This window comes from Micrasema longulum, unplaced genomic scaffold (assembly GCF_059751315.1).
Source record: "Micrasema longulum isolate JH-2025_06_02 unplaced genomic scaffold, ASM5975131v1 h1tg000725l, whole genome shotgun sequence".
Classification (NCBI taxonomy): Eukaryota; Metazoa; Arthropoda; class Insecta; order Trichoptera; family Brachycentridae; genus Micrasema; species Micrasema longulum.
In genome coordinates this window covers 77-530,149 of record NW_028277921.1, presented here as the reverse complement: position 1 = coordinate 530,149, position 530,073 = coordinate 77, and the positions used below count along the sequence as shown (strand labels likewise).

General features: G+C 31.4%; 10 protein-coding genes and 1 long non-coding RNA gene across 18 annotated transcripts; 7 read left to right on the top strand and 4 right to left on the bottom strand.

Annotated features, from left to right (window-relative positions):
- The first annotated feature begins 60,916 nt into the window (after nucleotides 1–60,916).
- On the top strand, nucleotides 60,917–197,737 carry Klp31E (kinesin-like protein 31E). Of its 5 annotated transcripts, XR_015822885.1 has the most exons (26): nucleotides 60,917–61,147; nucleotides 62,738–62,799; nucleotides 153,621–153,843; nucleotides 161,453–161,695; nucleotides 164,078–164,296; nucleotides 164,921–165,032; nucleotides 165,110–165,268; nucleotides 165,367–165,569; nucleotides 166,051–166,666; nucleotides 167,336–167,530; nucleotides 168,820–169,019; nucleotides 170,689–170,929; nucleotides 171,519–171,826; nucleotides 172,656–172,820; nucleotides 174,320–174,492; nucleotides 175,899–176,207; nucleotides 177,316–177,528; nucleotides 185,182–185,335; nucleotides 186,211–186,322; nucleotides 186,716–186,899; nucleotides 187,340–187,504; nucleotides 187,594–187,714; nucleotides 191,448–191,621; nucleotides 192,834–193,033; nucleotides 196,122–196,278; nucleotides 197,532–197,667. XR_015822885.1 is itself a non-coding variant. In XM_088229971.1 (25 exons), the coding sequence occupies exons 2-25, from the start codon at nucleotides 62,762–62,764 to the stop codon at nucleotides 197,599–197,601; spliced, it is 4,797 nt and encodes a 1,598-aa protein (XP_088086097.1). In that variant the 5' UTR covers nucleotides 60,917–61,147; nucleotides 62,738–62,761; the 3' UTR covers nucleotides 197,602–197,737. The 5 variants fall into 5 exon arrangements, 4 of the variants coding, with proteins under 4 accessions (XP_088086097.1, XP_088086095.1, XP_088086098.1 ...); XM_088229971.1 differs by lacking the exon at nucleotides 196,122–196,278 and having other exon boundaries at nucleotides 197,532–197,737; XM_088229969.1 differs by lacking the exon at nucleotides 197,532–197,667 and having other exon boundaries at nucleotides 196,122–196,375.
- A 12,093-nt stretch (nucleotides 197,738–209,830) lies between these two features.
- On the top strand, nucleotides 209,831–227,531 carry LOC148279394 (protein takeout-like). Its single transcript, XM_088229968.1, has 6 exons — nucleotides 209,831–210,030; nucleotides 214,963–215,132; nucleotides 221,895–221,965; nucleotides 223,325–223,464; nucleotides 224,667–224,816; nucleotides 227,104–227,531. Exons 1-6 carry the CDS (start codon nucleotides 209,964–209,966, stop codon nucleotides 227,265–227,267), a joined length of 762 nt encoding a protein of 253 aa, XP_088086094.1. The 5' UTR covers nucleotides 209,831–209,963; the 3' UTR covers nucleotides 227,268–227,531.
- Nucleotides 227,532–239,529: 11,998 nt separating this feature from the next.
- Nucleotides 239,530–308,803, bottom strand: gwl (serine/threonine-protein kinase greatwall). Of its 2 annotated transcripts, none has more exons than XM_088229975.1 (12): nucleotides 308,596–308,803; nucleotides 308,189–308,437; nucleotides 307,510–307,738; nucleotides 306,231–306,446; nucleotides 305,343–305,506; nucleotides 304,941–305,212; nucleotides 304,155–304,382; nucleotides 302,873–303,089; nucleotides 300,637–300,785; nucleotides 300,390–300,514; nucleotides 298,999–299,211; nucleotides 239,530–239,627 (listed from the first exon to the last, which is right to left on the bottom strand). In XM_088229975.1, exons 1-12 carry the CDS (start codon nucleotides 308,710–308,712, stop codon nucleotides 239,602–239,604), a joined length of 2,205 nt encoding a protein of 734 aa, XP_088086101.1. In that variant the 5' UTR covers nucleotides 308,713–308,803; the 3' UTR covers nucleotides 239,530–239,601. The 2 variants fall into 2 exon arrangements, with proteins under 2 accessions (XP_088086101.1, XP_088086100.1); XM_088229974.1 differs by lacking the exon at nucleotides 239,530–239,627 and adding an exon at nucleotides 295,923–296,974.
- Nucleotides 253,504–254,657, bottom strand: LOC148279393 (uncharacterized). The gene is made up of 2 exons (XR_015822886.1): nucleotides 254,147–254,657; nucleotides 253,504–253,889 (listed from the first exon to the last, which is right to left on the bottom strand). It is a non-coding gene; the product is annotated as an uncharacterized LOC148279393 (long non-coding RNA).
- l(2)k05911 (CLIP and Tryp_SPc domain-containing lethal (2) k05911) lies at nucleotides 254,608–293,918 on the top strand. Its single transcript, XM_088229976.1, has 10 exons — nucleotides 254,608–254,933; nucleotides 284,011–284,378; nucleotides 285,581–285,848; nucleotides 287,099–287,193; nucleotides 288,215–288,319; nucleotides 289,600–289,745; nucleotides 290,557–290,692; nucleotides 291,534–291,672; nucleotides 291,757–291,902; nucleotides 293,337–293,918. The coding sequence occupies exons 1-10, from the start codon at nucleotides 254,789–254,791 to the stop codon at nucleotides 293,490–293,492; spliced, it is 1,704 nt and encodes a 567-aa protein (XP_088086102.1). The 5' UTR covers nucleotides 254,608–254,788; the 3' UTR covers nucleotides 293,493–293,918.
- Nucleotides 308,804–311,187: 2,384 nt separating the features above from the next.
- Nucleotides 311,188–315,373, top strand: LOC148279390 (uncharacterized). Its single transcript, XM_088230028.1, has 3 exons — nucleotides 311,188–311,555; nucleotides 311,656–312,597; nucleotides 313,286–315,373. The coding sequence occupies exons 1-3, from the start codon at nucleotides 311,451–311,453 to the stop codon at nucleotides 313,646–313,648; spliced, it is 1,410 nt and encodes a 469-aa protein (XP_088086154.1). The 5' UTR covers nucleotides 311,188–311,450; the 3' UTR covers nucleotides 313,649–315,373.
- A 3,815-nt stretch (nucleotides 315,374–319,188) lies between these two features.
- Spf45 (splicing factor 45) lies at nucleotides 319,189–326,036 on the top strand. The gene is made up of 7 exons (XM_088229959.1): nucleotides 319,189–319,690; nucleotides 320,082–320,280; nucleotides 321,168–321,283; nucleotides 322,546–322,761; nucleotides 323,546–323,699; nucleotides 324,533–324,624; nucleotides 325,638–326,036. The coding sequence occupies exons 1-7, from the start codon at nucleotides 319,535–319,537 to the stop codon at nucleotides 325,908–325,910; spliced, it is 1,206 nt and encodes a 401-aa protein (XP_088086085.1). The 5' UTR covers nucleotides 319,189–319,534; the 3' UTR covers nucleotides 325,911–326,036.
- Nucleotides 326,037–329,429: 3,393 nt separating this feature from the next.
- Nucleotides 329,430–332,024, bottom strand: LOC148279388 (gamma-interferon-inducible lysosomal thiol reductase-like protein). The gene is made up of 4 exons (XM_088229958.1): nucleotides 331,621–332,024; nucleotides 331,379–331,549; nucleotides 330,878–331,054; nucleotides 329,430–330,214 (listed from the first exon to the last, which is right to left on the bottom strand). Exons 1-4 carry the CDS (start codon nucleotides 331,729–331,731, stop codon nucleotides 329,981–329,983), a joined length of 693 nt encoding a protein of 230 aa, XP_088086084.1. The 5' UTR covers nucleotides 331,732–332,024; the 3' UTR covers nucleotides 329,430–329,980.
- A 1,811-nt stretch (nucleotides 332,025–333,835) lies between these two features.
- LOC148279387 (uncharacterized) lies at nucleotides 333,836–443,223 on the bottom strand. Of its 2 annotated transcripts, XM_088229955.1 has the most exons (4): nucleotides 443,047–443,223; nucleotides 369,410–369,501; nucleotides 338,701–339,569; nucleotides 333,836–336,745 (listed from the first exon to the last, which is right to left on the bottom strand). In XM_088229955.1, exons 2-4 carry the CDS (start codon nucleotides 369,462–369,464, stop codon nucleotides 336,635–336,637), a joined length of 1,035 nt encoding a protein of 344 aa, XP_088086081.1. In that variant the 5' UTR covers nucleotides 369,465–369,501; nucleotides 443,047–443,223; the 3' UTR covers nucleotides 333,836–336,634. The 2 variants fall into 2 exon arrangements, with proteins under 2 accessions (XP_088086081.1, XP_088086082.1); XM_088229956.1 differs by lacking the exons at nucleotides 369,410–369,501; nucleotides 443,047–443,223 and adding an exon at nucleotides 339,756–339,919.
- On the top strand, nucleotides 410,657–477,195 carry LOC148279386 (calaxin-like). The gene is made up of 5 exons (XM_088229957.1): nucleotides 410,657–410,745; nucleotides 469,465–469,721; nucleotides 470,909–471,008; nucleotides 473,413–473,684; nucleotides 476,073–477,195. Exons 2-5 carry the CDS (start codon nucleotides 469,465–469,467, stop codon nucleotides 476,290–476,292), a joined length of 849 nt encoding a protein of 282 aa, XP_088086083.1. The 5' UTR covers nucleotides 410,657–410,745; the 3' UTR covers nucleotides 476,293–477,195.
- Nucleotides 477,196–485,058: 7,863 nt separating this feature from the next.
- On the top strand, nucleotides 485,059–527,033 carry LOC148279385 (estradiol 17-beta-dehydrogenase 11-like). Of its 2 annotated transcripts, none has more exons than XM_088229963.1 (6): nucleotides 485,059–485,218; nucleotides 521,288–521,447; nucleotides 523,651–523,802; nucleotides 524,362–524,539; nucleotides 525,572–525,754; nucleotides 526,739–527,033. In XM_088229963.1, the coding sequence occupies exons 1-6, from the start codon at nucleotides 485,184–485,186 to the stop codon at nucleotides 527,000–527,002; spliced, it is 972 nt and encodes a 323-aa protein (XP_088086089.1). In that variant the 5' UTR covers nucleotides 485,059–485,183; the 3' UTR covers nucleotides 527,003–527,033. The 2 variants fall into 2 exon arrangements, with proteins under 2 accessions (XP_088086089.1, XP_088086088.1); XM_088229962.1 differs by lacking the exon at nucleotides 485,059–485,218 and adding an exon at nucleotides 494,283–494,496.
- Nucleotides 527,034–530,073: the final 3,040 nt, after the last annotated feature.

Here is a 530,073-nt window from a genome sequence, read left to right as displayed (position 1 = left end):
AAGTGTAAATACCGAGGACGGTGTCATTCGCAAAGAGCTCGCAACCCGCTTAGGCATTGCTGAAGCAGTTTTTAACACGATGTGTGCTAGCTGAAACTCTAGTCCATACTCGGTCAAAACGAAATATCAATTATTAAAATCTCGTATAATTACAGTTTTTCTCTATAGATGCGAATCCTGGCACTTTACTAAAACTCAGAAAGCCAAACTCCTGAACTTTTAGAGTAAATGCTTGAAAATAATATAATTTAAAAGGTGGTTTGATTTTATTTATTACATTGAAGTCCGAAAACGGACACAGCAGCCTCTTTAAAAAGCGTTTTGAGGGTTCAGTGGTAGACCTGGCTTGGACACGTGATGCGGATGCCTCAGGAAAGCATTTTTCCATGTCGCCTATTTTTTACACCCCCCTGGAAGGCCGTCGATGACGATCTTTCAACTTTATTCGACGGAAATGAGGGACGTGAGATTGACGTGCTCGTTAGCGATACTGTCTCCTGGAGGCGTCCGGTGATGTCTACATCCTCCACTTAGGAGCGGATGTGGAAAAGAAGAAGAGGATTTTAATACAATATTGGTGTAAAGAGGTAGCTAGAAGGCAAATTTAGCCAGTCCACAATTTTGAAAAAATTAGATATTGGTGTTATCGGGTGCAGTAAGATCAATTCTCTGTTCTGCCAAAAACAGCCAGACCACTTTCATACAAAAAACGGGAATAACCACCTTCTGAACATAGTGTCAATCACAAAAACGGCATTTCTCAAGTTTTCAGAAATCACTATGAAAATCTCATGGTACTTCAAAAATCATTAAAACTGATCAAACACATAATAAGATTCTTGTTTGTAATTTTTAAAAAAAACTTATGTTTTTGTTGTCTTTTATTTGTCAAAGTCAAAAACATTTTAACTGTTGTGTAGATTTAAATATTTACTATTTTCATAAAAGTGCTATTATCTCAGTTTCACTTATCTGTGGCTGGCTGCTTTCTGCATAAATACATTTAATTAATTTCTTGTAGGAGTTTTTATCACCATGCAAAAATGCGTTCAGTTGACAGAGCGTTGCTCAACTTCGTAATTTGATGAAAGGTACAACTGTGTTCATTGAATTTAGCGTGTTCAATTAGCAATGCTATTGAAAATTAATAACTATTTTTAAATGCTAACACGCATGCAGTACGTCGGCATCCGGAGTGCGCGATGGTACATAAGACACAAAGGGCCAGTGAGACCTGTCTCCTGCGCCCGCATCCTGGGCAAGGTACGGGAGACACGGCAAAGGCGAGTAATTTCGTACGGTACCCTAGTCTAGTCCTTGGGTATTTTTTTTATTGAAATCTTTAAGGAATTTTGATAAATTGCCGGATCGGAACCATAGGGTGGTATTATGAATCTTCTCGCAGGGGTAGAGAAGAAATATTTTTTTAAGGTTTTTATTTTTCGCATACGATTGCACTTTGCTTTATATATGGCCACCCTGATAAATAAACGTCAAATTAATGTCAAAGTATGAAATGTCAATTATAAAACTATTTGATATGGAAAAAAACTAGTACGGCTTAGTTAATTCAATCGAATTAAGTGTTTTGGGTACAGTCATTTCGGGTAACATTGGATCACTTAAACAAGTTTTTTCTAATTTTTTTTTTATTGGATTGAGCCAGCTGCATATTTATGAATTATTTGGTGTTCTGAATGCTCCATATAACTAAATTTGACCACAAAATTTATACAATTACATGAAAACATAACTTTCATGATGTTTTTATGGGTGGTCCAATGTTATATTGATATTTGGGTAACTTTGGACTTAAGTATTTTCGATAAACGAATTTCTTGATTTTTGACTAAAAAATCTCTCCGGGTAACATTGAACTATATATATATATTTTTTAAATACTCGTCTGACCCAAAGCATTTAAAAAAAAAGAATTTGTGTCCATTACCCCAAACATACTTACTTTTGGGCTCGAGCGGTGGTACCACACAAATTTAAAAAAAATATTTTGAAAAAGCTTTTTTTATTCTTTTAAAAAGTAATTTGTCATATATAAGTCATTTTACGTGTGACTAAGGAATTCAAAAACATAGGCACTTTGAAGTTGATGTATATTTCATTAGTGAGAAGCCAGTTAGAGTATAACTCTACAATATGGACTCCTTACTACAACTGTCACCAAAATTCTCTTGAAAGAGTCCAAAAAAATTCTAACGGTATATTAATTTTAAACTTAGAATCAGTCATGAATTTTTAAATTCCGATTTTTTACTAAAAACATTAAATTTGTTAAAACTTAACGATAGAAGGAAAATTATAGACCTTTTAAATGTATTCAAAATTGTAAATTCAATATGGGATTGCCCTGAACTGTTATCTCTCATCAATTTCAGGGTGCCTGGATGAATGACTAGACAGGTGCCACCGTTTTGTAGCAACAATTCACGGACAGTGTATACTTGTAATGCAGTATTAAATAGACTTCATGAACTCAGCAATAGTTATTCCCACGTATCTGATATATTTAGTGTAGGGTATTGTTCCTATAGAACAAACCTTTTGAATTTTTTCAAAGATGGTGAATGGTAATTATATTTATTTTATTCATGCATTTCAGATACAGTTTTTTGTTCAATTTGCCTAGCTGTGTGATACAGTACTTATGATCTTGTTGTTTTACTGTAGAATGTTTTATTATTTAAACTTTCTTCTGAATATGCTGTATAATTTTTAGGTTATTTTTTTAAATATAAATCTTGTATAATTTTTGGTTTGATTTTTTTTTTTTTATAAATCTTGTTGTTAAAATTCATGTTTTTGAAAAAAAAGGAAAAAAATATTAAGCCAAATATGTTAATATTATAAATGTTTGTAAAAGACAGATTTGCCATTTATGTTAATAAAATAAATAAATAAATAAGTCAGGTTTTTGTCCAACGTTATATTGAATTCCAATGTAACCCAGTATGACTGTAATGCTAGTTTGTCTAATTTATCAACAGTGAGTCCAAATATAAAGAAAAGCGTTGTCGCATGCTTAAAGCCCATAAATTTCTTTCTTCTTTACCCCACGATAAGATATACCCACATAGTTGCACCCAGGGTCCGTATTCTAATGGGAAGTTCAAATGTTCGTTCAATTTTATCTAAAAAGTTAAATTAATTTTTCTGTGTGAAAAATAGAATATGTTTTCCAAACGTATTCAGAACCATCCATCTAAGGGGAGGTAACCCCGACAGAAAAATCCACCAGAGAAGGCAACGGGAAACCACTCTGGTCATCTTTTCCCAGGAATCACTATGGCGAATACATACACTAAGCAGTTGTCCTGGCTGCGGAGTAGCGCAGTACCGAGATGCTTTCGGTGTAGTGATCGCCAACGTCGGGGGATCTGACAAGGCACCTCAAGAAGAAGAAACGTATTCAGTTACAAGTTACCGACTAAGAGACTTTGAATTTTCATGCAAATATGCACATTTTCGAACATAAATATCGATGTAAGTTTACGCCATTTTGATATTTGTAAGTAAATTGAAATTAAAATTAAAAGACCACCCTAACTAATAAAAAATGACAATGTATATATTTTTTTTGTTTAAAATACTAATAATACTTGTACCTACTATTAATTCAGTGTAATTTTATAAAAACTGTAATAAATACAGTCTTATTATGTGTAATATATTATGTGTAATATATGTCACAAGAGGCAAAATTGGCAGTTCACAACGGAGTCCTGGTCCCGTCCCTGATGTATGGGAGCGAAGTATAGACTTGGAAAAACAGGAATGAAAGTAGGCTGAATGCTATCGAAATGCGATCTCTCAGGCGAATGTGTGGTAAAACTATGTACGATAGATCCACAAATGTTGAGATCCGTACCTTATGTAAGGCTGAGACAAGCATTATCGACAAAATCAAGAAAGGAGCTCTGCGCTGGTTTGGACATGTAGAACGAATGGACAGCGAGAGAACGGCTAAGAATATTTACAATGCGAATGTTGATGGATGCAGAAATAGAGGAAGACCGAGAAAGACGTGGCATGACCAAATCCAACAAATACTTAAAGATTGACATGTCAAAAGTCGGAATAATCGGCGCGCGTGCATGAGAAGATGTATGAATGTAGAGGAAGCGAGATCTGTATGCAAAGATAGAGTGCTGTGGCGTTCTGTCCTCTCTGCCTTCCCTTACGGGGAAACGGCGTGATGGTTTGTTTGTTTTGTTTTGTTTGAATATATTAAATTTAAGAAATAATAAATTAATAAATATATTATTTTATTGAGTACAAATAAAAATCAAGTAATTTATTTTCGTTGGAATTAAAAAAAAATTGCAGCAATGCAATGACGAAAATTGGACGTAATCAGTTTGTTTTGAATTACCGTGTAAAGTAGATTATTACAGTCTGGTGGTCCTAATAGGAATGAATGACATTAATGTGAATTTAATTGGCTAACAATTTCCTAAAGTTCAATGATTATTTTAAATTACCACCAAGCAGTGGTGGAAATATTGGGGTGTAAGTGGCTTCAGATTTTAAAATTTATTATTCCGACTTACCTTTAGTCTTCGGGCTTATGCCAAAGTTTTGAATTCGAAAATATTATATTTTCTTTTATGTTTGATTTAGTTAAAAAAAAGTCCAAAAAAAAGCATTTATCATGAATTTTTTTTACACAATTATATTCCCACCTATATAATATCTCAAACACTGTGTAAAGTGGGGTTTACTTTTTTATTTATTTTTTAATAAAAGAAATATTGGCGTTCTTATGATTTATCCGAATATTTTATTTTGAGGGCCATTTTCAACGAGTTGTAAATAACTCACTATCAGAAAATGGGAATCAAGTAGAATGGGATTCGAACCACAGACCTTTGAGCCGTGAGTCCGAGACTATTCATATTTAAAGTATTGCATTTTTAAAAGTCAGGTTATAAAATATTTCGACTATATGAAGAGGTTCAGTGCTACAGAAAATTATGTATGTATGTTTTTTTCTTACACATGATAAAAATTAGAACATTTGATTTTACGGCGAAGTTTTTTTAAAATGTGTGTAAAAATTCATAAAAGCTTTAAATGACGTCACAAGTTCTTCTAAAGCTACCAATGATAGTGTTGTGATAGATTTCCAGTTTCCGTAAAACCAACCCAACAATCAGTACAACTCACCAAAAAGATCTAGTGACGTCACGCGCAAAGTAATTTAAAAATATAACTTAACCGTAGCGATGATAATACGATACAAAAAAAAAATATTCGTTTTAATAGTCTATAAACAATTAAAAACAAAATTTAAAAACCACTGAACTTCATTCTATTTCAGGTTTAAAAACTTTCGATAGGTTTTAGTACTCGTATTTAGTAGGTTTTTTAAATGTTTGTATTATTTGTGAAATTTCCCGATGCAAATCAATGGTTAATTACAAAATAAATGTTTTGAAATTGAGTAACAGGTTGACGATTCAATGTGTCATTCATTAACAACTCTTGTTTGGTTATAATGTAACATAAATCTACATATAAAACAAGACTCATATGTATTTGTCTTTTACTTTGCTTTAAATAAAAAACTCGTTATTTTCTATAGAGGGCCTAAATTACAATTATTATTTTTACAGGTTATTAAAAAGTATATAATCAATAAAAGCTAGTTTCTTGTTTTACTAGTAATGACTTAGGACTAAGGATATAGAGATTTTGGTATTAGTTATGTTTTCTCTGGATATTTATTGTTTACCTTTAAGACTAAAAAAGCATACATAATGATAAAACTGTAATTATTTTTTAATATTTTTATAAAATACATAATTTTTGCCTTAGAACGGGGAAGCTATCCCTAGTTAGGCAGTTTATATGAACCAACAGCAAAAATAAAATATATATGTATGTTTACTACTTAATTAATTTGTTGTATAAATAATTACTTGTAAATTACTTGTTTCTGTGAATAGTCTATATATTGTGTTTTAGGTTTAAATGTTTTTCTTTTCTTTTTTTAATATTAAGTTCACAGAATGTTTAAATGTTTTTATTTTCTTTTTTAATATTAATTTCACAGAATGTTTAAATGTTTTTCTTTTCTTTTTTAATATTAAGTTCACAGATTGTTTGAATGTTTTTATTTTCTTCTTTAATATTAAGTTCACAGATTGTTTAAATGTTTTCTTTCCTTTTTTAATATTAAGTTCATAGATTGTTAAAATTTGTTAAAAATTTTATTGTTTAAATGTATACTATGTATTGTTACAAGAAATGTACTATTTTTTTATGTACCGTCCCAAATGAGTTTTCTCGTACAACTCCTGGGAATATAATATCATGATATTCATGTCTTATATGTTTTATTAATAAATAAATAAATATATAAATTGCTGTAATAAATATGTAATAAATAAATAAATACATTTTTTTTAAATATGTTCAATTTTTGTTTTTAAATACCTGTTTCAAAATATCTCGTATTTTGCACAACGTTACAGCGCCGTCTCCATAGAGATTTTTGCACAGTCTTTTAAGATTTGAAAAATTACATGTTTTCGGTAGCAAACAGCATTTCGCTTGGTAACAGTTTACGAACGCATAAAAAACATCACTCGCTTTTCACTGGGTTTGGTTCACGCGCCGTACGGGATGGGGCGGGGGGAGGGAATGCATCCGAAATAATTCTACCCGAAGGTGGGGGTGAGAGGAGACCAGCCTGGGAACTCGAAATGACATTTATTGCTATTATTATTTCATTTTATTAGCATGCTAAGCAATAATTTTCTTAAGCTAAGGCTTAGCATGTGAAATTATATTGTTATTCATTGCTTACATAAGCCATTCACAGATCTCATAAAAATATTAAATATTGCTGAAGCAGTGCTCTTTCACTGTGTACATGAGCATGCAAAATAACAAAAATTGTAAAGAGAAAAAGCAATTAAAAGTGCCACATAAATATTATTGAATTGGGTTTTGGTCCCGTGGCCGGTGCCGTGGACTCACGGGTCCGGTCCGAAGTTCACACCCCGTTCTACCACAACTTGATATCCATTTTCTCACAGCTTGTTTATTTTCCATTCGTAAATAATGGTCCCTAAAATTAAATTGTTTCGGTAAATCATAAAAACGGAAATGTTTTTTTGTTGTTTTTTAATACATAAATAAATTTTACTCGTAATATGAAAATTCAATAAAAGGAGACGCAATAAACATAAAAAATAATTGTACCAAAAATACATTTGGAGGGGGTCAATTATTGTGAAAAATCATAGAAAAACTATTTACTTAAATTCAAAAGAATTTTTGGTAACAGCAAATTTGCTTAATTATTTAATTGAATTATTAGCAAGCGAAGCATATTCGCATAGAACGTGGAATACTTATACTAAATAAAACAGTTTTCTCTTCTAACATACCATTGCTATAAGTGTTTTTAAATTTATTTTTTATTTACAGACAACTTTATAAAACTCTTTCGGGTTATATAGACATTTAATGAGGTCTAGTCATGTTATATATATATTTTTTTATTTATTTTGAAAATTTATTTTGAAAATTTATTTTGAAAATTTATTTATAAACCCTTACGGATTATTACATTCATTTTACAAAAATAGTATAAACATTTTTCATTCATACTCTGTTGTTCAAAATAATATTTTTTACATCTTTTGAAAAGTTTGTCTTTTGTTTAGTTTTTTCTGGTGGTTTATTGTATAATTTCATTCCCTGATTTATTATTCTTGATTGTCATTGTCTTGTTTAAGAAAGTTGCAAATGGTATTTGTCTAATATTCTCGTATTATGTCCATGTTGACTACAATCTTTAACAAGTTTTAGTTCTTTGTCTACAATTACATTAGTGGCTAATTTATGGATAAATCTTAATGATTCTAGTTGAAAGAGTAAAGTTAAATTTAATTGCTTAGTTTATTTAAAAAGTTCTCTAGTTGCAGTTAGATAGGGGAGGTCATTTACTAACTTTATTATTTTATTTTGTTGTCTTTGTAGTCTGTTCATGTCATTTTGATATCCTGTTGCCCATAGTAGTTGCGTATAACATATTTTAGTTTTTACATAGGCTTCATTCGTTAGAATTTTTTCCGTTTTAGAAACGAAGTTTTTGATTTTTAAAAAAAGAATCGATGATGTTGCCATTTTGCTAATTAAATTGTTGATATGAATTGTCCATGTCAATTGTCTGTCTATTGTTAGTCCTAAGTATTTAACATGTTCAATTTCAGTAAGTCGTTAATTATTTATGTAAGCATCTGTTTTACGACATTTTTTTCATTTGATTAGTGTAGTCATCGTGTGCTTTTTAATGTTACTAATTTTTTCAGGAGGTAACACTTTCATTTTTATATTTTTGGAAATTATTAATATTTCAGTTTATTTTATATTAACTTAAAATTTCTTGTGATATTTATCACGTATTGCATTAGCAATTGCAATTACATTATGAATTTGCGATGCAAACGATAAATATTCCATTCTTCTGGGAACCGACCCTCGCACAATTGAATGCCCAATTCTCGGAAAAGGGCGATCAATTAAACGCAAAAAGAGTCGCGCGGCGTCTGTCACGAGTCGCCGCCAACTAACACCGGTCGCCATTTTGGATTAGAGGTTCACGCTGACAGCTAAAGAGGAGCCCAGTGGACATTTGTGACGGCTATCCCCTTACCGCGTTTTTAGGAGGATCTTGAAAGTTCCCATGGCCTCGTGCCCTTACCAGACTGCCGGAGACCCTTATTTTCGCATTCATTAAGCGACAAAATACGTACACGTCTTCACTAAATCCATTTTTGGTTGATTTTGGATACCCTTCGAAACGTTTCATTCGAATCGAGTATTTTTATTTTATTTCAAAACAATGCGTTTTCTTTTTTTTATGATCCTTTCAAGACCAGAATTCTCAAAGTGATTTTCAACAAAATATTTCAATTCGCTCCAAATTTTTAAGTAATACGAGTCCACTATTGATTACAAATTCCATTGATATTAAAAATTGTAATAATAATATATCATTTATTTCTCACATATAATTGTACTAAATTTTTCATCTGCCTGGGGCATAGAAACGTATTAACTTATGTATAAATAATCTTGTAAGATTTTAACAGATACTCCTTTATTTTGAGCGTGGATTTTTTAAATCATTATTTTACCTGTAAATAAATAAATAAGTTCTAAGGTGAAGTCTAGGACTGAAAAATGATTCCATTTTTTTGTAATAAATTTATGTTTTCGTTTAAAAATCTCAATTCAAAAATATAAACCAGTATTCTGAGTATGCTTAAATGTTTATAGAAAAGTACTGACTTTTTCGCCCCCGAAATTCATTGAAATAGACATTAAAAATTACAACGGAGATAGAACAGAAATACCTACTAAAATGATTTTTTTTAAACCACTTGGCCCAAAGAGCAAAAACATTTTTAAAATAAAAGAACTTTTAAGCATTGCCTTGTACAGTGCATTCGAATATTTAATAGCCTATATTAATGTGTTATTGCTTGTCGAAAAACCAAGTAAACATTCGATTTTTGTTTGTACTACAATATTTTAACTGAAAACTTTCTGTCATGTACCCAAAAACATACGCCATAAGGAATGAGAAACGGTGGTCTGATTTTTCTCAATACAGTTGTATTCCCATGTTTCCTCTCTGGATTATGGCTCTAGAGCAATGGTTCTTAACACAATATAGATATTTACCATCGACGTGTCTCTCTTGTTTTCCTTTTTTGATAAATTGTTTCTTATGGTATCTAAGACAATTCAAAAACCCAAAAAAGCGCCCAGTCTTCGGATGGACGCACTACATAAAAATACGACAAATAATTTTGAAAAACTGAAAAGGTACCGACACAGAAAATTTCATTTAATACTTTGAAAAATAAAACAGCCAAATTTGTTCAGTTTTGGGCTGTGGAAAACGGACCAGCGAAACATCGGTTCTGGCAATTGTAATTGGGCAACATCAGCTCAACATGCAGTTGTTTTTTTTTCACAGTATCGGGAGGACATTTATGAGAAAGTGACAGAAAAATAATGTTAACATTAATAACTATTCTTTTAAATTACCAGGTACCGTCCATCCTCTTAAATATTCAAATGTACTGGATCTAGGTCAAATAATTCGGATGGTTTACGCATATTAATGTTTATCAATAAAAAAAATGTTTGTTGCAGCACGAGAATCTGCATACCATATATACTAATTGAAGAAATATTGATGTTTAAACGTGGGTAAAATGGCAAATGATGCATTGTGTGTAATGTGAAAACCAACCAATGACATGTCACAAACCCTGTTAATGCCTCTACTTCTGTATGCCCTGTGTTGTAAAACCAATACTTAGTCTACAAATCTATCCTACAAGCGACATAGAAATAAAAAGGCAATAACTAAGATTATCAGAAACCTTTGAAGTAATATAAATATTATTTGGGTTTAAGAGATCACCTAATAATTAAAAAAAAATAAAAAATTGGGACACATGTTCATGTTATGCGCCCTACATATGGCTCTTTTGCATTTCATGCAAAAATGTGCTGTCATTTTTCCTGACTTGGATGGATAAAAAGCACATATTTTTCTTGATTTTAGTTCTTGAATTGTTGGCGCTTTAGGAACAGTTTCAACAAGTAAGATAATTTTTATGAGGTCTTTTATTTCACGCCGCACAATTGTAATAATTGTTTTCTTTTTCAGGTGAGGCTCCATAAGAGTATCAGCCATTTCCAAAGCAAAGTCACGTCTGGATTTGCTTTTTTTATTGTATTTCTGAAGTTAGTGCTAACGTTAATTGCAATGTTATTCTAGTTATAAAACAAGCATAATGGCCATCTACGTATCTTTCTGTTGCAGCACATGGTTAAACACATCTGATCCACTGTATTGACAGCTCCTTTTGTCGAATTATAAAACTCAATTATTTGTGGTTTCCCACTTGTAGCACTTATCGCCATATTGTCATGTGTTGTTGACTTTATATTGAATTTTATTTGTCTTTGGTTTATAATAAAACAAAGTCTTTTGTTCATCAAAGCAATAAACAGATGTCCCAATTCGATGAACAGTATGATCATTTATTTCATTTGAAATATCTCGTTTGTTACTTCGTAAGGTTCCTACAAGTGCTAAATTGTATGAAGCCTTAAGAAGTTCCGCAGCTAAGAGTACCGATGTAAACCAGTTGTCCATCGTAACATTACTATTGGTACCATAAAGTGGTGAGGTCAAACTTTTGACATGATAATCAGCTTGTGGCTCGTTTCTTGAATTATTTTGTTTTTCTAAGTAAGGTGTAGCATTGAACACATATTTTTTTTCGCATCAGCTAACTTTTCAATTTTGAAACCATATTTGTTTGGTTTATTGAGCATATACATTCTGAATGGGCAACGACTTCTAAATCCAACCAATTGCTCATCGATGGTCACATAAGTACCCGGCGTATACGATTTCTCGCTGTTGTTTATAAACGTTTCCCGTAAATCTCGAAATGCTGCAAACTTGTCATCAATTCTTCTCGCTGAACGTCTACTCTTATCATCAAATCTCAGGCTGTTTATCAAAAACTCAAATCTATCTACAGACATACGGGCTTTGAAGCGAGAAGCACTATATGATGTATCGAATGAAAGTTTCGAGGGTAGATGATTGCTTTACACAGCGGCAGACAGAAGTAACAGACCGAGTAAACCTTTAACTCATATTTATCTGTTTTAGTTATTGTACTTGTTTTTTGAGAGTTATCATTATTTATTTACTCGATTTTCCCATTCATATTTGATTATGTCTGCAAGTCTTTCATCGCTAAGCAATAAAGAAAATATCTCAATTGGTTCCACAATATTACGAACTTCTCCTTGAGGTCACTCAGTGAAACGTAAGATATTTCTAGAAGCCGCACGAGTTATTTGCTGTCTAGGCGTTGTGGTTCATTATGCCTATTTTTGCCTAGATTTTTTTTTTCTCGGAATAATAACCCTGGAGTCATGTTTTTGTAGTCTATTTTGACTGGTTTGAACAGTTTTTTGCGGAAACAATATCTTCAGAGATTGAAGAACTATACTCTTTATGGCTTTGTCGCTTTTATAACTGAGAAATAGGAACATCTGAATCGGAGTTTTCATGGAAACTAACCCTCCGATAATATTTTCTTCAGTTTTACTTTCCATCAGCTGATGTTCTTCCACTTTCAGGTTATTTTCTGCGTCACTCGATATCTTTAGCTGTTGTGCGCTTTTGTCAACATCATCATGAGCATTCACGTCTAACAACCGGCAAATCTCATTGTCTCGAACTCTACGAGACATCTAAAACAATATTATAGAGTACTTGAATCAAACATCAGTAAGAAATAGTTATTAAGATTTACATAAAACAAAAAATAGACTGCAATCAATATAAAATCTTTAAAAATAAAGGATAAAAACAAGTACCTTTGCTCAACAGTCACATAAACACTAAACTTAAGTCAATTTTACGATAATCTTGCTATAAGTCAACAAACAAATGGCGCCCAACCACAATGACAATGACAACGCGTGGCACACTGACGCACTGACAGAACAAATTAGGAAGGTACTATGAAGCGGGAGTCGCGGGAATCCTCATTTTCCCGTCGTAATATTTAAGATAGTTTAGTATCCTAGGGTTAATGAAAAATATCGTTTTGATTAAAATGTATTCCTGCAGAAGGAAAATACATTTTTGAGAATGCAATTTATTTTTATTTATTTAGTTAAATGTACAATACAGCACTAATGCCAATAACAATGTACATAAATTATATAATTAGGTAACTACTAAAACATGATAAAAAGCACAATAGATTTCTAAGGTTCATAAAAACAATAGTTAACAAAGACGAATAAGTCACTAATACAGATTATGATACAAAATTAGAGAGAAAGATTCTAAAACTGGTAATCCCAGCATGGAAAAGATCCACCTTTCTTGGTAGGCTGTTCAGCTGACCAATCATTCTCCCCACAGGCATCACCAACGGTAAATTTGTCCTACATTCTGGAAGATCAAATGATCTGTGTTGCCTAGCTCTTAAATACATGCTAGATACATGTAATTTTATTCGGTCCAAAATATTAAAGTACAAGCATAAATGGGGCACATGACCGGTCATTTGCTGGTATAAGTAACCACTTTACCCACTATAAAAACATTCACCATTTTGCCAATGTTTGACTATACACATTTCAACTCTTCCATCTGTTAACTTTTGTGAGGATGTGGGTGAGATTTGTCTGACTGAATTACTTCACATCTAGGCAACGCCTGAAAATACTTTTGCATTTTATACCAGATAGTTGAATCAAAAAAATTTGAGCACTTACATCAATCAGCCAATGATATGTAATTAGCCCTGTAAATGCCTAAATTTGTATGATCCTTCACAAAAATGTTTTTTTCTCTCTGATGCAAAAGATTTCTGTCGATTTCTAACTTCCAAAGGAGTGAAATACAGCATAGGCTTCAAACATTTGGTCATGCTGAAGATAAAATCATTTTGACTTTTTTGACATTTGACTTCGTGCGACTTTTTTCAATTGTTGATTAATGTTTTAAATTTAACAATGCATGTTATGACTGAAAGCTCTTACTCAATCCTCGGAGCTACAGCGTTGGGTTCTCGTATAAAAGGCCAGTTGCAGTTGGTTCCTTTGCGAGAAACATGTCAACAACTTTTTGTCAATCATTTTTTGTGAACGGGATTGCTGGAGCTCCGCGGACCGCGGTTTAATACTACTCGTGATTTCCACAGATATTCAGCATCGAAAATTCTGCAAACACAAAGAAGAACCCCTGGCTAATTATAATAATGGGCGTACAAAACAATTATCGCATTTATTCTGGGCTAATTAAAAATTTACACAAAAATTCAGTTAGTTAAAAATCTTGCGCACGCACTTGTTTAATTACATTATGTATTTATTTATTTAAACTATTTATGTAATATGTAGGTGCATATACATTTTACATGCATATGCATAAGGTCCTACCCAAACCGTTCAATTTGAGAAAATCAGTGGTATATGATCATGTTGTTGGTATATTATAATATTTTAATTATTTTATTAGTATATATTTTATCAATACTAATAAAATACATATTTTTTGAGAGGTAAAAATTCACTCAATATCTACACTATACTATGAAGAGAGGAGGGGATTAAAAGGGAAGGAAAGAGGAAGGAGAAAGAAAAAACTCAAATATTCAGGAAGTGATATTTTATACGTGATTTGAATGTAAATAAAGAAGGGGCGTCTCTGACGTTAGTAGGTAGATTATTCCATTATCAAGCAGTTACTGCTGTGAAAGAGAAGGCAAAAAAATAGGGCTGTGGATGGGTATTAAAAGGGCTTTCTCGTTACTAGAACGAAGAGTTTGTCTATGCTGTAATGAAGGCTGGAAGAGATTTCTCAGATAAACAGGCGAAGTGGAATTATTTAAATTATTGTGAAGAAGAGATAGTAGTTGATATGTAGTTGCGTACGATATTTGGTTACGGGGTCGAATTTACAAATAATAAAGCTATAACGTATACAAACATTCTGCAATCGTTCCAACTTTTTAAGCATTTTAGAATCAGCATCTGGTAACATACATCTGCATAATCAAGGAGTGGAAGAAGTAAGCTCTGAACTAATGTTTTCTTAACATTAATTGTAAATGTATTTAATGTAAATGTATGAATGTATGTAAATAAATGTAAAAAATGTACTGCGTGTACAAAATATTCTGGTAAGATATCACAATATTTTGTAGATATTAATTTTTTTAAGCGATTTCTTTTGCATTTATCGTGTCAAATTATTTTGAATGAAAAAAACATAAAGATTGGCTCTTATGTAAATATTGTACAACTAGTACTCAGTAGTTCTAGATAACTAATTTAAATGCTTTTCCTCGGTCACTACAGGACCAATTATGGTGCACAGTCGCCTTTGCCCAGAATGATCAGGCGGGTGAACGATCATCAAGATCTTGATTATTATGGTGTAAGGATGTCTTTCTTTACAAATCAGCTAAAGAATCTGTATAGTTAGCCTATGCTTTTTACTTAATCTAAAAAATCTATCATCTGTCTTTGCTGCTTATTTCTGTTCCTTATATTTTTTTATTCCTTTGTAAAAATTTCTTTTAATTGTAATGTTTATAATGGACTTTGTCCGTAAATAAATAAATAAATAAATAAATAAATAACAACGATTTTTTTCAATTTTATATTATTCACAATTTATTTGGTGAGTAAGTTCAGTGGTTTTATAATTTTTATAATTTGTTAATAGACTAATTAACTAAGCCAAATTTAAAAAAATAAATATGTATCGTATTATCAGCGCTATAAATTTATAATTTTTTGTAATTTTTTAAATTACTCCGCGTGTGACGTCTCAAGTTATCTTCCCCTTATCCTCGATAAGTTCTGCTAATTGGTCAGTTGACTTACCGTTAACCGGAGATTAATCGCAACTCTATTATCATTGATGGATTCGAGAGAGCTAGTGACGTCGTTGAAAGTAGTTTTTTCGTACATTTTTAGAAACTTCGCCGTACAATTTAATGCCCTAATTCTTCCGCGCATAAGAATACTTTTTTTATCCACTTTCCCGTAGGGCAGAACTCCCTTAATGTTTTAGCAACAAGTTTCTTTTTCTCTGGAATTTATTTGGTTAAAATGTTTTTTTTTTCTTTTCCTTTTTTCTTCTAAAATGTCACATAATTTATTTATTTATTTATTTATTAACATACACGGCACGCATATAAACATTTCAATATAATGTGAAAAACTTAAAAATTAAAAATAAAAGTATTATTTTACATAAATACTAAATATATAACCCAGCAGTTTTGTATAAAAAAAACATATTTAGATATAAAAATAATTATCAATGTGTGCAAATAAAATTTTAAAAGGAAAATAATTTATAAATGGTACAAAATATAAGTATATTAAATACAGTAAAATCATTTTGTATAAAAAAAATTAAATTTAAAAAATAATATCGCTATATAATAATATATTTTTTATGCAACAGATAAATAAGCACAATATTTTTTGAAATCGGGGTATGTGTTTTATAAGCTCCTAAGATCACTTTGAATATCTATTGTTATGGGAATAGGCAAAATAAGTATTATAGTTAGTTAATAAAATATTGAAACAAGAAACTTAAGACAAAACTAACTTTTCATACTGAAAACTATAAAACTTCCCACCTCATTTTTAGCCCATAATTTCATGTGATGTTTAAGTAAAATTTAGACTCATAACTCTTTAATGCTGATTTTAATGTCTCAAATTTTAAATTTTTTCTGGAGTAATTTTTTTTGCGTAGTTTCATTACAGCTTATACTTTTCAACTTTCGAAACAAATATTCCAGACTTGATTTTTTCGATAACAAGTTGTCTTCTTTCATGCGATCTCCGAATAAAATTCCACTATAACCATCTCTCTCCCTCTTCTATTTCCACTCAGTTCAATTTCGTTCCCTCTCTTCCTTAATGTTATATCAATGGTTTTGTTTATACTTTTGTACTTATTAATATGAAATATTATGTCTTTTATTAATAATATAATGTAATAAACAGTAGCGAGCACTGAAATCTTTTCAGATTAAAAATATAAGTTTTTTTAAATATTTTTTTTGTTGTGATTTCTATATAGCTTTTTAGTCCAAATTATTAAGCAACACTGTTTAAAGATGATATACAAAAAAGTGCTTTTTTAGTGACCAAAAATTATTTCTTCATAATTTTATAGTTGGTTTGTAGATTTTCGTATTTTTCGCACAAAAATGAAAAATGCTCATTTGTTTTAAAAACCACATATTTATTTTAAAATAAAATTACATATTTACATAACACTAACAATTATCAAAATTAAACAAAATCAGTACTCTGTTGTTCCTCCTTTATTTTTTATTACTACTTCAATACGTTTTGGCATGGATTTCACCAAATTTTGTATGTAGTCTTGGGACTTGGGAAAATTTCAAGCCACACTTTTTCGATTGTGTTTTTAAGATCATATTTTCCTTTTAAATACTCCCTCTGGTCGATGGAATAAAACAAATAAATCGTGAAATAACAGCATAGCAACAAATTATTTTGATTTTGCCAGGGATAAACCCGGATCCCTTGTGATGCAAATCTCATAGCGATTACACCAACCTTTAATTTAAATATAAAAAGTAACCTCTCCACGATACTGTAGACAGCATCATAATTGTTATCATTCAAATAATCGTTTTGGAATCATATTTTATCTTCAACATTTAATAAACATTTTCAAAATCATCCATGAACCGAACAATAACATTTTGGCAATAATGTTTTTTTACATTTTTTATTTGTTTACATTTAGACTTGCAGACATGTTGAGGATTGGTATAATTTTGTCATGATCGTAGAACAACGACGCATATGATTTTCTTCAACTTAACATGAGGACGATTTAAAAGTTTTTTTGACGCTTTATCGAACAACTCGATAAATAAAAGTATATAATTTGATACTTGGATTAGCTATGTATATTTTTAATTTTTTAAACCTCCAGGTTTATATCAATATCAATATAAAAGAAAGTCAATGTCGAATTTTACGCACATCCGTCGTTTTTCTACGATCACGACGATTTGTCAAGATACGATTCGTTGGAAAATTGTCCGGATTTGAGATAGTTTATTTACAGTTATTTAGAATTATGTAGGTCAAAGCCATTATGATTACTAAATAAGGCCGTCGATGACGATCTTTGGGCTTTATCGGCAGAACGAAGGGACAAAGGATTGAGATAGGAGGAGGCGAGAGTGCTGGCTGGCGATGGGATCTCCAGGAGGCGTCTAATGATGTCCACATGCTCCACTTAGGAGCGGTTGTGAAAAAAGAAGAAATAAGATTATTAAATAATACACGATGAGTATTACTTGCCTGATATTTTTTTACAGGGTAGGAAAAATTTATAATAAAGAGCTTTAGGGATTAGACAGAACGTTTTCACTGGGAGCTGAAAAGAGAGTGATCTGCTTGGTTTTCTTTGTTTATGATTGTCAACACCCTCTGTTGCCTGGTCCTGAATTCTGGGCTATGTTCAGTTATAAATTAATTTCTATTAAAATAAAGATACATTTTGTAATATAGTTATCTTGATGTACCTCATTTATGTGTCCAAGTGGATGAAGAATATAGATCTGTAAGTAAAATAGTACGATAGACAAGTGTTTCGACTCTATGGCTGCTGGAATAGATGGAAATCAAGTGAAAATGAGTCCGCCTCTTTGTAAAATAGTTGGCGTTTACGCCTACTATTCTTAAGGTTCTTGGTTTGATTACCGGCAGGGAGGACGTGAAATTATGATTTTAAAGATGGTTTTTAAAGACAATATTTTATCGTTTATGACGAACTGTCATCTGAAACGTAAGACCGATTAACTTACCATCATGTAACAGGTGATCGAAATACGCTGCATTTAATCAGTGGGTTAGGAAAAGGAAATGATTATGTACCTAATACAGGGAGGTCCTGGGTTCAATTCCCGACGAGATCACCCTAACAATAAATATGTATATTTCTTAATCCTGGATGATTTGTGTCGTAGTTTACTATTCAACTGTGATTGGGTCTCTGATATAAAAAAATATATCTAATATAAGAAAAATATAAATAAATATTATGTTTGGCAATCGCGATAGGAATCTTCCCTTTCCGGGAGGGTTACCTTTTTATCCGTCAATCCGTCAAGGGATAAATCTTTTTGGATTATCTGTGATCTCTGGACTGCTAAGTTTTTATCAGGTTAAAGTAACTTGTATATTTTTTAATAATGTTGATTCGCCTTCGTGCTGCTGCGGATTTCTTAATCAATCTTCTGAACACATCCTGTGGTCTTATCCCTTTCCTTTTCACTGTGATTACCGAATGCAGCTTCTCGCTATGATCTGTGGGCCAGTTATAGGTCCCGTTGAATATACGAGCACATATTTGATGGCTCACAAAAACATTTTTTAGGCTTTTAAAAAGTTTTGTAATAATTTCGGCGAATTGATCATGTCCAATCAATTTCATCCCAGTCAGTGAAAAATTTACTCACCAAATTATTTCAATCCAATAAGTACATATTATGGGCTTCTGTATAACCTTCTTTCAGCGCAAATATACTAAGGCTACCAGATTATAGAAAGTTTTTTTGGGAAACTTTTCTCGTTCGGCAATGAGCATTTTTTATGTACATGTGGGCACAGCCAAAGATTCTTATGTCCTTAGATGCAGAGTGCGGTATGTGGTGGGCAATCTGTGATTGGGTCTCTGGACTTGTTCTATGGTAAATCATATGTCCAATTTAATCTCACTCTCGTAGATCAATTGATTTTGAATTGAAACCGTTTTCATATTTGCAAATGAAATCAGCTTTGACGAACCCCTATGATGATAAATGAATTATTTTGAATTTCGCACATTTCTTTTACCAATAGACATCTATTCGAATCACAACACACGGACTTTTTGTGTTTTCATGGTCCGAAGATAAAATTGCGAAAACCCGATTGACTTTGATGAGATGAACGCAAAGTTTGCACGATGGAATCAGCGTGTAATTCGCACATTCGCTGGACGGATTGATTCAAAGTCATAAATCTTAGTGGCCAACCCTGTAATTTTATATGGAATGTTGCCCAGAAGTGGAAAGGAAGAGACGAGGGGTCTCGTAGGATGCTGTTCCAGACTTCAGACAAACGGACAGATGTGCAAATATGTCGTCCTGCACATAATCTAATGACTTGTGTAGTGATGATAATTAGCATTAGCACTGAAAGTGTATAATTAATTAACAATAGCAATAGCAACAGCTACAATTACTTTTTTCCATGACTGACATGATTTACATTTATTGATGCATAAAACACTTCATCGGAACATCAAACGCAGCATATTTTGTTCATTTGTTATTAGAACGTGCGGTGATTAGTCTTACGCTTCAGATTCCCATATCTTAGCCTTATCTCCCAATTGAACAACAGCCGTTTGTTTGAATTAAATAGGTTATTTTAATTTAATGTATGTATCTATTGAAATATATTCATGATTTTTTAGTACAAAATTTCGACCAACTCTTCTTTTGACCAGTCTGTTTTTTGGTTGGCTGGAAGATATTGCTTTTAGCAATAAGTTCGCCAAAGTATTTATATTTTGCACTTGAACTTTTAAATAAATAAATATAGCAATGAAAGCACTCCCTCCACATATATCTGAAAACTGTTTTAAAAACTGAGGGTCTTCGGATCGGTTATGCTCATACTCAAAAAAAAAATAGTCAAAATCGAGTAGTTTCTTTTTTATATTGCAATAGAGATGGAAAATATTTTTGAGAAGGTAATATGGAATACTGTGTAAGACGGGTAAAGTGGACCAGCTAATGGTTCTAAGCCCTGTAAATGCCTAGACTTTCATATTCCCTTCTAAAAAATGATTTTTACTATGAGGGTCAACTTTATTTTAAATATTTCCAAATGTTTGTAGACAAGGACTGGATTCTACTCCTTGGGGAGCTGTTAATATTAACATATTACAACAGAGATATAATCCAACTGATCCATGAAGAAGTATGGAAATTGAAAAAATTTCAGGCGTTGCCTAGTCTGTAGGTGAAATAATTAAATGAGATGAATCTCACCCTAATAAATAATAGTTTCAGCTCTTTTACTTCACAAACATTCACAGATGAAAGAATTAAAGGAGTATAGATGTTCAATTATGGGCAGAATGGGGAATGTAACACAGTGTGTAAAGTGACCACTTAAACCAGCCAATGACAGGTCATAAGCCCTATAGATGCCTAAACTTTATATTACCTCCTCTATAATGTTCTTCGTCTCTATTGTAATTTGTTAGTATATGAGGGTATTAAAAGCAAACTTAGAAATCTCCACCAAAAAAGGAAAATTATTTATCTATGCCAAAATAAACTGTACATACGAGTAAACACCAGATTAGATTCAATTGAATCATCAAAATAACAAACTAAAATTCAACCATCACATTGATCACTTTTCCAAGGAAGCGTTTAAAATCTGTGGATTTTTATGCGAATATCTAAGCCATTCAAAAGTTAAAAAATTGCAATTACATTGTATAAATCATTTGTTCGTAGCTTGTTTGAATTTAATTCTCTAATATGGTTTCCTAATTAAAATATTCATAAAACGCGTATTGAATCGGTGCAACGTAAATTTTTTTAATCGTTTATATTTAGAATCGAATCAAATACATTTATAATTCATTATTATGACCGTCTAGAGTACTTTTATATCTTCAGTTTAGAATTCAGAGGGATTTTGGCTGGTTTGATAATCTTGCACAAATTATTATCTAACTGTATAGATGCCCATGATATTCTTGCTCAGATTAACCTTAGTGTACCTCACCGTAACTTGCGTACCAATGCTATATTTGCTGTGGGAAATTATAAAACCAATATCGGATTATTTTCCCCTCTGCCAAGTATCCTCAGAACAGTGAACTAAATCTCATTAAACGGTACTGTCGATGTGTTCATACAGCAAAGGCAAGCATTTAAGAAGCAAGCGGTGTTGTCACTCCTGACTCGCGATGACACACTTGCTATGTTTGCCTAGATTATGCCATAATTATACCTTTGTAAATTTTAATTGATTTTAAGATTGTTTGGATTAAGTGTTATTATATAAACTCATTAATGCCAATATGTTAGGGCTTCCGTAAGCCTATTGATGGGCTTAAAAAAAAAAAAAAATCTGTTTTGTTTTTTAATGACTTGATATATTGTAGGTACAACACTAATATTCTTGGATACTGTAAACTTATCATTGTTTCTAAATTGTCCCAACAAATCATTACACGCATTGTTGAAGATAGTAGCTAAGTGGACTTGTAGATACAGCAGTACATTTCAAATGTCTTTTCCATTAACAAATCTAGTGCCTATATGATATCGTTTCATGTGACATTTCGCCATAACGAAGCTTTTAAAATGGCCAATCTCTACCACGCCGTTGTTCGCTACAAAGTATGTATCTCGCATTCACAGCCTCGCGGCGAGTGAAGAGTTAATAGAAAATCCAATAAATAATCGGTTAAGATAATGGGGGCACTTTATGGCAAGGCACGCGAAAACAGCAATTAAGATTGAAAGGAGATAGCAGGGGTGAGATACGTAAGTAAGAACATGATGAACGAAACCTAATTTTTATTACAAAACTCGTTTTACTTTTTGAATTCTTATTCTTTTCCAGTTAGTATTCTTCTAGAAAGTAAAACCAAATTTAATGTCTCATAACTTTTTAATAGTAAAACAACAGGGAATAATAACCGAAAATATGACTTGAATTATTTAGTAGTTTTTTTTATTTTAAAACAATACATTAACAGTTCATGGTTTACCTCTTCGTTCTAATTCTCAAAGCACTCTTTTGATACCCATTCACAATTCGTCTTTTTTCTCATAAAGTGTCCATGCGGCTCGACTGTGAAATCTTCTCCCATCCACCATCAAAGATGTTACAGTATCTGTTTAAATCACGTCCAAAGAAACATCTTCTTTCTCTTTCATAATCTCTTCTTCTTCCCTTTTTCCTCTTTTTTACTTTTTTCCTTTTGTGTAATGGTATTGATTTAAGGTAATTTACATACAAATCCAGTTATTTTTATTTTTATATATTTTTAGATTTTTTATTTTTATTTTCTACTGACTATGTTTTGTAACTTGAATTATAAAAAATATTTTTTTTATTTTATTTATTGATTGGGAAAAATTGCCGTTTGGCAAATTTTCTCCAGTTGATTTCTTTTTTATGACACACAGAAAAAGAAAACAAAAATAAAATAAAATGGGGGTGTATCAAGTTAAAAATAAAAACCTGGTTTTAGTCCCGTGGCTAGTGTAGCAGACTCATGGATGATGGATCACAGGTCTGAAGTTCAAACCCAGCTCTACCACAACTTGATTTCCATTTTGCCCCTAAAATTCAAATATTAGGATAAGAATGTAAATTTTTATTCAAAGATAAAAAAAACAAAAAAATATGTGTATTTCAGATAAATGTTTATTTTATTATACGATATATTAAGGCACTTTAATAAGCATCCAGTTTATTTCAACAGCCCATTGTTGCTTAGCCCTGATATTGACTCGTTACTCGTTACAAACTCACCATAAGTGCAAAACAAATCTGTACAAACTGCAGCGATTCTAAATAATAGCATCTCATTTCAACTTCTCGCGAATTAACGATTAAAATCGCAATCAAAATGAAAATATCCCTGACGCAAATGACGCAGTAAAACGTTATCCTAATTTAATGCCATCTTCCACAGGACGCGGATGGAGCATTCTTCCTGGCTTATGCATTATGAGTGAACGAATACGATATCTGAATTCTGCTAGTGCAATAAAAAAACACTTATTATTTAACAAGAGAATGATAAAAAATGTATATTCCGTGTCCAGACGGATTTACAATACAGTTCTGTGAGTGAAATAGAACCTTAACTCTGGACGAGTGTTTTCATCTCGATGGCTGTCCTTAGATAAAAGTCCTGAATAAGGAAATCGAGTAGATATAAGTCTGCCTCGTTGTGTGATGGTTGTCGCGTTCGTCTATCATTTCTAAGGTTCTGGGTTAAATTCCGCCAGCGTGGACCTGAAAGATTGATTTTAAATGTTTTTTGAACTGAAATATTTCATTGTTCCTGGACAGGCACCTAAAGCGCCAAACGAATGAAACGCGCTGATTGTAATGCGCTTAATTTGGTTTACAAATGCAGTGCTCTGTGGACTTCTGGATGCAAAAAGGGGAGTAATGAAGTGATGAATATATTTAGATTGTAATTTGTGTAAGAAATTGTAAAATATGAATCAACTTAGGGTTGGTTACAGTCGGTACTCGCCATAGTAGCAAATATAGGTATAAGTCAGTGTGTAGGTTCTTTTCCTAAAGTTGATATATCCGTGGTACGGTGGTACGGTGGTACGGTGGTACGGTGGTACGAGTATATACTGTCCACTGCACACTCAGGTCTTGTTATAAATTTGTACAAGTTTTTGTCGTCGCTTCATTGTTCTTTGTTAACACTTCAAAGCACAGGAATCAATCATTTTTCTTTTACAATGAAATAAAATCCAGAAAACGGAAACACGGTGATTGCATAAATTCTAATGTTCATATTAATACTCGTATATTTATGCAAGCACATTTATCTGATAAACACATAAAGGGCTCTTACAATGTACAGTTAAAAGTACATAAAATCTTATGAAGAATAAGAAAAATTAATTCATAACTTAACATGTAATTCATTATTTAAAAAGAGAAGGGAAATAAAGTGAAGATGAATGGAATTACACATTAAATAGGGGAGAATTGAGGGGATGGCCATTCGATGGATAGGATAGCTAATTTGATAGCAGCAGGAGTGGTGTGGAGCGAGTCCAACAGCTCAGCATAATTATTAGCTGTTCTGTGGATGCTCACTAGGGGAAAATGGTAGGTAAAGTTTGACGTATTGTGCTCACAGTGGAACATGTGTTGGAGTCTGGTGGTCCTTGTGGGTACACGACAGTTTATCAGGCATATAATATCTTGACTACTAAAAAAAGGTCCATAATATTGTAATAAATTTTAGATCATTTCAAAACGTTGATATTTTTTTATTAAAAAAACATTTGCGTTCTGCACAAACACACAAAACAAGGAATTGAAAATAAATTTATTTATTTTCCCATTCACAAATAATGTATTTATTTACATTTATCGGGACAGAAGTCCCCACTCCGTGGGACTTAAATCCTGTGTTGAGTTCTGACGAAAATTAAATAATACTAAGTACAATAATATAGTTGAACAAACCATCAATAAAATATAACACAGAGCATACGGGGGGATTTTAGTTTTTCTGTCAAATTAAAAGTTTTAAAGTGTACAATGTATATTAACGTAGGTAAATAAATAATAGAAACAAATCAACTTTTTTTTATGAAAATATTAAAAAAAAATTATTAGATAATTGTCAATATATTTAAACTAATTTTCAAATAACAACATACAATTCGAGAGAAAAAAAATACGAGTACATACATATACATTTACAGTAGTACATTTATCTTCCAATTACAATTAAGTTTTCTCCACGAACTATAGAATAAGCTGACTTTTTTTAAAATAAAAATGTTAAATCACAGGTTACCGACGAAGGTACTTGAAATTTTCAAACAAATTGAAATTTTCAAAAACATTTTCGTACATAAATATAGAATTGGCTTTATAGACGGAGAAAAATAACTGATTAGTAATTGCCCTTTGTAATTGCGGCCATGGAGGTCATATTCCATTTACAACTTACTTATCGGGTCCGGACTTCAGACCTTGCCACTCCAATGTGCAGCGACAGATATCGCCTTGTCAGTGGCCATCCTCAAATCATTATGTAGACAAGTTATCTGCATTTGTGGACACCGCAGCAGATGAGGGTCATTCTGCACCTTTCCACAATCGCAGTTTGTGTCATCTCCTTGCAGAAAACCTCCCCTCTGTTGATTGCATTTGCACCCAGTCACCCCTACCCTTGGTCTGTTGAGAAATTTTCACGTAGGGAAGTTGAAACTGTGGGCGGCGTTTGTGATTTCAGATGACATTAGCCAGATCCTATCGCCGAGTTCCTCTCTCCACAGATCTTCTTCGCGTTTTTCTGCAGAGGTCTCCGAGTTAGTTGTGACTTTGAGAAAACTTCCCTTTGATTCCAGTCTTGGAGGAGCCATTCGATGGGTGTAAAAGAGGTGTTTAGAGGGGCCACGGATCTGTTTGTAACTTCTACCTTATTAAAATTGCTTTAAAAATCAAGTTGTGGAATCGAACCTTGAACCTACCGATGAGTTGATTAGATCGTAACTTACATTTCTATCTTGTTTATTAGAAAAATGTTATTTCGTGATTATTATTAAGATATCATATTCTCTTACAAAAATACAGAATGTACTCGTAAGTTTGTAAATACGTAAGTACATCAAAAGCTCTTGAATTGTCTACGAGTAAAATCGCGTTTTCTGGATAAATCTGATTAATCCTAGATTTTTTTAAAATTGTAAAATACCAGCGGACCCGACAGACGTTGTCCTGCCCGAACGTTGGCTTACCTGCTATTATCTTGGTAAAATACTTTTCATCTAGGTACTTGTTTGTGATTAAATTCCAAAACTAAAAATTGTTGATATCCAAAAAATATTAAATTTAAGTAGGTAGTTGTTTATGGTTGAATTCCAAAACATAAAATAAATATTTTTTCAAATATGGCATTCTGTTTGCAAACGTCAAACTCCGGTCGTCTCACCAACAAAGGTGTGTACTTACCTAGGATTACGATTTTTAAAAATGTATTGAATTTTATATTATTTTAGTGTTACTAAAAATCCAATAAAAAGAAATTAATGGGTAGAAATTATAAGGAATTTAAGGAAAGAATCTGATTGAATCCACAAAAAACAAATGCTGCAAAAGCATTCTCCTCGAATGCAACCCTGGTAGATTGATGAATAAAACGTTTATATTCCATACTTTTTTTACATATTCGATTGGAAATTTGTATATCTACGAACACGCACAACACAAAGATCTATATTTCTCTGAAAACTCTGTAAATCGGTTTAGGAGGAGTACGGGGATATCACACGTGCAGAGGAATTATATATATAAAGATTATCACCACAGAACCTCAAAGCATTCATTCTCAATGTAATTATAACACACAATTATTTTTATTATTGTGTTTGCTTGTAAGTACCTACGTAATTTTTATAGATACCGTTTAACGTACTTTTTGTGAATGTTTTTATTGTTTAATTGCTTGTATTTGTATCAATTTCTTCCTAGATTTTTTTCTTTTAATTGACAACTTTGTAAATATGTTTTTGGCACATTTAATAAATGAAAATGAGGTAAACCATTACAAGTCTTTATTCTAATTTAAAATTTTATTTTATTGTTTCCGGTTTATAGTTTCCAGTCACTAGTCACGAAGTTCATTGCTGAAAAATATTATCATCGACGTCTGAAGGGTTTAAGGGAAGAAGATGATGATTGGAAATGGTCGGGAAACAAAACCAGTTTGCTTGAATAATAATTGACGTTTTTTCCCCAAAAATTGTCAGTGCCCGTTCTTATTTTGGCATTCGTCCAGTACCGAACTATAAGACAGCAAATGAATAGATCAATCAATCTTTGATATAAATAAAAAAAACCTTAAATTGTAGTAAATTACTAACATTACACAGAAGCTTGATAAAAGACAAATTTGTGATTACGGTTCCATCGGAAATCACAAATCCTCGTCCGTGATGCAAGCGTTTTGAATATTTAATTGTGGGCCGCCATTTTATTTTCTTTGAATTTTAGTATAAATCGATTATAAATTATAACCGTTATAAAACTATTTCAAATCCGTATGTCAATAGTCAATCAAATAATAAAATCCTTAAATGGATTGGAGTTTAGAAGCTTTTCCATTATGAGCAAGTTATTTTGTGGTAATAACTTTTTGCAGAATCTAATAAATCACAGATTACACATATTTTGTAACAGCGAGGGAATTTTTTGATAAAGGAATATGGAAGTCAAAGCATTTACAAGATTTAGGACCTATCATTGTCTGGTTAAAGTGGCCACTTTACATAATGTCTAACATTCACCATTCTACCTATATTAAAACATCCACATTTCTTCAACTCTTCCACCTGTTGACTTTTGCAAAGTAAAAGAGCTGAAACCTTTGTCATGTGGGTGAGATTCATCCGGCTAAACCATTTTACCTTCTAGGCAACGCCTGAAAACAATTCTACAAGTTTTATACAGAATTATTCATTATATGCGTATACGAAGAATCTTATACCAGTTTAATCAACAATTGAAATGTATTAAACAACACATAAATAATTCTTCGTTCGTAGATGGAAGTGAAAAATCGTAGGTAATTAAAATTAAAATATTAACAGTAAGCGCTTACTTTTTCATATTTCTTGCAATTGTATCATCTGGAGAACACAGTGCAAGTTAGCAATTTTAATGGTAGGTCCATTTTCCGTGTTCCTATTTCTTTATCTCAAATATTTCCAATCTTAAACAAAACTGAATTACATTAGTTTGTTTTAAACATTTAAGTTTGTAAGTGAAAATTCTTGATGGAAGTTCATTGTAATTTATTATAGAAATTAGATTTTTTACCCTTTAGTTTTCAGAAATCGTAATTGACAAAAATCACACTCATGAAGGATGGGACACTAAATATAATATATATACAATACTTAAACTAATTAAAATAGCATTATATCAATTATTACCTGAAAAAAAATTGTTAATGATCCTTAAGATAAAAACAACTTAATTTAATTTACTTTCATATAATTTTGAATTCTATATCCTTACCTCTGTTTTGTATAAATACAGTGTACTAATTAATAAAGATACCAGTCGCGAAAGCGATGAAACCGGTCACTGGATTTTCCAATTTTGTGGATTAAAGTGTGGATTAAAGTATCATTCGTTTTTTATTTCTATAATAAATTTGTTTATTCAATCATTTTTGTTCGTTTTTGGTAAAATGGTATTTGATTAGATACTCGATTAATACAATAGTATTCGTTCAATAATATAACAATACCTTTCTGTGAAAGAATAATGTATCGCAGGCATATTAATCTAAATTCATAATTTCCTTAGTTTTAGTACAATTGTGCACGTGTTAATTGTATAAAGTTTAAATTTCAAAAAAACTCATTTGAATTCACTAGTTCAAAATACTTGAGTATATTTTGCTGATCATTCGTTTTGTCACAGACAAAACGTGTCTTTTAATAAGTTGCGTAGAAAATTTTATTTTGAATATTGCAGAATTCATTTGAAAATTTTGGATGCTTTATCGATAAAAATCGGGATTTTAATTCCTTAAAACGAGTGCTCTCCTGTCTAATTCTGGAATATTCGCCGGCATATTCTGGCAGTATGCACAATGCACACGCTAAAGTCAACATCATTGCACTCGGATGTCTTGGAGCAAAAAGTTGTCCCATGGTGCATTGACTTTTGCGAGTCGAAATGTCACATGAGGCGCTCCTTCCGCGGTATAAATTTCCCGCTGATTGCTGAGATATGTATTCACCCCGGCCTCAAGTTCACTCAGAGAAAGAATATTTGCTCGGACCTAAGGGCCGATAACACGTGTGACAACGTGTATTGAAACGCATTTGACATTCCTGACAAAAATCATTTTTCACTGTCTGACAAATAAAAATAGTAAAATTCACGCTCCTAGTGACGCAATTTATTACAAAACCACCCACAAGCATAAAAATTGCTACTGTCCTTTTCGAAACAGGTTACCCTAGTGAGGCTGACTCTTAAATCAGATTTGTATAGAAAGCTTCAAAGAATATGTGTATTTTTAATTAAAACGTTTTAACTTCAATATTTAAAAGTATTTAATGTTTATTCATCACCCCTACACACACCTAATCTCGGTACGCCTTAGGTGCCAGTCAAAACACTGTTCAATTTTCAGTATGGAACCCTTTTTTTATTTACGTATTTATTTATAAACGCACGTAGAGCTTTAACATGAATATGTATTATTTTATACAAAACTCCATTGTTTCGATATCAAATTAATAATAATAATGATTGGGGTCACTACTGATATTTTTTTATATAATTGCACTGAAAATATATTTTTTAGCACATACGAGTGTACTTATGCCTAAAAGGCTTACACTAATGATTTGAATGTAATCCATAACTCCTATTAAAATAGAAAAATATCAGATACCACGAGTACCAATAAAAATACGTGAAATGAATTTAGAATATTTAATTATATTTTCTAAATCAATATGGATATTGTGCAAAAATGTTTTCTTACATAACTTTAAAAAAAAATGTAAAAAAATATGTCACCACAAAATCACGGCATGTTTGGCATAATTTTCCATAAAAATTTGAATGGTTAAGAACAAAGTTGAAAATAAACATGAATTGTGACGCATTAAGGGCATGGCCAATGCAACGACTATTTGAAAATACTTTTATGCTACTAAAAAGGCTAATATTTATTTTTTTACTGGACCATATTTCATAGAATTTTATTACTTTGAAAACGCAAAAAAATGATATTTCCCTATTCACCTTATGCGTCTGTGATGTCCATTTATCATTACATATGACATTAGCAAAATGCCAAAATGGTGATACACTATTCTCTCAAAAAAATAAATTATACAAAAATGTTATGGTTTTGTAAAAGTTCAAATCGATGATCAATTATTTTTTATAGGTACTAAAAGTTAATTTGTAAGTACAATTAATCAGTTGTGTAATAATGATTGAGGGTTGTAAGGTACAAGGTACAAGTATTAATGATGTTTGCGTGTAATTAATTATTTATATTTTTCTTATCCAAGTGAAGCAGGCATCTAAAAAAATAACTACAATGCAACACTAACTGCTTTATCTTTAATTTTACAGGAGTATAGAATGATCAATCAATCCTTTTAATGCCGCTGCACAGCAAAACTTATAAAATATCATCTTGACTCAATCAAGAAATAAATAGTACCGAAACTTTTCCGCTATCCCTACGAAAATTTTGTCTTAATTTTCTGCATGTTTATGATATTTTAGCTTTGGCTAAATTTAAGTTTTTTTTATTTATTTACGTTATTATTTATTTAATTATTTTTATTTTCATTTATTCATTATATAAATCATGCAGTCTTTTGAACAAACTCAAGGTACATGCAAACAATTTTTAAAAAGAAGACCAATTACAGATTTCACATAAGTTTCTTATGAATACAGAAGGATAGGAGAAAAAATTAAATACAAAAGAAATAAATATTTTAATATTAAATTTAAAGTACATAAATGGGAGAAGACAAGGTAAAGCTGCTTTATTTAATTATAATCAATTGTTATCTTCAGTAATTTTTTTAAGACTATCTGATAGAAGAATCCTAACTGACTTAATATTACTTTATAAAGTAATAAATTCATTAATTGACTGTCCTGATTTGCTGGAGTTGGTGTGTTTCTGTGTACCTGGTAGACATACCCGCCACAGATTTCCTTTTTGTCCTGCAAGTTCTAGGACCAACTATCATATGCACTCGCCTATCTCTAGGCTCCATAGATATGGCAATCAGTATGAGTACAAGGCTGATATATTTGGTTCTGGACTTGATAGTTATAAAACGAGTCTGATTTCTTTTTTTATCTCGCCATATTATTCTTAAACTTCTCTTGTTACTTTTGTTGTTATAGTTATGCAATTTTACAATTTTTTGTTTGGTATTTTTTTTTTCATATTTATGTTCAATATATGTTAAAGGCAATTTATGCCGTTTATGTAAAAATAAATAAATAGTTCGAACTTTACCTTTCTAACCTCTCTCTCTCTGCTTCTGTGAACATTAATATTTATCACTAAAAATTCATTACCAACAGTAATACATTAGATACAGGCAGGTAAAAGTTGTATGTAAAACTAAAAGTTAAAAGTTAAGCAAGAGATGAATTTAAAATGTCTTTAACAAATCTGATAAAACTTTAGTATTTACAGTGTAATATGTCGATGTCACTAAAACTGACATTAAATGTAGTCTGTATTCTTCGAAGAGTGCTCTTCGTCGTAAAATTAGTCTGTGAGCTCGGAATATCGAAGAGTACAGAATAACGTGTCCTACGGACAGGGACTAGAAATGAAATGTTTCTAACAATTTCTGGGCCATCGATTAGGTTATAAACAATTTTATAAAGAAAGCTCATATATAACATTGCGAGTTGCGAGATTTTGAATTTTATGAAAATTAGCGGACTCAGTCCTGCTAAAAAACGGAACATCATTTTTAAAATATTATTTTCTGAGAAAACAGTTTTTAATATGTTCAATAAGATTTTATTAAATATTATATTGAGGATTCCAAATCGGAGAACTCAACTCACGCTACCTACATACGAAAAAAAAGTTTTCTTAATGCGTCAGTTCTTGTGAAAGGTTTGGTTGATCGTATGACAGCAAAATGTTCAACAAGTTCGTTAAACTCATAAACTATAAAATATTAAGTGAAATGGCTGACCAAAAAATCTTAATAATTGAATACTTTTTGTGATTCTCAAGCGTATATTTTCCTTTGAAATAACATAGGCGTCATATTCAGTTTTATGAATGTCTGTTATAGGGCATCACTGGACATAGTCATTATCTGTGTATCTAACCAACAACCGCCAAAGTGGTAGGTATTTAAAATATATTTATCATGTTGTACCCAAATAATCATCTAGCGCTCTTTAGTTGGACACGCTAGGTACAAACATTATTTTTTTAATTTTCAGTCCCTCTTACCTAAATTCTTTAACTATTTATTGGCCAGCTTAGCATAAGAACACAGTCTTAGATTTATTCTTCAAATTATCCGGCATTTGTAAAATTTTGTTTAGATTTATTTTTTTAAACCAGCACAGTCATTTAAATAAACAATAGTCAAAGACTAACAACAAATAACAAGACCAATTATGGGTTTCATACAGGAACAAAAATATAAAAAAATAAAACGTACAGCTCGATAGGGGTGAAAGGAAGTGGGATAGGCAAAAAGAAAAGGAAGAGAAGAAGAATAAATAGTAAGTTAATATAAAACAATAAAAAATAAAGAAAAATGTATTTAAACGTACACGTACAACATACATACATACACATACATACATACATATACACTCATGAACATGCATATATACATACATACATACATGAACATATACGCATACACTAATGCACATACATACGCATTACTCTAATGCACATACATACGCGTACATATTATATATAATTAATAGTAAAATAATGAAAACAAATGAGTAAAACGATCAAAAAATAGTAAGTAAAAATTTTCCTCTTGTGACGTTTCTCTCGCAATTTCGATATATTTTTTAAAACTGTATTTTCTTTCGTTGAATAGATCTATTGCGCTAAAAGTATTATCGCATGACAAGCATACTCGATAAATGTGATGAGTAAAGGAAAATTCTGTGGCAGAGTCGCTGTTATCTAATTGGATTGAGAAATAATTAAACTTTGGGAGCCATTGTAGTAAAAACATTAAATTCAGAATATTGTATTTTTTCTCGAACTTGCTTTTTTCAATACTGGTTTTTAAAGGCTATTTTTATTGTATATATATATATATATATATATATATAGTTGGATAATTTATAAAGCGCCATTTTTGTGAAAATCACCTCAAGGGCGCTGTACAATCAAGTTAGAAATTTAGCCCCCATTTACACATTTTAAAAATTGACAAATAAATTTAGTGTTTTAAAAAATAATAATAATATGAATAATAAAAAGGAGTAAGATTACAAAACGCCTTGCAGCTACTAAGCGTATAGACGATTGGAATTCTAGACCCCGTTTACAAAATTTAGCTATTTTAAAGTTGATATATGAAAGCTAGATAACCAATCATCATGCAGCTACAAAGCGCATGGACGAGAGGAATTCCAGCAAAGTTAAAATAATATCAATAAATTTATAAAAAATACAGTATAGTAGTAAATTGGTCAAGTGTTCATGCCAAGAAGTAAGCAATAAAAAACTAAATAAATAAAACACTGTTTCAACTCCATGGTTAACAAAGGGAGATGGATGTCCGAAGAGAAGCTTTTGTAGACAGTAGGTAGATATCGTCGCCATGTGGTATACAAGTTAGGTACGTGTAATTGTTTACCTATTTCTTTTTAATTATACGACATAAACTTATTTTGTTAAGAAAACATTTTTTTCGCAATTTGTGTTTCTTCACACAAGCTTCCGTAGACCTTATATAGTTAATCAGCATAATTAATCATTTTCACAGGTGACATGTACCACTTCACCTGAATGTCACAGAAGGCCTCAAAACGGAAAACCCTCCCTGTTTACAACATATTCCCCCATATAATCAAGTAATATGGCCAAAACGGGGAAAATATTTTACAAAATCTTTGTACAGTAGTATGCTGCCTTTAGAAAATATCTTCTTGGAATTAATAGAGGCAAGATCCTCGCTTCTTGTCTGATGGATAGACTTCTTGGGACATCCACATTGTATTGCATAACTGACTCATGTTAAGTTAGACACCGAAAGACCAAACGGTCAACTAATGTGAGCCCAGTATGGTATATAGAGGAGGCGATTGCGAGAACATAGGTATACCAACAATATTTTGAATTTGTCAAAATTTTTGTAGACAAGCACTAGATTCAACTCCCTGGGGAGCTGTTAATATTAACATATTACAGCAGAGTTGAAGAACATTCAAGAGAAGATAATATAGAAGTCTAGGCATCTTCAAGGCTTATGACTTGTCAATGGCTGGTTTAAGTGGCCACTTTACACACTGTGTAACATTCACCATTCTGCCAATATTTGAACATCTGTATTCCTTCAATTCTTTCATCTGTTGATGTTTGTGAAGTTAAAGAGATAAAACCTTTATCATATGGGTGAGATTCATCCGGCTGAACCATTTCACCTACTAAGCAACGCCTGAAGACGATTCTACAATTTTTATTCAGAAGTATTCATTATAGGCATACAACAATGACAAAAATTCCAGGTGTTGCCTAATATGTAGGTAAAATAATTCAATGAGATGAGTCTCACCCGCATAAATAATGGTTTCAGCTCTTTAACTTCACAAACATCAACAGATGAAAGAATTGAAGGAATATAAATGTTCAAATATGGGCAGAATGTTGAATGTTACACAGTGTGGAAAGTGACCACTAAAACTAGCCAATGACAGAACATAAGCCCTGTAGATGCTTAGACTTCTATATTACCTTATCTAAAATGATCTTTATCTCTGTTATAATACGTTAATAGTACTATACTGTTTTTTCAAAGACACAAAAACGAAAATAATAGTTGAACATTATGTTTCTGAAAATGCCACGTAATTGGGCCATCAAGGTTTTAAAAAGTAGTCATTAGATCACCTCGATTGAAGACAATATGCACCGATTTAAAAATTACTCAAAATCATGTAAGCGATCATATTCCCTAAAAGGCTAAAATGAGAACTATTTCCACCATCCGGGAAGCACCTTTATATAACACAGTGTTAAAGGAATAGCTCGGATGCGGACAGCGGACCTAATTGTCGGTCCCCGAGACCCATAAATTAATACTTTGGCACAAATTTTGACGGGAAGTGATAAATTTTATGAGAACAGTTGACCCCAGAAGTAACCATAAATAATTCCTGGATTCGGCTTCCATCAGCTCTTGGCTTCCCCGTTGCCGTTCTTCCTGCTTCTTTTTGCCAATTTTGACCATGTTTTTATATTTATTTATTCTTTTATGCAAATCAACCATTATTTTTGGTATCGCATCGCAAGATTGGTGAATGTATCCGGCAGAGCCGAACTACGGGAAATATATTTCACCTCAAATTTTTATATCTCTACTCTATTAGAATTACTTTCGAAAATACATTGTTTTATTTTTTTAAAATACGTTTTATAATATAAACCATAGGTGTACTATTGACATTTATTTTTTTTTTTTTCCATGCATTTTACAATAGGTATACATAAATTACAAAGACAAAAAAACTATTAAAAAAAAAAAAAAAACCCACAAAGGCATGGCTCGTGTGTGGTTGTACATTTTATGATAAATTGAAATAAAGTCTACTGGAAAAATACGATAGATATAAAATAATAAAAAATAAGTCCTAATATTACAACGCAATTTTTTTGTCAAAGAAAATGAGAAAATTATAACGTATATAAAATATATGATAACGTATATAAAGTATATGATATTCATTTAAAAAAGAACTTTATCTCCCTTAGACCTAAATTTGCCACTTCCTACATTCTGGAGAGCATTTTTATTTTTTTATTTTGTTTATACTCGTATTCGAAATTGCTTTTTGGTTAAGATTTGTTGCGATAAATTTAGTTAGTAAAATGTTAAGCTTTCTTTGTTTCTTGGTTGTTTTGAATATGGACTTTTAAGAAAAATGGTTAGTATTACTTTGGTTCCTTCACTTACTTCATTCCCTTTCCATACCTAATGGTGCATAGGGCACTGCATTGGTACACCAATCGCAGCGTATCTTGATAAATTTTGTTATATAAAAGAGAGATGATCAGTATTTCGCTTCAGGTGCCAGTCCAGGGACTATGAAATATTCTAGTGATAATACACCATTTTGAATAATCAATTTACATTAACCGTGTCAGGAATCCGATGCCAGGCAAACGCGTTGACCACTACACCACGAGGCTGACAATAGACACGTAATCATGAGTTGAAATTCAGCTCAATTGGGTACTTATGAAAATTGAGTTGAATCCCTAGGAATATAATTAATTTGATTAATAAATGATAAAAAAAAATAATTTAAAAATATACGTGCAGCGTTTAAAAACAATATTTTTGTTGTATTATTAAGTACTTATTATACGTCATTTCTGACATATTCTTAACAAGTTATTAAATAGTTTTCTCATAGTCGCTCGGAGAAATTTCTCTTTTGTGGCCCCAAGAGTGTTCAATGTTCTGGATGAACATATTAAGTTCTCCAAAACAAAAGAAATTTTCAGGAGAAGTGTACAAGTTTGTATTGTGTCTGAGGGAAGAGACCATTGCAGGAGACTACTGCGAGACATTGCAATTTTATATACTATTGCCCAGGTGTTTATTAAACTTTATGTAATAATTTTTATTCGTAGTATTCATTAATAATATGCATGCTTACACTTTTCATTATGTTGTATCCCAACTCAACACGCTCTGTGGTCGATCGCCATTTGCGAAAAAATGTGTGTTTATCTACTAGTAATTTGTACCGTGTCGCAGTCGGCAGCAGGCACACTGTGTGTCACTTTTGTAGTATGTAATTCCAGGAACGGGGCTTATGACTTAGTTTTCATACTGTTGAATGCGGCGCCAGTAAATCCTAGCCGCACCTAGAGCTCTAAATTTGTTTCAACAGAGATGGAAAACATTTTTGAGAAGGAAATATGGAAGTCTAGGCATTTACAGGAATTATGACCTGCCATTGGCTAGTTTAGGTGGCCACTTTACACACGGTGGAACATTGACCATTCTTTTTCTTTTATTTTTTATTCAAATAACAAATATAAGTGTACAATATTACCATTAAAAACAATTTTTAAATACAAGTTTTATATTAATTAAATACATATATTTACATTAACGTTTCCCATTACGTAAAAAAAAAAATTCTTGTGCACAAAGTGACGTCTTACAATAGTTTTATTTTTATTTTTTTAATTATTAATATTTTTAGGATAACATAAATTACAAGAAAAAATATATAAACAGTGTTTTCAATCAGTGCTACTCAAAGAAAAATTATAAATGTAACTTTTCTCTTCTTTCTTAAATATATTATATTCCTGACTGCACTTTTTATTTTCTTTGTTCATTGTATTAAAGAAAAATATTCCTCTGTAAGTATAATGATATTGTGCTGTAGTTGTTTTTGATTAGATAATTAAGATATTACCACCTTTGATTATTATAATTCTGCCTATGTTCAGTTTAAACATCCACATTTCCTCAACTCTTCCATCTGTTGACTTTTGTGAAGTAAAAGAGAATAGAGAATGTTACCAAATGTGTCAAGTGGTCATTTAAACCAATTAAATAGAAAATCCAGACTGTCTGCAAACATTTGGATACACTCAAAATACTGTGACACCTCTAGTTCTTTAAAAATTGGCATTTTTCGTTACCTGAACTCCAAGGGCCCCGATTTTAATAGGAAGTTAAAAGAATTATCTTTGACTGACTATAAAGAAAAATAGATATTTGTGTACGAAAGTAAGTATATTTGCATGAGCACTTAAAGTATCTTCATCGGTAATTATAATTAAACATGTTTAAAAGAAAAAAATGTATGCATGTTCTGCTTTTCATTCAGAAAACTTAATTTTACTTTGTAGATAAAATTGACTTTCAATTGTAATCGGGGCCCAAGTATACTCTTGACACTGTCGGATGAAATGAAATACACTAATAAAAAATTAATCACAATTGTCATTCCTTATCCGCACCTAATGGCACATAGAGCGCTGCATTGGTACACCAATCGCAGCGTATCTTGATCATTTTCTTTACAGGAAAGGAAAATGATCAGTCTTAAGCTTTAAGTGCCTGTCCAGGGACTATGAAATATTCTAGTTTAATTGAGGATCGGAATTGGGAATCTAACCCTAGACTCCTTACGTTGTAGGCAAACGAGCTGACCATTACCCTACGAAGCGGAAATATATGTATATAATGTTTTTTTTTCAGGCAATTAAAACCTAAATTCGCCTCTGCGCGGGGGCACAAAGGGCCGGGTACAGACCCCGGGGGCCTATAGCAGGCACAGTCAAGTGTGCAGTTGCCATTCAGCGCACGCGCGAGGCCCACGGACGGACAGGAGCAAACTGGGAAGGCCGGCGAAAGAAAATATTTTACCGTTTTTATATTATTTGTATTTAAGGCAGAACTTTATAGTCAAACATATTAACTGATTCTGGAAAATATTATCATGTAACTACTTATTGACGTCAGGACACTTATTACATCGAGTGTCCTGACGAAGAGACGAGTGTGACTTAAAAACGTACGTTATAAGAAATAGGCATGTAGTAAAATATTTATATTTACACAAGCATTTTATTACTTTTTTAGTGTCAGTAACCAGATATATAACCAGAATAATACAGTCCTTAGTCATTTGGCTCGATGGCTACTCTCGAGTAAGAACCCTGTAAAAGGAAATCGAGTTAAGATAAGTCCACCTCGTAGATTAGTGGTTCTAGCGTTTGCCTACCATGGTTGATGTCCTGGGTTCGATTCCTGGCAAAGTGGATGTTTAATAATTGTTTTAAAGATTTATTTCAAAAAACTTCAACTCATATGTTTTTGGGATAAACATGACGATTTTTTTTTTAATTGCTGAATTTTTGCACTGGCACCTGAATCGTAAAATAGACCACCACATTTTCCATTTAATCAAAACGATTCAGATACGCTGCGGTTGGAGTACTAATGCGGTGCCCTTTACACCACTGTGTGCGGATACAGATATGATGATGATGGACTAGGTTTAAGGAGCCGTATAACCTTATCTTCATGTAAAAAAAATGATCGAGATACGCTGCCTAGTTATCCCATGCAGTGCCCTATGCACCAAAAGGTAAGAAAGTGGGGATCGATAACAAAAACGACCGAATCTGTGTTTTAAAATTTCAATTCTAAATTCATTCTAGTTTTGAAAATATTTTAGTCATTTCCAAATCCTAAAAAAAAATAAAGAAAAAAAACTTACCCTCTACCATCAACAGATGTCGCTTGTTTTATTTCTTACTTTCATTCTCTATATAAAAATATAAAGATTTATATACATGTAAGTATAAAAATTAGAAAATTGTTTTTAGGTGAATTGGTTCAGCCGGGTGAACTTACCCACATCATAAAGATTTCTGGTCTTTCACAGCACTTACGTCAGCAGATGGAAGATTTGAGGAAATGTGAACGTTTAAACACAGGCAGAATGTTCAAATAACTTGGGACCTCGGTGTTTTTTTACATAGTAAACTCGACTATATCGAACATGTCAGGCATATTAGGGGTGAAACATTCAAATTATTAGGTTTTGTCACTAGAGTCACTAAAATGTTTAAATATATAAATACCCTAAAAATTTTATATTAGACATTTGTCAGAAGACGGCTTAAACATGCAACTTTAATTTGTGCCTCGATTATGAACGCTATCTTCATCTGTTTATATCGAGAAGATATACTTAACTTCTGTACTATCTGTATCTTACCTCGGTATGTTCTACCTACTTGTTATATCGGCATCATATGATCGAAACGAGCCAATGGAATGACCCCAAACATTTATTCCGCGTTCCTTACGTCATTAACATTTAAAATAGTTCTCATTTTTATTTTAAATGGGCTTCTGTTATAAAAAGTGCTCACTTTAAAGCGATTATAAACTCCAATAAATCCCAATTCAAGCAAAAAATGTTTGCTTGAACATGAATTTTGCACAACTTTTGGAAATCATCTGGACGGTACACTTAACGATCTTATTTTTTTTAGAGTAGTAACTTTCTGACGCCTAGAATCTCTTATTTGTTAATAGGAGAGAACCTAGCGACATTATTTCCACATCTAGGCGTTCGTTATATTAAGTGACAGTTATGACGGAATTTAATTCGATTTCAAAACTTACTTATTTCTCTCTCATATTTTTAAAAGGCTTTTAAGAAAAAAAGTGCCAACCTCGAAACGATTAAAATTTTTATTAAATCATAATTAAAGGAAAAATTGCTCGGTAGAACAAAATTTTTGACACTTTTAATGGGTAGATAAACGAATCGAGGGGTTCTAGACTCGTCGATATAAAATTATGTACTTACATTAAAACTTGATGGTAGGGGTATCAATATTATACTTTTGTGGTCGGTCGGGAGACTTTTATCTTCAACTATGACATCATACTGAAGCTATGTCATTTTAGAGCGTAGATATGTGTTCCGTGACGTACACTTTTCCTTGATTCATATCGATTTACCTACCCAAAACATAAAGGCGGGGGGGGGGGGTTGGTAGTATATATTTATAATCGCTAGAGGGAATTTATCTTCAACTATACCCTCAAGGTGAAGGTATGACGTTTTTATCTTCCCATCATAATTGAGGCCCTGGTCCCCATACTATTAATAAAGTCACAAATATAAAAAAGAAAAAGTTCAAAATAAATTATTAAAATGTCAAAATAAATTATTAAAAGCTTTTAAATGGCATTACTGACTGCCCCAATTTACTAAATTTAATTAATATCCATGTACCTTTGAAACGTACTCGTCACACCAAATTATACACTAATGCAGCAAAAAAATCGTGCATTCATTGAATTTGCAACTTACATAATAATATTATTGGAGCCAATGCGAGTGATAACTTGAATAATAATAAATTCAAAATGGAAATCAGCGACAGCATGCAGGCATTGTCGTCGCAAGTATAGTAATGAGTAAATACAATACCATTTTTTTTCATTATATTTTAAATTTACAATGGTAACTAACTAACCATCACGCCATTTTCCCGGAGGGGTAGGCAGAGAGGATAGAACGCCACACCACTCTGTCCTGGCACACTTCCTTTGCTTCCTTCACATTCATACATCTTCTCATGCACGCACGTCGATTATTCCGACTTTTCACATGACCACTTTCAAGAATTTGTTGTACTTGATCATGCCATGTCTTTCTCGGCCTTCCTCGACTAAAAAAATGGTAAATATTTACAAACATTTTACTTATGGTTTTGTAAATTCTATTTTTGTATAATATGACTATATTTATGACACATGACGTATATTGATAATTATAAGTTTGAAATTATTTTTAGTCTAGTTTTAAGTATCTTTAACCGTATTATTGTATATATGACTGTAGATTTCAATAAACATATTTTTTTTAATAAAAAAAAGAATGGTGGCCACTTAAACCAGCCAATGACAGGTCATAAGCCCTGTAAATGCCTAGACTTCCATATTTGTTTGTCAAAAATGTTTTCCCTTTTTGTTGCAACAAATTCAGAGATTTATTTCGTTCAAAAAATGTCTAATATTTCAATGCTCATTTTTTACAATATTTTTCAATGCTTACCATTACGGCCCAGACTTTGGGCACTAAATTTTGGGAAACGGCTTTTGGCAATGCATACATAATATTATGTCATAAAAGTAATAAAATTATCAACTATTAAGTGCAGTTGCGAAAATATTAAGGACTTAAAATAATAATGATAATATTCGAATATGGTCCGAAATAGAATCGGCAGTCGGTAATACCTACTTATGTTGTACGTTTAATAAGAATTACATTAGTTATATTATGGGACCTCGGCTGAGTGATTATTCCAAAGCGCAGGTTGAAACCATAATATAATCATTTTATATTTTTGTAGGAGGTACCCATTAGATTTTAATTCGGGGCCCTGCGCCGCGATTATGAACGCTATCTTCATCTGCACATATCGAGACGGTACACTTAACTTCTGAACTATCTCTATCTGCCTTGGTATGTTCTAGCGACTTGTCATCTCAACCTCATATGATCGAATCCAACCGATGAATGACCCAGAAAATTTGGTCCGCGTTCCTCAATTTACTAAAATTGAAAATAGTTTTCATTTATATTTTAAATAGACTTCTGTGGTGAAAAGTGCGGACTTGAAAGCGTTTATAAACTCCAATAAATCCCAATTCAAGCAAAAAATTCTCGCTTGAACATGATTATGACTTGACAATTACGAAGACGGTATGCTTAACGAACGTATGTATTTATCTACTGAGAGATTATGAAGCCGGCTCTTTTAACGTCTCGATACGTCGTACACTCAGGAAGGTAATAAAAATAGAAAAAAATATAAAAACTAAATTATTTTTTTATAGTGGCAACATTTCACGTCTAGATGCTTTTATATGATAAAAGGAGAAGAGTCTAGCCACATCGTATGTGCATCTGTTTTTGTGCGTTTGTTTTCAATACTTACGGTTATGTCAGTATTCAATTTGACTTCAAAATCAACTTATTTCTCTATCATATTTTTAATAGCTCGGTGCTCGGTGAAGCAATTTTTTTGTCACTTTTAATGCGTAGACGTGCATATTGAGGGGTACTAGACCCGTCGATACGAATCGATGAACCTACATTAAACCTTGATGGTAGGGGGATCGGTAGTGTATCTTCGTAATCGATCGAGATAATGTATCTTCAACTATGACGTCATAATAAAGTAATGTCACTTTAGTGATGACACATCAGTTTTTTTTTAATAAAATAATACTTTAGAATTTTTTTTTTTTTTTGAAAAAAAACAACTGATTAAACGCTGTTTCTTAGATCTTAAAAATGATTTAAAAGACGCAAATAATTCCAAGATGTAACTTTCGCAAAGTACCTATATATTGTTTATTAAATTCGTGTAACACAAAATGATTAAGATGCTCGGCAGTTGGTGTACCAATGCAGTGCCCTATGCACCATTAGGTGAGGAAAGTTCATAATGAAATGAATTATGTTATAAATTAATTTTGATTGTAAGGTGTCTAAAATGTGAATAAAATATAGTCGTGTATTATTTTTATTCATTAAAATTATTAAAGAATTCATAATAAAAAAAATTATTTAACCGTAATAAAGAATAAAACAGTTGGTAAATAAATTGGAAAATGCAATCGTACAATTCAAATCATTTTGGTTGGAGATAGAAAATACGAAATTTGGGTTTTTTGTATCGCAATCAATTAATTATGAACTAAAAATTAAGACGAGAACATCAGGTTTATTTTTTTAAAATTGCACGATCCCAACAAAATAAGAGTATAGAGTTAAAAAATGTAAACATTTTCAGTCTCTGATGAAATACGTATCGAATTCGATGAAAGAAGTAATGTACTCAATATTGATATAAAATTATGTAAAATATAATACAATATTCATTGAGAACACTTTTGAAAGGGTGATTTAAAGGTCATGGGATTAACAAGGCGCATGACCTATCGATGGTTTATTAAAGTGATCACTTTACGCATGACATTCACCAATCTGCATAGGTTCAAGCAAATCATCATCTATTATTCTTCATCATTCCCATTATTCATACCCAAAGTTAGACGCAGCGTAACTCAATAATGTTTCACCTTAAGGTACGCTTCAGGAGCCAGTCCTGACATAGTGAAATATTCCAATGCAAAACCACCTTTTAAACAAATATTTATCTTTTACCCTGGCCAAGGATCGAACTCGGGACCTCAACCATTGTAGGCGGAAGCGCCTACCACTGCACTTTAACGCGGTCTTTTTTATTATTGTTATTTCCTAGTTTAGTATTTTTACCTGAGAGCAATAAAAAACACTGATTTAATTTCACATACAGAACTGTCATGTAAATTTCATTTGCCCAGACAACACACTAATGGGTTGTGGTCCCGTTCGAACCTTACTCTACTGCAACTTGATTCCCATTTTCTTATAGTTTATAAATCGTTGAAAGTGGTCTAAATATTGCATTATTTTGGTTAATCGTTAAAACGCTAATATTATTTTTTTATTGAAAAAACTAAGCAATCTCCGTCCTTAATATAGCAAATATGGCGTTTAACTCAACAATTTAAAAGAATAATTAAAAAATCAGGATACACATCCCAATAGGTATTTATGTGAAAAAGCGATGCGAAAATGTCAGTGATTAGTGTTTATTTAATTTTATGTCATTGGGGACCAACATTTGGACCTAGTAAAAAAAATTAAAATAAATTAAAAATGTAGAATGATTAATTTCGCGATTGTAACAGCCCTTTAAAAAAGTGAACTTGCTCTATAGAATAGATTAGCCGAAAGGTGATGCTCAGTAGCTCACTCCAACTAAAATGGCCATCATTGTGCCATTCACCTGTTTGTATTTGAATATTATAACAATAAAATTAATGCACAAATTCTAACCGATTGAGTTCTTGTAAGTGGTACAGTTTTTTGAAACATATTCCTGTTTCGCTGGTTTAACGAATGGCCATTTTAGAATGCGTTTTTTTATCGCTGTTGGCATTTTTTCTCACTGGTGCGGTGTATTTAAAGTATCTATCTCGTGAATAGAAACAGCGAAATTAGCGATAGTCAAAGAAACACAAGACTTACTTTTAAAATTAAACCAGGTTTTGTTTTTACAAACGCTTGTACTTCATGTTCTTATTTATATACAAGAGTTTTTTCCTGTAGTTCTTGTTTGTTATGTATTTTAAGTGTGATTTATTCGACTTTTTTTTAAATAAAATCTTCGGTTAGTTTTTTTACACATGTTTGTAAATAATACAATCATTTGCGACTTGAGATATTAACTCTTTTTTTTGTCCTTTAATAATAAGGAATATTTGTATGTTTTTTTAATATTTTTTGTTTCCTTTTTTAATTACTATAAAATAAAAAAGTACCTTCTAATTTTTTGTCGGCCTCGTGGTGTAATGGTCAGCGCGTTAGCCTGCCATGCAAGAGGTCTCGGGTTCGATTCCTGACATGGTTCGTATGAAATATTTATTTTAAAAGGTGTTTCCATACTAGAATATTTCATATTCCCTGGACTGGTACCTAAAGCATAAGACTGATAAGACTGGTAACAAAAATGATCAAAATACGCTGCGATTGGTGTACCAATGCAATGCCCTATGCACCATTAGGTGCGGAAAAGGGAATGATGATGATGATGAATATTTTACAGAATGTTTTCTTTTCTCTTTCTTATATTACAAAAAAATATTGTACCTGTCAATTTATTTTAGGAGCAAAAATTTATAAACATTTCTTGTATACCCACGAACAGGCCATGCGAGGTATTTTTGTTTGCTATTTTTACTGTTAATATGTATTTCATTGCTATATAATTATTCTTTATTTTTTTATACTCTTTTTTACCTCTTATGTATATTGTAAAACAAAAACTCAAAAAAAAATTAAACAAAATTTTTAAAATAGTAATAATATAAAAAAAATATCTCAAAATAGAGTAAATCTTTATTTTCTCGGACTAGCATCCCTTCCGGAAACTACTAATTGATAAAAAAAAATTGCGATTAAAACATATTTGACCAACGAAGCGATACGCACCAGACGCGGACAAGGAAAGCGGCTGGGTAGGAGAGTGGTAGGGGTTTGTGGAGGGACTGCTTGTCCGAGAAATTAAGCATTTACTTCTTTTTGAGACTAATTGTTATTTTTTTTAAATAACTTATTGGAAAAAAATTGTTTAGATTTTTTTTAAAGCTTACGTAAAGGAATGATCCTCTGAAATTTTACGGGTTTGCCCTGAAAAACCGTGTATATAACAGTTCTTCAATGAATACAATAGAAATTTTAACTTATTAATTAAAGAGGAATTACAAAAATATAAATATTAAAGATCTTAGAAATACCAATTCCAGTTAACAAATCACAAAAACTTTCTAGTTTTTATTTTTTATGTTAGAAATGGCAATACTATTATTAGAATGAAAAACAATTCAATATTTCTGCCTGGAACTAATTATTTTAATTTTAATGTCAGCGCACCTCAACGACGACAAATCGTGACATCACGGCGGAATAATTTCAAAGTTTCGAAACTTAAAAAAAATATTGCGACAGTAATACGATACACAAAAATAAAAAAAGTATTTTGGCTTAGTTTGAGAGTCAATTAAATATTCATTTTCTTTAAACCACTGAACTAATCTAAACTACTTCATGTCAGAACGGATTTTACTGATCTATTCTACTACTGATGGTACTTAAGGGTGCTTTTGCTTTTATAGTTGATAGTTGTCAATAGTGTTCTCTTTTATTCCGAGTGGGGAAATGAGGTCATCTTCTATTTCCCTTAATGTCATAAATTTGACATCTGTGCTACCGTACATTCACGGATACTGGACCGCTGTGCACGTGCAAACCACGAGCCCACCGCGTGATATCGCATGATTGGCCCATTTCACACCACGGTAAAAATTTACATGGCATAATAAAATTCAATACGGTGAATCAATATTTATTGTTTTACAATTATTTACTTATTTAATGCCTGGCACACGCAATAACCAGTACACCATGAGACCGACTAATCTCCAGTCGATTTCCTTCTGCGGGATTTACCTAAGAGTGCTCGCTAAATTTATCATTAAAATCTCTTTCGTTAAGTTTTACTACATTATTTGAATCGGGTTGTGGTCCCGTGGCTAGTGTTGCGGACTCACGGATCAGAGGTCCGAGATTCGAACCCCACTCTACCCCGACTTGATTTTCATTTTTTAATTGTGAGTTATTTACAACTCGTTGAAAATGGCCACCAAAATTGAAATATTTGGTTAGAGTATAAGAACGCTAATATTTCCTTTTAAATAAAAAAAAAACTAAAATTTGCAATAGTGAGTTATTTAAAACTCCTTGAAAATGGCCAGCAAAATTGTTATATTTGGGTAAATTATAATACCGATAGTATTTTTTCTTATTTTTTAACCGAGGCGGTTTTATTGATATTTTTTAGTTAAGTCACCTTAAAGTTTTTATTTTTAAAAAAACGAAAAATATAAATATTATCAAATTTAAATTGGTACTAACGAATCTAATAAATTTCAATTCACTTTAATTTTACTGTGTCTTTTAGATTATGATTATGTCTGAAATAGGCTATTCTCCGTCTTGTCGGTTTGTCTATTTTGAAATTCTTGTAATAATTAACGGACTTTTGGTAATCAGTATTTTGGATGTTTAATATACATGCGCTGTCTTTAAGACGATAGTAGTCAGGCGAAAGTCACCATTAGTTTCCGGGTGAGTCTTACGAAATAAATAAAAATAGCAAAACAAAAGTTTACAGTTGATTTAATTCCATCTACTCATTTATGGTGAATAGTTGATGAAGATTTTTATTGATAAAAACATAAACTTATAATGAAACCTACATTTCAAAACGATGTATTTACAAATATAACAGTAGGGGAGATCAGTATTGATTTTTTTTTAACAATGTATAAACGTACATTAAAATAAATAGACCGGGCAAAAAATATCAATCACTATGAAATTTAATCGTGCCTATTGTATGAAATGGACCATAGGGTTAACCGAAGAGGGTTAAAACAGTTTTTACATTACCTAGTATATCTCAGCCTAAAATAAATCTACCTCAATGAACTTTATATATTAACGTTGCCAATTTTATACACTATAAAATCTAAACAAAATGACATGAAAAAATAATCGGAGTCAATGAGAAAATCGGCTAAAACTGAAAAAACTCCCTGCGTTACAACTCTCCTAGTACCGAGGTAAATTGAAACAGAGGTCAAGGTTAGTTATAACAGTTGGGTATTTGAGGATTACAATTTATTTTTTTAATAAAAACAATATTTAAAAATAAAAAAAATAGATTATTTTGAAACCTACTCGTGAAACGAATTGTTAAATTTATAGTGTTATAGCAGTTATGCTGTAATTAACCGTTGATATGTTCATCAATTGGTTAGGTTTTATCGTGCAGTTATCATAAATTATGGCAATTGTATTCCGTACATATTGATTGGGCATTCTGAAACACGAACAATTAAAAATTCGGTGTCTAAATTTACACCACAAAACATTTGAGTAGTAAACCAAAAAAAAGAGGAGAGTTGAAAGAAGTTGTTTCAACTCCCTTAGGCCCAAAAAATCTGGCCTTGAATTGAAGCCTTGAGAATAATGGTTTTTAACCACTAAACTAGAGGCAAGCTATAAAAATCAATATCTCGCTTTGAAACATGAATGGTCAGTGCATATTGGAAATAATATCACGTCAGCGTTTACGTAATACGTATCAAAGAATATGCTATCAAAATACTGGCCAAAAATTTCATTTTGGTAGTTTTTTCTGTCCTCGTGTCGTATACATACAACCACTCCTTGTAGACGGCTTTGTCGACTCCATCAAACGGCACGTCAAAAAAAAAATGCGTAATGTCGACAGTTCGCTATCGATCATAGATTTCTTGAAATCGCCATTGTTTTAACTCTCCTCTGTTACAACTCTCCTCGGTCTCCCCTACTCTCACATATATATATGTAAGTAATTACACTTATAATGGCAAAACGGGAGCCAGTCTGTTAGTTTTAAAGATCGTGATTATTTTTTCTCAATACTGTATTATTCCCAGAAATCCTCTAGTGGCTTTGAAGGAATATTACTACAAAATGTGCGTCCGACGAAAGATAAATCTGTGTGCCGCGAATATTGATCAAACTTCACGTCATTCCGACAGCCTATACACAAACGAAACAACGGATTTTTTATATGGATCAATAATAATTATAATTTATAGTGTTATAATGCTAATTTACGCGCATTTTCTGTGGCATTATCTTCTTCGGGCAATTATCTGATGCAGATAGGAAACGTTTACAATGCAGGATGCAGGTATAGTCATGTGAAACATTTTTTAACTGCCGCAATTAAAAACCAGTAAAACTTCGCGGTAATCATGGGCGACAAAGTTGTTTTTTAGCTTATTTAACACCACGGCAGCCTCCGCTCCGTGGTATAGTGGACGCTTAACTCACACACGAAAGGTTCCGGGTTCGATTCCCCATGAGAACACTAAAAAAATAAGGGGATTTTTCTCAAGCTTTGGTATTCCGTGCTGTAATTTACCACTGGAATGAGGAAGTTCATTGGTTTTCTTTATTTTTTTATTTGTGAACAGACTATTTAACTAAGCCAAAAAATATAATAAGCTTCGTTTTGCTAAAATAACTCCACGCGTGGCGTCAGAGGTTCTCTTTCGCTTATTATTGATCAGTTCTGCCTATTAATCCATTGACGGCAAGCAAACCGGAAATCTTCCAAAACTCTCTTATCATCGGTTGATCCATATGAATCAGTGACGTCGTTAGAAGTAGTCCGTTTTTTTTTTGTACGGTTTCAGGAAACTTTGCTGTACAATTCAATGGTTCAATTTTTACCGCGCGCAAGAAATCATTTATTGTATCCAATTTCCCGAAGGGTTGAAGTTCCTCATTGGACTTTCTGGCCAGTTGTGGTGCAAAAAAAATGTTTCTTCTACAAGAATTTTTTTTTTGTTTTTTGTAGCAAAATTTTAAAATTGAATTTAAGCTTTGGCAATTTATTATGCATACTATACAATTGGAGGTTTCTTGCAAAAGTTACCAATAATGTACTCAAAAAAATTTGTCAAAAACAATTAAACGAAACACGATTCCAAATTCTTCAACGCTTTTGGACGAAAATTATTCGTGAAAAACCTACGGTATTTTAAGATATAAGACACTCATATTTACTCTGAAAAATCAACCAAAAACACGGGTGCGTCTTAACGTCCGATACGTCTTATTATCTGCAAAATACGCTAATTGTTTCAAAATATTTCTTCTCATTACGACACTGTCAGACTGAATTTCACTAAATGAATTTTCGTATTATTATTCAAAAGCATGAATACATTTTCATACACACATTTTGTCTTAGGGTGCAAAGACATGGTACTATAGGTACTTTAAACTTATTCCTTTTCTTCTCAAGGCGCTTCTTTCTTAGGTCAAGGACTACCTTTCGGTCCTGGGCCATTCTGATTAGCATAAGCATCTGGTATGCCAAACTACTGCCGAATGTTCCCGCTCCATGATGTTATTTTCCCGTTCTCCATCTACCCTATATCTTCCCTTCTAATATGAGAAGTAGACGGTCATACTTTTCCCTACGGAATACGTGAAAAAAAATTCCAACCGATAACCACTGTCAAAAGAAGAAAGACCGCGTCAAAACATTTTTTTTAATTTGAATGTTTATACTTGAAATGAAAACAAAAAGCAATAAAAAATGAGAGAAAAACAAAAATAAGAGAGGATATAAATAAAAAAATTTAGCGAAAATTAAAACATTACTCTATCATTATACCGAAAACAATCTTGTATGTAGGTACTTATTTTTTTGGTACATTTCGAGATTTTATAAATAATCTATTTTTAAGCACCACAACAGGCAAAGAGATCTCGAGAAAAATCACATTTAATTAGACATTATTTTATTTATTATTTTTTTAAATCTTGAAATAGGGCACTTATAAACATATTCTTATGTGAGCTCAAATAATAACAATGTTCATATATTTCATTTACATATTTCTTAACTTTCTGCTTGAATTTTGATATTTTTTTTTCTTCATAAATGTTTTTTCCCATTTCATAATGTTTTTTAACGGCCTTTTATAATTTGAATTTTTTGACTTTGCTTTTTTTTCAAATGGGAGTCTGATTTTTCCTTTTTCTTGTGTTGTGATTATGTTCATATCGGCTTTGATATTTTTTTTTCAAAATTCTGTTTTTTTTTTTTAAATTAATAATATTATAAACAAACATTATCTAGCAGAGAATCGAACCCGACCCCTTATATGTGAGGCAAGTATCTTAACCATTACACCACGGGATTTGCCAGAAGCTCAGAATCTACAAAACTGTCAATTTTTGACGTCAATTTCAAACATGCATATAAAGTTGTACCAAGTAAGCGATCTAAGCTTTGCATAAAACATCAATTTAATACCATCCTCTCAAAAAAGGTAGAGCATCAACTAGTTTATTTGTTTTAAATTTATTTATTTTTTTAACTTTTTGTACATAATGTTATTTGTACATTGGCGGGCTTATTGCCAAATGGCAATTTCTTCCAACCAACCAATAAAATAAAAGTTTTATTTTTATAATTCAAGTTACAGAACATATTCAATAGAAAAAAAGATTAAAAAGCTAAAGACATATAAAAATAGAAATAAACGTATTTGTTTATAAATTACCTTAAATCAAAACTATTACTCAATGGGGAAAAGGAAAAAAGCGGAAAGAGGAAAAAGGAAAGGAGGAGAGATTAAGGAAGAGAAGGGAGATGTTTCTTCAGACGTGATTTAAACAGAGATAATGTAGAAACATCTTTGATGGTGGATGGGAGATGATTCCACAGTCGAGCCGCATGGACACTATATGAGCCGCATGGACACTATATTTATAAATTACTACAAGTATGCATACGCATAAAACCAAATTATACAAGGGATGTTATGGAGCTCTATAACCGAATATCAATAACCTTATCCGACAAAGGGTTCTTAATACATGTCCATAATATCGAAAATGTTCAAGACAAAGGCTTCAATCCACAATAGGGAAATATCACATACTGCGAATACCTACCGATAAAAATATATGAAATGGATTTAAAATATAGATTAAGTTTTTCTACTGTCATTTCTTGATAGGATTAAGAATAATTAATTGTATTTTCAAAAGCAATATGGTTATTGTGGAGAAATGTTTTCATACATAAATGTAAAAAAGAAATTCAATAAAAATACGTTCGTAGAAAAACGCGACTTGTTTCACCTTGGTTGTTGTGACGTCAAGATTCGTAATATTTATCTGCACAAATTTCAATGGCAAGGAACAAATAAACATGAATCGTGACGTATTAGGGGCGTGCGCCAAAGAAATGACCGTTTTTCGGGAATTCAAAATTACAAATTTATAATTATTTTTTATGCCACTAATAATTATCAACAAAAAAAAAATGATAGTACAGTATTTCATAGATTTTTATTACTTTAAAAAGTAAAAAAAAGTTGTATTTCCTTATTAACGAAAAAGCCGTTTTATTAAGTTAAACGTGATTTTAAACAACTACCTAGATCATATACATATTACCTACAGAAAAAATATTTTAACTGCCAACACCTATAGGTGTTATCCTTTTGCTAAAATGTGTATAAGACTCAAGTAATTTGTAAAAAATACATTAAAACTAATAAAACAACTTTGATGAAATTGTGGTTTAAAGCGTTTGTCCTAAACATAGTCGATAACCGTGTCACCAAAAGTTTATTAACACCTTTAGTATATTTACACCGAATCCATAAATAATCTTTATTATACGTGTTATTTTCAACTTACTTCTGATAAACAATGTGTTTGTTCAGCTCATTACAATTTAGGCTTTGTACACTGATAAAAGAAGGAATATTGTGGACCGTGTAGAAATTGTACTCACTTTAAAATTATTCGGTTTGTTTTTTAATGAAGCACTTCACTTTTATTATTACACATTTACCGGTATCATGAAGATGTAAAGGAGATGCTTATTTCAGGCTGTTTATATAACACTAGTTTAACTTGAACGTAGTTATGCAGAAAGCAGCCAGTCCACAATTTAGAAAAAATAGATATTGATGTTATCGGGTGCAGTAAGGTCAATTCTATGTTCTGCTAAAAACAGCCAGACCGCTTTCATACAAAAAAACTGTATTAATCACTTTCTGAAAATGGTGTCGATCACCAAAACGGCGTTTCTCAATTTACAGAAAACACTCACAGCACTACAAAAATATACCGGAACTTTACAAATCGCTAAAACTGGTCAAATAAATAATAAGATTCTTGTTCGTACTGTAAAAAAAACTAGTGTATTTATTGTTCATCATTTCTTAAAGTCAAAAACATTTCAACTGTTGTGTAGATTTGATAATTCACTCTTTTCACTAAGGTGCTATTATCTCAGTTTCATTTCTCTATGGCTGGCTGCTTTCAACTGTGTTCACTTTGTCAGAAGTGTGCAGATGCAGGTATATGTTAAGGACTTATCAGAGAGACACTATACACAATGTCACTTGTTTACCGGACGCCCGGACGGTACAACAACAACTATATAAATAAGAAAGGATGTAGGTAGAATCGGAATATTTACAGCTTTTTATGAGTTACAAGTTACAAGTAGTAGTAAAAAATTCAATTCCGTGCTTAACACAATGTATGTAAATTTATATTAGCTACAAGTATTTAAAGTTATCTATAATTACAACCGATAAAATATTAAACAAATTTATCTTTATCTATTATCCAGATTCGAAATCTAATATTCCCTAACTCTAGATTATATCCACAATGTAAGTCAACTAATGCATTATCCAGTTGGTTATTAGTAATTACCTTACCTACGGTGACTTGAGCTCCAGTCGGCGGTCTTCTTCCCGACGATTACCGTCATTAAACTATAGTATCGATTAATGACGAAGGGAAGTTGATTGTAGGATATATGATGCAAGTTTATATGCATAATAACAGGAAGGACGCACAAACAGGATTAGAAACCCGAGTGCTAAGATAGATAGTAATTAAATAGTCAGCGGTCGATAAACTGCCTGACAGGAAAGTACTATGGATGAGTCTTGATCCCTTTGAAATCTATTTATTTATAAAGGACTAAGTAAAATTCACCCTTTTAAAAATATCAATGAATGTTTACACTTTTCATAACAGTTTACGGAACTTTTTTTACGATTATTGATTTGTTCAGCTTTTCAAAAAATAATTCAATCACAAACATTCCCTTATCCACACTAAATAGTGTACAGGGCCTCTTAGAGTAATCATACGCCACTAGCTAGTAGAGTCGCCCATATAGATACAAACCATTCTATGATTGTCAACCACGAAATTAGCTATCGTGAAACAACACCCAGTAGGTAATCAGGTCAAGCATTGAAAGTGCAAACCGAAACTGTCCGTTACACGTTTGTTGTAAAACTAAAAACCAAACGCTTTTGTTCTATGTAATAGAGCTAAAGGGATTCTCTAGTGAATTATTACTCTGAAGCTTTGTTACTTCAATCGCAACGTATTAGTGATTAGAGTTACAATTATTTTTTTGGTTTTTCAGCGTGGGTCACACGATTATTAAATTGTTATAAATAAAAAATCTTCTTCTTTAAACAGCAACAAAAAGTGGCTAATTATGTTAGTACATTGTTTTTAAGCTGCAATAAAGAACATATAAAAATAAAAAGCCGATTCAGATGATAGAACTTTAAAAAATAAAAGGCTTATTTGAGTACCATTAAACATTTTATTGTATATATGATTGAATCAGTGTTAATTATTTATATACTTACATAATACCTCTTTATTGTGCTATAAAAAATATTTTTTAATGATAATTAATTATATTTGCTTATTAGGTACGGATAAGGATTTAAAGAAGAAAAAACTACTGTTAGTTGAAGATGAGAATTATAAAAAGAAAAAACTTCACGGTACAAAAACAAAAAAGTATCATTACGAAATAATATATTTCAAAACTCTACAAAAATAAACTCATTTGCGCGTTTCACTCCTGGTTACATTCAATATTTTACATATTTGTTCTGCAGATTGTGTAAAACAAATTAAAGGCGCAAAGAATTAGGTTCGCATTTTTTTTTCTTTCTTGTAAATGTTTACTAAACTTACTTTTGAAAAAGCTCAAACCTTAAATGGAAAACATGTGCAACATACGTGAAAGGGAGGACAAATATTTATTTCATGCTTCTTTCTACAAATATCTACGATCTCTTTAAATCTTATTATGATATAATTTACAAAATGAGTATGCTCCCGAGAAATCACGTTTTAAATACTAGAATGAATCCAGTTTCAAAAGATGCTAAAAAAATATTATCCTGCATCACCACCCGCGTCGTAGCTGGTCATAAGCCCTGGTAAGATTAGAGTTTTGGGCCCCCCAAGACTTATTTTCTAGGAAGAGAAACAACATAATAACTTTGCAAAGTCTGCAAAGTCCTTCTCTGATGGTTGCACCTCTGACAGCCGCCTGCCTAACCAACCCCTAGCTACAACGCCGTAGACACCTAAAAAAATAATGATGACTATATTTTTTATTGGTAAGCAATGCCGGCGTTAAAATGATTATTCATTACTACAAAATATTGGAAAAGCAATTATTAACGTATCCTAATTTTAAATATTTTTAACTGTACATTTTTCTGAAAAGCTAAATAAAATATTAAAGTTACAAAATGATTATTTGCATTATTTCGAATGAACTAGGTATTTTCTGCTAACACACACTATCGAGTGGATTTTGTTTTGTCAACTCACCAACAGATGTCACTAATAATACAAAAATCGTTTTTAAATCGAGTAGTTTAAAACATTTTTTTTGAGTACAAATGTTTCAAACAAGTTAGAAATTCTAAATGCCAAATTTCGAAATCGGACTGATGAGGTTCTAATAAACCCTTCAGCAAAAGATGTGTCGTGTTACATTAAGCAAAAGACAAAATATTTGGAAATGCAAATATTTTTAAAACAAAAATTTGAAATATTAAAGGTATATATATATTATATAACCTGTTTAATAAACTTTATGCCTGTTCTAGCAAAATACGACATGACTGTTTTTTTTTAAAGAGAAATATTGTGTGTACAGCAACGGTCAGTAGCAATAACTTCCGGGGGTGCAAAATAATACTTACCTGACATTGTCATTAGAGTTTGTCTTTTTGTTGAATTAGTTACGTTATTTAAATATGTATAAATGTAATTATATCTACATTTTTATGGAAAAATGTAAAATAAAATAATGTTTGTAATAAGATTAACACAACCACATAACCAAGCCGCTTTTGTATATATTTCTACCTAAAATTTTCTGATACCCACATATTTTTTAACTTAAGAAATTAAGCAACACATAAGGCCTGCTGCCTTCATTTCTACTCATTTTTGCAAAATCATTACAATTTTGTTTAATATATTCAATAGTAATTCGGTATTGATATTTTCATTTTACATAAAAAAACACTGAGATGAAGTAATGCAATAACTGATCTAAATAAGTTCAGCTAAGCCCTCGATCCATGAAAACAACTACAAGGCAATAATGACAATTAAACATCACTCCAAGATGTGGAGAATCCACATATTCCTTACTCTTCTAAGCATATAATAAGTATAAGTATATAATATTAACTTATATAATATTAAGTTGTCGGCCTCGTGGTGTAATAATCAGTGCATTTGCCTACCATGCAAGAGATCTCGGGTTCTTACACTAGAATATTTCATAGTCTCAGGACTGGCACCTGAAGCGTAAGTCTGATCATTTAACCTTCATGTAACAAAAATGTTCAAGATACGCTGTGATTGGTGTACCAATGCAGTGCCCTATGCACCATTATGTTCGGAAAGGGGATGGTGATGATGATGATATAATATTATATGTCAAGACAAGATGAGTGATGTCTTGTAATTTGCGTAGAAATATGTCACATATAAAGAATGCAATAAACATTCGGAACAATTCCTTTAAGGTTCGGGTCAAGTCGTCAAGAGGTGCATTGCTCCAGATAAACTTAATATCCCAGATAATCTTAACATCCCATATGAGGATTACTGATATGTTTTGTTTCACCGTTTAGGCTAGTTTATACTTCTCTCTCTGCTTTCCATAGAAAATGAAATTTCTAGGAGGGCAAGTTTTTTACTGCGCTTTTTCCATGTTATGTTAGTGCAATCGGTTTGGTAGGAATGTTGCAGGCGGCACAGGGGGTACTTGATATTACTGTACCTAATAATAATAAGATAATAAGGTGATAAACAATCGAACGCAGATTTTTTGATGAATTATTTCTGAAATTATTGGGAGTACATATTACTTCTTGCTCCCTGGCAGAAACCGCCCCTGTATGTATATGTAAATGACTCATGTAACATCATTGTCAGACAAGAGTTAGTAATTACTATGGCGAACGATCATTACCAGTTGCTATTCCCAGAATCTTCAATAATTTCATAATTATTATTCTGTACCTAGGGAAAAAATAAGCATTACTAACACAGCTGCATTTAAAAAGGCATATTTAATCATCTAGGAATTATATGAAGCTTTTGAAAATTCACTTCACATTTTATTGTTTATATATTATTGTGGAATGTATTACATGTACATATATTTTTTTTATTTATAATTTTTTAAAACCTATTAGGTTTGTAAAAGAAATATTATAATATCTAGTCATATTATGTCTGGTTAGTGTAATCATAGTGTGTTTTTTGGGTTGATTGTAAATTTGTCTCTAATGTAATATTTCAAATAGTAAGGTAAGTTATTGTAGTGTTTAAGTCCATTGCAAAGTATTTTTACAAATCCAGGCGCGGACTGTTTGACTATGAGATGTACTCTTAAAGATATTTCCTGTTACTAGACTGATTAAAACGAGGATGCAGACTGGGGAGGTCCACGCTGACGGTTCCACTTGCTACCAGACAGAGGGGTTATCTCTGAGTGTTTTCCCCAATTACCAAACTTTTTAAATGAGGATGCAGACTGCTCGACGGGCAAATGAGGTGTGCAATTTGAGCTCATGTTGTTGTATTTATTTTGCACTATTTTTAGGGATAATAATTACAGTTAATCAATTACCATGATTATTATTACTATAGAAACCCACTTAAATTAGAGGAATTTTTACTCAGGCATTATTTTGTCAAATTTTATTATAAATCAACGTCATTAGGGGCATTAGGTGGCCCTGAACTGAAATTAATCAATGATATTTTGAATGTTTTAATTGGTAATATTTGTTTACAGCCTATGACATCCTGGCTTGATAAGCAAATTATTCACATATTTGTAATTAACATATCTATGGAAATTGTTAGAGGCACATTAACATTTCTGACAAACAGACTTTTAATAATTTTCCTAAAAATGTTTGTAAATATCACCACAACAAATAAACCAATGCTGACTAGTCTCAGACCACAACCTTTTCTTCCAAAATATCAACAAATAAATCATTCTCAAAACATGAAAATTTGCTAAGCCTTTGTTCATTTACTATGCTTAGCAGTAATGTAAGGATCTTGACTGCACTTTTCTCCTAGAAGAATGACCAAAATGCTAGGAGATGCAATTTACTTCCGTGATCATCATGAAACCACCTTTGATACAACCCAGATCGTTATTAGCCACAGAGCTTTGAAAAGATATATACATAAAGTAGGGATGATGAGTTATGTCCATGCGATATGCGGTAAACACTCTTGAACATCTTCTATTTCAATAACCGATTTGAAGCTTGCAACATCATAATCTTGAAACAGTACAAAAAAACATAAAGATAACACAAATTAAATTATTTTAATCGAAACCTTGTATTTATGTGTATAAAAAAATAAATTTATTTAAGTATTGTAAAGTGGTGCATACTGAAATTGCAACGCAAATAAATCACTTTTTGAACCGCATTTCACGAATAAATACCAGATTGTACCATTGTACACACAAGCACCTTTATTTACCTACATTATCTCTGCATTTATTATTACAGCTGACATTGACAGTTGAAAACCATAGAAACTCGTTGGAGTGGACGCATGCGTTCATTCATTAAATTTGATTGAATTGGTAGTCCGGATGGTTACCAAAATAATCTCTTCAAATAAAAATTTCTAGTGAGAAAATAAAAAACGTGCAATAAATATACAAAGATACTTAACGTTCTCATGAAAATAATTATTATTTCACACTTTTTATCATTGGCTTTCTTTAAAAGTAAGACATGAGTTTATAGTTATTTTGTACGTTGCTAAAAATAATTGTTCATAATAAATAGTTGGTCTTTTTTTTGGAACTCGATAATTTATTTTTTACTGCATGAGTATTGAGAACTCTAATTACGGCGATAAAGACGCGCCATTTTTTATTATTAAAAAAAGAAATATTTGCGTTCTTATGATTTACCCAAATATACAATTTTTAGGGCCATTTCCAACGAGTTGTAAATAACTCACTATTAGAAAAAGGAAATAAAATTGGAGTAGATTGGGATTTGAACCACAGATCATTGGTCCGTGAGCCCGAGACACTAGCCACAGGACCACAACCCGATTTATTATTTATATGATTATTTTAGCGACGATAAAATGTTGCTTTAACTTATAATATTTTGTGTCTATTAAATACGTAATTAAATATATATATATATATATATTTCTTCGAATAATAAATTAAACCTTATTATTCGAAGAAATATATAATGATGATATTTTTTACTTTTATTTTCAAGTACCCAATGAAGAGAAATAATAAAATTATAAAATAAATAAATTATAATATTTTATTCTCCAAACCTACTTGAAAGACTTCCATTCCGTGTGCCATCTAGACCGACAAGACAAAATCTTCTGTTTTACACTGAAAACTATTTTAAACCATCTACAATACCTAGAATATTGGGCTAATATAACAATATATTTACCAAGGCTGATATTTTTCGTGAGAATGTATGTAAATTTAGGTAAAAAATTATAGAAATTTTGAGAGAAGCAGACATTTAAATTTAATATTATTATTATATCCAAATTTTTTTATTTAGTTTCTTTTACATTTATTATATTGAAAATAATTAAAATAATTGTACTATGTGTAAACAATTTTTTGTTGTGTGCATGAGTTTCTTACACTAATATACAAAGACATTGGCAATATATGTGTACATACTGTTTGTTTACCTAATAAAATAAATAAATAAATAAGAGAATAATAATAATTTTCAGAGATAAAAATCTTTAATAATATTTTTTGTGTAGATCTAAATAAACAAAACACAGCTACCTGCCCGTATTAATGAATTAAGTATACAATTTCACAATATTGAACATCATTTTTCTTTTTTTGAATGAACTACATTTAAACTAATAATTTGACTTTTATCTGCCCAAGTCTAGTTTATATTTTTTGATAAAATATTGCTCTCAATAAAAATTGCAAAAGGGTGATAATCATGAAATGTATTATTCGTAAGAAACTATTTATTTTGGTCTTTTTTTTTCTAATTCTGTAAATAACTAAATTCATGAGGACACATAAAACAATAAAACTTTTCTGATTACTTTCCTCATTTTTAACATTCAATTCCAAAGCAATTTACATCTATAGGGGTTGAGAATGACTTTAATTTTGGATTAAGTATTTTGGCTGTGATTCCGGTATGGTATAAAAATTAAGTAACCCCGAGCACCAAGTTTTCGACTTCGACTATCTGATAATTTTATTTTTTCTCGGTAGACCGAAAAAATATGGAAATTTTGTCGTTCATACGTGAATCGTGGAACTCGATATTCTAGTAACTCTCGTTATTTTTTAATAACCCCATACCATAATTCTTGTCTGATTCCCCCTTTTGATGTCATAAATTATAACATTACATTACTTTGACGCTAGTGTTCTTCTGTTCGGCTACTTTGAGAGTCGTTCGGCAATTTGAAAGTGAGCTTGATCAATTTCCTAGCATACGAGCGCATATAAATCTAGCCTCTCGTAGACTTTGACATCTTGCATAATCGACAAAATAGCATTTTGCTCTATGACTTTAATAGCAAGCCGCACAGCAGTGGGATCGAGCGGATTCCGTGTTTCCTTTGCAAATGTTTTGAGATTAAGTAAGACAGTGTTTATCGTAACAGAATGTTAGTTTTAAAATGACAAGTGATTATTCCGTGTTAACATAAATTTCTTTTAAAGCATGTTGTTTTCTGAGATCATTCACAATTATAATTTAAGTGCTGCATTTTATTAAATTGACAAGTTTGATATTTTGTTAAGGTAAGCAATTAAATGTTATTTCCTCTCTCGTTTACAAATGTTTAGAATTAATTTGTGACGCATTGTTTAATCGTTTTCTGAGTTCTAGTTATACCACCACTTGAAACCCTAACAAATTGATAACGCTCATATTGATTTTTGTCTCAGCATAATCCTAATATATAGACGTAATTTCGCATAACTGATTTCAAAGTAAATAAGTAACATGTATTTTTTAAATAACTAATCGTATCAATCTAAAATATTGCGTAGTTTTTTCTTCATATGCATTGAACAAAAATATTTTGGAAAGCGATATACACACGTAAAAATATATATTTTAGTGACTATGTATAAAACTCGCATCGAAATGAAAATGCTTGTTAATTTTTTGTTTACTAACATGATCTAGTGCCCCGCAAAAAATATTTAAGAAAGGCACAGTCATGTTATAGATAAGTAAAATGTATTTTTTGTGAATGTGGGCCCGAAGACTAAAATAATAATAAATACTAACAATATTGTGCTATTTATTAGTTTGCAATACTATTGTACTATGTATTGACAGATATTAAAAAACGTGTATTAATTAAGATTTCATAATTTATTTCAGCTATCCACTTAGGTCAATAATGATATATTATTTTAAACAACATGACAGTATACTTATTACAGATTTGAGTAATTAATTACATCAATGGCACTGTCAATCAGTTGCGGAACCATGTTTTTGTAATTAGGTATAATCATTTTAGTAATTTATTTACCTTTTTATAATGTACATACAACATTATTCGTTTTAGGTTATATGAATTTTTCTGAAAATTCACTTACTGATTAAATTAGTATTATAACAACCGGGTTGGTAGTTTAAAAATATTTTTTTCCCCCATTACTATGGAAGCCTAAAAAATATCGTTTGTTACCTTATAAGTATCACGTGCAAATAAAAGTAAAAACAATAAGGGAATGTGTATTGTTGTCTGGTTAATAAAGAGTTTTTCAAATAGGTACTCATTGTTATTTACAATATTCAATTTATTTGTATTTGATGGATTAATAAATCTAAAAAAATCGACCTATTATATATATAAATAAAAAATAAAAAAAACATTTTAGATACATCTATTCAGTATTAAAATGTAGAGCGCATTTATTTATTATTAGTAAAAAATGACACATGTATCAACATATTTGGGTGAATCATTAGATTATAAGTATTTATTTTTTACATATATTTTTACATAATATTTGAAATTAATTTCTAATAAATATTTCAAATAAAGTGCGTCTGATTTGTTAACATCAATATGTTTATTTTTGTTTTAAATTGTTAATGAGATAAAATAAGCAATGAGGCAACATAGATATTTAATAAAAAAAATACGCTCATGATATTTAAAATATTGGAAGTTATTAAAAACAACACATTTTCAGATAAAAGGGGTTTTAAAATTGATGTATACATATTTTCTATATTTTAAATTTAGAGTGTTATCGGATCCAGCTGATTTGTTAACATTACAATTTATGTCTATAAATTTATATGTAAATAGCTATAACCTGGGTATTTTAAGTCAAGTTTATACTAACAAGTGTTTTTTTTTGCAGTGAAGATCAACACAATCAGTCATAATGCCTGATGACGATATTAGTGTTCGCGTTGCTCTAAGGTAAATACATTTTATTTTTTATAACATATTTGTTTTTCATTTACGGATAAAACTATTTATAAATTTAAATAGATTATTTATAAATTTATTGCGTATACATATTTAATACCAGGAAATCTATATAAAACTAGTGCATTCAAAAATTAATGTGGGTTGTCTCTGGTTAGGATAGTCTCAATCAAACATGGCTCAGCCCTTTCTAAGGTGGAAATTAGATAGTAAATGATGTATTTGGTGACGTTTTCAAACTAGCTAGAAATTTCCAGTATTCAGTCAGGAGTCAGCCCCATTTTTTGTTACATCCTTTAATCAACACAAAGAAATGGGCAAAAAAATAAGAAGAAAAATAAAAAAATTCAAACAGATGGTTAAGAAATGTGTGTTAAATAACTTATAAATTAAATGTGATTGTTGTTATTATTAGAGCACGCAAAAGAATGTTTATTTGTGCCCTTTTGGAAGATTTAAAAAAATAATAAAAAAATACAAATGCGTTAATCAATATCTAGATCATCGTACGTAGTTGCAGTTTTAAAAATGCATAAAATGAAATTCGTTTCATAATGATGCCACGAAGTAATACGGAAGTTTTTTGCCCACAAAATAGTCTAAGCATAGAATTATGTGTAATATAATATAATTCTATCAGTCTGCGTTTGTTTATCTTAACTCACTCTTCAATAATAAGTTATCAGTGTCTTGAAGATATTAATTGATTTCCTTTTAGGGTCTAAGATGTTGAGCATTTTCGGGCCCGAGATCGTAAAATATTTTTCTTTAAAAACGATTCGGTTTTGTGGTACTCACATTTGAGCTACATATTTACAATAAAGCCGGTACCGTTTTAAACAACACTATTCTTACTATGTTATTTATTTGTTTTTATTTTTGTTATGTTTTACTGTAATCTTATGTGCTTCTTTTGATTTCTGTTTGTAACAAAATATTTCTCCACAGTAATAAATCGTCGAGTAATAACTACAACTAGGTTACTTCAAAATTAGAATTGTTATATCCCTCTCCACGAATACTGCAAATAGACAAGAAGTCCATTCAAATAGTTATAATATTATTTAAATGCACAACGTCTTGTCTATTTGAAGCATTCATGGATGGTTAACTCCAATGTGCTGATTTTAAAGTTACCTAGTTGTAGTAATTACCCCACGAAATAATATTGATAGTTATCAAATATAATGATTTCACAACCATCACACAAGAAGCAGAGACGATTGTTGTCTTCCTAAGGTGAGATGTGATACTGACTGGCACTCGAAACAACTTGTTTCGTAAACGCTTAAAAGTTTTCAATGAGTTGCCTAAAAAGTCATAAGGAAGCCAGAAGAAACGTCTCCACTTTAAAATAGATCTCTTCAAATTTAATTATTAGTTGAAATATACTGAAAATGTTATTTTTAAACGTGTTTACGTTAACTATTGTACTCAAAATTCATAAAATAAAACATATTGTACATAAACTATGCATATTACGTAACTGGCATTTGTTTTTTTTCGTATTATGCATAATTTATAAAAATATTTTAATCGTTTTTACGCCTTTGAATAGAGTTTATGTAAAATAATTTTCATTTCATTGCTAACTTGCTTCCTCATTATAAACACATTTCACTCAATCTTACCTCACAAGGCGTGAATTAATTTTTATTATTGTGTAACTTTTGGCTGAAGTAATATTACGCCATTCACAAATTACTAAATGGCAATTTCTTATATCTAGCAGAGTAAAAAAGTCGATACATTTCTTTTTAATGGTGTTTCAAAATTAAATGAAATATCAAGGTTGAGGTCACAACGCCTTGATTCTTGATTTTTTTTTTTTGACGATCCATATTTTTTTTCTTTGGAAAGTTACACATGTTTACGGACACGCAAATAAATTTAGCTCACGCGTTTTCATACGGTAGACGAATAATAACGAAATAAGTATTTTTTACCCACGCACTCTTTTTCCTTAAATGTAATTCCTTTCGATCAATATTTTAGCCTTCTTTCTCATTTTGAAGATTAAGGGTTAACCATTTTCGTAAATGTAATTTGAGACTGAGCTTTGCGATTTTCTTTATATTTTATATGGATTAAAATCTTGTTTTTCTATAATACATAGCTTTAATTTTTTTAAATCAGCTTTCAATTCTTCCATCCGTTGAATTTAATGAAGAAGCTTAAGAGGATGCGCGGTCTAATTTTTCTTCATAAAAACGTATTCTCGTATTTTCTACTGGATGCTGGCACTAGAGCGATGATTTATTTTCACATTATAGATATCAATCATTGGCGTGTTCCTATCGTCGGTTTTTTTGTTGTTGAAAAATTGTATTTTATAGGATCTAGGATTCTCCAAAAACCTTTTACTGCAAAAGAAATTCATTAAAGTTATCAAATCGGTTTTACAATGAGGAAGTTCAGTGCTATGGGAAATTGGATTTAAAAAATGTTTTCTTGCACGCGGTAAAAATTAGAGCTTTTAATTGTACTGAAAAGTTTCTCGAAAGAAGAAATTAATAAAAATGGACTACTTTGAAACATCACAGGTTCGGATGAACAACAACCATGTTTTTCAACGTTTAGCTTATTTTGACAGATACGGGGTTCTCCTTTTAAACGTCAGAAAAGCTCACAGACTTGAACTCGTGACGACACAGGCGGTATAATTACAAAAAATTAAAACAAAGAATTATAGCGATGATAATACCATACATCATTTTTTTTTTTTTGGCTTGGATTGATAGTCTATTGACATTGACTCATATATGTCTTCGAAATATTATAATAATCATTTTGTTTTGAAAAAATGTGATCCGTGTAATTTGTCAGAGGTGATTAGCGATTTAATTTAAACAATGTACATTAAGGGCCGTTTACATGTGGAAATACAATAGATATGACAATATAGTCATGTCCCAGCTCATAAACAACCTCGACCGCACAGAACAGAACGCTGGGACAATACGAAAATTCGGCAGCAGTTCACGCGTCAGCGCTGTGAAAATGAATACACGACGGCGTTTATTACGAGCGAATTCAACAACAATATTATTAATTTAATACCAAGATGTATTGGAATTGTCAAAAAACGCACTTAATAATAAATAGGATTGTTTTCTGTCGCCATTTTCGCCTGAATTTTTTTTTTGACTGACACGTTGGCCACGCACGATGGTGGGGGTAGTCATTGTTCCGCGGATATAGCATGCCCGTCTATCTCGGTGGCGATGTATCGGGACGATGTTTTGTCCTACAAATTGCTGTTTACACGTGGGCAATGGTCGAGTCCTGGGAAAAAACAATATTTTACTGTCTACGTGTAAACGGGCTTTTAAGTTTCCATATGTACCGAAAGAAGTAAAGTTTATAGAATGTCGCAACTTCAAATTTGATTGTTTTGGCGTAAAACTTGTGTAACCTTAATTTTCTAGAGTATTTCCCCAGTACAATAGAAGTGTTTTATATTTTGTCTCAACGGAAAATTCCTGGCTAGTTAGGACCGGGAACTAAAAGTGTGCAAATATCTCTAAAAAAGGAATATAGGTACAAATAAATCAATTTTATATATACACATTTTTAAAGAGAAATATTTGCGTTCTTATGATTTACCCAAATATTTCATTTTGTGGGCCATTTTCAATGAGTTTTGACTCAGTATTATAAAATGAGAATCAAGTTGGCGTAGAGAGGGACTCGAATCACGGACCTTTGACACGGTGAGTCCAAGACACTAGCCACAGGACCACAACCTGTTTCAATATAATTTTACTATCTGTACAATTTCATACGTCTATAAACTGTCAAACCTATTTTATTTCCAACCGTCAAAAGACCTTCACCTACAGAAGTCAAGATAAGTTTTCTATCGTGTTAGATAATGTATTCCGTCGCTGTCAGAAGGGCTCAAGTGGTGTCGGATTTCAGGTATGTCGGATTGTGTGGTCTGCTGAAGTGTTTCGGCTCCCACATCAAGTGTTGAAGGACTACCACCCACCTGATGGAACCTACGAGAAACGACGGAATAATAATGTGCACACAATGAAAAACCTATTTAGATCTTGCGTAGAATGTTAACGTGACTAATATTTACATAGAAATCTCTATTAGGCATTTACTGATCTTTCAGAATTTTACGAGTAGCGTTCGTGTTTTTGTTTGTCAACTCTTTTAATACAATACAGTAAAACCTCTGATGTCAGTCAGTTAATGTAAAGAGAATGAAAGCTTTTATAATAAAAACTATTTTCCTGCATTCTTCACCCACGTATTATTTGATAATTATTAAACGTTTTCGTCATGGATTGCTTTCCACTTATTTAATATTGCAGTTGGTACCTTATCTATCTAATCCATTTTGATTTTTCTGATATAAAACTTCAGATATGAACATTTATATTTTTAGTGAATCATCTATTAGATTGTATCATGTATAATCGCCGTATACAAAACGAATGATTCCGCAAATTCGATCCTGTTTTTTTTTACAGTAAAGATAAAATTGAATGTTTTCCTTTCACACTCTTTCACTTAAGACTGCTCTATTTTTTCCGTTGAGAATTAAGAAAAGAAGACAGTTTGTTTTGTTTTTAAAAAATCAATAGGACCAATATTTATAATTGTTTTCCGATGCCAAGGAAATGTAATATCGGAAATCAGCTAGGCAAAGGAATCTGTGCTTTACTTTCAAATATTAATTTCGCATTCAGATGTTTATCTGTATAATCATATTAAATAATAAAAATGTTGTCTTACGCTTCGAAAAAAACGTTACATTAAAAAAAAACAGTGAAACATGATACTAGTCGATACATCGAATATTAAAAAAATTAATATTTAACAACATTCTTAAAAATAAATAGCGAAAACTGATTTCCTAGAAAACGTGTCTATTAAAAAAATATTTTATTGTCTCATGGCTATGATTTTATTTTTAAACTCTAAACTTCTTCTTAAGGGTTAATGTAGATAAGAGATGTAGTTTTCCTTTATTACAGTGAGCGAAGTATGGAATTGGAAAAATAATGATGAAAGTAGGTTGAATACTGTCGAAATGCGATCCCTCAGGCGAATGTGTGGTAAAACGATGTATGATAGGTGCACAAATGTCGAGATCCGTGAAGTGTGTAAGGCTGAGACATGCATTATTGACAGAATTAAGAAAGGGGTGCTGCGTTGGTTTGGACATGTAGAGCGAATGGACAGCGAAAGAACGGCTAAAAGGATCTACGATGCAAATGTTGATGGATGCAGAAAACGAGGAAGACCGAGAAAGACATGGCACGATCAAGTCCATCAAATACTTGAAGATGGACATGTCAAAAGTAGGAATAATCGGCGTGCGTGCATAAGAAGATGTATGAATGTAGAGGAAGCGAGGTCTGTATGCCAAGATAGAGTGTTATGGCGTTCTATCCTCTCTGCCTACCCCTACGGGGAAACGGCGTGATGGTTTGTTGTTGTTGTTGTTACAGTGACAATGCTTTGTTTGCTTGTCCCATTTGTAAGGTCTCATTTCAAGTCGAACAGGTCTCTCTCAACAATCAACTTGTATTAGAAGGACTGAGAAAGCTATTTTAGATGTGCGGGTGACAGTATTATCCCAGAAAACTGCTTCTTGTCAGAACTCTAAACCGAAAGAGCACAGAAGAGGTAAAAATAGTCATCCAGGCGAAATCTAGCGCCAGAAGACATTTTTGATGGAAACTTCCCGCCGTTTTCTAAGAACCGTTTCATTTCCGCGTCTACCGCCAAAGTGGTTTGGTGTAATCAAATAAATTTAATTTCAATTCACTAACTCGAAAGGATGCGCTGTCTGACTTTTCTTCACACATACGTATTCCCGTATTTCTCTCTGTATTATGGCACTAGAGCGATGATTTTTTACTCACTATAAATTCACCATTAGCACGTCCCTATCGTCGAATGCTAATGACGTCGAACGCAACGGCATGTTTGATATGTGTAAACATTAAACATAAACACATCGAAAATATAAATAAACATTATTTTCTTATTTCATAATTCGATCGCTAATTATACCCGGACAAATATATTCCAATGTTGATTTTATACATACATAAATATTGGGGATACTGCGAAAAATTGCGAATTTCAATGTCGATTTTGTGCTTTAGAAATAAATGTTTTCAACATAATCTTTAATCGTTAATTTTTCTTCTATTCAGACCTTAAATATTAGTTATTTTGATTTTACATTTTTTAATCGTTCGCCGATGAGGATTGAATCCAAGATTATATTTTTCCGCCTTTATCTAGCCCGATTGATTTTTAATCGGCTTGCGAATTTCGATTGGTTTTGGTCTACTGCTTCTAGCCGATTTAACAGTTAACTGAATAAGTTCACAATGGAAAATAATGACTTCACAAAAATTGCTTATATTATCAGAGTGGCTCTTCAAATAGAATTTGTAACAAACAGTAATTGTTATTCTTTTCCTTACCTTTCTCCTTTTCTTTTTACTTCCATAAACAACTTTTTGGATGCGTTTTAACTATTATTATGTATTGTTTATATTTAAAGCTTTGTGGTCAAACATTTTAACTAATGTTAGTAGATATTAGTATATAACCACTTACCGACTTTCTAATGTCTACCGATTTTGAGAGGTGCTCGTCTATCAAGTACAATTAAAATAAAATACTAGTAAAAAAAATACAGTTCTTATAAAGCAATAACGACCTCAAGACAAGATCTGGGCCTCGATTATGATGGGATGTTCAAATTTATCTTAAATTTTATCTACAAAGTAAAATTAAGTTTTCTGTATGAAAAATATCGTATGTTTACAATTAAACTAAAACACGTTTAATTACCAGTTACCGACGAAGATATATTTTTTATACAAATATACACACTTTCGTACATAAATATAGATATTAGTTTATACCGTCTCAGTATATACCGATGAGGATGGCCGTTCATAATCGCGGCCCTGGTCTGTTTTAGTGATTGTTTAAATTTAGAAAGATTTTCAAAGGTCCAGGGCCCAAATCCTGTCTCGAATTTACAATACGATACAATTGGGACATTGAAGTTTGCAAGCCACAGTTTGTGCTGTGCTGATCAAGGAACACTATATATTTTTTTCTTACTATATTATTTATTCATATAAAGACGCATATTACAAAATAAAACGTATCCCTAACTCTACGAGGACAACAGCCCTGTGCTGAGATGGGATACAAGAAAATAGAAAGTGGAAGCAAGCATATTATTGACTCCATATATATGTTCGGCATACTAAATGGTATTATCGATGTTCCATCATTACTGAGACAAGTAAAATTCAATATTCCGACTCGTAGATTGAGAAACAATGAAGTACTGTTCATCGATCAGCATAGAACAAACTATGGCCTATATTCTCCAATGACCCGCCTTTGTCGTATTGTTAACTCAAGACAAGATCTGGACTTTTTTGGTTAAGGTTTACAACGATTTAAACGAGCACTATATAAATAGTCCAGATCTTGTCTCGATGTCCCTTATGTTTGTCAATGCTTCTTTTTTTTTTTTTTTAATGTTTTAAACTATTCTTTTATTGTAATATTTAAACCTTATAAATTGTATACATGGACAATGTCCGTTAATAAATAAATAAATATTAAAAGAATACTTCAGATAAAAAAATTTCAGAAAAATAAATTTTAATAACCATATGAACAACACGCTTAATAGTACCATTTATAAATCTATGCAATGTCTCGCAGCAGTCTCCTGCAATGGTCTCTTCCCGTTAGACAAAACCCACACTTGTAAAATGGCCTTCGTTTTGGATAACTTAATATGTTCATCTAGGATATTGAACACTCTTGGGGCCACAAAAGATAAATTGGATTGTAACTAGTGACAAAGTTAATAATATTCTTAAAATCTATTATGTGTTTTTATTTTTACGTTATGTACTTATTTTTTTTCTCCAATTTAGTCATCTTCAATGGATTTAGTGTTCACATTTAATCTAATTAGCATCCGCCAGTGCTATTATGGCGGTTTTCTGCATAATTTCTGCATTTATCTTGCGGTCACTCAGTTCATCAGTTATGCTATTGAAACCACTTATTTTGCGGACACATGTCAATCATTTAGTCGTGGGTATCTAATAGCTCATACGGAGAAAAACCACTCTATGGTTATCGAACACGAACTTGGCTACATATTACAGCAATACAACAGGCCGTTGGTGCTTGCATTGAGAATTGCGAGCGCAAACCGAAACCGCCCGTTACACGTTTATTGTTAAACTAAACACCAAACTAAAACCAAACCAAAAATTTAGAACGCTTTTGTTATATGCAATAGAGCTTAAGGGCTTCTCTGGAAAATTATTACTTTGAGTATATAATAACCATCATTAATTCATTTAAATACCTGTGATTTTCAACAATCATCTCTTCAACAATCGAATCTGGGTAAAAATAAATACATTTATCGAGTATGCTCGTCATGTGATAAGAAATTTAGCGCCATATATCTTTTTAGCGAAAAAAAAATCTGTTTTAAAAATATATCAAAATTGCGTTAGAGACGTCATAAGAGCAAAATTTTTAGTTACTATTTTCTACCGTTATACTTATTAGTGTTTATTATTAATTATATATATGTACGCAAAAGTATGTGCATTACATACAGATTTGGCGGTTATGTTTCTCTATCATATTTGTTTGTGAAATTTTAGCCTTACAAAATATTTTTGTTTATTTATATTCCAGCTTTAATGTTGGAGCTTAAATAACTGTGGCTTTAAATATATAATTTTTTTCATCTAACTACATCCTTGGATTAAATTGACGTCAAATGCCGCTTAAGCTCTTATGACTCTCAGCTCCTCAGCGTATAAAAATGTTTCCCAAGAAAAATATGACGAGATTTGACGGTGTTGTTTTCCAGCACCCCTGCTTAACAAGAATGGAATATATTATAGTTATATTCATTGAGATATGAGTTTCGCACAAATCGCTTTTGTACCTTCTCTGTTTCAAGTAATCTTACTTCTTTGGTTTCAGTACCCATTCCATTAAATGGACCTCAATTTTCTTACGGTGACCTTTGTCAAATTTAAACATAATATCTTGGGGTTTTTGGCACAAGCTACTTGTTACTACTTGCACTTTTAAAGATTAAAGCTCATCCCAAATCAACAATTCAAATAAAACTGCAAGTTTAATATAAAATATTCTGTTTTGTATTTATAAAATATGAAATATGTTTATTTACTTTTTAAACAAAGATTATTTGATGCCATTAAAGACATCTCATTTTGACAAAAATATTAGTTACCAAATTGTGACAGAAACCCGACAATGCATTCGAAATTCCCCTTCTTAAATTTTACCTATCGTGTTTGTTTATAATTATTTATATATTTTTTATTTATTAATAATATATGTCTTACTGAACAACGAATTAGAGATAAAAAGCTTATAGTAGTTACTCGCGTATTATTTCAGTAACAACGGAAATATCACTCGTTTTAGAATAGCTTTAGTTGCCCTCATTTCAAAATAAACTCATTATTCCTCAAATTTACGTTTAGGATTGTGTATATTTAATTGTGTTGTACTTCATTAAAATATTTTTGTATTTTAAACATTGTTATTTTGATTAATTAAACAATACTATTTTATTTGTGATTGTGCCAAATCCCCGTGGAATTTACCAAATTAAAAAAACTATATACGATAAATAAAAATATGCTTATAAATGTATGGGTTTTGTATAATTTTAATATCGCCTTTTTTGTGAAAATCATCCCAGGGGCGCTATACGATGATTATCCCAACACGTCTAGCAGCCACAGAACGCATAGATGATAAAAATTATGTTTGGTTAAAAAATATTATTCGAATAAACCGAAATTAATATAAGCATTCTTATTACTTCCCTGAATTTCTACAATCTCATTCTGATGTAAAAATCACAATTTACGATTTTGAGAAACACACTTTTAAGGAACTGTTTTAATATATCGCACTCCCAGAAGTACACTGTCGTATTTTCGTTATAGACTTCCGAAGTTGGCTGTTTTGAGTTAAAAATGCAGGTTAACCTAATTTTGTTTTTCTTTAGGAAAACACTCACGTATTTCTATGCTTTTTTTGAGCGAGATATAGCACAAACTTCAATATTCTTTAAAATCAATTAAAAAATATATCGAAAAGAACACTGCAGTAATTATAATGCTGCAGTGTTATTGTCGTATTTTAACAGTCAAATGAGCAAATTCGTAAAAAAATACTGGGCTTTATAATGGCAATATACATTTAAGTTACGAGCATTATTTTTAAAAGTTTGTTTTTGGTCTCCTACAATGAGGCCGATTTAGACATACAACAGTGTTCTTTTGGGGGTGCGATATGTTTCTTTTCTTTGGAATTTTGATGTTGTAATTTCCTATTATTTAACCGGGCAGTCATTTTTTCGGATTTTTTCATTTTTTATTTATTTTATTTTATTATACTTTATTGTGTTATTTAAATACTCACTACGAAACAATATTAATTTATTTATTTATTTCATTTTATTTGGGATTTTTACAGCTATTACATAAACAAAATAATTAGAAAAATCTTAACAATACTAAAGCCAATTAAAAAAATCCACGGTAAATATAATGACACATAATAAATAAGAAAAGAAGTTTAGTAATTGTATTTGTGTGACGTTTGTATTCATGTGTATGTGAATGTGTGTATGCGTGAATGAATGAGGGAGAGGATACATGTGCGTGTGGTAATGAAAGAGGGAGAGGGTGCGTTTGTATGGGTGCGTAAGTATGAAAATAGTATATTTGCTTAAAACTTGTAAATTGTATTAAAAATGGTACAATAAAGAGCTTAGTAAAAAGTTAAAAACCTTTTTGTTAAAATTCAAATGACGAAATGATATAAATTGTTTTTTTTTTTTTTTTTAAGTATGTTAAATTTCAAAACCGTATTCTCATATTAAAACAGTGTTTTGTATTTCACACACAGAAAGTATAATTCATTTCACACGGTGTAAATCATACGAACTCCACAAAAACTGGATTTATTTACTCAAGTTAAAAGCTCCTGCAGCTTATAAAATGTGTATATCAAATCATAAATTGTTGTTCTTTTATGAGATATAATAGTATCGCTTTATCATAAGCTAATATATTCCTTCTGAACGAAAAAAGTTTTTTGAAAAATGTGTACTTTATTTCAGTGGGTAGATAATGCCATTAAAATTTAAGTACCATAATTATAATAATAAGATTAACCATAACATAAACTGACAAATTACAAGTCGCACCTTTAGGACGAAAACGACTTAACTCAAAATATCAACTTTTTGGGAAATCGCAAAGGAAGAATGTAAATTATCACACCTTCGTATTCTTTCGTCGATTGTTTCGTATTTTTCGAAGTAAGCACCAAATTTTTAGTCAAAAATTATACCGAAGGCATTCAGCTATGAATCTATGAAAAAAGGCGTAAGAAAAATAAATTATTATTAGCTAAAACAACACATTTATTTAATGAGTCATTATTAGATTGAAAAAAAAAAACAAACAAATGTACTGAGTTATTGAATAAGATAATGAGATAATTTTAAACTCAAATAAACTAATAAACACATGTTTTTATTTATTCGCGAAATGACATAAACTTAAATAAGTCACTAAGATTATCAGTAAGTCAGAACGAAAAAACCACAAAGCTATATTTGTCGTTTTAATATTAAAAAAAAAGTGAAGTTGCCATTTGTATCGGAATAAAATCGACTTAACCGGCTTTCGGTAACTATATGTTTGTCTGCGTTGCGTCCTTCACACAGCAATATAAACACAACACTAATAGCGTCGCCTCCGTACTGACACTGAACCTAAATTCTCTGAGTTACAAAGAGACCTTTGTAACGGTTTTGTCCCATTCCCAACAGAATGTTGCATTTTTTTTAATGCAGAAAGATGGATAATGTTCATTGAAGTAGTTTTATGATCTTAACTCATTTTAAGGTTTTTTTAGTTTTTGTTCTAGAGGTTCGAAATGGTTTGTCAGATAAAACTCATAGGGCTGATTAACTGAGCCCGAAGGGCAATTCAACTATTATGTTGCAGTCGGCGTTAGCCTAGTTCTAATAAATTTCCATATGGAAAATTCGAGACGACAACCGGATGTATCCCTTGTTATCGTGTCGCATCGGTATGTAATCGACGGCCAAGTACCAGGTACCAAGATTCCGTTATGGAACGTAACAATGGATGATGTAAACAAATAAATTAAAACGAGGCTGCAATATATTCAATGGCTGATCGACAAAGCGTTACTTACCATAATGCGATAACTAAACGTAGGAGGAAGTGTTGTATTCAGATGTTAAGATCATTACAATAAATATTCAAATGAGAAGCTGTGGAGGAAAATATTATACCAAATCACTCTGTTTTTATACCTGCGTTCATTTCATATAACTACGTTTTTCTTCGTTTTATCAGATTAGCAACTGTTTGTTTTACTTTTATTTTCCCATTTATTATTATTTTTTTCTTTTATATTTTCCGTTATAGTATATTATTATGGTATCCACAAACGACTTCCGAAGCTGTCATTCTTTTTCCAACTCCTGCGCATCCTCCGAAGTCAGGTTCGCGTCCCGTAGCTCTGACATGAACCGCCGACGAACAGTCAGCAATTAAATCACTCCGATTGCACCTTTTTTTATTGTGAGTTTGACAATTTGTATGGAATGCTACTTCAAATATTGTAATTCTTTCATCATGTAAATAGCTAGACTTCCAGATTCCCTTCTCTAAAATGTTCTCCTCCCGTGTTGTAATTTGCTTACCGTAATGCTTCCGCTTGATCAGTTGTCACTGGATCTTGCTGCGTCCGTTCCTTTATTCCTTATTTCTCACAAAGTCAAACCACCTAAAAAAAGCGTTGTGATTACATTAAATATCTTTTTTTTAACTCACACTTCCTACGCCATTTTTGTCACCTTCCGGGACTTCGTTGTTTACGAATAATTAACAACGTAAGTGTACTCCGATTTAATTCGCAAGTCGCTGACTGGTCATAATTTGTTTACAGTAAATTAGAATAACTATAATGCTGTTTCTCCTTAGTTCATAAAACAATCGATTAATCATTATTCATTTCCTTAGATTACTTATTGCACATGTGTAATCCAAACTGCTCGGCGCATTTCTATTGATTATTATTTTCCATTAATTGATTTTTCATTCCACAGTTCATTAATTTTATAAGCATTAACACAAGCATTGAGTTTTCATTTAAAGCAATGCGCTAATTTTTATAAATGTGATGTTCATACAGTTGAATTACAAAAAAATATATTTAATACCACAATGAAAATGGATTATAAAAATAGATGGTACAAGTGTTATTGAATAAAAATATGTTCATGGGGAAAAATGACAATATCTGACATAATCCTTCCATATAATTGCCAAACTCACATTAAAAAGGTTCAAGAAAGCAATATGGAAGTTCTTCTTTTTCTTACGGTACCTTGTCAGGTTCCTCCGACGTTGGCGATTATTACAGCGAAAGCACCTCGGTCCTGGGCTACTCTTATATTTCAACTGCTTATTGGATGTACTCGCCATAGTGATTCCTGGGAATGATTTTTTTTTTTACATTTACATTTTTTACATTTATTTTTTTGCACCACAACAGGCCAGGAGGCCTAATTACAGTGGTGAATTACATCACAGAGCACCCAGGCTTGAGAAAAATCACATTTTAATTTTTGTGTTCTCACCGGGAATCGAACCCGGAACCTTCCGTGCGTGAATCAAGCGTCTTGACCACTACACCACGGAGGCCGCCATAATGACCAGAGTGGTTTCCCGTTGCCTTCTCTGGTTTATTTTCTGTCGGGGTTACCTTCCCTTAGCTGGTTGGTTTTTTTTTAAGGCCCCAGAAACTTGTCTTTCATCCTCTCGTTATCTGCTGTTATCACATCGTCATGAGTGTGATCCCATTGCCCAGAGTTCGCGACGTGGACGCTAACGAGTTGGGCCAGTCAGTAGTGTTGCCGGTGGAATGCAACTGGACGTTCGCAGCATTTTATAGAATCACACCCTCCAGCAATATGTGACTCACTTCGACCCACTGACAGCTCGAACCCCGATTAATAAGTTAATTAACTAAATAAGATGGTTTATGAAATTTAAACGTTTAAAATAACTATTTTTTTACGAAAAAAATTGTATGAGCACAATCAATCATAATAATTATTTATGCTCTTACTAGTACTTTTTTAGCTTGTATAAAATATCTGGTTTCATTGTTATCAATCAACACTACTCTTTTTAAATGATAACACTTTTGAAGTGTTTATTTTCTTTATATTAACTATGTTAAATTACTAATTTAAGGCATGTTCCACTACTTGTAAAATGTTTCCCTCGAAATGAAACCTCGATTTTAGCTAGGCACAATCAGCCCTATGTGCAGTCGTTTTTTTCACACAATATCGGTGGGGCATATGCTAGAGAGTGACATAAAAACTATGTACAAATAACTATACATCACATTTCTCTGTCACATGCCGTGTGCACTTGACGGCGTGAGTTTCGATCAAGTGAATTTATATCAGGGTTGAATGAAACAGAAGTGCATATTAGCATCGAGTGACGCATGCAGTTAAATAATTCCCTGTCCGGTACGGCTCGCCTCCGGTGTATATTTATAATAACAACACATTACGCACAATGAGAGATGATTACTCTTTTCTGTTGCCTTAATTCGCGTCTGTCTGGCCTCAGGCAAAAGATCATGAAATTAAATATAAAAAATGCTAAGGACATACGTACGGCAAATTATATTAAATTAATTATCCGAAAATCCTAACGAAACTCGAAATGTTAAGATTGAAGTTTTTCATTTCAACAAATCGATTAAGTAGATTCGATTTGATAATTATGTGCAATGTAATTAAATTTTAATTTATGTATTTTTGGGGCTTCGTTAAAATGCTCTCACTAAAGAAATAATACAACGAATAATTTGGTTTTCTCTGTAAAATGCATTCTGCTCTAAGCGTTTGCATCACGTGACTGCTCTCATGTAACAATACATGTATAACCACTTTATAATAGGTGTCATTTTTTAAGTTATTTTAGTCTGCGTTTTACAATTTCCACGGCGGAACATATTTAGAATGGATGCATTTAGTTGGAATAGGGAATGTATGTACGAATAAATTAAGCATAAATTGACAAATTGTTATAAAACATTGTTTCAACGTATTGTAAAATTTAAGAACACGAACCCTTAAAAAAACTGAAAGCTGACGCTTTTTTATTGATAAATAAACCGATTTTCGCCATTTATTTCTTGTAATAACAGTGCCTTTACTTTGGTTTATATTTTTAACATTACCGGGTTAAGGCAAAATAAATTTCAAAAACTGTTTGAAAGTAATAAATAAAATATTAAGTTTAAAGAATTTCGTCACCCAATATTACAGGATACAATTAGAAACTTTACAACAAAACAAAAATATTTTGGGAATGTGCCCCACATTCAACACGGATTTTCTAGTGAGTCGGTACACGTTCACAGGCATGGGTCGTTCCTGGTTGTGTCGCTATAAGCTGTGTGTCTCTGTACTCAATAAATGTATGTATGCTGTTATTATGAAGTGCCCTATGCAACATTTGGTGCGAAAAGGTAATGATAGTGATGATGATAATTATGATCTTGTTATTAAAAAAAAAAAGACAAAACAGGTGACTAAACGTATTTTTAACATTTACTGATGAACGGTAGGTTGTACTTTTTTTATCTTTTCATTTCATATTAAAAATATTTAAACTATAATTTATTTATTCATTCCAAATTACATTTGCATACATATTCATTAACATATGGCTTTATAGGCTGTGCCCGTGTTAAGCCATAGTAATTAACAACAATAAAATATAAAGTAAATTAATATAATTAATTATTTCACATGATTTAATGTAAACATTAAAAAAAAAACAATCCAAATACAAGAAATAACATTAATTGCATTGATTTATTTATTGACGGTTCCGTGAACCTTTTACATAATTACGATAAAACCAGTGAAAAAAAAAATACAACAAATAATAGCATAATATCAAAAAAGTACAAAAATATCGAAAAAAGTATGTAATAGTAAATATAAATATTATATAAAAGAAGTGTAAATGAAAGAAAATATCAGTTTTTTTAAAAAACAGGAAGAGAAGAAAAAAAAGTGCTTTAAAAGGAAAGTTAAAAAGTTTATATCATGGTGTATATAAATAATTATACTAAACAATAATAAAATTTCGAAAAATAAAAAAATCACAAGAGTAAAGAGTTAAAACAAAAGTAAAGAAATAATCATTCTTTAAAAAAAAATTGACAATAATAATTACTCTGCAAAACCGATTAGCTCGCTGATTGACAGCCATGGGAAGATAGCGGGTTTTGGAAATAGACAACTATTATTTGACGTCTAAGAATATTACTTCTATCATTTTTGCGACCTGACGTTATAAATAATTATACTAAACAATAATAAAATTTAGAAAAATAAAAAAATCACAAGAGTAAAGAGTTAAAACAAAAGTAAAGAAATAATCATTCTTTAAAAAAAAAAAAAAATAATAATTACTCTGCAAAACCGATTAGCTCGCTGATTGACAGCCATGGGAAGATAGCGGGTTTTGGAAATAGACAACTATTATTTGACGTCTAAGAATATTACTTAAATCATTTTTGCGACCTGACGTTAGCCTTAAGCCTGACAAATAATTGGCCTTGCTGGCCTTAAAAAATATTGATTTGACATATTTTATAATGTTTATTCAGCTAAACTTAAATATTTCACGATTAATGCTAATATTATGTAAATAACACGTAATATTACACTTGATTTACATTGACAAATATGTAATAAATTTGTCTAAAGTATTTATTGCAGTACATAAATTTTTCACAATTTGTTTTTTGCACGTACGCTCTGTAATTCTTAGCTTAAAATTGCGCAAACACATCACAACTTTTGCTTTCATTAGTAATTTAAGAGAGGATGTTGTGCCATCATATTTCATACGTGTATACTATAAATGAACTTTTTTCTCGATCTTAATGTATTTTAGAGAATTAAAATTAACAAACATTCTATTATTTTGAATAGTTATGAGCGTAATGTTAAAAAACATACGTTATACAAATGTTAATGTACAAATACATAACTCATTGAATGTGTAAATTTTATTTTATAAGTATATATCTACTTAAGTAACATACAGCTACATAAACCTACCTGTACCAACTAAATGTATTAAAAACATATATTTTTTCTTAGCGTTGCAAGAGATAATTAGTCTGATTATAGACTCCGCACGCGCCTGGTAGATAGGTACCTAAAATTACTAAATTGTAAAAAAGGTCAACACATCTCGATAAAAAAAACCATTATTACTTTAGAACAGAACTTTTTGACTTCTTAGTTTTATATAATTATCCCTGATCTTAGCTGCGTCAAATCCCGGAGCAGTAACCAACATCCGTGTAAGCAATTAAAAGCTAAAACTAGAAGAAATTATACTAAAATTAATACACTTTCTTTTGCGCGTATCACCGTTTATTTACTGTGGACAACGGGGCCTGCATTTAATGGAATAATTACATAAAAATATAAATTGAATCCTATTAGAAACATAAAATTATGAATCAATTCTTAAATTTACTTATATTTAAAATCGCATTGCCTTTTCCAAAAAGAATTGCAGGGTTCCATAAAATTGCAAAACAGTTTCCTTCCATCTTTCCTGGCATCTTTGTATGCCTATGTGAGACATCGTGAGAGCCTGCTTCAACCTCGTATTATTGTTTTGGATGATTTTAAAATAAATATTATTTTTATTTTTATTTATTGGGGATATCAACGATATACATGTAACAAAAATACAACAAATAAGATATACAGAGAATAAAACCAATGACAGATATCCACAAAAATACATTAAATACACGTACAATACATACTAGTGTGTTTGTGTGAGTGTAAGTGAGTGAGAGGGTGGGTGTTATATTGGAATGAGGGTGGACATGTGTGTAAATATTGCACAAGTGTCAAGTCTCGAAAATATAAATATATTTAAAATATTAAGAATTAGACATAAAATATAATAAAATAAGATAAAATAAGACTTTATTATTGAAACTAAGTATAAGACAAAAAAGTATGTTTTAAGACGCGCATTTTAAATGTTATTTTAAAAATATGTATAAATGAATACAGTGGTGCCTCACACAACGAACTTAATTCGTTCCAGGAGCAAGTTCGTTATGCGAAAAGTTCGTTATGTGAAACGCGTTTTCCCATAACAATACATATTAAAAAAAATAATTCGTTCTGTAGCATAAAATATGGTAAGATGACATAAAAAAAAGATAATTTTTTTGTTATTATTTTTATTTAGATACATCTAAAAACATAATGAAAAAAACACACATTTTTTAATTTTAAGAAATAATCGAATCTTGCACATCTTCATCCATTTTCCGCTTTTTGGCCGATGGTGCAGTGAAAAAGCTGTCCAAAGTCGTTTGTTTCTCTCTTTTCTTCAACATCTGCCGGAAATAACGGACAAGAGTATCGGAGTACAGGTCGTTGATCCTGTTTGCTTCAGCGGAATCCGGATAGTGGGCATTGGTAAACTCCTGAACTGCTTTCCATTTGACCAGGATGTTCTTGATGTCAGCAGTTGGAATTGGTTGATTGTTTGATTGTTGCTCCTCGTTATCAGATGACGCTTCCCTTTGAGCATTGTCCTGTTGTTGGGCCAGAAGTGTTTGGAGCTCTTCAGTTGTCAGCTCTTCTTTGTGTTCCTCAATAAGCTCCTCTACATCCTCTTCAACGATTGCTGCGACACGTGCGTAAGTTAAGCGTACTGCTCAGTGACTAACGACTGCCTGCGCGGAAGGATGCAATAAATCGGCAGTGATCGTGTGAAGTGGGCGACTTCGTTGTGTGAAGCGAAGTTCGTTGTGTGAAGCGAAGTTCGTTGTATGAATCGTGAAATGAACGAAAAGGAAGTTCGTTGTGTGCAGCGTTCGCTGTGCGAGGCGTTCGTTATGCGAGGCACCACTGTAATTTAAAATCCGTAAACGCCTGACATACTGAAAAGGCACTGTTGATGAGTGTATGAATGTTTATCTCTTTTTTTAACCTCCCCTTTTTCAACTAGTTTATTGATATTATTTATGACGAAATGAAATTTTTATCTTCGTATTTCGATGCATTAAATATAAATACATAAAACCACATTTTTAAATGCTCCGTATGTGTCGTTAGATAAATATATTTAGTTTTCTTTTAGTATGAAAGCCAAACGAGTTTTACTTCTTTTTTTTGAATAATTTCTGCAATGCCTTGTACTATAGCGTGCAATGAATTCTAAATATATATTTTGTTTTATACATAACGGTTCAGGATACTTGTTTATGATACTCTGTTAAACCCTTACAATTTAAATTGACTAAATTACTTTTGGATCCATATTAACTTTGTTTACATTACATTATATTACTCGTCCCAACTCAGGACTTTCAGTCCCGTGAAGTTGGGACTTGTATCTCAAAAATGTGTAGTAAACTACTTATAAGTAAATAAATAATTAAATATCTATAATGAGTTATCAATCCTACTAATCACCACAAACACACGTTAAGTCTAGTTGAATCATAATATCATAATCGAACTGTAGACTTTTTAATCACCTTTTCTCTTTAATGAGTAAACCGTTTTTTTTTATTTATTAAGAGGCAAACAGTTATTTTGTCTTCTTCAATTTTAATCCTGGGTTTTAGTTAGTAGCAAAGCCCTGCATCTCTTCCTCCACTTTACTCAGTCTTCTGCGATCCTCTTCAGCTCTGCATAGGAGGTTCAAGAGGCGAAAAACAGTATAATTTCAACAAATTATACTGTTTTTCACCCTCCTGTAAAAATTTTATTTTTGGAGATTGGAGTTTTGCAAGTTAGTCAGACGATATGTTTTTTTTATGTATAAATGACGTCCTTTTCGCAATATCAGAATGAAGTGTGTTGTGCTTTTTTTATATTTATGAAGTCAATTTATAGTACTTATAAAATTATTTCAAAGTCAATGACGGAATTATAGAAAGAAATTATCGTGTAGCTAAATAGTTACTTAACCTACCAAATACCTTAAAATACCACCTGCGAATACATAATGGATCTGAATTTAACGCAGGTTGTACAAAAAGTTGCATAAATGATTTATTGTAAAAAACCTTATTTTTAAAATTAGTGGTTTAATATATGTACCTTAAATGATAAACTACGAAAGTCACAGAAAACTAAATGTTCAGGAAACAAACATTATCACTTTTGAACCACATGAGATAATCCCAATCTGTTAAGAACTTTCAATCTAAAATAATTATTGTTTTGATTATAATAATAGTGCATATTAAAATGTCGTATCTGGAACTGCTGGGTGTTTTTCGTATAAAAACAAAGCGAACCTTAGATTTTTATTTCAACTTAAAAAAACATTTATATGACAAAAGTTAACTTCGATGATTTATTCATTTATAAAATAGCTTATTGCGTTAATTTCTACATTTCTATTTTCAAAGCGGCGAAAAGTAGGCTCCCGTGCTTTATTGTCTAAGGTACACAAATATTATTAAAAATTAATGCGCTAATCGTGAAAATAAAGGAAAATTGTCAAATTATAACAGTAACCCCGATTTTAGGGAAAATGGTCATATAGGTAGATTTTTTACATTAAAATGATTCATTAGCTCTTTATTGTCATTAAAATAAAATGCTTTTAACAACTTTAAGACCTAAAAAGCATAAAATATGGTTTCCTTCATAGATGCATTTAAATGTTTTGTTAGATAATCCTCGTCACGCGACTTAACTATTTTCTACTCTAGTTTCTTACGGCCTAATACTGTCTTAACATACATATAATTTATCATAGAAAATACTAATGTAACACAATAAAATACGACCTCTAAATATGATGGCAAATGTTTTGTTCCTTTAGAAATCTAATCTTCTTTTTGTATCGTAGGTAAGCTTATTTTTTGCAACACACCAGCATACTGCTTGGTGTCTGCATTAATAACGTATCTACACTTCATGCAATTATGAGTGGATATCTACAGATTAATCGATTTATTCGATTATAAATATGATGTTAAATATTTAATGCAACCCGTCAATTTGGTGGTTTTCGAAAAATTAAGAAACCTATGGTTTCGCAAAAAAGACTTAAGGATCGTTAGTTATTAGTAATACATCTTTAAAAAATATTATTCATCAGTTAAAATAAAATTGTTAGTTTTGATCCCGCGTATTGCTTGATGATTTTTAATAATCTCCTAAATATTTTTTTGATGAAATAACCCGCTAAGCTTCTATTTTAAAGTCTTATCAGCGGGTGAGGATAGGATTTGGAAGGAATTTTCGAAAAATACACCACAACACCCAGACCAATAGGGTACTTTCACAACTCGGGAATAACGTTAAAAATAAAATATATATTTAGAGCGGATTTTTACGATTTTTATGATATAACTTACAACGTATTCAATAAAAGTTTTCATTTATAAGTAAAGGGTTTTAAAATAAGCACATACAAAACGGCTCACAGTTGGCATCACATCATTTTGACGTCACGCGTTATGACCGCCGACTACGTTATTAATAAAAATTGCGTACAAGTTTGGCACCAAAGCGTCATACGCGTCATAAGCGTTTGTTCCGCAGGGCGTGAAACGTCTCGTTTTCGGGTAATTCAAAATATGCACATTTTAATCCTTTGTAGAAGATTTATCCGACGTCCGAAGAATAAAAAAACGTTAACAAATTAAGAAAAAATCTTCCTTGGATTTTTTTCTTACAACTGGGAGGAATCGAACCCGCGACGCCAGTTTCACAATTGGCCCTCTAACCAATAATTAACTGCATAATTATTAATCTCAAATTGGTAGAATCCTCACAAAATATTCCAACACATATTCACGATTGAATAGCAATGGGCAATGGCATTAAAATATGTTGTGAACGGAACATTAAAAACAATATCGTTTTTCTTTCGCAAGTAGGCTTTTATATATTTTATTTTTGTGTAAATAAGTAGACCTCGTATTTCTTTAATACATTTAAATAAACCGATTACACAAACATTCATACCCATCTCATTGGTCTGAACTTTCGATAACTTTTTTTTATTTTTAAATTTGTTCCATTGCCAATTTTGTTTTCGCTAACGAACTTACATGTTGCAAGATCTTCACCGTATAATTAATTTGATTTGTTACGTACACTAACTATGCTGTTAAACAGGTTTGTATAGGGACATTCCTTGCATCATATTTAAATGCTTAATTCTTCTTCAGACATCCTATGATCTAACACCTACAAATATCTTGATTCTTGGAAACAGATTCCAGTTTATTGAAAAACTCTAGAAGTCGTTAATGTGTATCCTATTCGTTATTTTTGTTTATCTTTTGTAGGTAGTCGGCCTCGTGGCGTAATGGTTAGCGCATTTGCCTACCATGCAAGAGGTCTCGGGTTCGATTCCCGACATGGTTGATATGAAATATTATTTAAAATGGTGTTTTTACACTATAATATTTCATAGTCCCTAGACTGGTACCTGAAGCGTAAGATTGATCACCTTACATTCATGTAACAAAAATGATCAAGATACGCTGCAATTGGTGTACTGATGCAGTGCCCTATGCACCAATAGGTGCGGAAAGGGGATGATGATGATTTGTAGGTGCATTTTGGTTCCTGCGCTGCTATTCCAAACGCTGTCGCGGCCGTAGAAAATCCTTTTTTAGCGCGTATTTGCATAGACAATACGCGCCATAGAAGTGTTTTCTACGGCCGCAAGATTTAAAGGAGCCCTGGAAAAGATTTTCTTATTAATAATATACGAGTAATTATATATAAAATAGAAATTATAACTAAGCAATATTCTCATGGATGTTTATGTGTGTATATGTTGCAAAAAAAATGTAATTTAATAATAAAAAATAAATATATATGTATATATATATATATATATATTTATACATATATGTTGTCTGTCTCCTAATAAAACACTCACCAGATCTCCCAACCTTGTAAGAAACAGTAATTTTATAAAAATCATTAATTCTTCTAATGTTTTCTATCTTGAATAACTCCCCTCAGAAATACGGTGGTTTTTTATCGTTAAATTCAATCTATTTACAGCAGAATTCACTTAAGCAAATCCTTGACAAGTCTACCTTTGTTCGCGTGCCGAGATTGTCCGAGCATTGTTTGTACACGCGCCTGTTAACAATAATATTTTATAATGTCCGGATAACTAAATTATCATTTTACTATGGTCTTGTGTAACTGAATTGTTTAATGGAGAAACTGAATTTGATTCGATCTCAACAATAGTTGAGAATTCCTTTCTCCCCGATTCGTACGAGCTTTCTTATTGCTACAAATTAATTCTAAACATCTATCTTGTTTCGTCATCATCCCATGTCCGCACCCTATTTGGAGCATATGGTGTCCACAAACAGCCTTCAGGCAGCTCTGTCGGCTGCCAGTTCCTATGCAACCTCCAAAGTCGGGATCGCGACCCGTAGTTCTGTCATTAACTTCCGACGAACGGTCAACAACGGACGTCCAAATGTTTTTTTTGTATATTTAAATCTTGAAATAAGGAACGCATAAACATAGTCTTATGTGTGTTCTAATAAAATCACTGTGTATAATTATATTTCATTTATAACTAGTTAAGCACATATCATGTCTTAACCTTAAGTTTGAATTTTGTTTTTTTTTTCTTTATTAATGTTATTTCCCATATCGTCATGTTTTTTTACCACCCTATATAAAATTGAATATGTGACTTCGCCTTTTTTCTAAATAGGAGTCTGATTTTTGCCTTTTCTCTGGTATTAGGATCAAGCTCAAGTTTCTGTGATTACGTCTTGTAATTAGGCTAACGTAGTTAAGGCTTTCAGGGGGCATCCGCGGTATATCGCTCAGCCTACCGTCTCGCCTCCGCTTGATGACAGTTGTCACCTCAGCTTGCTGCGTCCGTTTTCATATTTCTTTACCCCCTACGAAGTCGAACTACCGCACACCAAAAATTCTCATCACATCCCTATTCTCAATAGTTTGCTGTTTTGAGCCGTAGTTTGGTGCCACGATTCGCATCTGTAAAGAAGAAAAGATATTTTGCAGGCGTATCGTATATAGACGGCATTTGGTCTTGACTGAATATTTATTTGATCTGCTGACAGCTTTCATATTGTTGATTCCAGTCAACATTTTAACGGCTATATGCTCTTATATGTTAAAAAGCCCAAATCTAGCCACATTGTCTCTGCATCTAGCCGTTCGTTTTCGAAACTGACAGTTATGTCGAAATTCAATTCGGCTTCAAAATTTACTAATATCTCCACCTCGTCATCATCGTCATCATTCCCTTTCCTCACATAATGGTGCATAGGGCACTCAGTTGGTACACCAATCGCAGCGTAGCTTTTTTTTTGTAACATGAAGGTAATATGATCAGTCTTACGCTTCATGTACCAGTCCAGGGAGTATGAAATATTATAGTGTAAAAAACCCTTTAAATAAATCCGAACCCGAGACCTATTGCATGGTAGGCAAACGCGCTGACCACTACACCACGAGGCCGACAAAAGGCCACCTCAGGACGATTAAATAATTTTAAATTAAAGCAAAAACTGCCCAGTCGAGGAAAATTTTTGACACTTAATGAGAAGATATGTTTACCGTGAGATCTTAGACCCGTCGGTATCTTGTTCTATTACTTCTTACTTTTTACTAAAAAAAAAACTGGATCTTTCAAATAATTCACCCCGTTCATTTTTAAATTTTTATTTTATCTAAGAAGCCTGAAATCGTCTCCACTTCTCGGTTGATTCTCCTTCTTGCATTTCACACCCTTTACAGATACAGTCCAGGACTATCAAATATTACGGTGTAAATCACTTTTTTTTCAAAATTATATTTTTTTATCTAATTTATTGCAACAGAGAGGGATAAGAAATCGTTTTTAAGAAGGCTTTAAAAACATTTTAAAACAGCCAATGACAGGTCATAAGCCCTGTAAATGCCTAGACGTTCTTCTTCTCTTTTCAAAAATGTTTTCTTTTCCCTCTCTGTTGCAATAAATTTAGATTTATAACTCCATGGAGTGTAATCTAAGCTGTCTTCAAACGTATGGACATACTAAAAACATTGATGTTTTTTTTAATCTTAAGCTGATACATACATAATTTTATGATTATCCTAATATATACGTTTATCTTAAACTCTATGTTAATTATTATCGATAACAATATGAGTACACCATACACCTTTTAAGAATTCATTTATGTGTTACACACTGAGAATAATAATTCTCTACTGAAGCCCTTTAAGCTCTATTGCATAGAACAAAACCGTTCCAAATTTTTGGTTTCGTTAAGTTTGGTCTTTAGTTTAACAACAAACGTGTAATGAACGGTTTCGGTTTGCGCTAGCAATTCTCAACCCGTGTAACTACGGCCCGTTGTATTGCTGTAATCTTTAACTAACTTCGTGGTCAATAATCATAAAATCATTTTTCTCCCGTATGGGCGACTTTATTAGGTTCTAAGGTTACGCACATATTTTGTTCATATTTACAGCTCAGTACTTCAAATAATAGAGTCTTTTCACTTTTTTTACTATTTTAATTTTTAAATAAGCAAACAATTACTTAAAATAAAAGACGACGGATAATTTTTTTACAAAATATGCATATTTTTAATTACCCAAAAACAAGATATTTCGCGTCCTGTGAGACAAACACGTATGACGTTTTGGCTCCAAACTTATACGCAATGTTTTTTAGAAGCACAGTCGGTGGTCTTAACGGGTGACGTCAAAATGACGTGATGCCAACTGCGAACCGTTTTGTATGTGCTCATTTTTAAACTCGAAAATTATAAATGAAAACTTGCTTCGAATACATTGATATTCATATCATTAGAATCATTAAAATTTGTTCTAAATAAACATTTTATTTTATTTATTTATTTAAAGAAACAAACAGTCGACAATAATATAATAACTTTTTTTTTTAAATACGGTTTAAAGACAGATCAGCAAAGTTTCTAAATAAGAATCATACATATTATTTCATTACGTTACAACAAAAGGGTGTGTTTATGTGTATTTGTATGAGAGTATGTGTAGATGTGTGTTTATGTGTATTAGTGTAGGAGTAAGTGTTCAGGTGTGTGTAAGTGTGAGCATCATTAAATAGTAAGTGGTATTAAATAGTAAGTAAGTAAATTTTCATTGCTAAAGCTTTTGACACGGTTTTTCACCTAATTCTCATAGAAAGAATACAACGTATTAGCATCAGAGATAAAGCTCTTCTATTACTTAAAAATTCCTTATCCCTGAGATCACAACAATCAGTAATTCATACATCACAGAGAGAAGCGCGAAGTACAAAGTCGACTATTACTTTTGGAGTTCCACGATAAGTAGAGGTCTTAGCAAAATGGCCGTACGACGTTTTCCCGGAGCATGAATTATGTCATACCCAAAACCCGTACGACTTTTGCTTAGAGACATCTCTCATTTATCGCACCGAGAGAGTTTAATACTTTGGAAGAGCGTATAAAGCTCTCAAGGACAAAAACTATTTTCAAGAAAGTAGTTAAGGACTGGATTTTCCTTAGTGGGATGGATTTGAGTAGGAAACTCCTTGATGATTTTCCGAATGTTTGATTTTACTGTTTAGGTACCATATTGATGTGCCATATTTATATTTTATGTTTCTGATCCTATATTTGTGGTCATGTGTCTGTGTCAACTAATTGCTAGTCCCATCTCAACACAGGACTTTTAGTCCCATGGAGTTGGGACTTATATCTCAAATAATGTACAATAAACTTATGTATATTTATAAATAAATAAAATAAAAAATGATTTTTACAAATTTCATAAATACTTTATTGTGTGATTTGAAAAAAAAACATTTTCTCTGTTTCTATTTCCTTCTAACCTCGGACAAAACTAAATGATATTAATTTATACATAATACAGTCCGCTTTTACGTTCAGTTCATGTTCACATTAATTAGAAAAAAAAAAAAAAATATCAAACTGTCACATTCTATTTAGTATTCTAGTTTTAGAGTCATTGTTATGCACTGTCGAATGCAAGCGTTGCATTTCCTGTTTTAACACTTGATTTAATAACTTTAATACTTTACGGTTTCCTTTTGTTCTGTAGAAAAAGAGTTGATAAACAATTCATTATTATTCATATCCCATGTTTCGTTTATATCATTCATTCGATTAAAATAATTTTAGGAGAATCCATAAAAACACATTATTCGACTTTCTGTTTAATATGCACAGCGCACGGGAAGGTTTGAGACTTCGAAAAATGAATCGTGTGACCAATATCTCAACATAAGCGGAAGAATGTTTTTTTTAATGGATATCTTAACTGAGATAAAGGAATTACCGGGGAATGTGGAAATCTAGGCATTTGCAAGGCTTATGACCTCTCATTGGCTGGTTTAAGTTATCAGTTTACACCATGTGTAATATTTGCCATTCTTCGTAATGTTTGTGATTTTCGCCACTACCCAATTTTCAGAAGTTGTATTATTTGACGCTTTGTCGTAGACGATCTGTTGGCCTTTGTGTGAATTTTTTTCACACCAATATTATTTTTATATGGTTCGACCATTCGTTAGAATAATATTATCTACCGCTCGAGTACGTTCGAACGAATTTTAAAAAAAAAATATATATATTATTTTTATTTATAAATCGTATAACACAAAGTATTTAACAAGTATGATACGTTTAATTACATTCCCAGGAGGTACAACAACTCAATTCGGGTCATAAATAATATTAGCATTTGGAAAATAACACATATGAACAACAAAGAAACAAAGCAAGTTTAGCACCTTTATATCTAAATATACAACAACAACCTAAAACCTCTTCTTACACAAGCAGAATAAATATATATAAAAAACGCTTTTAAGAATAAAAAAAAGTAATGAATCTACTAAAGGAGATAAGGTCATTAACATCACATGCCATGCAGATGATGCTTTATTTTATTTTTTAAAATATTTTTTTAAGTCAATACAGAAATATTTGAGTCCTTATAATTTACCGAAATGTTTTAGTTTTCAGACCATTTTCTAAAATTCGTAAAAAACATAAAACTTGTCTTGGAAAAGTGGGATCCTAAGACCTTTGAACCGTAAGCCCACCGTTTTTACCATGGCCCCGATTACAAAGGGAAGTTAACAGAGTTATCTTGGACTTTTTTTCGACCAAAAATCGATATTTATGTACAAAAATGAGTATATTTGCATAAACATTCAAAGTATCTTCATCGGTAACCTATAATAATTCAATATGTTTAAAATAAAAAAAATGTATGCATATTCCGCTTTTCATATAGATAACTTAATTTTACTTTGTAGATAAAATTGAAGATAAATGTTAACTTCCCATTGTAATCGGGGCCCAGGGTCATGACCTTATTTCGAGTATGTCTAAATGCTTTTAGACACATTATGCCCACCTTCTGTTTTCCCTAGTGCTGAAATATTTTTCAATTCATTATTTCTTTGTAGGAACTCTTTTCATTCAACAGGAACTTAAGAACATTTGTTTCAAAAAGTTTTATATTTAAAAGCTTATATTTAATTAAAAAAACCTACTAGTCCAAGAAGAAGTTTGAAAATTGGAATTTTTTTTAGGCGTTGCTTAGTATCTGAATCAATTCGATCAGATGAATCTCTTCACGTTAAAAATGTTTCAGCTCATTAATTTCACTAAAATCAACAGATGGAAGAATTGAAAAAATCTGGATGTTCAAACAAAGGCAAAATGGTCAATGTTACACAGTGTGTAGAGTGGCCATATTAACCAGCCAATGACAGGTCATAAGCCCTGTAAATGCCTTGACTTACTTATTCCCTTCTCTTAAATGTTCTCCATCCCTCTGTAATTTGTTAATTCTATTTAATTATTGATCTTGAAATGTTTATTTAATTTCTTAAAAATCTGCTAAAATTCACTAAAACATTATTAATTAGATAAATTCATAGATTGTCTGAAACACTTCTGACTTTTTCCTTTGAAAACCAATTTAATATTTCTTTTTCCTAAAGACTAGAAATCTAAATGTTTTATTTTACTAACATAATAAATTATAGTTTAATATAAGTTACCAATTAAAAATACTTGGTACACTTCCACTTATATTTTTGACCAATTAGCGCTTTCACCCTCCGATCGCCACCTTCAGACATTAGGGTGAAAGCGCTGATTGGTCAAATAAATAAGTAGAAGTGTGCCAAGTATTTTTAATTGGTAGGTATAAGTTATTTTATCATTACAATGGAATTCCATCAAGAATAGGGTATTTTCACAAGTGGGGAATAACGTTAAAAATTAAATACATATTTAGAGTGGATTTTTACAAAACTAATTATATAAATATCCAAGTATTCAAAATAATTTTTCATTTAATAAATCGTGATTATTATTATTTTTGATTTTGGGTTTGAAAATGAGCATATACAAAACGGCTCGCAGTTTTTGCTCATTAAAAAATATAAATAAGAAAAAAGGGTGAAAAGAGTATATTTTCAATATATAACAGGCGCCGTGGCGCAATTGGTTAGACGGCTAACTGTGAAACTGGCGTCGCGGGTTCGATTCCCGCCAGTTGCAAGATTTTTTTTTTCTCTATTAGTCCAGGTGTTCTGGTGTATTTTTCATAGCTTCCTTCCATATCGATATTCTTTCCATAAGCTTAGAAGATTAATTCTTCTAAAAAAAAAGTTATATTTTAATTGGTTTTGGCTATTGGAAACATGTTTTAATTAATTAGTTTTCTGATTTAATCAGCTATGATTATTTGTACAAATATTGATAAAAAAATATTCCTTCTTATACGTTAACACGTACCAATTAAATGCCCATTTTAAAAATACTTTAATCCTTAACTAAAAATCACCAACTCCATAATTCGCTTATGTGTTTATTTTTCGATAATCTTCTGGGAATCCGCATTCGGAAACGTAGGTAATCTGCGTGAGGTAATCGTTGTATGGTTTATTGGGTTGTTATATCTATCGGTCGGGCTCCTACGATGGAAGTTGCTCTCGAGTCTCATCAAGGCGGGAAACTGGTTGACCTTCGACTCGTGTCCATCCTCCATTTAATGATGGTACGACCGAAACCTCCACTCTTGTCACGTACTCGAATATTCAACCGTAGAAAAAAAACAAACAATCCCGTCTTTGGTAAATTGACACCTGCATCTATGAATTTATCGAAATATTTTTAGTTTTATCCCAAAGGAGGAGATAGGCAATCTCACCTACGTGACTGTTTTTAAGTACCTTTGCCTCTACGTTTCTTTAGAATTCATGACATGTGTCTTAATTTGTTAAGAATTTAAGGTCTGCCTTTTTTGTTAATTTATTATTCATTGTTGTAATTTATTTTACGCACTTGATTAAAATAATATTCCATATGTGCAGATGTCCGTGACCAACAAATATGGAAATCGAAGGTAGAATTAATAACTGTTCTGTAGGCCTAGAAACTAAAATATAGCATTATCTTATTGAGTCATTATACTCAGTCGTAACCTTCTACAGTGATTGAGATTTTATCCTCTCATTCTTTACGATTCTGCTTGCCAACATACGTCATAGAATGCCATTTATAATGTGCGTGTTTTAAAAAAAATGCTATTCATCAATCATTGGACCAAAATGTGTTTACTTATTATTAACCTATAAAATGAAGAACCTCAGCCCTACGGGAAATTGCATACAAAAAATGTTTTCTTACGCGCGGTAAAAATTAGAGCATTAAATTATACAGCAGAGTTTCTGGAAAATGTACCAAAAAATATTTTAATAAAAACCAACTACTTTGAACGACGTCACTAGTTCATATTAAGCAACCGTTGATAAGAGAGCGGTGGAAGATTTCCGGTTTATTTACCGTCAACGGACCAATCGGCAGAACTAACCTAGACGCAGAAGAGAACTTGAGACGTCACCCGCGGATTAATTTCAGATATACAAAACTTCAAAAAATCATAGCGCTGATAATACGATACATAAAAATCTATAAAAAATATTTTTGGCTTAGTTTAATAGTATGTTAACAAATAATTACTAAGTAAACTTCCTCATTGCTTACTTAATCCATGCCCGCTCCCTCGGTGGAGCATAATGATGCCCCCGAAACGTTTAATAATAACAGAAAATATGCTTAAATTCCCTTCGAATCTTGGTCCATCTAAAACTGTTCTATTGCTTGCAATTTCGAAAAGTTACATTATTTATAGACTCGCCGATGCCAGTTCCATACCATATTTGAGTGATTCGATTCCCGCATAGAGAAGTATGCAATATCATTACGGAGTAAAACCCTCGTTATTCATTCATGTATTCTATTCTCGCGTGTGCAAATTACTATACATGCTGCAGACACCGCATAAAAAAGACGAAAATCTGAACTGTCCATCGTTTTTTTGATCAAATGTTTAGGTTATTTCTTTTTAAGAGTGTTTAAACAGTTGATAAATAGAATTCTATATCTTGGAAGTTCTAGTCGTACAAATTCGTCGTTCGGACTTGGGTAACTTTTATTAGCGTGGATATAGTTGATACGCAGGTACTATCAGTTGGCCAAATGTGACTACTGCCCGATCATACCAAATATGGAATGGCCTTTTTGTGAATGGATTATGCAAGAGTTAGTGATCGGATACCGTATGGGAATATGAGAACTTGGTTATAAACCATGTAGGTACGCTATTTGTAACGGTTTCAAAAATACCATTCATCCTTTGAATTTTTTATAAATATTTTTAACATGTGTACATCATTCCAACTATTATATTGAAAGCATGCATCATTTGCCATTTATTGGTGCGTTGAATTCGGTGTTTGAATTCAGCCTTATTAAACAGATTAAAATCAACTTTAATCTTCCTGTCAGTCTTTGTCAAAATATTAATTACTCAATGCCATAACCGTTCTCCAGACAGACAGACGTCTCAAAAAGGTATTTCTGACATCCTGGAATACTCCGTTTCGTCACGCACGCATCCAGATTTGCTTCTGACATCCGGTCTTTCTCTCCGTGCAAGTAGGCACGTTTAGAAGCCATTAAAAACAATGTGATTACTTTTGATTCATTCCTTGGTTTAATTCTGTATCTGTAAGCGGTACTAACTAGTACAATATTAGTTAAAACACTCCAAAAATGAATTACGAACCTAATTACTTTCTGCAATATTTTTTTTCCATTTTTTGTTTACACAGCATGCTCACTGAATGCGATTTACGTGCGTCCAGTGTTTTAATTCTGAATTTCTAAATTAACATTTTCATGACGTGTCAGTGACTTACCTTCATTCTCTCTGTTGTTACAATCGAATTCTCTAATGCAGTTATAGTAATTATTATACCGCCAATCGAGTGGTCTGTTAAATTATTCGACTGTCTCTTATCACATTGTCTCCCACGTGAAGAGTATGCAGCTATCACTGCCGATGTAGTATTAATGAATGCACCTTCCTACACGGTGCCTGGAATTCGACAGTGAGGTGAGCGTTTCGTCACATCCGGACAGGACTTGTGTTTCTTTATGGTGTCACTCTATTCTGGTCTGTTCCGTTCCGGTTTGTTTGGTACATCAGTCTGTACTTGTACTTGTACTTCCCGCCTCGCGTTCAGCGTTGCTTTTGTTTTTATCATCGCCATATGAGGGTCTCAAAGTAATGACTCGTCTAAGATTTTATTGCGTGATCTTGCACGAGCCCGAATTTCCTAATGCTGCATCTTTTTTCACGCATTTAAAGGGTCTAGAATTCTTATTTTCACCTGCTCTAATTTTGTTTCGAAATGTTTTTATCCACGGTTTCAGTAAAATAATTTCTGGTTTAAGCTGTAACGGTTCAGTGCCCACAATCATAACTATCTTTATAACGTGTTTTTCTCACATAATTTGCATTTTACACCATAAATTAGCATGTTTTTGTATTTACTCCAGACTTACGCAATAACATTGTAGTATTTAAACAGCTGCGTGTTTTCGGTTTCACTTTCAGGGGCATTGTACTACAGTCTTTTTGTAGCAATAGGTGTATCATTGTTTATTTTTTATTCATTTACTCCATAAAACATAACTACGCGTTGATTAGTGTTATCATTAGCTAGAAATTATATTTTTTTACTAGTATTTCACATCTATTCAAATATTTATTATCTATAGCTCATTATAGCACCTTGTTCTAAATTAGGTCTTATCCTCTACGGTTTTCGATAAATCAACGGCTGAATGAATCTCGTTGAACTTGAAATAAACTTACTTTTATAAACCCAAATTTCCATAAATATCTTCTAATTTTGTAAAAATTTATTGCCTTCGACAATCTGTAAATCTTAATAAATCGAATAAATCATGTAATGCGTCACCTAAAATTAAATTGCCTTCATTCAAAAGGCCAGTGTCAGCTTAGCCGTACTTCTTCGGATTTTCATATTTACAGTTATGCGTAATACTATAAAAGAAACCCTTATTTCGCTTTATTTGTTGAATCCAACCATTTTAATTATTTTATTTGCAAATTTTCTGTACATTTTTTTAACATCTGTCGTGACATATGTCTATGTATATTTTGCTTGTGCGCGTTGCGGTTTTATCTTAACTTCTTTTATAACTTAGTAATATAGTTGTAAAATTAATAGTTGGTTTCGCAGTTCTGAAGGCCTTTGGTGGCTTTAGGAATATGCAAATGTACTAAAATGTATGTAATTTATTACTTTATTTGACGTACGTAGGTACTACTTTTGTGGCTTCTACGAAACAACTTTAACCTCTAACCGCTGACGTCTTCATTTCAATTGTTAACGCGAGTGATAAATATTGCGCTATCAATTATTATCTATTTCGGAAATCTAACCATGTACGTATTATAGAGATATGCACTTACTAATGGTACGCCTCTCAAATCGTGCCTAGGGCCATTTACTATACTGTTCTCGAATCTATTTTTCATTCGGCGTAGCTTTTGAACTGACTGGAAATTGTGTTCTGGCGAGAACTTAGCAGTAATTATTTTTCTAAGTGTGGGTGCGTTTGGTCCAAGCACATAATTCAATTTGACGTCGAAAACGGCACTACTTGAAGCGAATGAACGTATTTTTTGTGTTAGTATTACGAATATCCGAATGTAAATAATTCTAGTTTCCTTTTAAGGATTTTCGCGATACAGCTAGCAAGATGACACGCGGTGTTTTAACGTAAAATGATATGTATATGCATAGAAATTGAAAGATTTTCATTTACAAGTACTCATATCTAATGTCAAATAATCTAGTCATCAATTTAAATCGTGGAATCTGTCGGTAGTGAGTAGTGTGACCTAGTGATCAATTAAGCATCCCTACCCCACGTGTATTTTTGGTTTGGTTAAATATCTGGTATGTTTTTTGCCGAACGACGGATTTTGACATTTTCACCATGGGATAATTACCGTCACAAAATATCTTCACAGGTCGCAGTGACGTCAGGAGCTTGCATCGTACTGACCCCCCCCCCCCACTAAGAGTATGGGATAATTAGGGACGTGTTTGAAACGATTTTAATTATGATTTATATTTTTCTTTGTGAAACTACAAAGAACCTTTTATTTTTTTTAGATGTAATGATTAAAATGACTAATATGAACACATACAAAGCTCAAGTTGTTTTTTTGTACCGCGCTGTTTGTATTTTTTTTAAATATTTACTCTTCTGTATATTTTGTTTATTAAAATAAATATTACAAATACAAAATAAACTATCACATATACAAAAAAACTTACATAGTCATTAGCTGTGTGTGGGTATGCTATTATTTTTAAATAAGTACTAATATAAAAAAATATTTTTTAACAAGTATATGGCATACATTAAAAAAGGAAGCTATTTAAAACTGCCTTTTTATCCATTATTTAAAAAAAAAAAAACAAATTCGATTCATTCGTTTGGTCAATAAATAATGATAAAAACAGAATAAATTAAATTTTTCTGGTAATGGAATATGGATTCGTCAACTTAAAAATAAAACCCTGATACTTGCGTATTTAACCATTAGCGGGAGAGCAAAATAGTGCAGATGCGGACAAAATAAGTAAAATATTTTACTCGTTTATTCCCAGACAAACCGTTCTTTAGATTTAATCCGTTATTCTTGTTACGTAACACACAATGCAATGCCGATACTTTCAGGTAACTACAGATGCACTAATCAACCACCTCTTCTCTCATCTTGGCACTTTTGATATTTACTCGGTACAGATGATCAGCGATTCTTCGCACTTGGAAGGTTGTCTAGTAGTGTAGTCACCCGTGGCTGGCCGGTGGCCAAATAGCGTACGTTTCGCGGTTAACATGAGCCAAACTTGACCGTGGCCGGTCAAATGATCGGGTTTTATAATCGGTGAGTTTATTTTTCTTGGGTTTGATTTGATCCGCTGGCGGTTTTTATCAAATGTCTTTCTGTCGGCGAAAATCCCCGCCGCGCCAGTGGTATTTTTATGTGATTAACAATCCCAAAATCACAGAAATTAAACAAGTCGTTAAAATAATTTACTTTTTAAATGTTTTACATTTACACATCGGTAGTTTAAATTTAGTAACCATAAAATAGAAAATTAAGTAATCAGTAGTAACCACAAGTAAGTGGTAGTATCCATAAAATACAAAATTAAATGAGGAAAATTCTTTTTACCCAAACCCCGAGGTGGTTTTCATAATGGCGCTGTTTTAATTATCCAAATAAATAAATTTATCCAACACGCTTTGTATCCTAAAATTTCACTCGCATTTAGGAAAAAACGTTTTATTTATTGGATATATTTACCCAAATATTACAACTTTGGGGGAATTTTCCACCAAGCGGCAACGAGTTGTAAACTACTTACTACTGATAAATGGGAATTAATTTGTGGTAAGATGGGTTTGAACTTCGAACCTCTGATCCGCGATTTTTGTGTTTACAGTTAAACAAAATATTTAAATAAACATTTTCTACTGTATCATTTTAATTTATTACTAAAATTTGGCATATTAGCCTGTACACCTGGTTCCAAGTTTAGGTTCAAATTTGTACCAAATTATATACTACGCCCGAGAAGCCTTTTCCTTATCAGTTAAAATAGCTTAATATAAAATGTGCTCGTCGATGAAATTCCCGGGTCGGGGTGTGTACCCAGTTAAGTCTAAAATTGTTATTTTAAGATGCAGCAAAAATAAAGCTTAACAAATTTCTTCATCTACAAATTTATCTTAATAATACAAATAACGATTTATGTTATTGACTTATTTTATGTCCAACATGCTGATTTATTAATATATTTCATTGTGTTTGACGATTGAAAAGAACGTGGTGGATTTATCTGGATTGGCACAAAATCTAACTAACTTAAATTAATACACACGTTTTCGATTTATTATTTTTATTCGGTCAAATAAAAAAAATATGCCTCCCCGCTACTGTGTGAAAAGTATAACTCCACGTCGGACTAATTATGTTTAAAATTGACAAAATCGACGTTTTGTTGTCCCGTTTTCCACACCCCAAAACTGAACCGATTTTGTTTTATTTTATGAAAAAGAGTATCGAAATAATATTTCTGTTTCGTTATCTTTTCCGATTTTCTAAATTATTTAACATATTTGTTTACCATACGTCCAAAGACGGCAGATAAAACTAGGCGCTTTTGGTCCTAGCTCCCATTTAAAACTCTTGAAATAAAACATTTACCTCAATGTCCCGAATGTGTCGATTAGTCAATTTGTCACACAACTTGGAATTCTTTAGGATAGATCTTCCGGCTTTTCGTAGATCTCTTCGCCACTTAAACAGTATGAGATGAAGATGGATTGGCATGGTTTACCTCAAAGTCTTACATGTTTATTGTGCTTATGAATATATATTTTTTAAATTTATTTATTTAATTTACAATACGCCCAAGGGGCATTTACAAAAAATATACAGGTAAGTACAAACATAGTAAGTAATAATTTAAAAAATAAACAACGCTTTTTTGTATACATGTAGAAACAATAAAAAGCATACTGCCATGCAAAATAAAAAGTGAAATTTTACATGGTAAAAAAGAAAAAAATATATGGATATAAGAAAAGTAAATGAATTAAAAAGCAGATTGCAATTAACTTGTAAAGAATTTAAACAAAAAAAATAAAATGTATGTACATATACTTATACGTATAAAAAAATGGTGTTAACAAATGATTGTTAAAAACAAATAATAAAAATTATTTTACAGTAAGTATATATAAGATAATAATATAATATCTGGTACACAAATATATTGTATACCTTTAGAGTAATAATTCTCTAGAGAAGCCCTTAAGCTCTTTTGCATTGAACAAAAGCACTAAAAACGATTCGGTTTGGTTTTCGTTTGATTTTTAGTTTGACAAAAAACGTGTAATGGATGATTTGCGCTCACAATTCTCAACGCAAATACCTACGGCCCGTTGTATTACTGTAATCTGTAGCTAACTTCATGATCAAAAATCATAGATTGTTTTTCTACGTATGGGCGACTCTATTAGTATTACTCTAAGTTGTATACCATTATTTTATTGCCCTTGTTTGTATTTGCTACATAGTTTAATGTTATTTTTGTTTAGTTTCTTGTACATATGTTTCTTCATTTAATTGTTGTAATTGGCTTGGGCCGTATATAAATATCATATAAAATAAATAAATAATGATATTAAAAAAACAAAACGATAGAGACACGTCAATGGTAAATATATATAGTGAATAAAAATTCACTGCTTTATTGCCATAATCCAGGGAGACAATACGGGAATACGTTTGTATACAAATCAACGTCTGGAACTAAATTAATGAAAGATAAATAAATAATCTAGTCAAGTAGCGTTTAAATCTCATTTTTACTATTTTGTGACTTATATGACTCGCACCCCGACCCGGGAATTTAATTAGAAATATTCTATTTTACGAACCCTTATTCATGTGACGTCACTTGTGACCTATATATATAAAAACACTTAATTACCTGTCTAAATATTTTAAAGCATTGCGTGTTTTACCCCAATAAAGAACGATATTCACCCGATCGAATCATATATAATGTTGGCGTTTTTCAATATTAACTTGATTTAGTGTGTCCGATTTCCACGACACATTCATTTTACTTACAAGTCTCAAGTATTCTATGTAGATTTATTATATAAATAAAAGACGAGTGATACTATAATCCACAAAATTTGGAATATCCAGTGACCGATTTCATCGCTTTCGCTACATCTTCGAGGCTGGTATCTTTATTAGAAAATTGAATCGAATTTTCACTGCAGTGTTTAATAGTCCCCGGGCCGGCTTAAATCAAAATCGATATTTATGTACGAAAATGTGTATGAAAATTTTAAGTATCTTCGTCGGTAACTTGAAAATTTTTAGAACAAAAAATATGATGTATATTTTATTTTTCATACAGAAAACTTAATTTTACTTTGTACATAAAAATGAAGATAAATGTTAACTTACGCTTGTTAAGTACGTACATAGGCGCTTAAAAGCGTTATCTACGGTCGTGAAAACGTTCAGAATACCAGCCCTGAACTGGATCTGAAACATAAAACGATCAAGATACGCTGTAATTGAAGTCCCAATGCAGTGCCGTGTACACCGCTGGGTTCGCACGGTTAGGGAATGATCGTGTAAATACTGTTTTCAAAATGCAGAAAATCAAATGGTTTATTATTTGTTAGGCAAACTGATTAAAGTTAGTATATGACCTTCCCTATCTAACTGCAACTAGAGAACTTTTTAAACAAACTAACCAATTAAATATAACTGAACTCTTTTAACTAGAATCATTAAAATTTATCCATAAATTAGCCACTAATGTAATTGTAGACGAAGAACTAAAACTTGTAAAAAATTGTAGTCAACATGGACATAATACGAGAATATCAATAAGAAAACAAGACAAGGACAATCAAGACTAATAAACCAGGGACTGAAATTATACAATAAACTACCAGACAAAACTAAACAAAAGACTCAGACAAACTTTTCAAAAGATGTAAAAAATATTATTTTTAACAACAGAGTATGAATAAAAAATGTTTATATTATTTTTGTAAAATGAATGTAATAATCCGTAAGGGTTAATTAATAAATTTTCAAATAAACAATAATTTAAAAAAATAAAAACACCTTCCAATGCTATGTATAATATATAACTTTAATTAAATTTAATTTGTCCGTAAAATTGATAATTGTCTATTCCGTATCACGTGTCAGTCGATATATTCGACAGTGTATTTTACATGCGAGATTAAACTGGTTTAGCTCATACGAGTGTCTGTTCTTTGGGTAATGCGTCAGTATTATGTGCCTGCATGTTACCCAACTTTGCCCTCATTAAGGTATAACAAATTACACGCTCTGTAATCATATAATTACTGTGGGATGATCTTTTTCTGTTCCCTCTCACTTTTTGTGAGATCATAGGCGACATCGACACCTAACCTCAACAGCCCACGCAATCTCTCCTTCGTGCAATTTTACAAGTCCATCTTTGGCTAATGTCGGCGATAAATCTCAGCGAATCCTTACGTGTAGCGTTAATGACAAATTTTGAATTTGTCCTTTATGTATTCAGGTCACATTCGAATACGAAACAAGATTGAATCCATCGGCATATTAATACATATAATTCCGATAAATATTGTGAAAAAGTAAATTGGTAAATATCTGTTCACGAGTGATTAACAAAGCTTAAAACAATTAATATTCAAACATAAACATTGTTTTTTGTAAACGTCAAACTACGCCTAGCGGCGCAATTGCGAAGCTCCTCTTACTTACAGGGCTGCACTGATAGTAATGCGTTTTTTAAATATAATAAATGTGAGTTCATATTATTTTTGCATTCCCCAAAATCCAGCGAAAAGAAATAAGTGGGTCGAAATTATAAGGAATTTAAGAAAGAATCTGATTGAGATCCACAAACTTTTTTACATATCAAAAATAAATCGTTGAATGCAACCCTGGTATATGTTTATTTATATATATGTGACACGAAAGGTACGTTTTCGTATATCTGTAATTTAACATGTTTCATAAAAAAAAAGTCCTGCATATTTACCTACTCATTTTCGTACAGAAAAGACAATTTTACTTTATTGATATTTTATATAACTCGTTAACTTTCCATTGAATCGGGGCCGTAAATCGTAACTGAACTTCTTAACTTCCTGTTAGTGTACCAATGCAGTGCCCTATGCACCATTATGTGTGGAAAAGGAACGATGACGATGTATAAAATCAATTGAAAAACTATTATGATTACCTAATTTAAAAAAATTAAATTGTGAATTTTTAAAAGTTATAATTATTTTTATAGTGTTTAAATAATTATTATAACTTATCAAATTGATCTCCTTGGCATTTGCAATGTTTTTGCAGGAGTAAATTGCCACCTTAATCATTAAAATGCTTGAAAATAATATTATCGACCCGTCATTGTCGCTAATACCATTCTTTACATATTTATTTGTCATGAAATCTTTAGCTAGTTCATGTCCTTTTATAAACAAAACAACTTTGTAATATATACACACTTGGTGTAAGTGAACGTGACTTGAGTATGCGTTTTTCTAATAAAACCAGTAATTTGCAATCGGTAAGCCATGGGAGTGCCCATTACTAACTTGCATATATTTCCTCATATTATAATTTTAAATGTTAATAATAGTTTATTATATTATGTTCTTACACATATATATGCTCGATGCATATATCTATAGTTATCATCGTTCCCTTGTTTGCCCCTAACGATGCATAGGGCACTGCATTGGTACACACATTACAGCGTATCTCGGTCCTTTTTTGTTAAAACACTTTAGGTACCAATTCTAGAGCCACTGTACGCCCCCTTCATTTACCTGGATCCGTTTTAGAGGTCTTTTAGCCTTTTTTCCCCCCTCTTCTGTCGTACTTCCAATGATGTAAGTCCTAGTGCTTTTGATCTACCGTGACAGGGCATCCTTTTAAGTGATTGGAAATTTTCGTACCACATTTTAAAACTTTTTCCTGTTGCTCGATGTCCGTCTTAGTGAAGTCGGAACTCTGTACTTAGTATCCATACCCATCCAATAGAGGTCTTCCATAGTTCTTGTATATATTCTTTATACGAATATCTCTGAGTTATATTTTGGAATGTCTTCTCAATTAAATCAACGACTGACTTAGCTTTCTTGGCGATAGGTGTGATACGAGCTTGCCGTTTTGAATCCATTGATATTATTATGCATATCAGGGACGAGGTTGTCAATTTTTTAAAGTTCGAGATTAGCAATTATCAAAAATGTACAAATCTGCTTTCCTTCCATACTTTTACTTTCTTTTACTTTTGTTTGCTTTTTATATATCTTGATATTTTTATGTTTTTTCATTATGTATTTTTGTATTATTATATTAAGTACGTACTATTATTTGGCATATTATTTATTACCCTGATTTCTTATATTTCTTACTATAGTATTGAGTGAGTTTCTAGAAAACATATCTCAATTATCATTTCAATTATGTTTTTAAATATACATTCTTTTTCTGTTGATTTCAATGATACTATTATTTTGTTTTTTTTTTAACTACTGTATTTTACTATTATTTTGTTGATTTTAATGATACCATTATTTTTTATATTTGATTATGTGTGAATCTTAATTTGTATAATTTATATTTTAAAAATTATTTCTGATTACCTTTTTTGCATTGTATTCTTTGGAATTTCGTTATTTATTTCTTATACCTTTTTTTCTAGATTGATATTCTATTGCATCACATGTCATTATAATTTAATCTAATTAATTTTACTATTTATTTTTATTGTTAATTATTATGGCTTAACACGGGCATAGCCTAAAAAGCCTTAATAAGTTCATTAATATTTAAACTAGTGTAATTTTGATTGAATAAATAAATATCTGTACCTTAAAGGATAAACCACGGGAGTCACATTGAACGAAATGTTCAGGGAATAAGATTTTATTATTGTGCTATTTTAAAAACATCAAAACTTTTTAACCAAATGAGATAATTTCAATCTTTAAAGAACTTTCAATGCTAAATAATGTTATTTCAAAAAAATAAAAGTACATATTAAAATAGCGTAACTGTTGGTGTTTTTCGGGTGTAAACAAAGTGGACCTCAGATTTTTATTTGAACTCAAAAAAACATTTTTTTGACGGGTGTTTTATTCACATATAAAATGACTTATTGCGATTATTTCTGCATTTTTTTACTTTAAAACAGCAAAAAGTGGACTCCCGTTTATCCTTAAGGTACAGATATATGTCTATAAACTTATTCAGTTAAAGGTTACCAACGAAGATCAAATTTTCACACAAATATACCTACGCATTTTTATTATTTATTTTTTTGTTTATTTATTTAGTTCTATGGTTAACATAGTCTGATATAATATTTACATCTATACTTATTCTAACTTCATTTTCGTACAGAAAAAAAAACGTTATACACAAGTTTAGGTAACTCTGTGAACCTGCCTTTGTAGTCGCAGCCCCAATCTATAAATATTTCATGTCGGTGAATGTACGCACGCGATGCTAAAAACATATTTTGTTGTCTAGTGAAATAATTATTTAATTATTTGTGCGCTTCCCTTTTTGTGAACTAGCTCCATTTTTATGGTACTTAAATTAATAGTTTTACCTTGGCAACAGCTGTTCCACGGGGTTCATTGGACATGCTTTCGTATTTCTACAGTAGGCAGTTAAGTAGGCAGTTGCCGTAGTCTATAAAGATATCAGGCTTGGAATGGATCAAGATGCAATTATGTTATATGGTTTCTCGTGACATCACAATGCGTATTATGTCGTTTTATTATGCTCATCGTTTATAACTTTTGTCATAATAAAAATATGACCTTTATGTAATCCAATAAAACTAAAGTGTTCTCTTGCGACACATCGAGAAACTAACCAAAGAAAAAATATTTGAAGAGGAAAAAATAATCATTAAAATCAACCAAAATTTTTGAATATAAACGCATTCAGACGTGCACAGGTAAACCAGTAAATATTTAAAACGGCCAATTTCGGAATCCACTTCTGTGGATCTTCGGCACCCGTCTGTAATGGAACAACTTTGAATTGCGTGTATATCAAAATTGTGATGAATAATTAATTCCCTTTCAATTTTCAAATACTTGTATATCCTAATAAAATAAATAAAACCACTTTGTTTTTAACCACTAGTGGTTAAAAATAAAGTTGTTTTATTTATTTCATTATAATGAATAACCACAAAGTTAGTGCTTCAAATATAAACTTTACTTGTATATCCGTTTTTATGCCTTTATTTGCTATTGTATTATTATATTTATTTTATATTTGCTTATGAATTAAAATAATATTATTTTGAAATCGATACCGCCGATATAAGGGGAAGTCTAGGTATTTACATAGCTTACTACCTGACACTGACTGGTTCAAGTTGTCATTTTACGCTTAAGGCACTGTGTAAGATTCATCATTCTAAATATGTTTGAACATCACTCTTTCAATTCTTCTTCGGATATCATTTACATCAATCTAATTTATGTTTTTTCTCTGTTGTTTCAGGTATGTCTTGGTTGCTAATATATGTCCAACTTTGAATCGGTAACTATGGCAAAGGTAATTTTATATGATTTTAAATTGCAATGCAATCTCACGTTTAGAAAATCTAATATGCATTGTGTATATTTTATTATGGTGTACACTTTCGATTCTTATACAATTATTTTTAATTGACGTTTGAAGTGTAAAACAAATGTAAAAAATGTATAAAACAGTATCGAGGCTGATAAGCTGTGCATTTTTATTCATTTATTTAGTTAGTTAGACAGTTTCAGTTTGAAGAAATTATAAAAGTAACATTGCATCCTTGCACTAGAGAAGTTGGCTTTTATTCGAACTGGCAGGATTTTCAAGAATCGCAGTACACTCAGAATCCTTTACAACTCGTTGGTTCGGACAAGACTTGACAGTGCCTCGGTGATATGGAGTCCGCGCGAGGCGAGTTATTCCCTCATGTTGGAGAGGGTTCAGAAAAAAATCTGAAGTGTCTCTACATGAGGGAGTATGGTAGTAGTCTGTGGCTGTATCCCACAGCATTGCTCTCGGGCACTCTTGGGACCAACAGTTAGCAACTTAAAAGGGATGGGTTCACATAGACTCATTTTTTAGACTTTTTTTTATCGAGAACTCGGCCACTATTGAGAGTATCACATTTTATTTTCCTGGTGGTTATCTCCGACAGCGTCAGTACAGACTGTTTTACCTCCCGGCTTCCAGAACCAACCTGCCTCTGGTTATGTAGATTGGAAGAGCAGTCAGGCAGATGAACATTATCACCTTAGAGATCGACATCTTTCACATTGGTGAAAGTTTAAATGAATAATTGATTACCGTATTTTGCGGATGATAAGACGCATCGGACAATAAGGCGTCCCTTAAAATGTATCTATAAATTTTTTGAGAAAAAATGTTTTAGACGATAAGACGCGTCGGATCATACGACGCACTCCAATTTTTGGCTGAATTTAAAGCACAAAATGCGTCTTATGATCCGAAAAAAGAGGTATATTTGTCAAATATAGAACTCGTCAAACCTACGTAAACACTCATGTTTTGTGGCTGTGTAAGATAAGCCACGGATATCGCCGATGCACATGCAAGATATTCAATATCTCCACTGTCTCCGTGGAGCGCTTTCGTATTCCACTTGTCTCGGTGTGGGCGACTCGCGACGTTCTCAAACCTCAAACTGATGCACTTTCCTTTCCCGCCCACCGACAACGAATATTATCTGTATAATAATACTTCCTGCCCGCGAGGCTGTTAGCGCTAAGGCATTAATTGGGCAATGGCTGCGCGGAGTGGGCAATCATTTGAGGTATGACACTCAATACCTACACTTCACAGCACAGGTGGACTTTTAATGAGAATGACCCGGTTTGTACTTATCCAAATGGTATCGTTTAAATGCATTTTTTTACCATTTTCAACTTGTGCTACCGATTTACGCAGATTACAGACATTGCAATTTACTAAACTTAATTAACACATCATTTAACAAGATTTCAATACTTGATTTTATTCCCACCCAAAAGAGAAAAAATTACTATGTAATAATGTAATATACAACAATATTTTGAGTTTGTCCAAATTTTTGTAGACAAGGACTGGATTCAACTTCCCGGGGAGCTGTTAATATTAACATATTACAACAGAGATGAAGAACATTTTAGAGAAGGTAATATAGAAGTCTAGGCATCTACAGGGCTTATGACCTGTCATTGACTGGTTTAAGTGGCCACTTGCCTAGACTTCTATATTACCTTCTCTTAATTGTTCTTCGTCTCTGTTGTAATATGTTAATGTAATATACGTTTGAGTAGCGTTCTTACTCTTGAATTTCATGCTTTTTTTGCTTCTTAGATAAACAAACAAACTATCACGTCGTTTCCCCGTAGGGGTAGGCAGAGAGTATATATTGCCATATCACGCTGTCTTTGCATTATGTTTAAATTTATGCTTCAATTTTTAATAAAATCGGTATGTTTTCCAATTAACATTTTTGTTTCATTTTCTAATTATTAATGGTATATTTTCAAATTATACATCCTTAATTTTTTTTTACTCTTAGTTTGTTTTTAATTTTATTATAGTATTCATTTTTTAAAGCATTAGGTAATGATAAAAACACATGTAAAAAGAAAGGTTCTTCCTAAACTCAGAAATTTCCTAGCTAGTCGCGACCTGAAACAAAAAAACTCTGAAAGAAGAGAAACATTTGAAAATTGTGAAATAAATAAATATAGACCTCGCTTTCCTTACATTCACACATCTTATCGTGCATGCACGCCGATTGTTAAGGATTTTGAAATGTCCATCTTCAAGTATTTGTTGAATATGTTCGTGCCATGTCTTCCTCGTTTTCTGCATCCATCAACATTCGAATCGTAAATCCTTTTAGCCGTTCTTTTGCAGTCCATTCCCTCTACATGTCCATACCAATACAGCACTCCTATCTTGATTTTGTCGATAATGCTAGTCTCAGCCTCACGTAATGCACGGATCTCGACATTCGTGCACTAATCATACATCTTTTTACCACACATTCGCCTGAGAGATCGCATTTCGACAGCATAAAAGGGCATAAAAGGGTCTTAGATGATTTTCCCAAATCATTCTTAGGATAATATCATCATCATTTTCGTATCCGCACCAAGTTGTGCATAGGGTAATGCATTGGTGCTCATTTTTTTCAACTTTTAAAGTAATAAAGATCCATGAAATACTGTCAAGTAAAAAAAATAAGATTTTGGGTTATTATTAGTAACATGAAAAATATTTTTTAATTTGTAATTTTGAATTCCCGCAAAAATTATCATTCCATTGGCCACGCCCCTAATACTTCACGATTCTTGTTTATTTAATCCTGCCCATTTAAATTTGTTTAGAACGTTGTCACAAATCTTGAACGTCTCAACTGTCAAGTATTTTGACGTATTTTTTTAAGTTCTTTTTTAAATTATTGTATGAAAACATTTCTCCACAATATCCATATTGATTTTAAAAATACAATTAATTATTCTTAATCTATTCCATACATTATTATCGGTATTTGTAGTAGGTAGTGAAAATAGCTTGAAAATTTTGTTTTGGAAAAAATGATCACCTTTTCCCGATAAACGCTAGTTTTTTTTAATTATCGCGCATCGACTTAATAACACTAAAAACAAACAAGATTTACAGAAGATGGTTGAAAGTGACGTTTTACATCTGGCGGAATGGCTGCGTTTAAATAAATTGAGCTTGAATGCAAAAAAGACTCACTACCTTCTATTTGGAAACAAGAGTAATGAATCTATTGATGTCTTTATTGGTGTTGATCGTCCGGAGAAAAAAAAATAGCACTAAGTACTTGGGACTGTTAGTGGACTCGCAGCTTACTTGGAATGAACATGTTGAGCGCGTGAAAGGAAAGATTGTCCCTGTAGCTGGAATACTGTACAGATTTCAGAGAATGCTTCCAGTTTCGCTGCTTCGAGCAATCTATTTTTCTATGGTCCATTCGCATTTATCATACCTATGCTGTGTTTGGGGTTTTGCAACTAAGAGCAAAATTTCTGAGGTGCAGATTATTCAGAATAGAGCGATCAGAAATGTGTTTCACCTACCGTATGATACTCATGTAAGGGACATTTATTTTGAAACAAAAATCATGCCTTTTAGCATGCTTTCCTATTTCGAGATAACTGACACTATCATTAATACTACTCTCGACTCAATGCACAGTAACATAAAGCCAGCTTTCATTGGAGACATCCATCGGTACAGTACTCGATCAAAAAACAATATATATATTGGATCTGTGAAGTCTACGAAGTTTGGTACTAGATCTTTACAATACATAGGTTTCAAGGAATTTAATAAATTGCCACAAAAATTTAAAGTATCTATTTCAAAATATAGAAACAGGACGTGCGGATTGAAGAATTATTTTTTCCAGAAGTACTTTGAATAAATAATGTTAGTTTATAGAGAATGTGCATCTTGAACATATACCTTTTAATATTTCACCGTTTTTGCTTGTATATGTAATTTTTAATACTATTTAAATGTTATTTGTGTTTTTTTCTTTTTATATACTTTTTTTGGCTTGTATACATAATTTCAATTTTTTCAACGTTTTTGATAAAAAAAATTAACCTGTATTGGGTGTGCGCATATTTTGTTAATTAAAAAAAAAGATTTTATTTTGTACTAGTTCAGTATGTATATATACATCCATGTAATTTTTAAACTTTTTCAATTTTCTTTCCCAGATTGCATAATGTAAACATTATTTTGAATTTATTTCCATGCCTAGTATTCTGTTTATTCTGTTATTTTCAAGTATTTTTCATACCCTTTTTAATTTGTAGTATATCATAATTTTAATTTTTCTGCTTTTGTTAAATAATATTATAGTTTAAAATTTAAAAACGTCTCTAAAAAAATTATTATCTGTATGTCCCTAAATGAGTTTTTTTTAAAAAAACTCCTTGGGAATATTGTATATAATTATGTATAATATGTTTTCAATATAATAAAAAAAAAAAATAAAAAAAAAGATTTTTCAATCATTTTTTTTAAATGCTTGCATCGTTTCTCAAATATAACATTACACATTTGATTTAGTAACGGTGCATTAAACTGATTACATTAATTTTCACTTAAAATGCATTAGCGAACCACTTTATGCAATCAAAAGTTATTTAAAAATCCTGAGTTGCAGCCTATTAGTGATCCCAATTTCAGTCTCAGACATTTAATGCAAATTTGTTTTCGAAGAATTAATTCAACTTGAGCGTGCAATGGTAATCCAAGATTTACGTATGTAGTGGGCGGGTGTGAGTGGGCGTGAACCAAAGACAAAAGTGCATTTATCATATTTCGATTACAAAATGTCTTTGGGACATCCAAAATGGTTATCAATCAGGTGTTGAAGTTACAATAGCAGAGCTGACGCCATTCGTTTTACACATGTCCGATTAGCGCCATCTGCGTCTGTTCTGGAACCGAACTTAGACAATAGCGCGTGACTAACTTAACCCTTACGGCCCTGAAATAATTCATGTGCACATAAAATATATTTTGTAATCTGTATCCAATGAAAGAATTATTTGAAAGGTTTTAGAATTTAGATTTTTTTAAATATTTTATTTATTCATTATTATTATACATTAAAAAAATTTAAAGTGCATAAATAACACTTAAGAATTTTATAATAAAGAATCGATTTAACGTTATTTTTTTTTTTTGTCAAACTGATAATAAATTAATCTATGAAATTCGCGAAGCACGTATTATCTTACAATATAGGTATTATGTTTATTCAATCAAATTTATTTTATTAAAATATAATGAAAACATCCCTTAAATTTAATTTAGAACACTATGAATTTGGTCCAAAACAAACAAACCACCAAAAAACCAGCTGTTAAACTAAAAAACGAACTTTTCAGTGTGTAATGCCTACCACCATCATAAGCACCAAAAAATACAGACATGCTTAGGGATATATAAGGTGGCCTCCGTGGTGTAGTGATCATGACGCTTGACTTACAAACGAAAGGTTCCGGGATCGATTCCCGATGAGAACACAAAATAAATGTGATTTTTCTCAAGCCTGGGTTTTATGTGCTGTTATTCACCTCTGAAGTTGGGCCTCCTGGCCTGTTGTGGTGCAAAAATAAAAAAAACAGGTTAGTTATAATAATAATAATAAAATGAATTGCTAAAGATTTGTTTTTTTTTTAATCGTGTATATTTGAAAGAACACCCGGTCTAAAGGGATTAAAGGTTTAACCTTTGCAGGTGTTGATCTGCGAATTAGGGATGCTTTTTTTTCAAGATACCTTATTTTATAAATTTTTTATTTTGGTTTAGATTTATTTTAAATTTTATTTTTGTATAACATTTTATTTCATTTACATATTTATCATTATTCATTAATTTTTTTTTATTGTTTATGTTTTATTTTGTTGAACTTACATTTAAAAAAGTATTTTTGTATTTTGTATTATTATTATACTACCTTTATGGAATATTTTTAATACAAAATCAATTTATAAGTCCTCTTCACTAAGGAAACCTATTCTATTTTAAATTATATATTTACAAAAATATTTTATTTGACAGTTAAGTACGACCTGTTTACAAAACATTTTTTATGTTTTAACGTGAGCAACTTGTAATTGTACGAAATTATGTAATGATTCGATAGATAAAGATTTTAAAAAAAAAGATGTGACATAAATTTACATACTGCAATAATTATTATTATCCAACACACAATAATAGTTTTTCTCTTCTCTATGAAGTTAAACTATATAAGGCTTAATATTTAAATTATTTAGAAGCATTGTTTTGTAAATGGGAAACTGTGAAAATGATTGACCGTGAGAAATTTCTATTTAATCAATAAAACCCGTAAATAAATGAATATTTATGTTTATAAATTACCTGTGGTAGTTAAAATATGACTTCACGGTTTTATTGTACATTTAATAGAAAAAATAATTTGTTTGTTACTTAATAAAGCAAGTTGTCATTGACTAAATCAATAATGATGTAACCGTCATCATAATGCCCTTGTCCGCATCCGGTGGTGCTTAGGGCACCGTATTTGTACACATTTTTCTTAATTGATTCGCGGTACGGTCGATAATCCTGAGATTATTATGAGCATTAGTTTGTATCTTCCTGATCACTTTCTAAGACAGCGTCAACACAGATTGTCTGATTGTATAATTTAATCTTAATGTAACCACATATTTGATTATCATAGGCAACTGAAAAATAAGACAGCGCCAGCCCCGTCACTTCTGTTAACTGTACTTCATAATCCTAACGCTCCAATATATCGACACATAACGTGGCGAGAACAGATTTCTGAGGTTGGGAAGAAGTTTCACCACACCCTCCATCTGAAAATAAATTTTCTTCCAACCACAGCAAAAAAATACGTTTCAATTTATTATCTTGTCATCTCCGTGCTACGCTTATATAAGCTGTCTTGATTCGTGAATTTTTCTCGCTTTTACTCACTTTTAGCAATAAGTCCGCCAAAGTAATTGTTTTTTGTACTTGAAGATTTCAATTAATAAATATGCCTTTGTAATACATCCACAATTCCTCCTTCTTTCAATAAGATGTTTTTAATATTCTCTTATATAATATCTTATTTAACCGAAATACCTACCTGTGCAGTTACATTGTGAATGGATATGTACATGTGTATGTGAGTTTGATATTTGGTTAATTATTATAAACACTTTATTTTATTTTAGTTTTTGAGTTTTTTTTTTATTTTTATAATTATTATTTTCTTCAATTAAGTTGTTCTTCTTATAAGGCTCAATAATTATCGCAAGTGTTATACTCGCTGCATATGTATGTATACTTATTATTATGTTATCCGCACTGTAAAATGTACATACATATCTAAATTTAATATCTATTCTTAACTTCTTATTGGTAATATTTATCTTTTAGCTTACGAGAAGGCCTGTAATTGGATCTTAATATATAATTTAACCTACACTGTAATTAATAAACATTGTAATCTGTTGGCTTTCCAAAATAAAATAAAATATAAAAAAAAATAGTTAAAAAAAAAAAAAAAAGTTTTTTTATTCCGTCCCTCAAAAATTCTTCCGACTTTTCTCGAATCCAGGACTTGATAGCTGCCTTCACCTCATCGTCCGAGGTGTAATGATTACCCTTGAGGTCTCTCTTCAGTAGAGGAAAAAAATAAAATCGCAAGACACAAGATCTGGGAAGTGAGGAGGGTGTGGATTAGGTTCAAACTCCAGGTTTCGCAGAGCCTCTTCAGTTGCGCGCGAGGTGTGTGGACGAGCGTTGTGATGTTGCAAGATTTTACGGTATCCCAATTGTTCGATAACGAAGCCGACACGTTCCTTTGGTATTCCAATATGGTTTGCTATACGGGTTTTAGCGATTCGCCGGTCATTTGCAATCAAATCGTTGACAAGTTTGCGATGTTTATCGTCTGGGGCAGTGATTAAACGTCCGCTGCGTGTTTCGTCAATAATTATGGCTTTTCCAGGCTCGCAACTACGACATTTCATTACCCATCAATTTACAGTAAACCTATTGATAGCATCGTCACTATAAACAGCCTTTGAACGACGATGAATCTCAGGAGTCACTTTTTCAGCAATTAAACATTCGATAACAGCACGGTGTTGAACTCGTGTTGAACTCGCGTTGACATAGCACTAGAATACGTCTCCATATTCCATACCCGCTTCTTAAAATACCCTCGATGATCGCAACGTCTTCAAACCTGCGCATGCGTTGCCAGGCATGCACACGCCACCTGGCGCGCTTCTAAAGATCATTTCGTTTGCGTTCTACTAGCATGTTTATTTTTTTATTTTTTTTATTAATAAATTTCATAAAAGGTACATGTTTTTTTTTAAAATTCAATACATATCTACTTTTACACATCTAGTAAATGTTATCACTGTAACTCTCCAAATAAGAGACTTACTCTTGTGCTTAAAGAGTGACTTACACTGTTGTAGTTGTTTATTGTTTATTATAAGAGTTTATATAATTTTACATTAGAGTACATGAGAAAAAAATAAAAACATAGGATATATAAAGAAAAAATAAATATAATAATACATTTATACTAATTAAAATTTAATGTAGTTTTTACACGTGTTCAAAAAATTTCCTTTAGATTTACTTTATTTTAAGTGTCCATTAGTTTTCTGCTTACCCTCGTAATTATCGTATTTTGATTTGTCGTGTTATTTTATCTTCACAAGATACATTACGCAATGGGTTAATAACTATAATAGTGATGCCGACTACAATTAATTTGTTTTTAAAAAAAAAAAAAATACCGTGTTTATTTGTTACACGTCAACAGGAATTTCTAAATAATTACAGAAAGCGCTGAAATTATTTTCACTCAAATTCTCGTAAATTTCTTTGTATGTAACACGGTATTTAGCTTCCTGTTTTTATCGAGCATGAAAATGTGAGAATCGCACTTTATCTTCGTTGATTAACTTTTTGTTCCCGAGTCTGGGTGGTGAAGCGGAGAGATTGAATCGGCTCAGGTCAAAAGCAAACGTTAGGCAAGTGTGAATACCCGGCTGTACTTAGAAATTCCTTTCCCACACAGCACAGTCTGCACGAGTGCCCTAGGGTCACACAGTTCTCTTCCAACTAACTCGAACCGTTCCAAATCGGCGTGAGAATCCGTGTTTCTGTTTATTTTACCTTATATTGCAAATAGCAATACTTAATTATTTTGTAAATGTCGCATTTGCTAAAGCCGTGGTTTCCTAAGAATGCGGTGCTGTTATCTAGCGGCCGCGATCACCTTATTATAACTGATCGACTAATTTCGAAACTTATTTTTCAAAAACTGAAACGCACTGTGGCGGAAAATGGACAATCTAGATAAACTACGCACTATGAGTATGTATGTATATTTTGAAGATAAGAGCCATCGGAAGTCTAAAACTATCGTTTGGAGGAGAGTGAGTTGTTTAACAATCTTTACTACAGGGTGTGCATTCCAAGGTTTGAGTTAATTTGAAATTTTTCGTGATTTTCATACAAAATTTCGTCATTTTTGATAGTCCAAATCATGTTTTAAAAATAATTCACCGCTTTCCGAGAAAATACGTTTCACGTAGGTACCTCTATGACATCCGTCTTGCAAATCAATGCAGTCTTAGAAACCTGCGCTATCTGGGTTACTACAGATACGACGATTAAATGAAGTCATTCACCGCTACATGACAGCTGCTAGATAACGGCACCGCTATCTTAGGAAAACTTAACCAATGTTTTTATTTTCACTTTTTTGGCGCAAATGTGAAACAGAGTCTTAAAAACTTTAACTTACGTGCTTATGGATGTCATTGGAACGGTGTTATGCAAACATGTCTCAAGCCACAAAATAAAAAAAAACAAAGTGTCAGAATCATGATCCAAAAGTTATATTCTTATTTTGAAAACATAGTTTGATGAGTTTAAACTTACAAATGTATTAACCAAAAAACACGTAACTGCACTAAAAAAAGATGTAACACTGCTTTAAGATGCTTATTAACGTAACTTATGGTTGCAATGTGTGGCTAACGTGATAACAATATTGCAAAAATGTGTTAACCGCGCAAAAGACAAAAAATCTTTGACAAAATTGCCGACAAGTTTTGTTTATTACAAACGGCAACTTACTTTTCGTAATTTGGGGGTGCATATTATAAGTAAAAACCCAAAGCTTTTATTCCAATTTTATTTTATTATTTACTTAACATTTTCCATCACAATAAACTATTTACATATTATTGAGAATTTTACACAAAAAAATTTAAACTATTCTGTAAATTGTTTTTTTTTTGGGGAAGAAACATAGTTTAAAACATTTTTGGGTTATTATTATTACAAAGATAATAGTTTATAAGGTGTTCTATAAAATTGTGTTATCCTATTTTTTTGTTAATTTTTTATAGTATAATTTGTTTCCCTCGTCACGGGACAACCCCACTGAAAATTGTAAAGGAATAAATAATTATTTATATATATATTTTTTGAAGGTATAATTTTCGACAATCTTTTTGACCAGTCCGTATTTTAGTTGGCTGTAATATATTGTTTTAAAAAATAAACCTGCCAAAGTGCATGTTGACGTTGCGACCGCGATGACTATAATATCAATATCAATTATATGAAAGAGATAATTTAAACAATGTTTTAATGATGGATTTTTTAAAACAATTTCGTTGTTTTTTTTTATTGTGAATAAATAAGTTTATTTTGTTGAAATAAAGTTGTGTAATCTTAATAAGAAATTGAAAATACTTTTCAAAAAGAAAAATTGTGATTTTGCAGGCGCAACGACGATATATTTTTGTACCGTAAATTTTAATAATAATAAATTCGATTAGATTACTAGGCATTTTAATTTGTTAACTTATATTTCATTGTAAATACTGACCTGTTTTTTCATTCGACCAGAAAATTGCGTATGTCATTAATTATCTTTAAATAATACTAAAATGCCCTCAAAACTAACAATACCTACGATTTATTATTCAATAACAACAGATTGAACGTTCGTGGTTACGAATATAATTTTTCAATAATTATACAGCCAGGGATACAAGTTTAACGTGATTATTTATTAGGTATAAGCTATAGGAATACGTCTAGTTTATGGTAATTAAAAGATTACGTAAGCTCGTACAATTTATATGTTTACTTCTCGTACATTGATAATATACTCGCGGTGCGGCGTATTGCTTACGATTGTTACTTATTTCGACGATATTCTTCCTGAAATCACTGTATAGATCCTAGATACCTGTCAATCCCAGGTTAATACAAAAATGTTCACAATGTGTGAATATACACGTGTTCAGTAAATTACATAAATAAACATGTATACGTATATTTTTACATGTTTGGCCTTGAACATTTCCTCATTTGCAAAGTAAAAACAAATAAACGTAATGACAAAATCACACTTTGAAATCATCACAGCGCGCAGCGATTAGATTCTGCAATTACTACTTACGCGTTAAATACACAACAACTTTTTGCTGAAAACGATTCCTTTCATCTCGATATTTAGTAGCGTAGAACTCAGGTGTGGAGTGTAGACTCGACTGTGTAATTATTGCCTACACCTACAAGGCCCCTAAGTAAAACAGATTTTAGTTCTGTATGTGTATTCAAGCTATTCCCACTTCTTGCAGTACCTACATTATATTTATCTAGTATTACCAAATAGTTGAGCCTATTTCTTCTTCACAAGGTTCTTGCGTTGTTTAATGTTTCTCAATTATCTACATATTATATTTTCATATATAAATAATATGTACACAAGTTGATAACTCAAATGTTACCTACCTTGAATTTTTTATTTTATTATTTCAATAGCAGTAAGTTGTTAAATAATAGAAATATCTAAGCTATTATCATGATTTCTCAGCCACAAAATAATACATAACTTATTGCTGTTTTTTAAAAAAAATATGTTACATATTCTAGTTTAAAAAAAACCTCTTGTTTTGATCGACTGCATATAACTAAAATGAAATTTAAGAAAATATCTTAATGATCAGTAAAAAATAAATGTTTTGAAAATTAAAAAAAGACAATGATTTATGTTGCGAATTCCAATTATTATTAAATATATTTTGTATTTGTAATCAAATGCTTTCCAGCTCATTTTAATTTAATATTAACAAAATCGCATTATGCTACACAATAAACATGACAATTTATTGTATTTGTAAATTCTAAGTACATTCCCTTGTTTGGAACAAAAAGAAAATTATAAGTCATATTAATGTTTTTTGTTGATATTTCTTGATAAAACTCCATAGTTAATGATTATGATAAAATTATAAATAAACTTATCAATGAAACTTCTTGGTTTAGTTTTACTTTTTATTATTTTGACCAACGAGCGCTTTCGCCTAAGTAGGCATCTTCAAGACTGGTGAATTGTTTACTTAAATTGAATTGGTGAATAATAAAAAGTAAAACTAAACCAAGAAGTTTCATTGATAAGTTTATTTATACTTTTATCATAATCGTTAAAATTATAAGTGTTTAAGGCGTTCGATTCACATACATAAATAATGCATCCCAATTTGTTAAATATGATGAAAGCAGTATTAGGCTTTTGAACTACTTCTCAGCAAAATGTAATTTTCGTTGATTTCCTAAACGATTTTGAGTAGGTTGGTACTGGTATAATCTTTACAACTCTTATTTATTAAGTTTTTCGTTTTTTTTAAATATATTGTATTAACTGCAAAAAAAACATTGTAGTTCTATTACGCTTAAAAGGGTTAAGATAATTAAGTTTATTGTTGAAATAATATTTGTTGCATAAAACATTAAGAAAAACCAACCATTTTCATATAACTATATTATTTTAATCTTAACTTTTATTTATGCAAATGGTAAATGGCTAAGTATAAAATTCTCAATTTATATCAACTGATATTTAATCATAGAGGTGTCCCTAAAAGTATATTATGTTGATAATATATTTATTATCCATCGACCGATATTTAGACAGTATTATGTAAGTATATTATATTGAGATGCTGTATGCTCGATAAAAAAAACGAATGGTAAAAATCGCAAACCTTCGGATTTGCACTACTGTATTTTTTATAAAATGCATTATTTACACCCACACATACTTTATTACGTCTCATGTATTTTGTAAGGTTGTTTGTATCTGTTTTTATTTAAATTTGTTTTGTTACTGACCTGATTTCGCAAAAAACTAATATCTTTATAGCTCTTGCCTGGTGTCAATTTGATTTAATTGATTTACCCACACAAAACAATTATTTATTTTATGTTTTTTTAATAATGTCTGTTTAGGTAACACATTATCATTTGTATGTTTAACTGTCTTTAAATACATTTCAAATATGGACATTATTATTATCAACACATTTGAATTTTATATTAAAAACTCCCACATACGGCCAAGACCATGCTTATCATTTAAATGACTATTTTTCACAGATTTTTCGTTAATTATTTGGCACCTCTTGGAGTATTTTACTTTTTGGATAGATAGAAATTATATTTATAGTCCTTGCACGTTAAAAATTTCCTGTGTTATATTAATACCATTTATTTCATTACCTACGAGTGCTTGCATTGAGTATCAATACTTAATCATCATAATGATGACATCAGGACTTGTATTCTGAACAGAATTGCGCGCGAAGAGATCACTCTGTTAGCGTGTATTTAGTACGTAAATATGTGTTGAAAATGCGTTTTCTACAAATGCGGTTGCGTTCAGAATACCACCCTAAGGGTGGTATTCGGAATCTTTTCTTCCCCCAAAAAAGTGATCATTTTACGTATTTTTATTTTTTGCATGCGTTTACATTTTGCTTCATATCTGACCACACTGATGATTAAACGTCAAATAAATAGGAACACGTGAAATCAAACATGATGATTTTCATTAAGAACATTTTTGCGATCTTACACATTACTCAAAACACTTAATTAAGTTGAATTGATCAAACGGCATTCGTTTTTTTCCGTTTTTTAAATTATTTTTTTACATCATTTGACTTTTAATTTTCAGTGTGGCCATTATATGAAGTAAAGTTTCGTAATATAAAAAAATGTCCCTAAATTAACCACTCTCTAGGGGGTAGAGAAGATTCAGAGTACCACCACTGATGTGACAGAAAACAATAGAAGTTGCTCAAAAAAGTCCGCATTTATCTATATCTAAGCACATTATCCACTTATTCACCATTACCTTTAAGATGTTTCGAATGTCAATGTGTCTAAAATGTAGTAATTACTACAGAAGTTAATAACATCGATTCTAAATATAATTATTTTTTGAAAATCATTGAATCTAGGTCCTATTGAGCGTTGAGCGATCATCCCTATCTATGGGAGAGTTTCTTGTAAAACGCGTTCATTACTTCGCTATCAAAATAAAATAATTTCCCAGCACTAACATAATACAAGAGTACAACTAACGCTTTCACTCGTTCCTTCCACCTAAAATATACTACACCTTACACCCTCTCTGGAAGACATTCACATACTACAGACTAAATACAATCTACATCAAACGCCTGATTAAGTCAGCTAAACAACAATCGGAATACACACCGACAGACATGAGATAAAAAAAATATGCAATGCTACTGTTGACCCCTCAGAGTAATAAGGCCCAACAGCTGTAGAGCCGCCCATGCAGACAAAAAGAATCCTAGAATTATCAATCACGAAGTTACTCGGGTCGAGAATCATAAGCGCAAACCGAAACCGTCCGTTATACATATAAATAGTGTAGTGAGAGATTTTTTTGAAAAATATATGTAAATCAATAAACGTAGTACTTTATATAATTGGTACACATATTATTTATATTTTTATGTATTTCATTGCTTTATATTTGTTTTATTATATATTATACTATATTATTTATGTTTAAGTAACATGTATTCTTGGCACATATATATACTTTATATTTGTATAATAATGATTTTTAATTTCTTACATTTGATTAGCTAGGCATTTATAATTAAGTAGTTTTAGTTTTTCTTTATTATGTTATTGTTTTATTAGTATAGGACTACTTACGCTTTAAAGATAGAAAATCTCCATATTAGAACAGGCTGTGGCATGTTAGATGGAGACTATCATAAACAGAGAACACTCCGTTTTCATTTTACATTAATTGGTTTTATATAGATTCCCTGTTATTAAGTATGTATATTATTTTTTTGCAATAAATTTATAAATAAATAAAAAAAAAAAAAAAAGTTTGTTATTAAACCAAAAATTTGCAACGCTTTTGTTCTATGCAATAGAGCGAAACGGCATTTCTGTATCTGTGGCGCCTTATAACTCTGAGGTTAACCCTAACATATTATGTTACTAACCGTATTTATGTTAGTGTCTTTATATGGTAAGAATAAATGTATCTAAAAAAATATTAATCAGTTGCTTTAAAACAGACGTTAAAGTAGATTAATCTAGAAAGGTAACTGGAGGACCTATGTAGGGTGGGTGCTATAGTCATTGGACATGCTGCAGTAATTATAAATTCTAAATCTAGTGGTCATAAATAAATTATTGTAATGCGTTCATTTTAAGAAAAAACACAACTATTTTATGATGGAGATACATTTACGTTAACTTATTTTTTACCATTAGATTAAGAGTGTCTAATTACTATTTATAGCACCCAGTACTTAATTTTATATGACATTTTAAATACTCTTCTTGAAGAATTTAATGTTCCAATTGGAAATAATTAATTTTTATGTATACCCATCCCAATCTTAAATAGACTGGCCGAAAAAGGACAAATAAGCAAAGCAAAAGTTTTTTTGTTGCTAAAAAATGATACTTTTTATAACTTTTATGTTGGTATTCCATTTGTATTGTATAAGATTTAATGAGTGAAATCCCTGCAATCAATTAACAGTTTGGCGGGAATTCAAGTAGGTGCATGAAATTATAAATGTAAAGAAAACTATGTTTATTTGAAGAAGAAAAAAAGCAATCGCCATTTAGTTCTCATCTCTTTTCTTGTCTTTCTAATTGAGATTTCGACTAGTTTTTTAGTTTGGTTTATATATTTTTGCACGCACGTGCTACATTCCTGAAATGGCGATTTATAGGTTGGCTTGTCCAAGGACAACGCCAGCGGCCCGCGGTCCAGCCGGAGTAGGAGTAGATACTAGTTACCAGAAACCACTCTCCTCTGCATCGTCTGTGGCGTGGGTTTGCGGTGCCCGCACCTGGTCACGGCAGCTACCAGAGAATTGGCAACCTAACAGCACCCGGATCAGATTATATATTTTTTTTACCAATTTTATATAAAAGCCTCATAGCCTCGTAGATGTTTAAATGTTTTTTTTTTTTAATATTGCTTTTAATAATTTTTAATCGATTTCTCCTTGAATGCATAATATTATTGCTATCACTTATCTCCCATGAAGGTATTCTTCATATTTGTCCCCCCGACATTGGTGATCACTACAGCGAAAGCATCTTGGTCCTGCGCTACTCTTATATTCCGCAGCCAGGACGACTGCTTATTGATGTACTCACCATAGTGATTCCTGTGAAAAGATGACCAGAGTGGTTTGCCATTGCGTTGGATGTTACCTTCCCTTAGCTGGTTGGTTTTGGTTTTGAGGCTCCAGTAACTCGCCTTTCATCCTCTCGTTATCTGCTGTGACCGCACCGTTATGAGTGTGATCCTATTGCCCAGGGTTCGCGACTTGGACGCTAACGAGTTCAACTAGTCAGTGGTGTTGCCGGTGAAATGTAACTGGGCGCTCGCAGCATTTTATAGAATCACACTTTCCAGCAAGATGTGACTCACTGGGACCCTTCTGACAGTTACCCAATGTAGGTAAGAACAGTATAACAAATTACACGAAGATACTTCGAGAAACGTTGATGTCTTTGAAGACTCGTTAAGCCCGTATAGTCCGATATCTCAACAGAGACGAACAAAATAACTTTTATAATTATATCAACCGAGATGGAGGAATTGTCAGAAATTGTGAAAATCTAGGCATTTAGGGTTTATTTTTCACAATTACTGCCTTAGATAATTTCTTTGCTTATGTTTCTTTCTTCGAAAAAACTAGCTTATTTATTTTAAATAAAATATTCTAGTGTGCCTACCAACAGAAACGAAATTGGTAGTGTTTATCTGGTTCTCCGACTGGCTTTGTAGGCTTATTAAACGCACTTTAGGTACTTTAAGATATCCTTTCATAATATTTTTGATTAAAAAAAAGTATGTATTACAATAGAGATGAAGAATATTATATAAAAGGTAATATATAAGTCTAGGCATTTACAGGGGCTATGACCTGTCATTTTCTGGATTAAATGGCTACTCTACACACTGTGTATCATTCACCATTCTGCCTACATTTGAACATGTGTATTTCTTCAAATCTTCCATCTGTTGATCTTTGGGAAGTTAAAGAGCTGAAAACTTTATTGATGCTGGTGGGATTCTGGCCGAATTATTTCACCTACATACTAGGCAACGCCTGGCATAACTTTCCATTTTTTATACTTCTTCTTAGACCTGCTGGTTTTTTCAACAATATTTTGTGTTTTTTCCAAATTTTTGTCGACAAGAAGTGGATTCAATCCCCCGGAAGTTATTAATATTAATATATTACAACATATAATCATCATAACCATCAGCCGTCTCTTGTACAATGGTGAACATAGGTTTCCCCCTTTAGTCTCCATATCTTCCTATCCTGAGCCAACCGCATCCAACCACTTCCTGCAACTCGTCTTATGTCATCAGACCACCTTGTCTGAGGCCTGCAGACACTTCTTCTACCCGTTCTGGGTCGCCATTCCAGTACTTTTTTGGTCCATCTAGAGTCTGTGGTTCTGGTTATATGACCAGCCCAGCTCCATTTCTGGTTGGCAGCCCTATGGATCACATCGGTGACCTTTGTTCTGGCTCTACTCCATGTATTGGGTTTTCTGTCTCTCAACTAAATACTCAACATTCTCCTTTCCATGTCTCTCTGTGTCACTGATAATTTGTGTAAAAAAAATTTCGTGAACACGAAAGTTTCACAACATAATAAATAATAAATATTATTTATGTTTCTGTGCTTCTTTTTTTTTTCTTTTTTTATGATCATTCTTGTTAAGTACTCGCATGCTTTGAACACTCATAAATAATTACTAGCGCAGTAATATTTTGTTTTGTATGTATGTATGTATGTATGTATGAAAGTATTGCAGGTTTTTCCCAAATGAAGAAAATCAGCAGAGTTTTCTGGGGAGGATGAAAATATAAGATTTTTTTATTTTTTTAAATAATTTTGTCTGCGTGTTATTAAACTAATTTTCACAGAAACAGGAAATACCCTCTTTGCATCACTTTCATCGCACGTTTTTCTAGACGATTTGCCGCATTTGCAATAAAATTCATAATTATTCGTTTTACACAAAAAATCCGGACTAATTTATTTATATAACAAGCTGATGGAAAAATTATTCGTATTTGTAAATTATTCGCTTAATCCGGTTCTGCACTTTTGTAGCGATTAGCGATGCTGGTAATTAATTATTCTTTTTTTTTTTAGTAAAATTTGCTTCCAAAAAATGAAGTCACCTAAATATAATTACTTTTAGTGTATATTTTTTAATACATTTGATTGACAGCTTTTGCCATAGTCAATAAACCTATATTAATCAATACAAAATGCAATTATTTTTCAATTACTTTAATGTTTTATAATCATTTGGCTGGTTAAGCAATAATAAAAACTTAATTCTACTCTTCTATTTGTAATATTATGAATTACATATTTTCATCTAATAAACAAGACAATTATAATTTGTATTTGTGCAAGTAATGAAGCACTATTGATTTAACTTTTTGTACATTGGCGGCCTTATTTCCAATTGGCATTTTTTTAACCAACCAATAAAACAAAAGATATAATTTATATTTACTGTTCATGCAAAAATCTAAATACAATAAATGTTTACAGGCAATATTTCAGAGCTTAGAATCGTAATAAGGATTTTTTTGAGAAAAAGGCAGTACGTTTGTAAACTAAATGCAGCATATTTTGACCATCTGCTCCATGAAGATAAGGTAATTAGTGCTACGCTTCAGGTGTTAGTCCAGTAAAAATGACATATTGCAGTTTAAACAACCTTTAAAATCAATATTTCGCGTCCCGGTAATTGAACCCAGGACCTCCAGAATTGTAGACGAAAGCGCCGGCCACTACAAGAAGCGGACTTATCTTTATTCGATTTCTTTATTTAGTATTTTCACCTTGGAGCAGAGAGACTGTATTCTTCATTCTCCTAGACTAGTAGTGGGCAGAATAAATTGCATAAAATTAGCTAAAGCAGTGTTTTTCAGCCTTTTTGAACACGTGACCCCCTTATGAGTATAAAATGGACTGGCGACCCCCCGCCCCTTTTTAACTTTTGCATTTGCTTAGGGAGCCGCAGTCACGAGCAAGGGGTCAGGTTTTAAGGACATTATGATCTGTGAGGGGGGTCTAACCTCCCGCCCAGCGGTGCTATTCTGAACCGCTCTCGAGGCCGTAGAAAACACTTTTATCTCTTGTATTTTGTATGTAAATACGCGAGATAAAAGCTTTTTCTACCGCCGCGAGAGCGTTTGGAATATCACCCTAGGACCTTAATTTTATTATGCTACTTGTATGCCAGTTCGTTCAACCTTTGCTATTTACTTTTACCTTCATTGTGCCTGCGACCATTCAAGCAAGGCTTCGCGACCCACAGGTTGAAAAATACTGATCTTAAGCATCAAATTTTTCCCTTTCTGACGAAAACATGACAAACTTTTGTAACTTCTTAACGTTGATTTAAGTTTTTTATTCGTTATGTTCTTGATTTTGATGCTAAATTAAATATAATATGGGCAATAAATGCGGGCCAAGGGAATATATATTTAATCGACAATTAATACCATCCGTCGTATGAAGGTGGAATTAGAAGTTCAAGAATATTTACCGTGTGAGAACTACAACATCTGCTCACAATCATTAGTTGAAACTTATTTATTGTCTGTCATAGCCAACGGTTGGTACACTCCTTTCTAGGTGACATTAATGGAAATGTGAAGTGTGAAGTATGTAATATGAGAAAAACCTTGTTTTGAAAGCCTCTCGGATGCGGATCATTTCTTTTAACCTGGCATTTCATAATATTTCAGCATAGACAGTATCTATTACCCGGCATACTGACTTTTGAAGTACGCTAATAAAAAAATACATATGACGCCAATGTTCTCGTTTGGGACACATCACTATTTTTTGATAAATCGATTTCCGATTTTATACAGTATTAAAATATTGTTTTACACTCTCGTTTTGTAATAGTTTTAGCTATGCTTAAGTAAAGTAATTGATGTGTTTTGTACATATTTCTTGATAAAACTAATAATTCATTAATTTTCACGTAAAATATCAAACTTCTTAGTTGGATTAACCTTCGAGTGCTTTTGCCCAAGTAAGAAGTCATCTTCAAGGCTGATAAATCGTTTATAACATGTTCTACTTATGTAAATTCTATTTTATACCATTTAAAAAAATAGAACTTGTAAGGTTGGTCAACTTAGATCGTTTTTTTTTTTATTAATTTCGAAAAACTCTTTTTCTCTCGTTTATTTTTAAACATCTTGCAGGTTTTTTCGAGACCGGAATTTTTATTCAAGTGGACAGTATTTTTTTATGCATATAATAATTCAAACTACTATGAATAAAATGCAAACAACTGTCAGATGGAGGTGACATCATTTTTCAGATCAAAAAGTCGTAAAACTGAATAACTTGACCGCCTTCTCTGGCAATTTTTTCAATGATATACACGTTTAATAGGTACGAAACATAATGTGTATTTATTTACCTTTTGATTTTAACATTATTTAATATTGTTTTCCTAAACCTGACATGTACACTTGAAACACCACGTCTTCTTTTATTAAATTAAAATAATGATTTTTTATGGGATCAAATGTTTGTAATGTGTAATATTTCTGTGCCCGGGTGAAAATATGAATAAGCGAAGCCTGACATGAAATATTAATTTATTTTACTGTCCCTGGACTATCACCTGAAGAGTAAGACTGACCTCCTTTCCCTCATGTAACAGAAGATCGAGATACGCTTCATTTAGTGTACCATTGCCGTGCCTCGTGCGCCTTTGGAGTATCTCCTTGCGCATTGTATATGTAATATATTTTAAAAGAAGTAATATCCCGGTAATGTTTTAGAAGCTTTTCACAGGGTAGGAGAGAGGTAATATGAAAGAGGTCATGAAAATATACTAAAACCCCCAGAACAATTGAGAAAATAAACTTGGGTATTTTTCATGCAAGTGGCGGGAATCGAACCCTCGACGCAGTTTCACAGTTGGCCGTCTTAATAACTGCGTCACGGCGCCTGCGCCTGTGATGATCCCAATTTTAATGTAACATGCCGTTCTGAATGAATTTTTGATAAAACTGTGAATATGTCAATCTAGAATTTAGCTGTAGTTTTTTTTTGTACTGATATTATTTTTGAAACCTCTTCACAGCGTCAAACACAACGTCGCAAAAGGCTGATCGTAATTCAACTTGCGATGTTTAGTTTTTATATAAGAACGTGGGATGATACTTAGCTTGGTGTTTTAGCGACGCTAACACTTAATATCACTACAATGTCTTCATTGTTCTTTTTATCAAATATGTACATATATATATTTCAAACATAAGGTGTTATATACAAAAAAATATTGAGAATATTGTTATTTTTCCCGATTTAGGGTCTTAATTTAATGTTTAAACTCAAATAATTATTGCGTTTTCGTTAAAATCGACAAAATGTTGAATTACATGAAAAAAATATACATAAAACAACTTTTTTATGACAATGAGGATGTTTAGTGCTTCGAGAAATTGGATACAAAATAATGTTTTCTTACACGTGGTTAAAAATTCAAGCATTAATTATTGTACGTCGAAGTTTCTTAAAAACATAAGAAAAATGAACTCCTTTGCAACGTCTCAGGTTCTTTTCAACCGATAAATTATAGCGTTGTTGTGTTGTGATAGATTTCCGGTTTCTGGGTAATATTTTTTTTCAACGTGTTTATTTTGACAGCTACGGGATTCTACTTTTAAATGCCAGCACAAATTACCGACGACAACTCGTGATGTCACGGTCGGAGTAATTTCAAAAAACAATACTTTAAAAAATCATTAATCAAAAATACGATACATATATATTTTATTTTTTTTGCTTAGTTTGATTTATTTAACTTATATAATTTTTTTAATAACCCGCTAAATTTCCTCATTTGATGAAAACGCAACCATTATTTAACTTAACATCAATGTGATGCAACTGGCTCCTAATTAACTAGCATATGTATAAATACATCTTATTTTAGTAATCTAAAATGGCCGTGAATTTACGTTTTTCAATTATCCTATCTTATGGTAGCTAGTGAACATCAATGAAGTTTTTCAATTATTTTTTTTCATTATTTATTTTGATTAGATTTTTTGAACATTTCGTTCTACCTCTGCAAAGACTAGTGTTATGCAAATTTGATTTTCATAAAAATAGGCCGCTTCGGGACGTTATCTTGACACCTGTCTAAAACTCTATATATCCTCATTAAAAAATGACAGCTAAGCTTTATTTCTGTACGTGTTACTATGCCTTTTTGATGTTTATTATTCTGACGGTGAATGGCAGTAGTTAAAGTTTTTATTTTCTGCTTCATTTGATAATAGCGGTTCGCACAAAGCAACGGCTACTGACCTCCATCTATTTATTCAAATCTCTTCTTCATGAAGACCGATCTTTATTAAGGCAAATACGTATGAAAAGAATTTACACATATTTTAAGTATGCCACCGAACCATGTCTTAAGCAATAATTAAGAACATAAAATAAAATCAAAACTGTTTTCAGCGCATTTCTCTTTTCTGATACACTTCAGCATCGTAAATTTGCCTGTCATTGATAGAATGTAGCTATGTGTTCTATGTGCTTAAGTTGTTGCATTGATACCGGGATTTTAGTTTATCATGCTGTTTGAAGATTGATTAACTTTGAGGAATACAGAAAGGTTCAACTATGCAGCAGACATTCTAATTCAACAAACGACAATTTTATTTATATACCGTCATCAAACCTCAGCATTGAATAAAGAAATGATGAATGGTGCTGTTTTGGTTGAAAAATATTGTATCGGAGCAGTATGTGCTAGTTAACAACAATATATAAATTAAAGAAAGTCTAAATATAATACTACTTTGTTTTTTGCCACTTATTTTCAAAAAATAAGTGGTTAAAAACAAATCTGTTTTATATTTGAGGGTATTAAACAAACTTAGAAATCTGACCGAAACCGAAAACGGAAAATTAGTTATGAATGCCAAAATAAACTATACATAAAAACCTACCTAGCTAAATAATAGCGTAATTCAAAACCGTCTCTAAATCTTGCAAAAACAGATTTCAATTATACTACTTGATCCCGCAAACTTTGCATTCTCCATTGAGTAAGTGAAGCATAATTAGAAACCTCAATACTTTTTTCAAAAAATTTCGTTAATATCTCAGTAACTTCTTCAATTGAGATTTTTTAGTTTGCTTCCAATACGCTTATTTATTTCATTATAATGAATAACCACAAAATTATTGAACAATGTTTTGAGTATGTCCAAATATTTGTAAACAGGCTGGATTTCCTCCCTTGGGAGTTATTTAGATTTTTGAGGAGGGAATATGAAAGTCTAGACATTTACAGAGCTTATGACCCGTCATGTTATAATTAGCATAAAAAATTAACAAATATTTTCATGCGTTGCCTAGTAGATGATATGGTTCAGCCAAATGAATCTCACCTACATTTTAAAGGTTTTAGCTCTTTTACTTCGCACAAATCAACAGACGCAAGAGTTAGGGAAACATGAATGTTTAAATTTAGACAGAATGGTGAATGTTACACAGTGTGTAAAGTGGCCACTTAAACTAGCCAATGACAGTTATTAGCCCTGTTAATGCCTAGACTTACATATTCCACTCTCACAAAGTTATGGCCTCGAATATAAATTTTACAAATAAAATATATTGTGGAGTATTAATAAACAGATTCTTCAACTCTCAAAGGTCATTCCGTTACGTTTTCTGTTCTTGGTTATATATATTTATTTTTTTCATACAAGTAAAGATACATATTACAAAAAAAATAATAACGTATCGCTAACTCTGTGAGGCCACGAGCCCTTTGTTGCTTATTTTATATTTAAAAAAATTACGGTTTGTGAGAGAGTTTTAGGTTTACCGATTTTTGATTGTATAATTCGGTACCGTGGAGGTCTTTTTCTGCTCGGTTTGGTGTTTAATCGGTTACTATTTCTTCGTATCCTCCGTTTAATCAAAAAGCCAATATAAGTCGAGCGACGTCCTCACGTGATGTGACATTCAAAGGCCTTTGTATAATTCTTATCTGTTCAGACAAACTTTATTGATTCGCTTAAACAATAGCATTTTGCTATGGTTTGCTATTATACAGGTGGCCGAAGAAGTGACGCTCAAAAGTAAAATGTAGGTGCCTTATATTGAACGATATCCGAATCACCCCCATGTATGTTCCGCGATTTTGCGTAGATTTCGAGTTATGATTTTTTAATAAGTTTTTGAAAATTTTCGACTGGATCGGTTTTTAATTTATTTATTTCAAATTTTTGGAAAGTTTTTGCGGGATGTTTATTAGTAACTCATTCTTTTAAAATTGTTCTTTCATGCATAAAATAACCAGCTTCGTCACATTAATGGAAGCTACAAAAGTTTTGACCTAAAATGCAGAATTTAAGTTCGAGCGAGTCAGACTTGAACTTTCAACTTAAAATTAAAAAAGGCAATTCCTTAGTTCCCGAGTAACTTTAAAAACTTATTATAAACGCTCGGCTCTTAGCTATTGTAATAATACCAAAAAATATAGTACTTAATGTGCTATTATTCGCTGAAATCAGCCTTCAAAGATACTGAGGTGGAAAATTCCTAAGGATAATTATGAAAGAAAGTGTGTCAACTAACAAAAATAACTGTTACAGATAAAATTGCGACACGAGTTACAGTAAACACAAGGTGAAAATGACTGAAGAATTTTTGAATTTTTAAGAAAGGTCAAAACTTTTGTAGCTTCCATTAATGTTAAGAAGCTGATTATTTTATGCTTGAAAGAACAAATTGAATAGAATGAGTTTCAGAAAAAAAAAATGAAAAAACCTTCGAAAACTTATTAAAAATAAATAAAAACCATTTAAAAAATCATAACTCTAAAACTAAGCAAAATCGCGGAACATACGTGGGGGTGATTCGGATACCCCTCAATTTGAGGCACCTACATTTTTTCTTTGTACATCACATTTCCGGCCACCCTGTATATTTTAGTTTAAGATTATTTCATTTTCTTCCCTTAAATATTAGAATTTCTCATTCCTATCGCAATTCATACGTGTCGACGAAATTTTCCGAAAACAAGTAAATTATGTGAAAAATGTGCCTCGCGCTTATAGAATCGCATTCAACTCACAGTTCAGTTGGCGTGACGGCTTTTACTGGAATTGAACACGCAACTAAATACGTATTGTGCTCAATTACTGTTTGTTTCCTTTCGATTCTTGTATTAACATTCCAAATACTTAATCACAATATGTATTTACATATTTATGTGAAGAAGTTCTACTGCTCTAGTTCTGATGCGGACTAAATTCGGCATATGGCCTCCTTTGATATGAAATATTATTAGGGTAGCTTTTAATCTTCATAAAGTGCTGTAAACATATATCATTACCAGCACGTTTATCTTCACAATACACTTAAAAGTAAAGTACATTATTCTGGACTTTGATAAAAAATGTTCCCTGTCGAAGTTTGCACATATTAACTTTTGAGGTTGATAAATACTTAAAAATGTATTTTCTACGCGAAACTACTTGAGGAAAACTAAAATCTTTCATTTGCTTTTTAAAAATGATGAATCGGCATGCTTGAAAGGCATATTAATCACTAAAACTTACGCGTTATGAAATATTATTAAATAGTTTAGTAATGCCCACGTAAAAGGGTATACGTGATTTTTTTTTGAGTAGTTAAAAAAACACTTTCAGGCAAAGCAAAGAGTCGATGAAAAAGTTCAGTGGTTTTTTATTTGTTAATAGACTACCAAATTAAACATTTTTTAAAAAATGTGTATGGTATTATCAGCGCTATGATTTTTTAAAAGTTTTGTATTTATAAAATTACTGCGCTTGTGACGTCTCACGTTCTCTTCCGCTTCTTCTCGGTCAGTCAAAAAATATTGTTTTAATATAGAAAAAAAAAGTAGTGTTTACTGCAAACAAGACAAAAAAATTATTTTACTATTTGTTATAAATTTCACTTGAAATGACTTGATAAACAATGGGGAAGTTCAATGAATTTTTAAACTGTTTATTCGTCAATAAACTTATTAACTAAGCCATTTTTAAAATTTTATATATCGTATTATCAGCGCTACGATTTTTTTAATGTTTTGTATTTCAGAAATAATTCCCTTATTCTCATTCCGCTTATTCTCATTCAGCTCTTCCCCTTGGTCCAGAAACGACAAGCAGCCCGGAAATCTTCCATAGCTCGCATATCATAGGTTGTTTTTTTTTGTTTATTAGTTTATTTTTCCATACATATATTTACATAAAATTTTAATTACAAAAATACACTTTAAAAAAATACATCTTAAAATTAAGCTATAACATAATTTGGATTTAAGATTAAAATATATGCTGATAGACCAAAAGACATGATTTATTTGCAGTATTTCATTATAAATTTAAACTAATTTTAATTTCTTTATTCATATGAACCAGTGACGTCATTCATTGTAGTTCGTTTTTTTTTTTTTTTTTCGTACATTTTTAAGAAACTTTGCCGTACAATTTTAATGCTTAAATTTTTACCGCCCGTTAGAAAATATTTTTTTCGTCCAATTTCCCGTAGGGCTGAAATTCATTATTTCGTTGTTTTTGTTTTTAATAGAACTATTTATTTCTCAAAATTCAATGATACCTCGCCTCTATAAATACCATTTTACGTTTAAATAAAACTGTTTTTAGTTTTTTTTCGTTTTTTTGTGTATTCCCTTCTACGTGGGCACAATTAAATTATTTTTTCGTTAAATTTTGCTGTTTTACTAAAAGACAAAAAAAATATGTCTCTAACATGGCTGTCATATTATTTATCTTACATTTATTTATTAGCTTTTTCCTTTACTTTATGACTTTATATCTTTATTATTTTTTTATTGCAATCAAACTGTAATAAAATAACATAATATATTATGTCTCTACTTATTTTATACTAGATCTAGATTAACATTGTTTTTTTAACCATCAGTCAATATTGGCCACATTGCCAACTGGTTTAATGATAACCTTTAAGTATTTATTTAACTTTTAGTAATATTATCCTACTTCTTTCAAAGAAAATTCTCTCATTCGGTGCATTTGTCAGTCCCCGCTCTAGTCTACACAGATTACTATGCAAATGAACCGCAATGAAATGTAATCCCTCCATTATGAACGCATCATTCTCTGTTCGCGACAATGACAATGTGCTCCAGGAATACATAAATTACAATGTGTTTATATGAGGCTGTTCCGTTAATTGATTCGTTCTGAAATTGACACGATTTTCGCCACGAGACCATTTGAATATATGCATGAAACTTAGTATTTTTGACCTATAAATCAATATCATCAGTAGACCAATTATCCGTGAAACATTAGGAGTTCGTTCTGAAGTGATGGTATATAAGATGATTTTCTTTGTCTTGTAACTCCAATATTTATTGAGTTTCACTCGACTCCTTCGAAAACAATATTATATTTAACACAGATGTTATGGCTTTATTACAATGGATAATTTATTGTTTTCAAATTGGTATTGATAAATATGATAATCTAAACCGTTAAAAGTAATCGGTTCTACCCATTTGTCCTGCAAATATTTATTGAATCTTTTAAGTTTATTGCTTTTTTTGTACTTACTAACTCAGCCTTCTTCTTACGTCCAGTGTTAAACAAACGCCTCCCGTTTGGACTTCCATAATTCCCTGTCAGCCGCTACCTTTTGCCCTCTGGGGTCTCCCTACGCTTCTACGTCCTGTTCTCGGCCTCAAGTCCATCATTTTTTTCGTCAATCTACCATCCGATATGCGCGAAACATGACCCGCCCAATTCCACTCAAGCTCGGCTATTCTTTTTCGCCCCCTCTTTTAACTTTGGTATTATCCCTGATCCTCTGATTTACCTTGCGGTCCCTGAGCGAGATGTTCAACTATTTTATTTTTTTTAAGTAAAAAAAAAAAAATTGCGTTCTTATGATTTTTCCAAATATTTAATTTTTAGGGCCATTTTTAACGAGTTGTAAGTAACTCACTATTAGAAAATGGGAATAAAGTTGTAGTAGAGTGGGATTCGAACCACGGACCATTGGTCCGTGAGTCACTAGCCACACACGGACCACAACCCGATTTCAAATTACATTTAATTTACATCGCAAAGAACGATGGAATGAAGATCCAAGAATTTATTCCTGTTTTTGTTTAATAATTATTATTATTTCAGCATCACAAATATTATATGTATAAAAAGAATAATATATATATAATAATAAAATAGTAAAAAAACTTATGTTTTTGCATATTTCCTCCCATAAAAATTGCCGTTTACGTACATAAACCTATTTAGAATGTTTTTTTATAAATGTAAATACCTATGTTTTCCGATTATAATTTATTCAATGTGTTATTTCCTCTTATTTGCCTCTTATTTCAAGTTCATTTGTGTAGCATGTTCGTGTGTTGCTCTTGATCAAAACCTTGCCTGTTGCGTAATATGAACCCGTGACCTAGAATGCGTAGTCGAGGGTAAAACCTACTCTACCGCACAAAGCTCTCATACCTTAGTCTGTAATATACATTTATCATTTGTAACATTTCTTTCACCATACAATTATTAAAAATCCAGTTAAATTGCTCCAATAGAAACATTATTATTTATCAATGAATTATGGCGTTAGGAATCATTTGATGAAATACATGTTTACAAGTTCCATATTTACAGGTTTATATACAATCAAAATTTTCAAATATGTAAAAGCGTATATCTTCAAAACAATAAAACAATCATTACTCTTACAAGAAGTCAAAAAAAATTGTCAAAAAAAAACTTATAAAATGCATTTTTTTTTTTTTTTTTTTTTAAATACGTTTTTATATTGATACATTAATTTTGTACATTTAATTGTGATGGATTACATTGCTGGTTTTGTTTCGATGCGTATTTTGTTTATTGTTTTTATTAGTATTTTATGAATTGTTTTTATTAGTTGTAAATTAATTAATGAATTTTTTTTAATAATTTAATTTTGATAATTTTCTTTGTTAATTTTATTTAAATACGTATTTTATTCATGTTTATTTTATTATAAATTCGTACAATTTTTGCAATTTCATTTGAATTTTTACAATAAATTAAATTGAATTTAATAATTTATTTTGCTCATTTTATATAAATATGTATTTAGTTAGTGTTTACATGTTATTGATGAAAAATAAGTAGTGTCTATTTTTTTTATTGTTTCAATATTTATGTGTATCATGTATTATTTTTTAATTGTTTGTAAACCAAATAAATAAATTTCTTTGGGATGAAACTTTTGAAACCAATATTTCACTTCCACCCTGCCGAGAATCGAACCTAGGTCCTCAGGCATGGTAGGCAACCTCGCCAACCACTATACTACGTTGCAGATTTATCTCCTCTCGATTTCGAGAGAAGCCGTCGAGTCGAAAACATTCATCTGGTTCTATTTCACACACAGAACTTTATCAGCGTGGCAGTAGAAAAATCGTAATAAAAACCCGTTAAAAATATTTCAAACATAGATCTAAACAAATATTTATATTATGTATTCAAAACATTTGATGCGATTGATTTTATGTTTTGTTATTTATGCCTTCAGTAAAAACGTAATAATTATTTATCGTGTAGCGATTACGTTTTATTTCTACTGCACGCGCTGCTGCTTTTTTCTGCATTATTAACATTTACATTATGGAGAATCTTTGAAACCAAAGCGGCATGCAGTCTGCTGTGGCAGACTTCTTAAATGTTTCTTTCATTCTTCTCATCTTTGAGTCATGCTGGTCTATTTAATGAGCTAATTGGTTCTTTGCTGCGAGCACCGAAAAGGTGACAGTCATCGTCCCGCCTTAGGTTTTTTTTCGTCATTAGAATTAATGCACTGTTCTGTCTTTGTTGTCATCGTGGCTTCATGATTCTTTGTTGATGTTTTTTTGTTGTTGTTGTTCTTTTTTGCAATCCGAAAACGTCTGTTTCAATTAGTTTTGGTATGCAATAATAAACCACTCTAATTTTAGCATACCTTATTTATTTTTTTAATTATTTTGGTTTTTCGTCTCACTCTGGTGCTCTTAAGTATTCTGCGCTGTGTTAGATTCGTGTATGTCTTTATCATACGCTTCCATCTTCTTCCGTTTTCTGCACTTCTTAAAACCTAGAATTTTGCTTAATTTCACCATCAAATCTAACTGTCCTCGCTCCACTGAATTCCAGTTTATAATTTCAGATGATTCGTTACTTGTGTTTTAGAATATTTAGCCGATGAATTCATTCTTCGTTGTTTTTAATACGGGTTGTTCGTAAAACTATTAAAAAAATAGGACACATGCTATTAGAAGCTAACACCAAGCTAACACCAACTATATGGAAAGTTTAGTGGATTATAATATTATTAGTGACCGGCCGAAACAAAATTTTCAGCCGGAACCAAAACTGAGTTTCGGCTGCTGTTTGAGTTTCGATAAGTTTTTAATAAAAAAGGCGTTTTTATACGAGTACGTTAAAATAAGTGTTAAATAAAATACACAATGAAATAAAAGGCCTGAATTTGATGAGTAAATTTGTTTTATCTTTAGCGCTTTTTGGTTCCCTGTTATGTTATACATAACTAGCTGACCCGACAGACGTTGTCCTGCCCCCCGAACGTTGGCTTGCCTTCGTATTTGTTAGGTAGGTACCTAGTAGGTACCTAGGTATTTGTTTGTGATGAAATGCCAAAACTAAAAAAAAAATATTATTCAAATATGGCATTCTTTTGCAAACGTCAAACTCCGGTCTTCTCACCAACAGAGAGGTGTACCTATGTAGGAATACGATTTTTAAAAATTTATTACATTTAATATTACTTTAGTATTACCACAAATCCAGTAAAAAGAAATAAATGGGTAGAAATTATAAAGAATTTAAGGAAAGAATCTGATTGAAAACAAAAAAACAAATGCTGTTTGTAAACATTCAAAAACTAACTTTTTATATACACAAACAAACAACATCTTTCCATTTTTTTGCAAATGCATTCTCCTCGAATGCAACCCTGGTAGATGAATGAATAAAAAATTTATGCTCCTAACTTCTTTTTTACATATTCGATTGAAGATTTTAATATCTACGAACACGCACAGCGTAAAGATCTATATTTCTCTGAAAACCGTACGTAAATCAGTCGAGTCGTTTGGAGGAGTACGGTGACATCACACGTACAGAGGAATTCTAAATATATATATAAAGATATAACAGTTCTTCGATGTAAGCTATAGGATCCGAAACAAACTAAAGATCACAGGTCACACAGCCGAGTCATTAGCCATAAGATGCACCCGAGTACAGTCGAACATAATATGACACATCCCTACCGCAGGTTTCGACTGAGCTGAAGTTTCGGCCAATTTCTGGCCGAAACCGAAACCACAGCTTGCCCACCGCATACTACACACCGCGTCTGAGGACATAAGTCTCCTTGGTGGTGCCCACATACACGGAAAAATTGCTCGTTGCCGAACGAGAAAAGCTGCCCGGAGGAGCTTCTGTAATCTGGTAGCTTCCAGAAACTGTTGGGAATCAAACCCGCGATGCTAGTTTCGCAGTTAGCCGTTTAACAAACTACGCCACGGCGGCTGTTATAATATGTATGTTCCACTTTGTTCTAAGTGTCCTATAAAAGGGTCCAAACAAACTAAACAAAAATAAATATTAAGTAAACACCTTCATTAGAATGTCTGGCTAATAATTTACGTAACTGTTTTTATACATTCACAAATTCACGAAAATAAATTATGCCGGCTTCTATATATTAACTAAGGTTCCAGCAAGATTAATTTCAATAAAAACTATCTAATGTACGCAACAAATTACATCAAATAATAAAAGTAACATTACAATTATCAATAACGACAACCTTAACAATTAAATATCAATTCACAATATGAAAAGTCGGCATGTTATTTTTACTTTTATCTTCGTTGCGCAGTTTTATTTGCATATCTTGATCTTAAATTGTAATATTGCAAAATATATCTTTGGGCAAATTATGTACGTTAGTTCACTGTTTGTTATCAGAATCAAATCAACTGATAATTTTAATTATCTGGCAGATGTTATCACATCTTTATAATACGCGTAGCTATCTAATATATATAATATATTTGCATAATATATTATGACAACATGTGTTGCTCATACGTCGTGGCTAAACTTATCAGATTTCACAGGTTGTATTGACATTGCTCACGTTTGTTTCACAATTCATCCATAAAATCACTCGCATATTTTTTTACAAAAACTTTTTTGTTTGTGTTGGGTGAAATATTTTTTTTCCTATTCTCACTCTGTTGACCCTTTCATCCCCGTGTTTATTCAAATACCTGCACTGGGACGCAGAATACATCGTCTTGATATCAGAAGATCTGAATGAAGCGTGTGTCATACAGCTTACAGATGAAACAAAAAAAGCCAGACTTCTTATCAACAAGCTAGATCAAATTAATGACAAATTCGGTCCTCGGTAGTGTTGTAGATATTGGCAATAATCTAATAAAAGAAGCTAATGAATATAAGTATCTCGGCCACAACATTTTACTCTAGAGATAACCAGACCGCTGAGCTTAAGAGGAGAATCGGTCTAGGGTGTGCAGCATATGACAATCTAAAGAAGTTCTTCGACAGAAACATTTCCCAAAATCTGATACGCAGAATGGATGACCAATGTGTACCTTCAGTATTAACATGGAGAAAAACACTTACCCTCACTAAAAAAAGGACGTTTAGTGGGCTTTTACACATGCTAAACTTAACCTCGCACGATTTAGGGGATTTTATCAGTTGATAAAGCTCGAAAAATGACATATAACTGCATTTTTAACCGGGTTGTATCACGAAATTTAAGATTTGTTCTTTCTAGCCATTCTTGATTATCAATGCTAAATTGCTAGCAAAATATGTTACTTTTTGTTTTTTTTTACTAAAATATTTATATCGTGTATTTTTTATGTATGTGTATGCGTATATAGTTATGTGTATGCAAGTATGCGTATATACACCAGTAGCGAGTGGTGAGTTCTTCGATTGGTAATCTGCGAAAATTTTGATCAAATGTCCATAGCGGTAGTATGGCACATCCAAAAAAAAAGTTATTAACTATTTTATATTTGATCAATAATCCATAACAAATGTCACTAACGGCTAATAGTTTAAGTAAAAATATTTTCTAATTGAACACAAACATTTGATTGGCAAAAAAATACATTAAAAAAACAAAAAAAACGTAATTGCAAAAAACTGTAACCCGCGCGGACTCGAACCCCAACCCTAGTTACTAGATTTTATAGAATTCATCCACATGGCTATTTCATGTACTAACCCAGCCGTCGAAAAAGTGATTTATAAAATTGTATTATTCATTAGCGTACCGATACATATTTCCTTACTTGCGATTATTGTAAGTTATCTTGAAATAAAAAACTGTTTCTTAATGAATAATGATAAAAACGAAATTATTTTTGAGTATTCTTCCCTGAGTACGATAGTTCACTAAATAAAACATAAATAATTGCCTTTTTAGAATAATTCTTTAATCGATTTGAATATTCACGAAACTATGTAAGTTATAGATTCTTTTTATAATTCTTTATAAATATTTACCTAGTAACGTTTTTATCATAACTCAAACATTATTTTTAAAGTTCAATTAGGTACTCAAGAATATTCTATAATTAAACTGTCATCGACTGCATAAAAACATTTTATAATTAATGTGTATTTTATATTTGCTTAGCAAATCTTTGTTTTTCAAAACCCTCCAAATTAATGATTAAAATGTCAATTTGTAAAATCATTTATTTTACAATAAATTCACTTTCAAACTACCAAACAGGACTTACGAAGTATTATTATAGGTAATCTAACTTCTTTGTTAAGACATAATATATTCGATATCTCTTTCTCACATATAACCGGTGCGTATAATGCTACCTCCCTTTCATGGTATTTAGTCAAACAGTTTTATTTTAAAGGATAATAGCCTTTTTGAAGAAGTGTTGAAACACTTAATTGCATTTAGTAAAGCTGCAAGATTTTCCAGTAATCGTAACAGTATTTTTTCTAACATAAAGCTAAAATTTGGGGTTTTATCTTAAGCCGCGCAAGCTCGTGTAATCCAGTAATAATAATTTCGGCCGATAAAAGCGCACTGCCTCGCTGTATGGAATAATGTTCTTAACTAAATATGAAATATGATGTAAATATACTTACCCATGAAATGCAAACGATGGCTTGTGATATATTTTTCCTAATGATAATGTAACATTAAACATTACTTTCGATAGCAAAAAATATGATAAGCTGCGACTAATCGGTTATTAGGAGAATTCGCCCCTAATATACACATGTATGTTGTTTATGAATATGTGTGTGTGCATGTTTGTATCAGTGTGTATGTGTAATTTTGTTCATAAAATGGCGCTTTCACATAAAACTAATTAAATCAGTATACCCACAGGTTATGCCTATGTGGGTTTTTTTTCAAATCATTTTATTATATAATTAATTACTTGTACTGTAAACTATTGTAGGTACCTACTTAAATGAAAAAGCGGCGACATTGTTTTCAAAAATATATATCATACATATGACTATTTTTTTAATCTCGTTAAGAATTCCCATATCAATAATTTCACTGCGGAAATACATAAAAAAAATATATTAAATAATTAAATTCACATTTTGATTCATTTTCTTGTGTCGTTTTGAATATTTTCACATTAAACACATTCTTAACTATTACACAATTTTTGTGATTTACCATTCGTCATAATTTCGTAACGAACGAGGAAATCAGTCATAAAAATTACATTCCTCGTAATAAGGGGATCGCATGATAATAACATAAAACCTTTTACTAAATAACGTCAATGAGATTATGACGAAAGTTTAACGACTTGACGCACGTCGCACATTCGTGACACGTTCGTAAAATGATGGAAAACTAATCTGACAGAATGTACATATTATATTAATTCTCTTTTATCAAAAATAGATCAACTTTCCGAAATGTCAAAGGTATTTTATCCAATCTCAACCGTACCTTCATACATGATTACTAGTGATGAAACGGATAGTGGTTTGGCCGGATACCGGGTATCCAGCAAGCCTTTAAGCCGAATAGCCTGATATCCGGCTCATTGTCTAATAAATTTAAAAAACTCCCCGGTACTCGAATGTCTCTCATAGTTAAAAACAAAAATTTTAATGTCTATTAAATAAAAAGCGGTTAGAATATGTTCATGATATTTTTACTAATCACATATCGATCAATGGGTTGCTTATCAATAAGATTATAAGTGTTTTAATTAAATTACTGTAGTGATTTTGGGTAGTTTCACCCCTCGCCCTTTTTTTCACGCAAATATATTTAGAAGTAAAACATGTTTTTTTATTTGCGAGTTAAATATTTCTATGGTGTTTACTGACAACCGACGAACTTTAAAAAAATTACAGTTTTTTTTAAATAATGAGAGTTACTTCTTTTTTTCAAACACGGTCAATCAATAAATCAATTAAGTGACGTTTATTTTATAATTTTTTTGAAGGCAAATGAATATTAGGCATCCGCCGGATATTCTGCTACTATCCGGTATCCGGCCGGATAGTAAAATTTGGTCGGATACCGGATTGTTTCCCGTTTCATATCATTACTACAATTTTTATTTTATTATCGTGGCATTGGGGAAACAAGGTTTTTTGTAGATTCATTATTTTTTGAGACATAAAAGTTTGAAACGGAGACATTATTTTATCCAATATTTTTTACTAATATTGTCTTTTAATGAAGGATTGATTTTATTTTTATTTGAAATTTTGATGCAGATAGAACTGGTAGTTAAATATAAACACTATAAGTTAAATGTTAAAAAAAACATATTTTGTTTCCCCAACGTGACGTTATGTAATTAAATATTAAACAAAGACAAATATTTCATGTACATGAATTAACCAACCTAAATCATTCAAAAAACATAAGGGGGTTCTCTGGTTTGACAGTCAGATTTTTAAGCATTTTTTGGGAATTTTTCGTGATAACCAATGAAGAGATAAAACTTTGGAGTTTTTATAATTTATTCATAAGTGTTTCAAGAGTATACATATATTTTTTTAGCTAAACATATTCACTAGAACCAAAGTTATAGCGCTCTGACGACACCTCCCTCGAAAAAATGGACGCTCACTCCCTCCACAAAATCGGCTGATTTGCTTATCTGAAACTCGGCGGTGTTTTAATTAATAAGCTTATATTCACGGAATGAACTTTTATGAAAAGAACATTTTGAAAATTGGATTTTTGACAGATTTCGGAACAAAACTGCTGTATCTTTATAATGGCTTTGGAATTTAAAAATCGCTTTACCAACATATTCTAGATATATTAAGGAAACAATTTATGCAAAAAAGAGTTTTTTATTTCAAATCCCTCCCTTAAGGAAAATACAATCCTGAACCCAGAAACTCTTGAAAATTGATTTTGTCCATGAGACTTGAGAGCTTGATACGTTCTTCCAAAATATTAACTGTCGGTTCGAGGATAGATGCCTCTGAGCAAAGGTCATTCTAAATATTTTTTTGGGAAAACCTCGTACGAACATTTTGCTGAGCTTCTCTTTATTGTTCGACCAGAAGTGTGTGTTAATACTTATTTTAGGTAAAATTCGATAAATGTTATTTCAATGTGCTTTATTTACTCCATATTATCTAACTCAAAAATCAGAATCACATAAGGTATCAGAGCGTATGTCCAGGCGCGGTTTGCATGCTAATTCGAATTGTTTTCCTTCTAAACCAAAACAAGCATTCTTCACGAATGGATTCGATCCAATATTATCCCATTTGTGAGATGGTAATGTATTTTCCTTTAGAGGTCTCAGTAAGAGGCCGATTGATCAAACATTCTATAAGCGTGTAGTGTCTCTTCTACGCCAGGGATGACATAATTGTAGTTGATTTTTTTTTTATATAATTTTTTTTTTAAATGTTTTTTGTCCATCTGAAGTATCTGTCAATACAGAATTTATTTATATTTTTTTCACCAGCATCCGAGTTTCGCCATGACCGATATCGTCAGACTGGTCGGTTTATATTTATTATTAATAACACGCGTTTTTTGTTTTAATTTCAAACAATCAAAGGACTGCGTTGTTATTATTATTTTTTTATTATTATTTATATTTACGTTCTTGTGTGCACCCAAATATTTGTAAGTCCCCGACACTAGCCCCGGGACCACAACCCTGTTCATAAAATTCCGATTTCGTAGATTATTGAGTTGGTTTATACGTATTACAATATGCTTGCATTAATGTGTACACTTTATTATCTGCTTTCTGTGGATGTTAGTCTTTAAATAATTTTCAAAATATAAAAGTTAACTGTATTACATATTATAAAATAAAATAAATGAGTTTTCTAAATAATTCATGATTTTTCCATCCGTATTTTTCTTGCCGTTCAAATCCTTCAAGTCATCTCGCACGAATATATACAATTGTTAGAGATCCGTCTTACGAATATAATTATAACATTACGCCTTACGCTGACTCCCACTCTTTGATCATATATCATCTTACCCGCTAATTATTACAGTTATGGATAATGTATCTTGAGACGTCTATTTATTGTGTATTTGTAAAGGTTTATTGAACTAAGTATTTCATTTAAATATTCATAATGTCTTAACAATGGCTTGAGAAAAAATCTTAGGGGCACTTTGCCACTTTGTAATAGCGTGGTTACTCGATACAAATTGCCTTGCAAAGTAGAAGCAGAATAATTACATCAATTTACATAACGAACAAATCATTAAATATAGGAAATTAAAAACCATTTTTTTTATATTTATTTGGTTTATGCAAAAAAATTGCGTAATTTTTAAAGAAACAATATTTTTTTTTCGAATACTTTTACTTTATTATATCAATAAATTATGCAATTTTTCATATTTACATGTTTTATTTTTTCCGCTGGTATAAAAATCACTAGAATTTGAATAAAAAAAACAACATTTTTACTTCCGCTGTTTAATTTAAAATAAAATATTTTATACATTCCGTAGAAATTTTAATAAGTTAAAATAATGAAATAAAATAGTAGTGTTTCGCCACGACAACTCGCGACCATATCGCTAGCCCAAAGCAACAGTGAGATTAACCTGAAATTTCAGATTTTCAGATTCACGTGCAGATATGTTAATAAATTATGTTTTCAAATAATAAAATATTAAACCTATGTCAAATTATAGTATTCATAATCTACTTCAAATAATTTAATTCAGTCAGACCCTTTGCACGCCTCAAAGTCCGATTATCTAAGATTATGTTCTTCAGAGATACCCTCAGTTGCTTTGGGCCAGCGACATATTGCAATAATAACGCCACATATGTAAGTGAAGAAAATTTAATTGGGAGGTCATTTATTTATTTAATTTAAATGTACAATACAGCACGACTGCCAATTACAATGTACATATATGATTAGATAATTACAAAAACATGTTTTTATAAAAAGCACAAAAGATCATTAAGGTCCAGCATATAGCAGGGGCGAACCGTGTTTAGAAGCGATTATGCGCAGCTTACCATTATATTTGACTAACCATAATGATGTTTTATTCTAACTTTATTTACAGAAAAACAAATGAATAATTACCATTTATTTTAAATCATTTCCACCATTTGTATTTTTATCCTAATATAAATATAAATTTTAATAAAGCGCGCCCAGCGCCTGAGGTGAGCTAAGAAACTAGCCGATTATTCCAGCTTATTTTTTCATACAAATAAGTATACTATATTTTGAATGTCTTAACCCCAGTGCGGGTTTTTTCTCCTAGATTAAACTTGCAGATTATACAAATTTTTGAAGATTTTTGATTTGGAAAACAGTATTTCAAACATTATTTCTTAAGGACTATTTTTCTTTTAGATGGTACTTTTGACATAAGACCATAATTACTTTCATGCGTCATATTGCAGGACATAATAGCGCTCCACGCGGCCGTTTTTAGCACTAGTAATTACTATAACAATGCGGCCAGTTGATATTTCAATTAAATACCTAATGTCGACTGAATTCATAGTGGTATTTTTTATTTATTTTTTAATGAATTATATATTAAAGTAATGGATAATATATCTATATAATATAATATATCACGAAGTTACATAGTTTGAGTTGATTTCATGGATGAGAGTGTTTGTATCACACAGAACCACAGAATATCAATTTATAGTAGATAAAAAAAAATATTTTTTTTTGCTTACCTGTAAATAAAATCACCATTCGCCACTGGCATATAGTCCATAAAACCAATAGTAAACAAAGGCGAATAAGTTAGAGGTAGAGTCTAGAACTGGTAATTCCAGCATGGAAAACATCCACCTCTCTCGGTAGGCTGTTCAACCGACTAATAAGACCCACAGGCAACATCAACGGTAAATTTATCCTGCATCCAGGAAGAACAAATGATCTGTTTTGCCTAGATTTTAAAAAGTTCTCGGTGCATATAATTTTATGCGCTCCAGAATTTTGTAATAAAGCACCCACCTATTCTCCGGATCGTGCGCATATCTGATATTTAAAAAAAATAAATGTTTCAACGCAGCTTTGTCGTGAGTTTCAATTTTGAATAAATTTCAGACATCTGTCATATCTTTATAGGTCACATTTTTTTTTCTTAATCTTTTTTTAAAATTCAACAGTATCGTTTGACGAAAACGACAAAACTATTGTTTTTCTGAGCCAGAGGTTATCGTTCCGACTCAGTCTCACAACATTCCTTACTGTGATGATGATCCGTACTGCGAACTCCCACTGGATGAACTTATATGGCGCAGATAAATCAATTCTTCTGATGTGTATTCATATCTCGAGCATGCTCTCATACGAATAAAATGTCGAAATTAGGCTCTCAATCACAAAATACCGCGATGAATAATCTGGAATATTATTTTTAAGTGTCATGTTTCTAAAATGTTTTCCATATACATTTTTAAATATGGCCTTCGTTTATTTTGTACAACAAATTAGTGGTTTTTCTGAGAATCTGTAATAAAGTATCATTTTTGAGAGCTCCGATACATAATTTACAAAACCCTACCAGTCGGCATTCCAAAGTATTATGACCAACCGTAAACACGCAAAATTTGAGCGAACTTTTTTATAAAAATCAATTCACGACCTCTGCTGATACGAGACAGATATTTTAAAATCGATTAGTAGGCACAGTGATTTTGAGTTTTATTTTTTAACAGTTCCGTCTAAGTAAATGCCTCTAGTTTAGTACATCTATGCCATCTTTTTACCATAATATACGTCACGACAGCCATCTTAACTTTCGCCTTTACGGGAATAATTCATGTTTACAATATTTTGAATTTGTCGAAATGTTTATAGACAAATACTGGATTCCACTAGGGAGTTATTAAGACTCACAAATTACGACAGAGGTGGAGAACATTTTAGAGATAGTAATATGGAAGTCTATGCATTTACAGCGCTTATGACCTGTCATTGGATAATTTAATTGACCATTTTACACAATGTGTAACATTCACCATTTTGCCTATATTTGAACGCCCATATTTCTTCAATTTTTCCATCTGTTAATTTTTGTGAAGATAAGAGCTGAAACCTTTATTGTTCTGAAGAGATTCATCTGATTGAATTATTTCATATACTACGTAATCCCTAAAAATAATTTTCCATTTTTTATACTTCTTCTTGGACCAGTTGGTTTAATTACAACATTTTGAGTTCCATCTCCCCATAATAGTTATATCTCAACTTTATTTAAGGATTTTTAATAAATCTATTTTTTTGTCCGGGTTCTATTTTTAGCGCTTATCCATTTGACATTTCTTTTCAATTCATTTTTTATACCTCTAATTATTGTATATATTTATATATGTATAAATTTCTATGTGTATATCTTACCTACTCAGTGTCAACGTCTCTACATAAGTAGGTATACATTTATTGCAACAGGCACATTGCCTTCTTCGGGGTTGATTACAAACTAACATAATACGACATAAAATGTCCGCAGTGAGGGGTGAGTGGATGTGGCTAAGAATTTCGTGAAAGGGGGTGAAGGGAAAGGGGATTTATTCAAAATAGAACAATTGCTTTTTTTTCCGAACTAGACGGTTAAAATTAAAAAAACAAAGCCGATTAATTTTCACAAAGTTAGTGCTCCAAACATTAGAAATTTCCTTATTGTTTTTAAACGCGATAACGTTATCCCCAATCTCAAACTGTATTGTATTAGAGGAATTCAGCCATAACGATAGACTTGATTATTTTATTACGTAGAAAGTACGCGGATAATATTTTTATCTCGTCGTGACTGACAGACTGACATTCAGAAAGTGCTTGTTATTGGAAGCGGCATTCACTTTGTTAAATGTCATTATAATTTCTGAGTAATATATTATTATAACTACTTCGCGTAATCTAAGCAAGTAGTGATTAATATATGGATTAAAATACCGCTTTATTTTCACATTACACCCGCATGAAATACATATGCAGCCCTTTTTTTAGTCCAATTCTCTGTCACCCGCCACCCTTTGCCACGTAGGACCTGCAACCCTCCTGATGTCGGACTATCTCCCTATGCTTCTGCGTCCTGTTTTCGGTCTCCAGGTTATCACCTTTTCGTTTATCTACCATCCGATTCCCGAGAAACATGACCCGCCTAATTCTTGTTTAGCTCTGTTATTATTTTACCCACATCCATTATTTTGGTTTATTCCTTGATCCGCTGAGTCGTCTTTAAGCGAGATGTTCGACATTCTTCTTTCAATTGCTCTTTGCGTCACCTTAAGCTTGTGTATTTTTTTTTATAATGGTTTATGTTTCGAACGCATAGGTGAGTACACGTGCGTCAAATTTGAAAATTTAGAAAATTCTTGATGGAATCCCATTGTAATTAAAATCAAGTTCTTCTTCTTCTTCTTCCTCTCTGAATGTTCCATTTAGTTGGGGTCAGCCCTCCCAGTCCTCAGTCTACACGCCGGACTAGGAGTTTTGTTGTTTGGTTTCTGTTTTACGGCCGGTTGCCACCTGACACCAAGACAGTAACCCCTCTTGCTAACTGGGGCTTAGGATGCCACACATTGTTTCTCCGCTGCCGTCCTCAGCACAACGTCCTGCCCGACGCCGCTGTCTTCCAATAGCCCATAGCCCGAAGTATGTCCGGGTGGCCCGAGAGAAGATTTGTGCCCCTTCAGCCTGTTCCGCTGTACTGATGCACATCTCCGCCATCACAGCCGTTGAGGTCTTCACCCGTAGCCCTGGGCAAAGGATCGCGTTATACCGTTATATTTAATTTAATAAATAGTGTAGCGAGGGATTTTTTGAAAGATATGTGTAAATAAAAAAACGTAGTGCTTTATAAAATTGGTACACATATTATTTATATTTTTATGTATTTCATTGCTTTATATTTGTTTTATTATATATTATACTACATTATTTATGTTTAAGTAACATGTATTCTTGGCACATAAATATACTTTATATTTGTATAATAACGATTTTTTATTTCTTACATTTGATTAGCTAGGTTTTTATAATTGAGTAGTTTTAGTTTTTCTTTTTTATGTTATTGTTTTATTAGTATAGGACTACTTATGCTCTAAAGATAGAAAATCTCCATCTTAGAACAGGCTGTGCCATGTTAGATGGAGACTATCATAAACAGAGAACACTCCGTTTTCATATTACATTAATTGGTTTTATATAGATTTCCTGTTATTAAGTATGTTTATTATTTTTGTTTGCAATAAATTTATAAATAAAATAAATAAAATGTAAATTATAAATTTAAAATACTCGGTTCTCTTTATATACATATAAGGGCTGGCATAATACCTTAGGGCAATTTCTTCCAATCTACCCAAACCGTTCAGTTTGAGAAAATCACAAGTACCTGTACATATTATAACAGAATACAATTTTACATAACAATTTGAAACAAAAATTAACTTAAAAAATTACACTATACTATGAAGAGAAGAGAGGAGAGGTGATAGGACGTAAAGAAGAAGGAGAAAGGAACAACTCAAACATTTAGATAGTGACATTTCAATCTTGATTTAAATGTAAATAAAAAAGGGGCGTCTCTAACATACGCGGGTAGATTATTCCACAATCGAGCAGCTACTACTGTGAAAGAGGAGGCAAGAAAATTAGAGCTGTATAGGGGTATTAAAAGGATTTTCTCGTTACTAGGGCGAAAAGATAGTTAACATTATCGATAGATAACACTTGTATTTATTTATTTGACCAATTAGCGCTTTCACCCTCTAATGGACATCTTTAGACAGGTAAATAAAGGTAAGTTAGAAATAAATAAATTAAAAAATAATAGCAATGGAATTGTAATAATTCAACATATAGAATTAAAAAACTCTTATTAGCCCCCTTAGTTTGACCCTGTGACAATGAATATTTATATAGAATACAATCCTTCCTTACTTTTCACCGCCAATATGTTTTCAATAACTTTGTCCGATTCTGTTTCATTGGTATTGTATCTCTTTTGACTTGTTTTTTAAGTGTACCCATACTCAATATTTGCATAAATGATTCTTACTCTATATAATATAAGCCTGTCTGAAGATGCCCATTAGAGGGTGAAAGCCGTAATTGGTCAAATAAATTATGGAAGTGTGCCAAGCGTTTCTAATTTATAGCTTACCCATATTTATATATGAGTTATTATATATGTATATATAGAAATACAAATTAATCATATGTGTACCAATTATATAAAGATAAACATTTTTCATGAATAGTCATGCATTTATTAGTAGTACCCACATATAATATAGCCTTCAATATTATAATCCAATTGCATTCTCACGCATCTTTGTGTGAAACAATAAAATATACAAATTATATTTATTTTTATTCGAAGCCTTTGATATTTAGGGTGCGGTACCAGGTTGTGTATTGAACTGTTTCTCCCTGTGACGTCATATACTGCAACGCGTCTAGAAGGTTCTGCTCAAAACAATAACATCCCCTTCGATCATTTTCTTGGAACTCCTACTTAAGGAAATTGTAATTTGGCTCCCGCAGTTCGCGAAAATCTAATAAATAATTCATTTTTTGGATGACTTTTCTATTTAGTGTCGTTTTCTTATGATATGCTAACAGAATCGTAAAGTTCTATTTATTTATTAAGACCATTGCCATCTTGTGGTAACAAATAATAATACACATCAAAAACAGAGAAAAAATTGTATGAAAAAGAAAGTTTTATTACGACATTAATAATTAGTTTCAAACAGTGCATAATGTAAATAGATTTAATGCGTAGATTGGTAATTATGCATTTTATAGTTAAAATAAAATACGGGTTTGTAAAAAAAAAATATTTATTAATTGTAAGTAACACAATGCAAAATTTGTTTTATTCACTAAAACGTTTTTTGTTAATTTGATATAAAATGCCTACTTTTACTGCTCCGCTTATGAAACATCGCGGCGAGCTGCTGTGAAATAAATTTTCACTTTTTAATTTCGCTTGCAATTTGCAATAAAGATTCCTTCGCATATTTTTACCGCTTTATCGGTAAAACAGTCTTCATTATTTTTACTTTTTATTGCTTGTCCATTTTTTGCTGTAATTCTTTGCATTATTGTATACACGGCAGACATGTCGATTTACTATTGCATTGCTGTAATGAAAACCTTAGCTGCAAAAGCAATCTACATCGCCATGTGCTTCTTTCTTAGTAAAAAAATAGATTTTGTAATTTATTTTTTAGTGGTAAAATTAAATTTGCGATGTTTTACTAATCGAAATACTTAACATATAGAGAAATCATTAAATCGGTCTTAAAATACCAATTTTAAGCGCTAATTGGCCAATTAAATAAGTAAACGTGTACCCCGTGTATTAAAAAAATCTGTAATCATAACGAAAATACTACTTAACAAAATGGACGGCCATTACGATATGTCAATATAATATGAATTTAAAAAAACATCAAATCAATTTTAATATTGTTTTATTTATCTACTCTTATTTTTTGTCATTTTTTGGTAAAATCTGCCTTACTAATTGTTAATCTCCTATAAGTCAGGAATTTATTAATTTATCAATTTATTATTTGTATCACTTCAGGGGTCACGTCACGTTTTCTGCAAACTTTAATTGATCTATTAACGCAGTGTGTAAATAGTCAAGTTGGTTTTTTTTTAACGATTGGCACAGTTTTATAAATTTGTTATAAAAAATATTTATTAAAACTTATCAGAATTATGTGGACATGTTATACTTCGTACTGTTCTGTTGTTTGTTCAATTATTTTTATAATGCTTTTGATGATTTTATATTACAAAATCTATAGCCACTGTACACGTATATTTTGCTTTTCTCGATTTATTAATGATAATTAAAACTATATCTTATTGTTAATAATTGGTTAAATAAGCTTGGAAATCGTTTGTTTAACAAATTTTTTTCGTAATTTAATATTTTTATAGTGCTAAATGCTCGGAAAATGAGCATATGAACGTGTTTAATCTGCTTCCAGACAGTAGACAGGGTGGTGTCGGTATCCCTCCCCTGTTAAAGTGAATCTATAAATATTATAGGTATATCTACAATACTTAGAAAAACCTTCTGTGGAGCTAAGGAGCGACTCCAGCAAGTCGCGAGTAATGAGTCACTTCACAATTTACTTCACATATTTCACTTCAATAAGATGTCAATAGCTCTAAAAATTTTCAGGTCAAGAAGAATCAAACAATTAACTAATCAGCTCTTCATTCGATTGCCATTTATGTCAAAAATATATTTGAAGTCACCTTAATTTACACACATTCCCGCTAAGCCTTTTAGACAATAATTTTGGAAACAAGACATACAGGTTATTATCATTTTAGGACCTAAAAACTACATTATATGAAGATTACTCATCGGCCAAAATTTATTTTATTTCTTCAGTAGTCAACTTAAGGACTGAAAGCAGTGTATTTAAATGTATTAATATGTTTACGTCACAGTTTCAAAATACCCTTACGAAATCAATATGCCTGTTTCGATTTGTTTCCTGCTTTTTTTTACCCTTATTTGCACGTTTTAGTTATATACATTTGCAATGCATAACACTCCAATTGAAATTTTCTACTGAAACGGAAAATTCTCTTTATTAGAAAATATGATTTATATGAGAAAACATGTTTGTATTTTGATTTCAAACAAATATTAGAATTTATAATAAACAATGCTACGAATTCAAAAATAGAGAAATAAAAATGGAATAAATCCTTTTTACACTTTAAAGTCTTGATTCTTGATAAGAAAGTTCTTGAACCGTCTGCTCCCTTGTTCCAAACTGGTAGAACCTTTCCCCTCGTCGGCAAGCTTATTGAACAAAATTGGTAAAACAATATTTCGCGGTTCTGGTTTCACATTTCTATTCGAATTTTATTTTCTTTACTGATTATTGTATCTTTCGTTCGCAGGATCCGTCCGCAAATCCCTCGCGAGGTGATCGACATGTGTCGCGTGTGCACCGCCGTGACACCCGGAGAGCCTCAGGTCACCCTCGGCCAAGACAAATCCTTCACGTTCGACTACGTGTACGACACGGGCGGGCAGCAGGAAGACGTGTATTCTTCATGCGTGGAGAGCCTCGTCCTGGGCAGCTTGGACGGGTACAACGCCACGGTCCTCGCCTACGGACAGGTAAGCTATTCATTCACATATTATATATTGTAGTGTGATGGACAATGGATACTGAGGTCCGAGATTAACAACTTGATAGCCATTCTCTAGCGCAATAAGAGAATATCACGATATTTTTTTACAATTTTTAATTAATAATGGTCTATGAAATACTGTCGTGTAAAAAAAATTGTACTTATGAGTAGCATAAAAAATCAATTTTAAATTCACTCTAAAACGGTTCATTGCATTGGCCACGCCCCTAATTCGTCACGATTCCGTTAAATTTTTAACTTTGTGACCGTTTAAATTTGTATAGAACTTAATTATATTTATTATAGAACACAATTATCAGGACCAAACATTTCGAGTTTTGTAGACTATTTTTACTAAAATCATTTAAAAAAATTAAAAAGTAAAAACATTTCTCCACAATATCTGTATTGATTTTTAAAATACAATAAATTTTTCTATTTCCATTTCACATATTTTCATTGGAATAAAAATACCTAGTGTGTGATATTTCCCTATTGTTTACACGTTAAACGTTGCTCTAAATTGAACATTTCTGGTAAAAATTAAAAAATCAACTAAAAATATAATTGTTTCTCAATATCAGACTAACTTACGATTATTTTGTCTTACTCGCTTTATAGGAACCAACAGACTTACGCAGTTCCTCATTTCAGAATTAGATTGAGCGTAGTGAATTTTACTTCAGTCCGCTGTATAAATGCAACGTGTCGTTGAAAATGTCCATATCAATAACTATGTTAAATAACTAATTTAATGCATTTTTCATTGGACTTATTGTAAAATGTTTCCCTCGGCACGGGACACTCCAGTGAGGGAACATTATTCTGTTTTAAAAAAATACAAAATCGTAAAAGTATAAATAAATATAGTACCTCCTCGTATCTCTTCTCTGCGCGGCCTTTGAAAACAATCATCAAGGTGTTTATCTAGAAAAATATTTCCTACTTTTGTCGGCAATAAGTGTTGATAAAAAAAACCTTGATTTTAAACGGCTGCCTACTAATTTTTCGCATATTTTGTGCCCGGGTGACCTATTTACTCGCATTTCTTATATGTAGTCGTCGGTACTCGTGCCAATACGAGTCGCCATTGGTACCGGTCAGATAACAAACTGTGCATTCCGTGAATTCTGTGCAAATTGCACTTATGCCTGCTAGGTACATTATTTCGCACACGTGTGCGTCAGTTTATCGGCAATACTTTCAATTGGACGTAGTTATGCAAGCAGCCAGCCATAGAAAAGTGAAACTGAGATAATAGCACCTTCGTGAAAAGAGTGAATAATCAAATCTACACAACAGTTGGAATGTTTTTGACTTTGACAAATGATGATGAATGTAAAAAGAGTGAATAATCAAATGTACACAGCAGTTGAAATGTTTTTGACTCTTGACAAATGATGATCAATGAATTCATTAGTTTTTGTTTTTATATTACAAACAAGAATCTTATTATATATTTGACCAATTTTAATGATTTTTAAAGTACCGTATGATTTTTCTGTTGCTTTGGGTGTTTTCTGCAACTTGAGAAATGCCGCTTTTTCTATCGAAACTATTTTCAGAAGTTGATTATTTCTGCTTTTTTGTATGAAAGGGGTCTGGCTGTTTTTTTTTTTTTTTTTTAAATATTAGCGCTCTTATAATTTGCCCAAATATTTCAATTTTGGTGGACATTTTAACGAGTTGTATATAACTCACTATAAGAAAATGAAAATCAAGGTGGGGTAGAGTGGGGCTCGAACCTCGGACCTCTCTAGCCACGGGACCACAACCCGACTCTTTTAGTTTATTTTAGTTTAGTTCTTTTAGTTGTTTTAATCCAATTACAAATTTAAAAGCTTTAATCAAATTTATTTATTTATAGAATTACGAAATCTACGAAAATGGCGCTATATAAGTTATCCATAATAATAAGATTGACCTTACTGCACTTTTTTTTAAATCGTGGACTGCGTTCTGCGTAACGAAGTTCAATTTGTCCAAACGTTTGCAAACAAAGACAATAAGTGGTTCAAAAATACGTTTTAATGAATTTTGCATGAATCGTTATTAACATTTTAGAAGGAATATAAAAGTCTACGCATTTACAGGGCAAAAAAATCTACAAGTGCAAGAATTGAAGAATTATGGATTTTCAAATATGGGCAGAATGGTGAACGTCACATAATGTGTAAAGTGGCAACACAACGAGGCGAACTTATCTCCACTCAACTTCCTTTATCGGAATTTTCACCAAGAGTAGCCATGAAGTCAAAATCAAAACATCAACGCCTATAGCACACTGCAGCGAAACGGACCCCGGACCGGAACGAAACACTAGCGAATAAAGAAACTCTTGTCTATCGTGGTTTTGAGTGCCTCGTCGCACACATGACGCAGAACGAAAACGGACCGAAATCATTTCGCCGTATATATAATAAACCGCCATAAATGTGTACGTGTCGACAGTTTTCTGCTGGTTCGCTCGTGTTTTCAAAATAGATGGTTTCACTGAAAAATTTATGTTTATGTACTGAAGACAAACCAGTGAATGTATCATGAATTATTTTTCTAATTATGTATTAATAATTTCGAGTAAAAATAAACCGTGTAGCTCAAAAATAAATAGTCTTTCTTTTGAGCTTTTAGGTTCTCTTCAGTTTATACGCTGTTTTGTTATATGCGGTTTTATAAACCACTGCAGTTTTTTCAAGTATAAACATTCATTCATTCATTCGAAAATATCAATAAAATTTGTCGTCGTAGCATATCAGTTCTGTATCTACATAAATTTGCGTATTCCTCGTGAGTTTTCCTTTTTTGTCACGAACCCAAACGCTACGATTTTTCTTCAATCCTAGGCTCAATAACGAAATTTCTTCTTTGATAGCAGTATACTTTCGCTACTGTTAGAAGAAGTATCTTCGTCAGTTTCCGAAATATTGTCACTGCTGGATACCAATGCTTTGTCTTCGGCGTGTTTTTCGGTATCAGAACCATTGTCCCTATAGGTACTAGTATATTCTCTGCTATTTTATATAAATCGGATAAGTTGTACACTAAATGGTTGAACATGGCAGTACAGCGTGTTGCAGCAACATCAAACGGCTTGAATTCGGTTCGCATCCGATTTCCATCCGAAAAAGCGATACGGAATCGAACAGTAAGGTACGGTCCGTTTTCGTTTCGCTTCCACGTCTCGGTGTGCTAAAGGCGTAATCGGAAAAGCTGAATAATGTCTGTCATACAATACTTACACAAAAATTGTTATTATCTAAACCCACGCTATATAGCAATATTTTGATTGGGAGGACTTAACGACGGTTTTTTTTTATTTAAATACATTCGGTTATTTACTGCGTACGTGGGCAAATTATTTTTCTGGTATTTGAATAGATTTATACTAAAATCCGAGCAAATACATCAACGTGAAAAAATGCACGTAAAATAAAAGTGTCATAAAAAGCGCGAATTTATTTTATTTTATTTTTATTTTATTTCATTTTATTTGGGATTTTTACAGCTATTACATAAACAAAATAATTAGAAAAATCTTAAAAATACTAAAGCCAATTAAAAAAATCCACTGTAAATATAATGACACATAATATATAAGAAAAGAAGTTTAGTAATTGTATTTGTGTGACGTTTGTATTCATGTGTATGTGAATGTGTGTATGCGTGAATGAATGAGGGAGAGGATACATTTGCGTGTGGGAATGAAAGAGGGAGAGGGTGCGTTTGTATGGGTGCGTAAGTATGAAAATAATATATTTGCTTAAAACTTGTAAATTGTATTAAAAATGGTACAATAAAGAGCTTAGTAAAAAGTTAGAAACCTTTTTCTTGAAATTCAAATGACGAAATGATATAAATTGTTTTTTTTTTTTTTTTTTTAAGTATGTTAAATTTCAAAACCGTATTCTGAAGAAAAAAAAAGCATTTTATTTTTTAAATTTAACTGATACACATCGAATGAATAATGTGGGACGAGTCCTATACAATACAGTAGGTAATCACAAAATGCAGTAAATACGAAATAATGACAACAATAAAATAAGGATTGACAAAACGCGAACGTTGATTCAAAACGAACACACAAATGCATATTATATGCACCTACATAATATATAAATAAGAATAACATATAAGTTTAATAGAAATGATTCGGATTATAAAAATCAGGTGTCACAAACAGTTGGCCCGCAGTACGGGGATACATAATTATATTAAAAGATCTTCTCACTATAAAACTTATATATGTTCAGGGATAGAGAGCAACGGAGAGGAGGATGCGGACAAAGACAATTTATTACCTATGGCAGTTTTGATAAATTTAATATTTTTGGTAAATATATCTATTTCGTTAAATTTCCTGTTATACGTATCCATAATACGGTTAATCGTAGCGTTTTTTGACGAATTTGTTCTGCATTTAGGTATGTGGAAAAGTTGTGTATAACGCGTTTGTCTCTGTGGTACCTTAAGATGAATACCATTTATTTTGCGCCATTCGATTTTTTCTTATAGCTAAGGAAACTTGCGCTGCAGCACAGTGTTCGTGAAGTCAACAAATATTTTTTTAATACATAAAAAAAAGTATTGTTTACTGCAAACAAAATTTTTAAAAAATATCTCTAATCAAAATGCACTATATGTTTGAAATTTCACTTAAAATTACTTAATAAACAATGAGGAAGTTCAGTGGTTTTTTAAAAATATTTTTTATTTATTAAAAGGCTATTCAGCAAAGCCAAACAAGGTTTTTTTTTTCTACTTTTATATATCGTATTATCAGCGCTACGATTTTTTAAAGTTTTGTATTTCTGAAATAACTCCACGTGTGAGGTTCATTTTAAGGTTCATTTCCGCTTATTTTCATTCAGTTCTTCCCATTGGTCCAGAAACGACAAGCAGACCGGAAATCTTCCATAGCTCGCATATCATAGGTTGATTCATATGAACCAGTGACGTCATTCAAAGTAGTGCGTTTTTATTAATATATTTTTAATATTTATTTCGTATATTTTCAAGAATCTTTGCAGTACAATTTAATACCCTAATTTTTACCCCGCGCAAGAAAGCATTTTTGTATCCAATTTCCCGTAGGGCTGAAGTTTCTCATTATTTAAAAATATCCAACTTTAAGGTGTCATAATTAATTCATGGAGCAATATACGAAGTTGACATTTTTTTGTTTTAAAAATATATTTTTAGCATTATGAATCAATGTTTATTTCAATTCTACCATTCTATTTGACAAAATTGAATTTTATGACGATTCTGGTCCTGCCGCCCGATAGTGCGCTGCTTTGAATTTAAAATTTGAACGATTTCAAAATAGGCGGCAGTGTTCTCTGCGTGGGTTCTCTGCGCAATAATATGTGTGCCTAGGTTTTAACATAAATATATATCTGAACCTAAGAGGTAAAACACAGTTGTCCACTTTTTGCCGTTTTGAAGTTAAAAATGCAGAAATTATCTCATCTGATTAATTGACATTGACATTTGATTGATTAAGTCATGATGTTTTGGAAATCACAAAATCTTGTTTTCTGAACATTTCGTCCAATGTGACTCCCGCGGTTTATCCTTGAAGGTACAGATATTTATTCTGTGTCCGGGCAGATGAAGAATACAGTGTCTGTGTCTCAAATGCAATCAGAATCCTGGTCGAGTATTTTTGACTCGATGGCCGCTCTCAGGTATAAAATCCTGAAAATGGAAATCGAGTGGAGAAACGTCTGCCTAGTTGTGTAGTTCACGTTCGCCTACAATTATCGAGGTTGAACGTTGATACGAAATATTTGTTTTTAAAGGAAGCTTTACACTCAAGTACTTCATTGTCCTCTGAAGCACAAATGATCGAGATACGCTGCATTTGATTTAACAATGGAGTTCCCTATGCACCATTGAGTGCCGAGAAGGGTTGGATGATGTTTGAATGGACTGCATTTTCCTCATCTCCTATTTTTTTTTATCTATTTGAATCTTTTATATAATATATCATTTGAGTAAAATAAAATTTTGAAAACAGGTACCTTCTGACTAGTTCTTGACTATCACTAGTACATATATATAAATAATGTTCTATTTAAAAGTGATATTTGAAGCACTAACTTTGTAATTTCCCATGTCAAGTAATATAATTTAATTGAACTTGATCCCCTAAAAGTAGCCCAAAAAATAATTTTTACGACAATGTTGAAGATGCCAATAGTCACAAGTTCGGTATATGTGTTCCATAAAGTGGCTGTTATTTATTTTTTGTTTTTTAGTAACATTGTTTATACACAATCAGGAATGACTTATGCCTGTGAACTTGCCCCGACTGGCTAGAAAATCCGTGTTGAGTCGGTCATTTGTAATGCATTCATAAACATACATACACATACATATACAAATATATTTGCACATGCATATTCAGTTATGGGTGTTCTCAAAATGCTGAAACGGGTTTTGCTATGTTATTGGTACAAACACAAGGCCAAAACCAAAGCCAGAAACATAGGAACCCGGGAAGCCATTGAAGAACTGCACCAAGAATGAAAATATATGGTCAATGTTCCCATTTATATCTTGGACCTAAATCCTTTAACAGTCTGCCAAAGAATATTCAGAACATCAGAACATATCAATATACTCCAAATACGATCAGGAAGTAAACTAAATATTGATAGATGGAAATGCAATTAACCTAGAAACTATGCTACCTACACTTGGTTGAAATTTCTAACAGTATATTTCAATTTTAAATCAATTATTTATTGTACATTTATGTAAAAAGTCTATTCTAAAACTATTATCTGTGTAAAAAATAAATAAATCAAACTCAACTAAAATTGTTAAATGTCTTCCTAGCAAGGGTTTTCCCAGTGAGGAATATATTGTTAATTCAATTATATAATGTATGCTTGTATGCCTTTTCATTTGGCGAACCTGATATGAACCTAACTTCACTCTATGTGACACTTAAAAGAGATTGCTCGCTGCATTTCTTCTCGATCTTTCGTCTCATCTGCACACAGGGCCTTTGGCCAGTTTTAACTTTATTGTGAATTCCTTTTGATAAAATTACAAAGTGATATAGTGTGTAACTTCTAGTAATAAATATTTCACCGCATAATTTCATCAAAAGGAATTCACAATATAGTTAAAACTGGCCAAGGGCCCTGCACCCAGATGAGAAAAAAGATCGAAAACAAATGCAGAGAGCGATTTATTTTCAAGTACCATATTGAAGTAGTCGTATAGAGTGAAGTTAGGATCGTATCAGGTTTGCCAACTGAAAAGGCGTTCCAGTGTTGGGACACTGATAATGTTCATTTAAGTGCTTCGCTCTCCGCTACAAAGTATTAAATAAATAAATAATAAATAAAACTATGCATGTAGTTAACAAAAATAAACTAGTCAAATTATTTGATCATTTTATTTATTGATTTAATTGTTACATAGTATGAGTAGTTAGAATGTACCATAGTAAATCTTTTAATTAAAAAAACTTAAAGGTTCTGTACATGAGTATGTACATAAGATCATAACTTTCTAAACTAACCTAACACTTGTTTTTATAAAAAAATTCCATTAATCTCCACTTTTCTTCTTAACTCCAGACTGGCTCCGGTAAAACCTACACTATGGGAACAGCCTTCGACGTGGAGCTTATTAAAGAACAAATGGGCATCATCCCTCGCGCCATCCAGGACCTCTTCCTAGGGATAGAAGAAAGAGGAAGAGACGCAAGGTCTAAGGGTCTCATCCCTCCCGAGTTCAAGGTGGTGGCACAGTTTATGGAGCTTTATAATGAAGATATCATCGATCTTTTTGACCCTGCGAGGGACGCCTACGGCTGCAAGGTAATATTTATTTTTTAAATCTCTAGAGATGTGTAATCGCACTCGGTGCAGTCTTAATTATTTGAAAAATATTAACATCTTTAATGTTTTCTATCTGAAATTAATTAAATAAAAATTAAACTGTATAAGGATAAACAGTTTTAGGGTGTTCTCATATTCCTAAATCTCCCCCTCCAAGCACATATAGCTAACATCCTCATGTTTAACTAGTAGTCCCCTAAGGAAGCTGCTTGTTTTGTGATATAAAACAACACATTCACATATAATGTTTTAGCATCCTCACTCCAACACAATTTCCAATGTGAGTACAAGAGGACAAACTTCACTCACCATTCTCCCCTGACACGCATCCACAGAAATGCTAATAATTATGCCGAGCTATTGGACTTGCTCCACAACTCTCCTGCTGCAATTAAATCAGCTATTCTTTCCATTGAATGGCCATCCCCTCAATTCCCCTCTTTTTAATGTGTTTTTAATTTCTTTCCATCTTTACTTTTTCGCGGATGTATGTTATCCAGATGCTTACTCTGAATTGCTTGATAAGTTAGAACGATTGCAGAATATTTGTATTCGTTATATCTTTAATCTTCTCAAATTTGACCACATAACCGAGTATCGCACGCAACTACACTGGCTCAGTATCAGGCATAGAAGAAACATTCACATTCTCCGTGGTGGCCTCCGTGGTGTAGTGGTCAAGACGCTTGATTCACGCACGGAAGGTTCCGGGTTCGATTCCCGGTGAGAACACAAAAATTAAAATGTGATTTTTCTCAAGCCTGGGTGCTCTGTGATGTAATTCACCACTGTAATTAGGCCTCCTGGCTTGTTGTGGTGCAAAAAAAAAATGTAAAAATGTATCACTTCTTCACAATATTTTAAATAATCCCTCTTCGCCTGTTTATCTGAGAGAGCTCATCCAACCTCTTTCTCAACACGGACTATCTCTTCGTTCTAGTAACGAGAGAACCCTTTTAATACCCTGTCATCGCTATAATTTTCTTGCCTACTCTTTCACAGTAGTAGCCGCTCGATTGTGGAACAATCTACCCACTAATGTTAGAGACGCCCCTTCTTTATTTACATTTAAGTCAAGATTGAAATGTCACTATCTAAATATTTAAATTGTTCCCTTATCCTTCTTCTTTCCTTCCCATCCCCTCTGCTCTCTTTATAGTATAGTGTTTTTTTTTTTTTTATGTATTTTTATTTTTGTTAATCTTTGTTTTTAATTTTTGTACAAAATTGTAAGATTCAATATGTCCATGTATTTATAATTTTCTCAAACTGAACGGTTTGGGTAGGTAGGAAGAAATTGCCTTAAGGCAATATGCCTGACCTTATATGTATATATATATTGTATTTGTATATAAAGTGTCAAAAATAAAAAATACTTTTTAAAAATAATTATTAACATATTTAGTGAAATAATTTTGATTCTATTTTATGCTATAATACTTTATGTACTTTTTTACTATATATTGTAAGAGCCAAGAGGGGATTATAAAAACAAGGCTATTTCCATTGGAGCTGGCAGAGAGGATAGAATGGAATACCACGTTGTCTTTACATACAAACCTCGCTTTCTCCATATTCATAAATCTTCTCATGCAGGCACGTCGATTACAATGAGTTTTGAAATTTCATCTTCAAGTATTTGTTGTATTTGGTCATATTAAAAAAAAAATTTTTTTGCACTACAACAGACCAAGAGGCCCAATTACAGCACAGAACACCCAGGCTTGATAAAAATCAGATTTAATTTTCGTGTTCTCACCGGGGATCGAACCCGGAACCTGTGTGTGAGTCAAGTGTCTTAACCATTACTTACATCACGAAGGCTGTTATGCCATGTCTTTTTCTGTCTTCGTCATTTTCTGCATTCATCAACATCGATTATAATTTAATGCAGCTTTTCTTTTCATAATGGTAAAAAATAAAAATGGTATTATTTTCTCAAAATTTTTAACCATTTGAAATTCCAAAATTCACAGGAATTTCCAAAATCAAAATCAGGAAGAGTATACCTATATATTTTTTTATACGTGCCATCTAAAGTCGTTGAGCACAGCCTCCTTTATATCCAACTCCAGGAAGCACTTTTTGACCAAAGCGGATCTACCGTTGGTTCAGTTGACACAAAGAGCCAGTAGGGGAGAATAAAATGCTCGCATTAATTTACAAATGTGTATATTTACGTCCCTTTTCAGTAACTGACGGGGCGCTAAATCCGACGCTGTTCTTGACCAACTGCGTCATGAATCATAGACTAGTAAAATAGTCTTTCTGGGAATAGTCCAAAAACTGATATTATGACTGTGATGAGAAAACATGTTTAAATATGTGTATGCATTTAATTATTATTATTTCATATTTCAGACTGGCAGTCGTGTGAAGATCCACGAGGATGCCATCGGGGGTATTAGAGTTTCAGGAGTGACCCTAAAACCTGTTGGTACCGTAGCAGAGGCAATGCAATGCCTGAGACTCGGAGCCCTGTCTAGAACTACAGCAGCAACCGGAATGAACACACATTCCAGTCGAAGTCACGCAGTATTCACCCTCCATATAAAGCAGCAACGACTCGTGAGAGTTGAGGTCTGTTTAAAATTCACACACTATTAAGCTTTCTCGGTTTTCATAGGCTATCAGATACTGTCAACGTCTTCAATCACATCATATCATATATGCACCTAAAAATATTGACATGAAGGGCTTTAGATAATAACCATACAGAAACCCTGTCTGTACCTGTCTAATCATTCCTGTTTTTTTTTTCTTCATTTTTATGAAGTTATTAAATAACATTTCACAAAAAATGCATGTACATTTCTGTAAATAAATCCAATCTTATTTCAATTTATTTTTATTCCATACGTTTATGTATATTACAAAATGTGTATTTTATGGCCTGCATAACACGAAAAAAATTAACATTAACAATTTGAATTTGAAAATGGTAAAATTAATATATCTAGTAATAAAAGAAAGCTATCCTCTCTGAACCTTTTTTCAGTAACATGAAAAATTACGATATCCGAAGAGGTACAGTTGAGTAAAGTCATTTCAATGTCTCTGTGCACATCTCACCTTAGCTTAGCTTAGCTTGATCTTTAAAAAAATAATTAATGTTATTTAAACCCTTTAGTTTTCCTACGTCCCTTTTTGACATTTTACCAATATCAATTGTGTGAAATAAAAAATATGTAATTTGTATTTTAGGATCTGGATGGAGAAAATGAAAGCAATGGTGATACGACAACTGAATTTGAAACCCTTTCTGCTAAATTCCATTTTGTAGATTTGGCTGGATCGGAAAGACTCAAACGAACAGGTTAACATTTAATATCAACGGACATATATGTATTTTTGTGATATTTTCAAATCTTAAGAATTAATTTTAATATTTAGGTGCTACTGGTGACCGAGCAAAAGAAGGAATTTCAATAAACTGCGGTCTATTAGCTTTAGGGAATGTTATATCGGCTCTTGGAGATAAATCTAAAAGGGCTTCACATGTGCCTTACAGGGACTCAAAACTAACGAGGCTTCTTCAGGATTCTCTAGGAGGTAACTAAATCATCATACAATTGGTGACCTTCTGAATTTGTCATGATCTAATGACTAATGAGTATTGCTGTTTTATTAATGAATCGTTTTATTAACAGGGAACAGTCAAACTGTGATGATCGCATGCATTTCTCCTAGTGATCGAGATTTCATGGAAACTCTAAACACTTTGAAATATGCAAACAGAGCGAGAAATATTAAAAATAAGATTGTTGTTAATCAAGATAAGAGTTCAAGAACAATATCATTGCTTCGGCATGAAATTGCTCAGTTGCAGTTAGAGCTTTTGGAATTCAAGCAGGTAATTGACCATTTTTATTTATTATATGGTAAAATAAGTTGTGTCCGTTTTTTCCCAATTTAAAAATGAGCACCAAAAGTAAAAAAAAATGTAAAGGTTATGCGTCATTCGAAAGAAAAACATCTACTTCACAAGATATTGGGTTTGCTTTTATGTTACGTATGTTATTTTATTTGATAACAAGCCTTCAAAATGGAATATCAAGTACACAAAAGTGAGCATTTTTAACACATCTTTCTGTTTATGTTCAATCAAAGGAATAAAGGTGCCAAAGCTGCTCACGATATTTATGCAGTGTATGGTTAAGATGCTATGAATTATTGAATTCTTTTGAATGACCTTTTCCATATTTTAAAAACTTTTGGTGCTCATTTTTAAATTTGTAAAAAACGGACCCAACTTATGTTAACATCCAATACATTGTACAGGATATCATAAGAAAATCTGACATGTCTAAAATTGCAAAATATTTCCTTTTCAGGGTAAACGAATTGTATCTGAAAATGGAGAAGAAGGAATCAATGATATGTTCCACGAAAATACTGTTCTCCAAACCGAACTTAATAACTTACGAACGAGAGTTAAGGCGATGCAGGGCACTATAGATCAACTATCACAGAAAAACAGTGAACTTCTTACAGAAAGGTCGATGGCGTCTTGGATCAGGACAGATGGTGAAAATGGATCAGAAACCGGAGTCACAGAAATGATTCAGAAGTACCACAGAGAAATTGAAGATTTGAGAGCCAAATTACTAGAAGCCAACTCGATGTATGAAATGCTTAGAAAAACCAATATGACTTCAGCCAGAAATAGCAGCATGAGCAAAAGCTTAATACTTAGTGCCGATGTTTCTTTATTGGATACATCTTCGACTGTTTTAAACACAGCTAAAAGACAACTGTACAAGGAAAAGGAATTACTTGCTAGGTCTATGGGTGAAATGGAATTCAACAGAAAGATGAGCCATAGTACTCTAGCCAGTGGTATTGGAGAAATCGGAGTAAGAGAAGGTGCTGAAGGAATGAGCGGAGGTGAAAGTGCAGAATCTGCTGAAGAGACGGATTCAGAAGATGATACAGATTCTGAAAACAAAGGTGAGAACTGAATTTTTCTTCTGAAATTACTTCTTTATTAGTTTTTCTTTTACTTTGGATACCTAATTGAATATAAGAATCACATATTATTAATACATATAAAAAAATATATACAAAATTAATTTAAGTGCCCTCACTAGGGTAACCTGTTCTTAGAAAGACTGTATAGTGTTAAAATTTTAATTTACATTGTTTACGTGTCATTCTAAAAAATATATATATTCAATGCTGATTTGCTCCGGGCTTGATTTTGATTTCTTTTATGAAATATTATTTGTTATCTGTTAACTTAATTTTATGAGAAAGCATATTAAATGGTTTGGCCTAGAAATAATTCTTGCACCGTTGACCAAATGTACGTAAATTATAGGAAGAAATATTGACAGTGGTATTATTTCTTGCTCTTGTTATTAAAATTACATTATAAAAAAAATATTTAATATTATTGAAATTGTATTTATTCTTTTTTTATATAAAATATTTGTATTCTTATAATTTACCCAAATATTTCAATTTTGGGGACCATTTTCAAAGAGTTTTAAATATCTCACTATTAAAAACGTCAATTTGTGGTTCGAACCCCGGATCCACGATCCGTGAGTCCGCAGCACTAGCCACGTGACCACAACCCGGTTCGTTTTTAAATTGAACTTTTATCTTAACTTTTAGTTGTAGCTCTGTTGGGGGCGGAATTGGCAAATCTCAGCGGAGACATTGACACAAAGCAGCGGCTGATTGAGGAACTAGAACTGTCTCAAAGGCGACTCCACTCTATGAGAAGACACTATGAAGACAAGCTGATAGCACTGCATACTCAAATCAAACTTACACAAGAGGAGAGGGATAAAGTCTTAGCATCTTATGGTATGCTTAATTCATTCCTGTTACCATTCAAAATTGATACATCAGCTGAATAATTGAAATAGATTAATGTAATTTGTAAACATGGATCCTGTTTGTTTACAGAATAAGCATGAGTAAATTGATAAATGATTATTGCTGTCAAAGAAAAAAATTAACCATACATGTATTATTTATTACATACTTTTCTAACAGACTGGGTCTTAGAAGCAGGTTTCACTGTTTCAATGATAATTATTATTTAAACATGGGTTACTGTGTTAAATTATATATTGTATGTATAATTTGTTCGATAAGTTAGTGGCAAAGGACATTACGTTTGTGAAATATCAGGTTGTTAAGATTTGATTAAATCACCTTTATTCATTGCCTTAATTTATACATTTCCACATGTATACTTAACCAATATTTTGGTCAATTTTGCCTTTTAAAAAAAATTACTAGTTTAACCCTTACCACTCCTATATCGAGTGTAGCTCGACATCGTATCTTACACAAACTACCATGTCACGCTAGACTCGACACTATACGACGCAATTTCTAAAATTGTTTAAAATATATGATTTTTTTCTTTCAAATACTAAATGTTTCTTATTCAGAATACTTAAATTTTTTAAACAGGTCTAAATTTGTCATATTCCGACTTTCTACGTAATAAAAATTGAAAAAATTGATGAGTACAAAGGGTTTAATCAATTTTCTTTAGTTATAAAATAATATTGTTGTCCTTGAATTTTAATTTTATGAATCTAGCTATGTAATCTCATCATCATCATCATTCCCTTTCCGCACCTTATGATGCATAGGGCACTGCATTGGTACACCAATCGCAGTGTAATTGATAATTTTTGTTACATGAAGGTAAGATTATCATTCTTACGCTTTAGGTGCCAGTCCAGGTGCTATGAAATAATATTCTAACACCCTTTTAAATAAATATTTCATGTTAACCATGTCGGGAATCAACCCCAGACCTCTTGCATGGACAATTGTAATTTAGTTGTGTAATTGTGTCAATGTAATTTCATCTTAAAATTTTTATTATAGAAATAGCATTTTATTGAATGTCGTTTCTAAATTTTATGTTACCATGACTTATCATTGACTTTGATTTTAAAATAACACTGTTGATCTACGAATGCTATTTGAAACGTTTGTTGTGATCAAATGTCACATCGCTACAACTTACCGTTTAGGAGGAGTTCCTGTGACGGACAAACAAACATACGCGTGTATTTTTAGTTATATGAAATGGATTTCTTAAATGAGTACTATATTTGTTTACCTTTCAGGCAACCAAATGTCTCAACCAACCGAGAAAGTTAAGCGAGTCAAGGACGAGTATGAGAGAAAGCTAACCGATATGCAACGAGAGATGAAGAGACTTCAGGCAGCGCAGAAAGAGCACACCAAACTTCTCCGGGCACAAGCATCCTGTGATAATCAGATCAGATCCATGAAGACTGAACTGGCAGATATGAAGAGAAATCGGGTATGGAAAACTTTACATAATACAATGACATATTACGGCAAATAATTATTTTAACAAGTAAATGTTGTATTTGTTGTCAAATTGAATGGGGCATATCTCAAAAATTAAAGCAAATGGTACAGGTATTATTTAATTTAGGCAATTGTAAAATTCAAAACTGTATCCTGTACCCCATCAATCGCATTATTTTCAATGTTTGATATTGTGTATTATCTATGTAAGTTCAATACCACGGATGAACCATTTGTCAAAATGCTCAGGAGGGATAAAACACCTTGCAATTTTGTAAAAACAAAATGAAGATTGATTTAAATGCAGTTGATTTATACAAGGAAATCTATTTTTATTATCATATGCATCTATACAAGTTAATGAGGAAGTTCAATGTTTTTTTATATTTATTTTTTTATTTATTAAAAACTATACTATTAAACTAAGCCAAATTTTTTTTGTGTATTGTATTATCAAGTTTTTTATTTCTGAAATGACTCCGTCTGTGACGTCTCAAGTTCTCTTCCGCTTCTTATCGGTCAGTTGTGTTGATTGGTCCGTTGACGGTGAATAAACCGGAAATATTCCACAACTCTCTTATCATTAGTCGATTCATATGAAGTAGTGACGTCAAAGTAGTTCGTTTTTATTAAAATATTTTTTTGTACATTTCTCAAGAAACTTTGCTGTATAAATGAATGCTCTAATTTTTACCGCGCGTAAGAAAACTTCTTTGTATTCAATTTTCTATAGGCCTGAAGTTCCTTAATTCTGTAATTAAACTGGCAGTTACATATGGCATATTTGCGGTATTGCTTTGCTTCTTTAGTTGGAAGGATTCATTTGCGGTACTGAATTTAATCGAATGCAAGAATTCTATTGGTCAATTTTGAAATTCAAATATATCAATTAATATGGCTTGTCCCGTTCAGTTGAAAATGTCAAAAAACCTTTTTTTTTTTTGGCTCATATGTAGTATTGAACTTACATAGACGATTTAATGTTAAACAAATCATTTGGCAAATAGTATCTTAAGAGGTTTAACTTTTTTTTCTTTTTTTTTGCTTCTTTCACCTTTACCTGCTTTGTTTAAATCAAAACTTACAAAACAAAAAAACAAACCATCACGCTGTTTCCCCGTAAGGGTAGGCAGAGAGGATAGAACGCCACAACACTCTATCTTTGCATACAGATCTCGCTTCCTCTACATTCATACATCTTCTCATGCACGCGCGCCGATTATTCCGACTTTTGACATGTCCATCTTTAAGTATTTGTTGGATTTGGTCATGCCATGTCTTTCTCGGTCTTCCTCTATTTCTGCATCCATCAACATTCGCATTGTAAATATTCTTAGCCGTTCTCTCGCTGTCCATTCGTTCTACATGTCCAAACCAGCGCAGAGCTCCTTTCTTGATTTTGTCGATAATGCTTGTCTCAGCCTTACATAATGTACGGATCTCAACATTTGTGCATCTATCGTACATAGTTTTACCACACATTCGCCTGAGAGATCGCATTTCGACAGCATTCAGCTTACTTTCATCCCTGTTTTTCCAAGTCCATACTTCGTATTTTTATTTCTAAATTTAATTTTTGTTCCCATAAGAATATAATGTATATATTATATTTTACTTAATACAAAATTTCTTCTTTTTAATGTGTGATTGAAATACAGGTTAAATTGCTCAACAAAATGAAAGAGGAATCAGCCAGGCATAAACAGACAGAGTCCATCAGGAACCGAGAGATCGCCCAGCTGAGGAAGGAATCCCGTAAGAAAGCCAACACAATCAAGTCCTTGGAGGCAGAGAAGAGACTCAAGGAACAGGTCCTGAAAAGGAAGCAGGAAGAAGTAACAGCCCTTAGAAAAGGAAACAGGCAGACAATGAGTAATAAGGTTGCAGGAAGAAGACCAGGTAATTTATCTTTTTTATTTTGGAAATTCATAGATCAAATGAAGACTTCTCTGTAAATTTCAATTTTTCATCTTACTTTATAAAATTAATTTCATTTCATACAACTTTTAAAAATCATCGTCATCATCATTCCCTCTCCGCACCTAATGGTGCATAGGGCACTGCATTGGTACACCAATCGCAGCGTATCTTGATCATTCTTGTTACATGAAGGTAAGATGATCAGACTTACGCTTCAGGTGCCAGTCCTGGGACTAGGAAATATTCTAGTTTAAAAACACCCTTTTAAATAATATTTCATATCAACCATGTCGGGAATCGAACCCGAGACCTCTTGCATGGTAGGCAAATGCACTGACCATTATACCACGAGGCCGACAAAAATAGAACTTTACTACTTTTAAAAATAGATACACAAAATACAATGATTATCTAAATATTGATATTCTAAATTTGAACCTATTTTCAAATTTCCCATGCTGAACCAACTGAAATTCACACAGCTGAATGTTTTTATAAGTAGTAGTCATGAATTTTATGAAGTTTTTTATGCAATAGACAAAATTTAAATGTTGTTATTCTTTTATAGAAAAGGGATTTTCTCCAAAATCCGCCAAGAGCAAATGGCACAACATTGAAAAAAATATCAGCAAAGTTACATTAAACAAACAAGCCATCGGCGACTTAGAACGGGACATGGAGAGGCACTTGGCAGAAAGAGAATTCCTTGGCAAAGAGATGGAAAGACTCAAGCAGAGAAGGAATCAAGCTGTGATGAACCGCTTCGATACCATAGATATTGACAATGAATTAGATACTGTCAAGTCAAATATAGAGTATTTACAAGATAGCATTGCAGAAACACAACACCAAATCATGCAAATGGAAGAAACTAAGGTTAGTTCATTTGAAAAAATAATAAATGGCTCTCTATCTTTATAAATATTTATATACCATTAAAAAATTTGTCGTAAGTCAAATGATTTCGAAGTTCCTACCTCGTCGTAAAACACATAAATGTAAAATATCATACTAAACACTGAAAAGTGTTTTGATAATAAAAATTGGCGAGACTGGGAACTGAGGCAGGCTCAAATCCTTACTGTGGGTTGCTCAAATGTGCTCCTCGTAATGAACTCGGGTTATGACCTGGAACCAGAGCATCATTCTCCGGCAAAAAGCATCCAGGCACCATCATGCGAAGGTACTATTAAGGGGTACTCGTAAAGGTTTGGTTTCAACCTAATGAAACTTAGCCAATACCAAGTTAAGGGCTATCACTAGAGTAAACTAAAGATAGATTAACCCTTCTTGATCTTCTAGATGTAGATTCTACAGTGCAGATGATGAAACTGGGTGTTATATGTGAATGTGAATGTAATGGTTTTTATCACAGAAGAAGCCTCATCTTCGTGGACCGCTGGTTAATCCTATTATGTATTATTGTCTTCAATAATTAACTTTTTTTTCACTTATTTATTTATATGTATTATTTTGTTTATTATTGTTACATTCCTTATTACAATGCATTAGCTTGAAAACTGCTCTAGATGAACCACTATGACTTATTCAAAATATGTTCTTTAACCGAATTTTACCTTGCAATCTCATTACTTGAAATTTTAAAGCAGTTTTCCATTTTGTTCAATTATTTATTAGCAATGAATAAACATAAATACATTATATTTGTTTATTTATGTGTTATCTTATTTTGCTTTTATTTCAGGATACCCCTGAACAAGGAGACATTCAATCTCTCATTAATCATATAAACGATCTGGGAGAAGCTAGGTATATTTTGGACAAGCTTTATAATCTCACAATAAATCAAATTTATGAAGCTTCGCAGAAAGAAATGCAACTCAAGGATAGCCAAGCCAAACTACAAGAGGTAAGATATTTCATTCACTTCTGTCTTCTAAAAATATGCCACAGAATATTAACTTTTTGATATTCAAATGTTTTATGAAATCCAGAAAATTTATTTTACAAATCAATATTTTTCAGCTCATTGTTAAAGCAAGTCCAAAAAAATTTAAGTTGAAGGCGAAAAATTAATACATAATTAAATTGTCATATTGCTTGGGTCATTTAAAAAATATTCCCATTTTCCTACTTATAAAGCAGACATACTGCTATTATACGTAATCATTAAAACACCTGTTCAAAAAATTAATCTTGCGCAAATCGTCAATCGTATAAATAATTTGATTTTCATTAGTTATCTCCAAACTTGTAATTTGGAGATGTCCTGGTCAGTTGAAATACATGTTTTTGAACATTTTTTATTGTTACTACCCAAGTTTTTATTTTACAATTATTTGTAGCTTTTTTATTCCAGTTAATTTTTTTATTTATATGTATTTGTTGTTTTCTTACCCATATACACCATTTTAATGGCATTTACATGTATGTAAATGCATAAATGTATAAGACAAATAAATACAACTTAAGACATACATAAATCAATTGTGGTCCCGTGGCTAGTGTTGCGGACTTACGGATCAGAGGTCCGAGGTTCAAACCCCACTCTACCCCAACTTGATTTCCATTTTCTAATAGTGAGTTATTTACTCGTTGAAAATGGCCACCAAAATTGCAATATTTGGGTAAATTATAAAAACGCTAATATTTATTTTTTCATTAAAAAAAAATAATTTTGGTCAACAATTTTTTAAAAAGTTAATTTTATTACCAATTTATTCCAATCCCTGTATGTTTGTTGTTGCCAAATTCTGCTTTAATCTGATTACGAATGTTCCACAGAAGGATTACAGTATTGTTTTGTTATTTTTTTGCAGATATTTACGCTAACGTCACACCTCTTGCATTAAAAATATGTATATTATTTATAATGTAGCATTTTATATCTACTTTGTATTTTTTATATAAAATATACATACTGTGTATTTATTTTTATTTTATTTTTTGTACATAAATTTATTACTAAACGTAAGTGACTATTTTATATTTTATTACTACGTAACAAGAGGTGTGGAGTTTGTGAGTTTTATTAAAAACATTTTTAACATGTTTTATCTTCAGAGTAATAAGGCGCTACCGCTGTAGAGCTTTTACAGCAAAACAATGGGCCGTAGATACTCAGATCGAGAATCGAAAACGCAACACGAAACCATTGTTTCCACGTCTGTTGTTAAACCAAAAACAATACCAAAAATTTTGCAATGCTTTTGTTTTATGCAATAGAGCGAAATGCCATCTCTACAGCTGTGACGCATTATTACTTTGAGGTTTTATCTAATGCTTTGTTCACAACTTTTCTGTGTTTTTATTGTTTTCTTTTCAGTTGAACGCTTCACAAAAATAATCATGCCTGTTTGGAATTAACATTTGAATTTGTGCTCAGCTGAATGTGTTTTCAATTTTTAGATACAATCGGAGAGTGGACACCAACAAACTGTGCTAAGGCAAATGTTGGCAGAGAAAAATAACAGCGAATTATTAGGTATTCTTCCAACTACATCTTCTGGTTCAACAATATGCTATAACAATAATGAAATCAGTTCCGGGACGTCTACCCGATCCGTCTCTCCTGTTGATAGGTAAATGTTTTAAATAATTTTTTTTTTATTCATTGAGATTGTTTATGTTTGATGAAATGAATTGTTTTATGTTTTGATAATGTAGAATAAATAATGACAAGTATTTATTAAGATTGAACTTTCCGAGGAAATCACAACTAATGTCATTTTTTTGTAACTTAAAATGACGTTCACATACATGTATATGTTACATTACTTTATACAATTTGTATATGGATGAGTATTTTTCATTTTGTTTACAAATAAATAACACAACAGTTCCTGTCCAGTTCCAGGGCGTTGTGGTACCGTAGTGATGTTGCAAACTCACAAATCATAGTTCTGAGGTTTGAACTCCACTCTATCACAACTCAATTCCCATTTTCTATCACATTGTGAATGAATAAATAAATATGAAATCTTAACGTTCGTTTTGTTACCAAGTGTAGGGAAATTGTGTTGAAAGAAATATGCTCTGAAATATAATAATTAATGGATTTAAATATATGTTGTGGTAACCAGTGAGGGACAGAAAAAATGGAATTACGTGATTGGGCACGAGTTTGTTTTATTTATTTATTTATATATACGCCCAATGGGCATTTTTAAGGACATATTTATACATAGAAAATTATTATAAAAAAAGTAGAAAGACTCAACGGTATATAGTAGACTTTGTGGGAGTGGAAGCGGGAGAGAGGTGTTTATAATTGAATTTGGTTCAGTGATCGCTTGAAAGAAGACAACTTGTTATCAAAGAAATCAAGACTGGTATGTTTGTTGGCAGACCTAAGAATTCTAAGCATAGAGGAATGAAAAGAAGATATATTTAAGGTAGTTTCTAACTCATTATACGTATATTGGTCTCTGGATAAGCCCAACCTCCAGCCTATCTTTCTCAAAAATCGATGTTGAACTTATTCAACATTCTTGATGTGAATATCATGATATGGAGACCAGATAACAGAGAAATACTCTAGGTGCAGGCGAACTAGGGAACAGAAGAGAGTTTTGAGGGCATTGTTATTTAAGTCAGTTGTGCTTCTGTTAATAAATCCAAGGAGTTTTAAGAATTTATTGATAACATGTTCAATATGAATTGTAAAAGAACGTTTAGTGTCAAGTATAATACCTAAATCTCGTATACTAGACACTCATCATAATATTTCATTGTTCAGTGAGTAGTCGTATATGATTGGATTTTCCAGACGAAAAAATCTCATAACCTTGCACTTACTTAAGTTGAGATGTAGATTATTGGATGAGCACCATGTGCTAAAAGACAGTAAAGTTTTATGGTTGCCTTGTAATTGTTAAACTTTGTCGTTTTCCGGCCAGCCAGCCCCATCGTATGTATATAAATTGTTCAATGAAAAAATCACAGCACAAATGTTTAAAATATTATTATAATTTCATATTTATTTTAGCTCTCTAGTCCAACTGAAGGCGCAGTATGCTATGCAGCAAAATGGCCAACTGAACCAGCTGGAAGATCTACTCGTGGGTGCCGCTTACCCTACCTCTCCCCTTCCCGAGCGAAGCCCTCCCCAGGGCCAGTCCTTCGAGAGGAACACCACGGGGCGTGGGTCGGTCCGCCTGCGAGAGATAGGAGTCTTTGGCAAGTCAGACAAGGACAAGGGAGTTTCCACCGCAATGACACAGTCAATGGGTGGAGAGATAGAGACTCCGAGAGGACAAGCTTTGTCCAGGGTACCGAGTGCACCAGGTTCTTTGAGGTAACTAACGTCGTCAATACATTAATTTTTTTTCCAATTGACTTTTTAAAAACTAGATATATACATTGTTGAATTTTACAATTTCATTCGGTCTTTTCACATTTTATTTTAAATAAGCAAAAAATTACAAAATTACGATGGTAACAGTCCTATTATTTTTTACGTGTGACTTCCGATAAATTTTCTATAAATGTTTAAAACACCCATATTTTGAATTATTATTATTGTTGTTTCGCACCCTATGGGACAATCGACATATACAATTACAATTACCCACTCCATACTACGCTTGAGTTGTGTGCAATGTTCGTTAGAAATGTACTCGGTGAGAATGACGGTGACACTAACGACGATCCATTTTTGATGTGATGGTTCATAAACCCGAAAATTATAAATAAAATTGTTTCATAAGTAAAATTGTAAAAATCCACTCTAAATGTTTAATATATTTAAAAGTTATTCTCGATTTGTTAAAAGATCCTTTTGTCGCCTTTTGTAGTTAGAATCATATCATCGTCCTTCTATTATAGAGAACTGTATTGTAGATCTTTAAAGATCCCTACAAAAAGTGGTTTCCGTACTGAATAAAACTTTGTAAATATTTTTTCATCGTCTAAAAAAATTACAATTTGTCTTTTTCTAAATATCCAAAGCATGTATCTTTGAAAAATTTTAATAGACATTAAATGAAATTGCTTATTATATTTTCTAGTATCTTGGGGTTTTCTTTCTTCATTTAGATCTAATTCAATTAAAAGTCAATTTAAAATCTTATCATTTCTATTTATTAATTTTAATACATACATAGTATAATTGAAATTGCTTCCATTGCATTTGACGTTAATTTATGTAATTTTTACCAAATCTCAATGTATAAATCTGCTCTAAGCTTTTGCATAAACTGCCTTAGGTTATCATCTTGTCATGTCATAAGTGTTTTCCTTATCCATATTAAATAGAATTTCAAGTTTAAGACATTGCGGCTAGCACATTGTTTTTATCTCCGTGTAGATTAACGCGCTTTTAATATTGATTACACTGTACCATTCGCTGTTACGCACATTCGAACACCACATCCATGTAGCACTTTGTTTTGTGTCTACACCAGAGGCCTGATGCCGCAGAGAAGTCTGTCTTCTTCCGAGAATACTTCAAATGACATGACGAGACCATCGCCATTCCTCATGAGAAAGACATACTATAACATGAACAATTCGGATATTCCGTCTCTCATATCCCCGAGGACAACTCGAAGGACATTCCCGGATCGACCGGCCGGATTTACCATGCAACATCCACTTATAGGAAAGCCCGGATCGATGTAAGTATTTTTGCAACATTTCTCTACAGACTTGTACATTTTATTATACCACACAATTGGTACATCATCGCAATTACTTAAATTTGACTGACGGGAATAAATGAGTTTTTATAGTAAGCAAATCATTGTCAAATTCGATTAATTACACATAATTTAAATCACCGTATTAGCACGAATATAACGGGACTTATATATTTGGAGCAGGAATGAAAGGAAAAGTTCACTAATCTTTAACCCCGGATGAAACCCGAATGTTTTTTAGAAAAATATTTTGATTAAAAATCATTGCGTTTTATTCGGGCTAATATGTTACTTTAAAAGTTTTCAGTTTCACTGTTGTCCAACATTTATTCTTTTGTATGATGATAAATGTACATATGAAAAAATCATCTTGATCTTATAGTCGTTTTTATTACATGCATATTTACGTTAAATAAAAAAACCAGTATATAATTTTTCAAGTTTATAGGTTCGTGCTTATATACTTTTTTTGTAAATCCTCTTTCAACGAAAAAGCTTTCTTTTTTGCATGTAGCTATAATTTAGAATGCATGAATTATATGTGTGTTTATGTGTATTTTTATTATCTTTATCCCAAAATTTAACCCCTTCAATCCCATGAGGGTATGCGACAAATCATCCCACGGAGCATAATTATCGGACTCAAAGTGTTTATACAAGTTTTATTCTAACTCAGTAAGAAACTGAGAAACAATTTTTAAATTGCGTTTAATGGCTAAGATAGTTCACCCACCCACAGAAGGTTCCTGGTTGGATTTCCGGTGAGAACACAAAAAATAAATGTAATGTTTCTCAAGCCAGCGTATTCTGTGCTGTAATTCACCACTGCAATTGGGCCTCCCGGCTTATTATGGTGTATTTTTTTATTTATTTATTTTCAGTTTTGATATGTCCATACTGGGATGTCCTGGGACAAATTTGACATATTTATAGTTTTATATCGAGTCATATTTATTTTTTACATAAATGAGTTAGTTTCACTGTAGAGTTGTATATTATGTTTCCATCTGCTTTTCTCATGCATTAAAAAAATATGGATGCATCTTTACAATTTTTAGTGGAAAGTGGAAGCCAGTTATAAAAACTACTGTTTTTTGTTAAAAAATTGCTTGGGACTTTTCGCACATTTTCTTCAAAATAGGCTGAGATAAAAGTTAAGATGTGATATTTGATTTTGGCATATTAAAGATAATCAAAGTATTTGGATGTTGCTTCCCGGCATGTTTGGATGGGACTACATGTTGCGCTGTGTATAATATTGTATATCCGGAGCTTTCTGCTTCCTCGCTTTTGGGATGAAAGATGATGTAAACCGGCAAATTCAACATATTTATTTTTTTCTATTTTCAGTCTCTTAACAGAATTATCCATAACGGAGGACAAAGATTAACAGCACCGCTGAGTGTATTGTGTTAGATGCTTTCTCTAGCTAACTGTAGACATTATTCCATTCCTGCTTAATCTCTTACAAGTGGCCATATTATTATCTCATTACTCTACAGAACAATACAGTTGTGCCAAATATGTGATCATTGTTCATGTATCATATTTTTCAAATAACTTAAACAAACTTAGAATACAATTTTACATAATTTATTTAATCTAATCTAAGTTTTATGTTTGTTGTAGTATTTATTTTAAGCATGGATTAATCAATTGACAGTATAGGAATGCCTATATTGATTTATTCTCCAAGTCACAAAGTTACGTGTATTTCATATTATTTAATAAATATTTTTTAAATTGAAGAGATTATGTTTTATTTTTATAAAAGTAACTCAATTTCGAAAGCCCGGTAATAATAACAAAATAATCCAAGGTAATTTCTCATATTGAAGAAATGAGTTGTAGAATTACAAAACTCACTTTGAACAAATATTTTTTTTTAAAGTCATAACTTTATCATTTATAAATGTTTTTAAAAAATATACAAAATGAAAAGACGCTGAATCATAAATCCCGCTCTAATATATTGAATTATCGAAATAAATATTCCGGTGAATTTCGAAACGTACGTTTTCTGGGTTTGTAACCCTACGACTCATATTTTACTAACACTTTACACACCACAATAATAAATTGTAGAAAGCTTCTTTAATTAACGTCACTTATCCTTGAAATATTATCTTTATTGAATGTCAATGTTCTTTAGGTTTTTTCTAAAAAAAAATGTTTAATGAGACCAATATCCCAACAAAAACTAAAAAAATAACCTTTTGATATACACATATCCAACTGAGATGAAGAAATTAATAAAAAAATGAGTAAACAATATAATTCGAAAGAACAGTCATCGCATAAATAAATAATTCATAAATTAAATATGGTCTATCAAATATTAAATCAATTATCTTATTACCTTGCGGAACATTGTCATTCTAATGGTTATGTGTGAGTTTTTTTATGTAAAATAAATAATGTAACCATCAATTTACACTTCTTCTTTTTCATCACACACTTAGTAGTAAGTTTATTCAATAATTAATATACTAACCAAAAATATGTTACTAAACCCTATTTTTGCACAGAAAGCATGACTCACACCAAATCTATATATGACATCTAATATTATTTGCTATACAATTTCACTATTAATCACAACCTATCATATTTACAATAATGAAACAAAAGGTTGAACATACACCTATTGATGGGATTTATGTTCAAGGCTCACGAAAGGAATGCGGTTACGTGTTTTGACCTCAGAGTAATAATTTGCTAGAGAAGCCCTTTAGCTCTATTCCATAGAACAAAGGCGTTCCAAATTTTCACCTTAGTTTTTAGTTTGACAACAAATGCGTAATGGACGGTTTCGGTGTGCTATTCTCGCCCCGAGTACATACGGCCTGTGTTATTGCTGTAAACATAGCTAACTTCATAGTTGATAATCATAGAATGTTTCTTTTTTCGAATGAGCGACTATTAACCATTGGCGTATTATTACTCTTAAGGTTTTGACCCTGTCCGGTTGAATTTTCATGAAAATTGACTTGTTGAAAATTGACTATTCACAAATATATATATATTTTTTTAACATAGACCCAGTGTATACATACATACATCCTGAAATTCCTGAAAACGGGTGTTTTTGTGTTGTGATAGAACTTTTTAAAATGGTTTCTGTATTTACTCAAATTAATAATAGAACGCCTTATACTCAAAACAGCACTTGCAAATTGTGGAAATTAACTTTAAAAATCGGTGTGTTTGCAAAATGTGGCTCTTTGTGAAACCATAAAAAAATTATGGTGTGACAAGTTTGGCGACAACATTATTTCCCGTAATAATCACATCAATTGGTTAACAAATTACAACAGGGATGGAGAATACCTTAAATAAGGGAATATGAAAGTCTAGGCATTTACAGGGCTTATGACCTGTCATTGTCTGGTTTAAGTGGCCACTTTACACACTGTGTAACATTCACCATTTTGCCTTTGTTTGAACATCTATATTGCTTCAATTCTTTCATTTGTTGATTTTAGTGAAGTTAAAGAGCTGAAACCTTTATTGTTGCGAAGAGATTCATCTGACTGAATTACCTTAATCACATTAATTGGCCTACGCTATTCTACGATTTGATGCCATTGGATTATTTTCTTCGAAACTACATTATGTCTGTAGTTTATGGAAATAAACCAACAACTCTTGAAGCATTGGAAGCCAATATAACGCACACCATTTTATTTATTTATTATATACACCTCGAAAGCTTTAACATTTCCTGTTTTGGAAAAAAACACCAGATTTGCTGGAAACAGTGACAAAAAATTTGACGCACAGTTGGACATGGTTTTCAAAAAATAATTGTGCATTTAAATTATTTCTAACTTGTTTCAACAAATATGTGCTTCTTTTATTTCAATATAAAGTTATATCACGCTCAAAAAAACACCTGATATTTGCCCCATCCAGCAAAATATTTATGCTTATTAGTAATGTATGCTTGCAATAATTAGAAAACATTTAATATTTGCATTTCATAAATCAGTAAAGAACCCATGCATGCATAAATATGTAATAACTTTCCTCTTTCGCTGACAAATCGCTGATACCTAAAACATTAAACACATATTTATTTTTTTAAATTCTTTTTTGTAACACAAAATATGTCTCCAAATTAATGACAATAAACCTTAATTAAATAATCAATTGTATCTATTTATTTTTTTAGCTGCACTTTTCCTATTAAAAATTTAAAAGTCTAATACAATTTTAAAATTTTAAGTTCATCAAATCAAATCACATTTATTTGTGGGCATGGTTTATATAAAATGTGTTTTAAATGGTGTTTATTTTATTTATGTATAGTATAATATTTTTTTTCCCATTATATTATTCAGGTTATGGTATCACAAAATATGACTACATCTCCAGCATAAAAATATAAGATCTTGTAATTTGAGGGTGATTTATAATCTTTACCTACTGGTTATACTTCAGAAACCCTTTTACTAGATTTTTTTTTCTAAACTTATGTAATATACTGGTATACATTTCTTCTGTCAATTGCTACAATAATGATGATATGGATCCTTCAAAACCCACAAAATTGGTTGGTTGAAATTAAGAGGAACAACTAAAACAATTAAGCAGTTTAATCAAATAACCTCAATGCCATTCGTCAAATTTCGTATATATGTATCTATAATAATATTAAAAATTTGAAATGGACGCAAAATATACTACTCTTTGACTTATGGTACTTTTCCTTATGGGCTTTGAAAGTTATTAAATTTTAATTTTAACCAAACTATGTTTTTTATCTTAATACAATTTGACATTACTGTATTTACATTTCCTACAAATTATAGTTTTATATTTAAAATGACTTAACAGAACTTTCTATACTCAGTATTTTATCTTTTCAACCTACCTGTTTTTTACCTCTTTCAATATGTAATTATGTATGTAATTACACTAATTACTATACAACTTGTGATTTACTTATTTCTTTATGTATATTGTGTGTGTTCTGTGTTTCAATATTTAATTTTATTTATTATTTTCAGTATTTTAAGCTATTCTCGTTTGTTTTCAAAGAAATATAGCTGGTCTTACTTCGAGTTACTTTTATTTTTACTAACTGCCTCTTAAATAATATCACTTTTCCTTTTAATTAAGAAAATCTTACCAATTTATTTTCCAATCTGCGAAGCAAGCCAAATGAAGTGTGGTGCTAAACTTAATGCAGGTACAACTGCTAATGCATCTACCATAATACTTTATTGCAATCACAAAAATATGTTGAATTACACATCTGAAGAATAAAATTTAGTAAATTTTAATGCTTGCAGTATCTGTTAAGTAACTTTGTCTTATAGATTTTAGGAGATAACAATAACACTGCTGTTTTATTGATAAAGATTTTTGTCATGTTTTATTTATTCCTTTTCTTTAGTAACTCAAAAAATATTATTTTCTATGCTTACCTGAAATTACTTAATGATGGAGTAATTTTTTCTCGTGTTTTTCTACTGTAAAAGCTATTTTAAACATAATGTCACAAAATCAGTATGACTGACACATGACACATTGCTAATTTTTTATTCCTCTTCTGGCCTCAAATGTCTTGGCATCTGCCAACTCGTGTGCATAAACATAATTATTAAATAATAAGTTCCGGTTTTATTGCGGTAAATTAGTCATTTGTTTTCAAACAAAGCAATGTACTTTTACACCCATGCTATACTTTATTGTGCTTGTCTCGTTGATTTAAACTTCTTCGAATTAATTAATTAAATATCAATTTTATATGTATCATTACTTGAGGTGTCAAATATCAAACACATTCATGAATCATTATTTCATTATAATATGTAACTACAGTACTCTCTCAGTAATCCGCCGCTCAATTATCCAACTACTACTCTGATCCGCTGTTATTTTTAATAATTAAAAGCACATAATCAAGCTCTATGATTCGCCAGTATTCCTATGTCCAATTCAGTAGCCCGCCGCTTGCCTATAGACTCGATATAGTTCCTTTAGATGAATTGATTTATGAAAACTCTGAATAAAAATGAAATATTTTAGAAGAATGGATAACAAAAAATTCTGAGGACTGAGTTCACTTTTTACTGAAGACGAGCTCATAAATATATCAAGAGACTAGGATTCTGAGGATAAAGACAATAATCATTTTCAGTCTGCAGCTCATATAGTCAAATCCTCACACAAATATGTTTTTTTTAAATTTATGTTCAAAATTTTACAATGTTTTTTTTATGTATGTATCTACCCTTTTCACTTTTTTGACACTTGCCTGGTTTTAAGGGTGTATATGTGTAATATTATAAATAATTATGCATACATTTTCCCAGGAAGTATAAAGTATCAGCAAAAAATATGTGCCATTTGTTGGGCAAATCATTCAGTTTATTTACACACCCATAGTAAATATTTAAAATGTATTAAAACATTTTTCATAATCGTTTAAAATTACGAAAACACATTTATTTTAAGTTGTCAAAAACCCATTTTAAGTAGCAGCTTTTTAGGTCTCCTAAAATGTTGACTTTTGCAGATTGTCAATTTTCACATGGACTAAATCCTAAAATACTACTAAAATCTAAATCATTTCTTCTAATATCGTCTTTAAAAATATATATGTTTGATGATTGATACTGGACACCTCATTATGAAATAATGTTAGACTCTCGTAGACCAATTTTATTTCTTTTATTACTTACGTAATGTTTAACATTTAAAGCCAATTAAATTAATAATACAGTTAAATATTGTTAATTGTGTTGTACTGCCTTACATACATTTTGTTCATTTTGAATCATATACATGGGGTGGCTGCATTCATTTCTCAAAATAGATTATACTTAATTAATGTTTGAAATCTTAATCTTGTGTGATTATAAAAATCCCAAAGCAAATAATACAATTTAGAATAGAACATTAATGTCAAGAACCGGTTGTTTTAAAAAACAACCGTTTATAATTTTTTTATGAATTTCATAGTTTTGATGTTTGATATTTTATGTATTACTTATAAATACATTTTCCTTAAAGGTAGTCCTTTATTGCTTCCCCCTTATGTGGTACTTCTATGCATGTGATCTTGGGTTTGATTTCTGGCATCAACATAAATATTCATTTAAGAAGTAACCTATTACTACATAAAATATTGTCTCCATTTGATTCTCTTTTGAGCATACTTTTGTTTATCTAAGTTTTCATCAAGGTAACACTGCAATTAGTATTAAGCCAATACAAAGAATTTGCATAATGAGGCATTGAAAAAATAAATAAAAATCTCTCATAGTGTGGAATAATTTACTGACAGTGTGGAATATTGTCAGTAAATTACACAGTGTATTTGATCAAATATAATATTTTCTGGTAAAACAATTCTTCTATTCATAATTTCTATTACTTATACGATAAACAGAAAAAATCTTGTACCTTCTTAAATCATACTAAATTTTATACAGTTTTCCAATTAATATATCATTCATACATTTTTCATATTTTCTTCAAAAATCATATGGGGCAGTTTCACATTCAATGATTCACAATGAACTTTGGCTTAGTTTAAACATTAACGTAACATTTTGCGTTGGCCGCTTAACATGCCCGTGCTTGTGTACTAATAATGCTTGGCGCCCACTAACCAATCAGGGACGCGGGTTTGGATTCCGCCACGCCGCCCGGATCGCCACCGGCCAATCGCAGAGGAGGAAACCGAGATGACAACGTGTTCAGCAGGCTGACCGGCACCACTTTCCAACCTGATCACTCTGTAGGAGGAGTAATAAAGGAGTTTGTTAATAAGGTAATTAAAATTAAATCAATTTTTAAATGAAAATAAAAGCACTTTGTTTTTAACCGCTTTTTTTACAATTTACTGACTGGTCTCAAAGCTACACAAGCTTCCTTATCAAAGTTTAACTTAGTAATAAATATTATCTTATTTTATAATTTATTCATTATTTATTTATGCTTTATTAAGTTAGTGCATAACATCTTAAGAACTTATATAAACTTTTACATTATGATTTTTTATCAAAATTTCTCATGAACATATTTTTTCAAATGAATTAAAAATATTTCCCATTGATGGGAGGAGTGCTCTCCCGAAACTATAGTTGTGTTCTTGTAAAAGAATAAAATTATGTAACACTGATAACAAAGTTTTATTTTCATAATAATTTATTATGAAGTGTTACGAAGTGAATGCCGATTCAATTAAAAATATTAAAAATATTTATATTCTTTCTATTTCTTCAGGTAACTTATTGTACAGCTTCAAACCCTTGCACAATGAGTTTTTAGACTCTATTTTTTTCTTCATTGGTAATCTTATCTTTTTTTATCCCTAGTTTCATTTTTATGACATTGTTGGTAAAATTTAATTATATTTTTATTTTATTTATCCCTTTAATTATTTTATGTACAAAAATTGCTTCATTATAACAGTGTTTACATACCTAAGTCTAATACATATGCACTTGTAGCTCCAAATCCTGTCGGTAATGAATTAAGTATATAATAAATGGTTAACAAAGTATTTTTGTTTTATTTTAGATTATAGTAAAATGAATAACCACAAAGTTAGTGTTTCGAAAAAAATTGTTAATGTCTTATCTAAACTCTAAGATTTTTTAAAATCATTTTGTATTCAATAAAGTATTTTTCTTTTTTTTTCAGAGCCAATCTGTTGAGCGAGCCCTTTTACACTGCACCCATGTTGCTGAAGGCCACAATAGTGCTGTCCTTTCTCTGCACGCAACTGAGGATTTACTCTTTAGTGCTGCAGCTGGTAAATATTTATTTATATTTTATTATTTTTTCAATTTTGCCTTTGAAACTTTACCCAGCTTACAAAAGTACATACCTCGTTCTAAGCCAGACAAAATCTCACTTAACTACTGTGACAATAAATCACATTTTCCTTTTTTTAAATTTTTATTAAACCTCATTACTCGCATTAAACCTGACTACGCTTCATTGTTTCCTCCAATTAATAGTAGATATTTACCATTGAACATTTACTTCTAAAAGAATCCATGCACGTCGCATCGCAATCAATACAAATCCCTCATTTCCAGCATTTGTTCTCACAGGGAATAAATTCATTTGTTTTTTTAATTAACAAGGTTTATGTGATCATTGTATTCTGCCGTCAGTCTCACTTTATATTTATAATTTTCAGATAGAACAGTTAAAGTTTGGGATCTGACCACAGCAAGTGTTCAGCATACTTTAGTTGGACATCCTAACAACGTAGTGGCGGTCCGCTATGACCCGATAACACGCCTCGTATTTAGTGTATCTGGTGCATATGTCAGGGTGTGGGATTTACGAACATCTCCAGTAAGAGCCATCAAGACCCTATGGTAAGTCTACTGTTCACATATTTTCATTGGTTTTTAATTTGCAAAACCGTATTGCCTGAATTCTTCATAATGTGTTTTTGTTAAGGATGTTCATATCGACAATCGGCCTCCGTGGTGTAGTGGTCAAGACGCTTGACTCACAAACGGAAGGTTCCGGGTTCGATTCCCGGTGAGAACACAAAAATTAAATGTGATTATTCTCAAGCCTGGGTGTTAATTGGCTGTAATTCACCACTTTAATTGGGCCTCCTGGTCTGTTGTGGTGCAAAAAAAACAAAACAAAAAAAAAGCAGTCGAATCACATTAAAATTTTGCATTAGAAATGAAATATTTTAAAGTACTATGTAGTTCTGAAAAAAACTTTACTCCATAAAAAAAATATAAACTGATGTAAATTTATTTCAGTCAATTTTATTGTTTGTGTATTTGCAATATTTTAGCTCGTCTGGTACAACTCAGAGCAGTATTGTGCCACTAGCCGCGGTATCCCGATCAGTTCATCTTCCCGCGGGAGAGAGCCAGATATACGACATCATGCTGAATAAACAGGGAAGCACTCTCTACACCACCTCCAATGATAAAGTTCGGATTTGGGATCTGCGCATGTAAGTGTTGTGAAAATATATGTTAATGCTTCCAACAAATTATTCTGTTTCCAGTTACGTATTTAATCTCAATATGTAATATTTCATAGGTTTGAATGCACAAACAAACTGTCCACTGGTCACCAAGCTGCTGTTATGTGCCTAGCAGTTGGTCCCTTAACTGATGTTGATGACATTGTTGTCACGGGATCTAAAGATCACTACATAAAGGTACTTTATTTCTATTATGACTTTTTTTATACAATTCATCATATATTCGTTACTCTGTTCGATTCAACTAATTTGCTAACCATCAGAGAGTTTTATATCAAGGCAGTTTTAAATAGCTTCTGATGTTCAATGGAGAATATAACCCAACAAAATATTAAAATACTAGCTCTTACTTTAGGATACCTCAAAGTAGGACTGCCTCTTTTCCGAGGCATTTTACGTTATTGGGCTCGCAAGTTTTTTAACATGTTGGACCCTGACATAAAGACATCTTTCGGTTGCAATGCATATAAAAAGATGGCGGGTGAGCAGGTGAATAAAAAGTGGACCTTTAAATATCTGATGGATTGTTTCTTTGACATGATAATTTGTCTGTTCCAATTTTTATTGTTTTAGCATCATACATGAAAAAACATGTGTAACAAAAAAGGTCCTGCCTAAACACAGGAAATTTCTAGCTAGTCGAGACCTGAAATAAAGAACATCTGAAAATTGTAAAAGCAGTGAAATAAATATGAAAATGAATTTGTAATACTTTTATTGGATTATTGGCAAAACCCTTTTGCCGGTATAACCTTTATCTAATACACTTGTATTTCCTTTAAGATATCATCCAATTGATTTTTAAGTTCATTGACAGTACTGGTACGGACCACCATAAATGGCAACTTATTCGCCTGAAACCTGGAGAGGAAATTTTGTTAAGGGTGACTTAGAATTGGACATTAAAGCTTCCAGTGATGACTACAAATGAGTGTTTAGATTAAATTGAAACATCTCTGGCAGGGAGCGATCTATTTAGGATTGTGTATGTCTCTATCAAGTCTCCTCTCTTCCTTCATTCTTCCAATGATGTTAGACCCAGTGTTTTTAATCAAACACGTTAGAACGCTATGGAAAAAATCAACTAAGTTAACATTATATTTTTGACAAATAATTATGATAAATATGTATATCAGAACAGGGAATTAATTTTCAATAAATGCCATTGATTATTCATTCTGCAGCATACATGGAACAATTTAGATGATCAAATAACCATATATTTATGAACCAGATGTGAAAAACTTCTAATAATATTTCTGTACCTCAAATGATAAACCACGGGAATCACATTGACCGAAATGTTCAGGAAACGAGATTTTTTGATTTCCAAAACATCCATAGCTTTTTAACCAAATGAGAAAATTTCAACCTTCTAAGAAAATTCTATATATTTTTTTATAACATAGCACATATTCAAATAGCGTATATGGGACTACAAATGTTTTTTGCACTAAATCAAAAAGGACTTCTCCGGATTCTTTGAAAATAGCTTATTGCGATAATTTCTGCATTTTTAACTTCAAAATGGCAAAAAGTGAACTCCCGTATTTCATCCACTAAGGTACAGATTTTGATTTAGGTTTATACATCGTTATTCAATATTATTTGCAATTGCCACATTTAAGTTCAATTTCTAACATATTTGTATTTTTACAATGTAGGTACCATGTATTTATTTATTTATTAATTCAAAATTAGACTCGTTTACATATTCATGAACCTATTAAGGCTCTTTCGGCTTTGCCCGTGTTAAGCCATAATAATGAACAATAAAAATACATAGTAAAATTAATTAAATTATAATAACATTAAATGTTTATTTTTTATAATTCCTCCATGCATCTTTGTTAACAAATTAATCAACCAGATTTATTTATAATTTTTAATTCTTTTGTTATATTTATGAGAAGTTATAACATCACTTGAAATTATCATGCAAAGATGTCAAATGTCATAACCTAGGTTCTTGTAGATTGAGTTGTCAACTATTTTTCATGGCCATGTAATTGCTTATAATCAAACATGCAATCTCTCATTGTATTTCTTGATTATTTCTTCTGTCAGCTTTAAATGACAAATATATATGAAATGTACAATTGATCCATTTAGTCATCATTGTCTGTAAAGCATATAATTTAGATGACTCCATTTCAAATTATTGCATTTATTATGTTGTAGAATAAGCACGTAATATAGCCGGCGCCATGGCGCAGTTAGTAAGAGGACTAACTGTCGTGGGGTTGTAGTGTATTTTTTATAACTTCCTTCCATATCCTCTCTTTCCCACCTGCTGACAAGCCTCTAAATTTTAGAGGCTTAGTGGGTTTCTTTTCTCGTTATTGCCCTGATATGTTCATTTAAATTTAATGATGAATAAGTTGAAAATTCACAGTATTTTTTTACATGAATCTATCGCAGTACTACCGCAGTACATACGACGGCATGCAAGATCAATGATGTGTATGGGCTTAACACCACGAGTAAACGCACTGCATGTTTTTGGATCGATCACTTCCATTTGAGAAATTTCGGCTTCATTGTGTTAAAAGTCTTTTGCAACTACATTTAGGTATATGATAATAATAACAAATTAAAAATCAGTAATGTTTTAAAACATTTATGATTGTTCTATTTAGCTTCTGTTTATGAGAAATATATGCATTGGTATATAAAGTATATTTTAATCATCAACATTCTGTATTATTTCAGCTGGTTTTTATTTTATAATAATCCATGTTAAATTATTAACTTAAATAATTTTAAAATCAAATTCAAGTTTTCGGTTTTCGTCTCTCACAATTTTTTCTTCCATGTCTACTATCTGAATCCGCTGTGGCATCTATAAATAATTAGCCATAATAAGTCACAATGACCTTTCACAAAAACATTATTTGTTTATTTTTCCAAACTACAATACATCAGAACTTTTGCAGAATGCAACAATACCATTAACAAAAAATATGCATTACAATTAATACAGTTTCAAACTAGAGCCAGAAAAATGGAATGTTGAATTAATTATTAGAATACGATGGATTAGAATAGTACATATCGTAATAAAGATAATAAATGATAACAGGACTCAAAATGCCATGATCTCTTTGACTGAAACTAAAGGCCTTCTGATGCCTACCAATAGTCCGACTTTTTTTGGATAAGTTTTCCGTGATTTTTGTCCAAAAGGTCCACAGCTGAAACTCCCTCCCTTTCCCATCATTATTTATTTATTTACGGACATTGTCCATTTATACAATGAGGAACTTCAGCCCCACGGGAAATTGGATCCAATTTTTTTTTTCTTACGCGGGGTAAAAATTAGAGCATTAAATTGCATGGCAAAGTTTCTTGAAAATGTACAGAAAAAATAATGAATATTATTTTGACAAAAACGCACTACTTTAAATGACGTCACTGGTTCATGTGAATCAACCTATGATCTGAGAGCTATGAAAGATTTCCGGTCTGCTTGTCGCTTCTGGACCAATGGGAAGAACTGAATGAAAATAAGCGGAAATGAACCTCTGACGCTACACGCGGAGTTATTTCAGAAATACAAAACTTTGAAAAATCGTAGCACCGATAATACGATATATAATTTTTTTTTTAAATTAATTTTTACTTAGTTTAACAGTCTATTAACAAATAAAAAAAATTAAAAAAACCACTGAACTTCCTCATTCATAGGGATAAATATTGCAATATAAGAACAGTTAAAAACATTAAAAAATAATAAAAGAAGCGTCGACAAACTACTCAAATATAGGTAGCCAGGAAACAAAATCCACTTACAGAATATAAACCGTCTGCAGCATAAGCAAGGTCATTAACGCAAACTCCTATATTTAAAAAAAAAACGTAAATAATTTAGAATGTTTTCTTTTCATATGGGTATGTATTATGTTTCCAGGTGTTTGAAGTTCGCGGTGGAGCATCCAGCAGTGGAGGAGTTCCTCGTTTACACCTAGAGCCTCCCCATTACGATGGTGTGCAGTGCTTGGCATTGTCTGATGACACTCTCTTCTCAGGATCCAGGGACACGAGTATCAAAAGGTGGCACCTCAGTTCACAGGATGCTCCACATGTAAATATAAATTGTTATCCCTGTATTTACATATAGAAGTTAACTATCTCGATGACAAAAACATTAGGATTATCAGTTTCTTCTTTACATAATATATTTAGAAAAAATATTGGTACTGAAATAAAGTCTTTTAAAAACTTAGACGAACTACCCATCATACTTTACACAGACCAAATCAAATTATAAAATTCATACTAGAGTCATAGAAAATCAAAGATAATCTGTACTCTGGTTCTTTTTTGCCTTTGCTGTATTGGTATTTCATTTCTTTTTTTTTTGCACCACAGCGGGCCAGGAGGCCCAATTACAGTGGTGAATTACAGCACAGAACACCCAGGCATTTCTATTATTGTTGAAATTGTTGCGTTATATGGTTAAATTTAAGTAAATACCAGGCGCGTTCCGGCCATACATACTGTGGATGCGGCGCATTCCTTGACTATATGAAAATTATTATGCGTAGTTCATTATGAAAACTAAAAATATGAAAAGAAAATTTTCAAATATTCCAAAAATCATATATTTTTGTATTTTCTATATCAATGTACTGAATATCAAGGTACCTTGGCCTTGACAGTATTCGTTAAATACGCTGGAATCTGGATACCACTCTTTATTTTTAGTCCATTCCTATTACAAGTGATCGAATTTCCGTGCGCGCGCATTAAGGTTAATAGCATTGTCATATTGCTCTACAGACTCTTGGAGATCAGAGCATCTAACTCGTGTAATGCATAGAAAAAACGACTCTAAAAAGATATAGCATAAAGATTTAAATAGCGTATTATTGAAATTTGGCCAAAATTGAAGAACATCTTGAGTTTTAGGTACTTGTAGAAAACTAACATAGCATTATTTTCGTAATTTAATATCTCAAACGCAATTTATCAAAGTGATTCAATGATTTTTATTGTTATATTGATTTGAAATTTTGATCAGATATTTATCTATACCTATGTACTATCATGCCTACTTAAGACATGATTATTTTTTGTCAGCATCCCTACTGATAATAATCACCGCACGCGCCTGGTAAATACATCTAGTTGGAACTCTGATTGTGGTAATCGTTGGGTCAGTTTTGTACCTTATTTTAGCATTATCACTTTACAAAAGGTTTTTTTGCCTTCCCAAACTTGTATGTGACTTCAAAACACATAAAATTACAGACTTCTTTTGACACTAATATGATGAAATTTCTATCTTTTTCAGACTGTTTACAATGCGCACAAGGGCTGGGTGATGGGGTTGGCCCTACTGAGGGGCGGACGCCTTCTGGCCTCTGGCTGCCGTGGAGGGCAGCTGAAACTGTGGGACGCCGCATCCTGTCGCCTCCTGGCTCAAGTCAAAGGAGATAATTCCGCTATCAATGACGTGGCTACAAACTCCACTCAGATATTCACCGCCTCCAAGTAAGTATTGTTCAAATATATAATACCATTTGATACATAACATTGGCGGTGGAAATTTTTTGAAAATTACTGCTCGAAGCAAAGTGTAAATTATTCAAAAGTATGAAAAGAGAGTTCAAATAAAAATCCTAATGTATTAGAACATAAATAGCCATTTCATATCTTTATCCACAACTTAAAAATTTAATGTATATTATTTAGAAACATCATAACTGACTGTATCTGCCTTTTATATTTTTGTATTTTTTTACAAAAATGGTTTGTCTTTACCTTGTTTTACAGAACATTATTATAATGTTCATAAAAAATCATTTGAGCCATGTACATCCGTAAAATAAACAAATTGTGTAACTGATATGTATTAATTAAAGCGAGAAATATGTTTTTATTTTCATCTTTTTCCTCTCTTGAACGATTTATACTTAATCCCTTACATTTCAATTTTCCACTCAAGATATTTTTAATTATTTACACATTGCCAAGGTTTAACTAAAAGTAGTTAGCAATAACCTCTTATTACTAATTGTAGTAATTTGTATGGTGACAGGGTTTAAGAGATGTATTTTTTTAAAGAATTATGAAACACGAGTTAAGTAACTTTGAAACCATTTTATTTTCAATAAAAAAAAATTTCAATTATTGCACTATCCTCCACAATTACTTGAAAATGGGTTATGCAAAATTCAACCAGTAAGTCTACATCTCTCCATTATGTTGCTATATAAGAGAAACTTCCTAACTTGTTAAAAATCATTTTCTTAATACAAAATTATTGTTGATATCTTTCAAACAGCCCAATCAATTAATTGTTGATCTTTTTATACCCAGGAAATAAATGGATTATCTAAGTAATTCAGAATTATTTATGATTTTAAAAATCAATAATCTGCATTCAGAAATATAATAAAAAATACCTGCAAAAATACATATAGGCATTATGTTTTTTGTTTCCTTTTTTATAATGAATTTTTAAAATCCTATTGTTTTTCAATACATTATTTATTATAAAAAAATGTGGGACAATTTTTTTTATCCATTTGTGATTTGGGCAGAATTTTATGAGTATTAAAATGATGTACATAAAGGTCTCTTTATGCATAACATGTTAGAAAATATTCAGTAATTTCCTTGATTTATATTTATAATTATTGATTAGTACCAATTACAGCATTAAACATAATACATAATATTATTCAATCATTCATTTAAACGTTTTTGCTTTTCTTCCTTTAGTTTATAACTGTCTTTTTTAAATATTTTTTTATCACTGATCATACAAACTGCACTGACTTCTTTTTTACATGTATAATTCTCATCAATTCATCCCATACTTATGTTATGTTTATGATTTCCTAGTAAAAAAATATTATTTTGCAAAATTTTGAATGAGAAATTTATTTGGTTTCTTCGAACTGTTTCCATTCACAGTGAAAATAATTGGCCGTATGTGAAATGATTGGGGTATTTTGGTTTTGCAGTAGCGGTGAAGTGAAGATATGGCGTTGTCCCATGGCCGAGAAATGAATCGTACCAGACCCTAATCCCAATCTAACTGCCAAATCCTCTTTCATCCCTTTTCACTTTGTCATTTCCTTTACTTTGATTTTCTGCTTCATCGCTTACTCGGCATATATTCTGTACACCCTCTCGCACTCTAGACTTTGGGATATTTTTGCCTCGTTTATTGCATGCATTTTGTCTTTATTATTCCGATTGATCAAACTTCTTTTGGATTGGTTTTGGCTTTGCTTTCAATTAATTGTCGTAGATGATTTCTAGCATTTTGATAAAGCAATATTCAATGTGCATAACCCATATGAGTTCAAAGAACTTAAATGAATCGCGCAAAACAGTATTTTTAAAATTAACTATTTTTACTCACTTATTTATTTTACATTAGTATTATTGCTTTCCATTTTTATAAATATATTTAAGTCATGAATTCTGCAGCTTGGATCTGAAAAAGCCAATGTCAAATTTCGTTTTGGTCTTGCCAACATTCTGTAAAGGGTCAATGTCAATTAAAAAATTGTGTATTTAGCTATTTTATATACATATATGGTATTGTTTTATATTAAGTTTTCAAACATGTCAAACAGTTAATTATAACGCCACAAAATGACTGAAAAATTACTCTCCTATAATATTGTGATTTACGACCTTTTTAGATCCAAACCACAGATTTATGTATATCCATTTTATCGTAATTATTAAATATTATGTAATAAATACTCCATATTATTTGTAGGTACTTTCTCTTATATTATATTTTGATACTTAAGTTGAATGAAAAAGCTGAATACATTCCTTGGCTCATTTTAATGGTTCAATTATATTATATTATGGTAATATTCACGATGGTTTTTTAAAATATCGTTAAATTTTTTCAGTCTTACTTAATATGATATTTGGAAAAAATATGCATTGATTTTTAAAATACCTTTTAAAGAATATCTAATCAACTTTACAGGTATAGATCATTCAATTCCTAAAGAACTGTATTCGTGTTTTGATGACTATGTAATCACATTTAACTGACTTAAAACATTCCGAACATTAAAATCAATGAACTTAAAAATAGGCTGGATGTTAATAATTTTTAGTTACCTTAATTATTTACATTTAGATTTAATATATACAAGTTACGTAAAAAAACATTTATCTCACGAAATCTCTTTACATACGTGAAGTTGTTGTACAAGACTTTTCTACTTAATAATTAAAGACAAAATTCGTCCAGAAAATTTTTACCATGTTGTATGAGTACATGCACTCATTTTCGTACTTTTGAAATTAATCATTATAGTATCATAGAAATATATCAACTAACTTTGATAGACCAACTGTCGTAAAATGATGTGCAGATAGAGTAAGAAATGTCGGATTCTCCAAATTCATAGACTAAAAAACCTTAATGTTTCAAAACTCCATCAACCAGTTATCTCAATAAAAGTCTTGTTTGTTAACTGTTTGACAGCTTCACTTTTCTTACCTCGTTTCATGCATCTTACAACAGTTGTCCTATAAATATTTGTTTCCTTTCTGAAGAGAATTTCGGGCTGACATTGCTAGTTTGGATAATTTTCAGTTCACGATTTCTGGATTCAGTTAGTGTATGGCTATTCCTGTTTGTGTGTATGCATGTGTCGCACGTCACTTGGTGTTACCTCCACTATCTCAAGTCTTGTTGACAATTGACCATCCCCTCCCCCAGCATTTTGCCATCTCCGACAGAGTAATCCAAGGTTGTTATCATTTTCTTGACTGTTTTATGTGTGCCGCCTTGACTTGTCAGCTTCAACTTGCAGTAAATAAGTTTTAGGTAGCTCAATTCACTTTATATTGAGATTAACAAACTCAAATGATCTTGACTGTTTTTTTCTGGTTTCTTTTCATTCTTCATTCACCATTTTTATTTGCTATGCCTTCATTCCTTTGCATTCAGAAAGCCAGGATTGGCACAGACATGTATATATATATATATATATATTACAAACTCTTATTAATAATATTTATTTGCCTTTTAGTTAGTCACCTGCCTAAATTAATTTAATTTAAAACAACAACAGCAACTATCCATACAGTCATGAACAATATTGTAAACACTCATTTTTGTGATTTATGTACGTATCTATTTTGTTTACTTTTCAAATCACTAACTAAATAAACTAATGCTGACTTGTTCTTACAGCTTTGATTTTTCTTAATAAGCTCTTCTTGTCCAAGGCCCAGTTGTAATTTGGATAGATATAATGAAAATGTAATTTATTTATTTACTTTAGGAATTAATATTAAATCATTCGAAAGATGATACCTTTCAAAATTACTATAAAATCAGTTTTTCGAATATTTATTTTAGATAATAACAGTAAGTAATTAATTATGTACATACGTAATAAGTATATTATTATTTGCTATACTTAATCAATCAATACCGCATTTATGTCCACTTGCATGTTTAAATTTTAAATACCAATTTATTGCATGTTTTTATTTGCCTTCACGTTGAAATAATATTTTCTGATCCACCCACTTGACTTGTTCACTTCTAATATTCATTACTCTATCATGATCACCGCACCATAACGCTTATTTCATCACTGTCAAATAATATTAATTTACAAAAAAATTGCTTTTTGTGCTTACCAACAAAAACTTCAGAAAACTCGTACATAATTATGTGAAATAACGGTTTTAAAACTTTTGTATTAATAATTCATTATAATTTTTTCAGTCTTTTATTAGTTAAAGTAATAATCCTGTTTCATATACACTTTTTTCTAGTATCATTTTAATTTTTGGAATTATAAATGTTTTGTAATGTTTGTTACAGATTTAATCATTTTATTTCCATTTGTGTCTGTGATATCATTTCTCGTTACATTATTCGTGTATTTTGACTGTAGTTTTCAACCTTTGGTACAGAATTCAAAATGCCTTCTTCAATTTATTTTATTTTTGTTTTGTTTAGTTTTTCCTTAATCCTCTAATTTTGCAGCGGGGGCAAGGTGAGATTTTGGAAGATCAACCCTGAGAAAATTGAAAATATTCTGGCGGGAGAAAGCTGACAATTACCTAGACCCAGACTGCGAAGAGTAAACGAATGTTACCCTTCGTACTATAGCAAAAGATTAAAGTTTGCAAACCGAAAATGAATATTTTATTCCTAGTTATGTAGAATGTAGAATTTTATCCAAAGACTTAACTGAATCTATTGATTTTACTTCTGTTAACAAAGAGATTGTGATAATATATATGATAGAATCTTATCGAGGTAGCTAGAAGGCAGAGAAGACAGATTAGGGCCAAAATATCTTCAACATCTTTGAGACGACATATTTTGTAAACCATCTCATTATTTTTTGAGGTTCTTAGACACTCCGTTATAGCGAGTTATATATTTGTAGTTTTGAACCAGCTTCATAATAATATTACCGAGGGAGTCCAAATATATACGCGAGCAACATACCAATATTATAGTATATTTTTTCATATTTAGATAGCAAAGCGTAGAACGCATTTTACCACGTTCAATATGCTTTATATTTTATTATCATTATTAGATATCTCCGATATTCATATAGGAAATCGATCCCAAATAATTGAGGCTAAAAACTCATCATTATGTTCGAATAATATGTAATTAAGTATATCTATATTCAAATAATTTTTAAAAGCATTATTACTGTAAAGATACTTTATGGAATTATATGCTTCGGGGTACTGTCAATATGACTTTGGGGTATGTACTACTTTTTTTCTTTTATGTTCTCTAAATAATGAATACGGAAAAGCTAGAAGACATTTTCCTAAAAGTACCTTTTTTAATAAAATTAATCGTAATAAATTATTTTGATAAAATTTAATACATTGTTCATGTATTTATTATGAAATATTATTTTGTAGTTAGAGATTAATCTATTCTTGAGTTTTCATAAAACTTTCTCTCATAATAAGATCTTATTTGAAATCTTCTTAATATTTGTTAAGAAATATTGTATCATTGAATTTTTAAATTTTTTTCATAATTTTATTTTCTTTTTGTGATAAAAAAATAACTAAAAGTCGATATGTAATAATCACATAGGATTATGTTTTGTACTGTTATTTTAAAAAAATCAAAAATTCTTTTTGATTATTTACATATTCTATTTAATAACATTATGTACCTTTGTCAATTAAATAAACATTCCTTTTTAAAAATTATAAACACTACACTGTGTAATAATATATATGTAGGTAAATTTGATTAATTATATTACATTTAAAAAATCAGTAATATATTTTAAGAAACATGAATTTGAAAATCACTCTGCAAATACTTAGAATATCATTAGTTTTCAGGACAGTGATTCAAAAGTTTAGCATCAAAACCTTACTTGGGATTGAATTTAAACATAAATGTTGCTAATTTCTCAAATTAGTTAATTGGAAGAATAATTCAATCACATACGGATAATATTGCCATTAAAAAAATTATCAAGTAATCAACAGATGTCACCTATCAGAAATACATATTTTGACAATGTAAAATCACACATTCTTCAACGCTATATACAACTTCTGAAAAATTGTGGAGATGTGGAAATTACAAACATTAGACGGTATGGTGAATGTTGTTGTGTGCGTAAAATGATCACTTAAACTATCCAATGACTGGCATCAAGTCCTCTATGAATGCCTACGTTTTCACATTCCCAATAAATTCTTTATACCACAGTTGAGTTATCTATCAATGATATTTCCTGAGACATCGGTCCGTGTTGCTAATTTCCATAGATGTGATGAATAACATATAAGTTTTTTAAAAAAACATCAAAAATTACTTTATCATATAAACCCTACCTGGAATTTTGAAGAGAACTTCTTAAATTGCATTATATAATATATACATCTGATAAAAATGTATTTTGCTGTGTACATACTGCTTTTCCGGTGAAATAATGACACAACTCCAAACTTTTGTCGTTTTTACATAACTTTATTAGTTTCCAATATATATGGATAAAAAAATAGCACAAATGTACAACCACTTCCAGGTGCTGAATGGCAGTTACATCATTGTTTGAATATTCATGTTTGACATATTTATTAATTTCCAAATTATTTATTTATTTACATTTATTGGGACGAATAATATTCTTCAATCATGTTATAATTATAACAAAAACATCATTAAAAAAAGTAATTTGGTTTACACAAAACAATAAATTCAAATAATCAAATAGTCATCAAGGAGTTTCTAATTCAAATTCCTCCCCCCTAGGAAAACCCAGTCCCGATCCTGTTTAATTAAAAAAAAACTTTTTGCAAATTTAAATACTTCTTACTTCGGATTTGCGCCAATTAAAACTATCTCTCTCTCAACTCATATTTATAATTAAATAATTACCAATAAATAATATTTGCTTCTTTAAAACTTAATTCTTTTTCGTTTTTCATCTCTTTTAATTTTACAGTTGCTTAATTATTCACCGGAACGGCTGTATATTTTACTTTATATAATGGATTAATTTTTCCGCATGTTTCAACTATAATGTTTCTTAATAACCACATGCAGAAAGACAATAATGTTACATAATATGCGCTATATAAAATGTTCAAAAGTAATATGAATATTGAAATAATTAAATTTTTTTAAACTCTCAATTTTTTCTTATGATGGCATAGTGACCTTGTAATGATAATTAAAAATAAGTTTTTTCAATATTATAATTTTATCAAATATAATATTTATTACATTATAGTTTAAGCTTATTAATCAATATGCACTTGTATTTTCATAAGTTTTTTTTTTTTTTTTAATTGTTTAAACATTTAAGTATGTATTACAATGACTAGTCATGTTTTTTTTCCTCAATGTATTAGACACTATATTAAGTTCTGTCCATTAGCTTTTAGCATGTATTAGCTAATTTATTAATGAATCATGTTTAAAATGTATTCTATCAACATTTTGATTTACCATATGTAACTGGCATAAAAATATATCAATGAATTTATAGTTTTTTCTTTTATTTCAACTTCAACCCCCAAATATACCCAACAACATTAATAAAGCTTGAAACCTTAAAAAGTTATATTACTAGATTACAGCAAAAATAAAATTATAGTCACATGGACCATCTACGTGTTCCCAGGTTCCATTCGCAACAAATTAGCAATATACGAGGCATATCCAGAAAGTAAGAGTACTGATTGGCTGATCGATTTGAATTGGAAGGTGAGGATATTCTCAGCTCCATTGTGGCTGGTGATGAAACATGGGTGGCTCATTACACCCTTGAGACAAAAAGACAGTAATCACAGTGGCGGCACACATCTGCCAAAAAATTCAAAACCTCAATTTCGGCCACAAAAATCATGGCATCCGTGTTTTGGGACCGAAAAAGGATAATTTCTATTGATTTTTTGTCCCAGTGGGAGACAATTACTGCAGCACGATACTGTGAGACCCTATAAAAGCTCAAAAGAGCCCTTCAAAACAAACGGAGGGGAATGTTGACAAAGGGAGTGTGTTTGTTGCACGATAATGCATGCCCGCACACGGCTACCGCCACCAAGGCGCGTTTGAACGCATTTGGTTGGGACATTTTGAATCACCCTGCATACTCCCCTGACTTAGTGCCTTCGGATTTTCATCTTTTTACCTTCCTGACGACTCACATGGGTGGAAAAAAAATCTAACTGATGAGGAGGTGAAACAAGAGGTATGAAGTGGACGAAGGAGATGGCGGGAGAGTTCTATGAGGAGGGCATCCAAAAGCTTGTGCCACGACTTACAACCTGCATAGATCAGGAAGTCGACTATGTGAAAAAAATAAGTAATATAATTATGTATAGACAATGTAGGTACTGTAATTTTTTTAAATATATATTTTTTTAAATACAAAAATTGAGTACTCTTGCTTTCTGGAAGTGCCTCGTAATTGTCTTTTTTCCTTACTTCCATCCATTTATGCATAAATACATCTTCAACCTTCACCTGTGTTTGTTACATGGCTATTATATTAAATTATCACGTTTATTGCGAAGAGATAAATATAGCATCAACATGTGCACAAGTACGTAGGCAAGTTAGTACTATGAACCAGTTTTCCTTGCAATTATGTTTTATATTATGTTATATTAGATGGAACTCTAAGTAACATGATCTCATATGAAGGAAGGGTACAGTATATAAGGGATAAATGTTGAAAAGGGAAGTTTTAATATAGATCATTTTTAAGTTTAAAACCTCTTGGACATTTAAATAAACTTATAAATAGAAAATAACCTATACTCTTTCATACTATCGGAAATGGTTTTTATTTTTAAAGGAATAACCTGCTAAGCCTCTTTTTTAGAGGCTTGTCAGCAGGTAGGAAGAAAGGAAATGGAAGGAAGTTATGATTTATATGATACACACCACCAGTGATATATTACACCATTATATACACTCAAAGGGTTTTTGCTTGACGGGTACAAAATTAAAATTCAAGTGTCTCATGGTATCTATATCAAGTCAAAATGTAGGTTTAGTACGTATAATGTACTATACTAATATAACGCACGATAAGTATTTGATAAACATTTTAAGTATCGAATTACATTATGCTTTTTTTTATATATACACACTTGTAAATATATATTTTTTTGTTTTTTTTTACAATATAAATAAGAGGTAAAACAGAGTATTAAAAAAATAAAAGATCATTATTTGGAAATGAAATACATATAAACAATAAAAACCCCGCAAAGCCATGGCCTGTTCGTGGGTAGGCATACAAGAAATGTTTATGAATTTTTGTTCCTATAACAAATAGACAGGTATAATATTTTTGTATAATATGAGAAAGAGAAAAGAAAATATTCTGTGAAAGATTATAATGTACTTTTTTATGTTATAGTAATGAAACAAGGAAATAGAATATACAAAAAAAAACATAAAAATATTCCTTACTAAAGGGCAACAAAATATATCGTAAAAAAAATTAGTTAATATCTTTAGTTTGAATCCAGGGTAGTGCGTGTTTTTTAAAAGAAGGAAAATTTTGAATGTTTGGGATCAATAAAATATTATCAGTAAAAAAAGATTAAAAAACTACAACAGGGATGGAGAATACCTTAAATAAGGCAATATGGTAGTCTAGACATTTACAGGGCTTATGACTTGTCAACTTTGTATACTTTGTGGAAATCTGTTATTAGTTCTGAGTTTATACACTATATCTGTTTGTTTACTATAAATATGTATGTAGAACTGTTGATTTCCCAAATAAAAAAAATATAAAAAAATAAAATTGGCTGGTTTAAGTGGCCACTTTACACACTGTGTAACATTTACCATTTTGCCTATATTTGAACATCCATATTTCTTCAATTCTTCCATTTGTTGACTTTAGTGAAGTTGAAGAGCTGAAACCTTTATTGTTGTGAAGAGATTCATCTGACTGAATTATTTCACATACTAGACAACGCCTAAAAACAATTTTTCAATTTTTAAACTTCTTCTTGGACCAGTTGGTTGCCTAGACTTCCATATTCCCTTATTTAAGGTATTCTCCATCCCTGTTGTAATTTTTTTATCTTAATGACTTCCGAGGGGGTGAAATTCAGTCTTTTGTCTGCAAACATTTGGACAAACTCAAATATTGTAGTAAAAAAAGAAAAAAAAGAATTGGGCCTATAAAATAAGCATGTCTCTGTGCTAGTCTCGTTTTACAATGTGGTATTTCTAGCACACCATTGTTTCTTTGACTTGATCTATTTGAATTACTTTATAGTAGATATTATGAATAGTAGTTATATATAAAATATTACATAAAAGTAGGTAGGTATATAATCAAACAACAATGTTTTGAGTATATCGAAATGATTTCCTCCCTTGCGAGTTATTTAGATTTCAATTTGTTGCAACAGAGAGGAAAAACATTTTTATTTCATGTCGAACCGGGTTGTGATCCCGTGATAGTATGGTGGACTCACTGGACCAAGGATCCTAGGTTCAAATCCCACTCTACCTCACAACTCGATTTCCATTTTTTCAGCAAAAGTTATTTTCGACTTTATGAAATAGTCTGAAAATTTAAATATTTGAGTAAATAATAAGAATTCTAGTTTTTTTATATTTTCATTTTCTTATTTTCTTGTCATGTCATTTTCATTTCAGGTCATAAGCCCTGGACATCCATATTACCTTCTCAAAAATGTTTCCCTCTCTGTTGAAACAAATTTAAACCTAATTAAACGACCAGACCAGGGCCAGACCGCAAAACTGTAGGGGAACTTTTAAAAACTCTTAATATTTTATTTTTTTTCCTTATTTGAAAATGGAGACAATCCTTAATATCTTAGACTAGCATCCCTTCCACAAACCCATACTACTCCCCTACCCAGCCACTTCCCTATCCCTAGTCCGCGTCCGGTGCATATCGCTTCGATGGTATAAAATATTTTTGATCTTAATCCAAAAAAATAGGATGTTTTTAAAAGTTATAATTATAATCATAAAAAATGTTCCTCAGAAGTTTCGCGGTACGGCCCTAAAAACCGTGTAGGTAAATTTAATTCACAAAAATTCGTTCACCAAAGACGAATACTTTTTGAATACATAATAGGTGCGCGGTAATCTATAAATGTATTTATTTATTATATACATAAGTTTATTGTAAATTATTTGAGACATAAGTCCCAACTCCATGGGACTAAAAGTCCTATGTTGAGATGGGACTAGCAATTAGTTGACACAGCACATGAGTATATAACCACAAATATAGGATCAGAAACATAATATATATATATACGGCACATCAATATGGTAAACAGTAAACTCAAACATTCGGAAAATCATCAAGAAGTTTCCTTCTCAAATCCCTCCCGCCAAGGAAAATCCAGTCCTTAACTACTTTCTTAAAATAGTTTTTGTCCTTGAGAGCTTAATACGCTCTTCCAAAGTATTGAACACTCTCGGTGCGATAAATGAGAGACGTCTCTGAGCGAAAGTCGTACGGGTTTTGGGTATGACATAATTCATGCTCTGGGAAAACCTCGTACGGATATTTTACTGAGACCTATCCTTATTGTTCGACCAGAAGTGTGTAAGTGCTTCTTTTAGGTACAGTTGTCTCATATCCAGCACCGTCATGTATTGGTACAACTGTTCTGACGGACTGGAGGGCGCCGGAATAATAATTTCTCAATCACAATTTCTGTGAAATTATGAGAGGCTTTAAAATCATCATCATCATTCCCTTTCCGCACCTAGTACACCAATCGCAGCGTATCTTGATAATTTTGTTATATGAAGGTAAGATGATCAGTCTTACGATTCAGGTACCAGTCCAGGGACAATGAAATATTCTTGTGTTAAAACACTCTTTTAAATAAATATTTCATATCAAACATGTCGGGAATCAAACCCGAGACCGCTAACATGGTAGACAAACGTGCTGACCATTACATTTACGAGGCCAACAGCAATAAAACTGCAGGATAATTATTACAAATATTAGCAATGATCCCAGTAAAATAAAATACATATTTTCCATGGGCCATGTTTTTCGTGTTAAATAATTATTAGCACATTCTAATAAACGTTGATTACCCAATGTCAAGAATGGACCAGGGCCCCGATTACAATGGGAAGTTAACATTTATTTTCAATTTTATATACAAATTTTCTGTATAAAAAGCAGAGCAAATTTACTCATTTTTGTACACAAATATCGGTTTTTCTTTATAAACAATCGAAGATAATTCTGTTTACTTTCCATTGTATATCGGGGCCCTGTTGCACCAAAAAAAATATTATTTAATAATAATATTTTAACATTTTCGTCAAACATTAACATAAAGATTTCACGAAAAAAATATAGATAAATCAACACATTTTGAAATTACTTTTTCGGTCTAACTGGCCTTAAAATGCTTGCCTCACGCACGGACGTTCCGGATTCTTTTCCCAGCGAAATCATAATAATAAAATGCCTATGATTTTCTGCAAGCCCGTGCGATTCATATTTTTAAAAATACAACGTAAAGAATTATCCGCGCCCGTAGATACTTACTCTAAGATCACCCTACTAATAATATTATCATAAAGTATTAATTTTGCAAGTGCGAGTTATTATTTCTACAAATTTCCAATTGGCAGTAAACCTGTTCATATGCGCAAAAAATGAGGTTAACTTTTTACTACCGGTAAAATCTGTGTATGAAGCGAAGCTTTAATAATTTAATTAATTAATCAACTTCCTGTCTCGTAACTATTGGTCGAAAGTATTTATTTGATTGTATTGATATTATGAAACTAGTATTGCTTGCCAGATGATATAATATTGGAAACACATACATAATGTTATTTATTGAGGATTGGCAGACAAAAACAGATTCGTTAGTGTATTCACATTCAATCCATATGAAAAATGTGAATAGTTTGTGCAAAAAATAGTACCTGCGATAAGTTGTACTATTTTTTGTACATTTTCTTATGAAAATTGTGTAATATGTAGGCATGCACATTGCGTAGTTATTTTTAGCGCCATTGTGCCCGGAAAATTGAACGATATCAACAAAATTTGGAAAAAAGTCACTAGATATTAGCCGTCAGTATTTCAAATAAGTATTTTGTTTATTCCTCCAGAAAATGCGCAACATTAAAAATGATCTTTTGTTAAAATTGAATAATATCTGCCTCATAGAAAAAACGCCTGGAAATTGATGGAATAGTTGTCAAAGAAGTTTATTAATTGAAATTATATTAAATCTGTATGTCTTGCAATTTATAATTAAATGCGGGTTTTGATGTCTAATGTTGTTAATTATATATTTAAAGAAGCATTAATTTGAATTACTCTCGTGTATTCTAATGTAATAAATCCTTTTTTGTTCTTTACATTATAAATATTTTTTAAAAAATAAGAATAATAAGCAATATTCATTAATCAAAATTATACCTCCTATAAATATTTGTATACACACAACAAAATGCAATGAAGGATGTCAGTTTCATAATGATAATTGCCTTCAAATCACTGAAAAAATAACAAGAATAAAAAGAATTGTTTGCTTCAAATACATAAAGATAAAATAAATAGTAGTATTTCTAGGTCTCAAAACGTAAGTACGCGACCTAGGACAGGTGGTAATATCTTAATTCCTAAATTAAAAACAACTACTGCACAACATCATTATATTTACAGAGGTATATTTTTCATTAATGAAATGAACAAAGATAAAAAAAAGTACAGTCAGGAATACAATATATTTAAGAAAGAAGTAAAAAATTACATTTTTAATTCTTCTTTATGTAACACTGATTGAAAACATCGTCGATATCTTTTTTGTAATTTATTTATGTTCTTCTAAAAATATTATTGATTAAAATAAAATAATCTATTGTAAGACGTCACTCCCCATTATGTACACAAGATTTGTTTATTTCTTTTACGTAATGGGAAACGTTAATGTAATATTGTATTTGATTAATGTAAAAAATTGTATTTACTTGAAATATTGTATTTTAATATGTTATTAATAAATAAAAAATAAAAAAAACCAGCCAGATCGTAAGCCCTGTAAATGTATAGACTACCAGTTTAGTAAATTTTGCCTTTCCACCGTCGATATCTACGAGTAGATATTGTATCGCTGAACAATGGATCATTCTTATATAATATTATGGTTTATTATAGTATACTATTATCCTTTATTTTGTAAATATTAACGTTCAAAATAATAAACCAATATATTTATCTTTGCCGCTATTTGTGCAAAGAATGACAGCTTAGTAATGTGTTTATTTAATCTGGAAGTGTATTTACTAGGGATGGAATGACTGAGAAAGATATTGGAAAGGAGGGCGAATACTGGGAACAGAGTGAACGGTGCATTTAAATCGACTTTGGCACATAAATGTTTGTCGTAAGAGGCAAAATTAGCAGTTTACAATGGAGTCCTGATGCCTACTCTGATGTATGGGAGCTACGTATGAACTTGGAAAAACAGGGATGAAAGTAGGCTAAATGCTGTCGAAACGTGATTCCTCAGGCGAATGTGTATTAAAACTATGTACGATAGATGCACGAATGTCGAGATCCGTACATTATGTAAGGCTGAAATAAGCACTATCGACAAAATCAAGAAAAGAGTTAGGCGTTGGTTTGGACATGTAAAGCTAATGGACAGTGAAAAGACTGCAGAAAAGATTTACGATGCGAATGTTAATGTGTGCAGAAGACGAGAAAGACATGGCATGACCAACAAATATTTTAAGATGGACATGTCAAAAGTTGGAATAATCGACGAGCGTGCATGAGAAGTTGTGTGAATGTAGAGGAAGTGAGATCTGTAGGTATCTGTGTTAAATGTCCTGGATGAACAAATTAAGTTCTCCAAAATGAAAGCCATTTTCAGGAGAAGTGTACAAGTTTGGATTTTATCTAAGGGAATGAGACCATTGCAGGAGAATGCTGCGAGAGATTAAATACATTTATATATGGTACTATTAAGTGTGTTGTCCGAATGTTTATTAAAATTTATTTTTATGTAATAATTTTTATATGTAATATTCTTTGATATAATTAATATGCATGCTTCCATTTTCCATTATACTGTATCCCAACTCAACACAGGGCTCTTGGGCTCATAGAGTTAGGGATACGTTATTATTTTTTTGTGATATTTATTTATTTGAGCATGTTTTATGACATATGTATACATAAAAAAATATTAAAGAAACTAGAAAGACACAATGGTATATAGTAGACTTGGTGGGGGTAGAAGCGGGAGAGAAGTGTTTATAATTTAATTTGAATCAGTGATCGTATGAAAGAAGACAACTTATTATCAATGAAATCAAGACTGGTATGTCTGATGGCAGACCTAAGAATTCTGGGCATAGAGGAATGAAAACCATAGTTAGTTCTATGGTTATCGGTATGAAAGAGTAAGTTTTGTTTGAGGTTTCTAGTTAGAATATTTGATATTATTGAGCTAAGTAGTTCAGGTGCATCAAAGACTGAGTTGAGAAATTTAAATAAAACTAGAAGGTCGGATTTATTTCGACGGTCTTGAAGAGAAGATATATTTAAGCTAGTTTCTAACTCATTATACGTATATTGGTCTCTGGATAAGCCCAACCTATGTATCTTTAAATGAATAAATAAATATGAAAAAAATGACACAGTGATATGGTGTTCTATCCTCTCTGCCTACCTTTACGGGAAAACGGCGTGATGGTTTGTTTGTTTGTTTATTTAATCGATTTGTAATTATTTTAAAACATAATGACCCTTACTCATAAACGTGGTATAAAGTTACGTCTAAGCATAGTAGTAGAATACGGAGGGAAATACAGTCATTATTCTACCATTATGCCTAGGCGTAACTTTATACCAGTAGCTCAATCACAAATAACTCTCGACGTGCTAAAAAATATTCTAAGCATTTGAGCGGTCACAATGAACAATAATGAACATGCTTAAGTTATTTATTTATTTATTTATTAACGGACATTGTCCATATATACAATTTATAGGGTTTAAATATTACAATAAAAGAATAGTTTAAAACATTTTTATAAAAAGAAAGAAGCATAAGTCAACGCGTGTGTAATCTCTAAGTCAACGCTCGTGTCGGTTTATTTTTTGTTTTCCTCGTAAATAAATACAGTTTATTGCCGAAAAATCGGCGCTTACTACATAAAATATACTATAAAAAATAATACGATATATTGCATTTGCAAAATAAGAAGGAGTATCTAATACGAAAAAGTTAAAATTAAATTACAATTACTATGGCGACTGCTTTTTTTGACATTCGGCTTGCCAACCGCCGCGCCGGCTAAATGCAATAAATAGCATGATAAATAATAAATAAATACATAAAAATAGCAGTTTTTAAATATTTTCCATATTTACACCGGAAATTTAAATATGTGATTGCGCCGCAGGATTATATGTCGCGAAATGTAAATATTTTAAAATTTAATATTAGGTGTTCACGGATGTTGTATTGTGATCGCGAATACGATAAACAAACATGGTGAGAAATAGTTTTCACGCCGCTTATTAGCACGTCGATAGTTATTTGTGATTGAGCTACAGGTTTATAAGTAAGGTCCCGCTCATCTCCATCTCGTCGTCTTGGTCAAGACGCGAATGATAATTAATTTCATTTTGCATCGGTTTAAATATCATTTTCTTCTCGATTGTATTTTATCAGCCTTGTCAAACCCCCCCACAAACCAGATTTCAATTTGATATACGTACATGAATAGGGTGTTATGAGTTCTTGCACTCAGTCCGATATTTGCACTCATATTTCGTACATATCTACACGTATTGACTCTAGCGCCGAGAACGGAACTCGTCATAATAATATCAACATATTTATCTAAATAGCCCGGGTGCCTGCATTTTAAGAGGGAAAGGAATAAACTCGAAACAAAATGCGAATGTTCTTATTATGTGTGGTTTTAGTTTACTGTATAAATGTGGTGGAAATGATGAATATGAGTAAGTATTTTACTGTTATCAATATCTGTCTTATTTATAAAATTAATGAATTAACACTTTGTGCACCGGCCGAATGCACATAGAATTTACCCCGTACCCGGCCCATTTTTGTGAAATTTCATGCTCTGTGAAGGGTTTCTGAAAAGTGTCATAATTATGAAAATACTGGGTTAAATCAATTGAAACTTCTCAGATTTATTTGAAATAATTAAATAAGTAATTTTTGTATGATAGTTTTGCCAACATTGGCCTTTATGGAGAGCCACATTGCGCAATGCAATGTTCGCACATATACAGGGCCTCACTCCTTTTTTAGTGTTTTGTATCCTGGATCCGTGTAAACACGTGATTATAATAACCATGCATTGTGTCCCGGTCTCGTGTTTTCACGCGGCTTACCAGCAGCAAAAAAGTACTAATAAAAGTCACCAGATGTCAATAAAGTGCGCTTTTTTAGACAGCTGGTAAACCACGTGAAAACACGGGACAAGGACACAACGCATGGTTATATAATCACGTGTTTACACGGCTCCGGGATACAAAGTGTTAAATTAATTGACGTTCTGTTCCAGTCCAAATATAAAAAATATCATCGACATAATACAAAATTTTGTGACTTCAAAAAAAAACTTTTTGAAACACTGTAAAATGAAACATTTGTCAGTGTGTAATAAGTTTATGTTCCTTTAAATATGTTTATTTTATTATGATATCAAAATGTTGAACTAGTCAACTATATTATGCAAATCCTTTTCATCTACTCTATTTCCTTATCGCTTAACCTTCTTACGAGCTCTTTTTTTTCTCATGTCTTTTATAATATATTATTTTTCTCTTTACTGTGTAACATGTTCTCTCATTATATTTGTGAAAAACTTTAACGGGATCTATGTACTATTTTTTTATATTTTGTATTCTTATATAACAACTGTTGTTTTCCTTAATAAATAAAAATAAAAAGGCATTGTCAATTGAAATATTATTAGACTTTAATATTTTATTCTCAATGTTATCTAAAAACGTATCGGCAACAAAAGGGCTTGTTGGACTTCCCATGGCGAGTCCTGAAGTTTGGTTATAATATTTATTATTAAATTGAAAATAAGTTGAATTTAAATAAGTAATACATTAAAAGTAAATAATATGGAAATTTTTCACTTTAGGAAAGCTTTAAAAAAAATTTTTTCTTTGATCAATAATCAAACAAACTTTCAATATAGTCCTTTATACGATGTTTCACTGTAATGGTCACCCTATTAAACTTATTAAGCTCACAACCTCCCTCCATCCCCTCTACCTTTTTTCAACTATTTCTCAAACAACATATAATATTTTCATTATCTAATCAGTGCATGTGCATATTAAAATGCATGTCGTGGTATAAATATTTTCTTTTTTCTTTTTAATTTGGCATGGTTTGATAGTCTTTTAACAAATATATATTTTCTTTTTAATCTTGAGACACAGGGTGTAAAAATAGGGGACCAAAGTCCCATGTTGAGTTTGAACGAATGATAAACCTAAACTAGTTCAACAAACATTATACAACATAAGAAACGCCATCAAACTCACGGTACATCAATATTGAAATAACTAATAAAGAAAAACATTTGGTTTATATACAACGAACTCAAGTAGTGAAGAATCATCAAGGAGTTTCCGTCCAAATACAGTTCTATAAAAAGCAGTAAAATTTTGTCAGATATTTTATAAAGAAGCTGCATTTGACCACTACACAACGAGACCGACAATACAAGTAACACTACTCAAAATTAATAAATTTAGTATGTTGTCATTATTCTTGTAAAGGTACGAATGGGGAAATATTACGTCTTTTTTTATAAATTTTTAAGTAATATGGGTCGGTGAAATACTGTCCAGTAAAAAAAAATTTTTTTTGCTATTTTTTACTAACATTAAAAATATTTTTCAATTTGTAATTTAGAATTTTCACAAAAACGGTTATTGCATTGATACGTCACGATTCATGTTTATTTTCGACTTTGTTCCAAACCATTAATGTTTTTATATAACATTGTCACGAATCTTGACGTCACAACTATCAGTCCCAAACATGTCGCGAGTTGTCTAGTGACATTTTTTTTCATATTTTCTTTTTTAAAGTTACGCACGAAAACATTTCTCCGCAATATCGATATTGATTTTGAAAATGCAAATAATTATTCTTCATCCATTTCATATACTTTTATCGGTATTCGTAGTATGTGATATTTCCCTATTGTATTACAAACTGCACCTATGTGCATAAATGTATAGGTGCAGTCTTGTGCACTTTCCATTTAGCAAATAATTGCATTATATTTCCTGCATGCAAACTTACCTACATAAAGTTACCTACATCGTGAGAATGTGAAATATTACAAATATCAGTCCTTAATATAAGCTATGAGAATTTTTATTCTCGTTTATCTAAGATTGCAAGCGAAAAATTCATTGCTTTAAAATTCTATGGAAATTACAACAGTTCATAATCAATTTAGCAATCACACATTTCTTTCCTTTTAGTGACACTTGAAGTCAATGATTTTCCTACTATGTATTATTTTATTTTAGTTATTTATATTTTTAGTACTAATGCTTTCATTATTTTCTTTTTATTTTAATTATATTGTTTATTTATCATATTATTACATAAAATAATACATTAATATAAAGTTGCTTTGACTGTATAACTAACAAAAGCAAATAACCCCATCCTAAGACAATCAAAATATATTTTTAACATAAAAAATATTTTTTCAATCCCTATCCGATATGTTGGTCAAAAGTCCGACATGATGAAAGCGAGAGATTCGGGTGTACTGATGGATGATAAGCTTTTATTTAGAGATCACATAAATACAATAGTGGATAAGGCGTACAGACTTCTAGGGTTTATCTTACGAATCTCCAAACCATTCTCATCACCAGATACACTCAAACTTCTTTACTTTACTTATGTGCGTAGTCAACTCGAATCTGCTTCATTAATATGGTCCCCTCGGTATAATGTATATATTAATCAAATCGAGAACATTCGAAAGAAATTTATATGGACCCTGGAATATCGTTTTGGTAACATTGAAAATGATTATGACGCATCTTTGATTAATTTTAATATAGAATCACTACAAAAAAGGCTCCTTACATGTGATTTAATTTTTCTTTTCAAAATTTTAAATAATATGGTTGATTCACCGTACCTTTTACAAAATATTGGTTTCTGTTGTCCTCTCTGCTATACCAGATTAAATTCCCTTTTTTTATATACCAACTTGCAAAAACAATTATAACTCGAATTCATTAATTAGACGTACCTGTAGAAATTGTAATGGACTCAGTATTGATATAGACATTTTTAATTGCACGTTGCATTTATACACAAAATTTCTCCATTGAGTTGATTATTTGGGATAGTTGCTGAATGTGCATCTTGAGTGGTTTATGCTATGTATGTATATGTACCGCATGTAATATACATATATGTTTGTGTATGTTTCATATGTGCGTTCATGTGTGTACGTGGATGGCTCAGAGCGTGCATTTGGAATTTTTATTTATTACCAACGATAACCTCCATGGAAAATGCAAATATTAACAATTATTCTTTTCTTACTTGAGTTTCTTATTTATTAATTTTTTGTCACATTTAATGCTTACATCTTTCGCATAATTTATGAAAACTTAATTGGTCTTTTTATGTCATAAAATCGTTGTTTTTAATACTTATTATGTATGACTTAATTTTTATGTTATTTTGTAAACTTGCCAAACACAAGAGCTAGACTCTTTTTTGGCAAGTTCAACCTTAAGTGTTTCATTTTTCTACTGAATGTATTGTTTATTTATGCTAAAATAAAGGTTTTTAAAAAAAATAAAAAAAAATGACTGTATGTTTTCTGAATACTCTTTTTTTTTTAATAAAAGAATGTCTAGGTAATTTTTTAGGCTTTTGAATTCAATTTCAATTTTAAATAAATACTGTTTTCCCCCCGCGAAGGAATCTAACCCGGAACCGAATGATTGTAATACACGAGCTCACATATGCTCAACTGTACCTAGAGGCAAACAAGTTCAACTTACGAAAAAAAATATTTTGAGTATTTCCAGATCTATATACAAAATTACTGAATTTATCCTACGACTAATTCATGCCTACAGATGATTGTATTTTTTTAAAATGATTTTTCAGGATCGAAAATTTTGGTTGTGGCAATCTGTTATTCATTTAAGATCAAAATTATTTTTAATAAAATCACAATAAATTTCACCGTGGAAGTTCAGTGCTACGGGAAATTGGATAGAAAAATGTTTTATTGCGCAAGGTAAAAATTAGACCATGTAATTGTGCGGCGAAGTTTCTCACGAATGAAAAAATGATCTACAACTTTAAATGACGTCACAAGTTCTTCTAAATCAACCCGTGATAGATTGTTGTGATTGATCTCCGGTTTCCGGGAATCAACGATCAGGATAATTCACGGAAGTAAAATAGTAATATAGAGTGATTTTAAAAATGTCAAAACTTTCAGAAATCGTAAAAATATACGATACATTTTTTTTGTATATTTTGATAGTCTACTAACAATTGATTTTTTTTATCTTTGAACTTCCTCATTTATTTTATTTTATTTATTTATTCATTCAAAATTACAAAATTAAATATTTATGAACTTATTAAGGCTTTTTAGGCTATGCCCGTGTCAAGCCACAATAAATAACAATAAAAATACACAGTAAAATTAATTCGATCAAATTATAATGACATAGAATCACAATCATTGTGAATGTTTATGTAAAATGTAATGATTGTTTGTCAATGTTAATAGTGTCAAATGTATTATATTTAATTTGAATTCTCTTTTTATTTACTTCCATATTAAAAAGAGTTATAAAAACTTGCTTTGTTTTAAATATAATTTATCTTTTCAGTTAGTATTTTCAAGCTATGCGATCGAGAGGATCCTGAAATAGACGATTGTTTAAAAGACGCAATACAAAATGCCATCAAAACCTTATCCCCCGGACTCCCTGGACTGAAGTTACGATCTTTAGATCCTTATATCGAACAGGAGCTGGTTATCGAGTACAGGCGAAATCAGGTACGGCACCTATACAGTCAATTATAATTAAAATTCTTTATACAAACATGTTGATAATTGAGGGGGTTAAAAGAAAAAAACGCCACTGTCCATATCTCTGTTTTTGGGAAGACCAACATAACAAGTAGCGAAACAACTATTTATTTTCAGTTTAATGTGTACATTGAACCTAAAAAGAATATATTATTGTTATCAAAAACATTTTTCACTTTGTGGTATGACATTTTACACTTATTTGTTTATAAATTTGTATAAACCACTTTAATTTTTTTTTATTACACTTCGACCGGTTTCGAGGTTACAACCTCATCGTCAGGAATTTAACTAACTTATAATTACACGCGTTGCTATTTATATAATAAAATATTGTATGAAAGAGACAGAAAATTGAAAGAAAGAGAGAGAAAGAAGATAAAATAAATCGTAACTGGAATAGTTTTAAAAGAGGACTCGAAGTAAAATTTAATTGATTATTTGAAGTTTTTGATAAATGGCTTTACTAATTTCTTATCGTTCTAAGTTATATAAACGAAAACCATTTTTATTGACATGCAAAATTTCTACAACCGTTTCTTGATTAAATTCATGGTTTTCGGATATAAGATGATTTGCGAATTCTGAAAAATTATTACTACTCAGACATCTTATATGTTCTTTGATTCTAACTTCAAATTTACGTGAAGTTTTTCCAATATAGAAATTTGGGCAATTTAAACAATTTAATTTATAAATTCCCGAATGATTTAATTTATCATCCTTATCTTTACAATTTGTTAATATTTTACCTACGTTATTATTAATATAAAAAGCTGGCCTAACATTGTTAGGTAAAATTTGTGCTATTTTATTAGAAAATAAATTAATGTACAAAATTCTACGCCAGTTCTCATTTTTATTGGAAATATTTTGGGAACTGTATAAGTATGTGCAGGCAGTACAATAAGTTTCACAAGTACAATGCGAAAGATTTAGTCGGGTTGTGGTCCCGTGGCTAGGGTTGCGGACTCACGTATCTGAGAACCCTACTCTACCCCACCTTGATTCTCATTTTCTAATTGTGAAGTATTTACTACTCCAATGAGTAAAAAATGTTTTTCAATAAAATGGTCCCAAAATTGATATATTTTGGTTAATTGTATAATTTTTATTACAATATGGTATTGGTGGATGGGGTAGTGCATATGCCAATAAATTTAACCCTCTTAAAATAGTACAAAGATTAACTATCAAAGTAAATTTAAAGAAACCGTCAACTATCAACGCGGAAAATCTATATAAATTATTTATAGTCCATATAGCAGTATTTGCAAAATAAATTCTATTATACAAATTTACAAAGAAGAAAAAAAATACGAATTTGAGATGAATAAGTCACTCGGATACCAAAATAATATCAAAATTCCTAAATTCCACACAAGTCATGATTAAAATAGTTTTGTTTTCGACGGAATAAAAAATTACAATAATCGCCCCAGGGAACTTAAAACTCTTAAGACTAATACTCGTATATCAGAAAATAAATTCAAAGTAAATTTAAAGAATTTTTTTAAACCCGAGTAAAAATAGCTTTCTATTTTTATTAGTACATACATTATTATTTTCGGTTTTTCTTTTTATTTCCTATAATTTAATTGTTTTTTTTTCATGTACATTAAATTAAATTATATAACTTAAAATTACCAAATGAATCAAAAGTCCTCAAAGCACAAGAACTAGTCTCTTTTTTGGAAAGTAACGGCTTTAAAATTAATATATATATATATATATATATATAAAGTAGATTGTATACTAAAAAAAGTCTCTTTATTATGTTATCACATTAATTCATTTTAAAATTTACACAAAAAATCGAAGGAACTCTAGTATTAAAAACAATGATATTTTTGGTAATTCACTAAGGGAATTCAAAAGTAATTGATCATCAATACATAGGTCTGCTTTCGTTTTATTTATTTTTATGTCATTTCTCGCTACGCCTTTTATTACATATTTAAATCTATTTTTTTATTATTTTCCTATTCTTATAACGTATCTTTTTCTTTTTTAATATCATTTTATTTCTTCTTTTACATTTTTTAAGTATTATTACTTTTTCACTATTTCAGTATTTTCGAACGAATTTTTTAAACTTTAATACTTTATCCTTCTTTTTATTAAACTATTGTTTTTATACGTTGGATGCTGTGAACAATTATAAAGGGTGACGGGTCTAGCAATATAATATCTTGTGTTTATTTATTTAACTTTTTCTTTTTAAAATCGTTTTATTTTTACTATTATTATTTCCAAACGATTTTTTCAGTTTTTATATTTTATTTTTCTTTTTATTAAATTATAGTTTGTAACACATTGCATGTTGTGAACAAATAAAAGGTGACTGGTCTAGCAACCTTATATCTTGCATGTATTTATTTATGTCCAGTCGTCTGTCATAGATCAATTATAAAATAATTAATGTATTGGATTGATCAGGATTGAATATTAAATTCCTAATTGTGTCAACCGGTATGATATTACCTTTTAAACGATCTGTCTCGTTACATGTTATGTTACCAATAGTATCATAATTTAATGTAATTAGTTAAGAGAACATTTGTCATAGAAAAGAAAAACAATATCCTTACCTTATTTTTAATGTTTGTATTAGGACCTTAGTACGTACTGGTGGTTTAACTTAAGCTGGCACGTTCAGAAAACTCACACTAACGCATTTAAAATCTATGGGATATTGATTTTAAAAAATGGTGTATTAAATTTTAAGCAAATTTGCTATCTTTTTTCAAAATTCGGTGTTGGATTAGAGGGTTGTGTATATGAAAAAATACACAATGGGTTAAAAAAATGTAATATTAATTTACTAAAATACTTTGTTTCATTATTTTATATTTTTCAAATATTTTTTTTCAATGTTGCATTTTACTTATTATTGTTCTTTTAAGAACAAGGGGCAATTTAAATTTGAAAAAATGTGTATTTTTATTTATTGTTTATCAATAAGTGCGTATACATATTGTCTCCGATATAATTTGAACTGTGCATTTTAATTACATTATATTAATTTTTATTATGATGAACACAAAATATTAAATAAAAAACATGCCTGTTTAAAAATAAATACTCGTAAATATATATCATTTTCTTAATTAATTGTGTTTTTTCGCTCTAATTCAAAAGAGATTTTAAAAAACATTTAATACAACAATATTTTTAAAATCAGTATTCTGTACATTAAAAATGTTTTCGTGTAAGTTTTGCGAAAGCGCCATCAATACATAATTGACCTATTCATGATTTGATTAAATGAAAATACCTACATATTTACAAACAAGTGTTTTTAATCCATAACATAATACTCGTACATATTATTATATTTTTACAATTAAGAATCGCAGCGAAATTCAGACGAACGCAGAAGTATCCTGTGTATATTGTTTTACCATATCATTAGCAACTAATAAAGCAATAGTTGTCTATGTCACGCTCATAAGCGCGTCTGAGCGCGAGAGAGACAGACTATTTTCATAATACGTATGCCGTGCGATGTCATATCATGGCTTATTCACTGATACAACACGATGCTTATGAGTAAATAAGTTTGTATTATAACAAAAACTCACCTATATAATAGAAATTTCTATTTTTAGGGGATAGTTCTTGACAGGTCCGGCGGATAAATATTATGAGCGTCTCAAGTATTTTTTTCCATATCCAGTAAAATGTTACATCACCAACCATTTTATACATCAATTTTTGAGATAAATATTTATCACTACTTCCTTTTACCAAGAATCAAACGCACATTGTACATACATAGACCAAAAAATCGTAGGAATATTGCACTAGAACACGTGGCTATAAAGTGTGTATTTTAGATTCTGGTAAATTGATTATTTTTCTAAATCAAACATCATAAGGCTCAAAAGCTTTTTTCGCCATATAAGTCAACGTAGACAGACTGTGTGTTACCAGTTCAAGGTTTTAAATATCAGGACAAGTAATTACCCTTGCTCTCGAAGCAACTACCAACCTTGGCATAATAAAGTCATCTTTTCTGCCTACGCATAATGCAGTTTGCGATAATTGTTATGATTTAACCGCGTTATTTACATAAATACCAATAATTATAAATCGTGTCCCCTGCTCAGGCATACTTTCAAGAAAAACATGCCGATAATTATGATATTTTGGAGAACCAAACTAAGGCCTTAGGATATCTATTTTAAATTATTTCGCAAATTATTTCGAATGCCTCATACGTCTTCAACTAGTGGTTTGAGTAATCCTTTTTTTTATTTGTCACGCAAATTAATTAGAGTTTTTGTTGAAGGATATTTTCGTAGACTAAGTAGTTTACCATATTGAGGAATGGGTGAGTCCTGGGGCCTTATGCTGGACTCATTCGTCTTTAGAATCGTATGCGACTTCCGTAATTCGACGAGTGACTGTTTTCTTGAACCACCCATACCAATGCAGTCGATCGAAAACCAATCGACTTTATCTCGAGTGCCTCAAAGGACTCGACATTGACAATCGAATGCGACATCGTAACTTCAGCTGTTAAACTTCTTTCTTGTAAAACGCTCGACATTCATGTTTGAATGACGAGTAGGTATTTTTGCTGTATTTTAACTTAAAATTTACAACTCTGATCAATGTTATGATGATGACGTTTAAACAAATGTGCAACAAGTATAACTGTTTTGATTTTTAATCCATTACCAAATGAAGTTTCACTAGAAACATGATTTCAAAATTGTTTTATCGCTTGTCAATGTCGAAATACGGATGTGAGATATATATTATACAATGTGTTTTTAAAGTCCATTAAATAAATATCAAGTATTTCTAATAACTATCGTTATATCGAAGGGTTTTTAAGAATAGTATTATGACAAAGCAATAAAGATGCCTAATCGACTATTGTCGAGTGGGTGACAAAATGCCACATATTTCCAGCATAAGGCTGCAGGAGGTTGGGAAAAAAAAGAGAACTATGATGCGTAGGAAAGGTTGCACAACTCCACGAATCCTCTTAATCTTCAGATGTATCTTCTTTCCAGCTGGGGAAGCTGGTGGCTCTTATCACGTTGGCTCTTTGTAATGAACTGGCAGCCTGTGTACAACTTTAAAAAAAAAAAATTGTAAACACGCCATTGATCTAAAGTTACTTTGATCTTTAACTCAAGGGGTTATTTATTTTATTTTTTTATTTTTATTCATTTATTTTATTTTTATTTTAATTTTACAATACGCCCAAGGGGCATTTACAAAAAAATATACAGTTAAGTACAAACATAGTGCGTAAAAATTTAAAAGATAAACAATACATTTAGAAACAATAAGAAGCATACTGCCATGCAAAATAAGAAGTGAAACTTTACATAGTAAAAAGAAAAAAATAATTTTATATGGATATAATAAAAGTAATTGAATTAAAAAGCAAATTATAAGTAACTTGTAAAGAATTCAAACAAAAAAATAAATACATTTTCATATACTTATAAGTATAAAAATAAATATACAGGTAACTACAAACAAAGAAAATAATAATTTTATAAATACGCAACACATTAAAAGAAATAAAAAAAGATTTTATATACATGTAGAAACAATAAAAAGCAAACTGCAATGCAAAATAAAAAGCGAAACTTTGCATTAAAAAAAAAAAGATTAAAAATATGAATACAAGAACAATGTTAAATTTAAAAAACAAATTGTAAATAACTTGTTAAGAATTCTAAATATATATATACACACATATATACACATATATACGTATAAAAAAATGTTATTAACAAATTAATCTTAAAAACAAATAATGAAAATTAGTTAACAGTAAGTATATATGTGAAAATAATATAATATACGGTACACAAAAATATTTGATAAATTAATATCAGAAAGAGATAAGATAATAATAATACACATCAAAAACAGAGAAAGAATTGTATGAAAAAGAAAGTTCTATTACGACATTAATAATTTGCTTCAAACAGTGCATTTAAGAACGTTTTAAAATTAATAATTGTCGTATTAAAAATGTCTATTTCACAAGTAAATTTGTTGGCTAAGGAATGTAAACGCGGAATCGGAGAGTGTCGTGCATAGTTAGTACCCACGTATGTACTCGTAGTTGCAAACAACTCCGTACTTCTAGTGACTCGATTAGGTATTTTGAAGTTAATGAGATTCAGGAGTTCACAACAATCGAGCTCCGAATTTAAAATTTTAAATAAAAAAAGGAGGTCATTTATTTTTCTACGATCTTCTAATAAAATTAAATTTAAAGTGTCTAATAAATACGTGTAATTTATGTTATCTAAGGGAATATTTAATTTAAAATTTACAAATCTCAAATACTTTTTTTGAATTCTCTCCATGTTCTTAATGTGTAATTTATACAGAGGAGACCACACAATGGAATTATATTCTAACTGACTGCGAACTAGTGCTACATACAAAATATTTATTACTTTAAGTGAATTAAAATCTTTGACAGTGCGAAGCAGGAAACCTAATGTTTTCATGCTTTTGTTCGTTATGTTGTTAATATGATTAACGAAATCTAATTTTACATCAAACACTATACCCAGGTCTCTTATTTCGCTCACTCTTTCGAGCAATATATCATTTATAGTGTATTCATACACAAGAGGGTTTTTTTTGCGACAGAACAGGGTTATAGTTGAATCTTATCGATATTCTAGTATTGTATCAAATTCTTGTTGTTTTTTACTTAATGTTGAAAGCACATTTTTTCAGATCTCGGGTAAAGCGGTTCTCAAAGACATACGATCTTATGGAATGAGTAAAGCTAAAGTGCACGCTGTAAGGTGAGAAAATATGCTTTTATCATTCATCACCTGTTCATAATCATAATGTTTTTATAGTTTTATAAGTCATTCTTTTTACTAGCCAATCCAAAATATCAATTTAACAGCTTTTGAAAACCGTCAGAATTTATTTGTCCGTCCTTTTGATTTTATGGGAAGCTCATTATTTCGTGGTACTTGCCGTTGCTTAGTTATTGAAATAAGGAAATATCGCGTTTTTTACTTATTACTTTTTTAAGTAATATAAGTAAAAAAATCAAATACAGTATAGTAAAAAAAAATTTTTGCTAATTATTATAATTTTTAACTCCCGCAAAAACGGTAATTCCATTGGCCACGCCCCTAATTCATCACGATTCATATTTATTTGTTCCTGTCCATTGAAATTGATTTAGAGCATTATCACGCATCTTGACGTCGCAACAACCAAGGCCAAATACGTCGCGTTTTTCTAGCAACGTATTTTTATCAAATTCTTTTTTACATTTATGTATGAAAACATTTCTTCACAATATCCACATTGATTTTGAAAATACTATTTATTATTCTAAATCCATTTAATTTGTTATATTTTTTCGGTATTCGTAGTATGTGATATTTCCCTATTTTCAGTTAAGAAATCAACGTGAAATGGTTGTACGTTAAACGTTGTTAAATAATATTTTTTTGAAGTTCATCAATACATTTCTATAAAAAAAACATATGTCGCCCAATCTGTACATGTAAGACATATATTGTAAATTACTATTGTAATATTAATTAATTTAAGTACAACAAAAAATGTAACAAGTCAATATACCTCTAAAGGTTATGTGATATGGGCTTTTTTAGTTTTATGTTTTTTTTTATCATTTTAACAATGTTTAAGAAGTATTTGGGTATAAAAATATTAACATTGTACAGTATTTAGTTTTTTTTATTTTTTTATCTAAATATTTCTTTATTTTTTGTACATTTTCCCATTCAAAGTAAAAAACAAAATATAATATGTGCGTGCTACATATGTTGTTTGAATATTGGTTTGAATATTATTATTTTATTTATAATTTATAATTATTTTATGATTATTTTATGTTAAGAGTCATCTATTTAATTTTTTGTAAATAAATTTTATGCAAAATATACGTAAGCTTTTAGTTCTTTATAATGTTTATATTACTTTTAAAACTTATATAATTTCTCTAACGTTTTTCTTTGTAAAGGAAAAATAAGAAACCTGCTGACAAGCCGGTTTCGCGGTTTAGTGGGTTTCATTATTTTTCCTTTTGTATTTCCTGTTCATGTTTACCTTTTTAAATAAAAATAAATGCAAAAATAAAATACGAAACTAGAAATATAATGAATATTTTTGTTTTTCAGATCAAATATTCAGGATGACTCGTTTGATTTGGAAATTGACATGTCTAATAAGGAAATAACAGTTGATGGTTTTGTGAAAGGCGAGGGGAGACTTAATGCTCTAGTTTTTAGTTCTAAAGGTTTCTTCAACAATACGATGTGTAAGAAGGTTTAAATTATTATCTATTTAATATTTTTACGAAATTGCTTCAGCGCGGTTATAAAGTCACGGCGAAAATTTTCCGTCGGCTCGTGATGTAGTGGTCTGCACGTTTGCCTCCACGCAAGAGGTCTCGGGTTCGATTCCTGACATAATTGATGTAATTTTTTTTGACATAAAAAAGAAAGGTGTTTTTACACCAGAATATTTCTTAGTCCCTGGACTAGTACCTGAAGCGTAAGACTGCTCATCTTACCTTCATGTAACAAAAAAACATATTACTATACACTCCGATTCATGTACCAATGCAGTGCCCTATGCACTATAAGGTGATGAAAAATAATGATGATTTTGAAAATTTTAACTAAAGTTTTAAATTTTAACAAAAACATGCTCATTATTACCAGTGTTATATTTGATAGATACTTTTGAGATATGATCCGTTATAAGATTATACAGATTTGAGATTGGTTAATTACCGTTTATTTATTGAACACTTTATATATATTTTAGGGCGAGCATATTGCCTCAAGGCAATCTCTTCCTATTTACAGTTATGTAGTATTATGGAGGTAATGCTTATTAAATGAAACACGATGTGAATTACTTACATGGGATTTATCTTTCACTGAGTTCACAAGATAAGAATAGTTTTTAAAAAACATTTGAGATTAGACGGAACGTATTTGCTGGGAGCTGTCGGGCGTGGAAAAGAGCTAACCTATCTGGTGTTCTTCGTTTTATAATATTTGACAGCGCCGTCTTTTGGCAGGTCCTGCATTCCGTTCTCTGTTCAAAGGATAGAATACCAAATAAAATGTTGTTTTTTTTATATTTTTTATAGATTGAAAATAAAAGTGTGTCTAGACTTTTAACATATATTTATACTTTATACATGTCAAATAAAATATTTACAAATATTATTTCAGTTTATTTTTAAATGTAGCAATATAACCTTCCAAATGATCAATTTAACCAATTTAACACTAATCTAATAGTGATAATTAATTTTCCATCACTTCGATGTTTGCTTTTTTACTGAATCATTTTTTTTGACAACGCATTTAAGCAACTCGTTTTTTTATAAATGTTTTAGGTTTTAAATTTTATGTTATGGTTTTTACTCTTCTGTCGCTTAAAATAAAACATTTTTTATGGCTTGCCAATATAATATTTGTATTAACACCTAATTGTCATTTTTAGCGGACGTAACGTGGACATACAAACTCTCTGGGAAACCAGAAGTGAAGAACGGGAAGACGTACATGCGCATCGTGAAGTTCTTTATGAGGCCTGAAGTAGGAAACATGAAAGTCCACATCCCCAATATATTCGGAGACAACGCTGAACTAAGTAAGTTTATTCATTTATTTATGATAAAAAAACGTCTCCATGGTTGATAATTACGATCAACGCCGAGGCCAATCATGACCTCGTATAATATAATATGTAGATACTTCTATGAGTCAAATGTGCTAAAACCGGCTTTTAAATAATATAGTCATCATTTGAGAAAATATCTGCTTAAACGAATGGAATCCATTATCAGGAAACACAAAATAACAAAGCTTCATACTCACGATACATAAACACAATTATACAATGATAACTCATTGTAGAATACATCGGGTTACCCCGAGGAAATAAATGTAGTAGAAAGCGAATAGAGAATATGTTTTTTTAGTCAGTTTTGTTACTTAAGTATATATTAACTAAAGTACTGTGTTGCGTTGGAACGAAATAATATAGTATAATGATGTTTGTTTCTTATTTATGTATTTTTTTACATATTTACACTATATTTATGTTACATTTAATTGAAATACAAATCCCAAGTTTATGGAATCAATGTCCCGTGTTGAGTTGGGACGATATAGTACAACAGTAATATTATAGTGAAACAAGAACATCATTAATAAATCTTACATAGCACATGCCTTTGAGATGTGGTACTACAGAAGGATATTAGGAATTTCCTGGAGAGACCACATCACTAATGACGGGGTTCTCAGTAGAATCGAAGAAGGGAGGCACCTAATCAAAACCATCTCAGAGAGGCGAGCCCAATGGATCGGCCACATTATGCGCCATGAGGGTCTCCTGCATGACATAATAGAGGGAATGGACAGGATAATCACCCCCGACTGGAGTATTTGGAGCAAGTGTGCGAGGACTTAAACTGCGCCTCACATGTTGAGCTGAAGAGGCCTGCAGATAATAGAGCAGTGGAGGACGAGATGCTGGACTTTGCTGGAAACCAATTACCAGTATTGAGACTGCGAAGAAAAACCACCTCAATGTAGAATAAATAAATTCAAACATTGACAGACGGATATTCTATTTGACGAAAAACTGAGTTTTATTAAACATGTACAAAACATTACAAATAAGAGCATGAGAACCTTGGAATTTTTGCTGCGAACGATACGGGATTTTGAGTCTATAAAAATAATGAAAACATTGTATATTGCCCTAGTGCGCAGTCAACTCGAGTACAACTCAGTTATATTGTCACCGTATTACAGGGTTCATGTTAAGGACATCGAATAAGTTCAGCATAAATGTTTGCGTTTTATCAATTTTAAATCAAGTATACCGATTGAATACATAAATTACACATACTTTTAAGTATGTTATATATTATTTATAATTATTTAAACATCCAAACATTAGAAAACAGATAAAAATTAAATGACTTGCTTTTTTTGTTTAAAATGATAACATCAATGTTCGATTGTTGTGAACTTATTAATTTTGTTAATTTGATTAATGTGCGATTGCTTGGTCGAGTTACTCGATGTAATACTCTGTTCTACTGCGGTCATCATCGACCAATGACAGTGCGAATTCACCAGTAATGCGGATCCATGTACTCGCGAACCAATATGCTAACAACATCGATGTCTTTAACGTGAGTCTTGTAAATTTTAAATATCAATGTATATGTTCCATATCAAATAGAACTTAATATTCTGTTTAAATTGTATTTTATAATATTATGTACCTAGTTGCTTTAAACCTTTAACTGCATTTCTTTAGCATATTTTTTTTTCTTTTTTATTATTATTATTATTTCAAAACCAACTAAACTTCTAAACACAGTTCTGTATTATTTTTTTTATATTGTATTAAAAGTGTTTACATACACTCATCTTTTTATTTTTATTTTTATACCAACTATACTTCTTAACACTGATCCTATCTTTAATTTTTTTTTTTTGTATTTTTTTTAAAATTTATGTTGTTTATATACTCATCTTCTTTTTTTATACCAACTTTACTTCTAAACACTGTTCTATCTTTTATTGCTTTATATTGAATTTTGTAAATTTAATGTTGTTTATATACTCATGTTTTAAATAACTTCCATGTATGTAAAAGCCTTATGAGCGTGAAAAATTAATAAAATAAAAAAATATTTGCACGAAACGACCAATTTATATAATTGTAAACAGTTGTCAACTGAACGTAGTATTTTAATTGTTTAACTTTTTTTGTATTCACAAATTTAAGTGGGTGAGCTTAGGAACGAACGCTATGAGGCGATTTATTATACTGTTTTACTTTTATTATGTAAAATGAAAATCATTACTTTGTATTTAAACTTTTATATTTGTATCAATGTTTTTTTTCTTTCTAGATAAGATAGCGTACGAATTCTCCAACAATAACTGGCGACTGATCTATGGAGAACTTCTTCCTATAGTTGAGATAGTTTGGGCCAAAATAGGAACTGGATTCGCCAACAAAATATTCCTCAAAGTTCCTTACAACGAATTATTCCCTTCATCAGCTACGCCATAATTTTTTTAAATGAAATTTAACCATTGTGTAAATAAGTATTTGTTAATTAATAAACCAGTAATATAGGAATGTATGTGAATCTACAAACGTGCACAGGTAGTTGATACAAGTGCAATAAACATACTTTATAATAGATTAAGTTTTAGGTTATTAATTTTATTTATTGTTAAAAATATGAATTTACTTAAACTAATATTTTTAAAACGATAAATTGTTTTTAATTTGCACATTTCCGTTCCATGCCGTCATATACTTTTGCATTTAATAACGCCGATAGAAATACCGTATACAAATCAAAATATGTTATGTGTGCTTAATTTCATTTGAATTACTCCTGAGTAATCATAATTTATAATTAATATTTGTTACACTATTTAGCAAAAGCAGTACAATGCTACACCTAAATAATGACATGCGGTAATAATACTGCCATTTTTTTATTTATTTAATATGCTTTAAAAGCAGATACAATGTTGACATACGAAAAAACTAAACGAAATACTTTACCGAAAAAGAAGAAACCTCTTGTGCTTGGCGTGGAATTTTAACATTTATTTTATTATAATATTTTTCTTTTTAGTGATTTTTCACAAGCTGTTTTCTGGCAAGTAATTAAATAAAATGGCATTTTAAGATATGTAAACAAGAAAAAAAAATGTAAAATAATTTTAAAAAGTACTGGAAAAACGACAGTGTAAAAAAATATAAGAACATGATATTCAGTAAAAGTAACACGAGTTTTTCGTTGAGCTTAGCGCTCGTCCGTAAGTTTAATTTCAACTTTTACACGACTATTACAATATCTATAACGCATACATTTATAACATACGTATATATTTTTCATCATTTGATCATCAAAAAATAATCATTTATAATATTATACCTACCTATCTTCTTCTTCTTCTTCTTTTTCTGCAGCCTTATTCTCTCCACTGCTGGATAAAGGCCTCTTCCAAACGCTTCCATTCCTTCCTATCATCCACTTTCATTATCCACGTTTTACTGGCAATAGATGCAATGTCGTCGACCCATCTTTTCTGTGGCCTTCCAACGCTTATTTTGTTTGCCCACGGTCTCCACTTTATTATTCTGGGTGTCCACCTGCCATCATTTTGCCTCGCCAAGTGTCCTGCCCACTGCCATTTCAATTTCGCAGCACGATCCATGATATCCACGACTCCGGTTCGGCGCCTTATTTCTTAATGTGTCTCTAAGACATACACCGAGCATCTGTCTTTCCATGTATCGTTGCGTGCATTTTAATTTCTGGCTACTTTTTTGTGTTATAGACATATACCTACCATATACCTACCTATACATATTATAAATTCGTAATATTTACACATTCTCAAAACGTTGCTCCCTTTATAATGGAGCAAGAGGCTTATGCTTAGAGAGGGAGTTCGTTTTACAATATGTAAACAAATAGGTACTTTTTAAAGTAAATATCTCCAAGAATAATTATATACGATATTAATTAAAGTAACGATGGAGTGGGTTTCATATGCTTCTTTAAATTATATAATATTTTTTATAAATTTGACTCAGTGGGTTATTTATTATAATTGTTTTTTCCCGTGAAGAATAAATAATTTCGTGCAGCACTTGTGTTGCATTTATGCACACTTAATTGTAGACATTTATTCCGTGTCCGGGCGTATAAAGAATACAATTACAATTAAGTTAAACCTAATACTAGGGAAATATCACATACTAGGAATACTGATAAAAATGTATAAATAGGATTTAGAATAATTAATTGTATTTTCGTATTCAATACGGATATTGTGGAGAAATATTTTTATACAGAAATGTAAAAAAGAAATTTAATAAAAATACGTTGCGAGAAAAACGCGACATGTTTGGCCTTGGTAGTTGTGACGTCAAGATTCGTGATAATGTTTTAGTGTTCTCTGTGAATGGTCAGGAACAAATAAACATGAATCATGACGTATTAGGGGCGTGGCCAATGGAATCACCGTTTTTGCGGGAATTCAAAATTACAAATTTAAGAATATTTTTTATGCTACTGATAATTTGCAATTTTTTTTTTCCGGACAGAATTTTATAGACTTTTACTACTTTAAAAATGTAAAAAAAATGTTAAATTTCTATCTTGAAGCCTACATAATTAAAACCGACAATACAAAAAATATTATTTTATTTCAGTGCCTAAACATCATTATCATTCCCTTTTCGCACCTAATGGTGCACAGGGCACTACATTGGTACCCCAGTCGCGGCATATATTGATATTTTTTTGTCACATGAAAGTACAGTCTTACATTTCAGGTGCCAGTCCAAGATGCTATGAAATATTTTAGTGTAAAAATGCGACTTTTTTTTTAAATACTCGTATATTTCATCTCAACCGTGTCGGGAATCGAACCCGAGACCTCTTGAGTGGTAAGAAAACGTGCTGACCACTACGCCACGAGGCAGACGTGCCAATAATCGTCGTATCGCCTGCAATATATGTTACTTAACATTTTCATAAAAATGAAAGAGATAAAATTTTAAACAATGTACATTTTGATAATGGAGTTTGTAACATGTTTTTATATTTGTAACAATGTAATTTACTTAGAAAAAATATGAATTATGTTTGCCTACTATGCAAGTGGTTTCGAGTCCGATTTCGGAAATGGTTGATAGGAAAAAAATATTTAAAAGGGTGTTTTCACACTTGAATATTTCATAGTCCCCGGACTAGTACCTTAAGCGTAAGACTGATCATCTTACCTTCATGTAACAAAAATGATCAAGATACGATGTGATTGGTGACAAAATGATTTTGTAGAAACAAAATTATGTAATCTTAATGAGATAAATAAAAGTACTTTTATTAAAGAAAAATCAAAGACATTGCCAGCACAACGACGTAATATTCGATTTAAGATTTCCTTCGGCGCAGCTCAGCGCCCTCTATGATTGTTTTATTGTACTAAAAAGCTCGTCCGGTTAAGAACTTATGATTTTGTTTTGAAACGAAACACTACCGAGGAAGATTATGACCACAAAGGTTAAATAATTTTAATACAATGCGATAAATTAAAATGTTTTTTTAGTCCCGGCGCGGCGTTCAAAATGCAATAATAATAATTCAATAAAACAATAATATCTACGTATTTTTCGACATAGATTCAATAATAGTGCATTATCATTCTTCAATTCCATATCAAGGAACTTCAACCCTACGGGAAATTAGATACAAAAACGTTTTCTTGCGAGAGGTAAAAATTAAAGCATGAAATTTTATCAGAAAGTTTCTTAAAAATGTACGAAAATAATATTTTAATAATAACGCGCTACTTTGAACGACGTCACTGGTTCATATGAACCAACCAATGATATGAGAGCTGTAAAGGATATCCGGTTTGCTTAACGTTAACGTTGCGTAACACTGATCTTCCTGACTTCATGGAAATTGTCATTTTGACGGCAGATTGTTTAGGTTTAAAACATGGGTACAACATGCGTTTTTATTCAAATAGAATAATTTTATTTAAATCACTTAATTCATTTGTTCATTCAATACATTCGTGCCATACTGTTGTTTCATTAAGCAAACATCTTTATTTTAATGTGTATTTTATTAGTGCTTGCATGTGATTGATCTAAACAAATAACAACATTGGATTTGTATTTGAGGAAGTTGAGCCATGCGGGAAATTGGATATAAAAATGTTTCCTTGCGCGCGGTAAAAATTAGAAGAGCATTCAATTGTCCTACAAAGTTTCTTGAAAATACAAAAAAAAAAAAAAAAATTGGAAAAATTAACTACTTTGAACGACGTCACTAGTTCATATGAATCAACCAATGATAAGAAAGTTATTCAAGGTTTCCGGTTTACGGTAAGTCAACGGACCAATCGGCAGAACTGACCGAAAAGGAGCAGAAAATAAGTTGAGACACATGCGGAGTAATTTTAGAAATTCAAAACTTTAAAAAACCGTACCGCGTAATAATATGATACGTAAAAGTTTTTGTTTTTTTTGTATTTTAAAAACCTTTTTTTAAATATTTATAAATAAAAAAACTTCTTCATTATTAGAAAATGTAAATTTCAATTGCTTTATACTTATGAGGAAGACCAGTAGTTTTAAAAAAAAAATCAAGTTTGTACTATCAAACTAAATCGAATATATTGTTTTCATTTTTTTGTATAATATTATCATAGCTTTGATTTTTAAAACATTTGAAATTCCTCCGTCTGTGATGTTACGAGCTGTCTTCGTTGAATTGAGCTAACATTTAAAAGTATTGCCCCGTAGCTTTCAAAATACACCAAAAAATGTATCATATCACATCAAAACGCTATAATTGATTGGATTGGACAAGAACTTGTATCATTTCAAAGTGGTAAATTCTTATTAAAACCATTGTCATGATTTTTATCATATATTTTCGAGAAACTTCTCCATACAAGGTTTTTTGTTTTTTTATTTGTTAATAGACTTTTAAACTAAGCCAATTTTTATTTTTATATATCGTATTAACAGCGCTACGATTATTTAAAGTTTTGTATTTCTGAAATAACTCCGCGTGTGACGTCAGAGTTTCATTTCCGCTTATTCTCATTCAGTTCTTCCCATTGATCCAGAAACGGCAAGCATGCCGGAAATCTTCTACAGCTCTCGTATCTTAGCTTGATTTAAATGAACCAGTGACGTCATTCAGTAGTGCATTTTTATTAAAATATTTTTCATAATTATTTTCGTACATTTATTGGAAAATTTTGTCACACAATTAATGGTCTAATTTTTACCCCGCGCAAGAAAACATTTTTTGTTTCCAATTTTCCGAAGGGCTGAAATTCCTAATTATATACTCTAATTTTTACCCCGGATAAAAAACTGTTATGATTAAATTTCCCTTAATTAAACTTCCTCTTTATGTTTATTTAGTTTACCTTGTACTTTTTTACATACTAACTAGTACATATTTAATAATACGATGCATTTATACTCAAAATCTAAATATAATAAAACATTGATGGAAAAAAAACGGATACATCAAAACCTTTTTTTACATTCTTTTGCTCTCCTCCGATTGTGATTAGTAAGTTTAAATCACAAAATACATTTTATTCTGTAGACACTATAAAGCTTAATTGTTATGTAAAATTTAATTTAAAAAATTGCTGAATCACCATGTTTACAAATATCTAATAATTGCTATAACCGTAATTGATTAGAAATTATATGGACGTAAATAATTTCCTTATTTATTATGGCACTTAATTATAATACAATCCATTTGCATGATTTGTTTATTGCTTCAAATTTACTAACAGGTAGTTTAAAATCAATACAATGTCCCCACATTCACAGAATCTGCATAATTATACCGAGTAAGCAAACTCTGATTCACGATGCAATTAGGATTCTTGTCAAGTTTATTGCTAGGAACGCCCGGAGTAAAAACAACTGAAGCAACTGTATTTTTGCAATCGGAAAAAATGTATTCGACTGAAACGTTTTGTCCCTTTTTATAGCCTCATGCCTCAACATCTCTATATATTCGTCATCTTTTTTTAATGGTCGTCTGACTTGAACAAGATTGTTATGATACTTTTTTGCCAGCGGACATTCCTGTGGTTACGAATAAAATATCCCGTTAAGGGAAACTCAACGTCTAATACAAATTAGTAATCTTCTCACAGTTGTTTTTAAGACTAGAAATCTCCAAATTTCAGTGCGTAAAGGTGTCTTGTTGTACAAAATAACTACCACAATTCTCAATAAAGAGGTTCAGTGTTTTTTATGTATTTTTTTATTTGTTAATGGACTCTCAAAGTAAGCCAAAAACATTGTTTTATTTGTTAATAGACCATCACACTAAGCCAAAAACATATTTGTATTTATTAATAGACTATCAAACTAAGCCAAAAATATTTTTTTAATGGCTAATAAACTATCAAACTAAGCCAAAAATCTTTTTTATTTGCTAATAAACAATCAAACTAAGCCAAAAATGTATTTTCAAATGTTTATGTATCGTACTATCATCGGTTTTGTCGGCCTCTTAGTGTAATGATCAGCGCGTTTGCCTACCATGCAAGAGGTTTCTGGTTTGATTCCCGACATGGTCGAAATGAAATATTTATTTCAAAGGGTGTTTTTTCATATTCCCTGGACTGGTACCTGAAACGTAAGACTGATCATCTTACCTTCATGTAACAAAAATGATCAAGATACGATGATTGGTGTACCAATACAGTGCCTTATGCACCATTAAGTGTGGTAAGATAATGATGATGATGATAATCATCGGTTTTGTAATTAATCCGCCCGTGACGTCACGAGTTGTCGTCGGTGAGTTGTACGGCAATTTAAAAGTAGAACCTTGTAGCTGTTAAAATACACTAAACATTAAAAAATGGCTACCCGGAAACCGTAAATCTATCACAACACATATCACCGTAATAATTCATTGTACCTGTGAACCTGTGAGGTTTCAAGTAGTTCGTTTTTATTAAAACCATTTTTTTTTCATTGTTCATACATTTTCGGTAAGCTTCGCCGCATAATTTAATGCTGTATTTTTTTTTACATGAAAGGTAGGTGATCAGAAATACGCTTCAGGAACCAGTCTAGAAACAATAAAATTTTGCATTATAGTACCACCATTAAAACAAAATAATCTTTTCCATCGACCCTGTCAGGAATCGAATCCGGGACCTCAAGAATCATGGTTGACGCGTTCGCAAACCACTGCACTATGAGGCCGACTTATTCCTACTCGATTTACTTTTTCAGGATCTTTATCTGAGAGAAGCTATCGACTCGAAAATACTCGTCTAGTGTTCAGATTTATTTCATTCATGGAGGCAAGAATGTTGCCTGTATATGCTGAACTTCCAAATATTTTTGTAATGCTATTGATATGAAGTATAAAAAATATTTATTTTTTGTCTAGAAATAAAAATATTTCGATTTAAACTAACCTTGCATTTCAATGATTAATACGCCTTGCTACTGGCAATCGGCACAACTTTTATTAATTTTATTAAAAATATAGCGATTATTTATACAGCGAAATTTTTGTGAAAATCACCTCAAGGGCGCTGTAAAATAAATACCCCGAAAAGTTTTGCAGCTACATAGAGCATGGACGGTTGGGATTCTAATTCCTAGTTTCCAATTATAATATAATTTAATCACAAATGACAGATAGAAGCTAGATTACAGCATGTCTTGCAGCTACAGAGCGCATAGACGGTATGACTTCTAGCCCCCATAACCATGATTTAAAAGTTTATTTTTATAATTATTTTTCAAAATCATTTACAAATAAGAGCTGGATTTACAACACATCCTGCAGCTACAGAGCGCATAGACGGTTGGAATAATTCTAAGCTCTCTTTATGAATTTAAGGTTTGAAATAATTTTGTAGTTTATTACGTAACGTTTTACAAACGTCTTGCAGCCACAAACGCATTGATGAATGGCATTCTAGAGAAACCTAATGCTGATAATTATTTTTTTAATTAGGTTGAGCAGAGTAGAAAGTGAGTCTCAATGTTATTAAATATTTGTATATTTGTAAGAAAGTTAGTCAATTATTTGATCAACAAATTACAACAGAGATGAAAATCATTTTATATAAAGAAATATGGAAGTCTAGAATTTGCAGGGCTTATGACCTGTCATTGGCTACTTTAAATGTCCACTTTACACAATATGTAGCACTTACCATTTTGCCTATATTTGTAAAATTGAAATGTTTGGGAAAACCCATAAGAACGCAAATATTTATTTAAAAAAGAGATGGAAGAATTGAATAGATAGAGATCTTCAAACATAGTCAAAATAGTGGATGTTATGTAAAATGGCCATTTAACACATTCAATGACAGATCGTTAGCCCTGCAATTGCCTAGAATTCCATACTCCCTTCTCTAAAATGTTCTCCATCCGGTTGTGATTTGTTCATTCTTATGACTCCCTTTGGGGTGAAATCCAGTCTTTTGTCTACAAACATTTGGACAAACTCAACATATTGTAATTCTTGCATCAGTTTTACTTAGATCATCTTTAATTTTATCTACGAGTAAAACAAAGTTGCATATACGAAAAATATAGTATCTTAACAATAATAAATAAAATGTAAATCTTTTTATTTTTAAACATATTCTCTACTACACGTTACCGATGAAGCTATTTTAAATTTCCATACAAATTTACACATATTCATACATAAATATAGTTTTTACTTTATCCTATCTCAACATGTACTAATAAAGATACCGTTTGTAATCGCGGCCCTGGGACCTACAAACATTTAGGCCTAACGGCCAACACTAGTTAATCTCATCAGCATGCTAAGTTTTGAATTACACGCAATTTTCATTTCGAGACTAGCCGGAAAGTGACGTATCTATGGCGCAGAGCGCGGGGTGGACTGCACCCCGTTCGCAATATCGGGTAGTACTTACGTGTTTCGCTTTCGGAACTACTTTTCCGTGTGAAAAAACGTTCTCGAAAATGAAATATACAAAAAATATTTGCAGGCTAAGTTAACTGATGAGCATTTGAATTTTTTTTTGGCTGTGTTAAAATTAATATCATTTGGCGAACGTCCGATGAGTTTTTGAACGATTCAACATTACATATATCTCAACATATTACAACAGAGATGAAGAACATTTGAGACAAGGTAATTTAGAATTTTAGGCATTTACAGGGCTTATGACCTGCCATTGGCTGGTTTGAGTGGCCTATTTACACACTGTAACATTCACCATTCTGCCCATATTTGAACATCTATATTACTTTAATTCTTTGATCTGTTGATGTTTGTGAAGTTAATGAGCTGAAACTTTTATTTGTGCGGGTGTGATTCATCTAATTGAATTATTTCACTTACATACTAGGCAACGCCTGAAAATATTTTTTTTTCAATTTTTATACTTCTTCACGGAGCAGATGGATTTATGAACAATATTTTGAGTTTGTCCAAATGTCATTGTCCTAATTACTTTTCCCTTTTTTTTCATACAAATAAATACGATTATTAAACAACTAAAGCAAAAAACACATTTTAAATTCAAGAGTCAGCTAAGGTCAATCGACGAATGTCAAATACTCATAATTATATCAATCTTGAAATATATTTTTGTTATCAAAAACAGTTTTCCCTTTGTGGTATGATATTTTACACTTATATGTTTATAATTTTGTGTAAACCACTTTAATTTAGAGTTGTACTTCGACCGGTTTTGAGGTTACTACCTCATTGTCAGGAATTACGGTCAAAGTATAACTCTAAATTAAATTGGTTTATACAAATTTATAATCTCGATAAAGTTTGATTTTTTTGCACCACAGCAGGAGTCCTAGTGAGGAAGTTCTGTAGTTTTTATATGTTTTTAATTTGTTAATAGACTATCAAAACTAAGTCAATTTTCGATTTTGATGTTTCGTATTTTTTTTAAGTTTTGTATTTTTTTAAATTACTCCGCGAGTGACGTCACTAGTTATCTACGGTGAATCGTTCTAATTGGAGGGTTGGCTTCTAGGAAACCGGAAATCGGAAATCACATCACTCTATGGTATGTTGATTTCGGAGAACTAGTGACGTCCTTCAAAGCAGTTTATTTTTATTAAAAATCATTTTTAATAATTTTTTTATACATTTTAGAGAAACTTCGCCATATAAATAAAGGCTTTAATTTTCCGCGCGTAAGAAAAAAAAATTACATCCAATTTCCTGTTTTATTTATTTTTTAAATAGTCATCACCAATGTGAAAATATTTTCGAAACATTCGCAATCGAATGTATATTTGTGAATATCGACGCTCTAATTTTTATCAAAACTCGACCGGGCAGCTTCATAACATTACCGCATTCCTTTCGTGCGCTATGAACGCAGACCCACTCAACCAACGCATGTCACTGATTAAAATTTTTAGGATAAATCCCATATCATTGACTACAGTTAAAATGTAATTACAAATTAATGAATTTCATTTTAAATGTAAGTTATTTCATTATAAATTTTACAATGTAATTTAAATAAACGGTGGCAGGCCGGATTGGTGGTGCTCACGGGTCGTACTTTGGAGACCGCTGATTTAGATCATAACGACCAATTTGAGAAGCGCCGATTTTATTATAATAAATCATCTTAAGTAGTTGGAAATGTAAATAAACCGGTCCTTACTAACTTTTAATTTATATCACGAAATAATTTAATAAATTTACTGCTGAGATAAAATAAAGAGGTTCGGAAAATAATTTCAATTAAGTTATTCCGATTTTTTTTTTTATTTAAGAAGGTAAGCATGAACAGAAAATATTTTTAAAAATTATGAAAGCCAATAAACCGCGGATCTAGCTTGTCAGCAGGTTTCTTATTTTTCCTTTACAAAGAAAAAAGTTGGAGAAATTTTATAAATTTAAAAAGTAATATAAACATGATATGAAAACTTATGAATTAATATAGTCACACTGATTTTTTTCAGGTTTCAATAATGCTTTTAAAACATAAATGTGCAATAAATGATTTGATTTCATTAATAATTTAAGTTCCATTCATTTAAAAAAAAAAATCGAGAAATATTTTTTTTTAGAAGATGTTTTATATTTTTTTTTATTTGGGAAAAAAAACAATTTTTACATATATTGTATACAGAAAATAAGGATATATATAAACGAAATTTGTGAAAACAGTCAATATAAATTTTCACAGTGGTGTAAGCTTTTGATTAAGTACATTATCGGTATCAAAATAAAAGCAATTTAACAATTAAGAATGAATTATGTCAAGTTTCTTAGTAACAAGTTATTTCTTTTAAACAATATTTTAAGTTTTTCTAAATTTTTATTACATCAAAGAGATCCAGATTGAAATTTATTAAAACCAAGAGAAAAATCATTAAAGTAGGTTTATTAAAAGATTGGACATTTACAGGGCCTATGACCTGTGATTGGCTGATTAAATGGCAAATTTACACACTGTGTAACATTCACCATTCAATCTTTATGTTTTCATGCGTTGCCTAGTGGGTAAAATAATTCAACCAGGTGAATTTCAATACGTCAATAAAGGTTAAATTCTTATACTTCACAAAAATCAACAGATGTAATAAAGGTGATGAAATGTGGATGTTCAAACGTAGATAGAATAGTGAATTTTACAGTGTGTAAAGTGTGCCCTTGAACTAGCCAAAAAAAGGTGAAAAGCCCTGTAAATCCCTAGACTTCCATATTCCCTTATCAAAAATATTTTTCCTCTCTGTTATTTGAGATGTTCTAGTTTATTGATTTAGCTGCAATATATGTATTTATTACAAATTATATTATAATCTAGTTTTTAGATCTTTTAGAATGTCTTGTTAAGATAAATGGACATCCCAGCCAAATAAGACTCTCCAATTTCGACTATTTCATCCATTTAAATGCATGGAAATATATTAAAACTCATGTAACAAAATTAAGAAATTTGGCAAAACAAAATTTTATGTAACAAGAAAATTATTAAGATACTCTGCGATCGGTGCACCAATGCAGTGCCTTATGCACTATTAGGTGCGACAAGGAAACGATGATGATAAACAAAAGCGAACAAAAAGAATGGCATTTCAAACAGTAAATATTTATTTATTTATTTAAACACTTTATATACATATACGGTTTACATACATATGCATAAGGGCGGGCATATTGCCTTAAGGCAATTTCTTCCTACCAACCCAAACCGTTTAATTTAAGAATATCAGTGGTATATGTACATCTCCTTCTTCTTTTTCTTCTTCTTCTTTAGTCTTCTGTCCTCCACTGCTGGATATAGGCCTTTTCAATATCCTTCCATTTTTCTCAGTCGGTTGCTTTTTACAATTTATTGCTCTAATTTACTGAGCGTAAGAAAACATTTTTATATCTAATTTCCCGTAGCACTGAACTTCTTCATTCACAACTTGATAACCGTAGATCGTATTCACATATATTTTTTTAAACTGTATACCCTTATATTATTGACAATTTATTTATGTTTGTAATGTTCCTATTTATGTACACATTTTCATTCGTATGGTTTTTGTAATAAGCTTAATTCGTATCTCCTTCATTCTCTTTCAAAACCAACTTGCCTATGGTTATGCCTGTTTTAAGGGCTACCGCTATGCTCAACACAATCGCTCTGGATATTGATCTGTTCCATGTATCCGAAGGGGTTTTCTGGAGAAGGATTCTCCTACTACTTTGACATGAGTCTCTTTCATGTATTTTTTCTTTTTTATAATATGTACGTATTGAATATATGTTTGTAGTTAATATGTTATATTAAAATAAACGAATATAATTATCTGTTCCATGAAGATAAGGTTATCAGTCCTTCACTACAGGTGCCAGTCCTGGAACAATAAAATATTGCAGTTTCAACAACCATTTAAACCAATATTTCACTCCACCCTGCCAGAAATCGAACCTAGGACCTCTAGAAAGGTAAGCAAACGTGCAAATCACTACACAACTAGGCGGACTTATCTGCACTTGATTTCCGTATTTAGGATTTTTACCTGCGAACAGCCATTCAAATTATTTATTCACAAAGTAACATAACAAATAACAAAGGATTTAAGACGTTAAATTGGAACTTTATATCAAACCAAGAACCCTTGAGCAATGGTTCGACATTATTAAGGTATAATACTCTCTAATAGCAAAAGTATTGGCCTCTTAAACATGGTTTCACTGATGTGAAAGATGTCGATCTCCAAAGTAATATTGTTCAGCTGCTTGACTGTTCTTCCAATCGGCATGACCAGAGGCAGGTTGGTTCTGGAAGCCGGGAGGTAAAACAGTCGAAAACACAGTCCAGGGTTCTGGTTCTATTTCCCACACAGAACTGTTTTCTTCATACTTTTTAAAAAGGCTTTAATTATTAAAACTAAAACTATATAAAATTAAAAATAACTTTGAACACATAAAAGATATCCTCGTTAATGTTGAAATTTACTTTCTGCAATCCTAGTTGATTTTTTGCAAGCCTAAATAATCACACGGGTCAGACTAACCTGTCCCCGGTAAGTAAACACATTCATATTATATTGTTAATATCACGAGCCTGGCATAACATTTATTGATTAATTGATTCCATTATTTTTAAGGTGGTTTTGTTACGTTGGACCTTTACATTTTGTTGTTCGCATCAAATAAACACAAACGCTGAACAAACATAGATTGCTTTATACCTAAAAAATATTTTTAAATATAAGATGGTACGACTGTTTTGACCGAAATCTAATTTGTACCCGTTTCACTTTCAAATTATAAGACTAAATTATTGTAACGAATTGTCTGCGGATAAAAAATACATTTTCATTTTGTTTCGTTTCAGAAATCTTCTATTTTCTTTGTCAATTTAACTTTATGGTCATTATTGACAACTTTATTAATGTGTATTTTTATTAGTTTGAAGTTGCAAAATAATCATTTTAATATTTATTTATTCATCGTACTCAATATTTCAATAGCTATAAATAATCATCATTCCATGTCTGCTCCCTAGTTATGTGTCCACGAAGAGCATCTATGTTAGAAAACATAACTCAATTATCATTTCAATATATATATATATATTCTTTTTCTGTTGATTTAAATCGTGCTCTTATTTTGTGTTATTTTTTTTTAATACTACTATATCATACTATTATTTTGTTGATTTTAATGATACCACTATTTTGTATATTTGATTATGTGTGATTCTTCATTTGTATAATTTATATTTTAAAAATTATTTCTGAAGATCTTTTTTGCATTGTATTCTTTGGAATTTGATTATTTATTACATTTACCTTTTTTTCTAGATTGTAATTCTATGTCATTATAATTTGATCTAATTAATTTTACCATGTATTTTTATTGTTATTTATTGTGGCTTGACACGGGCATAGCCTAAAAAGCCTTAATAAGTTCATAAATATTTAATTTTGTAATTTTGAATGAATAAATAAATAAATAAATGTTATCGGCTGCCAGCTTCTGTCTTTTACGCGTCCCGTAGTTCTGACATGCCGACGAACAGTCAGCAGTGGACGTCCAGGACGTCGAAAGCCTGATGCCTTGTAAAGTTGTAAAGCGTGGTGAAGGCTCTCAGGAGGCATCCGCAGTATATGGACCAGCCAATCGCATCGCCTTCGCTTGATGACAGTTGTCACCGGAGTGTGCTGGGTCCGTTCTCTTATTACTTCATTCCTTACTAAGTTAAACAGATCTCCTGACTGTCTAACTAAATCGAAAGCGTCGAGAATTTCAAATACCTGGGAGTATATGTTACAGAAAAAGGCAGCAAAAAGAACTGGGAGTGCAGCTAAGAGTAGCAGGTGCCACATTCAACAGTATGAAGGCTGTCTGAAGATCTGATATTTACTCAGTGAAGACCAAGTGCCGCCTACATAAAGCCTGCATAACAACTATTCTCCTCTATGGATGCGAATCGTGGCACCTCACTAGGGCCCAAAACAGCAAAATACTGAATTTTGAGAATAGGTGTCTCAAAATAATCTTGGGTGTGCGGTGGGATTGACTTGGTAAGAAATGAAATAATAAGAGATTATAAATAATACGTACGTTTTAAATTACATAAAAATTTGAACACGGATAGTTAATTACTGAACATAATATTCATAAAACGATATGAGCGCATTTATTGGGTTATCTAAACCGGATATTGCCATCTTATTTTATTTTATATAGTACTAGCTGACCCGACAGACGTTGTCCTTCCCGAACGTTCGCTTGCCTGCTATTAGCTTGGAAAAGACTTTTTATTGATAAGTAAGTACCTATGATTAAATTCCAAAACTAAAAATATTTAATATTCAAATATTAAATTTAAATCGGTACTTGTTTATGGTTGAATTCCAAAACATAAAATAAATATTTTTTTAAATATGGCATTCTTTTTGCAAACGTCAAACTCCAGTCTTCTCACCAACAGAGGGGTGTACTTATGTGGGTATACGATTTTTAAAAATGTATTGAATTTAATATTATTTCAGTATTACCAAAAATCCAGTAAAAAGAAATAAATGGGTGTAAATTATAATGAATTTAAGGAAAGAATCTGATTGAGATCCACAAAAAACAAATGCTGTTTGTAAACATTCAAAAACAAACTTTTTTATACACAAAAAAAAACATCTTTCCATTTTTTGCAAATGCATTCTCCTTGAATGCAACCCTGGTAGATCGATGAATAAAACATTTATGCTCTTTACTTCTTTTTTACGCATTAGATTTTTATATTTACGAATATACACAGCGCAAAGATCTATATTTCTCTGAAAACCGCATGTATATCGGTTAAGCCGTTTAGGAGGAGTTTAGTGACATTACACGTACAGAGGAATTATATATAAAGATACGAGTATTATTGTTTATTTGATCACACCCTTCTCCATATTATTTTTAAACCTACGCTGGTAGCATCGCCGTATTTTCAGTGGTTTATTTTAGATTCATCAGCATCCAATAATTAAACCCTTTTCGTATTAAATTTTGATCAAGTAATTTGAAATAAAGGGTCTTATATTTGTTTTGGGTGTTTTTTAAAACCTATCTATCATTATTTTCTGACCGTTGCGTTCTCAACACGCTTCAAATGTTATTATTCTCAACATCCAATGATTATTAAACGATTATTGGCTGCCTAAGATAAAAACTAAAAATATATATCTACAACGTTAAACACAGGAACATGATTATAAGTATGCATGTTAAAGCCAAAGAAAATTGCATTGTTGAGGGGTATTTAAAAAAAATGGGAGTTGTTTATTATGAGCAAGGCTTATATTTAGTAAAAAAGGTAGGTTCCTTCAACTGCTCTGTTGTGGGAGGCAGAGGCGAATCGCCTATGTAAGCGATTACGCTCAGCTTACCATTATGTTTGACTCTCGATAATACTGTTTTACGGTAACTTTATTTACAGAAAGAAAAACAAATTATAATCATTTCTTTTAACTTATTGCCACTATTTGTATTTTTTGCTAAAGATAAATAAAAATATTAATTAAACGTGCCCAGCGCCAGCAGTGAGCTAAGAAACTAGTCAATTATTCCAGCTTATTTCTTCATACAAATAAGTATACTATATTTTGAACATCTTAAATTCAGTCGCGGTTTCTCCTTCTAGAATAAGCTTGCAGATTACTCAAATTAATTTAAGATTCTTGATTTGGAAAACAGTATTTCAAACATTATTTCTTAAGGGCTATTTTTCTTTGAGGTTTTACAGTTGACCACCATTACTTTCATGCAGACATATCGCGGGACATGTGACGCTAAGCGTGGCTGTTTTTGGTATTGTTATTGAAAACATGTTTTGATTAAACTAACTGGTATAAGAAGTATGAAAATTGAAAAATTCTTTTCAAGCGTTGCCTAGTAGGTGAAATGATTCAGCCGGATGAATCTCACCCACATAATAAAGGACTTGGCACTTTTACTTCACAAAAGTCAACAGATGGATATTTTAGGAAAATATGGATGTTTAAACATAGGCAGAATTGTGAATATTACACAGTTTGTAAATTAGCCAATTAAATAAGCCAATAACAGGTCATAAGCCCTATAATTGCCTTGACTTCCACATTGCCTTCTCTAAAATGTTTTCCTTCTCTGTTGCAACAAATTTAAATGATATTTTTTTCTTGGAACATTATTGCGACGTTAAACATTACCCAAAACACTTAATAGGTTGATTTGACCAAATCGTATTAGTTTTTTTTACGTTTTTTAAGCCTTTTTATACATCATTTGACGGTTAATCTTTAGTGCGGCCATATGTGAAGCAAAGTGTAGTCACATGCTAAAAATCCCCAGATTAACCACTCCCTAGGTGGTAGAGAAGATTCAGAATATCACCCCAGGGGCCTTATTCTGTAACTTATTCGTTTCGTAAATGCATTCGCATCGTATGAGTGGGAGCGGGAGCGAAATGTAATGTAACAGACAAGCTGCGGCCTGTCGGGAACAAAAATACAATTATGTATTTTACTTATTATTTGTTTTAAAAAAACTAATTTGATTGCGTTAGAGTTATATAGATATACGGGCTCAGAAGTGTTTTCGGCTTAATGGCTACTACTCTCAGATAAAAATCCTGAAAAAGATCATTGAGTGGGTTTACTGGTTAACGCGACTGTCTACCATGTTTGAGGTTACGAGTTCGATTCTCACAAGGAAATATTTATTTGTTAGGTTCAGTTCTCTGTGTCCGGGCGGATGAATTATTAAATTATGTGTGTTAAATAGAACCAGAACTCACAGGTAAACATGCTGAAAATGATATCCTCATCCACGGATGAGGATGGCAGAGAACCGATTTATTTATTTATTTTATTTCTGTATTTATTTTAGTACAAAATAAACTGTTTTATTTGGTTTTGAACGTATTTTAACAATTTATGTAAAAACCTCTGATGAGCGGAAATGTTTTACATGTGAATAATCAAATATGATAGTAAAATATCATTGTTCATCACATATTCGAAATGACAATAACAAATAAAAATCATTAAAATATTCATTTGTGCATCTTATATTAAAAAATACTAATTACCCAAAAATACAAAAAAAACTATCTGTAAAACAAAAATAAATACTTTTTATTTTTATTTATTAGATTTTTTTTTCATTTTACAAAAGGTATACATGAGTTACAAATACAAAGGCATGGCCTGTGTGTGGGTAGATATTTGATTTAAATTTGAAATAAAGTCTACTAGAAGAATACGAAAGATATCAAAAAGTTAAAAATGAGTTCTAATATATATTTTTTAAAATTATATATGCCTCCACTCGTTAGTTCTATTATAAGAACACAATTTTTTTGTCGGTAAAATTGAGAAAATTATAATAAAAGTATATTTCTTATATATTCATTAAAAAAGACGCTATTTTAATCTGCTTTTATTATCCATAGTTTCAACAAAAAATTGAATCGAAACAAATTAAAAAATTAATCTCTCTCATACTGTTCTTATGAAATTCACTGAACAGTTTTGGAGCTACGAAAAATAAATGTCTTTGCCCGAGTTTGGATTTACAATAAGGGATTTCAAGTAAACTATTCAATCTTTGACTAATGTTAATAAAAAGGCGGACTGTAATGGAAAAATAATTTCATTTACATATTACAACAGAGATGAAGAACATTTCAGAAAAGGTAATATAGAAATCTAGGCATCTACAGGGCTTATGATCTATCATTCGTTGGTTTAAGTGGCCACTTTACACACTGTGTAACATTCACCATTCTGCCCATATTTGAACATCTATATTCTTTCAATTCTTTCATCTGTTGATGTTTGTGAAGTTAAAGAGCTGAAACCTTTATTTATGCGGGTGAGATTCATCTAATTGAATTATTTCACCTACATACTAGGCAACGCCTGAAAATTTTATTTAATTCATTTAGTTTTGTAGGAGGTTGGGAGTATTTGAATAAATGATAGGAACATGGAATGGACACCTACCTTTGATATGATGTTAATGTTCTTCAATTTCGGGCACTGGATCATGGAATGCACTATAATATATAAAACTATTTATGATTACTATAGAACGACGCGCGACGATTCAAGAACTTTCATGCAATGTGACGTTTTGTCAAAAATGTTGTGTGTTTTGTTTCAAATACAAATCTTTTAATTTTGAATTTCTTCTATCTTGATGTCAAGTAGGTAAGATAAAGATGGTTCAAAAGAAGGATATGAAAGAAAGGTAATCGGCCAGGAATACTATCGATAAATGTTATTCACTAAACAACTAGATCTATTATTTTTTTTAGGAAATAAATGCTGGCGCATTAAAACATATTTTAGGCATTGCTGGCAATAAATTTCTCGTAGCTTCAAAAATTCAGCTTCCTGAAATAATTGGTAGGAGGGAAAAGTTGAATTTTATGAAGTATAATTTTTTTAATAAGTTTTTGTACGGTTTCTAAAAGCTTAATATGATTATTATAGGCTCCTCTCCATCCAATTATTCCATAAGAAAGAGAAAACTGTACAATTAATTTCAAATTTCATCTGAGGTGGCGAATAAAAAAGATTGGTCTTTGTTAATTTACGGTAAAGAAATTTTGCGATATGATAAAAATAACCAACGGTCTGTGGCCAAACGAACTCCAGTAAAGATAAAAATCCTGCCTTTAAGATGTCAGTAAAGTAAACGTGTTCTACATAATAATTGTAAGAAATGACATAAAAACAATGAAAGGCTCAGGATGGGCGCTCAAATTAGTATAACGTTTTATGCTTTTATTAACTAAGACAGATTAAATGCATACGCAAAAAAATTCCAGTTGATGCCGCCCGTCAATTAATAAATGCGTTTGTAGTGTCTAGAGTCGATTATTGTAATGGTATCTACGCAGGTCTACCGATGAATAAAATTACACGCCTACAGTCTGTATTGAATGCCGCAGCGAGATTAATTTTTGGAATCGCTAAGTTCAGTCATATCACTCCCCTACTTCGGGAATTACACTGGCTACGTTTTCCACAGAGGGTGGAATACAAACTCTGTTGGCTTATGTATAAGTTACTGCACAACTCTGCTCCAGAATATCTAAAGGAACTCTGCATTCCAAATAAACTAGTTGACAGACTTCTTGCGCTTAGATCAACTACATCTTCGTCGAGAGGAAAAGTCAATTTACCTCTACGCAAACAGCGCACTAAATTCGGCGAACGTGCATTTGCGGTCGCAGGTGCTATGGCAGAGGTGCAAAACTGTAAAAGGGAAGTGATGTTTCAGAAAAAACTTAAAACCCACTTGTTCCCTAAATTATTTGAATAAATTCTTAGCATGTGATGACAAAGTACCTACATTGTTTTTCTTCAATTACAAATGAAAAAAGTTAAAATTTAATTGATTTCTTTATTTAAGCATTTTGTAAAGCGCCCATGAGAAATTATATTGTGAAAATGGCGCTTTATAAGTTATCCATAATAATAATGGGCGGACATTTATCCAGTGACTGTCATCCAGCCACAAATCACCCAACCCCATCAACTTCTCTCGCAACGAAATATTTGCTAAAACTGACATTCATTTAATAAGGAAATAACTTTTCCATTGAATATACATTAGAGCATTCGATTTTTTTTAGTGAATTGTTGGTTACCTTCGTGGTACAGCCCGGAATTACATTATGCGCCTGCGTAGGTCAACAATCGCATTTACCATTAAAAATAACATCACTCCCATGTGACATATCAAGATTATGTAACATCGGTGAGCAGGGTGTCAGAAACCAATTAAAATGATCAAATACGCTGCACTCAATTGATGTTTGTTCAATTTTATCCGTAAATGCGTCTCTAAGAACAAGTTTGTTTATTTGCTGATGCCGATACCAGGCGACAGTGTCGTGATTACTGAACACGAAACAATCATGTTAGCACGACTTCCTCACTCCTTACATTGTTCTGTGATGATGAAGAACATGTAATTCTGTTCCAAGTTCTATGCACGAATAAATATAACTCAATTTACAATAAATTTCAGCCTACGAACTGTAATGGATATAAAAGTAATATGCGGTGAGGAAGTTAAATATATATTAAGTACCCGTGATTACGAGGATCGATTGATGTGCTCCACTCTTTTTTTTATTTTTTTTTATTTATTTTTATTTATTTATTTTTTATTTATTTATTTTTGAAACCATCACAATCAAAGTAATAGACAATACATATAGAATACCAACAAATAACAAGACCAATTATGGGTTTTATATAGGAACGAAAATATAAAAAAACAAAACGTACAGTACGCTAGGGGTGAAAGGAAGTGGGAGGGGAAAAAAGGGAAGGAAGAAAAGAAGAAGAAATAGTAAGTAAATATAAAACCATGAAAAATGAAATAAAAATGTAAATAAATGTACACATTCAACATACATACATATACATACACACACATCCATATATATATATATATATATACAGCACATATATATATATATATATTTATATATATATATATATACATACATACACATACATACATACATACATATACATACATGAACATTTATATAATATATACACATACATACACACATGAACATATACGCAAACACTAATGCACATTCTTTCGCGTACATATATATAATTAATAATAAAATAATGAACACTAATACGTTAAACGATAAAAAAAATAGTAACTAATAATTTTGCTCTTATGACGTCTCTATCGCAATTTTGATATATTTTTTAAATCAGAATTTTTTTAAATAGCACTATATCATCTGGGAATCTGAGATTTACAAACTAATATTGTATTTCAATTATAAACTAATAATTAATTATATACCAATCCAGAAGGGTTAATTTAATAAACCTGTCAATAGGTTTAAAATAAATAAATAAAAATCAAGTAAAAGAAATCTTTTTTTAAAGTCATGTTTTCATAATACACGAAAAATATAATTTAGAAAACAAGTGTATAAAATAAAACGAAACGTTTTCCCGTATACTTTTTTAAAACCGAGTATCGAACACAGCATAGTAAAGACTACATGACTGCCTTATTTACAAGTAATGTCGATAAAGAACGTACTGTAACGCCATGTTTTCTTAACGGGTTTGGGATATATTATTTACTCATGCTGATCTTTTATAATGCAAATACTCTTTCAATGTACCATTTACATGTGTCCAACCGAAAAACTCATTTGGAAAACGAATCCGAGAAATTTTGTAGAATAACAAAACATTCTGACCACTAGATTTATTATCGAGACAAATAGACTGTTATACATTTCATTTTTTTTATTTTTTATTTATGTATGCAAATCACTAAAACATATATAAAACACAAGAGCAAAAATCTAATTATTAATTTAATTCACAATGGGGAAGTTCAGAGTCTTTTTTTAATTTTGTAATTTGTTAATAGACTATTAAACTAAGCCAAAGAAAAAATATTTGAATTTTTATATATCGTATTATCAGCGCTATGATTTTTTTTAATGTTGTATTTTTGAAATAACTCCGCGTGTGACGTCAAAGGTTCTTCTCTGTCAGTTCTTCCGATTGGTTTGTTTATGGTAAACAAACCGAATATCCTTCATAGCTCTCATATTATTGATTGGTTCATATGAACTTAGTGACTTCGATCAAAGTAGTGCGTTTTTATTGAAATATTTTTCATTCTTTTTTTCGTACACTTTCAAGAAACTTTGCCGTACAATTTATTATTATTATTCTCTAATTTTTACCGCACGCAACAAAACATTGTTTCTATCCAATTTCCCGTAGAGCTGAAGTTTTCCATTGATTCCTTTTCAGGATACGAGAGTTGATCATCAAACGCGAAATATAATATAAATTTTAATCATCACTGTACTAATTTGAATAAGGAAATATCACGTTTTTTTCACTATTTTTAATTAATAATGGTCTATGAAAAACTATGGAGTAAAAAAAAAAATTTTATAATTATTAGTAGAATAAAAAATAAACTTAAATTTGCAATTTTTAATTCCACGAAAACAGTTCGTTGCATTGGTTATGCCCCTATACGTCACGATTCGGTTATATTTTGAACTTTGTTTGTGACTATATGATTTCAAATAGAACAACGTCACGAATCTTGTCGTCACATTTGTTAAGGCTTAACATGTCGCGTTCTGGTAAAGACATATTTTTTAACAATTTAATTTTTTAAATTATGTATAAAACATTTCTCCGCAATAAAATTCAATTCATTTTCTAAATACATTTCAGATGTTTTTATTGGTATTCGTTGTATGTGATATTTCACTATTAACTGATAAATTCAATTAATTATTAGTATTATGAGGTCGACCATGAAACAAAAGATTAAGTATTCTTGGTCTGTGTGGCAAACAAACAAACAAACAAACAATCACGCCACTTTAATCTGTCTTCACCCTTATTTCTTCTACATACATTTCCTCGTGCACCCACGACGATTATTCCGACTTCTGACTTGTCTATCTTGTAGTAATTGTTGAATTTGGTCATGCCGTGCTTGTTGCGGTCTTCGTCTTTTTCAGCATCCATCGATTTTATAAATCCTTTAAGCCGTTCTTTCCTGTCCAAACCAACACAGCGTTTCTTTCTTGATTTTGTCGAAAGCGCTTGTCTCAGACTTACATAATGCACGGATCTCAATATTTTTGTGAGACACCAAACTGTATAAAACTTACAGTTCAGAGTATTTAAGTAATAATTAATTTTACTATGTATATTTATCACATTTAATAAACTGTTCTTTGTCAAGGAACATGTCAAATGCATAATAAATGTACGAGTATATATATTAAATTTACTGAATTTCGAAAGAATTTTGAAAAGAACACGTAAAATTTATGTGATAAAATATTTTATTTTACTAAATTTTATAGTACGAACAGTCGACAAACAAGGTCTAACATTTTTTTTTTTCAAATTATAGTTTTTTCTTCGGATATCAATATTGTATCGACGCTGGAAAGGAAAAAGTTGCCAAGTGACCTGTAGCAATGAAAGTTTTTTTTGTTTTTATATTCATTAATAAAAAAATCTCATACATGCGTATTACTTTGGCGTGATTCCTACTAAATTTAATTAAAAAATTAAAACACAAAATTCTTCATTACTAAAAAATACTATTGGCTCTTCTGTAAAGTTGTAACATGTCGCTTGGTAACTTTTGCGTTTCCCGCGTCAATAAATTATAGTAAAATTAGTGTAAACCGTGCACTTGATCCCCGTAGCGCGGTAGGTACCTAACTCGTTATAATTTTCGGTGATCATTTGTTGAGATTTATTATTATCTACTAGTTAAAACTTATATCTAAGTTGAACGTTTTTTTTTATTTTAGATGTTATTTAAACCAGTTCTACTGTGTGAAGAATCAATTAATTGGTCTACTTTGGACAAATAATAAATGTTTTATCAGAAATTATATTCTACAATAACCTATAAATTAGAAGCTTCAATCCTATGTCGCAAAAAAACTGTTTTTTTAGCTCGTGGGGTATCCCTTTGCATGTTTCTTTTAACATCTCTAGCGTTTCAGGCAAAATAATTATATGGAACCTCAAGTAGCTATATGTGCATCAATAAAGAATTTAACTAATTTTTTTAACAAAAAATATCAGGAAATAAATATCATGATTTAACATTTTACTTAGATAGACCTAAGTAAAAAAGAAAATGATTTATTGTTTCCTATTTAAAAAAAAAACGTATTTGCGTTCTTATGATTTACTCAAATATTTAAATATGAGGAGGCATTTTCAACGAGTTGTAAATAACTTATTATTAAAAAACGGGAATCAAGATGTGGCTCCGTAGTATAATGTTTGGCGATTCTCTAACCACGCTTGAGGTCCTGGGTTTGATTCCTAACATGTTTAACGTAAACATTTATTGTAAATGTATTTAACTGAAATATTTATACCTTACCATCATGTAATATATTATAGAAATACGCTGCATTAGGTGTACCAATGCAATGCCCCATGCACCACAGTAAATGATGATAGTGACATTATGAATACGCTCGGATTTTTTTTGTTTTTTTCAGGCTTGTGCAAAATTTTAACTCACAGGTCGACTTATAATGATTCCTCGTGTTAAAACAATGCAAAATAAAGTTTAAATTCTAAATAATAATCACAGAATAAAAACTTTTTTTTTGTTTCTTCTAAATGCATAAAATTTAAATGTTTTTTGTAATATCTACTGTTTGTTTCCCATATGCAAACAATTATGTTCAAAAGGAAACCATTGTGACATTAATTGCAAACAAACTTCTTTCATATTATTGTTATCAAAAACATTTTTCACTTTGTGGTATGACATTTTACACTTATATGTTTATAAGTTTGTATAAACCACTTTAATTTAGAGTTATACTTCGACCGGTTTCGAGATTACTACCTCATCGTCAGGAATTAAACTGATAAGTGTAAACTTCTTTCAAATTATCTAACAAAAACCCTTTTGTAAACTATCATTAATATGTTATTTATATTTACATCTAGAAAGAGATTAATACAATTATTTGATATCTTATAATTTTAAAAGGTCATTTGATTATATTTATTTTAATCTGATTAGACGTGACGAGTAAAAATTCTGTTATTTTCCTCCTGCTTTAATATTCGTGAATAAAACTAAACAACACAACAGGGTCAAAAATCTGATCGAAATGTTCAGTTTCTTAATAAGATGACCTTTATTGGAGGCGATAGTATTCTGAGAAATAATAAACCATGGCCCCTTTGAATAAGGTTTTAGTAGTATAATTAAGATTTGGTGGACGTTAATCAATTACTTTCGCAAAAAACTTGATTAATCAATTTCGGGCATGACAGTTTAATTATTAAAAACAATACATCATTTAATACAAAACAAACAATATTTTGAAATGAAATTCCATCAAATTCCACGTGTATTTTTATTCAATTCAAATATTCCTTAATCAGTTAAAAACATTTTAATTAATGTTAGTAAATATAAGTAATCAACCACTTACCGGCTTTCTATGTCTACCGGTTTCGAGACGTACGTGTGTCTTCGTCAGGACACTCACTACACCAACATTCAAATACTAAAATTCACTATCACCTTTACCGTCACCGTAAAATACCTAGTATTTACGAAAAAATACTTAAATTACACGCAGAGTTAAAGGAGATGCAAGCACCACCATGTCTGAACATGCACCAAAATAAGGTTAATAGTATTTAACGATATGTCGCAGAATTTGTGGAGGAATTTCACAATTTAAAAGCTTTAAAAAATAACATTCCCCTTATAAATAATCAAATATCTTTTCAATATAGCCCACTTTTTTATTTCAAAACTAACCAATCGTGTAACGATCAACCACTTAGACCCTCCCCTTTCTAACCCCTCCCCTACAAATTCTGCGACATATCGCTAAATATTATTAACCTAATTTTAGTGCATGTTCGGACATGGTGGTGCTTGCATCCCCTTTAACTCTGCATAAATACTATGTATACTACGGTGGTAGCAAATGTGGATTTTAGTACTTACCTGTTGGTGTACTGACTGTTCTGATGAAAAGACAGGTACGTCTTGAAACCGGTAGACTTAAAAAGTCGGAATGTGGTGAAATACATATATTTACTAACATTAATAATAATCATAAAAATATCTCTGTTTATTATCAAAAATAACAATTTCAACAAAAAAAAACAGTACATGTTTTAGGTAAAAGATTGATAACAACACTAACAAGAATCAACATGTTTATTTTAATATCAACATATTTATTTTAAAATCAACATTTTATTTCTGAATAGCTCAGATCTTTGGGGCCTGTTTTTCTAATTACGGCCAATTTGATTTTGTTTCTTTGCCCTTCGATGATTATATATTTTTTTCCCATTGCAATCAACTTTGATGTTGAACCTTCCCAAACGGTCAGAAATGGATGTAATCATAGCCGAAATTTGAAATTTAATTTTATTGATCAATAATGATGAGCATCAACTGCACCATAAAACTTTTACCCCGTTTTTGAACCAACCAATAAAAATGTGATGTTAATTTTATATCAATTTTACAAATTTAAAATATACAATACCGACAAGCCATATTCATTGGCTTGGTGAGTCCTGTAAAAAAAAATCATTTTAAAAATGTTTTAAAATAACTAAAATGTAATATTGTATGTAAATAATAAATAAAAATAAAAAACAAATGTGCGGTATGACAAAAAAAGCAGCTAATTATTTTTTTACAAATCTTATGTGTTTGCACGTATAATTATTTCCTCTTGGCATGGCTTGGGGTGATTTAACGAAAATGGCGCTATATAAATTATCTTACTATATATATGGCGTAAAATGGATAATGTATCCTGTGAGCTTACCTTTTTTAAAAAATTCCATTCATTAATAGGTAGGTAAGTACAACCATTGATAAATGTGTATGATTATGTAAAACGTAATTATTAATCGAAAATTGCCTTTTCAGTTTTATTTAAACACTATTTCACTCACGAACAAAACCAGATTTAGTACTTAATGGTCGTTTTATTTTCATGGGACATTCAGCGGGAAGCTTTTGGAGCGTAAAAAATAATACATTAAAATGCGCAGTAATCATTAATCCAACGTCAAATTTTATCGTCGGTGAACTCTTTCGGTAGTGTGACACGCGATTTGATATAGAGAGAGAGATGATCTTGTCTTATATTAACAAATTGGCCATTAAAAACACTGGGCTTCATTAATCCCTTATGTTTGTGGTGTGTTTTTTACGCCCAAACTTGTTCCGTGGGCGCCATGCAGTTGGCTTGGATATATTTTAAAGCCAGGGTTTTCGAAGATTGGCACATTGCGCCGGGAGCTACCGTCCCGTTGACATCCCGCGCTGAATGTGCGACATAACCTCTAAATCTTTATTGTCTATTCCAGTTTTCCCGTAGCGTTTAGTTCGTGCCACGCTCGCCGGGAGCGCCGCGTTCCGAAAGTCGGTTTCCCGGGAAATTAGGTACTGACGTATTTTCGAAATGTTTTACTCTGGCGTGCTTCGTGTCCTACCCTTTGTGGTTGTAGGGATCGCATTATGCCGCGCTAGTCAGTTAACTGCATTAAGCAAGGAACAAAGGGAAGACCCCAATATCCGAGTTACGGATGACTCTGTTATAATTGAAGGTGAGTAAATAAAACAATATTACAATAATTATGGCGTAATTCCGGTTCTTTTAATCAGACATTATCACAAATTATTATTCAATTGTATTCACTGTAAGAAAGTATTTATTCATTTGTTCTTTGATGCTGTTTAACTAAACCTCTTGTTTCGGCGTTCCTAATTTTTTTCAGTATTCAGATTCTAATTTTTCTACTGTCATTTTAATTTTCTCCACTTAATTACTTATTTCGGTTGGTTCGATTACAACAGAAACAATGAAAATCATTTATACAGTTTTGACAATTATTGTTACAATTTAATGGTTGTATAATTATTATTTATTAGTCTTTATAAGTTATTAGTTCCATTCACAGCCACATAGTGCATCAAATTTGACAAAATCGTTTTAAACTAAAATTAACGCGTCAACAAACTATTTAAACAATTTACAATACCTAGAATATGCTAGCAATATAACAATAGATATACCGAGGCCGTATGTAAAGTCAAAAATCATAGAAATATTGAGAGAAGCAGATATTTGATTGATTTTAGTATTCGATGCATATTTTTCATTTCTTATCTTTTTCATTTCTTACATTTAACTTAATTTGAATTATTGTCTCAAGTGTAAAAAAATATTTTTAGTGTGTGCATGAGTATCATACACTAATATACAAAGAAATTGACAATATTTCTGTACTCTGTATATACTGTTTGTTTACCTAATAAAATTGATTAATTAATTAAATATTCAATTTGAAATTACCACGGTTATTAATGATTTTTTGTGGTAATTATAACCATAGTAATTCAATCATTGTATTAATTATAAAAAGAGTTCAAAATAATTATTTTTAGTTTGATATTGCAGCGTATGTTACAATACATTATTATAATACATACCATAATATACAACAGTAAAATAAGATTCAAAAGCTTCACCATTTAACTATTGTGGCCTTTTTAAAGCAGATATGTTACTCATGCTAATTATACTTGCAAAAAATTCTGGGGATAGCAACTGATAATGGTCGTAATTATTTGATGAAGATGGGCATAAATTAATTTTGCGGTTAATTTTAAAAACAAGTTCTGAATTTAAATTCAACATGGGTAAAATATGGGTAAAGTAGCCTAATCATTTCGTTATTAAATAATTTTATGGGAATCACAAATATTTTAAGAATTTGTCAAAATTATGGATTTTACATTAGTTTAGGTTATATGAAAGGGATATGTAGGTTTTAATTAGTTTACGAACAATCTACAGATACTGAATGATTAAACTTAGCTTCAGTGCAATTTAAAAGTTTCTTTAAATTCATCGTTCTACCTAAGGCTTACCTTATCGTTTGTTTGAATTTTCAATATATTAAATATGTTATTAAATGTGAAAGTCCTTTTAAGGGAAACAAACAAATAAATACTGCCATACACACAAGCGACCTATCGTCAAAAAATAAATATAGAAACACCAAAAAGTATATCTAAATTATGTTTTGAGTTACTATGTTTATAATCATTCTGGCGTAGGTATTTTTAGGTATTAAACACGCTATCGGTAGGTTTTATACAAATATACTTTTTTCAAATATATCATTTTACTATGTAGGTAGGTACTAGGTACATAGTTTATTGATAGCTAGTCATAATTGCATGGCAAGTTTTATATATTTTTTATTTGTTTTCTAAGTACCGCTGTATTTTTATTTGTTTGTATCGCCTAAACCTAACATGCTTCGTTTCGACACTTTTGTCACATGGAATCTCTACACTAGTGTAGTCAGTTGTCAGAAAGATATTGATATTATAGAATATCAATATCTTTCTGACAACTGAATACATTATTGTCAAATAAATTATATTTTTAGTAAACATCGTTTACTCGAGAGAAATGTGCGAGGCAAAGCGTGAGCTGGTTCACGACGGCAGGTATAAATTTTCAACAATGTTTTGAGTATGTCGGCCTCCGTGGTGTAGTGGTCAAGACGCTTGACTCACGCACGGAAGGTTCCGGGTTCGATTCCCGGTGAGAACACAAAAATTAAAAATGTGATTTTTCTCAAGCCTGGGTGCTCTGTGATGTAATTCACCACTGTAATTAGGCCTCCTGGCCTGTTGTGGTGCAAAAAAAAAGTAAAATGTAAAATGTCCAAATACTTGCAGACTGGCTGGATTCTCTCCCTAAGGAGTTGTTCGTATTAAAATTTGTTGCAAAAGAGAGGGAAAACATTTTGAGAAGGGAATATCGGAGTCTAGGCATTTTCAGGGCTTATGTTTTCCCTCTCTATTGCAACAAATTTAAATATGAACAACTCCTTAGGGAGATAATTCAGCCAGTCTGCAAGCATTTGGACATACTCAAAACATAGTTGAATTAACTACCTGGTAAAAGAAGAAGTATAAAAAAATGGAAAAATTGTTTTCAGGCGTTGCCTAGTAGGTGAATTGGTTCAGCCGGATGAATCTCACCCACACGATGAAGATTTCAGCTCTTTTACTTAACAAAAGTTGACAGAGGGAAGAGTTGAGGAAATGTGGATTTTAAACTTAGGCAGAATGGTGAATGTTACACCGTGTGTAAAATGGCCACTTAAACCAGCCAATGACAGGTCATAAGCCCTGTAAATGTCTAGACTCCCATGTTCGTGTTTTCTCTCTCTGTTGTAACAAATTTAGGTATAAATTTTGTTAATGTCACAGCGCAAATGGATAATAAGCAAATGGAGTGAATGTACTTACCTTTATGTAGATTTTCTTATTTCTCTGCTTAAGCAACAAAACTTCACACTGTAATATCTTCGTTTTCTTAGTCACATTAAATTTGTTTTTGTTTATTCTTTATTACATTTTATACTTTGCGATGCGTTTAGTACCGACATTAATTTGCGATTAAACGTGTTCTTTTATTGAGTTAAAAACGAACACTGACATCAGGTGACAAAACAGAACTATTAATTTCTTTTTCAATACTTCATATAGATGCGAAAGAGATATAACTAAATTTGGCGAGAAAAAAGGAGACAAGTGTAGTGGTTAATTTACGTTGTAACATATTATCAAAAACGGGCCAACCTGCAACATCATAATATTTGTGTAAAAAAACGTTTTTGAGTCAATAAAATAAAACGTTGTTTTTTGTTTAAATCACTAACTGCAAATATGCAAAAAACCGTTTAAATCTGGACATTAAAAAACCGTCTAAATTATCAGTCAAAATAGCTTTATAAGATTGGCGATACTTTTGATAAAGCAGTACTTTATTTTTTATGTAAATAATAAAATGAAAATCAATAATTCCATTTGTGATATTTTAAAATCAATATCTATGAAAAAATCATTGGTTCTATGTAACCTTACATTTAATTTTTATACTCACAGTATTGTGGGTGGTTTTGTAATAGGTACAATATAATATTTAGAGATATTATAAAACAATCGTATTGAACAAACAATGAACATGTTAGGGTATATATGCGTTGATTAATATCAAAAGCTAGTGTGTCCGTTCAATTTTTAAAAAAATATTTGTTGTATGAAATGTCGTAAACAATAAATGATCATTTCAGTACTGTTCAAACTAAAACACATCCTCATTATTACAATAAAAACACTGTCAAAAAACTATTTTTCAATTCAGAAGCTAGTAGGTTCACATGGACACTGTGATGAATCGATGTGGACATACCAGCGTTTGATATTAATTTATCAACTCGTATATTTTTGTCATATTTGTTTAGATGCTTAGCTAGAAAACATGCATTTTAAGTATTTGTTCATTCATTTTGTATATTTATATTATATTTATGCTATGTTGTATGTTTGTAATAAATGAGTCTATTAATTGAAATTATTCCAGTCACGAGTCATTTCAACCGTATGATATTTTATAGTAGAGGTGTTTAGGAATGTGAGTATCTGAATAAAAACGAGCAGGTGTTCTCGGATTTAAGATTTTCTTCGAAATAAGTAGTTAAAAATTGAGTTTTTTAGCTCCAAAAAAGAGATTTGGAAAAAAAAATACAAAAAAAGTATAATAAAGTACACAACTGCGAAAAACATCGAGAAGAGGGGATTTTTCTTTTTTTTTTTTGCTCTAGATCAGTTTTGTGTTAATGAGGAAGTTCAGTGGTTAAAAAAATCCATCAATATTTTTATGCATCGTATTAAAGGCGCTTAGATTTTTTAAAGTTTTGTAATTTTTTTTAAAAGAAAATAAATATTTGCGTTCTTATAATTTACCCAAACTTAGTTTTGAGGGCCATTTTAAGCGAGTTGTAAATAACTCACTTTTAAAAAATATAAATTAAGTTGGAGTAAAGTAGGATTCGAACCACGGACCTTTGATGCGTGAGTCCGAGACACTAACCGCAGGACCACAACCCGATTCACACTTTTGCATTTTTAATTTTAAAAAAATTATATGGAAGTTGCATTATTTTTTACCTTGCTTATAATATACAAGGTTTATATTTAAAAAAAGAGGATTTTTCTGCTATTATATTACTTTATTTTGGCTAAACTGTTTGGGATCAGGAAGGATATTCTAATGTGGGCCAATCAGGAACTTCTCAGTATTTCATGTGAAGAGGAAACCACTTAAAACTCTTCTGGAGAAGCCGGCCTGTTGATAGTTGTCAACAGGCCTTCCGTTTCACTAGAAGAGTGTTCGGCATTTTGTTCCCTACTTTGGTTTATTTTACCAATTCCCTGCACTATATTGATCATGAATGATACTACCTCTCGTGTGCGTTCTTTATTACCTATCACCGATGGGATGTCGCAAAGATCTTCACCCATTAAATCACCAAATGTCATTAAATCACCCTGCATTTTTAATACAACAGTGATCCAATTATCCTATAAAATTAAACTTTCAAATTAGTCATGCAAATCAAGCCATCAAAAAGGTTGGTTGGTATCTTGTTTTATACTTAAGATTGACACCTCCGGCGTTACGATAAGTCCTTTTGCTACGATATTATAGCGTTACGCACACACCATACAAAAATGCATTGTTCATTCTATGAATAGGTAATAAATTTGTGTTTCCTGTATTAATTAATGTATTGATGATTTGGTTGAAATATGGGAAATCATTCATTTAAGCAATCATAAACAATAATAAACCGCAGCCCCCATAGCATGCAATGCTCTCCTAGTAGAAATGCGAAACTGAGGGTGAACTGACGTATTGAAACTCTGAATCATTTTTAAGAATACGTAGCATGTGATGACAAAATCAATTATTTTACTAAAAATTAAATTTTAAATCAAATTAATTACAAAATATTCATAGAATCATGTGCTTACGCGCATTTTGTAAAATGCGCGTAAGCACATTACATTACGAAAATGGCGCCATATAAGTTATATACCTATAATAATTATTATTTTGATTTATAAATCAACACTAGCACAAAACATATAATATTTTATGCCGTTCTTTCCCATCAAAGGGAAGTAGGGTTACTAACCCTTAGTGTTGAAACATTCGTAAGTAGAACCTACCTGCTAACAATCCTTTCACCATGACTTGATTTTTTTTTACAATATACATAAGAGGTAAAACAGAGTATTTAAAAAATATAGGATAATTACATAACAATCGTCCCATCTCAACACAGGACTTTTAGTCCCATGGAGTTGGGACTTATTGTCTCAAATAATGTACACTAAACTTATGTATGTAAATAAATAAATTAATTAAATATTTACAGTAAAAATAGTAAACAAAAAATCCCACAAAGGCATGGCCCGTTCGTGAGTATACAAGAAATGTTTATGAATTTTCGCTCCTATAATAGTTTTATGTAATATAAGAAAGAGAAAAGAAAACATTCTGTAAAAGATTATAAGGTACTTTTTTATTTTATAGTAATTAAAAAAGGAAATAAAAAATATTTTTAAAAAAACATTAAAATATTCCTTATAATTAAAGGACAACAAAATATATCATAGAAAAAAAGAGTTAATATCTTTAGTTTGAATGTTTTTTAAAAAAAGGAAAATTTTGAAAGTTTGGGATCAATCAAATATTATAAGTAAAAAAATAATTTTAAAATTTTTATATAGTTAATAATCTTTAAATAAGCGGTGCTACATACACGATTATGGGATTTATCTAAGTAACTTATGTGAAGGGCGTCATAGTTACGGAATTTTGAAATAATGGTAGAAATAATATTATTTTATTATTAAATGAAATATTTGCGTTCTTATAATTTACCCAAATGTTTAATTTTGAGGGCCATTTTCAACGAGTTGTAAATAACTCACCATTAGAATCAAGTTGGGGTAAAGTCGGATTCGAACCACGGACCTTTGATCCGTGAGTCCGAGACACTAGCCGCGGGACCACAACCCACAATCTATTCTGAAGTTTTTACATTAATAAAATTACTTTAATAGACATAGGCTATTGCGATATAAGTAAATGCAGTTTTTGCTACCATTTTAAATTTTAAAAGAGTAACTCCGTTTGTAGACAAAAAAAAACATTTCTGTTTTGCATGAGTGAAACAATATATCTGAGTGAAACCAATAAGAAGATTCACACTATCCACAGTCTTTTAAACAGTTCTGGGCGTATGGAGGAGTTTACCTTATCCACACTCAATATTTTATAAGTTATAAACTCACACATAATTTTAACTTAAGATTCAGTCATTTATTGTCCGCCTCTTGGCTTATTGTTTGCTACCATGAAAGAGGTCTAGGGTTCAATTCTAGATATGGTTGACTTGAAACATTAATTTTGTATTGTCTTTTTACTCCCGAATATTTCATAGTCCCTGGACCACCTGAAGCGTGAGATATGTATTTACTTCGATCGGTGCATTATCATATCACCAATGGGTGCGGAAAGGGGATGATGCTGATGAATTTATGTACAACAATTGAATAGCTTGCTTTCTATAAATATGACATAATACATATTATCAAGAATCCACCATTTTCATTTCTCTGGCTCGAAGCGCCTTTTATTTTTTAATATAACATTTTAGTAAAGAAGGAACATTGTATCTTGTAGGATCAGGAAAGTAACTCGTTTATTGACCAAAAGCATAGCTTTTTTGTATGAGTGAAACCTATACTCGCAGAAAAACCCTCGGCTTTGGGTATGTGGAGGAATGTCTATCAAATGATCAAAACGTATATATGATACTGGCACATAAACTTTATTTTATTTTACTGACAATAAAATCTTTATAAATATGACTTTCGTATTATGTAAATTATATAAAATAATGTAAAAGTTTCTTAAATAAAACTGAGCCTCGATTATGATGGGAAGATAAAATTTTATCTACGAAAGTAAAACTAAGTTTTCCGTATGAAAAATAGAATATGTTTACAATTTTTTTTTCTTAACATGTTCAATTACCGGTTACCGACGAACATACCTTGAATTTTCATACAAATATACACACTTTCGTACATAAATATCAATATTAGTTTAGACAGTTTTAGTATATATTATACCGACGAAGATAGTCGTTCGTAATCACGGCCCAGATCTTAGTTCTAAGCGTATTTTCGCTGTCGCATGCCGATAAATTATAGGTATCGTTCCTAAAAATAAACTTTTTTTTAATGTATTTATTTTTAACATGTTTACGTACGTTATTTAAAGACAGTATAAAAGCGTAACGCTCTAACTGTGTCAGCTTTTTCTTGTGATTTACAGTATTACAGATCTCTTCTAAATGTCATTTTAATTAAGTGGGTACCCTTTGTAGTGTAATAACAGAAGGCGCTCCTTTGTACAATAAAAACTCTTTTAAAAAAACTACCGAGTACAAAGCGAATCATAAGTATTTACCGCTCTTGATATTTCACCGGGATAAATCGAGTAAAGGTCTCTTGAAATACAACTTTAATCTTGACAATCGTAACAAGGCGTAGAATCAACACAGGATGGTACAAAAAACAAATTTGCAAAAGAATTTAATTTAATAAAATAGATATCTCACCTGAGATGAAGAAATTATTAGGGAATGTTAGAATGTAGGCATTTACAGAGCTTATGACATGTTATTGGCTGGTTTAAGTGACCACTTTACTCATTATTTGACTTTTATTCAGCCTTATGTTTAGAAAATAGAATTATTTACTTTGTCCCCACTATAAATGACTATAGTCACAATTGTCACTATAGTCAATCGCAAATGCGTATGCAAATTTGCATGCTTTACATATTTTTACAGGCTTTAGCATATTTTACTGAAAACTTGCCGATTGGGTATATTTGCGATATTTTTACAGATCGCAATGGTTGTAAAAGACCTAAACAATAAAACGCACGGCTCATATGAGTCTGAATTAAACTCCAAATTACCAGAGATATTTCTGCATAATCTTACTAATTTAAAATATCACCTTAGTTCAAACACTGCCCGGTAACCTCGGTGGACGTGACATTTGCATTATTAATTTATAAAAATATTTAGATTGATCGAAGGCACAACCGCACAAAAGAAAATTTAAAAAGTACCTTAATATTATTAATATTTAAAGCATTAACTTTGTGGTCAAACATTTTATGAAATCTTATTAAATATTTGTATGTAATTTACCGAATTTTCTACATCTACCGGCTTCGGGACGTACACCTAGTGGATTTTGCATGTTGGTATAATTGGTGTCCTGATGAAGAGACGGGTACGTCTCGAAACCAGTAGACATAGAAAAGTCGGTAAGTTGTTGTGTACAAATATTTAATAAATACATTATTCTTAGATCGGGTTGTGGTCCTGTGGCTAGTGTCTCGGACTCACGGACCAAAGCTCCGTGGTTCGAATCTCACTTTACCCCAACTTGATTCCATTTTCTAATAGTGAGTTATTTACAACTCGTTGAAAATGGCCCTCAAAATCAAATATTAGGATAAATCATAAGAACGTAAATATTTCTTTTTAAAAAATAAAAAAAAACATTAATAAAAAAAAACTGTTTTCATTTTTCCTAATAATCAATAATAACAGTAATATTTTGATATTTTATGTTGCATATTTTCACACTTTACATACTTGCATATTTTGGCCTTATTATGTTGCAAATAATCCGGTCTCTAGTTACCACGCTTAGATACAAAAAACAAGGTTTAGTTAAACATGGATTAAAATTACATTAATTCACTGTTCATACATTTTTCAGCTCACCCAGTGAACTTGTTCTGAGAAACATTGTATGAACCTATATAGGCGGGTGTTCATACCTACATACAAATAGTGCATTCTGTGTACAATTCGCATGAGATATAAAGTTGCTGTCTCTCGGATGTAAATACACAGCAAAACGCTGTTAATTGTTATATTTTAGGGCCCAGTAAGCTTAGACTGAGAGAGTCAGTGACATTTTGTTCAGTCTAGAAAATAAAAATCAAATAATCAAAGTTTTCCACACAAATATTGCAAATTTATTTTGTGAAATTTTGGTCGGAACATGTTACCAATCTTAATGCCTAAGACAAATTGTATACTGGATTCGATTTAAGTTATTTTTGACAGTGAGGAACTTCAGTCCTACGGGAAATTGGATACGAAAAATGTTTTCTTACGCGGGGTAAAAATTAGAGCATTAAATTGTAAAACAAAGTTAGTTGAAAATGTACAGAAAAAATAATAAAAAATATTTTGATAAAAACGCACTACTTTAAATGACGTCACTGGTTCATGTGAATTAACCTATGATCTGAGAGCTATGGAAGATTTCCGGTCTGCTTGTCGCTTCTGGACCAATAGGAAGAACTGAATGAGAATACGCGGAAATGAACCTCTGACCTTACACGCGGAGTTATTTCAGAAATACAAAACTTTGAAAAATCGTAGCGCCGATAATACGATATATAAAAATTAAAAAAACAATTTTTTGACTTAGTTTAACAGTCTATTAACAAATAAAAAAAAATTAAAAAACTACTGAACTTCCTCATTCGTAATGGAATTCCATTTCAATGATATAATAACTTATATTCAAATACAAATAACAAATTAAAAATACTTGGTACACTTCCACTTATTCATTTGACCAAGTAGCGCTTTCACCCTCTAATGGGCATCTTCAGACTGGTAAATATTAAACATGATTAGTTCCTTATTGTTATCAAAAACTTTTTTCACTTTGAGGTATGACAATTTTACACGTATGTTTATAAATTTGCATAAACCACTTTGATTTTGAGTTACAGTTAGATTGGTTTCGAGGTTACTATCTCATCGTCAGGAATTAGAGTCACTTATAATTACACTAATTATAAGTTAGTTTAATTCCTGACGATGAGGTAGTAACCTTGAAACCGGTCGAAGTGTATCTCAAAATCAAAGTGGTTTATACAAATTTATAAACATATCATAGTGCTAGTATCATTTATATAAAACTGTATGTTATCTAAAGTGTAAGTACATTTGAAAAATAAGTCGAAAGAGATTCTATACATAATATTTTACTGAAACAGAAATAAAAAATTACTTAGCCCCACAAGCGCTAATTGGTCAAATACATAAGTGGAGGTATACCAAATACTTTAAATTTGTAACTTATATTTAAATATAAGAATCTCACTTTACCCCAACTTGATTTCAATTTTCTTTTAGTAATTTATTAACAACTTTTTGAAAATAACCCTCAAAATGAAATATTTGGGTAAATTATAAGAACGAAAATATTTCTTTTTTCAAAAAAATAATGTAATTTTATAATGGAGTAAGTTTTGTGAAGAATTTTTTTTCAGATATTAATAATATGGGTCGTCTCTTTTTATGATGTTTGAACATTTGTTTTGATCTTTTTTTATATTTATCTATTTTTAATTATTTGTTTTTTTTCAAATTTATTTCACCAAACTTACATGCTTGCATTATGTTTTAGTGCACCTAATACTCTTTTACCTTTTTTAGGACATACACACATTTTTAGTCTATAAAGAGTTAGGTGTGCACTATTGCTAAAAACCATAAAAAGATTTACTACACCTCTTGCAGTGCCAGTACCTATCTAGAATGATTAGTGCTTACTAATGATATTATAATATATCAAATTTTTTGTACCAGAGCAAGTCTCTAAACCTGTTATGGTTTATGTTTGTTCTAGAAATTATCAGTAATATGTACCGTGTTTATTCAGAAGTTGATCAGTTAAGATGTTAAGTTCGCAAACAAAAATATCGATTGTAGTTCTGGCGTAGTTACCTAAATTGGGAGAACAATAGACGATCGGGTCAATAAACCCGTGCCAGAATATGTAATGTGAGTATAAAGTAATACTCCGTTAGCAAAGTGATTTAAGACCGCCCGGGAGAAAAAAATCTTACCATTTTAAATTTGTACGATGTGACCAAGCGACACGGCACGATCAAATAGTCGAGTCATTCTAGATATCGTTGTATGGTGAATTAGGCAAAAGTTATAAAGTGTTCAAATTTGCGGAAAATGATCCTTGGGGCTGTAGATTGAAAATTCACAACTCTCTCCCCTCTACCTAGGGAGCTAAAACAAAACGCTTATTTTATTTTTACGCCATACACAAGTTAAATAACAATACAACACATCAAATTTCGGGTTTTCTGAATTGTCCGTTATGAGGTAATAAACTAAACCAAAATAACACATATTGTAAAAAAAAAACAAGTTTTTCGAACCCTGATAATTTTCCTGCTGATTCTTAAATGACTTATTGAATCCAAATAGAACCCCCTCCATCACCCGCCGTTTTCGGAGATTTCCCCCCTCCCCAGTTTTCATCATTTTTCGATAGTAATTTTATGTCTATGAATTTGGCCCTCCAATTTATCAAAAAGTGACAAAACAAGTGGAAAAAAAACGGTGGATGGTTGGGGAAAACGAATGTTATATTCGAATCTGGATCATTTTACATAAGAAACAGCAGGAATGGACAGAGTCGATTATCATACAGACAAATGTAATTAGATAGGGGTTGGGTAGGTTTTATTTTTATTTTTTGGGAATATTGAAAGCAGGCGTGAAGAATTTCGGAAAATAACTTCAATTGAGATTTTCTCTGAACTTTCTTTTTGATCTATCAATTTTCTTAATTATTCGCCATTATGCCTTCATAATATAACTGAATGAAAATTTTTAATATTATACGAATTGAAAGAATGATTTGTATCTATGATGCGATATGACTCGACTGTAAATAAGTTCACCTAAATTCCAACCCCAAATGATTACCAATACAGTTCATTAGATTTTAAAACAACCTTCCTTTTATGTCACACGTCTTTGTGAACCAAAAAGGAGACGCGATAAACAAGCGCTCAAGATAAATCTAGAATAAAAAAGCGGTTATTTTTTAATTGTTCAAAACGTTTCCTGGAACTTTTCTAACGGCATTTTAATCATTACAATTAACCGAAACATTGCAAATGTGGGACAAGTTTCTGACCTAGACTTTGAAACAAATGTAAAATCATAGAAAAAAGCATGAATGAATTATATTTTTATGCTTTAGAGAAAAACGTGTAACAAATTTAAATGAGAAACAATAATTGTTGTTTTTCTAAAGATAAAATACGTTTAAAATACGTATGCAAGAATGAATTTGTTTGGAAGCTTTAAAATACATATCAATACCTTATATTATTAAAAAACTTTATATTTATCATAATTGATACAAAACATTACATTTTAGTGATTTTCGCTATGGCCGTATTTTTACTATGGCTAAAAGATATGATAAAACATAAAACGAATATTTTATTATTATACAGTGCAATAATTGTGTCGTATGTTTTCTAAGTAGTCTTTATTTTTATTTATTTAATTTCAAGTACAATTTACTGCTAAAAGTAATATCTATAGAATACAATATAAAATAGAATAATCCAACCAAAAAACAGATTCGTCAAAAAAATGACAAAATTTTATCTTCGTATATAGAATGTTTATTTACGAATTACAGCTATTTTTTAGTAGGCATATAGAGCGTGTACAGGGTACATATAAACTTATTAGTAAAAATACTTATGTTATCCTCCTGAGGCCCGAGACAAATATGGCCACTAGAAAAACTTACTTTTTCTTTGCAAATCATAAGGGTAGTAAAATGAAATCAAAACGATCAAAAAACATTTTTTTTATTACTTTCAAAATTATTAAATAATTATCACAAAATTATTATTAAACTTTATTCATTTATCAAATAAATAACTTAAGATAGATTTAAAAGATATTTTATGAAAACAAATTTCATAATGAATAATGTTATTTACTCAAATACTTTCTCACTTAAATAATTTCTTTAAGAAAGCATTGTTATAAAACCGATTAACAAGGCTGCCTCAGAAATATGTGTGGAGGAATAAGCACATGAGACCAAGCAGTAAAATGAGAATATACAAAACATGTTTTAGATTGATAGCCACCTACAGAATAGAGGCAACGGCAGACACTTCCAAGACGAAATCTCGGCTGAGAAGTTCCGAGATGTGAACTCTCCGATCCATAACCGGAAACACGCTGCGAGACCGCATGAGACATACTGATATTCGGAGCGCGTGCGGTACGGAAGATATTGTAAGATGGGCAAGACAGCAAAGGCGGTACTGGAATAAACATGTCGACAGAATGGCGGAGAACAGACTTCCACTTATCGCTCTGAAAAGGGACCCCGAAGCAAGAAGACTCTCAGGCAGACCCCCGAAGAGGTGACGCGATAGCTGGCAGTCAGCGTCCTAAGAGGAAACAGCGGCACAAACAGATTCACGAGATCTATGGAAAAAATGAAGAAGAAGAATAAGAAGTTATTGAACAGAAAAAAGTTACATAACTGCGTGCCATTTTGAGTAATTCACAATCAAGAATTCACGACGGAAAAAATAACCATTGAAATTTATCGAAAAAATGCTATGTGCTACTTATGCAGTCAAAGAATATTCTAGAAGTATTTCCAGTGAAAAATATATTTACGGTGTTGAAATAAATACACTTGAAGTCCACAGATCTGTTCCCAGGGCCGCTAGAGGTTATACACATTACATGGTGAGGAACATGAGATCAGGTAACAATTTCGGAAGGAGACAGGAAAAGGATCCAGGAAAGAAAAGAAACTTTTAAGAATGAAGGGAAGTTATGGTTCCAAGGATATAAACCACAGGTCGTTTCCAAAGAATAGAAAATAAGTTCCATAATAAATGCGGTGATTATTTAGTTGCGAAAATAGCACCACAATACGTTACAATACACGTACTACTAGACCAACTTCCAAAAGTATACGCAAATGGTTGCTATTATTTGTTCTAAAACCACCAAAGGTCAGTTTAGCTGACCATTAAGAAGAGCGAAAGATCAAAGATCTATTAATATATATTTTTTAAATACGCCTCCACTCATTTGTTTTATCTCTTACAAACAAAAATACAAAGAAGAAGGAAGCGACAAAGAAAATTAATCTGGAAAAATATAGGTGTGTATTGTTTAAAATCAGTATTGAAAAGCAACGTGACAAAAAATATTATTAGGTATTAAATATTACTGGCAAAAGTTAATTCATTGAATGAAGAAGTTCAGTGCTACAGGAAATCAGAAATAAAAATGTTACACACGCGGTTAAAATTATAGCATTTAATTGTAGGGCGAGGTTTCTCGAAAATGTACCGAGAAAATAATAAAAATGAACTACTTTGATATGTCACAAGTTTATGTGAACACGTGTCAATTATAGCGTTGTTAGGCTGTTGTGATAGATTTCCGGTTTCCAGGCCAGCAATGTTTTTCGACGTTTTGGGTATTTTGACATTCAGCAGGTATTCATTAGGTCAAATCTTGCACAGAATCTTGTTCCATTTTCTGTAATAATAGCAATAATAACAGATTCCATTGAGAATAGAATAATGTATTGACAACGTCTATTAGACATGTATAAAACTTATGAAATTTAAAACGGATTGGTTTTAGCGATCTGTTTACGCACAGGGCAGTAGTACTGTATATGTTTGAACATCTTTATCGTTTCGTCAATTCTGCCATGTTTTTTGTAAAGTAAGAGAGCCTGATTCTGGTTTTATTTTGCATGCAGAATTCGGTTTTTTATTTCGCTCGGACACTTGGACAAAATATATTTAAATAAAAATCGATCCTTATTTGTTTTTAAATCAACTCACATATAGTGCTGTAATGTATCACTGAATATATTATCTTTACCTTAAAAGGCTGTTTACACGTAACAATACAAAATTGTTCTGTCCCAGGACTCAATCATTGTCCGCGTGTAAAGAGCAATTTGTAGGACAGGACATTGTGCCGAGGCATTGTCACGGAGATAGACGGGCAGGCTATCTCCGTGGAACAATGATTACTTACAACACCGCGCGCAGCCGCATTATCCTCGTGTGAACGTGTACGGACAAGATATTGAAGATATGTATGTACCTTAAGACAATCGCTATTTGCTCGACGCGTGAGTGTCGCTCCAGCGCATTTATAAACTTTTTATTTGGTCTTAAAATAGTACAAACATAAAGGAATGTAAAATATTTATTTATTTTTATTTCGAATACAAACAGATATACAGATTAAATTATTTTTAATAGAAACCATAAAAAAAAATATATTTTAAAAATAGTAGGGCCTGTCATCCAATAATATGTTTTCACTTAATCATAACAAAATAAAGCGATAACAGTTTAAACTATATAAATAATAAATATACTTTGTATATATTAAAGAAATATGGACAAAACAAGGAGATAGCGGTAAGGAAAAGAAAGAAATTGATGAGGAGTGGTGAAGGATAAATTAAGGAAAATGGGAGTGTAAAATTGCATTTGATTTATTGATAAAGAGCTAAAAAAGAAACAAAACGTCTATTCTCTGTTGTTCTTGATCAAGCCTACTAGTTCTCTTCTGTACCTATTCTATGGAGTGTTAAATATATCAAGACTTTTTTATATATAATTGTCATCCAACAACAAGCTACAGAAAGTGGCTTGGTGGGATTTTAGTTTTAGTAAAAATATAACAATTGAAATTTTGAAAACTGTAAAAATGTATAATTATATTATTTAAATAAAAAAACAAATAAAAATAGAATTAAAATTGAATTGCATACTAACATTATCAACATTTATATACCATATATATACACTTGAAACTTATAAGAAAAAATATTACAGAGAAATAAACATTTTGAATTTTGATCTGTTGATAAAAGGTTAATGCAAAAACACCTACAACACAACACAATCACTGAAACACACACCAATCACCGCAGCAGCACATTTTCCTATCAAACCGCGCAAATAAGAAACAAATTCACCAAGCTTCGCCTTAATTTGCCTTTTTTCATAGTTAGTTCGTCATTTAATAACTCCAATACATCTTGGTATAAAAAAATATATTTTTTCGCGAACTCGTTCGTAACAAACGTCGTCGTGTATTTGTTTGCGAAGCGCTTACGTGGACTACGGCCGATTTTGTACTGTCCTAGCGTCCTGCCCAGCGCGCTTGAGGTTGTTCACATAACTGAGACAAGACAATATCGTCCCATCTACTGTATTGTCCACGTGTAAACGATAATTTACTCGGCACAGTGCACTCTTGTCCGTTTCGACAAACAAGCAGTAAGTAAACATCCCAATAACTACTCAATACGGTAATTTGCATTCAACAAGACGAGAGCAGCGGACGTGTTGGCCAATGTTTTCTGCCTCTGACTTATTTTGTGACGCATGAAGTGGTGTTGGTAACACCTATATGTGCTGGAAGTTGACATCACGCCACTTCCGAGCGCCTATATCTCCATTATTTTACAAGGGCTAGTTGCACTAAAAAAAGCCAAGTTTAAATTTAAACAATTGTTGCACTTTTGACAAAATGGATTAAATGAGTTGCATAAAACAAACACATTTCGTCCATTTTGACGAAACCGCAACAATTATTTAACATTAAATTTTTGGTACAACAATATTTTGAGTCTGTCCAAATGTTTGTTGACATGGTTGTATTTCACCCCTGGGAGTTATTGTGATTGTTATTTATAGCAACAGAGATTCAATGTTTTCCCTCTCTGTTGCAATAAATTTTAATCCTTATATTAACCTATTACAACAGAGATGAAGAACATTTAAGAGAAGGTAATATAGAAGTCTAGGCATCTACAGGACTTATGGCCTGTCATTGTCTGGTTTAAATGGCCACTTTACACACCGTGTAACATTCACCATTCTGCCCACATATAAAAAGTATCTTTTTTTTATTTTTTTTTATTTTTATTTTGGAAAGCCAACAGATTACAATGTTTATTAATTACAGTGTAGGTTAAATTATATATTAAGATCCAATTACAGGCCTTCTCGTAAGCTAAAAGATAAATATTACCAATAAGAAGTTAAGAATAGATATTAAATTTAGATATGTATGTACATTTTACAGTGCGGATAACATAATAATAAGTATACATACATATGCAGCGAGTATAACATTTGCGATAATTATTGAGCCTTATAAGAAGAACAACTTAATTGAAGAAAATAATAATTATAAAAATAAAATAAAAAAAAATTCAAAAACTAAAATAAAATAAAGTGTTTATAATAATTAACCAAATATCAAACTCACATACACATGTACATGTACATATCCATACACAATGTAACTGCACAGGTAGGTATTTCGGTTAAATAAGATAGTATATAAGAGAATATTAAAAAACATATTTAAAAAAAATAAAAAATAAAAAATTAGTGAAACATAAATTGATTTTCAATTACTTTTCTAAAATTGTTGCATGTTATATTATTAATATCAATATGGTTAAATTTATTGTTATACAGATTGCAAGTTCTACATATATAAGAATTTTGGCAAGCATTAGTTTTATATTTAAAAATATGAAATTGGTTTTTGTTTCTGGTCTGCGCTACAGGGATCCTAAAACCAATTAGGGATAGGAGCTGTGGACAGTCAACCTGATTATTCATAATTTTGTACAGATATACAAGGTCAGCTACGTTTCTATCTTCATCGGTAACCTATAATTGAACATGTTTAGAAGAAAAAAATGTACCTACGCATATTCTAATTTTCATACAGAAGACTTAATTTTACTTTGTGGATAAAATTGAAGATAAATGTTAACTTCCCATTGTAATCGGGGCCCTGGTTCTATTTAATCTTAACTTCATATTTAACATTATTACTTCTCTGGAAAAAAAACATTTAAATCAATTACTTTTAGAAATAAATAGTACCTATTGAAAATAATAAATTATTCAAATCCAAATTAGAGAATCAAGCGATTAAATTTCCAAATATAAAATTTAATATTGTTATTTTATTTTTTTGTTTTTTAATACATAGATATTTTTTGCGATAGTATTAATGTATAAATACCTGCCGTCACGAGCAGTATATTTACAGAAATGGACGAGTATTAATGAGTGGACAGAAACGAAACCTGAAATAAATAATCAGCACATAATTTTGTATGAAATGATGATGACGAAACATAAAAATGTTTCGTCATCATCATTCCCTTTCCGCGTCTAATGGTGCATAGGTCACTGCATTGGTACACTAATTGCAGCGTATCTTGATCATTTTGTTACTTGAATCTAAGATGATCAGAGACTATGAAATATTCTAGTGTAAAAACACCTTTCAAATAAACAGTTCACATCAATCATGTCGGGAATCGAACCCGATACCTCTTGCATGATAGACAAACGCGCTGATCATTACAACACGAGGACGAAAAAATGTTTACTTTTTGAATAATGATTAGTAGGCAGTGGAGTGCGTTCCATATTTTATATATGCAAATAAGCAGTGCCTACCCTACTAGATTATCAATGTACCTATGCAGAATTTAAAAATAAATTCGCACAAACAATTGAGCGCAATTCGGTTACTACGTCGCATCGTACCGACTGAATGACGAACTCATCAATTATGGGAGTTCTTTTTTTACACAACGCGTCGGTATTAGTGATTGTTAGGTATTGCTTTGCATTCTAGAAGAGACAATAATATTTATTGTATTTTTATTTTATTAATTTTTCACGCTCATAAGGCTTTTACAAACATGGAAGTTATATAAAACATGAGAATATAAACAACATAAAATTTAAAAAATACAATATAAAGCAATAAAATATAGAACAGTGTCTAGAAGTAAAGTTAGTATAAAAAAATAAGATGAGAATATAAACAACATTTTTTTTCTTAAATACAATATAAATAAATAAAAGATAGGAACAGTGTTAAGTTGGTCTAGAAATAAAAATAAAAGGTGAGTGTTAAACAACGTAAATTTAAAAAAATACAATATAAAGAAATAAATATTACCTCAAGCTAGGGAACTAATCTTACGCTTAATGCCAATCCAGAAACAATGAAATATTGCAGTTAAAACATCCTTTAAAATTAAAATAAAAAACGAGGCGGACTTATCTCAACTCGATTTCCTGATTCAGGATTTTCACCGAAAAGCAGCCATTGAGTCAAAAACACCTATCTAGGGTCTAGTTCTATTTCACAGGACAGTACATTTTACCTGGGCACAGAATCGATCTTTTTTAGGTAGTATTTAAGATTATACATAAATCAAGGTCGAGGTCGTGGTCGAGGAATATCCATCTCCCCCTCCCAAAAACTATGAGACCTAGAGTATGCCGGTGATGCGGTAATAATTGACGATTCAGTCGGGGTCTTCATGCACTGCGTAACACTTCGTGCCTTGATGCTCATATTCTCCTGACTCTGTCAAATCAACCCACAAAAGAGTCGAGAGTTTCAAATACCTGGGAGAATATGTTACAGAAAATGGCAGCTTTCAAAAAGAACTAGGAGTAGCAGGACCACAGTCATCAGTTTGAGGGTCGGGAGATCTGATATAACGCCTGCATAGCACCTATTCTTCTCTACGGATGCGAATCGTGGCACCTCACTAGGGCCCGAAACAGCAAAATACAGAGTTGTGAGAATAGGTGTCTCAGAAGAATCTTGGGAGTGCGGTGGTTTGACTTTGTGAGGAATGAAGTAATAAAAGAATAGACGCAGCAAACTCCGGTGACAACTGTCATCAAGCGGAGGCGATACGGTTGGCTAGAACATATACTGCGGATGCCTCCTAAAAGCCTTAAACCACGCTTGCCCACTTTACAAGGCATCGGGTTCTTGACGTCCTGGACGTCCACTGCTGACTGTTCGTCGGCAGTTTATGTCATAACTACGGGACGCGAACCTGACTTGGAAGGACGCACGGGAGCTAGCAGCCGATAGAGATGCATGGAGGCTTTGCGGACACCATATGCTCCAAGTGGGGAGCGGACATGGAATGATGATGGAATCACTGTATTGAAGGGGTTTCCTTTGTTCACAATGAGTAAGTACTTTAATTAAGTCATTCAGCATCGACTTTTATTAGGATTATTCTAAGAGTTTTTTTTGTTATATGGTGAATTTGTTTAAAATGTTTTGATCTCTGCAATATTTTTCGTTCGCTTTCAAGTGTACACATGGTGGAGTTTTATCACCATTACTATTTTCCCTGTTTATTAATCCGATTGCAGACTGTCTCAATTGTTCATATCATCTCTATGCAGATGATTTACAATTGTACCTTCATTGCAGACCTGAAAACACCAGCAAAGCAATAGAATCGATGTCTAAAACACTAAATTGCGTGTCAACATGGACAAAAGAGTATGGTTTACTAATAAACCCGTCTAAAACACAAATTATGTTTGCAGGTAGTCAAAGATTGCTTAGTAAGCTAGACATACCTTCACTTAATCCTCTTATTGTCAATGGTACCAATATTCAGTACAGGAAATCCGTAAAAAGTCTAGGAGTACTAATGGATGAACATCTCTGCTGGCGAGCTCATACTAATGAATTAAGCCGCAAAATATTTTTCAGTCTACACTCACTTAGAAGGTTGCAAAAATTCTTACCCATTAGTACTAAATGCACTCTTGTACAAGCATTACTACTACCCATTCTAGATTACGCTGATGTTTCCATGACTGATTTAAGCTGTGAGCAACTCGATAAACTTGAACGACTTCAGAATACATGCATAAGGTACATTTTTGGTCTTAGGAAATATGACCACATTTCTGATTATCGTAGGCAACTGAAATGACTCAAAATTAGACAGCGGAGAGACTATCACTCCCTCTCACTTCTGTTCAATGTACTTCGTAGTCCTAACGCTCCTATATACCTGTGTGAAAAATTTCAACGCTTATCAGTTCATGGTTTGCCTCTTCGTTCTCATTCTCAAGGCACTCTATTAATACCCATACACAATTCCTCTTTCTTCTCTAACTCATATAGTGTCCATGCGGCTCGACTGTGGAATCATCTCCCATCCACCATCAAAGATGTTACTACATTATCTCTGTTTAAATCACGTCTGAAGAAACATCTCCTTTCTCTTCCTTAATCTCTCCTCCTTTCCTTTTTCCTCTTTCCTCTTTCCTCTTTTTTCCTTTTTCCCATTGAGTAATAGTTTCGATTTAAGGTAATTTATAAACAAATACGTTTATTTCTATTTTTATATATCTTTAAATTTTTAATCTTTTTTTTTCTATTGAATATGTTCTGTAACTTGAATAATAAAAATAAAACTTTTATTTTATTGGTTGATTGGAAGAAATTGCCATTTGGCAATAAGCCCGCCAATGTACAAATAACATTATGTACAAAAAGTTAAATAAAAAATATATTGCTTAAAAATGTTAATAATTACTATAGATTTTAATGATAATTAGATATAAGTTAATATTAGGACATACATGTATTAGGTTTGTACTATTTTAAGACCAAATAAAAAATAAAATAATGATGATCAATCTAACTGTACCTACTCTCCGTAAGTTCCAAACTCGTCAAGTTGCGTCAGAACCACCGCTGACGCTGTCACCACGTCTTCGTTCGAATTAGCATTTAATGACAAATTATCCCGCGGGGAAATAAAAGTTGGTACATGATAAAGTAATACTTAATTTACATGGTCGATGGCAATGACCTTGCGATGTTTTGTGAGAACCCGTTCTGCCAAATGTAATCTTACAGCGAAAGAGTTCGTGATCATGTGTAGGTAATGCCAACAGCTTTCCTGGCATCGTGCCTAAGTAATTTGACATTATTACCGCCTCCGTATTATCAATGCGCAATATCGGAATCGAGTTCCTGGCTCTCGATTACGATGGAATGATGAGATATTTATCGAAGATCACAAACATGTATTTTTATAATGGTTTTTCGAATATGATGAATCCACACTTCCCTACTAATATTATAAATGCGAAAGTGTGTTAGTTTATATGTTTGTGTTTCCTTCACGTCTCAACGGGGAGACCGACTGGCATATTTTTAAAATAGAAATAGCCAAAGAAGTAAGAAGTAAAACAGTATACTTATTTTAGATTCTGAATTTTCTAAAAATTAAATGAAAAATAAAAACATTTTTGGAAAATGGGTAGGCGGTAAGGTGGGATGTGAAAAAGAATAAATCAAAAAAAAATTCTTTAAATTTTAATAATGAAAAAGTTCGGTGCTTTTTTTTTATTTATTTGTTAATAGATTATTAAACGAAGCCAAATATAAATATTTCTCATTTTTGAAGGTATATCGTATTATCAGCGTTATGATTTTTCAAAGTTTTGTGTTTCTGAAATAACTTCGCGTGTGACGTCACAGGTTCTTCTCTGTCAGTTCTCCCGATTGGTTAGTTTAATTTAAGCAAACTGGAAATTCTTCACAGCTCTCATATCATTAGCTGGTTCATATGAACCAATGACGTCGTTCAATATTTTTTTTTTTTTCGTACATTTTTAAGAAACTTTGCCGTATAGTCTGTTGCTCTCCGCGTTTGTATCCAATTTAGACTGAAGTTCTTCATTGTCTTGCTTTATTTATGGTTAGTTTGATTGCTTTTTGTTTTGGTTTTGCAGTAGGATTTTGGGTTTGTGAACAGAATAACGATACTACGTCACAATAGGCTAACGGATTATAGTGTTTATCTCAAAGCGATATTTGGAGGACCAAGCTACTTTCAATCCCGATAAAATACATCATCCCATCGGGAAAATTCTTATTGATAAACGATACAACTAATTAATAATATAAATAAATTATCCACTTATACGTTTTGCTCGTAAATATAATTTGAACTTTCCCCTTATTGATCCATTTGATTGTAAAAAAATAAATTTTAAAATGCGCGTCTTAAAACATTTTTTTTTCACATACTCTACAAACACAAGACTTGGTCTCTTTTTTGAAGATTTACAGTTATAACATTTACTAGATCTATAAAAGTAGATTTGTATAGAATAAAAAAAACATGTACCATATATGAAATATTTAAATAAGTTTTTTTTTTTAATTGTTTCAATAATAATTCACGTTTTTCTTCACTTTTCCCACTGGGGACTTCGCGTTTGCACTGGCAAACAGAAAACATTACTATTAACAAATTACAACAGGGATAGAGAATACCTTAAATAAGGGAATTTGGAAGTCTAGGCATTTACAGGGCTTGTAACCTGTCATTGGCTGGTTTAAGTGGCCACTTTACACACTGTGTAACATTCACCATTTTGCCTATGTTTGAGCATCCCTATTTCTTCAATTATTTCATTTGTTGATTTTAGTTAAGTTAAAGAACTGAAACCTTTATTGTTGTGATGAGATTCATCTGACTGAATTATTTCACATACTAGGCAACGCCTGAAAACATTACAATTCATTCGCTCTACAATTTGATCATCTTCGGTACTTACGTTGGTCAGTTCGCACGTGTGTTTCTTGCTGATTGGTTGCTTATATAGGTATTATATAGGTAAAATTATTATATAGGTACACACTGTGTAACATTCACCATTTTGCCTATGTTTGAGCATCCCTATTTCTTCAATTCTTTCATTTGTTGATTTTAGTTAAGTTAAAGAGCTGAAACCTTTATTGTTGTGATGAGATTCATCTGACTGAATTATTTCACATACTAGGCAACGCCTGAAAACATTACAATTCATTCGCTCTACATTTTGATCATCTTCGGTACTTACGTTGGTCAGTTCGCACGTGTGTTTCTTGCTGATTGGTTGCTTATATAGGTATTATATAGGTAAAATACTTATATAGGTAAAAATCCGGATTTTGTGTGCTAGATTTTAGATGCATTTTCCTTACCAACTCCCCGCCAACGGGTTGCGTAACTTTAGATCAGTGTTATTCAACATTTAACAACAAGAGGAGCTCTATGTCATATATCATCCTCTCGCAAAAATACTGCATGGAAAATTTATGAATTTTGCAGAAAACTTAAAATATTAGGAAACAATTTTATAAACACTACAATGAAAATCATAATGACATATAAATATATGTTTATACTCGTACATGTATCTCTAAGTGGTATTTATAGAATTTTAACGAAACCCATGGATTTATTTCACGCTTCAGTTCGGAAACTTTACGAAAATCAACAGATGGACAGTAAAAATTAGACCATTAAATTGTACGGCGACGATTCTTAAAAATGTATGGAAAAAAAACATTTTTTAATGAAACCGAACTACTTTGCATGACTCGCTAGATTATCCTAATCAACCAATGATCTATTACAACTCTCTAGTTGTTATAGATTTCCGGTTGACGGTAAGTCAACTTTCGAATCAGCGAAACTCATCGAGAAAAGGGAGAAGAGAACTTGAGACGACACACGCGAAGTAATTTCAAAAATACAAAATTTTAAAAAATCATAGCGCTGATAAAACGATACATATTTATTTTTTTAATTTGGCTTAGTTTAATAGACGATAAATATATATTTATATATATATTTTAAACCACTGAACTTCCTAATTAAGATTTCTTATCATTCACACATCGAAATATCAATTATAAATTTTAATTTACTAATTTGTGCAAAATATCAAAAAAATTAATATACGAAATTCAAGTTATCTGTTTCGATTGACGTCGATAAGTCTTTTATCGTCTCATTATAATACTGGTTATAAACCGTGCGAATACTGTGTTTTCGTCTGTCAGGCCCATTTCACACCATGGCCACACATCCACACGGCACGGTAAACTAACATAGAGTGAATTTATATTTATTTATATGTTTGCATTATATTTATCAATTTAATACCAGGCAAACGCATTAACAAAAAAGAAAAAAAATAAAAATAATAATGTGTATCCTAGCTAGATGTGATAAATGAGGAAGTTCAGTGCTATAGGAAATTAGATATAAAAAAAGACTTACGGTAAAAATTAGAGCATTTGATTGCTAGGCGAAGTTTCACAAGTTCTTGCGAATCAACCAATCAATTACAGAGTTGACACGCGATGTGATAGATTTCTGGTGTCCAGGAAGCTATTTTTTTCAACGTTTGGTATATTTTAATAGCTACGGGGCTCTACTCTTCAATGTCACGACAACTCACCGACTAGAACTAGCGACGTCACGGGCGGAGCAATTAAAAAATTACAAAACTTTAAAAAATCATAGCGATGAGAATACGTACATATTTTTTTTGGTTTAGTTTGATAGTATATCAACAAATAAAATATAAATATTAAGAAACCAATGAACTTCATCATCGTAAAAACGTTAATCATTTCTTTTCCCGCTCCCAGTAATGCATAAGGCACTGCATTTTTAAACCAAATGCAGCGTATTTCGATCATTAAGGATGGTAGGTGAACGCGCTAATCGGAGTCAGACTTATCTTCACCGGATTTCCTTATTCAGGACTTTTACCTGAGAGCAGCCATCGAGTCGAAAACTCTCGTCCAGGGTTCTGGTTCTATTTCACACAAAAAAAATGTTTTCTTCATTCCTCCTGGACACAATATAGCTAAATAAATAAAAAATACAAAAACTAAACAAATAAATGAGCTGGGTACCTACTTCATAGTTTTAAGTAGGTCCTTCTATCAACAACTTTTTATTTTAATAATACCAGCAGCAAAAGTACTCCCATCACATATCCAAAAAATCGTTTTAAAGACCGTCGGTCTTCCTATCGGTTTCGCTCATACAAAAAAAGTTTTTTTAAATTTGTAATTTTTAAATTTCATAAATCACGATTTTAATTAAATTTAACTCTTCTACTTTCACTGTGAAATTGTCCAATTATATGGAGGACCTTTCTCGGATATAGTTATTCTTCCTCATGACCATATCGCAAACACGAATGGTAGCAAAAACTGTATTTACTTGTAGCACAAAAGCATATGTCCATTATAGTAATTTAATAAATTTAATAACTTAAGATTAGATTATTACCGTCGTTATTAGAAAAATTGGGTAGCGAAAACTGTTTACTTTTATAAAATTCAGTTACAAAAGTCTTCATAAATTTAATTACATCTAATTAATAATATTCACGGTTCATTAACAAAAAATACAATTTTTTTATCTACTACGGTAATAGATTTCTCTGGATTATTCGAAGTCTGCCTAATTAGGTACAACCTGTTTTAAAGCAGACATTTTTATGCGAATTATAATTATTTTTAAATTTCTCAACTATGCTAGCAGTCAAAAAATGAGAGTTCACCGACTGGGGCCGGGGGACATTTAAAATCATGTAACGACTTAAGGCTACCAAATAAGATGTCCGCGCCATATTACGCGACATATTATGCGATAAACGGAAACTGATGAGTAGGCGCGGAGAAGTGTATTGAACTTCGAAACGATTCGAAGATCGACTATCCGCATGGCTTTATTGCATAATAACCGATAAAAAAATATTCGGTATCTTCTTACCTACAGCATACCTATGAATAAATAAACATAATTGTGTTTCCTTGCGTTTTTCGTTTCTCTGCGTTGTGGATTTCCAAACGAAAAGTAAAAAAAACGTTTTTGTGGGCCTATGAAAGTCACCTGAATTTTATTTTTATTTTTTATTAATAAATTTCATAAAAAGTACATGTTTTTGTAAAATTCTAAACATATCTACTTTTACACATCCAGTAAATGTTATCACTGTAACTCTCTAAAAAAAGAGACTAACTCTTGTGCTTGGAGAGTGACTTACACTGTTTTAGTTGTTTATTTATAGGAGTTTATGTAATTTTAAATACGAGTACATGAGAAAGAAAAATAAAAACATAGGATTTATAAAGAAAAAACATAAAACAATAATACATTCATACGAATTAAAATTTAATGTTGTTTTTACACGTGTTCAAAAAATTTCTTTAGATTAACTTTAAATTTATTTATTGATATTTTATTTTTAATAGTTTTTAGTTCATTGGGAAGATTATTATTTTTTTTTGTTGAGATGCTAAAAGAAAATGTTTGAGATGTTCGGAAACAATATTACAGAGTTATGTGACAATAAAATATTATTACCGTCGAAATTGTGAGTATTAAGGGACATTCAATTAAATTAGTCTTATTATTTAGATTTGGCAAATAAAATTAAACAAATTTAAATATTTTCATTATTTATCTTTTAGAATTTAGTCAGAAGTAAATAAGTATCCAAATCATTCTGGGCGAGTAAAAAATTTACGTTAAGAGGGAACGTATTATATTCTTCACAAATATTTTGAAGGAATTCGCTTTTGTCGTAGAGGGGACAGTCAAAGAACAGATGATCTAATGTCTCATCGTCATTTTCACAAAGGCACATTGCCGAAGTAAAGACATTTATTCTCAATAAGTGCGAGGCAACAAGGCAATTTCCTATTCTCAATCTTGATATTAAAGAGATATTCAATTTTGCTTGCTTTTCGATTTCAAACCATGGTCGAATGGGCATGGAGCATTGGATACTCCTGTAAAACAACCCAGTTGAAGAATTCTGCCAGAACATTGTCCACTTTTTATTAATTATGGTTGGTACGCAATCATCAGTAGGACCCGACCGAAGTTTCAATTTATTTATTGTGTATGCAGATAATTGGTAGAATTCCATCTTAAAATTTGGTAAGGTGTCCAAAATAAATCACTTTTATTGGATTTAATTCTACTTAAAAATATATGTGACATTATCAAACTCTACTCAAAACCTAACAAGACAAAACACGTCAGATGTATTTTTTTAAAAATAAAAGTAGAATTTTAATAATATTTTCCAATATTTATTTAAAATCCAATATTTGTTTAATTAAATCCAATATTTGTTTTATTTTGGATACCTTACCAAGTTCGAAGTTTCGATTTCGGTTTCAGCCAATAAAACGAGTTTCGGCCAAAAATTGGCCGCAGGTCGGGGCGTGTCAGATTACTTTTGGCTAAACTCAGGTGGAAAATTAGCACAATAATTACAGTGGATTGTTGTCCACTCAATAATTAGTTATTGTATTGCCATTATCTACCATAAAAAATATAAACTAGTCTGATTTCATGATTTGTTGACTATAGTTAATAGTTCTCCATGTTCATATTTTTGTTATTCCTTTATTGTATATATAGTTAATCAGTTAAAGTTCGTATAGCGTACATTGAAGAACTGTAAAAAGCGCTAAAAATAAACAAATTTATTTATTAAATTTATGTATTTTATTTCATCGCGTATTTTATTTAAAACTTATTTCAATGGACTCCTGGGGTTTAACAATAAAAACGCCTAATGTTGTGTGTTTTTTAGTGACTTTTAACTTGTTTAATTAAGTCGGTCTCTTCAACTTACCCTACTTGACAGGGGTCAAGTTGTAGAGACGACTGAACTCTACGAAAAAACACCCCAGTTCGTCTTTAAATACTTGACGAAAATTGATTGATGAATTTGGGCGCAAGTAAGCAACAAATGCGATAACACATAATATGTACCACGCATATTAAAAACACAAACTTTTAAAAGGTAGAAATTTCCAGCATTTTCCTTAAACCTGGCAATGTACTATATAATCAAATCGCACGGTTACGCACTAAGATAAATGAAATGTCATTGCGTGTGCGTACGATAGTGGAAAAAGCTAGGAGTGTATGTCATAATAGACTCGTATAACGTCCATCCTCTTTATCTACCTCTAGTGTGTATTTAGATATCGTCACGTGTTATTATTCACATGATTACAGTATTAATTTAAATGTTTTATTATTTAGTGTAACTACTTAACTTTTTTAATTTATTTTATTTTCCAGTGGCTGGCAATGTTCGACATCGCCGCGAGATCGACCGGAAACAACATGGCCGCCAGCTTGTCTACCAGCAGGGATTTGGCCATCTAGCGACCACTTACATAGTTAGCCATCCGCTGCTAGGTACTTACCCGGTTTACCGAACGGGCCCCTCGTTGGGCGCCAATCTTGTCCCGAAAATCGGCAGTACTGGGGGGCGCAGGCCGCCCCTACCGCACGCCCCGTGCATAACAGGAGCGGGACAGCTTGGAAAGTGCGCGTCTTTCAGGGAATGCTATCCGTACTTCAAGGTGCCTAACCTCGCTTCCTGGGGACCTTGGCTTTTTGGAAGCTACGACACTTGTAACTATTACAGTGATCAAGTGAAACAGGTAATATTCATAAAAGCCTTATATTTTTTCTTCTCATAGCTAGAATTCTGAAAAATGCGAGAAGTTTATGAAAAAAACATTGAAATATGCAGAATATAAAATAGTGCTGCAAGGGAAATCCCCAAAAACACAATACAACTTTTCTAATAAAAATGTAAAATATACATTCAATCAACAGATTATTTTGGAAATTTACTATTTCATTTCTTTGTAATACAATTATAATTTAATATCCATGTTTTACAAAATAGTTTTTATTTTGAAAAGTGTATGACAAAGCATTCAATAAAGAAATAAATGTGTAGATGTGATTTTGTGAATCACTGAAAATTATAATTACTTTTCCAATACTACATTAGTTGATTCATTTATTTGATTTATTCGTGACTTATTATGGCCTTTGAGGCTGTGCCCGTGTTAAGCCATAATTAACAAGAAGAAAAAATACATAGTAAAATAAATTCAATTATAATAACATGTGATGCAATCAAATAACAATCTAGAAAAATAAAATGTAAATAATAAGGAATACAAATAAAACAATAAAGAATAACAATCCAAGAAAAATTAAATAAAAAAATATCGAATATAAATTTTACAAATTTAGTTACTACAATCAAATATACAAAATAATAGAAACATTGAAACCATTAGAAAATAATACAAAAATATAATTGAGATATGGTTTATAAAGTAAAAAAGTAAATTGATTAAAATAATAAATTAACAGAGAGTACTTAAAGAGTAAATTAAATAATTTTAAAAAAACACTTAAATATCAAAATATACAATAAGAAAATAAAAGTATGGAAGGAAAGCAAATTAGTAAATTAAGATACGATTAATTTATTAACACAGCAATCGTATGTAGCGGTCTCTTCCCTTTGATAAAATCTATTTATTAAAGATGGACATTGTTTTGGAGAACTTAAGATGTTGAATCTAAATGTTGAACACTTTTGGAGCTGTTACTTCTTAACTACTTATAAATTCTCTCCTTAGCCCTAAGCTTTTATATTCCTAATAAAATATGGTTGGCAGTAATGATCAACAGATTTAAGAATAAAAAAAAATTTAAAATAAATAAATTCTATAAAATTATTTTATTTTTGAAAAAACATTTTTTATTCTTACAATACGAAATCTCAAATGTAAGTTGTCTACAATTTCTTAATCTCAATTCTAAAAAAATATTTTTTCAGACAGACGTGTTTCAAACACTGGGTGTTTGCTGCATAAGTCCAGTAATCTTAGAACAGCCTGATTCTTCCTCGCCGAGCCCACCTCTCGTGGCCCCAGTGGACCCTTCAGGCCTGTACACTGAGGAGACTCCCTCGGGAGTCCCGGCTGAGGTAGTTCCCCAGGAATCTCCTCCCAGACTCACTCCTTTAGGGGTCTGGCCGCCCACAATACCACCACTACCCACTCACCCTCCGGATCATACCGCCCCTACGCATGCTCCCGGCTTTGGTAAGAATTACAATCAATGTTCAATAAGATTACAATGTTAAGTGATAAGTTAAAGCAGGGTCACCAAACATTTTTAACTTTTTAGTTTAACCATGAACGATTTTCTACACTAATCATCTTGGTTTTTGTTGCACAACTCATCTTAGACAGCCGGTTTTTTGCCAAATGTCCGATAAGTTTTTGATGGGATTTAGATCATGCAGTAACCTGGCCATTCCAATTTCCAGTATAGAAATTTGTGTGTGAAAAACAATTTCACTTTTTTTGAGGCATGGTACTAAGAAAGATCATTTGACCTTAGACACATGGCTAATTAACTGACAGTTTAAAGAAAGTTTCCAGCACTAGAAAATTCTGAAAAATCGTTGAAAAAAAGAGTTTATTTCAAATATTTTTCTTGTTTCAAGTGATTCACACGCTGCTGTATCCATTCAATAATTTTGTGTTTTTAATCAATAACCTACTTTAAATAATATTTTACAAATTTCACTAATAGCACCGAGATAAGTATCTTTTGTAGAAGAGCAACGTATTCGGGCTATGCTTTGATAATTCATTTAATTTCTTATTCTTATCGTTCCTCTCCCCGATGGAGGTTGAATATCATCGTAGCAATTCTCACTTCGTTGGCAGCTGCCCTGAACATGGACTGAGTGCTGCAATGGAACCAGTCACGCAAGTTCTTTAGCCAAGAGATGCGCCTTCTACCTGCACTGTCTTCCTTCAATCCTTTATTGCACATTTAGAGGTCTAAATTAAAGTCTCTATTGCAAAGGTCACGCATCCTGAAAAAGCAGTCTCGCACCATCTCTATTCTGACTTTGATCTCTTGTGAGTAATCCCATTCATCACTCATCCAGCATCCTAAATATTTATATTGATGGACTTGCTCAATAACCTGGGCTCCAAAATTTTAAGTCATTGGGAAAGTTTGTGGCTTTTTTGATAACCATACATTTAGTCTTGGAAATATTCATTTCTAGCCCTTTATTCAAACTAGCCGAGTGAACTTTGTCCAATAATAGCTGCAGGCTTTCCATACTATCTCCTAGAAGGACAGTATCATCTGCATATCGGACATTGTTTGAAATTTGTCCATTTATGCTAATGCCGTCTGTTAGTTCATTTGGCGTATCTCTAAAAATGGCTTCCAGGTACAAATTAAAAAGGAGAGGAAACAGAATGCATCCTTGCCGGACTTTAGTTAAATCAAGGTTAAATCATAATATTGAATGTTTTTATTCTATTAGGGCTTCCTGCCGGAGTCTACCCCACAAATAAACCAACTACAACTAAGAAACCTTTCACTACAACATGGGGAACAAAACCTACCCAGAGACCAGTGGTAAGATATGAATCATCAACATCATAATCAAAGTCCTGGTTTACCATCTCTCTTTCCTACACCATCCTCATGTAATATTATCTCCCAAAAAATCTTCGGATATCATCTATCCATCTAATTGATGGACATTCTTGAGCCCTTGTGTTTCTCGGTTTCCACTCCAAGGGTGCTATTCTGAACCACTCTCACGGCACGAGAAAAGTTTTTTTTTGTATGTGAATACACGAGATAATACGGCAGCCAGAGCGTTTGGAATACCAGCCCAGGGGTGGTATTCTGAACGCAAAAGCGTGCGTAGAAAACACATTTTTAATGCGTATTTACGTACTAAATACACGCTAACAGAGTGATCTCTTCGCGCGCAATTCCGTTCAGAATACCAGCCCAGAAGACTCTAATAAGTTATTAAAATAATTCAATCTCAACAGACACTGCCACAAGGAACAAAACATGCATATCCAATATATCAATTTTCGTGTTTTCTTTGAAATTTATGCTAAATTTTTATCTTTTAGTTTGGAAATTATATTTATATTAGATACAAAATATCCAATATTTAAATTAACAGTGTTGTAAGCTATAAGCTATTTGCATCCATGTACAAGAAGATATATGGCGGAAAAGTACAGTTTTTCTGTCACTTTTTCGCAGATGCCTCCCTGAATACTGTGCGAAAAAGACAACTGTTCGTCGGACTAATTATGCCTACTAAAATCTACAAAATTGAGGTCTCGCTTTCCCAAATTCCCATATTCCCTACCATTCCCTATCAAAAATATTTATCATATTTTTATGCCGTACATACATACATTAGTATGCCATAGATAAAACTAGGCACTTAAAAAAGTCAATTTACTAACAAAACAAAAAAAAACAATAAGTACACGCCGATGGTGAACAATGTGCAAAATCATTGCTCTTATGACATAATCTGGGGAGAAAATAAGACACTTTGTTTGTATGAAGAAAAATCACACCGCACATCCTCTAAAGGCTTCCATTCAATATATACACTTTACAGCCGTGGCCTCCTGCTGTACCAACACATGGTCCCCCAGCAACAACTACAGTAGGCTCTGACACATTTTCTGGTGCTGGATCCTGTGGGGGGAAGAATGGATATCAGGTATTTTCTGTAGCGTCATAACGAACAAGAGATCAATATATATATATGAGGCCCTGAGTCAGAAAAAATTAATCAACTTTTGAACAAATATAACAGTCCTTTATAAGGTAGCTTCCAAATTAAAAATAATATTCTAATACTTCTGTACATATGATAACTATCATGTAGTTTTAAAAGTCATAGTTTTCATTGTATTATACTTGAATACCCGAACTACCATTATTACAAACAAGAACTAATATCTTGTGCCGTTCTTTCCCATCAAAGGGAAGTAGTGTTGCTAACTCTTGGTGTAGAAATTGTCAAACGTAGTACCTATATGCTAACAATCCTTTCACTATGACTTTATTAAATTGATGAAGGGCATCGCAGTTAAGAAATTTTAAAATAATGATTATAATAATCCAATCTTGGGTCGTATTACAAACGTTCTCGCGGCCGTATTACCTTGTGTATTTACATACAAAATACACGAGAAAAACTGTTTTCTCGTGCCGCGAGAGCGGTTCAGAATAGTATCCCTGATGTTATTAGATTTATAAAATCTCTATAATGGACCTAGGCTATTGATACAAGTGAATACAGTTTTTGCTACCATTTGTGTTTAGAATATGGTCATGGACGTGGATGAATAACAATATACGAAAAAGTCCCTCAATATAATTAGCCAAACTCACAGTGAAAGGAGCAGTGAAAGTAGAAAGAGTTAAATTCAATTAAAATCGCAATTTATTAAATTGAAAATTTTAAAAGATTAACTCATTTGTTGACAAAAAAACATTGCTGTTTTGTATGAGTAAAACGGAAGACCCACGGTTTTTAAAACGGTTTCATGTATGTGGAGGAATGTACTTTCACTGTATCCATACTCGATATTTTATAAATTAAACTCACACATAATTTTAGCTAAAGGTTCAGTCATTTATTGTCCACCTCGTGGCCTATCGTTCACCTACCATGCAAGAGGTCTCCGGTTCGATTCCTGAAATGGTTGACATGAAATGTTTATTTACCAAGGTGTTTTTACACTGGAATATTTCCCTGCATCACCTGAAGTGTGAGACATGTATATCCAATCAGCGGACAACTGCATTGTCCTATGCACCATTAGGTACGAAAATAGAATGATGATAGTGAATTTATGTACAACAGTCGAATAGCTTGCTTTCTATGAAATATGATATACATATTAAAACTAACAATTTTAATTTCTCTGACTCGAAGCGCCTCATATTATTTCATATAATATTTTAGTAAAGAAAAAACATTGTATCTTTTAGGATCAGGAAAGAATAGTCGGTGGTCAGAATGCGGAACTTAATGAATGGCCATGGATAGTTGCATTATTCAACAATGGAAGACAGTTCTGTGGTGGATCCCTCATCGATAATGAACATATTCTATCTGCTGCGCACTGCGTAGCTCAGTAAGTATTTTAATATTAACCAATAAAACTTTTTTTTCAGTTTCATTTCTGCAGAAGAGCGATTATTTGCTACTTTTTGTAACATGTTATAATTGATTACCCACCAAGTCTAAAAACTTTTCAGTGGGACACAATTTTTTAGGACAGGTTTACTATACAATATTAAATACATTTATTTATTACCTTTTTAACAGTCAGGGATTTTTTCAATTGAAGATCGTTCATGTTAATGATAGTTTGCGAGAGATCATTGAAACAACCTTGGAATTGCGCAATTTAATGTTCGTTCTCCTAGTAATTTGTAATTTGGGGAGTGGACCAGGGAACCTTTAGTTTTTAATCTAATGTTGTGAGTGTGGGAAACTCTTTTTTTTATATTCCGGATTGACTTTTTTTTTTACTTAACTCTCCCTTCCCGGTGCTGTGTAGCTAGTACATATTGCATCTAATAACTTTAATATCTCCATTAATATAATAAATGATGGGTTGAGATTTTCGGTATTCCTTAGTTATACATTTACGTATGTGACATCACAAGTTCTCTTCAGTGAGGTCTGCTGATAGATGAATTGGATTCCCATAAACCAGAAATCTATCACAACTCTATCATTGGTTGATTCAGGAGAACTAGTGACATCGTTTAAAGTAGTTCATTTTTATTAAAATAATATTTATTATTTTTTCCATACATTTTCAAGAAACTTCACCGTACAATTTAATGCTCTGATTTTTACCGCACGTACGAAAACATTTTTTACATCCAATTCCCGGTAGCACTGAACTTCCTCACTGTTTTATCATATTTTTTTAGCATGACATCAACCGATGTCTCTCGGGTGAGAGTACGATTGGGCGACCATGATATTAGATCTAATCACGAAACCAGACATATTGAAAGGAAAGTCAAGCGAGTTGTGCGTCACAGAGGATTCGATATGAGAACTTTGGTAAGCTGAAACATTCATCTGAACATGAAATAATGCCTAATTTGTACATACATGTAATATAATATGTGAAACACCAATATACAATAGCATGGAAAATGAAAAAGAAAAATGAAGCTTATTTAACTACATGACAAAATACAAGAGGATTCATAACAATTACGTATTTTATAAATCTCAGGTTAAATTCAAGGAATATTTAACAAGGTTTACAAATTACAACAAAGATGGAGAACATTTTAGAGAAAGAAATGTGGAAGTCCAGGCATCTACAGGGCTTAGGACCTGTCTACTTTACACACTAAACATTCACCGTTCTGTCCATGTTTGAACATCCATATTTCTTCAATTCTTCAAAAGTTGGTTTTCGGGAAGTTAAAGAGCAGAAACCCTCATTGTGTGAAGAGACTCATCTGACTGAATTATATAACATATTAGGCAACGCCTGAAAACAATTTATTACTTCGACTGTTATACTTCAAATCCAGTCCTCTACAAACAATTGGACACACTCAAAGTATTATATTTAACAAGGTGTTTTTACACTGCAGTATTTCAGTCCCTGGACTGACACTTGAAGCATAGGACTGATCATCTTACCTTCATATAATAAATGATCCAGATATGCTACAATTGGTGTGCCAATGCAGTGCCCTATGCACCATTAGGTGCAGATAAGGGAATGATGATGGTGATTACTTCATCATGTGCAATACATTTTTTCATTTTTTGTAAATGCATAAGTAACTTCAACCATTTTACACTCACCCTTATGAATTTTTCAGTTTTTTTTGTTAGAATTTAACTAGTGGTTTTTATGTTGCAATGAAATATTTTTTTTTAGTATAACGACATATCTATACTAACGTTGGATGAACCTGTAAAATTCTCGAGAGAAATACGTCCAGTTTGTTTGCCAAGAGGAAGAACCGACTTTTCTGGAAGCACCGCAGTGGTGGTTGGCTGGGGAAGTCTACGAGAAGGTGATATATATTTAATTGTGGAATTCATTATATTCGACCAAGTGGACAAGTTTTAAATACGCACATTCACGGTTTGAATTACAGGCGGTGCCCAACCAGCTGTACTACAGAAAGTGTCTATACCAATCTGGACTAATGCCGAGTGCAGGGCCAAGTACGGAGCAGCAGCGCCAGGAGGAATCGTAGACCACATGCTCTGTGCGGGAAGAGCTGCCAAGGATTCTTGCAGTGTAAGTAAAGCAGTAGCTATATATGGCTAAATATTTGAGATTTACATCATATGTATTAACGGCGGTAAATAGGCAAACAAGGTATAATGTGGGCGTAACTACTAGAATATAATACGGACTCGAATAAGGTCTCGCTATTTAGGTGTTATCGAAGCCTTTTTTCATCATGATTTTGACACATTAAAATAATGATTTTGATGTTGAAGATAGATAACGCTCTGACGCACCTAAAAAGTTTAAAAACGAAGAACTGGAAGCGTTACTCGATGAAGGTCCATGTCAGATGCGAAATTAACATGCTCGTAGATCACACAACAGTTGCCAAACGTTTAAAAGCAATTAAATTGGGTGCAGTACAAATTGAAGCCGGGAGATGTCAAACAAAAACAGCGAGAACTAATTCAAGTCTTCAATAGTAAAATATAAAAATATATTTAAAATATGTACACTAAGAAAAAGAAGTAAACTTTACTACATATAAACAAACTATTATTTCTATATGTAATACGTGAATAGAGATAATCATACCTGAAAATGGGCTAAAATGCTAAAAATTGCCTTGTCTGTAGGCACAATTAAGTCTTACAATTAAAAGTTTCCTCAATTTAAGAAAATAATGTATAAAACATTATAAAACCAATAAAAACGAAATAGCTGTAATTTTTTTTAATACCAACGATGAAATTTGTTGCAATAAAGAGAAAACATTTTTGGGAGGGGAATATGGAAGTCTAGGAATTACAGGAATTATGACCTGTCATTGGCTGGTTTAAGTGGCCACATTACACACTGTGTAACATTCACCATTCTGCCTATGTTTAAATATCCACATTTCTTCAACTCTTCCGTCTGTTGACTTTTGTAAAGTAAAAGTAAAGTCAGGTTGTGGTCCTGTGGCTAGCGTTGCGGACTCACGGATAAAAGGTCCGAGGTTCGAGACCCACTCTACCCCAACTTGGTTTCCAATTTATAATAGTGAGTTATTTACAACTCGTAGAAAATGGCCACCAATGTGGAAATATTTGGGTAAATTATAAGAGCGGTAATATTTCTTTTTTTTTTTTTAATAAAAAAAAATGAGCGGAAATCTTTATTGGTGTGGGTAAGATTCGTCTGGCTTAATTATTTCACCTACTGGACAAAAACATCTTCAATTTTCATATTTTTTAAACAAGCCAATGACAGGTCATAAGCCCTGTATATACCTATATTTCCATATTCCACTCTCAAAAATGTTTTCCCTCTGTGTTGCAACGAATTTAGATCTTAATAACTCCTAAGCAATAATTAATCATTAATTTTTGTAAGGAAATCTAGGCTATCTACAAACATTTGGACATACTCACAACATTGTTGATTAATACTAACTCAATTCTCCAACCACTCGCATTTAATCAAAAACCAATTAGAAATTAATAGATTTAAATATTACAGGGTGATTCTGGTGGTCCATTATCTGTGGGACAGGGAGGACGGTGGACCCAGGTGGGAGTAGTGTCTTGGGGCATCGGATGTGGTAAAGGACAATATCCCGGAGTATACACTCGAATTACGTCATTCCTGCCGTGGATTGACAAGAACTCCAAGTAGTCAGAACTTCAACCTCACAAAACAACACCGTACCACACTATTCCTGAATAAATTATTTTACATCCGTCAAAATGGTTTGCGAACCTGTTGCAATAAACCATTTTTGCAAGAAACAGAAGGGGTATTTGCAATATCTACTTGCCGAATTTATTATTACTGAATTTAGTACATAATTAACTTTGAAAATTATATATGTGAGCAGTGTTAGTAATCAAATTGCAGTTAACACTTTGTAATATTGTCGATGGAAATTTTAAGTAAGGAATAAGTTAGTGTAAATTATTCAGGAGAGAGAAACAAATTTTAATTTATATGAAAATAACATTGAATTTTAACTCTTAAAAGACTGCTTAAAAATCCCTCTGTAAATGGCGCAGTAACATATTGTTACTTTAAGTTAAAGACAAGATATTTTAAAAACAAAAATTAACTTTAATAAAAATAAATTTTAATTTAGCATATGAACTGTTAAATAATTAATTTTTCATAATTTATAAAAATAATAATTTAATTTAGGCTTGATATAACAAAATATAACTTAGAAGAGAGATATATCTAGTTTTGTATTCTATGTAGGTAATAAAAACAAGAAAATATTTTTTTCAAACTTTCTCTTTTCTGAATAATCTTTGCTCTATTCCTTAGCACTTAAATTTTTCACAATTAGGTCTTTGAAGATCTAATATATTAATATTAGATCTTCAAAGAACTAAACAATAACTGAAGATATTAAAGATTATATTTTTATCTTCTTTTTTCAATGAACTTATTTTAAAGTTGTACAGCCCATAAGATCTGTTTTTGACCTCAATAGTAATAATTATTTCCTTTTAGTTTTGATTGTTTATATTAGAGTTGAATTCAACATATTGTAAACTACTAATGCACATAAAATAAAAATTCAAAGAGTGTATTTTATTTCTTATGAAAATTGTGTATGATTATAAATAAAAAAAAATCAAAATATTTTTTGTTTCTTTTATTTACATTGTTCATTCATAAATATTTTCATAATACAGTATCATTTTTTTTTTCCATTAGTAGGTAGATCCAAAACAAAAAAAAACAATAGCAAATAAATAAATTGTGAATGTCAGAGAAATATATTTTTATAAATCAGAGATGAAAACTGCCATAAAAATGTTTAGACATGTTAAAATATTATTTATTTATAAAAAAAATATAGTTTATTAAATTTTCTAAAACCCAGAAGTGTGCGGTAAGGTTTTCGATTAGGGAAGCAGTCACTTGGTACTGGGTACATACATAGGTAAAATTTGTGTCTACTATTGACACAGAAATTCACATTAAATGCTTTGAAATAAACTAAAAGGCAATTTTATGCCATAATTTCAGCATAAAAGAGTTATATTTTATAGTTTAATATTACAATGCCATCGTGTAAATTTGTTATAAAACCGTCACAATACATGGAAAATAAACTTGAATGTATTTGTTAGAATTGGTTCCACAAATACTAAAGATCTGTATTTGCGCATGCGTAGACTAGTAAAATTCTGAACTGCGGGTCTGCTTTAAAGGAAATAAAATACTTATGCAGTTCCATATTCCAAAATCGGACAGAGCGCAGAGTATTTTATACTAGTCCGTGCACAACTGGACAGTCGGATGGTTATGTGTGGGGTTATCGCAATTTTTAAGAAGTTATTAATGAATGAACATCAAACCCATCTCAGATCGCTATGATAAAACAACAAAACCAATTAAAAAATATTTCTTGCAGTTATTAAAAAAATAAGTAAACTTATTGCTGATTGTATAATATTAAATAAAATAAAATATGAATACTGATTGTTTAGAGGTCAAATTTTTAGGGAGGCATTGGTTCCATCCAATATATGGACGGACCACACATGCTAAAACCATTTGATAGATAAGATATATTATAGTACATTGGCAGTATTGAACATCAAAGAAACATTAAGTATTCTAGAAGCATCTGATTTATATATACAGTCGAACTTGGTTATAACGATCACGGATGTAACGAGGAAACATTAGTTGACATTTCAGTTCATGGTTTTCTCCATACAATTATTCACTGTTATAACGAGCTACTTCTCGGACATACCGAACAAAAATATTGTCAAAATTTACATAAAAAATCTTCAATTGTTAAAAACATCATTCTCGAAATAAGAACCTAAGTAATAAAATCCAAACGGTCGGCTACCGTAAAGGATAAATACCGCCCGGCGTTGGGATCGGATTATGTTTATGAGAGCTTTGTAAGTGTCTAGGTACCTAATTGGATTTTTCGCCAACAATATCTAAAAATGAACACAAATGGTTTTTAAAAATCCAAGTTTTGAACTTAGTAAGTGCCGGTTCAACACATTGTTACAATTTATAGCTGCTTTTGTAGTTTTGAATGACATGTTTGTTTCGGGGGTTTTGACGGGGTTTTTTTAGATTTTTTATGTTCTATGCTTATTTCAATACACAAAAAACATTACAAGTGGGTAAAGTCAAATGAGTTCTAGACCAAATTAGTTAAAACCTAACCCCTTAATTATAAATATGTCTACTAACAAGAGAAAGGTCTCTCAATTCGTGAAAAAGTGGCAATTATTCGTGAAATCGAACGTGTCGCGAAAAATGTGGAAGTGTGTACAAAGTTTTCTCTATCTTAATCCACAGTGTCAACATTGGATGGACCAATATTGAAGGCGCAAGCGGAAAAGTTCGCAAAACAATTTGGAAACGACGATTTTAAATGTAATAATGTCTTCATGTGATAGGTATGTTTGTAAGCATTTATTATAATTTTCCCTAACATTTTTTTTTAATTTTCTGAATGAATTATATGTACACATATGTATTTACTTGTTTACTTAGTGACAATGTGCAATAGCGATTGTATAAAAAAAAATCGCTGGTATAACGAGTAACACTTATAACGAGCAAATTCAATCGGTCCCATCTTCCTCGTAATAACCAAGTTCGACTGTATGTTTTTTTATAAAAATGTTACAAAATCTAATAGAAAGAAGTTAAATTTTGAAATTATCTTCTATACATATTTACAAAAATTAAGGTATAAAAAAAGGTCAATTTCTCTTTATTAAACTAAACATACAAAAAAACTATTTGAAGGGAACTGAGTATTTTTAACAATAAACCTACATAACAATCAGAATCTGACTGAGTCAATTAGAAGCAAAAACCAGTTTTGTAAAACTTTTCTCAGAAAAGCATTAAATTAACATAAACATACACATCACAGCATTATTCTTGAAATTAAAAACATTTATAAATTACACATCTTAGAAATACAAAACCGTTTTATATTTTTTTCTATTTTATCCATCAACATCGGTTAGAAAATGGTATATTTCTTCATCTACATAATGTCAACATGGGGACTAGAAAATGGCTAAACGATATTCTCTAAAAAAAACATTTCCAAAGTTTTTATATTTCAAAGTTTGACACATTCAAATGTTGTAGAATGTTCCGAGCTGAAAAATAAAAGAAAAGTATAAAAGGATTTATAAAGCTGGGTTTACACAAAGACAATACGATACACAGCACAATATTGTCTTGTTCCAGCACCGTCAACATCCTCGACCGCGCAGGACAGGACAATGGGACAAACAACAATTTGACGATAGTTCATATGCGGAGAGCTGCAAAAATGAATAGACAACGTCGCGCATTAAGAGCGAATTTGCTAAAATTATTATTTCTTTTATAACGAGATGTATTGATATTGTTGGAGGATGAACTAAATAATAAAAAAGAAGGAGTGAAACCTAGCGTTTCCATAGCAGCTATAATTGCCTCCACCGCGTTTTCTCAGCACTATTCGTCCCTATAAGTTTTAAGTGGCTATTGCCCTACCGTCCTGTATGTGCGTGTTTGCACGAGGACAATGTGACCGCACGCTGTGATGGGGCTAATCCATTGTCTTGTAGAGATAGCCTGCCCGTTTATCTCTAGAACAATGTCTTAGAATAATGTCTTAGTCCAATGTCCTGTTCTCCAAAATTCTCTTAACACGAGGACAATGGGACCCATGCTGGAACAGGACAATATTGCCCTGTCCTCGTGTGAACCCTACTTTAATAATAGCAACAGCAATTCCAAATTTCAATGGTGGCAGTATTATTAAATTTTATTAGATTTTACCTACTTCGATGGAGTTTGAGTTTTTCCGATTTATCGTTCTGTGTGTTGCTTCCACTTTTCGCTGGATCAGATTATGAATGACATAATAGCACAATAACTTATGGAAATTCGATCCGCTTTAAATACTAATTAAAAATGCATACATTTATCATTTATGTATTTTTGGCACGAGTGGAAAGATGGTTAATATTTTATAATCATTAATAATCCATAACCAATATATGCATAGGGCACTGCATTAGTACAGATGCAGCGCATCTCAATTATCTATTATAAGACGGATAGGTCAACAGTCTTACTCTTCAGATGAAAATTTAAGGACAATAAAATATTTCAGTGTCAAACCACATATGTAGTTAAAAAAGCAAAATGTTTAAAAAATAATAACAGATGTACTAGGTGTTAGCATAAGTTGTGTCCATATTTTTCCAATAAAGAGAACAAAAGGACAACACGAAAAAAAAAACAAATTAGTCAATAATGTATTCTTGTTTATTGTTTTACAACAAATAAGTCAAGAATTCATAGCATCTTCACCATACAATAGGTCGCATATGCGACCGGCTTTGGCTGTTTTATTCCCTCGATTGAATGCAAACAGAAAGAGGTGTTGAAAATGCTCACTTTTGTCAACTTGATATTCCATTTTAAAGGCTTGTAATCAAATAAAATAATATATGTAACACGTAAAAGCAAATCAGACGGATACAGAATACTTCTTTATGTATGAAAGAGTTCTTCATGTGAAATAGAACCAGAAACGTGAACATGTGTTTACGACTTGATAACTACTCTCAGGTAAAAAAAAAAGAAAATCGAGCGAAGATATGTCCGCCCCGAAGTGCTCGAGGCCCAGATTCAATTCAAGTCAGCGGGGTCAACAAGTTTCAATTCAAATCAAAGACAGTTCACTGCAAAATTTACTGTCCCTGGACTGGCACCGGAAGCGTAACATCAAGCTGATCACTTTCCTTCGTGTAACAGATAATAGAAATATGCCGCATTCGGTGCACCAATGTAGATCCCTATGCAACACTTGATGCGGAAGGGGAAATGATAATATATTATACATTATTCTCGCGGCCTCCGTGGTGTAGTAGTCAAGACGCTTGACTCACGCACGGAAGGTTCCGGGTTAAATTCCCGGTGAGAACACAAAAATTTAAAAATGTGATTTTTCTCAAGCCTGGTTGTTCTGTAATGTAATTCACCACTGTAATTGGGCCTCCTGGCCTGTTGTGGTGCAAAAAAAAAATGAAATGAAATGAAAAATTCTTATGATTGAATAAAATTAATAATTTACCTTGGAAATAGCCAGTATCATTCTTATGATTGAATAAAATTAATAATTTACCTTGGAAATAGCCAGTATCATAAATGCCGTCTGGATTGGGCACAAAAGGCGGGTTGGCACTCAGCTGATTCTCCCAATCAATGTGAGAAAATAATTCCAGCTGTTTCACTATGGCAGCATCAGGTCGCTTAACAGGATCCATGGTCAGGAAACTCTCAATAGCATCTACCGATAAGGGAGATAGAGCCTCTTCATCTTCCGGCCATTCCAGATCTGAAAAAAAACATTTTTTAGAGTTAAGATACGGTTATGTTGCGCAGAATAGTTTTATTGCTTAAAAATCAGTAAAAACACAAGAGAACACAAATTGTATACATTATATTAGCTACTCGCAGAAAGGTGAAATGTTCCTAGGAGACCCAATGAGTGCTACCGCAAGAGCTTCCTGCTTTCGAGTTATTATTTATTTAATTATTTATATACACGACACACAGTGCCTTTTACCTTACAAAAAATACATCGTGAGTAGAAATAAACACTTCAAATAATATACGGAATAAAAAAAAAAGGATAAAAAGTTTATATGTACATATTAAAACACAGTAGTTTCATACAATAAACACGCTAACATATTGTGCAAAAAATAAATCATTGATAGGCGCATATTTTTTTTTTTATTATCTCAAGAGTGGATCCAATGAATGTGCAATCTAGGGGTGTTAGCTTGTATGCTGGAGAAAAACTACTCTGCCTGTCCCAGAAGCAGCTCGACCATGTCTAGCCCGAAGTTGGAGTGGGGTGGTCCATCCCTTGGACCCTACTGTGGAACAAGAGAGGGCGTGCAGTTTGAAGGTTGTGCTCTGGGCCAATGGCCGCCATACCCTATCTGAACGGGATAGGGTCATACGTTGTAATGAGATAGTATTCGTGTCTGAGAATAGTCATTTATGAAGTAATTTTGTTTTTTCACTCTCCAGTAAAATTTTGAATTTATGGATTATGACATATTTATATTACGGTTGCATAGACGATATTTTTCTTTTGAGATTTGAAGAAAATATGTGGTGCCATACTAAAAAAAGTGATACCATATAAATAAAATTTCCCAATATTTAGGGAAAAAAATCATTGTATGCATTATATGCAAATTAAACATTTTATTTTTGTGTTTTTACGGTTAAGTGCCTACATAAAATTTTATAAACATTTTTTTTTTAATTCAATAAAAAAAAAACACATAGTGGTATTGACTGAAAAAATACATATTTTTAAAATGAAATCATAGAGAAATATGAATAATCCCTAATTATGACCGTTTTAACAAATTTTTCTGCAGTTTTTTATTTCCTCACTTTAGCGTTTTCCTCAGTTTAGCATTTTTTTGCTGCTCCCTTGAAAAATGTAAAACAGGGGTTTAACTGTATATTTTTTAATGTAAAAATGTAGCTTACTTCTATTTAAAATATTATTGAACACAGCTTGTGGGGTCTCATCATTAAAGGGTGGAATTCCCGTCATGAACTCGTAAAGGCAGACACCCATTGCCCACCAATCTACAGCAGGGCCGTGTCCTTTCCTAAAAAGAAGATAAAAAAGCTAATTAAATTGCAAACTAAATAGTTTAGTAATCAAAGCATATACACAAAACATTTTATACCGGCCTTTAGATCCTATTTTAGAGGGGCTGTAATACCATACCTTAGAAGTAATTCGGGCGCCAGATAATCAGGAGTCCCGAGAATACGCTGGTCTGAAGCTTGCTGTCCTCTTCTCACAGACTTTGGTGTTCTGTATGGCGTGTGGACAGCGGCAATCTTTGCTCCCTCAATCGGAGAAACTGCCTCTTCCTAAGAACAATATTATTATATAAATTAAAAATACTTCGCACTCTTCCACTTTTGACCGATTAGGGCTTTCACCCTCTAATGGCATCTTAACACCGGGTGAGTATTTGAATTTAAAAATTTACTAGATTTTACCTGCGGCTTCGGTCGCGTGGTATAAGGAAAAACTTAGCTTTATTGTTTAACAATAAGATTTTTGCCAGTCTATCCAATTCCAACTATCCATATGCAAAAAATATAACGATCCGTTAGTTTATGGCGACATACCATCATTATTATCTTTTAATATTCATTCGCCTTGAAGCATTTGAAATGTGGATTCACCGTAGAATGTTAAGAATATCTTGGACCGATATGATAACCAACAATGAAATATTACGTAGAGCCAATACTAATAGAGAACTATTCACCACTGTTAAGCTCCGTAAGATTTCATATTTTGGCCATGTGTTGAGAGGTTATAAATATGGCATACTTCAGCTTGTCACGAAGGGGAAGATCGAGGGACGTAGAGGGGTCGGAAGAAAACAGCTTTCCTGGCTTCGAAACATCCGAGCATGGACCAGGATTAGAACTGTGGAGGAGCTGTTTCGCACTGCTCAGGATAGAGAAGCTTTCTCCCAAGTGATCGTCAACGTCGGGGGGACCCGACATGACACGTGAAGAAGAAGAAGAATATTAATTAATTTTTCCACTAAGTTTTTTTCGAGGTTGTAAGATGTTTTTTCGGGAAGAAAAATAGCCTATGACACTTCTCAGCTCTCCGGCTATCCTTATGCAAACATTTAACTTTATCATTTATAGTATTAGCATGGAAGTATGGATATTCAAATATAAGTTATTATACTATAGTTACAATGGAAATCCAATAAGAATTGTCAATAAATAACATAAATTGAATATTATTATATTAAAAAATTTACAGGTTTACAGTAAAACCCCTGTTTTACATTTTTCAAGGGAGCAACGAAAAAAATGTGTTAAACTGAGGAAAACGCTTATGTGAGAAAATGAAAAACTGCAGAAAAATTGAAAAAACTGTCATAATTGGGGATTATTCATATTTACCTATGATTTCTTTTAAAATATGTAATAACAATACCACAATGTGTTTTTTTATTGAATTTTAAAAAATCATGTTTTATTTGTAGGTATAAAACATGAAAAAAAATATTGAATATGCATAAGATGCATACAATGATTTTTTCCTTAAATGTTGAGAAATTTTATTTATATGACATCACTTTTTTAGTATGGCACCACATAATTTCCACATAAAAACTGTTTCACACTTTTATGATAACTGTTAAAACTATCTTCTTTCCAAATTATGTTTATAACTTCAAATAATATTTTTAATGCCAAATTTTTAAACTTTCTGCATTGTAATTTATTGATGTAAAGACTTTATTCTTCCTAAACATGTGTCAACCGCATGTCAGGATTGAGTAAAATGACAAAATTAGACACTTAAACAAAATGATCAATTACACTGAACCTACATACTTTGAAGTTAGTTTGAGACAACAATTTACAAATGTTTTTGTTTACCTTGATTTTATTCATCATTTCGGGCAAACGCGGCGGCGCGCGGCTCCGCGGTTTTTGACAGATCGAGTGAGTTTCGAAAAATTTTCAACGTAAAACCGCGGTTATGAAAAACGTTTATTGGGGGGGGATTTGAATGAGAATGTGTGGAAAAAAATGGGACCTAAACATTTCAGCGTAAAAAGCAGGAAAACGTAAAATTGAGGAACGTAAAAACGAGGTTTTACTATATATGATTACACCTCAGAGTAATAATTCTTAAGAAAAATCCTTAAGCTCTATTGCATAGAATAGTGTTCCAAATTTTTGGTTTTGTTTTTAATTTAACAACAAACGTGTAATGGACAGTTTCGGTCAGTGCTCGCAATTCTCAACCCAAGTACCAACGACCCGTTGTATTGCTGTAATCTGTAGCTAACTTTGTGATCAATAATCATAGAATGGTTTTTCTACATATGGGTGGACTCTATTAGGTTATTACTCTAAGGATTACACGCAAAACCAAAGGAAGATTTGATGATAAATTTATTGTATGTTTTTACCATTTTCATAGTTCGTGGAGGGAAACATTCTACAGTGGATGGTTGAACTTTATGGGATGCCAATTGAGAAAGATCAGACGGATTTGTGTCGTTCAAGGGAAGGTTAAATCTAGTAGCCTTTGCTACTTTATTTCCGTCACCACCTGGAGACATCTTGGTGACAGATACCGGTGTTGAGAATATGACATTAGGATGTACATCATCTTGTGAAAGCCATCTGCAAAAATAATTATTAAATTTATTTTTTTATATACCGAATAATTTAAAAGAATTTACTAAGCTATTATTCAATTTTAAGATACCTATCTCTAACATATTAGATATGAAAAATTAAGAATAACGAAACACCAACAGAGCATTTTTTTGTTCCTCATTTAATTTCCAATTACATTTACTTTCTTTTTCATGTGTATCTAATCTAAAGCCTTTTTTTATTAAAAACACCTTTTTATTTTTTAAGTTGTTTAGAAATATAAAGTTTATATTTGAAGCACTAACTTTGTGGTTATTCATTAAAATAAAATAAATATAACAACTTTGTTTTTAACCACTAATTTTTTATTATTATTTTCATTTCTTGAAATGTTTGGTAATTTTCTTTAATACAGCGTGTATATAAACCCTATCACATCCGAAACCATAATGATCAGTATGAGCAAGAAGGCATATTGGCATATTGAAAAAAATAATTTAGAAAGATATCAAAAAATATTTTAAAAACTGAAAGGTTGCTTACTTCTGCGGGGGCGAAAACAAGAGTGCAGAGAGGGTAGCTAGCTCTGCATTCTGCAGAAGTAAGCAACCATTTGTTTTATTTAAATTATTTTTGAAATTTTGAAATGCTTCTAAATAATTCTTTTTAATATTACAATGTCATCTTGCTCATACCGATCACTGTGGTTTCAGATCTGACAGGGTTTACCGTACACGCTGTATTTAAAGTAAAAATAGTTTTATGTTGTTATTCTCTGTACATATTTATTTGAACCAAGTTGTGGTCTCATGGTCATGTCACAGACTCACAAGTCAGAGGTTCGAGGTTCGAACCTCGCTCTACCACAACGTTATTTCAATTTTATCGCAGTAATGTTTTACTTCTAGAAAATGGCCACAGAATTGAACTATTTTGGTATATTATAAGAATGAAAATATTAATTTAAAATTAGGAAAGAGTAATACAACTTTTGCCTTTTTTGTTTGTTAGATGTATTTGCCGTTTTTTCTTGAAAAGCAAATGGAAAAAAATGAATCTAACTTTTTGAGTTATATAATTAAAATTGACCTTTTCTTCAATACTCCTTTGAGTGGACTTTTCTTCATAGCATTGGGACTCAGGTGCATGGCTTTCCGTTTGGGAGTACACTCTGCTAGTTCCATGACCAGAATTTCCTGAGTAAGGCCCGTGTGCTGCTCACCAATACCTGGTTTCGTCAGATATGCAACACGATCCGAATTCTCGTCTACAGAGATATTACTGGTGTCTCCCAGAACGCGTTTTCTCTTCATTCCCCTGCAACAAAGATTAAGTAAGATTTATTTGTTTCATAACTATCATTATGACATAAAGGTGCACTGAATTGACATACCAATTGCAGCATATCTAGACTTTACATCTAAGTAAGCTTCACAAACCAGGGACTATGAAATATTGCAATAAAAAAAACTAAAAACTTAACTAAGTTAATTTTATGTTGTCCTTGTTGGGAATCAAATCTCATGCCTAAAGGCAAACAAAAGTAAAGATAATCTTTTTAAAAAAGTTAAATACAACACATGTCTAAAATATGTTCTCCGTGTCAAACAAACATACCATCAAGTCATTTCAACATAAGGGTAGGCAGAGGGATAGAATGCCACCCTACTTTGTCTTTACATACAGTCCTTGCTTCCTATACATTTAAGCTAATTATTCCGACTGTTGACATGACATTGATCACACATATTGAAACAATTTTATATAAATGTTGTGCCGGACAGGACCAATATTGCAGTTTATGTATGAAACAGATGGCCAGAGTTAGGGATACAGTGGAAGGATTAAAAACATAATTTTTCAAGCTTATCTTACCGATAGTTATCTGGTCTCTTAAAAGATCTTATCCTACTGAGTGGAGATGTCACATCCGATGGTTTTCTTCTAACAAAAATTGGAGAAAAGGTTCCTTTTTCTTTGAGGCACATTTTACAAGAGCTGGAAGTGTTGGTAGAAGTGTTGGTGTCACTGTGATCTTTGGATTCTTCTGTAGTTGGTTGCGTACTATTGATTTGCGAAGATATTTCATGAGATGTTGTTGAACCAGAACTCTCGCAAGTGTGATACGAGCTCAGGGAACTTGTACCCTAGAAATAAAAATATTATCACTGTTCATTATTACATGAATAAATTGGAAGCTATAACTTTTGAGGGAACATTGAAATTTTTGAAAATCATTCCAGTTACTTAATTAATAAATTTGAACTTTTTCATTACCGTTATGCTGTGTATATTTGGAGTAGTTTCTAAGGCCATGCTCTCGGCAGAGTGAAATGAAATAACACCAGACATCCTCGAGGTATTTATAAGCTCACTGGAGTTTCGGCTGATGAATTCATTCATCACACTATTTTTAAAGAGTGAATTAATACCACGTTTATCTGAAAATATTAAAAAAATGTTTTCAATATATTATGAAAACTAACAACACTAGAACAATATAGAGGAATCTATACAAGAAAAACACTAATTTTATCTTTAAAAAAAAAATATCTTTTAGAATTTAGATTGACCATATTTAAATTTTTTAGGCTTTGAAGTAGATTAACACCATATTGTCAGCCTAATTTGTAAAATTTACTTTTCGTCCCAAACTTACTCTTGTTCAGGGGAGAGTAAAAATAATTTTTACTTTCATAGCGAATGGCAAAAAAGTTTTTTCCTATTTATTAAAAAAAAAAAAGGATTATTGTATGAATATACAAGTTTTACACACATGTAGATTATTTGCATGAAAAGGGGATATAAAACAACTTATTTTGACAAATATGCAATAGTGATTATTTAATTAAACATTTTTTCAACTTTTTGGGATGCGATTGGCCCTTAGAAATCAACATATATTTTTTATATATATATATATGTGTTTGTAATACATTCAAATAATCATTTTCAATAAATCGCACAAATGAATTTGTTGAATTCACGAAAACAGTAGACACAAAAAACTAGTAAGTATCTATGAACATAAATATGTATGTACTAATATTTTATGGCCAAAGATTTTTAAAATTTAAAACCCCAATCAGAATGTTTATTTTATGATTGTTTTCTTTCTATTTTGATCAAGGAATGGTTAACTTTAAAAACATAAAATGTACTAACTGCTTTCTTCCAATGTCTGGAGGAGATTCTCACTAGGATCAACTGGCATAGGGGATCCAAACGAGGAAGTGGAGCCCCCTTTGGTTGTGCCCCCTCCTCCCGGTCCGAGTGGGCCCCCGGAACCAAAGGACAGATGGGAAGTCAGGGACAATAGCTGACCAGGAGTTCGCGCATTGAGGTTTGGGGTGCAGTTCATCAGATCAGACATTTCCAGATCTTTAAATGAAAAGAGAACTCAACTAAAGATTCATTCTAAATTACACACAATATAAAATAAATTGTCTTCTTCTTTTCTAGAGTACCTATCTATACTTTAGTATAGATAGGTACTCTAGAAAACAAAAAATGGTCCTGACATCAACATAAGAAGCTACTAGCTAATATGTATACATTTATACTGGAAGCTCTGAGTAAACATACGAATCATGTGATTAGTTACTACGAGGCGGACTTTCCTCCACTTGATTGACTGAGAGAAGCCATAGAATAAAAAACACCATCCAGGATTCTGGCTCAATTTCACCGACAGAATTGTACACTTCATCCGTCTGGACCCAAACGTTTGTGTACTCATCAGATTTATTTTACATAAAAATAACTAATCATTTTTTATACAATACAAAATTTTATTTTGACTATTTTGAGCCTTTTTTTGGTTTTCTATATATTTTGTAAGGTGTTTTTATTCTTATTAATATTTATTAGATATTGCAATGCTTTTGCTATCACTACAATTAGGTACTTAATATTTTTTTACTGTTAATGTAATTTTCAGTATACTTGAAAAGACTAGTATATTACAGTACTACATTTGTAATTTTTTGATTTACTATATAAAATATTTTATATACAAAAATAATTAAAGAGTCCTCCTCACTAGGGTAACCTGTTCTGCGGACTGTAAAGCGTTCCAATTTTTTTTTTTTTCATATTTCACATATCATTCAAATATTTTTTTATTTATTCTTTTCTATTTTTCGGCAGCCAGATTTTAGAAAAAAGTCAAATAGGTAAAAAAGAAAATTATAAAGATTTCTTTAGATGACAAAAGAATGCCAAGCAAAAACAGGCCCAATTTGATTATACTTAATTTGCCAAAGTTAAGATTATTCTCTAATACAATGAACAAATATAGCATTGTGAAGATCCTATGCTTAATTATTTGTGAATATCGACGCTGAAATTTTGATCGAAACACAACCAGGCAGCCCTCACAAGACTATCGCAGTCCTGCCGTGCGGCGAGAACAAACTCCAACAGTACCTAATGTTTACCATACCTCTTTGAATTTCAATTCTCGAAAGTCCAAAATCAGTCAACTTAACATGGCCTTGCATAGTAAGAAGCATGTTGTCCGGTTTCAAATCCCTGTGCACAATATTATGACTGTGCAAATATTCAAGTGCTAGAATGACTTCAGCAGCGTAGAATATTGCCATTGGCTCTTCCAAGTAGCCATAAACTCCTAACAGAGATTTTAAGTCACCCCCCACCATATATTCCATAACCTGAAAAAACAGAAATGATCAAATAGATTATATTATGTAGTGGCAGATGAGGAATACAGTTTTGTGTATGAAATAAAACCAAACCCTCAAAGAATGTTTTCGTTATGGCTACTCTCAGATAAAAATCCTGAAAAGGGAAATTGAGGAGACATTAATTTTCTCGTGGTTAGTGCATTTGCTTGCCATGCCTGAGGTCTAGAATTCAATTGCCGTCGGGATCGAATTGAAAAAATTATTGATCTGGGTGTTCTGTGCCGTAATCCACCACTGTAATTGGGCCTACTTGCCTGTTGTGGTGCAAAAAAAATATAATTTAAATAATATGTGGCTTATCACTGCAATATTTCATAGTCCATTGAACGGCTGAGTGTGAAACTGACCATCTTGCCTTCATGTATATTAGATACGCGATATATTTCATTTCATTCCTAAATATTTACATTTACTTACAAGATATATTGAAGATGCAGATTGTAAAGAATAGAATAATTGGACACAAAAGGGGCTTCTAGACAAAGCCAGAGCATTCCGTTCAGTTACTACTTGTGAAACCATATTCTTGTTGATCATTTCGGACTTTTTCATCACTTTTATTGCATAAAGTTGATCAGGATTCGTCTTTTTATACCCAAGAAAAACTTTTCCAAAGGCTCCTCTACTAATAGGTTTAACTATACAAAAGTCTTGGATCTCTGGAGGCTGTAATCAGAGATAATAGTAATGTAATCGTAATGACATTGCGAAGAGGCAAACATCCGTCTTCGAAAACATATGCTTGTATTTATTTATGATAAATTAATATATGTGCGTTATTCTAGATAATTTCATTTTTAGTTTACAACGCTAAAATATCTTACCTTTGTGGTAGTTGAATTGTTTTTCGTTATAGTGTTCAATTTTAGTAGTATGACATTTTCTACATCGTCTGTTTTGAGAGGAGTTGAATTTTCTTTACCTCCACTAGTATTTTCCATTCTCAAAAGTGAATGTAAAATTAAAACAAATCAACACAAAATATAAACGGTAACCGGCCAAAACTTCAAACTCAAAACTCGGTTTGACAATATAGGACAGAGACAATGTAGAATGATATAGGATATAGATATAGGATATAGGTTTTTTTTTCAAATAATAGACATAAACTAAAGATAATAGAATTAAAAATTCTGATCTATGTCTATGGGCCAGTTATTCGTGAACTTTAGCTAATATGTGTCAATTTATTCAGTTAGCTCTTACAAATAAATGTGTTAAATATTATATTTCTGATTTCATTTCATTTTTTTAAACTCCCTAATGAACATAAATTGATACGATGCGTTCTGGTTTTCCTTTGTTTTTGTATATTTTGTTACGAATAAATTAGTTGTTCTTTTATTTTTGCTGTAAAGCATTAGCAAAACCAATTAATTTTTCAAAAAAATAGTTTTAAAATGTAATTTAATCACGGTTTTGTCTAAAGTTCAAATCATTATTAAAAATATTTTTTAAATGACCTTTCCGTAATTTTTCATTTAGTAAGCTAGAAATAGATTTATTGTAATTTTCAGAATCCCCATTTATGTTATTAACTAATTGCAACCAGTCCCATATTTTTTATATTTTTTTTGAAAATATATTGAATAATAATATATTGAATAATTTATAAAAAATAATGTTTTATAATAATAAAAAATGAACAATATAAAAAAATACTATATAAAATATACATATATTTATACTGAGTAATAAAATATTAATATATTGAAAGCTTAAATTCCCTAAACGTCTAGATTTGAACTCAAATAATAACGCTCATTCTTTTTTAAGAAATCATTATAAAACAACAAATGCTCTCATACATAAATATTAAGAAATTTATTAAATACTTTTATGGTTAACTATTATGATCATTCAGAATACTTTCATATTTTCAGTTAAGAGTTCAAAAGGGTTTTGGCTGGTTTAATATTCTTGCACAATATATTATTTAATTATATAGATCCCCATGATATCCTTGCTGATCTAAACCTTAAAATACCTCACCGCAACTTGCGTACCAATGCTGTTTTTGCTGTGGGAAATTTTATAACCAACGTCGGATTCTTTTCCCTCTGCCAAGGATTCTCAGAACAGTAAACAAAATCTCATTTGACAGTACTGTCGATGTGTTTCCATAGCAAAGGAATGCATTCATGAAGCAAGCGGTGTTTTAACTCCTAACTTGAGATGATGCACTATGCATTTTTGCTTAGATATCATATCATGACCATACCCATTGTTTTACGTTTGAATAGATTATAAGATTGTTTAGGTTAAATTAATCCATCGAATTATATATCGTAAATGCCAATCTATTAGGGTTCTAATTAGCCTGTTGATTTACTTTAAAAAAGCACAAAAGTCAAAAGGTAAATTGTTTTTTTAGACATCTTAAAAATATTTTTTTTTACTCACTGGGTTTCTGAATTTTACGATTCAATCATATTTAAACGGTAATTAAAATATATTACATGTTTTTTTTTGTGCAATCAATTTGTATTGAATACTCATCTACCAGAATTTTAGCGGAGTTTGTCCTGAATAGCTCAATGGGTGTTTTCATTGTAATATTATTTAAGACTTTAACTTACCCAGGGTGCGATTCTGAATGGTCTCATGGGTATAGATAACGTTTTGCTAGCGCATAATTAATTTTAGGCCTTGAGGTGTAATGATCAGTGCATTGGCTTACCATTCAAGAGGTCTCGGGTTCAATTCCCAACATGGTTAGTCTGAGATATTTATTTAAAAGGATGTTTTCACAGTAAAATATTTCATAGCCACTGAACTGGTAGCTGAAGCCTACGACTGATCGTCTTATCTTCATGTAATATAAATGATCAAGATACGCCGTGATTGGTGTACCAATGCAGTGCCCTATGCACCATCAGGTGTGAAATGGGAATGATGATGATAATTAATATGTAAATAACGTGCAAGCAAAAAGCATTATCTATTCTCGCGGGTCTAGATAACGCTTTGTTGGCACATAATTAGTTTAATTACTGGCAAGCTAAACGTTTTGTACTATCCCAAGAGAGTTTAAAATACCAGCTCTGATGTGTTGATAAAAGAAAACATCATGATTATTTTCATGGGGGGAGATTAATTATTTTTTACCGCCATGCTTCATGTAGGCTGCGAAAATGAAATGCTAATTATGAAGGTAAACACAGGTAAAAAATGATAGACAAACGCTCTGATCAATTTTTAATAATTGCTCCCAAGAAAGTTACTATTTCCATTTTTTGTAACTGGAATTAACAAAAATTTAACTCAAAACTCACTAAAAGGTGTATATTTTGGGATAATATGTTTTCATATAAAAATCTCAATCAATTGATTATTATTTTGAGGTCCTACCACTGTGCTAGATTAAAGTATTTTATACTCTATTCTCTTATTCTCTATTACATTCTCCAATAAATTCTCTGTGAAGTTTGTAATTTTTAATTTGACAGCTGTCAATAATATAATAAAGTTATTTTTAATTTTTAAAATAATATTAAAACATCTAAACATTATTCTGATCGTGTTTTGGTTTTTCAAATGTGCGAAGCAAGAATATTCCATTTAATTTATTTTTTTTACTGACGAATGGTTTAAACAACTATTCTACCATTTGTTGTTGTAGTATAAATACATTTTGTGAGATGTTTTAATTATCTTTCTATAAAGTATAATATTCATTATGAAAGGCATGTGTAGATTGTGTCTCGATAATGATGCAAATTTCTATATTTTCTCCGAAAACTCCACTATTCATGAAAAACTTTTATCTTACTGTAAATTAAAGGTAAGCATTACAACAGTTGAAATGCATGTTGTGCCTTTTTACATGCCACTTTAAAATGAGAGGTCCTACGTAGATTTTAATGTGATTTTTGTTATTTTAGATTTACAAAGATGATGGATTGCCTGAAAAGGTTTGTAGCATTTGTTTACAGCAACTTGACATTGTTGTTGAATTTATAAACAAATGTGAGGAGAGTGATAGAATCTTAAGAAACGAAAATGTCATAAAGCCGAGTGAAAGTTTTTCTGTAAAAATCGAAAAAGATTCTGAAGAGTTTTTTTCATCCTCCATCAATTTTCATGAAGATATCAATAAAGAAAATCTGAGTGTAATTGTTAAGGATGAACTTACCGACGACTGCAAACCTGAAGAGCTTTTCGACTACCCTAAATCTGAATTAGAACTGGAATCGCCAATAGCTAATATTATTACAAAAACATCGAAACGCAATAAATTAAAGGGGAAAAAATCATCATCCAAAAAACGTAAATCAAAAAAGATCCCAGATGACAGTTCTTACGACATTGATTTTGACTCGGATAGTGATGATATCCTTTGTAGCGATATTTTAAGCTCTTCTGAAATAAAATCGGATTTGAATGATCTTCCATCTAATGCGAAAGTAATACAATCAGAGTCAAACACAAATCCTCTGAAGAAAAGAAAACGCAAGAAAAAAGGTAGTGAGACCAAAAGTAAAAGAAAATATAGAAAAAGTAAGTTTGATGATGAAAGTTCTCTTTGTCCATTTTGTGGCAAGAATTACCCACACGCCCGCGCCTTGCGTATACATATACAGAGACATTCCGGAATACGGCACAAGTGTAGTACGTGTCCCAAGACATTCTCCACTAGAGAGCTGAGGAAAGTTCACGAACAAAGGCATCTTGGCATTGTGAAGGTGTTCCCATGTGAAGTGTGTGGAAATACATTTTCCACCAGCTATGAGTGCAAGAAGCATTTCCAAACTGTCCATCAACGGCTTAAGGCAGTAGCTTGCAAAATATGTGACAAAGTCCTTTCCAACTCCAGAGGACTTAGTGTAAGTTTATTTTATTATTTTTGCTTATAGGTTTGTGAAGAGAAATTATTACCGATAACTCCCCCTTTAAAATTGTTTAAAACATTTTTATTTCAATGATGATTTTGTGTAGGTTGGATTCGTTCCGACGTTTCAACTACCGTTGCAAAAGCAATGCCGATACCTGCAACGGTAGCCAAAACTCCAGAACAACGCTAACCTTAATGGGATTATCCAAAATAAGACCATTCACATAGATATTTTTATGTGTGATTTTTATAAGAGTACATAAATTGAATGCACTTTATTTATTCAATTTAATATAATACAATCCAAATATATTTTTTGTTACAGTTTCAATAATTAATGTACATATTATTAAAGAAACTATTTTATACTGTTCCTCTCCAATAAAGAGGAAAGCACTTGTGCTTGTAGAGGAACTAAAAAAATTATGTCTTATTTGATTAATATAAGTTTCAAAACAGTTTTTTTTTTTAAATCAAGGGGGATGATAATTGTCCCTGAAAACAAATTATAAATCTTGCTAATGTATCCATTTGACTATGTGAATTGCTTTGTTCTATATATAATAAAAACAATGCTTTTTAAAATTGTTTAATAAATAAGTACATACATAAATTTATTATGCTGCCTGATTTAAAAACACATTAGATAAACCCAATATTTATTTTAATTTTGATTTTAGGAGCACATGAAAATTCATACTGGCGAGAAAAAGTTTGAATGTCAATTGTGTCAGAGAAAATTCACCCACAAATTGTCGCTGACTTGCCATATACGAGTCCACACTGGTGAACAACCATACTCCTGCCAATATTGTGAGAAACGTTTCTCTATTGGAAAGTCATTAAAGGAGCATGAGAGGTTACATACTGGAGAAAAGCCGTATGTTTGTCCCATTTGCCCTAAAAGATTTGAACAACTATCAAATATGAAGAGCCACTTCAGGTACAATCATAAGGGACTAGACTTCAAACAAGCTCAAGAAGCAGCGGCGGCAGCTAAATCATCTAAAAATGATAATGATAAAAATAATTATATAAAATAGTTATCTTTATAAATATATATTTTATTTGATAATTTTGGTAAATTGTAGTTATAGTTTGTTGAAAGCTTAAACTGGTTAGTTTAATCATTTTTCTTTTTGGAACTAATAAATTACTATCTACTGCCGAAAAGCTTATCGAGTAGCTACTTTTTGGAGAGAAGAAAACAATGATTACATCTGTAAGTCAATTTCAAAATTGAGCATATAAAAAATTAATTCTTTACAAATACTATTGAATTTAATTTTTGTGTTCTAGGCTTTTGAGTATCTAATTTCGGAAGTATTCAACTTTAATTTTGCCGGTAATTTATTTATAACCTTAACAAAAAGTTCTTTATACATACAGTCGAACTTGGTTACGATCACAGAAACAGCGAAATCTTACGAGGAAGCATTCAGCGTTGTCTCCATATCTTATAACGAGCTACTTATGGGACATACTGATCAAAGAAATTGTCAACATTTGAGCATAAACTCTTTGATTGTTTAAAAAAATCATTTTTAAAATAGGAACCTGAGTAATCTAAAAAAATCTAAACGGGCGGCTAACTTTGGACCGATGCTGCTGGGCATCAGGATCGGATGATGTTTATCACACTATCTAAGTGTCTAAATACCTAATTGGTGTTTTTGCCGACAATATTGAAAAAATATCACACACATGGTTGAAATTGTGTGTGAAAAATCCACGCTCTAATCCAAGTAAGTACCGGCTCAGCACCACATTACAATTTACAACTACTTATTTCAAGGGTTTTTACTAAGCTTTTCAGTTTTTTGAAATGTTCTAGGTCAATGCATAATAAACATGTTTACTAACAGAAGGAAGTGTCTGTCAATTCGTGAAAAAGTGGCAATTATTTGTGAAATAGAATGTGACGCAAAAAATCTTATCCACATTGTAAATATTGTGGAAAAATAAGAATATTTATTTATCTGCATTTAAATTTAGAAAGTAGTATGTTTGTTTATAATTTTCCTTAATATTTTTTAAATTATCTCTGTGAACTTTATGTATATTTATTTGTTTACTTAGTGACAATGGCAATTGGATTTAAAAAAAATATCCCTGGTATAATGAATAATGCTTATAACAAGTAGATTCAGTCGGTGCTATACTTATACAAGTAGATTCAGTCGGTGCCATCTTCTTCTGTTCAAGTTCGACTGTATATATACTGTAAAGTATGTATGTATTAACAAAATTTTTACTTATTTATTAACGAAAGAAGTCTAATCATGTTGAGGAACTGGATTATTGTTTATAAACTTTTTGCATTAGACTCCATTGAAATTAGGCCACTCTTATCAAACCTTTAAGTGGAGTAAATATATATTGTGGAGTAATATTTTGGTTATTGGTTAGCACTTATTTATCTTCTTAGAAGCTTGTACTCACCCCGTGTTTTAATAATCTTATTACATAGGTACATATATGTTGTTATAAATTCTAATTATATTAAAAAGTTATATATGGTTTAACTCAATTCGCTTTTCGGCAGATATTATATGAAATATTTTGACGTAGGTACTTAATTTTAATTTGCAATATTTTAGGTGCTAGAGATTTTAATAAATAAATTATAGTTTTGTTTTTTGAAATGATTTGTTTAGTTTTATATAAATTCCTTGAAACCGAGATCTATATTTATTTTATTGTCACAAAGAATAATCATAACAAATATTGCAATAAAATCTTCATGATAAAAAAAACTTACCCGGTTACAAAAACAGGTGTGAATAATTTTCTTAGTTCATATATATGTATTGTATTTGAGGCCTTGAAGGCAGAACATCTTAATGAAGAGCCCATTAAATATGATTTTTCCAGTATTTACTTTTAAATAATTTATGGTGTATTTCTTTGTGTATTATGCATCTTGAAATGTGTGATTGAAGAAAATGTTGAATACACACAAGATCTCTTTTCAAGATAAAGGTATCGGCTTTTTTCTGATATAATTTGTTACACTTTGACCACCCCCTTTCAAAGTATTTTAAATCACTTTGCCCTGAAAAAAAAAACTATTTTTTCATTCCAGCAAATGTACAAGTAGTTAAAAAATACATGAACAGTAGTGGACTGCTGCAGAAATGATCAACCTTATGGATCAATTTCTTTTTTATTTTCAAAATTGTCCTTTTTTTGGTCTCTTCGATCATCTGTTCAAATATAATGCATTTAACGAGAAACACCCTGTTTAATTTGATGAAATTATGATTCAATATTGATTTTGTGGCCATCTAAATAATCTTTAAAAACTAACTATCATCTAAGATAAATAAAAAAAAAGAACAATGTATATTTAAACTTGGATGGTTCCTTTATCAATGCATAAAATATTATGTTCCTTTAACCTTTTTAGGATTATAGATAAAATTAATCTTGAAGTATATTGTATATTCTTGTTATTTTACACAAATTTCGGATATAATCTGCAAATTTTATGGTTTTTTGTTGCCAAGAAATTAAGGAAAAATGTAATGATTGTACAAGTAAATTGTTAATTTTTGTTTACTGATTTTTCCTGTTGAATGTGCTCAATTCACTCCATGTAAAAATAAACTAAAATATTATCTATTTCATTTTATGTAAAATCTGTACTTTATTTTAATTGAATGTACATACAATAATAATTCCTAAAATATTTGGCAATATTTAACTGTTATTGGTGTTGTTAAATTAAAAAAAAAATAATAATGAGAAAAATAAACTTTTATCTGAACTATGATTTATATTTAATTTGGTTAAGAATTCAAATGATGAAAATATCTTTTATATATTATTTTTATAAATTTATGAAATTGTATGGGGTGTTAACATACGTTGTGTCCGTTTTTTTCCAAATGAAGAGAATAAGAGAACACAACAAAAAAATTACAACAAATTAGCCAATAATGTAGTTTCCTTCATTGTTTTACAGTTAATTAATCAATAATTCATAGCATCTTCACAGTACACTGCGCAAATATTCCGATCAGCTTTGGCAGCTTTATTCCCTTGATTAAACGTGAACAGAAAGAGGTGTCGAAAATGCTCACTTTTCTCTGCTTTACATTCCATTTTGAAAGCTTGTAATCAAATAAACAGAAAATTTTATTTGGAGTGATGCCATACCTACCTTTGCCATTTTGCTTACTTTTGGTGCTCATATATAATTTTGGAAAGAAATGGACACAACTTATGACAACACTAAATAGTTAAATAAGTAGGTAGTGTTAAGAATTTTATTGAAATATTCTAAAACTATAAGTATCTACATATATTATGTGTAACTAATAAATTATCAATGTTTTTTTGTTGTTTATTTTACTCCAGTAAATAATGAAATAAAGGAAATCTCTTGATATGTGTACTTCCAAAATTATTATAAAAGCTGTATAAAGATTCTTTAGTTCAATACATTTTTAGTGAGGCATGGGGAAAATGTGGTACATAGTACGCTAAAATTCCATAAGGGCTGAAGGTGTAGTACTGGGATAAAGAAGACATGATTGGGCGAGACGATGGCCCAGAGTAAGTAAGAGTAGTAGATAAGAGAGAAGAAGAGTTTTTTTTTGTCAACGATCGATAAATATGTTATTATTTCTTTATAATCAATTTCACAGATACGCTTGACAAATTAATTAGGTAATAAAACAATTTAGATTGCTCAGAATATTTTTATTGGCTTTGAAAATTCAAATTTATGGGCTAGAGACAATTTTATTTATTAATAGACTAAGTACCAAACTGAACCAAACTATTTAAAAAAAAAAAAAATGTATATCTTATCGTTGCTATAAAGTTGCTGTAATTTTTAAATTATCCATCTATGACATCACCAGTTATCGTCGATGAGTTGTGCTGATATTTAAAAGTAGAAAGCATGAAAATATACTAAACGTTGAACAACCCGGAAGCCGGAAATCTATCATGAAACATAACAATGCTGTAATTGATTGATTGATCACAAAAACTTGTGACGTAGGTCAAAATAATTCGGTTTTATAAATTTTTTCTTGCGTTTTTGAGAAACTTCGTTGTACGATTAAATGTTCTAATTTTTAGAGTGGTAAGAAAATATTTTTTATATCTAATTAACCTTGGCACTGAATTTTCTCCTTTAAATTTACAGATAAATATAGAGCTTAAAATATTGAAAGGGATAAGTCGAGACTAGAGTGATCTCGTCAGATTGTGACCAGATGATAATATTATATACAACTAGCAGGCAACAGTCGGCTATCGGCGACTGTTACATGCTAGGAAAATCGGGCCTCGCTTTATCGGCCTTGCGGGCCTCATTTTAATTATTATTCGAATCTCGGGGATTGTGAAATTTCACTCTTTTGAGCCTCACAATTTTTTTTTTGCTATTAGGAGTAATCTAAATATGACAATGAACCGGGGGTGTGGTCCTGTGGCTAGTGTCGCGGACCCAGGGATCAGAGGGACGAGCATCGCACTACGCTCTACCACAACTTGGTTCTCATTTTCTAATAAATAAATGGTTTGGGTAAATCATAAAAACACAAATATTTATTTTTAAAAATAAACGAAAAAATAATAATCTGTCACTCAGAATAACACTTCAAAAACCACACAGATATAATAAATTAAATATACCAGCAGCCTCCGTGGTGAAGTGGTTAAGACGCTTGACTCACGCATGGAATGTTCCGGGTTCGATTCCTGGTGATAACACAAAAATTAGTTGTTATTATAGATACTTTTTCTGCCTGTCTGTTATTATTTATTTATTTTTTAACTACCTCACAAACCAAATACTCACTTTTTTTGTTTTCTCAGCAAGCTACTTTTTCTAAATCTGTCTTATTTAGATATTATTTTATAAGCAAAATAAAAACATTGAAATAACTGCTTTGTTGCTGTTATTACTGCCACCTAGTGGCTGTTCCGTGAAACGATTGTTATATATATATTTTTTAATTGAAAAAAAACTGTTTTAACAGAATTTAAATAAATATTTCATATGCTATTTGAAATATAAAAAAAAATACACGTGTGAGGTTCCGTTTGCGAGGCGTTTCAAATATATACAATATTTTTGTCGTCATCGCTGACTGGAAGCACGGCGTCTTTTGTAATCCGGCTACTCGGTGGACGGGTGAGGTGGATGGTCTGAGGTCGGGGGTCTGCGGCTGAGTTTGCCCACGTTGACCGGACGTCCAGTGAGCAAAATGGGCCCATACAGAGAGGAAAGACGCAAGCAATCATTTCTAGAGTAATAAAATATAGATAATCTGTGAACAAGCTCGTAAGACTATCTGCCTCAACAAAGCTTTATTTATCACTAATGAACAAATATTTACCAATGAATAGTTACACAAACTTTTTTACAATGATTATTCGAAAGGGTTTTACACGTTTTCATGACACATGTAGGAATTTTTGTTTCGATTCTTAACGTCACGCCTGGTTGGAGGTCGAAGAACGACTAAATACGCGTTGGCGTGACTGAGCGTTTAGGCATGAGTTAAGTGTCATCATTTTATAGTGCTCAGGGTATGTCTATGTATTAATATGTCAATACGTCACACAATCTTCTGTGGATTTGTCCATTTCATGTGTGGATTTCTTTTTTCCTCCAAATTGTCTATGGTGTCTATGTTAGAATTTGACGTTTGCGTGCTTCGTAAAAAAAATAATTAAAATTATCAAATCTGTTACTTTCCCCCTTGGATATTTATTTTCCTCAAAGGAGAATTCATATTCTTAAAATGAGAAAATCTTTTGAGCTTACGTTTTAAAGGATGAATTGTAGCTTTATCCACAGTCACTTCTACAAATTTCTTGTTTAAAACATAAAAAACGTCTCGTATGTGTTATTTTCAAACAAATTACAAGTTTATGTGCTTACAGTTTTATTGAGATATTGTAAAATGTCACTGTATGACGATTTTGACGGGCTAAAGGGGAAAAATACTGAAAAAGTAGCCGCCTGGTCATCTGGAATTAAGCTATTACAGTCCCAACTACAGCTTAAAAAAGCTACCACAACTCAACCAAAAAGAGATTCAATAAGAAAGGCATCCCAGGTACAATGGATTATTATAAAATCTGTTTTATTTCTTTAATGTAACACCACAAGTCCTTGTGTGTTCCATACATTCAATTCTGCTTTCAACGATATTGTTTTGTAATATTATGTCTTTATTCTTGTTTATTTAAAACTAGGCTAACTAGTTATTCAATAAATTGTTTAGTATATTATTAGGTAGGTTCTGGAAAACTTAAAGGAATCATAGTTTTAGAAATTTAAATTTAAGTAAACAGAATGCCACTGTTGAAAAAATGTGAAAATATAAAAACATGGCTTCTTTCTGTCAATTTAATTTAACTCTCGAACTATTAACGTGCTATTAAAGATCAATCAGGTATTTGTTTATTTGAATTTGTGTATTTGAAATTGTTCCACAATTGTTTTAGGTCCTGCCACCTGTTATAGATCTAAAATCTAAAAGGGACGACGATGAGGCTATTCATTCGGTTCACTCGCCAATTGTTACTCACAATCAGAAACATGTTGGTTTAAGATCTACAAATGTAACTACTAGAGATTGGGATTGGGATATTATTGGGGAATATGACCCCATGTGGCCAAACGATTATGAGAAATTTGTCAAAGGTTTGTGACATAAAATTATAATATACAGGAGCGTAGAATCACATTTGAATACATCGTATTGTGTCCAAAAGTCCGCAGAATTAATGAATAGCATTTACTTATTATCATTTTCATTACAAACATTTTTTGCGTTCTTTCATCGGCAGATAGGCTAAAATTACATTTAAATAATTAAACTTAATGTACTTATTAATAAATGCCGACCATGTTAAACATTAACTTCTCTAACCATGCTGAAAGTATGCAGTACCATGGAATAAACTCTCTTAAAAATCGAAGAATAATGTTAGACCAGTTATTTTTATCAAAATTAATAAATAATACTTCCATTCCATGTGCCATCTAGACCGACAAGACAAAATCTTCTGTTTTACATAGGAAACGCGTCAACAAACTATTTGAAACAATCTACAATACCTAGAATATGCAACCAATATAACAATAGATTTACCGAGGCTGATATTTTTTGTGACAATGTATGTAAATTTAGGTCATAAATCATAGAAATGTTGAGAGAAGCACATATTTAACTTTATTATTATACACATGTTTTTTTTTCATTTAGTTTCTTTTACATTTATTATATTTGACATAATTTAAATTATTGTATTAAGTGTAAACAATTTTTTTGGTGTGTGCATGAGTGTCGTACACTAATATACAAAGAAATTGTCAATATTTGTGTACATACGGTTTGTTCACCCAATAAAAAAAATATATATATATATCGGGAATTGAACCCAAGGCCTCTTGCATGGTAAGCGAACACGCTGACCACTGCACCATGAGATATAATAAATGAATAAAAAACACTGATTTCTTAAGAATTATTTTGTTTTAATATTTACTTGTTTTTAAACAATATTTATTGATGATTTATTCAACAGAACTGCGAGATCAGCGCGATAGAGAGAACGACAAAAAGTTTGATGAAAGAGAACGCCGCACACATAAGAAACGCAAATCAAGATTTGTTGAAGAAGAAGTCGGGGAAAAAATGATGGTAATGTGAAATACTTTCCGACTTCTTAATATGGAGACTGATTGCAGGTTGTGGTCCTATGGGTAGTGTCGCGGACTCCGGATCAGGAGATTCAATGTTCGAACCCCATTCTACCACAACTTGTTATCCATTATCTAACACAGTTATTTACAACTAAAACAAAATGTCCCCAAAATCGAAATATTCATGTAAATCATAAGAACACAAATATTCATTATTGTTAAAAAATGGAACTTTTATTTTCTGTAGGCTGTCAAAAACCATTTGTTAAACAAAATATTCAACAAGGGTACCATTTCGAATGCATTAAATACATTATGTGTCTACAAACGTTTGGACATATCTTTTAAATTTTTGAATATCAATCAATCAATGATAACAATATTGATGTTTTTTGTTGATATTTCTTGATAAAACTCCATAGTTAATAATTATGATAAAATTATAAATAAACTTATCAATGAAACTTATTGGTTTAGTTTTACTTTTTATTATTTCTTGAAGATGCCTACTTAGGCGAAAGCGCTCGTTGGTCAAAATAATAAAAACTAAACCAAGAAGTTTCATTGATAAGTTTATTTATAATTTTATCATAATCATTAGATAATGATAACATTTTTGAGAAGGGGAAATCCAGGTATTTACAGGGCGTATGACCACTTTACACATTGAAGCATTCACCATTTTAAAAATCATTATATCAAAGAATTAAAACGTTTGCATGTCCAAATAAAGGCTGAATGGTGGATAAATAAAGTATGTATGTTCACTTAAACCAGCCAATGAGAGATCATAAGCCCTATAAATGCTTAAAATACCTTATGCCCTTCTCATAAATGTTCTCCATATCTATTGTACCGTAAACATATGTCGTATGCTATAAAATTTTCTTTCTTCGATACATATGTACATATATATTTATTATTCCATTTTGTTTTTTGTACTGCCATGTATAAAATTTTATTTTCTTACATTGTCTTCTTTATGAGTCTGATCTTTTTCTTGTCTCTAGTATTATAACAATGTTTATGTTGGATTTTGTATATTTTTTCCAAAATTCTGTGTTTTGTTTAGAATGTATTTTATGCACAAATTAATATCATGCTATTAATTATTATTCTTTGTCTACATGAAAGCATTTGTAATTCATGTTAACATGGACGTATATACATAATTAATGGAGCTTATAGGTGACATTTTAGATTCAACTGTTATCATTCTTTCATCTTCCTCGAAAAATTAAATTTGATTGTTGTTTTCAGTATCAGCGCACATCAGATGATGAGAAGGAGCGGACAACCCCCGCTAGGACTGGCGGAGTAGCTATAGCCCCCCCTCCCTCCCTCGTGGAGTCCGGTCCCCCTTCACCTCCCCCTCTCATAGTGAACCCCTCGGCCCAGGAGAAGCCTGGCTATTCTATAGGAGGATATGGAGCTAGCTCCGTGGCAGCCAAAATCATGGCCAAATATGGTTTTAAGGTTAGTAATTACATTATTTCCCTATCCGCACCTATTGGTGCACCGGGCACTGCATTGACACTGTAATTGCTGCGTATCTAGATCGTTTTTATTACATAAAAATAAAAGGCAAGGTGATCAGTCTTACACTTCAGGTGCCAGTCAAGGAACTATGAAGTATTGTGGTATAAAACCACCTTTAAAACCAATACCTATTTGAGGAATGTATGCGCTGCAACTATCTCTAATTTTAAAATCTCAACTGGATAGATAGTGCTGCCTTAACTGTCAAACTTTATTCTGTCCTCAAACCAAATTTAAATTGACCTATTTCTCTTTTGTATTTTAAATAGGCTTCTGTGATAAAAAGTAGCCACCTCAAAACAATTTAAAATACAAAAAAAAGCAAAAAGTTCTCACTTAAACATGATTTTTGTCATTCCCAGAGCGTAGATAAGTATACTATGGGGTAAGGGTGCCCTCGATACCTTCTCGGACTGTCAAAACTTGAGAGATACCGGGTTGATACTGTATCTTCGTAATCGCTCGGGAGAATTTATCTTTAACTATACTGTTGTGACTTCCGTATCTTCCGGTTATAATAGCCCCCCAGGGTAGTATATTTGTGGATCTTGAATATTATCCATTTCAATATACATAATTAATAGCCCATAACTGTATGTATGTATTTTATACTAGGGCAGTTAAAAATTTAAATTTGTGGATTTATGTATCAGTTGTCTTTTATTACTATAATTAATTATATTTTTTTTATTTATTGTGATAACTGTTTGTAATTTTTCAGGAAGGGCAGGGTTTAGGCAAGAAAGAGCAAGGAATGTCTATTGCTTTACAGGTTGAAAAAACCTCAAAACGCGGGGGACGAATTATACACGAGAATAATACTGGCAGTGTTATGCTTCCCCCTGCAGTTGGAATGCCTACTATTCCACAACCAGGTACTGTTGTATTTCTTTTTTAAAAATTAAACAAGTGTAAATTTTATATTTGAGGCACTAAGTTAGTGGTTATTCATTAAAAGAAAATAAATAAAAATGGCTTTGTTTTTAACCACTTATTTTTTTTTTCTACCGACTGGTTTCAAAGCCATACAAGCTTTTTTATCAAGGTATACTTAACTAATGAATTCTATCCTATTTTATTTTATCAGTATTATGCTGTGTATGGAACTAATAAATCAAGTCTTTTTGTATGGTAACCCTTACTACCCTGGTAATGTGAGATGGATAAGCTCAAAACTAGACAGGAGTGGACTAAAGGAAATATAGTTTATTTGGTTTTTTTTAATTTTTTTCTTATTATAAATTCCTTTTTTAATTTCCAAGTTGTCTAACTTTAATATTTAATTTTATTATTTAACTATTTCATTAAATGGGTGCTTTCTTGTGACCGTATTTAATGCAGCTATGTTACGAATGCCAATGGTATCCCTAGGTAGAGAATTAAAGATTCTGTGGATAGCAACTAGCAATGATCGTTTGCCATAGTAATTGTTAAATTTAGGAATTATGAATTCAAACTGTCTTGAGTTTACAAACGTTTTGAACTCTAATCTTGTTATTGTTTTTTACAAAACACTAGAATTATTAATTATAAAAACAGTTCATTTAGTGGTAAAATGTTCGTCATTTTCTATAGTCATTTCTCATTTCCTTTCATATTGCTTATGTTCTTTTTTTACCGAGCATCGATTTAAGCATCCCAATTAGTTGTATATATAAATGTTGAGCTATATAATTCATCTCAATTCTAATTTTATAATTATTTTCAGACTCTCCAATTGCGACAGCTAATGATCCAGCAAAGTCAGAACCAACCATAACAGAAATTATGAAAAGTCCCAGTAAAGTTGTCTTACTAAGAGTTAGTATTTTGTACCTTATGTGATCTTGTAATTATTGTTGTATTTAATTTTGTGGAAGTATATGACAAATGACCAATACACTATAATAGGATTAACAACAACGCAATGCCCTCGCAGAGGGGCAATTAGAAACGCTATCTTTATCGGTATGTACCGATATGTATCGAGACAGTATACTTAACTTTTCTACTATATCTACCTCGGTATGACAAAGCCGGCTTCACCAGCTATTGATGAAATAAATATAATGGTTAATATATTTATTTTTCATAATTTCAAAATTTCTTCCGCAGTGTTACTATTGTACTTTACGGCGCATGCGCATTATGTCATCTCAAACATCATTTGATCTCACGCATGTGAGAGAGAACTACTTCGAATTTTTAAACTTAACTGCTGCTGCTGTCGAAATTTTCACTGTTTATTTATTTATTCATTCAAAATTACAAAATTAAATATTTATGAACTCATCAAGGCTTTTTAGGCTACGCCCGTGTCAAGCCACAATAAATAACAATAAAAATACATAGTTAAATTAATTAGATTAAATTATAATGACATAGAATCACAATCTAGAAAAAAAGATAAATGTAATAAATAATAAACTGTGCTCAAGACAAATTCAAAATCACTTATTTATCGCTCATGTTTAAAATAAACTTCTAAAATTAAAAAGAAGCCGCCTTAAAACGATTTAAAATTGAAATAAACGAAGATACCTTTACTAAAAAAATGTGTCATACGTCACTTCAGTGTGTAGATATGTGAACCATGGTACCCCATGGGGTACGGGCACCCTCGGTAAATATTGATGTACTTACCTAAAACTTGAAGATACAGGGTCGGTAGTATATCTTCGTTTTTGCTCAAGAGAATTCATCTTCAACTATATAGTCATAGTAAAAGTATGGCTTCTGTATCTTTCAATTTTAATCCCCCCAAGAATTAATGTAACGTAATCAAATAAATAATAACCTCTTGTTGAATTTATTAAAAAATATTTTATTTTCAGAACATGGTTGGTCCTGGTGATGTAGATGAAGAGTTAGAACCTGAAGTAAAGGATGAATGTAATACTAAATATGGCGATGTTATTAAAGTTGTTATATTTGAAATTCCCGGAGCACCCGCTGATGAGTCTGTAAGGATATTTGTGGAGTTTAAGAGAATTGAAAGTGCTATTAAAGCTGTGGTGGACTTAAATGGAAGATTTTTTGGTGGACGCCAAGTCAAAGCTGGCTTCTACTCGGTCAGTAGGTTTGGGGCTTACCAACTATTAGATTAAATATGACTTATACCATTAAAATATAATAAAATTTATTTGTGATTTTTTCCTCATTTTTACCTAAAATGTATCCCCTTCTCATATTAAAAAAAAATGAAGGCTGAAAAAAATAAGAATTCAAATAAATTAGTTTTATTTTTGACACAGAGTTATTTTTCCCACAGTCAACAGCATGGAGTGTATTTTTTATTATTATGGAAATTTAATTTGTCACTACGCACCTACTTATATAATTTATTGATTTTTAATATAAAAAAACCATGATTTGTAATAAACGTAACATTAATTTTGTAAAAAATAAGTTATGAATATTTTATAAATTAGGTAATAATTTATGCTCAAATATAAATTAAAATACTCTTTACACTTTTACTTATTTATTTGACCAATTAGCTCCTTCACCCTTGAACGGACATCTTCAGATTGGTCGATTTTATCTGCCTCACAGTACAGTGGTCAACCTGTTTGCCCACCATGCATAAAAGAGGTCTCGGGTTCAAACCCTTCTATAATACTCCCGGTAATCAATTACCGGGAGTATTATAGAAAAAAAAAAAAAAAAATATTTTTGCGCTGCAATATTTCAAACTCCCTGGATTGTCACCTGAAGTGTAAAACTGATCATCTTGCCCGCATGTAAAAATATATGCGCAGTGAAATGTGTACCAATGCATGCCCCATGCATTATTAGGTGATTACGTCATTTATTCTTATAGATTCGTATTTTACGTATCATATTTTGATATTTGTAAAAAGCTCCATGCTGTCTGTCAACACACCTTGCATAATGCTAAAGAACATGTTTTTCTAAATTAGTTTTGACAGGAGGTTTAATAATAAAATCTTACATTTTCACACAATGCTAGTAACAAATGAACATCAAAAGTGGTATGTTTAATCAATTAAAAGTGATTTTTTCATCTGTAAAAGAGTTTTATAAATTTTAGAAATTAATAAACATAATAAAAATCTATCAGTTTGTTGTGATCATACGGATGACGGATGTGTGAGAAATGCGACATTTCCTTTCTTTATTACTAATGTATTAAGGCTTTATATTCCAGGCTTGAAAATAATATATTTATAACCTTTATAACCACTCGTGTAAAGTTGAAGAAAATCACATTTGTTAAAACTAATCATAATTTTTAAAAATTCAATAAAAAACTGATAATACAAAGTCAACTCTTTATTTACAAGGATAGCTTATACATATTTATAAATATTCCATGAATAATATTTTTTTAAATACAGAATATAATATTAGTATAGGTAAGTTTGAGTTATAATATAGGAGTAGGTTATATTCGTCAATAAAACAGTGCCACCTTTTGAAAAGGGCAGTAAATATATTTATGCCTTGTTCTATGGGCGTTCAGTTGGGCCAATGATGCATGTATTAGAATTTCGACTACTCTCACATGACCTTAATTTTGAATACTTAAGGCAAAAAATATATATGTACTTACACTCAAGCCCATTGCGGATAAAGTGAACTAACTGATATATTATCCAACTTATATATATATATTAAAGGTGTCAATTTTGTCAGTTGGTTTAATTCACCTGCACAATGGGCTCACTTGTAAATCCATTAATAAAATTTTTCATTACGAACATACAAATAGATTGTGATTAATGTGATGCATTAAAAGCAAACTTAGAAATCTCCATTAAAGAAGTTACTGAGATATTTGCGAAAAACTTTGAAAAAAGAATTGTGAGATTTCTAATTATGCTTCGCTAATTCAATGGAGAATGCTAAGTTTGCGGTGTTAAGTAGTATAATTGAAATCTGTTTTTGTAAGATTTAGAGACGGTTTTGAATTATGCAATTGGTTAGGTAGGTAGGTTTTTATGTATAATTTATTTTGGCATCAAAAACTATTTTTTTTATTTTTGGTGGAGATTGCTAAGTTTGCTTCTAATACCCTCATTTGTATACTATAAAAAATTAAACAGCTGTAAAATTACTTACAAAATTAAGAAAACGAAGTTAAATAATCATAAAATTTAATGTCAATTTTCGTTTTTCAAATAGTTTTAAACATAGTTTTTATTGGCATCAACTGAAAGTGCATATTTTTTTTATTGGCTAATTCGAAAACTTTATATATGGATTATTTTTAATATAGGTATGCAAAAATTAAACATGCACTTTGATAAAAAAAAGGTGCTGAATTTGTTATGTACAGAATGAGTCATAAATTTTATAAGAATTCATAATATGAAATGAGTGGGAACATCATTGAATTTTCAATCACTTAAGGTATCATAAATTCATACATTCATGTACATTAATTTAACATACATACTTGTATTTTTCGCTAAGTTTATGAACTTGTAGGAAAAGATTAATTAATTTAAAATATTTTGGTAATATGTATTAGGTAAGTACATATTACCAAAACCCACTAATGTTTTATCATATGATTAATTGCAAATGAAACTATTTAAATTGTCAGAACTTTACACTGATCTAAGGAATGTGTTCGTATTTTCCTTACAATTTTATAAAAACAGTTTTATACAGAACATTTAACAAAACAGTTTTATAAAATTAACCTTCCTTCTATGTTAGAACTTATATACATTTATTAAGATAAACTTAAATGGAAGACACAACAATTTTTATTAGTTTGTATAGACTCTAATACCTAGCTGACTATTGATTTCACAATGTTCAAATTATTTTCAAATGTTATTGGAAAGGAGTACAATATACATGCACTATGTATTACCTACATACAAACACTAATTTATCTTATACCTCAAAAAGAAAAATCAACAAAACGTATAATCTTATCTTTGGAGTAGTTAGTTTGCAGATAAATGGCTATTTTTTGTTTACTTATAAAACATTATGTAGATTTTCAGAAAATTACTTATTTCCTTTTCAGAATATGGAGGGGTTCTTAAAGAGGCTTATAATATTTTTTAAATAATGAAAACTATTGAGCATTTTACATAACCGAATACTTTTAAAGGTAATTTTTTAAATAAAATTTGTGTGATCTTATTTAATAATTAGTTCCTAAATTGTGAATAGGTGGTATCCAAAAAAAATCACAGCCCTTTTTTAAATAGGTGAAAATATAAAGGAATGAAAATGTAATTCAGACTATATTCGTAAATAGTTTTACAACAAAAACTTTTCTGTAGTAACAATGAATAATGTTGCTACGTAATATTATCTAATCCGTTAGGTTTTTATGTTAACAAGGAAATCTAAACCACTTTAAACATTTAATTAAAATTTTCTAAACGAATGGCAATTTCAGTTAAAGGGGTATCAATTACTTTTGTTTCTTGGTAAAAAATATTGCACAGAGCAACTAATTTAAATATATAATAGAAAAATGAAATGGATCTTGCTTCATGAACACATGATAGATTTGAGTAAAAAACACTCTTTGTAGGTACATTGATTTATAAATTAATTGATATAATCAAGCAAAATAACTTAATTAGTAGTTTAATATTATATTTACAACTTTGATAACCAATATTTTAAGCTGGTTTTATTTTTGTTTTTGTTTGTTCGGTGAATAAGAGACAATATCTTTATCTTAATTTGCTTTTTAGAAATCTTAGTTCGATGCAGTTTAAAAATGAAGTTTTTACACTATATTGTACATACAACCACTTTACAATTAAGTGCTTAAATTAAAACTTTAAACAAATAAACCATCACGCTATTTCCCCGTAAGTGTAGGCAGAGAAGATATAACGCCACATGACTCTATCTTTGCATACAGATCTCGCTTCCTCTATATTCATCCATCTTCTCATCCATGCGTGCCGATGTGTATATCGATAACTGCATGAAAGAACTGAAAGGCTTAAGAATGTGAGCAAAAATGGGTGATTTAACTGTCAATTGTCTTTTGTATGCTGATGATGCTGTGCTTCTTGCTAACAACGAAGAGAAATTGCAATTCTTGGTAACAAAGGTCTACGATGTATTCAAGGGAAGCGACTTGCTGATGAATGTCGATAAATTAAAACATGTCATTAAAAACAAATTGTTCGACCTCAATAGTTCTTATATAAATCACTTTTTACTAGTACTACGTACAGCCCGCAGGTACTTTATCATCTCCAAAATGTTTGCAAACTTGTAGAATGAAATTTTTTAACAAGGCGGCTTGATTTCCTTTAGAGCCGTCTAGTAAGATGGTAGGAATGAATGTTGGCTTGATAGGGTTTGTAGATTCCCCGTGCTTCTTCAGTAGCTCTGATCCTTGTGATCCTTTAGCACAATCACTGATAGGTCTTATGTCAATAGTTAAAATTGACCCACACTAAAAACAAAAACACAAATACAAAAAATGTTACGAAAGTTTGTAGGTATACGATAACTGCCTACAATAAAAGCCAGAGTAATAAATTCTACAATTTTAATAAAGAAATGGATTGTAAATTTACCGGAGCAGATAGCAGAAAAAATGGTGTCTTAAGTGCTGTGTTGAATATTAACATGCTGATACTGATTTATAATATTTAGAAGTTGCTGCCTCAATTCAGATTTACTTAATGAGGCAGATAATTACAAAATCAAACATATTGTAATATGAAAAATTAATTATGGCAATTTATTTATTTTTTATTAGGGTAGGTGGATTGTTTGAAGTTAGTGGGAAAAGGTTTATATCCTAAATCAAATGATAATAAATCTGACTGAGCAAGAAGTAGGCGCATTTGTCTTTAAATTATTATTATGAAAATAATTCTTTTAAAACATATTGAAGTTAAAGACATCTACCAGTTGATCAAATGTGTGGTACTGAAAACCCACATTACTGGATGATTAAATGTAGTTTGGTAAATTTGTATTTTTTTATATTTTTTTAAATTCAGATAACAAATAAAAATACAATATTACAACTAAATACAATTTTTACATTTATTGTATACATATATTTACATTAACGTTTTAAATAATATAAGGTTAGTGATTTTCTTACCCTGTTCAGTGCTGGGGAAGGATCCATATTATCTTTGATCATACAACTGACAATAGCAAGTTGTTGTGTCGGATCTTCTATAAGGTCTATTGCGCAGGCATGTATTTTGTTTGCCTGGCATTCCAACACGCCATGTTGACACTCAAAGTCTAAAACCCCATTGGTATTATAGAATGTCTAAAACAATGTTCCAAACAATTTTATTCTGGGAATGTATAGGTATAATTCTGTATGCATGAAATTGTGTACAATTATGGCAATAGAGTGATAATCGTTTTATATGGATTTAATTAATTCAAATACACAATATGTAAAATACTACTTAAAGTTCAGTTTTTTTTTTAAAGCTTGTTATTAATATCATAAATTTTATGCTAAGTATGTGCAAATATTATTGAGGGTTTTAGAGGAATACATAAAATGATTTATCAACACTCTTATAATATTCCAGATGGCAGGAAATTGTTATTAGATATCATTAAAAAGTGTGAATAACTTTACCTTGGCTTTTCCATATGGGATTAAATTAAGCGATAGATTTTCTTTTAACTTTTTATAAGTGGGGTCCAAGTGGTGAAGGAAAAAATGCCTAGAATCCGGACAAAGAGCTTCGTAAAAAACAGAAACTTCGACCACTTTTTCCGGAATCGAAATAGCGTGGGATTTCTCATCCTGAAATATAAAAACATAGTGTTGATATTTATCTATTTATAATTTAAGTATACCTAAAGAAAAATACTGACTGTATCTGCAGTAGCCGGATCCTTAAGATATAATTTAAATGCTTGCCAAATAATTAAAATCAGTAAAAGTATAACAATCACACGAAATCTAGTTGTTCCAGAAGCCCCCATTCCTACTATGTTAATGCTTAATAATGCTGATTAAAAGAACTCATTAAACAACGTTCAAGACGGTTAGCCACGCTATTATTTACAATAATTATGTCATATTCATCTTAATTTATCTGGCGTATTAAGTACTGTCAAAAAACAGTAATGAGTAAGACTATTTACACTTGCACGTTGCACGAAAAAAATAATTGCCCAAGAAAGGCAAGAATCAGCAGACAACAAAATGACAGCTGGAAACTGGAAACCAAAGGTAACTGTCTCAACTGACACTAATGACAGCTACGTTGTTGACTACGGCTACATGCCAAACTAATCGAACAAAGTACTTACCTGAAAATTATATGAAAAATATTGTAAGCACCTACGGCTTCTTTCCATAAATACCATGTTAAAGATAGACATTACAAAAGAGATGGAGAACACTTTGTACAAGACTATTCCTTTGGAAGTGTAGGTATTTACAGGGCTTATGATCTGCCACTATCCGGTTTAAGAAATAATTTTTTTCTAGACCAGGGGTGGCTAATTTGATTAGATCAGAAATCTACTTTTTACCGTCTGAAGTCTATGCGATCTACCAATCATTATACCCCTTATCCACACCTAATAGTGCAAAGAGAGCTGCAATGGAACACCAAATGTGTTGCGTAAAAAAAGTTATTAGTCTTACGCTTCATTTACAGTCCAAGAACTATTCAATTTTTTAAATTTATTTATTCATATATATGTACATTACAAAATGGAATATCTCAATTCATACATATAGAAATAATTAAAATAATTTGATAAAATTAGGTACATATAAAAAAAAACACATTAGCATACAAACTATCCATAGAATAATATGTTAAGAAAGTAAGAGAATCTTGTAACGAAAAACTCCACACTTATTGCAGTGTAAAATCACACTTTAAACAAATATTTCACACTGACCGTGCCGGGAATCGAACCTCAGACCTCAAGTATGGTAAGCGGACGCGACAACCACTATGAAGTGTCTACTTCATTATGTTTACAGGATTTCCACATAAGAGAGAGAAGTCAAAAGTTGTATTTCACACTCAGAACCGTATTCTTTATCCGCCTAGACAAACTCAGATCAAATCAGAACTCTTTTGTAAATTTTAACTTAATGGTATATTTTTTAATTGAAATTTGTTACATATGCAATATAACTAAATAAATGGTAGTTACCGCATTTTTCAGACCTTAGGATGCACTTTTTTGCTCTGAAAATTCAACAAAAAATTGGGGTACGTCTTATCGTCCAAAACACTCCAAATTGATAGATACATTTTGGGGTGCATCTTATGGTTCGATGCGTTTTATCGTCCCCAAAATACGGCAGTTACATAAAAAATTTCTTCATAAAGATAAAAATGGTTTTAAAAAGTTAAAACCATTTTTTTCTCGTCGTGATTGACTGATGCGATTTACCGTTTGGCCATCGCTGTTCTAGACTAATAATTTTGATAAAATTGGTCATTATAATCACCAAGGTGTTTACAAAGAATGTTTCTTTTTTATTGTTATCTATATATTATTTTATACTACATATTTATTTATTTTAATTTTTTTTATTCATATTTTTTGCTTACAAACTATAATTAATAATAAAAATAATGTGACCTCACTCGGTTTCCCGTGCCGAGGACTATTAACATTATTGTATCGATAGAATAAAAAATAAATGTTATTTTACTAATTCCTTTGGCATTTATCTTTAAATGCTACGTAATAAATCCTTTTCTGGGTATTTTCTCTTGGCATTTGTGTTTGATTATGAGGATTTATGAAAACTTCATTAGTTTGCATATTTTACATAAAAAATATGTACTACTTACTTTTATAAGATTTTTTTCTTTTCAAAATACAAAACAAATTACTTCAAAGCTTTAGAAAATGGAAACCATTTGAAATCTGATCGTGTAAAATTGTCATTTATTTTAGAAAGTTATACTCTTTCCCCTTTCTCTCCTCTCTTCTTTTTATTATGTATTGTGCAACTACACAATTTTCCTCACTATCCCAATACAATCCACATTTGTTTTCCTGCTGATTATCACTGTCATAATAAGAAAGGAATAATAAAACCAACATAATATGCTGCAATGATTTATTTCGGACAAATATTATAGTATAATACATAATGCTCTATTCTATAATCCAAACTAATTATTACTTTATGCCTAATTGAAGAATTATTTATCATGAAACGAGATATGTTCATCGGCAATTTTAAAAATATTTTAAACTGATGAAATCTGTGGTCTTTTAGGAACATTTGATTTAAAAAAAAACAAACCATTCAAGTAGTAAACACACCGGCTTGGTGAAATTATGCAAAAAGCAAGTAATTTTTTTTATACTTTTACCGGTACATAAAATTTATATAATTATTAAAATATTCAATTTCATTTTCCTTTTATGTATTTATTTTAAAATAAAACTTTAAATTATTTTAATTATCTTATAAAGTTTACTTTTCTGTTTCAAAAGAGTATCGAAATAGTATTAATAGTAATTGTGGTATTGGAAAAAAAGTAGTGTTAAATGAAAGACAGACTCAGTTGAACTAATCATGTAGTGTTGTTATTTAAAGTTAAAAATCATAAAATCAAGACGTGCAATATTATGTCGCAGTGACAAATATTAAGTAAAATCCATTCCGTCTAAAAATTAAAACAAATAGAAATACTATTTAATCACAGACTAAGTACATACTATCACATGTATAATTTATAAAGAAAATATTAATTTATCTATACATGACAAAAATATGTTAACTCTCAAGTGTACTTATTCTAAAAAATGATGATATCTAAATATATTTTATATTAAGCTTATGATACATAGATACCATTGTCAGAAAGAGAAATTAAAAAAGAAATTGATATTTGACAATCCCTTTTTACTGGCGAAGTTTAAAATTTTTCCAAGGAGCATTTATTTAAGTAATTGCAAGATATCAAAATCTCGAAGAAATATATATTTTTAAAAAAATGATACTCTTATTAAGAAAGCTAACCATATTCTGACCACTTTCAATTTGGGTTGTAAAATGAAAAATGAAAGGTCCTACTACTGAATCAAAAGTATGAATAAAAAAATACATAAATTTAATTTTGGATCCAGGACACAAAATTATACACATAATATTAAGTCAATAAAAACATGCAATAAATTATATAAAAATTAAAACTAATATGGACGGTTACAATAAATTGCATTTTAACACTGGAAAAAATTAAGAATAAAATAGGAAATCGTAAATTATAATTCCTATCCTCAGTCTAACTTGTGTATCGAATACACTTCGTACTTAGCAGCCAATCGGTAATAATTCATATTACTTTCATATGCATAACATGATGTTCAATCCCAAACAACACAGCAAATATACATTCATAAATCAAAAGAATAATACGTATCGAATGGAAGTATTAAAACATGTAAAGTAATGCGTTTTAATAATGTAACTACATATTTATTTTGTGTAAAATCACATAAATAAATTTAATATGGTTTCAAAGATCATTCATTTTATTGATCGGGTTGTGGTCCCGTGGCTAGTATCTCAGACTCACGGCTCAAAATTCCGTGGTTCGGACCCCACTCTACCCCAACTTGATCCCATTTTCTAATAGCGGGTTAATTAACAACTCATTGAAAATGGCCCTCAAAATTAAATATTTGGGTAAATCATAAGATCAAAAATATTTCTTTAAAAAAAAAAACATGACTGTTTCTTTGTTGACAAACCTTCAGGCTTAAAAATAAACTTTATGTTTTTCAAAACTTTTATTTTTAGGCCTTGACAAAAGAACAGCTGTGTTCTGAAACCGGTCAGCGGACAAAATTTATTTAAGTGATTTTACAGAAAATAAATATGTAGTTTGATTATTAAACTGGGAAAGTCATAAAGTTAGTGCTTCAAATATTAATTTGAATGCATTTCAATTGATAAAAATTCCTCCATAGTAAACATAGATATTGTTTCGCATTTTTAAAGGGGAAGTACATAGAATGTCTCAACTATTCACATATACATAAAATATACACTATGTTAATAATGGTAAACATATAAATAGAAACCTCTCTAAAAGGTAATTAAACTTAAATGTGCTTTTAAAATTAATAGTGTAGCTTAAATTTAAAAATGTAAACACAAACAGAATCAGTGTCAAAAGTCTTAATAGTTGACAAAAGTGGTTAGTAAAAGAATTAAAATAATTTAACTGCACTTTCAAACAATAATAAACAAAATTATTTATGTTGGCTGATTGTAATTTAAAAAATACCATTTATTTAGATATTACTTTTAAACTATACGCACAACATATTTAAAAAATATATTTTTTTATATAGTAAATATCTTATTCAAGAATATAGGATGCAAATGGTGATGAAATCTTACTTAATTAAAACAAGGGAAATTTTAGGTTCAAATTTACATACTGATTACAATAAATATTTATCTCTATAAAGATAATAAATATTGGTTTCATATTGCAAGAATACACACATTTTTTTTCTCATTTAACTACATTTTTAGAACTACTTGTATTTCCTATTTACAAAATTTGTATTAATAAATGTTATACATTAGTGTGAGTGCACTAAGATAGGATCTCAATTTAAAAACATAAAAAGTTGCGAACGAAAATATGTTTAACGAGTCAGGATTTAAAAATAAGTTTAATGAAAAGAAAACTTAAAATCTTGCATCAAAAACTGAAAATTTAGTGGAAATACTACAACTGCCTGCAACACTTTGTATTTCTCGTATGAGATCATAGTAATTCTAAGAATATTTGCTAAGAAATACCAAAATAAGTTTAACGAAATCATCAGGTAGTTTTGGTGTGTTCGGAGTTTTGGAGTGTTCAAGGTGTGATTAAAGTCATAGTTTAGTATGTTTGACGCTATCTGTCCAATAATTCTGAATTGTCATGGCTTCCAAGGAGTTCAGAAATGAATCATTATCCAGGCTGTACATCTCTTCGGAGTTTTCCTGGAAAAAAACAAATAAACATCATTGTTTGAAATAAACAGAAGATGATAAAGTGAAGGAAATACACATATAAAAAAAAAATTAGTATTTTCACACAAAAAATAAATTATATTGAAAAGTTGAGATGAAAAAATGCAGTTGCAATAAAAAAACGCAATTGAAAAAAATTCTTAAAATAGTATTTTTTACAGTAGTTAAAAAAAAACAATAGAAAATGTTTTATATGACATTTAACATGTTTATAGCAGGCAATAGGGACTATGGGTCTGTGCTAAATATTATATAAAATAAAAACTGTGGAATAACTGGTGAACGACCAATATGAATGTTTAAAGTTTTTACTTTTTGTAATAAAAATGTAATAGGTGATATAATGATATGTATATTATTAAAAGTATGATATGCATAAACTTGATTTGTATGTATAAAATATTATATGAGTATGTATATGCGAATATACACACATATATATATGTGTGTGTGTATGTATGTTTATGAGTGCATTCAAATAAATAAATTTGAAAAAAAATGGTTACTGGATTTAGGCAGAGAAAAATCTGAAAATTTACTCAAAAACATTAAAAATAATAAATGGTATTAATTAAATATAGTATAACTGTATAATAAATTAACTAGTAGGTAGTAATGTTATTGTTTATTTTTGCATAAAAATGCCTGCCTTAAAACAGGTTGTACCTAATTAATGACATCAAATATTTGGGGATTTTTATTGACGCTAAAATCAACTGGAGAAAGCACATTGATTATCTAGTGGGAAGAGTAAGAAAACTAATATGTGTGTTCGTAAAGTTACGTAATATACTGTCTACGATAGACATACGAAGTGCATATTATGGACTCCGTAATTCTGTTTTGGCCTACGGATGTGTCGGTTGGGGAGGAGCTGCTAGGACTATATTAGACCCACTAATAAAAGCTCAAAAATCTGTTTTGAGAGTAATTCTAAAAAGGCCATATAGGTCCCCGAGTGAAGAGTTGTTTAAAACTCTATGAGTTCTTGATGTAAGGCAATCTTCTGTAAGAACAATTTTGATTGAAACCCATAAACACTGGGATACCCTAGACAGGGTACACCATGCACACGAAACACGAAGTTCTGCGGGGAATGACTTAATGATGCCTAGAGCGCGTGTAGCGGTGTTTCAAAGATCTTTTATTTTTGCGGAACCAAAGCTATATAACTTAGTGCCTCACATCTGGAAAAACGAAAGTTGAACATGTTTTGGGAAAAAAATTGGAAAATGGTTGATAGACATGGGAAGCAAAGAGTCTGAAAATTTGTGGACAATTATATCTTAATTTGTACCTGTATTTTAAATACATACTTATATATTATGTACATATCTATTATATTATAAACATACTTATTTTATTATATACATACTTATAAATTAGATTCATACTTAATATATCCGTGTACACTTTTGCAAATACGACCCTAAATGATGATATTATTTTTGCCGCAACATATCGGTTCCTTAGAACAGGCATTGCCTTTATAGGAACCGATAGATCCTCTCAAGTATTCCGCTATACAGCACTCCTTCGCTTGCTTGATTTATCCTTAGTGTTAAAGTAGAATAGTTGTTTGTAATATTTGGCTTATTTGATTTTTCTAATATATAAATAAATAAAATTAGGCAGACTAGACATAATCCAGAGAAATCTATTACCTGAGTATATTATGTAGTAGATAAAGCAATTGTAATTTTTTGTTAATAAACCATGATTATTATTATTTTTATTATTATTATTACAAGTGCCCCAACTACACATGACTTTCTAGTGAGTCGGGGCAAGTTCACAGGCATGAGTCGTTCCTGATTGTGTCACTATAAACTGTCTCTGTCACTAATAAATGTATGTACAATGTTATTAACAAATAATAATAATAAAAATGAAAAATCCATAAATTTAAAACATAAAATCCTTACTCGTATAGTGCTATCATCAATGTATCCACTAGAATCAGGATTGGAACATTTGTCATTAAGGGTCTGAGGCTTGTTAAGGTATCGGCGCCTGTACAGTACTAGACTGATAGCGCCTCCCAAACCGAGCACCACCAGAATCCCGAAGCAGATTCCTGATACGGCTCCAGCATCCAACCCCCCGTCCCCTAAAGCCACCTGACTCTTGCTAACATCGGAGTCTGCAGCTCTACGTCCAACTCCAGTCTCAAGCAACAGAGCCCTGGCAGTTGATAATTCTACTACTGTGGTATTGTTGCTGTTTGACTCTTCCTTTACTTCTTCTAATACCCTCGAAGCACTCTCGTTCAGGGAAGAATTGTTGGTTATCACCGTGGTATTGGAGTCCACTACACTGTTTGGCACTACCGCTTCTTCACTAGTATTGTTTAAAGCTCCATCTTGAGGAGTGGAAGTTTCACCTTCTGTTTCGTTTACATTTGATTCTGTTATGTTCTTTTCTTCGATTTTTGGCGCCGCTGTTGTTGAAATCGTTTTTATTTCTTCCGTCGGTTGAGGTTTCTTATAGTCTAGGCTAAGAGCGAGTTCTTTCTGCATAGCTGGACCTTCATCTTCGGTGTCACTTCCCGTAGGCAGGGGGAAGGCTATGGAGACCTTGAAATAAGGAAGAACAGTGGCAGGATTGGGTGGCGGTTGACCGATAGCCTTGCCGCCGCGGTGCCCCCTGGGTGGCGAGATTGTGGACGAAAGTGTTACATCTCCCGCATTTTCTTCGGCCGAAGAGCTGTTGGCGTCCCCGGCGATAGGCGGTGATGGAGTTGGCTTATATTCTGTTGATTCCACCGACGACAGAGTCGGGCTGCACACGCACACTGTAACAAATAATATTTCACAAATTAAACAAGATACAAAAATGCTTATTTAGGTACACTGTCAATTTTTTGGAGAAAAATAATATTTTTTAGATTCTCAATTCTCAAGAATATAAAATCGCTTCTGAACTTTTAGCTTTATATAATATTCTGGAGATACAAGAAAATCAAGTAGATAGTAGATACCTGCTACGAAGGTGCTCATTAAAAAAACGCCGATACATTTTTGGAAACGCGCCATGGACAAGGCGGCAACTACTCGAATGAATGCACTAAGAATTATCTCACAACTATATCACAATCACAGCCACTTTACTTTGTTAAATTCACTCCAAAATACAACCAGTTTTGTGGGTAGTTGATTACACTTCTTTAAAGTAGTTTTCATTAAACCAAAAATAATAAAAGTACATACAGTAAATTAAAAGACATTCTATATTAAAAGATCCCATAAAGATGATAAACTATAGAAATATATTTCTTTGATTCAATAAATTTATTTATTTTGTACCACGAATAAACAAAAAACAAAAGATAATTCTCAAGCAGACATTTTTATATAAATTTACTTATTAATATCTTTTTATTTATATATTTTAACAAGATACATGCGGTTCTTTGTTTCAGGTCCCGACAAAAAAACAACCGCTTAGAATTGGAATAAAACCATAAAATATTATATCAAATCGGGTTGTGGTCCCGTGGTAGCTGGATGGGTGGCGTAGTGGATTGTGGCCTCACGGACCAAAGGTCCCAGGTTCAAATCCCAATCTACCATAACTCGATTTCCATTTTTCCGTTATTATTTACAACTTTTAGGAAATGGTGAGAAAATTTAAGTGTTTTTCTTTATTTAAAAAATATATATTAATGTGGATTACAAGTATTTTAACATTTTACTATATGTATAATCTCCGGTATATTTAAGGTTTTGTTTCGCACAACACGAGTAAATGAAATTGAAATGATTGATTAAAAATTGCCGCATTACCTTTTATAGCAAGTTTAAATCGATCTTCCCACAAATACCATTCAATGGTCTTTGCTATACAATCAATAAATCGGCGTACGCTGTAAATCTGGATTATATGGTGAGTCACTATCGACACGAGATACGATACAGATAAATTGAAATGAAAAATACCCCAGAATCGAAATAGTCGATATCGGGAAAATTAGCAGTCCGATAGAGGCAACCTATTTACCGGTAGTTGAGTATTTGTAGGCGCTGGACCCAGACTAAATAATTACATTTCGGATCATTTGAAAGGGACGACGTTTTCGAAATCGGTTTTACGACTGAAGGGGCAGAAAGTGTGAAATAAAACGGAATATATTTATTTTATTCAGGACTTAGCGAACTCACATGCGTATTTATTTTTAAAATTGAAATGATTTACATCTGGGTAAACAAATAAAGAAACATGCAATAAATAGCCCATAACAATCGTAGACATTAAATTTTGTGTGTGTGGTCTTTGTAATGCAGACATAAAGCGAAAATGTTTATCTTTTTATTAAAGATTTTACTAAACAGTTTCTGCAAGTAAATCCCTAAACAAAGCACCGTTTACGTAAGCGCAAAAAAACGAAAATCCACTTAAACGCAAAATTTGGGCAAACAAATTAAAACTTTTCGCTTTCGTTTTACATAATCGTTAAAAGTAATAGGTTTAAAAGGCGTTTTCCGAAATAATATACAAGTAATAATGAAAGGGAAAAAATAAATACCATTTCGCCAGAGCTAAATTATTGACACGCGATAAGGTAAAAATCTATCGTTAAATTATTATATTCAAATAACCCCGGTACTAGGTGGCCGGTCGATTGGAGTTGGAGTCGGTAGTTGGTAAGTCCACCACTCGCTACAATGAACAATCGTAGTTACGCCATCCGGACCGCGGGAGTTGATGCTGTAAAACAATGGACATGTCGTTAATTTTCCGCGGAACAATCATTGCTCAAGTCGTTCCGTTGACAGCGATACCGGCAAAATGTATAATCGTACCCCTACCTGAGATCGAACACTGTGTCGAACACGCGTGCGATTTTACCACGATCAACAATAGCGGATATACATAATGGGTAACGAGTTGTACAAATATACAATAAGATAATACTTAGGATTATCTTTCAGAACTCCTTATGGGAAAAGTAACCCAAAATCCCAGCTCGCGGGGTCGCGACCTTATCAAATAAATTTTAATTCAAAAGCATAAAACGTAATGTCTCATTTTAATGTCGAGCACGTTTTAGTGCGGTCAGAGTAAACAAATACTGCCGAATTAATATCACATAAAAATATTTTACGGCCTACAGTAATTTGCGGATTCATCTCAAGGCGGAGATTTCTTAAGAACTTTTTTATTGAAATAATAAACATTTAGCGTGTTCTGAAAGCGTGTATTTCGGTAAAATACACTAGAATATTAGTATTACTTACCAGCAACATACATTATTAGAAAATGAGGTCTCTGGATACTCTGGATTCCATTTCATCCTAACGCGATGATCAAAATGAGAATTTACTGCACCCTCATTTCTGTTTAAGATGGAACAGCCCGTCTATTCAAAAAATCCAACAAACTAAATTATTGAAACTAATCTACATTAGTATCATTAGAACTAAAGTTGCTCGAACATTAATGTCCCATCACTCGGAACGCTAATTGAAACTATCCATTAGGGATTTTCCAGGGGACCATTATCATTAATACTTACGCGAGTACTTTTTTCTTCTAAAGTGATTTACTTAACAAGTACGATCCTAATGGTTCTACGCAGCAATATACATAAAATCTCGTCGTTACACTTCAAAATGAAATATCTGATGTTATTATCAGCAAAAATTACCTCAACACCGACGTTCCTGCAAAACTGGCATAACACAAAACATGGATTTAAGATTACGCGAACTGTAATTTGTGTTTATTTTGTTTTTAAACAGTAAAAATACGTTTTTTTTAGAAAAAATACACGTGAAATTGCACTTGTTATTTTTTCCCGTTTACTCTGATGTTTTTTTTAAGTGATAAATTCTACAATTCGGATTGAATGACAGACTGCATTGTATAATGAATAAATGAATATTATTTTATAAATGCATATTTTATTCATTCAATATTTAAAAATCTTAAGAAGGTCAGGTCGGTATGTCTGCAACATTAAAAGATTTTACAGAATTGGTTCACAGAACAATGTCTAATCATTTGAGATTAGTTCAGCACGCCCGGAATGACTTTGATATATTTATTCGGACGGAGATAAATCGCTAGCGGGGCATTTTGTAGCCGTGTGGATTCCAGAAAATTCTCACGCATGAGCATGCAGTGTCCGGTGACTATGGCTATACGAGTCAACTAGAACCAGAGGCTAGGCTCGGGAAAGTGGAAAAGTTGGCACACGCGACAATAGTGAAACCATTCACAAACCTGTTTAATTGTCGACATAATAATGTTTGCACTGTTTTCATTCGTTCGATACATAAAAAAATGTGTTTCGTCGCAAAAAGTTGGGCAGATTTTAAACTTAGGATTGTTGACGTAGGGGCTCTAAGTATGACCCTTAAGCTAGGGTTTCCTAGGACAGCGGTGCCCGTATTTTAACGGCCGTAGTGAACGGTGATGCAGTGGACAGCCATCGTAAAGGTGATTAGAGAGTGGTTTCCTAGGAAAACGGTGTTAAATGGTGTTGATAACACCGTTTTCCTAGAAAACCACACTCTAGTCACCTTTACGACGGCTGTCCACTGCATCACCGTTCACTACGGCCGTTAAAATACGGGCACCGCTGTCCTAGGAAACCCTAGCTTTTGTTTGTGATTAGAGTGACCGCCGCCGCTCGCGCTGTCCAGTCATCTTAAAAAAATGGGGTTTAATAATAATAATAACAATGTTTGGATAACTTTTATAGCACCATTTTTTGTGAAAATCGCCTCAAGGGCGCTGTACAAAAAATAAATATCCCAACACGTCTTGCAGCTACAGAGCGCATGGACGGTTAGGATTCTAGTTCCTCATCTCCAATTATGAAATATTACAAATATGATATATATGAGATAGATAACAGAACGTCTTGCAACTACAGAGCGCATGGACAATAAGAAATCTAACCCCTATTTGCATTTTTATTTTTAAATTTTTTATTTGACAATGAAGTTTAGAGTTTAAGTGATATTTTCAAAACGAAATAAAAAGCAAATTTATAAAATTAGAAGTTAGATAACAACAAGTTTTGCAGCTACCGAGCGCATGGACGGTTGAAATTCTAGACCCCATTTACTAAATTTAGATATTTGATAGTTGATAACATTTACATAATATGATAGCTAACATCACAAAAAGTCTTGCAGCTTCAAAACGCATCGACAAATGGAATTTCAACAACATAAGAATGATTTAAAAAAGTTAATAATAAAAAATAATTTTAAAAAACGCAATAATAATACATTGAGCAAAGAACTAGTAAGTATGGCAATTAAGTGAACGTGTAACAGCACAAAAAGTAAAATATAAAAAACTAAACAAAGATAGCATTCCTTAACTTATTATTAAGGTTAACAAGAGGTTTAATAAAAATAAATTGGGTAGGTTTTTCACAGAAGTTTGGGAAAATATAGTTTTCTACTAAATAATTCCTATACGTATATAATTTTTTTTTAAAAAGCTTTTGATACGGTACACATTGAGACCATGATAAAAAAATTAAATGATAAGGAGTAAAATCTCAAGAATGCAAACTATTAAAATCATACTTAACAAATCGGAAGCAGTATACCTTTGTAAGTGAAAAAAAAGTAAAATACAAATAGTACATTTTGGAGTCCCACAAGGATCTATTTTGGGTCCACTATTATATATTTTATATATTAATGACTTATCACTGTATAATTTTAAAGGAAAAATTATTATGTATGCCGACGACATTGGACTATTTTATAAAAATCAAACAGACGTATTAACAAACAATGACATCAACGAAGACCTTACTATGTTGGCTAAATGGACAAACACAAACTTACTTACACTTAATTTTTTATAAAAAAGCAATATTATCCACTTTGAATCTAAAAAAAATTACACAAAGTAGATATTTACATAAATAATGAACGACTAACTGAAATTGAACATTTAAATACTTAGGACTAACAATAGACAGACAATTGACATGGACAATTCATATCAACAATTTAATTAGCTAAGTGGTGACTTTATCGAGTCTTTTTTTTTAAATCAAAAACTTTGTTCCAATAAATGAAAAAAATTGACAAAATGAAACAATAAGATATCACATAGAACAATCACTAAAGAAGAATGTGAACGTACCTTCTTAATAGATAAGATTAATATAATTATCATTACACGCGAGATCCGTATCTTCAATGCGCAATGCTCATATCAGACGATTAATCGATTGAATTATCAATATGTTTCTTGTTCATATACTTAAGTTTTCATATTGTTGCATATATACGAGCATAAACACACATAATATAAGTTATTTAAAACACGTTTATATTTATTTTATTTTATTTATTGGGGATATCAACAGTAATACATGTAAAAAAAAATAACAAATAAAATATGCAGAGAATAAAACCAATGACAGATATCATCAGAAATACATAAAATACTCGTACAATACATGCTAGTGTGTTTGTGTTAGTGTAAGTGTGTGTGAGGGTGGGTGAGTGGGTATTATTATGGAATGAGGGTGGACATGTGTGTAAATATTATTGCACAAGTGTCAAAAATATAAAAATATATAAAATATCAAGAATTAGAGATAAAATAAGATTTTATTATAGAAACTAAGTAAAAGAAAAAAAGTTTGTTTTAAAACGCGCATTTCAAGCGTTAATTTGTGACAATCAAACGGATCAACGAGGGGAATGTTTAAATTATATTCACGAGCTAAACGTATAAGTAGAGAGTTCTGGGCATAGTTCGTACGAACTGCTGGCACATGGAATAGAGAGCTAGACGTGTGACGGGACATTTAATGATAGGGGGACGGTAGCCAGGGACATTTAATGATAACTCCGACATAAGAGCCGGGCTATCAAGGCGTCCACTAAGTATGTCGCGTAGGACCCCCATGTCTAATAGTAGACGGCGATCTTCTAAACTAAGCAAGTGGTGCTTTTTGCAGGAAGACATATAATTTAGATCGGTATTCCTGTCTCTCCAGTTAAGATGTCTAAGAAATGTCCATTGAATTTTCTCGAACCTTTCTTTATATGTGACATACTGTGGAGACCAAACAGAAGAGGCATACTCGAGCAAACTGCGAACATAAGCAAAGTAGATCATTTTAATTTGGATTTCATAAAAATTCCTATAACAATAAAAATATCAATAAAAATGGATTTTTAATAAGACCGACGAAATCTTAATACAGATGGAGTCGGTTTCGGGTCATTGTTAATTTATAAAAAAATACTTCTTGAAAGCTACTCATGTGTAATAAATCATTCTAAAGATTAATCAAAATTTGACATAACGTGGATGGTCCACGATGGGTAAAACGGTGGATGTTACAGTTTCTAAAATAATTATTTATTTATTTATTATTACTTAAACAAGCCAAACGATAGGTTAAAATGAAATATCACGTAAATGTTAAATATTACTTTCTAATAATAAATTATTTCCGTCTCTGTTGAGGCACATATTTTGATAAAAATGTTCCATGTAAACGCCTACCAAAACTGTGAGAAGACGAAAATGTATATAATACATTTATTCATTACAAAGTAAATTAATTATATAGATGCTGCCTTCGTACGTGATATAAATAATGAAGTAACGGAGGGTCTGTGGGCGAAGATTCGTTCCCCACCTGGACGTAGGACTCTTGTAAGGAAAAGAAATTAATATTCTCACTGAAGGGAGAGAACGGTTCCATTGGGCGAGGGAGATTAATAGTCCGTAGGTCCTACCTCGGGTAAACGTTACATTATTCCGATCTGGAGCCTTATGCGGGAAAGATGTGACATTTTGTCACCCACTCGACAATAGTCGATTGGGCATCTCGATTGCTTTGTCATAATGCTACTCTTGAAAACCCTCCGACAATTTAATTACAAAGACGAACGAGAAAGTGGCAACACTAACAAATCCGTATTTATCTATGACTCTCCTGCCACACGTAAATCTTTATTGTTTCTTTTCAGACTTCTTCCGTTTAATATTTTGTGTATAGAATATTATGGAAAAAATAAAAGAAGAGGTTTTACTGAGACACTGAAACATTAATAATTATTATTTGACTTTGACATAACACACATCTACATGTTATTAGATATATTTCACATTCATTTAATGGATTTTAAAAACATATTGTAAAATACATATCTCAAATACGTATTTTGATATTGACGAGCGAAAAAATAATTTTGAAATCATGTTTCTAGTGAAACTTCATTTGATAATGACTAAAAATAAGTACAGTTATATTTGTTGCACATTTGTTGAAACGCCAACATCATAACATTGATCAGTATTGTAAATTTTAAGTTAAAATACAACAAAAATACTTACTCGTCAAACATGAATGCCGAGCGTTTTACAAGAAGGAAGTTTGACAGCTAAAGTTACGATGTCGCATTCGATTGTCAATTTCGAGTGCTTTGGGGCACTCGAGATAAAGTCGATCGGTTTTCGATCGACTGCATTGGTATATGTGGTTCAAGAATGCTGTCACTCGTCGAATTACGGAAGCCGCAAACGATTCTAAAGACAAACGAGTCAAGCATAAGGCCCCTGATCAACCGTAGACTATTGTATACACTGGAGAGTTTGGCCATTACAGTATACACGGTACCGAATGTAAGAAATATATCGAAAGTCGATAACTTAAATGACAAATTCCTCCGTATCCAGACATATGAAGAATACAAATGTGTGACATAGAATCATAATCCTGAACGAGTGATTTCTACTCGATGGCTTACTCTCAAGGTAAAAATCCTAAGAAGTGAAATCGAATAAACTTAAGTCCACCTTGTAGTGTGGTGGTTGGCGATTTCACTAACCATGCTTGACGTCCTTCCTGGGTTCGATTCCCAGCAAGGTCGACATGAAATATTCACTTAAAAGGATGATTTTGACCGCAATATCAGTCCGCGGACTGGATCTACGAGTATAACGCGAGACCGATCATATTGACTTCGTGTATTATTTAAATTTATTGCAACAAAAAAGGGAAAACATTTTTGAGAAGGTGAATATGGGAGTAAAGTCATTTACAATGCTTAAGATCTGTCATTGGCTGGTTTAAGTGGCCACTTTACGCAGTGTGTATAACCATATTCCCCTTCTCAAAAATGTTATCCCTCTCTGTTGCAACAAATTTTAATATGAACAACTCCCTAGGGAGAAAATCCAGTCAGTCTGCAAGCATTTGGACATAAACAAACCATTGTCGTGTATTATTGTTTAATATGCGCTCCATCGGAGTGCTTTATGTGCCACTGGGCACCAATAGGAAAATTATGATAATTTCAATAAATATGTATATTAGAAAAAATATATTTAAAAAAAAATATCTGCATAACAAGTACCAAATAAATAAGAAAATGGGATGATATGATGTTATATTTTTAAAGATCCCCGCCTGCCCGGGAGGGCTCTCAATAATAATTCACCGTCGTCAAAAACAAATAATTTAGATATTAAAGAAATCGTTTATTGAATAGATACGCGAGTCATGGGATAATATTAAAATAGTGATAAAATACTAAGCCTCGGTTCTCAGCATCACGTATCTAAGACCCAAGATACGATAACTTTATTATTATTTTAATATACGCGGGTCCAGTACAAAATTCCGACATCATTCATACATCAGATAAACTACAAGAAAAACTGTGAAGAATCGTACATTCAATTCGTTACACATTTATGTAAAATTATAAAAAAATATATACCTTGATAAGGGAGCTTGTGTAGCTTCGAAACTGGTGGGAAATTATATAAATAACAAGCTATTATTTATGTTAAAAGCATTAACTTTGTGGTCAAACATTTTAACTAATGTTTACTAACATTTTAAATAATTCTTAATTTTTAATTACTCTTACAAATTTTCTTCATTTTTAATATTATTTCCATTTGTAAATACTCACTACAAACTACAAACCTTAAAATATATTTTTTTCATTTAAATTTTAATTTTTAAACAACTTTCATTTATGTTTTCTTTTTCCTTCTCTTTTTTATGCTTTCATAGTTAACCTTACATATAATTGCTTTTTAATATGGAAACTTCACTGGTCCATTAGAATTAAGTCTAATTGTGTAAAATATTGAACTTTGTAACTGTACTGTATGTTTCCTGAATAAAAGAAAATAAAAAAAATATTTGTATGTAAACACTTACCGATAATACAAAGAATAATACGTGGTTAAAAACAAAGTGTTTTTATTTTAATTATAAAATGAATAACCACAGAGTTAGTGCTTCAAATATAAATTTTGTAAGTTAATTATTTCTTTAAAACTGATTATTGTGCTTTTTTTTAAATAAGCCTTTTTTTATTTTGACGCAAGTGTATTCGTCACTTTTAAGAAACACCAGAAATATTATTATTTGTACTTAGATCCCTAATTTCGATTCAATTTTATAATTTTTCTTTCCTGGTTCCTCTTCCTGTCTCCTTCAAAACTCCTTACCCTAACCCACAGTCTTTGCATTCCTTTCCTCATCATATAATATTTATGTATAACGTAGGTATTTTAATTGTACACCTATGTATACAAGCTCTATCTTCGCATTTAAAACAGCTGTAATTAAAAAATAATATATGTATATTATTTGTATAATCACTTATTTTAAGTACAACTTTTGAAATTTTTTTTCGCCACGCCACTAAACTGCATAATATAGTTTTGTACTAAATAAATAAAGTTTAAAATGAAATATATATTTTGTAAGAATTGCATTTTTAAACGGGCGCGTAAAAATGCTAATTTGTGAATAACGTGAGTATTTAACTTTTTTTTAAATAAAAATTAAAGATGTTTCGCCATACAATATACAATTCACGTTTCGTGTAAGAAAATATTTTAAAATACAATGTCGGGTAGCATTGAACTACCTCATTCTCTGTGATATTATTTAAAAAATATAGATTCCTACATATACATTTTTGATCCTTCGTTGCTTTGCGAAACCACAAGTCAAGAAAATAAGGTTTTTTATCTAAATTATTTTAATTTGACGTTTTTATTTCTTGACGAAGGGTGTACGGTGATTTTTAAACTTAAATTCTCACAAACACAGATAATTTTGTCGCACAAACGTAATGATATAAAGCGAAGAAGCCTCAAAAGAGTTTTCAAAGGGAAATTCTAATTTAAGAAGACCTCGCATCGCGCTGGTACCTTCAGGCTAAAGTAGAGTTTGTTTGCCAGCACTCGTGGCCTTTCACCTAGTACTCGATCAGAAGTGCCAATCACTTCCTCAAAGGAATATCAAGTAAAATCTTTCTCCGATTTTCCCTACATTCACATATTTTTATCCACGTGTAAACGGCGAAATAAGAATGAGTTATTCGAAGGAAATTGAGCGGACGCGTTTGGAATGTTCGCAGTTCGTATTTTCATTGACGGAACTTTTCCCCTGAAACGCTAAATAAACTAGAAAGGCAGTGTTTTATCCGTCTTGGAAAAAATACACATAAGATTAAAATTAATATTTGTCACACTTACATTGTGATATTCCACTTTACACTCCACATTAAATTTGCTTTGTTATTCATCAGAAAATTGAAATTGGAAATCTGACCTTTTTCGGAACGTAGTCTGTTCCTTTTGTCCTTGCTACATAATGTACGAGTCTTATATTTCTACTCATGGTATTTGTTGACAATTTATTATTGATGACATTCCGCTGTATTAAGTATAGGTTAAACATTTTAAAAAAACAAGTCGAAAAAGATACAATAATACTTCGATGAAACAGAAATGATCCTTACACTGTATAATATTTACCATTCTTAAGTTGCCATTAGAGGGTGAAAGCGCTAATTGGTCAAATATATGAGTGGAAGTGTACCAAGTGTTATTAATTTCCAAGTCTAGTTTTGTTGTAAAGGGTATATTTCTAACTGCTTTAACTATTGTATTTATTTTGGTTGGCTGCTAACTTTGCATCAGGCGAAAATAACATAAAAATCACGATATATATGAATATGGCTTCTTTTTAATTTCCACAAAAAAAGAGAAAAGAACATAGAAAATGTACCCCAAGTTACAATAATAAACATTCGCATTAATTACATTTTCATTTATTTATGTTTTCTTTTTCAAAAACAAATATCATAAGCGATTTTTTATAGTTTTAGGGATACGTTTTTAGTTATTTAAAGCTTTGGTTTTAAAATTTCCAAAATTAGACATCATAATTAAAAAATTACGATCGAACGATTGAAAAACAAAGAATCAAACAATATACCTGCGTAAAGTAAACTAAATTTTAAAAAGTATTAATGCGTTTTATATTTTCTATAAAAAAACACATGATAAAAAAAACAATTTAATTGGAAACTTATTTCACACGGATGTTAAAAGGCACTTTGTTTTAATGACTGATAATTGGGCGGATGTTTAATGTCAACAATCAACAGACCACAAAATCAATCGAGACTCCTCCATCATGATGATCAACATAAAAGGGTATTTGGCTTAGCAAAAATGGTTCAAATTATAAATAAAATTTGACTAAGCTTTTTGCAAATATAAATTAATGGAACAGGGAATTTTCTGTGAAGGTATCCGTAAATATCGTTCCAAAAAACATTAAAGCTTTTTATTTTACGTTTTATGGACATATTATTTTTAACGGTTACGTAAGAATGAAATTAAAATAATAACGTACTTTTAATGTATATAAATGTAACTTTTAATTTAAATAATAGTAAATATTAATTTTTCGTTGCCCCAGGTTTTTGTAGATTTTACACATAAAAAAAAATTGGAATAAAATTATAGGAGAAATATACAGGTGTTCATTAAGTCCTGTCACATCCGAAACCACGATGATCAGTATGAACAAGAAGACATATTGGTACATGACAATATATTTTTAGAAGGATAAAATTTAAAAAAATATAATATCAGAAAAAGCAGATGGTTTCTAAGGGGAAGTCTAATACGCCAAAAATGCGCGGCCGCGCTCTGCAGCGCGGCTGCAAAAGTAAGCAACCATTTGTTTTGTTAAATATTTTATTTTTAAAAATTTTCTTTGTTCTAAATATTTTTTTAATATGCTAATATGTCTTCTTGCCCATACTGATTATCATGGTTTCGGATGTGACAGAGTTTAAAGAACCCATGTATAATTAGTGAATACAAAAATATTAGGTACTTCGGTTATCATAACAGTTTTTAAAGCAGAAAAATCTTAATTTAAAATTCACCAAAAATCTACGATCTCGATAAATTTTCGACAAATTATATAGGTATTTAATATGCGCAGAAAGTTTGAATAAGGATAACTTCGTCTATGGTTCGCGACGGAGCAAAGACGAGATAGAACCAGCGAGCGACGCCAGAGACAACTAAACTCGCTAGGCTCGTTGTCGGTCAGCACTGTCAGCAGTAGGCTGATGGGTAGCAAATCCAATTTGACTAAATCCTCTGAACATTTTGCACTATAATCTGCTTTGCAAAACAACGTCGCAGGTTTATTCCAATGTCAGACAATGTATGTAGCATAAAGGTCAAGTTCGTAAGTAATCATAAGTTTAAAACGGGAATGCCTGGTGCGATAAAAAAGTTCGAAACCATACTACCTGATTGCGCACGAGGAGGTTCTAGAATGAAAAAAAGGAAGAATTCACATAAACAATTTTGTACACAGGGGAAGCTGGTCTAAGATGACATACTTTTTGAAAATTGTTTTTTTTTTCAATAACTATAATGAAATTAATACAACCAGTAATTGGCTATCGTAAACTGTTTTACTATAAACAAGAACACAATAAAATAACAAATCAAAAACATTATTTAAAAACTAAATACATAAAAACTATTATTAATATTTAAAGCATTAACTTTGTTGTCAAACATTTTACTAAATGTTATTAAATATTTACCGACTTTTCTATGTTTACCGGTTTCGAAACGTACCCGTCTCTTCGTCAGGACACCAATTTAACCAACTGATTAGGACAAACATGCACTGATTAAATTATGAAAATATTCTGTTGTTTGAGAATTAATGAAAAAATCAGAGGGGATGGAGGGAGGAGGTAAGTTTAATAGGTTTAATAGGGTGACCATAACAGTGGAACATCGTATAAAGGTGGTGTCCTGACGAAGAGACGGGTACGTCTCGAAACCGGTAGACATAGAAAAGTCGGTAAGTGGTTATATACAAATATTTAATAACATATCTTTCGCTTATTGACGTCAGACAAATTCCGACACGAAACCATTTGAGGACATATCCCCGACATCAATGGCGCCGCCGCGTGCTTATTTGCAGAATTATGACTACCATGCAATCTCAACATTGCAACTCGCAAAATTGGCAGTTCACAACGGAGTCCTGGTCCCGTCCCTGATGTATGGACTTAGAAAAACAGGAATGAAAGTAGGCTGAATGCTGTCAAAATGCGATATATCAGGCGAATGTGTGGTAAAACTATGTACGATAGATGCACAAATGTTGAGATCCGTACATTATGTAAGGCTGAGACAAGCATTATCGACAAAATCAAGAAAGGAGCTCTGCGCCGGTTTGGACATGCAGAACGAAAGAACGGCTAAGAATATTTACAATGCAAATGTTGATGGATGCAGAAACAGAGGAAGACCGAGAAAGACATGGCATGACCGAATCCAACAAACACTTGAAGATGGACATGTCAAAAGCCGGAATAATCGTCACGCGTGCATGAGAAGATGTATGAATGTAGAGGAAGCGAGATCTGTATGCAAAGATATAGTGTTGTGGCGTTCTATCCTCTCTGCCTATCCTTACGGGGAAACGGCGTGATGGTTTGTTTGTTTACAATCTCAACTACTATGTCATCTCGGACCACCTTCCCCTACGGGCCTGTCATGGCAAAAAAATATGGCACTCAGTAGTACAAACATTTTTGGTGAAAAATGTACTTGAATATAATTTTTTTAACATAAAGTTAAATACAGGTATTGCGATTGGTTGAAAAACGGTCGGCCATTTATTCTTTATTTTACTAGGTTTGCTTTAAGTTGGCGCTACAGTGTATAATTTATGACTTACGATGGATTTCCTTAAAACATAATACGTGCGTATAAGCTACATCGTGTATGCGAATCTATAGATAATCAATGAAACAAAGTATTATGGTAAGCATATAGACGTCCTACAATTAGCGATTTGTGTCGGCAGTTATTAATTAAAACAAATCTATAATTGGAGGGAATAAAAGGCAGAATACACAATACGAAGAAACAAAAGATACAAACAAACAATCAACATAAAAACGCCAATGAGAACTCCAAATTAAAGATAAAATTTAATATAATTATGACCTTCATAAGCCGTACAATGGAAATGGCATAAAATTGATTCGGAATGGACTGAACACGTAAACAACTATATTTTTAATAAAAACAATTCCCACACAAGAAAAAATAAGCTCTCAATTCCAAGGGGATAAAATACAGCATTGTTAATTCCCGATATCGGGTATTTACAGTGCTGTTAGAAGGCTTAATGGCCTTTATCAATGTGTTAGTGCCTGTCGGTAAACAAAGCAAACTCACAACTTTTGTTTATGTGAAAACGCACATTTTATTATATTATTATTCTGAAATATTTTTTAAAAATATTTTTAATATGTGTACCATATATATTATTATCTTATACACTTCCTGTAAATTAATTTTTATTATTAATTTGTTAACACCATTTTTTTGTAAAAAAATTTTTAGAATTTACTTTTAATTCTAACATTTTCCTTATTTACTTTGTATACCAATTGTTTTTTTTAAATGTATACCTAACTATTATTATATTACATTATATCAATATTTTTCTCTTTTTTTATTACGCAAAGTTTCACTTTTAATTTTGCAACGCAGCATGCTTTTATTGGTTTTTACGTGTATTAAAAGCAATTGTGTTATTGTTTATATTTAGAATTATGACTATGTTAGTGCTAACCTGTATTATTAAATAAAATGGGCGTATTGTAAAGTGAAATAAAATAAATATTATTTAATATGAAAACATTCAGTCATGTACACTATACAAAATAACCCTTGTACAAGCATTACTACTACCCATTCTTGATTACGCTGATGTTTCCATGACTGATTTAAGCTGTGAGCAACTCGATAAACTTGAACGACTTCAGAATACATGCATAAGGTACATTTTTGGTCTTAGGAAATATGACCACATTTCTGATTATCGTAGGCAACTGAAATGGCTCAAAATCAGACAGGGGAGAGACTATCACTCCCTCTCACTTCTGTTCAATGTACTTCTTAGTCCTAACGCTCCTATATACCTGCGTGAAAATTTTTAACGCTTATCAGTTCATGGTTTACCTCTTCGTTCTAATTCTCAAGGCATTCTCTTAATACCCATCCACAATTCCTCTTTCTTCTTTAACTCATAGAGTGTCCATGCGGCTCGACTGTGGAATCATCTCCCATCCACCATCAAAGATGTTACTACATTATCTCTGTTTAAATCACGTCTGAAGAAACATATCCTTTCTCTTCCTTAATCTCTTCTCCTTTCCTTTTCCCTCTTTTTTCCTTTTTCCCATTGAGTAATAGTTTTGATTTAAGGTAATTTATAAACAAATACGTTTATTTCTCTTTTTATATGTCTTTAGCTTTTTAATCTTTTTTTCTATTGAATATGTTCTGTAACTTGAATTATGAAATTTTTATATTTTTTATTGGTTGGTTGGAAGAAATTTCCGTTTGGCAATAAGCCCGCCAATGTACAAATAACATTATGTACAAAAAGTTAAATAAATAAATAAAAGGGTTTTATAGTATTGAATGCAATGTACACAATGATTTATTTCGCAGTGGAAACGTATATTGCCAGATCGCCAACTGTATTCTCCAGTGACAACTATCGCGATGACAGTTACTGGCATTTGAAGAAGCACTTGGGATATGGACTTTATTTGGGGGGACGCACTGGAGTTGGCGATCGACAGTCAAGCCTGGGGATAGTTTGCGGATGGCATATTTATTTATGCTGTATTAAGTTAATTCATAATATTTTAAGAACTTATATTAATCGTATTTTTTAATCATTCCATATATGTTTTTCTTTTGATGTCATCGACGGCCTTCCGGACGGCGCGTGGCGTAAGCCCGCGGGTTTAACTCTTGTGTGACTGTGATGTCAAACTAGCCGACATAGGATACAAGACTTAATATATCTCTCTTATTTTTTGTTATCTTCTAATGGACATTTTCACACCGGATTTGGAAAGTAAAATTTGTATAACTATGCTGGATGTCCGCTAATTTAGCAACACATCTGTATAAGAGAGTGCACGAAGATAGAACTCATAACAAGGAAGACAGAGACGCTGATCTGTGGTGGGTGTTGTGTAAAATTGATTCAGTCGGTTGATGACAGTGATGGGGGACGCACGCGCGTAATATGAGCGGCGTATTTATGTTTAATTTATTTTGCTATAACAGGGCTAAATTAAATGTTTATTTGCATAAATTATGGAAAAGGTATTATAAAACAGTATACTCAGTGTTTTTTTTTCAAATGTCTGAACTTTAGAATATTCCGTCTTCTACTTGTGGTAACACGATGTTACATCACCGCGCGCAAAGGGATTATTTACCCCCTTTTTTTAGAGTTAAAGAACAGGCAACTTGGGTTCAGGTCTCCTGAGGCATGCGTAGCACGTGCCCAAGTCAGGTCCACCGCTGCATCTTCAAAACCCTCGTTATAGGAGGATCTAAATATACCGCAAAGTATTGTATTACATCCACGGAATGTGTAATTTCATTATCACTAATATTGTATGCATGATATATTATATTCTACCTGGTGTAGGACACATTACATAATGGACCTTACTCATAAACTTGGTATAAAGTTACGCTTAGGCATAGTGGTATAATAAATATGGTATTCTCATCCTTATTCTACAACCATGCGTAGGTGTAACTTTATACCAGGTTTATAAGTAAGGCCCAAAACATAAAGTTTTGGGAGCTTTTTAAAACAAAAAAATCTCTTATGCAAGAACATTTGCTGTGATAATAGGTGAACGGACTAAAATATTGTTTCTTTACGGAGAGAAAGTTTTTTCGTTACTCTACTGGGGTATCATAATAATATTATAACTTGAAAGAAGAATTTCAACTGCCTCTAGCTTTTGTTTCCTTTGAGCGTATTACATTATTCTTCCGCGTATAAATTCTTGAGCGGGAAACCTTCACAAAGTTATGAGATAAGGGATGAAAAATACAAGAGTATTACTGTTCTAGCGAATGCAAGTAGTTAGGTATATAACTCTCGTATCTTTACACGGGCAATTCATTGGTCGATATAAGTAAAACATGCGTCATTACAATGACGTCTTTGTAGGCACTAGATATAATAGTATTATATTGTTAGTGAATAATATTATGCAAGGAAACCTGTATATTATTATCGACATCATGATAACGTAAACAGTCATATAATACACAGTAGCGGACACAGAAATTGCATCTAGTGTAAATTTGACTCGACCCTTTGCTCCCTGACAGTACAAATTTGTCCTGGTGTAAAATAACTCTCATTTGAGAGTGTAACTTATTACTGTCGATACATATTTGGACAATTTTGAGTAGTTTCGGCCACTTTGAAGTTATTAGTTCCAAAAAATGACTCCTGGGAATCAGTTTTGCGTAGAGCTGTCACCCGTATGATTGTGTAAAATAACTACTCCTTCACAAAGCTTAGTATTATAATTATTAAGATAGCAAGTATTTAAAAAAAAATATTTTTGTGGTTTGAATATAATGGGGGTTTTCCATTTATTTTTGTAAATACATCGTATTAGAAAAAATATAACTTTTTATATTGAAATTCCACGACGGTACAAATGTGTTACACAATTTATATATAAATATATATATATATATATATATATATATATATATATATAAATATATATATATATATATAAATATATATATATAAATATATATATATATATATAAATATATATATATAAATATATATATATATTTATATATATATATATATATATATATATATAAAGAGATTTAAACAAAAAATAAAAATATTTTGTGGCCCCTCATATTGCCTTTATGACGGCATAAAATGAAATTAGTAACAAAAATGACCCAGATCCGCAGTATTCGGTTTACCAATGCAGTGCCCTATGAACCACTGTTTACGAATAGGGAAGTGATGATTATGATGTACTTTTTCATTAGTCAGGTGTAGAAGAAACAGTTTAAAGTTTAAATAATAAAAAAAAAAGAAATAATGTTTTTACATGGGTGTTTACGAGATTGGCAATTTTCATAATTAATAATTTTATATAACGTACTTTTACTAATTTATTTTTAAGAATTTTACAACTACCCCAATTGATAAAAACTATATCTGTTTTGAGTAGATACAGTAGATGTTTTTTATGTTAATGATTATTAGGTTAATTGGATGAATTACTTTTTTTATTGTTATTATTATATTAACTTTGTTAAATAACTAATCTAAGGCATGTTTCACATTTTGTAAAATTTTTCCCTCGGCACAGAACACCCCAGTGAAAACATTATTCTGTATAAAAAAAAAGAATACAAACAATGTAAAAGTATAAATAAATAAAAACAATACATAATAATGCAACAAGTACATATTGGATTATGAAGCCCGTCTGAATCACGAAACCTATTTGAATAGTCATGCTTGACATTGTTAACAATATTGGGTGTTGGAGTTAGGCGCAGTACGAACGAGCGCTTCTAGATCGCCGCCTCCTTCGGCGTCGTCCGAAGAAATAATTCAATTAGGGAAAACTTTTAGAAGGGACGTTTCCTTGGTGGTGGTAGAACTGCCCCTTGTTCGGCTTCCGCCCGAAGCGAGAAATCAGATTATTATGTTGTATTGATCTACAGATTTGTGTACCTACTACGACTTACTTATTTATTTATTAACGGACATTGTCCATGTATACAATTTATAAGGTTTAAATATTACAATAAAAGAATAGTTAAAAACATTTTTAAAAAAAGAAAAGAAGCATTGACAAACATAAGGGACATCGAGACAAGATCTGGACTATTTATTTAGTGCTCGTTTAAATCGTTGTAAACTTAAACCAAAAAAGTCCAGATCTTGTCTTGAGTTAACAATACGACAAAGGCGGGTCATTGGAGAATTTAGGCCATAGTTTGTTCTATGCTGATCGATGAACAGTACTTCATTGTTTCTCAATCTACGAGTCGGAATATTGAATTTTACTTGTCCCAGTAATGATGGAACATCGATTATACCATTTAGTATGCCGAACATATATATGGAGTCAATATTAGTCAATACTAGAAATATTTAACATTGACTCTATTTCAGCATAAGAATAATTATCTCTCTCTAGTCCGAGCATCCACGCTATTTTTCGAAGCAAGCGATGTTGGACCGATTCAATGTGATTTATGCGATTGACATAGAATTTATGTTAAGACCCTATAACAAAATAGAAAAAAAGTTAACATTGACATTTATTATGATAGAGCAAATGATTATAAAAAAATATTACTATGTGTCTTAAATCAAATGCCTAATCCTTATTTTTGTGTATATAAATAAATTTTAGTCTATTTTATTACATCTTATATGTTTTTATTTTCTCTTTTTTTTTTCTTAAAAAAAATGTAGTTTCTTATGTTTAACTCAAATTTATTTCTTTAACTCAATCTTTATTCTTATCTTTCACTAAACTTAATCTTTATGATTACTTATTGATTGATTTTACACACTTATTTTATATAATTTATGAAAGATGGTGGAGTTCTATAATTGGGAATGTATATAAAGAACGTTAGTAATGCTTACTTTAAAAATGTACGTATTCTTGTTGAGCTTTCAAATAAATATTTTAAAAAAAACAGACTTCTAATTATAATTGTTGGTTACACTTTAAGCATGCATGCCATTAACTATATCTTTTTTAATGACCCATAGTTGTAAAAGGCCTTGAAAAAATAAGTTAAATTACGATTTTGAAATGTCCACTCTAAAAATTGTTTAGCCATTATCGTGCCATTTCTTCTTCGATATTTTTTGGCTGAATCCGTCTGCATTAATTTACCATTTTCATGTGTTCTTTCGTCATACGTTCACTTTACATGCCGAAAATATTTTATTCTGGACGAAACAGCATCTCGTAAGAAAGGAATAATAATGAGGAAAGGATCATTTGCGCCCCGGGGGTGTAGTGGCTGACACTTGCCCCACACGCGGAAGGTTCCGGATTCAATTCCTGTAGCTCAATCACAAATAACTATCGACGTGCTTAAAAACATGCTAAGCATTTAAGCGATCACAACGAACAATAATGAACGTGCTTAAGTTATCGCAGTCATAAGTCAACGCATGTGTAATCTTTAAGTCAACGCTCGTGTCGGTTTGTTTTTTGTTCTCCTCGTAAATAAATACAATTCATTGGCGAAAAATCGGTGTTTACTATAAAAATAATACTATATTGGATTTGCAAAAAAGTAAGGAGTATCTAATACCAAAAAGTGAAAATTAAATTACAATTACTATGACGACTGCTTTTTTTAACATTTGGCTTGCACAACCGCCGGCTAAATGCAATAAAAAGCATGATGAATAATAAATTAATTAATTAAAAAGAGCAGTTTTGGAATATTTTCAATTTTTACACTGGTGAAGTTAAAATATATGATTGCGCAGCAGGATTATACGTCGCGAAACGTAAATATTTTGACATTTAATAATAGGTGTTCACGGATGTTGCATTGTGATCGCGAATACGATAAAAAACCATGGTGAGAAATTGTTAACACGTCGCTTATTAGCACGTTGATAGTTATTTGTGATTGAGCTACTGGTGAGATTACAATAATTAAATGTAATAATACTCAAGCCAGGATATTATGTGATTTAATTGTTCATCTCTTTGTTTGCTGTGGTGCAAACAAAAACAACGCGGAGTTATTTATTCGAAATTCCATGGTTTTTGGTTTCATTTCCAAAATATAAGCAATTTAGTTAGTAAAGACAATTATTTTCGATCATAAAGAGTTTACTATTTCAATTTACCTTAAGATAATCAAACAAATTTATTACCCCTGTTATATAAAAAAAATACTCATAAAAAGTATAGGTAGTATAGGTACTGATAGAAAGTAATAAATTAGTAAATCTAATTTGTAAATTAACATTTTTAAAAAAAACAACACACTGACAAATGAAATTAAATCACACAAAAACTCTTAATAGCAAATAAATAAATCTACCGCAAATGTATTTGATATTCATCGGATTCGAAATCCCCGTGCGAAAATCGGGTTGTGGTCCCGAGTCCCGAGGCTAGTGTTGCGGACTCACGGATCAGAGGTCCAAAGTTCGAAACCCACACTGCCCCAACTTGATTTCCATTTTTTAATAGTGGCTTATTTACAACTCGTTGAAAATGGCCACCAAAATTGAAATATTTGGGTAAATTATTACAACGTTAATATTTCTTTTCACAAAAAAAAAATAATTGGTTAAGATGTGAAACATTATAATATCTTTGTCATAATTCTAATTTTGGCCAATCATAAAAGCTGGCCAAATGAACAACACAAAAAATACTACTAATAAAACTTACAAAGCTGGTAAAAATATTTATGAAAAATGTAAAGCATAGGTACTTAGAATATGTTTTTGTGGGGCAAGAAACTTTTGTTCTTAGCATAGAGATGAATCGAACGACGATGTAACGAAAGTTTATTACCATGCAAAAAAAATAACGAGAGTTCTAGCTGGCTATATTTGAGCACATGGCCAACGGTAGTTAGTAACTGATATAGTTGCCATCTTCTTAGAGATCTAAACGGAAGCAGGTCACAGGGGTAGCATGCAGCGAGTTCTTTACATTCAACATCGCGTGATGATCAATGACAGAGTACTTATTGCAATGAGATTTTAAAAAATCATTAATCATCAACTAAGAGCAACGTTTTCATGGGCGGTTATTAAAATAGCATGGCGTCCGTAAAGAGCCATTAAAAAGTATTAAAACCCTCTGATAAAATCTCTTTGACGTTGCTTTAAAGAGCTTTATAATTAAATTTATTCGCCGTCTGAAATTTTGCGTTAGAACTACCGACAACCCTTTGAACTGAGGCTGTGGTGTAATTAGATTAAAAATGGTGCTTCAGGTTACGTAGTGCGTGCGGAATAAATTCTCACAAAACATAACGTTTGGAAATGAGAATAAAAAAGAGAATGATTATGGAATGTATTTTTTTTAAAGGTGCAGGTCTGGCGGTTCAAAATAAAGCGATATTTTTGGTTAATTGTGTCTGAATATTTTTTAAAAGTATAATGCCAATAATTTGAAATAGACATTTTTAGATATTTCATATGGGTTTGACCAGAAAGAAAATGGCGGTTTATTCGAGAAATATAAAATCTATCTTGAGGTGCTATTTGGATTATTTTAGATATATTTGGTTTAATAAGTGGCGGTGAATTTCATTTTATAAACGTTCTGTGATCGAATGTTTTTTCGACGATTTCAAGTTAAAATAAAACTTCCGATACATTCGGTTACCCAGAGAGATTTAAGGTAAGCAATGATCGACTACTTCGCAGTGGCAAACGGAGATTTTGAAACAAGTAATCTACAGAATAAATGGCTATTTTTCTGTGGTTATGTGAAAATCAACTCGAGCAACAATTATTATTAACTTTGCGATATACGTAGCTTTATTTTACACTATTTCAATACAACACTTGTGAGCACCGGCCGATTCCTTTTAAAATAAATAATGCCAAAAACGTCCACTTCGAACGCCACGTGTCGTTTGTGATACATAATATGTCAACGGTATCATATCAAAGAAAAAATCCTTCAGAAATAATGTTAGAAATCCTAGTTTCCAAATAGAGAATCTTCAAATAATATTTGTAATCTGCAAACTTGATTAAGAACTAAAAAAACGCGACTAGGTTAAAGATGTAAAATATAATGTACTTTTTTGTATGGAGGAAGAAGCTGAGGTCATTGGCTAGTTTCATCGTTTATTGAGAACGGGCTAGGCGCGCACTTTACAATTTTTTTTGTAGGAAAATTTAAACGGTGGTTGTGATTTATAATAAACAAGAATTATTTCATTTATAATCACATAAATATAGTTACTAAAAAACATTTTCATGGGAAGTTAAATATAATGGTAAGCTATGCATAATCACTTATTTGGACGATTCGCCTCTGCTCTGACATGACCATGAAAAGAAAAGAAAAGATCTTACGCTTCATGTACCAGTCCATGGACTATGACATATTCTAGTGTAAAAGCACCGTTTTAAACATATATTTCATATCGACCATGTCAGGAATCGAACCCGAGACCTCTTGCATGGTAGGTAAACGCGATGACCATTACACCACAGGGCCGACATCTATTATTTATCCATTAAAAAAATCGTAGCATTGTTTTATTTTTTGTTTATTACATTTTATATCATTTTTGAGATTTCCCATGTTTTTTTAATATGTATTAGTTTATTGTTGTTATTATTTGGTGCAATCTAGATTTAGTTTACTTTTGAATATAAATTTTACGGATACTAAAAAAAAACTGTATTAAACTATGATTATTATTATAGAATTAAATAAATCAAATAATAATATATCTAAATTTGTTGCAAAAGAAAGCGAAAACATTTTGAAAAGGGAATATGAAAGTCTAGGCATTTACAGGGCTTATGACCTATCATTGACAGGTTTAAGTGGCCACTTTACACACTGTGTAACATTTACCATTCTGCCTATGTTTATCCACATTTCCTCAACTCTTCCATCTGTTGACTTTTGTGAAATAAAAGAGCTGAAATTTATCATGTGGGTGAGATTCATCCGGCTGAACAAATTCACCTACTAAGCAACGCCTGAAAACATTTAAAAAAAAAAAAATACTTTTTCTTTTACCGGTTAGTTTAATCAAAAATGCATTTGGACATACTCAAAACATTATTAGTAATAAATTTGCCCTGATTCTTGACTCCCCTAAATTTAGGCGAAAATAAATCTAAATTAATTTCAGTATCTACCTTTTAGTACTTGTTAAATATTTTATATACAACCGATACCATTTATCATTGAACTTGACGTTGATCAACTTAATAATTAAATTAAATATTATGCATCTTACTAGAACACTTGACGACATTTGCCTAACAGCGTCTTGGTCACCTTTCTGCTAGAGTCGAACCAATGATTATATTACTAATGAAATGAAATGCAAATTATGTAAAAAAAATACTTTCAGTTTTATTTATCTGTATTAATGTATAGACCGGTTGGTGGTCCAGTGACACAATTTGAACCGGTGAGCATGAGTTTTATTATTAATATCAAGCTCCCGTTAAAAAAAAACGAAAGTTATCATATTAGTTAATACTTTCTAAATCGTCGGAACTGTGTGCTTTAAGATAATTTTCTGTCAATTTTGACAGGAAACGAGACCAATTTCAATTTTTCAATAACAGACACGCACACGGCTATTACAAAACAGTACGTAGGTAAGTAGGTAGTTTAATAAAAATATGATGATGTTTCCTAAAGATTTGAAATCATGTTATAGACAGTTTAATGATACTGTAGTTTAACCTTAGAATCTAAGTTTAAATACAGAATAAGGAAGTTAAATGTTTTTTTTTTTTATTTTTTTTTTAATTGACTATCAAACTAAGCCTAAATTTAAAAAAAATATGCATCGTATTATTGTCGCTATGATTTTCTTTTACTGCTTTTTGCTTGGATTGGGACTCATCGGAGTTTATAATCTCTTTGAAGTGAGCACTTTTTTTCACAGAAGCCTATTTAAAATATAAATGAGAACTATTTTTAATGTTAATGACGCAAGGAACGCGGACTAAATTGTTGCGGTCATTCATTGGTTTGTTTTAATCGTATGATGTCGATATGGCAAGTAGGTATAGATATTAGAAGTTAAGTATACCGTCTCGAAATATACAGATGAAGATAGCGTTCATAACTGAGGCCCAGGGCCCCGATTACAATGGAGGTTAACATTTATCTCCAATTTTATCTACAAAGTAAAATGAAATTTTTTGTATGAAAAGCAGAATATACGTACAATTTTTCTTCTAAACATGTTCAATTATAGGTTACCGACGAACATACTTGAAATGCTCATGCAAATATATTAATTTCTGTCCACAGATATCGGTTTTTCTTTATAGACAGTCGAAAATAACTCTGTTAACTTCCCATTGTAATCGGGGCCTAGGTACGGATGGTATGATGATGATGATGATGTACCCAGTAAACTTTCTTTTTATTTTGATAACAATCACAGGGTTACAAAAGTATCAATTTTATGACGTTTGGTATCTGTCGATAAAGGTTTAATAGAGCATATGGGCAAAATTATATGCTCGCAGCACCAATGGCAATGTCCCGATTGTGTCGCATTGTAAACTCGAGACAAGATCTAGACTTTTTTGATGGAAGTTTTTCTAAATTTGAACAATCACTAAGATAGACCAGATCTTGTCTTGAGGTAGTAATTATTATTTAATTTTTTGTCCTAGCTTTAATTTTCTTTTTATGTATTTTATTTCAATTGTGCCTGTATGTACAAAAAATATTTGTGTTTGCCATTTTTTTAATGGATTCAGTCCGTTAATAAATAAATAAAATTGTCGGTGAAAATATCTTGACCGCTAATTATCGATATTGAGTGCGTATGGTTTATTTTACCAGACGTACCTACGAGGCAGTGGCGGCTGAAGGGGTTAAAAATGGGGGGTTAATTTTTTTGACTAAATAGGTACATGTATATTTTACAATAATTTTAGCAATAAAAACACCAATAAAAATACATTCATATGGAGGCAGTCACAATATGATACACAAATGCACAAAATATTACTTTTTATTTATAATTTTGAAAAACCCGTTGGGGTTATATAAGAAATATTATTAAATAAGAAACATTTTGAAATATTAAATTAAATCAACATTGGACAAAAATAATTATTGTTTACGGTATATTTGGTAAAAAATATACTAAATAATTTGACGTATTTGAAATATAAATACTTTTCGACCAACAGATTACGCCGATTAGTATAAATATGTATTTTATAACCAAATATACCTTGAAAAATAAATGTATTTGTCTAATATTTATTTATTTTATTTTTTAAGGACACGATTTTGAAAGGAAAACGGAGTTTTAAATGGCTAAATCGTATAATTTCCTCAATTTTTATCAGACCACAGCCGCCCGCCCACATAGTAACTATTTATTTATATTAGATAAATATTGAATATTTAACAAATTTTTATGAAACTTTTTGTAAATTAAAACAATTTTCTTTGTTTTCTGATAGTAAAATAATTTATTACACGAGAGCGAACAAAATAATAAGAATAATTTACAAAGATCATTTAAATCTTGTAAAATATTACGAATTCTTGATAGGCTGGCACATATTCCAAAGGGAAGAGAAAATGTTAGCTCATATTGATCATTTCCATTAAGAATTCGTTCTTTTTTAGTATAGACATGTAAAATGCATAGGAATATAATCATCATTCTTATCTCGTTCACGCCGATAACAATATTATTTATCTCGTTCTAACCTTCTTTCATTCGTATTGTTTATCTCACATAGGACACCGTCCCGCGTTTATATGATTTTAGCAAGGATCTTCTAGAACAAGGGTACGTTTCATTTCTTTCTTTCCCATGCAAAACTATGGAGACAAGACATTCGTTTTGGGACATTTTAGGAATTGACCCGCGCAGAGAAATATGTAGCGCGGATTTACGTAGGGTAATTTTTCTTTGTAGCATTTGATCTAATAATATATTAATAAAAATATGCGTATTAATTGGTACTTATTTATTTTAAACCTTAATTTTTTTACATTATAAAACCCAATTACATTATATTATATACTTTCTTTACAATAGGTACAAGGATTTTTTTAAAATTGGTAGCAAATTTTGGGGGGTCATTGACCCAGTGGACATAAGGCAAAGACGCCACTGCTACCAGGTATTACTAATTTCGAATTTTATATTTAAACTTCGCACATAACAAAACATGGGCATGAGACCTACATTTACAACAGGTGTTTTACGGTAAGTCATAAATAAAATCTCAGATAATTTGAACAATGCAGAAATAAATTATGTCGAAGGTTGTGGTACCAGATTGGTCCAGTGAAGTCCTAATATGGAGATATTTGTTGTCCCTGGCTCTTGGCATTACTGAGGTCGACAGGGTTGTACTTTGCGGGTAATGATAGTTGTAACTAATATTTTACTGACAATCGGGAGAAATGTAGAACAACATCATTGATCGATTATAGATAGTATGACGACTTACTGTTGTCGAAAACCATGACTAATACAGAATTAAATTAAATTAATAATATTTTTCGTGAATTGGCTCGTAATAAACGCAGTCGTATGTACATATATTTATTTTGGCAGCGCTCACGTATGAACTGCGGCCGAATTTTCGCATTGTCCCGGCGTTTTGTCCTGCGCAGTCGAGGCTGTTCACGGAGCTGGGACATGACAATATTGTCATATCTATTGTATTGTCCACATGTAAACAGCCATTTACACGGAAGAAATTATATTAATAATGCAAAATTTGTTTTTTTAATGTTTTAATCATATAATTAAGAATAGTCCAGAAGGAGCGTAGAATCATATTTGAATACATTGGACTGCATCCAAAAAATCCCTTACTATGCCCCACTTTTGCCAAGCGCATTCGTGATGTCACCGCGTTATGTTGCACGATGGGAAAAAATATAACCATAACACAAATGTAAGGTAAATAAAAGCAATCTGTTAATTTCTCTAAAATTTTATTGCGCACGCGGAAATATTGATTGACACAACAGAGTAGATAAGTTAAGAGTCATTTAATAAGAGTAATTGAATTAATGAACTTTGAACTAAAAATATAAAACAAATTTTATTTGACATAAAACGGATATTTTTATATCATGTCCAATAATATTTTATGTTTTAAAGATAATGTCGGTCAAATGTCCACCACAGAGTTGTTTGATCCGAGGTCCAATTTTTATTAGTTTTCTTATTAGATGAGCTAAGTAGGGTAAACAATTTACTACCCTGGCAATACGAACGAAATGTCCATTTTGATTTCTTCGACAATCTGAAGATGGAAAAATAATTAAATTTTTAAGTAATGTATTTGCTACTTACACATTTATTTGCTAATTACACATGAAATGTGATCCCATCCTGTTTCTTTAAGATCCTAGCAGTATTTCTACACCTTAAAAGGACTGAACACGGCATAGTTGAATTCAAATCAGGAGTTGCGTACTGAGCGACGTCTACAAATAAACTAATGGGTCAAAACGTAAAACTACTCATTTATGAGTAGTTTATTCGCCTTATGTTTGATGTGCGTATGCGGTTTCTTGACTATTTTTAATTTTATGGTTTTAATTATCAATAACAATAATTTAAATATTGCTCCTCTCAATATTTCTATGACTTGTGAATTTAATTTATGTTCATTGACACAAAAAATAACTCGACTCAACTAAATCTATCATCCAAATAAAATATCATTATTATATGCTCACAGCCTATTAAAAGGTGATTTAATGGATTAGCGTATTTTGCATGTTTTTTTTTTTTTTAATTCCTGGATGGATAGAAAAAAAAAATAACTAAATTAACTCGAATATTTAAAATAAAAAATGGTTTGTTATCGCTCATTCAATGCAATTTTTCGAACAAGGTTAATCTTTTGACACTATCTCTGTATTGAATCGTTTACACAGAAACAGGTTCATTGGCGTAATGAGATAATGATCACCTTTTGTACTATGGTTTTTTATCTTTTATGTTTTCACAAGGTTTTCGTTCAAGAACAATCTGATTTTGAAAATGACAGGTTGTAATTTGTTTTTTGAATATAGGTATTACGAATTTATTATCCTACAACATTATATTATGACTTCATATGCGAACATCAATGAGTGGTTAAGATACATTGATTTCGTTTAATAAGGTCAAACTTGAAGGAAAAGAGAGACAAGCAAACTAATAAAAGGTAGAAATTTACAACATTTTCGGGAAGGGATTACGGAAGTCTAGGCATTTACAAGGCTGATGACATGTCATTGGCTGGTTTAAGTGGTCAATTTACACACTGTGTAACATTAACTATTCTGCCTATGTTTAAACATCCACAGTTCCTTAACTCTTCCACCTGTTGACTTTTTTGAAGATTTACCTGGTTGAATTATTTCACCTACTAGGCAATGCTTTGAAATGTTTGTACCAGTTAGTTTAATTAACATAATTAGATTCTGTCAAATTGTTTTTAGAGAGAGCTGAAAAAAAATTGAGTCATGATAATCAAACTTCTAGATTGTAAAATCCAGCATTGTCTACAAACATTTAGAAATACCCAAAATATTGTTAGTAAAAGATACTATTTTTACTTTTCAGAAGGCTTTTTTGAAATTTATTTTATGATAAAATAATAGCTTTTTAGAACTTTCTAAGAGTAATATAACCTAAATATGTTATTATTTGTCAGCATAAAAAACCTACCGGATACGGCGACTGCAGTAATCCAGAACCAGTGCATCCACCAGTGTAGTGTCATGACGGACTGCGCATGCGCCGGCCAGGGCCGACTTCACCTGATAAAATTAAATTCAACATTAAGTCATTTTTAATAAATTCTTTTAATTTAAACCTCTTCGGGTCCCTGGTTTCGCATATTTGCCGTTGAACCTGAATATAGCACGAATTGTAAAACCGCCCCGCCAACAAAGGGTGCTGTCGAAATTTGATAAAACTAAAAACCCGACAAATACGTGCCATATGCACCATTAGATGCGAAAAAACTTCACATTGCCAAAAGACGTTATGTAATGAGTTGTTTCTTATTAAATGTTGTAAATATCTACATTATAAGCACAGAATGTAAGGTAATTTATGAACAATATTTTGAGTTTGTCCAAATTTTGCCTAGACTTCTATATTACCTTTTCTTAAATGTTCTTCATTTCTGTTGTAATATGTTAATAAGAACAACATAGCTTTATGATTATTGCAGTGTCCCGATATTTTACCTAATTGTTTTCAAAGAATACTGGAGTTGGAATGAGTGATCTAAGAACGGGATGTAGGCTTACGACTACGACAGTGTACTTCTGGGGGTGCGACTTACCAATGTCTACCGGTTTCGTCAGGAAACTAATTACAGTGATATGCAAATCACACTATACAACTTCACCATAGTAGATACAGGAAAAATAATGTAAATCTTTCTGTCAAATTGTTTAATATGCTTCCCTAATTATACAGTCAGTAAAAAATATTTGAAAATCTGGCTGAAGCAAATTAGCATTGAAAAAAAAAAACTTAGTAACATGTGAATTAAATTTGTACAGTCTTTCTTAGAACGGGTTTTCCTAGTGAGTACTTTCTAATTAATTGAAAATAAATGTATTTATTTCTTTACGGACATTGTCCATTTATACAATTAATATAGTATTGATATTAAAATATGAGAATAGTTAAAAAAACTCTGAGTCTTTGACGACGTAACTTTTTCTTGCGATGTTTATTTAACTTGTTATACTGTCTTCACATGCGAGATTATACAAATATTAATATCTATTATGTTTAATAATTATTTAGGTATATAATATTACGCCATAATTGATTGAACAATTAAATTCATGTTATATTTCACACAGGTAGAAGCGTAAACAAGTCCTACATACGATGCAATATTTACAATATAACGGAATTAATATATTATTCATGATTTTAAACCTCGTTGGTTTCTGAAGCGAGAACATTTAAATATAAAACATATAATAATTCATTTGAAGCTAGCAAATTATTTCCTATAAAATATATCCATATTTTAGTTCTGGTCCGACAAAACGACCTTTCGCCCAAATTAGTGAATTTTGTATAATAGCGTAAACAACCTCTAAAAAAGGCGGAAACTAATTCTAATTAAAAGTTAACCAGGAAAGAAAACTATTCAATAAAAACCACGGATTTTATTTATTTTTTTATTAAGGAACATACATCCAAGGATTAGGTATCATATAGGATATATAATATTGCTAGAAGTCACGCTTTTTAATTGTTCACAGCGTGCAATGTAATGTCTTACAAACAATAATTCAAAATAAAATTAAATAAAAACATTCGTGTTAACTGTATGATAAAAATCAAATTACAATTAAAAGAATTTACTGTCAGTACAGATTTTACAATACTTAAATCATTAACATTAGTATGTGAAGTACAAACATAAACACTAAACACCTAAGAAAACATATTTTGATACTACATATAATATGTCTAACTTAGTTTTTGTTGACCACATAAAAAACACCTTTACCTGCGAATATCCATATATATGACATATCTATGGATCTTCGTGGGTTGTAATTGTAATTTGTAATTTAATGTAGGTATATTTATTAATAAAAAGGGGGGGTAACAGGGTTTAGTAAAATATGTATCATTTAATCAATACGCGTAATATGATAACAAAATAAAAAAATACATAACGTTAAGGTGTGATATTTAATAGATATTTTTTTTACTAGTTTGACGATAAATTATTTTGTTTTTAAGGGCATATTCAAAAAACTGTTGTTAAAAATATCACGGGATCCTGCGGAAAAATACTGGAGTAATTCATAATATAAATATAATGAATTTAAAAAACTGTTGGACATGGGGGTGCTTCATGACATACTTAGTGGACGCCTTGATAGTCCGGCTCTTTTGTCGGAGTTATCATCAAACGTCCCCGGCTACCGCACCCGTCACACGTCGAACTATGCCCAGAACTCTCCACTTATACGTTTTGTTAGTGAATATAATTTGAACTTTCCCCTTATTGATCCATTTGATTGTAAAAAAATAACATTTAAAATGCGCGTCTTAAAACATACTTTTTTGGCTTATACTTAGTTTCAATAAATAAGTCTTATTTTATCTTATTTTATTTTATTATATTTTATCTCTAATTCTTAATATTTAAAATATATTTATATTTTCGACACTTGACACTTGTGCAATATTTACACACATGTCCACCCTCATTCCAATATAACACCCACCCTCTCACTCACTTACACTCACACAAACACACTAGTATGTATTGTACGTGTATTTAATGTATTTCTGTGGATATCTGTCATTGGTTTTATTCTCTGTATATTTTATTTGTTGTATTTTTGTTACATGTATTACTGTTGATATCCCCAATAAATAAATAAAAAAAATAAAAAAACTGTTGAAAATTGATTTTTATAAATAACTTATACACAGACATTTTTTAAATGTTGTACTTCAAATCAAATGCGCTTTACAAAGGTGATTTCATACAGTTCGTTTTGAATTTGATTTAAATGAAAGTTTGAGTTAAACTAATAATAATATAATGATTTTTATTTGGAACAAAAACATTGGAAATAATAAATAATATTGTGAAAAATCTGGGTTTATCCTTCCTAACACAATAATTTATAAAAATATAAATGCCTTTTCGGTTGGATTTAAAGAAAACAAAATGGGTTTATTTTTTCTCCAAAACTTAACTCTCACACATTCGAATTTAGGGTAAATGAGGTGAGCGATACTGTTTGACGTTATTAAATTAAATTAGATTCAAAAACGTTTTACTTATTTGTAATATTTGAATATTAAACGATTGGATTGGTTAGAAAATAAGCTGACTGCAGTAAAATGTGAAATAAAATCAGTTTTGAAAATGAAGTAGCTGAAGATAAGTGTAAAAACATCCGCACAGAAAACGGGTTTCTCCAAACTTCTTTTAGTAGTTCTTTCACTTTATAATGTTGAACTTTGATTGGCAGACACTTTTACTATCGAGAACCGTAAGTCTAGTGACTTAATCGGAATATAATAATCTAATTTCGTTGTCAGTCACTCGCCATTACATGTACCTACGGGGGGTTATTATTGTGTGGTAGGTTAACGAACTTCACCCGACACGATCTTGTTGAATGTAGTTTGAAGAATATACAATCGAAACACACGACGAAAGTGAAAACATCACTGGTTTGTGTGGATAAAAACACATGTATTGAAATTTAAAAAGCAAAGATAGAATATTCATGTGTGCCTCGCGTGACAAGCAGAAACGACAGGTTTCCCGGTTAAGATAAGATTTCAGTGGGTAATATTATTAGTAAATTTATTTGCGGCACAACGAAGAAGTTCGGCGCTACGGGAAATTGGATACAAAAAATGTTTTTTTACGCGCGGTAAAAATTAGAATATTAATTTGTACGGCGAAGTTTCTTAAAAACGTGTAAAAAAATTAATGATTTTAATATAATAAAAACGAGCTACTTTAAACGACGCGACGTCATTTGTTCTTCCTAATCAACCAACAATAGCGTTGTGATAGATTTTAAGTTCACGGAATGCCAATTCACCAATCAGCTGAACTCACCGAAGAGAACTTGTGACGTCACACGCAGAGTGATTTCTAAATTACAAAACTTCATAGCGCTGATACATAAAAATATTAAAAACAAATGTTTGGCTTAGTTTGACAGTCTATTAACAAATAAAAAAGAAATATAAAAACCACTGAACTTGAAAAGTACTATTTTTATGTGTAGTCGTAGTGAAAACATCGTAAAATACATTTTGATTTGTTGGTAATTTTACACTTTAGGCATTAAAAATATATTTACATATTACTGGCAACCCAGAATCTCAAGAATGGCAAACGAGCGCTTTAACCACTACACGACGAGACGGATTTATCTCCCACTCAATTTCCTGATTCAGGACATTCCTTTCTTTTTCTGATTATAATTAAGATTACTCCTTGCATGGTAGACGTTAAATACGGATTTTAAATGTTTTTTGAACGGCAATATTTCATTGTTCATGGACTGTTCATGGACCTTTAGCGTAAAACCGATCACCTTACCTTCATGTAACCGATGATCGAACTATGCCGCATTTGGTTTATTATGCAGTGTCCTTTGCCCACTGAACTGGGTTCGGAAAACGAATGATGATGGTAAGTACACGCAACGTAAAATGTATATGCATAAAAAGGCAAAGGCTTATTTCACACCGGTCGGTTCGTACAAATCCACACGACACAATAAAATTATGGTGGAATAATTTATATTGTTTTCTTTTTATTTCATTCAGGTAAAAATCATGCAAAAAGGAAGTCGAGTGAATATTAATCGCCGTCATAGTTAGTGCTTCTGCCTACCACTAAATAACATTATTTATTTATTTAATACAATAAAAATAAATCCACTCAAATTTTACCGTTTAGTGTGTATTTCTACGACCAGCATGAAATGAGCCAAAATGAAAAAAAAACATCACAAATGACGTCCACCTTAATATGGTATGATTTCCAAAACAAAATAAATATAATAATAAAAATAGTTTCATTCTACTTTTATTAATAAGTTTTAGAATGACCGGGTCACGACGAAACCCGGTCACTGGTAAATATTATAAATAAAAGTGGAATAAAACTGTATTCGTATTTTTATTATCATAATTAAAATGCAGTTCCACCAAAAATGTCAGTAGAAAAACACAAATTCAGATTACTGTCAAAATCACACAACACGAAATTAGTTTTACCGTTTTCATTTGTTTAATTGAAGGTTGTTTGATAAAAGTTTTCCAGATTTTGATAGTTAAAAGGGCGGTAGATTTGGCGCCACCCCGTCTGAAGCGATTAAAATATTTTATTTTAGAGTGGGTAATTCGTATTGAAATACAAAAACGGCCATAGATAAAACTGTAATATACCAAATTGAAGGCCATCACTGATGGATTTATATCGAGATTTGAGATCAATACCGCAAATTTCCGAATGAAAGTATAGACTTATTAAAAATGCATACCTACAAATTCCATTTTTTTTAAACTGAACACCAACGAATCAACAATTGAAAAATTGATATTCCACTTTGACGTTGATATTAAATTCAATAAAAATAATAAAATTTAATTTGGTGCACGTTTTATTTTATTGACCTCCTCCTCCGGTTGGGGATTTATGCTTCATAAAACTGGTGTAATTTGTTCTTGTACGAGAAACATGAGTTTCATAGCGGGCAGTGTTTTTTTTTAAAAACATATTAACTACCACAATGTAGTGACATATGTTTACATTTGTGTAATAAAAACGAAGAGATTTAAATATAAGCAATAAAAATAAGCAAGCTTTCATATCACAATCGCGTACATTCAATAAATTGTTCGATAGAAAAACAAATTCTAAGGAATACCAAAAAACCTAAAGAAAAACAAATGACCAAGAGATTTTGAAAAAAAAACATGGCTTTATGGCAAGGAAAAAATTGAATTTGGAATTCCCACGCAAACGAAAATTAGTCACGTGTAAATTAACCAGTTAGTAAAAAAGGAAATTTCATAAATAAGCACCTAATTATGATATTGTTGTGTGCATTCGCTAAATTCATGTGGAAATTTTATTTAACTGTTGTCATTTTTCCAAATACGTTTTTACAGCTGTTAATATACAATATAAATTACTTGATTAACTATGTTTATTGTATGTTGTTTATGCATTGTTGGTTTAATATGGTTTAAATGTCCTTGTCGACTTACTATCATACATTAAAATTTGCGTTATTTTTATTTGTATACAATATATTTTCACCGGTAAATAATTAATGACTAATGGCACTTATTACCTGTTTTAAATGTAGAAAAATATTGTCTTTGGCATATGTGTAATACAATATGGAACAGCCAACGAGCTCCTAACAAAATTTAAATAGCGATAAAACAAACATGGCTAAACAACAATGCAACAAATGTTCATATTCCGGCTACTTCGGCGAGGAAAGCCTCGACCATGATTATAATACTGCGTAGTGGGCAGTAGTAGTGAAGGCATTTTAATGAGCATTTTTATTTCATTTTAGTAGGATGCGAAAATTTGTAACTTAAAAACTAATTGTTAAATAAGTTAGTTATAATATTTTTTTATTTTTTTCAGGACGTGCTGAATTGATGAAAGGTGATAAATGTTTAAGTGATTAAAAAAACCATTGATTTTTAGTAAATAACAGAATTTATCGATGTTATTCCTGGCCAATTACCTTTCTTTCCCACCCTTCCCTTGACCCATTCTTATGGTACCTACCTTACATCAAGATATAAGATATTCAAAATAAAACAATTTGGATTTGGACCAAAACATACACTATTTTTGACACATAACATCACATTGCATTAAAGTTCCTGGATTCGTCGCGCGTCGTTCTATAGTTATCATAAATAGTTACATAAATCATAGTGAATTTCATCATCCAGTGCTTAAGATTGAAGAATATCCTCATCATATCAAAGGTAGGTGTCCATTTCCATGTTCCTATCCTTTATTCAAATATTCTCAACCTTTCACAAAACTCCATTACAGTCCAACTTTTCCATAACACCGTGTGATATCAATATTTTGTTTATTTTTCAATTTTCAATTTTTATTTCAAGTTAAGGAGCTTTCAGGGAATCGGATTTTCCTATTTAATTTTTAGAATTTCATGGTATTTTCCAGAGATCTGATCGATAAACGACTTTTTTTTATCAACAGCACATGAATATGTTCTATTGCTATGTTAATTAATAAGTCAATGAATTATTTCCGTTAAATTTAATAAAATTAAAATTATTAAAATAGGGCAAATACACACGAATAAATTCACAATACTAATGGTAACTTTACCGTTTTTCTCCGTCGTGTGGGAGTATTCCAAACGCTAACCTATTTGTTTCACAGTTTATTGACAATAAGTTGTTTACGTTGCATTCTCGGGAGGGTAATTTCAGAGCAAGCCCTAACTTGCCAGATATCAGTGACAATGGCCGCAAAAGGAAGGCTACCAATGGTATCGGGTAATTATCTATGGTATGCCAATTTAAGTATCGTATACATATATATATACCATCATCAGCTAGCAGTGGGTGACTAGTGTGATTCCACCTACACACAATAACTAAAGAGAATAGATCGAGAAAGAATAGCACAAACGCGAGATAAGAAAAGGTACAGTATGGCGGTATATCGTTCGTCACGGGCGGTGAGCTTCCGCAACAGACGCAGACGGTGCAAGTGTCATTACTTGGACGTTCTTACATTATGCCTTGTCCGTTCTCACTCGCTCACGCTCCGTGACTTCTGCAATTTCCGTCAGCTGCTGTCTGCTACACACGAGACTCGAACGCGGTTGCATTTTGCGATAGTTCCAGCACCCAGCTGACTTTATCGGATTACAAAAAGAAAAATACGACGACACGATGATTTTATTCGTTTCGAAATTAAATCATTTTCACAACCTACAACTTAACTTAAGGCTAATTGCTGAGCTAAAAATATAGAAAACTGCTATAAATCGAAGAAATTCACTAATTCAATCAATTTCTAAGAGCTGCGCGAATACTCGAATTGCGAAACAAAACAGAAAATTTACGTGTAATACAGATTTGCCGATTGAATGGCTAAGGTAAGTAATTGATATTTTTATTTTACAGAAAACATACAGTCATACATAATAAGTATTAAAAACAAAAAAATATAACATAAAAAGACCAATTAAGTTTTCATAAATTATGCAAAAGATATAAACAATAAATGTGACAAAAAAATAAATAAATAAGAATTTCGAGTGAGAAAATAATAATTGTTAACATTTGCGTTTTCCGTGGAGGTAATAAATTAAAATACCGAATGTACACTCCGAGCCATCCACGCACACACATGAACGCACATATAAAATATACACAAACATATACATTACATGCGGCACATATACATAGCATAAACCACGCAAGATGCACATTCAGCAATATATCTTCAAGCTGATGTACTGTATACAGACTTCTCCAAGGCCTTTGACAAAGTTGATCACAACATTTTATGTGCTAAACTTCGTGCTGTAGGCATTAGAGATCCCTTTTTATCGTTTTTAAAATCCTACCTCTCACATAGAAAACAAAGTGTAAAAATCAATAACTTCATATCAAATAGCTTCCTAGTAACTTCTGGTGTACCACAGGGTGCCCACTTGGCCCCTCTTCTATTTAATCTGTTTGTCAATGATGCTGCTAATGTTTTTTCTTTTACAAAATTCTGGCTTTTTGCTGACGATAACAAGATACTTAAGCTAATTAAAAATATTGATGACTGTGTCAGACTCCAAGAAGACATAAATGCATTTCATACTTGGTGCAAAACTAATAACATGGAACTTAACATCGATAAATGCAAAATTATTTCATACCATAAATGTAAACATCCTTTTATTTTTGATTATAAACTTAATGGCCAAGTTCTTTCGATTGTCACCTCTATAAGAGATCTTGGAGTGATCCTAGATAATAAACTAACTTTTCTGGAACACTTTGATAATATAGTAAACAGATCCTTAAAAATTTTAGGCTTTATTAATAGAACTACGTCTGATTTCCAAAGTATGCTTACACTTAAAACACTTTATTGCTCTTTAGTTCGCCCTATTCTTGAATATGCATCTGTAATCTGGTCCCCTCATTATGCTGTTCATATCAAGCGCCTTGAATCAGTTCAACATCGTTTTATAAGAAAAATTGCATGGAAGATGGGATTGGAAAGAGGAGACTATTCATATTCTGATATGGAGAGGTTTTTAAGCATATCAAGTCTTGAAAAACGCAGATGCATTGCAGATATAATCTGCATGTATAAAATTATGAACTGTCTCATTGATGCCCTTGAAATTTTGCAAAAGATTCTTTTTAACGTTCCCACCCGTAGACTAAGAAATAATGAAATGCTTTTCCTCGGTCACTACAGGACCAATTATGGTGCACAGTCGCCTTTGCCCAGAATGATCAGGCGGGTGAACGATCATCAAGATCTTGATTATTATGGTGTAAGGATGTCTTTCTTTACAAATCAGCTAAAGAATCTGTATAGTTAGCCTATGCTTTTTACTTAATCTAAAAAATCTATCATCTGTCTTTGCTGCTTATTTCTGTTCCTTATATTTTTTTATTCCTTTGTAAAAATTTATTTTAATTGTAATGTTTATAATGGACTTTGTCCGTAAATAAATAAATAATAATAATAATAATCCCAAATAATCGACCCCATGAAGAAATTTTCTGTACAAATGCAACGTGCAGTTAAAAATGTCTACATCAATACTGAGTCCGTTATAATTTCTACAGGTACGTCGAATGAATGAATTCGAGGAATAATTGTTTTTACAAGTTGGTACATAAAAAAGGGAATTTAATCTAGTATAGCGAAGAGGACAACGGAAACCAATATTTTGTAAAAGATACGGCGAATCAACTATATTATTGAGAATTTTAAAAAGAAAAATTAAAGCACAGGTAAGGCGCATTTTTTGTAGTAATTCTATATTAAAATTGATCAAAGATGCGCCGTAATCATTTTCAATGTTGCCAAAACAATATTCCAGGCTCCTTATAAACTTCTTTCGAATGTTTTCAATTTGATTAATATATACATTATACTGAGGGGACCATCCTAATACAGCGAATACATATGATAGTAATATGACATAAAATAAGATAAACTTTCTTGTTGGTAGTCTAAGTATACACGCGTGGAATTCCAATTTAAACAGAAACAAACGTAACTAGTATGTGGTTCAGATGTTATTCAAATATTTATGTCACATTGACTTGGGTGTGGGTACTAAGTACGAAATATTACTATTATTGTTTGAACAGAGTGATTGAAATGCTGGAGTTTTTATATTTACGTACCAGTTAATTAATACAGAATTAGGCTTTAAAAATTGTACATGCGAATGAATATAAACATAATTAGATTGGTACTTCAAAAATAACAAACGTGTAAAAGTGACAAAATGTGAAAATTAAACTGACTTGGCTTCCTACTTCCTACCCCGTGCAGTGTAGTCAGTAGTTCAAATATGACAAACTATTCCAATATTTGTTTGGCAAATGTGTTTGCTTTCAATAGTAACTACATATGTCCGAATGGACCGAGTTTATTCTTTAGTCAACAGTTGCTATTGGATGTATTCTTTTTGCAAGGTTGTTGTTATTAGATAATACGACATAAAAACCAGAACTATGTGTCAATTTTGTAATAAAAAGTGGTCTACATGTCAATTATAATTATTGAATTGAAGAATAATGAGTTTTAATAAATTGTCAAAATGGAATTGTTGTCAATAAAAAGATTGCGCAATATCTTTGATGCATTAAACCACAAAAGTATTCGACACAATTGTTTTATATGAAATATAAATTGAAGTCATAAAATCGGTGATGCGTTACTAAGTTGGGCTAGTTCTGTTCACTTCTGGGGCGTATTCCTAATGTATTTGTACTGAGAAATTTACTTACGTGACGAGAAACCTAAAATGTCGCGATTCTTCATACTCGATCTCTCCTTTAGACCTTGTCTCGAATACTTCAGGGACGGCGAATGGGCGAATATCCCGGGGGTATGCATTACCAATATTACCATAAATCAGCCCGCTAAACGGCCTCGGTGGGATCAGGGGGCGCCGGCACCGGGGGAGTACCTGCTCGAGGGGCGCTTAGTGGGATAACTTATGGAGCGACTAGAGAGAAAATTCCACCATTTTTAACAATGCATTAAAGAGGCTTCTCTTCAGTTTAGCAGTGAAGCGATTAAAGCTCGTTTCTATGAGATAAATGGCATCGCGTGGCGTTCATAAAAACCTTTAAAATGTATTAGTCGTTAAATTGTGGTAAGTGATCAACTAAGTGCAATTTTTATAAACAGTGAGCGCAAGAACTAAAATAATGCAAACATCTACATTTGAAAAAGCTAATAATCGACTAAGTGTACCTATACATATTGTATTCAAGTCAACAAAAAGAAATCTCAAAAAAAAAAAGCTATACTCCAGTAATTCCTAACTCCTAATAAATAAGATACTTTCTTAAGCCTACAAATTATAATGAAATTGTTTTGATACTTTTTAACTAAGGTATATTGTGCAAGGTGGAGCAAAGTTATAAAACTAGAAATTTTTTAATTAAAAATCTGGGAGCTAAAAACGGTAACAGCTCTTAAAGCGTCGTCGTATTAAGTTCTTAGTGCTAAGACAGCAATATTATTTATTTTAACAACCGTTTTGATCTGATTGACTTACGTAACATATATAGGTACCTAAACAACGATTTCCAAAAACATAATCCTTCTAGCAATATATTCACTGAGCTAAAACGAACTATATACCGCTCATCTGCGGTTATATTGTATTATTATGGTCATATAATACTAGATTCTAGAGCTAAATTGTGCGAGAATTTTCGTACTGCGTGTGAATTCGGACAAACCTATTCATCCAAATTATGAAATTTTCCGATTTAACAGCGTAATAAATATTCGCTAATTGAAATACCAGATCAAATAACTGAAGCGATTCGATTAATTTAAATTGCCTATGCGCGAAAATTTAATTTGATAGAAATAATTTAATAACTAAATTTGTCCACTACGGTAGACTTTAAGCAAAAATATGGAAAACCAAATGGAACAATACGCGAAAATTCAAATTCGGTAAAATATAGCAACACCGAAAAATAAATAAAACCATGAAATATTTTTTTTCGTTCTGGTTGTAAGTAGATATTGCAGTAGTAGGTATTATGTATTTCATACTTCACATCAAGTGAATACGTATTGGCAAACGTGTAGAGGGGGTATTTGTGGCTGGCAGTGCTGGCACACGAGATGGCATATGCGCTGGCGCGCGATCTGTCTGTTGTCGGTTTTTCAACTCGGATCAAAGGGCGCTGGCTGAAAGCTTGTCGACGCGTCCATACGTCGGCTCAGGCGTGAATCATCCGAGAGGGCGTGATTTTTGTGCGCTTTTAACGTTAGGAATGATACTGTTCGACTCATAATCAGGACAGTGGACAGTGTAGCAATTTCGTTGTTAATACCAGGCCAGCGTGAAGAAACTAATAAATATTCGGCAACCGTCCATTAAATAAATTATAAAATTTCTTCCTGGTATATTAAAAAAAAAATGGCTTAGTTTATTAGTCTATTAACATATTACAACAGAGATGAAGAACATTTGGGAAAAGGTAATATAGAAGTCTAGGCATCTACAGGGCTTATGACCTGTCAATGACAGGTCATAAGCCCTGTAAATGCCTAGACTTCCATATTCCCTTCTCAAAAAATTTTCCCTCTCTGTTGAAATGAATTTAAATATTATTTGCATTGATGGGATACTTTTTCATATCAATTTACCACTTCTCAATACAAGTAACTTAAATTGTCACCGAATATAAATTATACATGAAATTTTAAAGACAGCTTCGTCGGTAAATTTGATCAATAAAAAAAAAAGTGATCAATGTTTCAAATCTTTGTCAATCTTGATCAAAATTTTCATTGCAAGATGGAATAATGAAAATGAATATCCAAAGGAGAAAAAAGTTTTGCCACACAAAGAATTACTTACATCGTGTACCTACTGTTTTCTGTGTTCTTTGTTGATAATGTTAAGTCATCCATGAAAGTGTCCGTCTGTGACGTAGATATAGAGGTATTTATGCTAAGTCTGTGCATGATTCATGGAGGTTTAAGAACTGACCTACCCAAAAGTTGGGAAATTTACATGAATAGGCATTAACACCGTTCATTTTAAATTGTGTAAGTTTCATCTCGATCATAACACGAATATTTTACAGAGATTAGCCAGTTTTGGTACGTACGGTGTAAATAGCAATCGCAAACAAAACTTAAAAATGAAATGTTTTAAGCAGATTTTTAACTTAACTTTTTAAGATCAGTTAACTACGATTATCCCTTTTACTTTTTTTTAAAGCAATCGACATGTTATTTAATAAACCTTTGTAGATTGGTATTCAGAGAGTTATTAAATTAAGGTATAATAATTTGTTTTATTCTAAAAAATATTAAACAACATATAGTATAAACAACAAAATACACAAATAGATAAAAAAACAGAAAAAAATAAATTATACAAATAGATAAGTAAAAATCACGACAAGACATTGCCTTGTCGGTAATCTGTCGAAAATAGGGCAAATTATTTCCGTTTTATACAAGTTTACCCTTTGTGGTGGTAAATAATTAGTGACCGACCGAAGCTCCGGTTCCGGTTTCAAAATGAGTTCAGGCCGCAGTTTCGGTTTCGGCCAAAAATTGACCGAAACTTTGCCTCAATCGAAACCTGCGGTCGGGATGTGTCGGATTACATTCGGCTGTACTCGGGTGCATCTTATGGCTCGAGACTCTTAGTGCTCGTGAGTTTTAAGATCTTTCACTTTTATATGTTTGTAATTTCTTTGTAGTTAATAATTTTTATGTTCCTATGGCGTACATTGAAGAACTGTTACATCTAAGTTATATGTATAACATATTAACAAACCAAAAAGCGCTAAAAATAAACCAATTGACTCATTGTGTATTTTGTTTCAACACTTATTTTAATGAACTCGCAAGGTTTAACAATCTTCTTCTTTCTGAGCCATTCAGATCCCCCCGACGTTGGCGATCACTCTAGAATAGGCATTTCGGTCCTGCGCCAACTGGAACAGCGCCTCAACCCCGCGCACTCCCGTCCAGTCGCGGATGCATCTGCCGCCTTCCAGCTCCACGCTTTCCCTCGATCTTCCCCATCACGATCAGCCGTAGAAGCGCATATTTACCTCCGCGCATGATATGGCCCAGATATGCTAGTTTTCTCTATCGAGGACAGTAGTTCTTTTTCGGCACTGGCTCGTCTGAGCACCTCTACGTTGGTCACTAAATCTGTCCATGGAATTCTCAGCATTCTCCGGTGTAGCCACATTTCGGTTTAACAATAAAAACGCCTAATTTTGAGCGCTTTGAAGTGACTTTTAACTTATTTAAATAAGTTTCGGTTTCCGCAGAAACTCGAACAGAAGCCGAAATTTGGTCTGAAAATCTTGTTTCGGTAGGTCACTTTAAATAATACAAATCAATGTGCCGTCACTATTTCGATTTGTTCATTCCTAAGCCGCCACAATAGGCAACTTAATAAACGATTAAATAAATAATTTATTCGTGGATTAATAATATAGTCGACTAAAAATATCAGTAATATTACCGTAATACATGCAGAATACAGACAACAGACACAGATATATTGTAACTAGAACGAGCACTACATAATTAGCGGAAGCGTAACGATAAAACCCGATTACTTCGGAATAAAAGACAGTCAAGGTAGCAAGTAGATAACGAAACAAATGATTCTCGAATTAATTTCAGGGAAGTAATTGATTGATTAAGTTTCATACAGTGAAAAATAAGACGTGATAAATTTATGCATTATAAGCCGCGTTAGGTGTCGATCGAAAAAATATAAAAAATACTATAAAAAAGGATTTCAATATACAAGGACCTAACGTCGCGTCGCTCGCAGTGGCATTTACATTAAGAACTTTAATATTAATAATATTTCAAACAAATAATGAACGAGCTTACAGGAACGGAATAAATATAACAAAAAACAGTAATAGACATTCACATAATACAAGATCGGCTGAAATGTGCTATATACAAAGTTCAAAAACAAGGCGAACGCAAACAATATTATAAATCAGGGACAGAGACTTAAACTGTGCAATGCTTTACCCGGGGAAATAAATAAACAAGAAAAAGTCAAGTTTTGCCCTCGGAGCAAAAACACCATCTAATGATTTAAAGAAATTAGTTTAGTAAAATTTAATAAACAAATTAAACAATTTAATAATAATCCGCAATGGTTTTTATATATTTTTATACATACAATAAAAAAAACAATTGAAAAATATGTATACGCCCAATTATTTAAGGAAAAGGGGAAGTTGAGAAAAAGAATTCGGTTTATAGGTACATAGGTAAGAATATTTAATAACAATGGTTTAAAAAAAACATTTTTCGATTTTTTACTAGTCAAGGAATAACTAGTTTTTTAAATTTATATGTTGTAAAACTATCTAAATAAAATATATTACATGACAAGAGTGTTTAATATATGGTAAAACATCATTTACTCTCGAATACTCGCATCTTCGGTTTAGGTCAGTAGAAATCGTAGCCAGTAGAAATTTAATGTTAAATATATATGACTGTCAATTTTCAGTTCACTTTAGTAGTGCAGAAAATCGGTGTTTATTATATTGATTAATATAATACGTAAAATTACGTGTAATACATTTACGTAAATTTAATGTATAAGCACACATATTAGACACCGTCTATCTATCCTCACTAGGAATAGTAAATACCCGAGAGGTAGGCAGCGTTTGTTTATTTTTATATCTACAGCAAATTTAGTCTTAGTAATGTCTAGAGATGATTTAAATATGGAAAGTTGATAAAATATGAAATAATATTTGAAAATATGAAAATCTTACAAAAATGATGGAACCAAAAAAAACAAAACTGTCAGGGTGTATGAAACTGTAAAAAAGGGTATAGAAATAACTCCGAGAAGGCATAAACGGATAGAAAAATGGTAGAATCTGGTGAAATATAAAAATATATGAAATTTTACAAAATAACATTTTAAAAAATACGACACATTGATGAGAGGTGCACGCACCTTCAGTGAGTCGCTGCGCTAGAGACGCACAAAAGATATTAAGCAGATATAATAATTTTTGTACAAAAAATGTTTTGGATAGTAAATAAATAACAAATTGACGTTTATTTCCCTTTGAATTAAAAAAATCTGATTGTTTCATTTCTCATAAAATGTCTTAATTTAGATAAACAACGGGTCTTTAAATTAGGTATTCAGCAACGCACTGTGGGCATGAGCGTGGGGTTGCTTGACCGTTACGAATTGCGCTAAAAAGCTGCTGAAAACGTCCATTTTCCAACAAATTACTGAAATTTACATATCACCGGCGTAAAATCTATTCGCGGTGTGACCTGGAAATTGAAAATAAGCTGTATATTGTAAATACATTCTTGGCTATTGTATCGTTAAAACAGCGAAACTTCATTACAAACCTATATTAACTTTAAATAAATAATATCTCAACTAAATTTTCCAAAGTTTAGCTCAAACATAATTAACCTGCCTTTTATACTAAAAATAATATTGGAAAATAATTTATTTATCGTAAAGATAAATATTGAACAACTCAGGGGTGTACCAATTACAATGCAAAACGTGTCCATCGAGGTATATTGGGAGAGCGTCACGTTACTTTAATATTCGCATTAAAGAACACATGATATGTTTAAATAATGTAAATTTTTCAGATTTTGCCATAAACAGACTACGAAGACAGCAAAATAAAATATTAAAGTTAGTTTATGACATCCCCTATCTAACAGCAACTAAAAAACTAACTGAACTCTTTAAACTAGAATCCTTACATTTTAATTATAAATTAGCCGTTGATTTAATTGTAGACGAAGAACTAAAACATACATAAAAATTGTAGTAAACATGGACACAATACGAGAATATCGGAAAAATATCGTATACAACCTTCTAAAAGGAGACAAGAACAGTCGAGACTAATAAACCAGGGACTGAAATAATACAATAAACTACCAGACAAAACTAAACAAAAGACTCAGACAAACTGTTCAAAAGATGTAAAAAATTATTATCAACAGAGTATGAATAAAAAAGTATATATAATTTTTGTAAAATAAATCTATTAGGGTTAATAAATAATAAATAAATTTTTAAATAAAAAAATCGCGATTTTAACAAGGATACAGAAGTTAAAATTTTACATTCAAATAATAAAAAAATACTTATATCAAACAACATGGAGATGTTTCACATTCTAAAATAATAAATAATCAAATGTCTTTTCAAGCCTACGGATTGCGCTTCTGAGTTTTCAGTGTATTAAATATGACTAAAATATTAATTTTTGGCTAAATATTATTTGGTTTTCATGCATGTAATCACTATCTGTTTTGGTGGATTTCAATGTTTAAATTTTTACGCGCACGAATTACCAGATACCTGAAACTAAGTATGTAATGTATTTATAATTACTGTAGGTTGGTGGGTGAAGCATAATAATACATTTCCTTCAGAGTAAACTAGCTTAAAATTATCAGCGAGATTATGTCGCATACATGCTTGTCCCTTGGATACAATAACCTCTTAAAATTAAGTAATATGGAAGTTTCCATGGGTAAAAAAGGCTTCTATATATTATTTTGTACGTAAATACGCGAGATAAAAGTGTTTTCTACGGCTGCGAGAGTGGATCAGAATAGAACCGCAGAGAAAGACATATAACTATTTAAGAAACAAGAAGCCATTGGTGCTTTTTTTTCATCGAAAACTAAGGATATTTAATTTCGCTAAAATAAACGAAAATAATAATTGTTAAAACACAATACAATAAAAATCCAACCTTGGAAATTTTACCGTGCCGTGTGAATATGTACGATCTATCTGAAAAATACTAAATCCATACTAAAAAAAAGCGAACATTCGTAGTTAGATCAAATACTCAATTAACTACATACTAACTAATGAATGAAAAATATGTATTATGTATATCACGTCTTTGACTTGTACTTAAAGATTTGCAATGTAATCAAGTAGTATAAATATGTACATAAATGGTATGCCAGTTGCAATGTCATGTGCATTTTTATGTGCCAAAGGCGTAAAAGGGGAAGATGTTAACATATTCATAAAAAAAATACCGTTAGGTATTGAAACAAATTTTAAAATCAAAACAAGGTGTAAAATTCATAACTTCGTGTTTTGATTTGAAACTGTAATCTCTAGAAGATGCTATTATAAAATGATTTTTAGTCATGCAGGATGGCAAACAATGTATGGGTATGGTATTGCTACAAAAAAGATACTAACATAATATAAATTTATACAATAAAAAAACGCTGTTTTTACGCAAAACCTTCAAACACTTTAAATGACTGTCTAATTAGGATGTGACGTAATATCTCCGTCGAGTACAAACTATTTCCGGGTGAAGAGTTTAGAGTTAAGAGTACGTCATAGCATATTCCGAGGAGAGGTAGTTTATAAGTACTATCCCACCTACCTACGTCACTCGGCGATTCCAGGACACCTCTGCCTTATTCTGACACTAAAAAATAGATACCACTGTTGAAACTAGTATTTACTAACGGAATTAGATAAGAAAATATGTCAACAATGACGCTAAACTTTAATAATAATCAACCTGAAAATTAAAACGAAGATTAGCGGCCCTCCTATTGATAAAAAATGTTATTCAAGTTTGTAAGTGAATATTCTCGGTGGAAGTTCTTTGTGATTTATTATAGAAATAAATGACGAGTGATAATTTAATCCGCAAAATTTAAGTAACTGTTGACCGGCTTCCTATAGTCTTTAAAATATAGCTCGATTAGAATGACATTTGTCAGAAAAAGTGACGACATAACTTTGTAGTAACGTCACGGGAGTTATTTATATTGACACAAGAAAAATCATTCGTATCTGGCGTGTTAATTTATTTTTATAATACAATGCTTCACACACAAATCAACATAAATATATAAAATCAGCTTTAAAACTAAAATAAACCTAATTATTAACGACGTTCTTACAAGGTTACATCATTTTGCAAAAAAAATAGAGATGGGACAAATTGATCTATGTAAACTTATAATATTAGAAATCAAACACTGATTTGAGTCTACTGAACAATTTATTTTAATGCATTCGTTTGAAAATGCCCTAACAAGGCGAAACAATTGTCACGAAATTTTTGTTTTTATATTTTTTATATTTGTAAAAATAAAATAAAGTGTTCAGTAGACTCAAATCAGTGTTCGATTTCTAATATTATAAGTTTAAATATAGAGTTCTACAAGATAAACACCAAATCAATCAGTCAATTGATCTATGTAAATTGATCGAATAAAAAAATAATTAATTTGATGTTGTTCATGAAAAAAGTATAAATGTCTTATTTGTTGGTGAATAATTGTGTTAAACACACTATAATAGGCTTGTTTTTGCGTTTTTTATATCAATTTTCGGGAACAGAGTTTTATGATTGCATGAAATAACTGATAAAATCGATTTGATCAGTGATCAGTAATTTCCCATCACTAATGAAATTAGTTTGACAGCTGTAATTCTAATCAAGCTATATTTTAAGGACTATAGCTTTCGCGACATCTTCGAGACTGATACTTTGAGACCGAAACATAAATATCATTCGTCTTTTATTTCTATAATACATTTCAACGATGTTCCAGCAAGAATTTTCACTATTATACTTTATACACAAAGGAATTGCTCGAAAGAACAAACAAATACGCGTATTTTCGGAGTTTAACCGCAAACTATTATAGACTATCGAATACACCTTGTCCGTCAAGCAAAGTTATTTTTACTTTAAAAGGAAGGGGGGTAAAGCTCGGGTTTCCTAGGACAGCGGTGCCCGTATTTTAACGGCCGTAGTGAACATAATTGCGGTTGACAGCCGTCGTAACGGTGACTAGAGAGTGGTTTCCTATAAAAATGGTGTTGATAACACCGTTAAAAAATAAAATCACTCTCTAGTCACCACTTCGACGGCTGTCCACCGCATCACCGTTCACTACGGCCGTTAAGATACGGGCACCGCTGTCCTAGGAAACCCTAGCTTAAGTCAACAATGTCGAGAAACTCATGTTAAATCATTAACAAGTTAGTGTTTCACAGCACGAGACAATTGGATTACAGCGAGAGGGCATGATACATCATGCTCCTGTAAACATTAGTATACTAAACTTGTAAGGTAGCTATTGTTATATCACTCGTGACACTCGTGATCGTGATACAGGTGAATGTCTAAAGTCGTACATGACGAGGGTTTACGAAATTTGCAAAGAAAAGCTGTTGACACTCTAGTGACACTGAATGAAGTTGCGAAAAGGGTTCGAAAATCCTCATTTCTGTGAACTAATTTGTATTGTTTCTGTGTAGTAATAAACACAATCTTGACATTATTTTTTTATACACGTAAAAGTATTAAATAATATAAAGAGATAACATAATTAATTTTCCTCTATCACCAAAACTCGAGAGGAATGCTAAATATAAAAAACAACAACAAAATGTATGGTGACTTCATATAATCAAATAGCTGGGCCTCGATTATGATGGGAAGATAAAGACGTCATACCTTCACCTTGACGGTATAGTTGAAGATAAATTCCCTCTAGCGATTATAAAGATATACTACCGATCCCCACCTTCAAGTTTTGGATAGGTACATCGATATGAATCAAGGCGAAGTCGCGGTACACATATCTACGCTCTAAAATGACATAGCTTCAGTATGGCGTCATAGTTGAAGATAAAAATTTTCCGACCGAATACAAAGGTACACTACCGATACCCCCACCATCAAGTTTTGATGTAAGTACATCGGTTTATACCGACGGGTCTAGAACCCCTCGATACGTTTATCTACGCATTAAAAGTGTCAGAAATTTTGTTCCACCGAACAATTTTTCCTTTAATTATGATTTATTAAATTTTTTAATCGTTTTGAGGCTGGAACTTTTTTTCTTCAAAGCCTATTAAAAATATGAGAGAGAAACAAGTAAGTTTTGAAGTCGAATTAAATTCCGACATAACTGACACTTTAATAAAAACACCTAGATGCGAAAATAATGTGGCTAGGTTCTGTCCTATAACAAATAAGAGTATCTAGGCGTCAGACATAGATTTTATGCGTCAGAAAGTTACCACTAAAAAAATAATTACGTTATTATATTTTTTCCATCTGTTTTACTATCTTTCCGAGTGGATTTATCGAGACGTTATAGGAGCCGGCTTTGTAGTCGATCGGTAATACATACAGACGATCGTAAAGCGTATCGTCTAGGTGATTTCCAAAAGTCATGCAAAATTCATGTTCAATCGAGCATTTTTTGCTTGAATTGGGATTTATTGGAGATTACAATCGCTTTATAATCGCATATTTGAAATATAAATGAGAACTATTTTAAATGTTAATGACGTAAGGAACGCGGACTAATTGTTTGCGGTCATTCCATTGGGTTGTTTCGATCATATGATGTCGATATGATAAGTAGGTAGAACATATCAAGGTAAGATACAGATAGTACAGAAGTTAAGTATACCGTCTCGATAGATACATATAAAGATAGAGTTCATAATCGAGGCACAGGTAGATTTCTAAGTACTTTCCAGTACTTAAAGTCATATAAAAGAATGAAAATGCAACAGCGACACTTGTAAAGGTCGTAAACTTGTTAATCTAGTAATAAGGACATACAAAATAAATGTAAAACCACAAGTATCATAATTTTTATTTAAAAACGTCATTTTTTAAAATTAAAACGTACACATTGAAATGTGCACGACCAATAAAATATTCAGAAATGAACTAGTTATAATGTAAATTTTAAAAGTGACAAAATAATAATAAATAATAAAACAATGTTTTCTATGGGTAATTATAAGGAATATACTTTTTTTTCATCAAAATGATGCCCAATGAATTTTTATGGGCGATATTAAGATATTACATTAAAAAAAAGTTAATATTACAATACTCATTTATATTGTTTGTGTGTTTAATAACGACAATGCTAAATATCCAAAACGGTTTAATACAAAATGAAAACAGATTTCAAAAACCGTCATTTTAATCTATACACAAGAAAAATATTAAACTAAAGTTAACAAATAACATGCATGCAAGCAATTTAAATAACGGAGGTAAGTGAAAAAGGCATCAGAACAGAAAAAATAATTAAATATTTTTTTAACCGGGTTGTGGTCCCGAGGCCAATGTTGCGGACTCACAGATCAAAGGTCCGAGGTTCGAATCCCATTTCCCAACAGTGGATTATTTACAACTCGTTGAAAATGGCCCCAAGAATTTAAATATTTGGGTAAATCGTAGGAACGTAAATATTTATTTTTATATAAAAAATAATGCCATAAGAAGAACAACAGGTTTAAATAAACATTTCAGTGTTGTCGTATGCAAATTTAATGTAGACGACGAAGAAGAACACGATAAAACATTAAAATAAGTTTTTACAAATAAACAAAGTTTTTACTAGATGCTTTTTGACAAATAAGTACTCTGAAATGATTTAGAGCTTAAAAGGACTTAAACTTTGAATAGAATCGTTAGATAATCGCCAGGCTGTAATAGTCCTTACCGTGTAATTGAATTTCCTTGCTCAAAGTTAGGATAATTAAGACATTTTAGTTCTGAAATGCTAGAGGGTGAATTAACGCAAAGTTTATGTACAAGCTTTAAATTTCAATTGAAAATATGGTATTATACACACTATACTGTATGGTACTAAACATAATATTCAATAGATGGGGTATTATTGAAAACGTTTATGTACTTTAATAAAAGAAACCACAAAAATAATTAATAATAACAATTACATACAATGCGATTAGAAATGGAGAAAATAATATATTTTAACAAGAATTTCTATGCTTTGTGAGTCTTCGTTGAGTTAATTGCAATATACAAAGAAAGCTACGACTGTACTAAAAAAAAGTTATGTATTTTTTTGTAACAATTATTAGATACCGAAACAACCATTTCTTAAGAACAGCAAAAACCTAGTTAATTAGCAAAAAAGGCAAACAAATTTGATTTGATCAAAAGAAACGGAATCTCCCCCACAAGAAAATTCTTAGAAAAGGCATTTAGATGAAATGGGTTCAAACTTATTACGCTTTTGTTACATGAAACGAAACTTGATATGCCCTCATTTCCCCAGAACCTCGTAATGAAGTTAAAGCCGAGATAAAGAACATAAAAACGAAGAATACACAATATATATACACTATATAGGTAAAATCGGATATATGAATATTCCGAGAGTTGGATAAAAAATGAGAAAAAAAGCAACAAAAAGAGGGAAGAAAATTCTACTCGCTAACAAAGCTAGGAAACTCTTTGTTACGCGCGCTAGATACACCTACTCCCTACATTGTTTAAAAGTGACACGTGTCACTTATACGAGAGTGAAACAGACAGAAAGTGAAAATGAAGTTATTGAAATAGGAGCACGAACACTTTCATTAATACGGGTAAAATAACACGAACGTTTGGAAATATTATTTTACTAAGTTACATGCTGAATAAGTGAATAGTGGAACAAAATTACGTCGCTGAGTGTAAGCTTTTCTTCCCGGGAAGAAAAAAGGTGAACTGAGATGGATTTCTGACACTCGAAAAAAAATTTCAAACAATATTGATTTTTTCAGATTGCAAATATTTAAGTTACACAACGTAATATTTTTAAATAATTTAATTTATTAATTGTGAATAATACACAGAGGTTAACAAAAATAAATGAGTATAATGCGTGAGCAGATAAATACATCTTAATGAAATAGATGAGAAAATAAAAAAATAAAAGATAGGGGTTTATCAGCTGACATATGTCTGCCCTTAAGTAAATAATAATATTTATGTAATACTACTATTATCAGCATCACACCATTTCCCATAGCGGCAGGCAGAGCGGATAGACCGCCACACACGTCCAACCTGAGCTACATCTCTAGCTTCTTCCACTTTTATAAATCTCGTCACACATGCTCGTCAGTTGTGTTTATTTTTGACATAACCAGACTTAAGATTTTGGTTTATCCAATCATGCCACGAGTTTTTAAGTCGTCCTTGTCCTACGTTACCATAATTTTTCGCTATATTTATAAATCTGTTTTACCATTCTTTCATCATCTATTCGTTCTACATGACCGAACCATCTCAGTGATCCTTTCTTAACCCTATCAATAGTTTATATAATAGTTATACCAGTCTCAGATTTGCACTCTTGCCTGATATCATGATTCGCAACCCTGTCATACATTGATCTCGCCTTCGGTCCTATTTCAGCTTTCAGAGACAACAGCTGGAGGCGCGATGCAGAAGCCTGGGTGAAGATCTATGCGACAAGGACGACTTAAAAACACATCGGTGGTGGTTCATAAAGAACTTACACGAGAGATAGTGTCACACATGGTCAAGCTAGTGCAGGACATTGGTAAAATAAACCAAAGTAGGGCACAAAATGCCTAACACTCTTCGAGTGGAATGGAAGGCCTGTTGACTGCTGTCAACAGGCCGGCTTTTCCTGAAGAGTTTTAAGTGGTTTCCTCTCCACAAGATCAAATGCTGACAAGTTCCTGATTGGCTCACATTAGAATATCATTCCTGTTCCCAACATTTTTAGCTAAAATTGACGGTCAAATGAATGCAGAAAAATCCACTAGTTAAAATATAAAACTTGTATAATATAATAAGCAAGGTAAAAAATAACGCAACTACCATATTAAAACAACAAAAAAAATGATCTCCCACTTATTCGTCCAAGAGATCGCTTTTCGACCGCGTTTACTCTGTTTTTATCCTTCCTCAGCCAGTTCTATGTTTAACTTTAAACATGGGTATTGGTAATAAGGCTTTATTAGAAATATTCAACACGGTGGATATTATTTATAAAAAAATGATTCGATACAAGTATGTGCATCCACGAGCATAAGTAATAAGAAAAAACATATTTCTCCCAAGAATCATCGTCATAATAATATTATGTTGATTGGTTAATACAAATAAATTAATACAAGGTACAGACAAATCTATGTTTTTAATTCAAGTTTAATTCGATACTTGCGATAAGTGTAACGTTGTTTTAAAATCTCTAGTTATTATTTTATAACGACTATGAATGAAGAATCACGAACAATGGAGCTTCGCCTTTACGGAACAGGATTTAATGACCCGTGCAACTCCAACATTGCAGTTCAAATGTCATCTTCACAAAAGTATCGCGAAATGTCATGAGGCCAAGAGGAGTTAAACACCAAATCACGAATTTTCATAACGCATTCCTTAATATGTGAAATATCCATTTATAAAAAAGATCCAATTAATAGTAAAATATTATTAACAAGAAAAGCACGCAGTTAAATAGTCCTTCGTACAACATTTCAAGGCTTGAAATCTTTCAGTTGTTTTTTTCAATTCAGGGCCACTGATCTGATCGGATTCTTGTTGTAATTTTGATTTCACAGTACACATTAAAGTTTAATCTTGTTGTACCGATCACAGATCCACAGTGACTTGTTAATTTTAGAAAAAAACTATTTATTTATAATTATTTTAAGTACCAACCTACTAAAGTTCGTACTTTAACTTAACTTAGTCGTAAACCTTATTCCAGTGTGCACTCACTTAAAAGGTTGCAGAATTTCTTGCCAATAAATGTTAAGCAAACGTAAGTCCAGAGATTACTTCTCCCATTCCTTGAAAAACGCAAAAACAAGCCTATTATAGAGTGTTTAACACAATTGATCACCAAAAAATAAGACATTTATACTTTTTTCATGAACAACGTCAAATTAATTATTTTTTTATTCTATCAATTTACATGGATCAATTGACTGATTGATTTTGTGTTTATCTTGTAGAACTCCATATTTAAACTTGTAATATTAGAAATCAAACACTGATTTGAGTCTACTGAACACTTTATTTTATTTTTACAAATATAAAAAATATAAAAACAAAAATTTCGTGACAATTGTTTCGCCTTGTTAGGGCATTTTCAAACGAATGCAATAAAATAAATTGTTAAGTAGACTCAAATCAGTGTTTGATTTCTAATATTATAAGTTAACATAGATCAATTTGTCCCATCTCTATTTTTTTTGCAAAATGATGTAACCTTGTAAGAACGTCGTTAATAATTAGGTTTATTTTATTTTTATTTTAGTTTTAAAGCTGATTTTATATATTTATGTTGATTATTGTGTCAAGGATTGTATTAAAAAAAAATAACACGCCAGATACGAATGATTTTTCGTGTGTCAATATAAATAACTCTTAAGACGTCACTACAAAGTTATATCGTCACTTCTTCTGATAAATGTCATTCTTATCACTCCACTCCACAAATCCACTGTATGAGATTTCTTCGGGAATAAATGAATAAATGCATAACATCGCTGCTGTTTTCATTATTATCCATATACGTATATCGTATATGTGTATGTCATCACTGTCATAGTATTATTATATAACTTTTGATTCCATTTTCGACATGTATTATAAATTTTTATTATTTTTATTTTTCTATTATTATTTTGTATATTTTGTATATTGTTTTGATTATTTTGTATATTGTTTTGATTATTTTGTATATTGTTTTGATTATTTTGTATATTGTTTTGATTACCTGTATATTTTTTTAATATGTAAATAAATATTTTTGATTTATAAATCGAAGAGTCCCGACTTAACACGGAATTTTCTAACAAGTTGAGACATAAAAAAAATATAATTGTGTCTATGTAAAATTGTGTATTTTCTGCATTAAATAAATAAAAAATAAATAAATAAAAAAAATCAAGCTATATTTTAAGGATTATAGTAGTGTACTTTTTACCACTTTTTGTAATTTTTAAAATACATTATCAACTATAAAGCGGTACGAAAAATAACTATAATTATCATTATATATTTTAACGTATTTCAGTGTATTGTGTTGGATGTTTTATTTCTTAATTAGCGCCGAAGCAAAAACGACGGGTTAAAAATAGTAAACTGTCGTGTGAATTACGTGTATGGGAGTGAACGTAAAAAGCTTTTAGGTCACATATGCCAAGTATATTTTATTGCGCAGTGAGTATCCTTCGGAAAACATTTTCCCATATATAAACTAACGGTAAGGTCGCCATGCAAGGGAACCGCCATGTTGGGTTTATTGTAGGACCGCTGAATAAAATATATGTAGGAAATATTTAGCCAACGAGAGACCATCTGGAAATCGCTGTTTCAATGAGAAAATCAATTCATTGAAGACAATAAATTTAAAACGGAGTGCATACAATAAGTCAGATTGTTATAATACATTGTGTGAAATGGTCAACTGTAACGGATGTTCTAAAATTCACGCAAGAAGTCATTTTGATAGAAAACACAGGTTTTTAATTAAAAATTGTTTCAATAAAATAAATAAAACAACTTTGTTTTTAACCACTAATTTTTATTTTTCAACGACCGGTTTCAAAGCAAACAAGCTTCTTTGTCAAGGTTTAAGTAAGTTGCGTAAACCTTGACAAAGAAGCTTGTTTGCTTTAAAACCGGTCGGTGAAAAAAAAAATAGTGGTTAAAAACAAAGTTGTTTTATTTATTTTATTATAATGAATAACCACAAAGTTATTACTTCAAATATAAAATTTATAAAAAATAGTTTTTTTTATTGATTCATAAAGTATTCATTATAGGGTTATGTGTGTACTAGCATATCGGATAAATGGTGTCCACGGCTTGCAGTACATACGCACTTTGTCGAAATTTCGCATGACCGTATTGCATAAATGTGGCTGAATTTCGTCGATGCAGCGATCAATTTCCTCTTTCAAGGCGTAGTTAGCCGTAAGCTTATTGGCATAAATTGTATACTTCCAAAAACCTCAGAGAAAAAAAGTTCAATAGATTAAATCGCGTGAACTGGGCGGACAATTCTGATCACTAAAATGGGAAATTTCACGACCAGGAAATTAATCGCACAGTAATTGAATTGTTTTTCCAACTAAATGACACGTGGCACCGTTTCGTTGAAGCCACATTTCGTCCACACCCACATCACAAAAAACTGGATTGTCATTTCCCGATAGTGGGCACCACCAACTGTTACTGCCTGACCAGCCACATTTTCGAAGAAGAGTGGTTCGATGATGCCTCCAGCCCAAAATCCGCAATAAACTGTGAGACGTTGTGGATGCATTTGTTTCTCAACAATCGCTCGTGGATTTTCTGAACCCCGAATGCGACAATTTTGACGATTGACGAAACCAGCATGTGGAAAATGAGCCTGATAGCTGAAAATGATTTTGTTCAAAAAATCAGCATCCACTTGTTGTTTCATAATCCATTTAATGAACTTTTCGGTGTGCATGGTCCGATGCGCTTTTCCATACACAACCCTATACTGTAAACTTTATGAATAAATAAATTATTCATTTACATCTTTTAAATTAAAAACCTTTGTTTTCTACGAACATTTAAGCAACTTTAAAAATAAAATGAAAAATACACATGGCAAATGGTAAGCAAAAGGGGATCTTTCATAACATTAAGATTTTAAAATGGTAAATTTTAAGGAATTTTAGAGTAGTTATGTCCAAATTCGTTGTAATCGTCGTGCTTATATAATAAAATACACGAAGGCAGAGAAAGCTTCATAAGTCTCCGTGTGAATGAGAAAGGGTGGTGTGGGGTTTTAATCACTCTGTTTACCCTTACGGGTAAAACGTGCGATAGTGACCTATCAAATTTTGATGTAACAAAGGAAACAATAGTCTTATTTGGACTCGCATAAAATGGGAATGTTACCTATAGACATAAAAACGTCCGTAAAGGTGAAGAAATGAGACCCAATTAAAATAGATTCATTAACCAGCTAGGAAGGTTTTCGACCTTCGGTAACGAAAAAAGCTTTTTCTTCTAACAAAGCCGGAAGAGGTATAAGAGAACATGCGACGGAAAAGCGGTTTGATGTATAGGTATTTAAATATAGTTTTTCTGTCACTCTTTCGCAGATCCCTTCCCGAATACTATGCGAAAAATACGACTTTGCATGTCGGGCTGATTATGTCCAACTAAAGTGAATAAAATCGAGGTTTCGTATTACCGTTTTCCGCACCCCAAAACTGAACCGATTTGGGTTTTTTTAAAAGAAAATGCGCGCTATAAAAGTGTTTTCTATGGCTGCGAGAGCATAGCAGCGCTAGTAGGTATCAGTAGATGTTTATATTTATGTACATAAAGCAAATTGCGATTATTGCTTGCTCTGCTTGAGGTGCTAATTGCTCACTCGGCGAATAATAATGTAGGTAAATAATATGCAAGAGGCGATTGTATGAAGAGATGGGACAAGGGCAAGGTCGCAAGAACAAAATAATTAGGATACTATAGAGAATTGCGGAAATACTAGAAAAACAAGTGTGTTAGTTTAATTTACAAATTACTAATGTTCTAATTTTCTAGGCATAATTAGCTCAAATTATAATAATATTTTTCACAAAATCAAGGTTTTTTACATTAAGTACAAAACTATATCGACATGCGATATCTTTATCTTCTATGTATTGGAAGGGTATAAAATGTTGGCGTCGGTTGAGACGGCACGGTCATGCAGCGCAAGCGGGTGTTAAGTTGCGTGTTGTCAATTCCACCACAAAACGTTAAGTAAATAAATATATATTTAAGTTTGTGGTCAAACATTTTAATAAATATTAGTATTTAACAACTTACCGACTGTTTATGTATTTTTTCGTAAATACTATGTATACTACGGTGACGGCAAAGACGAAAGTGTATTTTAGTTCTACAATGTTTTGCAACGACTGGCTGCTTTCTGCATAACTACGTTCAACTTATTGCACACTGACAAATATTTCATTTTACAGTGTTTCAAAAAGTTTTATTTTGAAGTCACAAAATTTTGTATTAAAAATATCTAAATGGGGGCAAAGCAAATTAAATTTGGAGCAGCTACGATAAATAAACGAGTTTTAAACATTTTTTTTTTGGGCAATGAAGTATAAAAAAACTAATTTTTCGCGTTGACATTACGGGACAATTGATTGAAATACGCTCCAAGAGATATGTACTATCGATAAAATTGTTTAAAGTTTTGAAGAGGAAAGACAGATCAGAAATGCTTCTACGTTTAGTAAGGGAAGTTAAACTATGAAAAGAAGAAGAGTCATACGAGTCAAAATATGTAAGAGATTTACGATCCAGAAGTTTAAGGAATCTATTCTGTATTAAAAAAAGAGTAGCTCTTGTGCTTGCAGAGTGACTTACACTGTTATATTTATTTGGTAATTTGAAGATATAAGCTGTTTTGTAATATGGTGAATTTGTTTCAAATTTGTCGTGGTTTGATAGGATAATGTGCTGCTGCGGTGGTTGGTGTGTGGTTCAATGATTGCGTTGTAGGTGATTTTGCACGAACCCTTAGAAACAAATCTTCTGGTTCTTTCCAAAATCGAAAACGTTTTGTTCTCGGCAATCTTTTTCGTTTCCACGTGTTGTGATGAAATGTAAGTTTCAAGTGTACATATATAGTTTGGAAATGTTAATAATTAATATGTAATATAATGATACGAGTAATCAGATATAATTTAGTATTAGGACATTCACATATTATAATGTTGATACTATTTCAAGACCAAAGTTTGTCATCCGGGTGCTCAGACATTAGTGTTAATTAAAATTCAAATAAAAGAGTTCAGATATAATATTGTATATATAATATTTATTTTAATATAAAATTTATGTTTGAAGCACTAACTTTATGGTTATTCATTATAATAAAATAAATAAAACAACTTTGTTTTTAATCACTAACTTTTTATTAAATTTTTTTCCACCGACCGGTTTCAAAGCAAACAAGCTTCTTCGTCAAGTTTTACGTAACTAATGAATAAATTCCTACTTTATTTTTATCCTTTTTTCTACACGTGGACCCAATAAATCAAGTCTTTTTTTTCTTACAAGGGTGGTAATTTGATATCAATATTTTCGAAGCTAGACAGGAGAGGACTAAAAGAAATATTGTTTATTTGGTTATTAATTATTTTTTTCTTATTATGAATCGCTTTTTTAATTTCTATTTTTTCTTAGCAGTCTAATATTAATATTTTATTTTCAACATGAAGTACTTTTAATCCAGTGTCTTTATTGAAATTATGATTATTTTTTATCAGATGATTTGCGAATTCAGAAAAGTAATTATTATTTAAGCACCTTAGGAACTTAGAAATCTTAGAAATTAAAAAAGCGGTTCATGATAAGAAAAAAGTAATTCATAACCAAATAAACAATACTCCTTTTAGTCCTCTCCTGTCTAGCTTCGAAAATATTGATATCAAATTACCACCCTTGTAAGGAAAAAAAGACTTGATTTATTTGGTCTACGTGTAGTATTTAGTAAACATGATAAAAATAAAGTAGGAATTAATTCATTAGTTACGTAAACCTCGACGAAGAAGCTTATTTGCTTTGAAACCGGTCAATGGAAAAAAAAAATGGTGGTTAAAAACAAAGTTGTTTTATTTATTTTATTTTAATATATTCATTTAATCACTGACGTTTTGAAAATAAAAAACAGTTGAAATATTTCAAAAATATAAACGGGAAAAAAGCTGAACCTTGGACCTACTTTCATTTTATTATTAAATTTAATTTTAAATTAATGATTCTCTAGTCTAGCCTATTTATGTTTGCGCTAAATAACTAAAAATAATTAATCTATGTATATGAGTCAAGGTCAGGAAAAAATACAATTAATATATTAAAGTGATTTTGGTGCATAGGAAACAAAATCAAAACTGTCAAAATAATAAGTACATAACATGTTATGATTAACGTTAATTTGTAATATTTTAGGCGTAAAAATATGCGTTTTTATTTTTGTTTATTCATTCCTTTACCTATTTTTTTTTTAAGGAATGATGAAACGCAATATTAAATGATATGGTATTGCATGCAATAAAGTGCTCAATTACCAAGGAAAAATAACATGCGTGTGTACAAAACGAAACAAAGAGAACAGTAGAAAAATATACTTCGTTTGTGGCAGGCGTTAAGAGAATTAAGTTTAGAGTTTCAGACGAATGATGAAGCTGTTTTTATCTGCGTAACACTCGAGATATCTTAAGTATTATATAATAGTTCCTCGATAGTCTAGTACAAATCGCATTATTATGATCTAAATACAAGTGTTTCGTTAGCCATTGTGATTACTACATCACATTTCTTATTTTTTTTATTAATCAATATATTTCATAAATGGTACATGTTTTTTTTATTCTATACAAATCTACTTGTATACATCTAGTTAGTATTAAAACTGTAACTCTCCAAAAAAAGAGACTAACTCTTGTGCTTACACACTGTTATAATTGTACACTGTTATAGTTACTTTTATTAGAATTTATATAATTTTGAATTTACGAGTACTTACATGAGAAAAAAAAAGCTTAGAGGATATAACAAGAAATACAGAAAATAATACTAATTAAAATTTAATGCAGTTTTTGCACTTGTTCAAAAAATTTACTTTGAATTTATTTATTGTTATATTAGTGTTAATAGTTCATTGTAATCGATTATTGTAATTTTTGACACCTTTGAAGACAAAGCTATTTTGACCATGACTTGTGTGGAATTTAGGGATTTTAATATTATTTTAATATCCGAGTGACTTATTCATCTCAAATTCTTTCATTTTTTCTTCATTATAAATTTGTAGACGGAATTTATTTTATAGTATTTACTGTATGAATATTAAATAATTTAAAAAGAATTTCCGTGTTTAATGTTGAGAGTTTTCTTTAAAATTACTTTATTAATTCATCTTTGTACTATTTTAAGAGGGTTTAATATATTGGCATATGCACCACCCCATCCAACAAAACCATATTGTAACAAAGATTGTACAATTGAGTAATAAGCTATTAATAACTGTTAACATCAATAAATAACCCCCTTTGCAATTAACCATAGAAGTTTTATTAGTTAACTTTTTGAGTAAAACTACCTTTTTACTTAACCGATGTCCGCTCCCTAGATTAATTATCTTCAGGCCCCTTTGTCGACGGTCAACTTCTATGCCTCTCAAAAAGTTAGGGGATAAAAAGACTGCTGACGAACCATCCAGCCGTGGAGATCCAGTAAAAGCCCTCCTTCCACATACCCGAAAAACATTTAAAAGACCGAGGGTCTTCACATCGGTTTCGTTTATACAAAAAAAAAAACAACAAAAATAGAGTAACTTTGTTTTTTTTTCATAAACTACGATTTTAATTTAATTTAACTCTACTGCTTTCATTACCTCTTGCACTGTGAGTTCGGCAAATTGTATGGAAGGTTTATGCCGTGGTCTTCCAGAACCGCGAGAACCCGAACCTTGTAAAGGCGGTAAGCGTGGTAAAGCTTTTGGGAGTCACCCGCAGTAAATATAATGCCCAGTCAGCCGTATCACCCCTGCTTGGTAACCGTTGTCAACGGAGAACATAGGTGAAAATGACAAATAATATTTATGAATTTAATAAGTAGTTTATTTAATTTCTTGAAAGAAAATTTAGAGAAATATTTCACCCCTCATTTTCAAATACAGGGGTAGGTACAGTAAAAGTATCAGGGGATTATATTATCGATGTGACATCTTCATCTTCTTTTGCCGCTCCTAGCGGGGGTTGGCGACCATCATTCTGAATTCATCACGCTCCTGGGCCAGTCTAATCAGCGCTGCTGCATCTGACACACCGAACCACTGTCTGGGATTTCTGAGCCATGATGCTCTTGTCCCATACCCCGTCTGCCTCTATCTTTCTTTCCATAATAAGGTGGAGAAGGGCACACTTCTCATTGCGGAATATGTGACGAACGCCAAAATTTTTTTTTCATTTGAAAGGGTCAGTAACTCTCTCTCTTTGTTCATAATGCTTAAAACCGCTTCATTGGAGACGCGATTAGTCCATGAGATTCGAAGCATTCTTCTGCACAACTAAAGTTCGAAGGCCTCAATTTTGTTCATCGTTGAAACTTTAAGAGTCCAACCCTCCACTCCATACAGCGACACTGGCAATACATTAGCTTTTATCGCTCTCGTCCGTCTTGTGCTTAGTCTCAGATCTCAGCTGCAGAAGTTTCTTCATTTTATAGAAGGTTGATCTCGCAATTTCAATTCTGGTCTTTATTTCAGAATCCGGATTCCACTTGTAAAACGGGTAACCCGTTCTATCCCACTACCATCTATAGTAAGATGGGTGTTAATGCCTCTTCGTTTGCTGGCCACAATAGCTTTGGTTTTTAGAGGGTTCATTTTTAGTCCGAATTCCTTACATGCATTATTTACCTAGTCGACAAGTTGCTGTAGATGATAAGCAGTATCAGCTATAATGGCAGTATCATCTGCAAATCTTAAATTATTGATTGTGGTCCAGTGGCTCACGGCTCAAAGGTCCGTGGTTCGAATCCCACTCTACCCTAACTTGATTGCCATTTTCTAATAGTGAGTTATTTACGACTCGTTGAAAATGGCCATCAAAATTAAATATTTGGGTAAATCATAAGAACGCAAATATTTCTTTTAAAAATATATATATGTATATATACATGACATACCTACTGGTACCTTCCTGTATAACAAAGCACTATAACTGCAGATTTGTTAACATTGCACATACATTAATTAGAGACAGAGACACAGTTTATAGCGACACAATTAGGAACTACCCATGCCTGTGAACTTGCCCCGACTCGCTAGAAAATACGTGTTAAGTCGGTGATATTTATACTAACACATTAATTTACTCTCGTGTTTAGTTTTCGAAGCACTAAGCTTGAAATCTTTGATGCTTTTGACTATCGCCTTGGAAAGCTTATTCCTATTATAATGCTTGAGTAGCGTTCCTAGAAGCCGTTATGCAAATTCTAGTCATTAGGACAAGAACAAGTTTTGCAGGGTGTACGGATAGGTTCCTTAAGAGCGCAAGAAATCCTCTCAACATCAAAACAGTTCCAAACGACTTACTATGTTATTATATAAATTGCCTTAGCATTAATTACTGCAGAAAACTTAGAAAGATGTTATTTAGAAACTTGTTAATTAAATTTAGTTTGACAAAGTCAGCCTGCCAAAAACAGTAATGATGAAAAAGTTATCAAAATGCTTTGTGCACATTAGAGAAAAGTAATATGCATACTATTTAGATTTTTTGGTTTGTTTATTTTTCCAAAGTACAGCACGTTACAAATTTTCTACAAAATGATTTCACATTACAAAAAAAACATATTTAAAACTAAAGAAGAGACCGCGATATAGAAAAAATGCTCAAAAAGACTTTAACCTCTGATCGTGAGCCATTCCATATTTAGAATATTTTTTATTGCTCTGTAGTTATAGTACATAAATATAATATGACACAACAAGCCTATGAGGATACTAATTATATTAAGATACATAAGTTCACAAGCAAAAGGAAAAATTACCGATTTTTTTTAACAGAAAAAAAAACGAATAGGCAGAATAGACAAACTCATGCTCATGAATCAAAAAATAAAAAGTGAGAAAATAAAAACAAGATTAAAAAAAAACACCTACAAAACAAGATTTATTTGCAGTACAATCATTTTTCAAAGAAGGTGTCTATCTGTGTTTTCCATGATAATCCAAGACCTCAACAAAACCCACTTTAAACTTTACCAACGATTTTTCATTTAAATTATTGTCAATTCTTGATGGAATTCCATTGTAATGATGTAATAACTTATATTTACATTTATATTTACATATATACATATATTTACATATAAGTTATTAATTTAAAAAACACTTGGTACACTTCCACTTATTTATTTTGACCAATTAAAGCTTTCACCCTCTAATGGGCATCTTCAGACTGTTTACCAAAGATGTTATGTTTTGCAATTCCTTAGGTAGGAGATTGAAGGATTTTAGACCAACATGGAATGAGTGCCTCCGTGCGTACTTAGTTCTGCATCCTGGAATTGACAAAACACTATCGAATTTGTTACTAATCCGATTTAAATTACTGTTAAACGATTCCATATTTGTGGTGCATATTTAAGGAAATGCAATCAATATAACTTTCTAAAACTAAGGAGTCCACTACAATAGTCGATGTTTTTTGTAAATGATCTTAATTATGCGTCTCAGTGCAATGTCTACTCAGCGACTATGTGCGTACAAGACTCCTTCCCATCCAATTATACCGAATGTGATTGAAGATTGAAATAGAGCGTAATACAACATTTTCAATTTTTCTTTGGTTAAAATATTTTTTAATCTTTGGAAAACATAAGATTTTGATGATTCTGATTTTGACTGTTAATTAAGTTTTATGTTTTTTCCATTTTTAGCTTTCCCGTGAACTATTTTTTTGACACTTATTACAGACATCTACATTACATTTTAAATCAAGTGTTTTAATTGACAATTTCTATAAAAAGGCACCCGTGTTTGCAATTTTAAAAGGCAAATACATGTTTATTTCTTGATTTAAACTAAACAAAAAAAATCCAAGACAGATATTAGCTATTGCAATACTTTTTGTAGCGTCATTAAAAGTATCGGACCCAAAATTAAAGATGGTAACGATAAACTAAAGTTAGGCATTTTAATTATTTTATAATGTTATACGGGTAGGCTTATGTTACTTTGCAAATTTACAAACTAAATACATTAAAAAACGAGTAATGAAATATGTATAATATATATGTATGCACATATCAGACAAACTAAATCTAAAAACGAAGAATTCTTGAAAATTTATTCTATACATTTATTTTTTAGTGCGAAAATAGCTTCATTTTATATTTTTTTACCTGAATTTGACGCATATTAACCATTTATAATTACTATATATATGTATGTATACAGGTGTTTTTTAAACCCTGTCACATCCGAAACCATGATGATCAGTATGGGCAAGAAAACATAATAGCATATTTGAAAAAATATTTAGAACAAAGAAATTAAAAAAATATATCTATTAAAAAAAACAAATGGTTGCTTACTTCTAAGGGGAGAAGTGAGGGGAGCGCAGCGCAGTGTAAAACCCCCTTTTCCCCCTCGTTTCACCCCTGCAGAAGTAAGCAACCATTTGCTTGTTTTAATGTTTTATTTTTAAAATTTTATTCGTTCTAAAAAAATAATTTAATGTGCCAATATATCTTCTTGTTCATACTGATCATCGTGCTTTCGGATGTGACATGGTTTAAAGAACAACCTGTATATGATAAAAAATCCTTTATTTATTATAAATCAATTAAAATTTAATATAAATCTATAAATGATTTAAAAATATTAAAAAAACATTTAATCCTATTTAAATTCCAATTTTAAACACACAAATCGGATTTTAAACTAATGCAGCTGATGCCGAACTAATAATCCATTCATTTGTTGATTGTAATTCATTATTGTTGTTGAAAACATTAATATCCGGACAAATATAACAATTAAATTTTAAAACCTAAATTTCGGCATTACCAACAAACATGTTTTCTCCAGCAATCAAAAATATTAGTTTGGAGTTTGGTCAATTTATTTAATTGCATGTTAATAAGGTGGGTACTTTAAAACATTTCGAAAACAATAATTGAGCCGTTCTTGATTACGGTTTTGTAAATATTACAGTTTGCCCTTTTTTCTTTCTTATTATCATTTTAAATTGAATACTAAATATATGATTAGTAAATTTATATTTTTAAATATCACTATATAAAAAATGCAATTAAAGCTTTTTTTAGAAAATTGACATAGTAAAATGTAAAATTGAAAGTAAGAGGGTGATTGACTTAATCACTCTGTTTCTGACCCCGTGCCAAGATGCCATATATATAAATAATGTTTGTATATATTTTAATAAATAGGTATTCTACATATTCCAGACATACGGGCTACCACGTGCGATGCACGTTTTTCTATAATTACCTACTATTGCGTTCCCGGATCTGAAATGGATGTGTGAGCGATGCGCACTTTCGATTTTAATATTGTATTCAAAACTAGCTAACCCGACCCGGCAAAAGACTTTTCATCGATAAAGTGGGTCCCTAGATACTTGTTTGTCATTAAATTCCAAAACTAAAAATTGACAATATTAAAAAAAATATTGAATTTTAGTAGGTACTTGTTTATGGTTGAATTCCAAAACATAAAATGAATATTTTTTCAAATATGGCATTCTTTTTGCAAACGTCAAGCTCCGGTCGACTCACCAACAAAGGGGTGTACTTATGTAGGAATACGATTTTTTAAAATGTATTGAATTTAATATTATTTTAGTGTTACCAAAAATCCAATAAAAAGAAATAAATAGGTAAAAATTATAAGGAATTTATTGAAAGAATCTGTTTTGAGATCCACAAAAAACAAATGCTGTTTGTAAACATTTAAAAACAAACTTTTTTATACACAAAAAACAACATCTTGCCATTTTTGGCAAATGCATTCTCCTCGAATGCAACCCTGGTAGATCGATGAATAAAACATTTATGCTCTTAACTTCTTTTTTACATTTTCGATTAAAGATTTTACTGCGTGATCTACGAACACGCACAGCGCAAAGATCCATATTTTTCTGAAAACCGCACGTAAATCGGTTAAGCGGTTTAGAAGGAGTACGGTGACATCACACGTACAGAGGAATTATATGTATAAAGATAATGACTATTTCGGTGGGTTCATAACTATTCAAGTTTTAAATACCTGCGTAATAAGCCAGATTTAAGGTATTAAACTTAATTTAATCCGAACGAAGGACATGGAATGCAATGCAAAGAATTTAAATAATACATCTGATTTTTTTTTTACAAAACCAACTATATATTTTACTTTTTATCACCAGACAATAAAAGATATTCTTAAAGACAATCAACAAAAAGAAATCATTCCCTTCTATCTACCGAGGTACATTATGCATACGTAACCTTCCAAACATACCTCACATGACGGTATCACATTCTTTCTAAACACAGATATTACCAATAATATTAATACACCACGATAACATTTTACTACTCAGATGTCGTTCATATAGGTAAGTTTTACTAAAATGAAAAATATATACAACCCTCACTGTGTATCGCTCACCGTATCTAAATAGTAAAGTCTTCACAAACAAATTACAAGAATTTATTAGAGATACTGTTTTTTGGGAAACATTGGGTTTTCATTTGGTCTTTTAGATTAATTTTTTTCTTATATTAAAATATTTATTCTGTGTATTTTTTTTATGTACGTGCTGTAACATAAAACTGATAAAATCATGTTTACCCACGCACAGGCTATGCTTATATGGGATTTTTTTTCTAATTATTTGATTATGTTTTATGTCAGTGCTGTAAGAAAAAATTGTCAATAAACTTAAAATTCGAAAAAACAAAAAATTCGATTAAGAAGACGTACTTTACGCGTGAAACAATTCAATGAGAATGCACACATAAAATAAACATAATTTTTATACAGTATCGCCTAGTTTGAGTAATACATTATATCAAAATTATACACAAGAGTGTTTAATTAAGAAATATATTCAAACACCCCCATAATTCTCTTGAAATAGTTCAAAAAAATTACAACGGTAGATAAATTTTAAACTTAGAATCAGTCATGAATTTTTAAATTACGATATTTTACTAAAAACATTAAATTTGTTAAAACTTAACGATAGAAGAAAAATTACAGACCTTTTAAATTTATTCAAAATTGTAAATTCAATATGAGATTGCCCTGAACTTATATCTCTCATCAACTTCAGGGTGCCTGGAAGAATGACTAGACAGGTGCCACCGTTTTGTAGCAACAATTCACGGACAGTGTATACTTGTAACGCCGTATTTAACAGACTTCACGAACTCGGCAATAGTTATTCCCACGTATCTGATATATTTAGTGTAGGGTATTGTTCCTATAGAACAAACCTTTTGAACTTTTTCAAAGATGGTGAATGGTAATTACATTTATTTATTCATGCATTTCATTATATACACAGTTTATTGTTCACTTTGCCCAGCTGTATGAAACAGAACTTATAATTTTCATGTTGTATAACTGTAGAATGTTTTATTATTTAAACTTTCTACTGAATATGCTGTGTAATTTTAGGTTAATTTTATAAATATAAATCTTGTATAATTTTTAGGTTTAATTTTTTTTATATAAATCTTGGGTATAAGGAAATTTATGTTAAAAAAAAATATATATTAAGCCAAATATGTAGGTATTATAAATGTTTGTAAAAGGCAGATTTGCCGTTTATGTTAGTAAAATAAAATAAATATGTCAAGTATTATACTCATTTTGTAACGTTATACTTGTTTTACAGATGATACAGAAAATTGGGTTTTGCGTATTGCGAACCAGTTTTTTATTTGCTGGTCCATATGACACGGCCTTAACCTTCCAATTGCCTTGAACGAGGTGTCTCAAGGTGAATCCAATGCAACCCGCTTTACCAGGGTGTTTGAGTACAAGTGTGACGAGGTTGCACTTACGTGAACAGATTGATAACGTGTTATTTACCCTTATCAGCACATAACGGTGCAATTTTTCGAGCGGGCAGATGATCAGCATAATTTATTTCTTTAGAATTGCACATTACATAAACTTACTTGGTAATGTATAGAGCTCCGCACTGGCATTTTTTTTGCAGCAAATCTCGATCAACTGTTAAGGTGAAAGTAAGGCGATCAGTCTTACGGTTCAAGTGCCAGTCCAGAAATAATGAAATACATACGGCCGTTTACATGAACACCATTGGAATAAATATTTAGGGACCTTTTCAGGAATCAAACCCGGGACTTTAAAAATGATATGCGAACGCGCTTACTGCTACAATACGGGGCGGACTTATCGCCACTCGATTTCCCTTTTCAGGATTTTTATCTGAGAGTAACCATCGAGTCAAAAATACTCGTCCAGAATTCGGGTTCTATTTCAGACACAGAACTGTATTATTTATCCGTCCGGCATGAAAACAATATTAATGCAGGGAGAATATAAAGTATCTACTGTAAAAAATAACTTTTTTTAAAAATAATAATTTTGTGTCAACCTTGTTAATTAAATGCTACTTTATACACAGTAGTCACATGCGCTAACCACTGCACGTGGGAGACATACCATTATTTGCTCGGCGTTTTAAACCTAACTTTTCATTTTAAAGTCTATGACACAATCGTGGGTAGTAGTTACCAAAGTGCGTGATCAAATAAGCGAGGAGAAAAGGTGCGAAGGTGTGTACTTCGAATTCTGCAATGTCCTTCCGGTAAAACAACTGTTTGTAAAATTAATTTTGCCCAACATAATATAGGAGAAATACATCGGATAATTAACACTAAACTATCACACCAAAATCGTTCAATAAAATTTTCTTTAAAATATTTCGCATGTGAGAACATCTAGCAACAAAGTAAAAATACCTAAGTCTAAAAAAACATACCCACCGAACGTAAGAACCGAATTTTCTATTGTATATTTTTAATGTACTTTTATCCATCATCTAATAAAAAAAATATATTTATAAGATCAATAGGCTTGATGTTCTCTCGAATGTGAATTTGTGGTACCTTTGACAATTAGAGCTTCGCTGAATTACGAATGTTTTAAAGCGAACTAATGAGAAAATAATAAAGAAAAAAAGGGTCAAGTCAAATATTTTTAACAATGTTTGAGTATGTCCAAATGCTTGCAGACTGGCTGGATTTCCTCCCTAGGGAATTATTCATATTTAAATTTACTTCAACAGAGGGGGAAACATTTTTGAGAAGGGAATATGGAAGCCTAGGCATTTAAAGGGCTTATGACCTATCATTGGCTGGTTTAAGTGGCCACTTTACACATTGCGTAACATTCACCATACTGCCCATGTTTGAACATCCACATTTCCTCAACTCTTCCATCTGTTGATTTTTGTGAAGTAAAAGAGCTGAAAACCTTTATCACGTGGGCGAAATTCATCCGGCTGAACCAAATCACCTACTAGGCAACGCCTTAAAACCATTTTCCATTTTTTATACTGTTTTTTTAACGGGTAGTTAATTCAACGATGTTTGAGTTTACTTCACCTTTATCATGAGACTGAGATTCACCCGGACGAATCATTTCACTTACTAGGAAATACATAAAAACAATTTCTCAATTTTTATATTTCTTATACCAGTAAGTTTAATAAACAGTATGTCCAATTTTTTGCAGTCTACAAACATTTGGACATACTCAAGACATTGTTGAAAAATATTTATACTTTAATAAAATCACTAAAACTGAAAAAAACTACCACGTAAATAAGTTTGATTTCAAACAACATATAATAATTTTAATAAATTTAAATCGAAAAAATCAAGAAAAGAGCTCTGCGTTGGTTTGGACACGTAGAGCAAATGGACGGCGAAATATCGGCTAAAAATATTTACAATACGAATGTTGATGGATGCAGAAATAGAGCAAGACCGAGAAAGACATGGCATGACCAAATCAAACAAATACTTGACTAGATGGACATGTTAAAAGAGGGAATAATCGGCGCACGTGCATGAAAAGATGTATGAATGTAGAGGAAGCGAGATCGGTATGCAAAGATAGAGTAATGTGGCGTTCTATCCTATCTCTCTACCCTTACGGGGAAATAGAGTGATGGTTTTTTGTTGCTGTTTGTTTAAAGTACATATTTTATAGATGCTTGGTGTCGTAAATATAATACGATAATGTATAAATCAAATATTTTAAATCATATTTTATTATCGATTATTCATGCTTTATTCAGTTGTTTCATAAAAAAATTAACACTCAAAAAAAATCTAGTTCAAATATTTTCAAGCTTTCTATTCTAATTTCTTCAGGCAACGCATTGTACAATGAGTTTTGAGACTATTTTTCTCCTCATTGGAAATCTTATATTTTTATTTTTTTATCTCTAGTTTCATATGCATGGGTTCGTTGGTTCATTTTTTTGTTTGATTAAGGCCCTTAATTATAACCAAAGATAAGTTTAGTTTTTTAAAAATAATTTAAGATTTAAATCCAAACAGTTTTACAAATATTTCAACTTGTTAGTGACGTGGTGAATTTAAAAAGTGATGTCACTAAATTCTATCAATAAAAACACATTTTTTCACAAAACATGTCCATTGAGAGTGATCAGTTTGATTGCATTTCAGAACATATGCAAATGTTGTGTTCTCAAGTGGCGGTGATGAATGTTTCATGCGGCGATTGATGACCGCCAGCCAATAGAAGTTAGCAGCAGCAATATGAAAGTTTGTTAATCCATCAGTAAATAGACCGAGACGTTCTGCAACCGAGAATGATCACTTTCGTTTGGGCTGTGCAACGAAATCTGTCATCGCCTCTACCCTGTACCAACTTAAGTGGTCGAACAAAACCAAGAATTTCGGTCAAGGCTTAATAATTAAAAATTGGAAAATTGTTTTCAGGCGTTGCCTAGTATGTGAAATAATTCAATCAGGTGAATCTCTTCACAACAATAAAGGTTTCAGCTCTTTAACTTCACTAAAATCAACAGATGGAAGAATTGAAGAAATATGAATGTTCAAACACAGGCAAAATGGTGAATGTTACACAGTGTGTAAAGTGGCCACTTAAACCAGCCAATGACAGATCGTAAGCCCTGTAAATGCCTAGACTTCCATATTCCCTTATTTAAGGTATTCTCCATCCCTGTTGTAATTTGTTGATTGGAAATAACGTTAAAATACTGGTGAAATTTATAATAATTTTAAAAAAACAATGTTTTGACATAATTTAATAAAACTGAAGAAAAATGTACTTGGATTTTTAAAAAACATAGCAAAATAAATTGTATTAGATTATAAGCTTAGTCCTTTATCATTAATTTTTAAAACTAAAAATTATTATGTCTTGGCATAACTTTATACCAGCCCCGCGAGTATGATACGAATATGATATGCTATATTCATCAATACATATCGAGACGGTATGAATTAACATCAATATTTATGTACGAAAATGAGTATATTTACATGAAAATTTAAAGTATCTTCGTCGGTAATCTGTAATTGAAACATTGTAAACATATTCTATTTTTTATACAGAAAACTTAATTTTACTTTGTAGATAAAATTTAATACAAATTTCATCATCCCATTATTATACGGACCCAGGTTTATAAGTAAGGCCTTACGGGTACAATGTAATTTAAACTTTACAGACCTACAGACCAACACACGTGTACACGGGTACACCCGTGTGAAACCGAATACCAAATAAAATTGCACGTAAAAATATATTGTAGGGGCGGGTTTATGTTTAATGAGTTTTTGTAACTCAGCAATAAGCTGATCGAGCGTCCAACGAAAGGGTACTGAGTATAATGAAAAAAGTTAGTTATTATGTAACCCTGAAGAAGACAACGCGTAGTTGCCGAAACTAGTCGGTTGTGTGAATAAAAAGTGGTTCATAAAACAAAGTTATTTTATTTATACTTCTAAAATATAACAATGAACCACAAGTTGGTGCTACAAATATCCAAAATACGAAAAAAAAAAACTCTTATTATAATTGTGTAAATGAACAAAGTGCATATAATTTAGCTTGTACATAACCACACACCACTTTATAGAATACGTTTTCCATTTTTGTTGGCATATTTCCACAGCACTTAGTCTGACGTCATGTGAAATTAATAAGTTGTGGTTAACAAAGTGATAAATGATACTCGTACAAAGTAAAGAGCCTCGTTGGTCTCACTATTTTCTCACTACACTGGGGAAATCTATTGTAGAACAGGCATACTTATATAAGCATTAATAATATTATTCACAATTAAGTTTGTTCAAACTATTTAAAAACGTTTACAGTTAAATTTTCTTATACCTTTATATTATTATGATTAGTTATATATTGTTACTGACGGGAAGTTTGTAAACAAACTAATAAATATCTAATGCACTCACTCATTGCACAACTATTGTAATTATCAATTAATTTTCACTTTACGATTTATTTATTTATGACAAAATACAAGGTTTATAAACTTTACGTATTACATTACATATTTTATTTGTACGAAATATTCCCAATCAGTAAAAGTGCTGGTATGAGGGGATATTGTATAAAATAACACAATAGTTTAAATAAAAAGTCGATGAAATAACATCACATATCACTCGTCACACGGGCTATAAGAACTGTTTTCTTTAGGTATTTTTTAAGTAAAAACATTATAACTGTCCATTGTTTATTATAGAAATTCATTGACATTTTCTTGTATACCCACGAACAGGCCATGCCTTTGTGGGATTTTTTGTTTACTATTTTTCTATTAATATGTATTTCGTTGATATGTAATTATGCTTTATTTTTTTAATACTCTGTTTTATTATTATGTTTGTTGTAAGAAAACGAACAAAATTAAATATTAAAAAAAAAAGTACGTATATGTTTTGAGTATTTTTAGGTCATTAGAAAGTGAATTGTAAAAATTTATTGCTGTATACAAAAAACTGTTTTTTTTTCTGTTGGTCCTAGGTTGTTCGCAAGTTAAATTATTTGATGCTATTGTATTTATTTTATGTATGTTGTAGTTAAAATTTAATTTAATATTTTTTCTTTATTTTATCTTTTTTCATCTTAAATATAATTTTTATTTTTTCTGTGTAGATTAATTTCTCTAGATTGAGCATTTTTGTTATTCTATATAAATCTCTGGTTCTAGTATATTTATTAAAATTAAATGTTACTTTTAGTGCTTTATTCATTGCTCTTTGTATTGAACCTAGCTTTTAATTATTGTTTTTTTCACTTTTAATCGAACAATCCATAAATTTCCATTCCCTAACCGTTTATTCGATTTTAGAAACATTTAGGGAGTCAATCAACAATCACTAAAAATAAACCAGATCTTGTCTCGAGGTTATTTTTTGTCCTTGGTTAAATATTTTTTTAGTTACATTTTCTTTAAATCACACTTATTCATTAAAAAAAAATATGTATTTTTGTAACTAAATGAACCGTGAATAAATAAATAATAGAAGGTTGAAAACTATTATTCACTGTAATAACATATAATATCAATAATTTTAATAATAACCTTGTGACAGTCCGCATTAGGTAAATCTGTAACTGTCCGCATTGCTGCATAAGACAATAAATCTTTTGAATAAATTAATTTCAAATTCGTGAAGTAGATAAAAAATCAATGTTTTCAAGGTACAAAACTTGCTTAATAAAGCAACAGAAAAGCACTTTTATGTAAATAAACCTATATCTAAAATGCGAGAAAAAACGAAATTTCGGTGTTATTTTTTATATCACATTAAAAGTTTATAGAGCTCTGCCATAGTTTAACCATTATTAAAGTTGAATAGGCTTTAGAATCCCAAACAAAATAAGTTTTTGTTTTAATGAAAGTTTATTATGTATAATTGTGTTAATGCAGTAAAAAATGAAAAATGAGGTAAATCGGTTTTACTTGTGTTTTAGTTCATAAGATTAAATGGGATCATATATTATGTTTCCAATGGAATACATGGCTATGAAAGGGTTAAAAAGCATTTCACTGCTTTAGAAATAAAATTCCTACTCCTTATAATACGTATTTCCTAAACGTCAGTAACAAACGGTGCACTACAGTAACAAACTGTAAACTACAGTAAAAAAACCCTACTTTTAAATTTATTATTATTCACATTTTGCAGTTTAAAATTTGGAAACGCTGAACAGTAAATAACACGCCAATGGAAAATTAAATAAAAATATTTATAGATTATTGTGTTTTCTATGATTTAGCGTAAGAGTAACCTTACTTTCCTGTAACAAATGACTAACATATATACACGACATGTACTATACCAATGCACCACAGGGTGCAAATTAGGGTTTGATGATGATACCTTGATCCTTAAAATATTTAAAATGTATAGGAAATCAAAAATTAATATATTTAAAACAAAAAAAATATATTTGTTCGCCCTTAAAAGAAAATAAATTCTATTATGCTTAGTTTCTAAATTAAAACCTTTAATAACGTGAATAATTCGTTCCAGAATATTACTCGTTATGTGAAACACTCGTTAAGCGAAAAAAAAATTCCCATATAAATCAAATAAATTATGTCAATTAAATGTGTTCTATGCCGAAAGAAATACTAATTTTTTTTTTTTTTATGTTTCTTCAAATAAAATTACAAACTTAAATTTTTAAGGAGCGTAACAACTTGAATTGGGATTTCAGTTTACAAAAAAACAATTAAAAAATCTAAATAACTAGTGACAAATAATTCATTATTTTTTCACTAGAGACCTGTCTAGAGAAATTTGTTTTTTCCTAAGCTTCAAAATTTAGTGAAAATAAGACACAGCATTATCATTGAAAAAAATGTAGAATGCATAGCCAAGTTCTCGCTTTTCAATGACTTTACGTTTCATTTCTATTGTTACTTTTATTCTATTATGGCCGTCATCTAGTGGCCTTTTCTTCTATTTTTGTAACGGTTATAAAACTGCGAAAAAAAATACAAACAATGTATGAACACAAATTTGGAAAAATGTGTGATCACACGCGACACTTACGTGCTAGCAAAACGAGTGCTAACCATAGACTGACGTACCGGCGCGGAAGTCCCGGCTTGTGAGCGAAGTGAAGATGGGACTTCCCCTTTCTGCGTCACTCGTTATGCGAAATGTCCTTCGTTGAGGGAGTTTTTTTTTCACAATCTATTTTACTCGTTATGACAGGTGCTCATTATGAGAGGTTCCGCTGTATACACACCTTTTATAACGTAGTTGTCGGTATAACAAATGAATGAAAAACGCGCATAACGTTTAGCGCGTTAAGTGTTGACATCGCCGTCAATACTAAATACTGACAATCATTATGTACGCATTACATCATATTATTATTTTTAATTTTGTACTCACTTATCAGAGTCATTTTGTAATATTATCATTTAACTAGGAAAAAACAATGGGACACGCTAAGTGAACCGTAACCATCACTAAGCGCATTGAGTTCCATAATATAAAACGATAATTAAATATTGAAGCACGAAGTAGCTTTTTGTCAATAATTATATTTCTATTGTGGATTCTGAAGACGAAATGGAAAATAAGTCAAACTCTCGATGTTATTCAATTTTACGCATTTAGCGACACTAAATTATCTTTAGAATATAGACATAAAAATACACATATTTATTTATTTATTTAATTTTACAATACGCCCAAGGGCCATTTACAAAAAAATATACAGGTAAGTAATAATTTAAAAGATAAACAACGCTTTTTTGTATACATGTAGAAACAGTAAAAATCATACTGCTTTGCAAAATAAAAAGTGAAATAGTAAAAAAGAAAAAAAATATATATGGATATAAGAAAAGAAATAGAATTAAAAAGCAAATTGTAAAGAATTTAAACAAAAAAATATATACATTTAAATAAACTTATACATATAAAAAAAATGGTATTAACAAATTATTGTTAAAAACAAATAATAAAAATTAGTTTACAGTAAGTATATATAATTTAGTTTACTTTAATATAAATTATGTAACATAAGCAATTTAAAAAAAGTTCGGATGTTTTTTTTTAAAAAAAAACAACGCAAATATGTGTAATATAGACACGCTGGCTGATACTGTTTTTGAATAATTAAATAATAAAGAAAACGTCAGAAGGTATTTCAATTTGAGGTTGTCAAATGTGATGCACCAATGCGATTATATGCGTACTGTTTATGTTTGGTATTTAGTATTAAAAATATAAACAAATAACGAAAATGACGTGATTCGCCGTAGGTACCGTAAAAAATATATATTTACATGCTAAATGATAGTTAATAATTTCGATCAAAGTTGCTCTTTTGATACAAAGAAAGCGCTCGATTGTCGGTAAAGAAACAAGTCAAATAAATCACGAAATTCGGTAATTAGTTGACCTACAAAACTATAATTTATTGCAAAAGAGAGGGAAAACATTTTTGAGAAGGGAATATGGAAGTCAAGTTTACGTTGCCACTTTACAGTGTGTAACTTCACCATTCTGCCTATGTTTAAACATCCACATTTTCTTAACTCTTCCATTTGTTGACTTAGACTTCCATATTCCATTCTCAAAATTATTTTCCCTCCCGTTGCAACAAATTTAGATCTAAATAACTCCCTAGGGAGGAAATCCAGCCTGTCTATAAACATTTGGATAAACTTAAACATAATTGTTTTGCGTTTTCGTCAAAATAGACGAAATAAGTGACATGAAAATAAAACCACTAATTTTGTTAATATTGGCAAAAAGGCAACAATTATTTAAATTTAAACATTTTTTGCTTAACTTTTCAACTAAATTCATAATTTTTTTTTAAATAATTTAAATATTAAAATGAACCAGAAATAGTATGGTTACATTGAACAAAATTTTACCAACGGAGTTTAATCAAGAAATGTCGTTAAAAACATTAATTTAAGCATATAAATACAAATTTGATATTTAGGAAATATTATTGTAGCATATTTACAAAATGAGGAATTCTTGAAATATTTTTTTGCGGTAGGTACACAGTAATTTGGCTTCAGAAGCGAGTAAGTAGTACGTTCTCGTATATATAGGTCTCAAGAGAAAAAGAGGAAATTGCAAAAGGAAACGTCATGCCTTGAGGAAGTGGTTGAGTGGGTACTGGGTTCTACATTCATTAAATATGCAGGCGTGTTTTAAGCCCTTTTTACACAGAACGTAGTCAATTAGGAAAACGCCCATTTACGGCCGCAGGGCCCCGATTACAATGGGAAGTTAACAGAGTTAGCTATCTTCGACTGTCTATAAAGAATGATTGATATTTGTGTACGAAAATGAGTATATTTGCATGAACGTGTTTAAAAGAAAAAACTCCAAACATAAACTTTAAACCCACCTATTTTCTAAATCATTTGAACAAATCCTTAGCATGTTGCAAAAAAATTCATTGTTTTACTTAAATTTTAAGTCAAATTAAATTCTTATTTATGTTTACAGCATTAACTTTGTGGTCAAACATTTGAACAAATGTTAGTAAATATAAGTATAAAACCACTTGCCGACTTTTTAAATCTACTGGTTTCGAGACGTACCCGTATCTTCATCAGAACACTCACAGGATACTCACTCAGGAGATATTTCACATTAAGAAAGCCTTATTACCTTAGTAAATAATGAAATAACTTAGCCCACTTCTTTAGTTAAAAATTAACCAATCGGGTAACCCCACCTCTACCCCCCTCCCTACTAATTCTTTAATATAAGATTGAATATTTTTTGACTAAGCTTAATGCATGTTTAGACGTGGTGGTGTTCGCATCTCTAAAAATCTGCATGTGATTTATGTATTTTTGGAAATGCTTTATATATATACTATGGTGATAGTGGAGGTGTATTTTAGTATTTGCATGTTGGTGTAGTGAGTGTCCTGACGAAGAGACGGGTACGTCTCGAAACCGGTAGACTAAAAAAGTCGGTAAAGTGGTTATATACTTATATTTACTAACATTAGTTCGAATTAAATTCATATTACAAAGATTCGTTTTTGTAAAACTTCACTTCAATCTTGTATAAAAGACATAATATTAAGTTTTGACAAGTATGGAGGACATATAATATTATGCGAATAATATTTATGCCAGTCGATGAGCATTAGCAAGTCATACAAAATAAATACACGATATTTAAAGGTGAGACTAAAATCAATACGCGGAAACTAGTTTTCTGTGATTCACAAGATGATATTAGTCATAAGAAATTTTCAAAGATATAAAAATATGTTGTTAAAACATAAAAAAATATCATAAAAATTTTTAGTCCATCCAAATTTTTATAGACGAGAACTGGATTGGACAGACTCAAAATATTGTTGATAAAACCAGCTGGTCCTAAAAGTATAAAAAATTAAAAATATTCTCTGGCTTTGCCTAGCACGTAAGTGAAATAATTCGGTCAGAATGTCGCTCGCATCAATAAAGGTTTCAGCTCTTTAACTCACAGAGATCAACAGACGGAAGGATTGAAGGAATGAAGATGTTTGAACATAGACAGAATTGCGAATGTAACACACTATGTAAAGTGGCCACTTAAACCAGCCACTGACAGGGCATAAGCCCTGTAACTGCTTAGACTTATATATTCCTTCTATTAAATGTTTTCCCTCTTAGTTGCAATAAATTATTTAACCTTTTGACTTGCCTTTTTTTGGTGCAACTATGCCTTAGTATTGTAGATCAATTAAAAACCGAATTTCGTGATTTATATAAGGTTTGATTTATAAAAGGTTTCTTTACTGATAATTTGATCGCTTCCCTTGTTTCAAAAAAGCAACTTTGTTCAAAATTAAAAATTATCATTTAGTATTAAAAATAACGTTTATTCGCGGTACCTACGGCGAATCATGTCAATTTAGTTATTTATATATATTTTGAATACTAAGTACTAAACATTCATAGTACCTACACACAATTTATCGATGTAAAAAAACATTATTTAAATAAAAACTAGTTTTTTTCCATGAAATGTGTACTAAGCCTAACATAAAATGCGAGGCCAGCAATTTTTTAATATTTTTTATTTATAAATATATTTAAGGATCATATTTTTTTCATCGTCATCATTCTCTTTTCGCACACAATGGTGCATAGGGCACTTCATTGATACACCAATTGCAGCGCATCTTGATCGCTTTTTTTAAAAACATAAATATAAGATGATCAGTCTTACGCTTCAGGCACCAGTCCAGGGACTATGAAATATTCTGGTGTGAAAACATCCATTTAAATAAATATTTCATATCAACCATATCGGGAATCGAACCCGAGACCTCTCGCTTGGTAGGCAAACGCGCTGACCATTACACCACGAGGCCGATTTTTTTTTTAATTTAAAAAATAAATTATTACGTGATCTTTAAGTACCAACATAAATAACTTTTAAGTCCTAAGTCTAACGCAAATCAACATCATAAAGATATAAAAATGTTAATATTATATTTATTGATTACGATTTTGTTTTTCTTGCCTATCTAGTTACGCGTGTTGAATATTGACCGTCCTCGAACATGGCTCGCACTTCGGTGTTTTCCGGATAGTGCGATTTTCTCAGAGATGGTCACAAATTGCTTTTTCCACATCAGTACTCACAATAAACCCACGCGGTTGCGGTAGCTCTTTGTTTACCGGCCTTTTAATTAAACGCTTCATTTTGTTTCCTTTGGTAGGACAAAATGGCCGTCCAATTGTTTGTGCGTTGAAACTGTCACTTCCGCTTATGAGCAATTCACTTGCCGCTAAAACAATCGTCTACGTTCGAAACTGGCTTTGTACAAACATCACGAGAAAAAAATCTACGGTCGCTTATTCCTCAATCCACAAGTGTACGAGTGTAGTCAAAATACAAAACGTCATGTAGGTAAATCATATCGATGGGTGAGAAAATATAAGAAAACATCGGATTAAAGTGAAAATTATATTACACTGAATAATAAATATCAGATTAAAACCACCGAGGTATAATTGAATGGATAGAACGATTTTTTTAAAATTATGTTTCGAAAAATGAGCGTTGTCGCGTGAATATTGCCGTGCAAAACGCGTAGAAGGGCAAAAAACCTAAGTGTCTATGCCAGTTTACGGTGAATTCAAAGCTGCATGTCGCGCCTTTTTACGCTGCTTCACGTTTACTGATTACAAGTTAAGTTCCGGAAATTAGGTTTAATTTGTACAAACGACGAGTGCTGCATCTAGTGTATGCATATAAATCAATGATTAAAACCGAGTTTGCATTAATTTGAATAAATAATTGACTAAATTAGAAGAATTATTATGAATCACATATTTGTACCTATTTCAAATGAACTTTTTGGGCGTTTTTATACCAACTCTACTGGGAAACTAGGGCTTTTAATTTTAGATATAAAAGTTGGTTAAATCATTCACCGATTGCGTCATTTAGGAAAATATCTATTTCTGGATGTTTTTACTGTGCTTAAATCTCCTTTGAATAAAACAAAATTTAACCGACAAGATTTCCCGAAAGAAACATTGCGTTCTTCATGTCGCATACTTGAAGCATTATGATTTTTTATAAAGACAAATTACTGTTATAACATGAAAGGCATTTAACTTCAAGTGGCGAACCGTGACAGATCGTGAATCAAGTCGTCATGTCGTGTTATTTCTGTTTGAAACAAACTAACATAATATTATTATGACAAAACAAAAACTATTGTATTTATTCCTCATGTCGGTTGATGAATTATGTTTGTAATGATGTTAAACTACAAACTAGATTTGAAATTCCATCCTGGGTTAAATTGGAAAACAATCGAGACTCTAGATAATATATTTTACTTTTATTATATCTATAAAAATGCATTCAGAATAATTATACATACGTAATGCATATACTTATTATCAATTAAGTAATATTATTATAAGGTAAATAGTAAATATATTATATCAATGGACGCATATAAATGCTGTAATATAAATTGCAGGCTGCACAATATTAATCGATGATTTGTTTAACAAGATTACGTACATATTTTTAATATTGAAATAATTAGTTTCATTTGCGACTTTTAAGACGATTAATAAGCTGTAACATACGCCGAGACAAAGGTTCACTTGCTTTACGAGATTAGCGAGAAATTTTAGAATACTTTGGTATTTTTATGGATAAACTGGGTTTCGTATAACATTAATTCGGAATGCGAACCTAACTAATAGCTGAAATAACATGTACAAAATCGTACGATCTTAACTCAAATACATTTTAATTTGCGTTAATCAGGTACATATAAATTAAATTCCAAAATATTTATTCGACTAAACGATACTTCTCCATTACATTTAATTACGAAATCTTCAGATATGGAGAAAATAAAACTATAAAAAGGAAATTCCCCTCTTTTTTCCAAAAATATAATGTTATACATGGATCCTCATTCTTGATTAATTTCATTATCATATTATGTATATTATTATTGTCAAACGATAATGATAGTGTTCATCACACATATATTTTCACTTTATTAATTATTTTTTATATCCAATACTCATATTTCATGCACCTATGTGGAACATTTCGAATTATTCCTCATAACGAAGTGATTACAACCTTATTATTTTTATTGATTCTCATATTTTGTATAATATTACTATTCCTAACTGAAAAGGTCATCTTGATTTCTTTTCAATTTTTTGTTCTACACTATTATTTTGTATCTCAAAGGGCACGACTCTAAAATTATATTACCAAAATGTTCGTGGACTACGAACTAAAACTAATCTTCTTTTCAACTCAATTTTAAATAATGAATATGATGTGATAGTACTGACAGAAACATGGCTATGCAGTAGCATCAGCAACCGAGAAATATTTGATGATAGGTATACCGTTTTTAGGAGAGATAGAAATTATGCAGAAATAGGTCAAAAATTTGGTGGCGGCGTGATTATAGCTGTCCGAAAGATTCTTTTACCAGACAGTCATTTAAATTGGTCAACTATAAATGAAGATTTATGGGTTTCAATTCCAACTTATTCCAAACATAATATATTCATATGTTCTACATACTTACCCCACTGTCGTTATCATCTTGAAGATATAAAACGCCACTTTGAGAATGTTTCTAGTATTATGTACAAATATCCTGATGATTTATTCATTCTACTAGGAGACTATAATGTACCTAATATAAATTGGAAATCTAATTCTGAGGTTAATTACCTTTCTCCGTGTGAATTTAACGATTCACTTAGCACTAATTTAATTGATAAAATAAACTTTTTGAATCTCAAGCAATTTAATTCCCAAAATAATAGTAATAATCGCATACTTGATCTCATTTTAAGTAACAGTGACCTGTGCAATGTAATAACCTGCGACGATCCTCTCGTTACAGAAGATGTTCATCACAAATCACTTTGTATTGATATCACTGCTAGAATAGAATCAAATGACGCAAAAAGTGGTTCTAGACTTAAATTTTCATATCATTCGGCAAATTATATAGCAATAAATGAACTACTCTCGGAAGTAAATTGGAACGATAAATTTGAGGGACTAGATATAGAAAAAGCGACATCAGTATTTTACTCCATACTTAATGATGCAGTGACTTTATTTGTACCAACTAAGACGGTGAAATCTTGTGAAAAATTTCCAAATTGGTATTCCGCATCACTAATAAAAATAATAAATGAAAAACTTAAATACCATAAAAAATGGAAAACTTATAAAAACCTTGCAGACTATAAAACATTTTCTCTTCTCCGTTCACGCCAGAAACAAGAAGCCAAAAATTGTTATGACCAATACATTGATCAAACTGAATTAGCTATTCAGAAAAATCCTAAACAATTTTGGTCATTCGTTAAATCGAAAAAATCTCTAAGTTATTATCCAACTGAAATGTTTCTTCATGATACAAAGAGTGATAACGTGCAAAGCAGTTGCGAGTTATTTTCTACCTTCTTTCAGTCTGTTTTTATTAATAACGACATTGATTTACCTATTGTGGACTCTAGAAATGTCATTGACATTCAAACTGTAACATTTAATTCTAAATTAGTTCTTAAATATTTAAATGATCTAGATCCTTCAAAAGGCGCAGGACCTGACGGATTTCCTACGTTTTTCATAAAAAGATGTGCAACGCAATCGGCATGTCCGTTGTCATATCTTTATAACCTATCATTAAAAGAAGGTAAATTTCCAATGTGCTGGAAGAAATCTCACGTTACTCCTGTCCATAAAACTGGTGATCTACACAATATTGAAAATTATAGACCCATATCTAAAATTTCAATTTTTAGCAAATTAATGGAAAAAATCATCACTGAACAAATTTCTCCAGCGGTGAAGCACTTCATTGATCCAAACCAACACGGTTTCTTTAAAATGCGAAATGTTTCTACTAATCTTGCTGAATTTACAGATAGGGTTCTAAACGTAATGGGCAGCCGACATCAGGTCGACGCTCAGTATACAGATTTTAGCAAGGCTTTTGATAAAATCAGTCACAAAATCCTTCTTCACAAATTAAAATGTTATGGCTTTCACGGTAATCTACTACGTTGGATTGAATCTTATTTAAAGTATCGCCTCCAATCAGTTGCACTATTAAACTATCAGTCTTCATTTAAACAATGCTATTCCGGTGTACCCCAGGGATCCCACTTGGGTCCATTATTGTTTATTCTTTATATTAATGATATGGGTAACGTCTTTAAATTTTCCGAATACAAAATATTTGCCGATGACACAAAAATATACAAGAAAGTTACTTCCCTACAAGATTGTCTTGATATGCAAGAAGATCTTGAAAACTTCTCTACTTACTGTGCAAATAATCAGCTCATATTAAATCCGCTTAAATGCAAAACAATTACCTTTACGAGAATAAAAAATCCGATAGATTATTCGTATTCTCTATCGGGTACAGTCTTGCACCGTGTCCAAGAAATACGAGATCTAGGTGTAGTTCTGGACTCAAAAATGACATTTCAATCACATATTGATAAAATTATTGAAAAAGCATATAAAATGTTAGGTTTTATTATACGAGTATCTAAGCCTTTTAAAAATGATCTAACAATAAAAAATCTTTATTATAGTTATGTAAGAACCCATCTTGAATTTGCGTCTATCGTTTGGAATCCACAATACATTACTTATATTGACAGGCTGGAGAAAGTACAAAACAAATTTTTAAAACATTTGAATTTCCGATGCTCTCTTATATTTCCAAATCATGACTTATCTGGACGTTTTCACAAACTGATTAACCTCGAAAAAAGGAGAACATTAATGGACCTCACATTCCTCTATAAAATTATTAACAGTCTAGCTGATTCATCCCAGCTCCTAAATAAAATTCAAATTAACTGTCCATCACGTGCCCTACGAAATCACCCAACCTTTAGAATACCTAGTGTCAATACGAACTATTGCCAGAATTCGTTTTTACACAGATCGTGTTCCACTTTTAACAGCTTTTTTAACCATATAGATATATATCATACAGGATTACAATTATTTAAAAATAGTGTAGTGAAAACTTTTGAATAAAACTCCGGTTGGTCCCTTTTTCTCTTATATCACTCAAATTACATACATTCATATTATTATTATAAATTAAATTTCTCTTTTGAAATTTTGTATTACTTCTAAAATCGCTTTAATGAAATTTTATCGACTTTTCTTGGTTTAAAATCTTCTCCTTATATTGCTTTTTCAAATTTTAAATGATTACTTGCCATACTTGTTATTCCTTCTTTATTTTTTCTTTTTTCTCTGCTGCCATTGGCATGTTTTTATACTTGTTATACTTTTAAACTACTTTTAATTACTTATATTATATATGTTAATAAAATCAATATATTGCTGCTCTTACTATAATGTGTCATTAATTTTGAAGATGTTTTTTAAATTGACCTAAATTTAAATTTACTGTCTTATATTTCACTTAAAGATTCTTCTCATCGTTTCTTTGAATCTCTTAAAATAAATATGTGTTTATGTTTTTCCTTTTTTAAAAAAAAAAAAAATGTTATTACTATTTTATTTTATTTTTACATCGGAGTATTTTTTTCATTCTTTATTTCCATTCTTAATTCTTAATTACTCTTACAAGTTTTCTTCATTTTTAATATTATTTCCATTTGTAAATACTCACTACAAACTACAAACCTTAAAATATATTTTTTTTTCACTTAAATTTAAATATTTAAATAACTTTCATTTATGTTTTCTTTTTCCTTCTCTTTTTTATACTTTCATAATTAACATTAGATTTAATTGCTTTTTAATATGGAAACTTCACTGGTCCATTAGAATTAAGTCCAATTGTGTAAAATATTAAACTTTGTAACTGTACTGTATGTTTCCTGAATAAAAGAAAATAAAAATAAAAAAAATATCCAGAATACATACGTAAGTTTGTATTACTTATTTGATAGTAAATTAACGATTTGAATTAAATCAATAGTAAATTAGTCAAGAGTTTATTCCAATGAAAACCACATAAATATATTTATATAAGGATGAACATAAGGTAAGAAAAAAGTTATAAAACAAAATCAGCATTTGACATAAATAATTATTTATTAATTTCTAATGAGCATTATCACTCACACTAAGTCATAAGTCACACGCCTTGCTGCGAATTGAATAATCTATGGAACTCCAGAATGTTGAAGGTAAATGATAATTACGTATTTTAATTTTTCGAAGTAACATAATTTTATTTTTGTGAAATTTTAAAAATATATGGACCATCAGTCAGATTTTAATTACTACAGTCTACAGATATTATAGGGATTTCGTGATTATTTAATGGCGCATAATAAATAGTTGAGATTCAAAGCCTCGTCACTAACGGTAATTACTTAACTTATATATCAAAACTTTATTCCTGTACACGTAATGGAAAAAAGAATTATTGTATACGGTTATTATTTTTACCAACGGAATAAGCATTTACATTGGAACTATTTTATTTATTCAACGAGGTTTTATTTTTCGATTACGAATCTGTGAAACCTAAATAATAACTAACTAACAATCACGCCATTTCCCCGGAGGGGGAGGCAGAGAGGATAGAACGCCACACCACTCTGTCCTGGCACACTTCCTTTGCTTCCTTCACATTCATACATCTTCTCATGCACGCACGTCGATTATTCCGACTTTTCACATGACCACTTTCAAGAATTTGTTGTACTTGATCATGCCATGTCTTTCTCGGCCTTCCTCGACTTCTACAACCAGACACATTCGCATCATAAATCTTTTTAGCCGTTCTTTCATCATTCATTCGCTCCACATGACCGAACCATCGCAAAAGACCTTTCTTAATGTTGTCGATAATGCTTAACTCAGCCTTGCATTCTGCTCTAATTTCGACATTAGGGCACCTATCATACATTGTTTTTCCGCACATTCGCCTGAGAGATCGCATTTCAACAGCATTCAGTCTACGTCCCTTTTTTTCCAACTCCATGCTTCGCTTCCATACATTAGGGTTGGTACCAGAACTCCATTATGAACTGCTAATTTAGCCTCTTGCGATAGACACTTATTTGCTACGACAGACAAATAATAAGCTCTATATAATAAGGTACGTATATGCTTTTACGCACGATTTGAGATTATCCAGATAATACTAGGTAAATTGTAACTTAATGAAATGATGGCAAGTGGACACCCAGAATAATAAAGTGGACACTATGGGGAAACTAAATAAGTGTTGGAAGGCCACAGAAAATATGGGTCGATGACATTGCCTCGATAGCCGGTAAAACATGGATGATGAAAGTGGATAATAGGGAGGAATGGAAACGTTCGGAAGAGGCTTGTCCAGCGGTGAAGCGAATAAGGCTGAATAAAAAGAAGAAGATTGTAATTTATAGTAACTAGCGAATTCTTAGTATCTATTAAAGATTTTTATTAGAAGACTAGCTAAGCAAAAACTTTTGAATCAAACGCTTTCCTTATTTATTATGACGTCATAAAAATACCTTCAATACATTTTAAGCAGTGATTAATATCAAATGCATTTTTTAGATCATAAATTCTTAGTATAGGTAAAAATGAATTGTGCATTAAAAATAATATATATCTAAATTTGTTGCTTTCCTTATTTATTCTGACGTCATAAAAATACCTACAATACATTTTAGGCAGTGATTAATATCAAATGCATTTTTTAGATCATAAATTCTTAGTATAGGTAAAAATGAATTGTGCATTAAAAATAATAAATATCTAAATTTGTTGCTTTCCTTATTTATTCTGACGTCATAAAATTACCTTTAATACATTTTTAGCAGTTATTAATATCAAATGCATTTTTTAGTTCATAAATTCTGTTTGGACCTTTTATGAGCAGATTTCTGAAGATATTTTATTTTTCTATTTGGCCTACTAGAGTATTCTGATTATGTCTTATCGCGTAAGCGCATGGATATTTTTTTGTATGACGAAATTAATACTAACATTTTGTTGTACTTGTATTTAAGTTTTGAAGCTTTAAAGATGTAATTTTGTCTTATCATTATTTTTAGACTATTGTGTCATGAATAAGAAATGATGTGTATTGTGTTTGTAACATTATGAGAGTAGGTAAAACAAGGCGCTTTAAGAAAAATATATTTGGGTATGAATTTATTTCTTTGAACAATGCAAATCGTATGTAAAGCTCTTAATTTTTAGCTGCGTAATATTTCTTATAAAGGAAATAGAACTTTGTCATGTTTGGAATTACGCAGTTTTGTTTTAGACAAATTTATTATTAACTATGGCGTCTTCACGCCGGTCATTTGTTTATAATAAAAACTAATTGTTCTCCTTTATAAGATGGGAACGCGGGCAGATTGAGGTAGATTACCTATGCGGAGAAAAACAGAATCTTAAAACTCATTGTACAAGGGATTGAAGCTGTACGATGATTTACCTGAAGAAATAAAGGAATTAAGAGACAGTGGAACATTTTAGTTTGATCAATGGAGTGTGTACTAACGCCGTTCCCCCGCGGGGGTAGGCGGAAAAGATAGAACGCCGTTTTACTTTGTATTTGTATACGGACCTCGCTTCTACTATTTTTATACGCCTTTTCTTCGCAAGTTGACATCTACGCCCTGTTTTGATAGTGTAATACTTTTAAATAAGTGGAAAATAAAGAAAATTCAAATCAAAAGTGTTTTTCTACTTTTTGATTTACGAGATTGCCATGTTCCAGTACCGTTAAGACGATACAAATTCTTAGTATAAGTAAAAATTAATTGTGCATTTAAAATAATAAATATCTAAATTTGTTGGAAACGTAAAAGAAATGTCCATACAAACCGCCGTACTTTAACGTATTGTGATAGTAAAGTGCATGTAATTTACGTTAAAGATGATATCTTAGTAAAACAATAATATAGTATAATTAAGAGTTGCATACGCCATTTTCCGTCAATTTTTTACACGAACTTGTGATATTTAATAAGCGAGTAATGATATTAATCTACGATTAAATAATAATACATGCACCGTTTTAAAAAGATTCATCTCGTGATAGAAACCTATTACAATATTTACGTTTTAACTGTTAGAATCCTTAAGTGAATTGCGTGCCGCGAGGAAATAAAACAAACACTTCAGCATCTTACCGTTGGTGTTGGATTGTATCTAATAGCTGGTTGCTTATAGCTCCTACAACTTGCTTCTGAGAATTTAGCGCAAGACTAACAAGAATAAGAGACCTCAAAATATGGGAACCGTGAACTGTCCTCGGTTCTTCCGTCGATTTTGCATGAATATTAAAACACTGGTACCTGAATGGATTCGAAACGATTATAAGAAAATTCTGGCCCAAAGCAACGAAGAGCGAAATTTATGTTTTCAAATAATAAAATAATGACGTAAGATAGCTTCTTCTTTTCCACCTAAGCTCCTAAGTGAAGCATGTGGATATCACCAGCAGCTTCCAGCGCTGCTGTTCCGAACGCTTCCGCGGCCGTAGAAAACACCTATATGGCGCGGATTTAGTAACATAACCGAGTATCGCACGCAACTACACTGGCTCAGTATCAGGCATAGAAGAAACATTCACATTCTATCACTTCTTCACAATATTTTAAATAATCCCACTTCGCCTGTTTATCTGAGAGAGCTCATCCAACCTCTTTCACAACACGGACTATCTCTTCGTTCTAGTAACGAGAGAACCCTTTTAATACCCTGTCATCGCTCTAATTTTTTTGCCTCCTCTTTCACAGTAGTGGCCGCTCGATTGTGGAATAATTTACCCACTAATGTTAGAGACGCCCCTCCTTTATTTACATTTAAGTCAAGATTGAAATGTCACTATCTAAATATTTAGATTGTCCTTTTATCCTTCTTCTTTCCTTCCCATCCCCTCTCCTCTCTTCATAGTATAGTGTTGTTTTTTATATATATATATATATTTATTTTTGTTAATCTTTGCTTTTAATTTTTTATAAAATTGTAAGATTCAATATGTCCATGTATTTATAATTTTTTTAAACTAAACGGTTTGGGTAGGTAGGAAGAAATTGCCTTAAGGCAATATGCCCGCCCTTATATGTATATTTATTGTATATGTATATAAAGTGTCAAATAAATAAATATGTAAATACGCGCTATGAAAGCTTTTTCTACGGCCGTTTGGAATAGCGGCCCAGGGTACGTATTCTAATGGAAAGTAAAAATGTATCTTCAATTTTTATCTACACAGTAAAATTAAGTTTTCTCTGTGAAAAATAGAATATGTTTCCATTTTTTTTCTAAACATGTCCAATTACCAGTTACCGATGAAGATACACATTTTCGTATATAAATATCGAAGTTAGTTTACACCGTCTCGATATGTACCGATGAAGATAGCGTTCATAATCGCGACCCGGGAGACTCTATCGCCAGGCAGCACTCTCGCCTCCTCTCTCCTCTCACGTCAATCCGGAGCCCTTTAGTTTCCCGCTTCCAGGACGGCAGGAGCCCGCAGGTGTAAAGAAGGGGTACTTTGGGTTAAGGTTCTTCCGAGGCATGCACAGCACGTGTCCGAGCCAGGTCCACCGCCGCATCCTCAAGACGCTCGTTATAGGAGGCTGCTGCGTCCATTCAAGGACTACAATGTTAATAATGAAGTCGAACCACCTTATACCTTATATTCTCCTAGAGCACTTCCTCTCAAAACTAACGGTAATCGAAAAAAAACATTTTTAAAAGCAACGTAAAAAAAAGTTAACGTTAAATAATACTAAATACATGTGAACGATCGACCTTTTATGTAAATCAATTAGGTTTCGATCGGGTAGAGAAAAACAACCAGGTTCTTTTTTCTAGAAAGGAGCAGATGGAAAAAAAAATAGCAACCTATCATTTTCTAGAAAACCTACATAATTATTATTTACGAAACCTTGCTGTTACACAAAAAAAGATTTTATTGACCATAAAGCAGCGGAAGACAAAGTAACAAGAGGCAGTAATTTCCCATTACACGTCTGTTTCCTCTAGAGATCATAGATAGATACAAAAAGTGGTGCAAGTACGGGAGGTAGAAAGTGTTTAGAGATTCCACCGTTGGAGTTGCGAGTGTGACTGAAACGATGTGAAGAGATACCAGGTGTGGATGCGGGTGTATAAGATGTTGGCTACCACCCACGTGTATATTTGGTGATTACATCAACCAGTATAATTCACTTAATAGGAATAGATGATGTTGCGGGTTGCGGTTCCATGAACTTCGGACAACTTCCTTGTTCGTGATTTTCGGTTTCGAATCATACGTTTTTGCTAAGCGTTCTTTAACGCCCATACAAAAATATTTCAGTTGTATCATTTTATAGATCTTTAAGCTGTTTTTTTGGTAGTATAATATAAAATTCAATGTAGGCGTTATAATAGAGATAAATAAAGGAATAACTCATCGCGTTAAAAAGCGAATTAACAAAAAAGCTACGAATTAATCAATACAACATCGATTAAATAAATTCGACGGTTTCGTGTTTTAATACGTAAGAAAAAATTCTATCCCAATCTTTATTAAAAAAAGAACAATTGATTTTTAAATCTTATTTTATTTATTTATTTAAATCTTCAAGTACAAATAATAAGTACTTTGGCGGACTTATTGCTAAAAGCAGTATCTTCCAGCCAACCAAAAAACAGTCTGGTCAAAAAAATTGTGCTGAAAAACAAAATACATTATATTCCTTTACACTATTTTGTAATGTAGGATATTTTCAATTGGCAAATAAAGATTTTTATGGAGCAATTAGATAAAAATATATTAAAAGAAAGTCCTTTACGTGTACCGGAAGCCAAATAAGTAAAAATATTTTTATTGATTTTTTTAAGTAGATCATCATCATCATTCCGTTTCCGAACCTAATGGTACATAGGGCACTGCATTGGTACACCAATTGCAGTGTATCTTGATCATTTTGATTACATTAAGGTAAAATGATCAGTCTTACGCTTCAGGTACCAGTTCAGAGACTATTAAATATTCTAGTGTAAAAACACCTTATCTATAAAAATATGGACAAACTCAAAGTATTGTTGATAAATCCACCTGGTCCAAAAAGAAGAATAGAAAACTTCACAAACATCAACAGATGAAAGAATTGAAGGAATATAGATGTTCAAATATTGGCAGAATGGTGAATGTAACAGTGTGTAAAGTGGCCACTTAAACCAGCCATTGACAGGTCATAAGCCCTGTAGATGCCTAGACTTATATATTCTTAATCTCTGTTGTAATATGTTAATAAAAACACCTTGTTAAATAAATATTTCATATCAACCATGTCAGGAATCGAACCTGAGACCTCTTGCAAACGCGCTGACAATTACACCATGAAGCCAATATATATTAAAATAGATAATGTATTCATAAATATTGAGGATCTTAAAATAAAAATCAAACGTGAAGATATTTTTAATAAAAAAACAGACGTCATTTTTCACGCATTTTAGGTGCTGAATGTTATGTATACAGAGTGTTCATTAAACCCTGTGACATCCGAAACCATGATGATTAGTATGAGCAAGAAGACATATTGGCACATGAAAATAAATTTTTAGAACGAATAAAATTTAAAAAAATATAATATCAGAAAAAGCAAATGGTTTCTGACTTTTGCAAGAAACAAGGATGGGGGGGAGGGGAATCTGATACGCCAAAAATGCGCGGCCGCGCTCCCTTCGCTTCTCTCCTGCGGGAGTAAGCAACCATTTGTTTGTTTAGTATTTTATTTTTTTAATTTTCTTTGTTCTAAATACGCTTACGTCTTCTTACCCGTACTGATCATCGTGGTTTCGGATGTGACAGGGTTTAAAGAACACCTGTATTTAATATTAATTCTAAGACCAACCAAAGCTAAGAAATAATGAAAGACTCGAAGACAATAAATCCAACAAAAAAATATACAAAAGAGAGAGTCGTCTAAGAAACATTGGCAAATTACACGTCAATTTTCTTCAAATAACCGTCACAAATTACAATAAGAGGTCCCCGTAATACAAACAAAGTAACGGTAATAAAATTTTAATGTGACCCTTTAATGGGACCTCTCTAAAACATTATTAAAGTAAATATACGTATCAATTATTTATTTTTTAGTTACATTGAGAACATTACAGAGTGTCCAATTAATTATAAATACATTACAAAATATACACATCAGATTTATTAAATAGAAAAGAGAAGAAAAAAAAGTCATGTAAAATGGGCATACATAATATTACAATTCGGAAATTGCCTTCCTAAGAGAAATCCCACTGTCATGAAATATATCGACATCCGAGGCGATACGATTTTTTAAATTTATTTTATAAATATAAATATACATTTTCACAGTTTTACAGCTATAACATTTCACTTCTCATATTTTTATTAAAACTCCCACAAAGCCACTTTCTGTAGAATATCACGATTGTTCTACCTACCGGCATAACCATTGGCAGGTTAGTTCTGCATCGTGGTAGGTAAAACAACCTGTGTTGCCTTTGTCAAAGATAATTATCAGGGACAAATAGGCCGAATTCATTCAGAATATAAAAATTATGTATGCGACCAACAGTGAGTTGAAAAAAGTGAACACCAGAATAAATATCCCTTCTCCCCAACAAAGATTGGTAGTCCAGGATTCCTAGGAAGAAGTCAGTCGGGAAAAGCCACGGGTAATTCACATACTCCCCGATACAGATAACGCAGACATTTTTTCTGCACCCTCTCTATCATTAAGGAATATGTGGTTTCATTTGACGACCAAATGATGGAACTAAATTTCAAACGACTTCTTACCACAAGGAATTATACAATGTTTTTAGAACCTGAATATTTGAAAAAATCTTGGCATTTCTAAGAACAAATCCAAGCATTTTAAAGGAGTTACTGTATAATTATATTATATGTAGATTAAATGATAACTTAGCGTCAAACAGCACCCCGAGATCCTTGGACGTCGACACTCGTTCGAGCTTCACTCCATCCATGATATAACGGAAATAAATTGTTTTGGACGCTCTTGTGTACGACATGACAAAACATTTAGAGACATTGAAGAACAGTTTGTTTCGTTTACTCCATTGTATAATATTTTGAATGTCGTATTGAAGTTTCAAACAGCCTAAGGGAGTTTGTATTTCACAGAAAATTTTCAAGTCGTAAGCAAATAATAAAAAATTGGAAAATTTTGTTTCATTGCTAATGTAATTTACAAATATTGTTCCTAACAACATTGGTCCTAAATTAGACCCCTGGGGCACTCCTGAGGTGTAAAAAAATGCAAATTGATAAGAGTCCATATGACACATACTGCTTTCGATCTATAAACCATGGTACTTATTATCAAAGTCATCATCATAATATATCAATAAATTTAGTTCTAGTTTAGTTTTAACGAAAATAAAAATTCAAATCTTAATTTTAATAATGTAATTTTACGAAAATAAATATTTTGACTTTAATTTTACAGTTTTCCTTAAATATATATAATTCAAAATACTTTCAAAAGGTCAAGTCAACAATGTAATCTATTTAAACAGATAAAATGGAAAAAAATCGTTGTGTCTGACTAGATTGCCAAAATACCCCTATGTGTGGTGGGACACTGGAAAATCCCTTCTATCTGTGTGCATTCGAAGACAAATTTATGCCAAACTACTCAATATAAATGAGAGATTTTTTGCGTTGTAAAGTATGTAATATTGTTGTGTTATAATAAAATAGAAGTCTTATAACAGTTATGGACAAAAAACAAAATTGTGACTAGCGGGACAGAGCTTTGTCACTAGTGGGATTTATAAATAGTAAATATGAGTGAAGAAATAATTTCTGTAGCAAAAGTCATTGCGTATTTATTTTGAAAAATATTTTTGTACATTTATAAAAAAAGACTTTTGGCTATATTATTATATTAGAGGTGATAATAACCAGCCAACTAATAAAAATACGTGATTTATTGAACATCGCGACATTTTTTTTGTTAATCCTTAACTGGGTCTTTGTAATACATAACATAAATGATGATGCTCGCTTATGATGGCCTTTAAACTTCTGAACGGGTTAATTTACAATCCCAACATTTTGTAGCGCGTAAAATTATTTGTGCCGAGCAACTATTTAAGAGCTAGGCAACAACACCTTGGCTTGGAGATTAGTCATGATGTACTGATTCGTGTGCAAAGTGTGTAAAGCAGACATTTAAACCAGTTAATTACAGGTCATAATCCCTGTAAATACCTATAATGTCATATTTTCTATCTGAAATGTTCTCCATCTACAGAGATGGAGAACATTTCTCCAACAACAGTGTGATTTGTTAATCTAAACGACTCCCTAGAGGGTGAAATCCAGTATTTTATTAACAAACATTTGGACAAACTCGAAATATTGTACACAAATAAATAATAATATTTATCTGGTTAACTTCAACCTTGAAGCATTCTTATAAAGAAGAAGCAGCGACCAATTACGACACGGAAAGGGAAAAACAGTAAGTATAGGTATTTGACTACTAATGGTAGGTTAAGCTCTGGTAATTTTAAACAAAGAATACCTATCTTTACCCTTACCTAGGCAGGGAAGTCAAATATTATGTTTTATGCACTGACATATTAATAAATAGATGTGACCTATAGAGTAAAATATTTTTAAAAGTGGTGACACGAAAACGTACCCATTATTATTATTATTATGGATAACTTATATGGCGCCATTTTCGTAATATAATACCTCAAGGGTGCTTTACATAGTGATTCTATTGTTAAATAAATTTAATTGAAGCTTTTAAATCTGTAATTTATTTAAAACAATTTATTTTGCTGTCACGTGCTACGGATTTATTCAAATGATTTAGAGAACAAGTGGGTTTTTAGTTTTTTTCCGAAACATCCCTTCACTTTCACAGCCTCGCACCTCTGCTGGGAGAGCATTCCATGCCATACGGCCTGCGACCGCAAATGCGCGTTCACTAAATTTAGTGCGCTGTTTGCGTAGAGGTATAATAACTTTTCCTCTCGCCGTAGACGTAGCTGATCTAAGCGTGAGACGCCTGTCAGCTAGTTCATCTGGAATGCATAGTTCCCTTAGATATTCCGGAGCAGAGTTGTGCAGTGACTTATACATAAGCCAACAGAGTTTGTATTCGACCCTCTGTGGAAAACGTAGCCAGTATAGTTCCCGAAGTAGTGGAGTGAAATGACTGAATTTAGAGATTCCGAAAATAAGTCTCGCTGCAGCATTCAATACAGATTGTAGGCGAGTCATTTTGTTCATTGGTAGACCTCCATAGATACCATTACATTAATCGACTCTAGACACTACAAACGCATTTATTAATTGACGGGCGGCATCAACCGGCAAATTTTTGCGTATGCATTTAATTTGTCTCAACTGGTAGAAGCATGAACTTATCGTTCTACTAATTTGAGCGTCAAGAGAAAGGTCAGAATTGAGTAAAACTCCCAGTAGTTTAGCGGTGGGTAAAGCGGTACTCCCTACATTGGGTAGGGCCGTATCCTGGATCAAATTCTGTCGTCTGGCTGAAGCCACCCATAGTAGTTAAGTTTTTGATGGGTTTAATGTTAGTCTGTTTTCAGCCATCCAATTTCCTATTTTCTCGATGTATCCATTAATTAAATGGACAAGCACACTTCTCTCGCCTGGTTTGCAATAAAAATAAATCTGTGTATCATCTGCATAGCAGTGAGACCACAATCTACATTATTTGATAACGTTCTCTCGGTCCGAGTACTGACCCTTGAGGCACTCCTGTAGACACCCGAAAGTTGGTTGAGCTTTTACCCTGGAACACAACTGCATATTCTCTTTCATTAAGATATGAGCTGAACCACATATTGTTACTGTAACTGAGTTAGTTTATTTACACCAGGGCGGCATTCAATAAGCATGCATATACTGCCAAAAATGGGAGGATACTCATTTTTGGTCAAAAAAATCATGTATTTTAATGTTGACAATAAACATTAGTGTTTAGTGGATCCCAATCAGATTATTACATTAAATTCCTGTTAATTTTGATCCATTTATTTCTTTTCACTAAATTGAAGGGAATGCAAAAATAATATTACCTCACGTTTATTATATTTTAAAAACGTATTCTCATCACTGCAGCCCTGTAACTAAAAATAACATTGCAATGAGGAACTTCAGCCCTACGGGAAATTAGATACAATAAATGTTTTCTTGCGCAGTGTAAAAATTGGAGCGTTAAATTGTGCAGCAAAGTTTCCTGAAAATGTAAGGAAAAAAAAAACATTTTAATAAAAACGGTCTACTTTGTATAACGTCACTGGTTCATACGAATAAACTTATGATAAGATTTCCGGTTTGCTTGCCATGGACGGACCAATGGGAAGAACTGAATGAGAAAAAGCGGAAAAGAACCTCTGACGTCACACGCGGAGTTGTTTCAGAAATACAAAACTTTAAAAAATCGTAGCGCTGATAAAACGGTATTCAAAAATTGAAAAACAATTTTTTAGCGTAGTTTAATAGTCTATTAACAAATAAAAAAAACAGTGAACTTCCTTATTGCGCCGCTAGGCGTAGCTTGACGTTTACAAAAATTATAATGTTTATATTGAAATAATTATCGTTTTAAGCTTTGCTAATCACTCGTGAACAAATATTTACAAATAAAAAGTTACACAATATATATATATTTATAGAATAGTGAATGTTACACGGTGTGTAAAGTGGCCACTTAAACCAACCGATGACAGGTCATTAGCCCTGTAAATGCCTAGACTTCTATATCCCTCCTCAAAATGTTTTCTCTCTCTGTTGCAACAAATTCAGTTCTAAATAACTCCCTAGGAAGGAAATCCAGCCTGTCTGCAAACATTTAGACACTTAAAACATTGTCAAATTAAATAACTGGTGTAAGAAGAAGCATTAAATTGGAAAATTGTTTTCAGACGGTGCCTAGTAGGTGAATTGGTTCAGCTAGATGAATCTCACCCACATGATAAAGGTTTTAGCTCTTTTCCTTCACAAAAGTCAACAAATGGAAGAGTTGAGGAAATATGTATGTTTAAACATAGGCAGAATGGTAAATATAACACAGTGTGTAAAGTGGCCAATTAAACCAACCAATGACAGGTCATAAGCCCTGTAAATGCCTAGACTCCCATATTCCCTTCTTAAAATGTTTTCCCTCCTTGTTGCAACAAATTGAATACATAAAGAATTTGAAAACATAATTTATCATATTATCTAATCCTTATGCATAAAAGTGATAGTAAGTATTTAGTGTTAAAAAAGATTTTTGAAATTAGTCTGAGTAAGTCCGGTTCTAATGAACAATTGGCTAACTCAGTGGTCGAGAAACAGTGTCTCGCGAGCCGCATGCGGCTCTTTGGCCAATAGAGTGCGGCTGTCACAGCGCAAGTTTCACTTTTTTTTATATTCATTTCGTCCATGGATCCTAAAGATGAACTTCTAGAACTATTGATATTCAGATTATTGAGGATATTGTGAATGCTGTCATTAAATGCATGGAGAAGCACCATATTTAACTCAATAAAATAGTTCCAATTTTACCATATGGTCTTAGAGGAATGACCCAAGTGAGAAAGGTTTTATTTCTATTTTCATGGAAAAGAATTTATGATGAGATTTATATGAAAATCTATTATAAAAATATATGATTAAATATTTTTATAATAGATTTTCGCGGCCGTTCAGGTGCACAATAATTTGCCTAGGTTATGCCATGCGTCGTTTGTACTATTTACTGACGTTTCGGATTGCATTACAGCATCCACCATCATCATCAACAACATCAACCCTGATGTTGGACGCTGTAATGCGATCCAAAGCATCGGTAAACAGTACGAACGACACACGGCATAATAACCCAGGAAAACTTATTGTGCATGGGATACTTGTTTACTTTTGCATTATTCATTAAGAAGCACTTTGTGCGAAGACATTTCCAGAAGAAATTTTCAATGTTATGTAATAGATTTTGTGATCAAGATTGTCTACATAATTTTTAGTAAAGCTCTTTATCGTTGCCAATTTAATGAATATGTGCTTGAAAGAGAAAGAAAATATGGAGATCTTCGCTGCAGAATAAGATATGTTGGGTTTCAAGAGAAAACAATTTAAAACTAAAAGAAATTGGCTCTCAAAACAAATCTTAATTGTTGTACAGCTGATCTTTGGCTCTTTTGACTAATGAGTTTGCCGACCACTGGGCTAACTCATACACGTTCATGTTTCGTTTATCACAGACTCAGTTTAAATTATAACTGTTTGTATGGCTTCAGGTTCTGTTCTCCAAAACACAATCACGAACACTCGACAAAGATAGTGTACTAGTCTCCGTACTTGAATACCGTGGAAGAGCCATGGCTTAATTTAAACACCGATATTAATTTACATAAATACTGTCACTCATGACCCATCATATCGATCTAAGCTTACATCACAATATCAAACCTAAGAATACTTAACCTACATAGTAGGCAGAGGCAGTTCCTTAGTATATGCATAAGCGCAGTGCTCGCCAAGTAAAAATATGTGTAAATAAATTAGGAATCGATAGAAAAACTATCTTATTTAAAGAAACGGGAATCTGTTGCAACATTTTACTCATACATTATCATAATATTCAATACTAGCGCCAAAAGATCTAGCGAGGTCGACTCTAGCGGACGATTTTCTCATCTTGTTTTCGCATGCGCAAAAATCACAGTGCATATTCTGTTTTGCCCAATCTTTTACCCCGAATTTGCATGAAAAATACCATATCTGCTAAAATCTTTATTTGAGTGAGAGAGGCTAAGCTTTATACCGGTGAATCGTGCGTTAGAGAGAGAAGAATATATATATACTTCGGGCATAGCCAGCACATGCACAGATTTGAAGTGTGAAGTTCGTTTGTAACGTCATATTGAACATGGATAGTGATATGACATGATATTAGTACAAATTTAGTTGATTTAGTTATATATAATATTGAGAGATCTATAATATTGTGTTGATATTATTGAACTTAATATACAAGTTGACAAAATGTAAAAAATACACAGCCAAGGTTTTTCGTCAGAAGCCGCCAGAGATAGGAGTATTATTCAATATATGATTTCCCTGGCAATCAAACAAGACATTTTCAACTATATTATATCACACATAAACCTCGCCCCACTTTCCTGACGAGCCACTCTGCTTGTGACTGCTGTCGGATTTAGAAGATTTGTCGGACTCGGTGTCGTTGGAGTTTTCCAAATTTGGAGCAAAGGTCTCGGGTGAGGGTGGAGTGGTGGATCTGGCTTCAGCCAGTGTGGCTACAGCCGGTCCTATGTACATAAGTAGGTACTTAAGTACTTATTTTTTGCATATTTTGTAAAATTAGGATTACAATTTACACATTGTTTAACACATTCAAATTTTACTACAACATAAAATATGATTCAGTCATATACAGTAGAGAATCTTATCCATGAAAACCCAAGTGTGTGAAAAATTATGTATTTTTTATAAAATGACTGGGAATCTTAACTATACATAGGATAATAGTCTTTTATCGCCATTCATTTATACCATGTTCATTCAGCATTATGATAATGTCCAAGTTATAGTACTTTTATGGTTAAAGGGCTACTTTGTCAAAACAAGTGGAAAAGTATTTCATAATTATGCATGGCTTCTTATATCCAGAAAGGAATATAAAATCCAGAGTAGAGAATTACATAAAATGAAAAATGATATATGGGTAAATTTTGCAGAGTAAAAAGAACATAACAACTATATAGGAATAATTAACCGGCTTGAAAAATGTTAATATGATCTGAACCACTCAATTTATAAGACAAAATATGTTATTAAAAAATATATATATACAATATAATGTATGATTAGAAATCCCTCCGTTTCTAAAATAACAATACACTTACAATTGATGTTTAATGTTTTTTTTGGTTTGTTTTAAAAAGCTATAAAAGTAGACAGGTGCCAGCAATTTAAGTATTGAAAAAAAATGTTTCGAATACACAGTTCAGTCTCCATCATCTCTGTTCAAATCCATCCATGATTATAAAACTTATTAGTTTAAATCGGTAAGAACAGTAAAATTATGCAGAATGCCGTATTATTGATATATGTATGTTTCTATATGATTTGGTAATAAATAGATGCATTTGGCAAAATATTTAAGAATTATAATACCAAAGAAATTGACAGGTCAGTATGTTTAAACACAGCATACGATTTACGATACAAAACATAACACGTCTCAGGTATTTTTATTAAGTAATATTGACACTAAGTCAATAAAATGTGAAGTAACCAACAAATAGTATTGAAAACATACTTGGCAAGTGCATGTTATCTAAATAAACAACACCTGCTTATTGGACGATAAGGATTACGATACATGACTCAGAATAGACGTTTTATATTAAACAGTCCAACAAAACAATGGTACAAATCATTTTACCTATATTCCATACACAGATTCATTTAAAAAATGCCGAAAAAAACAAATACATGACACGGAATATACACACATAAAAGGAATTTAGCTTACCTGCTTTTCAGATAAAATATTTGCGTATGATCACATGCACTCTAAATAACAATAACGATAAATTGATTAATTATTTCCCTAGCAAACTAATTCAGCAGATACACAACGACATACACCCACACTTCACTGACAGCCACTGACAACAAAAGACGACTCTTCCATTTTGACAGAATACAGAATGTGTCATGGCCACCGCTAAACAACTTGTCTAAAGCTTTGCGAACATGACAACAGAGTACCGAAGTAATAAATAAACGCATATTTTATGCAACATTTAAGTCTGAGACCAAATACGTAATTTGAATTGTTTTTAGACATGGAAATAAACTTTTCGACTGAAATAGTATTTAAAAATAAAACTGCTTTATTAGGCGACAGAAAGAAGATTCCGTTCGTACCCATTTATTTTTGGTTACCTACCTTCGTTACAGTTTTCCTAAATAAAAGATGAAGATATATCAGTTTACTGATTGGTAAATGTAAAACTTTATATTTAGTTCACTCACAAGATGGCGCTAGTAACAGAAATTAATATAATCCTTTCTTCAGGGAAAAGCATTATTCCAAAAATTTATTATTTTTTCAATTTTATGTTCACTTTGCCCAGCTAACAAGGGTACGTACCCCGTTCCAAGCTAGGCAATTACATTTTAATACATGATAATAGTTTACAAGTTAATAAAAAGCACAGACTAATAAAATAAAAACTTACTCGTATACACATTTTGATACATATGCATACACATATACACATACACACATACACATATATACACACATATTTATATATATATACATATACACATATACATATATATATACAGGGTGTTCTTTCAACCCTGTCACATCCGAAACCACGATGATCAATATGAGAAAGAAGACATATTTGCACATTAAAATATTTTTTTAGAACAACTAAAATCATAAAAAATAAAACATAGAAAAAAAACAAATGGTTGCTTACTTCTGCGAGGAGAAGTGAGAGGGGCGCGGCCGTGCAGTTCAGACCCCCCCCCCTCCCCCTTCTCGTTTCTCCCCTGCAGAAGTGAGCAACCATTTGTTTTTTTTCTATATTTTATTTTTTATGATTTTAGTCATTCTAAAAATATATTTTAATGTACCAATATGTCTTCTTGCTCATACTGATCATCGTGGTTTCGGATGTGACATGGTTTAAAGAACACCCTGTATATACACACATACATACACACACATGTACTTACATACACCCAAGTGCATGCACATACATACATTCATAAAACATAGACAATTATTTATAATGCGAAACTTCATGATTGCCATTTTTTTTAAATATTCTTTATTTTCATATTTTATTTTCGATATCCAGTCAGAATCTTCAATCCGCGGCATGCATCAACCTTTCTGACTCCCTACGACCAATGTCATGAAAGAGCGAGGTCAACACCTTCCCCAAATCAAATTAATCAAAATTAATGTAATTCGAAACACAAAAACAATCGTCTGTATGTACATATTTAATTAGAACTAAATACAATAATTGATATCAAACTTTCGACTGTTTATTTATTTAATTATTATTTTTAAAATAGATACGTGATATTATCAGTGCATTTTTGCCGTGGAGCGCAATGAAACGGTGGTCTATGTATTTACGGTATTTTAATCCTTTTTTTCGAACAATTAGACAAAAAAATCTACATTTTATTCTGTTTTGGTGGACGTGGACATACCCTTTTGGTTTATTTTGATTGTTTGTTTTTAAGTGCTTTTGCTTAATATGAATAAATAAAGGCTTAGGATAGAGAGAGGGATGCATTAGTTCGCACACTGTGTGTGAAACTGATCCTATTTCACATTTATCGTCCCAATCCACACGGCATGGTAAAATTAGGATGGGTTATTTGATATTTCCTTTTTGCGTTTTACTTATTTAGTTTCTACTCGCAAGTAAACATACCGCAAAATTAAATCAGTCTCGTGGTGTACTGGTTAGTGCGTTTACCTGGCATTAAAAAATAAAATAATTTTATTACGATAAAAGTCAATCGACCCCATAATATGTTATTTTATCGGGGCCGGCCGGGTGGATTTTTACTGTGATGTGAAAACGACCATACGTGAGACGTTGCGACGCCGACGGAAAACGCTACGAAACCGCTAGTCGAGGGTTTTTACTGATATTATTTTCAAAAAATAAATGTGTATTTTTATTCTTTCGAATACAATAAAACTAATTAATTTCAAAGAATATTTGCTTTTTATTTAAATTTAAAGCTTAAAAAACACCCGATTTTTACCAATGCAGTATCCTATGTACTATTTTGTGGGCTTTATAGAACAATGATGATAAAAAATAATACATTTTCCATTTCGATTATTGGATTAGGTTGCGTAGGGTATCTTTATATAATATGTATTTTTATGTCTGCAAAAAATATAAAAACTGTTAACTACGCAATCATACAGTCTATTCTATAGTATGGAATCATAGGATGAGGGGGAGCTTATAAGACAAATTTACGTCCACTTTTGACTGCCCAAAAAACAATCGCTAAAATTATATTTAAAAAGCCTAGAACTTACCCTTCATTTAATTTGTAAAGAACTAGATATACCTTTAACTGATAACATATTTAAAAAAGTATCTATCATATAAACATTCAAAGAAAAAAAACCCACTAATTTACAAAATTCTCAAAACCCTAGATTTCCTTTTAACAGATGCAATACACCTGCGGCTTTAAATCATTATTCATTTCCTGGGAAAATGAATTTTAATAATCTTCCGGTAATCTTAAAGTCAATAGCAAATATGAAAACATTTTGATCTAAATTAAAAAAAACACATGAAACCCACTGAACTGCATGCAGTGGAAAATTGTGAATAATTTAGAACATAACAACTAATTTTAAGGAATGTGTTCTATATAGTAAAAATAAAATCTAAATAAAATGCAATACATATATATATATATATATATACACATATATACCAGTATACATATAAAATATAAAAAAAATTGTAAAACAAACTCCCTCTCTAAACACGAGTTTTAACTTTATTAGAGAGGTAGAAACGTTATAATTAACTATGTACATACAAAAAATTTACAACTTTATACTTTGTTAAAAAAACGTATATGGCACGGGGCACGCAACTAAAAAAAATATAACGTTACTCTCAAAAAGTAAAAGTCGATTGCATTCATTCATCAGATAATGTTTTCGTATAAAATATTTTATTTCCCTTCGTTAGTAACGTGTTACGACATCGATAGAAACTCTACTGTACCTAAGCGCCGATAGCAGTTACGAATAGGAAGCTACTAGTATCTACTTAATTGCAAAGTTGAGCGAAATATAAATATTTTAAATTGTGCAACAATTCCTTGAGTAGGTTGACATAGTGTATTTCCGACGATAATTATGAGTGATAAATTTAACAATATTTTAGGTATTTCCAAATGTTCATAGACAAGCACAGACATTTTTAAAAAGGGACAATGAAAGTCCAGGCATTTATTATTTATTCACATTACAGAAACAAACAGTCGACAATGATAAAATAACATAAAAAAGATACGGTTTAAGGACAGACCAGCGATGTTTCTAAATAAAAATCTTATATATTAAATTGTGGTACAACAAAAGGGTGCGTTTATGTGTATTTGTATGAGAGTAAGTGTATAGGTGTGTTTGTGTGTATGTGGGAGTAAGTGTTCAGGTGTGTGTAAGTGTGAGCATCATTAAATAGCAAGTGGGATCGTATCGCAGCCAGAAAGAATCAGTCTATTTACAGGGTTTATTTATTTATTTAACTTTTTGTACATAATGTTATTTGTACATTGGCGGGCTTATTGCCAAATGGCAATTTCTTCCAACCAACCAATAAAATAAAAGTTTTATTTTTATAATTCAAGTTACAGAACATATTCAATAGAAAAAAAAAAGATTAAAATGTTAAAAATATATAAAAATAGAAATAAACGTATTTGTTTATAAATTACCTTAAATCAAAACTATTACTCAATGGGGAAAAGGAAAAAAGCGGAAAGAGGAAAAAGGAAAGGAGGAGAGATTAAGGAAGAGAAAGGATATGTTTCTTTAGACGTGATTTAAACAGAGATAATGTAGTAACATCTTTGATGGTGGATGGGAGATGATTCCACAGTCGAGCCGCATGGACACTATATGAGTTAGAGAAGAAAGAGGAATTGCGTATGGGTATTAAGAGAGTGCCTTGAGAACGATTACGATTTTTCTATAGCTTAAGTGATTACTTTACATTCCGTATAACATACACCATGCTGTCTATGTTTGAACATCTATGGTTCTTCCATATATAGAGGAGATGGGCCGAATATGGCATACGTCTCTAATATGAGACGGCGGTGTTTCTTAAAAACTAAGCAAGAATGTCCTATATAACCCAGCGTACCTACTTCTCTACCGACCGACCTAAACATGTTAGTACACGCCTGGATGCCAGACGCTCTACAAGCGCAAGAAACAGTGATTGCATTTTTTCGCCATTCCGATATAATATTTACATAGGTTTCACTTTATTATTTTTCAGTATTTTTTCTCCATAATATAGTTAACCTTTGTATTATTAACAATATTATACTCTAAATATTACGTTTACGTAATGTTTAGAAGTAAAATTCAAGTAGATTCTGTAAATACATTCGTTTGAATTGATCTTGTTCCTAATATGGGATATCTGGGCGATCCTTATGTGGAATACTGTTTGAAAAAGAAAAGTTGTTTCCAATATGAAATTCTAGTAAAACAAAATTTATTTATATATTTCAAGTTGTATTAAGGTTCCAAACTACTTGTAAAACAGAACTTAAAGGCTTGCAAATGAAAAATAACGTTTAAAAAAAAGGCACAAGCCTACAGTCATTAGTGCTATATTGAGTGTTCGGGGGGCTATATTATCGATTTCACATGTGTTTATTCCATGCAAAATAAAACAAATATGCATATCTCATATTAGGAGCCCTTTGTACAAAAAATTTTTTTTGTCTTTTTACTTTTTGTTTAAATGATGATATTTTTATGTTTCATAACTTTTCGGGGGGGTCCGATGTCTTGCAGGGGCCGCAGGGCACCCGCTGGCACAGCGCAGATTTAAACTGTGCAATTTAGTTATAAGCTTAGACTTTACCCTGTCTGCGTAATCTGTAAGTGTGAAAGCACTACAATTAACTATTAAGAGTGTTCTTCAAACCCTGTCACATCCAAAACCACGATGATCAGTATGAGTAAGAAGACATATTGGCACATTAAAATATTTTTTTAGAACGACTAAAATCTTAAAAAATAAAAGATAAATAAAAAATCAATGGTTGCTTACTCCTGTAGGGGAGAAACTAAGAGGGAGAGGGGAGCCTGATACACTATCAACCGCACGGCCGCGCCCCCCTCGCTTCTCCCCTGCAGAAGTAAGCAACCATTTGTTTTTTTTATATATATTTTTTTAAATTTTCTTCGTTCTAAATATCTTTTTAAATATGCTAACATGTCTTCTTGCCCATACTGATCATCATGGTTTCGGATGTGACAGGGTTTAAAGAACGCCCCGTATGAATCAGAAACGTATAAAACTATGTTCCCGACATATTTAATCAATTTTATTAAAATTATTTCTTTTATTTATTCTTTCCATCAGCTGATTTTTGTGAAAATTTTCAACAGGATTACTTAAAAACCTTACCATTAATTACTTAGCGTTATTTTAGGAATTCAGAGTTATGACACGTTAGTGTCATAAGTCGGGAGACTCTACATAAAATTGGGAATTGGTCTTTATGTATATAATATAAACCTGACATTTATTTAACCAATTTTCACACTAAAATGAGCTTCCTCCAGATAGTGTCACTAACTAAATTATAATGTTTTACATACCTTTAACGAGTTTTTTTCCCGTTATTTCGCTTTTCCGGATCCCGTGTTGAAAAAGTTCATTAATCAAGTTCCGATTTCAGGAACGCGATCATCGTCTTTTCATACGGACTTTGCTTTGTATTTTTTGCATACAATCGTTATTCGTTATATATACTGTAGCTACCATCAATGACGGGTGCCCCAGTGAAATACCGAAGGCTCAATTTCACCCCGTTTCCGAGGCAACCGATAAACAAATCGTCTTAAATTTGATAAGGGTGTTAGTTATTCGATCCAACACCCCTCGATTGCATAATGACTGGCTGTCTTTAATCGTCCAATTTCGGAACCATCTGGAAAATTGCTTTTGCATTTATCGCCAAGGAAAACCACATTTTGACGTAATCGTGAGTAACTATGTACCTACCATACAATATACACTCATATCCTAACATGCATTATGATTCCTCGTACCTTGCCTTCAATACTAAAGCATATTTATTGTTTCCTTTTGATCGGGGTTTTCTTTAACTTTGGGGGTTGTAGTTTAAGGAAAATGATAATCATTTTATTGCAAATTGGCGTTCATGCAAGTAAAGAATGGAGACATTTATATGGGTATTAAGTTAACTACGATTTGATGTACAAATTATTGATTGTTTTTGGAACAATTTGGAACATTCCATTATTTAACTACACATTTATAATCTGAGTTGATTTTCAAACGCATTGGCTTAATTTACATGCCTTAGTTTGTAGTTTGCGTATCGGGTGAATACACAAATAATATTGTGTTATTCATAATTTGATTTTGCCTTCCTAGATTATTTGGATAATTCATGTAGATGCTACGTAAGTTATTTAAGTGCATTTAAACTAAAATTAAAGTAAAATCAGGGTAATCAGTGTTTTAAAAGCCCTATGCTTCATTATACTGCAATTTTATATCCAGAAATATTTTGGTATTTTTTTTCTAATTTCTTAATATCGTCTATTCTATTTAAAGTAGTATTATTATTTGCGTATTGTAAAATCACAGGTTGAGTATATCATAACCCGCATAACCGAGCAGGAATAAATAATTAATTTATCATATGTTCAATATCATGGTTAAATTGCCGTTTCATGATTAAAAATTGTGTCTAGGCATAAAAAGGTGGAAATACGAAATTCGTTAATTGTTCTATAAAAAATAAAAACAAACAAATCATTCTGCCCTTTTTCTTTAGAGATAGGAGGAGAAGGTAAAACGCAACAGTCAGATCTGTCTGTAAATAAATATATAAAATAATACAACATTTTATAATTTGTACTTTTATGCTTGCTTTTTATTATGGAAATAAAATACTATTTTAAACGTACATACAATGCAAAACTATTTTTATTTTAAATGCTGCGCTTATTAAAAATCTTTAAAAATGTTAAAAATTCTCAACTCACTCTTTGATGCGCCTGAACTACTATGCTCATTAAAATTAAATATCTCATTTTTTTTTTTCATACCGATAACCATAGAACTAGCTATAGTTTTCGTTCATCTATGCCCAGAATTCTTAGGTCTGCCAACAAACATACCAGTCTTGATTTTTTTGATGACAAGTTGTCTTCTTTCATAAAATCACTGAATCATATTCAGTTATGTTTATAACCTCTCTCCCGCTTCCACTTCCATCAAGTCTACTTTATACCACTGTGTCTTTTTACTTTCTTAACTGTACTTAATAATGCTCTTTGGGCGAATATATATATATAAATAAAGTAAACGTGTATTAATAATGTAATACGGTTTTGACTAAATTAATAAACAAGTCGCATTAATTTTCTTTTGATATTTTATTTGAAAACATCTAGAAAAAAATATTGTTATAGTTGTCGTTTTTATCCTATGCATTTGCCAAATGTTTTCGTTAGTCTTATGGAGTGTATGCCTTTCTATACATAGTTATGAGAATAAAAAAAACTAATAATCTCAAAAGGTGAAGGGTATTTATGTTTTCTCGAGGACAAGTTTATGATTTGGTAATAATGCTTAGATATCAAACTAAAAATGGTTACTCAATCTCATATTTTGATTAGTTTGGCTATCGCAACTTACGACATTTGACCCACAAGTTACAAACTTAACCTACGTATCTATTTTCATGCAAAATAAAATATTTTTAAATGTCTTAATAAAATGATTAGTCCAAACTACAGCGGTCACCGCTCTTCAGTACCCAGAGAATATTATTTATAAATATTGACATGTTTAAGGAGATAGTATAAAAAGAAAAACTACATAATATTAAGGGCCATATAAATATATACATATATATTTGCGCCTTTATGGCTACTGTGATGTTATTTTTGATATTTTAGCACGCGTTATTTCATAAATTTATATTTATTGGAGTAAAAACAGAAATGAAAAACATTTTTAAAATACAATACTTAAGTCAAGACAATTTATTATGTTTATGTTTATTACTAGAAACATCTATACTGTATAACTATATAAATATAAATTAAAACTATATAAATTAATCAACATGAAAAGTTATGCCTATGTATGGATGTATATCCAGTTGAATTTTTTAATCACTCGTTTCAAACTCAGTACGATTTTCTCTTTCAGTGTTTGACTTCAACCTATTTTACTAAACTCTTCAACAATGATTTTATCATTATGTGTTAACAACACATCAGTTGAACGTTCCGTTTGTAGCCAAATAAGATACGAAATATCTCACGCGATACGGTGATTATATAACAAAACTTATATATGAAATTTAGAATTGAATGATCGTTATCATTCTACTGAATCTTCGTAGTGGTTTTCGTCGAAATTCACGTCGTATCTACAAAAAAAGTGCCCAGAATTCGTGATATGAATTTCTAAATTTATTTATTTTTTATTGATTTGGAAAATAGAGATTTTTATTTATTTATTTATCGTATTATAGACAAAAAACATAAAATCAATATTATGTTGCTTGTTGTTAAAAGACCACAGGGCGCAGTCAACGCCCAGCCCAGTAAAGTTAAGTCAGTCGGTCACTCAGTTCCAGCATGTAGTTCAAATGCAGTCGACCCATCATCGCTGCTACGCTCGCACTACACAACCTAGTGCTGTTCTTATTTGCCGTGTAGTAAACGTCAACGTCGTGTCTTTTTATTTTTTTATTAAATTTTATCTTTTATTTGTGCCACGACCGGCCAGGAGGCCAAATTATACTGGTGAATTACAGCACAGAATACCCAGGCTTAAGAAAAATCATTTTATAAAAATGTTCTCACCGGGAATCGAACCCAGAACCTTCCGTGTGTGAGTCAAACGTCTTAACCACTACACCGCGGAGAGTACCGTTAATTGAATGTAGCTATGCAGAAAGCAGCCAGTCCACAATTTAGCGAAAATGAGATAATGGTGTTTTTGGGTGCAGTAAGGTCAATTCTATGTTCTACTGAAAACAGCCAGACCGCTTTTATACAAAAAACTGTTAAACTAACAATATGAATAAGGTTTACAGGTAAGGTTTTTTTATTCTGTATTGGCTATTTGATGAAGATATATCAGGTGGTAATCTTCAAAAATGGTCATGTCCACTTTTGTTAAATATGAATAAATGTGACTTTTAGGTTCTGAAGTTTCCATATTAAAGCAGAACAGTGAAGGACTCGATCAAATTGGAAATTTAGCAATCTAAAAACCTTTAATTTATACGCAAATAGAAGTTATAATGATACATTTGAAGCAAAAGCGATGCTCAAAAACAAATTAACCAAACCGTTAAAGTATTTTTTTTTTTTGGATTTAGCCGTTTTTGAAGATCATTTGAACTTAGTTATGCAGAAAGCAGAAAAAAAAGAGGTATTGGTATTATCGGGTGCAGTAAGATTAATTCTATGTTCTACTAAAAACAGCCAGAACACTTCCATACAAAATACTAATAATCACTTCTGTCAATCCGAAAATAGGGTCGATCACAAAAACGCCATTTTTCAATTTGCAAAAAATACCCACAGCACTAGAAAAATCTGACGGTACTTTAAAAATCATGTTTATCATTTGTCACAGTTAAAAACATTCCAACTGTTATGTAGATTTGATTATTTAGTCGTTTCATAAAGGTGCTATTATCTAAGTTTCACTTTTCTATGGCTAACTGCTTTCTGAATAACTACGTTAAATTAATCTTCTGTTAATCTCTAACTGGGGTAGGAGCTCCACCTATAATCGTACCGGGACAATGGAAAACAATTCGCAAATAACAACAGACATGAAAATAAACCGCTTATACAAGAATAACACATGTAAAAAAGAGTAGGTCATAATAATATACACATAACTACACAATTTGAACATGAATTCAAAAACACATAAACGCAAAAAGCTGGTTATTTGTTATCAAGGCGGATACAAAATTAAAAAACTTTGTGTGCTTAGAAAACTCAAACCTCGTTCAACAGTTTTCTGAGTTTGTCCAAATTTTTGTAGACAAGGACTGGATTCATCTCCCTGGGGAGCTGTTAATATAAACATATTACAACAGAGATGAAGAACATTTTAGAGAAGGTAATATAGAAGTCTAGGCAGCTACAGGGCTTACAACCTGTCATTGGCTGATTTAAGTAATATGTAAATATTAACAGCTCCCCAGGGAGTTGAATCCAGTCCTTGTCTGCAAAAATTGGGACAAACTCAAAATATTGTTAATAAATCCACCTGGTCTATGAAGAAGTATGGAAATTGAAAAATATATAATTTAGTATGTAGGTGAAATAATTAAATTAGATGAATACCTCCCGCATAAATAAAGGTTTCAGCTCTTTAACTTTACAAACATGGGCAGATGAAAGGATTGAAGGAATATAGATGTTAAAATATGGGCAGAATGGTTAATGTTACACAGTGTGTAAAGTGGCCACTTAAACCAGCCAATGATAGGTCGTAAGCCCTGTAGATGCCTAGACTTATATATTACCTTCTCTAAAATGTTCATCATCTCTGTTGTAATATGTTAATCAAACCTCGTTGTTGTTTTTTTGTATAAACTCGTACATAAATGTTATTCAATGACATTTCCTAAAAGTACAATTTTTTTTACGCACAATTATACGATCAAAGATAATTCCATATCACCATTCTTGATAATAGATTGCTGTTCGGGTCTCATATAAATTCTATTGTTGAAAAAGCTTACCAAATGATGGGCTTCATTTTAAGAATTTCCAAACCTTTTAAAAAACCAAATACATTAAAAACTTTATTCAACACTTTTGTACGCAGTAATTTGGAGTTTGCATGCGTTGTGTGGAGCCCACAATACATAACAAACATAGAAAGGATTGAAAATGTTCAACGATTTTTTTTTGAAATACCTAGATTATAAAAACAATAAAACGCTTTGTACTTACAGCCAATCTGCCAAACAAATGGATTTTTTACCCTTGAAAATAGACGCACTATATCTGAATTATGCTATTTCCATAAATTATTAAATAATAAAGTAGACTCTTTTAACCTACTCTTAAAATAAATCTTAATGTCCCCTTTCGCGTGACAAGAAATAAATATTTATTCCGTCTGTAGCACTAACTATGCACAACACTCTTTCCTCTATCGTTCTTGCTCTAACTATAATGTTTTTTTTCATCTATTGATATATTTTACATACCCCTTAATTTATTTAAAAATAAATTAAGACTTTAAACATTAACATTTTTTTTTTGCACCACAACAGGCTAGGAGGCCTAATTACAGTGGTGAATTACATCACAGAGCACCCAGGCTTGAGAAAAATCACATTTTTAATTTTTGTGTTCTCACCGGGAATCGAACCCGGAACCTTCCGTGCGTGAGTCAAGCGTCTTGACCACTACACCACGGATGCATTATTTCTGGCTGCGATACGATCCCACTTACCATTTAATGATGCACACTCCTGAACACTTACTTCCACACTAATACACATAAACACACATATACACTTACTCTCATACAAATACACATAAACACATCCTTTTGTTGTAACACAATTTAATAATACGTATGATATTTATTTAGAAACATTGCTGGTCTGTCTTTAAACTGTATTTTAATAAAAAATGTTATTTTATCATTGGCGACTGTTTGTTTCTTTAATATAAATAAATATTTGAGTTAGTTTATGTCGTCTAGTACCCGTATTATTACTGTTATCAGCCAGAATCAACTAGCATGGAAACATTGGTATCACCAAGAAGAAGCGTAATTTGGTTTCCGTGTGTGGCATACTTGTCATTCTCGAGTCATATGCGCATAATGTGGCTGAATAATGTTCTTCAGGTCTTACACACGAGACACGGCTGTCTGATGCGTTATAATCTGGTATATTATGTGGTTGTAAAACTGAATATTTTATGCACGGTGTTCCAGGAACGCAAAACTGCACAGAAATACTGCCGTCATAAGAAAGAAGGACGTTTCTACATAAAACAAAAAACGGAGAAAATAAATATTTTGTAACTCGGAGATTGAAAAATTTTCTGTGTGAAAAATACAACAAAAAATAAGTATATTTTCATGCGACAGTATGACATTATGACAGTATGATTTGCCCTAACGGAATATATATATTAGTTTGAATAAATTTTACGTTATATGTAAAAATTAACATTTTCATCTTCTTTTCAGTAAAAAAATACAAGAAAATATGTTATACTTCAATGAAAAGACGTTTCTAGCTAGAAACGCCCTATTTTATTTAGTAATTAAGTAAACGTCTTTCTTTTTTAGTGTTAATTTGCCAATTAATTCTACTCAACTAAATAAAATAGACGTTACTGGCCATTTACTGTTTGTCAAACTAGTAACGCCGACCTAATAATCAATTAACTTCGAAATTACTAGCAGATCCTAAATTTAATTAAAAACGAGTGGGTACATTCATTTCAGATGTTTATAAAAACGGAATAGAAAAAAAAAGTATTTTAATCAGTCTTTAGTAATTATATAAGTCAGAACAGTCTTTTATATTTAGTATTTTTAAGACTTTTTGCAGTTTAGTCTTATTTATTAGTGAAAATAATAGGTTTGTGGTCATTTTAGGGAGATAGATGTATTTTTAGTCAATGCGTATTTTTTTCCTGATAACGAATATATATTTAACTCATTTTCAAAAAAAAATGTTAGATGCGTCCTTCTTTCTTATGACGGCAGAATAGTCTTCCTGGTGGTCTTATTAAATAATACAAAGGTAACAAATTACAACAGGGATGGAGAACATTTTAGAGAAAGGAATATAGAAGTCTAGGCATTTACAGAGCTTATGACCTGTCATAGGCTGGTTTAAGCGCCCACTTAACCCACTGCACTTAATTATATCTTTTCTTATTCTTTTTTATTTGGCTCCTTCGTACGTATTATTTTATCCTTTTTACCTGGTATTTTAGATTTAGGATGTCGTACTGATATTTTAGCTATTTTTTTTATCAGCTCATCATACTTTGCTTTGATTCACCATTTTCCCTATGTTTGAATATCCATATTTATTCAATTCTTCCGTCTATGGAAGAAGATCTTCCACCTGAAGAAATATGGATGCTCAAACATAGGCAAAATGGTGAATGTTACACAGTGTATAAATTGGCCCCTTTAATCAGCCAATGACAGGTCATTAGCCCTGTAAACGTCTAGACTTTCATATTCCTTTCTCTAAAATGTTTTCCATCCCTGTTGTAATTTGTTAATCTTAATTACTCCCTAGGGGTTGAAATTCAGTCTTTTGTCTACGAACATTTAGGCAAACTCAAAACATTTTAATTAAAAATTAACTGATACTCTTTGAATCTGACCCATTCCTTCATTTAGTCATTTATTCATTTTTTTCCAGATAAAAAACAATGATGAATAATAAAAGCAATGTGACCTCACTGGGGTTTACCCGAAAACCGAACCAAAAATTTGGAACGCTTTTGTTCTACGCAAAAGACCTGGGCTTCTCTAGAGAGTTTTGACAAGTACGGGGTTTCACGTGTCTGAAAAACTCACCGGTTCAAACTTGTGGCGTTACAGACGTTGTAATTTCAAAATAAGAAAACTTTGAAAAAATCAAACGATGATAAAAATAACTTTTCACTTACAAACTTAAATCTATGGTTATATTGGTCGCATATTCTAGGTATTGTAGATTGTTTCAAATAGTTTGATGACGCGTTATCTTTGTAAAACAGAAGGTTTTGCCTAGTCGGTCTTTGAAGTCTTTCAAGTAAATTAGGAGAATCAATTTTATTATTTATTAGTGTGTATGAGAATAATTGGTCTAACATTATTATTCGATTTTTAAAAAAGTTCATTCCATGATACTGCAGACTTTTAGCATAGTTAGAGAAGTTATGTTTTTTTGTCGGAATATTCCCTTGAAGTTTAATGTTCTCGCCCTGAACCATCGTGCCTATGTATTCTTGAGCCCCTCAGTACAAATAATCGATTTTCTTATCACCACCACTCGTCAAGTACATAAATACGAATAAACTTCTTAAATCCTCCAACTTCCTCAAATAGTGTTTTGTTTGATACAATTTTCATATCGGTTTTTCGTAACTTTAATAACTTCTACGTTCTGTCAAATAAAACTGTCGGTTTTATTTTTCACACGAATTTTTATGATACGGCGCTCGACGTAATCTATCGCAAAAATGGGAAGATTTACAATTATTTTTATTATTATTCAAAATACTATTGTAAATCTGCATAGATTAGAAAATCCTGGGGTGCATTTCTGAATCTTCTCGCGGGGATAGGGAGTGGTTAATTTGTGGCTTTTCAATTTTCACATACTACTACACTTAGGTTCACATATGGCCACACTGATGATTAAACGTCAAATGACGTAAAATAATAAAGTCTTATTTTATATTATTTTATTTTATTATATTTTATCTCTAATTCTAAATATTTTATATATATTTATATTTTCGACACTTGACACTTGTGCATTATTTACACACATGTCCACCGTCATTCCAATATAACACCCACTCACCCACCCTCTCACTCACTTACACTCACACAAACACACTAGTATGTATTGTACGTGTAGTTAATGTATTTCTTTGGATATATGTCATTGGTTTTATTCTCTGTATATTTTATTTGTTATATTTTTGTTACATGCATTACTGTTGATATCCCCAATAAATAATAAAATAAAAAAACAATTTTATAATTTTATAGACATTTTATTGTTCGACTTTATTCATTTTATAAAACTTGTAAAGAAACGGAAAAAAATACGAATTCTGTTTGGTTATTTTGAATATTTGAAGCACTAACTTTGTTAAATATTTTTATCAATATACTAACTATAATACCGACTAGTTTCGGCAAAATACTTTGCTTTCTTCAGGGTTAATAACAAACTAACATAATATAAAATTTACATACTGAGGGTAGAGTGGGTGTGGCTAAGGAAGGAGAGATATAGTAGGCATATAAGAGTATGCATACTATATCGCTCCTCCCTTATCCACACATAATTATATATATAATAAATTACATTTTGGTCTTATCAAGTTTTTTTTGTGATTATTTGTGTTGACATATAATTGGCGACAGGTTTTTAGTGTAATTCTTTTATTTCTTTAAAATTGTAAATATATTGTGACATATTTTACTGTTTGTGCACTGAAAATAAATAAACAAATAAAATAAATTACACAACAGCTCAATCCTGAACCGATCAGAAACATTATCTACTGTAGATTTAATAATTTGTTTTTTTGTTGAAAGTCATGATTATTCGTAGCATTATTTACGTGGTACAATGGCTTAATAAAAAAAAACGAAAACTCTGTCATGTCATTGATTTCATTATCATGTAGGCATTATGTACGAAAACATTTTGTATTTTGATCGGTACTCTATTTTGATTAAATTTATGCAAATTAAATGCTCAGGAATTCACTTTAAGTAATGAAAAAAAAACTTGTAATACTAAAATCAGTGTTAGTTATATATATTTTTTTTCATTGATGCATTTTTAATAAAAAAAGGAAAGTAATGGTTAAATAAAACGATGATTTGGATGTTTAGTTTTTTGAATTTATTTAACCGTTTTTCACGGTTGAAATAAATTGAACATAAATAAATAAATAATTTTTTAAAAATAATAATAGATTTATAGTAAAACAGTGAAGTATAGAAGAAAAGAGGTAAAAAAGATATGCATTTTAGGTTTGTAAATCTTACATAGGCACACATTATTAGGCACACAAATGCAGCAAAAATAAAAATAAATAGACCTTTAAATGAGTATATTATACAAATAGACTAAATCTCTGGTTCATCGGTTATTGTTGCAAAGTCAGTAGTACGCACTTTCTATATACAACCGAATGAGCATGAACCCATCTAGGTAGCAAAAATGACTGCTTGTATATTATAATGTTTCAGAGGTCTCAAACTAATTATTTTATTTATTCTATCTTAAAATCAAAGAAAATACATAATAAAAATCAAATAAAAATGTTGCTTACATGAAAACTAAAAACAAATAGAAACATTATGTATACATACATACATACATACTCACACACACATACAAACATACATACACGCACATATGTATCCACATATATACATATACACATACATACACACACATATAACTAACATATCAAAGTAAGGGTGTACAAGATATTAAACATTATCCAGAAATGACATGTTCCAGATAACGAGATGTTATGCAAATTCATAACAGAGATTTTGCATTCGATTTAGAGGAGTGTTGAATCTGGACACTGTCCGACTGGTAGTACAATAAAACGTTTGATGGTTTCTTGTGTTTCTGGTCGGGGCATAAAGATTTAAGCTAGGGTTTCCTAGGACAGCGGTGCCCGTATCTTTACGGCCGTAGTGAGCGGTGATGCGGTGGAGAGCCGTCGTAATGGTGACTAGAGAGTGATTTCCTAGGAAAACGGTGTTGATAACACCGTTAAAAAATAAAGCCACTTTCTACTCACCGTTACGACGGCTGTCCGCCGTATCACTGTTCACTACGGCCGTTAAGATACGGGCACCGCTGTCCTAGGAAACCCTAGCTTTATCATTTGTAACAACGAGGGACAATCTAAAATATTATTTAGGATTTTGTATAAATTGATTGGACCAAACAGTTTTCTCCTATCGCTCATTTTAATAAATTAAGTAAATAAATCAATTGATTACAACTTATGTAAATGCAATATAATTTTTTAAAAGCCGTCAAACATGAAATAATAATATTTTTTTTGTATTTTTTTTTTGCACCACAATAGACCAGGAGGCCCAATTACAGTGGTGAATTACAACACAGAACACCCAGGCTTGAGAAAATCACTTTTTTTTTGTGTTCTCACTGGGAATCGAACCCGAAACCTTCCGTTTGTGAGTCAAGCGTCTTGGCCACTACACCACGGAGGTCGTCGCGACGTCGCGATCAACAGAAATGGCAGTCTAAGAATTTATAGAATTTACATGACTTATTATCCAGTCCTTGTTCACAAACATTTGGACAAACTCAGAATAATATTTATTAGCTAACAGTTTGTCACCTTGTGTTTAGACATTATAGTCCTTAAAATGAAAGATGATTAGAATGACAGCTGTCAAACTAAAATCAATGGTTATGGGAAATTACTGATCACTGATCATGTACCGATCAAATCGATTTTATAAATTGAAACATGAAACTCTGTTTCCGAAAATTAATAAAAAAAACGCAAAAACAAGCCTATTATAGCGTATTGAATACAATTGTTCACCAAAAATAAGACATTTATTATTTTTTCGTGAACATTATCAAACGATTTTTTTTTTTATTCAATCAATTTTTCCCATGTCTAACATTTTTGCAAAATGATATAACCTTGTAAAAACCTCGTTAATAATTATGTTTATTTTAGTTTTTTTTAAGTTTTAAAGCTGATTTTTTATATTTTTTTTGATTTATGTGTCAAGAATTGTATAAAAAAAAATATCTTACCAAATACGAATGATTTTTCGTGTGTTAATATAAATCACTCCTTAGACGTTACTACAAAGTTATGTCGTCAGTTTTTCATTGTCATCAACTGTCATTCTAATCATTTTACATTTTAAGGACTATAGTGTGAAAAGTATAAAATAAGATTTACACAATACCGTTTTCTTTTATTAATATCTAATTTCATAGATTATCAAGGGGTGTTACAAAAAATGACTGGTATTAGAATTAATTAACAATGTCATGTTAGTTCATCGTTTTAGTTTAAACATATTTCGATTGTAGGGGAAGGAGAGTTCGTTAATTGAAAATTATGTACTAGTTGAAACAATAACTGGTATAGGCATATAATTTTCCAGTCCGATTGATTGCTACATTATTCAGTTCGTGAATGATGACTTTCCTGTCATCTGACATGATTTATGACCGTTGAATTTCAGAAACCTACAATAATCTGGTAAATCTACGTGGTATTACCAACACGCGTCCTTAATCCAGTACGGTTCCCAATAATGTTGTACAAATGATGGCCCATTTTGCGAAAAGTATGGGTGATTTGCCGCCCGGTTTTACCTGGCGTGGTCTCGAACTTTGCACGTCTGCGTCTTTATGAGTTTAGACGCAGCGATCGGTGATATGTCTGTCTAGTACGAATAATAACTTGGTTTTTATTGTTTTCGCTCGAAAAGGGAATGTTATTTTAATGTATTATTTGCTTGTTTTGACTCAATACAGAAAGTTTTAAAATAAATATGAAATCACGCATAGGTGGCTATCGCAATTTGTGCGTACCTACGATTTTTAGATCAATGATCCTGGAACTTATTATGTGTATTATTATCAATTCAATTCAATTCAATTCATTTATTTAAATATAACATATACATTACAAACATACATTTAATACGTACATATTATAAAAAAGAAAAAAATACACGAAAGAGATTCATGTCAAAGTAGTAGGAGAATCCTGCTCCGGAAAACCCCTTCAGATACATGGAACAGATCAACATCCAGAGCCATGTCGTTCGGCATAGCGGTAGCTCTTCCAACAGGCATAACCATCGGCAGTTTGGTCCTGTATATTGGAATATGAAACAATCTATGCTGACGCTGTCTTAGGTAATTATCAGGAACATACAAACCAATGCTCATCAAAATCACAGGATTATCGACAATACCGCGCAACAATCGATAAAAATGTGTAGTCAAATACACATTCCTTCTAGTCTCTAAACTGTTGTAGCCAAGCATACCCTGGAGAAACTCTCGGTCGGATAGAGCCAAGGATAATACCCGCACTCTCTCATGTAGAGATATCTCAGAAACTTCTTTTGAATTTTCTCTATCATAAGAGAGTACTTCAGTTCATGTGGCCCCCAAATCATCGAGCCACTCTCGAGTCTACTTGAAGAGTTCTCAGTACGCGGGTATTTTCAAAAACCCTGGCAGTACGCAGAACGAATCCCAACATCTTCAATGCATTACCACTGATTGTCTCTATGTGTCCATGAAATGTCATTATGTCATTATGTGGTGTGTGATCAAATCTTTCCTATTCCGAATACGTAATTGCAGGTACATAGATAGTAAAATAAATCGATAACCAACATAAATCACTTTATCATATTAAAAAACTTCGGCTACGATAAATTGAAGTTATACTTTAACAAATTCGGTCGTTGGATTGGAAATTGATTCAAATTAAATTAATAACGACATGCGTCATGGCGCAGTTGGTTAGACTACTAACTGTGAAATTAGCGTCGCAGGTTCGATTCCCTCCAGTCGCGAGAAAAAAATAGATTTATTCGCAATTGGTCTGGGTGCTGTGGTGGATTTTTCATAACCTCCTTCCATATCCCCTCTTTCCCATCTGCTGACGAGCCTCTAAATAGAGACTCAGCGGTTTATTCCTTAATTATTATTTTTTAAATTACATATTATTTTTTTAAGTGGTAAAACAGAGTATTCAAAAAATAAAGCATAATTACATAGCAATGAAATAATATTAATAGTAAAAATAGTAAACAAAAAAATCCCACAAAGGCATGGCCTGTTCGCGGGTATACAAGAAAATGTTAATGAATTTTTGCTCCTATAATAAATAATGGACAGTTATAATATTTTTGTGTAACATAAGAAAGAAAAAATAAAATATTCTGTAAAAGATAATACGGTATTTTTTTTTTGTAATTGATACATTAGTGAAACTTTAAGCAAGTTCTAATTGGGAAACTAGAACTCTTTAAGAATAATCATATTGTAAACTTAGTCTTTATTTATTTAACTACAAAAAACACATATTCGGTTCAATTTTACTAAACTAATTGAAAATTTTCACAGCTTTTTACATTGGATATTGAGTTAGCTTCCCAATACTTAACTACCTAACTAGTTATTGTTAACATTTATGAGTATATCCATACATAAAGCAGTTTTCTATTGCAATATTCTGTATCGACTAGCTTCAAACATTATTTAATCGAAAACGTGAAATATCGGCCTGATTTTATTTTTCAATACAATACGCTAAAACTGCCGTGAGAAATATCATAACATGACATGTGTTTTTTACTACAATGAGAATGTAACATACCAACTTTATACAATAATGTACTATCATGTATATTGGCTATGAACATAGAACAAACGTTTGATAAACATTATTTATGAAATATAATATTTAATATTACTCACACATTTCATGATTTAAAAAAAATTGATTAAGTAGTAACAATTTAATAAGATTAAAGTGAGGTGAATAAACTCATAATTTGGTATGCATTGTTTTTATTTATTCATTAAACATATATTTATTCTTGAAAACGATGGTACACGACGGCACAAAAACATAAAGGTAATAACTGAGGGTAATAATGCTCTAGAGAAGCCCTTAAGCTTTATTACATAGAACAAAAGCGTTCCAAAATTTTGGTTTGGTTTTTAGTTTAACAACAAACGTGTTATGGACGGATTCGGTTAGCGCTCGCAATTCTCAAGTACATACGGCCAGTTGTATTGCTGTAATCTGTAGCCAACTTTGTGGTCAATAATCATAGAACAGTTTTTCTCCGCATGGGCTACTCTATTAGGTTATTACCCTGAGAATAATACAAAAAATACAGCTCACAGATGAATCAGATATTATATAGTATTTATAGGGATAAGTATTAATAGGTAGGTAATATTAGTATACACTAGGTGGTCCTTAAATCAGGGTAAAAAAATAAATTCTTATTTTTTTGGGACATCCGGTAATTTTAATCTACTCTGTGAAAAAATAAAGTAATTGTTTGGAATCTTTAAATTGAATTAAGGGGTTGCTACCAGAACTTTTTTTTTTTAATTAAGAAAACAGGTAGGAAATGATAGGCCCATTACAAAGATTATTTTTTTTAGTAAACATGTTAATTATGTTCACAGGAATTATAATGTTATACAATATGTTTAATAATATAAAATAGCAAAAGTATTCAGGATATTTATGTTTCGACATAATTTAGTACTCTAACCAATAATTTAATACACTTTTGGTGTTTACCAGCATAATGTCATTTTATTGAAATATCTCGAGAATCTTTGTTTTTAATATTAATTATGCATGACTGTGTTTTCTGAACAAAATTAAATAAATATCGAGTGGAGACTAGTCAGCCTTATGGTATACGGGTGAGTGCGTTTGCCTGTTATTAAATATAATAGACATAAATAATCCTAAGAAATAGAATGAGCTACCTCTTCTTATAAAAAATGCTCCATTTTTAGCCACACAAGAAACGCCTGAAACATTACTATATAGCCTCAGAATCCTGAACTCCCAGTATTTTAATGTTTTTAAATTTTATTTTGAACATATATTTTTATCCTTTTTTCTTTCTTAGGTTCCTGTTTCTCTCTCCTTCCATACTCATTATCTTATTCCACATTCCTCATCCTTTAATATGTATAACATAATATACTTTTTAAAGTAAATATTTGCAAGCCCTATCTCCTAATAAAAAAAATAGCTGTTATTTTTATTTAATAAGGTTCTTTTTTTTATGTTCATATTTTCGTTTTTAGTACAAATTTTTGACCAACTGTTCTTCAAGTTTGTTTATTGGTTGACTGGAAGATATTGGTTTTAGCGATAAATCCACTCAAGTACTTACTCTTTGTACTTGATGTTTTAAATCAAATAAAAAATCCAGAATAATTATAGTGCCAAAAAAATCCCATCTTTTGCAATTTTATCGTGCCGTGTAAATTTTTACGATCAAATGAAATGTGTCGTAGAGTTGGTACACGTATCCACGTTTTTTATAAATAGGGAAAAGCAGATTTTTTTAAACAAACGCATACCCATATTTTCTCCCTTGGTTAAAGAACTAGAGCAATTTTTTTGTACATAATATTAACATTTACCATTGGTGTGTCTCTTAAGTTTTACATTTTTGATAAATTGTTTCTTATGGGAACTAAGACCATACGAAACCCCAAAAAACCGCCCTCTTTTATTTGCCGTCTTCAAACGTACCTACGGTTTACAAATATAGTAAATAATTTTAAAAAACAAAAAAGCGCCGACACAGAAAATTCACTAAAATGCTCTTTTAAAAAAAAAACTAACCAAATCGGCTCAGTTTTGGGTTGCAGAGAACGGGACAGCCGAACGGCGATTTTGTCGATTTTAGTTAGGCAAAATAAGTCCGACGAGCAGTTGTCTTTTTCGCACAGTATCGGGGAGGCATTTGCGAGAGAGTGGCGGAAAACAATGTTCAAATATATATTCGTAAAAATTGTCTGGCGTCGAATGTCCTCTTAACACTCAATTATTTTGAAATAAAATAGTTTATTTTTGTCGTTATAATTCTACGTATTTGGAAAAGTATAAATAAATAAACCATTACATAATTACTCAATAATTACGGCACCAGCGACTGTCATTTATTTTATTTTGATGGAGTAGGTAATGTCATGCATATGATTTTATGACAATGATGATTATCTATGAAAGCAATCAACAAAGGTAAATGACCCAGTGATAGTACAAACGTATTATAAGCCGACTTGCAGTCGGCATTGCTTTTTGTCATTAGATGTCATTATCTATTATATAACATGTCCGGTTTCATATTACTTGTCTTCTAAGGCTTCTATTTTCCCAACGGAATTAAGAATACAGTTCTGTGTATGAAATATAACCCAAATCATGGACAAATGATTTCGATTCGAATCTACTCTCAGGTTAAAATCCTGAAAAAATGAAATAGAATTTAATTTAATTGTTAATTCAACGATGATTTAAGTATGTCCAAATGCTGGTACACGGTATGTAAAGTGGCCAATTAAACCAGCCAATGACAGATCATGAGCCCTGTAAATGCCTATACTCCAATATTCCCTTCTCAAAAATGTTTTTCCTCTCCGTTGCAACAAATTTAGATATTAACTAGATCTCCGCTGTCTTGTGATTTGTAGATGACTGATACATTTTATTTAGTTTTTTGGATGATATAACAATGCAAATTGACTTACATATTTAATAAACTGACTAAGCATGTTTCTTCCTTCTAGTTTTCACATGTCACTGGGCTGGCGCTATTAAAATAAAATTGTTTTAAATGTTTATTTTACCACTGTGTAAAAAATGATCGATGTACGCCCAATTTAGTACTCTGTGCAGCATTTTTTGTTTCACAGTTATAATCATTCATGAAAGTCAGTAATTAGTAAATAATTACTCTCATGTAGAGGCTTGCATCTAGTCCTGTGTTCTAGAAAATAATGAATGAATAATTTGATCAATAATGTTTTGAGTATGTCCAAATGTTTGCAGACTGGCTGGACTTCCTTCCTAGGGAGTTATTTAGATATAAATTTGTTGCAACAGAGAGGGAAAACATTTTTGAAAACGAAATATGCTCAGTTGAATTATTTTACAACATAAAACTCAGAACGGTCTAGTTTTATTCTGCTAAAACAAATATTCAATAGAGATTTCTGCAAGAGTTGGGATCGGTCAACGCACTTGTGTTGATTTGAAACAAGTTTTGTACCTTGTGTATAATTTCTGAAGTATTTACTATTTACATTTACAAGATGTATTTACGTATGTTAACTCTTCAGCAGTAAGTGCCCGGTACTTCTAGCTCACGAGAACCTGAAAGGGTTTTAGCGAGGTCATCTGGTTAGGAAGGTTATTTCTTCGAAAGCTTTAAACTCATCGAAGAATGTTTATCAATTATAATCAATGACGTATAGTAAATAGAAATATTGGTTACATCAGAGATTTAGCCAAAATATTGCGTTTCCCTCGACAATTCCAAACACAACGAGATCAGCAAATCACATGAAAACTCCATTTTACTCTAAGTCTGCCCCTCAGAGTTGAGGATTGTGACCATGAACACTTTTCACCAGCCTGCTCCACTTCAGGCTGTCCTCAGTCTATGTGCACCCCGTAGCTTTACTAATTTAATCAGTTCTTGTAGCTGGTATACTATCCTGGCTTCTCCTAACTTCGACTCGGCCAGACATTATTATCTTTTCTTGGTTGTCCGACTCACGTCTTGCGATATGTCCAAAGGAAGTCAGTATCCTTCTCAAACACGACGCTGATGGTCAAGTTGTAATGTGGAGCTCTTCTTGTATCAATGCATTCGTTCTTCGGGCTGTCCAAGGTTCACACAGCAGCCTTCTACAACACCACATCTCGAAAACAACGATGCAAAGATTTGTCTGAAAAATATACATATCTGTATAACTCGTTATCATGGCTACGACAATAGCTGTCAATGGTATAATTTTATGTACTTAGGAAAAATTTTGAAAAATTTACTTAAAAGTATCAGTAATTACAATTCATTTATAAAGTGAAATTGGTTTACATTTATGAATGTTACGGTAGGTATATTTGTTCAACTTTTTGTGGTTACAGCGCAATAAAATCATTTTATCATCACATATGACAGCATCTTTTTGCGTAGCGTCACGTCAAAACACGATAAAAGTCTGTTAGAGAATAAAGGCAGGGAAGACAATTACCCACAAAATAAAATGCTCTACTACGCGGTTGTAACGTGTCTTTTTAACGTCATATTGATTATAATATTGTTTGATATATCTTATATATATATACATACTAACGCCATCAAAGTAAAAAAAAGTTAATTGAATCAATTGAATACAGATACGTATTATACAAAACCCCCAAAAGAAGCCAATTTGAATAACCCCATTTCAACAGATTTTTTATAACCTTATACTAAATGGTGTTATAAAAGTTTACAGCCTGAAATTTTGCAATGCTTTCGCAAAATCCAAACTGAACATCTTAATAGCATTTTTGTAAATGTAACCATTGTTCCAAATTTAGCAACAGTACACTAAATCCAGCGTATATCGATCATTCGTTACATAACGGTTAGTTGATCAGTCTTATACTTCAGGTGTCAGTCTTAATAATATCAAGACTCTAATAATAGCCATCGATTAGAAACCGTGTGCCCGCGTACTCAATTTAGAACTAACGCTGTACTTCTTAACCGTCATTCAGAAATCGGTAATAACATTGTGTTGACCATATATTTGATTTATATTTTAGTGTAAATACAACGACCAAATGGTCGATCACAAAATGACAATACTGCAGTTAGAGGTACAATGAATGCTTGCAAAGTTTCTATGTTTTGTTATTTTCGCTGTTTAATTGTAAATAAATATTTTACCCATAATTATATATTGTATTGTAAATTAATTTTTAAAAAATGATTGTGGATGCGTGAAACTGAAAAAAACGTCTTTGTAAATAGCTTCGGGAAAGGGGTGGGCGCTTTTATTGTATTTATTAATCGTCGCCGTTCAGGTAAAAGTCGTTAACCCAAAAAACATCATTTTTAGAAATCGCAATACAAAAGTTTGGAGAAAAAATTAGATTTCTATGTTTTAGGGAATTTATTAATGACCTTTTAATAAATTCCATCGGTAAATATTTTCATCTGATACACTAAAAAATATCTGGAAGGTAGAATAAGGCAAAGTGACTAAAATTTGGGTAAGCGACTTGTTTATAATCTGGACAATGCAGGCTGTAAGAGTTAGCGAAAGAAAGGAAATATTTGGAATAATTATCAAAATATAATTTTTAATTTAAATAATTATAGGTAACGGAATGTTATTAAATAGTTGTATTTAACTACTTACCGACTTTTCTATGTCTATCGGTTTCGAGACGCACCCGCCCCTTTGTCAAATATTTATATAAATATTTAATAACATTTATTAAAAATTTTGACCACAAAGTTAATGCTTAAAATATTAATAATAAATAATTGTTATTTAACATGTTTTAAAAAATATTTTAATATAATAATATAAATTCACATAGTAAAAAACAAATAATTTGGATTTGCGCAATTTTTGTTACCTTAGTGTCATTTTTCTCTCGAGGAACATAATTTTGCGCTTCGAATGGCATATTTAACCAAAAATTCTCATTTTTAGGGTTAGTATTTTTTGCCTGAACGGCGACGAAATATTGTGTAGAACCTTTAAGATTTTCTTTCATCCCAAGATGTCGGAGGGCGCCCCAGCGAGCGCCCCCGCGGGTGCCTGCGGGGCGATGATCATGAAGAGCGTGTCGCTGTTCCTCGCGAGCGGGCGGCGCGTGTCCGGCCAGCGCAGGCGCGCCGAGGGGGCCGCGGCGGCGCAGGCCGAGGGGCAGCGGCGCAGGCGGCCCCGCGCCTCCGGCATGGACGGTCGCGGCCGGAATGCCAACAAGCTCTCGCCCAAGATGCTCGAGACCCTCCGGAGGAAAACCCACTTCACCAAGTAATTCAAAATTCGAATGCTTTCGCCATTTTGTTATCAGTTATAAAAATTTGGTAGTTCGAAAAAATAGTGTTTTAACTTGTTACTGTTAAAGTACCTACTTATAGAAAATATTACTCTTTAACACCAGGTGTCGGGAAGTTTTTGTTTTCAATAATTAAATATTGCGGAATCGCTTTGATAACGTTTAAATAATAATAAACAATGTGAATGTGTTACAAATTTTTTTTTGTCCGTAATCGTGAAATCTAAATTTAGTTTTAAACTGATATTGTTTTTAGTAAATGATCAATTAAAATAACAAGAAGGGTATACGGCTAGTGTGGGCAGTGGAAGGCAAAAAATCATCTACACGGGACAATTGCTGTAACGAGCTTGTTTTTGTTAGTTCAAGAAAGGAGTTTATTAACTAAAAGTAGACATTTGTGTTAATTTTTTTCTTTGATAGTACGAGTATGTAAAAATATATATTGCAAAAACCTATTTGAATTTATCAATTAATAAATTATTATTAATAATAATATCTGCACGTTAAAGAATAAACCGCGGGAGTCACATTGAACAAAAGGTTCAGGAAACAAGATTTTGTGATTGTGCGATTTCCAAAACATCATAACTTGAACCAAAAGAGATTATTTTTACCTATAAGAAACTTTTAATGTACAATAGATAAAATATTTCAAATTCAAATAGTGTATCTGGGACTACTGATTTTTTTGCATTAAAACAAAGTGGACTTCAAGATTTTCATTTCAACTTTAAAAAGGTATTTTTACAAAGAAAGTGGACTTTGGTGTTTTATTCACGTATAAAATAGCTTATTGTGATAATTTTTGCATTTTTAACTTCAAAACGGCAAAAAGTGAACTCCCGTGTTTTATCCTCCAAGGTACAGAAATATGAGCCCATTGTCCTACAAATAAATTTTTAACTTTTCTTTTTGGACTGTAAAATTAAGTATTTGCTAATGGGCCCCTTTTTGCCGCATACCCTTTGTATTCTGTGATTTGAAAATCATATTTTGTATAGTAGTTTGATTTAATTAGATGATAATAGTATTAATTTGTTTTTTCTACGGAGTTACAAAAATCAACATTGCAAGCGTTTTTTCGGAAAAACTGCTTATAAAAGAAACGAAATCAGGTTAAAGTATTTTGACTTAAAAACTCGTGTTTTTTTCCACCTAGAACCGAGCTGGAAGCTTTGTATCAGATATACCGAAAGCTCATAGCTGCAGCGCAACCAAACAAACGAAACGTTACTGGGAAGCCGAGCGTTAGTATAGAAGTAAGTTTTTAATTATTTATTATTACAAACGGGTTGTTGTACCGTGGTAGTATTATGGACTCACGGGCCAAAGGCCTAAGGTTCAAAACCCACTCTACCACAACTCGATTTCCATTTGTCCAGCACTAGTTGTTTACGACTTTAAGATTTGGTCTGAAAATTGAAATATTTGAGTAAATAATTACAACTCAAGTATTTCTCTTTTTCTTTAATTTTTTTTTTGTAATGATAATAATGATTGTCGGCCTCGAGGTGTAATGGTCAGCGCGTTTGTCTACCATGCGAGAGGTCTCGAGTTTGATTCCCGACATGGTTGATCTGAAATATTTATTTACGGGGGTGTTTTTACACCTGCAGGCTTATTCTGCCACAATTTCGTTTGGTAAGTTCGTTCGTTTGTCATATATCCATCTCGCTCTAACGCAATCATAATTGCATTTCGCTCTCGTTCCTTCTCATACGATACGAATAAATTTACGAAACGAAATGGTTACAGAATAAGGCCACATAATATTTCATAGTCCCTGGACTGGCACCTGAAGCGTCTGTTATATCCTACCTATAAGAATTGACGTTACCTTTAATGGTGGACAATACTCCAACTCGAAAATAATTTAGTTATTTGTAAAACGACTATGGGCACTTGCAAGACTGGACATATCAAACTCCAGGTGCCAGGCCTGCCAACGCAGAGATACAACACGGCGCTTACAGGCGGAAACTCAAACCACCTTTCATTCTCAATTCCGGTTGCCTTCAAGACGACTTTATTGATAACTTAACTTAACGTTATATTCAGTTTTTCTACTGACATTTCTTGGTTGAACTGCATTTTAATTATAACAATAAAAATACGTACATGATTTTATTTTACTTTTATTTATAATGTTTACCTTCACACGCGCATTCCCCATTATTGTATTTAATAAAATACAAACAATAACGCTACTCGATATAAATTAACTGCCGCGAATTCGCTTTTAGAGAATTACTTAATTACCCCCAGGCCCGGGGAGATGGATGTCGAAGCCTTTACCAACCAGCGGCCCCCATTATGATTTTAACAAAATTTAAATGTATTTAATTCAAATACATTTTTACTATAAAACTTTATAAAATTATAAAACTTACATCTGTTTTCGTAATATACATTCAAACAAAATTAAAATTCATACAATTGTTGTTACTTTATACTTAAATTATTTGAATTTAAACTCTTTTATTCCCATAATTATTTAAAAATCATGATTTGCAACCCCTACTTGCACTTGTATATAACATAGAAGTTCGTTTAGTCTCCCACCAGTCTGACGATGTCGGTCACGACGAAACCCGGTCACTAATAAAAATTCTAAATAAAAGTGGAAAACTATTTACGTATTTTTATTATTATAATTAACGAAACATGTAGGTTGAAATCTTTTGTTTTATACACGCCATCTTGCAATAAATAAAACATTGGTAAAATAATAATTATATACAATTATCATTATCACACAAAACAGATTCCGCTACACGACTATTCGAAATATTTTTAAAAAATAAACAGGCTTAGCATTCTCACTGAAATTATTGTATTTTTACTCGAGTGTAGAATAACCCTTGGTTTTTACTTTTGCCTTGACCGTGACCTTAAAGGAAGGCTCGGTGCCCCGGCGGTGGTCGCAACCGGCAGGTTGAAAAACACCGTAGAGCGAAATGGCATCTCTATAAATGTAGCGCGTTAATTGCTATTAAAAATTTGCCAATCGAAGCTAAACTGGCAGTGCACAACGGAGTTGTAGTCCCAACGCTCATGTATGGAAGTGAAACAAGGAACTGGTAGAGGAAGGATGAAAGTCGTGTGTTGCGGTCGAAATACGATATCTTAGACGAATGACAGGGTTACGAATGATGAAATCAGGTTAGAGTGTAAATTTGAGTAAAGTATAATTGATAAGATTAAGAAAGGGTCTCCGAGATGATTTGGTCATCTAAAACGAATGATGACCTAAAAATGGTAAAACGTGTATATATGGCGAGAATGATCGGTATCGTGGGACGAGGACGACCAAGGAAGACGTGGCATGATCAGATAAACCAAAATCTTAAGTCTGGTCATGTCAAAAGCTGGTAGTACCGAAGGGCGTGTATGACAATATGTATGCATGTGGAAAAAGCTAGAAATGTATGCCAGATATAGACGTGCGTGGTGGTCCATTCTCTCTACCTACCCCTATGGAGTTGTTTTATTAGTTATTATATTTTTACAATTTATTGCATCTAGATTTTGTGAAAATTTTAATTATTCTTATATTTTAAATAAATATAACAAAATTTAACATTTAAATTAGGTCATTCGAATTGAATCAAACCTTTTTTTTGTTAGGAGACATAAGATCTGATATAAATTTTATGAATTCAGGGTATAGATCGCACCATGTTTCGAGAAATCCTGTACAGCAATTTCGATCTGGTTACGGAAGAGGCCCTCGCAGAGCGCCTGTGGATGGCGTGGGACGGCAGCCCCGCGGCGGCGGGGGCCGCTAGCGCAGGGCTGCGCTTGGAGCCCTGGCTGGTGGGGCTCAGCGTTTTCCTGAAGGGCACACCCGAGGAGAGGATTGCCTTGTGCTTCCGGGTTTACGACCTCAATAATGATGGCTTCATCACTAAGGATGAAATGTTCCAGCTGTTGAGGTAAAAACGTAGCCGAATCGAAAGGTTTAAATCTTAAGGGTAATTGCGAATCGCCACGCTTTACAATATCTAGGCCAGTATTGTAATCTTCAATTGTCTTTAAAGTAAATTTAAATTTTCTGTTGGGAAAATATAATATTGGTATCAATTTTTTCTGACATGTTAAGATACAGGTTATCGTGAAAGATACTTAAAATTTTTAGACAAATATAAACATTTTCGTACAGAAATTTAGATTTTACTTTATAGACAATTGAGGATAACTCTGTTAACTTCCCATTATAAACGAGAAGCTCTTGGTCGAGGGGGGCTGGAATTTTAATTCTGTACAAAAGTGTGAATATTTGAATAAAAAAATGAAGTATCTTCGTTGATAACATATAATTGAACACGTTTCTGACAGAAAATTTCGTTTTTAATTTATCGTCAATTGAATACAGCCCTGTTAACTTTCCATTGTTATCAGAGTCCTGGACTCATATTTCATCAGTCCTTTCCCTCACTCCTATAACCCAGTTTCTTGCGAACTTTGAAATGCACTTATAATTTTTTTTTAAACATTCAAGTATAAAGGTCTATTTTAGTCAAGTTTTTTAGATACCACTTACAGAGCATACAATTTTTTCGCCTTTAATTCCAGCAACTATTCAAGGCTATCAAAGTCATTTGATTTAAAACTGGTTCTTCCAGTATTTTTTTGTATTTATTTTAGGAACCTTTAACAACAACATGTGACTGTTTTTTAAGTGTTAAGAGATAGAAACTTTATATTTGAAAAAAAGCAATGTGATCGTTTTTCTATGCATTAGGGATTCTATGCATAGAAAATGGAACGATGTATTTGTTTATTTACCTATCTTTATATTTTCTTGGAAGTTCTATAAAGATAGGTAAATAAACAAATGCATCGTTCCATTTTCTATGCATAGAATCCCTAATGCATAGAAAAACGATCACATTGCTTTTATTCAAATATAAAGTTTCTATATATTGAAAGGAGGGTGAGTGCCGGGAACAGAGTGAACGGTGCACTTAAATCGACCTTGGCAAATAAATGCTTGTCACAAGAGGCAAAATTGGCAGTTCACAACGGAGTCCTGGTCCCATCCCTGATGTATGGGAGCGAAGTATGGACTTGGAAAAACAGGGATGAAAGTAGGCTGAATGCTGTCGAAATGCGATCTCTCAGGCGAATGTGTGGTAAAACTATGTACGATAGATGCACAAATCTTAAGATCCGTACATTATGTAAGGCTGAGACAAGCATTATCGACAAAATCAAGAAAGGAGCTCTGCGCTGGTTTGGACATGTAGAACGAATGGACAGCGAGAGAACGGCTAAGAATATTTACAATGCGAATGTTGATGGATGCAGAAATAGAGGAAGACCGAGAAAGACATGGCATGACCAAATCCAACAAATACTTAAAGATGGACATGTCAAAAGTCGGAATAATCGGCGCGCGTGCATGAGAAGATGTATGAATGTAGAGGAAGCGAGATCTGTATGCAAAGATAGAGTGTTGTGGCGTTCTATCCTCAATTAGTTACAGATTATGAATATTTAATAATCCCAAATCCGAATATTCCAGAAACTAAGAATTACTCTCCCATTTCTTAAGTACATCCCACATAACTTTGCATCCGGGCTCTACAGTAAAAATAATGTAATATGTGCTCAATACATATATGAAATAATTATTTCTTAATAAATAGTATTTTGGAGACCAGAATGATGACAATAAATTATTGTCTATGTGCGCGGTACTCAATGGACCTGCATAAGGACTCGAAACACGCCAATCGTCCGTTTCTGCCTCCTCCAGCATTCCAGTCTAGAACTCGTCTTTATTTTATTTGAAAACCCCCTGTATTTTTTGTGTGTGTTTTCTGCAACTTTAGCTTTGACTAACTTTAGTTATTTTATTTTTCCTTAAGATTGAAATATGAACGAGCCCCTTATGCAGGTTAAGTGGTGTAACTGATATTTTAAAGGTGAAGTAAATAAACTACTTATATTACATGCCTGTAATCAGTTTAATCGACTAAACCTTATTTTCCTGTTTTTTATGTACAAAACATTCAATTAATTTAAAAAATCAAAACACTTTACTAAAAACTGAGAGTTAAAACTTTAAATACAAAATAAAAGTTCGTCTGTTGGCTCACTTTACCTGAAATGGGCTCGAATTACTGTAAACTATATAATATTTCATGATATTATTTAAATATTTAACATATCCCAAAATTTCTAAGGCACTGCGTTGAATTCTCGACGTTGTAAAAAGTGCAAAGTTATATGACACGTACTATACTATTCGTAATTCACTTATACTATAAAGACCGAGACAACTCAGCCCATGTAAATTTAAGAGATTTCTGCTGCAGAAACAGCCTCGTGAAGCAGCCTGGAGACGAAGACCCTGACGAGGGAGCGAGAGAATTAGCAGAGCTGGCACTTCGCAAACTGGACATCGACCAAGATGGAAAAGTGTCTCTCGAAGACTACAGAACCGCAATATCCAATGAGCCTCTTTTACTAGAAGCCTTCGGACAGTGCCTCCCTACTCAAGCCGACTGCCAAACGTTCTTAGAGACATTGCACTAAAAAATAGATAGTTAAAGATATAAGGTCGGATGACATGACAAAAATTATTTTCGACTTAATAACGGTGATATTTAAAATTGAAATTGAAATTGAATTGTTATTCAATAATTCGGCTGTGGTAACAGTGGCAATATATTTTTAGCGTAAATGCTTGATAAAAAAAGACAGCTGCTTTGCCTATTACTGCATCGTTAATTTATTTACTGGTAAACAGATGTCTAACATTTTTATTATCATTAATGAAATATGTTTAACATTGATTTCATTAGTTCCAATTTTTTCTTTGCGCATTTACGTTTATGCTGTGCTCGACCACACCATTGATAGTTTTATTTTATGTAAATAGAAGTTATTACTAAATTATTTATTCGATTGAGTTTTTCAACTGCCATTTCTTGGTGAAAACGCATTTTAATAGTAGTAATAAAAATGAATATTTAGTTAATTTATAATTTTCGCCAGTGACCGGGTTTTGTCGTAACGATTTTCATTATTATAATTGGAATAATTTGTGCTTAGTATTTTACCCTAATTTATAAATAAAATGTTGTGTTAATATACGTGATGTAAATAATTATTCAACTTGTACATCAATCACTGATATCATATATTGAATTATTTAATACTAAAAACACGTACGACTTTTGCTCAGAGAAATTTCTCTTTTGTGGCCTCATAAGTGTTCAGTGTCCTGGACGAACATATTAAGTTCTCCAAATCGAAAGCCATTTTTAGGAGAAGTGAACAAGTTTAGATTTTGTCTAAGGGAAGAGACCATTGTAGGATACTGCTGCGAGATATTGCATAGATTTTTATATAGTACTATTAAGCGTGTTGTCCAGATATTTATTAAATTTATGTTTATGTAATATTTTTTATTTGATTTATTAATACTATGCATGCTTCCACTTTTAATTATTTTTTTGTAATGTGTATCTTTATATGAATAAATAAATATACATATTTATAAACATTTAATTGTTTCTTTACCAGATTGTCAGCAATATAATATTCAAACTGAAGATCATGAAAATTACCCATAAAGGAAATAGCGTTAATTGATATTTAAAAAACCTTTTTTGTTATTTAAGATGGTAAATATTAGCATTTAAATTATAAATACAAGAAACATACAATTATATATTGATACCTACAAATATTTGTTAATTTGAACTAATAACGCACATAAAAGTATGGAATAATTTAGGATGTTAATATTGTTTCAGCATATTTATTTATTTATTGATATACACGGCACGCAGTGTCTCTTACCTTACAAAAATAATATTTAATATAAAAAAATACAACAAAAATTAATTAAAAAAACACAATACCACAATACCTAGTATTATAACACGGCAGTTTTACATAAAGAACAGGATAACAGATTATACAAGTGGCGCAAAATTCATCACCCTACCGGAAGATGACATAATTTTTGCAAATGGCGGCAAATGTCAGTTTTGCTTTGACATTTGTGAAGTTAATAGATACAAAATACACGTCAACAAGACATGAAGCGGTATACTTCTTAAGAACGCGGAAAATTGTTTAATTTTTTTGTGAAATAATTCGTCGGTGGTGTTGAATTTAGGCGCAGATTTCCCGGTCGTCCGACACTAACTAGGCAAACACTGTGCCGTTTACCTGCTCGCCTAGAGAGCCTAAGAGAATGGGACAACACGAGATGCTGCCTGGTCTGGCCGGCCCCGGAGCAGCCATCCTGCTGATAATTTTGATAAAATACTTGAAAATATTCCTTTACATAGGGCAAACAGTTCATCAGTTGCTAGCCGTTGACAGTCAAGCGCGTGTAACCTACGCTCAAGCCATACTAAATCTTGACCACGAGGAAGACAACTTTTTATCGAAAATCATCATGAGTGACGAAGCTCATTTTCATCTCTGTGGATATGTGAATATGCAGAATTATCACTTCTGTGGCACTGAAAATGTGCGTATAACCCACGAAGAGCCATTACACTCGCTCAAAGTTACTGCATGATGTGGTGTTTACGCTGGGGGCGTAATCAGGCCTATTTTTTCAAAAACGTCACTGGCCAAACAACTATTGTGGACGGCGAGTGCTACAGAGCCATGCTCAACGACTTTTTTCCTTCCTCAATTCTATAAATTGACATTAACTCTTAAAAGACTGTGGTAAATAATCTCTTTGCGCGCGGTGATGTAACATCGTGTTACCACTAGTAAAAGACGGAATAATTTAAAGTTCAAAAATTGAAAAAAAAAACATGGATACATACTGTTTAATAATCCCTTTTCCATTATTTATGCAAATAAACATATAATTTAGCCTTGTTATAGTAAAATAAATTAATAATCATTAATACGCCGCTCAGATTACGCGCGTGCGTTTCCCATCACTGTTATCAACCGGCTGAAATCTGAATCTATTTTACACTTTACTTACTTTTGTTTTTGTCTCTTTCACACTAACACCTGCCATAGAACAGCGTTTCTGTCTTCCCTGTGATGAGTTCTATCTTCGTGCTCTTTCTTATACATATGTGTTGCTGAATTAGCGGACACTCTTTTTTCGCGTAGCGAGGATAAATATTTTTTTGTATTAACATCCAGCATAGTTATACAAAATTCACTTTCCAAATCCGGTGTGAAAATGTCCATTTGAAGATTACAAAAAATACGAATTCATCATTCAAAGAAATAAGAGAGATATATCAAGTCTTGTGTCCTATGTCGACTAGTGTGACATCACAGCCACACATGAGTTAAAAAACATGTGGTTTCAGCATACTCCAGGAGCCACAACCAATATTCTGAGGGATGCATTTGGTGATTTGTACATACCGGGAAGATCGCCCGATTTAACCATTCCAGTCTTCTTTTTATGGCGTTTCTCGAAGTCTCGAGTCTATGTTAACAAGTTTCAGACTATTGAAGCTCTTAAGAAGAACATCCGTCAAGAATGCGAGAACCTATCGCCGGAAGTTCTGGAAAGAATGATGGAAAATGACATAAATCGGGCCCTCGTGGTCATCAATTCTGGCGGCGGCCACTTGGTCGATATCATTTTATCGACTTAATGGAAAAAAATTAAGACATCAAATAAACACAATTCGAGGGCAGTACCAAATTATTTAATTGATAAAAAAATATATAGCCAAAGAACATCGGGTGACAAGTTTTGCGCCATCTTGTATACAGGTTGGCCGGAAAAGTTAATTCCAAAGGAAAAATGTAGGTGCCTCGTGTTAAGGGGTATTCAAAACACCCCATGTATGTTCCACGATATTGCATAGTTTTCGAGTTATGATTTTTTGATTGGTTTTTGAAAATTTTCGACCAGATCGGTTTTAATTACTTTTTTTTTAATTTGTGGAAGATTTTTTTGAAATGTTTTTTTGCATCTTATTTAATTTAAGACGTGCTTTTACGTATAAAATAACCAGCTTCCTAACATTAATGAAACCTCCAAAAGTTTTGACCTAAAGTTGAGAATTTTCGTTCGAGAAAGTCAGACTTGAATTTTCAACTTTAAATTAAAAATCTAAAAAGGCAAATCCTTTGTTTTTGGATAACTTTGAAAACTGCTCTAGACTCTCAGCTTTTGTAATAATACGAAAAAGAATAACCTAATGGGCTATAATTTGCTGAAATCAGCCTTCAAAGATACTGAGGCGGAAAATTCCTAAGACAGTAATTTGATTAAAAAAATAAATTATTGCATTTTTTATCATTCCCAAGGCTAATTATGATAGAAAGTATTGTAAGTAACAAAATTATAACTCGAAAACTATGTAATATCGTGGAACATACATGGGGGTGATTCGAATACCCCTCAACATGAGGCACCTACATTTTATCTTTGGACGTCAGTTCTCCGGCCACCCTGTATATTTTTAAATTGAAACAGTTTGTGCATATAACAATTTTAAAAAAGACAGAGAATTAGAAATATGTTTTGACATACATAAATAAGTAGATTGAAAAAAAATATTTATATATTCTGGCTATAATTACAATACGACCACGATATATAGATATATGTATATCACTAAAAAAATGTTATCTATTGATTTTAAAAAAGGAATGCCTATTTGAGTTCTCATGATTTCCCCAAATATTTAAATTTTGGAACCTTTTCGTTGTAAATAAGCATATTAGAAAACGGGAAACAAATTGTGACAGGGCGGGATTCCAACCGTGGACCTTCTCATCCGGAGTCCACGACACTAAGCACGGGACCACAACCCTTATTTTTTCAAAACAATTAATGAGTGTGACTATTCAGAAGAATGAGGATGATCAGTGGTTTAAAAAAAAAAAATTATCAAATTTAGCCAAATTTAAAAAAGAAACATTATGTATCGAATTATCAGCGCAGTGATTTTGAAATTACTTTGCCTGTGGCGTCACAAGTTCTCTACGGTGAGTTGTCCTGATTAGTGGGTTGGCTTCCCGGTAACCGGAAATCGTTTGTAATATTTTTTTCACACATTTTAGAGAAACTTCGCCGTACAATTAAATGAACTCATTTTTACCGCGCGTTAGAAAACATCTTTTATACCCAATTACTCGTTGCACTGAAATTGCTCATTGCATTCGACTATTATTCAGAGATTTTTGGAAGATTGGAAGTGTATTTATTATTATAGGAAGACATTTTTATATTTATGAAACGAATGAAATATCTCGTTATTTGATAAATCAAGGCTTATTATGACGCGGAATGGCGCGCCGTATGTACGTAATCAGGTATATATTTTCCATATTAATGAATTATTTTTAAAAAAAATATTTTTAAATGACAAAAAATATTTTATGCGCTACTACCTCAATTAAAAATTACCATTATTTTAATGATATTTTCCTCGCACGACGCGACGGGATTGAAATATATGATTTTTTACATTATGCTAATTTAAGTTAAGTTGGTATCAGTACACGTACATACCTATTTCGTTTTCGTCTATATTGCTACTTATTTATTTTACTCATTCTTCTTATTAAATTAAGTATTATTATGTCAAAAGGTTTACTGAGTGGTACCATATTACGTCGTGTTAAGACGTACGACTGTATTAGTTATTATTTGAATGAATTAGGAGGCCTTTAAGGAGACATTGCTTTTAAATTTTTATTTGAGTTCGCATTACAATAATTTTGACACAAGGAATGCATATATAACATATAACTGTATGTTTCTGTAAATTTGAAATTGAAAAAAAACCTGCAGCTTGACTTGTAAGAAATAAAACAAAAAAAATTAGAATGATATTTCAATAAAACGGTAGTGTTGCTAGTCTTTCTAGATGGACCTTTTACAGGTGTGAGCAAATTTTATTGGTAAATATGGCAAATAATCTGTCTAAAAAGGTAAGTTCCTTCATAATTGAAATTCTCCTGATTTTTTCAGAGGCGAATAAATTCTTTCGTATAAATATATAAATTTGGTAATGAAAATATTTACCAAAGATAACATCTATGCATTTTTCTTTTAAATTAGATTTTACTGTCGAAATTCTTTTCTGAGAGATAAAATAAATCATCCGACCAGGGATCGTATTACAATTAAAAGTTTATTGAGTTATTTTCAATTATCTGTAAGGTAGAAACCTTTTTTTATACAAAAATGTGAATATTTGTATGAATTTTAAAAGTATTTTTGTCGGTGACACACAATAGAACATGTTTTAAATTTTTAGAAAAAATATAAAAATAAATAAATTTTCATACAGAAAATTCGATTTTACTTGATAGATAATTGAAGATAACTTTGATAAGTGGTCCCTGGGCCCCGATTACATTGGTAAGTTAAGGTTGCAAGGTTATCTTAAGTTGTCTATAGAGTAAAATCGATAGTTCTGTACGAAAATGTGTATTTATATTTTTATTTAGATTTAAAACATGTTACCGACGAAGGTATTAAACATGTATATTTTTGTTCTATAGATAATCAAAGTTAACTCTTTTAACTTAAAAATGATTGCAATCGGTATACGCTCATGAACACTAGAATTCATTTTGCTGAAGAACTGCCAAACATGGCTGAAACGATGTTTAATTTGGTTTCAAGAAAAATTACCTTGGCATTCACCGAACGTTTCGTTATATTTCTTGATAGGTAGAGATTTTTTCCGTCTGTAATACAGTAAACTTTTTATTCCTATAATATTATATATTTGTCTTTCAAAATATTTAATTTTCAATGAGTAATATTGATAACTGCATTACAAACATTTTTTATCGTTATAAAATGTTTAAGTAGTAGGATTAAAAATCAGCGTAGTCTGGCCGTGTTATTATCTGATAAAAAAATACTGTCGCAAACAGAAATGTTTTCCTACATTAATGGAATAGTAAAAATGGAGATATAATTTCGAATATTCTACCTTAAATAAAAAAAAACAAAAATACTTTACAAAACGACCCTTATAGACGGTAAAAGAAATCAATCGGTACTTTCGGCAATTATAGTATAGCATATTTTTATATCAACGAGGTATTTTCCATTTTCGACGCCAACAACAATTTTAATTTGTTTGCATGAAATGTTTATAATTATTTAATCTATTAAGTGTGCTTAAATAAAATCCAATTTAATTCTCATAAACACTTCAGTTTTTCTGGGTTATTATGCCGTGTGTCGTTTGTTCTATTTATCCACGTTTCGGATCGCATAAATGCGTCAATCACCAGGGTTATTTGTTTGGATAGATAAGTATAAGTACCTTAAGTATAATTATAATAATTAAAATAATAATTTTAAATACCTTAAGTACTTAGGATTTGTACCGTGTCGCAGTCGTTGCTGTCTACAACTTGTCGATTTGAAAAGTGTGGCGCTTCACAGTCTACGCTTTTATGACTGGGTACCAGGATGATTTTAAGCGCATCCCATCATCTATGTTTATATTGTCGGGAAGTTTGTAGATCTCGATCGCCTCTTTTACCAATCGAGTTTCTTTGTTGACTCTTCGGTCTCTTTTAGATTATCGGCTCGAATGAAAACTTATGCCCTGTTTCTATGCGGTGTTCGTCTAATGCCGATTTTTCGGGGTAGCCGAGCCAGAATGCACTCATGCGCTCGTTGGGATAGTTTTTACAATTCAGCTTATAAATATGTTCAGTTTTGAGGGGGTCGCGGTTCTTTGCTGATTTTAGACAATCTCTAATATTTGTTGATGTGCCGAAAATGGTTTTGATGCCGTGTTTTTTAAGAATTTTGGAAATTCTATCCGTAACATTCTGTACATATGGCATATGGCAAACAACCTATCCCTTTTTCTAATTGTCGTTATAATGCGGTGTAATGCGATCCGAAACGTCGGTAAATAGAACGAACGACAGAACATAATAACCCAGAAAAACTTATTGTGCATCTGAACAACCGTGAAAATCTAAGAAGTTTAATCAACGTATTTATTTGTTATTTTAATAATGACGAGACCTGAAAATTCTTTAAACAAATTCTAAAAAATTATAACGACCAAGTGTGGACCAAGCTTACCGTTCGATATTAATATTTCAAGTAATACTGAAAAAAATATGGTTGTTGCACTTCAATAAGATATATACACATAATTACATCCACATTTGATTATGACAACACAAACACTTTCAATTTTTTTAAATCTATAAAGCATACACGGTCAGATAAAAGACATGAAATACTAATTTTCATAGATATGTCGCATTTCCAAAAAGTATAATTTATTTATTTACACATGGCATTTCTGTCATTTACATTACATAGTATTGAAAAATTGTTTATAAAATAATAATACAATATGAGATATAATACATGTGCACATTCATGAATAAAAAACTACATATTTAGACATAATGATCCCCAATAAAATAACCAACTACATTACACAAATCATAACTATTCTAACCCGATTGAAGTTGATTTCATCTTTTTGCCAATAATATATTGGTAACTTTGTTTTTGTATTTGGGCAGTGATAAATTAAATATATCCGAATATGAGACATTTTCATTGCAATAATTATACATAATATCTAACCGTCAAAACTTTTCATCTTCTAAAGAAATTTGAAATAATAAAAATTGAATAAAAAATGTGCTTTTGTGATAAATTTTAATAAAGCACTTAATTAGTTACCATTGATGTCACTTTATTTGATAAAAAAGTTATTTTTTAAAAAGAAACCACAAATCGTAAGTTAAAAATATAAATTTCATAATTAACTGTGAAAAAAAGCCTACAACTTTACAAATATTTCAATAAAAGCGTAGTAAGCTTAATTAATTTTTTTTATTTAAATTATTTATTGACAATTCTTGATAAAATTCTATTGTTATAATGTAATAACTTTTATTTACATATAAGTTATTGATTTAAAAAATACTTTCTTACTTTCAACTTATTTTTAAATGTACCTACACTTAAGATAATATTTAGTTTTATATAAATTATCCTTGAACTGTATAATATTCACCAGTCTGAAGATGCCTATAAGAGGGTGAAAGCGCTAATTGGTCAAATAAATAAGTGGAATGTAAATATAAGTTATTACATCAGTAGTAAGCTTAAGTTTAAAAAAATTAAAACTGCTGAATTTTAAACCCATATGACGAACTGGACATTATTATTTCATTATAAGATGTTTCTTACTCTTCACATGTGCATACATTTATAAATATACCACAAGTACTCCCCCCTTCGTACGTACATTTAAAAATAATCCAGGAGTTTTGTCTCCGAGAGTGTATTGCTATTTTAATTTTATTGTTCCGTTATACATAATTATTTATAAAATAGTTTCCTTCCATTGAGCGGCGAGAGTTGACGACTGTTGGCGATAGCGATTCATACCAAATATAGTGAAATAACTAGTAACTGTTTTATTAGTTATTATTTCGTGTAAAAATAAGTTTTCAAAATGGTGACAGGAGAAGTAAGCAAAAGCAGAACAAGGTACGGATTACAAACTATTTTTTCTACAAAATAAATAGGTAATTTTCATATTGACAGTTAGGTATCTATACCATTCTTATGTGAGTTAGTATGAAGGTCTAATTATGCAAATCTTGTCTTTATCATGATAATTTTAAACTTATAGCAGTCTCGTAGGCGTATTAGTTTTGCTTTTGAGTTTAAGAAGCGGAATCAAAATAATACTAACCACAAATCAATACACCTATATCCATTTAAAACACTACCGTAAAAAAAACACCTTTTTTAACAAAAAAAAATTATAACATTAATATTCTAAGCAAAAACTTTGTGCTTTTGTATGATTTTTATTTGAATTATTTAGGCATTATAAAGTGTAAAATTCCTAATTTAAAACTACTATGCCGACCATATAATTAAAAGTGTATTTTTACAACACAAAGGAAAACTAATGATATTAATTTTTATTTATTTTATTCTAAACTAGTGGACCTGACAGCGTTGTCAAAGAGCCCAAACGCCCAAACGTCAAAGAGCCCAAAAAGCCCAAACGTTAGTTTGCCTGCTTTAGCTGGTTTACCAAACATTTTTTTGATATTCGAATATTCGATAAACGGTATACTAAGTGACATTTGACATTGAGTTTGATATTCCAATCTTTGAGTTTCGACATTGTGTGATTTGTTGTTACCCAAAGCAAAATAAAAAAGTGCGATATCATCTGTCATGTATGTAATTCTTCTGTACGTGTGATCAATAATTATTAATATTCAAATATTGAATTTCAGTAGGTTCTAGGTTATTATAACAGATATAGTGTATTGTCTATTCAGTGGTTATTATGGTTGAATTCCAAATCATATAATGACTATTTTTAAATACAGAATTGTTTTTGCGAATGTCAAACTCTGCTCTCCTAAGATCACGGGTGCACTTTATTTTGGCTTGCGATTTTCAAAAATTTATGAAATGTCAGTTAATATTATTTTAGTATTACTAAAATCCAGTAAAAAAGAATAGATGGGTAAACATTATAAGGAATTTAAGGAAATAATCTGATTGAGAACCACAAAAAACAAATGCTGTTTTTTTTTTTTTTAATATTTGCAAAAAAAAATATCTTCCTAATTTTTAAGTATATGCATTCTCGTCAAATTCAACCCTGGTAGGTCAATAAATAAAACGTTTATGCTCCTTACTATTTTTAACAGATAATATTAAAGTTTTTAAGCTCTGCAAACATGCGCAGCGCAAAGTTCATTATTATGCAAAAAACCGCACGTAAATTGGTTGAGCCGTTTAGGATTTTAGTGAAATCACATATACAGAAGAATTATATGTATAAAGATTAATACGTATCTCACCATTCATCATTCTTCATCATACGTAATGTTAACTTTATTAAATTAAATTAATTTGATTTCACAAATCTTCCCTCCATGATCATTATATAGATGTTTTAAAAATTATTATAGTCCATATTTATTAATCATTTAAGAAGCGAATACTGAGTATAACGTTTTATGTATACAGACAAACGTGTAATAAACCCTATCGTCTTACAAGGTGTCAATTATTTAGTACTTCTTCAAATGAGATAACTATACCTATTTATTATAACTAATTATTTATACACTTGTGTCAATATAATCTGGCAAAAACAAAAATAAATGTAATGCTTCTAATTTAGGTACCTACTTTATTCATGCTTTTCAAGTTCTACACTATATTTAGCATAAATTGAACTACAAACTATTTTGACATGCATGAGGGTGTCTTTATTTCATTTTTTCTGAATTATGTTGTTAAATAAAATAGGATTATATATATTTCAATTTAGGGACCATTTTTAACGAGTTGTAAATAACTCGCTATTAGAAAATGGGAATCAAGATGGGGTCGAGTGGGGTTTGAACCTCGGACCTCTGATCCGTGAGTCCGCAACGAAATTGAAACAAATTATTATTCCAATAATGTTGTTGTTATTCAAACATTGATTGTTTAATTCACATTAGATTTTTAAACTGTCCATTATCAGTAAAATTTACGTTATGTTTTAAGTATAATATATTACTTTTGATAAAATTAAACCCAGCTGTTGATTATGATACGCAATTTAAAAATACACTACCGATAAGATGCAAAAACAATCAATTCCTACGTAAATTAATATATTTGTACATGAACGATCAAAGTTCTCCTGTAAACAAAATGCAATTCTCTCTTATAGTTTCAATACAAATGAATTTTTATATTGGTGGTAACACAAAAATCAATGCTTTTACGAGGATCGTCCCGTCATTGGTTGATTTGACTGATTATTTTACACAACGTGTAATATTTGTTTAGAACATCCAAATCTACATAATTAAGTTTTTTTAAAACCCTATGTCGTTTTACGACCTCGTTTTAAACTCCATCTTTTGATTATAATCAAATAGGTCATATTTTTAAAATTAAACATAGTAGAGGGATAGTTTATAAGTGTAATGAATTCTTCCGATTATATTTTTTATGGGAGACGCCTGAAAACTACATTTTCTTTCGAGTGGTTAGTGGTTAGCAGGGGCGAAACGTGTATAGAAGCGATTATCCGCAGCTTACCGTTATATTTGACTATCCATAATAATGTTTTACGGTAACTTTATTTACAGAAAAACAAATAAATAGTTACTATTTCTTGTGAATCATTGCTATTATTTTATTTTTCTCCAAATATAAATAAAAATTAAATTAAAAAGCGCCCAGAGCCAGCAATGAGTCAAGGAACTAGTCGATTGCTCCAGTTTATTTCTTCATACAAATAAGTGTACCATATTTTAAACATGTTAAACCCAGTGGCGGGATTTTTCTTTTAGAGTAAACTTACAGATTACTTAAATTCTTTGAAGATTTTTGATTTGGAAAACATGATTTCTTTCGGACTATTTTTCTTTGAAATTATACTTTTGACATATTAAACAAATCGGCCAATCTACATTTCAATCGTAATGAGAATACCTAATACTGACTGAATTCATTGTGCTATTTTTAGTCAACTTTTATTTTAGTTATATAAAGACAATATAGCTACCCAATATAATATATCACGAAGTTACATCGTTTGAGTTGATTTTATAGATGAGAGTTGTTGTATTGCACAGTACCACAGAAAAAAATAACAATTCATAGTAAACAGAGTGTTCTTTAAACCCTGTCACATCCGAAACCACGATGATCAGTATGAGCAAGAAAACATATTAGCATATTAAAAAAAATATTATTTAAAAAAACAAATGGTTGCTTACTTCTGCAGGGGAGAAGTGAGGGTAGCGCGGCGCAGTATTAGATTCCCTCCTCCCTCTCCTCGCTTCTCCCCTGCAGAAGTAAGCAACCATTTGCTTTTTTTGATAGTTTATTTTTAAAAATTTTATTCGTTCTAAAAAAAAATTTTATGTGTCAATATGTCTTCTTGCTCATACTGGTCATCGTGGTTTCGGATGTGACAGGGTTTAATGAACATCCTGTATATAACTTACATTATATTATGTACCTACTATGTATGTACAAATAAATTTTATTGTTTACAGCTTATGAAGCGATGATAATACGATATATTAAAATAGTTTTTAAAAATTGGGTTGGTTAGAAAGAACTTTCTCATTACCAACGAAAATTTTATGAACTGAAAAAACCAATACAAAAACATTCATACCGACTAAATTATAATACAAATTTAATTTACATAAATATCCGAAACGTCAGCAAAGATGTGAAATGACACACGGAAAAAAAAAACAGGAAAAATCTGAATTTTATTATTTTTTTCATAATAACGAGCTAAGAAACACAACAGTAATGAACCACAACACAAAACACCCAGATATGTGAATAATCGATTTTTTTTAATATTGGTCCACCATGAATCGAACACAGAATTCTCCGTACGCCAGGCAAGCGTCTTAGCTATCACGAGGAGTGCAATTTTTAATTAAAAAAAAATTGATCTCGTGAATGGTAGGCAAGCACGCCGACCATTGGTCCACTTGGCAGATATTTAACAAAAATAATAAAGATACGCTATGGTTGATATACCAAAGCAGTACCCTTTGCACCATTAGGTACTGATAAAAATGTTTTTATTCCTAATTTCACTTCTACATAAATACGATAAACTATGATAATTCATAGGTAAGAAAAATTCAATTTGTTCATGAATCATGAAAGGGCACACGTCATTCCTAATTTTGAAGTAAATTTTCAATACCTTTTGTTAAGCCATACAATAAATACAACAAAAAAATTGATTTAATACACGTTCATTAAAACGGTATAATTTAAATGTCGCACACAATTCATAATAACTGTTTTATTTGTTTCTTGAAGATAAACCTTGACATTTTTACAAAAAATATAATCTACAAATTTGTATGAAAACAGGAAAAACATTGATGTGTTTATTTTAATAAGTAAAATATTATATATTTTTGAGAACAAGAATTTTTGATAATTTTTTTTTTGACATGGTGTCGTTGAATATATTTGTACTTTCGACTTTATTGAAAATGTATCTTGTTTGCCTTTATAAATGGACAATGGTTTGTTATAATTAATCTATGAACATTACTACATAAAATACTTTCTCAAGAATTTAAAAAATATATTCCAGATTTATTCACAATAAATAATCATTAAACTTGAACCTTAGAAATACGTTTACTATTCAAAAACTCCAAAAAACTGTTTAATTTTCTGTGTCTGGGCGGATGAAGAATACAGTTCTGTGTTTATAATAGATCCAGAACCAGTCAACCAACAACCAGAACCCTGAACGACTCAATGTACAGTTCGACTCAATGCTACTGTTAGGTAAAAATCCTCAAGAAGGAAATTGAGTGTAGAAAATTAGTATTCCTCGTACTGTAGTTGTTGGCAACCGTGCTTTAGGTCCGAAGTAAACAAAAATTTAACTTTTACTTCTAATTTTTAACTGTTACTGATGGTCACACGGTCCTTAACAGTAACGTTTTAAACGTCAATCGATATCCATAAGGGGCAACTACCTCTTTGGATATATATTATTTATGTAACGTGAAGTTTTAACTATTGACACGTTATTATTAGAAAAGCTGAGTGGCTATTACAATCGGAAGATACTTTACTATGACGGTAAAGTTGAATATTTTATGTAAGTACATCGATAGCTATCGAGGGCACCCGTACCCACGGCGCCTACACATAATATACAAACGACAATACAAAAAAAGGAGTGACAAAAAACATGCTTTAATTGCAATTGAAATATTTTTGAGGTAGCTACTTTTTATCACAGAATTCGATTTCACACGAAATAGAAATAAGTTGATTTTAATTTGACATTGAGCGCAGATAAACGTTTGACAGTTAAGACAACAGTGACAGCACCATCTAGCGGTTAAAAAATACAAAATCGAGGTAGTTCCAGCGAATGCGTCAGATCGTTTGACATTTTTAATGACACAATGCGCATGTGCCGTAAGGTTTCTTCCGAAGTAATGCCACTATGAAAAATAAATATTACCATTTTTTTTTATTAACATCTTCCCGAAAACACGTATCGACATAATTGCGTAGACTTACTGTCACTGTTATCAATATGTGAAGTCTTTTTCAGGTGATCCCTCGCGGCTTTGATTAATTCCAACGCTTTGGCTACCGTTGCAGGAGCCATCTTCAGGGTTAACTTTGTTTTTACATACCTAAGCACCATACAACACATAAAGTGAAGATGGCTCCTGCAACGGATGTCGAAACGTCGGAACGAATCAAATCTACACGAGATCACCCAAAGATAGAAATAGTAGAAAACAACAGTTTGCAGCCTAGAAGGGACGGGTGCACACTGACCCATTTTTTCACTGACAGATTAGAGGTTTTATCGAGAACTCCACTTTAGAGATTATCAATTTTGATATTCCCGATGGTTATCTCCGACAGCGTCAGCACATACTGTTTTACCTCCAGGCTTCTAGAATCAACCTGCCTCTGGTTATGTCGATTGGAAGAGTAGTCAGGCAGCTGAAAATTATCACTTTGGAGATCGACATCTTAAAACTACGTTTAAGAGGCAAATACTCTTGCTATCGGAGATTATTATATCTTAATAATGTCGAACCACTGCTCAAAGGTTCTTGGTTTGATATGTTGTCCCAATATAACGGCATAAATATTGCATTATTCGCAATGTTGTTTTGAAATAAATGTATTTGAATTTGAAAAAGCTAAATTTACCGTCTCGATACGTACCTATGAAAATAGCTTTTGTAATCTTCTCTCTAGACTGAGTTGAATAATCGATGTTAGTAAGTAGTTATAATAACGTGTAAGTTAGTACCTACTCGTATTAGTATCGCAAGGGTCAGGGCAATTTCCTCGTCATTTTCCGGCCTTAAATATTTACAACAGCGCCAGCGGGTGAAAGAATACAGGTGCTCCTACACACGGAACGACTATTGTATCTAAACCTGAAATACCTACATATACCTACTCAGCATTTATATCGTATTACACTGGGTAGCTATAAACTCTTAGCTTTTCAAATCATCATTTGCAGTAAGGTGATCAGTCCCATGCTTCAGATGCCAGGAACAATGAAATACTGAAGTCAAAACAACCTCTAAAATCAATACTTTACGTTCACCCTGCCAGGAATCGAACCCAGGACCTCGAGAATGGAAAGCGAGAGAGCAGCCGTCTAGTTGAAAACACTAGTCCAGGGTTTGGAACTTTTCTTCATTCGCCAGGACACCTTTTTAGTAACGTTTTTTCTAATATTTCCAAACCATCACGCTGTTTCTCTGTAAGGGTAGCCAGAGAGGATAGACTCTGTCTTTGCATACATACCTATTATCACCATTACTTTTTTTTCCTGTTATTGATCCGGTAGCAGAATGCCTCGAGTGTTCATAAAATCTCTTTGCAGATGATTTGATAACAACATTATCTTCATTGCAGAGCACCAGTGAAGCAATAGAATCGATGTCTAATACACTAAATAGCTTTTCAACATGGACAAAAGAGTAAGGTTTACTTATGAACCCATCTATAACATTCATTATGTTTGCTTCTAGTCGAAAATTGCTTAGTAAGGTAGACGTATCTTCTCTTAATCCTCTTAATGTCAATGGTACCGATATCCAATACAGGAAATCTATAAAAAAAAATAGAAGTACAAAACTTAAGACTACTAGAAGTAAAAAATGAGACATTTACACTTTTTTCATAAACAACATCAAACGAATGTTTTTTTTATTCGATCAATTTACATTGATCAATTCGTCCCATCTCTAACATTTTTGCAAAATGATGTAAACTTGTAAGAACGTCGTTAATAATTAGTTTTATTTAAGTTTTATTTAGTTTTAAATCTGATTTTATACATTAACGTTGATTTATGTTTCAAGCATTGTAATACAAAAAATAAATTAACACCCCAGATACAAATGATTTTTCGTGTGTCAATATAAATAACTCCTTTGACGTTACTACAAAGTTATGTTATCACTTTTTCTGACAACTGTCATTCTAATCATGTCACATTTTAAGGACTATAGTCAAAAATTCCAAGGTTCTGTATAATAAGATAAGCCTTTAGTTGAACACGTCCAGTTTTTGGTTAAAGTAAATTTAATAAAACTGTAACCAAACTGTTTTATGCAAATAATTGGACCCTTTTTCACTTAAGTGTTTTAACTAACTCGATGCGACGAGTATAATCAGCGTCAGAAATAAAGATGTAAAAAAACTATACCCACCTCCTTAAAATATATCTACTTTAAACTATAAAATTATACAAATTATCTTATTTGTAAATGGGTATGTACACAAATGTAATTTCTAACGCAAAAATTTCATCTACTTTGCCACAGGATTGTCGGCCTAGTGATGTAATGTTCGGCGCGTTTGCTTACCGTGCAAGAGGTCTCGGGTTCGATTCCCGACATGTTTGGTATGAAATATTAACTTAAAAGAGTGTTTTCACACTAGAATATTTCACAGTCCCTAGACCTGAAGCGTAAGACTAATCATATTATCTTCATTTAACTAAAATCATTAAGAAACGCTGCGATTAGTGTGGAAAGGGAATGATGAGATGAGATGATGCCAAATGATTTCAGTCATCTTAACTCAACGAATAAATAGTTGCATTTCTTTGAGAAATGTAAAAAATCGTTCCTCGATATATTTATTTATTTATTTCTTTAACTTTTTGTACGTAATGTTATTTGTACATTGGCGGGCTTATTGCCAAATGGCAATTTCTTCCAACTAACCAATAAAATAAAAGTTTTATTTTTATAATTCAAGTTACAGAACATATTCAATAGAAAAAAAAAGATTTAAAAGCTAAAGATATATAAAAATAGAAATAAACGTAATAAATTACCTTAAATTAAAACTATTACTCAATGGGAAAAAGGAAAAAGAGGAAAGAGGAAAGAGGAAAGGAGGAGAGATTAAGGAAGAGAAATGAGATGTTTCTTCAGACGTGATTTAAACAGAGATAATGTAGTAACATCTTTGATGGTGGATGGGAGATGATTCCACAGTCGAGCCGCATGGACATTATATGAGTTAGAGAAGAAAGAGGAATTGTGGATGGGTATTAAGAGAGTGCCTTGAGAATTAGAACGAAGAGGTACATTTTTTATATACAGTTTTTTATTGTTACATTTACGTTTTTATTCAAACATTATTGATAAAATTATTATTGTAATTTTCAATGGCCGACGTGGACCGTGAGAATACCGTCATATTACGGATGAATGATCATCCATAATACTAATACTATGTATTATGTAGATTATGAATAACTCTTTTTTTAAATAACCATTATGGATGCAATTTAATCGTTACTTTATAATGATGTGGTTCGCCATAAAACTACGAGTATATTATTGCGATCATAATTCTCGAGTTATGGGTCACAGAGTATATCGTAATGCATAATTCCTCTCATCGATACAAACGTATGTTTACTATATGTATAGTAGAAATAACTAGTACTGTGGTAGGAACACTGATGCGAACTGCCTTTTCCAGCCTAACCGTGTTTATGTATCGGCGGTTGTCAGTTGGAGACAGACACTAGAGGGCCTAGCAGCTTGCATGAGCTATCTTGAGAGTAATATTGTTGCATTAGAGAGCCGTTTGTTTTAACAATTGGTTTTAATTGGTCGTTTAATGGTGACAGCAGTGAAATATTCTACAATGAGCAATGAGACGATGGTGAACGGGGCTCCCAGTTCCGAGAAGAAGAACAAAATAGATACATTTGGAGTGTAAGTACATTTTGAAAACATAAATTTCGGCCAAAGCTACATAGTGTTTTGTGTTTTTAAGTTTCGTATGCGTATATAATTAGCGCAGTGGGTGTACCTAATGTTCGCTTTTGCATTATAAAGTGTACACAAATATCTTTTGATTACATTATATCGCGCTCAGGTAGAAAATGTACAAAACTGAGAACATCTACTTATTCAAAGTTTGAATTTTTCTCACAATCAGAGAGGTTTAAGGAATCTCTGGGCACCGTTTTTTTTTTATTTAATCAGGCATCAATTAATCAAATACAAAAACACAGCTTATAGTGAGACGACTAAGAACGACCAATCTCTGTGAAGTTATATTCATATCGTATGTAGATCAGCAGTTTACGCTTGTTAGTAAAAACATTAGATCATTTATAAAATGTAGGCAACTTATTCATGAAAAAATCATTAGATCCCTTAAATCTTTTTGTCGAGTAAATCGTATTTATATTTGTTTTAGTGCGTTTTTAAGAAAAATTGTTATTTTGTTTTATAATTAAAAGTCTGGACCGCCGGGACATTTCGTTCCGGTGATAAACAGTCAAACATTATGGAAGTCATATGCCACAAGTTACGTAAAAATGTTCAAAATCACTAAATTATTGAAGTCATCAAAAATAATTTTAATTTATGTAAATATAGGATGATTGATTTAATAAACCAATTCGAAGTCCATATTAATTGGAATTTTTATCTCTTCACTGTAGTGTCTTATAAGATGCTCGACGTTTGCATATTTTTTATATAATCAATAACAAAAGTTTTCTGCCACATTGTGGCTCTTATAAGCCGACATAATAATAGCTTTATTTTATTACATGCATTAATTCAATCTTAATAATTAAAAATTACTTCAGGGCCTTTTTAATTAATACCCATTAAAATAAATAACATAAAATATACAATAAATAATATATCTTAGATTATGCGTAATTAAAAGTATTTTAATGATGCACATAGTATATTGCAGTGTAAATAACTCCTGGCGAAGGCTGACGACATTTCTGATTTTTTTGATAAAGGTATCGTGCGTTCAATAGGTGGATTTACTGTGATGGATTTATAAAGCGTTTTTTTTTTAAATCATCTCATAACTTTGAGACTTTTTTTCAATTAAAGTATATGACCAAGTTCCTTGATTTGGCAAAAATCTTACCTGCAAAATAGTGAATATTACACAGTGTGTAAAGTGATTACACAAACCAGCTTATGATCCACCAGTAAAGTGGACTGCTTCGATTTTCATTTTCCTTTCTGAAACTAATCCTTTAGTAGTGTTAGTGTATTTCATTCAACTATGTATTAAAACTTGTTTATTTTATATTTCAAACTACAAAAAAACAATCCATTCGATATTAATGATAATATTTACACTCGTTTTCTGGTAAGCGAAATAATTCGGGGAAAATTTACCACATATTTATTTATTTAAATCTTCGATTACAATGAATAAGTACTTTGGCGGACTTACTGCTAAAAGAAACATTATCCAGCCAACCAAAAAACCGACTAATCAAAAGAAGAGTTGGTCAAAAATTTGTACAAAAGAAAAAAATATGAAAAGGTATATACATGAAGAAAAACCTAATTAATTAAAATAACAGTTATTTTTCAATGGGGAGATAAAGCTCGCACATATTACCTTAAATAAAAATACCTAATTTTATACATATTAAAGGATAAGGAATGTGCAATCCAATTATGAGTTTGGAAGGAGAGAGAAAAAGGAACCAGGAATGAAAATGGATAAAAATACATCTTTTCAAAAACATTGAAATACAGGGAGGTCAGGATGCAAGAATTTATAAGGTTTCAGACATATCAAAGAAAGAAAAATATAACTAATTATTGTTTTAAAATATTTTCAAGTATTTTCGTATTCTTGTATATTTGAGACAAACGTTACTTTATGAATTTGGTGAGGTATCCAAAATAAAACACTTATTGGATTTGATGTTACTTTTTTTAATACCTGTGACGCGTTTCGTCTTGTTGGGCCCTTATCAAAATGTATTTCTGTACCTCAGAGGCAGAAGGATGTCAATCCAGAATTTGGTGAAATGACATTTCGATTTTTGTATCCGGTTTATGATAATGTTCATATATTTTGAAGAAACGTAAGCCTTATCATGAAAGATCCAATGTATTACAGAAAGAAATTACTTAGAGAAAGTAGATTCTTTACGTTTGGATTTGCATCCGTCTGCCTCTGAGGTACAGATTTTACACCTTCAGTTTTTGATTGCACTATCAACAAAACATAATCAATATTTCCATTACACGTACGGTTGAGTATTTCTCTGCATTTTCTTCTGTCATCCAATCAAGAGTAATTTATTCGTTTTTCTAGGATCATAAATAATGTCAAGGTTTCAATTATGAATACATCACGCACTATTCCACTTATATATTATATTACTTTTTCATCATTGTACATATTAATTTATTATTTATTTATTTACTAACGGCCGTGGCCAATTTGTACGAATTGTCTGACATGCCGTTCTGCTGAATTATTATCACAATCAAATTTAGAACACCCAGGTTCGATAGGAGACTAAATCAAATTTTTTCAACACCTCTTCAACAATCAAATTTGGGTAAAAATGGATACATTTATCGAGTATGCTCGTCATACGATAAAAAATTAGCACGATAGATCTTTTTAACTTAACTTAAAATTGCGATAGAGACGTCACAGGATCAAAATTGCCGTGGTGGCCTCCGTGGTGTAGTGGTCAAGACGCTTGACTCACACACGGAAGGTTCCGGGTTCGATTCCCGGTGAGAACTCAAAAATTAAAATGTGATTTTTCTCAAGCCTGGGTGCTCTGTGATGTAATTCACCACTGTAATTAGGCCTCCTGGCCTGTTGTGGTGCAAAAAAAAATGTAAAATGTAAAAAAAAAATTTAAAAAAAAATAGTAACTATTTTTTATCGTTTTATTGATAGGTTTTCAGATTTTTATTATTAATTATATATATGTACGCGTATGCATGTGCATTTTTTTATGCGTATATGTTCATGTGTGTGTGTGTATGTATGTATATGTACGTATGTTGTATGTGTACATTTATATTAATTTTTATTTCGTTTTTCATTGTTTTATATTTATTTACTATTTCTTCTACCTTCTCTTCCTTCCCTATTTTCCCACCCCCCTTCCTTCCGCCCCTAGCGAACTGTACGTTTTGTTTTTTATCTTTTTATTCCTATGTGAAACCCGTAATAAGTCTTGTTATTTGTTGTTATTCTGTATATATATTGTTTATAACTATGACTGTGTTGGTTTCAAAAAACAAAAAATAAATAAATAAAAAAACATAGTTAAAAAGTAATAAAATATAAGATACGTATTAAATATTATAGCAATCTTTAATACCAAATTAAATTTACTTTGTGGTGTGATATTTTGCATTTTTTCTTAAAATTATCCTCTGCCATTACAAAACTAATTATTTAAGTTCAAAACTTAACTAAATATTTTATGTAAAGAAAACATTTAAGATAACGTCACATTACACAATTTATTCCATCTGCCGGTTTGTATGTAATTATGTAATTATGCCGAACCTCTCACGCATTATTACTATGAGTGCCGAACACTCCATGCATGCCCCCAAATTGTTTTAATAATAAACTGTTTTGAGTACGTCCAAATGTTTGCAGATAGGCTGGATTTCCTCCCTAGGGAGTTATTTAGATCTAAATTTGTTGCAACAGAGAGAGAAAACATTTTTAAGAAAGCAATATGGAAGTCTAGGCTCCAAACTCCAGGTTTTGTGTCGTTGTTTGATTTGTTTGTATTACTACGTTCTTCTTCCTTTCTGGAGCGTGCGGCCGCGGTCTCAATTTGGAACTAACACTGTATTCCTTCACAGTCATACTGGGAAATTAGAAAAAGGTGACTGTATTCACCATGTGTATTTGATTGATCACAAATTGACAATACTGCAGTGAGGGGTACAATGAAAGCTTTTAAAGTTTCTTTGTTTTGTTATTTTCGCGGTTTAATTTGTAAAGGAAAATTTTTTTTCGCTTAATTCGTTTTTAAAAAAATTGATAGTGATATGCGAACTTTATGTCTTTATGTGTAGTTTCGGGAAAGGGTCGGATGCTTTCATTGTAGGCATTTGCAGGGCTTATGACTTGTCATTGGCTGGTTTAGGTGGCCACTTTACCCACTGTGTTACATACACCATTCTCTACATGTTTAAACATTTACATTTTCTCAACTCTTTTATCTGTTGACTGTTGTAAAGTAAAGGAGCTGAAACCTTTATCATAAGGATGATATTCATCCGGCTGAACCAAATCACCTACTAACAATTTTTCAATTTTCCTTCTTCTTATACCAGTTAGTTAATTCAACGATAAAGGTTTCAGCTCAAAAATGTTTTCCCTCTCTGTTGCAACAAATTTGAACAAATAATGATAAATTACGACTCATTCTATCTGGCCGCCATACACTGCCACTTGCTTTTTGATGATTGCATTATTCCGGATAGTTGGAGTTTAACTGTATCTTGTACTGTATACGTCTATGTAAGCTTTACTAGTAGGTTGTTATTGTTCCAAAAATAAATAAATAAACTATCTATAAACGTGTTCACATTTAGACACTACATTGGCGAATTATTTATTGAAGTGTATGTACGTTATGTCGATAATTTGTTATTATATTTGCATATATTATACTATAAAGAATTGATCCATTACATAAAAAAATAAAATCTTACGTTCAAGGTTTTAGATGATCTGTAAAAAATATCGATTAAATTTATTTTGCCAAAGTTCACGGTATAAGTAACTGTTAGATATATTTTTTTCATAATATGGTATTTCGCCTATCAATAAGATAAATAAATAAATAAGTACATACATATTACAAAAAATACAATAATAACGTATCCCTAACTCTATGAGGCCAAGGGCCCTGTGTTGAGTTGGGATACAACATAGTAAAAATAGTAAAAATAGTAATAATAATAATATAACTGTACATAATTCAGTGGGGACATTCGACTAAAACTAATATTAAAATGATCCAGGGTCTACAGTACTCTATAGTTAAGGGAATTGTACCAGCAGAGATTTACAAACAAAAAGTAATAATGATCTTCTGTACAAAACAATCAAAACTCTGCCTGTTCGAGGATTACTGAGGTTTTGCATCATTTTAGAACAATTTAATAGTAATAATACATTCAAGTTTTCTCTCAAACATAACCATAATACACGCTTCACGTATAATTATGGTTTGGTAGTACCAAAAGTATGTAATAAGTATGGTAGTAGAACTCTTAAATATTTAGTACCTAGCATTTTTAATTCATTGCCGAAAGAACTTAAATTTAACTCACATTGTAACAAGAGCAAAATAAGAGAGTAGCTATTCGATCAAAAGTTTATATATGAAAAGTTTATATATGAATTTATATATGAATGTACTAAATACTTTTATATTTCATATATTTTCTTGTATTCAAAAAAATAAATTATACATTATTATTAATATATACTAGTATATTCTGATCTTTCCCGCTTGTTATTAATATCTGTTAATCATTGTTTTTATAAATGTAAATAGGATTATATAAGTTAGTATAAATGTCATCTCCACCAACAAGCTACAGAAAGTGGCTTGGTGGGACTTTAGTTTTAGTAAAAATATAACAATTGAAATTTTAAAAATAAAATAAAAAATATTGAAAAAAATAATAATAGCAAAAAAATTAAAATATTATTACATAAACATACATATATTTCAAATGGCATCTCGCAGCAGTCTCCTCCATTATTCCCTTTCCGCACCTAATGGTGCACAGGGCACTGCATTGATACACCAATCGCAGTGTGTCTTGATAATTTTTGTTTCAAGAAGGTAAGATCATCAGTATTACGCTTCAGGTACCAAGCAGGGATTAAGAAATATTCTTGTATAAAAACACTCCTTTAAGTAAATAATTCTTATCAACCATATCGGAAATCGAGCCCGATACTTCTTGCATGGTAGGCAAATGCGCTGACCACGAAACCAAATAGATATTTAATAATAGATTATTACAATCACAACCGGAACCTCGTGTACGGTATTTGATCAAACCACTACGGCTCGTTTACATCGAGTGTATTATTTATTTATCTAAACCATGGAGTTTACCAAATGCGTATTTAAAATTTACTACACAATAAAAAAATCTAATAATTTTAATGGATTATGATAAAATTATTACAGCATTCTTACATATCATAAAATGAATACGGCATCCGTTAATATTCATTATAATACTAAAATCGCTTAGTTTTTTCCTCACATTTTTACATAATTTTTCGATCCTTATAATTTTTACATATTATTTAAAAATTATTTTGTAACCTTCGTTTTTATTTGTTTATTGCGGAAAATTTGTTGCCAAGTACCAAAAAAATGCGTAAAACTTTTTGAAATGTTCTTCAAACAAAACAAAAAATGATCAGTATCGACTACGCGGCGGCAACGTTTGCGTAAAATTACGAAATTGATGTCAACAATAAAAAATGGTTAAAAGAAAACGCAGCGTTGGAAGAAAACAGATCTCCTGGCTCAAAATCTTACTCCACTATAGCTTCAAATACTTGAACTTCTAACAAACAAAACAAAGCATCTAACATCTACATCCATACCCATTCTCATGCATGCACGCCATCGACCTATTAAATTGATGATGAACGCTGATTTGTCCGATTTCAATCTCTAACAGCGGAGAGACTATCACTCCCTCTCACTTCTGTTCAATGTACTTCATAGTCCTAACGCTCCTATATACCTCCGTGAAAAAAATCAACGCTTATCAGTTCATGGTTTACCTCTTCGTTCTAATTCTCAAGGCACTCTCTCAATACTCATCCACAATTTCTCTTTCTTCTCTAACTCATATGGTGGTTATGCGGCTCAACTGTGGAATCATCTTCCATCCACCATTAAAGATTTTACTACAGTATCTTTGTTTAAATCACGTCTGAAGAAACATCTTATTTCTCTTCCTCAATCTCTCCTCCTTTCCTGTTTCCTGTTTTTTCCTTTGTCCCATTGAATGATAGTATTGATTTAAGATAATTTATACACAAATACATGTATTTCTATATTTTATTGGTTGGTTGGAAGAAATTGCCATTTGGTGTAAGCCCGTCAATGTAAAATTAACATATATTCAAAAAGTTAAATATAAAAATAAAATAAAACAATTTAACAATTTACAACAGGGACGGAGAACATTTTAGAGACGGAAATATGGAAGTCTAGGCAATTACGGGGTTTATGACCTGTCATTGGCTGATTAAAGTGGCCACTTTACAAACTGTGTAACATTCACAATTTTGCCTATGTTTGAACATCCAGATTTCTTCAATTCTTCAATCCGTTAATTTTACTGAAGTTGGAGCTTAAACCGTTATTATTGCAAAGATATTCATCTGATCGAACTATTTCACATACTAGGCAACGCCTGATAACAATTTTCCAATTTTTATACTTCTTCTTGGACCAGTTGGTTTTATTACAATATTTCGAATTTATCCAAATGTTTATAGACAAAAGACTAGATTTCACCACCTAGGGAGTCATTAAGATTAACAAATTAAAGCACGAATGGATAAAATTTTAGAGAAGGAAATATGGAAGTCTTGGCGTTTACAGGGCGTATGACCTATTATTGGCTGGTTTAAGTGGCCACTTTACACACTGTTACATTCACTACTCTAACCATTTGTTTGATTTGGTCGTGCCCGGTCATTCTCAGTCATTCTCGGTCCTTCTCGGTCGTTCTCGTTTTTTGTATCCATCATCGTAAATCTTTTCAGCCGTTCTTTCGCTCTACATGTCCAAAGTAACGCTTCTTTCATGATTTCGCAAAGAATGTTTATCTCAGCCATACATTCACAATGCACAGATCTCGACATTTGTGCACCAATCGTACATAATACACATTCGCGTAAAAGATCGCACACAGCTTCTGTCATCCTTGTTTTTCCAATCCATTCATAATGCTCGGCACCAGGACTTCATCGTAAACTGCCAATTTTACTACCTTTGACCAACTTGCCACGATGAAACCCAACCTGAATTTCAGAAAATACTTGATTTTTTAGGAAATAGGGGTATGTTTTTTTTGCGTGTCCTATCATATCCTATTTGGCTCTTAAAGGAGACAAACTTGTCGTGGCTTAATGATGTCACTTACGTAATGCATGTATCTAGTTTCATGTCATCATTATGATGCATTGTGACCATTGTTTAGTTTGATATAATGTGACTTTGTTTACATTCCTGTTTTGTAATTTACACCAATTCTTGTCCTTTATTTTATCCTAAACCGGTGGCTGGTCTGACTGCCGGGGTTTCTAAACAGGTGAAGAAATAACATAATGTCCGAGTTTCTTGTATAATTAGGTCGTTGAGACTAAAATTCACGTATTGGCAATACAATTTCTAAATAACAAAACCCATTTAAATGCTAAAAGCCTTCTAATACTTTAAAAATATAATTTTATATTAGAAATAACTATAACCATTTAAATATGAGAAAATAGGTTAATGATATATTTAATTTATAAATTTACTTGTGCATTTAGTAAACATTCATTCTTATGACATTCTTCAAACTCTTCGCCTTAATATAATTCTGTTTCTGCTGATTTTTTAGGAACTTTACTTTTTTTTTTAAATCCTTTATCGAATATTCTATGTAGTATTGAAAACTTATGATATTATTACGCAATCAATCGTTTGAAATAAAACTGATGTGTGTATTAATTGATTAAGACCAAACATACAGTAACAGTATCTTCGAATCGAACATAATAGATAAAAAAAAATATTACATGAGATAAGGGTTTCTTGATCGAACTTTTGTTATAAAAATAATTATGATAAATCATGATATAATTTACATTACATAAACGGAATAAATAACGCTTTTGAATTCATTATTCATGTATTGATTTTCTTGTCTTTTTTTTTAAATATAAAGAGAAATACTTGAGTTTTTATTATTTATCCAAACGTTTCAATTTTCAGACCATTTCCTAAAAGTTGTAAATAACTTGTGCTGGAAAGACGGAACATGAGTTGTTGCAGAGTAGGATTTTAACTTCCGACCTTTGGTTTATAAGTCCTATGCATTAGAGGTTGGCAGTAAATTTAGATAATATTAAAAAACAGGACATACGAGTATAATAATAAAAATCCCGCATTGCGTGGGTGTTCTGATTTATTCAGTTAGCACGAACGTATGTACAAATTTACATATACATATACACACACACGCATACATATCGCTAGCCCAAAGCAACAGTGAGATAAACCCGAAATGTTCAATTTTGAGATTCACGTTAGAAAGTTAACCTATGTGGAAATTAGTTTTAGTATTAATAATCTACTTTAAATATCATCAAATATGGGTGTACACGATCAGAATGCTGGACCTTGAAGAAAAAGCATGAGCAGAAAATTCATACTGCAGAAATGAAGATGCTCTGACGGTCCGCAGGTGTTACCAGGATAAATAAGATAATATTCCTGATAAACTAAAAAAAAACTGGACTCCGATGGTACAGACACGTTAATAGAAGGAATGACGACCACGTGGCCAGACTTGCCTTGGATATCCCCACACAAGCGAGAGCTCGAGGTCCTCCACCAGCCACCTGGTGGACCAATATTGAGAGGGACCTGAGGTGGGAGCAACTGACCAGTGGGATGACACATGACATGAAGAGTGTGAGACTGTGTACCAGAAGAGCGACCCTAGATGAACTGGGAAGAGGCAAGGAAAAAGAAGAATCTACTTGAAATAATTTAATTCAATGAAAACCTTTGCACGCCTCAAAGTTCTTCAGAGATACATCCCTGTTGCTTTAGGCTAGCGATGTATAGGGTAGGCAAAGTAGGTAATGCTTTCCCGCTTACCGAAATTTTGATTTTTAATGGTTATACGTAACATTTGATTTTGCATTAAATTGATTAATCTGAAACATATGACCATTTTTTAAACAATATAAAAATTCTCCTACAATCACAGTAAAAAAACAATTGATAAAACATTTTTTTTTTACAAAAAACTTTTCTAATTATTACCGAATAAACAGGGTGTTCATTAAACCCTGTTACATCCGAAACCACGATGATCAGTATGAGCAAGAAGACATGTTGGCACATTAAAATATTTTTTTAGATCGAATAAAATTTTAAAAAAATAAAATATCAAATAAAGCAAATGGTTACTTACTTCTGCAGGGCAGAAACGAGGAGGGGGGAGTCTGATACTGCGCCGCGCTCCCCTCACTTCTCCCCTGCAGAAGTAAGCAGCCATTTGTTTTTTAAATATTTTATTTTGAAAAAATTTCTTCGTCCTAAATATTTTTTTTAATATGCTACTTCTTACCTATACTGATCATTGTAGTTTCGGATGTGACAGGGTTTAAAGAACACCCTGTATAAAAACCATCTTAAATATGTTGTCACTATTGGGTCGGCAATCATTATTCATATTACCCTATTCACATACATTCATACATACACGCAATACCCACATATATGCAACCTTATTTACAAAAAATACGCTATGTATTTTAATATAAAAAATTGGGCATTCAAATCAAAGATAATATCGCTGATGGTTTTAAAGGTGTTAATATCAATAATACTTCAGACTTGAGATGAATAGACAGATTTCATATCCTACTCGTTATAATATGGACAATAATAATTTACATAGGTAAGCAATCGATCTTCGGGTATTTTCGAGTTTGTTTATCTACTAGATATTTTTTTCAATATTGAAGTTGTTAGCGTTTATTAAAATGTCGAGCCAAATATGAAATAAATGTGTTAATTGTAAAAATGGATACTTAAATATAAACTTACTAACATGGTGCTTCAAAAATCATCATATTACATCCAATGTGCCCCGACTCAAGACGGTTTTTTTAGCAAGTCGGGGCAAGTTCACAGACATGGGTCGTTACTGATTGTTTCGCTGTAACCTGTGTCTATCCCTAATAAATGTATGCACAATGTTATAAATAAACAAATTTAAAAATTCAAACTACCTGTAAGTTTTTTTGGAAATAACCACGTCATATTAATTTTTAATTTATTACAATATTTGAGTTTGTCCAAATGTTTGTAGACAAAAGACTGGATATCACCCCCTCGTCATTAAGATTAACAAATTACGACACGGATGGAGAATACCTTAAAAAAGGGGATATGAAAGTCTAGGCATTTACAGGGTTATTAAAAAAATGGAACAACCCAGTAAGCCTCTATTTTGTGGCTTGTCAGCAGGTGGTATAGAGGGGATTTGGAAGGAGGTAATAAATAATACACCACAACACTCCACCAATTGACCAATTGAAAAAAAATCTTTCTTGGATTTTTTCCTGCAACTTGCGATGACTTATGGCCTGTCATTGGCTGGTTTAAGTAGTGAGAAGAAATATGGATGTTTAAACATAGGCAAAATGGTGAATGTTACACAGTGTGCAAAGCGGCCACTTAAACCAGCCAACGACAGGTCATAAACCCTGTAAATACCTAGACTTCCATATTCCCTTTTTTAAGGTTTTCTCCATCCCTGTTGTAATTTGCTAAATTTATAGTTTACAAACAAATGATACTCCGAACAAAAAATATTTGTTGAATGTTTATGTATATTGTTTGTGTTTCTCTGTTTTAAATTAGTAGGAATATTTAGTCAATCGAGTCGATTTCTTGTGAATAAAAAAAATATAATTGCATTCAAGTGAGTAAAAATAGCATGGCTTTTGGACTTAAAGCATGCTTTTTAAAGAACACGTTTTTTTGACTTATTAACAGTAAATAAAAACGTCTTAAGAATAAAAGAAGCTTGTGATGAATGCATTTTTAATTTTATCCTTGGAGATTCTACATTTGTTTTGATCCTTCTTAAATTATCCTTGTTTCTGGGTTTTTCGACAAAATATTTACCTTAGTTTACATTTCAAATATTAATATTGAAAAGGTGAAAATTGTTGGAATACAGAATATCCAAGTTTCGGCGTTTACAGGTTGTCATTGGCTGGTTCTATTAAATTTTATTTCATTACTTATTTATCTAGCTGCTTCCTATTTGTAAAAAAACCGGATTGTTTTCACAATTTAACTTTACCCTATAATAACATTTATGTAAACAAAAGTATACATTATCTTGATTTACTAATTAATTTCCGCAGCTAGTTATTTAATATTTAACCTGATTGAGTTGAGTTGACTTATCTATTATTTAAGTTTTGTACGTTTTGTGCATAATCGATCATAGATAATCTACGAAATTCATGATGCAAAATAATACAATTAAAATGAAATATTTATTATTTTGTATAAAAGATATTTGGTACTTGTTGAAATTTCCTCAAACCGCACCGTACCTACCGCAAAAAACATTATCAAAGTTAGTATTTTTTTTTCACCGCGATTTTCGTGTGTGAAATAAATTGAAATTGTATTTAACCTTAATTATTTAACTTTCCTTGAGGTCTAAATATTAATTACAGCCGTTTAACTATAATTTTATGATATTTCATCTTATTGTTTAAACTTTTTAAATATTCCGAAACTAATTTATGGTGGTCTAACCTTAAATAACAGACTACATGTAGAGGGTATTGTTTACATCATGATTAGCCGATTGCTCTCTTATAACTTTAATTAAAATCGATTCATCAAGCTCAAATAAAATGATCTCGTGTTTATCATTGGCGATATAAAGCAAGTCATTTATTTAAATGAGGAATTGGAAAGGTCCTAATCAGGAGCCTTGCGGTACACCATTTATAGTTACATAAATTTCTGTTTACTTGAAATTAAGACATGTTTTATTATAATTATTTCAAGCAGTCGGAGAAGTGCGTGCAAATAATACAAAAAAGACACTTTCAATCTACGTTACATACAAATTATTTATCATAATATTGAATGACTCTTAAAGTCAAGGACGACATTGATGGGGTTATGTCATACACAAAAAAAAACTGTCATATTTTAAAAGACAAATCAATAATCATTACGTAATTAAGTACTTTTAGCAAATTCTCATGCATGTTTATTTTAATGTATTTTTGATATGCAAGGTTTGTTGATTTAAAAATTTATACATCAAGATTCTTATTTGCACTTTATATTAACGTATTTATATGTTTTTAGAAACATCTTTGATTTTGATATGAATTCTGAGAACATGATTGTTTACCCTCACCCACTAATAAATTGTAGATGGAACACCATGTCAACTTAGAATGATACAATGGATAAATAAACAATACGACACTATAATCATAACCAAATAAGCACATTGAAGACAACGATTTTTAAAATTATTCAAGTAGAATTCGCAGATAACATAAAGAAAACACGCGTGTGTCACGCGTCGCATTCCTCCTTTAAAGAGGTGTTTAACCATTACTAAGGCTTCAGTAATTAATATTTTTTTAAAAATACAGTGTTTAATATACTTACATACACGTAAAGGTGTTTTTTTTGTCGTGATAGAATTTTCGATTGGTAATTCTGTATCTTGTTAAACAAAAGACGACAGATTATATTTACGTTCGTACTCTGTAATAATACTCAAATTAATAATAGAATGCCTTACACTCGAACAACGTTTGTAAATTGTGGAAATTTACTTTTAAAATTAGGGTTCAGTTCGTCAAACATGTGAAGCTCTTTGTTAAACCAAGAATTCATTGAGTAATAAGTTTGAAGACATTCATTTCAGAAATGGTGCTTTTAATTTACGTCCACGACACTTTGATTTGACGCCATTGAATTATTTCCCATGGGGCTACCATTGGATTATTTTTTATGGAGCTAAGTTAAGTTCGTGGTTTGTGGAAACAAACCAACAGCTTTTGAAACAATGGAAACCAATATAACAGGCACCATTTTGGATATCACACCAGATTTTTTGGAAAAGGTGGCAAAAAATTGGACCGACAAAATACGCTTCGTAACTTTTTCTGGTCGCAGAGGAAATTTATCCGATATAGTTTTCAACAATTAAATTGGTTTTTTAATTATTTCGAATGCAATAAAAACAAACACATTCCAACAAACGTTAGCTTCATTTATTTCCATTTAAACACCCGATACAATAAACTTTTTGTTATATTCAAGTTTTCGCATTTCTAATTTTTCTTCCCTTCCTCTCCTAATGAAAATCCAATGAATGAATCCAGTTTCAATGTTTCAAATATATAAATATCAATGTTTTTACTTTCAACTTATAATATAATATAAGAAATCAAACACGTATTTGAGTCTATTGAACACTTAATTTTATTTTTACAAATATAAAAACAAAAATATCGTGACAATTGTTTCGCCTTGTTAGGGCATTTTCAAACGAATGTGAAGATTAGGTGGATTGAATGTCCTTATATAGTTATATAATTCAAGGTACTTAAGTAAAAAATAAAATATATTTATTAAGTATAGCATGTACATTAAGCATAATTGTGTAGAATTAAAACTCAAATCAGTGTTTGATTTCTTATATAATAAGTTCAAACATGGAGTTCTACAAAATAAACACCAAATCAATCAATAACATATACTTTCAGTTGTTTTTACAAAACCCGCCATTGGTTGATTTGCTTACGTTTTCAACAATGTTTTGAGTATGGCCAAATGTTTAAACACAGGCAGAATAGTGAATGTTACACACCGTGTAAAGTGGCCACTAAAACTAGCCAATAACAAGTCATAAGCCTTGTAAATAAATGCCTAGACTTCCGTATTCCCTTCTCAAAAATGTTTTTCCTCTCTGTTGCAACAAATTTAGATGCTTACGTTTTGTTTATAATCTAATATTTTCCCCTTAAAGTTTATGGGTTTTATTTAAAAACTTAAGTATAAATACTATTTTGAAATATCAACTGATAAATAAACAGTTTGTTTTTTTTAACCGTGAATTTATTTTTTAAAAATGATGACATTATTTAGCACCATTTAATTTATTTCGTAGTACAATTATACAAATAATCAGCTATGATTCAATATAGTCGTAAGGCAAATTATTTGGTGGTTTCGAAAACCAATTATTCGATTATTAGAAATGGTTAGTTAATAATTTATAACCGATTATTTGGATTAGTTGTTTATCGCAATATTTCATTAAAAATTGTAATGAATGGAACGAAATAACGCCACTTATAAAGAAATTGACCATTACCAATTCAATGTGGATTTCATTATTTTTGTTTTATTTGATCAAAAAGCAACAACCGTATCGCAATTTTTTTTAATATTTTTTTTCTCTGTCTATTCGTTCTACAGTCGTACCTTCATAAGACGCTATAAGAAAAAAAAGCAATTGTCATTTGAATTATTTTTTATATGTAGGTACACAGTGTACACACTATTCTTAATTCTATGGTTGCGGCCATTTTAATATCCCTTTCGTGATTTCGTCGATAGTAAATAAATCATTTATTGCATTCGACACAAATCTCAATAAATGTACCCTTACCAAATAATATCGTAGATTTTTTGTTTTTTACAATGTGACACACAAATAAAAAGAACAAATTGTAAATCCAATATGGGATTGCTCTGAATTGTTATCTCTCATCAACTTCAGGGTGCCTGGAAGAATGACTAGACAGGTGCCACCGTTTTGTAGCAACAATTCACGGACAGTGTATACTTGTAATGCCATATTAAATAGAGTTCATGAACTCGGCAGCAGTTATTCCCACGTATCTGATATATTTAGTGTAGGGTATTGTTCCCATAGAACAAACCTTTTGAACTTTTTCAAAGATGGTGAATGGTAATTATATTGATTTATTCATGCATTTCATAATGTATACAGTTTTTTGTTCACTTTGCCCAGCTGTATGAAACAGTACTTAGGATTTTCTTGTTGTATTACTGTAGAATGTTTTATTATTTAAACTTTCTACTGAATATGCTGTATGATTTTAAGGTTAATTTTTTTAATATAAATCTTGTTTAATTTTTAGGTTTATTTTTTTTTATAAATCTTGGGTATAAGGAAATTTATATTTTAAAAAAAATATTAAGCCAAATATGTTAGTATTATAAATGTTTGTAAAAGGCAGATTTGCCGTTTATGTCAATAAAATAAAATAAAATATGTTTTATTGAATCGATAAATACAAATTACAATAAATTGCTAGAAGAATGTCGAATCACACTTAACAAAGAGTATAATCTGTGGCTTTATTATGTAACTATTTTTTTTAATTCATTCGTATCGTATAAGAGGGAACGAGAGCGACACTCGATTTTGATTACGTCAGAGTGAGATGTATATATGACGAACGAACGAACTTACGAAACGAAGTTATGACAGAATATGTTTTCTTTGTGTTTGTGCTGATATTAAATATAAAATAAAGCAGTTGTTTGTTAGGCCGGTTGGTACATACTACGACCTTCACTGAAGTTCGAGGTCTCCGGCTGACGAACTTTACATATAGCTAGACGTTCCTACAACCTCCAACAAAAAGCACGTGGTTCTGACTTCTGACTACCTCGCGTTTAAAATAAGAGCTAAAAATAAGATTTTTCTAACGCACTTTTTGGGAAATTGTTGGGAGAAAAAAGTTTAGACTTTTATTTTTCTTCAAATCAATAAAGGTATCAACACTTTTGCTAGATGCTAATTCTGAATTGCTTGATAAGTTGGAACGATCGCAGAATGATTGTATACGTTATATATTTAATCTTCGACTAAATGCGATCCCTCAGGCGAATGTGCGGAAAAACAATGTATGATAGGTGCCCTAATGTCGAAATTAGAGCAGAATGCAAGGCTGAGTTAAGCATTATCGACAAAATTAAGAAAGGTCTTTTGCGATGGTTCGGTCATGTGGAGCGAATGAATGATGAAAGAACGGCTAAAAAGATTTATGATGCGAATGTGTCTGGTTGTAGAAGTCGAGGAAGGCCGAGAAAGACATGGCATGATCAAGTACAACAAATTCTTGAAAGTGGTCATGTGAAAAGTCGGAATAATCGACGTGCGTGCATGAGAAGATGTATGAATGTGAAGGAAGCAAAGGAAGTGTGCCAGGACAGAGTGGTGTGGCGTTCTATCCTCTCTGCCTACCCCTCTGGGGAAATGGCGTGATGGTTAGTTAGTTAGTCGACTACATAACCGAATATCGCACTCAACTACATTGGCTCAGTATCAGGCATAAAAGAAACATTCGCATTCTATCACTTCTCTACAATATTTGAAATAATGTATATCTGAGATCTGAAATCATGTCCATTGATTTCGAAAAAATGTAAGTCTTATAATCAAAGAATCAATGTAATTTGATACTGAAAATACAAATTAATGATATAAATTATAAGAAACATTTAGGGAAAGTAGATTCTTTAGGCTTTTGTTGAACATTTGATGTTTGGATTTGCATCCGTCTGCCTCTGAGATACATATTTAATTGTTCAGTTTCTTTGATAACAAATTAAACATAACTTTTAGGTTAGAAAACTTTGGTTGGATTCATCTATTTATTACAGCTATGATTTACCAAGTACTCGAACGTGCGTTCGAAGTTTTCTTCAATTACAATGCACAGCTACTGTAGGGTTTATAATTATAACAAGGGACCTAATGCATATCTACTTGAAGATTTTAAAGTTATTTCGATGATTGTTAACATTATAGTAGAACATATTACTCAATTTTTAAATTTAAAATCGTTTTTTGCTTATTTATGTTTATGAAAAAGTGTAACAAATTTTAATGTGACTAAAATGTTTATTTTAATTTTGGTTGTATTGTTGTATGGTTGCATTGTATACTTTATCAATGAATAAAGAGGTACTTTCAATCATAAAGGTATTTATGTATGTGCAAATGTTACATTGCATATTTTGAAAATAATGTCTGTTCTTTCAATTTCTGGTAGCAGTTTTACTATCACTAATGTATGTATAGTAAATGTACTATGGTGCCGGTTAAAAATCGTCCAATGTATCAAAAACTACATAAAGCTCAATTTAAACAATATTGGCGTTCCCTATTACTGTTAATGGTTAATGATTCGTAAAGCACATTAATACGCAGTTCAAATTTTCAATGGAACTAGAAACATATATATTGTATTAAAACTAGCGTGATTTTGCGTTAATTTTCATGAGATTTTCCACTTTAAAACTGACTCCGAAAACAGCAAAAATCAATGAACAGTAGTTTTTATGTTACGCCCTAAAACGGTTGATACTCGTATGTGGTTGCACCATCACAGATCAGTGCAAATTTCTTTCCAAATAACGATGACCACATACAAGCGATGGCATACTTCGAGATAATAGATTATTCTACCAAAGCCGATAACCGACAAGTTCTAGCAACCGAACAACAAGTTCAAAACAAAAGTGAATGTGGAATGATTAACCTTGGTTCATATTTAACCGGCTTTTTCAAGATGTATGTCAATCCGATTTTTCGTCTCACAGCGGTTATTTCATAACTGCTTGAGACCAACGAACGACTAAGCAGGACTGCAACAGATTAAAAGGTGTACCGTACCACCATATAGAGCTTGGCTTTAGAATACACACATTTCTTTGCACAAGAATGTTAATGAACGGTACGCGAATATAAATATTTAAAAATATCACGAACTGATCCTTTAAACTTTGATATTTTTTATATCGCTAGCCCAAAGCAACAGAGCGATATTTCTGAAGAACTTATTCTGAGATAATCGGACTTTGAGGTGTGCAAAGGGTTTGACTGAACTAAATTATTCGAATTAGATTATAAATACTACATTTTCACATAGGTTAACTATCTAACTTCAATATTTTATTATTTAAAAACATTAATTTAATTAATTTATTAACATATCTGCGTGTGTATCTCAAAATCGGAACTCGGACTTACAAACGGGAGGTTCCGGGTTCGATTTCCGGTGAGAAAATAAAATAATAAATGTGATTATTTCAAGCCTGTGTATTATGTGCTGTAATTTACCACTGTAATCGGGCCTCCTGGCCTGTTGTGGTGCAAAAAAAATGCTATCAAGTTCTTATTCACGCAGTTTGGATACTTATACGAATACAATTTTGTTTTTTTTCTTGTTTATATTTAATAATATTGATTTTCTATATTCTAACAAGTACTTTTGATTATTTTGCTGCTTAAATATAGCTGATTTCGTGATATATTACTTTCCACTTCACACTGGTCGTGGTAGTACGTCATATCCTCACGTCACGGTAAAAATTAGGGTGAATTGATATTTTTTAGTGGCCATTCTCTCGTAAAAATCCTGCAAAATAAAATCGAGTGGAGATTAACCGGCCTAGTAGTGTATTGGTGAGTGCATTTACCTGCCATTTAATATATAAAAAATAATAATATAGTACAAATCAATCCGGCTATGTAATATTACAAAATAACTCATTTTATCTCAAATTGACCTATGAATATTTCGGAACGAGCACGTAATTCACTCAATTTAGGTAAAACGAAAATTAATTGCAAATGTTATTTAGAGTTCAACAAAGAATAATACATCTCTCCGCACTCTGCAATAATGTGGTAGATACAAAAATTGACAAACTTCATTGGCTGCTAAAGATATAACATCGTAATATAAATTTATATTACTGTGGCCGTTATTACAAGTTCCTAACCTAGACAATATTTACAGAAAAATACGATTGAGAACATTACAGAATATCTAATTTATTCTCAACACATTACAAAACATACATAATAAATATAATGATTAAAAAGGAACGAGAAAAAAAAACATGTAAAATGAACATGAATAAAAAAACAAGATACTTCTATGGGTTTTCAAACTTCAGCCAAATACAAGTAGATACATTACATCACCCATACCAATGGAGAAAAAATTTCATGGATTTATTTCTTGAAACTGGCGGGAATCGGACCCGCGACGCCAGTTTCACATTTGGCCGTCTAACCAACTGCACCACGGCGAAATATTATTGTGGTCTTGTTGAGAATCGAACCCTTATTTCCAAGTAATATATTTAGTTTTTAAATATGTCGGTCCGAATACAATTTACACACAGACTTTTTCGTGTATTTTTTTATAGCGGAAAGTTTTAATTTATAATAAAATGTTTTAAAAAATCGTAAAGAAAACGATAAATTGTTAATATGAATGGCCTTGAACTGATGTAAACGAAACAAGTTTTGAATCCGGATTTTAGACGCCCATCTTTTTTACAGGTTGGTATAATGAAACTTGAATTCACATCAGACCAAAAATACGAAATAGATTATCGTCCAGTTCGTTAGTAATTCAAGTCCGTAAACGCGAGATTAAAGTTAAGTATGCATTATTGTGTACCTACAATTTTTTTCCCTGTTCAATTCAATTCACCAAATATCTTACAAAATGCCCGAAAAAATATTATTACTATTTGGTCTTGAAATGAGACTTAAAATTGTACAATTACCTATCTTGAAAGGAGAATTTATAGTTTTTAAAAACTTTTCTACTTCAAGTACCACTATGCCAGGCGTAACTTAATCCCAGGATTATAAATAAGGCCCTGTATCTCTAATCAATAGATCTTCCTGCTTTTCGTAAATCTCTAAAGCTAGGGTTTCCTAGGACAGCGGTGCCCGTATTTTAACGGCCGTAGTGAACGGTGATGCAGTGGACAGCCGTCGTAACGGTGACTAGAGTGTGGTTTCCTAGGAAAACGGTGTTATCAGCACCATTTAACACCGTTTCCCTAGGAAACCACTCTCTAGTCGACGTTACGACGGCTGTCCACTGCATCACCGTTCACTACGGCCGTTAAAATACGGGCACCGCTCTCCTAGGAAACCCTAGCTTTAGTCATGCGAAATGTTTTGAATGATTTATTACTCAATTATTAAGGAGTAAGTATGTGTTCGGGCGAATAAAAAATACGGTTCTCTGTATAATAGAACATGATTGTACCATATAAACATATCTTTTTACATGTTTTTTGTTTAACGTTTTATTATACAAATACCTTAACACAATCAAAATGTTTTTTTAGGAAGAAAACTGCCATACATAAAAAAATGATAAAAATCTTCCTAAACTATCATAAATTCTATCTGCCTTTCGTAATTTGTAATTATTGTTAATATTTAAAGTATTAACTTTGTGACCAAACATTTTACTAAATGTTATTAAATATTTGTAAATAACCACTTACCGACTTTTCTATGTCTACCGGTTTCGAGACGTACCCGTCTCTTCGTCAGGACACCAATTAAGCCAACATGCAAACCAACATGCAAAACCCACTATACACCTTCACCATAGTTGTTGCACAAAAATATGAAACCAACACGACATGCATTTTAATAAGCACATGCACTGATTAGGACACACATGCACTGATTAAATTATTTTTTTGCATGCACTGATTAAATTATTTAATCAGTGCATGTTTGTCCTAATCAGTGCATGTGCATATTAAAATGCATGTCGTGTTGGTTTTATATTTTTGTACAACAACTATGGTGAAGTTAAATTAAATTACAAATTTAAAAGCTTCAATTAAATTAATTTAACAATAGAATCACTATGTAAAGCACCCTTGAGGTATTTTATTACGAAAATGGCGCTATACAAGTTATCCATAATAATAATAATGAAGGTGTATAGTAGGTTTTGCATGTTGGTTTACATGTTGGTTTAATTGGTGTCCTGACGAAGAGACGGGTACGTCTCGAAACCAGTAGACATAGAAAAGTCGGTAAGTGGTTATATACAAATATTTAATAACATTTAGTAATTTATAATTGTTGAGATTTTATTGAAAGTCACTCCACTGTTTTTCACTAACAACAAATAATTACGATTTACCCAACTTTTTTATATAGGTGACTTAATGAACATCATTTTACGCTTCGAATGGCATATTCGACTAAAAACCGACTGTTTTGTATTTAGTGACTTCTGAAGAACGGTGACGATATAATTAATTTATAATTTCGTTTTTTATAAACATCTCACCTTAACCTTATCGGGGATCGAACCTGCGACCTAAGATATGGTGTGAAAACGTACTAATGAGTGCACCACAAGAACTAATCACTACTCAATTTTCTTTTCAGGATATTTACTTTAGAATAGACATTGGCCGATTTTATGCGATCGTAAAAATCTGCACGGCAACAAAAAATATGCACGATGGATTTATTTTTATTATTTAAGGCAAGAAATTATTATTAATTATAATATAAATATTATTATTATAATATTATAAAATTCATATAAAATTCATTCCTGCAAAATTGAAAGAATTCAAAAAATGTTTATAAAAAACTTAAACCGTAGATTACATCTCAATTTTCCAGATTATCGCCAAGCGTGCGTTTTTCATAATATCCAAACTCTCGCTGATAGACGAACCACAGCTGATATAGTGTTACTCACCAACATAATATCTGATAAAATAGATTCCCCCGAATTGGTTAACCGCATTCATCTTAAGGTACCACAGAGACAAACGCGTTATACACAACTTTTCCACATACCTAAATGCAGAACAAATTCGTCAAAAAACGCTACGATTAACCGTATTATGGATACGTATAACAGGAAATTTAACGAAATAGATATATTTACCAAAAATATTAAATTTATCAAAACTGCCATAGGTAATAAATTGTCTTTGTCCGCATCCTCCTCTCCGTTGCTCTCTATCCCTGAACATATATAAGTTTTATAGTGAGAAGATCTTTTAATATAATTATGTATCCCCGTACTGCGGGCCAACTGTTTGTGACACCTGATTTTTATAATCCGAATCATTTCTATTAAACTTATATGTTATTCTTATTTATATATTATGTAGGTGCATATAATATGCATTTGTGTGTTCGTTTTGAATCAACGTTCGCGTATTGTCAATCCTTATTTTATTGTTGTCATTATTTCGTATTTACTGCATTTTGTGATTACCTACTGTATTGTATAGGACTCGTCCCACATTATTCATTCGATGTGTATCAGTTAAATTAAAAAAATAAAATGCTTTTTTTTTCTTCAGAATACGGTTTTGAAATTTAACATACTTAAAAAAAAAAAAAAAACAATTTATATCATTTCGTCATTTGAATTTTAACAAAAAGGTTTCTAACTTTTTACTAAGCTCTTTATTGTACCATTTTTAATACAATTTACAAGTTTTAAGCAAATATATTATTTTCATACTTACGCACCCATACAAACGCACCCTCTCCCTCTTTCATTCCCACACGCACATGTATCCTCTCCCTCATTCATTCACGCATACACACATTCACATACACATGAATACAAACGTCACACAAATACAATTACTAAACTTCTTTTCTTATATATTATGTGTCATTATATTTACAGTGGATTTTTTTAATTGGCTTTAGTATTTTTAAGATTTTTCTAATTATTTTGTTTATGTAATAGCTGTAAAAATCCCAAATAAAATGAAATAAATAAATAAATAAATAAATAAAACTCACTAATATTTAGTGGCTTCTCTCAAGTAAGACTTTTTACTTGAGAGAAGCCATATTTTTTTTTTAAATTAAAATAAATATCAACCCATTCTAATTGTACCGTGTCGTGTAGATTTGGATGACACGTAGGTATGGGTCATGGAGTCGAAAACATCTTCGATTCAGGTTCTATTTCACACAAATAAATATATTATTCATTCTGTTCACTTATTAATAACTTCAAACAAATTAGTTAAATATTTTATTTAGTGGCTTTAATTTATTTTAATCTTGAAATAGGGCAAACATAAATATGTTTTTCTGTGTCCTCTAATAATTACATTTCGTATTTATAGGTTTTTCATTCACATACTATGTATTAACGTTATGTTTGAATTTAGATTTTTTTTCTTCAAAAACGTTTTTTCCCGTATCATATTTTTTCTGCCTTATATTAAATTAAATGTTAAAGTTATATTTTAGTATTTAAAAAAAAAAAATACAGTTTCTAATACAAATAATAACAAAAGGGAAATCATGTTACCTACACTGTTTGTGTAATTTTAGTTTTTTAAGTGTTTTGATATTTTTTCTCATTAAATTTTAAATATTTGAGTAGGTACGTACACCTGTCTTCTTGTTTCATTAAAAGTGAACGACCTGCATACTTAATTAAGTAGACGGTTTATAAAATAAAAATATATTCTTATTGATTTTCCTCTTTGACGACAAACTGCGATTCGTAAAATATTATGTAGGTAGCACACATACATACAATTATTGTCAGCTCTATTAATATGTAATATACAAAATTATAGTATTATGTAAACGAGTAATATTCAAAATATTTAAAGTCAAACTGCACTACTGCGGCGCCGCGCGAAAAAAAATGTTTTCAGTGTCGTGTTGTCGTGCAGTGCCGCCTTAGTGCGTTTTGACCTTTAAAGTTTTATTTGAAGTTTCTAAGAACAGCAGTGAAATCAGAAAGCAGATGAGCGTTCTGATCACAGTTTCGCGCATGCGTGGTTCTAATCCTGACCTATTGAGAAGAAGTTGATGTTATTGTGTGTCAGCTGAGTGTTGGGTACGCTGTGTGGTGCTTGTTTAAAATGCCGAATAAAATAAAAAATTCCCGCCGTTTGAGAAATAAGGTCTGTAATTCGTTTCCTTAATGCGGAAAACATTAAATCAGTCCACATTTATCAACAAATCTGTTATGTCTATGGAGAACATGTGATGAATGATTCAATTGAAAGGAGATGGTTAAGACAGTTTAATGAAGGTCGTGATAATGTGCACGGCAAAGAACGAATTGGATATTGTCCTTTGATTAGTTTATGCTGTTATGAGTTAGCTGTGAGCTGTGTGCGCTTCGCGGTATTTGTTTGAAATGCCGAATAAATCTAAAAATCCCGCCGCTTTTGAAATAAGGCTATAGTTCATGTAAAACGTGAAATAAAAAATATATAAATAAATGCGAAGAATATTAAACCAGTCAACATTCATCAGCAGATCTGTGATGTGTACGGAGAACATGTGATAAGTGATTCAATGATGAGGAGATGGGTGAGACAGTTCGATGAAGGTCGTAGTAATGTGCACCATGACGAATGAAATGGGCGTCGATCTTTGATTAGTGATGAACTGGTTCGTCAAAATGGACGCCCACTCTTAAATTAAATGAATTATTTTTGACTATGAGTGTATTGTTTAGGATTGATTAACTGTTCACATATTTATAAATTATGCAAGTAACCTCATATAATTAGTACATAATATGTAGGCATTATGATTGATAAATACTCGACAGTACAAGATGGTATTACGAGCACAACATTTCCAATAACAACAGTCATTTGTTTGAACCATATTGTGATAATAAATTTAAATCCAATTTATTTATTGTCATTAATTATGTGCGTTTGTTTGACCAGGGCAAAATAATTATTAAGATAATATTCTCAATAATTTATGCAATACAAGACAGCACAACGAAACTTGCTGATAAGCTTCGAGAAAAATACAAATGAATTTATTCCAGTACTATCAACTAAATAATTTATTTAATTAAAAAAAGTTTATAAAAAGACTATGAGATATAGTCTGTTGTGAATTGTGAAAACACCCTTTTAAATAAATATTTCACATCAACCATGTCGGAAATCGAACCTGAGACCTCCTGCACGGTAGGCAAATGCGCTATTCAAAAGAACTATTTAAAGTATCTAAATTCCTAACGCTGCACAGACAGCGAAGTCACCTGCAGGCTTATCTTGTCGCAATTTCGTTTCATAAGATCGTTCGTTCGTCATATATTCATCTCGCTCTAACGCAATCAAAATCATATTTTGCTCTCGTTCCCTCTCATACGATACGAATGAATTTACGAAACAAGTTAGTTACAGAATGAGGCCACTGTTCATAAGACCAAGCGTCTTCAACAACTTGCCGCAAAAGCACATGGAATAAAAAATATATCTCTCATACGATACAAATGAATTCTTACGCTTCAGGTGCCAGTCCAGGGACTATGAAATATTCTTGTGTGAAAACACCCTTTTACATAAATATTTTATATCAACCACGTCGGGAATTGAACCCGAGACCTCTTGCATGGTAGATTACGTACTGATCTTATCTAAACTATAAATATATTTTTTCCAAAAACCTCAACAGTCTTACAATCATTTTGCATTCTCACACTCAAAGACTATGGAATTCAAATTTATTCTCACACGTATACATTTACATTATATATATATATATATATATATATATATATATATATATGTCGCCGCCAAATAGTTGAATCAGCCACACAATTGGACCGCTAGGCTGTTAATTAAATGCCGTTTTTTTTTAGTTTTCAGTCAATTTTAGGCAAAAATTAGTTTTAACGTGATTTTCTCAACCCAACATATCCTTACCTAACCCGGTGGCTGCTGATGCAGTCATTGCCACAAGACTAGCTTTCAACCAGTTCAGTTCATTAATTCATTCAATGAACGGCCTAGCCATTCAAGTGAATGCCGGCATTGAATGAACAACTTATCCTTTCAATTGAGTGACTGATTTAACAACTTGGCAGCGACATATACATATTGGCATTGCCACACACGAAATCACACATCTTCACAACACACACTGGAACTCTCACTGGTTCAGTAAAAATATTTTTTCAATAACTAAAATAAATTTGTTACTATGGATGCGGGATTTTCATAGATTTTCATATCATGTTTTTTCTCTTTTTTTATTGCAGTCCAGATGAACGAGGGATTGGGTTAAAGGTCTACTCAGCAGCAGTCCTCATTCTGGACATCTTCATACTTTTCTTCAAAATGGCCATGGCTCATGTAGAATTTATTTACAAAATATTTTCTCCCAAAGAACCTAAATCAGTCAAAGGAGAAATTGTTTTAGTAAGTAACCAAATATTATTTTACTGGAATAATATTGTGCAGTCAAATATTTTTAAAATAACAATGTTTGATTATGTCCAAATGCTTGCAGACTGGCTGGATTTCCTCCCTAGGGAGTTGTTCATATTTAAATTTATTTCAACAGAGAGGGAAAAAGTTTTCGAGAAGAAATTTGGAAGTCTAGGCATTTACAGGGCTTATGACCTGTCATTGGCTGGTTTAAGTGGCCACTTTACACACTGTGTAACATTCACCATTCTGCCCATGTTTGAACATCCACATTTCCTCAACTCTTCCATCTGTTGAATTTTGTGAAGTGAAAGAGCTGAAACCTTTATCACGTGGGTGAGATTCATCCGGCTGAACCAAATCACCTACTAGGCAACGCCTGGAAACAATTTTCCAATTTTTATACTTCTTCTTTTACCAGGTAGTAATTCAACAATGTTTGATTATGTCCAAATGCTTGCAGACTGGCTGGATTTCCTCCCTAGGGAGTTGTTCATATTTAAATTTATTTCAACAGAGAGGGAAAAAGTTTTCGAGAAGAAATTTGGAAGTCTAGGCATTTACAGGGCTTATGACCTGTCATTGGCTGGTTTAAGTGGCCACTTTACACACTGTGTAACATTCACCATTCTGCCCATGTTTGAACATCCACATTTCCTCAACTCTTCCATCTGTTGAATTTTGTGAAGTGAAAGAGCTGAAACCTTTATCACGTGGGTGAGATTCATCCGGCTGAACCAAATCACCTACTAGGCAACGCCTGGAAACAATTTTCCAATTTTTATACTTCTTCTTTTACCAGGTAGTAATTCAACAATGTTTGATTATGTCCAAATGCTTGCAGACTGGCTGGATTTCCTCCCTAGGGAGTTGTTCATATTTAAATTTATTTCAACAGAGAGGGAAAAAGTTTTCGAGAAGAAATTTGGAAGTCTAGGCATTTACAGGGCTTATGACCTGTCATTGGCTGGTAACTAACTTATTTTTACAGTTGGTCATAAAATATTTTAGAACAATAAGTATATTGAGAACATTATTTAATATTTTTGAAGTAGATAGTTAACCCTAACTATTTTATTAATTTATGTATTCATTACATATATATGTATATTAAATAAAAAAGAAGCATGTAGCAATATAGAAAATACTCTTTTTTTTAATTAACAGTTATTGTAAATGGGGCGGGATAAGGACAAGGATGCATGAAGAGAGGATAATGGGGGAAGGGAGATGTACATAATAATTATTATAATGTCTATTAAGTTACATAATCCGTTTCAAATCTGACAGAGTGATGTTTGTGTAGTCCATGTCTTTAAATTTAGCATTATTCACTGAAAAAGTCCTACAAAAAAAAGCATTTTTAACATACAATATTTTACTTATTGGTACATAAAACAGGTGATACCGTCTACAAATCCTGGCTGGAACATGTATTGTTATTAAACTTGATTTAAATTCTGCACAGTCAACTACTTATTCCTGTCATAACTTTGTGATGCAGTATTCGGTCCGCATACCCTCTGCGGTATAGTAGAGAAGTGATTCCTTGGTAGGTGGAGGCAGCGAAAGTTGATACATAAGAAAGACCGGTTTTGTATTTTAGGTATTTTATAAATTTGTTCTGAATGTTTTCTATTCTTGTTATATATATGGCGTACTGGGGATTCCATATCTGAGACGCGTATTCCAAATGGCTTCTGAAAAACGTATAACATAATGAAATTAAGTCCTTTGCATTATCAAAGTGTTTACTCATTCGAATTATGAAACCTAACATGCTCAATGCTTTGGAGGTAATTTTATTGATATGCGATTTAAAAAGTAGTTTAGAGTCTAAAACAATCCCAAAATTTTTAATTTCGTGCTTTCTCATTAGTACATTATTGTTTAGTTTGTAATTAAAATTAAGAATTTTTCTTTTCCTTGTGAATTTAAAACAGACACATTTAAAAACAGTTTATTTTCAATACCTACATACATCATACTTTTAATACCTACATAGAAATTAATATTTCAATGGCATAAAAAATACTGAATAATATCAGAAATCATAATTTATTCATTTTAAGCTTTTCAATATGAACATTATTGTATTATTCTTTTCTTTCAAAATTCAATAAGCCTTTCATACAAATGTTTAATAATTATTTCAAAATTAAGTATTTAATAAATTTATATATTCTGTGAATAGGTTACAGGATCTGGACACGGAATTGGCAAGGAGCTTAGTTTACAGTTCTCTGCCCTGGGAAGTACAATAGTCTGCGTTGACATTAATGAAACTGGAAATGTTCAGACAGTATTGGAAATCAAAGCAAATGGCGGGAAAGCATTTTCCTACAAGTATGTTTTAAAATATTTTGCAAGATTTCTAACTTATCTGCAATTCATCCTTTTTTACTGTCAATCGATACCTAAAATGTGCATAGTATATCCAATACCTAAGTATTACCTGACACAAAAACTCTAGGAAACAAAAAAACACAAAACTGGGTTAAAAAACACAATTGCAGAAGACATAATTTCTCAGTTAGTTCTCACATGTTGATCAAAATAGTGGAACTCTTGATAAAGATTTGCCTATTCAGACAATCAATTGCTTGACCAAATATCATTTCAAAGTAGGTGTAGGTTATTTAATAAACTAGATATTACATTTCTCAGCAATGCACTCTGTTAAAAAAACACTAAAAGTAATTATAACAATAATCAAATTGGTAAACTGGGATATAATAATATCTGAAAGGACTTAATTAACCTTTAAATATTACTGATGAATCCATCTTGTTTTATTTTATCAGAACATACATTTGTAGAAACAAATATTTTAAAAAATGGTTGTAACATCATATTGCCTATAAAGCAGGAACGTGTGGTGTAATTTGATCAATGTTTGTTTCAGGTGTGATGTTTCAAATCGTGAAAAAGTTATGGAAATGGCTGAACGAATCAAAAAGGAAGTGGGAGAAGTGTCAATACTAGTAAACAATGCTGGTATAATGCCCTGTAAAAAGTTTTTAGAGCACAAAGAAGATGAGATTAGAAAAATGTTTGGTGTCAATGTGTTTGCTCACTTCTGGGTAAATAATATTTCACAAAATTTTCATATTCATTACTTTATAACTTGGCTTTGAAACGCCATTTTTATTTGTTTATATTGTGCATTCATTGATAGCAAAGAATATTGTTGTCAAATCTTTTATAAGCTGACATGTAATTTGAATAAATGCATTATGAATATACTTAGCTACTAAGATGTATATTGTATATATTATATATATATAATATGCAATAGGAACCTTCTGTGCATTTTCTTAGTACAACATTAAGTTATAATTTGCTTATTAGATGTCAATGAGGAAGTTTAGTGATTTAAAAATATAAAAAATATTTGTCAATAGACTACCAAACTAAGCCAAAAAAAATATTATTTTCATTTTTATGTATCATATTATCAGAACTATGATTTTTTAAAGTTTTGTGATTTTAAAATTACTCCACCTGTGACGTCTCAAGTTCTTTATGGTGAGTTATCCTGATTGGTGGGTTGGCTTTCCGGTAAGAGGAAATCTATCATAAAACTCTGTCATTGGTTGATTTCGGAGAACTAGTGTCATTTTTTTGACACATATTTTGAATCGGGTTGTGGTCCTGTGGCTAGTGTCTCGAACTCACGAACCAAAGGTCCGTGGTTCGAATCCTACTTTAACCCAACTTGATTCCCATTTTCTAATAGTGAGTTATTTACAACTCGTTGAAAATGGCCCTCAAAATGAAATATTTGGGTAAATCATAAGAACGCAAATATTTCTTGTTATTAAAAAAAAAAACATTGTTCAGAGTAGTTCATTTTTATCAATTTTTTCATACATTATTGAGAAACTTCACCTTAATGGTCTAATTTTAACTACACCTAAGAAAACATTTTTTCCTTCCTTCCTCTTTTATTTTATTTTATTTGTTAGTACTTTTTTGTGCTGGATTTATCATGGCATTTTTAATTTACATTGTTGTTCTATCTAATCCTCAGTAGATTTTATTTGTTTTGGTAATATTTTTTTATTTATGTAAGATTATGAATATGCCAAAATTGTTTATTTTTAAATTTACAGATGATTGAAGCATTCTTGCCAAGTATGATGAGTAGAAATCATGGCCATATCGTAGCTCTGTCATCCATGGCTGGTGTAGTTGGTCTAACTAATCTTGTGCCATACTGTGGATCTAAGTTTGCTGTAAGAGGAATCATGGAAGCTCTTGGAAATGAAATAAATGATGATTCTAGGATGCTTAATGTTTGTAGATCCTTTAATATATAATATAGTTTTTTTTAATGAATAGATAAATTAATAATATAATATTATTATTTTGTGAATTATTTTTTTTATTTATTAATAATTGTAAATGTTTTATTTACACACACAATTAAACTAAGTACTACACAAAAAAAAGAGTGAAGCTTTTGTAGTTGGTGTGAGACATAAACTAAATTACAATCTATGTTATTAAATAAAAATAGGTATACAAAAGATCATATGTGTAACATAATGATAAGTAACAGATTACTAGCGAGTTGCTAACCAAAATAATATGAAGAAATTAACATCAAATCGTTGTGTTTCTGTTACAAGTTGAAAACTACATTTTTTTTAATGAGATTTATGAGAATGGCACCAAATAATCTTTGTTAAAAAAGTATTTAAAGATATATTGTATTTTACAAACACAAAATATAATGTTTTATTGTATTCTGATTGTGTTTTTATTTAAATTGTTGAAGTGGGATGAGCTTTTAACTGCAATATGTCACAGTTAGTTAAACGTTAGTTACCAACTTGTGTCAAAAACCCGAAAAAATATTGTAAATAAAAAAATAAAAAATTTGCTTTGCTTTTTCTACGGCCGTGAGAGCGTGGCTTTTAAATATAATAATATAATATAATATCAGCTTGAATTCAGTTATGCACCTTGACATTTTTTTGCAAATTGTTAAATAAGTTTAATCCTTGATATATGAAACTATATGACAATTAAATAAATATTCCTTAGATAACTTTACCATAAAAAAAACTTATGGTAAGCAATACCTAAAGGTTTTCTGAATTGACTAAATATAATGTTTGTTAATTCGAATTAAACAGTTATTAAAGGCGTCAATAGGTACAATAAAAATATTTGGCGAAGGTACTTAGTTAAAAAAATTCATCCAAATACCAGTCACATTTTTTGTTTAAAAATATTTTGTTATATGCTCTAAATAAAAGTCGTTCTTTTTTCAGATTAAGACCACAACCATCTACCCATACATTGTGGACACTGGATTATGCCAGAAACCTAAAATACGTTTCCCTAGTTTATTAAGTATAGTCAAACCAAAAGAAGCCGCTACTGAAATCATCGATGCCATGAGAAGAGAGAAACTAGAACATTCTATTCCATTTACTATGCTGGCTTTAAATAATTTTTGCAGGGTCCAGCCTAACAAATTAGGAATGGTACTTAAAGAATTTATAGACAGTGGATTAGAAGCTCACGATTCGTGATTTAATAAATTTTAATGCCATAAGAATCAAATGTGAATAAAATATGTGTTAAAATAATTAGTAGAGTACATGTAAAATATTTTTGATAAATATGAACCATATCAAGGGTTGAGATTTTGTTATCATATATAAATAATTAGTATATATATATATATTAAAAGGTATGTATCAGAATTATTATAAAATATAAGTACTTACCTCCAGATATCTATTTCCGTGGTGCAGTGGTTCAGGGATGTTACAAATGTGGATTTTACTGACATCTGCAGATGCGGATTTTTTATGTCCAAGTCTGCAGATGCTAATGTGCAAATAATAAAAAGAATACTAATATTTTTTACAATAAATGTGACATTTTTGTGATGTCTTACAGGTTAAAATTTCACGACTCAAGCATAGAATTATTGCGTGGGAGGAGCAAATGATCAATAAAAGTAATACAAAGAACTATCATTAACATAATATTTAAAAAATATCAACGTTCTCAACACAAACAGTTATCTCTAAATTCTCTCATAACGTCACAACTTTGACTTCTATTACATGTGCATTGGCTAAAACTTTGCTTCAATCCATAGGATGCAGACATCTGTAACATCCTTGATCTGGTGTGAGATTTTCTAGGGCGTATTAGTTCCAATGTAACATTGAATTTTTAAAAAAAATACATACTTACTTACCTAATAGGCGAAAATATAAACAAATGATATATATACTTTAGGTATTTATATGAAATATAAATTTAAGATGAAAATGTGATAAGCAAATAAATGTTTTATAAATTATAACATGCTGACTTTCTTTATGTTTTGTGAAATTAATTATACCCTTTAATTGAGTGTAGGTTAACGTTAAATAAATAAATACAATAGATGTCATTAACTGATTGACCACTTATGATATTCTTTAAGTCTCTTTTTATATGAAATATGATTCTGAGCTATCTCAGCGGGGGGCAATTACAATCAAAAGATATGCTAGACATACCTTCACTATGACAGTATAGTTGAAGATAAATTCTCCGATGTGATCACAAAGATAGACTACCGATCTTCAAGGGGACACGTACCACAAGGTACACATATAGGGATGCATGCGATATATCAATGTTTTGAAAACATCGATTAAAAACATCTATGTATAATTGTATTCATATTTGTATTTGGAAAAAAAAGTTTTTTCGTGACGCTTTTCCACGGCGGTGTTGTTACATAAAAAATAAATATTACAGTAATTTTGTTTTATTCCGAATCAAGCATTTTGAATATTATGTATTTGTGGAAATCCTTAAAAATATTATAAATATGGTTTTTTCATGTGGTTTCTTATATATAATATTATGTGGTATGTAAAAATCATCATCATTCTCTTTCCGCACCCAATGGTGCATAGGGCACGGCATTAGTGTACAAATCGCAGCGTACCTTGATCATTTTTTTTACATGGAGGAAGATGATCAGTCTTACGTTACAGGTACTATGAAGTATTCTAGTGTAAAAACACCTTTTAAAAAAATCTTTCGTGTCAACCATGTTGGGAATCGAACCCGAGACCTCTCGCATGGTAGGAAAATGCGCTGACCACTACACCACGAGGCTGACTATATAGTATAAGAGTACTTTAAACTTACTTTTTCGAAAGTGAAGCAAGTATCAAAAACATTGAATTTGGATAAAATATTTATTTATTCAATTTCAATAAAAAACATTGCAGTTTTTCAACGTTGTTTTGAATATAGTGCTTTTTAATTCAATTTACTCATTGAATTTTTTTTTAACTCACTTTTATTGCATCTAGAATTTTTGAAATACACAGAGAGATCTTAATTCTAATAAATACATAGATGTTACAAAAACATATTAAAAAACATCTTTGTTAAATTTATTTTCAAATGGCTTTTCACATAATTTATTATTAAAGAAATGTTATTTCTCATGAAAAATTTTAATATTTGGGTAAAACTGTTTTTTGTAATACCTAGGTGCCTATGTATGGTTTAACATTATTTATGTATTTTAACCCATTTTTATTTTGAGATATCAATGTTCTTGTAGGCAATTGGTTTTGGATTGTTGGATTCTTATATATGCGCCCTAAAATAGGATACCTTCACTATGATGGTAAAGTTGAAGATAAATTCTTCGCACAGATTGTATTGTATACTATTTGAAAATTCACCAGAGCAATTACAATACTGACTGTATCTTCAGGTTTTGAGTTCAGTACATCGATATGTACCAATGGTACTAGTACCCCACGATACACATAATCTAAGGACTTTCTGCTAAGTTGCGATTTATTTAAATTTTACATCGTATTGAGGTAAGTACTTTTAATAAAGACTTCAAAAGAAAAAAAAATATTTTACAGATTCTTTTTTTCCATCGATAGTTTTATCTTCCTGAAAACGCGTAGTAACACGCAAGTAAATTAGAATTCATTACGCTAAGGTAGGTAGAGATAGTAGGAAAGTCAAAAGTAGGTACCGTCTCCATATTAAGTACCGATGAAGATAGCAATTGTAATCGCGGCCCAAAGACAAGCGTAGAATTATTTGTTACCCCTCAGAACATTGGCTGATACCAAAAGAATAGGTACCTACATAAAAATAATTAATTAATTACTATGAATGGCACCCTGAAAAAAAAATGGCACCCTAGCGGTACCTTTACAACAATTTGTATGGGGGTTAGTCTAATATTATGATAAAACGATTTTTTCTATCCCAAAATAAATTTATCTCCTGAAAATATTTTTTTTTTCACTGCACCTCATTTCAAGTACAACTATTTAAATATGCTTCACCTTTCTACAATATTCAGGTTTTTAGTTTGGATCCAAATATGGTCACTATGCTATGGGCAATGACCACGGCTCATTGGCTCCAAGTTTGACTGTGACCAACTGTGACTAGATATTTCGAATAGAGATGAAAATAATCTACTAAATTTACTAATCGAATGATAAGTAATCGAATGAAGAAAATAATCGAATTAATCATTCGAATGAATAATTTATTTCTGGTATAGCATAGACAATAGACACAGAAATTTATTCAAAGACAAACTCCG

Coding starts and splice junctions, on each gene's coding strand:
- gwl (XM_088229974.1), bottom strand. CDS start 308,712: ATGGAAAATACTAGTGGAGGTAAAGAAAATTCAACTCCTCTCAAAACA. Junction 308,438..308,595: donor ACAATTCAACTACCACAAAG/GTAAGATATTTT, acceptor CTCTGATTACAG/CCTCCAGAGATCCAAGACTT. Junction 300,786..302,872: donor CTCCACGAACTATGAAAATG/GTAAAAACATAC, acceptor TATTGTTCTTAG/GAAGAGGCAGTTTCTCCGAT.
- Spf45 (XM_088229959.1), top strand. CDS start 319,535: ATGTCACTGTATGACGATTTTGACGGGCTAAAGGGGAAAAATACTGAA. Junction 321,284..322,545: donor AAGTCGGGGAAAAAATGATG/GTAATGTGAAAT, acceptor TGTTGTTTTCAG/TATCAGCGCACATCAGATGA. Junction 324,625..325,637: donor GTAAAGTTGTCTTACTAAGA/GTTAGTATTTTG, acceptor TTTTATTTTCAG/AACATGGTTGGTCCTGGTGA.
- Klp31E (XM_088229969.1), top strand. CDS start 62,762: ATGCCTGATGACGATATTAGTGTTCGCGTTGCTCTAAG. Junction 174,493..175,898: donor TCCGTCTCTCCTGTTGATAG/GTAAATGTTTTA, acceptor TATTTATTTTAG/CTCTCTAGTCCAACTGAAGG. Junction 177,529..185,181: donor ATAGGAAAGCCCGGATCGAT/GTAAGTATTTTT, acceptor CTAACCAATCAG/GGACGCGGGTTTGGATTCCG.
- LOC148279387 (XM_088229955.1), bottom strand. CDS start 369,464: ATGACACTACACTGGTGGATGCACTGGTTCTGGATTACTGCAGTCGCC. Junction 339,570..369,409: donor TACTGCAGTCGCCGTATCCG/GTAGGTTTTTTA, acceptor TATTTGTTACAG/TGTGCGTGTGCAGCCCGACT. Junction 336,746..338,700: donor TTGATGATAGCACTATACGA/GTAAGGATTTTA, acceptor GTTTTTTTCCAG/GAAAACTCCGAAGAGATGTA.
- LOC148279394 (XM_088229968.1), top strand. CDS start 209,964: ATGCGAATGTTCTTATTATGTGTGGTTTTAGTTTACTGTATAAATGTG. Junction 210,031..214,962: donor GGTGGAAATGATGAATATGA/GTAAGTATTTTA, acceptor TTATCTTTTCAG/TTAGTATTTTCAAGCTATGC. Junction 215,133..221,894: donor TCGAGTACAGGCGAAATCAG/GTACGGCACCTA, acceptor ACATTTTTTCAG/ATCTCGGGTAAAGCGGTTCT.
- LOC148279388 (XM_088229958.1), bottom strand. CDS start 331,731: ATGGGGGCTTCTGGAACAACTAGATTTCGTGTGATTGTTATACTTTTA. Junction 331,550..331,620: donor ATCCGGCTACTGCAGATACA/GTCAGTATTTTT, acceptor TTTATATTTCAG/GATGAGAAATCCCACGCTAT. Junction 330,215..330,877: donor CTTCCCCAGCACTGAACAGG/GTAAGAAAATCA, acceptor TTTTGTTTTTAG/TGTGGGTCAATTTTAACTAT.
- LOC148279386 (XM_088229957.1), top strand. CDS start 469,465: ATGTCGGAGGGCGCCCCAGCGAGCGCCCCCGCGGGTGCCTGCGGGGCG. Junction 469,722..470,908: donor AGGAAAACCCACTTCACCAA/GTAATTCAAAAT, acceptor TTTTCCACCTAG/AACCGAGCTGGAAGCTTTGT. Junction 473,685..476,072: donor GAAATGTTCCAGCTGTTGAG/GTAAAAACGTAG, acceptor TTTCTGCTGCAG/AAACAGCCTCGTGAAGCAGC.
- LOC148279390 (XM_088230028.1), top strand. CDS start 311,451: ATGAAAGGCATGTGTAGATTGTGTCTCGATAATGATGCAAATTTCTAT. Junction 311,556..311,655: donor TATCTTACTGTAAATTAAAG/GTAAGCATTACA, acceptor TTGTTATTTTAG/ATTTACAAAGATGATGGATT. Junction 312,598..313,285: donor CCAACTCCAGAGGACTTAGT/GTAAGTTTATTT, acceptor TTTTGATTTTAG/GAGCACATGAAAATTCATAC.
- LOC148279385 (XM_088229962.1), top strand. CDS start 494,399: ATGGTGACAGCAGTGAAATATTCTACAATGAGCAATGAGACGATGGTG. Junction 521,448..523,650: donor TCAAAGGAGAAATTGTTTTA/GTAAGTAACCAA, acceptor TTCTGTGAATAG/GTTACAGGATCTGGACACGG. Junction 525,755..526,738: donor ATGATTCTAGGATGCTTAAT/GTTTGTAGATCC, acceptor TTCTTTTTTCAG/ATTAAGACCACAACCATCTA.